Source organism: Sceloporus occidentalis, unplaced genomic scaffold (genome assembly GCF_023333645.1).
Source record: "Sceloporus occidentalis isolate IW3139 unplaced genomic scaffold, rSceOcc1.0.p SCAF_2, whole genome shotgun sequence".
In the NCBI taxonomy this organism is placed as follows: Eukaryota; Metazoa; Chordata; class Lepidosauria; order Squamata; family Phrynosomatidae; genus Sceloporus; species Sceloporus occidentalis.
The window spans coordinates 270897540-271474255 of NW_028316982.1; the positions used below are offsets into that span (position 1 = coordinate 270897540).

Below are 576716 nucleotides of genomic sequence, written 5' to 3' on the forward strand. Positions count from 1 at the left end.
TTCTGCTATGCAAGAAGACACAATCCCAGCCCTCTCTGTGACAGGTGGCCATCCAGCCTCTGTTTGAAAACCTCCAAAGAAGGAGACTCCACCACTCTCTAAGGGAGTGTCTTCCAAGGGCAAACAGCTCTTATCCTCAAGAAGTCCTTCCTAACATTGAGGCAGAATCTCTTTTCCTGTAGATTGAACTCATTGCTCTGGGTCTTAGTCTCTGGAGCAGCAGAAAACAAGCTTGCTCCATCCTCAACATGACATCCCTTCAGATATTTGAACAGGGCTATCATGCCACCTCTTAACCTTCTCTTCTTCAAATTAAACATACTCGACTCCCTTAATTGCTCCTCATAGGGCTTTATGGTTTCCAGACCCTCCACCATTTTGGTGACCTTCCTCTGGACACGCTCCAACATGTCAACATCCTTTTTGTATTGTGGTGCCTAGAACCTTTTTTTCCGGGATAAAGAGGAGCCATTGCTGAGACCTTTTGGGGGTTCGCCAGCCAACTCCGGGGCCATTTCTTGTGCCTACTAGAACCTTCAGCATTATATAAGTGACCACTGCATGAGATATCATGAGAAATGCACTTGAGTTCACAAAAATATAAATGTTATTTTATTGTAAAAAAGAGAAAATCACAAAAGTAAAAAAAGGGAAACGTAAATAAATCAATCAATACGGTTTTACTGGCAGCCACAGCTTTTCAAGGCTTGATGTGCTTTTTAAAAGTGGCATAAAACAGAATAATTTATATGCACAAAATCTTACAAAGCGCAAACATTTTTATCAAGATATTCACAGTTTCCATCCAACAGTGCATTGCATGTAAGTCACTGTGAAGTCCAGATGAAAATTGTGCAGGACAGAATGGAGCTATTTTGTTCATATAAAACAGAGCATCTTCATTTGTGTCACTGCACAATCCAGTCTCTTCAAATTGTCACTTCCCAGGTTGTCAAGGTATCTAACATCGGGGCCAAGATGGTTATTTTGAGAAAATTAGAAATGCAAAACCTATTCCCACACCCCACCCTCAGCCATCAGGGTCGAAACCCTGGGTTGTGTTACAAAGGACTGCAAACATAAGAAAAGAAAGAAGAACAATGCTCTTCTCCCAGGTCCTTGTGCAAAGAAAATAAAAGTCTAAAAGAGTTTCTGTATGGTTAAAATAATGGATCTTCCCATCTGTGGAAGTTTGGTTACAGGGCTCCCCTATAGATGGGAAAAATGTGGAAGCTAAAGTTCCTATTACCCAACCCATATCACCATTGGATGTGGGATGTGGTGATCCATGGATGCTCAAATTCATGGATGGGAAGCCTACCAATATTGAAGGCCTACCACAAATGATTTATTTTAAAAGAGAGGAAAAAAGAAGCAAGCCAAACTGGCTCTGTATACATCATGTGGCCCTCCAGAGGCTGTTGAACTGCAACTCCCAGCACCCCTTGCCAGCACAGCCAATGGTGAGGAATGCTGGGACTTACATCCAACATTTGGAAGGCCACACAGTTCCCACACTTGATGTCTTTTGGGGCGGGGGGGGGATGCAACTATGGCCCTCCAGATATTTTTTGGCCTATGGGTCTCAACAGTCTCAGACAACAAAGGTGAGGGATTATGGGAGCTGGGGGGGGATCTGGAGGGCCATGGGTGCCCAGGTTAGAAATGGGGGCAGAGGATAGTGGGGAGATTTTCATTGTGGAAAGGAGCCGTTATTACATCAACGTACCATCTCACCATTGCAACATGAGCACCAGATAGCTGTAGTATCACCTTTTCCAAACATCCACCTCCTCTCTTCCTTTGTAGGAAAATTCTGGAGAATTTTTATTGTCCAGTGCTCTGAAGTAAGAAGAGAGGAGATGGGTGTTTGGAAAAGATGGTTCTACAGTTGTGCTGGTGCTCAAGTTGCAATGATGGCAGGGTTAAGTTGCTGTAACAAACTGCTCCTTTCCACACTGGAAAACTGGGTCACCACTGCCTGGAAGACTCCTCCTGAGAGGACCAAGACTTTTAATGATACTGTACTTGGAAATGTGGGAAAGCATGGCATGGGGTCAGCTCCTACGCTGACGGAATAATGCAAAAAGTCAGTCTAAGAAGAGCAGATAATTGTTGTAATGGAGGTAAAAGAGGACTGGAAGAAAGAATGCTAAGTCCAGAACTAAACTCAAGACAGGTACCTGTGTATTTTTGCTGATACCCACTCTAACCAAATTATCTAGCTTATATCTGAATTGCCATCTAAGAGAGAAATGGTCAGACCTTGCCTGTGCCTCAGGAAAAGAAGCCCTGTTGCATCTTTTCAGCAAATGGCACATCTCCCTCTCTTACATCAGGACAGGAACTCCCTTCCAAATGAAAGAGGGCTTATGTGGATGCAAGCATCACTTCTGGTTTTGGGCTGAAGGCGCTGGGGACCTGACCACAGCTCACATCAGTCAGTCTTTGTAGCAAGTCCCAGCTGCTGACACTGCTGGAAGTTTCAGAGCCTGGGCAACGCTGCTGGGTCTCTCGCCACTGCTATGTTTTTTTGGAGAACTGTGCAGAAAATATTCTCGCTATCCTTTTCGTTTCCTCTTCCGGCAGCTCAGCTGGCATCAACTTCAGCTTCTGACGGTTTTGCCTTCGGTAAGGGATTTCCGCAGCAGCATCCCCGCCTCCATAACTGCTGCTTCCAGACTGAAAGAGAATAACATTGCACTAACATCAACAATTTAAGATATGTTTGTTTGTTTATTTATTTATAAGAGTACTTATACGCCGCCCTTCAGCCCTAAAGGCTATCAGAGTGGCTTACAATTATTATTTTTAATTAGATGGTTCCATGCCCTCAAGCTTACCATACTACTAACAACAAATAGCAGACTATTGGCACTGTTATTGAAGAAAGTGCAAAAGCAGGTTTACAGCTGAAAATGAAGAAAGCAAAAATAATGACCATAGATGACACGGAATCACAGAGTTAAGGACCATCAAGTCCAACCCCATTTTGCCATGCAGGAAGACACAGTCAAAGTACCCTCAACAGATGGCCATCCAACCTTTGTTTAAAAACCTCCAAAGAAGAAGACTCCACCATCCTCCGAAGGAGTGTATTATTCCACTGTCAAACAGCTCTTACTTGCCATAAATAAGTTCCTCCTAATGTTGAGCTGGAATCTCTTTTCCTGTAGCTTGCATCCATTGCTCTGGATTGTATTCTGTGGAGCAGCAGAAAACAAGCTTCCTCTATCCTCAATATGACACCCCTTCAAATACTTAAACAGGGCCATCGTATTACCTCTTAACCATCTCTTCTCCAGGTTAAACATACCTAGCTCCCCAAGTCTCTCTTTATAAGGCTTTATAATTTCCAGACCTTTCAGCACTTTGATCATCCTCATCTAGACACACTTCAGTTTATTAACATCTTTTTTGAATTCTGGCGCTTAGAACTGGAAACAATATTCCAGGTGAGGCTTGACCAAAGCAGAATATAATGGTACTATTACTTCCCTTGATCTAAACAATATGCTTCTATTGATGCAGCCTAGAATCACATTGGCTTTTAAAGCTGCAGCATCACACTGTTGACTCATGTTCAATAACTTTATTGAACTTATATAATATTAAAGTAGATGATGATGATGATAACGACGACGATGTTGAAATAGTTGAAGATTTTCCACATCTTGGCTCAGTTGTCAATCAGAATGGAGATTGCAGTCAAGAAATCAGGAGAAGACTAGAACTTGGAAAGGGCAGCTATGAAGGAATTAGATAAAATCCTGAAGTGTGAAGCTGTATCACTGAATATTAAGATTGTAGTGATCCATGCAGCTGTATTTCCCATTACTATATATGGGTGGGAAAGCTGAACAGTGAAGAAAGCTGATAGAAAGAAAAACAACTCATTTGAAACGTGATGCTAGAGAAGAGTTCTATGGCTACCAGGGACTGCTAGAAATACAAATAAATGGGTCCTAGAGCAAATCAGGCTTGAACTCTGCCAAGATGTTCAAACAGAGGCTGGCATACTTTGGTCACATCATGAGAAGACATGCCTCTTTAGAAAAGGCAATAATGCTTGGGAAGATAGAAGGCAGCAGGAAAAGAGGAAGATCCCATTCCAAATGGATGGATTCAATTAAGAAAAGCACAGCCCTAAGTCTACAAGACCTGAGCAGGGCAATGACGTTAGATTAATAATAATAATAATAAAAATTTTTTATTTATATACCGCCTTTCCAGGGATCAAGGTAGTTTTACAACATAATACAATACATTTCACCAATAAAACCATTAAAACATCATTAAAACATATCACACAATAAAAAATCTCGCACTAGCTGAACAATGCTGCTAAGGGGGGGGGGAGGGAGTACATCGGGGTCAGGGTATGCCTGCTGGAATAGGTGTGTTTTCAATCCCTTTTTAAATTGTTCCAGCGAGGCGGCCAAGGCAGGAAGTGAGTTCCAGAGCATGGGGGCCGAAGTAGAAAAGGCCCTCTGCTTGGTGGTAACATATCTAGCCTCTGGAACCCTTAGCAATTGCTTCCCGGCAGATCTGAGAGTGCGGGGCGGATTGTATGGAGAGAGGCGGTCCTCCAAGTACCCTGGGCCCAAGCCATTTAGGGCTTTATAGGTAATAACCAACACCTTGTATTGCACCCGGAAGCAAATAGGCAACCAATGAAGGTCTTTAAGGACCGGTGTTATATGACTGGCCCTGGAAGTACCAGTGACCAGTCTGGCCGCCATATTCTGCACCAATTGCAGCTTCTGGGTATGGTACAAGGGTTGCCCCATGTAGAGCGCATTGCAGAAATCCAGTCGAGAGGTTACCAGAGCATGTACTACCGTTTCAAGGTCCCCCCGGCCCAGGTAGGGGCGCAGCTGGCGAATCAACCAAAGTTGATAACAGGTACTCTTGACCATCGCATCCACCTGAGATGTAAGGTGGAGCGACGAGTCAAGGAGCACCGCCAGACTGCGCACTGAGTCCTTCACAGGAAGCGTGATCCCGTTCAGGACAGGTGGAAACACAGCCATTCCCGGGCCCGGAGAACCTATCACGAGCACTTCCGTTTTCTCTGGATTCAGGCTGAGTCTGTTTTCCCTCATCCAGCCCATTACCGACTCCAGACAGGCAACAAGAGGTGAGATACCATCCTTCGTCACTGAATCAGTTGGGGACATAGAGAAAACTATCAGGGTGTCATCAGCGTACTGATAACCCCGCGCCCCATGCCTCCGGATGATCTCTCCCAGCGGTTTCATGTAGATGTTGAAAAGCATGGGGGACAGAATGGCTCCTTGAGGGACACCAGATGTAAGGGCCCTCTTGTCGGAGCACACGTCCCCCAGCTGCACCATCTGGAACCTCCCAGAGAGATAGGATCGGAACCACTGGAGCGCAGTGCCCCTGATTCCCAACTCCCCCAGGCGTTCCAGAAGGATACCATGGTCAATGGTATTGAAAGCCGCTGAGATGTCCAAGAGCACTAACAGGGACACGCTACCCCTGTCCATGCCCAGACGGAGATCATCGACCAAGGAGACCATGGCAGTCTCAACCCCGTAGCCCGCCTGAAAGCCAGTTTGAAATGGGTCTAGATAATCTGTTTCATCCAAGATCGATTGAAGCTGGACTGCAACCGCCCTCTCGATCACCTTCCCCAAAAATGGCAAAAGCGATACTGGCCGATAATTATTATGCATCAGGGGGTTGAGGGAGGGCTTTTTAAACAAAGGTTTTACAATGGCCAATTTTAAGCTTGATGGAAACTGCCCATCCCTCAATGATGTATTAATTATACGTCGTAACATAGAAGTTACCACCGTTCCCCCCTGAGCCGCTAGCCATGAGGGACAGGGATCGAGAGAGCAAGTTGTCTTCCTAACACTTCTAAGGATCTTGTCCACATCCTCGGTACTGGCAGACTCAAAATCATCCAGTACAATCGAGTCCACGGAAGCTCTGGAGACCTCTACTCTGGAATCTGCTCTAATACTAGCATTAAGACCTTCCCTTATCCGAGAGGTTTTATCCGCGAAGAAGTTGTTAAATTGGTCGCAGCAGGCTTTAGATGGTTCCAATATAGGGTTCAGGGCAGGGGGGAGCTGGGTGAGCTCCCTCCCTCCATGGACGCGATACGTGCAGCAAAGAATGAATTCTTTGCTGCATCTATCGCCTCTCCATAGTCCTTCAACAGGAGGTGCAGGAGAGCCTTGTCGGGTAAGCGCTGGTGTTGACGCCAGTCATGCTCTAGACGTCGCAGCACCCGCTTCCTTACCCGGAGATCTTCCGTATACCAGTGCTGTTTTTTGGAAGCAGGCCTGAGAGGACACTTGGGAGCGATACTGTGTATAGCCCTGGAGAGATCAGTGTCCCGGATGTTGGTCAGGGCATCAACAGAATTGCCGTCATTTCCAACCATATAGCCCTCTAGGGCTTTTTGGAACCTATTGGGTTCCATCAGCCTTCGAGGGTGGACCATTCTAATGGGTCCACCACCTCCGGGAGGGATCTGGGTAGAAGCCTTGATTTTAGCCTCCATCAGGAAATGATCCGTCCATGACAGGGCGGAAATATTGGTTATTTCCGCCCACGGAATTTCCATGTCCGAACAAAAGACCATATCAAGTGTATTACCCGCAGAATGCCTAGGCCCCGTGACCAGTTGTGACAGACCCATGGCTGTCATGGTATCCATGAATTCCCGAGCCGCACCCGATGGAATATGGTTGGCCGCGAAGGGGATGTTGAGGTCCCCCAGGACCAAAAGCCTGGGGGACTCCAGCACCAGCTCTGAGACCAACTGTGTCAGCTCAGTCAGGGAATCTGTTAGCGCACGAGGTGGCCGGTAGACCAACAGGATCCCTAAACTGTCTCTGGCCTTCAGGGTCAAGTAAATACACTCACTATAGGAAGTTTGTCTGACATGGTTCCTGGATAGTGACAAGGTGTTCTTGTGAATCAAGGCAACACCCCCCCCCGCCCACCTAACCTGGTCTGGTCCTTCACTGAGAACCCGGAAGGTAGGGCCTGAGCCCACACAGCTTCCCCTTCAGGCCCAAGCCAGGTCTCAGTAATGCAAGCCAGGTCACAGTTGGTATCCTCCAGCAGGTCGTGGATAATGTGAGTCTTATTTTTGATGGACCTGGCATTGCACAGGAGCAGAGACAGGGTTTGTGGTACGGTTGGAATGACCCTCAGATCTCTTTGGTTAGAAGAGGGACCGGAAGGAGGGATTAAATTGAGGTCTCTCATTCATGGTCACCATTACTCAAAGTCAACTTGAAGGTAATGAACAATGAAATTGCTTCTCAGGACCCAAAGATCAGCACTGTGCAACCGTACAGTTGTCCTTTTTGAAAATCTCTTTAAGGGCGTCTCAAGGAAAATAATGTCCTTCTGCTTCAATGAGCTGTATTTTCAAGCTGCTGCTTCAATAAAGACTCCAAAGACAGTAAGGGAATCCAGACTGATCTCCACACCACTCTGCAAAGGAGGCTTGGGCTGCATTTTGTTCCCTGAAGGATTACCTCTTTTGCCTGGCTCACGTTTCATGATAATGCCACATCTCATCCCCTTGGAAACAGAATTTGTGAGGAAGGCAGAGCCCTGCTTCTCTGTGTCTACTCTCTCCTTTTAAAAAAATGGAGTTGTGTGGGTAGAGGAACACATATTAATAAGACTGTTTCACAGAAGAAGTGAAAATGGCATGGCCACACACAATTCCCAAGGAGAGCTGCATTGTCTCTAAAGCACTGTTTGCCAACAGGGAAAAAAGACAGCAGGAATGGCTTCTTTTGGCTGCTAATTTTTGTCACAGAAGGTTTATAATAGTTAGATGGAAATGGCCATGGAGGCAGTGCCTCACTACTTTTTGCAAAGGATTACAGAAACAGCATTGTGGTATGAAAAATTGCAAGCATGCATTGATGTCAATACAGCACAATGGCCAAGAGAAAGATGTGAACTGGGGAGTCCTTAAATTCAAATCTTGCTACCCATGAACTTGTAAAGCATTGTGAGGCAAGCACCTCTGTGTAACCCCTAACCACACTGTCCCATCTTAAAAGGTTTGCTTATGTTAAAAGATTTACAGATACATCTCAGCACTATAAATAAATAAATGATGACGACAACGATGATAATGATGCCACCCTTTCACCCTCACAATGTTCCATGGACCTTTGCTTGTGAGTCTTTACAGATACTGTGAGGAGCTCTTTACTAACTTTCCCCCTTTGTTATCCAGGCAAGCATTCTGTGGTCAGAGTAGTGCAAGCAGCTTCTTTTTTGGTGGCCACAATTAGTGGACATAGTAGTTGGTTCCAGACACTGCAACCTGTCCTAAGCTGAAAAGAATGGCTTGCAAATTCCAAATGATAGCTGTATAGTTCCTATAAGCCTTCAGTTGATGCAGAGTGAACTTAGAGGCTCTTTGGTGCTGACCCTGCAATTAGGTTTTCTAAGGGACAGGTAAAGAGGCAGCATGTTCTTTTTCCATGCCGTCATTCTGGACAAGAGTTGTAGGAACAGCTGAAAACACTCAAGGGACGGATAGCACAACCAGCTAAAGCTGGCTCGGTCCTCATGTTGTTGACCTCTGTACAGCTTTAGTCGGCAAGGAATGCAGGATGCACTCACTGAGACCACAAGCACAGGGTTTCCCTAAAACCTCCCACCTTCCCACCTCTCGACATGCCTGAGAACTGTTCCGTGTGTGTCTTCTTTCAACACCAGGCCTGGCTACACAATAAACTTAAGTGGGGCGGACAGGATCTAGCTTGTTATTCAAGTGTGATGCCTCCTCTTTCTGGGTCATTTGAAGACATGTTGCCTGGCTGGATGCCCACTTGGGCAGCTGCCTCTTACTCGGAAGCTGCAGTTTGAAGCAGTTCTGTGGACTTGAGAAGAGTTGTCACTTCACTGCACAGATGTCTTGATTGTGAAAAAATATGAAAAGGGCAACGGTGTTGCAGTGGAAACAAACCACCCCAAGGCACCTTGGACTTCTACATTTTGTGGAGCAGAATGACCTACCAGCTGGGGAAAGGCAGCTTCAAGGAGTCTAGAGAAGAACAGACACCTTGAAAGCAGAGATCTATCCCATATGTATATTCATCTAGTTGGGATCAAATCTCTTAGGGAACAGAGGAGGCAAGTGGATGAGCAAGTTCTGTACCAGGTTGGGGAAAGGGCAGCCTGTGGGGCAGACCCTGCTTTGCATCCCCCAAAAGGCCTCCAGGAGATCTTGCTATTTCCATACTGGTGCCTTATACTGGTTTTCCATTCTCACTCCTAATGGTGTCTAATTCTTTGCAACCAAAATATGCCCCCGCCATTAAATGATCACCAAAAATGGTAGACTGAGTCACTTTGACCCTCCCACTATCCCTGTCCCAAAAATCAACAAAAGAAGTGGCGTTGCATCTCTTTTGGTCGCACCAGGAATACACTACTGCCTGTGGGAGAGAGATGACCCCTTCTCCTCATGAAGTTGACCACCCTGATCTCTATGCTTTGCCTCTTGTCTTTCTCACAAGACAAGAATTATGCAGAATGCCCACCTTATTCTGTAGAGGAAAGCTTTACAGTTGGCCCTCCTCATTTGCGGCTTTGACTTTTGTGGATCTGATTATTCACAGATTTGATTAATATATTCTCTCTAGGAATTTCTAGGTCCTCAAGCACAACTCTGCCAGACATTGACCACAGAATCATACTGGCAGACCTAGAGATTCCCAGAGAAAATGATTATCTAGGCATTTATAGTCTTCCAGTGCAATTCTGTGGTCAACTTCTATGTTGGCCATAGAGTTGAGCTGGTGGACCAAGATTCCTAGAGAGGTATTCTTTCAGATAAAAAAAAGAGAGGGTTTTTTAATTTTGAGTATTTTCACTTTCATGGGGGTCCTGTGCCCCTAATTCCAGCAAATATGGAGGGCCCACTGTACTACACCTCTGCTGCTGCTGCAAATGCTCCACTTGTTTCAATTGAGAATGGTTTCAGTTACGTTCAGATCTGAAATATGGCGGTATAATGTGTGTGTGCAAAGAAAATCTAGGCTGTCCAAGTCCAGAAAAAATCCCAGTATCCGGTGGTGGACTCTTCTAGTCTCTTCAGCTTACATCTGCCCTGTTTAGAATCTGCAAATTTCTTGCTTGTTTCCCTTGCATAGTTTCCAGGGCACCACTTAGAGTCATGCCATGCCTCTTTCCACTCCTCACTAGGGAAAGGACTTGACCAGGTTCAGCTTAGGACATGAGGGCAAACACCAGTTTAACACCTGCCATGCCTTGCTCATCCATTCAAAGGGGTTTCAGCCAAATGCAACGCTACAGGATACAGAGATTTAGACGGCTGGCTTCCAAACTGTCTGGGGTCATGGGTCCTATTTGCAGGGAGGTACACTAAGAATTTTCTGGGTAGTGTACACCAGAAATAGAAAACAACATTGCTTATGAGTCTGACACAGTAACTCCTGAAGACTCGGGTTTCTAAGAAGATTAAGTGAGACAGGCAAAGAGTAGAAAAGTGATTCATTTTAACCCAGCAATCTTCCAAAAGGTAATATAAAGGAGCTATGTGACATTCCTGAGAGCCAGCATAGCATAGCTCAGCCATGAAACCCACTGGATGACCTTGGGCAAGTCACATGCTCTCTTCAGTTTTCAGTTCATTTTATTCATAGAGCGGCATGCCCTGATGCCGGCATCACACTGCATGCCCAACTGCACAGCGGGGGCGTTATGGTGCTTCATTGGTGCAGTGTTTAGACATGCTGTGCCAAAGGAGCACCGTAAAGCCTTTTTGCCGGTGCTAAAAGGAGCAGCATTTTGCTGTTCTTTTTAGAGCTGGCAAAGCGCCGGACCAGGGCTGCAGTGTGTGGTTGTCATGGGCCCCATCCGGCGAGGAAAGGGGCAGTGGGACGCTGCTCCAAAGGAGCTGTCTTTTTTGCCCCTTCCTTTCCAAGTCTTGTCTATGTCTCTGGGATCGTTCCTGTCACTACAAAATCAAGAAATGTTTGTATGGAAAATCCCACCTCATTTACTATCTGATCTTGCTCATTATGTCAGGGTCATCAAGTTCTGTCTTTGCAAAACGTTCCTTCTTTTGCAAATGTTCTTTAAAGATTTCTTCCTCACACAGGCAAAAGGGTAAGGATATGAACCCACTAGTCTTGTTTTTATCAGGAGCAGCTGCCAATAAGTCATTTGCCCAGTGAAACCTACACCAGGGTCCTGGATTTCTGGGGCTGATGTAAACAACATTCTGAGACCGACTATAAAAAACATTGAGCAGAAAACCAAACACCTGGTGCTCTGAGGAAAGTTCTCCTCAAGAAATCAGCATTCCCTTTCAAAGAAACCAGTCAAAAAGAAATTCCTACACACACATAGAAATTAACACCTAAATGTCTTCTGCTGTATTATTTAGCAACATTGGTCCCTTCCAAGATTTTAATGCTCCCTCCACTTTAACAGTCTGAGGTTTCTTCCCAATTTTCTCCTGTATGCTCATTTCTTAGCCCCATATAACCTGCCAATTACTTAAACGGAAAACCCTGGCGATCAATGGGGTGACAGATGTCGCAGCCAGATCGCCCTCACATCCACTTAAATGGAAAAGCAACATACAAACTTCTAGTCTCTGTCCCCAATACCCTCACCATCACTCTTTTACATAAAAGATGCTCACCTCTAGAATCAACTTGCAAGGACATTCTTGCCTTCATGAATATGCAAAAAGCAAGATGGCTGGGATGATGGTTGTCTCAAACCTGCCATGATGCAAATGAGCAAGTTGACTGAAATCTGTTTACAGCAGTGCTCTGTTCCTAAGTCTATGTGGATTCATCAATCCGGTTATTCCTCCCTCCCCAACTCTGGACCAAGATACCAACGTGAACGATGATGCATGTCAAGCCAATTGAAAACAGCAAGTTCCCTGCTGGATATGAGTGATCTTTCATCTTTTTTTTTGGGGGGGGGGAGGGGGAATTATAGACTCCTTTGCAAATATAATGAAAATTGTGATGCCTGTTCTCCAAAAATGTATTTAAAAGTAAGAGGAAAGAAACAGAATTTAAAAAATCATTTTTGTGCCTGATTTATGGCTTTCTGGAAGCCCATCCATGGAAGCTAGGTAAAGAACCCTCTGGGCTATTTAGCCCATTTTCTTATTTTCCCACACTAGGAAGCCAAATGCCTAAAGGAAGCCCACAAAAGCCAGGCAAGATGGCAGCAGCACTCTACAGTCCTTCATTTCCCAGAAACAAAGGCAGTCAGATGGCAGTCCAGACATCTACTCTCATTGTGCAAAGTTACAACAGCCAAAAGATATTCACAGTCCTATTTGCACAGGCCTGTTTATCTTGTATGAGACTTCTCATTTCTGTTATTTTTTTCCTATGTGCTTTTAAGCAGACCCAGACTTAGGGTGACCTTCTCCAAGGGTTTTCATGGCAGGATTTATTGAAAGGAGGTTTGCCTTTGCCTTCCTCTGAGGCTGTTCACCAGTGGGTTTCTATGGCAGAGCAGGGATTTCAAACCTGCTCCCCCACCCTCCTGAAACCATTATACCACGGTGGCTCTCCGCTTCTAAGAAAGAGTAAATAGCTATTCGTGACATCTTTGGGAACAACAAACAACAGACCTCCTCTCTACATGCCATCCACAAATCCCAAATATTTGAGCCCACATAAAAAACAATCTCAGGGAATACTGAGTCTTGTGCCTGATGTTAAATTGCAGGCTTATCTGGGGTATGATGGTGGAACTGCTGAATGCACACAACTTTGCTGGTAAAGCCTGTTGGCTCACAGGCTTTGGACATCCTTCTTAGCACACTAAGGCCTGTTACAGACTGCCAAAATAAAGCTGCTTCGGGTCTCTTTGGAGGTATGCTATTTAAATGATGCCTGGGTCCTAAGAGTCCGGAGGTCGCGCCAAAGCCACACTCCATTCCTAAGCACTGAAGTGCGGCTTTGGTGCAGCTTCCGGATTCTTAGGATGCATGCATCATTTAAACAGCATACCTCCAAAGAGACCCGAAGCAGCTTTATTTTGGCAGTCTGTAACAGGCCTAAGTCTATCTATTTTTACTTTGGGAGGGGAGAAGTGGTCTTCCATCTTTGCTCATGAAGGCTGAGAAGAAAGCACAAGACACTGGTATACTTACTTTACCAGAAGCAGCCAGTGGAGGAGAAGAAGAAACACTGAGTAGTCTCATGGAAGCTTCCAAATGTTGAGGTGGGAGGAAGAAGTTGGGGATGACAACAGGGTCTGATCTGCAGGACAGACTTAAGGAAGAGACTCCAACAAGGCAGGTTACTATCCTTGCTAGTTAAAGTACAGTACTGTGATATTATTTAATATGTATGCCAGTCATGCTGAACCATTTTTTTGTGCAAGTTCAACTAGAAAAGGATGGTGAGTGGGGTTGCTATACTGGGCCTGTGGTTACAAAAAGTCCACTACCTACCTGAACCCTCAAGCAAACCAACCCTTTTATCCTTTCTGGAGTGGAGCATAGCTATTTTACCACTCTGTAATAAGGGTCCAATCTATTCTACGGCAGACCAAAGGATGTTCTATGGGACAAGACTACACAATGCTACTTCCAAGAGCAAATGAATTAAGCGTCTGTTAATCTACAGCCCAAAGAAGAGGCTGCTGGCTAAGATTTTGCATGAGGCACTGTCCTGGCCTTGCTTTGTTGTTTTGGTCTCTTCTGAAAAAATTGGATGTGAATTCAGTTACTCCTGAGGCAGAACAGAGAGGCAGCAGAACTGTCAACTCTCAAGAGAAGAACGTTTGTTGTCTCCATACACATTTGGCTACGTGGAAGTTTTATGATCTGCAAGTACCTGCAACTGAGGACGCACAACTCTGCTTCAACAAAGCATTAAAATGCAACTTGCATAACGTGAGCATCAGCTTATGTTAAGTAATGCCTCCTCCCAAAGAACACAAAGGCAGTATTTCATAAAAAATGGTAATTGGATGAGCAGGTGTTGCCACCTACAACAAATAAGTACTGAAAATATGTTTTCGAATGATTGCATAGATAGCCTATCTGATCAAGCACACCAAGGTTAGCCAGAGGCATATAAACACAAGCTTAACCACGAGTTTAGAACAGCAATACTGCTCAGCTCTGTGGCGTGCCCTTCTAACATGGGACTTAAACCGGAACCAGCCACATCTTGAGTTATTTTTTTCCATGTTATCTTTCCTGAATAGGTATTGTGGCTGTCACAGTCTCTAAACTTATCAGCTTTTCAGAGGCTGGGAATGTTACTTTATTTGACCAGAACTTTCAGAATCCTCAGCTAGCACTGCTTGTTCCTGGGAGTTGTAATCCAATAAACTAACATTTTCAAGCTTTGCCTATGTCTTACTGATACTGCATAAATAACTACATTATGTTTGTTCTCAATTATTTTTATACAGTCACCCCTCCTAACTCGTGGATCTGTGATCCATGTCCTTGAATACGCACGGAGGGGCGACCTCCGCTATTTACAATGGCACAGGCGCCTGGGCTGTGCGCACAGGAGTGCATGCACTGTGGCGCGCCCCATTCAAGCCTATAAGGCTTGAATAAGTGCAAGCCTCCGATTTTGCAAGGGTCTGTGGTCTGGAATGGATCCCCCGCAAAAACGGAGGGACAATTGTACTCAGCCTGAATGAAGGTTACTATGGTTAAACACCTGTCCTCCTTTAAATCTATTTTTGCTAGTGGCTATCACATCATACCGCGTGAGGATCTATCTGCTTTCCTGGTCACAGCAAGATGGGGTCAAGTGAAAAAGCAGAGTCCTCATAGAAATGTCTCCTTATTTGTTCAAAGATGAGAGCTGAAGTTCAGCTGATTAGACTAAAAAAGGATACAATACTACGCTGGATTTGGGAGCCTTATCTGACTCTCCAGTCGGGTCTTCATTATTTTTATCACAACCGCTTTCAGAACGCTGGTGCACCTCCTCATCGGAATCAACTACTTCTTCATCTTGGGAATTACCATTTAAACACTCACTTCCCTTCTCAGCAACTGTTGAAGAATTTTCACCCTCATGACATGAAATGCATGATCTTCCATCAGTCCCCTTTCCAGGGATATCCTGTGCTTCTTCCTGATCTGTCCTTTGGTTTTCTGCAGACTCATCCTCAGTCTGGTGTACAGGTGAGAGGGCTGCAGGTTGGAAAAGCTCTTCTGTACCATGTTCAAGGTCTTGTCCTTCCACATATTCATCACCACCATCTTCTCTAAAGGAGCTGCTACTGGATCTTGCTGTGCTGGGCATGCTCTGGGGCTCATTTTGGGTTACGTTGGACATGGAACTGCTTCTAATACTATCTTCTTTAAGTAAATGCTCAGTGACCCCAACAGTGATTGCTTCTTGTCCAGGCTCCTGTTCTGGTTCGGAGATAAGGCTAGACCAGGGGCTGGTTTTGTCTGTCACAGTGGTGACTTCATTCAGCATCCTTGGTTCTATGATGTCCTCTTCATACTCCTCCTCACTGTGGGACTGAGTGGCATCTTCCTCTCTCTGATGTTTAAGTAATGGAAGGTCACTCTGGGAGCTGGCTTGACCAAGGAATTCATAAAGCATGTCTCTTTCACCAGGGGATTTTCCAGGAGGGAACAAAGGCTCTTTGTCTACATAGGTGCTCAAGGGTTTGTTTCCTGAGGGATCTTTCAGCACTTTGTTCCTGGTAGTTTCCTCTCTCTGGTCCAGAACACCAGAAAGTGGCTGATGAGCAGGCAAAAAACTACTCCCATCTTCATGAGCACCCGAAGAATCTCTGGCACTTTTCAGCACATTGTTCTGCAAATCTGTTAAAGAAAAATAGTTTTGGTTTGATTGAATATAAGAAAAATATATGGCTTTAGGTTTTTAGAAGGTGTATAGGTAGAGGATTTGTTAAAAATATTTTATATTTTTGTTTCCTTAGTAAGGACTTTTATTTGTAGTAAGATAATGTGCCTTTAAGACTATTTTAATCACATTGGCCTGAAACAATTGGGCAGAAAAGAGTGCCTTCTGGCCACTTTGGAGGCAGAGTGTGCAGATGATGAATGCCCACAGACTGGCCGGAAGCCGCATGCAAAGCACGTCTGGCCTGGAAGAGCTGGTCACAAAAGGAGCGGCAAAAAGCCACTCCTTGCTGTGGCCTGTTCAGGGCTGTGGTAGTTGCCAGCTTTAGGACAGCAGCATCCGGTTACTGTGGTCCTGCACCTATCAGGGGTCGACTGGTGCTGGAGTGGCCATGGCTACTCCAAGCTGCTGGTCTGCATGACCCCTATATTGACTTCTGAATAAACTAAAGGGAGTTAGATAGGTAATGTGAGAGAATCGTGGTCAGGTATGCTGGAAGCTATATTTCTCTGTTTTTTGTGTTCTTTAGTTTTGGATATTTTGTTAGTTAGGTATGTTGTTCCCTGTATGCTTTTTAGATATAAAAGATGAGTGTATATTTGTCTGTATGGTTGTGGTTGTTTTAATAAAAAAGATAAAGAAAATAGTTGTGATGTGTTATTCAAAATGTGAAAATAGATATATGAAGAAGACAAAATTTTAGCATGCTAGATCAATAATACTACTGTACTAACATTTGTTGGGGTTAGAGGCACAGGGCCCTGCATGAAGGTGGAAAAACTGCAAATAAAAAACACTTTTTAAAAACCTGAGTGAATCTCTCTCCAGGAATCTTTAGGTCCTTCACACAATTCTATGGTCAACCTCCACCAAATGCAGGACCTTAAAATGCCTAGAGCAGTGGTCCCCAACCTGTGGGTTGGGACCCCTTTGGAGGTGGCAAGACCTTTTCCCAGGGGTCGCCTAGGACCAGCAGAGAGGCAGTGTGTGTGTGTGTGTGTGTGTGTGTGTGTGTGTGTAGCCAAGAGCCGCCTCTCCAGAAGCCTCTCAGGGCTGAGAGGGAGGCAGAAGGAGCTCTTCGGGGCCAGGAGGTGTTGCCTGGGAGCAGCAGAGCCTCTTGCGGCCGTTTGGCCCTTTGGGGCATGCGGTAGAAGGGAGGAGGCTCCTCCGGATGGTCCTGGCCACTTCCCTCGGCTGCCTCCCTCCTCCTCCTCCTCCCCTTCTACTTCCAGAGCAGCCTCAGCCCAGATGAGCTACTCATCCACACTCCCTGGCTTTTCTCTCTCTCTCACACACACACTGCACTTTGAGACCCCTTTCACTGCCCCGGCTCAATGCTCTGGAACGCTGGTGTCTTTGAGGCATTTAACCTTCTCTGTCAGAGAGCTCTGGCGCCACAATTAATTACAGTTCCCAGGATTCCATAGCACTGAGCCCTGGCAGTCAAAGCAGTGTGTTTTGGACACAGATATCCTCCTTTTGTGAGTTAATGAATGAATCCAGTCCCTTGCCTTTCTATCTCTCTCACACCCTGCAGGAATAATAACCCGCTTTGAGACTGCTTTAACTCAGTGCTAGGGAATCCTGGGAATGCTAGTGTTTGGGAGACATTGAGACTTCTCTGTCAGAGATGTCTCTGAGGCCACAATAGACTACAATTCCCAGGATTCCCCAGCACTGAGCAGTCTCAAACTGGACCATTTCCTCAGTGTGGATGCATCTGGTGAGGAATTCTGGACACTGCAGTTCAACTACGTTTGGAGGGTTATGGGACTCCCTGTCAGAGATAGCTCTGGGGCCACAGTGTACTACAATTCCCAGCATTCCCCAACACTAACCCAGGACATTTAAATCATTCTCAAACTGGAATATTTCCTCAGTGTGGAACTCTGGGCATTTCAGTCCAGCATTGTTTTATTTCTGCAGTGTATTTTGGACTAGAGACAAGGTGACCAGGCATCCTCCTCCTTTTCCAGGACATGCCCTCTTCAGTCAAATTTCAAAATGTCCTCCATTTGGATCATGGCTAAGAAGCATGAATTTATAATCACATGGGTGTTTTTAGCTTTTATTTTTGACCATGTCCTACATTTTTTTGCTTGAGTGCCCAATATTTTGGGGTGAGGGCATTGGTCATGGTCACCTTGGTCAGAGAGCTTTACAGGGATTTAACTGCCATTCTACTGTTGTGCTGGAACAAACCACCATTCCCAGAATTCCATAGCATTGAGCCGAGGCAGTTAAAGTGGTATCAAACCAGATTACTTCTCCAGTGTAGATACAGCCCAAGCCTTTTGCCTCTCTTATGACTGAAATTTCAAAGCCCAGCCCTGGCACCACAACAAACTACAAATCCCAGGATTCCATAGGATGGAGTGATGAGAGTGAAAGCCGTGTCAAACTGCTTTAACTCTGCAGTGTGGCAGCAGCCTAAGTGTACTTAATGCAGTTCTTAACATGGTGCACCTCTTGCATACCGAGTCTTCAAAGACTTTTTTGTTTAACAACTTGTACCCATTAACTCCATTTCATGTCTCCAATACAGACAAAAAAGGCAAAAATTAATCGATTGATTGATTAATATCCCATCTTTCTCCCAGTACAGAAACCAAGGCAACATACAACTTCAAAAACACGATACAATTCTTAATCCTGTTAATACAAAAGTTAAAAAACAACTAAACCAACTTTAATTTAAAAGAGGTCTATCATATATTGTAGTGCAGTGGTTTGAGTGTTGGACTAGGACTCTGGGAGATCAGAGCTGGAATCTCCACTCAACCATGGAAACCCCCTTGGTGAACCTGGGCAAATCACACTCTCTCAGCCTCAAAAGAGGACAATGCCAAACCCCCTCTGAGCAAATCAGGGCAAGAAAATCCTGTGACAGGTCACACTTAGGGTCTGCCGTGTATCCGAAATGACTTGAAAGCGCAGAACCACAAAATGGAACAGGACTGGATCCAGAAGGTTCTGAAATGCTGTGAGAAGACTAAGACCATCGGAAAACGCATATTTCCGATGGTCTTAGGAACCGAGACACCATTCCAATATGGTTGGGGGTCACCGCAACATGAGGAATTGTATTAAAGGGTCGCGGCATTAGAAAGGTTGGGAACCACTGGCCTAGAGAATGTTCTCTAGGAATCTCTAGGTCTTCCGACATGATTCTGCGGTCAACCTCCAGTGGAAGCTGATCAGAGAGTGATGCCAGAGGACCTAAAATTCCTAGAGATAACACATTAATCACATCTGCAAATAATCAAATCCTCAAACGTCAAAGCCACAAATGCGGAGAGCTAACTGTACAACAAATGGGTAAAAGAATTACACCAATGTAACTAGATTACAGCATCTGGTCTAGTGCAGAGATAATGCTAACTTGCCCTCAAGTCAGGATGTGCTCATCAGGTGCCATCCTTTACAATGGGCAGCCTACTCCCAAAGAGTAATGATTCCATCTCTGCTCATTCCATTTTACTACTGCTGCTGTTGTTATTCTTCTCCAAATACTGGGACTCAAGGTGGCTTACAACATAAAAGAAAACAATATGGCTAAAAACATACAAAGAGTGAACATTAAAATGGAATCAAACTGTTCACAATAATAAAATGCTTTAATTCTACACTTTAAAATATAAAATGAAAATTTAAAAAGCCATTAAAACAGTTCAGTTTAAAACAGTACAGCACCCTTAGCCCATTCTTTAAAAACTTTCCATTTTAAAAGCTTGTGGGAATAAAAAGGTTTTTGCCTGCTGATGGAAGGACAGCAAAGACAGGGCTATTCTGGCCTCTCTGGGGAAGGAGGTCCAGAGTCTAGGGGCAGCCACTGAGAAGGCTCTCTCTCATGTTCCCACCAACCATGGTTATGGCAGTGGTGAGACTGAGATTTCAGGGCCTGGGCATGTCCATACAAGGAGATTTAGGCTGCATCCTCAATGCAAAAATAATCCAGTTTGACACTGTTTAACGGCGATCACTCTTATGCTATGGAATTTTGGAAACTGCACTTCAGTGAGACATTTAGCCTTCTCTGTCAGAGCTCTGGTGCCACAACAAACTACAGTTCTCAGAACCCCATATAATTGAGCTTTGGCAGTTAAACTGGTGTCAAACTGGATTATTTCTGCAGTGCAGATGGAGCCCCAGTCTGTCAGATAGCCTGGACCTGAGACATATGACATGAACTGTGGTTTACATCAGCATGGTCAAAGTGTAGCCCATGGATTGCATGCAGTGCTCTGGGGGCCCCAGAACAGCTTTCCAACCCTCAGTATTTTTGAATTGTGTGGAAAAGCCTCCTCCATGTTTACTAGAGGCTGGGTGGGCAGATACCAGGGGATGCTAATAGTGGAACCTGAGATCCTTTGCATCATCTGGTGACTGGAATCATCTTCTCTCTACTTACCAATCTGTTATCTGTTTTCATCCTCCAAAACTTTACTAAAGAATGCTAGAGTAATATGTCTGACAGAATGCACCACCTTCTCTTCTATATAGTTCATGACTCACCAACAATCAGGCTGCTAACTTGAGATACCAGATGATTAGATTTCTCCAACAGCTGGCATCCTTCTGGATCTGCTGCCCTGGTGGCAGAGTTTTTGCAACAACCGCTGAGATCATCCGCGGGTCTATGCAGAAGACCCAAGTCAGGGAAGGGCCTGGTTAGCTTTCGGCTGAAGTACCTCTGAATCTCATCCAGCTCACTCAGGTTTTTTCTGAAGGACAAAACAAGCACAAAGCAGATTTCCTATCAGCATGTAGGACACTGGATGAACTGATGTAAATATTCCTCATACATAGTGATGGAACTCTCCTTATTTCCTTCTTGCATGTGATTGTTCTCACACTACTCTTCCTGATGGGTGGGAGTTCAAAAGGATTTTTTTGTACATTTCACATTATTTGACTTTTCCATGAAAATTTCACAAGTTTTTTTTTTTTTAAACCTTTCACAAAAGTGCTGAAATGCAGTATGTCTAGCAATGGCTGATATTTTGACCTTTTCTTTCTGGGGATGAGAAAATTGCAAATATTCTTCACATCTCTGCTTATAATACATTCTCATTCACTTCCAAGTTTTCCTTCGGAAAAAAACGTTCTGAAAACCCAATAAAGGTATCACCACAAGATCGAGTTTGGAATTGGGTCAACACAGTTATTTCTGCACTTGTGTATCTTAATATTAGTTGGAAGTTTTAAATAATTTTTTTAAAAAATCTTCAATTGTTATCTGCCATGAAAGGCCTTTGCAGAGCAAACACCATGGATAATGTGTGTGTGTGTGTGTGTGTGTGTGTGTGTACATCCAATATAATCAAATATACCTTGCTTGCGCCTGCACTAATCTCCTGACTATTTCTTCTTAACATTTGCACCAGCTACCTGTCCATTCCTAAACCTTTCCATCATTTCTGCCCTGCCAACTGTAATGAATTAAAAGAGAAGTTTTCAGGGCAGAATAAATTTTCCATGAAACTGCATCACATCAGTCAAAATGATATGGAATTCAGAAGGAATAGCCTCCAAGTTGTGGATCCAGTTTCCAGACAACTCTGAGAGGGCCCAAAGAACTGACCACTGGACAATGTTAGTTCAACATATTTAAAGGGCCTGGATTGGGGAAGGCTGCAGCACTGGAAATGCTAAAATAAGGTTCTCTGTTCTTTTCAAGAAGCATTTCTCTACTACTTTTAAATCCAAATTTTACTTATGACAGCATGCATATATATATATATATATATATATATATATATATATATATATATATATTACTGTGAACCATACAGGTAAAAGAGGAAACGAGAAATCCAACAGCACAGGAAGCAGAATGAGGGTAACAGAAGGAATAAAGTGAAGAGGAGAATCGTTATTAACATAAAGGTAAAGTCAAGAGCAGTCTTGACAAAAATCCACCAAACCAAGGATAACTTTATTGGCCAACTGAAAAATACAATTTACTTGAAGCTCCACTGGTTTCTTCATCTGGCAAGATGTTACATACCAAACAGGAGAAAAATTAGAGATGTTGGTAAGATGCCTGCATTTTGTTTCTGCATTTAGTTAAGATGGTATGGGGAGGGTATCTTTGGCAGGCTGGTCCCTCTTCCTCTGACCATGTGGCAATTTCAGTTAATAATAAATAATAATAAAATATTTATTTATATCCCGCCTCTTCCGATTGAGGATCGACGCGGGTAACAACAGAGAAAATATTATATACAACAATAAAAACAACAAGCCCCACAAAAACCCGACCCAACCAATAAAGGTATCTCTGCTTGATGGATTTTTGTTTGAATTTACTAAATGGCCAACACAGCTACTCCTGCATGTTTTCCAAAAGTCTTGACAGTAAATTCTCTAGTATTCTTACATATATTTTTGCACAGGATATGTATATTATTATTATTATTCTTTATTTATATAGTGCTGTAGATTTGCACACTCCACCTTGTGATGTTTGCTTTGCTTTTAGACACTGCCAAGTAACTCACCCTCTAACCATTCTTTGGTTATGGAACCAGAGATTAAAACTTGCTAAAGAGCAAACCCAATGCAATATGACCAAATGAGCCTTCTAACTGTTCAGTTGCTATTTCCACTTGCATTCTACTTTCTAGTCTCTAACATGGTTTTACCTGAGAGTTCTTAGGAGGGAAGACCGTGAGGAATGGGACAGGGAATCCAGCCTTCCAGCTTGGTGCACGTTCCCTTCTGCTTGCTGCAGCGACTCGTGGAATCGGCGGATGTTCTGCACATGTTCTTCATGGCGAGGCATCCAGGACCCAGGGGATCCAGTCCTGCTAAGGACAGACTGGCACCTCACTTTTGCACAAGAAACATTAACATTGCTCTTCCCATCTTTGAAGATTCAAACACACAGAGGCTGAGCATATACACAGCAGAATTAAGGCAGCCATATGGGATTTGTAGTTCTAGGACGTATTTAGCTCTCTCTGACAGAGAGCTCTGGTGCTACACCAAACTACACAGAATCACAGAATCATAGAGTTGGAAGAGACCACAAGGGCCATGCAGTCCAACCCCTTTCTGCCATACAGGAGCTCTCAATCAAAGCATCCCTGACAGAAGGCCATCCAGCCTCTGTTTAAAAACCTCCAAAGAAGGAGATTCCACCACACTCCGAGGAAGGAGTGCATTCCACTGTCGAACAGCCCTTACTGTCAGGAAGTTCCTCCTAGTGTTCAGGTGGAATCTCTTTTCCTGGAGCTTGCATCCATTGTTCTGGGTCCTGTTCCCTGGAGCAGCAGAAAACAAGCTTGCTCCCTCCTCAATATGACATCCCTTCAAATATTTAAACAGGCCTATCATATTACCTCCTAACCTTCTCTTCTCCAGGCTAAACATACCCATATCCCTAAGGCGTTCCTCATAGGGCATGGTTTCCAGACCCTTCACCATTTTAGTGGCCCTCCTTTGGATGGACAAGATGGGCCAGTCTCAGCTAGAATAGGCCTGCTGAACCAAAGAGACTTAAGTGAAGTGTTGATGTACCACACAGTAACTGATTCAGTGCATCAGTGCATCTACTGCAGTTGGAATTACCAATTCAGTTTAGGCCCTGGTTTCAGCTAAACTGGGGTGCGGTCCAGACCGGCGCTTTGCGCTGGCCTGGCCACATTCTAGGGTTGCACAGGGGCAGAACGACCACACACTTCACAACCCTAGTACATGGCGGCGGTGTAATAATGGTGGCATCCTGTATACATGGACACCACCACTGTTACGTAAGCACTGCGTGGCATCTGCATATTACCGCGCTGCACTTGTTACGCCGCCCCTGAGGCTTTAAAAGAACCTGCTTTTCATGGGTTCTTTTTCCGCTGGAGGAAAGCCATGCGGTTTAGCGGCTGCGGCTTCCCTCCAGACGAAAACCAGGTGCCGGCAGACTGCTGTTTTTCAGCGGTTTGCACTGTGCCATAGGCTACTTTCGTGAGTTCTCCTATTTCAGTCCATTCACACTGGAGAATTCAAATTGGAGAACTTGAAGGTCTACACCGCTCTGTTCCTTTTTCTTACCCTTCATGACTGGTGGGATCAAGGCCTCTCAATGAGGTGTTGAAAAGCTCTGTGGCACCTCTGGTAGAGAAGGCAGGAAAGGAAGCATACAAATCCTTCACCTGGAAGGCAAAAGTTCTTGTTGGAATCTACAATTACAATAAAGAAGGAAGCCCTCAAAGCAAAAATAAAACAGAACAAAAAAATTCTGAGTTATGACAGTTCTGGAAACTTCCGTAACTATCTGGCAACAATGAATTATTTAATTTGTTTTCTTTCAGAATGAGAAAAAATTACAAGAAGAAAGGGACTATGAACCACTAGTTCTGTAATAGCTTAAGAAGGATGGAGAAAATGGAGCCTATGGGCCATATGTGGGCCTGCGTCCCATTTTTATGGCCTCCAAAATTCCCAAAGACAATCTAAAACCTCTTGAGACCCTTTTAATTTTTAATTCCTTTTCTGTGGGTTGAGTTTTAGGCAAATCTTGAAATTAAGAACAAATCTATTAAAACTGCTCACAAATGTGGTAATATGTCTCTCCTCCCTTTAAACCATTGGAGTGAAAAAGCTGAAAATTGACCTGAAGAGGAACAAGAAGGGATGTAATATTATTTCTGGTTTGTCAGCAATGATCCTTTGTAACCCATTAATTCTGTGGCAGCTCTTTCAGATTTTATTCCTATGCACTATGCCACTTTATTTTATTGGGACTGGATTTCCTGACAGACCTTTTGGTTTTGTGAAAGAGAATGTACTCTCTTCATAAATTTAGCCTAAAGTCATTGTAGCATAGGCAAAGTCTAAATGGGGGGAGGTTCAAAAGAGGAGTTTAACTGGTCCAACTGGTCCAGTTTTATTTCAACTACCTGTATATCAGTGGGGATTTCCCCAAACAGTGGGAGGATTTTTTAAAAGAATATTTAAATTATATCACACCTTTCTCACAATATGGGACCCAAGGTGGCTTCCAGTATAAGATTAGAACAAAATGCAGTTAAAACAATTACATGGTACAAAAATTTAAAAACTTTTAAAATATCCTCAGACTGACAAGTAGTCTTTGAAATTAAACCATAATCATTCCGACAAGATCACCTCAGGCTTGAGTTCATAGGACTGGGCCACAGATGAACAGAAAAGAATGAGCTGTATGTGTATGGGTCAAGGTTCAGCACATGGCATACCTGTCAGAGGATCCAAGATAGCTGGGCTCAATCCAAATTACATCTAAGGAAACTTCATAAATTCATAGTGTTCACCCAGAGTATGTTCATTCAAGCAGAGATGGGAAAAGTTATTTTTGGAACTGTAACTCCTGTAACCCCTTAGCCAGATTTGGAGAGTTGTATTCCAAAGAAGTAATTTTTCAAAGCTTTGCAATCAACCCAATGTGAGAATCCAGTTGCAGCTTTTGACAGGTGTCTATAGCCCTAGGCAGCTAATGGGGAATACTTAACGGTCATTTTGTCAAGCAAGCAACTAGAAAAACAACTTTAAAAAGGTGAAATATACATACTGATGATCCTGAAGCTTTTATCCGGCTTCTTTCCTGTCTTTCTTTTTTGAGATGGGTTATACTTTCAAGGGGAGAGACAGCTACTTTGATCTGCCCCTGGCACTGCCCACTGAAGTCTGTGATGTTGTACCATCCGCAGACCAACTGGAAGCTAGAGAGGAGTGGGGAGAGATCCACTGAAGCAAATCCTATCACACGTTCAACATCTGCAGGGAAAGCGGAGCACAAAATCACAAGTCCATAAGGATATGTTTGTTGAAATTCACAACCAATGCAATCCTTGGCTCTAGGGACATGTCTTAAGTCCTAAGGACTGAATGGTGCAGGCCAAGGCAAAAGAGGGCAGCTTGATCAGAAATGGAGTAAAGGATAGTTTTAACTTTTAAAGTCCTAAATCAGAGATGGAGAACCTCAAGCAGAATCAAGTTCTTTTGCGGGCCTAATCTGGCCTTCCAGAGTTTCCTAGACAGTAATGCTTACTTTCACCCATTTGTTAACTTTTCTTCCTTCCGCTGAGAGAGACTTCACAAACCTGGAGACCACCTGTGTGACTACATCTCCCACAAATGGTGATTTCTCAGATTCTGTATAGCCCCTGCCCCACCTTCCTCTCACTCTTTTGGCTTTAATCCCCATTGGAATGAAGCTCCTTAGAATTTCTGTGAAACTGAAGTTACCCACTGTCATGGAGCCTTTGGTACTGGAATCCAGGAACACATTGATTTGGGCATAAAATACGATCCCAGTATTGACATCAATGGCTTGGATTTCTACATGGTTCTAGGCAGGCCTGGTTTCACCTACAATTGTTAATTGGAGTCAAATTATCTCTGGGAATGTTTCCTCTTGTGGATCCTTCTTTGGACATGATCATCAGGAGGACTTGCTGCGGGCTCCATCTTATGCAAAAGTCAGGGCAAGATGCAGGGCCATCCCTGATGTGACTCTATCAGTTTAGGCTTTATTATTTAATGTTGTCTGACTTTATCTGGTTTTAACTGTTATAATTTTATTTCATTCTTTGTATTTGCTTTCTTATGTGCCTTCAAGTTGTCACCAATTTATGGCAACTCTAAGGCAACCTATCCTGGGGGTTTCAGAGGCTGAGAGTGTGTGACTTGCCCAAGGTCTTCATAGCTGAGTGGAGATTCACCCCGGTCTCCGAGTTGTAATCTAATGCTTAGACCACTAAGCCTCACTCTTCTCCTTCCTTAGAGGTCTTCAAACAGAGACTGGATGGCCATATGTCGGGGATGCTTTGATTGTGATTTTCTGCATGGCAGGAGGTTGGACTGGATGACCCTTGCGGTCTCTTCCAACTCTACGATTCTATGACTAACTCTCATTCTTTGTATATCAGTCTGAAATGTTCATCAGAAAATCAGTATATATAATATAAAAATAAACAAATCGATGGTAATTTTCCTGCCCACAGACTAAATTATATAGGCCAAAGAATCAGCCTATACAATCTACTATGTCCTTATGAAAAAATGACTAAAGTTAAAATACTTCCAGGTATTCCTTCTAAGTGGAAGATGACCTGTCCCCAATCCCAGAGGGAAATGCCATGGGACTTTATGCTGCCCATTGGTTGTGCTGGCAGATGGAGGAGATGGGAGATGTAGTCAAATTGGACATTCCAAGTTTTTTCGGAGGAAGAAAGAAAAATTGCCTCCAAATCCCAAGGTAGAATTGGGTGTCTTGACATAAGACATGTCAATAAAAAGATTCTGATTCAGTTTGTAAACATCCAATTTCTAACCATCACTTTTTAAAAAATATTCACTTGCTATAACTTCTGTGTGTCTCTCCACCTTCTGCATGGCTCTTTCACAGGTACATTTGTCATTGTTCTCTTTGGCAGCATTATCGGTTTGAAATTCACAGATAAAACTTTTCATATCATTCACATAAGTGCCCCCATGTGGAGACTGCCATAAACAGATTTAGAAACTCTGAGCCTTGGTCCCACAATCCGGATTTCTCACATGCTGTACATCCCGTCCAGTACCACCGCCATCCCTGCCTGTTTCTCTGTTTCATTGTAAGAAAGAATTCAAGGGCACCGAAAGGACTGGAGAATGACTGCTGTTTCCCTTTGAAACAATCCTCCCTTGCCTGGGAAGCTGGTGCAAACAAGAAATGGACCTTTCTTTTTTGCAAACACAAAAGTAATCTTTGTTTGGACTATCTCCTGCAAGCTAAATTTTGCATTCTTGTAGAGAGGCAAACAGAACATTCAAATTCTCTTCTCAGGGTAAACAGATGTCATACATTTCCCAGATAAAATGCCTGAGTTCAATATCCAAGGTATGGCAGAATCTGAAATTGCTGCAGAATGAGCAGGGATTGTTTTGGCAGGAAAAGATGCAGTTGTGAGAAAGAGGTTGCTAAGTATATCCATGAGGCCATGGGAAAAGGATGGAATCTCATGTAGGGAAGGAGCCTGTAGATCGCAATACACAAGATACAAACAAAAAGTGGGGAGGGAATGTAAACTCCAACTTTTAAGGACTGCTTTAATTTTTTTGGTGGCAGAGGGGGGAAATATTAAAAAGCCAAACACAAACTAATTGCCTAAAATGAAAAGAACTTGGCCATTTTAGGAAAGACAAGAATAAGCTTTAATGTTCTGGCAGTCTGGGCTCTTGCCATTAACACTACCTGCTGTCTGCAGCCAGGCTTTATTATGCTGGACACATATTGTGTGCCAGGTAGTCACTTTAAAGTTTGGGCCTGTAATTCTCCCCCCTTCCTAACCCCAATCCAGATAGCAAGAACTGTACACTTGACACTGGTTCAGAAATCCTAGGATGTACAGCATTCATAGAATCATAGAGTTGGCCCAACAAGGGCCATCCAGTCCAACCTCATTCTGCCATGCAGGAACTCACAATCAAAGTGCCATCTAGCCTCTGCTTAAAGACCTCAAGAGAAGAAGACCCCACCATGCTCTGAGGGAGTGTGTTCCATTGTCAAACAGCTCTTACTGTCAGAAAGTTCCTCCTAATGTTGAGCTGGAATCTCTGTTCCTGAAGCTTGCATTCATTGTTCCATATTCTATTATCTGGAGCAATAGAAAACAAGCTTGCTCCATCCTCAATGTGATACCCTTCACATACTTAAAGAGGGCTAAACATCACCAGCTCTCTAAGTCGTTCCTCATAGGGCATGATTTCCAGACCCTTCACCATTTTAGTCGTCGTCCTCAAGACACGCTCCAATTTGTCAACATCCTTTTTTAACTGTGCTGCCCAGAACTGGAGACAGTATTCTAGGTGAGGTCTGACCAAGGCAGAATAGAGTGGCACTATTGCTTCCCTTGATCTAGACACTATACTTCTATGCATTAACTTGCAAACAAATAACCAGGTTTGCTCTTGCAATGATTTCTATGAGCTTCACACTGAAATTTTATTTGGTACATCAGTTTGTTCAAGGATGTCACTAAGGGGATGCTGGAGATGAGAGTCACACCAGGTGACAATCTAAGGAGGAGGTGACATCACTGCTCCCCAAACATCTGCATCTTGGCTGAAACATGCTGTGACATTCGCCTAGGTCAGTGATGGCGAACCTATGGCATGTGTGCCAAGGGTGGCACTCAGAGCCCTCTCTGTGGGCACTTGTGCCATCGCCCCAGCACAGAGTTTGCCAGGGTTTGTTATTAGAAAGCCAGAGGGACATGGCACTGTGTGTCTCTCCACCTTCTGCATGGCTCTTTCACAGGTACGTTTGTCACTGGCAATAACTAAGTGGGTTTTGGGTTGCAGTTTGGGCACTTGGCCTTGAAAAGGTTCACCATCACTGGCCTAGGTCCTTTTAAAACACTGGAGCTCAGTGGAAGAGATGGGGTGAGTGGGGCGAGGCTCAGTGGAAGGAGAGAGACCTCAGGTTTGTTTTTTTAAAAAATTAAGTTTAATTTTTCTAATTTTTAAAATTCTTTTTAGAAGTATAATTTTATTTTACTAGTTGTTTACACCACAATGATTTATGAGTAACATTAATACAAAACACATTACCAAGGATTCTGTATAGTGTGATATAGGAGGAGATCAATGGGGTGTGAGTGTGAGACACCATGATTTAATGCACCGAATGACACCAACCCTCATAATGCCACTGAATGTTTTTAGGCCACATTACACTTTTACAACAACTTTATGCATTAGGTGCATATAAAGATCTTCAGCCAGAAGATGTGGTTGAGGGAAGGTGACCTCCTCCTCCTAAGGAGATGGAAGATTTCAACTGGAGACTTTCTACTTCACCAGCCAAACCTTGAAATCTCTAAGAGTCTTTCAATCCCATTAAAGCAGGGATACAAATTCTTTAATTTGTAGCTTTAAGGATTGGGCACTGGCACTATGACAGGAAAAGCTGCATTGGTCATGACTTGTATTATGAGACTTAATTCTTCTTCCTCCCCACAAAAGTTTGGAAGTTTTTAAAGAGGCTTTTTAAAAAAGCTGTTGGCCTTTTGATCACAATGATTAGAAAATACCTGATTTATGCCAGACTTTAAAGACAAGAGTTTGCTGTGGGTCCACAAGAAGCTCATTGGAGAGCCTGTAAAGAGCAAAAGAAGGAAGTCATAAAAGAGGAAGACAAAACTTTATTGCAATTGCAATGGTATGACAAAAGGGGAAGCTAGTAGGCCTTTTTTGGGTACGGAGATATGGGAAACACCAGCATGTTTCCTTGACAAGTGCTGTACACATTTCCATTCATCCGGTATGGATGAATTAACACTACTTTGTCCTAAACTGGACTGAAACTTAGCCCACAAAGGCAAGCTCCTTTTTCCTCTCTCTCTCCCTCCCTCCCACCTTCCTTTCTTCTATTGTCTCTAATTGGATCTAGCTTTATGGTAAGCTTTACTGTGGGCTATTAGGGGCAGGGGCCCATCATTTTACTGTTAACTCTATCAGACAGAAGGACTGTGTTATAAGTGTGTAACTGTGTGTATGTGCCCTCAAGTCACCTGTTGGCTTGTGGCAACCCCCTGAATTCCATAGGGTTTTCTTAGGAAAGAGGTACTCAGGGATGGTTTTGCTAGTTCCTTCCTCTGAAATAGAGACTACAGCACCTGGTACTGTATTTGTTGATGGTCTCCCATTCAAGTACTAACCAGGGCTGACCCTGATTAGCTTTCCAGACCAGGTGGGATCTGGTGACTTTTAAGGTATTTAGGCCACAAGGGTATAGTTATGGGGAGGGGGGGGGGGCAAAATGAGGACATCCCTCCCATAGGAATTCTTGCCCTGCAAATGTATTGTTCTTTTAGTTCTCAATTTCTATAATTGCAGTAACATCAGCTGAGCATTTACAAACAGAGTTTAGGCATCCCAAAGGAAAGATTTAGCCATAGTAACCAAGGGAAGGAGAACACAGCAAATAACAAGATGGGAATTGTTTTCTAATTCTCACTCTCTGCAATGCTAGAAATTTGCAGACTGAAGAAAATTTTCATGGGGAGAGGAGAATTGTTATAGGAGGCAGTGTCCTCCTTTTGCCACCAAACCTGGTGGTGGTGATGAAACATATAACCTTTTCGGACTGCAACTCTGAGAATCCCTTAGCCAGAATGGCCAGTTGTTTTCCATCTTAATTTGTTTTGCATCCTATTAGCTTAATACTCTCTCCCAAATATATTTTATTTTTCTACAAACCCTGGGGAGTTTGTCACCTCTCCTCTCAGTTTACCCAGTGAGTAGTCTGGGTTCTGTGTCTTCTGGAATACACACTACTTGAGTCCTCTATTCTAGGCAATGATGGAGCACAGTGTGCATTTTATCCCATTATTCTAAAATGACAATGTTCATGACCGCATGACTGGACTCTCGCCATCTTCTGAAAGATTAAGGTGGGGATATTCAGAAGTGGAGACTGTATCGGTCACCTTACAATCATAGAATCATAGAGTTGGAAGAGACCGCACAGGCCATCCAGTCCAACCCCCTGCCATGCAGGAAATCCAAATCAAAGAATCCCCAGCAGACGGCCATCTAGCCTCTGCTTAAAGACCTCCAACAATGGCACTGGGTGGTGTCAACGCAGGAAACAATATAATAGCCACTGTTTGTCCCTAGAACTATCTACCAGTTGTTGTTCGTACATTTCTGCAGCGTCTAACAGAAAAAGCTGATCTGAAAACTACCCATGCATCTAAACATTTTCTCCACAGTGCTGAAAACAGCTGATGCCCAGCAGCCTAAACAGCCATTGTTATGATTTGATAAAGTGTTTTTGACCTCTAAGGGGGAGCAATAACAGAGACCGGCTAATGTCTATTTAAGGGTTGTTTTCATGCTTCATTTCTACTTTGAGAAAATGCCCTCACATTGTCAACAAGAGCCACAGAAGTTTACAGAAGGGCTGAAATCCACAATACAGATTGTTTATTATAGTAGATATTCAACAATCTACTAAGGAGATATAGTAGATGCTCACAATCACAAGCATCAGGGGGGAAATTGAGGGGTTTTGGGTCCCCACTCACCCCACCAGTGATCTCAAAATAACTTCTAGCAAAGAAACTTCAGCAAATGTGCTTGGTTCGTGTGGATAAAAATGAAGGTGGGTTAGAACTGCACCTATCTGGCTCAAAGGATGTCTTGCCAATCCATGCTTAACAAATCGTAGGGTGTTGTTTTTAAAGTAACGTCCACCATGTTTGTCCAACAACTCACTTTCCAAGGCACATTGAGGGTATATTGAGTATGGATGGATCCAGCCTTACTTCTCTTAGGGGAGATTTTCACAAACAAGGTGCTGTTACTGAGAAAGTCCTGTCTCAAGCGTTTCTAGTCAGCAGCAGTTCTGGGCCCCTGTAACTAGAGTTAGCCTTTTGTGGTCTGGATGAAGAAAAGGAGGGCTTTTTAAATTATGGGCACGCTCTTAAAATCTGATTTTTAAATAAGAGTTTTCATCCGTTCTGTATTGCCTCAGGGGAGGTGCTGGGCAGAGAGGCGATGAATAAATATTGTGTTGTATTAGTGACATACTAGTTTATGTATATCCCATATTTCCCCCAAAAGTGGGACTCAAGGTGGCTTCAATAAAATACAATGTCTTTGATTTAATTTTTAAAGAAATGTGGTTTTTTTGCTGCAGAACAGGGAGTAGGGAGGAGACAGATGTAGGGCAAAGTGGTGTGATGTGTGTCTCTGTGTGTGAGATGAGAAAGTGAAAGGTTAAGTGCTCTTGTTCTTGGTAGTTTCCTCTCTATTGCAAACTCCTAGTACCATTTGGCAGCAGGGACAGGCAGGGTGTGGACACTAAGGGGATGGTGTTGTTCCAGTTTTGATGTGGGTCCAGTTGCTCTGACTGGAATACTACGTCTCTCCCCTTCAGTGTTCCATTACAGGAATCCAATTTCACTCATGCTTAAGTAGCAGTTATTGGAGCTCTGTCCATTAAGAGACCCTTGTTGCGTGCCTGGTCTGCTGCTGGAATCCCCAAACAGGGGACTCTGTATTTTCAATGATATCTGTAGTAATAGGGTTATCGGCATCGGCAGCAACAAATGACACATAGCTGCTAGGCGTAGTCACTCCACGTTCAGTGAGGGGGCTCCCTGAAAGACACAATAGCCAAAGAGGAATGAAGTCAGTTTGGAAGCGCATGTAACTTCTCAGTAAGAGATTCAAAGGAACAGAAAGCCCTTTTAGGTCAAGCAGCTACTATGGGAGCAGGCCCCATGGGAAGAGAATGAAAAACAATACAGTACTATGACAAGGGTTGGCAAGTGTGGAAAGCTAGAGAGCACATTAGTTCCTCCAGGAGACCTTGGAGGGCTCCACTCCCATGCAATAAATAAATAAATCCCCAAATGGCTAGTAACTCCAGTAACTATGGTGGTAGAATTCAAAGACATAGCTGTGTTAGTCTGGATCAGGACGCAAAGGGATGCTGTAGCACCTTTGAGACTAAATGAAAGAAGTTGGTAGCATAGGCTTAAGTCTCATGCATCTAAGTAGACTTTAAGTCTATGTAAACATACACTACCACCTTCTTCCTTTCTCTCAGTTAATCTGAAAGGTGCTACAAGATATAAAATAACTATGGTAAATTGTTTAATTCTCTTTTTACACTGTTTAAATTAATCAGGCCGTTTTTATTACATGCGACCCTGAAATCTTTAGACAGAGGGTAAGGTATAAATATTTAAATTAATAAATAAGTTCCCCTAATAATAGCTCTATGAAATCTCACCCTGCCCCCAATATTGTTTTTCTTAGGCGCTGACAAGAAATGTTTGGTCTAGCTCAATGTTTGGAGGAACACTTCGAAAAATAGTATTTCTGGAAGATTTCAGAAGCATTCGCAGAAGTACTGTCAGAGTGGGCCCAATGGTTTTTGGGGAGTAGGACTGACAGCTTTGAAAATGCCCTTTTATGCGCTGTTTCAAAGCCAGGCTGTTTATCTCAAAAACACAGGAAGAAGTCAGTGAGAAAAGAGATTAGCTAATCAGTTAATTGGCTTGACCTAGTTGTTTGCTGTTTTGCACAAAGTCGCTCTTGTGCATCCACAGAGAACAACAAGGTCACCTTTTGGGAAAGGGCCTCAATGCCATTTCGGAGACTGGAACAATACAGAATGCAAATCCTGTGGCCACGTCCTGAATTGGAAGCGGCTCAGAGCACACAATACTGCGTGCATCAAGGTTGTGGGGACAAAGACAGCTTTGATGACATGACTTCCATGGGGCAGAGAGCACTGGGCTCACATTTTAGATTTGCTGCACTGAGAGACCCTGAATTGTGCAACTTTGATTTTGCCATTTTATATAAGGGGCACCATTTTACTGTCCCATTGTATTTAAAGGGACTTGAACATCCATAGATTTTTATATCTATGGGTGGTCCTGGAACTAAACCTCAGTGGATAACAAGGGACAACTGTACAACATGACTGTGTCTTTTCTGTCATATGATAAAAAGCAACATGGAAGATCTGGTCTGGGCATATCCAGATGCAGACCTTGCTCTACTGTACTCAGTTAGATGCCCACCAGGCATGTCTTCCAATGTGAGGGCACACCGGCAACTCATTTATTTTATTTTTTTATTTCTCACCTTTCTCCCAGTACGAGACACAAGACGTCTCACAAGATGAATTAAAACAAAATACAGACAGCACAGTAGATGACATGAGAGTTAAAAGAAATTAAACATGCAATCATATTAAAAAACATTTAAAACAGTTTATAAAAGTCATAAAAACACACAAATGATAAAAATGGATTTTACCAGCTGTTGCAATAAACAGCATGCTTCTCTCCAAACAAGGTTTGGATACTCAACACTACAATCTGTGAAAACAACTTAAGGGTCTGAAAAGACATTCCTCCAAGTGGAAAGCATCTGATTTTCCTCAAGAACATGGCATCAATCTTTCAAATCAAAGATGAAATAGCAAGTGGGCAAAATACTTACACAAAATGTGTCTATGTAGCCTCTGGCAAGAATTCTGTTAGGATTACAAGACATTAAAACATACAGAGAATTTACTGTATAAGTCTTTGGGTTTAAAAAAAACTGCACATCCCACTCTGGGAACAACTCTTGCACAAAGTCCCATTGAAGTGAATGGGACCTAGCAAGAGCAGGGATGTATTCACACGGAGCACACATTCATTTCAATGGAACTTTCACACGATTGAGGGAGATATTCCCTGCAAGGCCCATTCATAAAATTGCCATGCTGACACTGCATGGGATACAGAGGAACATCATCCAGCACTAGAGACTTATATCAGAACTGGCTTAGTTCTGCATTCCTTTAGATTTTTTATACCCAAGCCACAGTGAACTTCTGCATTTAAACTGAAGACCCCAATGAAAAGTAAGGATCTCTAACAACAACAACAACAATAAATGTCCCACCTCTCCTCAAGGCAGGGTACTACAGGTCAAAATACAAAATACAACAGGTGTTATTTATAGTTAGATGCAAGTTTAATGAATTATTCCTAATTGGCATTTTGATTTTTAAAAGATAAGCATATTTAAGCAGAACAGAAAAGCTCCTAGTTGAAAGTTGAGGTTCAAATATACAAGCTGTTGATTTACTAGAGTACCAGCATCCTTAACATGTCTGAAAGATGTTTGCACAAACTAATTTTATCTGTGTCAGAAAACAGGCATGTCTCCACCAAGAGTGATCATTTTGTAAGACATGAATTAAAAAAAAAAAACTGGCACATTTGAAGTGTATAATGATGCTTCCAAAATTTGACTGCTCCAGTGAACTACTTTTTGAATTACTGACTTTGTTAGACATTTAGCAATAGCAAGTACATTTCTATACCGCTTATCAGTGCACTTAAGCACTCCCTAAGTGGTTTACAAAGTGTAAGCTAAATGCCTCCAACAATCTGGGGACTCATTTTAGCATCTGCAGAAGGATGCAAGCCTGAGTAGAGCTTCAGCCCTGCTGGGCTGGAATTGACCTCACAACCTTGAAGCCTTAATGGAAAACATACAACTCCTCCATGCTTCTGTGTGAACCCGTAACCTAGAGGAGTGAGTTAAGGCCATCTGTCGGGGATGCTCTGGTTTAGATTTCCTGCATGGCAGGGGGTTGGATTGGATGGCCCTTGCGGCCTCTTCCAACTCTATGATTCTATGCAACAGCACTCTCCTTAGCAGTTAGGTCATTCTGGTGTATCTGCAGAAGTGACTGAATGATTCACTTACGCCAAGTGCAGAGAACAGAAGAATGAACTCGATATTTGAAAGGATGTCACATTGAGGAGGAAGCAAGCTTGTTTTCTGCTGCTCCAGAGAACAGGACCCGGAACAATGGATGCAAGCTACAGGAAAAGAGATTCCACCTCAACATTAGGAAGAACTTCCTGACAGTAAGGGCTGTTCGACAGTGGAACAAACTCCCCCGGAGTGTGGTGGAGTCTCCTTCCTTGGAGGTCTTTAAGCAGAGGCTGGATGGCCATCTGTTGGGGATGCTTTGATTTGGATTTCCTGCATGGCAGGGGGTTGGACTGGATGGCCCTTGTGGTCTCTTCCAACTCTATGATTCTATGATTCTATGATCCCATCAGAAAACAGTTGGAAGGTGGCCAAACTAGGATAGGAACCCATACCAAGGTATGGCAAGAAGCTTCTTCTGTAGGTACTTTTGACTCACAAGACCTGTTATATTCACAAGCAAACACCATTAAGGCTAGCCATTACAATGCCCCCTAAGTCTGGCTGAATGCTAACATCATGTGATGGGTAAACAGAGGTCACAAAGATGCTGGCCAAAGGAGATTAGGGGATCACTGAATGGGAAACAGGACCAGAAATTAATTGCTTGGAATCTGAGAGGAGAAGCAGCCCTGAAGATCTGATACCATGGTGCCAGCCAGAAAGAGCCAGAAGAAAGACTGTAGGGAACACACAGAGAGGTGCACTGGTTGTTAACTGTGGAAGATGCTGGCATATGATTCTGACCACCTTGAGCTGAGCCTGAGGGAGGCACCTCTATGATGATGATCTTGTTTACAACATAACCTTTTAAAGAAAGTGAATGCATTTTTTCTCCTCTATGAATACTGTAATGCTTAACTTCTTGTTAAAGATCAAAGGTGTGTCCCAAAGTTTTGCCATTCATAATGATTACCTCTAGGGAGGCATGAAGAGCCACAGAGGTTCAAAACTGCATTGTGTAACATGGTTTGTTATTGTGTAATGAGTCAAGGGGATTAAAAGGTGGTAGCAAATTCCTCTGCTCTGGGGGGGGGGTCCCAGATATGAACTGGGAAAGGGTTTTAGCAAGCCCTCAATTTCCAGTCCCCAGGGGAGCTTAGTAAACAATTCTGACATGAATGACAAACTAATGAACATCAAATTGCAGCATCAATGGCTCATTTTGTGATGTGCTGACATACCCTGAGGCATTGGCGGGTTACAGACCGCCTCTTTGGGGCGGGCTGTACCTGCCCCTTTCCCCGCTGTATTGGGGCTTCAGTGTCTAGAGCGGCAGCCGCTGAGGCCCCGATCCTCCGCTTTTCGGGCTGCAGGGAAATGGCAAAAGGCCCCTTCCCTGCAGCCTGAAAAGGGGTGTCCCTGGGGCTTCAAGCCCAAAGGACACCCTGCGGCGGCGGGGAGGAGGAGAAAGGGGCCGCTTGGCCCCTTTCTCCTTTGGTCTGCTGGGCGCAGCCGTGTGAAGGCTACGCCCAGCGGACCAAACCAGGAAGGAGCTCCGAAACGGAGCTCCTTCCTGCTCCGCGGAAAGGGCGCATTATGCGCCCTGGCGCGGAGTGAGGACGTCACGTCCGTGCCGGCCCATATAGAGGCGGCGCGGTCATGACGTCCTCATGGCAGCGGCTGTCTGGAACGGCTGCTGCCATTTTGTGCGCGCAGAGCGCGCACTAGGGTTAGGGGGTGCGAAAGCACCACCCCTTTCTAACCCTAGTATGCGCTCTGCGCGTACCTTCGTGCCCGTCTGTAACGGGCCATAGTTTGGGAATTACTTCTCTAGAAGTCCCACATCATTTTTTCTAGATAAGCCCTATTAGGCCTAAACACCCTGAAGGCATACCTTGGAAGCTAAGCAAAGCCAGGCTTTCTTACTACCTGGATGGGAGACTGCCAAGCATCCCAGGTCTTGCAGGCTATATTTCAGATGCAAAAACACCTCTGAGTATTCCTTGCATAAGAAAACCTTATGGAAATAATCGATCACCATAAGTCAACAGTCAGCTCGAAGGCACATAAACACATATAAGCCATGGGACTTTGAATCCTTCTGCAAAGCCACAATGAAGAATGGAGAAAGGAAACAGAAAGACAGAGACAAAGTGTTAAGCATATGTGAAGTCGAAGGCTTTCATGGCTGGCATCCATAGTTTTTTTGTGGGGTTTTCAGGCTCTGTGGCCATGTTCTAGAAGAGGTTATTCCTGATGTTTCGCTGACATCTGTGACTGGCATCTTCAGAGAATGCTGGGATGTATATATCCCGCTCACCGGGGAAAAAAAAAACCTTGGTAGACTTACTCCCTACCTATTTATTTGCTTTTTATTATGTGCAGTTTTGCTGAATAGATGGAGAGAGAGCTTGTTTAGTGGTTTGAGGGTCCAAGAGACCAAGGTCTGAATGTCTGATCAGCTATTGAAACCCACTGGATGACCTTGGGAAAGTCACACTCTCTCAGCCTCAGAGGAAGGTAAACCTGAAATTTTTCTGTACAAATCTTGTTAAGAAAATCTCCTTGATATGTTCGCCTAAGGGTTCCCATAAGACAGAAACTACTCGAAGGCACACAACAACCAAAAGAACAGCTGTAGAAAATGGATGAAGAACAGCTAATTGCAGATGGACACTCAATTGCAACACTCTAGCATTGTGTCCAAAATTAAACATAACAATCTGTTTTGTTCAGCATTGCAAATGAAAGCAAAAATAGTTTGTGGGGTTCATGTTGACACACTTTTTGGTAATGTAGCAACCCCTGCATTTAACTTACCCTTTAAGCTTAAGTGCATGGCTCTTTCCACGAGGATACTAGCAGCAAATGTCTTCTCATGGTCCATGGCAGGAGGAGATGCTTCAGATGATATCTCAGTAAGGATGTCTGCAGCTGCAGGAGTTGGTTCCAGAGGGATCTCAACCTTTTGCCCAAGTGCCTCTTTTTTTTCTTCACCTTCACTGCTGCTGCTATGGCTCCCCTCTTCAGTGAGTTCAAGCCCATGGGAGCTAGTGGAAGCCACTGCAATGTGAACACGCACAGCTGCTCCCCACAGGTTTGAAGCATTGCGCCGGAACAAGGGGAAGACACCTGTAATCATTGGATAAGCAAGGCTCAGAAAGCACTGTGCAACCTGGTACCTTTGAGAAGAAGCTGCAGAATCTTACAAAACTATGAACATTGGTTTTGTTTCTACTGCCTACAGATAAACATGTCTCCCATTCCTGGAAAAGCCTTATACCAACTCAGACATCCCAGCACTGAGTAATCAGAAGCATATACCTCTGAATGAAGAACGTGTATCTTTCAAGTTATGGCTGCTCCCTATATTTTTCATAGCACCCCTGCTCCCAAATTAGAGCAACGGGCAACTCTGGATGGATCTACCTATCCCTCAAAGAACTTGCTCAAATCATTTTAAAAAAAAGTAATCAGTGGACCAGGTCATAATCACATCTTGTGGCAACTTATTTCACATCGTAAATATGGACTATATAAATATGCCCAGGAGGCTCATGACTATTAATAGATTAGTCTCTGAAGGGGAAAATGCAAAGATTGGAGAGTGAAGAACTGCATTCCCATTGGACCCCAAGGCTGCTCCCTACCGACTGCTTTTTAAACAACTGAGAAACATACCACTAACTGTTCTCTTCTTTCTTGAGCTCTCTCCAAGCGCTGAAAGATCCACATAGGCTGACCCAATCAAGCGGTCAGTGTCCAGTGGTCTCTCCACATGGCTTTCATTCCCAAAGGCTCGCCACACCTGGAGCTCCAGCCTCTCCTCCCTGAAGTACCACCATAATGCATGGCTCTGTTGAAGATCCATTTGTTGGCTTTTCTTAAAGGTCACTGTCACATGTTTCTGGTCTTCAACTAATTTTGGCCTCCTCAGTGATGTCCATGTGGCTTCTTGATCATACAGCTTATAGCGAAGGTAGCAGTAGATGCGTTTATTCAAGTGGGTCTGCCCGGCAAGTAGCAGACACTGCACTGGCAGCCACAGCCTCGGGACAGAAACAGTCACTGTGGCAGGGTTTGCAGCAGACTGGTATTCGCCCTCACTGTCTTCCTGCAGTTTCTCATTGGAGGCTTCCTCCCAATTCCAGCCTAAAAGCTTTGCAGCATCCAGAACACGTTCTCTGTCCCCAGGATGAGCAAAGGTCACAGAGATCTCTAGGCCTCCAACTATGGTTTCCATGATGTTTGCACAATCTGAAGGCAGCACATCCTCTGGAAGACTGACTGGGTACCAGCCTCTAATACCTTCAACACAGAACAAACAAACAAACACAGAGAGATATTATCTTTCTCTGATATAACATTTTTTTTTAATTGTCTGGGTACTTTTATATCATAAAGCAAAGTTGTTAATGGTGTGACAAAAACAACTGAATTATTTGAAAGAATCTTTTACCTGATCTCTTAATCAACAGATCTTTGGTTGCCACCCTGGCAGTTCCCAGAAGGTAATCTTTCAAAGCTGAAGCTTTTGTTGTAGGCAAAGCTAAAAGATGAAAGAAAGAATATGAGATAAGCATTAAAAACTGAAGGTGAAATGTTAAGACCAGAAATACTGGCATATTTTAGTTTTAGGCTTTAATTGCCAGGATCTAAGCCTTAGAAGATGCATTTCAACTTTTTAGAATTTGGAACACCACTATCAAAGCTGAAAACCCACCAACTAATGTAGTCATGAAGAAAGTGTGTGGCCACCTAGGAACCCCAAGGGCACTGGATGGTGATCACAAAAGGACAGGGTTAGGCCCCTAGGTCTAAGGATCCCCACTCCTGCATTAAATAAAAATATAGGCTAGTATTCTGTATTAGGTACTTATTTAAGTAGACTTATGTAAGTAATTAAATATTCTTAACCAAGTAATCTCTCCTGCCCCAACTCCACTAACCCTGGAGGAAACATCATCCACCCATGCTTTGATCATTTGCAGAAATGGCTTCAGGCAATTGATGCTGGTAAACTAAATGGGGTGTGTGTGTGTGTCATGTGGCAATAATGCCACTAGTGTGACTAAGTAGTTATCATTAATACAGAACAGTTGTGGGTGAGTAAATCTAATCATGGGGAGGAGGTCCATTTTGCAGGTGATTGGAGCATGGATGAATAACATTTATGTCAGATTTGTGCTCTGGCCAAGAGATGTTACTCAGTTGTTTGTTGTTGTCTGCATTCAAGCCATTTCGAATTTATGTTGGCCCTATCATGGGGTTTTCTTGGCAAGTTTCTTCAGAGGGCGTTTGTCATTGCCATCTTTCAAGGCTGAGAGAGTGCAACTTGCCCAAGGTAACCCAGTGGATTTTCATAGCTCAGCTGGGGTTTGAACCCTAGTCTCCAGAGTCACAGTCCAATGCTCACACCACTACACCACACTGGCTCCTAACTTAGTTTAGTATACTCAGTTAAGTATACTTAATTAAGTATCCAATATAGAATATCAGGTATGGATTTGTCCAAGCAGAATGTACTGAAATGGTTTACAGCATAAAAGGTGAATAAGAAAAGCAGTTCTAGGGTAAAGGATCTCACTTTGGGATAATTTTATGAGATCAGAACCACATGCATGAAAACTGTCCTTACAGCAGTTAGGATTAGACCTTGTTGTTTTGAACTTCTTTACATTGTTGGGCTTTTTTGTCTTTCCCCATCTTCATTCACCTCAGTGTGACAGTGGCATGCATGTAATGTAAGTTTACTCGACTGGTACAATTTGGATCCATTCCTACTCATCCTCCCTACCTGAGTTCAGGTTCTGGTGGAAGACAGAAAAGACAATTTCTGAGCGCTGCAAGAGCTCCCCCAGACACAGTGCTTCTCCGCTGCTTGCCTGGACCACAAGATTGCACGGGAACTCCATGTGGTGTTCAAACTCGGGGCAGAAAGTACGAGCCACCGCACGTGTGTTGCGTCTCTCTGCCTCAGGCAGGAAGGGGATATGGATTGATACATAGGCATTCACACCAACCTCAGCACTGTATTGGAGCAAAGGGTTCTTTTCGGCCAAAGCCCTAAGCAAAGAGAAGAAAACATGCCAGTGGCACCCGTAAGAAGAAGTTACAAACAAATGTCCTATAATATATGAATTTATGTTGGTTTTATGTTATAAACAGGAAACAGGAAAATAAAATTCTAGCTATTTGGTCAGACAATTAAACTGAGCACTGTCTATTCTGAGTGAAAGCAGTTTCCTTGGCATTCCGAAGGAGTTCTCTCATCAGCTCCCATTTGGTCCTTTTGGCTGGAAATGCCAGGAAACAAACCTGGGATCCTCTATGTAGGGAGAAGATGCACGTTGTTGTTGCTGTTAATTGCCGTCAAATCAACTTCAATTTATGGCGAACCCATAAATGATACACCTCCAAGTCACCCCATCACCACCCACCTTGCTTAGGTTCACTGACCTAGTACTGCCATGATCTAGTAACACCTCCAAGCTCTTTCTGTTAACTGAATGTTACTTCCTAGGCTTCTTTCTAATTATCTGTCTAACCTTTCATAATGTAATGTATAAGTGCAAAGAGCTGGAGTCATCAAGCGGACCCTGGCAATGCTGAACAGTGATACCTTCTGTCAAGACCATGGATTAAAGTGCCATTTCGCTATAGCTCATGGGTGGAGAAGGTAACTCATGGGCCACATGTGACCCCAGGCCTATTTGGTGATAGCTGCAACTCCTTACATTAAAAAAAAAAAATCCCTCCTTGGCCATTTTATGCTCAAGTGAGGCTTGTTTTTTGTGGCCTTGTGACCAGGAAATTGTCTTTGCAGTCAATTCTTGTTGGAAAAAAAATGCCCTTCCTGGGCCTAAAACCTGCCTAGGGCAGACCCAAAACCGGCAACATTTCCCTCCAAGTCCCTTTTTGGTTAATTTTTATTTTTGGGGGTAGGCATATGTATTCCCTCCAGGCCCTTAGAATGCCAATGAGGGCTCCTTATTGCCAAGGGTTGCCCATATCTGTTGGAACCTAAGTGCACTACATATTGTCTCTGACAATAAGCTCTGCTTGCATCAGGAAAAAAAATATTAGACCTTTCCTGACCACTAGATGGTGACAAATAGGTAAAATGTCCATATCAGCATTGGTTCTTTCTTACCTCGCGGCTGCTTGCAAACCAGCTGCAGAGCGTATCTGAATAGAAATAGAAACAGTTTGAGCTGCCAGGATGCCTTTGGCTACTTTCAGGGAATGTCTGTATCTGATGCTCACATCAAGGAAACCTGGAGAAAGAAATGGAGTGGATAAAAAAGAAATATATATTTGGCTCTCTGTTCAGTCAACCCTGGGGCCTGACTGAAATTGTTCCATGCATATTAGAAATGCCCTCCACTGTTTTCTGTTACCTGAGGACTGGGCATGGTGTTGCCCTGAGCTTTCAGTTCTGGGGATCAAGGGCAGACTGAAGGTCTGGATCCCCACAGCCTCCCGGCGCTGCATGGTCACCATGGCACACAGGCGTGATAGTGGCAAGGTCCCTTTGGCAACCATCTGGTCTCGGACATTAGGGTAGTAATACCTGGGCAAGAGATGGGGCCAAAGTGTCAGTGGGAAGCAAACTGTTCAGCTGGGCTCTGAACATAAACTGGGTTGTATTGGAAAAAGAACTTCTTAAAGTAAAGAACACTTTGCCAGATGTGCACAAATTCAAAATTTTGGTCCCAAAACCTACCCTCAACTTATATGTGAGGTCAACTTATAGTTGAGTATATACGGTATTACATTTTAATATTTTTAATGTAAAATTGTTTTAACTTTTTTAATTGTTTACTTTTTTAAAAAATATACTTATACTTTTATTAACACTTTTGTATTGTTTTTAAATGGTACTTTAAATTTCTTGTTAGCAGCCTTGAATCCTTATATTGGGAGGAAGGTAGGATATAAGTAAGGAAAAAAGAAAAAAAAGAAGAAAACCCCATGATAGATTCACCTTTGGGTTGCCATAAATCAGAAATGGCATTAAGGCAAACAACAGCAGGAAGAACATACCTGCACCAGACTTCAAAATGAATTCCTCCTGCTCCTTCTCCTCCTCCTGCTGGCAAGCCCCGTGCAGAGAAAGCATCGAGCAGCAGCCGCTGGACAGGGATGTCAGCAGGGACCAATAAGGAGTGATGACGTTCATCACTGAAGGTGGGGTCGGGGAGGCACAAGGTGGTGGCTGAACGGAAAGCTTTTAAGGCAAGGGCTGTGGAAGAAAAATAATGAAAAATTCAGAAGGTAAATGATAAGTGTTCACATCACATGTAACAGTGATCAAACACTGATACATCAATGAGCTTGGAACAATTCTCCAAGAATCCTTTTCTCATTAAAAGGCTTAAAGAAATGTGAAGTCGAAGGCTTTCATGGCTGGCATCCATAGTTTTTTGTGGGTTTTTCGGGCTCTATGGCCATTTTCTAGAAGAGTTTTTTTCCTAACGTTTCGCCAGCATCTGTGGCTGGCATCTTCAGAGAATGCTGGCATAGAAGGGAATCAGGTCACACACAGAGAGAAAGAGAGAGAGAGAGAGTGAGAGAGAGTAAGAGTATATATATATCCAACTGCCAGCATTCTCTGAAGATGCCAGCCACAGATGCTGGTGAAACGTCAGGAAAAAACTCTTCTAGAACATGGCCACAGAGCCCGAAAAACACACCAAAAACTATGGCTTAAAGAAAATTTGATGAGTTTTGTCAACACACACAACATGGGCCATCAGATTCCATAATCACATTATTCTGGTATTGGTCATTCATATTAGTCTCTACATGCACAGCTTGACGTGCCTGTTAAGGAAATATTTCTTAGTAGCCATAAAGATCACTGATTTTGGTATCCTTCAGCAAAAAAACTAAGATTCTGATTATCAAAATGCAAATGAAAGTGAAATGAAATGCAATCACTGTGGAAGCAGTTATTGTTGGTGAGAAGTTGACTTTAATAAGCCACAGCTGTCGCTATTCTTTGATGTTCTTTTGTTGTCTGTTTTATTGAATCATTTCCTGTATTGCTATGTATTTTATATGTATTATCCTACTAGAGAGGCCCCTTCCCCACCACCACTCCCTTTGTGTTGTGTCTTTTTAGATTGTAAGCCTGAGGGCAGGGAACTGTCCAATTATAAAGATGGTATGTACAGCGCTGTGTAAATTTACAGCGCTTTATAAATAAAGGTTAATAATAATAATATTCTTGACGAATGTGCTACTTTAATTTCATTTCTGAAGTTCAGTGACAGATTTGCCCATCACCAAGGCACCTAGTAGGTTCAAGTGAAGAAGCTGCAAAGAGCATTCAGGAACAAACGGATGGCAAACAGTATTTTCACAAACTAAGCCTACCACATTCACAGAATTCTGTCCCACGTAGTATGTCAGACTCTGATTCCTGAACTGGAAAGTGGTACTGCACATAGCAGTCGGCCTCTCCCCAGACGGTGGACTGGAGGGGAGTGAGCCCTTTAATGCACTCAACGTGGATCTCAAAAACATGCTCCATTAATCCTTCTTTTTCCTGGTCTGACCGCTAAATAAAACAAAATGGAATCCCTGTGAAAAAGGACAATCACCTAGGGAAGAAGGTCATCAAGAGTAATTTTATATTGTTGTCTGCCTTTAGGTCAATTCCAGATTCTGGTATTCCTATCTTAGGGTTTTCTTGGCATGACTGAGTCAGAGGCAGTTTGTACTCCCTCCCTCTGAGGCTGAGAGAGGGTGACTTGAACACAGTCACCAACTGGGTTTCCACGGCTTATGGTGGGGAGTCAAACCCTGGTCTCCCAGACTCCAGGTCCAACACTCAAAACCACTACACTATATTGGCTTTCCCCAAGAGCAATCAGATTGTTCCTTTTCAGAGGTTCTGGACAAATAGCAGTAAAACATTAAGTCATACATTGACCAATCTAATTAACAGAAATATTATACACAGTAACAATCCTAAATGCTTCACTTTCCTCCCATCAGACTCATCCCAAATGCTAAGCCCCCGACACCAGAGAAAAGCTCTGTCTTTGGTCCCTAGGGGAAGACAATTCTAGAATTTGGAGGGGAGTCACAGCAAACACTTCTCTCCAGTCCAGAGATGGAAAGAATACTCGAAAATACAGTACTTGTAAAATGGTTGACAAACATGTTTCCCTAGTGTCCAGAAGTCTGGACAAGACAAATCCTGAACTGATGAGAATTTCTGCAGTTAATTGACACACAATTCACACACAGTTATTTTGCACAGAAAACAACACCGCCCAGGAAGAAACATTATTTCCTGTGCAGAAAATGCTGTAGTTTGAAATCTATTCTGTACAAAATCCACATGTAGTTGTCTTGTGCAGAATTTATCCCAGATTGTGAACAGTCTTCAAAAAATGCAATTTTCAAAGACTTTCTTATACTGGAAAACTGCTGTAGTTACTCATTGCTTCGTTTGAGAAGAAAATTTGTGAAGAATTACAAACATAATCCAGGCGCAAAGTAATTTATCTGGAAATACCTTTGGAAGAGGTGCAGAAAGAGGATCCAGGGAATGCGGTGGTCGTAGCACAACAGGAGGCTCCATTCCTTCTTCGTTCTTGAGCCTCTGCAGTGCTGCAATCTGGTCAGTGGAACCCATTGCCAGGATCACCTTCAGGCTCCCATTTTTCTTGCCAGAAAAGACGTCAACCAAAGGCATCGGGCCATCCACAGCCAGGACCGGATACTGAGCCTGAAGCAGCAGGCTGGAAATTTTGGGATCTCTGGAGAAGGAGGGGAGAGAGATAGGATGACACTGGCATTTTAATACTGTATATACAAAATTCACAGTGTCAAGAACCATACACCCTGTTTTCAGAGAGCATTTGTTTTCCAGAGAAGGAAAATCCCATGTACGCAGCACTGAAGAGAAGGAAAAAAATTCAATGAGAGTGGTTGTTGAGACATTGAGAGTGCCAAGTGAATACACAACAGATAAATAAAACCCCCAAAGGAATACTCTTTACTTGAATGAAACATAGAACTGATGCAATGGCAGCTTCACCAGTCCCAGCAGTCTGTCTCCTCCAGGGCTGTGCACTTTATTCCAGGCCTCGATGACCATCACGTTGTTCTTCAGCCTCTCCAGATGTTTAGCGGTCAAGGAAATAGGAGTTACCTAGAGATTTGATCAGAAGATCAGCACAGCAGCCTGTATATTGCGTTTTTTTTGTGTGTGTCAGCCTTTTTACTTACAAAAACAAAGATGACAACAGGTAAAACAGCAAATCCATATGTTTTATTTTAAAAATTAATTTATTTTAAATTCATATAAAACATTTATTTGTTGCTTCTCAACCTATAAGCGTTCCTGAGATAATTATAAACATTTAAAACACCAAATATACAAATCAGAACATTTATAAAGAGACTGAAACATCTCTTTAAAATATTCTTAAAATAAGCTTACCAACTTGCAATCAATATCTGAGGAGGAGCCATGTTTTGGCTCTAGTTGCAACAGTCTCAAAATCCTATGACCTTAAAGACTACAGTCAAAATCCAACTGCTGTGTGTAGTCTCAACTGGTGAAGACACATGGGATCCATTGGTGAATTGCTGACTAAATCCCATTCAGTCAATGTGGCTACTCTAGCTGGGATTAGTAACTGGATTTAGGTTTAACAAATTTATAGCTGTAGTCCACCAAAACCTCATGATATAATAAATCTGTTAAAACAGTCAGCCCTTCCTATCCATGGAAAAAAAGGACACCACTTTACTATGGTATTATTATTATTATTATTATTATTATTATTATTATTATTATTATTAACCTTTTTTGTATTTAATGGGATTATTATTGTTGTTGTTGTTGTTTATTTTTATAGCCCTGTAGATGTAATGGGACTTGAGCATCCACAGATTTTGGTATCTACAGGGGCTCCTGGAACTAAACTCCAGTGGATACCAAGAGCCCACTGTATTTACCTTGCTATAAGACTCTTTGTAACGTTTAATCATGGTCTGATAAAAGTTTGCTGAGAATTCTCCTTATGATCAAAAGAAAACAGATTTCAAAAACTGAGTAACTAAATTTTTAGGTGCCCTATAAAGTTGCTGGAGATACCTTCAACGCTTCAATATTATGCTACTCCGAACTTTTCAAGCAATGACCTAGGCACATGCTCCATGACTGAGAAGGCCTCTGCTGCCTGGTGGCAATTACCTTATGTTAGTTGGATGGGCATGAGGGGGTATGATTTGGTCAGCAAATTTACATTTTTGTCACTGACAAACGCCTGGAGAATTAATGAATCCAGAAACTGATCACCCTGTATTAAACAGAAATCAAATAACAAGTAACAACTTTGTATTTTATTTTAAAGAACTGCGGCTAAACTATGAGGACTAACCTTACCAGATTTCTTGATGCATTTTATCTATGGGTCCCAACAGGGATGTGGTGGCTTAGTGGTTAAGATGCTGACTCTGACAATCGCAAGACCAGCAGGTCAGCAGTTCGAGACCCAAGTGCCAAGTGATGGAGTGAGCTCCTGTCACTAGTCCCAGCTTCTGCCATCCTAGCAGTTCAAAGCATATAAAAGTGCAAGTAGATAAATAATGTTATGTGCAGTCATGCTGGCCACATGGCCATGGCATCATCTTTCACAACACTGGCTCTTTGGCTTAGTAACGGAGATGAGTACCGCCACCTACAGTTGGACATGACAACTTGGTCAAAGGGGAAACTGTTACCTTTACCTTTTTACCTCAACAGCATCAGACAGGAAATCTGCAACTTGCCTGAGAAAAATGGAAGATGGGTTGGGTAGTTCCCCATATGACAGCTGATCTTGTGGCTTCTTCTGTGTTGAAGAGTTTGCAGTTCAAATACACATTGCAAGAGCCGAGGAGTCCAGCATCACGAGGAGCAAAGACCTGCCCTTCTGGGACCATTAAGAGGACATGCAGCAGCAAGCCTTCCTCTTCTGAGGCACTTATCTGGGTCAGGAGATTGCGGGATACAGGCCTGGGTCCCAACTGCTGACTCACATCAACATCGGGCTTTTGTAATGTTGCAGGCAAGGACTCTGGAGTTCTCTTTGGGAACTGATAACTAGCTTGTTTCAAGAGGGGAGGGCTTTCAGCAGGAGTGGGGCTCTTGTCAACATCTTCAAACTTGGCTCCAGGGCTCCTAATAGAGTAAACTGGAGCTTGCGATGCCAGGGTCACTGTCCTGGTACTGGTGCTGAAGAAGTCTTTGTTGTTAGCTGCAAGTTCCAATGACACCTGCAGTATACAATGAGAAATATCACCCACCCTTTAATTGATAAAATAATCTAAAATAAAAACCACAGGTAACCACATGTAAAGTTAAAATAAAACACTACAGGTATTTATACCCACAGTTTTAAAACACAAACCACAGGGCACATTGCAGAAGCAGGGAAGCATCTATAAGTTCAATGACATGCCAACGACACCTATAACACCTACTGTAAGGACTTATCTATTAGGAGTTCAAGCAAAAATGCTAAGGCAGATTCCTAGTACACGGGTGGAGAAACTATGGGTGCTCAACAATGGCTCTTTTTCATCCTGGAGAGAAGTGACCAGTGGGGTCCCACAGGGGTCTGTCCTGGGCCCAGTGCTATTCAACATCTTTATTAATGACTTGGAGAACAAAATTGGGGGCATACTTATCAAATTTGCAGATGACACCAAATTAGGAGGAGTAGCTAATACCCCAGAGGACAGGATCAAGATTCAAAATGACCTGAACAGATTAGAAAACTGGGCCAAAGCTAACAAAATGAAATTCAACACAGAGAAATGTAAGGTACTGCACTTAGAGCGAAAAAATGAAATGCACAGATACAGGATGGGCGACACATGGCTGAATGAAACTACGTGTGAAAGGGATCTTGGAGTCCAAGTAGACCATAAGTTGAATACGAGTCAACAGTGTGATGTCGCAGCTAACAAGGCCAATGCGATTTTAGGCTGCATCAATAGAAGTATAGTGTCTAGATCAAGGGAAGTAATAGTGCCACTCTATTCTGCTTTGGTCAGGCCCCACCTGGAATAATCCTGTGTCCAGTTTTAGGCACCACAATTCAAAAAGGACATTGAGAAACTGGAGCGTGTCCAGAGGAGGGCGACTAAAATGGTGAAAGGTCTGGAAATCATGTCCTATGAGGAACGACATAAGGAGCTGGGAATGTTTAGCCTGGAGAAGAGAAGGTTAAGAGGTGATATGATAGCCCTGTTTAAATATTTGAAGGGATGTCATATTGAGGAGAAAGCAAACTTGTTTTCTGCTGCTTCAGAGACTAGGACCCAGAGCAATGGATACAAGCTACAGGAAAAGACATTCCACCTCAACATTAGGAGGAACTTCCTGACAGTGAGGGCTGTTCGACAGTGGAACAAACTCCCTCGGAGTGTAGTGGAGTCTCCTTCCTTAGAGATCTTCAACAGAGGCTGGATGGCCATCTGTCGGGGATGCTTTGATTGTGATTTCCTGCATGGTAGAATGGGGTTGGACTGGATGGCCCTTGTGGTCTCTTCCAACTCTATGATTCTATGATTCTATGGCCAAGGGCTTCATCTGACCTGCAAGATTTTTGTGGCCTCTGAGAACCTTGCTAGATTCCCCCACAGCCCTCCCCTCCAAAATGAAGGAATGGAAATCACCCAGAAAATGTCATCCCTAAAAACATTCCAACTCCCCCTCAACAAAGCAAAATAGCTCAATCCCAATGTGACTTCCTGGATTTTACTGTGCATGACATTTCAGGGCAGCCCGAGGAAGCAAAATATGGCACTTTGCTCTCTGCAGATGCCCCATCAAGCCCTAGAAATGTATCTTAATGTGTCCCCAGCACCTCAGAACCACATTAATATCAGTTCTGAATGGTTAGATCAATTTTGCAGATTTAATCTTTAAGACTTTAAAAATTAAACACGTGACACCCAAGGACTGAATTAAGAAAAACAATAACACTTAGAACACAGAAGCAAGTTATGTACCTTTAAGGGCCCTAGCTGAGCTGGAGCACCCCCTTCTTTCACAAGCAATTCACAATTGACCATCAGTTGCTCAGACTGAATTACATCTCGCAAGGGTAAAGCTGCTGAACCAACCAACAGTGGCTGAAAAAAATAACATAGTAGAAGTATAGTGGATTTGGCGCTGGAAGGAAGGCAGGTTTAAAAGTGAGCTCTTAAGGTCTTGTCCTCTACAGCAATTGGAGTGAAAGGAAGCACTCTGTATAGCAGGTCTCTCATAGTCTCTGGTTAACTGTGGGTTTCTCACACAGAATAAGTGGTACCAACAAGTGCAGTTTCACATGTAAACATTCTTGCAGCTGCCTGGCTATGTTAGCTTACCACACTCTGAGAGAAAAGGACTGTATTGTATTTATAGTTTTTTGTGGGTTTTTCGGTCTATGTGGCCATGTTCTAGAAGAGTTTGTTCCTGACGTTTCGCCAGCATCTGTGGCTGGCATCTTCAGAGAATACTGGCATGGAAGTGAGTGGAGTATATACGTACACACACACACACTGTTTGACCGTGGGTTGGGAGGAGTTGTTGAATGGCAAGGCCTCAGGGTGGGAGGATGGCCTTGCCATTCAACAGAACAATACACAGATTAACATATAAACCACTCCTCCCAACCTACACAGTATGTGTATGTATGTATGTATGTATGTATACATACACACAGATATACATACCTCACTCACTTCCATGCCAGCATTCTCTGAAGATGCCAGCCACAGATGTAGTGAAATATCAGGAACAAACTCTTCTAGAACATGGCAACAGAGTCTGAAAAACCCACAAAAAACTATGGATGCCAGCCACCAAAGCCTTCGACTTCACACTGTATTGTATTTGTTTATTTATACTTTTCCTTTTCTCCAAAGCTGGGACTTAACTGGAAGTTTTCCTTATCTCACAACACAACTTGAACGTGAAGGCCTTGGTGGTACAGTGCATTCTATACATTTGGGGGGACTGAAACTTAAGATCAGCTGTGGAGGGAAGACTGCATCTATCAGCTGAAGGGACATGTGAGGAACATATAGCAGCTGTGTGTAACCGATAAAATGTGAACTGGTAACATCAATGGCTTTGTTTCATTTTGGCAATTATGAGATGTGTCATAGTAGCTTTCTGAATAGCTGGACCATTTGAAACATCCTGTATTGGCTCACCCAGTTACTCCCCAGGAGTGTAGTGGAGTCTCCTTCCTTGGAGGTCTTTAAGCAGAGGCTAGATGGCCATCTGTTGGGGATGCTTTGATTTGGATTTCCTGCATGGCAGGGGGTTGGACTGGATGGCCCTTGTGGTCTCTTCCAACTCTATGATTCTATGATTCTATGGTTTGGTTAGGACATGACTGAATCAGGATGCCAGGCTCATAACAAGTGGGCAGAAAAGCTTTTGTGTATTTTTCTTTTTCATAATCCATAATCCATATTGCACTGCATTTACAATAGTAGTAGTTCCAACAGTAACTGGGTGAGCCAATACAGGATGTTTCAAATGGTCCAGCTATTCAGAAAGCTACTATGACAGCATGTTTTGAGCCCAGGTCTCCAAGCAGGCTTTGAACTACTGTAAAATATTTTCCCCAAGTTCCATCCCAGTTAAATTATTAAGAATTATAGCACAGTCAATGATATGGAAAGGCACTAAGAACTCCAACAGAAGCAACAAAGACACAGTCCTCAATTCTAAGTACAAGTTACCAATGAAGTTTATTAAAGCTTGTTTATCCCAAACCTAAAGCCAGACTGAAATCAGTCTAGAACATCTACAAAACCCAGAAAATTAATTTTAAAATAATAATTACCTTTCTTTCTGTGCCTTTTTTCAGAAAGATGTTAAACTTGAGGTCTGAGTTCCACCAGTAAGTTATCATGGAACCACTGAAGTGAACAGGGAACACGGATCTCTGTTGAAATTTCACCACTGTAAAAGAAGTTTGGTTGTGAGGAGATGCCAGTTATGATGGGAAAGAAACTAAAATATTCAGCCAACATTTCAAAGAGCAAGGCTAGAAGGCTTCTGAGGGATCTGGTCCAGTATTCTGTTCCCCCCATGGGCAAACAGTTGCTATGGGAAGCCAATAGCAAAAGATGAGGATAGTTGAACCATCTTATTAATAAAAGAATGGAGCTAAGGTCCAAATAAGATCTAAATCTGGAAGTCTGCTTCTATTTTTTAAAGAGCTACTTCTTTCGTAAGCCTTTTGCTACTCACAGGCAATACAGCAAGATATAATTACACTGAACTAGAAGGTGGAGGAGGAGGAGATCACACCCAGTTCTCTTAGGTTAGGAGTGGACAACATATGGGTCTTTTTTTGGCAAGAATTAGGAGTCCAGCAATATCTGGAGGACTTTATTTGCTCACCCTTATCTTAGACAAAACTATTAAGCCTTCTTCCATTCATAGTACAATCTTGCACACCTTTACTCACAATGGTATTTCTAATGAAATTAATTTATGTTTCCCCCCAGTAAAGGACTGCAGCCCCGGTGATATTAGTCATCATTTTGATTTCTTTTTTCCCCTTTCTTTTAATTTTCTTTTTAGCTATGTCACAAATCTTTCACTCCCTTTCCTAATACCTCAAATGTATCCCAGGTTCAAACAGAGGCTGGATGGCCATCGGTCGGGGATGCTTTGATTGTGATTTCCTGCATGGCAGGGGGTTGAACTGGATGGCCCTTGCGGTCTCTTCCAACTCTACGATTCTATGATTCTATGTGCACTCTCTGTCAGAGAGCTCTGGTGCCACAACAAACTACAAATCCCATGATTCCATAGCACGGAGCCATGGCAATTAAAGCAGTATTAAACTGCTTTATTTTTGCAGTGCAGATGCAGCCCCGTTACACAAACTGTCTTTCCTCTTCCCCGCTTTCACTTTATTTATAAATTCCTTTGCTTCAGACTTAGAAATAACAACTGTCTGCTTCTACTAAAAGGAAATATTTCATATAGTTTCATTTCTCCATCTAGAGGCTATTTTCTTGAAGGAAATAGACTACAGATGGAGATGTACGTGGGACGTTTCTCACTAGACAGGCCTTCCACCTTCTCAGCCTTTGGCCCTGCTGTGATAGATCCAGACAAATGGCATGTCACCTGAAAGATGCTGTTTGTCAAATTTCACAAATGAAAATGAAATAATATAATACAGTTTCTGAAAATAACCAGTTCTCTTTGGTCCAAAACACACTTCAGAAATAACCCCATTTCAGACCTCTTTAACTGCCCTGGCTCCATGCTAGGGCATTCTGGGAACTGTTGTGAGACTTTTAGCCGTCTCTGTCAGGTAACTCTGGTGCCACAACAAACTACAATCTCCAGGATTAGCAGTTAAAGAGGTCTCAACCTGGTTTATTTTTGCAGTGTGTTTTGGTCTTTTGACACACATGAATAAGATCTCTTTAAAATGTTTTATGAGCTTAGTAGTATTGGATTTGCATCAAAGACCTGCTTTGTTCACTGAGATATATCTGTGGTAGGTTGAGAAATTCTGGGAGGATGAACATTACCTAACTGCACAGTCATAATGGGTCTGTGAATTATTGAGAGTCCACAGGCGGAAAGTTAGGAAAGCCTTAAAAATGCACAGCTTGAGTATTCATGAAAGCAACACTATCCAAAGTCAGTCTTGCTCATTCTCACCACTGCTGGCAGCTCCTATGACAAGGAATGTAGGAAGAAATGGAGAAGAGAAGAAGGAATAAGGTTCAGGAAAAGAACAGCTTTCTCCTGCCCAGTCTTACCTTCCCCTGAGACCTTACTGGAAGTGACCCGAACTATTTCGGTTGTTATGGCACCCTGCCCTGTTCCTGTCTTTGAAGTGCCTACTGGAAAGTGATACTCCACAAAGAATGTCCTGTGGAAAGGAGGAAAAGAAAAGATACTGTGCAAATCTATGACTGTTATCAGTGAAACTGATATGACTGAAATAGACATTAACAGTCAGAGGAGAGGTGGGCATGTGTGAATAGGTGCCCTTTACCCTTCTCAGAATCTTTGGACTACCCCTTTTGGGGTCGAAAAAGGAGAGAATTGCAGCTCCTGAATGCCTCCAAGAGTAACAAGTCACCAAGGCTGCATCGCCCTTTTTCAAAACGAGTGTTTTTCGAAACTACAAGCAGACTTCTGGACACTTCCACTTTGGTCCTCCACCCCACCTGGTTTTAGCATGCTTGGTGGGCTATGAGGCTCTGAGAGCCAGCAAGGTGCAGTGGTTTGAGTGATGGACTAGGAAGCTAGGCGACCAGGGTTCAAATCCCTCATTAGCCATGGAAATTCACTGGATGACCTTGGGCCTGACACATTCTCTCAGCCTCAGAGAAAGGCAAAGGCAAACCCTTTCTGAACAAATCTTGCCAAGAAAACCCTGTGGAGGGTTCACCTTAGGGTTACGATAGGTCAGAAATGTCTTGAAGGCACACAACAACAACAACAACAACAACAAAAACTCCTGGAAGGTCCATGAACAGAAAACTGTCCCCTAGGTGACTACAATAGCAATAGCAAGTACATTTCAAGGACTCAGCTCACTTCATAGGAAAAATCAAGAAACTGGAACTAAAACCTGGAGACATTTTAATTAGCTTTGATGTGGTCTCCCTGTTCACCAAAGTCCCCATAATGGACACCATGACACTCATCCAACAGATTTTTCCAGAAGACATCACAGCCCTGTTCGAACATTGTCTCACCACAAGCTATTTCCAGTGGGACAATGGATTCTATGAACAGAGAGATGGAGTAGCAATGGGAAGCCCTCTAAGCCCTGTGATAGCAAACTTTTGACATGGAACGCTTTGAAAAGTAAGCCCTGGAAACAGCACCGAAAAAACCCCCACAACTTGGTTCCAATATGTGGATGACACTTTCACCATCTGGAGCCATGGAGAAGAAGACCTGGCTGTATTCCGGAACCATCTGAACAACATCCACCCCAAAGTGAACAAAATTTGGCTCCCAGTCCTGAAGAATAGCAAAATCAGGACTCAGCAAATGCAAATGGGAAACCATTCAGAGTCCGGGGCTTTCCCAGCAGATAATGATCACCAATTAGCAGACATTAATCCTCATTTGCATTAGCCTCCCAGGCTGAGGCCAGCCATCAGCACAGAACAAGACACATGCAAATCACTCCTGCATTCCCAGGCTCACACAGTATATATACACTCAATTTTTCCAGGCAAAGCATTCTCTGAAGATGCCAGCCACAGATGCTGGCGAAATGTCAGGAAGAAACTTTTCTGGAACATGGCCACATAGCCCGAAAAACCCACAAAAAACATTTCTATACTGCTTATCAGTGCACTTAAGCACTCCCTAAGCAGTTTACAATGTGTAAGCTAATTGCCCTCAACAAGCTGGGGACTCATTTTAGTAACCTACAAAAGGATGCATGGTTGAGTTGACCTGGAGCCTCTGGCTGGTACTGAACTCACAACCTTGTGGTTTGTGAGTGAGTGGCTGCAATACAAGCATGTCCAAAGGACAGTGACTAAAATGGTGACGGGTCTGGAAACCATGCCCTATGAGGAATGACTTAGGGAGCTGGGGATGTTTAGCCTGGAGAAGAGAAGGTTAAGAGGTGATATGATAGCCCTGTTTAAATATTTGAAGGATTGTCATATGGAGGATGGAGCAAGCTTGTTTTCTGCTGCTCCAGAGAACAGGACCTGGAACAACAGATGCAAGCTACAGGAAAGAGATTCCACCTTAACTTTAGGAGGAACTTCCTGAAAGTAAGAGCTGTTGGATAGTGGAACACACTCCCTTTAAACAGAGGCTGGATGGCCATCTGTCGGGGATGCTTTGATTGAGAGTTCTTGCCTGGCAGAATGGGGTTGGACTGGATGGCCTTTGGGATCTCTTCCAACTCTATGATTCTATGATTCCATGATGTAACCACTGTGCCACCAAGAGTTCTAGTTCCCCTGGCCAAGAGTCCCAGCACAAACTACTGAGCCACAACTCAATGGCAGACAACTCTGCCTTGTGCACAATGCGAGTCCCAGGCTGTCACAGGCATCTGCAGTAAGGATTGGGAAGGAACCTGGTCTGAAAATTTAAAGAGCCAATGCCAGTCAGTATAACAATACTGAGAGCTCAGTTCCTGGGCACCTTAAAAATGTTTACCATTATTGGATTTCATTTTTCAGGCAAAAGATTCATTTATTATTCCACTTTTCTTCCCAAATGGGATCCATGGCGGCACATACATGAATTAAAACAAGATATATCAATTAAAAATCAGTACCAAAAAAAGTTAATAGTCACTTTATACCAAAGTGTCTTAGTGAAGCTACCATAATGATGGCAATGAAAATATGACTGCCACATTAGTCTCAGACATGATTTTTGTGGCACGAAATACTAATTACTGGGCCAGTTCTGAGCCAACGTTGTACTGGATGGTCCATGCAGCCTTTGCAAAGGCCAATGGTATAAATAAGACAGCTGTGTTTAAGTTTGGTTTGTTGTAATAATAATGCAAGTTATAAAAGAAACAGCACAGGAAATGGCAGCATTTTGACTGTAAAGCTGTTCAAGGCCTGTTTGCCTCCCCAGCACTGGGAAAGTGAGTGGGGAAGCAAAGCATGCTCTGCTGGTACTTCTGTTGCTGGCTAAGACCCAGTCTCAGGAATTGGCAAACTATGAAAGCACCAGCTGAATGTTCCTGGCTTCATTTCTCTTTGTTACCCCACATGGGGAGTGCAGGGATATTGCTCTATGTCCCATCAATCAGGGCAATATACTGTTAGAGGACTGGGGTAAGGGCCTTATCCGCTGTGGCAAAGTATGTTGCTGTCATTCTGGCACCAAGTGAAAATATCGTCATTTTCAAAAGCCTATGAAAAGCTAATGTGGCCTACTTGGTTCTACACAGATTCACATATATAGAAAGATTTTTAAATTGTTATTAAGTATTTTAATCTGTTTTACACTGTTAGCCTTCTAAGATCATTTTACTATTTACATTGTTTTAAACTAGTCATTTTATTGTACACTGCCCTGGGATCTTTAGACAAAGGGCATCATAGACATGTTTTAAATAAATAAGTTCCTAGCCAAAGCTCTGCCCATGCTTCCTGATGTTAATGAGATTACAGAGAAGTGTTAGGATGGTGACTAAAACAACCACTCCAAAGCAGTTCCTCAGACTTCGGCCTCTAAAGCAAGAGATATTTTATTTAACTCATCACATCAATTAGGAAAACCTGAGAACCTCTAGTGAAGAGAGCAACTGCAACAACTCTTATTGAATGAATTCAAAGATCTATATCTTGTGTTAGTGTTAGTCTGTAGAATCAATATGTAGAGAGATCTTGTAGCACCTTTGAGACTAACTGAAAGAAAGAAATTGGCAGCATGAGCTTTTGTAGACTTCAGTCTACTTCTTCAGATGTAATGCATCTGAGGAAGTAGACTGAAGTCTACGAAAGCTCATGCTGCCAATTTCTTATTGAGTGAGATCAGACGCAAGAAAAATCTTACCTCTTTTTCACCAAGGTTGGCCTAGGAGGCTTCCCAGCAGAACTTTTCTTGCCTGGGGTGCTCTGAACGCTCTCTTCAGGAGGGATCTTTAAACTCTCAACTACCATTCTTGCTAAATGGATTCGACTCAGCACTGCCAGCCTGTCCAGACTCAGCTTGACAGTTTGTGTTTCCTCTGCTGGCACCATGGAAGTCTCATGAAGAGGAAGTGGTCTAGTAGGAGAATTGCTGGAGGGGAAAAAACAGGACAGACTAAAACAAAAGTGGTGAGCATCTGAGGGTGGACTCAATTCAGAGACACACTCAGGGAATGAATTCCAGTGGCAGGCAGCACCAAAGACAAAAGTGTGAGACCAAAAATACCAACATTATTTTAGCCTAAAGCCCTTCCTGCTAGTAAACCAGCCTCAGGAGGGACTGAGTGTTTCAGAGGAAAACTAAGAAAAGGTATCAGGGAAAATGGCATCTGATGAAGCCTAGAAGCCAGGCAGGGACCCTAAAAGATTTATGGGTTAAAATAACTTTCTGTTAAAACAAGTCTTCAAATAGAAACACATTGCAAGATGTTTTGTAGTGCTGTGTTAAGAGAGCCCAGAGCAACTGTTTTACCTGGATTTTGTCTCTAGAGCCTTCCCTTTTGGACGTGAGGGGCTAGACTTTGATGACTTCTGTGGTTTGCTGTTCTGAGATTGATTTTGTTTTCCTGAGGAAACAGCAGCCTCCTCTTCACTGAGAAAGTCACTGAAACTGCTGTCTGATTTCTAAGGAAAGAGAGAGAGAGAGAGAGAGAGAGAGGAAAACAATAAAAACACTCAACATTCCCAGAATTTTTGCATGCTCTTACTGTTACCAAAAGACATATAGTCCAAGCTGGAAAGATAATTTCAGCCTCTGCCATTCAATGGTCAGAAGATCTCAATGTGCTACTCAGGAATTTTACAGACACCATCTTCAACAAAATGTGCTTTTTTTGGAAATACGGTCAGCTTGTATTTATGTACAGTATATGCCTGGCCCATGTTCATAGCCTATGTACTCTCCCCCCCTTCCCCATGTTTCCTTTCTTTGCAACCATACTTTAAAATACATTTTTTTAAAAAATATCTAGAAAATAAGACAATTAAATGACAATCTATGGCAGGGCTCTGTTACAGATAATCAACTACTCATATATGGCAGAGTAGAAAAGGCGTGCTTTTTGCAGAGTCCCAAACCTCTGTGGGTGCACCATGGGTCATTTTCAGGTCCTTACCATTTTAGACCCATCTGAGCCTTTTTCCTGTCTGGTCACCTCCTGTTAAAAAATAACTGTTTGGACCTAGCAGGGACGAAGGGACCCCTAAAAGTGTAGCAAAATGGCCCACCGTGGACTCTTCAAGGCTTTATAAGTGCTAACTGATATCTACAGGTAAAAAAGGGTTTCCTTATTCCTCCTTGTAAATTGGGAAGGGGACAAAAATGGGGTGTGTAGACCTCTAGGATTCCATGAGAACTGATGTGTCCCTACTATCTCTAGCAGTGGTCCACCCCTAATTAAGGCAATTTAGGCCAGTACAGATCTCACAAAACCCAAATGGAAACTGTTACTAAACACTTTAATAAACTGCTTTTTTTAAATTCTATAATCCGTATTAATTAAGAGATCTCATGACAACATGAGAAAATTGTACACATTTTGCTCTCTTAGAAGACAAGCCTTTCACTCACTTTTTTTGCCACAGACTACATACCTTCAACACAAGGTAAGGGGCTTATGTAAACTGACCCTTCAAATAATTTGTTTGATTCATGGTAGTTTAGGTTTGATCCATTGAAAATGTACCTGAGCTGTGTAGAACAAATTCTCCAGCAGACTCTGGTCATAGTGGGGGTCATTGAGTTCACTGTCGTAAGCCTCACTCCCAAGAGAGAGAGATTCCAGAGGCGAGTGGGTACCATCCAAAAGATGCGCAGGAGGTAAATCAGAACTATGGGCAAAGAAATAGAATATATATATGTACATATTATACATGCACAAACATCCACATGTGTGCTGCTTCCACAGACAGAAACACATAGGTGCACACATGGCTTTGCATGCACATCCAAACAGTAATACTTAACTCTGCACTGCCCCAGCTTTTTATTTTTTAAAAAAATCCTACACTTGCCTTATGTGTCGTGAATGTAAAAAGAGACTCAATCTATGTCTAGAGAGGTTATAAGCTATATTAGCAGGATTGCAGGGAGAGTTCAGGGTCTGAAAACATGTATCACAACTGACCACGTATGAAATGGCAAAAAAGAAGGGGAAATGGGACTATTGTGCAAAACAGGATCAAAAATTGGCTTCATATTAGATGTCCAGTCCTATGAATGCTTGTTTGACTGCTTCTCGGTAGTCTACTAGTAAGTATATCACCTAATATGAACACAGGAAGAGAAGAGATGTATGGATTAAATACTAGACTTCTCTAATCCAGCACCCTCTTCCTACAGAGAATGGTCAGATTTTAAGGACATGATCAGAACATGGGTGCAGCTTCAACCTCAGTCTCACACTCTCCAGGAACTGGCACTGAGAGGTAACATAGAGCCACCCTGACTAGTAGCTGTTGATAGCCTTATCCTGCAGACTTTTTTTTCCAATCTAGATTTACATTTAACATAGGCTGCATTTGCACTGCAGAAATAATGCACTTTGCCCCCACTTTAACTGTCATGGCTCAATGCTATGGAATTCTGAAATTAGTAGTTTTGTGAGATATAACCGTCTAATTAAAAAGATTGTGTGTACAGTGCTGTGTAAATTTACAGCGCTTTATAAATAAAGGTTAATAATAATAATAATATTTAGCCTTCCCTGGCTAAATTATGGCACCAGAGCTCTTTGGGATTTGCAGTTTGTTGTGGTACTAGACCTCTCAACAAATCCCAGTATTCCACAGCATGGAGCCCCAGCAGTTAAAGTGGTGTCAAACTGCATTAATTCTGTAGAGCAGATGCAGCATCTCTCTCTTCCTGACTCCATAACTCTGAAATAATTTGCTGCCACTGTGGATTTCAGAGTTCGTACTTCCAGTTTTTTCTTTTGCTATATACTGTATTAGAAACTGTATAATCTAAAGATGGCATATAAACAGAAATGATAAATATTCAAGTCTTGTTGAACTCTGTAGAAAATTATCTTTCATTAAATGTGTATAGGACCAAGATCAGTTCTGGGGGCTTCAGAGGGGAGACAAGAGAAAAGATGTAAATCTGAATAAAATGTTATCCTCTAAACATAGCTACACCGGCGCTTACTTGAAAAAGAAACAGTAAAAGATCACTTTCTGACTTAAAACAAATGGGTCTCTAAAATAAATTGTATTCAAGGAGAGCAGAATAATTACAAGATTCCCCATTTTGAAGATGGCAACGTTTTGCATCTTACCTGCCCAACAAGAGCTGGATTGCTCTGTTTTCAGCATACAGATCAAATTCTGAGTAGCCAGGTGGTTGCTGGAGAGGATCTTCAACAGCAGACACAAAGCCAGGATTCAGGTTTTTAAAATTCCTAGACAAGATGAACCAGGGTTGGTGGGACAAAATGTGTTAAACAGAGATAAAGTGCTGGAACCAAACAGGTTTGCTTGGCATCAACACTGCTGTCTTTCACTACCTGGGGGGGAAATAATAAATCCAGGCCTTATAACAAATTTTACTGATTTAAAGGAGTAAGTTTTAAGTTCTTTTATAGGCTAATCCACCATTTTCTTTATGTTGTTCACATTTGTTTTATGTTGTACACTGTTGTAAAATCTAAGATGATGAAGATATAATATATAACTTTTAAATAAATAGGCTTTCAGAATATTTAAAGACAAAAGGACAATAGATATACTACCAAGATCTACATACTTTTATTTAGACAGGTGGACCACAGCAAGGTCATGATGCTAATTACATGAAAACAAAAGATGAATTTGTTTACCAGCTTATATAATTAGGTCCGAATTCTATAGCAAAAATCGAACATACAGTAGTTTAAGTCTATAATGCAAACCAAGGCTCTAGTGCCTTATGGACTTAAGCAAGAAATTTAAAAATACAGTCTAAGGTCCAAAACACACTGCAGAAATAATCCAGTTTGAGGCCGCTTTAGCTGCTCTGGCTCAATGCTAGGGAAAACTGGGAACTGTAGTTTTGTGAGACATTTAGTCTTCTCTATCAGAGAGCTCCTGTGCCACCAAAAACTACAATTCCCAGGATTCCCTAGCACTGAGCCAGGGCAGTTAAAGTGGTCTCAGACTGGATTATTTCTGCAATGTGTTTTGGACCTAAATCTCCTATATCCAAAATGAGTAAATGGGATTGACTTAAATGCTGTCTTATCGTGTAGCAATTGATTCAGTTGATCTCGTCTAGTTAGAATTAACAGTTGGATTTAGGCCTAGAGAAACAAATAAATAATGCTTACCATTTATTTATTTGATTTATATCCTGATTTTCTCCTGCCGAGGGACCCAAGGAAGAGTACTACCCATTTGATCTTAGCCAAAATGCTGAGAAGCAATGATTGTTGTAACAAATCACTGTCTCCAGCAAATAGTATAGGAACATGTGTCTACATATGCATACAAAGTTACATCTTACATATACAAATATCTGAAATTTGGCACGAGCAGGGGTTGTATATGGACACTTGTACTGTACATTCTGACTGATGCAGAGCTGTATCAAGGAGGCACACTTTTTCAGTGTTAAACTGTGGAATTCTGTGTCATAAGATATAGCTATAGCTGCTAACCTGGGCAATGTTAAAAGACAAATGGATAAATTAATGGAGAATGGTACCATCAATGTTTTTTATTTAGGATGGCCATATATCAGCTCTGTATAAGTGCCAGCAGGCCTCAGTTCCTGGGATGAATAAAATGGATGTAGAGTAGCAATCACAATCTGCTGATAAGCTTCTCACAGGCAACTGACTGACCACTGTGTGAACACAATGTTGGACTAGATAAGGCTTTGATACAACAGGGATCTTCTTTTCATGGATTACATTTTTTTACAAAATTGGTGATACTAGATTTTCTGGGGGGGGGGGGGAATATGGTTTGATCAACACTGTTTTGGAAAATGCAAGAAATACCATTATTTTCATGATGCAACAGTTATTTATGATGCAACTATTATTAAACTCACTTTCTGGTGATATCTTGCTTTAGGGAAGGATGAATGTCATGCAGTTCAATACCAGAGTCAGGACTGGATTTCATTGCAGACACAACCATGGCCTCTCGGAGTCTGCTGCCTTGATCCAAAAGAGCTGGAGGCAGGTAGGAAAGAGAAGGAAAGGGGTGACCTCCAAACACAAAGAAAAACTTATAAACTCTAGTTTAGAGCCAACATATTTAGAGCCAAAGAAGGCTGGATACAAATAAGCAGAATAATAATTATATTCATTTATCATTGCTACAGACCAAGACTTGGGAAACTGGGGTCCCCAAGGCCATTTCTGAAACCCTCATGGCCTTCTCAATTTATTTTGGTTCAAAATGCCCCCATGCCCTCTACAGTACATGGAGGCAAAAACTGGTTTCCTTCCTGCTTCAAAGGAAGGCCTTTCCTGGCTCTAAAAAAACCTGGGGGGTGGACCCTCATGGTGAACGCCCTGAAAGGTATGCATCATAAGTAAAATTATTTTTGAAACAGTTTTTTTAAAAAATGGGGGGTTGGTGGTGGAGCCCTCCAAGGTCTGATGAGGGATGTTTACAGCTCCCTGACCCTGAGTATTTTCCCATTCCTCTTATAGAAGAAAGAGAATCTGACACCAAATTTTAAATAATTACATGCATCAATGAACTCCAACTGCTGATATGCATACCTGAAATGAGATCCTTTGTGCCCATGTTGCTGGAAGAAAGAACATGGACTGGGTTATGACTTCTCCCAGCTAACTTCAGTTGAGCCTCATAATTGAAGCTGCTAGGAAATTGTCCATGCTGCTCAGGATTGTTGGCTTTCAAGGGATCATTCTGCCCTGAGATGAAGTGGTGTTGCAGTCCAAGGTTCTCAGAGTTTTCCTGAAAGTACAAGTGGTCCTTTCCCCTATTTCAAAACAGCGGAAAGTTTAATGCAAAGCTGATTCCCATACGATTTATTATTTATTTATTTCATTTGTATGCCGTCTTTCTCCCAAAGTGGGACCCAAGGTGCTTCCCAAAAGAGTCAGGTGTACAACCTTTGATAGCAGTAATTGAAAATGATGACAAGGGCAACATAAAATTACAAACTTGAAACCAGGAGCCATTATTTTTCTGGCACTGGAATACTACCAGGTTTATCTCGGTATCACTTTAGAACACTAGTGACAAAATACAACAGGCACCAGGAATCTGTTTTTCCAAAAATAATTCCCATAGTATATGTCACAATAATGCACTAATGGATACTGGGGACAGAAAATGCACCCTTGTGGTCAAAGCAAAAAGCACTGCAGAATGAAGTACCCACAGTCATTCTGACCTACAAAACAGAAACCAGCATAGGCCCAATTGGCCACTCAGACTTTGTGCAGGCACTTTCCTAAACTCTGTTCAGATATGTACCCTTCTTCCACCTCCATCTTCCATTCTCATTAAGGAGATTGATCTGTAGTTTTTTGTGGTTTTTTCAGGCTATGTGGCCATGTCCTAAAAGAGGTTCTTCCTGACATTTTGCCAGCATCTGTGGCTGGCATCTACAGAGATTGATCTGCTTCATCATGTATATCTGAAGCTGTCCACCTCAGACCAACCTCCTATACAAATGCTCTTCTGAACCTCTTAATGATAACACAAAGTTGAGCTTCCCTTCACAACCCTTCTTTTTGATATCATTGATATTAAAGGCAGGTAGTTAAGAGGGCACCTCAGTGCAGGAAAACTAGCCATGCCATATAAGGACCATATTTGGAGACACTGCTGACTCAGCATGAGGGAAGCCAGGGCACTTCGCCAGGAGAGATCAATGAAGATCAGAATCTGCATAATGATAGAATTTAAGGGGGGGGGGGGGAGAGATAGACCTAGAACAGATGATCAAGATTACCTTCTTCTGGGAGTGAGACTCCTTTGGTAAGGAGCACTCAGAGTATCTAGCCATTTACAGACTTCTAGTTCTATTCTTCCCTCCTGGGAACTTCATCTTAATCTCAAAACTGCTCCGGGATACACATTTTGCTGTATAAACAAGCCTGCCAAGGCACCCCTAAGTTGGTCTAGCTTGAGTTCAGATAGATACTCTGTCAATATCTTGCTTGACTTCTCAGCATTTGTTGGCAGCTGCTGAGCCATTTCATTTGACAGAACCCCCTGCTTCTGGAATCAGGTAGAGTATCACTTTGCAATCCTAAAAATCACTATCTGCTACCACCTTTTATATAGCTAGTTCTTGTATGTATGTATTTTTTTGTGAATGCTGATTTCCCCTTTTGCTTCTATAAATAAACCTACATTTGGATCTTGCATTCTGGAGCTCCGTTTCTTATAACTGATATATAAAGGCTTGAACCCTGCTTTTAGTTGCTCAAAGCTCTCACAGCAGCCTCACCTGTCCTAATAAAATTCCCCCTATTAAAAATATTGATTGTGGGTATCCTCTGGAACCCTGGCATTTTAGGTAATGATTGACATCCTGTGAGTGATGCACATATATTAAGTGCAACTTATACATAGAATCATAGATTTGGAAGAGACCACAAGGGCCATCCAGTCCAACCCCCTGTCATGCAGGAAATCTCAATCAAAGCATCCTCGACAGATGGCCATCCAGCCTCTGTTTAAAGACCCCCAAAGAAGGCGACTCCACTACACTCCAAGGGAGTGTGTTCCACTGTCGAACAGCCCTTGAATTAGGCACAGGGGGCTGTTCTCTTGCCCTTGCTCTCCATTCAAAAACCTCCTAAGTCTAGTAGCTGTCAAGCCCAAGGACTGCTGCTGTTCCTTCTTACCACAGGGAAAAGGAAGGAAGAATGCAGGGGACGGAAGGGGAGGTTGTTCTTGGCTCCTGGAGAAAGGAAAATAGGAGATGCCTCTGATTTGAGAGAGCACCCTTATTTCACCCCCTCTCTGCTCCGACCGAACTGAGATCAGCTGCTTCTCATGGTCTCAACCTCCCTTCCCCACCAGTCAGTGACAGCCAAAAGGCCCCCTCCCAGGGCTTAACCGCTACCAGGTAGTGGAATAACATGGAAGTGTGCATGTGGAGCTGCATGAGGATGTCAGATTTCATCCATAGATTTTTAACAATTCAGTAAGCTGGAAGGGGAAACAAAAAACTCACCTTGGTGTAGAAGCTCGACTACTGCTCACAGACTCTCTCCCAATCACCTTTGTGCTGAGTGGTCTGTGGTGTGGCGGTGGAGCAAGAAACTGGCTAGACTCAAGTGCTTCTTTGGTTCCTGGAGCCGGTAAACCAACACTGAAGCTCATGTCTGTGTTTGGGATGGAACTACTGCCATCATACGTTTCAGACAGAGGTTCCAGAACTAGTGATACCTAAAAAGAGAACATATGAAAGGACTTGTAATAATAATAATACTTAACATTTATATGTTATTTTATCTGATCCTTTAAACTACCAAGATATGCTCTTCCAGGGATCCTTACAACAACCTGGCCAGGTAGGTCAGTACAATTATCCCCATATTGCAGAGAGTTGGAGATAAAGAGACAGCAGCATGAGTGCTTGCTTGAGCCCTCTTAACACATTCATGACTCAGGTATTTGCATTGGGGAGTTGTAGTTCACATTTAAGACCACTGCACAAAGGCAGCATATGTCTACTGAAGGTCTTTGCAATAAACTCTGTGACCAGAAATTATGAAGGAAGATCTGATTTTCAAAAGTTTTAACAATAATTAGAAGTTAGATTTTTACTCTGGAGCCAAAAACCAGTGAAATCCAATTCTCAGAACAAAAAATTCTTTGGCGTAAGTCTTCGTAAGATAATAGTAGGTTAATTGATTAATAATATAGTTTCTTCAGTTTCAAGGGAAAGTTCTCTCAAATACAGAAACTTCAAGTCAAAGGTTATAATCAAACTGAAGCTTTTAATGACCAGCATGCTTAAACCAGCTGAGTAAAAAAAAAAATTAAAATTCTGGGAACCGTAGAATGAAAACAGAGTGAATAGCTCTTTACTATATTGCAGGGATGGGGAAAGTATGGTCCACATACAGCATTTTTATGCCTTCCAAGCTCCAAAGTCTACATTTTTTTCAGGCAAAAAAGAAATGTCCAAATGCCGCCAAGTGTTTCCCAAAATACCTCCATCTACCAAAACACCTCATAAAATGCTGAGGAAAACACTAAGTCAAAATCAGAAGTGGATTTCCAGTCACTGGGACCCTCTTCTCAGGTTAAAATGCAGAAGTGTTGCCTACTGTGAGGAAACAAGGACAACAACTGGCTTTGCCAAAGAGGGCCAGCCCTGCCTTACAAGTTTGGGAAAAGGGAGGATTTTTCATCAGTTTTAAAATTTCAACTAGCCCCTTTCCTTTCTCTTACTGGATGCTGTTCCTCTGAAGGCCAGAGGTCCTCTGTGACTGGTTGCCCCCTCCTCATCTCCATACATTCCCCCAAATCATTCCCTAACCATCACAGTGAACCAACTAGGCTCCTGATCCCAGGATGATCCCAGCTTGTTATTTTTCTGCATTCTGAACAGAATCACAAAACTGGAAGGACCTCAAGGGCCACCTATTTCAACCTCCACCATGCAGGAATAGACACTTTAAGCACTTCTAAGAGACATCCATCCAACTTCTGTTTAAAGACATCCAAAGGAGGATTACCCAAAACCCTGTGAGACAGTCTGTTCCGCTGCCAGACAGCTCTTACAGTCAATGAATTCTTTCTAATGTTTTCTTGACATTCTTTGTTATTTAAACCTATAGGTTTGTGTTCTAGTCTCTGGAACAGCAGAAAACAAGTTTGCTGTCTTCTTACATGACATCCCTTCAGGTATTTAAGTTTTACTATCATATCACTTCTCAGTCTTTTCTATTCCAGGTTAAACACACACAGAGTCCCTAAGCCTTGGTCTGGGATCTGGGATAAAATTTGGATGTTCCGCACCCACCAATATATGTACATATGTATGCATGCGATCAAGAAAAAAGCATTAGGCAGGGAAAGGTTTCAGAGATACCTGCAGCTCTCCCATCTTCTCAGATGTTGGCGAAACAATGGTGAAAAATCCACTGAGAGGATGGCTAGGAGAGAGCTGTGCCAGCCCCCTGATCTGAACCCGTCCAATTGGAAGGTGATCTGATTTGGTCATTACTTCCAGGATAAGAGCGCCCATATCTACAATAAAAATGGCTGTTAGACTAGTCAGACAAAGAAATCACAAATAAAATACTGTATACTTTTTAACCATAAAAAACAAAAATGGTTGCATTAATCAAGTAAATCTATGTACAAAAGCTAATTCCTCACTTCTAACCTAATAGTCGCCACCCATGGCCGCAATGTAAATAAAAACTGATGCACAGACAGGGAGCAAGGCATGATGGAAGGGCCTAGAATGAGATGGAAGCAAAAGGAGCAATAGGAAGGGCTATTCCAATACCTGAATTGCATCTCTCAAAACTACCAGGCCATTAATGTGTAATTTATAAAATGCTGTGAAAGCAGGTATTCTCCTAGGAATGTTTCCAGAAATTACATAAATGGCCTTATCTGCGAGTGATACAGAATAATTCAGAACCAGAACATAAACCAGTGAGTTCAAGTCATATGAAAAACGATTCCACCTAAACATTAGGAAGAACTTCCTGAGTGTATGAGCTCTTCAGCAGTAGAACAGATTGCCTCAAAGAATGGGGAACTCTCCTTTGAACCTCTTTAAAAAGAGGTTGGATGACTGCCTTTAAGGAGTGCTTGGTTGTGTATTCCTACATGACAGGAGGTTGGACTAGATTGCCCTTGCACTCTCTTCCAACTAAAAGAATTCAGTCCAGCCCCTATGAAATTTTCTTTCAGACCCCAAATTTCTAATTGCAGTAATCTAAAACTTCAGTTGAACATTTGGAAATACAATGTAAAAGGCAAAGTGACCACAGGAATGCAAACACGGTAAATGGCCAAGTATCTCAGTCTCTGCTGAGCTAAAAATTTGGGGACAGAAGCAAAATTTAAATGGGGGGGGGGGGAGAATTCTTTTTTGAGAAGCAATGCCCTAAATCTAAGCCCTTAAAAATGGATCAATCAAGTATGATGAGAAAGGGATTGACCTCAAGTACTCAACATACACATTCCATGGAGAAGATCACAGTAGCAAGGCTGGGAAAAACTGCTCCTGTAGACACTAGAGAGGTACCATCAACTAGAATACACAGAGCTGAGCAAACTGCTGCTAACACAGCTCTATTGGTCTTCTGCACCCTGTACTTTGGGGAAAGTTCCTCCTTATCACAGTTGGCCAATACATTCTTGGCCTTTTCTTTCCATTTTTCCTTTAGCAATGTATTCCAGTCCTAAATCAACATCACGCCTAAACCTAGAAGCAGATAAATGGTTTTCTTCCCACCCCAATTGTCACTGCTCTGGCCTTGGAGGGAGAGGAGGAAGGCACAGCTCTATCATGCCAGGCCCAGAAGCTGATGAAAGACCCTACTTCCATCCTAACGGTTGCAGTTTGAGTCTCCTTTACCTGAAATGTCTGGGATAAGAAGTGTTCTGAATTACAGAGTTTTTTTAGAGTTTGAAATATTTGTATACATGAGGTATCTTGAAGATGGGATCCAAGTCTAAACATGACATTCATTTATGTTTCGTATGCAATTTATGCATCTAACCTGAAGGTAATTTTATACACAATATATTTCCTAATGTTTTGCATGAAACAAAGTTTGCGTACATTGAACCATCAGAAAGCAAGTGTGCCACTATCTCTGCCAGCCATGTGGATAATTTTGGATTTTGGAATATATCAGATATCTGAATTCTGGGTAAGGGATATTCAACCTGTACTACAGTGGCCTCAGAGGGAGTGAAGAAGAGGCAGTATCTGTGGGACTTAATCCCCCTTAATCTGCTGCTATCCCCCTTCCCTTTTGTTTCATGTTTTAGTGAACTGTTTTGTTTTTTTTACTTGTTAAGTGCCATGTAAACTGATGATGCTGTATAAATAGATGATGATGATAACAACAACAACAACAAAATACACACTTAGGCATCAAGGATGCAGCCAGTACCTGTTAGGTAGGAGGTAAACTGTTTTGGTCCACAGCGAATTGCGTAGCGAGTGGTAGTTTTAATCGCTTTTTGCTCAGTCTGTGAGGGGTCGCGAGGAACAAAAACCGTGCCATCCGAGGTTTCTCCCCACCATCTCACCCGGATGAGGAAGGGAGATGTTGGCTTAGAAACCATCCATAGGATTTTGCTGATCGTCAGCTTTAGAAAGCAGCGCAATTGTCCTTCCACAAGAGGTGGCAAGCTTGTAGATGGGGTGACATCGCTGAGATCTGGAAGAAGTGGTAGAACACCGCACAGTTATTTGGACAACCTGAGTGATTCATCTACTCAGAAAGTTTATATTCTTTCAAATATACAGTTGGTCCTTTGTAAACGTGGGGGATCCGCCCCCCCCCCCCCCAGTGTATGGGGAAAGCCGCAAGACCTCAGGACCCATTGATTTCAATGGCAGTGCGCTCCTGGGCACACGTGCCACTTTGTCCGCCCAGGTTTGCCATCCGCATGAGCTCAAGCCCAGGTATGGGGAGGGTGGCCTGTTTCCCAGCAGACAATGGATCATTAATTAAAGAGAAATCCCGAGGCCTTGCCATTCACTAGCAGAACAGGACATAGATTAACATGCAAATCGCTTCCTCTCAACTAACAGTACTGTGTACACACACATACACACACACAGCATTCATTTCCATGCCAGCATTCTCTGAAGATGCCGGTCACAGATGCAGGGGAAACGTCAGGAATAAACTCTTCCAGAACACAGTCTCACAGCCCGAAAAACCCACAAAAAACTATGGATGCCGGCCATGAAAAACTTTGACTTCATGTTATTTGTTTTGTTTGACTGCCACAAAGCCTATGGTAACCATGCATTAGAATAAACCTGAATTATATGTACAGTGGGTCGTTCCCTTATGTGGGGGGAATTCCCGTATGCTTGTGTCCCATTGGAAACAATGGGTGCATGCTTGTGGCGCAGTGCGCACACCATTTGTCCAACTGCCGTGTTGCTTCAGCGTAAGCTTGAAGCTGTGTATGGTGCGCCCGCGTATGGCACAGGCGCACTGTACCCTTAAAATGTGTTCTGTTCTCCTTTCAATAAACTCTCCTGTTTGACCAAGTCTGGGAGTTGTTTCATCGTCTTGGGAAGAGCAGACACGCAGTGTTCCTGACAGCTAGCGTCATGTGCAACGGTTTGAGCACTGGACCAGGACTCTGGAGACCAAGGTTCGAATCCCAGATTGGTCATGAGACCCACTGGGTCAAGTGTGGCAAGTCACACTCTCTCAGCCTCAGAGGATGGCAATAGCAAAGCCCGTCTGAAGAAACTTGCCAATAAAACCCCATAACAGGTTCACCTTAGGATTGCCATAAATCAGAAATGATTTGAAGGCTGCCACAACAACAACAACAACAACAACAACAACAACCACCACCGTGTTTTGAGGAGAGATACACTGGACCTTCCTCTGCAGCTTGAACTACTCCAGCGGCCCCTCCCTCCAAATTGACCGGGGTTCTGGGTGAGGGACCCCTGAGAATGTGGAAAGAGCACAAATAAAATGCAATCACTATTCTTTCTACTTGAGAGAAGAAGACCATGTTTATATCCCGCCTCTTCCCATGGGATCGAGGCGGCTTACAATCACAATAAAACACAACAATACAGTAATAAATCCCTGTACACAAATAAAATGCAATACAAACCCCCTCCCCTCCCTCCCTCCCTCCTTCCACACAGAACACAGTTTCTAACACAACAATGATTATAAACCACTAAAACCATTTCAGGTCCCTGGGAGATTTAGCCTTCTCTGCCAGAGAGCTCTGGCGCCCCAACAACAAACTACAAATCCCAGAACCCCACGGGACTGGAGCCGCTTTCTTTCACAGCTGGGACTGGGAAGGAGCAAAGTTACCATTTGGACTACAACTCCCAGAATCCTCCCGCCGCCCAGAGACCAATCCGTCCAGGTCGGGGGATACTGGGAGTTGTAGTCCTCCAACTTTCCCAAGGTGCGTGACTTAACCCCCTCCTCACCCTTCCGTTTGCGCCCAGGTCCGGCGGGGCGAGCAGCGAGGCCCTTCGCCTTCTTCTGCTTCATCCTCGCAACTAGGCCGCGACCAGGCCCTGCCTGCTCCCCGTTGCATAGCAACCACGGCCGCCGCCGCCGCAATGCCTCCTGGGAAAACGGCGGGAGGAAAGCCCGGCCGCCAGCGCCAGCGCCGCCATTTTGTCTGAGAGGAAGCCAGCCAGCGCCATAGAGATAGGAAAAGTTCAGAGGCACATCATCATCGTCAATCATTTATCAATATAGTGCCACAAGTTTACATGACAATCAATTCAAAACGTTAAAATCTGCCACATCTTTCTAGTTCTACATCTTTCTAGCTTACGTCATCACGTCGTTGGCGTCTCCTCCGCTGCCGGGACTCCATTTCCCATGATGCTCGCCGCGCGCTTCCCTCACATACCACAGCCAGGCCCCGCCTTTCTCTCATTACTGAGGAACTAACTCCATTTCCCATGAGGCCTCGGGGCTCGGAGCAGGGGCGGAACCGTTCGCGCGCCCGCGCGGTGGCCGCCGGGAGCGGTAGTCCTGGGCGCGCGAGGGCGGGGCCTTAGCCTCCCGGCCGCCCCTTTCCCTCGCCGCCGGGTCCGCGCTTCTCTCGCCATGTCCGCCTTGGAGAAGCAGCTGCAGCTGGGCCGCCTGCCCCCTCGGCCCCAGGGCCCCGCGGGGGGAAGCGGGCAGGGCCCCCCCAAGATGCGGATGGGGTGAGGAAGCCGGGCTCGGGAGGGTTTGTGGGGGCATGACGTCATGGCACGGGAGCTGGAGGCATGACGTCATGGGGAGAGAAGGGTGACGTCACGGGGAAGGGAGGAGGCCAGGGGCGGGGTCTATTCCAAGAGTGGAGGGGTCTCCAAATGGAGGGAGGGGGCAGTGGGCTTCCTTTGGGGATCCCTGGCTCATTTGCAAAGGAGGGATGGAGCAGGAGAGGCCCTGGAGCACTTTGGGGGGGGGCTTCTATGGGAGTAAATGGATTTAGGGGGGGTGTCACATTTGGGGTTCATTCTGAAGGAAGAGTGGGGCTGAAGGTGGGCCAGGGCCTCTGGGTGGATGATGGGAGAGGCATTTCGGAAAGAGAAGGGCTGGGGATGCCCTCGGTCCATATTTGGGGCCCAGTGGATGTTGGGGGAGTAACTGGATTGAGGGGGGGATTTTTATTCGGTCTTGGGTTCATTGTGAAGGAAGAGAGGGGCTCAAGGTGGGCCAGGGCCTCTGGGGCATTTCCAGGCATTCAGAAGGGTTTGCCATCCAGAGTTATTTGCAAATAGGGCTGGAGATGCCCTTCAGTCAGTCTCTGGGTCTCAAAGGGGGCTCTGTGGGGAGACAGGGTTTTTCTTATGAAGTCTGGGGATCCTTGTGAAGGAAAGGTGGGGTTCAAGCTGGGCCAAAGCCTCTCTGGGTGTGTCTACAGCCTAGGAATAATGCAGTTGGAGACCACTTTAAACACTATAGCACCACGATCTTAACAGGATTGTCTATTGTCAGAAGAAGTGGTCCTTCGCAAAGGAGGGATGGAGAGGGCATTCAGCCCGGCTTCTTGGTTTCAAAAGGGGCTCTCTGAGCACAACTGAATTGAGTTTGGGGACTGATTAATTAATTAATGTGGGGATCCTTGTGGGCTTCAGGGTGGGTCAGAGCCTCTCTGGCTGTTTGGCCGAGGGCATCTTCAGGAAATTCAGAATTATTTGCAATTTAGAATTTTTTGGAAACTTACAATTCAGAATTTACACAGAATTATTTGCAAAGAAAGGATGGAGAGGCCATCCAGTCAATGTTTGGGTTTCAAAGGGGGGCCTGTGGGGAGTAACTGAATTTAGGGGGCGGGATTTATTAAGTTGGGGGTCATCATGAAGGAAGTGTGGGGTTTTAACCAGGTCAAAGCCTTAATGGATGCATCTACACTGTAGAAATAATGCACTTTGCACCACTTATTGAGTGCTGCAGCTCCATCCCATTTAATCCTGGGATTTGCAGATCTTGCAGGGCTTGAGCCTTCCTTGCCAAACAGGGCTAGTGCCCCACAAAACTGGAAATCCCATGATTCTGTAGGATGGGCCCATGACAGTTAAAGCAGTGTTAAACTGCCTTACTTCTACAGTGTAGATGTATACACATACATATATACTCTATGTATATATGGCAGTTGGAGGGGGCTACCTTCAGAAGACATAGTTATTTTCAAAGAAGGAATGAAGAAACCATTCAATTCAATTGCTTTTTCTCTGAAGATGCTTTGAAGGGTTGCACTCATTATCCTATTCCATTTAGAGCAATTGTGTAACATAGGTCAGTATTTTTCCCTATACGTAATGTGGGGCAGGAAAGAGCTCTGTACAGCCTGCTGTGTTTTATATATTCGCTCATACTATGCGTGTGCATATATTTCTCTCACTGTATCTTCTCCAATGAGAAAGGTAAGGAAAGCTTTCACCAAAAAAACCCAGGCATAAAATAGTTCTCCAATGAAAGACACCAAGCAGCCAGTAGAAAACGCCAACCAAAAGAAGCAAACAAAAATTATAGATCAGCAGAGAGAGCAATTCCTCAAACTCTCCCAAGTCGAAGTGAAGGCCCAGGGAAAAACGAAACAGCCTTAACATATTCCTTGTTAGGAAGAAGAAAGAAATTTTCAGCTGAAAGCCTTTCTAAAGAGACAGGTTTTGGCGGTCCAAATTTCAGGGTTTGGCAAATCCTAGCCAGAAGGGCATTCCAAAGTTCAGATGCAACTGTCATAGAAAACCTAAACTCTATTTGGGTGCTTGTAAGGGGTGCTGAGATAAACATTTGTGTAGTGCTTTGAATGCTATAATCCAGTGTTATATAAATGTTGGTGTCCTGTTGTACATGGGAAAATTTTTGACCCCCAGTGAATTTGTTGTAAAGAGTGGGTTTCCATGGCTGAGCCTGAGGATTTCTATATCCTGGGCTTATTCAAAAAGCAACATGGGCAAGTTGTGGTCTCTGAGATATTGTTGGATTGCAACTCCCATGGCCCTTCTCCCTTGGCTAAGCTGGCCAGGGTTGATGAGAATTACAGCACAGAGCAGGGAGACTTTTTTGCCGAGTGAAATTAGAATCATAGGCCTGTTACAGACTGCCAAAATAAAGCTGCTTCAGGTCTCTTTGGAGGCATGCTATTTAAATGATGCATGCATCCTAAAAATCTGGAAGCTGCACCAAAGCTGCACTCCAGTGCTTAGGAATGGAGTGTGGCTTTGGCGCGACCTCCGGACCCATGCATCATTTAAATAGCATGCCCCCAAAGAGACCCGAAGCAGCTTTATTTTGGCAGTCTGTAACAGGCCATAGAGTTGGAAGAGACCTCAAGGGCCATCTAGTTCAGCCCTCTGCCATACCGGAACTCACAATCAAAGCATCCCCCAACAGATGGCCATCCAGCCTCTGCTTAAAGACCTCCATAACTGCCATCCACCGGCCTGAGAGGGAGTTCACCAGGCAGGTCCAGCTCCATCAGGACTAGCCTGGAAGAAGGAAGAGCCCTCCCTCCAATCCATCTGCCTTGGTCCAGGCCTCAGAGGGAGAGAAGAACCACTGGACCTCATCCCCTTTCCCTACACCATTCCCTTCTCCTTTTGTTTCGTGTCTTTTAGATTGTAAGCCTGAGGGCAGGGACCTGTCTGATTAAAAATAATAATTGTAAGCCGCCCTGAGAGCCATTAGGGCTGAAGGGCGGGATATAAATACCTAAATAAATAAAGAAAGAAAGAAGGAGACTCCACTACACTCCGAGGAAGGAGTGTGTGCCGCTGTCGGACAGCCCTTACTGTCAGGAAGTTCCTCCTAAAGTTAAGGTGGAATCTCTTTTCCTGGAGCTTGCATCCATTGTTCCAGGTCCTGTTCTCTGGAGCAGCAGAAAACAAGCTTGCTCCATCCTCCATATGACAATCCTTCAAATATTTAAACAGGGCTATCATATCATCTTTTAACCATCTCTTCTCCAGGCTCCCTAAGTCTCTTCTCAAATTGATGCAGGTGATTCTTCTATGCCTGATCAGTCAGCATAAAGACTAATGGGTGCTGTGTTGCAGGGAGAGTTTGGGTTGCCTTCACAACAGTGGGCTGACCAGGAGACAGTATTCAGCGCTTAAGGAGAAGAGTGGGCTGAGAGCCTTTTGGGTGATTTCCAAAGGGATGACTGAACAGCACATCAAGGGAACCATGCTACATGTGGAGATGTGAACACAAGAGAGGTAATTTATGGCCTTCCAGATACTGCTGGACTGCAAACCTCATGATCCTTCTAAGCCAGCTAGGGTTGATGATAGTTTCCACATGGTGGAATAAGGTAGGACTGTATGACCTTTGTGATTTCTTCCAACTCTATGATTCTATGGAGGGAATGTATTTTGGGCAAGTGAAGTCTTGACATTGAGTTTCAGGGCTCTGCCATTTTAGAGTAACAATGATGCTGAAGAGATTTTGTGCATTCAAATGGTACTTGAACTTAGAGAGATGAGTGATGCATAGGATTGTTGATGAATCAGCTGCTTTTCATGATGTGTGAACTGTGTTACACTATTTCAAATGTACTTACCCAGAATGGATCTAACCATTGATGAACAGCTGGTTGAGATGAGAAGTAAATGCCCATTCTGTCATTGCCTGCCAATTGAACCAGGAGAATATAGCATAAAAAACCAGGACTGTCCTTTGATGCTAAGGCACCATGTCTTTTGAAGGGAAACATTCATCTGGATAGGCAGTCTGGTATGCCACAAGATGCCCAGATTAGTTATACTGTGTTGATAATGTTGGTTGAACCATATAACCATATTGGGTGAAATGGGGTGGGAGACAGTTTTTGCACCGGCTTAGAACTGGCACAAAAATTAGCATCTTGTTAGTGCCATTGTTGTTTGTTGTTAGCTGCTTTCTAGTCAAACTCGACTCATGGCGACCCTGTGGATGAGACGTCTCCAAGCCCTATATCCTCTCCTATTCCCTTGACCAGGTCCTGTAGCCTCAGGGCCATGGTCTCCCTGATGGAGTCCATCCATCTGGCATGTGCCTTCCTCTCTTTCTACATCCCTCCACCTTTCTTAGAATCATTGCCTTTTCTAATATGTCTTTCGTACTCATGATGTGACCAAAGTACAACAGCCTTCATTTAGTCATCTTGGTTTCCAGGGAGAGTTCTGGCTTGATTTGTTCTAGGACCCATTTGTTTGCCTTTTTGGCCATCCACAGTATCCTCACCCCTCTTCTCCAGCACCACATCTCAAATGAATTAATTTTATTCCTATCTGCTTTCTTTACCATCCGGTGATGGGGAATACAATGATTTGGGCGATTCTAAGTGTGCAGCTGTGTATCTTCACACTGTTAGGGATATACGCAGGCATAAGTTAGCCGTACACATGCGTACCTCTTCTCTTCCTCCGTGCAGAGATTGGTATTCCCTTCCTCTTTCTGCACCAACCAAAAGCTCCCTTAATTTACCATCAGTCTGCTGCAGCTCATCCATCTCCCAGCCATTTTGTGGCGTGTCTAGCTGTGTCCTCGTAGCCAGATGTGAAATGATGACATCATCTGCTGAGACCTCCAGAGGACATCAGAGAATGATGGCATCATTTCATCTATGGCTGTGAGGACATAGAGAGAGGCTTATCCCATCTCTGCCTGGCATGGGATTGTTGCTGGGCAGGAGCTGCAGTGCTTCTGTAGTATACATCTGGGAGTGGTGAATGCCCAGCTTTAGTGCCTATTCTGCATACAGAAAGACTAACGCTGTGCTGCACCATATAGGATGATGGCCCATGTCTGCTAAGCAGAAGTTTAGAATAAAGTTTGCCCTTCATATCCATGGATTCAACCATCCATGTCTTGAAAATATTTAAAAATATTTATAAATTCCAAAAAGCAAACCTTGATTTTGCCATTTTATAGGCTTTGGCCACCATCACCTCCAAGTGATATGCTCAAGTTTTGTGTGAAATGACCGACACAAAGAATGGACCATCATCGGAGGACATTTCTCTTAGATGGGATTTTCTTTTAAATTAGGGTGGAAAATTATTGCGATGCAGTGTGGCATAGTGGTTTGAGGGCTAGATTACCTGCCCTGGAGACCAGCGATTAACTCTCCACCCTAGAATAGACCTATTAATTCACTATTGGGTTTATCACACAAAGGAAATCGGGAGTTTATCCTGTGAATATACTGGGGAAAAATGTGTAATTATGCAAAATGATTTCACATGACGTTGCACAAAACCTGCCATTAAAGTGGTCACAAAAAACTATTAACACACATCTTTTTACTTTGGGGATTTCAGTGACAATGCATTTCTGATATCACTTTATTTGCACAATTACGTGTGATAATCATACCCGCAATGTACTTGCCATTTTCACTTTATTTGTAGGATGCTTTAAATGCGTTTTTTTCTCTCTTTAATGCCAAAATTAGCCCCAGCTCCTAAAGTGTAACTATTTGGCGATTGATTCTGTGGCTGTACTCTAACTAACTAATAGGATTCAGGCCTCTCTGCTAATCTTTATCCATGTCGATGAGGTTTAAAGTTAGTTTAATATAAAGGTGTAGCAATAATTTGTAAAAAAAAACAAAAACACAAATATCAGAATGACTCCCAATACTTACTGTATTTCTTTAATGAATTTATACCCTGTCTTTCTCCTGACAGGGGACATGAAGAGGCTTACAACATAGGGGTAGTGTTTTGGGTAGAAGATTTGAGGCACTTGATGTGAACAAACTGATTGGTTTTGCTCAGAACAATTGAGGAATTCAGAACAGTTGAGGAAAGGATGTTCAACTGAGCACATTGCGTTATGTCAGTCTTTCCTAACCCAGCATCTTCCAGATGTGTTGAACAATGATGCCCGTCATGCATGGCCAGCCATGGTAGCCAGTGATGGTGGAAGTTGTAGTCCAGCACATCTGGAAGGCATTGAGTCGGAGAGGGTCACCTTAAATGTACTAAGAGTAGCCAAATATGCTTTTTGATGGCATGGAAAGACCTTCTTAGGCTCCATCTGCACTGCAGAAATTATTCATTTTCACTTCACTTTAACTGCCATTGCTCAGTGCTCTGGATTCCTGGGAACTGCAGTTTGTTGGGGCACCAGAGCTATCTGACAAAGAAGGCTAGATATCTTACAAAACCACAGTTCCCAGCATTCCATAGCATTGAGCCATGACAGTTAAAGTGGGGTCAAACTCCAATAGGTTCTTACCCGATGTTCTAAGAGTGCGGGGCAGATTATATAGGGAGATGCAGTCCCTCAAGTAACTCTGGCCCAAGCCATGTAGGGCTTTATAGGTAATAACCAACACCTTGTACTGTGCCTGGAAGCAAACGGAGCCAGTGAAGATCTTTTAAGATAGGTGTAATATGGTCAAACCTTGATGAACCGATGACCAATCTGGCTGCCATATTTTGCACTAACTGAAGCTTCCAAGGGTACAGGGGTACAGGGGTAGCCCCATGTAAAGCGCATTACAGAAATCTAGACAAGAGGTTACCAGAGCGTGTACCACCGTTTCAAGGTCCCTTTGGTCTAGGTAGGGTAGGAGTTACTACTCCTGGAAGAAGGTTAGGTTCTAAATCTAGTGGAAAGTTATTTTACAAGGGCTGTTCTAAGTTGTGAACCTGCCTGTACCCTGAGATCAACATCTGAGACCATCCTCAGAGTAGTTGCTATTGTTCGCTGGCATGTAAATTTTGGCTACATCTATGCTGAAGAATTACTGCAATTTGACATAGCTTTAACTGCCATGGGTCAGCGCTATAAAATTCTGGGATTTGTAGGGTTTTTTAGCCATTTAGCCTTCTCTGTCAGAGAGTTCTGGTGCTAGAACAAACTGCAGATCCCAGGATTCTTTAGGAAGAAGTTATGGCCACTAAAGCAGTGTCAAACAGCATTAATTGTGCAGTGTGGCAGCAGCCATTGACTTATGGTGACCCTCTGAATGAAAGACCTCCATGATCTCTGCTCATCAACTGGACCTGCTCAGGTCTTGCAAACTCAAGACAGAGACAGGCATGGCTTCCATGATTGAATCAGTTTGCCCATCATGTGGTCTTCCTCTTTTCCTATGGCATTCCATTTTACTAAGCATTATAATCTTTTCCAGCGAGTCATATCATGTAAAAGAGGCCTGAATGAGATAATAAGGGGGAAGATCTCAAGGGCTTTGGAGTGGTCTATCCTGTGAAACCCACCTGGCCCAGACATTAGCATCTATTCCCTGCCAGGTTGAGATGTTTCACTACTCCAGTTCTGAGAATGGCGCATCCTTCCAGATGTTCTTGAACTGCATTTGGTCAAGTTGTTATATATATGCTGTCCTGAGCTCTTTTTGACTTAGGGTGGGATATAGTGATTTTAATAAATAAATAACATAAAAAATAAAACTAGGAAAAGGTATACAAAAACGTAGCCTGGCATCTGGAATGGACAGGAGAAGCAGACCTGGGTGGTTTACTTTCTCTCTTTTGAAGCTTAGCAGGACCAGGTCTGGTGTTCCATTTTCTGTCCTCAAGAAGTGTCTTGTTTGCTGCAAAATGTGTTTGGTTTTTAAAAATGTATTGCCAACCACGAGTATAATATTTAAGTACAAATTCTCCCCCCCCCCCCCCCATCCTTCAGACCTGGAAGGAAGCGTGACTACTCTCCGGTCCCATGGAGCCAGTATTTTGAATCTATGGAAGACGTGGTTGTGGAGACCGATTCCGGCAAGGATATATCCTTTCTCCCTTCTTTAATTTAATTATCCTTGAATCGAGATGTGAGCAGTGACGACTCTTAAAACCAGGGGAAGGTAACCGTTAGGGATTTTGCTGGGGCCAAATGGGTCCCCTGCAACATCCCAGAGGGCTGTACCACTCTGTTTTTATCACCCTTCTCAATATTTCAGTATCATTATTTTTTAAATGTTCACCAGAAGAGGACAGTTCCTTTCAAGAACGGACTGCAATGGGCTTTTAATATTTGTGTTTTGTTGCCATTTTTTAACTATTCTGTCAGTAATGAATTTTTAAGTGGTTTTAATTCTCAAGAATTTTTAATTGGTTTTTAAAATTATATATTTCCTGATGGTTTTTTATGTTTTTAATCTATTTTAGTTTTAATAGTCTATAAGGTGCCTTGAATCTTAATACTGGGGAAAAGGCAGGATATTAATGAACAACAACAACAATAATAATAGGTGCTGTTGTTGTTGACATCCAGCTTGGTGGAGTGGTTTGAGTGTTGGACTATGACTCTGAAGACCAGGGTTTGAGTCCCTACTTGGCCATGGAAACCCAGTGGGTGACCTTGATCAAGTTACACTCTCTCAGCCTCACAGGAAGGCAAAGATAACCCTCCCCTGAAGAAATCTTGCCACGGAAACGCCATAGAAATGACACGAAGGCACACAACACAACAAAATTATCATCATTGTTGTCATCACAGACTGCTATTGGTCTTTTTGTTGTTTTGGGGACCTTTATACCCACATCCTCACCTATTCCAGTACAAGACAGGCCTCATTTCTAAACAAGAAGTGACACAATAGCCACTGCCTGTTTGGAAGAGGAAAGTGTAACTAACAGACAGTCTATTTTTGCAAGAACCTCTGTTTTAGATGCAGCCCCTAGTTAAATCTCATCCTCCTGGCTTCCAAAATGTGGCTTGCAGCAATCCATCAAACAGGGTGGTAGTGATTGTGAAAGATTTTGGTGATTTAAACAGCACTGGGTGGCACTGAATGTCTCACCTCTTCCAAAGTATTGAGACAGAGTTTTGCTTACAGTGTGACAAATACAGTATGTAGATTGAATAACCAAAAGTTGGCAAGAGAGTGTATTTGCAAGGTAGAAAAGATGGTGCAATTTATATGTAAATTCCAGACTGTGCACAAAAAATGGTTATGACATCCTTAACTGTTCATACACTTTTCGAATTTACAAGAGTGGATCCGAGGGCCCTGTCTTGCTGCTTCTGCACGGCGGAGGACATTCTGCGCTCTCCTGGGCTGTGTTCACTGTAAGTAAGCTGTTTTGTTCCACATTTTCTTCCCGTCTTATACAGCGCTAGAATATAAAAGTAAGTAGGTAATCTCTTTTGGCCTGGGGATGAATTGAATTTCACAGAAGTTCTCTGGAGCTACATTCGACAGGAGAAGCCAGAAGCAAAAAGATAGGGAAAAAGGAAATAAAATGCCTGTATGTTTGAGTTTAAAGCTGTGGCTGCCAGTGACTAAGCCTAGGAGAGACATTCTGACCTTTTCTAGAATGGAGGAAAATGCTGTACCATAAAAACTAGGAAACAGTGACTGTAATCCTGTTGGTTAGATCCAACTAGAGCAGACCCATTGAATCGGTTGTTGAATGTGGAGTCAACATGGGGAGAGCCTTCATGGTGGCTGCTCCCAGCCTATGGAATTCCCTCCCAGAGGAGGCTAGCTGGGCCTCTCTCTGCTTTCTTTGCACTCGCGTATGAAGGACACCTTTTCTGTTTACTCAGACCTTTAACTGTGTTGCAGAACGTCTTTTAATGGGACTGTGTTGCATTTGTATTTGTATAACTGTTACGATGTTTTAACAGCCTTTTAAACAGTTTTAAGTGTTTTAATATGATTGTTCATTTGCTTTTAAACTTTTCTGTTTGTTCTGCATTGTTTTAACTGTATTTTGTTTTAACTCAAACTGTGACCTGGCTTGGGTCCCATGTTGGGTAGATTCCATTGAACATCAGAAGGAGCTGCTTAAAAGTGAGAGCAATTTTGGTAATGGAACCAATTGCCTAGAGAGGTGCTGAGGGTCCCCTTCTCTGGATACCTTCAAAAAGAGGCTGGGCAGCTGGCAATGCTCTAGTTGGCGTCCCTGCATTGAGTGGGGGGTTGGACTTTATGGTCTATGTATTCCAACTCTGTGATTCTATGATTGTAAATATCCACAAGTCCCTTTTGCTATCATGGCCAGTGGTCAGGGATTCCAGAAAACCAAAGGTTTAAGCAAGCGAAGGTCAGGGGTTTTGCCAAGTAGACAGAGAAAGAGAGGCCATGTTTTTGCAAAGCCTTAAAGCAGATTATTTAATTCTCCAGATGTTGTTGAACCTCAGTGCCCAGCAGCCCTTAACAGCACAGCCTGTGATGATGCAGTTCAACAACATCTACAGGGTCACACAGTGCTAATCTCTGTTATAGGTTGAGTCTCCCTTATCCAAAACACTTGGGACCAGAAGTATTTTAGATTTCATATTTTCCCTATTTTGGAATACCTGTATTTGTGTGTGTGTGTACACACACACACACACACACACACACTGAGATATCTTGGAGATGGGACCCAAGTCTAAACACAAACTTTGATTATGTTTCATGTACACCTTATACACATAACCTGAAGGTAATTTTATACAGTATTTTTATGAAATAAAGCTTGTTAATAATAAATAATAAATAAAATTTTTATTTGTACCCCGCCCTTCCGGGTGATCAGGGCGGCTAACAAAATGCACCGAAGTGCAAACAAGATACAGAATTTAAAAACATACAGTTAACAACAACAACAATCCTTAAAAACAATAAAAACAATAAAAAACCCCCTAAGCCCAACCTCATGGCCACGAGAGAGGAGGGAGGCCCAAAGGATGTTTAGTCGGGGAATGCCTGATTAAATAGGAAGGTTTTTAAGCCCTTCCTAAATTGGGCCAGGGTGGTAGATGAGCGGAGCTCCATGGGCAACATATTCCAGAGGGCTGGGGCAGCTGTGGAAAAGGATCTTCTGGCAGTAGCAGCCAACCTAGCCCCAGGCACCTTCAGGAGTTGCTGCCCAGATGTTCTGAGGGTGCGAGGCGGAATGTACGGGGAGAGGCGGTCTTCCAGGAATCCTGGGCCCAAGCCATTTAGGGCTTTATAGGTGATAACCAACGCCTTATATTGCGCTCGGAAGCGAATGGGCAGCCAATGGAGATCTTTAAGCACGGGTGTTATATGGCTGGTCCTGGGAACACCAGTGACCAGCCGCGCTGCCATGTTCTGCACCAGTTGCAGCTTCCGAGTTTGGTATAAGGGTTGCCCCATGTAGAGTACGTTACAGAAATCCAGTCTCGAAGTTACCAGAGCGTGTACAACAGTTTCAAGGTCCCTCTGAGCCAGGTATGGGCGCAGCTGGCGAATCAGCCGAAGCTGATAACAGGTACTCTTGACCGTCGCATTCACCTGAGCAGTCAGGTGAAGGGAAGAGTCAAGAAGCACCCCCAGACTGCGCGCGGAGTCCTTCACGGGGAGCGTGACCCCATTCAGGACAGGTGGAACCACCGTCATTCCTGGTCCAGAGGAACCTATCACTAGTACCTCCGTTTTTTCTGGATTAAGCTTGAGTCGGTTCACACTGAGCTATCAGAAATCAAAGGTCTCACTATCTCAGCCACCTGTTAAAAAGTGTTGGTTTTTGGAATACTTTGGATTTTGGAATTCTAGATAAGGGAAGTGCACCCTGTATAAGGTATTAGATTCTTTGTGAAACCTACTTACTTGGGTGAAAGCACCATTTAATTCTGAATAGATCTTCACAGGATTGTACTGCAAATTTATTGCACCAAGTCCTCTGCCCCCAGTTCTGGTCCATTCTCTTACTGGATTCCTGCAGCAGTCGCAACACCATCCTGGCAACAGAACCTTTGAATGAAACAAAAGGTGCACCATTTCTTTCGCCAGCGAAAGCCTCATGCTTCCCTTTTTGCTTATAAATCAGCCCTGACTTCTTCAGGACCCTTTTGTCCCTTTACATGGAGTGCCTCATAGTTGGAGCCCTGATAATTGCCTCCACAATGGCCAGCTTTTGGCTGTCAAAGCAACAAGTCTCCATATATAGCTTTTAGCTGCTCATTTTTTTTGGATTCCTTCAACAGGAATTCCCCTGCTACTTCTTTTCATTTGGCTGCCTGTTTGATTTTCTTGGAACAAAAGGCCTGTTTTTGAAGCCACTTTTTAGCACAAGTAACAGCTTCATCACTGCCAAAAACCTACGTTTTTATGTAAATGCTGTAAGGTGGTAGGAACAAAGAACAAAGTACAAACATGTTTTCAGACTTAGGTTTCTTTTCAAGAGCATCTCCCTCCCTCCTCCCTCTCTCTCTCTGTGAGATGCAGTGTGTTTAATAGGACTACTAAATCCCCTTCCCCCCATTTTAGGAAATAACTGCATATGATCTGTTAAGTACTTGCTGTGTTTTTCTGCCCAGCCTAGGATACAATGCTAATTTAGGAATTTGTGAGTTTTTGGAGCTGTTAATCCATATCACCCCTCTGCTTCCACCTAACATTTCTTTGCATAGGAAACATCAGTTCTGCCCTCAATGTGATGCAATTCTTTTAGTATGCTTAAAGATAATGAAAAACCTGTGTCATTGTTTGGATGTTATTGGATTTTCTATATGGCCAACATGGCTATCCCTAGATGTAGTGTGTCCCTGAAGTTATTGTTCCATTAAATGCTGTTATGAAACACCAAGCGTTTAAAGTGCTATAATTTAAATAACCTAAAGGCACCAGACCCCTTGGAAGCTAAGTAAGGTCAGCCCTGCTTAGTACTTGGATGGGATACCACCAAGGAATACCAGCTGCTGTGGGCTCTATTTCAGAGAAAGGAAGTGGCAAAATCACTTCAGAATATTACTTGCCTAAGAAAACCATAGGAAATACATTGTGTTGCTCTAAGTTGACAGGCATCCTGAAGGTACACAACCACACAGTTCAGCTAGTCATGCTAACAAGGGAAGAGACTTCTTTATTGATGTCTGTTTGTAGGCCACCTTTTACTGTAGAAAGTAGAGTTGGCTATTGACATTTATGGCTTTGACATTTGTGGATTTGATTATTTGCAGTTTTGATTCATTTGTTCTCTCTAGGAATCTCTAGGTCCTCCAGCGCAACTCTGCCAGAAGTTGGCCATAGAGTTGTGCTGGGGGACCTAGATGTTCCTAGAGAAAATGCTTCTCTAGGCATGTGTAGGTCCTCCAGCATGATTCTGGGATCAATTCTGGCAGATGTTGACCATAGAGTTGCACTGGAGGGCCTGGAGATTCCTATTTATTTGTGGTTTTTCCACATTCATGGGGTCCTTCACCCATAACCCCAGTAAATCTCAATTGCACATACTGCAGTTCCACATGAACACAAAGGCCTCTATAGGCTGTGTTATTTCTTGACCAAATGGATCCAACTTCTTAAGAACAGCAGCCTGTAAACCCTGTTTTTCTGAAGTTCCCAGACCACCTGATTATGAAGAAATGGTTAGCTGGATCTGAGCAAAGGGTAATGGAGGTCTGTGTCTGCATGTATGTGTAGGGTGGGTCCTGTGTAAACTTTCCATTAGTCTGCAATTGAGTTTCACTCCCTTTTTATAGCTTTGATAGTGTGCAGAAACAGGAAAACATTTGCACAGTAGCTAAGCTGCAGTTCCAGAGAGCCAGTGTGTGTGTCATGGTTAAAGTACAATAGGCCCTTGGTATCTGCTGGGTTTTGGTTCCAGGACACTTTGTGGATACAAAAATCCATAGAAACTCAAGTGGCATTATATGCAATGGGGTAGTAAAATGGTGTTCCTTATATAAAATGGTTAAATCAATGTTTGCTTTTTGGATTTTTTAAAAAATATATTTTTAAATATATGGTTGAATCCATGAATACAGAGGGCCTACTGTATTTGGCCCTGGCTTAGGTTAGCCAGACTGAAGACTGAGTCAAGAAAATCTCTGGTTGACCTTAGACCTGTCCCAATCTCTGCCAGCCTGTCCTACCTCACAAAGTGGTTGTGGCAAGGTTAAAGGTGATAAGGAGGAGAAATAACACATACAACACCTTGAGCTCAGTGAAGGGAAGATGGGATGTAAACATTGCTGAGAAATAAATCCCTCCTAATATGGAGAATAATATCTACATTGGGCCTTTGCTGGGGTTTGGTTCCAGGATCCCTCATGGGTACCAAAATCCATGGATGCTCAAGTCCCATTAAATACAAGGGCATAGTGAAATGGTGTCCCTTCTATAAAATGGAAAAAGCAAGGTTTGCTTTTTGGAATTTATATTTTTTTGAATAGCTTTAAACCACGGATGCTTGAATCATGCATGAAGAATCCATTGATATAGAGAGCCAACTATTAGCATTAGTTCTATCTATATTATTTCCTACTGTTTTAAAGTATTAAATGGTTCTGTACTGTGTTAAATTGGTTCCATTTGTATGCTGCTCTGAGATCTTCTGATACAGGGCTGCTTATAAACATTTAAAGAAAGAGAGGGGGGCGGGTGGAATCTTTTTCTGAAGCCTCAGAATGTGAGTTGCCCTGTGGGCTTTTCCCTCTTTGGTGGAGTCTGTCTCAGTCTGCCTTTACCTTCCTCTGAACACTAAAAAGACTGGAAGAATCTCAGCATTGATCCATACCTGTTTCCATTCCATTCTGGCTGCATCCACACTGCAGAAATAATGCAATTTGGCACGACTTTAACTGCCATGGGACAATGCTATGGAATTCTGGGAACTGTAGTTTTGCGAGACATTTAGCCTTCTCTGTCGGAGACCTCTGGTGCCACAACACACTAGGAATCCCAGGATTCCATAGGATGGAGCTGTGGCAATTTAAGCGGTGTCAAGCTTCATTATTTTTGCAGTGTTGATGTAGCCTGTATCTTCATTCATATTCTTTTGGCTGTTTTCCTACAAGGCTTGCAGCCTCTGACTCTTTGTTTGAGTCTGCTTCCTTCAGCAGGACCAAAACAATAAAAAAATAAAAATCCCTCTAGAGAAAGCATGGAAATGTTCTATTTTGGGGTGAGGGGAGGCACTGCAATTTCCAGAACAGTTCCACAGCCCTGGCGATGCTGGCTGAGGAATTTTGGAAGTCGTCGTCCAGAGGAAAAAACGAAACATTGGCTTGTCCACCCTCTATCCATTGCCTTTCCCACTACTGTGGCTGGCCATGTATTTGTGACTTTATCTGATGCCTCTTTGTATTTATTTATTTTTCTGTCTTTTTCCAGTCTGCCATTATTAATCGGGTCCAGTGCAGGATCGTTGCTTTGGATCTGAGAGGACATGGTAAGTGATCGTTTTCTGAATTTTTCTTTTCAAAGCCAAACATCCAACTCTTTTCTTTATTGCAGGTGACTTCTTTCTCTGGTCTCACTTCCTGCTTTTGTTCCTGATTTTTGATACACGCTGCAGTTTGCCCTGAACGGTTCATTAAGAGATTGCCTCAAATCATCTAACCTCTGCCTGGTGTAGCGGAATTATTTTAGCCTTAAAAATGTCTTGCCCTGCTGCTTAGCTATAAGGCTCTTGAGAGGTCAGAGGCAGATGGAAGCGCATGCAAAATGCAATAAAGCAATTGTTCCCATGTGCCTTCAAGTTGTTTCCCACTAATAGCCACTGTAAGATGAACCTATCACAGGGTTTTCTGAGCAAGGTTTGTTCGCAGGGGGTTTTCCATGGCCTTCCTCTGAGGCTGTTTTAAAATGGCCAAAAAATGGGACAGCAGCAAATGGAATCACGGCAGTATTCAACTGGATGGATTTGTTTCTAAAAATAGGAGATTTTAATCATGAGACAAGTGGGGTTCTCAGCTTTTGACCCTCCAGATGAGAATGGACTTCAGCTTCCACAATCCTGGAGTATTCACCACGCTGGCTGGGACTTTTGGGTGCTGAAGTTCAAAATACCTGGAAAAGCAAAGGTTGAAAATTGTAGCTCTGAAGCACCATCTGTCTGGAAGCCCCCCCAGATGTATTGTACTATTTCCCATGATCCCAAGGGCCGTGCTGTCTGAAGAGCATGGGAGCTGTAATCCAGCAGACCTACAGCTTCTCTATGGGATGCCTTCATGGGGAAACCCCTTTTAACAAGCCCCCAGCATCTCTAGTGCAGGAGTGAGGACAGTGTGGCCCATGAACCACATGCAGACCCAGAAGGCCACTTGGACATCCCCAAAGCACCTCTGAACTGTCCTACATTAAATATTTAAATTGCTAAGCCAGTCACAAGGTCCAAAACATGCTATAATCACCCACAATTGCAACATTTTTTACTCACCAATCCCCAGAGATTTTCCAGTATTACCCCAATCCTTTTAAAAAGTGAAAAATAGCAGCTGGAAGTGATGTCACGTTGCTTCTAGGATGCCCAGGATACAAGGTTGCAGGCTGTAGAAGGGGTCATGGGGACAAAAATTGCCCTACCCCAGTTCTGCCAAAAGGATTCAGGTAACCAGAGAAGGGAAGAATTGCCTCTAAGAGTGAGCAGGTATGGGAGGACTATATCCATGGCAGGGGTGGGTAATGTGCAGCTTGCAGGCTGTATGCAGAGCCCAGGGTCCCCATATACCCTCTGGGGATTTAGGAGTATTTTCATTACATCCCCCAGGCCATTTTAGGTCCAGGAAAAGCCTTTTATATATTAAAACAAAACAATATGAACTAGAAGTGACTTAACTAATAATTGTAAAGTTTGGGCTAACCAGTGATGTCCTGCAGTGCCAGCCAACCTTCTGTGTTTGTGTGACTTGGTTGGCTTTTCTTTGCAGGTGAGACAAAAGTGAGGAATCCGGAGGATCTCTCTGCAGAAACCATGTCCAAGTACGTAATTTCTGTAATGCTGCTTTGTTGAACTTGGTCTTTGTAGCAAGTAAGTCTCTTAGACACAAACCCAGCTTTTTAGTCTCAGCAGGATTTGGGGGAACAGGTAAGTCACGTGACTCCAGACCAGTTCTCTAGCCTTCTGGTCTGGAATCCATGCCCTGTGAGGACCGTTTTAGGGAGCTGAGTATGTCTAGCTTGGAGAAGAGAAGTTTAAGAGGTGATAGGATAGCCCTGTTTAACTGTTGAAAGGGATGTCATATTGAGGATGGAGCAAGCTTGTTTCCTGCTGCTCCAGAGAACAAGACCCAGAATGATGGATGCATAGGAAAAGAGATTCCACCTCAATATTAGGAGGAACTTCCTGACAGTAAGGGCTGTTCGACAGCGGCACACATTCCCTCAGAGAGTGGTGGAGTCTCCTTCTTTGGAGGTTTTTAAGCAAATGGATGGCCATCTGTCAGGAGGGCTTGGATGGTGTCTTCCTGCATGGCAGAATGGGTTGGACTGGATGGCCCTTGAGGTCTCTTGCAGCTCTATGGCCTGTTACAGACTGCCAAAATAAAGCTGCTTCGGGTCTCTTTGGAGGTATGCTGTTAAATGATGCATGCACTCTAAGAATCCGGAAGCTGCACCAAAGCTGCAGTCCAGTGCTTAGGAATGGAGTGTGGCTTTGGCGTGACCTCTGGACTCAGGACCCATGCATCATTTAAATAGCATACCTCCAAAGAGACCCGAAGCAGCTTTATTTTGGCAGTCTGTAACAGGCCTATGATTCATGAGTAATCCCAGTGCATGGACTTAAGTATTTGCTTGTGCCCGAAAGTACTTTTTTGGGGACAGTTGCTTAGCTCTTTTCACTCATTCAGATGCCAGTCTTCACTTTGCTCTTCCTTCTCTCTGTGTGTGATGGTTTTGCAAGACTCACTGTACTATTCTCTTTTGGATCTGCTGCATTGACTCTGCATCGTGGGCAGGACTCAAAAGCAGTGACTAGGCACCTTTAAGCCCGCATGCTTTACTCAGAGGAGGCCTACTTGTCTTTCTAACAGGCTGTTAGGAAGGCAGCTGTCTATCGGACAATTGCCTATCCCGGGTTGGGGAAAGTGCTGGCTACAAATGGCCCCTGTTTGTGGTCCCTGTCATCCTACTGCCCCCCCAATCTGATTTTCCACCATCTCATACTTTGGTCCAAAAAGCTATTTTTCTGCGCCTAGAAGTAGTAATTTATGTGTTGTGTGACACAGCCTTGGCAGGGCTGTCTGTTTTATTGTTTTATTTTTATACAGTTACACATATATTAGTGGCATTATGTACAGTGGGCCCTTGATATTTGCTGGGCTTTCATTCCAGAACCCCATGTGGATACCAAAATCCTCGGATGCTCAAGTCCCATTAAATACAATGGCATAGTAAAAGTTATTTTTATTTTTTTTTATTTACTTTATTTATATGTTCCCTTTTCTCCCAGGACGAGTCCCAAGGTGGCTTCCAGAATGACAAATTAAAAATGTCAACAAAGTTTTAAAACCAATTTAAAAATCACCAGATTAGAACACTTTAAAACTGATTTAAAATCATATATTAAGTTATATTAAAATGGCGTCCCTTATATAAAATGACAAAATCAAGGTTTGCTTTTTAGAATTCATATATTTTCAACGTGTGGATGCTTGGATTAAAAAAAATGATGGATATGGAGGGCTGACTGTAGTCACATTAATATATGTGGTACGGTAGAAAAATAAAACACACAATGGCACACCTTTGTACATCTTCAGCAGAGCTGTCAGTTTTATTGTTTTACTTTTCTACAGTATCTCATACAGTTCCAATCTCCCTCCTCCAAAATGCTTGGGACTAGAAGTATTGGATTTTTTCAGATCTTGGAATACATGCGATACCTTGGAGATGCAGCCCTACTGTAAATCTGAAATTCATTTATGTTTCATATACTTCTTATACATACAGCCTGATGGTAATATTATGCACATTATTATTATTATTATTATTATTATTATTATTATTATTATTAACCTTTATTTATGAAGCGCTGTAAATTTACACAGCGCTGTACATACAGTCTTTTTAATTAGACGGTTCCCTGCCCTCAGGCTTACAACCTAAAAAGACATGACACAGAAGGAGAAGGGAGTGGTGGAGGGAAAGGGTAAGAGGTCCAGCAGTTCCTCTCTACCTCTGAGGCCTGGACCAAGGCAGATGGACTGGAGGGAGGGCTTGGCTTCATAGTGGATGGTTAACCTTCTTCCAGGGAAAATACATACTCTCAAGTAGGATAATACATATACAGTACATAGCAATACAGGAAGAGGTTCGATAAACAGGCACCAAAAGAACATCAAATAGTAAGCGACAATTATGCAAAGCCTGGGAAGGCTTCTCTGAACAGGATGGTTTTCAACTCCGTTTTGAAGCTGGTTAAAGAAGTGATGGCTCTTGCCGTAAATATGGAGGGATGACTATATTAATCCCACCATATAGTATACCATTGTGTATTTTATTTTCTACAGTATCACCTATAGTGCCATTAATATAACACAAATCATGCCATTAATGTAGTATGAGATGGTAAAGTAAAACAGATACTCTCTGCTAAAGGTGTTCTGCTCAATATATACAATAGCCCCTCCATTCTGGACCCCCGTGAAAATGAAAAATGGTTTATATTCAAGCCCCATTGACTTGAATGGCGGTGTGGCGCCACAGGTGTGCGCCCAATTATGACCTCCTCTTGTTTGCCGCCCACGAATAGGCAAGGGACATGGACTTCAAGTCCGCAAAAATGGAGGGGTGACTGTGTGTGTGTGTGTGTGTGTGTGTGTGTATACAGAAAGGGATTCATACCAAAAAACTATCAATACAATTAAAGAATAAGTTGTCCAATTACATATAATCTAAATATACAAAATTATAATAGTAAAACTAAAATGACAATCCAAAGACTTGAAAAAACAAAGTTTTTAAACTGAGATTTAAAAACAGTGGTTGAAGGAGCAATCCTTGGAAGTCTATGGTGCTCCTGCCCTGAAACAAGTCACAACCCCTGCCCTATTTTTCCTTTTTAAAAAAGGAACCCAAAATCTCAACCATTAGTGTATCTCTGGCCATGTGAGCCCCCATGGGTCCCCTTTTGTGAGAAAGGCGGCATAGAAGTGAAATAAATAAAATGTGTGGTTTTGATTTTTGGACACTTTTAGGGGGGCTTGTTTTAGGGGCTAGGCTAGCCCTGGACAGAAGGCTTTCTTTTTTCTGTCTCTGTACACAGCAAAATGTTCCACTTTTGAACTGCCCTGTAAAATGCATCTTTGGTATAGAACCATCATCCCTGCTTTCAGCAGTTGACTCATGAAAGTGACAGAGTCCTTCATCCAAGGCAGAGAGGCATCTGGCTCCTTCCTGGGAGTCCATCTGTGACCTCCCTGCTCACTCCTTGCCTCGGAGCGGCTTCGTACACACCAGTATCTCGCAATATGTTTCTCTGTGTGTGGGTGCCAGGATCTTGTGGTGATCCCAAATGCCGAGGTTTCCCTGATACACCCACAGCGTGGTTGGGACCTAGAGTTTTGCCAAAATGGTCATTGCAGAACCGTGTATTTTGTTTCAGTTTGCAACTCATCCCTGATCCAAACTAACCATTTCAAGGAAATCTTAGCATCTTTTCAAACCATTTTCTGTGGTCACACAGTTCATAAACAGGCAGTATTGAATTAAAACAAGATGTGGGCTTGTAGGAAAACTGTTGCTATTTCTGCCAGTTTATTCCAAAAAACATAAGCTGAAGGAGAAGGAAAAAGGCGAAGGGCTTTTGCCAGTCAACTGTCTGCTGTCAATGAGTTCAGACACTCTCCTTTTCTTACTCAAGCTTTATTATTCTGTTTTCATTCTGGTTTAACATAACTTTTTGTGTTTTTATATCTCAGTTTTGGCCTTGTTGTGAGCTACCTTTGAGTCTTGTTTTGGGAGAAAAGTGAGATAGAAATACAATAAATGAATACATCATAGAATAATGTAATTGTAGACATCTAGCATGGTGTAGTGGTTTGAGTGCTAGACTACCACTCGAGAGACCAGGGTTTGATTCCCAGCTGGGCCATGAAACCCACTGGGTGAGCTTGGGCAGGTCACGTACTCTCAGCCTCAAGGGAAGAAATAGCAAACCTCTTCTCAACAAATCTTGCCAAGAAAACCCCATGATAGGTTTGCCTTAAGGTTGCCATAAGTCAGAAATGAAGGCACACAACAACAATCAAGGGCCATTGGGTCCAACCCCTTGTCATGCAGGAACCCACAGCTAAAACAGCCCCAAGGGATAGCCACACAACCTCTTAAAAACTCCAGACAAAGAAGAATCCACCACTTTCCAGGTTAGTCCATTCCAGCAGCTCTTACCATCTGGAAGGTTTTTCCTAATTTTTAGCTGGAATCATTTTTTTAGCATTTTGAATCAGTTGGGTTAAGTCAGGAGCAGGAAAAAACATGATTGCTCCAATTTCTATTTAGCAATAGCAATGGCATTTACAGTCCACCCTTCATATCCTCAGGGGATTCATTCCGGAACCCCTCAGCTCCTGACGCAGATAAAAAAAATGCAAGACCTTGAGTCCCATTGAATTTTAATAGCAGGCACAACATGTGCACAACCACTAATGTGGCTGTGTGCACACACCCCCATTGAAAGCAACAGGACTTGCCTTCTGCAGATGTTAAATCCATGGATGGCAAGCCCACAGATAACAAGGGCCCACTGTACATTTCTATACCACTTATCAGTGAATTCAGCACTCTCTGAGCAGTTTACAATCTGTAAGCCAATTGCCCTCAACAAACTGGGTACTCATTTTACCGACCTATGAAAGGATGGAAGGCTGAGTCAACCTTGGAGCCTTGGGATCAAACTCACAACCTTGTGAGTACAGTGCCATCATTTAACCACTGCCCTCCCAGGGCTCTCTTTTATAGCATTTCAGATATTTAAAGATGGCAGGTCTGAATTCTGCTGCTATCCTAACTAAAGCAGATCTGTTGAATCAGTAGGATTTCCCTATATGTTGACTTACTATTCACCAATTCATTGAATGCCACTACTCTAGCTGGGGTTAACTGACAGGTTTTAGCTATTGTCTTTTTCTCTTCTCCAAGCTAAACATTCCCCAGCTTCCTAAGCCAATTGACAAAGATTTTAGTTTCCAGACTTTTTACCATCTTAGTTTGCCTCCTCTGGAAAAGTTGCAGAGGATTAAGGAAGGAATCTGTTGAAAATTATTTCCAGGGGTGGAGGTCGGGGCATCAAGCTACCAGAAGAGTTAAGTACTCCAAACAGTAACGGATGGACGGATGGACATATATATGCGAGAGATTGAGAATAAAAGATGTAGTACAAAAGAAATTAGGCAATTATCCGGAATTCCAAAATGCCCCAAAATTCCAAACTTTTTTCATGGGTGGCTGATAGTGACACCTTTGCTTTCTGATGGTTCAGTGTATACAAACTTTGTTTCATGCACAAATTATTGTATAAAATATTGTATAAAATTATGATCAGGCTTCAGTCTTTTTTGTTTGTTTCTCTGTAGAGACGTCGGAAACGTTGTAGAAGCCATGTACGGAGACCTTTGCCCTCCCATCATGTTGATCGGGCACAGCATGGGAGGCGCCATTGCAGTGCACACGGCTGCCTCCAACTTGGTACCCAGCTTGTTGGGTCTGTGTATGATTGATGTGGTGGAAGGTAAGTCTTAACATAATTCTACAGTCCTTATTTTGTTTTGCCCTTCCTTGACATTAGTTGAGCCACCTACATGTTAGGACAGCTTAACACAGCTGGTTGGAAGACTGCACTAGCCCATAGCAGACTTTGGAAGGCCACCTCCATTCACTTTACAAACTGGCCCCAAATACCTGTATCATACTGTAGGAGGCATGGGGGAATTGCCATTTTTTGGGGGCTCCTTGAGCTCTTCTGGAGCCAGGAGGGGCCTTTTTAAAAATAGGAAGTGACTTTCCCTATTGTCCTCCAATTTAGTGAACGTTATTATCTTTTTCAGTAAACTATGGAGGCCTTTGAGAAATACTGTTTTTCTTAATGCTTAAGCTTCCCTCTTTTCTTATTTTCTTTATAGGAACAGCCATGGATGCACTGAACAGCATGCAGAATTTCCTTCGGAGTCGCCCCAAAACATTCAAATCTCTTGAGACTGCCATTGAGTGGAGGTAACTTGGCAGCTTTGTAAATTTACATGGTGTGGCACAAACAGCTGTGTTGCTGAGGTTACATAGCATAGCCACTTTGCTAAGCCTTAGTGGGTTTGGGTCCAAATGAAAGCTAGACCAGGAAAAATCTCCTCCACTCCTATATGTTCCCCTGAATTCTATTATGAAAGGAAGGTGGAATATAAATGTACAGTTAGCACCATGTATTATATGAATTCATACAGCACGAGTGCACTTACCCACATGAGAAAAGATGTGTTCCCTCTAGGCATTCCTTGAAAATGCCTAGAGAGAATTCATTGCCATTTAGTTCAAGTAAGAGAAATAGCACTCAAGATTATATACAAATTTCATATTGCACGGTGGTCCCAGAACAGATCCCTTGTGTAATACATGGCCCTACCACAGTGCACTGCTAGTAATAAATGCTTCTCTAAAATGTGTGCTCTTCTGTTTCTTTCTCTCTCCTTTTTCTAGTGTGAAAAGTGGACAGATACGAAATCTTGAATCTGCCCGAGTGTCCATGGTTGGCCAAGTCAAACAGTAGGTTATGTTTACAAACCCAACTCTTATTCCTCATGTGGATGTGAATCTAGCAGTCTTTTGATGGTTTAGCAGTTCCCTAGATGATAATTGTAAAGGCAAATGTAGAACATTTGAAATGAAAAAAGAAATTGGTTGCCTGGTACTCAGAGTGTTTGTTTAAATTAAATCAGATGTGAAGGAGCTGCAAGCCCTGGAGGTCCTAAAACCATTGTGGAGGGGATTATAGAAGAGGAGGAAGAGGAGGAGGAAGAGGAAGGGGAAAATGGAGAATCTGTGAACAAAAGGAAGAAAGACGATGATGCAGAGGTGAGAAGCCCTCGATGAGAATGTACATCATTCATGTCTTGGGTGGTTTTCATTGATCTTGAGGGTGGTATTGAGGGGAGAAACCAACCTTATAGAATGTAAACATGCTCATTTGGGCATTCTTGGAGTTATAGTATATTTCTAAGATCTGATGGAATATGTGGTCTAAATCAAATTTGTTAGTCCCAGCTAGAGTAGGTGCAATGAATGTATCCAGGGAACTATTTCTGTGGGCACCAGTGACTGCTGCATCCTGGTAACAATGCTTCTCAGTGGCGCCCTGGCTTAAAACAAACCTCATCTGTCCCCTTACAGATCAAGAAGGATGTGGCGTACACGTGGCGGATTGAACTGGCCAACACAGAGAAGTATTGGGACGGCTGGTTCCGGGGTCTCTCCAACCTCTTCCTCAACTGCTCTGTTCCCAAGCTGTTGCTCTTAGCTGGTAGGTTGTTTTTCTTTTTATCGTTTCTGCAAGTTCCATTCACTTCCAATCATCGAATTTTAACATTGGGTGGGGACATAAGGGTCATTTCATAAAACCCCTGTCATGCAGTAGTACACAACAACTGAAAGATGCCCATCCAACCTTGATTAAAAAATGGATAATACATCATGCCCTGAGGCAGCCCGTTCCACTGTTGAACAGCTCTGAGAGCAATTTCTTCCTAATATTTAAGTGGAATTTCTTTTCTTGTCATTTGAATCCATTGGTTCATGCTCTAGTCTCTGGAGCAGCAGAAAACACACTGATTTCATATTCTCCATCACATCCTTTCATATATTTATAGCAGGCTCTCATTCCTTCTCCAAGCTGAGCATACCTAGTTCTTTAAGTTGTTCCTCGTAAGGCTTTGTTTCCATACCTTTGATCCAATTCTATGATTCTATTCTATTATCTTGGTCATCCTTCTCTGGACATGTTACCATTTAAAAAAAATCTTTCTTTAACTGTATTGCCCCGAACTGGGAATAGGATTCTAATGAAGTTCTGACCAAAACAGAACAGAGAGGTGGAACTATTTCCTTTGATCAGGACAATGTGCTCCTATTTACTGTCTTGAAGGCAGAGTTAAAGTGGATGGTGTGTGTACATCATCTTTTATTTTGGAAAGAGATTTTTAAAAAATATATATTTTATATACTTATTATTATTATACTTTATTTATATAGAGCTGTATACTCCTCAACTGGCAAGTGCTTTGAGCACAGGCATCACTCTCTTTTCAGTGACTTGTTTTTGGATGTTCTGCAGTCTTGATAGATCTGAATTATAGCCATGTACCACACTTTTGACCTGTGGTCCACTCTTTCAACCACATACTGTTTTTTACCCACTTCCCAGTTGATTTGGAGCTGGGTGTTATCAGTATGCTGATGACACCCAAATCTATTTCTCCATGTCTTGTTCGTTGACCTCGAATTCTGATGGCATCTCCTCTCTCAATGAATGTCTTCGGGCAATAATGGGATGGATTAGGAAAAACAAATTGAGACTGAATCCAGACAAAATGGAGGTGCTCACAGTAGTGGCCCCGAACCCAAGAATTGGGTTGCAACCTCCGATCCTGGACGGGGTCACACTCTCCGTCAAGGACTGCGTTCGCAGTCTGGGGGTGCTCCTTGATTCGTCGCTCCTGATGTCGAATCAGTTAAATGCGACAGTCAAGAGCGCTTGCTATCAGCTTCGACTGATACACAAGCTGCGCCCTTTTCTGGAAGTAAGGGATCTTGAGACTGCTGTCCACGCGCTGGTAACCTCACGTCTAGATTTCTGTAATGCGCTCTACATATACTAGTTGCAGGAAACTGCAACTAGTACAGAATATAGCAGCCAGAGTAATTTCTGGAACATCTAGGAGAGACCATATTACTCCGGTTTTAAAGTCCCTCCACTGGCTGCCTATTAGTTTCCAGGCCCAGTACAAGGTGTTGATTATTACCTTTAAAGTCCTAAATGGCTTGGGTCCAAACTATCTTCGGGACCGCCTTCTCCCCTATAATCCTCCCCGCGCACTCCAGTCTTCTGGGAGAGACCTACTTCAGCCACAAACATCTAGGCTTTCGGCTACCTCCCAGAGGGCATTTTCCATCATCGCCCCCAGACTGTGGAACGGCCTCCGGATGAGATCTGTCTGCTTACATCCTTAGACGCCTTTAAAAAGGCTGTTAAGACGAATCTCTTCTGGCAGGCCTTTCCAGAATAGAGAACCCGGCCTCAGGAAACTCATATGAATAGATACCGCCGCTCCCATTGATTATTGTATGTTGTTTGACCCTTGAGTCAGTTTTAACTTGTATGGTTTTAATCCTCTATTAGATTTAATACCTTTTTAAGGGGGGGAGGGTACTAGGGATTTGATATGTTTTGCATTTTTAACTTGTTAGCCACCCCGATTGTTCTCAGAGGGGTGGGATACAAATAAACGGGCATGGACAGGGGAAGCGTGTCCCTGTTAGTGCTTTTGGACATCTCAGCTGCTTTCGATACCATTGACCATGGTATCCTTCTGGAACGCCTGAGGGAGTTGGGTATCGGGGGCACTGCGCTCCAGTGGTTCTGTTCCTACCTCTCGGGTAGATTCCAGATGGTGCAGCTGGGGGACGTCTGCTCCGATAGGAGGGCACTTACATCTGGTGTCCCTCAAGGAGCTATTCTGTCCCCCATGCTATTCAACATTTACATGAAACCGCTGGAAGAGATCATCCGGAGACACGGTGCGCGGTGTTATCAGTATGCTGATGACACCCAAATCTGTTTCTCTGTGTCTCCGACTGATGCAGTGACTAGGGATGGCATCTCTCCTCTAAATGCCTGCTTGGAGTCGGTAATGGGCTGGATGAGAGAAAACAAACTCAGTCTGAATCCAGAGAAAATGGAAGTACTAGTGATAGGTTCCCCGGGTCCGGGTGGTGAGATTTGCCATCCTGTCCTGAACAGGGTCGCGCTCCCCTTGAAGGACTCGGTTCGCAGCCTGGGAGTGCTCTTGGATTCGTCGCTCCAGCTGTCATCTCAGGTGGATGCGGCGGTCAGGAGCGCTTGTTATCAGCTTCGGCTGATACGCCAGCTGCGTCCCTACCTGGACCGGAGGAACCTTGAAACATGCTCTGGTAATCTCTCAATTGGATTTCTGTAATGCGCTCTACATGGGGCAACCCTTGTACCAAACCCAGAAGTTACAATTAGTGCAAAATATGGCAGCGAGATTGGTCGCTGTATGTTCCAGGTCAGACCACATAACACCTATCTTGAAAGATCTCCATTGGCTGCCTATTCCCTTCCGGGCTCAATACAGGGTGTTGGTAATGACCTATAAAGCCCTAAATGGCTTGGGCCCAGGGTACTTGGAAGACCGCCTCTCCCCATATAATCCGCCCCGCACACTCAGGTCGGCAGGGAAGAACTTTCTGGAGGTCCCAACTGCATGTTATGCGAGGACCTCACAACGGGCCTTTTCTACCTCAGCCCCGAGAATATGGAACAATCTCCCGGACGAGCTCCGCTACACCACATCTTTAGATCTTTTTAAGAAGAATCTTAAGACCTTCTTCTTCTCCCAAGCTTTCCCCCCATGAGTTGTCATTTTATGTTTCACTCCCTCTGTTGATGACCTTGTAATGTTTATGGATTCCCCCACTCAGCAGGCCCTGTTGTTATTATTGTGACTGTTTTCAAATGCTGTTTTAAATGTTTTTATCTCGGTGTATTTTTACCTAAATCTCTTTGCCTCTTTGATCAATAGTTGGAAAAGCGGGATAGAAATAAACTTTTATTATTATTATTATTATTATTTTATTTATTTATTTATTTATTTATTATTATTATTATTATTATTTGTTTTTCTTTCTTTCTTTCTCAGTCTACTTGGCACCATCTAGTGTCCAGTCTTGCATTTGCAAGCTAAAATATAAAGACGTTTCAATTGATTCTACTTTATGACAATGTAATCAATCAATCAATAAAAAAAACCCCAAAACAATGATACACCCAGTTTTAGTGATTATAGATTATGGTATTGAAAGCCAATAATAAAGCTACTAATAAGAGCAATGTGTTAAAGGTGAAATAAGAGGAAGGCCTTCCAAATGTCACAGGATGAAATCTGTTTTTATTTATAGGGTTTTTTGTGGGGTTTTGGGCTACATGGCCATGTTCGAGAAGAGTTAGTTTCTGACGTTTTGCCAGCATCTGAGGCTGGCATCTTCAGCCACATATACTAGCAAAAAACTATGGAAGCCAACCATGAAAGCCTTTGACTTCACATGTTTTTATTCAGTTTTGTGCCATATTTTTTTTTAAATCACCATATAGTAGTAGTAGTAGTAGTAGTAGTAGTAGTAGTAGTAGTAATATCATCTATATTCTAGTGATATCTTTTTTGAACTGATAAAAGTTGTTTCAGTTTTTGCATGATTTTTGAAGAAGCCCAGGAGGGCAAGAAATTAAGACTGAATTTCCCCCCACCAACCATCACTTTTCTTTCTCCCAACCAACCTCATTTCCAAAATAATGTTTAGGTGTTGACAGACTGGATAAAGATCTAACGATCGGCCAGATGCAAGGTAAGCAACATTCTCTGATGGGCTTTTGCACCCCTGGGAGCTTTGAATAATGATCTTGAGCCAAGCAGCCTGTTCTTTACTAACTGAAGACTGTTTAGCCATAGCGATGTACATCTGTGTGCTTGCATGCATGTCATAATTCTGCAGAAGTGAAGGAAAAATTACTTAGTGTATAATGGATACTGAATTCAATTTCCTGAGAACTTTGGCTTTAAAAAACTTCAGAGGAAGCAAGTTCCTATGGATAATGGAGACAGCAATAAAAAATCAGAAGTCTAGGACTAGGAAGGATACCTATGATAAAAATAGAACATACTATAAATACTGGCAGTAGAGATACAAATAGTATTTCTGATAGTAAAGGTACAAATACTCATTATGGACACTTGTCCATTAGAACAAATGCAGTCTGCTCCAGAAATTACTGTGAATGCAAAGCTTATACATATAATGAATCAAGGATAATAATGAGCTTACCTTATATACTCGACTATAAATCGACTTCATGTATAAGTTGAGGGCAAGTTTTGGGGTCAAAATTAGGGATTTTACTATGACCTGTGGATAAATTGAGTGTAAAACTTAGGGGCATATAACAAAGAATCTAAAAGATGAAGCAAAGCAAAACAATGTCAAGGAACTTTAAAAATTCCAGTTCTTTGTGCTTACTCTTAAGGCTGGATGGATGAGAGAGTAGAGGGGTCAGTGCTTCCAGGATAGATTATATTCTTGCTTTGCACCAGATACAGTACTTATATCGACTCATGGATAAGTTGACTTCAGGGTTTTGGGGGTCAATTTTTTGACCTAAATTTCTAGACTTACACATGAGTATATCAGTACATTAAAGAATTTGGACTGCTCCAACAAAAAAAAAAATTAAAGCAACAAAACACTCATATCCAAAGTTGGGCTATTACAATAGGAAATACATATATTCAGTGAATACAGTTCAAACAAATTGTAGTAGCAAATTGGGTGACATTTCTGTGGTGTCTTGGTAGACTACCCATATTTTAGCATATAAGGGTCCCTGTATGTGCTCTGTTTCTTCTATGGGTATGTGAGCCACAAAGTAGTGCAAAATAACCTGGGAGTCATGACATTCCCCTCTTTTCCACTTGCAGGGAAATTCCAGATGCAAGTCCTTCCACAATGCGGCCATGCAGTCCATGAGGATGCTCCAGACAAAGTGAGTGGTGCACCTTTTGGGGCAAATCTATCACTGCTGGGTACAAAATTAGGATTGGGATGTCAGGATCACGCGAGGGGGGACCTAAACCATGTTTTTGGGAACAGTATGCTCCATTTAACCAGCCTTAGTCTGTATTCCTACTTTCACCAAGGCAAGAGTTAAATGGAGGAGGGTGTGCAGCCTGTAGTGTTTTCAGATAGTAATTGAGGGCAGAGCTTGAAAAAAGCTACTTTTTTGGACAACTGCTCAGACTCTACCAGCCAATGTAGCCACTGGCCTTGCTAGATACACAGGTTTGGAGAATTGTCATTGTCAAAAGTAACTTTTCTGAACTTCAGCAGGAGATTCAGGTGTGGATTGGAGCAACAGGCTTTGCTTCATCACTGCTCTTCTGTCTCTTTCAGGTTGCTGAAGCCGTTGCAACATTCTTGATCCGTCACAGGTTTACAGAACCCATTGGTGGATTCCAGTGGTAAGTTTTGTTAGGTAACCAGCTTTGAAGACCTTCAGTTACTCTTGTGTAATACTGAGGTAGAGCGTCAGGCATGCACAGTAGGGTGGCCAAAGGCAGAAAGATTGTGTGGCCAAGATCCAAGAGAGCATCACAGTGCTTTTCCTTCATTTACTGTCCCCCATCTACACCTCCAAGCTGTTGCAGATCTCTTAATAATAATAATAACACCAAATTACAAATAACAACAGCAGCAGCAGGGTTTATTTTCACCAACGGGCAGCACATCAGACATATATAATCAAGAATAAGACAATAAAATACAACACTGTAATATACAGTACTAAAAACAAAATCCTCACCACCCCACTGGTGGCTGCCCATCTTGGCCACTTTAGACACACTCAGCAGCTTAATCTGGCAAAGTGAAGAAGGAGCTCTTCAATCCTTAAAAAAAAAAAAAGGGGGGGGGGTGAGATCCTCCTACAGCCAGAGGTGCAAAGGAAGACTGTTCCACAAATGTAGAGCCAGATCCTGAAAGGCTCGCAGCCTTAACAGAGCTGTACGCATTGGTAGGTCTGCCAATAATCATTTGCCTGTAGATCTTGAGTTCCATGCTATCCAAGCTGCTCAGTACTGGGGGAGGTTAAAGCCCAGGGCCTTAAATACTAGGGCTAGCTTGTAATGAGCACTGGCTCAGACTGGTAGCCAGGGGAGGAATCTATGAGAGGAAGAGAGATGTGAGTATGTACCAAAATTTAAAACAACCCAATCAGCACATTTGTGGTGGTTGTGACAGTGATGATGGCAGTAGCGATGGTGATGATGATATGATATTAATAATAATAACAGTCAAATTCTCTTGAAAGATTGTCACACAATCTCTTTTTTCCTCTTCCCTTCCCTTGACAGTGTTTTTCCTGCTTGTTAATAACCTGGAAACCCACCAGCACTAACTTCCTGTTGTAAATAAAACTGCACCAGAGGCCACCGTGGCGTATTCTGTATCCTCTTCATCAAACCCCAGTTTGATTTCCCAATGCACACTGATGGGCGCGAGACTCATCTGAGGAAGAAGTCAGCCAGTGAACGGCTAGATCGCCTCTGCCTCCCTGCCCTTGTCTGCCTGTCCCTCTTCCTTTCCCCTGGATGTTGGTTTTTCTTTCCGTTTCCCGTTTCCCCTGAGGAAGTCCGATTACAAATCTGAATGGCTTTGCATATGGAATTGCAGGTGATTGTGAGGGACTCTTGGGCATGTAAGGCTGGTTCATTCCGTTGTATAAACCTGAGAACATTAAAGAGGTTTCTTCTTTGGAAGAAGCTGTGAGAAACCTACCCACCTCTGCCATTTTTTACTTGAGGCCACCATGTTTAGAATGCTGCCATTTTGGAGTGCCAACCAGTCAGTCCAGTCCACTTGCCTCCGGTTGTGTTGGGACCCTCACCAAACAATCCATTTGGTTCTGGGTTTTGGAGCCACAACTCCCATTGGCCCAGCTGTGCTGGCTGAGAGGATGGGAGTTGAGGTCTTAATACATCTGGAGGACTCCAGCTGAGGTCAGTTTGGCCGTTTGTTCCAGGAACAAAAGTAACACGTATAAACGTGCAACTAATAAAAGAATTACTGATATTTACTGTTCAGTATTCAACATAGAACAATATACTCCATACTGTTGCTCAGTTAAGAAGACACATAGTACTGAAATCTGTTGTCCAGTTAAGAAAACCTGTTATGCTGTTTTGTTGTTGCTGTGTGCCTTCAAGTTGTTCCCGACTTACGGAGGTCCCAAGGTGAATCTATTGTGAGGTTTTCTTGGCAAAATTTGTCCAGAGGAGGTTTGCCATTGTCTTCCCTTAAGCTAAGAGAATGTGACTTGCCAATGGTCACCCCGTGGGTTTCATGGCTGAGCAGGGAATTGAACCCTGGTCTCCAGAGTCTCACTCCAACTGTGCCACATTGGCTTTCACCTGTTATGCTGTAACCTTTCTCATTGTCCTGTTAAGAAGACTTGCTACTTTGAAGTCTATTTGGACTGGTTACTGTTGCAGCCACCTACAGTTTATTGATGTTTTAGCATTTTTTCTAGGACTTTTTAATGAATTTGATGGTTTAAATTAAAGGCATCTTTATGTTCATTATAGAGTTCTCAATAAATAGTTACTAATTTGTGTTTTATGATGAACAGCAATTTTTGGACTATGTTTTTCTATGTTGAATATTGAACAGTAAATATCAGTAATACAGTGGGCCCTCCCCATATGTGGGGGATCCATTCTGGAACACACACACACCCAACGTATGGGAGAAAACGCATACACTCAAACTCCATTTGTTTTAATGGGGGAGCAGTCCTGCATGTGGTGCGGCACACATGTCACAGGTGCATGAACTAGTTCCTGTGGCTTAGCCTTCTGCGCAAGGTTAAAGCCACGTATGGTGCGGGCACACTGTACTTAATCTGTTAAACATTTATACCTGATACTTTTGTTCCATTATTATCATAGCAGATGTTTTGTGATTCTGTTATTTAATAACTAGATTTTGTTCCACCAAGGCCTTGTACTGAGGGAAGACAAAATGGGGTTAATCTAGAATCTCTCCCCTCCTTCCTCCCATAAGTAGAAAAGCAAGTTTGCCATAGTGGGCAGCTCATCTTATAGGCTTACCTAGTTAAATAAGGTACATTGTGGGCCTGTTTAATGAAACTCTGGATGCATTGCATTGGCATGGCAGCTTGTGCAGATATGCAGGCCTCCATTTATCAATGCCATGGCAGCGAGATAAGCCTCTGAAGCATTTTGACCAAAATATTTAAAAACTGGCCTGCTGAGGATATGCAATGGTTCTCTGAAGACCATTGATGGCTTCAAAGTGACTGGGAAACCAAAGTCACATTGGATGGTAATTAAATTCATTCTGAAATACAATAGTCAGGAAGACTGATGGACCAGATTCGCTGCCCCAATGACCTGGGGCCCATCAACTTCCACTGGTTGTTTCCCCTTTGTATGTGGCAGCCCTGCAGCTCAAGCACCATTTTTGTATTTTTCTCAGTGCATAACATTTCAAACGGGAGAGAGGAATGATGAAACCTGGTGATCAGACATGGCTTTTGTGTTTTGACTAGTTGTATGGCTCATCCAGCCTTAGAGACCAACTGTCCTTTAAGGCAGTTTTCACATAACAAATGGGGGGGAAGTGCCTTTGTGGGGGAATTTGGTGTCCTTTGCTCTTGAAGGTAGTCAGTCAATAAATAATAATAAAAGGATGTTGAATCTGTGGCCATAGAGGAACAGTTCACTAGGAGGCTGCAAGTCAAATCTTTCTCCAGCTTGGCTTTTAAAAAACGCCTGGAAAAGAGAAGGAGGGTTGAGCTGGAATTGAGGGGAAACAAGGCTGATGAGGACCATGCATTCCAGAAGCCCAGTCTACTGTAAAATGCTTTTGCAAATGCTGCTGAAACGAACAGGAGCCATACAATCTGTTTACATGAGGATTTCCCAGGGGATTGGATGCTTCAGAACTAGAAAAACTGGAACGCCTTGCCCAGCTGTGTGTGTCTTTGTGTGTGTTTATGTGTGAAGTGCCATGTCTGCCTCCCATACCTAAGGATCCTAGCTACTTTGTCTCATTGGATGTGGAAAAACTCCTGTAGCACTAGAGGTTGGCAGAGTGGAACAATCCAGGCACCTGTTGCATCAAAGATTCTCCAGACACGAGTCCAGATGTCTTATTCACAGCCCTTTCCTGCAAAGACTTGCAAGTATATATATTTTTGCCGGGGGGGGGGGATTCGGGCTCTGTGGCCATGTTCTAGAAGTTTATTCCTGATGTTTCGCCAGCATCTGTGGCTGGCATCTTCAGAGAATGCTGGCATTGAAGAGAGTGGGGTACATTCTCCAGCCACAGATGCTGGCGAAATGCCAGGAATAAACTCTTCTAGAACATGGCCATATAGCCCAAAAAAACCCACAAAAAATTGTGGATGCCAGCCGTGAAAGCCTTCTTTGCAGGTAGTTTGGAGGAAAACCTCTGTTAGGACTGAGCTTTGCATTTTCCCAAAATACCCTTTGTATTTCCAAAGGGGAAATCTTTGCCACTCTATAGACATTTTGGACTACGTCTACCTTCTCATAACCCTCACAAGGTTACAGGTAATTGGCGCTAAAAGCAAAACTATTGGAGATGGTGCTCTGGCTGGGCAGTAGCGCATCCCACATGTGGTCCAATCCGATTTCCATCTCTGTACATACATTTGTGGCCTTCTCTGTTTCTGTTGCAGCTGCAGGTAGTGACATCAAGAGACTTGCCAAGCTGCAGAGTGGATGGGTGCTCCATACAGAGGAGTTTCGTCTAAGTTTAGGGCTCCTTCGGTAACTGAACAGCTTGAAAATGTCCTGCCCTCCATTTGAGAAGAGTACTTCCTTCTCTATTTCCTTCCTACCCCAAGTGCTTCCTTCCTAGCCCCTGGTTCCTTGCTTTCTAAGTTCAACCCCAACATGATGCATTCAGGTGGATGGGGCTGCAAACCCCATCCCCCCCTTGCAAGAGTGATGCTCACTGGAGGCTGAAGTGTAGTTGTAGCCCTACACTTCTGGATATATCCACCTCTAGAGGCTGGTTTCAAAAGTACTGGATTGGTGATGCTTCTGTGGGCTATGGAAAAGATGGATGGTGGGCCCTTAGTGTCTGTTGACCAAATTCATTGATGCACAAGTCTCATTATGTACAATGCTAACCTTTGTATAAAATGGCAAAATCAAGGTGTGCTTTTTGGAATTTATTTTCTGGGGGAATATTTTCAAGCTGTGATGGTGGAATCCATGTAGTATACAGAGGGCTGACTAGTTCTTTATTTCCAAGACATCTCCTGGTTGAATGAGATTGCCTCAGTCCAAACTGGTAGCCCAGGGTCCAAAACCAATGTTTTGCTGAAAATTTTGCTCCTGTTTGATTATTTAAACTTGAGTTCGGTTTTTGATTTGAAAATCAGATCCCTCTTTCTTTCTCTTGCCATGTTCCTGTATCTATATGCAGTGAAACTGTTTTAAACTTTGCAGCCTCTTGTCCTCTCCACTCCACAGATAGCACTGAGATATGGTAGAGTGGCAGAGAAAAAACATGGACCAGAGCCCTAAATCCACTTGCCATCCCCAGGTAGAGTACAGCCATTGGATCAATGGCATTTTACAGAAGGACTGACTTTCCATTCAACTGTTGGTTCAGCAGAGTCTCTTTTGCACTGTGCAATTCCAGCACTTAAGTGGAATCAAAGTGCTATAAATATATAGTGTGGAAAGACCCAGTAATTGCTGTGGCTCCATCTGATGGATTCTTGGAATTTGTAGTTTTAGGACCTTGTAATGCCCAGCCAGGGTCTTCTAATGTCTCACCAAATATTCCTAAGATACTGTTGGATAGAGCCATGGCAGTTAAATGGGCATAAAACTTTTATAACGGTGTTGTGTGAAAGAGGTTCTGTTTGACATGGTTCAACACTATGGAATTCTGAGATTTTTAGTTTTGTGAGATATTTAGCATTCGCTGTCAGAAAGCTCTGGTGCCCCACCAAACTACAAAGCCCAGGGTTCCATAGTATTGAGCCATGGCCTTTAAAGCAGTGTCAAACTATTCATTCTGCAGTGCAGATGGAGCCATAGATTTGCTCTTATTGGGAGTAAATTATTTAGTAAACTACTGGGTTGAGGCCAAAGCTGGCAGCAAATTGTATTCATGAGACCCCCTCGCTGTCTGTCTGTCTGTCTGTCTGTCTGTCCTTGATCTGTGTGTGGGATTTGCTATGTTTGGGGCCTTGGTAACCTAGATATTCCCTCTACTCCATCCAGTCTACCAAAATTGATCCTTTCCATCATATCCCTCCCCTCCCCCCCCCCCCCCGATAGCCCAGCCTTCTCAACCCAATCTTGCTAAAAGGAGTGCCCTCCTCCTTTAACAATACTGTACTGTCCCACCACCCCATTCTTTACTGTTGGCAGGGATTTTTATTTTCGTTACCCCCCTGCTGAGGATGATCACCCGGCCCCTGTTTTAGGAAAATAAATATTTCGCTACCTGCTTTGGTGTGGCTGTGTTTTATGGCTGAGGTTTTACACACGCTCTGCTGAACCAGGGTCAGAAGAAGAAGGCACATCACAAACCTATGGAAGGTCAAGGAAGAAAGACAGGCTTACTGCTGAACATGAAAACCCCAAAATGATGGCCACAGAAGATCTACACCAATTCAACCTAGACAATGAATAAATTGAAATAGTAAAACAGTTCCCATATCTTGGATCAAACATTGTTCAGGAAGGAGACTTCTTTCAAGAAATCAAAAGCTGGCAAGGAATGGGAAGGGCAGAAATGAAAGAACTAGAAAAGGTCATCAAAAGTAAAGATATACAACTGAGCACTAAAGTAAGAATTATCGAAACCACTGTAGTCCCCATCACCATGGACGGATGTGAGAGCTAGACAGTGAAGAAAGGAGATAAGAGGAAGATCAATTCATTGGAAATGTACTGGAGAAGAGTGCTGAGGATGCCATGGTCAGCCAATGTTTTTTTGGCTCTCCATGACAAATGGCTCCTTGAAGAGATCAAGCCTGAACTCTCCCTGGAAACCAAGATGGTCAAATTGTACTTGGCCACATCATGAGGAGGCAGGACTCACTGGAAAATACAAGAATGCTAGGAAAGGTGAAGCAGAAAGAGAGGGAGACCACATGACTGGAGTCTATTAAAGAGGTTACAGGCATGAATTTGCAGGACCCAAGCGCAGCAGTGGAGGAGAGGGGGGTCTTGGAGATGTCTCATCCACAGGATCGCTATGAGTTGGGACTGACTCAAAAGCAGTTAACAAAAGAGAAGAAGGTGAAGCATTACTTGTGGGCTGTTGAGAAACTGGGAAGGATTTATTATTACTATTATGTATCTGTGGAGTGCAATGTATGCGTGGTACTATATAATGGAAAAAACAGTCCTACTAAAGATGAGCGATCCAATTAATTACTGATAAGAATACTAATGTAGAAGGCCATTTGCAACTTGAGTCCTTCAGATTCTGATTGGACTCCTGTTGGTTTCTTGCTGGTGTATGCAAATTCATTGAATCACAAGAGTTGGAAGGGGACACAAGGGCCATCCAATCCAACCCCCTGCCATGCAGGAATACACAACCACAATATGTCCATCCAACCTCCCAAGGACAGTCCACTATTCTTTGAGTCCATGTGTTCCACTGTCAAACAGCTCTGAAAATAAAGAGGTTCTTCCTAATGTTTAGGATGATTTTTTTAATTTTTTAAAAAATTTTGTGCAGTTGAATCCACTGGTTTATGTTCTAGTCTGGAGCAGCAGAAAACAAGCTTGCTGCATCTTCTACATGACATCCCTTCAGATATTGAAAGATGGCTATCAGGTCACTTCTCTAGGCTAAACATACCCAACTCCTTAAGTCATTTCTCAAAGGGCTTGGTTCCAGACCTTTTGATTGTTTGGTCAAAGTTTCCCCTATCGTTGGAGATTGGTGTTCAGAGTCCACATTCAGTTCATGGCGAGGAGTTTCGTGTACGATGCCATGCCTCATGCAGATGTGCATCCTTGGCCCATGCATATCTTATGTGCTCCTGCTCAAAGGGGTACTACCACTCCCTGTCAGTCATGCAGTGGGCTGCACAACATTGCCATTCAATGCAAGAGTTGTGTAGCACAATCGAGGTTCACTCTGCATGCCGTTCAGGATCTTGATGACAACACAAAGGAATCCAGAAATGCTTTAGGGTATTTGAACCAGCCGCTGGAATAATACAAAGATATGGTCATGTTAGTCTGTAAAATCAGTATGTAAAGGGATCCTTTAGTACCTTTGAGACTAACTGAAAGAAAGAAGTTGGCAGCATGAGCTTTCATCTGCCTGAAGGCTGATGTGTTGGCAGTAATTTTTGGTGACAGTTGGATGCAAAGGATTAACCGCATATGCTTTCAGAGTTACCAAGTTACCTTGGGGTAGCCAGCTTTGTAAACTAGATTCTCTTTCCTTTAAGGTGAGAAGCATGTTTTTAAAATATATTCCACTGTAACATCCACTCATTATTTCTTCTTTCCTACATATAAGGCACCACTTGGTGGCAGTATCTTCCAGGGTCTCAGATTCAATGAAATATCCTCCTGCATTCGTGTGTGTGTGTGTGTATACATATATACATACACACACACACATTTGCCTTTAGGCATGTTTGCTATATGAGCTTTGGTTGTGTTATGTGCCATCATGTGGCCTTGGACTTACGGTAACCATAGGGTTTTCTTGGCAAGATTTCTTGAGAGGAGCTTTGCCATTGCCTTTGTCTGAGGCTGAGAGAGTGTGACTTCCCCAAGGTCACCTGATGGGATCCAATGACTGACTGGGAATTTGAACCCAGGTCTCCTGGAAGCCGATACAAACAATCAAACCAGTTACCAGATTGTTGTGCTGTGTGTCTCCAAAGGGTCGAAGTTTGCTTGGAGTAGCCAACTTTGTAAACTGGGTTCCCTTTCCTTTAAGGTGAATAATATGTTTTTAAACTCTCATTTCTGACTTATGGTGGTTTTCTTGGCAGAATTTGTCCAGACAGGACTTACCCTTGTCTTCCTCTGAGGCTGAGAGACTGTGTGGACAAGATAATGCTACTTTTAGCTAGATTTGTCATTGGTTGACCAACTGAACCCAAAGGGTGCTTAGCAATGGCTCCTCTTTTTCATCCTGGAGAGCAGTGACCAGTGGGGTCTGTCCTGGGCTCAGGGCTAGTCAACATCTTTATCAATGACTTGGAGGACAGAATTGGGAGCATACTTATCAAATTTGCAGATGACACCAAATTAGGAGGAGTAGCTAATACCCCAGAGGACAGGATCAAGATTCAAAATGACCTGAATAGACTAGAAAGCTAGGCCAAAGCTAATAAAATGAATTTCAACACATATATAAGGTACTGCACTTAGGACAGAAAAATGAAATGCACCGATATAGGATGGATGATACCTGGCTGAATAAAACTACATGTGAAAGGGATCTGGGAGTCCAAGTAGATCACAAGTTGAACATGAGGCAGCTAAAAAATCCAATGCAATTCTAGGCTGCATTAATAGAAATATAGTGTCTGGATCAAGGAAAGTAATAGTGTCACTCTACTCTGCTTTGGTCAGGCTTCACCTGAAATAATACTATGTCCAGTTTTGGGCCCCACAATTCAAAAAGGACGTGGAGAAGCTGAAGCATGTCCAGAGGAGGAAGACCAAAATGGTGAAGGGTGTGGTCTGGAAACCAAGCCTTTAATAGGGAACAACGTAGGGAGCTGGGTCTGTTTAGCCTGGAGAAGGGAAGGTTAAGAGGTGATATGATAGCCCTGTTTAAATACTTGAAGGGATGTCACATTGAGGAGGGAGCAAGCTTGTTTTCTGCTGCTCCAGAGAACAGGACCTGGAACAACAGATGGAAGCTCCAGGAAAAGAGATTCGACTTCAACATTAGGAGGAACTTCCCGACAGTGGAACACATTCCTTCCTCGGAGTGTAGTGGAGTCTCCTGCCCTGGAGATCTTTAAACAGAGGCTGGATGGCCATCTGTCAATGGGGATGCTTTGATTGAGATTTCTTGCATGGCAGAATGGGGTTGGACTGGACTTGAGGTCTCCTCCAACTTAGGGATGCCATTAACCGGAAATGACTTGAAGTCACACAGTAACAAGAACATGGCACTTTAACTGCCATGCTTCCATTCTGTGGAAACACAGGACTTGGACTTTCCTGATGATTTTAGAATTCTCTGCAAGAGAGCTTTATTTCTGCTGTTTATGGAATACAGAATTCTAATTCCCTCACCAAACTACAAAGCCCAGTTTTTCCATATGACAAAAGCATGTCAGTTAAAATGGTACCCACCTGCTACAGCTGCGGATATATACTTGATCATCAGCCTTGTTGGATTGCAATCTCTATCTGCTGGACTAGAGCTCCCATTATCTCCAGCCAGCACAGCCAGTGCTATCAGAAAAAGAACTAGAGGATACCAAAAACATATCCAAAGGTAGCCATGTTGGCCATATAGCAAAGTACAACATCATCCAAAAATCCACAAAACCATGATTTCTTTATTGGGCAAACCAAAATGCACATTACACATGTTGCAAGCTTTCGAAGATGGTACCAAGCTCAGGTTGGAGTGGGCTAGTCAGGCCTTGTTTAAAAACCAAGTTTATTATAGGTTTTTTTTAAAAAAATATTTGGATTTGGTACTAAGGTGAGAAACAAGTGCCTACTTGTAGTATTTCTTTCCTCGCTGCTCGCAATGCCTGGAATGGATGGATGGATGATCCAATGTGGCCAATGCAAATTGAGAAAGAAATAGAGGCACTCTTCTTTGCAATGGAACGAAGGTGTCTGCATGCATGATTTCTCACCTGGTCCTATCTGAAAGAAGCAACCGTGTCCATTGCTTCCCTGGTTAACCACAATCTCACTTTTCCAAATATTGACTTGGTTGGCATCAGGCCACAAGGGAGGTGTGTAGACAACAACTTCTTGGAAGAAAAAAAGAAAGCTTTCTTCCCTTCTCTTCCTCCTCCTTTGCCACCAGATTAACTGCCAGTTATAGTTACCAGCTTTTCATGGGAAGAAGTTGACAAAGGCTGCTTTGCAGGCAGAAAATGAACAGGTGAAGCTCCTTCCATCACAGGCCCCTTTCCAGCTACACTGTTATATCACTTTGATTGCCTTTCCTTAAACAGGCATTTCTCTTTCCCAGCTAAGATCCCCAGCACCTGCTATTTGTTGGGGGTCTTCCATCCAAGTACTGACCAGGGCTGACCCTGCCTGGCTTCCAAGATCAGGGCAATGATTTTCAGTGTTTTCCTCTAAAATTAAGTAAGGTCATGCCTGAGCTCCAACATTGGGATTGTGTAGCACGAATCTACCTACACATGTGGGGTGATGCATTGGTTGTGATACACATGATCCTTACATTGAATGGCAGAGTTGTACAACTTCACGCACACCCCATGTGCAAATGAATGTGCATGCATGCCCAGTGTGAATCACATGCAAATCTGCACATGCCACTGGTGTACACTGGCACATCTGCATACACAATGGCACCACCTGCACAATTCCACTTGTGCAAATTTAGTGCCTTTAGGGGTATTTAGGCCTACCTCAAACAGGTGTTTCTCTTCCCAAGGTGTGTGTGTGTGTCACATTCTGGTTATTACCATGTCTATATACACAATCCCCCCAGTAGTCCTTCCAGGAACCATAAAAGATGGACGAAAGCTTCTTAGTCTATCTGCCTGAGTACCAGTTGCTCCTTTCTCTCCTGCTCAGGAGACCGCATATCCCCCCTTCTTCCACACCTGACAGTCCTCAGTCTAAATAAATTCCCGAGGAAGTCTTGCCAAGACACGTTTTGGCTGCTGCTCAATGCCCCAGGTGGTCTTCCAAACCCGGCTGCATCAGGATAGGAAGGAGAAGGAGTTCATAGACTCTCTCCTCAGTTCTCCACCGCCACCAGCTCCGGCATGCCACCTTTTCCAGCTCTTTGGCATCTGAATACAATACTAGAGATTTCCCTAGTCATCCGGGTTGGTGCTGCACGGCCGTCGAAACTCCTGCCCGTATTCGTGGAACCACTTGTTGGCCACTGTGGAAAGAAGAGAAGGCAATGAAGTAAATAGGAGAGCCCTGCGTGCATACATTGCACATTTATGCAAAAGTTACTCATGCCTCTAACATCACTCAGAAAAAAATAAATCCATATTGTGGCAATAAGCTTTCTGCACAGAAAAAAAAAACCCTGAAAGCTGGAAAGCACATATTTGCAGAGGCAAGATGAAAGGAGACAAAGGTTTTTCTTCTAATTTTTTCTAAGGCATTTCTTCTAATAGCAATAGCAAGTACATTTCAATCATCATCATCATCATCATCATCATCATCAAAGGTCCCCTTGTGCAGAGAGTGTGGACTGCAGAGCCAGACATTTCTGAAAATTGAATAGCCCCTGAAGAAAACCAGTTAATGATAAAGGCAAAATGGATTGGGGTTTCAAGAAATAAAAAATCTTGGCCATCATATAGCACATATAGCACACTCCTATGACAATCACTCATGGCAAGCATTTAGAAGACAGGCTACTCGGTTAGTACTGGACATCACTTTATCACTCGGGACCGACCCTGTGCAGAAACTGGATTTAAAGTGAAAACAACCCAAATAAGTGGATTGTTTTTCACACGATGTTTGGGGTTAAGCCGAACAGAAAGTAAAAGATAACCTGCAAAAGCAGGTAGTTTTTCAGACGATATTGGCATCAATGAAAAATCATACAACATTAATCCAAATGGAAAGTTGACAAAACCCACTCCTTTTTACTTTCAGGAAACTTCCAAAAGTAAAAAGGAGGGGGTTTTGTCAACCTTTCACTCAGATTAATGTTGCATTATTTCTCATTGGCATCAACACATCTGAAAAGCAACCCTTTTGCGGGTGTTTTGTGGGCTTTTAAATCCCATTTCTGCACGGGATTTAACCAATTTGCCCCCAGTTTGCCAGTGTGTGATATTATATATATATATATATATATATATATATATATCCTGCTCCTCTTACCCCATTTGTCTCCAGCAAGCACTGGGCAGCCGGCGTGGAGGGTGTCATCGTCCCCATTCCCGTTCCTGTGGAGGTTCCACCAAAACAGAGCTGCATTCTTTCAAACAAACAAACAGAATCAGAACTGAAGAACATGACAACTGTTACTCAGAGGTCTAGCCCACTGCACCTCTCCACTTTTTCAATATCAAGTTGATATCAAAAGGCATGTTTTAGCCACGCAGCCAAGAAGGCAAATGCAGTGCAGGAAACCAGCCACGATATAAAGAAGATCCAACTAGCTCAGCTAAAGCACACAACCAGGAGAGATCAATCAATATCGGAATCTGCATGATCCCTTCATTGACAGAAGGGATCATGGGTGATGGACCTTGGGCTTACACATGAACAGAAACCCATGTACACTTCCCTCCGAAAGTGAAACACCCTCGTCCAGAGACCTTTGCACTGATTGTCTCACCATTCACAACTTTCTTTACCATTCTTCTCTCCTGGAAACTTCATTTTAATCCTGCTTGGGAAATACTTAAACAGGGTTATCCTATCCCCTCTTAACCTTTTCTTCTCCAGGCTAAACCTATGTCATTCCTTATAGGGCATGCTTTCCAGACCTTTCACCATTTTGGTCGCCATCCTTTGGACACATGGCTCCAGTTTCTCAATGTCCTTTTTGAATTGTGGGGCCCAGAACTGGACACAGTGTTATTCCAGGTGAGGCCTGGCCAAAGCAGAATAGAGTAGCACTTCGGTTGATACGCCAACTGTGCCCCTGCCTGGACCAAAAGGACCTAGAAGCAGTGGTACATGCACTGGTAATCTCTCATCTGGATTTCTGTAATGCGCTATACATGGGGCTACCCTTGTACCAAGTTCTGAAGCTTCAATTGGTTCAAAATGTGGCAACCACATTGGTCACTGTCACATCTAGGTTTGACCATATAACACCTGTTCTAAAATCTCTTCATTGGCTGCCAATTAGCTTCTTGGCACATGCAATACAAAGTGTGGGTTATCACTTTTAAAGCCCTACATAGCTTGGGCCCGAGTTACTTGAAGGAACGCTTCTCCCTACGCAATCTGACCCGGACTCACAGAATAAGTGGGAAGAATGTATTAAAACACCAGTCAACCAGGCTCACATCGATTTCCCAAAGAGCCTTTACTGTAGCTGCTCCGAAATTGTGGGATGGTCTTCCAGAGGAGATCCATCTTATTGCCTCCTTGGAGGCATTTAAGAGAGCACTTAAAGATGGATCTCTTCCGGCAAGCCTACCCACTTGACCTTGTGTAAGAGATAGTTCCCATCCTCCTGACTATTGTATAACTCTATTGCATTTCCACCTGATAATTGAGCTAGTTTTAATATTAATTGTTATTTTATTTTATTGATGTGTTTTTATGTGAATTTTAGCGAGCCATAATCCTGCGTCAATCCATCTGGAAGAGGCAGGAAAATATAAATAAACTATATTATTATTATTATTATTATTATTATTATTATTACTACTACTACTACTACTACTTCCCTTGATCTAGACACTATACCTTTATTGGTGCAGCCTAAAATACCATTAGCCTTTTTAGCTGCTGCATCACACTGTTGACTCATGTTCAATTTGTGGTCTCCTTGGACTCCTAGATCCCTTTCATACATTCCCCCAATTTCAGCTTTATCTCTGGAATAGGTATAGTGTTACCTTCTGCAGTCCCTTTAAGTCGCTATGTGCCTTTTATATCATCTGTTCTTGAAAGTGTGTGAGTGTGAGTGTCTGCATTAATGGTGATTTCCTTTGATTCATAAATGAAATCATTTGGAACTTATGTAAAGTTGAAGGTGTTCTGGATATGAATGATTTTTAGTGTCTCACTCTCTACAGTGCTAGAAATTTGGGGACCAAAAGGAAATGTCAGTTGGAGAAAGATCAATCTTACTTTCAGGAGGAAGGAGCCATCATTTTGCCCTTCCATGCAGATACACGACTGGAGAGGGATAAATAATGAGCAGGTGGTTGAGGAAGAAATGTGGGAGGTAGAGCTCTTGGTGAAAAATACACGGCCTTCTCACCTTGACAGCAGGGATGCTGAGGTTGTTGTAGATGAAGGCTGTGGACCCTCCAGCTTCCACTGAACTCAGCTAGATAAAAGAAAGGGAAAATACAGGGTGAAGCATGTATTGCTGGACCTTGTTACAGAACAAAGCACACGATGGGCCTCTCCAGATGATCTTAGAGTTCTAATGGGGTCATAGAAGAATGTTGACCAGCTGGAGGGTGTCTAGAGGAGGGCAACCAAAATGGTAAAAAGCCTGGAAACCGCCAAGTCCTGTGAGGGGAAACAGGGTGCTGAGTTTGTTTAGCCTGGAAGAGAGAAGGTTTTGTTTTTATAATGGTTATATTTTAATCCTGACAGTAAGGGCTGTTCGTCAGTGGAAGACACTCCCTTGGAGTGTGGTGGATTCTCCTTCTTTGGAGGTCTTTAAATAGAAGCTGGATGGCTATCCATCAGGGGTGCTTTGCTTGAGAGTTCCTGCATGGCAGAAGGGGGTTAGGCTGGATGGCGCTTGTGTTCTCTACCAACTCTATGATTCTATGAGTCTAATTGTTTTCCATATTAAAAATGAACAAATATATTTCAGAATCATTACACATATCCTTAATTTGCACAGGTTAGAGTGTATTTCCCCCCTTCAGAGCATTGGTTTTTACTACAAAGTTCTGGCTTCCTTTTCTTCCTCCTTCTCATCCTAATCTTGACCTCTATGCTACTCACTCACTTCCCAATGTGTATTTTTGATATAAGGTTTACTGTTCTACTTCAAATTCAAAACAACCAGTCTTGGTTACTACTCCCTTTGTATCTGGTCACCCTGGGAGCAGCAACCAAGCAAGTTGGCTGGACAGCAACCAAGAAGCCTCTGACCCATGCCACCCTTCCAGCAAAGGCCAGTGCGGACAAGAGGCCTCTCGATGTTGACAAACTGGAGCGTGTCCAAAGGAGGGCAACCAAAATGATGAAGGGTAAACCAGGCCCATGAGGAAAGACTTAGGGAGCTGGGGATGTTTAGCCTGAGAAGATAAGATTAAGAGGTGATATGATAGACCTGTTTAAGTATTTGAAGGGGTATCACATTGAAGATGGAGCGAGCTTGTTTTCTGCTGCTCCAGAGACTAGAAGGCGGAACAATGGATGCTAGCTCCCGGAAAAGAAATTCCACCTCAACATTAAGAAGAAAGTCCTTGTGGTAAGAAATGTTTGACAGTGGAAGACCCTGCCTTGGAGAGTAGAGGCATCTCCTTCTTTGGAGGACTTCAAACAGACGCTGGATGGCCATCTGTCTGGAGAGCTTGGATCGTGTATTGACAGAATGGAGTTGGACTGGATGACCCTTAGGGTCTCTTCCAACTCTAGGATTCTATGCTAAAGGAAAATATATGGCAAGGTGCGATGGTTACCCCCCAAACTAGCCTTCCTTCAGCGGTAGTTGACCTTTGATATCAACATAATATTAAAAGGGATGTGAAGTCGAAGGCTTTCATGGCTGGCATCCATAGTTTTTAGTGGGTTTTTTGGGCTATGTGGACATGTTCTAGAAGAGTTTCTTCCTGACGTTTCACCAGCATCCGTGGCTGGTATCTTTAGAGAATGCTTGCCTTCAGAGAATGTTTGCCTGGTTTCCAGGCCCTTCACCATTTTGGTCGCCTTCCTTTGGACACATGGCTCCAGTTTCTCCACATCCTTTTTGAACTGTTTTGCCCAGAACTGGACACAGTATTCCAGGCGGGGACTGACCAAAGCAGAATAGATTGGCACTATGACTTCCCTTGATCTAGACACTATACTTCTATTCAATGAATTAAACTCATTTGGAATCTTCTATCTGTAGTTCTTTGGTTTGAAACCGTTATACATAGACTAGGGTCTGCCTTTAAAGGTTCCCCAAAACCCTCTCGCTGCTCCCTCTTGAACTAAAATTCTTCCCCCAATGAATACAATTGTGGGTGACCTCCCAGGGCCCTAGCATTTTGGGTGACACTGTCTGCCCAGCATCTTCCAAAACACACAACTCACACTAAGTAAAAACAAAGTCCTTTCCAGATTTATACTCACATAAATCATCAACGTGGCAATTCGGTTTCCGGATTTCAACCGGTAAAGGGGACTTTTTCTTGACTGTAACAAAAGAACAGAATTGTTTATGCATGGATTGCCTTATTTAGCCAAGGGTGATATTATTCATAATACAGTAGACGTATTTTTTTCAGGGTCAGCATTAATGAAACGAAGCTTTGAGGATAAAATGCCCAGTGGAACAAGAAACTTTAAACCCTTTAAACCTTTTCCAGATGGCTGTACTGATGAAATAAAAATATTTGTATTGTCCCCTTATCAAAAGATCTCAGCATGGGGTACAGACAGCAAAGCAACCTAAAGCAATGTAACCTCAGGAAAAAAAGAATCAAGTCATTTGAGATGTGGAGCACCATGAACTGCCAAAAAGACACATGAGTCTGAGAGCAAATCTTAGCAAAGATGACTGAGCTGAGGCTATCATATATTGAACACATAATGAGGGAACTTGACTCACTGCAAAAGATGAAAATGCTGGGAAAAGTGGAAAGCAGTTGGGAAAATAGGGTAAAAAACGCATTATAGATGGAGTCAGTTAAGGAAGCCACAGCTGCCCTAAGTTTGCAAGCAGAGCAGTTAATAACTCGGGCTTTTGGAGATCTCTCATTCATAAAGCTGTTGTTATTTGTTATCTGTCAGCTTTGGATTATGGCAACCTTATGACATATCCAAGGTTAGCCATGTTGGCCATATAGCAAAGTACTGCATCATCCAAAATCCCAAAGAGGGAAAAGTCATGTTTCTACTTGGCACCAGAAGGACACCAGTCTTGGCACCAGTTGAGCTTCTAAGAGGAGGGCATTACACAACCATGGTGTCACACGAGAAAAGGTCCTGCCCCATGTCCTCCAACAATATATTGACCCTATGGGCAGCACATGGAGGAGGCTCCCACCATAGACTTCAATCCTCAGGCAGGCTTCGCATGAGGTCTACTCACTGTCGCATGGTCAAAGTGGGGCTCGTAGTGTCCCCCCAATCCATAGTTCACCACCTGCAGATATTCGGCATAAGGGGGCTGGATGTTCAAGCCAGTCAGGGCTGCGATCCGGCGATCTAATGCCACAGTCACTGGATCCAAGGTGTCTTTCAACCAGGCACTGGAACAGAGAGAGAGATGAGTTTGTCAGAGTAGAGCAACTTGGAATCTATTCATCTCTTAGGGAGCATCATGAGAGATCGGCATCATGAGAATAAGGCCTTTGACAAGGTTCCCCCATGATATTCTTGCAAAAAAACAAACAAAAAAAAAACACCTAGTAAACTGTGAGCTAGACAATGCAACTGTTAGGTGGATTTGCAATTGGTTGACCAGCCGAACCCAAAGGCTTCTCAGCAATGGCTCCTCTTCATCTTGAAAGAAGTGTCCAGTGGGGTTCTGTCCTGGGCCCAGTGCTATTCAACATCTTTATCAATGACTTGGATGAAAGAATAGAGGGCATACTTATAAAATTTTCAGATGACACAAAATTAGGAGGAGTAGCTAATATCCCAGAGGACAGGATCAAAATTCAAGATGACCTTAATAGATTAAAAATCTATAGTAAAGCCAACTAAATGAATTTCAACACAGAGAAATTTAGTACACTTGGGCAGTAAAAATGAAACACATAGATATAGGATGGGGGACACCTGGCTGGACAAGACTCCATGTGAAAGGGATCTAGGAGTCCAAATAGACCACAAGGTGAACATGAGTCAACAATGTGATGCAGCAGCTAAAAAGTCCAATGCAATTCTAGGCTGCATCAGTAGAAGCATAGTGTCTAGAGATCAAGAGAAGTAATAGTACCACTCTATTACTTGAACACAAACTATTTTTGGTCAGGCACTGACATCCAAATAAGGATTCTTTCCCCCACAATGAAATTTTCTGTTAGTCCCAAAACTCCTAACATTGCTGTAACCTAAAACTTCAGTTGAGCATTTAGAAATACAGTTCAGACATCCAAATAATCAGGGCAGGAAAAGTGATCATGGACTTTATCACACTGGGGAAAAGCTGATATTAAAAAGGCATTTTCTCAGCAAAGTTGTGAGATCGTGGCGAAGGTTTTCAGATGATGTCGCGATTAGAGATAATGTATCCCTGAAGAAACAGGAATGCTCCAGCAAGAAACCATTCATGTAATTTCCCCATGAATGGTTTGTTGCTGGAGCATTCTTGTTTTTTTTTTTTTTTTTTTTTTTTGTTTTTTTTTTTTGTATACCGCCCTTCCATAAGATCAGGGCGGTTTACAGCATTTAAAATACACAAGAATTCCATTAAAAACCATATCAAAAAATTACATCAATACACTACAACACAAAGCAAAAACAAAAATAAAAACAACAACAAATGCCCCCGGGTTAGCCAACCATTGCCAGTGCGGCCTTTGCGGCGGGGGGGCCTATAGGGACTTAATCGGGGAATGCAATTTGAAACAGGTAGGTCTTTAACTCCCGTTTGAATTGGGCCAGGGAGGTAACTGAGCGGAGCTCTATGGGCAGCGTATTCCAAAGGGCCGGGGCGGCGATGGAAAAAGACCTCCTAGAGGTGGAGGATAACCTCGCCCCGGGGACCCTAAGGAGTTGCTGCCCAGATGTTCTGAGGGTGCGAGGCGGAATGTACGGGGAGAGGCGGTCCTTCAGGTATCCTGGGCCCAAGCCATTTAGGACTTTATAGGTCATTACCAGCACCTTGTATTGCGCCCGGAAGCGAATGGGCAGCCAATGGAGGTTTTTTAAAACCGGTGTTATATGGCTGGCCCTGGACGTGCCAGTGACCAGCCTAGCAGCCATGTTCTGCACCATTTGAAGCTTCCGGGTTTGGTATAAGGGCTGTCCCATGTAGAGTCCATTGCAGAAATCCAGTCTCGAGGTTACCAGGGCATGTACCACAGTTTCAAGGTCCCTCTGGGCCAGGTATGGGCGCAGCTGGCGAATAAGCCGAAGCTGATAGCAGGTGCTCTTGACCGTCGCATTCACCTGAGCAGTCAGGCGAAGGGACGAGTCAAGAAGCACCCCAGACTGCGCACGGAGTCCTTCACAGAGAGCGTGACCCTGTTCAGGACAGGTGGAACCACCGTCATTCCTGGACCAGGGGAACCTATCACGAGTACCTCCGTTTTCTCTGGATTCAGCTTGAGTCGGTTTTCCCTCATCCAGCCCATTACTGACTCCAGACAGGCCACGAGAGGAGAGATGCCATCCTCAGTCACTGCATCAGTCGGAGACATAGAGAAAATTATTTGGGTGTCATCAGCGTACTGATAACCCCGCGCCCCATGTCTCCGGATGATCTCTCCCAGCGGTTTCATGTAAATGTTAAATAGCATGGGAGACAGAATGGCTCCTTGAGGGACCCCAGTTTTAAGGGCCCTCTCATCGGAGCACACGTCTCCCAGCTGCACCATCTGGGACCTCCCGGAGAGGTAGGACCGGAACCACTGGAGCGCAGTGCCCCCGATTCCCACCTCTGCCAGGCGTCCCAGAAGGATACCATGGTCTATGGTATCGAAAGCCGCTGAGATGTCCAAGAGCACCAACAGGGACACGCTTCCCCTGTCGATGCCCAGACGGAGATCATCGACCAAGGCGACCATGGCCGTCTCAACCCGATAACCTGCCCGAAAGCCAGTTTGAAATGGGTCCAGATAATCCGTTTCATCCAAGACCCCCTGAAGCTGGATTGCAACCGCCCTCTCGATCACCTTCCCCAAAAATGGCAGCAGAGAAACTGGCCGATAATTATTATACACCAGGGGGTCGAGGGAGGGCTTTTTTAATAAAGGTCTTACTAGGGCCAATTTAAGATCAGATGGAAATTGCCCTTCCCTCAGAGATGTATTAATTATCCGGCGTAACAATGAAGTTACAGCCGGTCCCCCCTGGGCTGCTAGCCACGAGGGACAGGGATCGAGAGAGCAGGTTGTCTTCCGAACACTTCCAAGGATCTTGTCCACATCCTCGGTACTAACCAACTCAAACCGATCCAGCTTAACTAAGTCCATGGAGGCCCTGGACGCCTCTACGCTAGGTTCTGCCTGAATGTCGGCGTTAAGACCTTCGCTTATCCGAGAAGTTTTATCCACGAAAAAGTAATTAAATAAGTCACAGCAGGCCTTAGAAGGTTCAAGGATCTGGTTCAGGGCAGGAGGGAGCTGAGTGAGCTCCCTGACTACCCTGAACAACTCTGCTGGACGCGACTCCGCAGACGCGATACGAGCACCATAGAACGAATTCTTTGCTGCTCGTATCGCCTCTCCGTAGTCCTCTAACCGTTGGGCTAGGAGAGTCTTGTCGTCTAAGCGAAGGTGTTTCCGCCAACGGTACTCTAGCCATCGCAGCTCCCGCTTCCTTGCTCGGAGATCTTCCGTATACCAGGGCTTGCGTTTGGAAGCGGGTCTGAGAGGGCGCTTGGGAGCGATGCTGTGTATAGCCCTCGAGAGACCAGTATTCCAGATACCAGTCAGGGCATCAACAGAATCGCCGTCGCTTCCAACCATGTGTCCCTCTAGGGCAGCCTGGAACCGGTCAGGTTCCATTAGCCTTCGAGGGTGGACCATCCTAATAGGTCCACCACCCCCGGGAGGGATCTGGGTAGAGACCTTGATTTTCACCTCAACCAGGAAATGATCCGTCCATGGCAAGAGGGAAATATCAGATATTTCCACCCACGGATTTTCCACATCCGAACAGAAGACCAAATCGAGAGTATTACCCGCACAATGCGTAGGACCCTGAATTAGCTGGGACAGGCCCATGGCAGCCATGGTATCCATGAATTCGCGAGCCGCACCGGGTGGAACATAGCTGGCCGTGAGGGAGATGTTGAAGTCGCCCAGGACAAGTAGCCTGGGCGTCTCCAGCATCAGTTCAGCGACCAGCTGTGTCAGCTCGTTAAGGGAGTCCGTTAGCGCACGGGGTGGCCGATACACCAACAGAATCCCTAGACTGTCCCTAGCTTTAAGGGTCAGGTAAATACACTCGATATAGGACGTCTGTCTGATGTGGTTCCTAGTGAGGGACACGGTGTTCCTATGTATCAAGGCCACACACACACCCCCCGCCCACCTAACCTGGGCTGGTCCTTCACCGAGAACCCGGCAGGCAGGGCCTGAGCCCACACAGCATCCCCTTCAGGCCCCAGCCAGGTCTCGGTAATGCAAGCCAGATCACAACTTCGGTCCTCCAACAGGTCGTGGAGGATGTGGGTCTTGTTGTTAATTGATCTGGCGTTGCACAGGAGCAGCGACAGGGTTTGTGGCACGGTTGGAGCGACCCTCAGGTCCCTTAGGTTGGGAGGGGGACCGGAAGGAGAGATGGATATGAAGCATCTATCTCGCCTTCCCCTGGAACGCAAGTCCCTCCTCCCACCGCCATACCTCCCCCTGCCCCACACAACCTCAATAGGAGCTCCGCTCAGAGTGATGTCGTCCCCTTCCTCCCCAGCCCATGCATCCCCCGCGTCCATGACCTCCCCCCACCCACCCTACACCGACAAATAAAGGGCAGAGGTTAGCCACTGCAGGCATCCTCTGCCCAAGCTAACCCACAACCTCCCTAGCCCCGTAAAAACTGCGCAGCTGCGCAATTGCGGAGTTCCGCTGCGGTGGCTCTCCAGTCCGTGGGCGGCTCTCCCGGGGCGGTGCGCAGATGCGCACCTCCGACACCCCGGGAGGAGACCGCCCGGCAGAAGCGCGGCTTGGCTGCGGAGTCCGGCGTGGAAGCAGAGGGGGGCGTGTCAGGAAGGTCCGGGCGTCCGGCTTTTGAGCTCGCCGCTCTCACCTGGCGAGCTCTCTCTCCCTGGCTTCCCCCCAGGAGTCTTAAAGGCCCACTCCCGGCTACCGCAAACGCCAAACAGCCAAAAAAAAGAGTCCCGCTGCGGTGGCTCTCCAGTCCGTGGGCGGCTCTCCCGGGGCGGTGCGCAGATGCGCACCTCCGACACCCCGGGAGGAGACCGCCCGGCAGAAGCGCGGCTTGGCTGCGGAGTCCGGCGTGGAAGCAGTTTCTTCCCAGGATAAGTCCTCTCTAATCGCGATGTGTCTGAAAATCTTTGCTGTGATCTTGTGACTTTGCTGGGAAAATGCCCTTTTAATAACAGCTTAAATCCCGGTTTTTCCTTTGTATGATAAAGTCCCATGTGAATGCAAACATAGCAAACATCAGAGTTCTAGCTGTGAACAGTTTCACAGTTGTTAATAAGGGAAAGCATACAAACTAGGAGAGGTTGCAGCTGTTTGCTTTTGTCTGAGCTGACTGGGAAGGGAAAGATTCAGCCTCCTCTTCTCCTTCTTGCTGAGTTAATCAAACACAAACTATTTTTGCACTTTGAATTCAGCTTGCAGCAACTGAAGCAAGCCATGGACAAAGGAGGAAAATGGGAGCTGGAGAGAGAAATTGGGGCATTTTAAAAGCAGTGGGAAAAGTGGGATGGCAGAGCATTAATTTGGATTGTTCCTGCCAAATCGGGACAGTTGGAGGGTATGGGACGGGAAACACAGTTTGGATCAAAGCCCTTTCTCCTCAATTCCAAACCAGCCCTATTGCTTTAAATTAGATTGCTTTCCGTCACAAAAATGATATAGCGAGAGCCTGATCTTAAATCTCCCCCAGAAAGTGCCATTCAAAGTCCGATGATTAATTGGCTTGAATTCCTTAATCAGCAGGGTGCACTATTAATTTTACATTTGGCTTTGCAAACCCATGCACTCTCTGTTATTTTTTCCTGAAGGGTCAGAAGGGAGGCAAGAGTTAAGAAGAGCTCACTCTTCCTCCTGTTCTTCAAAAGCCAAAGAATGAAATTCCAGTGGTTTTAAAAAAGGGAGCAGGGAATCACTCTCATGGAGATTGCAAAACCCAGCAGTGAGATCATATTGGAAAATATATACATATATTTGCCCGGACTGCTGTGCAACCATAGCAAACACATATCTCATCTGTTGTGTGTTGAATGGAAAGAGGCCCCCTTCTTGTCGGAGTCATTTTCTCCAGCTTAAGGAAACTTCTAGGAGGGGGGAAATGACAAATCCAGTCTTTTCACAGCCGTCAGAAAAGACTTTATTGCAGACATCTCCAAATGTTGATGTTCTTCGATGTGAGCTAAGGGACAAACTCTGTGTCAGTGGGTCAGTAAATCTACTCCATGTTTTATGCCAAGATGGCAAAAGAGAGCACACAAGCTAGAAGTGGGTGCAGCAGTTTGCTTTTGCCTGATCCTTCTGGGAATGGCACATTTCTGTCCGCTCCTCTTCTCAGCTCCCTATCGCTGAATTATTGGAGTGAGACAGCATAATAATAATAATAAAGTTTTTATTTATATCCCGCACCTTCCTTCGATCAGGGCGGCTTACAGTATAAAATTTCAAACAACAATACATACAATAAAATCCAAAATACATCACATATAAACAATAATAAAAAATACAGGCAAAAAAGCCCCAAAGCCCTTCCTCTTGGCCACGAAAGAGGAGGGAGGCCCACAGGATTTTTAATCGGGGAATGCCTGTTGGAACAGGAAGGTCTTCAAATCCTTCCTGAATTGGGCCAGGGTGGTAGTCGAGCGGAGCTCAGTGGGCAGCGTATTCCAAAGGGCTGGGGCAGCAGTGGAAAATGTCCTCCTTGTGGTGGAGGACAATCTAGCCCCAGGCACCTTCAGTAGCTGCTGCCCAGATGTCCTGAGGGTGCGAGGCGGAATGTACGGGGAGAGGCGGTCCTTTAGGTAACCTGGACCCAAGCCAGGGTCTAGTGGTTGGAGCAATGGATTATGGAGATTATCACACAGGGATAAAATGTGGAACAATAGCACCATTATCATGCGCATGGCTGAAGATCATCACAAGACATTGAGGATATCCAATGTTCAGCATGAGTGCAAATGGTTACTGTTGTGCAACTTCACATTAACAGAGAAGTCCCATTAATAAGCCAAGAATATCGCTCCATATCCAGAAATGCGCAAGTGCAAAAGCACATCCCACTACAGTTGCGTTATCATGAGAATACGACAAATAAAAATTGGGTTTCCTGTATCAAAAGTGCATATGCATGATTGAACAATAGCATTTTAGCAAATGTGGAGAATAATTTTGCTACTAATAATTTTAATAATGTAATGTTTTAAATTGTTTAATAGTTTTTAAAACTTGTATTTTGCATATTTTATATTGTTTTAACTTGGACTGTTTTAGATTTGTAAGCCGTCTTGAGCCCCTGTACTGGGAGGAAGGTGGGATATAAATAAACATAATCATCATCATCATCTTCTTCTTCTTCATGAAGACAGCATTTCTTCTCTTTGCATTCATGGGTCATTGCTTTTGCATGATTGCTAGGATGTGTGGAATTAAATGTTTAAAATGTGGTATGCTCTCATTCATTACAATGATCATGATAGTAGTGCTAACAACACCATTGTCATAACCTCCTATGACTCTAGAGACCAGAGTTCAAATCCCTGCTCCACCATTGCTGACCTTGGGCAAGTCGTTCTCTCTCAGCCTCAGAGGAAGGCAATGGCAAAATCCATCTGAACAAATTTTGCCAAGAAAAATCTGTGATAGCATTGCCTTAGGCTGGAAATGACTTGGAGGCACACAACAAAACTGCCTTTTCACTTTGAATGCAGTTGCAGCAAATGAAGTGAACAAAGGAGGAAAGCTGGAGAAGGAAAGAGAAACTGGAACATTTTAAAAACAGCTAAAAAAGTGGGATGACAGAGGATTAACCATCTGTGCCTTCAGCAAATACCTTTTGCTGATCCGGTAGTCAGCTTGCTGCTGCTTTTCTCCAGAGGCAACCACCGATCTCTGCAACTGGAGAGGAAGAGATAGAAAGGGAGAGAAAGTCATGTCTATTTATTTAAATATCTTGATCCTGCCTTTTATCTAAAGCAGGAATGGGCAACTATAGAAGACTGTCTGGGGGGGGGGTTGCATTAGCCTTCCAGCAGAGCTTGGTGGGCCACAAAAAATAAAAATAAAAATAAAGAAAAAGCAAACCCTTCCCGTCCCAAACACAGCAGGTCTTCTTGGGCCCTAGGGGCATTTTGAGACCCAATACATCTGGAGGGCATTTCCACTACGTTTGGACTGTCCAAATCTCCCTGCTATTGCAAAATATATACATTTTGCAACACCTGGGAGATTTGGAGACTCCAAATGTAGTGGAAATGCTCTCCAGTCCCCCTACAAATCATTATTTGGGCATTTTGGAGCAAGACCAACAACATTTTCTTATCCCTGGGGAACCCTTAAAACGACCAGGGCGCCTGTATGCCGCACTTTTGCCAACTCTTGATCTAGAGCTATCAGGGCAGCATACAACAAAACCAACCAGGCTACTCTTTATTATACTAATGGTATACAAATTAAAAATGACTAGAAAAAGGTAAAACTAGAACAGATAATTTAAGCAAATTTTTAAAAAGGCAGATAAAAACATGGTGAAAACATTTTAAATCCTTTTAAAACCATGAATAATATGTGAGGATTAGCGTAAACACAATTTTGCCCCAACAGTTTTAGCAAACAGACATATTTTTACTTGGCACCACAATGATGGCAAAGTTGGCACCGATCGGGCCTCAAAGAGGAAGTTATTCTGTGATAGGGATGCCATAGCAGAGAAGCTGCTTTACTGAGAAAGTGGCTCATGGATTCCATAGTAGTGGAATAATAAAATATACTGCCTCAGAGTGTAATGGAGTCTCCTTCTTTGGATGTTTTTAAACATAGGCTGGATGGCCATCTGTCCCAGGAAATAGAGTGTACCTGCGCCATACAAGGGGGCGCTATACATGGCTTTAACCTTACATGGAAGGTTAAGCCATGGGGAATATAATGGTGCATGCGCCTGTGGCGTGTGTGCCATGCTGCATGCAGGAGTGCTCCCCTGTTACCCATGCTGCTTCATATAAATTTTGGTATAAATGATAACCTTTAATGACCCCTAGATGAACTCTAATAGCCTGTCCACCATTGCCAGCAAGGCATGAGGACATGTACACACACCCCTGAGGGGCACCCACATCATCATATCTAGAGAGTCGCATAAGAGGATTATCATATGACCAGGAAGAGCAAATGTTTGCCTTCCCTGAGGCTCTCGCCCCCTCCCCAGGTCTGTTGTCCCAGCAGCTTAAGACCACTAAGACAATCAGACAGGGACATCCAGGTGAAAAGAAAGTAATTAAACACCTTTGTTCTCACCATCAAGCACCATTGCCAGAAGCAAGATTTTGCCTATAAATACTCCCAGATTTGCTTGTTCACTGGGCCAGTCTGGATTTCAGGGGGAAGCTATGTCCCTTTGAATCCTGGCTCCTGGCCAGTCATTCCATGGCTGAGCCTCATGCCATCCTCATCATATTCCATTTGGATTCCTGGAGGGAATCTACATTCATGCACTTCCTCGGAAGGTGATAGAGTCTCCTTCCTTGGAGGTCTTTAAACAGAGGCTGGATGGCCATCTGTCAGGGATGCTTTGATTTGGATTTCCTGCATAGCAGGGGGTTGGACTGGATGGCCCTAGTGGTCTCTTCCAACTCTACGATTCTATGATTCTATGATTCTATGATTCTGGTACGTATCACCCCAGTGATGCCTAAAATCCGATTCCATGCTAACCTATGCTTTTCCTGAGCCTTGTATGTGTGTGTGTATGCTAGTGAATCGTATGTGTTTTCCCCCATTATAAATAAATTGGTTATTAATTCTAGAAGTCTGTCTCAGCTCCATTTATTGGAATCCCCTGGTCTACTCCGTATACATATCGGGATACGATTCTGCAAGGGCCGTCGTAGCAGGCCCTCCTCTTGCAATATTTGAGCTAATAACAATAATAATAAAATTCCCCTAAACGGACCCTTGGCTACACCCCCATTAAAACAAATGGGGTTTGATCATATGCATTTTTCCCCATACACTGTGGTGGTGGTGGTGGTGGTGGTGGTGGGTCCAGAACTATTGTTTTTACCTAAGAGGACACCTGTCTAGACAATCTCCAGGTCCTCCAGTGCAACTCTATGGTCAACATCTACCAGACATTGATCATAGAATCATGCTGGAGGACCTACAGATTGCTAGAGAGGTGTCTGTTAGGTAAAAACAATAGTATTTTTTTTTAATTTGTGGTTTTTCCACATTCATGGAGGTCCTTCACTCTAACCCTCGTGAATGTGGAGAGACCATGGTATATCAGTTCACTTCCTGCTGAAATAAATGAATTGGTCTTACAGGCGCTACTCTGATTGCTTCCTAGAATTTGGAAAAGTGACTTGTTAAAGACAAGGGATTCGGGGAGCTATAAGTCATAGCTCTGGTCCAGCTCTGGAGCTGCCTGGAGAGATGATGGAGCTGACACAGTTGGCGGAGACATCAGGATATCTGAAAGCCAAGTCCAATGACATCGCTAACGGCAGACAGAGCCATAGAAAGTCTACATGGAACCACAAAATTAATGTACTGCTTATGTGATGGATGAAGTGACTAATCTCCCCATGAGTTGGGTTTTGTGGTTGCTGAGGCAACTGGGGAGACATGGGCTGGGAAAGGCATTGTTTCAGCCAAAGCCTAGGAAGGATCCAGAGATTTTGTTTTCTCCTTCTCCTCCGTCCGGTTTCCAGGCGGCGGCTTTTAAAGCTTAACTTTCTTGGCTGCAGCAGCTGGAGTTGGAATAATTCAAAGAAACCTCTGCTCTTTCTGAAACATGGAAATCAGGACCATGGATTAAGCTGTTTTGATCTCTTTCAATCTGTTTCAATCTGTCTTCCTTTAATTTATCACATTGTTTAACATGTTTTAGCCCTATAAACTAACGGCATTGTTCACATTGTTTTAAATCAAATGGCTGATTTTAGATAGAGGCTGGGGATAGTAACCTGTAAGTACTTTGGGCCAGCCTGGGGCGGAGTCGGGTGTAGCATCTCCACAACGCACTGGCTCTGCTCCCAGGGTGGCATGACACCACACCACACAGCACATGGCATCACGGTGCTCCTCTGGCACTGCATCTCCATCATGATGTAGCACCAAAGAATGCTGTATAGCCGTGGCATCACAGGTATTGTGCCCTTTCCAGGGCGCAAAAAGGAACTGCTTTTACAGCTGCTTTTTGTGCCCTGTAAAGGCCAGATTGGGGCCACTGCATGCGGTTGCTGTGGCCCCGATCTTCACCATATAGAATTGGCCCTCCACATTTACGGCTTTGACCTTTTGCGGATTTGATTATTTGAGGATTTGAGTATTTGCAGATTTGATTAATATCTTCTCATTAGGAAATCTGTAGGTCTTGCAGTGCAACTCTATTGAAAGCTGACCATAGAATTGCTTTGGAGAACCTAGAGATTCCTAGAGAAAACACTTCTCTAGCCGTTTGTAGGTTTTCCAGTATAATTCTATGGTCAACTTCTGACAGATGTTGACCATACAGTTGTGCTAGAGGACCTAGAGATTTCTGGAGAGGTGTTCTCTCAGGTTCAAAAAATAGTGGCTTTTTATTTGCGGTTTTTCCATATTCATGGAGGTCCTGTTCCCCTAACCCCAGCAAATGAGGAGGGACCACTGTACTTTAAAGTTGCCACAAGAAGACATGATTCACTCTCCCTAGAAGCCAAGATGACTAAATGGAGACTGTTGTACTTTGGACAAGACTCCCTGGAAAAGACAATAATGCTTGAGCAGCTAGAATTTAGCAGGAATGGAGGAAGACCCCATTCCAGCGGGATAGACTTTATCAGGAATGCCATGACCCTGAGTTTGCAAGATCTGAGCAGGACTTTTGATGATAGGGTGACTTCTTGGAGGTCTCTCATTCATTGGGTCTCCATAGGTTGAAGTCAACTGGATGACAGTGAACAACAACAAGAAAGGGCTGCCATGAGTTGGAGTTGATTCAAAGGCACCTGGCAATGAAAAGCCATTCCCGACCCCTTCCCCTGCCCTTCTTACCCATGGAGCAGCCAATGTCTTGATCTTCTCAGCTTCAGAATCACTGACAAAGTCATGATAGAGGGCCAGGTGGGGTCTCAGGTGGACAATTTCCCTCTTCAGGGGCTGGAGGATGAGGAGTGGGTCCCCATTCGTCTCATAGGAGCAGGAGAGGTCCGGCAGTTCATAATGGCTTGGCTGGAAAAGGACCAGAACTTTTGTTATATTTTCCAGATACACAACTCTTGTTCCAAGACTTGGGAAAGTCTTGACTTTTTTGGACTGTTGTTGTTGCATGCCTTCAAGTCATTTCCGACTTGTGGCGACTGTAAAACAAACTTTCCATAGGGTTTTCCTGGCAAGTTTCTTCAGAGGGATTTGCCACTGCCATCCTCTGAGGCTGAGAGAGTGTGACTTGCCCAAGGTCACCCAGTGGGTTTCCATGGTTGAGCCAGGATTCAAACCCTGGTCTCCCAGGGTTCAATGCCCAAACCATTACACCATGATGAAAGAAGACCAGCAGTTTTGTTATACTTTCCAGACAGACAACTCTTGCTCCAAGACTTGGAAGTGACTTTTGGACTACCATTACCAGACTCGCCTAGCCAATATTCTGAGAATTGTAGTCCAACAAAGTTACTTTCTCCATTTCTGGAGCAAAACATCCATACCATTTTGTTGTAACCTCTCACTGTCAATAAATGCAAAACCCACTTTCCCCTTAACCAAGCATCGTGGGAGCTGTGGTCCAACAAACAAGTTTATCACACAAAAGAGATCGAGAGGTTATCCCATGAATATCCCGGGAAAATCACGTAATTACGTGTAACAATTTCACACGATGTTGCACAAAACCCGCCATTAAAGTGATCACAAAGAAGCTTTCACACATATCTTTTTACTTTCAGGATTACAGTGCCAATGCATTTCCGATAACACTTTGTTTGCGCAACCACTTGTGATCATCATTCGCACAGTTACTCACCGTTTGTGCTTTATTTGCAGGATGCTTTAAATGTGCTTTAATCTCTCTTTAATGCTGGAATTAGCCCCAGTGTGATAAACTCCAAAAATTCCATTTTTTCATTTTCTCCTCAGTGTTTTTAAGTGTTATGAATATTGTTTTATACTCAGTATGCTACACTGAATGTTTTCACTACAAGGTGTGATTTCGGGTGGGATTTCTTACTCCTTGGTGAGAAGACCAATGCCAAAGCGGCCGATGTCTCTTACGCACCCAAGATCCCAGGCTTTGGCACAACCGTTCGTAAGTATCTCTGGTCTCCAGGTGGGTCACGTTGGGTCTCTGCAGGGCCACCTCTTCGCCAACGCCATCAGGGTTCGCCATCAAAAGCTTCTCGTATTTCAGGACGTTCCTCGCCATCCTCTTGTTGTCAGGATCTGACCAAGAAAAGAGACTTCAGTTTAAACACAATGGTGGCTGGAGAACTGAGGTGAGTTGATGTGTGTGTTGTGCAGTGAAAGGATGTGAGTCCACTCTCGGTTTTTGTAGCTGTGTCTGCACTGCAGAAATAATGCAGTTTGACACCGCTTTAACTGCCATGGCTCAATGCTACGGAAGTCTAGGATCTGTAATTTTGTGATGGGTTCTGGTGCCACAACAGACTTGTTGTTGTTGTTGTTGTGGGCCTTCAAGTCGTTTTCTGACTAATGGTGACCCTAAGACAAACTTATCCTGGGGTTTTCTTGGCAAGATTTGTTCAGAGGTGGTTTGCCATTGCCTTCTTCTGAGGCTGAGAGAGTGTGACTTGCCCAAAGTCACCCAGTGGGTTTCTTGGCTGAGCTGGGAATTGAACCCTGGTCTCCAGAGTCCTAGTCCAGTGCACAAACCACTATGCCACACATCCCAGGACTCCACTGCATTGAGCCATGGCAGTTAAAGCGGCGTCAAACTGCATTATTTCTGCAGTGTGGATGCAGCCTGGTATCTGGGCTGCTAGACCCTATACACAAATAAAGTCAGCCCTCCCGATCCATGGATTTTTTTATTCACAAATTCAACCACCCACAGCTTAAAAATCTTTTTAAAAAGTATACATTCCAATAAGCAAATCTTGATTTCTGCCATTTTATATAAAGGGCACCATTTTACTATGCCATTGAATTTAATGGGACTTGAGCATCCACAGATTTTGGGATCAACAGAGGATCCTGGAACCAAACCCCAGCGGGTACCAAGGGCCCACTATAACCCCTGAAAATCTATTTTAAAACCTTATTTGAATTGCACCCTTATAGTTCAGGCTAAAATCTGGAGCGGACTCACAGCTCCTTTTAACATAAGCATCATCTGACTAAGATGGTTGTGGTTTGCTCCCTCACTTTGACAGCAGTGCTACTTTTGCAAAGTAACCAAACTTTTGCAAAGTAGTTCCACTTAGGAGTTTATCACACGAAGGAGATCGGAAGTTTGTCCCGTGAATATCCCAGGAAAATTGCAGTAATTGAGAGTAACGATTTCACACGATGTCGCACAAAACCCGCCATTAAAGTGGTCACAAAGAAGCATGAATGCACATCTTTTTACTATTGGTGACAAAGCATTTCCGATATTACATTTATTTGCACAGTTGCGTGTGATAAACATTTGCGCGATTACTCGCCATTTTCATTTTATTTGCAGGATGCTTTAAAGGCACTTTAATCTCTCTTTGATGCCGAAATTAGCGCCAGTGTGACAAACTCCTTATAAGAGTATTTGGAAAATAAACTATCATCGTCCCTCCTTGCGATGTTTAAAAAGTAACTTGCTGCTTCCTGCGGTGCCTCTGAGCTTTTTGTTTGTTGCTGCTGTTACTTTCCTTTCCTTTAAAACAAAAATGAAACTTGAAGAATCACACAAGGAATACTCCTGGAAGGAACGCCTTTAAATGCCCTTTCAAAAGAATAATGTTTGAACGTAACTAGAATGAATTACTCTTTACTCCAGTGCAGCCATACTGTTCTTACTGCTTCTGAAGTGGACCTTCATTATGCCCTTGTTACCTGAAAAGGTAAGTAGTTACCTTTTCTATTATAATATATTATAATATAATACAATATTCTTAATATAATATTCTATTATACTTGCTACTTCCAAGCTGCAAGTCCGATGCCCTGTAAGTGAAGCTTTGCCCTTCAAAACCGGTATTAGAAAGTCAACTTTTTAGGAATTATTTGCTCCTGTCACCAGTTTACAGTGTTTGAGAAGGAACCTATTGTAGTTACTTTTTACAGCATTGGGAAAGTAACTGTATGTCATTTCTTGCACTATTCATTACTTTCCATTTCTTTGCAGCCAGGGACATCATAGGATTCAGAATGTCACAAACCATAGCAAATTTCTGTTCAAATGGTTCTAAAATGTCTTTAAATGCAATAAAATGTAACTTGGGAAAGGAACTGGGAAATGTTATTCAGTACACCAATAAAATAACTTCTCATTTATCATTACATTCCTTTCCAAATGCTACTTTGCTGCGCTTCTGTCCCCTCATTTCCTAATAACTAGTTATGCGCAACTGTGTTGCTTCTATTTCTCACCAGTTCAGGAAGCTGTTGAAAGCACAAGAGCCGAGTCAATAAGGAAAAGTTGGCAACCTTGTATGAAGTTCTTTTTCTGTTATGCTGCTGTGCATAGATTGGCAGTGTAAAATGAAGTGTAACGACAAATAACATATATAAACGACAGTGAAAGCATAGGAACACCTTTTCTTATGCTTTCACTTCTTTATCTGAGCAAAAAAGATGAGTTGCCAACTGACCATTAAAAAATCCATAGCCTGCTCTTCTGCCTTTAACTGATGTTTTGATCCAGTAAATGTAACATTTAACAGCAAGGAACAAAACATAACCAACTGCTATTAAATTAAGGGGTGAATGTTAGGTTATTTTACTGAATGCTAATATGCACTAATATGTATTATATTGAATTATTTTTGTAGAATGTACCCCATAGGCAGGTTTATTTTATCTATTTTAATTGATTGTACGTACAGCACCATGTAAATTTACAGCGCTATATAAATAAAGCTTAATAATAATAATAATAATAACAATTCCCAGAATCCTCCAATAGCCTTGCTGTCAGGGGGATTCTGGGGATTGTAGTCCAAAACCTAACTCTTCCAAGCTGTGGGTTCAGAGGCTGGCCATCCCCAGAGAGAATGGGAAACTATTGTAAAAGACCAAAAGGGAGATATTATTGTAACATAGATGACTGAAGGCTGAGGTCATTGCCAGGAATCAGCGTCAGGGTCTTATTAAGTTAATCCAAAACAGAAATGTGATTTTTGTTAAAAAATGATATCCAAGGATTATTTTCTCAAATTCATCTCCAGTGCTACTTACCCAAATAAGGGGAAAGTATACTAGCTTCGTTCTATTTCTTAGCTAGATCTGGTGATGCAGACAAATGGAATTCATAGGAAGGCAAGAGTTAATTCTTTAAAGTCCAATGTTTAGGCTGACAATAATATTCTGGACCGGAGTCTGACAATATAGAGATCTGGACATTTCTTCTTTTCCCCAGAAGCACGTACCGTAATGGAGGAACTCCTGGGAGAGGCTTAAGGCCTGGGAAACGTTTCCTGCCTTCAAAACAAAGTTAAAATCAAGTTTCAGGCAGAAAGGAAGAAAGAAAAGAAGAACAAATAGTTAACCTTTTCAAAACGCAAAGAGGACCGCAACTTGGATCTGTCTTTGGAAATAATAATGATGTGATGCGCGTCTGTTAATTGTTGTTATTTCCCACCTTGATCCATGAAGAGAAGCAGATAAGAAATAGTAATAATAATAATAATAATATGCAACATTCACATAGGATAGCCACTTGGAAAATGAGTAGCAGCTACTATAGTAGTAATAGTAATAGTAATAGTAATAATAATAATAATAATAATAATAATAATAATAATAATAATAGACATAGTAGCTGCTAATCATTTTCAAGTGGCTAGCCTATGTGAATGCTGCAAATAGGATTGCCAGGTGAAAAACAGGATAGGGCTCCTGCACCTTTAATTAATTAAATTATTATTATTATTATTATTATTATTATTATTATTATTATTATTTCATATCTGCTTCTCCCTATGGATTGAGGTGGGGAATATAATAATAAAAAATAAAACTTCCTAGACATTGGTCAAAGGCACAAGGGCCCCATCTTTTTTCCTCCCCAAATGCCTGTCCTATGTGCATGGTATAAACAGGGTTGCCAGGTGAAAAGCCGGGCAGGGCTCCTGTCCCCTTCATTCCCTTTGTACTAATATGTGTATATTTAATTATTTTCATAGAATGTACGCCACAGGCAGGCTTATTTTATCTATTTTAATTGATCCTATGTACAACGCTGCATAAATTTACAGCACTACATAAATAAAGCTTGATAATAATAATAATAATAATAATAATAATAATAATAATTCACAGCTACTAAAGATACAGGAGCCCCTACTCTTTTTCAAGTGGCTATCCTATGTGCATTGTACAAATAGGGTTGCCAGATGTAAGTACTGTATCTCTAGTCATTGTCAGAACACCGAATGGGGCTCCTGCAACTTTAATTCCCTTTGCTAAAGGTGCAGGAGCCCTACTCTTTTTCAGATGCTGAACATTGAAGAAAATGACTGAGCATTAAAGGATCTGTCCAAGGTGTTTTATGTCTCCATCAATGATCGGGACCTTGGACAACTCCTAGACAACTCCTTCCCACAGGAGATTAACATAGCTCCAAAACACACTGCAGAAATAATCCAGATTAAGACCGCTTAAACTGCCCTGGCTCAGTGCTAGGGAATCCTGGGAACTGTAGTTTATTGTGGCACCGTAGCTCTCTGGCAGAGACGGCTCAATGTCTCACAAAACTACAGTTCCCAGAATTCCCTAGCATCAAACTCCAGGGCAGTTAAGGTGGTCTCAAACCGGATTATTTCTGCAGTGTGTTTTGGGCCATAGTTCCCTCCTTGCTATTTTTCTGTCTGAACAAGTTTTCGGGAATTGCAACGGACTCTTAGTGGTTTGTTGCCTTGCTCATTTTTATCGTCTGACTTTTGATGACTTTTGAAATGGTTTCAATTTCTATGAATTGTTTAACTGCATTTTCCAGATTACTAAAATACATTTTAACCAATGTCTTTGTATATCATTTAATATGTACAGTGGGCCTTCCAAATTTTCTGGGATTAGGGACACAGAAAGTGGAAAAAATGCAAATAAAAAAATGTTTTGTATTGTTTTTTTACATGAGAAAACACTTTCTAGGAATTTCTAGGTCTTCCAGTGCAACTCTATGGTCAACATCTGCCAGAGGTTGACCAGAGAATTGCACTGGAGGACCTATAACTGCCTAGAAAAGTGTTCTTCCTAGGAATCCCTCTCCAGCACAACTTAGTGGAAGTTGGCTATAGAGCCATGCTGGAGGACCTCGATATTCCTAGAGAGTACATATTAATCCAATCCACAAATAATCAAATCTGCAAAAGTCAAACCTGCAAATATTGAGGGCCAAATTTTGTACAGTGGCTGGAGCCCCAGTTTTGGTGAGATGGCAAGATGTAAATAAGTTCTTGCTTTTCTTCACCATCTTTGTCATTTCAAGTTCAGGCTAAATGCCAGAACAGATGACCATCACTGCCACCCAGCATGGGAACCACAAACTTCCTATGAATGCAAAGATCCCCTTGTTGTTTCCAGATGTTGGCTTGGTCCCAGATGTTACACCACCGGGCTCACCTTAAAGTAGGAGAAGGCCAAGTGGTCCAAGGCATCTTCCAGACTGCCCTCGTCCTCCGTGTTCCAGTTTCCGTAGGAGAGGCGGAAAAGGCTGACGGCTTCCTCCATCCACAAGATGGAATGATAGTAATCCTCCATGTCGTAGGCCACCTGGAAGAAACAAGATGGCTGAGGCTGCATCTACACTGCAGAGTTAATGCAGTTTGACACTGCTTTAACTGCTATGGCTCAATGCTATGAAATTATGGGATTTGTAGTGTCAGAGAGCTCCAGTGCCACAACAGACTACAAATCCCAGAACTCTGTAGGATGGAATCCAATATAAGTACTACAGTCTGCTGTAAAAAAAGGAATACCTATTCCAAAGTTTAGGAACCTGTAGTCTAAAAACTATGAGGGCATTCACACTATGAAATAATCTGGTGTAGAATGTGGGTTATTTCAGGGTCGTTCACACGGTGCCCTGAAACCTGGCGTTGAAAACACAACTTTACCTGGTGCATTCAGCACCGGGGAACTACCATAACCGCATCTTTTTTTGGGTGCTGGAGCGATTCGCATCTGTGGTAGTGTGAATGTGATAACGAATCGATTTGGATCACACAGCCACCATTCAGGAAATGGTGGTGACTCCAGAGTTTATCACACGGGAGGAATTTCTCTTAATTTTGAATGAAAAGAAAGTGGGGCCAGTTCAGCGAATTTACATGAATTCAAATTGCATTCAAACTGACTTCCCATTGCTCAAAAATAGCTTGCCATTGCCCGAAATTGCATGTGATTGCGTCTCACGTAATAACATGAAACCCCATGATTGCATTCAAACTGACTTCCCATTGCCCGAAATTGCATGTGATTGCGTCTCATGTAATAACGTGAAACCCCATGATTGCATTCAAACTGACTTCCCATTGCCCGAAATTGCATGTGATAGTCTATCACGCAATAACGTGAAACCCCATGATTGTGTTTGGATAGCCATTGGATTATACTTCCAATTTCCCTTGTCTGATAATGTCCTCCCTTGTGATCTGAAACAGTGGCGAATGGGAATGGCGAATCGGATTTAGATGCCATGGAAAGATTTGCTGCCTTAAAACATAATTGAAATGGTGAGTCGATTTTAAATCGATTCACAAATGCGAATCTCTCCTTGCAAAAAAATGTAAGTGTGACTGACCTCTCCAAGTCCCAGAATCCCCTAGCAAATTGATCCTGGCAGCAGAAAAAGGAGACAAGGGCAGTTGATACTGAAATCAGTGTTCTCTTTCTAACAAAAGGGCTTGTAGCCTCACAAAGGATTCAAGGCAAACTGGATCTCAAAGGCAGTAGCCTTTTGTCTTGCTAATAGAATTTAAAGTTTATTTGCTGGACTGAATCTCCCAGTATCCACATGGCCATAAGGAGAAAAGGCCCACCGGCATGAAAACCTTTCCATACCATCTGAACTGAGGACAAAAAATCACAACTTCTTGACTAAATGCAAGGCTAGGACTAACACCGTCTCTTTCTTTCTTTCTTTCTTTCTCCTGTACCATTTTTAACATCTTTGCCTGATGAAGAAGCCAGCTCGAAAGCTTGCAATATCTATAATGTGCATTTTGGTTGGTCCAATAAAGCTATAATTGTTTTGTGGATTTTGGATGATACTGTACTTTGTGATATGGCCAACACAGCTACACCTGGATATGTTTTCTGAAATCCAGATGGGCATCTGTTACTCTGGAGTCAGATATAAATGACCCAGAACTCACCCAGACTGATTGGAAAGTCCAAGATTTTGGTTTTATATGGGGTTAAAATAATCCAAGATGGTGAACTGGTATGAAAAGTCTCTGATCGTACCAGGAGCTGACAGAAAATATTTTGGGATAAACAAAATGTACATCGATCTCGGAAATAAAAATGGAAAGGACTGGAACAAAATCTGGGATTTTCTGGTGTTTTTAATTGGTCTGGATTCAATACTGGTGTGAATTCTGGCTAGTTAGTCCTAAATTAGAATTAATTGCAGAAGGATGAGTCACCACCATAAGGAACTCTTATTGATTCATTGGTTTGACTCTGTTTGGGATTAACAATAGGATTTGGATGCCTATTTTCTGTACAAAGTTAAGTTTATTCCAGAGTCTGGAGAAAGGGGGATTTTTTGGACTGCATTTTAGAGAACCCCTCCAGAGAAAATGCTGGAAGGGAGCAGGGGAAATCTGGTAAACATATGAATGGAAAAAGTATGGGGGGAAATGTAATGTTTCAAAGTGCTGTTCTAAAGTGAACTTGCCACGGGGTTCTCTTTGCAAGATTTGTTCAGATGGGGCTTTGCTTTTGCCTTCCTCTGAGACTGAGAGGGTATGGTTTGTACTGTGGGTCACCATGGTCGAGCGGGGATTTGAACCCTGGTCTCTAGAGTCGTGGTCCAACTGTCAAACCATTACTCCATACTGGCTTTTGGGGACAAGAATACACCAGATAATGTAGTATATGTAGTGGTATGAGTGATGGACTAGGACCTGGGAGACCAGAATTTGAATCTCTACTCACGCGTGGAAACACACTGGGTGGCCTTAGGTAAGTCGCAGTCTCTCAGCTCCAGAGGATGTCAATAGCAGAGCCATCTCTGAAGAAATCTTGCCAAGAAAAACCCATGACAGGTTCACCTTGTTGTTTTTGTGTGCCTTCAATTCATTTCCAACTTATGGCGATCTTACCATGGAGTTTTCTTGCCATGTTTCTTTAGAGGGAGTTTTCCATGGCCATCTTCTGAGGCTGAAAGAGTATGACAAGTTCACCCAGTGGATTCACATTGTTACCCATGCTGCTTCATATAAATTTTGGAATCAATGATAACCCTTGGATGACCCCTGGCCAGACTCCAAGCCTGTCCTCCATTACTGGCTAAGCGAGAGGACATGTGCACCCCCCCTGAGGGGAGAAGCCCCATTTACATCTCAGTAGGTCTGGGAAGTCGCATGAAGGGATTATCTTGAGTCAGGAAGAGTAAATGTTTGCCTTTCCTGAAGCTATCACCCCCCTCCTCAAGTCTGTTGTCCGAACAACTTAAGTCAGTGATATTATCAGATCCAGACACCCAGGTGAAAGAAAGCAATTAAACACCTTTGTTTCAATCACCAAAACTCTCTGCCCTCAGGCCAGATTTGGCCTATAAAAAGTCCCCACTTTTGCTGCTCAGCGCGCCATTTGCAAGGTCTACTTACTCCACGTCAGTCAGACCTCTGTTTTGGTAGCCGGCATCTCTGCTCAAACCCAGGTTGCGGAGCAGACTGTCTCACTGTCCACCACCACTCCATTCGCTCCCCGGAGGGAATCTACATTCTGGTAAGCATCACCCTTAGTAACGCCTGAAATCTGTTCCTATTTTCCAACCCTGATTTTCCTGAGTTCTGAGTGTTTGTGTGAGTGTATGCGCAACGCATGTGTTTTTCCCCTATTTCAATAAATTAGACATCTAGTTATTAATATCCGTCTCAGCTTTATTTATTGGGATCCCCTGGTCTTCTCCGTATACACATCGGGAGACGATCTTGGTGGGCTCTTGTAGCCAGCCCCCTCTTGCAATATTTGGACTAATAACAACATAATAAAATTCCCCTAACGGACCCTTGGCTACAATTTGGTGGAGAATGCGGGCATAGAACTCTCCCCCGAAATCTGGACTTTCCAAACTGATCACTTGGGCTGTCTAGATCTCGGAACGTAGAGAGAACAGGGATTCCAAAAAGGCCGCTGCAGACAGGAATAAATAGGGAGGTGTGTGTGTGTGTTCTTGTGCGCTTGGCCATAAGGGCAAAGGGCTATCTTGGGTTGGCTGATCCCGTTTCATCTCTTTGGTTAGGTGTCCTGCTCATTGGCTCCGGTACGCCGTCCAGTGGTGGGCCCTAATCACCCTTGGGCGTGATTGTCGGAGTAGGCAGCCCGACGCCCTATTTTTATTTTCGCTATCGCGGGTGGGAAAGCAGAGGAGAGGTCCTCCCCATTCCCCGATCTTCAAATCCCCGTGCAATTTAGGTTCACCCCAACAGTTTAAATCCCCCTTGAGCGGGCGAGGTAGGCAAAGGAGGGAGACGTCCTGGTCCGGAAGCCGAAAACCCAGGGTCAAGGCAGGGAAAGGCAGCTCCAAGGAGTGCCAATTGTGGGAACCTCAAGGAGGTCCCAGGAAAAACTCAGGCAGGAGTCTAGCTGGGGGCCAAAGTTTGGGTTGTTAGCCAGGCCACGCCGGAGTGGAGCTACAGCTTCCAAACTCCCCAGTGAAAGTGAGGCAGGGCTGAACTGACTTCTGACCGGGTCTAAACGGAGGATCACCCTTAAGTCGCTCGCTGCAGGAGCGCTGGGCCCTCGCGTGAATTGGGCGGCGTCCCTGACCCAGAGTTACATTTAGGGGTTCTGTGGAGTCCTCAGGGAGGATCCCAGGACAGCAGCTCACTGTAGGACAGAGAGTTGCACCAGGTTTAGGTGGGAAAAGAGGCCCCGGTTCCATAACCTCTCCCAACCTAGGACTCAACATGGACATACCATCCATAGCCAACAAACTAATCAAAGCAGAACAGCCTCAGGATCGGTTGCAAAAATGGATCCTTGGAAAGGGACCTAATCCCTGGAAAGCAGAGGGCTTTCTAACCGAGGATCCCTTTGAAACCCTGCTGCAAGTATACAATCTCCAAACAGAAAGGAAGGGACTCAAAAAGGTGTCCAAGGCAGAGAAGGACAGATGGGCATCATGGGGAATCTGGACCCTAGCCCACGAAGCCACTAGGGAATACAAAAAATTGGCAGCCAGGGAGGAGACCAGACAGAAATTGTTAGATGAAGCGGTCGCCCAGATACAGGAAAAGGTGGCTGAGAATGCCCTACACATCAGGGCAAGGGAAGAAGCAGCTCGGCAGTTGGACACTGCCATAATGGAAAATGAGCTGCTAAAACAACACAACAAAGACCTGGAAGAGAAGCTCAAACAGGCAAAATTGGCGGCTGACTACGTGTTGGCTCGCAAGTTAGCGGGAAACCCCAGGGCAGATCACACCAAATGCGAAAAGCAGATTCAGGAGCTCAAAGCCTCGCTGCTGCTCCAGCAATCTGTGGTATCCACAATAAGCCCCCAATATCTAGAAGCGGTAGAGTGGGACGAGGAGGAACCCCGACACGTTCCCGAGGAGGCCCGAACCCCGCCGCCATTTAACCCCCAGTGGGAAGAAAGCAGAAGGGAGGACATCATAACTTCCCGTCCTCCCCAGTCATCCACCTCTGAGAAATCAGCGCCTGTGAGGCCGGTAAAGACCCGCAGCATGGTGGAGACCAAGGAAACAAATGATGACGGGACCGTAACTAAGACTGTGGTCGAGACCGTCTCCTGGTCCATGACCGAGGTCCGAGCCATTGCAGACCACTTAGGAAGGTTAGACGCACAAACTGGAGTCCAATGGATGACCAATGCGTACGTCTCATACCCCAAGGCAAAGGGACAGGACTTGACACAAGTAGCTAGGATGTGCATAGATCCGGCATACACGGGAGCCTTTGAGGCTGCCGCCATAACCGTGGATCTAGCCAACGTGGACATTAGCGAGTGGATGACAAAGGTGGCGAGTGTCCTGTGGCCAGGAACGCTGCTGCGCACCAAGTACCAGTTAGAGAGACAGGCCGAGGACGAAGCCCCCGATGCCTACGTGGCAAGAAAACAGATATTGGCCATCCTAGCAGGGCAGATAGACCTTAACTCCGAAGGGCAGCCGATCCTTGACAATCGCGATTTCATCGCTGAAGTGTACGCAGGGCTACACATATCAGCTAAAACATACATGGGCTCCACTTCCCTACAGTTACACACTATCAGTTGGAAACTGTTCATGGATAACGTTCGTGAAGTCTCCAAGCTCTTCTGGACCGCAAGGGCAGAACAAGACCTAAACCTGGGGACCAGCAAGCCAGCTAAGACAGGAGGACGAAAAGGGGGAAGGGAGGGAGAGCCCATCCACGCGGTGACCTACCGCAACAATGGCCCCCACTCACAACCCCCGCCACGAGACCAAAAGACAGGCAGCAATGGGCCGGATGGAAAGCCTGACCACTACCGAAAAGATTACCGAGGGCCACCCCCCCAGAAAGGCCAAGACAAGAGGGAGAGAGCCGAATTGGTCTCCCAGGACACTAGGAATGAAGTGTGGCAGGAGCTCATGAGGGCAGGCTGGTCCAGGGACTCGATAAATCACCAGTCCACCAACGAGCTAGTGTTACTTCTAGCTAAGAGGGCACGGGAATTGTCGGAACTGGTCGGCCGAAAGCAGGGAGGCTCAGGCTAGGACAGCCCAGGATCCCCCAAAACACCAGGGACAACGGCAGGACCTAGGATCCCATGGGCTAAACCACAGCCTGCCAAGCCTAAACGCACCGGGCCAATCAAGCCCAATTACAAACCGACTCAGACAGCACCAGCAACCGCAAGTGCCCCGATCTCCCAAATCTCTCCCCCAGATCAACCAAAACTCCCCGCCTGCCCACAAGTGATTGCCAAACTAACTCCGGACCTTTGGGGACGGCCGTTAGTAAAGGCAGGGATAGGCCAGGACCCTGTCACTCCCGCACAGCTCCTAGTAGACTCGGGAGCCGCGGTAAACACCATACACCCCGATCTGGCCCAAACTGGGACCAAAACCTCCACACGCTTAGAGCTCACAGGATACGGAAAAGGCCGGCAGCAGGCTGCAATATGGAGTAACATTCCACTGCAGCTTGGGCCCATCCTAGACCACATCCAGGCTTGTGAGAACCAGAGGGAGGACGACGGCATCCTGGGAGTAGGATTTTTAAAACGCCACAAACTGACACTGGATTTGGCCAATGGATTCCTCTGGCAGCTTGAAGAGGGACCCCTCCAAATTTCGGCCATCCACAGATGTGCCGCCCTCAAGGCCCCAATGCCCCTTTTTCCCATAGCCACAGACCCATGGGTACAGGAATTCCCTGAGGTCTGGATCTCAGACAAACTGGAATGCGGCACCGTTAAAGGAGCCTGTGTACTCATTGAGGGAAAGGATCCCCCTCCACAGAAGCAGTACCGGTACCCCAGGGAAGCAGAAGAGGGCATTGCCAAGACCATAGAAGGGCTGCTCAAATGGGACGTAATCCTACCGATGCAGTCCATATGCAATGCACCTCTGTGGCCGGTGCTAAAAGCCGATGGCGTCACATGGAGAATGACTGTGGACTTTAGGGCCCTAAACGCAGTCACCCCTCCTGTTGCCCCGGTGGTGGCAAAATATAATGAGATCCTAGCCGCCATTGCCGCTGGAGCCAAATTTTACAGTGTAATTGACCTGGCTAACGCATTCCACTCCATTCCCCTCCATGAAAGCTGCTACTATAAATTTGCCTTTGAGTTCAGGGGGACCCAGATGTGCTTTAAGCGCTGCCCCCAAGGTTTCCACTCAAGCCCCAGTATATGCCATGCTCACGTTGTAAAAATGTGGACCAAGCTGCGTCCCACTTCCCGAGCCCACGTGCTATCCTATGTGGACGACATCCTGATCCACTCCAGCACCCCAGAGAAGACTGCTGAAGTAACTAGGGAGGTGCTAGACCTCATTAGGGAAACTGGGTTCAAGGCTAACCGAGACAAGGCCCAGTTAGTTCAGACTCAAGTAAAATACCTTGGCCTCAATCTGCAGACAGATTGCAGGACCCCCGATTCACAGAGAGTAGAGACCATTGGAAAACTCCCGGCCCCCACCGATGTGTCTTCATTGCGGGCCCTACTGGGCACCTTCAACTTTTCTAGGGAATTCATTGAGGCATTCGCCCCTAAAGCCAAGCCGCTGTATGCTCTCCTAAAGAAAGGAGCCGCTTGGGAATGGGGGCCCACGCAGGAGAAAGCCTTCGCCACCTTAAAACAGGACCTGGCCAAAGCCCCGGCCCTGGTACATCCAGATGTGAGCCAACCATTCTACATCCAGCTAGCAGTTTCGGATGGCCACATAGGAGCTATACTCTCTCAGCTCCGGAACGGCACCCAAAGAGCTGTAGCCTACGCTTCCCGCAACCTCTCCCCCACCGAAGTCAGATTTGGGCCGTGTGAGAAAACTTGCTTGGCCCTAGTGTGGGCCCTGACCAAATGGGAATTTATAATAGGAGGCGCCAGAGTGATAGTGCAGACTCCACATACCCCACTGAAATACATCCTGTCTGGAAAAATTCAGGACGGCCAAGTACACAATGCCAGAATTGCAAAGTGGACTTTAGAATTGGTAAAGCGGGGAGTAAGCTACCAGCGACAAGCGAGCGAGCCTCCGGCCCCCTATGGGCTCATTGTCACTGGATCTGCCCACGAATGTCCACTGCCACCCATTGCTGACCACACATGGCCAGTCACCCCTGGGGAGCCCTTATCCACAGCTCTAGAGAAAGGGTTCCACTGTTGGTTTTGTGATGGATCCTCATACTGCCTAGAGGGCACCCGCTACACGGGATATGGGGCCATCAGAGTCAATGACTCCCACATACTGCAAGGCACTGTCCGCCCCCATTCCAGCCAAGCAGCTGAAGTAACTGCGCTGCTGGCAATCTTGGCTTTTGAGCCCCATGACACCCCCATAGCCATTTACACCGACTCCCAGTGGTCTGTGAGCGCAGCCACGGATTGGCTTCCAGTATGGATAAATAGGGAATGGAAGACCAATGATGACAAACCTGTGGCCCACACAGAGATCTGGAAACAGGTAGCAGACCTAATTCTGGACCGCACAGCGGACACCCAAGTTTCCTTCATAAAAGGGCATCAAAAGGGGACACAAGAGGTGGCCCAATGGAATAACCAAGCCGACTCCTTAGCTAAGGAGGCAGCCCGGCTGCCAGAGACGGCTACCCCACTGCATCCCATTAACGTCAAGCCGAAAAACCCCCTAATGCCCCCTACCCTTGACCTGGCAGAACTCCAGAAGGGAGACCGAGAAATAAGGGAACTGAGCTGCATAGGCAAGGACCCCACGGGCCGATACAAGATAGAGGAAAAGGAAAGAGTGTGGTGGGCAGTAGATGGTGAAGGGACCTACCATTGGATCGTGCCCCTAGACCTCCGAGGGGATCTCATACAGTTTGTACATGAGATCGGGCACAGAGGCAAACAAGGCACCTACGAACGTGTAAGGGAGGCAGGATGGTGGCCTAAAATGAGAGAAGAGGTAGATCAATGGGTGGACAACTGCCTGTCTTGCGCCATGGTTAACGCGGACCCTAGCGGGCCCAAGACCACTATGAGGCACCAGCGCATTAATGGCCCTTGGACCCGGCTCCAAATAGACTTTATTGGCCCTCTGCCCACCACCGCCAGGCACAACAAATACTGCCTCACCATAATCGACCCCTTCAGTAAATGGGTAGAAGCCTTCCCCACTAAAGATAACACTGCTGCAACCACGGCCAAAATCCTTTTCACTCAAGTCCTATCACGGTTTGGGATGGTGCGCGAACTAGACCACGACTGCGGGCCCCACTTCACCGGGGAGGTTATGAAGGAGCTCTGCCGAGCCTTAGGCATCCGGCAGAAGTTCCATATTCCATACCACCCGCAAAGCTCAGGGGGGGTCGAACGCACTAATAGGACCCTCAAGGAGGCGCTACGCAAAGTGGTGAAGGCCTCTGGGAAAGATTGGGATGCCAAACTCCCCATAATTCTCATGGCCTTCCGAGGCACAGTGGCATCCCACGGCTTCACGCCGCACCAGGTCATGACCGGGAGGAAAATGGTCATGCCTGAGTCCTTCTGGATAAACACCACCCTGCCAGCAGAACTAGAACCGGTTCTACTGAACCACGAATGGATCAGAACTCTCTTACAGAGCCTGAGCCTCATCCACAAACAGGTTGCCTTCAACCTCGGCAAAAACATGCAAGCCATGGACCGCAAGCTAGGGTGGGTGCGTAACCCCCAGCAATGGGACCCGGGACAGCTTGTCATGTACAGAAACTTCTCCCAGCATAAACACGCCCTGTCCGCTAAATGGGTTGGGCCCGTTAAAATCACCGAGAGAGTCTCGCCAGCAGTATATCAGGTGTGCATCCCAAACAAACAAGGAGACAGACTCAAATACTTCCACTCCTCTCAGCTGAAGGAATGGAAACGGGGACCAGCCCCCGTGAAAGCTATCCAGGAGTGGCCCGAGCTCCCCCCAATTGACTTATCTGAGACTTTTCTGTGTGACGATGGAGGTTAAAGTATAGGACCCGTCACTCAAAACCCATCTCTGTTTCCCTACAGGGACACGAGATGGTGTGCCATGTTTGGACCCTAGGGATCCTTATATGGCTAGGCGGAGGCACGGCCCTCACCACTTACCCTACACAATTTGACACAACGTGGGAATTCAACATTGAGGCAGATTGTCAGTGGGCACCACCCTACCCCGGGATTTACGAAGTCCTGGATGCCATGGACGAAGCCAGCATCTGGTATGACAAAAAACTCCCCCTTAAAATCAAAACCAGGATTTATGTTACAGAAGTCAGGACCATAAAATCCGAAGTCATTATATTCGGTCCGCAGGGACATACATGGGTGGAGGCCGACGCAGGTCGCCTCCCCCTCTCCGCAGGCTTCTGGAACCGCCACCGGTTTGACCCTCCACTCAGTAAGGTCCCCTCCTCATTCTATACAACCCTCTCCCTAGACAAGCAATGCCGTCCTACATGGACATGGAAAACTAGACTTTTCCTGTGTCAAAACCTGACCCGGACCCCCACTAGATGCAGTGCTGGGTGCCATAACATAGAGTGCCCCTACATCCCCATATACACCCCAGCCATCCTCAAAGAACCCCCGATGTATATAGGAAACCTAGTCATCAGGAGAGATGTTGCTGTCTATGCCTACTCGGAGACCCAGCCCATCATCACCAATTTATCCCTAAATCTCACAGCAGTGAATGTAGCTAGAGCCATTCCCTCTTGTGGCCCATATCTAAAAGCCGCTTGGGCACAATGGGAACAGCTAGAAAAAAGGTGGCAGCCCGTAACACACCCACTGTTCAGAGGCAAACGGGACGTGGCTGGCACTGTCCTGGGAGGCCTCGGTGTAGGAGAAGGAGTACTGAATGCCATAGGCACAGAAACCCTGGCAAACAAACTTGGCTTAGTAGGTTCAAAAACTAAAGAGGCAGGGGTCTCCATCGCCTCAGGCTTAACCAATGTGGCACAAGGCATAGACATAATTGGACACATCCTGCCCCAGTGGGTAGGGGTAGAAAAGGAAATTATTATTGACCTCGGGCGGTCTCTTCAAAATAGCATTTACAATTTATCCATAGCCATCCAGTGCACGCAAATACAGAGCAGCCTCATGGCATTTGCGTCGCAATTAATACAGGCATCTCTGATGAAGTTAATTCACCCCGAAGTCTTGGGATTGCTAAAGGTTAGGTACCCAGACTCAATTCAATACCCCGCCGACTTAATGACAGTCACAGGAGCCCGATGGCAAGACATGATCCTGACAATTGGCATCTATCATGAGAGGGTATGGGATCCTCAAATAGTTCACCCAGTCTCCCACCTGGGCTTACCCCTTGCTGGGAGCAATACCACAATGATTCCGGACAAGCTATTACATTGGGCCAATGGCACCCACCTTTATGACTTGGCTGGGTGTGTTAAAACCAGGCAGTGGATGCATTGCTATGGCGGTCTAGAAGGAACCCCCATGCGAGACGTCCAAGAACATGTCATTATCCCCACCCGGACGTCAGTTATGGTACAAATGACCCACGACTGCTTTTGCCTACGGACCCCATGCCCACATATCACCATCCTCCCCCAAGAATATGACATAGACATAGATAGATTCAAAGGTAACCCTTGTTTTTGCCGTGTGCATATAAAAGACTGCCTCGGCCAGGAGTTTTACCTACACGAGCTGGTCAGAGAATACACCAGCGAGACCATATATCATGTAGATCATAAGCTGTTAAGGGGCTTCCACATCGAGGATGAACTGCCAGTATCCAAATGGCTGCGCTTGCTTACCAATTTAAGCGAGGCCGCCAAACAAATTGAGCAGACTGAGGACCGCATCAAATTGACAGTAGACCTCCGGGCCAAGCAAATTCTAAAAATCACCCAAGACATACAGCAAGCCACCACCAAATCCTGGTGGGGAGACTGGGATTGGTCCGCCACCGGCCAGGCTATTTTAAATTTATTCACCAATCCCCTAACAATAATAGTCATAGTCCAAATTATCACTGTAATCGGCTCTACCAGCCTAATATGCTGGGTACGCAAGCAAATGGCGGAGTTCAGAGCCATCCGCAGAGAACTAGACCTCCCTCCACAGCCCTCTAAGCACAGCATGCACTCCACCTACTAGGCTTCATGCCTAATTCATCTGTCTTTTGCAGTCTTAGGCGGGCGGAAGGATTGCCACCTCCGCCCTAGTGCAGGAGGTAGTGGTTGCTCTCCTTGGTGAAGCCGCGACAGTGTGTCCGCTCAGCCAAGGCAAACAATCACTCACTCCCACACAGAGGTTAAAACACAACCACAAATTCACGTCCGGCTCACTCTGCACAACTGCCTTTTAGGTAATGGCGAGGTCTACCTATGACAGGGCTCTATGCTCTTGTGCACCTTATGGTATGTCTGCTCGTCTCCCCGAAATTAATTCGGTTTGGCTTGCTGACAATTTCGGCTAATTATCACAGGCAAAGGGCAAAAGAGCTAGTGGAGGCTATTTTGCATATTACCCAGCAGGCTACCAATCCCTGGGGCTAGTCGCCTGCGGCCCATCCCTCTTGCATGTCATTCATTCTAACAACCCCGCCCCATGCTCCTCAACAAGGCCCCCACCCCTCACGGAAGAGTCCATTAAGGGACCTGGGGGGGGAACCTTTTTTTTCCTTTTCCTTGTTTTTCTTTCCTTTTTTCTATCTTTTAACCAGTATGTGGGGCAGGGGAAGTTCCCCCGCCCCTATTTTTGTGCAGGCCGAAATGGACTGGCATCCTTGGAGCGCACGCGGCAGCTTGCTGCGCCCGGCGGGTCGTCTCATGAGAGGACTCGCCTAGGCATAGCACAGGTCCTGAATCAGCAAAGCAGGACCACTGCCGCGGCTCCACCAAGGATGCCGATCTAAAACGGCATGTCAGGCCTCCCTTCACGGGAAGCCCAGACAAGGGCAACCCAACTGCTCTCAAAGCCCGGGACCTAACCAGTCCCCGCTATCTTTTTGGTCATGGTGACACAACTCCTCTTTCTACACCCTGCCACCCAGACTGTTCCTCCATTCTTGGGCTACCCGGGACTGGGTCTCTCAAAGCCAACAGATGGCTAATTAAGCTATAAAAGACACCGATAGCCCAAAGTTAAGACCTAATTTGCATATTTCCCCAGCATGCTAAACCCCTCTTTCTCATGGCCCCGTCGGCTTCATTGCCCAAACTTGGGCCAGCCAATCATCGCTCCCTTTTTCGCCCATGTGACCCAAATTAACCAATCCACTACTCAACCCGTCCCTGCATGATTCCCAGCCCTTCTGTCATGGGGAAGGTAAGCCCCCTACGCGTTTCAGGACCAGACCCCGCAACTGCTGTCCCACTGATGCCATGGCACAAGGTGTGCCACACCACCCTCCAGCCTCGGATGTCCCCTTCCAGAACGAGGACTCCCACACCAGCAGCCCCGCGCGGTGTCCTCCAGAGGCGTGCCCGAGACCCGGCCGGTGCTCTCCCTCTTCATTCCCGATCCAGATGGCCCTCCACATTGCCGCCGGCCACCGATGACAGCTCTCACATGTCCGCAGCCGCCCGCTTACCCCCAGGACACCACTGGACTCAAACTGCCATCTCATGGACATTAGCCCACTTCACCATGACCAATGCCCACATACAGGATCTATGGCTCATCCTTGTGCCAGATGAACACTGGTTGCAAAGAAATTGTTTCTTGCAGGACAGCTATACCTCCTGACCACATTCTCATATCCATACTGAGCCATCTGGCTCCCGCTGGACAAAACCTAACATGGACTCTGTCATTCCATATACAAACCACCAACTGTTTGGACTCATTTCTATCAGTTGTTGCTTTTTCCTGCTGCATATTGATTGCTCCTCACGGTAGATGTATATGTACATATGGATTGTCTATTGCCTTCTGCTCACGGAAGGCTTTTTCTTTTCTGTTGCTATATTTCCTCATTTGTTATTGCCTTTATATGCTTATTGACATGTGTGTGTGTGTGCCCCGACTAGTCCCTACCCCTTGAGACAGGCCTTACAACCGAGATGCTTCCCCTAATAGGATGCCCTCCCCAACATTCACACCCCAAAATTTATATGGCAAAGAGTAATTCGGAAAATACACATCCACTCGCCTGAGAGTCTGTGAAATTTCCGAGGGGGGGGGAGAATGTTACCCATGCTGCTTCATATAAATTTTGGAATCAATGATAACCCTTGGATGACCCCTGGCCAGACTCCAAGCCTGTCCTCCATTACTGGCTAAGCGAGAGGACATGTGCACCCCCCCTGAGGGGAGAAGCCCCATTTACATCTCAGTAGGTCTGGGAAGTCGCATGAAGGGATTATCTTGAGTCAGGAAGAGTAAATGTTTGCCTTTCCTGAAGCTATCACCCCCCTTCTCAAGTCTGTTGTCCGAACAACTTAAGTCAGTGATATTATCAGATCCAGACACCCAGGTGAAAGAAAGCAATTAAACACCTTTGTTTCAATCACCAAAACTCTCTGCCCTCAGGCCAGATTTGGCCTATAAAAAGTCCCCACTTTTGCTGCTCAGCGCGCCATTTGCAAGGTCTACTTACTCCACGTCAGTCAGACCTCTGTTTTGGTAGCCGGCATCTCTGCTCAAACCCAGGTTGCGGAGCAGACTGTCTCACTGTCCACCACCACTCCATTCGCTCCCCGGAGGGAATCTACATTCTGGTAAGCATCACCCTTAGTAACGCCTGAAATCTGTTCCTATTTTCCAACCCTGATTTTCCTGAGTTCTGAGTGTTTGTGTGAGTGTATGCGCAACGCATGTGTTTTTCCCCTATTTCAATAAATTAGACATCTAGTTATTAATATCCGTCTCAGCTTTATTTATTGGGATCCCCTGGTCTTCTCCGTATACACATCGGGAGACGATCTTGGTGGGCTCTTGTAGCCAGCCCCCTCTTGCAATATTTGGACTAATAACAACATAATAAAATTCCCCTAACGGACCCTTGGCTACAACATTGCCAGGTCATGATTCGAACCCTGGTCCCCAAAGTCCTAGTTGAATGGTAAAACCACTACACCACACTGGTCTCCTAGTACATAGAGAGATCTTGTAGCGTCTTTGAGACTAATTCAAAGGTGCTACAAGATCTCTTGATATACTGATTCTGCAGACTAACATGGCTATATCTTTGAATTCTACTACACTGGTCTCCTGAGTTCACCTTAGGGTTGTCAAAAGGTGGAATAACTTGAAGGCACACGACAATGCAAATGTGTATGTTATTTTCAAGACAATGCTCTCACCGTGAGATTCCTCTCCTCACTTTGAGGAATGGAGAAGAAAGACCTGTCCTTAAAAATTGGCAAGTCTACTCACCCCAAACTTAGTCCTTTTCTAGGTAACCTGGTTTCCCTGCTCACCTTTCCAATCTGGAAGCAGTCATCAGCCGACAAGGAGAAGTCCTGGCCAGGGCTGTATATGTCTGGAAGGGGGATGTTGCTGTTCCTCCGAAACCTTCCTTTGGCCAGTTCCTTGACGTTCAAAGAGTAGACGTCTTGTAACCGCATCACGGCCCGGGCTGCTCCTTCCAGGTCTTCAAAGGCAGGTAGGCTTCCCTCCAGTCTCTGGTAGCCTTTCTTTAGTGCTGAAAAGCCATCCATGATGGGTAAATGTGAAATGTGTCCCTATATGAGCCTGCCTGAGTTTTAAAATCTTCAGAGAAGGGTTTTCTTTCAGTCCCACCACCATCACAGAGGACACAGGAGAGGGCCTTCTTGGCGGCTCCTCCTAGAATTCATCGTCTGCATTGGAATGCAGCAGCTAAAATAGCCAATATGATCCTAGCTGCATCAATGGGAGTGTAGCATCTATACTGAGGGAAGTAATAGTACCACTCAATTCAGGTTTGGTCAGGTCTCACCTGAAATACTGTGTCCAGTTCTGGTGACTACATTTCAAGAAGGATATTGACAAGTTGGATTTTGTGTCTGACTTCAATTTAATCACAGAATCATAGAGTTGAAAAAGACCCCAAGGATCATCCAATCTAACCACATTCTGGCAAGCAGGAAGACACAACCAAAGCTCTCTCTGTGACAGATGGCCATCCAACCTCTTTTGGAAATCCTCCATCACCATCTGAGGCAATGTCTTCCAATACTGAATAGCTCTTACCATGAGGATGTTCTTCCTAATACTGAGGTGGAACCCCTTTACCTGTAATTTGAATCCATTGCTCTGTGTCCTGTTCTCTGTAGCAGCAGAAAACAAGTTTGCTTGATCCTCAGTATGACACCACTTCAAATACTTAAACAAGGCTATCATATCACCACTTAACCTTCTCTTCTCCAGATTAAAAAATACCCAGCTTCCTAAATCTCTCCTCATAGAGGTTGGTGGTTTCCTGACCCTTTACCATTTTGGTCACCCTCTTCTGGACATGCTCCAGTTTTCAACATCCTTTTTGAATTGTGGTGCCCAGAACTGGACACAGGATTATTCCAGGTGAGGCCTGACCAAAGCAGAATAGAGTGGCACTATTACTTAGGAGATTATCGCACTGCGTTCTGAGAACGTTCCGTATCATCACGTGATGAGAACGTTCCTGGAACAGATATTACTGCATTAGTAAACTAGAACGTGATCAGAACGTGATCAGAACTGCATTTTACCGCACAGCGATTCCTGAAACCGTTCCGAAAACATATTCCACCAAAGCCGCCTCCGTCTCCTGATTGGCTGAAAGAATGACAGGCAGGGAGGCAGTGAAGCAGGCAGGCGAGCGACTGCAGTGAGGGAAGGGGTGTGTGAGAGAGAGAGGGGGGAAAGGAGGAGGGAGGGAAGGGAGGGAAGAAGGAGGGATCGGGAGGAAGGCAGGGAGAAAGAGAAATGGGGAGAGATGAGCCTTGCAAGTTACATCCCAAACCTCCTTTGCAAGGTTGGGAAGAAGGAGGAGCTCCATGCAGGTCTCTTCAAGCCGAAGAAAAGCAAGTTGCCAGGGAGGGGACTGGGCCAAGGGCAGAGCCCCGGCAGCCATAGCAGCTCTTTAAACCGGTTAGAAAAGAAGAGTCCTCTGCTGTCATCCCAATTCCCCATTTTGGCTGCTTGTCAGCCTTTTGCCTCCTGTGTGTGTGCGCATGTAATGTGTGCCTTCATAGAATCATAGAATCATAGAGTTGGAAGAGACCACAAGGGCCATCCAGTCCAACCCCATTCTGCCATGCAGGAAATCACAATCAAAGCATCCCCAACAGATGGCCATCCAGCCTCTGCTTAAAGACCTCCAAGGAAGGAGACTCCACTACACTCTGAGGAAAGAGTGTGTTCCACTGTCAAACAGCCCTTACTCTCAGGAAGTTCCTCCTAATATTGAAGTGGGATCTCTTTTCCTGGAGCTTGCATCCATTGCTCCGGGTCCTAGTCTCTGGAGCAGCAGAAAACAAGCTTGCTCCCTCATCAATGTGACATCCCTTCAAATGTTTAAACAGGGCTATCATATCACCTCTTAATCTTCTCTTCTCCAGGCTAAACATCCCCAGCTCCTTAAGTCGTTCCTTGTAGGGCATGGTTTCCAGACCTTTCACCATTTTAGTCGCCCTCCTTTGGACACGCTCCTTTTTGAATTGTGGTGCCCAGAACTGGACACAATATTCCAGGTGGGGCCTGTGAGCTTCCCTCCCCGCTTTAATTCTTGTCTGGCTCTTTGCTATGGAATTCTGGGAGTTGTTTGCTTGCTTTTGTGTGTTGCTCCAAACAGAGGAGCTTTTGTGGGTTCCTTCCTGGAGGGAAGGAGGAGAAGGTCCTGGGCATCCCTGCCATCCTTGCCTCCTGCAGGCTGCCAGCACAGGAGCCCCGCTGGACATGACACTAGAGGCCCCAGCAGAAGCAGCCAGACCCTCTCCCTCTTGCTCTCTGCTCTGGCCCCCCTGTTTCCCTCTCTCTTTCTCTCTCTTTCCCTTCTTTCCTCTTCTCTCACTTGTCCCAACTTTCCTCCCTTCCCTCCCTCCTTCTTTCCCCCCTCACACACACACACCTTCCCTCACTGCAGTCGCTCGCCTGCCTGCCTCCCTCCCTGCCTGTCATTCTTTCAGCCAATCAGGAGACGGAGGAATGAGAGAACGGATTTGAGAACAGATAAGAATATCGCACACACTTCTGTTGGAACGTTCTCATCACGTTTCAGCTCTCTGGGAACACATTCATATCTGTACCCTCCTGGAACACATTTGGAACACATTTAAGCGTTCTGAGAACCCGATTGGAACACATATGTGCGGTATACTCAAATGCGTTCCGTTCTCATCACGTGATGAGAACGGTCTCAGAACGCAGTGCGATAATCTCCTTAGTTTGATCTAGACACTATACTTCTATTAATGCAGCCTAGAATCACATTAGCCATTTTAGCTGCCACATCACACTGTTGACTCATGTTCAACTAGTGGTCTACTAGGACTTCTAGATCTCTTTCATATAGCCGTGTTAAGCCAGGTGCCCCCCATCCTATATCTGTGCATTTTATTTTTCCGCTGTAAGTGCAGTACCTTACATTTCTCTATGTTGGAAATCATTTTGTTAGCTTCGATCCAGCTTTCTAATCTATTAAGGTCATTTTGAATTTTGATCCTATCCTCTGGGGCTTTAGCTATTCTTCCTAATTTGGTGTCATCTGCAAATTTCATAAGCATGCCCCTTATTCCATTCAGTCATCCAACTCATTGATAAAGATGTTGAATAGTGCTGGGCCCAGCTCAGTTTTGGCCCACCTGTCCAATCTGTTAAAGTCATTTTGCATTCCAGTATGAACACAATTTTTCTCCAACCTCCACCGGTTGTGCAACACAAACCCCATGGGCAGTGTGACCAGAAATCAGGACCACAAAGGAAGACAAAGCATTGTAAAATGTAGGACATTTAAGAAGGAAATGTGGGATGTTACAAAATAAAAGCTAGAAGCACTAAGGGAAATATAAATCCATGTTTCTTAGTCATGCTCCAAATGGAAGATATTTTGGAATTCCTCCTGGACAGAAAGCTAAAATGTAGGACATGTCCTGGAAAAGAAGGATGTGGCGTGCATTCTTCCTGTGAAGTGCATCCTGCCTCTTGCATTCATGGCCTGTTTGGGTCCTCCTGAGAAATCTGGGTGAGCCACCATGGGAAAGAATGAATCTGGTCACCCTTTGGTTCAATCTAATGTTCTTACACCCCCCCACAAGAACATTGTTGTCGTGTCCCACCAAATGAAAAGTGGTCTCTTGCCATTACCTTGGCTGTTCTCATTTGCCTCCATGCTGTAGACCACATTCAACCAGTCAGATTGTAACCTCTTGATCAGGGCATATGCCAACAAAGGGTTGCCCGCTGTCGTGCCCACCCCTTGGTGCAGGTCCTGGATCTTCTCATAGAATCTGGAAAATAGAAGTGATGGGTGTGGGAAAGAAAATTTATTTGTCTGTTTGTTTGTTTGGTAGTGGCCAATGTTATTTAGTACAGGAATGGGAATCATGCAAGAGTCAATGAGGTACAGTGGTTTGATCATTGGGCTATGACTCTGGAGACCAGGGTTCAAATCCTGGCTTCTTTTTCAGATGTTAATGTGATGTAGTGGTCTGTGTGCTGGACTATGACTCTAGAGACCAGAGTTTGATTCCTGGCTCAGCCATGGAAACCCACTGGTTAACCTTGCGCATGTCTGCTGCCAGTGGTGAGGACAAACAAACTGAAACTTAATCTGGACAAGACAGAGGTGCTCCTGGTCATTTGTAAGGCAAATCAGGGAATAGGTATTCAGACTGTGCTGGATAGGGTTACATTCCCCCTGAAATCTCAGGCTTCCAGCTTTGGTGTGCTCCTGGACTCTACTCTGAGTCTGGATGCCCAGGTCTCAGCAGTGGCCAGGAGTGCATTTGCACAATTAAAACTAATGCACCAGCTGTGCCCATTCCTTGAGACGTCAGATCTAGCTATGCCTTGGTTACATCCCATTTGGACTACTGTAACCCACTCTACGTGGGGCTGTCTTTGGAAATTGTTTGGAAACTTCAGTGTGTGCACAACGCCGCAGCCAGAATGCTGACCGGGGCCAGTTATAGGGAGCATATAACTCCCATATTGAAACACTTCACTGGCTACCAGTTTGTTTCCAAGCACATTTCAAAGTGCTGGTCATGACCTATAAAACCCTACATGGTTTAGGGCCAGGCTATTTAAGAAACTGTATCTCTCCATATGAACCAGCTAGAGCCCTAAGATCAGGAGAAGGCTTTCTCTTGGTTCTACCAACATCACAGGCTTGCTTGTTGAGGACACTAGAGAAAGCCTTCTTGGTGGCTGCTCCTGCCCTCTGCAATGCCCTTCCATGGCAGGCTAGGCTGGCCAGAAAACAAAAACATTCCTATGCAGGCAGACTTTTTAAAATCATGCAAGCCTGGTTTTATTTAGGGGGGGGGGGCAAGTTTGAAGGTGTTTTAGATTTTTAGATTATGTTCTTAACTTTTCTATGTCTTAAATTTTAACTTTGTTATGCTTTAATGAGATTTTTTTCATTTTTTAAAAATTGTTTTAATGTGCTTTTCTATTGTGAGCTGCCTTGGGCCCCTCTTTTTTGGGAGAGAAGCAGCATAAAAATAAAATAAAATAAATAAAAATACTCTTCTCAATCTCAGGGGGTGGCAATGGTAAACCACCTCTGAAGAGATTTGCCAAGAAAAGCTTGTGATGGCGATGCCTTAGGGTTGCCATAAGCTGGAAATGACTTGAAGGCACACAGCAGCAACAACAACAACAAAACAAAATACAAAAATAGTATTAAAAACTCAACGTAACATTAAAAAACACAAAGTTAAAGCAGTTTAAAACACATTCAAAGCACAAAATTAGAGAGAAAGGCACAGCGTGCCCCATTAAATGCCTATCTGCCACATGAATTCATACCCAAAGTCCTGCCTAAATAAAAAGATCTTTGCTTGGTAGTGGAAAGAAATCAGGGAGGCAGCCACCGAAACTTGCCATGGCAAGGAATACCCCTGTCTGGGAGCACCCACCGAGAAGACCCTGTTTTGTGTCTTCACCAAGCATGTCTGTGACAGTAATAGGATTGAGAGAAAGCCCTCTCCTGAAGATCTATAACTAGCTCACTTGTTGTTCTTGCTGCGTGCCTTGACATCCTTTCTGACTTATGGTGATCCTAAGGTGGACCTGTTATGAGTTTTCTTGGAGAGATTTGTTCAGAGAGGGATTGCCTTTGCCTCCCTCTGAGGGTGAGAAGGTATGACTTGCCCAAGCTCACCCAGGACCATGGCCAAATGGGGATTTGAACCCTGGTCTCCAGAGTCATAGTCCAACACTCAAACCGCCACACCATGCTAGTTCTCATCCCCATAGCGTAGCATAAATACCCACATGTGAACATGCTCCACAGGAGCACAATGCAATCTCCATGCAAAATAGCAACCTTGCACAACAAGCGTCAGTGCTGGGATGCCATTGCCTACGATGGATAAATGCACTAGGAAAGCATAGGATGCACAATCACAACACACACATGCACCTTGCAAAGACAAGGCACAGATGAACTTGTCGTTTATGTAACTCAGCTGTGCTGCTATCAGCAGAATACATCCATTGCACACTGGTGAATTATCTAAGTGAATTCCATTGTTGGTGCCAACAGATATTTAGGTTTTGCACAGTAAAATGTGTGGTTGATTTGTGATTGACATTTTTACAATGTTAAAACAGAGTTGTTCAGTGTGTTTAAATCTTAACCCCCCAAAAATGCCTGCATATGTCTGTTCCAAGCATTACCTAGTAAACTTTCTTCAGAATGGAAGATCAGATACAATACAAACACAAATTTATTTTTCATATCCAAAAGCACAGTTGTATCTGGCCATGTGCAACAGGCTGGTGTGTGGTTGTTTTTACGGTGTAGAGGCCATATCCATTTCCCATTTCAAAAGCAGCTTGTGGTTTGCATTATATCTGACGCAGGCAATAAATTCACCCACAAAAGGGAAGGCAAATTATTAGCCAGAGCTGTGTTTCAAATTGCAACATTCCCTTGCCAATTTCACAATCCAGAAAGGCAAGTTTGTGGAGAAGAGTTGATTCTGGGGGCCCTATCTCCTGAAACCAGCATGGTAAAGCCCTTAAAGAAGAGGGAATTTCAACAAATGTTGCTTCTCACCTGTTGAAATTTCCACTTCTGCACAGTCATTAAAGATACTGGAGCCCTGTCCTGTTTCCCTCCTGGAAATCCTACAACTGACTCTCAGACCCTGCTTCCCTCGGGTCATCTCTTCAAAACCTTGTCCTGGTTCAAGTCGGAATGGAGAGATTCCTATAATCTGCTTTTCTCCAACTTGGTACTATCCGGTTATATTGGACTACAGCTCCCACCATCCCCAATTTTTATTTTAAAAAAACTAGCTGCCATGCAGGTCTTGCACAAAGCTATACTTGTGAAGCCATCTGACTTTAAGTCATGCTTTCAATCCACTTTGTATATCTATACAAGAAGAAATGTGTGCTTCTCTGTTTATCAGAGCTATAGAGCTAGGACAATGAAACCTACACTGCAGAAATCTGACATCTATATTCTAGAGATCCATGTATGTACACTTCAGTATTACTTGTTTTAACCCCACTCAATGTGAATGCCTCTGTGCTTGCAGCCTTCAGTATGATCTTCAGTCACAAGATGGCAGACTTCCTTAACTAGTGCATAGGAATGTAGTGGATACTACTGGAAGCCACCACATTCCTATGCACTGGTTAAGGAAGTCTGCCACCTAGTGACTGAAGATAGTACTGAAGGCTGCAAAGGGGAGTTGTCATATAAGAAACAGAGTTACAGGGCTACTCCTCCCACTGCTGTGGGTCAGCCCCATCCCTGCAGACATGGAGTGGGAAGATCCTGCCTCCAAGAGGATGTAAGGATGCATTATGTTAAAGGCATGCATGCTGGTCTCATTGATGACCATGGCTTCCTTCATATAGGGTGGGCACAATGTGTAACTGTAGTAAATATTTGACTGTCACTAAAGAGTTATTGCAGTTTGATTCTACTTCAAGTATCAAGGCTCCATCCTATGGTAGATGATGATGATCATAGAATCCTAGAATCCTAGAGTTGGAAGAGACCCCAAGGGCTATCCAGTCCAACCCCCTGTCATGCAGGAACTCTCAATCAAAGCATCCCTGACAGATGGCCATCAAGCCTCTGCTTAAAGACCTCTAAGGAAGGACTCCGAGGGAAAGTGTTCCACTGTCAATAATAATAATAATAATTTTTATTTTTATCCTGCCTTTCCAAAAAGATGATCAAGGCGGCTTACAAGGGCTAAGAAGATTACTATACAAGATAAAAACAATACAATAAAAGTTAAAAACATTGCTACAAGGAAGGGAACAGGAATCAGTATAAAACACGTATGTCAAGGGCAGGAAATGGAAAAACACCCCTTACTCTCAGGAAGTTCCTCCTAATGTTGAGCTGGAATTTTTTCCCCTGTAGCTTGCATCCATTGTTACGGGTCCTGTTCTCTGCAGCAGCAGAAAACAAGCTTTCTCCATCTTCAATATGACATGCCTTCAAATATTTAAACAGGACTATCATATCACCTCCTAACTGCTTCTTTTTCCAGGCTAAACATCCCCCGCTCCCTAAGTCTTTCTTCATAAGGCACGGTTTCCAGACCCTTCACCATTTTAGTAGTCTCCTTTGAACACACTCCAGTTTCTCAACATCCTTTTTTAATTGTGGTGCCCAAAACTGGACACAGTATTATTCCAGGCAGGGCCTGACCAAAGCAGATGCTGCTGATGATTTACTTATATTCTGCCTTTCCCCTCAATATAATATATATTGCCCAACATTTATGCTCAAAAATTGACCCCAGAATTCCAGGTAGACTTATTTATGAGTCAGTATGGTAATGTGATCGCAGCGCTTTCACATTTTCCTATGTGGTGGAGAAAGAGTTTATTTTTGAGCCAAGCGGAAAGAGTCCTGGGGGATTGCTGCTAAAAACCCAGAGTCCCTCTTCCTCCTGGCCGCAGCTGTCTGGGGAGTGAAGGGTGAAACCAAAGTTGAAACGCTGAAGCAGAAAGCCTCAATGAGAGTCACTCTTGCCATATAAACACACTGAAGGAGCCTCCAAGCTTTACCTTCGACCTATCCACACATCATGGTAAAATCCATAATTTTGGCCCCAAAACTTGACCTCGACTTATACATGAGGTCGACTGATAGTCGAGTATATAAGGTAGGTTGTTTTGTGAGGTACTTGAGATCCTCAGCAATAGCAGTCTAGTCCACTCCCTTGGATTACAACACTAGAGCTCTCTGGCAGACACTTCTGGATACCTCAGAAACTACAAATCCCAGGGTTCCATGCAACGACGCCTTGACAGTTAAAGTGGTATCAAACTCTTACAATGGGACCCTAGGACTTGGGGAAAATGCTGGCAAACTGCCTCTAAGAAACCTCCAAAATAGCATTTGAGAGTTAGTAAAACTTGAAAAATTCTTGTCTCTCAAATGCCTTTAAAAGTAACATTTGGAAATAATGAGAAACCACAATCTGTTTCCCAAATACAGTGGATGCTTGCGGTTTGGTTCCAGGACCCCCGTGAATAACAAAAACTGTAGATGTTCATGTCCCGTTAAATACAACGCTGTAATAAAATGGTGTCCCTTGTATAAAACCACAAAATCCAGATTTGCTTTTGGGAATGTGTACTTTTAAAAAATATTTTCAAACTGTGGATGCATGAATCCATGGATTTAAAAAAAATCCATGGATGCAGAGGGCTGACTGTACGCTGACTCAACTCTTATTTGTCGCATGCCTTTTCAGGCTAGACTTTTGGGTTGCATACTCACCCCCTACAAAAAAGCGATTAGCCATATTGAATGATGTTATTTTTCATGCATTATTTCTAAGCTTCCACGCTTACCTCCGGAGATCATTGAGCCGCTTGGTCTCCTCTTCCAGGTAAGTGTGCAAATTCTGCAGGAGTTCCCTTTCTATCTCCCGGGCCTGGAGGATGCTCAGCATGGAGGTGTAGGTGTCTGCATGCGCCCATGGCAAGATGCTCAGGACCAAAGCCACCTCCGGCCACTGCATCTCTTCTGGAGAAAACTTTTCCTCCCTCTCTTTGTCCTTCTCTTCCTCCTCTTCTCAGGGCCAAGCCCTCCCAAAGACCAGGAGCCAAGGAATGGTTTTATTTGTCAGCCGGTAGAAGCTCACCCTTGGCTTCTCCTTTGGAATCTTGCCCACGGCTGGGAAAAACCAGCCGACCAAACCTTTCCCGGCAGAAAAGAGAAATGAGCTGAGATGGAAACCAGATGGGAAAGGGACAGCCTGAGATAAAAAAGTAAGGGCAGGGAGACACCAGGCTGTTGCTGTATGTATTTCTTTCTCACTTGACATTGCTAAACTCTGGCAGACTTCTTTGCTCAGTACTTTGCAACTTTCCCCACCAGTGCTGAAAATATGATTTCTAAAAGGTAGCGTGAGACGCAGTGTGGTGTAGTTCAGGTGTTGGAATATGACTTTGGGAGGCCAGGGTTCAAATCCCCACTCAGCCATTGGGTGACCTTGAGCAAGTGACCATGCCCTTTGAGGGAAAACTTGGGGAGCTGTGTATGTTTAGCCAGGAGAAGAGAAGATTAAAAGGTGACAAGTCAGCCCTGCTTAAATATTGGAAGGGATGTCACATTGATAATGGAGCAAGCTTGTTTTCTGCTGCTCCAGAGACAAGGACATGGAGCAATGGATGAAAGCTATAGGAGAAGAGATTCCTCCTAAACATTAGGAAGAACTTCCTGACAGTAAGAGCTGTTTGACAGCGGACGATGCTCCATCAGAGGGTGGTGGTGTCTCCTTATCTGGAGGCTTTTAAATGGAGCCTGGACGACCATCTGTCCAGATTGCTTTGACTCAATGTTCCTGCATGGCAGTGGGTTGGACTGGATAGCTCTTGTGGTATCTTTCAACTCTATGATTCCATGGTGCGGTACAGACAGGCAGCTCTGTGCCACCCGTCTTTCCTGCTTGTTGGTGCTGCAGCCGCACCACACAGCACCAGCATGCTGCCAAAAATAAGCCACTTTAAGCAGCTTCTTTTTTGTGGTGCCATAAAGGAGAAATGGCACTGCCATGATGTCACTTCCTGGAAGTGACGTCCAGACACTGTGCGGCGTCGGTGTCAGCATTGTTTGGGATGATGGGAGTTGCAGCTCTTCTCCTGGCTTTCACTCTCACCCCCCTGGTCAGCGGAAGAACAACCAGTTTGACCAGTAGCTCTGAGAATTGGCTGAAGATGTTTTCCAATCTTCTCTGGAGTCTGCTGGTTCTTGTTCAGCTCTCAAGACACCAGTCAACACAGTAGTCTTCTATAAAAGATCTACTTTTATTCTAATATATACACTATGCACAAAACAATTCACTACTCACAAAACTCACACTACTATACTCCTCAATACCCACAAAAAATATTGCCATACATTATTGCTTATATAGGCATTTGTCTCTCCATTCATTATACAGTTGCCACCTCCTGGGCGTGTACATACATTATGATTGACATATCATACTTGGCTCAATCTTTACCTCACATTGCATCATACATTGCTGTCCACTCAATGACTTTTAGGTGATATCAATTTGCACCTTTTCACTTTGTCCTTGCCACATGTGTCCTTGGCTTTTAGGAACTTCTAATTACATTATATGCAACACCTATGTGCCATTTCAATAGCTTTTGCTGTGTTATTTTACTTTCAAATACATTCATATACATATTATATTTCTTGTGACTATATATCCCATGTTGCTTTTTCCTGACAAGCATGGCGTCCCCCCCCCCCAGGTTTGGACAGGAGGGTGTCATGATGCTGCCATCCTCCCGTACTAGGGCTCGGGTGCCTGCGGTTGCTGCATGCTCCCAACCCCTAGTATTGCCACGCCACTTCCCACCAGTATGTACCAGCCCAATATTTCTATGATTCTAAGTCACACTCTATCAGCCTCAGAGGAAGACCATACATAACTAAGGGGCTGTACAAACATGCAGCCACCTTCAGGTGTGCTGGATCAGGACCATGGCCCCAATCCAACCTTTCCAGGGCACATAAAGGAGCTGCAAAAAGCGGCTCCATTTTGTCCCCTAGAAGAGGCACAATAGCCACAGTGCCGTGGCTTGAAGGTGCTCCTTTGGCGCTGTGTCGTGCAGACGCATTGCCAGAAGAGTGATGTGACGCCATGCACCATGTGTCACATAGTGTCATGGCGCCCTGGAGGCAGAGCCAGGGCATGCATCATGTAGACGCTACACCCCGACTCCACCCCCAGGCCAGCCCAAAGTGCTGGTCTGCACAGGGACTAAGTAAACAGAGGCTGGATGGCCATCTGTTGCGGATGCTTTGATTGTGATTTCCTGCATGGCAGGGGGTTGGACTGGATGGCCCTTGCGGTCTCTTCCAACTCTATGATTCTATGATTCTACACCCCGACTCCACCCCCAAGCCAGCCCAAAGTGCTGGTCTGCACAGGGACTAAGTAGGTAATCTAGAATCTTGGCCAGTGTTGCCATCCCTGTTTTCCAAACGCCCTAGTATTCCAACCGTGCCTCATCCACACCAGAGTAACCTGACAGGAAGGGGAGAGACTTTTATCAGAGTCTTGTCGAGGACATATAGAACAGAACAAAAACAAAAAACTGGAAAGCCTGTATTCACAGTGGAAGAATAAAAGGAAATAAAGTCCCACATGCTGTGTGATGATTAGAAAACTTTTATTTCTTAAAAAGCCCGATTTGGCCTTGTTATCAATTGACCTTCTTCAGGGCTTATTACCAGAAATTTTTGGTGTTTCAGTCTGCAGTCTCAATCTATCAAATTTGCAGATGACACCAAATTAGGAGGAATAGCTAATACTCCAGAGGACAGGATCAAAATTCAAAATGACCTGAATAGATTAGAAAGCTGGGCCAAAGCTAACAAAATGAACTTCAACAGGGAGAAATGTAAGGTACATGAAATGCACAGATATAGGATTATGGGAGACACCTGGCTTAAGGAGACAACATGTGAAAGGGATCTAGGAGTCCAAGTAGACCACAAGTTGAACATGAGTCAACAGTGCGATGTGGCAGCTAACAAGGCCAATGCGATTTTAGGTTGCATCAATAGAAGTATAGTGTCTAGATCAAGGGAAGTAATAGTGCCACTATATTCTGCTCTGGTCAGGCCCCACCTGGAATATTGTGTCCAGTTCTGGGAGCCACAATTCAAAAAGGACGGAGCATGTCCAAAGGAGGGAGACTAAAATGGTGAAAGGCCTGGAAACCATGCCCTATGAGGAAGGCCTTAGGGAGCTGGGTATGTTTAGCCTGGAGAAAAGAAGGTTAAGAGGTGATATGATAGCCCTGTTTAAATATTTGAAGGGATGTCATATTGAGGAGGGAGCAAGCTTGTTTTCTGCTGCTCCAGAGACTAGGACCCGGAGCAATGGATGCAAGCTGCAGGAAAAGAGATTCCACCTCAACATTAGGAGGAATTTCCTGACAGTAAGGGCTGTTTGACAGTGGAACAAACTCCCCCGGAGTGTGGTGGAGTCTCCTTCCTTGGAGGTCTTTAAGCAGAGGCTGGATGGCCATCTGTTGGGGATGCTTTGATCTGGGTTTCCTGCATGGCAGGGGGTTGGACTGGATGGCCCTTGAGGTCTCTTCCAACTCTATGATTCTATGATTCTATGATTCTAGGTATGTGCATTAATTGTTTCTCATACATTGCACTACAGCGGTATTCAATATATGATTGCAGTCTGCTGGCAGATATTTCATACAATCACAAAGTTGGAAGGGGGATTTATGGGCATTAATCCAACCTCCTGCTCAGTTCAGGATCACCAGCTAAAGCATCTCCAGCTGGTTGCTATCCAGGCTCTTTTTGAAGAGAGCCAGAGAAGGAGACCCCACCAGCTCTCTAGGCAGTTGGTTCCATGGCAGAACCATTTTTTACTGTCAAGACATTTCTTGCAATGTTCAATCAAAACCTACCCTCCTTTAATTTCAAACCATGAGACCTGGTTCTACCCTCTGAGGCTGCCAAAAACAGGCCTGTCTACTCTTCACTCTAAAGGCCTTGAGATACTGGAGTTTATCACACAATTAGAAGTGTAAACAGGATTTATCATACCATGCATTTGTGGTTAAGATTTTCGCACGATGTCATGATTAAAGTACCAATATCCTGGGGATATCCCACAAAAATCATGCAGTTTGCAATAGTTTTTCACACAGTGGTGCAACTAAATTAAAGTAATTAAAGCACCATTAACCTGGGAATAACCAAGCAATAAATAGCAACAAATCATTGATGGGAAAATCCCATGAATGATCTGTTGCTCTTTATTGCCTGATTCTTCTCTGGTTATTCCCAGGATAATGACCACTGTGTGTGAAAATCTTAATCGCGATTTAATAGTAATTGCGTGATTTTTATGGGATAAACCCCATTTGAACTTCCAATTTTCCTCCGTGTGATAAACTCCATTGAAAGGGGTCTACCATGTTACCCCTCTGTCTTCTCTTCACCGAAGTGGAACATGTGCAGCTCCCTCAACCTTTCCTCCTAGGTTTTGTCCTCCATACCAATTATCATCCTTCTCTCAGCTTGCTCCAACTTGTCTATATCCTTCTTAAAATGAGGTACTCAGAACTGAATTTACACCATACTGGGAAGACACAGGATCTTGGAATGAGGGAAATGGTTGAGGAGAGGAGTTTCTGGCAGAAAGCAAAAGCTCTAAAGTTGGATTGCTTAAAGTTTAGAGGGCCGTTTCCTCACTTGGCAAGTTGTCCCATACTTTGTGACCTTCCCAGCTGGAGACTGAAGGTAGCCTGGCAGGGTTTTGAGTGGGCCAAGGTCCAGAGAGACTTGGCACCAAAAAGAGCCAAGAAGAGGCTGAATGATGCTCATCCACAATTTACAGATGGAAATTGGCACACACTAGGAACACCAGGATTGCATGCAGCCAACTTCAGGATCTCTGGGTAGTCCCTGGCCCTATTCCCCAACTATGGATTCTGCACTGTGCTGTTTGCATGTCCTCAGTGTTCCTGGGAGGTAAATACAAAAGGTTAGTGCTTGCAGATGAAGGAGATTTTTTTATTGATCAAGACACCTTGAATTAATTTCTATGCAAATAAAATCCTTCAGCTTTGCAGACAAGGGCTCCTTGGGGTCCAAAGAGTCATGGCTGTGCTGCCATCTGCTGGAGAGTTCAAAAGCAGAATCGATTTGGTGGGTCAGTCGGCTGGATATTGGACATTCGCTTCGGTCAAGGAAGAAATAGTGCATTTCAAGAGTATACAAAGATTCCCTCTCCCCAAACCCATGCCAGCCAGGCAGATGTTCAGATTTCCCCTCCACAGATGTTCAGCCTCCCTGCATTTTCCCTTTGTCTACTCCAGTTGTAACACTATTTTGGATGTTTGGACGATTATGAGAAACCTGTTTTTAACCCCAGGTCTAGTCCTCTTTCACCCTTAGTCAAACTTGGATATCAATTAAATATTAAGAAGGGATGTTTTTGGAAAGTAGCCAAAAGGGCACCTCCCGTGCAGGAAGCTAGCCATGCCATTGATACGTGATGGCGGACCTATGGCACGTGTGTCAAAGATGTCACACAATGCCATTTGCCCGACACCCGGTGGAGAGAAGGTGGCGCAAATGAGTTTATCACACAAAGGAGATCAGGGGTTTATCCCATGAATAAACCAGGAAAATCATGTAATTACACCTCACGATTTCACACGATGTCACACAAAACCCACCATTAAAGAGGGCACAAAGAAGCATTAACACAGGGGTAGGCAACCTTTTTGGGCCAGGGGCCAGGTTGCTGTCCCTCAGGCGACTGGGGGGCCGAAGCCGGGGGTGGAGCTTCCACCCTCTGGGGGTGGGGCCACATGTTGGTGGTGGAGCTTCCACCCTCCGGGGCAGGGCCACATGCCGGGGGTGGAGCTTCCACCCTCCAGGGCGGGGCCACGTGCCGGGGGTGGAGTTTCACCCTCCGGGGGCCAGGCCTCCCCATCTTTGCAGGCCCCGTCAGAGGCCGACAAAAAAGCCTCTTGGAGGACCCCAGTGATGGCACCGGGCCTCCTGGAGGCCCGCTGCCGCCGCTGGACCCCTATTGGAGGGCACCACCCACGGCATCGGGCCTCCAGGAGGCCCGCTGCTGCTGCTGGAGCCCTCGAACAGGGCAGTGATGGCGGCATTGGACCTTCCAGGGGCCCGCTGCCGCGTGCCGGAGCCCTGTTGGAGGGCGCCACTGACGGCATCGGGCCTTCGAACAGGGCTCCGACGGCTTCAGCGGGCCTTCCAGAGGCCCGATGCGGCCGTCAGAGCCCTCTTTGAGGGCGACGGCGACGGCATCGGGCCTCCAGGAGGCCCGATGCCCTCACCAGGGCCCTCGAACAGGGCTCCGACGGCTTCAGCGGGCCTTCCAGAGGCCCGATGCGGCCGTCAGAGCCCTCTTTGAGGGTGCCAGCGACGGCATCGGGCCTCCAGAAGGTCGCACGAGAGTTCGGCGCCGTTATTTTTTCACGCGGCGGCGGCAACTGCCCCCGGGGGCCGCAATGAAAGCCTCCGCGGGCCGGAGGTTGCCGACCCCTGCATTAACACATATCTTTTCACTTTTGGAATTTCAGTCATAATGCATTTCCAATACTACTTTATTTGTGCAATTGCATGTAATAATCATTCGTGTGATTACTCGTCATTCGCACTTCATTTGCAGGATACTTTAAACATGCTTTAATCTGTCTTTAATGCCAAAATCAGCCCCAGTGTGAAAAACTCTGGAGTTAGGAAAGCCTGAAAAATGAAAAAAGATAGATACAAATGAGCTACTGAGAAGGCCAAGACTCTGTCTACTTATATCTCTCCCTCTGAATTAGCCCAGTGCAAACTGTGCAAAAGCCTGGTTGGTTAATACAGAATAAACTTGCATTGACTTGTGCGCAAACTACTTTTTCACACTGAACTCAGTTTGCTGCAACTGAAGTAAGATGAGAACAAAGGGGAAAGTGGGAGGAGAAGAGAGAAAAGCTGGGACATTTTCAAAGCAGCCCAGAAAGTGGGACAGCAGAGGACCTAGAAACAGTAGTACACGCACTGGTAACCTCTTGCTTGGATTTCTGTAATGCGCTCTACATGGGGCTACCTTTGTACCAGGTTCGGAAGCTTCAATTGGTTCAAAATGCTGCAGCCAGATTGGTTGCCGGAACCTCAAGGCTGGACCATATAACACCCATATTAAAATCTCTTCACTAGCTGCCAATTCGCTTCCGGGCCCAATACAAAGTGTTGGTTATTACCTATAAAGCTCTACATGGCTTGGGCCCGAGTTACTTGAGGGAGCGCCTCTCCCTACATAATCCGCCCCGCACTCTCAGAACAACGGGGAAATTGTTGCTTGAATACCCCAAGGTGAGATTGGTAACGGCTCACCAAAGAGCTTTTACAATGACGGCTCCGACTCACTGGAATGCACTCCCAGAGGAGATTCGATCCAGCTTGTGATGATCCCTGAGGGCAAAGCCCTGTGCGTGACTATTACTCTCAGGGAGTCCCTTAAAAACAACTTTTCTTCCGCTGCCACCACTCAGTGAATTGTCCAAATCCCCCCCCCCCCGCCCAGCATACACTGAGACTTGCTGGGACCTCTAGTTTCTTTCTGTACTAACCCAGAGCAATCAGTAGCCGAGTTAAGGCACATGTACAGGAGCAGAGAGACAGCAGATGCTTTTAAAAGAAAGAAGTTTATTTTAAAGAAATATCATAGAATAGAAAAGTATCACTCATGCCAGGCCTCCTTGCCGTGCAGGTCAGAAAACACAGTTACAAAGATATTCATTTCAGGCAAGCTATTTTGGATAAAAACATAATAAAAAGCCTAGACGCACTAACTAACACATTTTTCCTGAGCTACTCGCACAGTGATGGGATTTGTAGTCCGTGTTGAGTTTTTCAGATACCAGGAGCTGCCCTCATGGCCTAACTCCACTGGCATCGCTTTGCCTGTGTGCAAGCACACAGCTGGTTTCCCCAAACAAAACCAAGATGGAGAACAAAGGACGCATGGTCCTACAGGGGTATTTAAAGCCCTCTCTTTGAATCTTCTTGAAAAGGCCGCACTGCCACTGTTGACTGGCCAAGTGAGCCTTACGTCAGCTATGATGTAGCTGCTCATTAGCATGTGATGTCAGCTCTCATTAGCATGTAACTCCCCCCCCAGGTTAACCCTTTGTAGTCAGGAGAAGTTTCCAAATGACCAGATGACCTAGTCATCACACAGCTGTACACTGGAAGCCTTCAAGAAGGCAGTAAAAACTCATCTCTTCCAGTTAGCATACCCTCCCGATCCTGTGTAAGAAAGTATTCCCCGACCAGATTGGACGACTAACCATAATTGATATCCTGATTATCCTAGTTGTATTGTTTTTAAAATTGAATGTTTACAATTGTTTTTATAACTGTTTTTAATATTGTATTTGACATGTGTAATAGAGTTTTATCGTATCGTATGTACACCGCTTTGATCTGGAGGAAAAGTGGTATAAAAATAAAAGCTTTATTATTATTTATTATTATTATTATCATTATTATTTATTTATTATTATATTATTAACTGGGGCTGTCCCTGATAAACTGAGGCGGGATACAGACCGCCCCTTTGGGGCAGCCTGCACCCACCCCTTTCCCCAACGGATCAGGGCCTCAGCGGCCACAGCGGCAACTCCAGAGGCCCCAATCCACCACTTTTCCAGGCCTCAGAGAAGCAGCAACGCGCCGCTTCCCCACGGCCTGGAAAAGGAGAAAGGGGCCACTCAGGCCCTTTCTTTTTTTATTGCTGGCATGGCTGCTTAAAGGCCACGCCAGCGATACGCGCGGTGGAAGGAGTTCCGAAACGGAGCTCCTTTTGGCGCTGCTGAAAGGGTGCCACAAGCGCCCTTCAGTGGCACCAAGACATAACGGCCATGCCGCGCCGTTTGGATGCAACACAGCCATTAGGTCAAAATGGTGGCGCCTGTGTGTACAGGGCACCACCATTTTGACGCCCCCTGTTACGTTCTAGGGGTGAGGCCAGTATGGACGCTGCGTCCTCGGCCAACCCCTAGCACATGATGGGGGTGGTGCAAAGGCCTGTTTAAATCGGGCCTGAGTTAGTTGGAAGATATGTTGTTTTACAGAAACAAAGCTGGGGAATGTCATGGGAATTTAGAAAATAAGATGTGATTTGAGAATACAGTGTATAGGGTGTGTCCGCACTGTAGAAATACAGTGGGTCCTCGCTGTCTGCTGGGATTTGGTTCTAGGATCCGCTGTGGATAACAAAATCCGTGGATGCTCAAGTCCCATTAAATACAATGGCAAAGCAAAATGGTGTGCCTTATATAAAATGGAAAATCAAGGCTTGCTACTTGGAATTTATTTATTTTTTGGAATATTTTCAAGCCATGGATGCTTGAATCCATGGATAAAAAAATCAGTGGATAATGAGGGCCGACTGTAATGCTGTTTGACATCACTTTTAAGTGCTGTAATTTGGGATTTGCAGCCTTACAAAGCCTTTAGCCTTTTCTACTCAAGAGTGCTGGTGACCCACAAAATTAGAGATCCCAGGATTCTGCCGGATGGAGCCATGGCAGTTAAAGTGGTGTCAAACTGCGTTATCTCCCAGAGTCTTGCAGGAAGACAAGTCTGCCAGAATCTACAATGATTTCAATTGCACAGAAATATGTTCAAACTAAATGTGTGTTTACTTTGGGGCAAACCCCAATGAATCCAGCAGGATTATTGTTAAGAATAACTATGCCTGGGATCAGGCAGTGCAATGCTGACACTAACAGCTGATGCCTCATTCCAGACCTATCTGAGTCAGGATGAGAGATGCCAGAGCCAAACTCCACCTCTGTTCCCCAAGGGATAAAGTCCCCAAGGCTGGGATGAATGGGCATCATGTGTCAGGGATCAGTCCAGCCTCCGTCATGAAAAATTTAGGACCCTGGCTGCTTCTCTTGCTGGCCCTACTGGGATTAACTGGTAAGTATCATCCAGCCTCGGTGGTGGGATGGTTTGAGGGTTGGACTAGGACAATGGTTCCCAAACTTTTGTCTTCCAGGTACTTTTGGACCTCAAGTCTCAGAGGCCCTAGTGGGCTTGGCTGACAGCCAGGAATTCTGGGACCTGAAGTCCAAAACATCTGGAGGACCAAAGTTTAGGAACCACTGGACTTTAGGAGACTGGGGTTTTAGCTCCTACTCAGCCATGGGAGACCTTGGCCAAGTCCCACTCTCTCAGCCTCTGAGGAAAGCAATGGCAAACCTTGACTGGAGAAATCTGGGCATGGACACTGAGACAGTGTTGTGTTGGGGTTTGGGTGCTTGACTAGTGCCTGGATGGTGTATTCCTACATGGCAGAACGGGGTTGAACTTAATGGTCCTTGAGGTCTCTTCCACATCTATGATTCTAGGACGCCAGGAGGCCAGGGCTCGAATCTTCTTTTGGCCATGAAAAACCAGTAGGTTAGCTTGGGCAAGTAAAACTCAGCCTCAGAGGAAGGCCATGAAAAACCATCACTGAAGATATTCTTATTCTTATTCTTATTATTATTACCATCATCATTAACATTAATAAAAAGGTCTTTAAAGAGAGGCTGGATGGCCATCTGTCAGGGATTACTATTGACTTACGGTATTTATACCCCGCCCTTCAGCTCTAAAGGCTCTCAGAGCGGCTTACAATTATTATTATTTTTAATTAGATGGTTCCCTGCCCTCAGGCTTGCAGTCTAAAAGAGATGCTTTGATTGTGAATTCCTGCATGGCAGGGGGTTGGACTGGATGGCCCTCTTCCAACTCTATGATTCTATGTTTATCATTATCATTATCCCACTTTCCCTCAAAAACTGGGACTCAAAGCGGCTTACAATTTAAAAGCAGAATTGGGACAAGTAGAATCAATGAGGTTTGTGTTTTGTGTTTTGGACCACAACTTTGGAAGAGCACAGTTCAAATCCTCACTCAGTTGTATTCAATTCTCTGGGAGACCTTAAGCAAGCAAGTCTTACTCTCTCAGCCTCAGAAGAAGACCATGGCAAACCCCCTAAAATGGTTGAATTATTGTCTTGAAAGAGATCCCAAGGGTCATCAAGTCCAACCTGCTTCTGCCATGCAGGAAGACATAATCTAAGCAGTGCAGTCAATAGGGGAGTGCTGGGGGTTCAGACAGCATTAGGTGACACCACTGCTCCCCAAATATCTGCATTTTGGCAAAAACAAGCTGTGGCATTTGTTTGTATCGCTTTAAAATGCTGTAGCAAACATCTGTAGCCTCTCCTAGCTTGTTTGGTCTTTCGTGTGAATAACTGATGTTGCTTGACCCCATGTGTGTTCTGGTTTCCACCTGTGAAATATTGGAGGGTATGGAGATTTATGTTACACAGGATCCCAGCTAATGGGCAGCCTCCGTTTTCCCTTCGCTTTCCCTAACTGTGATTTTTTCCAGCTGAAGCTGGGCAGGAGATGGTCATGCCACTGATCAGACGGGCGTGCGCCAGCCGGAGGGGGATCTGTCGCCGTTCCTGCTTGTCCCATGAGATGCACCTTGGTGTCCATGGCTGCCCGCGTCACTACAAGTATGTCCACCCTTCTCTGAGATCCTTAAGATGAACTTAGGTTCATGGCTTTGCTCAGGACTGTCAGAATCTGGCATATTCTGTCATATTATGGGTATTGTTGTTAAGCGTAAGCATGTTCAATTGGTTTGCTATAGTGTTTCAGATATGTAGTAGAATTATATGAATATCAGATTTGTATTTTCTTTTAAATTATTATTTACAAAAGATAAAACACAATTAAATCACCACTTTGCATTCCAGACCCACCCACCCCACGTATGGGGGGAAATGCATATGCTCAAACCTCATTTGTTTTAATGGGGAAGCATTCCTGTGTGTGGCGCGGTGCATGTGCCACAGGCATGCTTGCCATTATATTTCCGGCAGCTTGACCTTCTGCATAGGGTTAAAGCTTCATATAGCGCTACCGGATATGATGTGGGCGCACTGTATTCCAGACTAGGCCTGCCCAAGATATTACTCAGGGGCCGCATGCATCCCACCAAACAATTTCCAGCAGCCCATGAAGAAGTGGGACAACTTTCTGTGGGATGTGCGGTAGCTGGCTGCTAATGGCCAGACAACAGAAAATCAAAGTTGGAAGAGACCACAAGGACCATCCAGTCCAACCCCCTTCTGCCATGCAGGAACTCTCAATCAATATCTCAAGTAAGGTTCACAAGTCTCCTCTACAGTCCAGCCTTACTCCCAAGCGCTCTTTCACCATCCTTCCAATGTCAATGCTGCTAAAAATAACTTCCATTTAAATGGAGGATGAAGAGGGAGAAAAAGAGCTAGATAAGCATTAAAAAACCCTTGTAAAAGGAACTTTGCTGTCAGAGGCCTTGCATTTTAAAAACTCCCCAATTAAAAAAGCCATTTATAGTAGTGCACTTTAAAAGGAAATATCACATGTGCCAATGTGAGAAGTAGGCATATTTTAATTCATTGTTCCTTTTATTGTGATATTTGAAGCATTTTAATCACTCTTATTCCCCCCAAAAATCCCTGGTAAATCATATGGACACTATCTTTTTTCCTCCTTTCCAATCAAAATTCCCAAGGTACAAATAAAGTGTCCGCTTCTATGCAACCACTCATGCCTGCGGTAGGCACTTGATAACTAGGTAACCATCAACCCTAACCAGGGAACACTTGGAAGACATTTTGAGAACATCCATTTCCAACATGATTTCGGAGTACGATAAACTGACTGGTGACAAGAAGTGTAATGCGACCCATTAGCGAAATGTTGCAAATAATAAGAAAACCTTTTAAATGTATTAAAACTTGCACCATGTAGCGAAGTAATTTTTTAAACATTAATGCGATTTCATGATAAGTAAAAAAAAAATAAGTGTGATTTATTAATATTAGTATATTAATCGAAATTTCCCTTTTTTATAATATGGTGGGTTTTTTTTTTTTTTTTGCAAAATAGTTCAATCATTAAGTGAGCCGCTAAAAACCTATCTGTGGCCCAAAGAACTTGAGCCTATCTTAGTTTTGGCCCTTGCCTACTTCCAAGTTGTGCAGGTCTGTTCCAGACTAACATGGCTTTTCTCTGAATGGGGCATTGCAGACAGACTGTGGCATTGAAAGAGATTTGGGCAGGGAGATATTTCAGTGCATTCATAGAATCATAGAGTTGGAAGAGACCCCAAGGGCCATCCAATCCAACCCTTTTCTGCCATGCAGGAAATCTAAATCAAAGCATCCCTGACAGATGGCCATCAAGCCTCTATTTGAAGATTCCAGTCCTGCAACTCTACAATAGTCCTGTATGATTTCAAGTTTAAATAAGATCTTCTTAACTTCACTTCAGGTGCTGTGTACTAAGGATGTAGCCCAAGTAGCGATGGAGGATTCTCCTTTTGCTGCCGAGAGGGAATGAACAGGTATGAACCAAGGAAAACAGGTTTGCTTGATGTCATTTGCTTGTATTGTACTTAATGGCGTTTTAAAATATTATTTACAGTACTTCGGATGCTGAGTTCCATAAAGCTGTGGCAGTAGTACTCATTGTTTTTGTTATAGTGTGCCTTCAAGTCGTTTCTGACTTATGGCAACCCCAAGGTTCTTTCTTGGCAAGTTTCTTCGGAGGGGATATGTTTGCCTTAGGTGGTCATAAGTTGGAAACGACTTGAAGGCACACAATAACAACAACAACAAACTCACCACAAGGCTGGTTATTCATCTACCTGACACACACCTTAAAAATGCATGCAGACTTAAAACAGAAGTGTCTGAGCAAACTTTATTCAAACATATGTTACTGGAGAGAGGTGTGATGCTTTACAGGTTATATTTACCCTTCAGGTCATAGAGGCTGGCTAGCATCCCAAAGCCAGTTGCCTTAAGAGCGGAAGTCTTGTTCTGAGTGGTGTAAAACCTGGTTCAAAGTGACAAATCCACATTAGCAATCCTATTTTTTTTTAAAAAAAACAGTTCCCTTTGTTACATACCACAAAAGAACATGTTCACATTCTATGAAAAACTACAGTGGCTGAGTTTCTGTCCATTGTGCAGCTTTTTAAAAAGGCAAGAGAACACAGAATGGAAAGCTGTATTGTCAGAATAGGGAACAGAACAAGGAGAATCCAAGCTTGGTCCTAATCCAGTGTTAAAATAGGCAAGACCATTTTTTTCTACAAAAAAAGTCCAAAAATTATGGCAATTCAAGGCTAGAGAGGCACATGGGAATATGTTCTAGGGACAGAGAAACTCAGGCACTTTACAGACTGCCCAAAAGGGTGGTCTGCCGGCACCCTCATTTGCTGCGCGGAGGAGCCTCAGTGGCCAAACCGCGCAACTCCTCCGCGCAGTAAAAAGAAGCCACAAAAAGTGGCTTCTTTTTGCGACGTGGTAATGATGCCGCAAGGCGCCAATGGCGCACTTGCAGCATCATTTCCACACTACGACGTGCGGACGCTAAACGTCCACTATGTCAAAATGGCGGCGCCCATGTAGAATGGGCACCGCCATTTTGTACATGCTTGGCACGTACTAGGGTTGGGGGTGTCCGGAAAGGACGCCCCTTCCTAACCCTAGTACGTGCTGAGCACGTACTTTTTGGCGGTCTGGAACCCGCCTCAGATTCTCTGTAACTTCTGCAAATAGAGATGGCTGCAAGCTTCTTGTGCTCTTATCTCCAATCAGTGAATGGAGAGAAGAAGCTATTTTGCATGGAACAGAGCAGCAGTGACAACTAATGGCTTCCATGTTGGTTGTGACTGTGTGTGTGAATACACTCCAGATCTGAATTTTAAAGTTGTGGCATAGTGGTTTGAGTGTTGACTGTGACTCTGGAGACCCAGCTTAGCCATGAAACTCACTGGATGACATTTGGGCAAGTCACATTCTCTCAGCCTCTGGGGAAGGCAATGGCAAATCTCCTCTGAACAAATCTTACCAGGAAAATCCCATGATAGGGTCTCCATAAGTTGGAAATGACTTGAAGATACACGAGAACCACAACAAAGGTGCTGGTATGTTATTCAGTATAATTTTATGGTGCAAGTAGGCCCCTTGACAACACTTTTTGTTGTGTTGTTGTTGCTGAAGCAATTACACATATGGGCACACATAAGAAGAGCATAGCTTTCTGTTCCCACGAAAGGAAAACAGATAATAAAGGTAACCCATGAACAGTAAATGATCACTGTAGTACCCTCCTGTTCATATTTCCCCACAAACTGGGGTACAGAGGCATTGGTGTACCAGAATATATTTGCCTCTGGTACTGGACTAATCTATAGCCAACATGACTAGTCTCCACTGGCAGTCATTCGCACTGGTGGCCATGGGTAACCACTTGTGTAAGTCAATGCCACACCATAACTACATGTTATGTGCATGAGTATTTTTAATGGACACCATTTGAATGTTGGTCCTGATCCTGGGATGGTAACTATCCTTGAGTGTTTTTTGTGGATTTTTTGGACCCTGAGGCCATGTTCTAGATAACAGCCTCATAGACTCCAAAGTCCACAAAAAACTATAGATGCCAGCCGTGAAAGCCTTCGACTTCATATCCTTGAGTGGTTTAAGGCTGATGTACTTCTGAGGGGGGATCAGTCCAAGAGCAGGCTTCCCTCACATTCCTCAGGAGTTCGGCATCAGAGAACAATTGGAAGGCGATCTGTTCACAGGATGAGGATACCCCACACTCAAACAAGCAACCAAAGAGCATGGACTTCCCTTCTGTACACACAGCCAGGTCTGAGTAGCCACTGGGCCCTTCATTCAGCACCCATGGGGCTTTCCAGGAGCCTTTCTCCAATGGAGACATATTCAAGTAGATGCCCAGGTCCACACGTTTGTGTCTACTTGTGGGGTGGGAGAAAACCAACCATGACTGGGTGCTCTTGATGGGTGAGGAATGAGCACCCAACTGTTGAAGTGATTCATCCGTTTCTTCCTTTTGGCCAAGGTCCGAGGGCATGACCGGTTGGGCAAAACTCACCACGCTTCCTTGGCATCCCTTGGGTGGTTCACACAACTCCCGGCACAGAAGGGATTCCTCAAACTGGTGGCCGCAGTCCTTGCTGAAGGCTTCGGCTCGGCATTGCTCCCGACACGGATTGCGGGCATTGATATACAGTGTTGATATATTGTCCTCAGAGGTCACCTCAGCAACTTGGCACTCGGTCGTCCGCATGTTCTCCAGGAGGTTGCCCCGGGTCCAGCTCTGCCCGCTGTCATCACTGTACAAAGTGAAGCAATGGGGTTTGGTGTAGCAAAGGGAGAAACACCAGATGCAGGGCTTGTGGATGTAGTAGACGTAGGCTGGGACCACTAAGCGCCCGGAGCTCAGCTGTACTCCATGGCCCGGCCCAACGGCAAAGGTGGCCCAGTTTTTCAAGTCACCCTCCATCGCTTTCTCTGTCAGGTCAGTGGCTTGGCTCCAGTTGTGGCCACCATCTTGGCTCGAGATGTAACACAACCTGGCGGCGTTTCTCCCTGTTAGGATCTGGTGTTTTGCCGTGACGTGGTCTCGCACACAGATGAAGAACAGGAAAACGGTGCCGCTCTTCTCCTCATAGACTGGGCAAGGGTTCATGGTGCGGTATTTGGGCAAAGTGGCTGCCAACAGAGACTCCTGAGGACCCCACTGGCACCGGAGAGAGAAAAGGATCAAAAGGGTGAATTTTTTTTAAAATGTACAAATATTGCTTTCACTCTTTTTGAATGTAAACAGACATTTGAAATATAAAACACTAATCAGTTTTTTTATAGCAGCAACCAGGGTTGAAATTGCTAAACATTGAGAAACTGGTAATTTCTCCCCAGAAAACTGGTGCTGTTGTGTATGGGATATACCATTAATGGAAAAGTTGGTTGCAAGATCAAAAGTTTTACAAAACGAGACATTTCATAAATCTTTCAAAGAGATCTGGTTCCCTTTCCTGGACTGTGGACTTTATCACGCAGAGAAATTGTGAGAAAATCAGGGGTTTAAATAGTGATTATCCCGTGAAAATTGCTCAATTACAAGTAAGATTTTCATACGACGTCACGATTAAAACATCATTATCCCAGGAATAACCAGGGAATAACCAGCAACAAAACATTCATGGGGAAATCCTGGCAATGTTTCTCCTTGTGGACTACAATTCCCAGAATTTCCTGGCCACTATGGCTACTAGATCATTGTTTCCCACATGGTAGACAGCCTATTTATCAGTAAAACATCCCCCCTTTGAACTACAGCTCCCAGAATCTCCCAGAAGCACCCATAAGTAGCAGAGTCATTACTTCCCACATGGCAGAGGGCATATTGGTCAGAGCTTGAGAAAAATTGCCTCTTTTTGTCTACAGCTCCCAGAATCCCCCAGCCACCATGGCTAGGAGGGACATTGCTCTCCACATGGCAGAGGTCATATTTATCCGTTAGGAAAAAGTAATCCTTTTGGATTACAGCTGCCAGAATCTCCCAGCCACCATGGCTAGTAGGCCATTGCTCACCACATGCCAGATGACATATTTATCAGAGCTTTGGAAAATTACCTGTTTTTACTACAGCTCCCAGAATCCCCCAAATAACCATGGTGGCTGTGGGATTCTAGAATTTGTAGTCTAAAAAAAAGGTAGCCCATCCAAGGTCTGATCCATGCACAGTGAATATCTAAACAGATATTAAACCTGCTTAAGTGTCATATAGTTGCATCAAGATTACCTTTTGGCCCAGATGCTGCTGCTGCTGCTGCTGCTGCTGATTTAGACTGTGTTGTTATCACATCTTGATACCTGCCATGTCTCCATCCCAGGAGATCCTGGGATTTTTAGTTTGGCGAGGAATCACTTGGGAGTTCTTTGCTAGAGAACTCCCTTATACTGTAGTTCAAAGGAATGGACTACAAATCCCTAGTCCATTGACAAACTACAAACTCCAAGATTGTGTATAATGGAGCCACGGGAGTTAAAAGTAGTATCAAACTGCTATAATTGTGTAACATGGATGCTCTCTAATTGAGTCAAGGTGAAAAAATGGCTCTGTTTTAATTTCATGGTCACATTTATCAGCTATCATAGAACTGAAGAGTTGGACGGTACCCCAAGGGCCAACTAGGGTGCTCTGGGTCCCAGTTCTGGGGGAAAAGTGGGATACAAATTAATATCATCATCATCATCATCATCATCATCATCATCATCATCATCATCTTCCAACCCTCTATCATCATTCAGGAATGTACAACTACAGCACTCCTGAGGGATGTCCATAAAAACCTTGCCTAAAGACCTCCAACATGGAGACTCCATCACCTTCCAAGACAGTCTATTCCATTGTTCAACGGCTTTTACAGTCAAGAAGTTGCTGTTGTTGTTATTATTTTTATTCTTATTATAAAGTTTTATTTATATAGCGCTGTAAATTTACACAGAGCTGTACATACAATAAATTAAAATAGATAAAATAAGCCTGCCGTTCACATTCTTCTTGAATGTTTAGAGGGTATCTCTTTTCTTGTAATTCTAATGCACTGGTTCATGTTCTAGCCTCTAGAACAGCAGAAACAAAGCTTGCTCCATCTTCTGCATGGCATCCCATGGAGCCTAGCTGGCAAACTGCTAACATGTTCTTTCCATTCCTTCTGTTCTAGCCTGGAAGGATCCAATATTTTAAAGGTGAACAAGATACAGAGGGACCTTCATGGATATTCTTGGAGGCAATGGACTGAAATACATCCCAGCGGTGCCACAAAACAATGAAGAAAATGGAAGTTGAATCGCACTTGTCCAGCATTTGACACTACTTCATTCTGACATAAGTTGCCCCATTTGGGGCTGTTGGTAATTATCATTTTATTGGGAAAGTTCAGATACAAACTAATGATCGTAAAAGATATTGTGCTTCGATGTTTCTAAAGTAGCTCCAAGGCTCTGAAACCTAGGCCCTGTAAAATAACCCACTTGTGGTTCACATTCATGAATGAATTGGTTCAAAATGGACCCGCCCCAGCCGGCTGAAGGGCAAATTCAAATCGATTCCAAACCACATCTGGTTCACACTTGTACAGAATCGATTTATCCAAAAAGACGCGGAAAACATCAGCGTCAAAAAGACATGGGTTAAATGTGTCTAGCGCGTGGCCTCCCTCATCAAGTCGCTTCAGCAATTTGATTTAAGTGGGAACCAGGGTCATTTGAACGAGTTCAAACCAATTTGCAATCTGATGTAAAAGATAGTGGGAATCAAGCCCAGGAAAGTAAGAACCCCCAGTTTCCATAAGCCACTGTGCAAGACTAGGGTCCCATTCACACAATACAGTTATAGCATTTTTTATTCCACTTTAACTGCAATGCCTGCATCTAATAAGATCCTGGGGTTTGTAGTTTCGGGAAACATAGGAGGGTCCTAAATGGTAAGTCCCAGTATTTTATGGGATGCTGTCATGGCAGCTGAAGAGGAATTTGTTGTTGTTGTTGCTGTGTGCTTACAAGTCAATTCTGATTTATAGCAACCCTATGGTGAACCTATTGTGGCAATATTTGTTCAGAGGGGTTTACCATTGCTTTCCTCTGAGGCTCAGAGGGTGAGATTTGTGCAAGGTCTCCCAGTGAGTTTCCATGGCCAAGGGAGGATTCAAACTCTGATCTCCTGGAGACTTCACCCAACACTCAAACCACTACACTATGCCGCTTCACTTCTGGCAACCCTATCCTACAGACCAGATTCCTTCGAAGGAGGTTGGGCATTGCCTTCCTCTGAGGCTGAGAGAGTATGACTTGTTCAAAGTCACCCATTGGGGTTTCTATGGCCAAGCAAAGATTCAAAACCTGGTCTCCTGGAGTCCTAGTCCATCATTCAAACCACAACACCACACATTGACTGTCTAAAGAAGAATACAGTACCATAATCCTATAGTGTGAGGGCCAACATGGTGTGAATTGTTTTAATATGTGTATACCTTGTCTTTTTAAAATGTTTACATGACCTTTTAAACTGATGTGTATTTTAACTGATGTGTTTTAAATGATGTGGTGTGTCTGTTAATTGCTGCTGTCCCTGCCTCAATCCTATTATTATTATTATTATTATTATTATTATTATTATTATTTTGAGCATTGGGTGAAGACACTGGGGACTAGGGTTCAAATCCTTGCTCAGCCAGGGAAACCCTTCAGCAAGTCAAACTCTTTCAGTCTCAGAGAAAGGTAAATGCAAGCCCCGTCTGAACAAAGAAAACTCTGAGACAGGTTTGCCTTAGGGTCATTGTAAGTTGGAAAGAACTAGAAGACAAACAACAACAAGAACAACAAGAACTGCTGTGTAGTATGAATGGGCCCTAAGCGTTTGGTAAGGTCCTTACCAATGGGTGAAAAGTTGGTTGGGAGCTTTCAGGAGTTGTAGTCCAAAGAAAAAGTAACTTTCCTAACATCTGGTGTAATGAACTCAAAGGAAAGCAGGAACAACGCAGCAACTTCTGCCCCTAAGTGTTATTTGTATTTATTTATTAGTAAAATATTTATATCCTGCTTATCTTACAAGATCTGAGTGCAGTGTGGAACAGCAAAACAACATTAAACAACTGAAAAATAAAACAGTTTTTAAATGATTTTAAAAAATATATATATTCATATTTACAGTATGACTCCTGTATCCATTTCCATGGTTTTACCATGGATCAGTGAAACCGTGAATAATGGTGAATGCTGTATTCCCATCAGAAATTGACCATAGAATTGCTCTGGAGGACCTCCAGAAGTAGACCATGGAGTCAGACTGGAGGACCTCCAGATGCCTCGAGAGACCATTTTTCTAGACACAGGTAAGTGAAACCCATAGAGATCAATCCTGCAGATATGGGTTTTGCTCTGTATTTAAATATTTCACCACAATTGTTACCTGGACAGAGGTTCCTTCCTTCTTCCCTCGCCTCATCACCAGGAACTTGGCGTCTTCGTCTCTGGGCGAGGAGCGTTCCTCCGCAAAGGCCAGGAAGGTGGCCTCATAGGGCAGATAGAGCAAGGCTGGGATGCGGTAGGTGAGTCCCCCTCGTTGCTTCTGGCTGAAAAGGGTCACCTTCCCGGAGCCAGATGGAGCCTCCGCCATGTTTTCTGGACACACAGAAATATTCTGGAAAGGTAAAAACAAAGGGAAGGCACATTTATCCAAACCACAGTAATTTGTTGCTTTGAACAGCAGCTGAAGGTAAAACACTCTTAACCTGAAAAGCATGGCCAGTATTCTGTATCAGCTACTTAGTTAAGTATTCATTGCTGTGTTCCTTCAAACCATTTCTGACTTATGGTGACCCTAAGGCAACTCTATCATGGGTAGGTAGGTAGTCCAATGTTCAAACCACGACATCACACTGATTCTTGCATGATTCCTAATTCTGTACTAGATAGTATTGGCTACTCTTAAGTTACTGGCAAAGTGGTATAGTGGTTTGAGAGTAGGTCTTGATCTGGGTTCAATCATCTTATCAAATTTTACCCATGTCATCAGACCAAATTTTCACTTTAACCATATTAGACTATGTAGTAGTACATTTAGGCTGTGCCTACAATACATGTAGGCTGTGCATATGATACTGGTATTTAAAAATATAACTTAAAGCTATAATTTTGCTAGTTGTTTATGTTGCCATATTACACTCAGTGATATGGCATTACATGCAGTGACATACAGGGATTACAATTACAGCCCCCGTTTTTGCAGGGGATCCGTTCTGGACCACTCCCTCATGAAAACAAAGACTCGCTGACATCCAAGCCCATAGCCTTGAATGGGGCGCTGCAGGGAGCACCCCATTGATAATAACGGAGGTCACCCCTCCATGAATATTCAAGACCACGGACCTCAAGTCAGTGAGAAAGGAGGGGTGACTGTACAATTTACGAGTAATATTAGTACAAAACCCATTACTAAGGCGTGTGTATGGTGTGGTATAGGAAGTCAATGTGGGGGTGATACCATGAGTTACTGCACTGGGTCATACCAATCCTAGCAACACCACTGGCTGCACCCACACAATTGTAAATTGATTACCACGCAATTACCAGACAATTGGAAATTGATAACTCCCCGAAGAGGACGCTGCTGTTTGCCCTCCTCCACCTGGGCAGGAGCGGCCCAAGGGACTTTGCCGCCGCCGCCGCGGCGTTTCTCCAGGGGGTGGGGCCGGTGGGAGCGGCCCCTACAAAAGCCGGCCCACCGGCTCTCCCCGAAGAGGACGCTGCTGTTTGCCCTCCTCCACCTGGGCAGGAGCGGCCCTAGGGACTTTGCCGCCGCCGCCGCGGCGTTTCTCCAGGGGGTGGGGCCGGTGGGAGCGGCCCCTACAAAAGCCGGCCCACCGGCTCTCCCCGAAGAGGACGCTGCTGTTTGCCCTCCTCCACCTGGGCAGGAGCGGCCCTAGGGACTTTGCCGCCGCCGCCGCGGCGTTTCTCCAGGGGGTGGGGCCGGTGGGAGCGGCCCCTACAAAAGCCGGCCCACCGGCTCTCCCCGAAGAGGACGCTGCTGTTTGCCCTCCTCCACCTGGGCAGGAGCGGCCCTAGGGACTTTGCCGCCGCCGCCGCGGCGTTTCTCCAGGGGGTGGGGCCGGTGGGAGCGGCCCCTACAAAAGCCGGCCCACCGGCTCTCCCCGAAGAGGACGCTGCTGTTTGCCCTCCTCCACCTGGGCAGGAGCGGCCCTAGGGACTTTGCCGCCGCCGCCGCGGCGTTTCTCCAGGGGGTGGGGCCGGTGGGAGCGGCCCCTACAAAAGCCGGCCCACCGGCTCTCCCCGAAGAGGACGCTGCTGTTTGCCCTCCTCCACCTGGGCAGGAGCGGCCCAAGGGACTTTGCCGCCGCCGCCGCGGCGTTTCTCCAGGGGGTGGGGCCGGTGGGAGCGGCCCCTACAAAAGCCGGCCCACCGGCTCTCCCCGAAGAGGACGCTGCTGTTTGCCCTCCTCCACCTGGGCAGGAGCGGCCCAAGGGACTTTGCCGCCGCCGCCGCGGCGTTTCTCCAGGGGGTGGGGCCGGTGGGAGCGGCCCCTACAAAAGCCGGCCCACCGGCTCTCCCCGAAGAGGACGCTGCTGTTTGCCCTCCTCCACCTGGGCAGGAGCGGCCCAAGGGACTTTGCCGCCGCCGCCGCGGCGTTTCTCCAGGGGGTGGGGCCGGTGGGAGCGGCCCCTACAAAAGCCGGCCCACCGGCTCTCCCCGAAGAGGACGCTGCTGTTTGCCCTTCTCCACCTGGGCAGGAGCGGCCCAAGGGACTTTGCCGCCGCCGCCGCGGCGTTTCTCCAGGGGGTGGGGCCGGTGGGAGCGGCCCCTACAAAAGCCGGCCCACCGGCTCTCCCCGAAGAGGACGCTGCTGTTTGCCCTCCTCCACCTGGGCAGGAGCGGCCCTAGGGACTTTGCCGCCGCCGCCGCGGCGTTTCTCCAGGGGGTGGGGCCGGTGGGAGCGGCCCCTACAAAAGCCGGCCCACCGGCTCTCCCCGAAGAGGACGCTGCTGTTTGCCCTCCTCCACCTGGGCAGGAGCGGCCCTAGGGACTTTGCCGCCGCCGCCGCGGCGTTTCTCCAGGGGGTGGGGCCGGTGGGAGCGGCCCCTACAAAAGCCGGCCCACCGGCTCTCCCCGAAGAGGACGCTGCTGTTTGCCCTCCTCCACCTGGGCAGGAGCGGCCCAAGGGACTTTGCCGCCGCCGCCGCGGCGTTTCTCCAGGGGGTGGGGCCGGTGGGAGCGGCCCCTACAAAAGCCGGCCCACCGGCTCTCCCCGAAGAGGACGCTGCTGTTTGCCCTCCTCCACCTGGGCAGGAGCGGCCCAAGGGACTTTTTTTTTGGAGGGAGGGAGATTGAGAATAGTTTTTTTTTTTTTTTTTTTTTTTTTTTGGTATTATTGGGGATAGATGGGGCTACGCCCTGTTTCTGCAGCTGTATATTATCAAATTGTATTTTTAGATTGTTTCTGTAGTTGATTGTATATGAACAGCCATAGGAGGGTGGGGGAGGGATAGAGATGCGGGGGATGCCTGGGTCGGGGACAACACCTTGGTGGGCGGAGCCCCTATTGAGGTTGTGCGGGGCAGGGGGAGGTATGGCGGTGGGAGAAGGGACTTCCGTTTCAGGGGAAGACGGGATAGATGCGTTATACCTATCTCGCCTTCCTGTCCCCCTCCCAACCTGAAGGACCTGAGGGTCATTCCAGCCGTGCCACAAACCCTGTCGCTGCTCCTGTGCAACGCCAGGTCTATTAATAACAAGACCCACATCCTCCATGACCTCTTGGAGGACTCTAAGTGTGACCTGGCTTGCATTACCGAGACCTGGCTGGGGCCTGAAGGGGATGCTGTGTGGGCTCAGGCCCTGCCTGTCGGGTTCTCGGTGAAGGACCAGCGTAGGTTAGGTGGGCGGGGGGGTGTGTGGCCTTGGTACATAGGAACACCGTGTCCCTCACCAGGAACCACCTCCGACAGACCACCTATATCGAGTGTATTTACCTGACCCTAAAGGCTAGGGACAGTCTAGGGATTCTGTTGGTGTACCGGCCACCCCGTGCATTAGTGGACTCCCTTAACGAGCTGACACAGCTGGTTGCTGAGCTGATGTTGGAGACGCCCAGGCTTCTTGTCCTGGGTGACTTCAACATCTCCCTCACGGCCAGCTCTGTTCCATCTGGTGCGGCTCGGGAATTCATGGAGACCATGGCGGCCATGGGCCTGTCTCAGCTGATACAGGGTCCCACGCATTGTGCGGGTAATACTCTCGATTTGGTCTTCTGTTCGGAGGCGGAAAATCCGTGGGTGGAAATAGCTGATATTTCCCCCTTGTCATGGACGGATCATTTCCTGGTAGAGGTGATAATCAAGGCTTCTACCCAGATCCCCCCTGGGGGTGGTGGACCGGTTAGGATGGTCCACCCTCGAAGGCTGATGGAACCTGAGAGGTTCCAAGAAGCCTTAGAGGGGTTCACGGCTGGAAATGACGACGACTCTGTTGATGCCCTTACTGGCATCTGGAATGCCGGTCTTTCTGGGGCTATACACAGAATCGCTCCCAAGCGCCCTCTCAGACCCGCTTCCAAACGCAAGCCCTGGTACACAGAAGATCTCCGGGCAAAGAAGCGGGCTCTGCGACGGCTAGAGTACCGTTGGCGGAAACACCTTCGCTTAAGCGACAAGACTCTCCTAGACCGACTGTTAGAGGACTATGGAGAGGCAATACGAGCAACAAAGAATTCGTTCTATGGTGCTCGCATTGCGTCCGCGGAGTCACGTCCAGCAGAGTTGTTCAGGGTGGTCAGGGAGCTAACTCAACTCCCTCCTGCCCTGAACCAGATCCTTGAACCTTCTAAGGCCTGCTGTGACTTGTTCAATGACTTTTTCGTGGATAAAACTTCTCGTATAAGTGAAGGTCTGAACGCCGACATTATGGCAGAACCTAGGGTAGAAGTGTCCGGAGCCTCCGTAGACTGTATTATTCTGGATCAGTTCGAGTCGGTGAGTACCGAGGATGTGGACAAGATCCTCGGAAGTGTTCGGAAAACAACCTGCTCTCTTGATCCCTGTCCCTCATGGTTAGCGGCCCAGGGGGGACCGGCGGTGACACTCTTGTTACGCCGGATAATAAATACATCTTTCAGGGATGGGCGATTTCCATCGGATCTTAAATTGGCCATAGTAAGACCGATCCTAAAAAAGCCCTCCCTTGACCCCCTGGTTCATAATAATTATCGGCCGGTGTCGCTGCTACCATTCTTGGGGAAGGTGATTGAGAGGGCGGTTGCGATTCAGCTTCAGGCGGTCTTGGATGAAACGGATTATCTGGACCCATTTCAAACTGGCTTCCGGGCGGGTCATGGGGTTGAGACGGCCATGGTCGCCTTGGTCGATGATCTCCGTCTGGGCATTGACAGGGGAAGCGTGTCCCTGTTGGTGCTCTTGGACATCTCAGCGGCTTTCGATACCATAGACCATGGTATCCTTCTGGGGCGCCTGGCTGAGGTGGGAATCGGGGGCACTGCGCTCCAGTGGTTCCGTTCCTACCTCTCTGGGAGGTCCCAGATGGTGCAGCTGGGGGACGTGTGCTCCAGTGAGCGGGCCCTCAAAACTGGGGTCCCTCAAGGAGCCATTCTGTCCCCCATGCTATTTAACATTTACATGAAACCGCTGGGAGAGATCATCCGGAAACATGGGGCGCGGGGTTATCAGTACGCTGATGACACCCAAATTATTTTCTCTATGTCTCCGACTGATGCAGTGACCGGGGATGGCGTCTCCCCCCTCGTGGCCTGTCTGGAGTCAGTAATGGGCTGGATGAGGGAAAACCGACTCAAACTTAATCCAGAGAAGACGGAGGTACTAGTGATAGGTTCCCCTGGTCCAGGAATGACGGTGGTTCCACCTGTCCTGAATGGGGTCACGCTCCCCGTGAAGGACTCCGTGCGCAGTCTGGGGGTGCTTCTTGACTCTTCCCTTCACCTGACTGCTCAGGTGAATGCGACAGTCAAGAGCACCTGTTATCAGCTTCGGCTGATTCGCCAGCTGCGCCCATACCTGGCCCAGAGGGACCTTGAAACTGTTGTACACGCTCTGGTAACTTCGAGACTGGATTTCTGTAATGTACTCTACATGGGGCAACCCTTATATCTAACTCGGAAGCTGCAATTGGTGCAGAACATGGCAGCACGGCTGGTCACTGGCGCTCCCAGGACCAGCCATATAACACCCGTGCTTAAAGATCTCCATTGGCTGCCCATTCGCTTCCGAGCACAATATAAGGCGTTGGTTATTACCTATAAAGCCCTAAATGGCTTGGGTCCAGGATTCCTGAAGGACCGCCTCTCCCCGTACATTCCGCCTCGCACCCTCAGAACATCCGGGCAGCAACTCCTGAAGGTGCCTGGGGCTAGGTTGGCTGCTACGGCCAGAAGATCTTTTTCCACAGCTGCCCCAGCCCTCTGGAACACGCTGCCCACGGAGCTCCGCTCATCCACCACCCTGGCCCAATTTAGGAAGGGTCTAAAAACCTTCCTATTTAATCAGGCATTCCCCGACTAAAACATCCTGTGGGCCTCCCTCCTCTCTCGTGGCCGTGAGGATGGGCTAAGGGGGTTTTTATTGATTAATATTATTGTGCTTGTTTTTAATTCTGTATTCTGTCTGCGCTTCGGTGCATTTTGTCAGCCGCCCTGATCATTCGGAAGGGCGGGGTATAAATAAAAATTTTATTTTATTATTTATTATTTAACAGATTGCCAATGCATCTTATCACACTACTGTTCCATTTACATGTCAGATATCCAGCATTAAGTAAGGAGGCTTGCTTTTATTGAAAGTGGTGGTGCTGGTGCAGAAAAACCTCTTTAAATCCCCCATTCCCTTGTCAATTGAATGACTGCCTCCTTGTGAGTAAGGAGGCTTGCTTTCATTGAGAGTGGGAGTGTGTGTGCAGAGAAACCTTTTTAAATCCCCTTCTCTGTGAATTACCCCAGAATGGCCTATGGCACTTATACTTCAATAGAATCATAGAATCATAGAGTTGGAAAAGACCGCAAGGGCCATCCAGTCCAACCCCCTGCCATGCAGGAAATCCAGATCAAAGCATCCCCGACAGATGGCCATCCAGCCTCCGTTTGAAGACCTCCAAGGAGGGAGACTCCGCTACACTCCTAGGAAGTGTGTTCCACTGTCGAACAGCCCTTACTGTCAGGAAATTCCTCCTAATGTTGAGGTGGAATCTCTTTTCCTGCAGCTTGCATCCATTGTTCCGGGTCCTATTCTCTGGAGCAGCAGAAAACAAGCTTGCTCCCTCCTCAATATGACATCCCTTCAAGTATTTAAATAGGGCTATCATATCACCTCTTAACCTTCTCTTCTCCAGGCTAAACATCCCTAGCTCCCTGAGTCGTTCCTCGTAGGGCAAGGTTTCCAGACCTTTCACCATTTTAGTCGCACAAGTTAAACGTGTAACTGACAGCTATTCGTGGAATTTTCCCATTCATTAAATGTTGCGGCAGAATAGTTACTGCCCAGCTACAAGGCTGTGCTATAGGATGCCGACATTAGAGTGAACATTGCGCTTCTATCCTGTTATTAAAACTAATAATCTCCTTTGTTCACTGAGGTATGCCTATACTTTCATGGCCACTACTACTATATCACTACTCCTCCTGTAGCTAATGCCTACTCCAGTGTAGTATAGTATGACCCCCGTATATGTGGGGAATACATTCCTAGACTTAGAGGCTGTACAGGCCAGCCATTAAAGCTGACCTGGGGGCAGAGTCAGGGTATGTGTCCACACGACGCATGCCCTGATTCTGTCCCAAGGCTGGTGTGGCACTGTGTGCCACACCACACACCGGGCGGTGTCACGGCACTCCTCTGGTGCTGGGTCTACATGATGCAGCACCAAAGGACTGCCGGAAAGTTGCAGCGCCGACAGCTATGACACCCTTTCCGTGGCACAGAAAGGACCCACTTTTTGCACCACGGAAAGGCAAGATTGAGACCATGGCGTGCTGTTGCTGCGGTCCCAATCTGGCACTAAAAGAGGTGGCTACAAGTCACCCCTTAGGGGCAGTCTGTACAGCTCCTCACTGCGCAAACATGAAACCATGGATAATAGTGAACCCTATTGAAATGAACGACCTTTGGCACAAGCATACCATAGACTTGCACTGGAGGGCCTAGAAATGCCTAGAGAGAACACCTCAGTAGGAATCTCTAGGTTTTCCAGTGTGTCAGTTTCTGGCAGAAGCATACAGTATCATGGAATCTCACTGGAGGACATAGAAATGCCTACAGAGAATAATAATAAAATAATATTTTATTTACTAGTATTATTTTATTTAATAATAAATAAAATAGAGAGATGACCTCTCTAGGATGTGCTAGGTCCTCCAGCACAACTGTATGGTCCTCTTTCAGCAGAAGCATGCCATATTCAAATTGGAGGATCTAGAAATGTTTCAAGATAACACCAGTCTAGGAATCTCTGGGTCCTCTAGTGTGACTCTGTGGTCAAAATCCGGTGAAAGCATACCATAGAATTGCACTGTATGACCTTAAAAATGCCTAGGGAGAACAGGTCCCCCCCCCCAGAAGCCAGGATGCTCAGAGCTGGAGAAAAAAAGTCTCAGAATCCCCTATTGCCAACACAACTAGAGCTTGGAGAAAATTCCCTTATTTTGAACTACAGTTCCCAGAATCCAGAATGGCTATTGGAGATCCTAGGACTTGTATGGCAGAAGAACCTTTTTGGCAAAACAATCTTTTGCAGTAATACATCTCCTTAATTTGCACTACAACTCCCAGGCTGCAACCATACTTCAGAATCAATGCAGATAGACAACACTTTAACTGCCTTGGCTCAGTGCTATTGGATTCTGCGATGTGTAGGTTTCTGAAATATTTGGCCTTTTCTGTCAGAAAGCTCTAGTGCTGCAACAAACTACAAACCCATTAAACCTTGGCAGTTTAAATGTTGTCAAACTGCACTATTACTGCAGTGCAGATGCTAGCCTGGGACTTGCTGTACTTTGTGCATTTTAGTTGGAACTTGCATCATGTATTTAGTGGACCCCATACCACCAGAGAATACTTTACTGAATAAATTACTGGAAAATAAAATATACTATTTTTTCTTCTCCAAATATGTCTAGGCAAAAGGCCCTCTTGTATCTCAGAAGCATTAGCATCATCTCTGGGGCAAGGAAATGGGTACCATTCTGCCTTCATCCTTGCATCCCTGCTCACCTTGCAGTCCCGGCAGCTAGCATCATCTTCAGACATCATTCCCTCAGTGGGTGGCAGCCCAAGCCTTCCTCTTCCTCCAAGCACCTCTGCAGTTGCTGAGGATGCAATCACGCATCAAGGTACCATCGCCTTCTGCACCAAAGATGCAATCGCACTCCAGTCTGTGTGGCCTGCCTTCAAGTCGCCTGTCGACTTCTTAGGGAGACCCCATGCATTTCTTAGTATTTTCTTAAGGAAAACTCAAGCGATAGTTTTGCCAGTTCCTTCTTCTGCAAAGAGCCTCTAGTACCTGGGATTCCTTGTCCCCCATCCAAGGACTAACTAAGGCTGACCCTGCTCAGCTTCCAAGATCAGACCTGGTGCCTTTAGGATATACCAGTGATGGTGAACCTTTTACAGACCGAGTGCCCAAACTGCAACCCAGACCTCACTTATTTATTGCAAAGTGCCACGTCCCTCTGGCTTTCTAGTAAGAAACTCTGGCAAACTGTGCTAGGGCTACAGCATGTGTGTCCACAGAGTGGGCTCAGAGTGCCACCTCTGGCACATGTGCCATAGGTTCGCCATCACTGGGATATACTCTGTACCTTCAAGCTGCACATTTCCTTGAGTTTTCTTAGGCATAGCATCCTCAGTGGTGCTTTTACCAGTTCCTTCCTCTGAAACAGAGCATCCAGGATCTGGTATTCTTTGCTAGTCCCCCATCCAAGGACTAACTAGGGCTGATCCTGTTTAGCTTCCAAAATCAGACAGGATTTGGTGCCTTTAGGGTATATGTACCTTTAAGTCTCGAATTTCCTAGGATTTTCTTAGGCAAGCATCCTCAGAGATGGTTTTGCCAGTTCCTTCTTCTGCAACAAAGCTTCCAGAATCTGGAATTCCTGGGTGGTCTCCCATGAAAAGACTCACCAGGGCTGACCCTACTTAGCTTCCAAGATCAGAAAGGACCTGGTGCCTTTTTCTGCAAGTGCAAAAAGATGGAGCTGGCTGGTGATGCTGAGAGGAGGAGAGGCCTTGCTCCTTCCTCCTCCGTTCTGCTGGACCGCCTCATCCTCTTGAATCCCACCTACTAGGCATCACTCCTCCCTCTGAGCAATTTTTCAAGGCGGGGCAAAGATGCTTTCCGAAAAGGAGTGTGCGTGTCTGTCTGTGTGTGAGATCTCACAAAAGATTTAAAGTCTAAATGTACCACCTTGAATCTTCAAATTTAAGTCTTTTCCAACAAAGATGCTGGCAAAAAAGGCAAGTACAAAACATAATCACACATGAGCAAAAACAGACTGATCTGTCTAAACATAGCATCGAGCCAAGGCACTTAAAGCGGTCTCAAACTGGATTATTTCTGCAGTGCGTTTTGGGCCAAATGTGTGTTTCTTGGCTCCAATATTTTCATTTTACCATGTCTCCATATTGATATATCTTCTTGCTTCTCTCTCTCTCTTTCCCCCGCTCAATTTATTTAATAATCCCTTACTTTCATTCTCATTTTTATATATCAAATCTTTTCTTATCCCAAACCTACAACCATAATTGAAATAGTCAATCGATGGTTCCCAATCTGTTTTAAAGGTATTCAGTGATTTCATTTTTTAACCAATTGAGTCAATTTGTCTGTCTTGATAAAATCATTTCACTTTAGAATCCACTCTTTAACATGATATATTAAATAATACAATAGCATCCCAAATCCACAAGACAGTGATACCTTTACTCAGCCAACCAAACCTGTAAGCTTGCAGATTCGTGCACAAAATGCATGAAGCAAGCTTTCATGGAATCCCAGAGATGGAAGGGACCCCTAAGGGCCATCCAGTCCACCTCCATTCTGTCATGCAGGAACACAGAGGTAGGCTGCTCCTGGACCTGGAGGTTCTGCATTGCTGTTGCCATAATCATAGAATCACAGAGATGGAACAGACCTCCAAGGGCTACCCAGTCTACCCTCCTTTGGCCATGCAGGAATGCACAATCCAAGCCCTCCCTGTGACAGATGGCCATCCAGCCTTTGTTGAAATACCTCCAACAAAGGAGACTCCACTGGCTTCTTCACCATGAAATTTTAAAGTGGCAGTTCTTCCTTGTTAAAAAATGTTGTTCTGATAAAAGATGAAATAGACAACTTTTGGTGTGTGATTTGTTGTTGGTGTTGTTGTGTGCCTTCAAGTTCTTTTCCCATGATAGGTTCAGCTTATGGCGAGCCCAACCAGAACTTATCATGGGGTTTTCTTGGCAACCAGCTTCTCGACATCCTTTCTGAATTATGGTGCCCAGAACTGGACACAGGATTATTCCAGGTGAGGTCTGACCAAAGCACATAGCTTCGCTTCCAAAAAACGAGCTGTTATATGGCATACCACAAGGTGTCATTCTATCTCCAACACTATTCAACATCCGCATGAAACCACTGGGAGAGATCATCTAGAGGCCTGGGGCAGGATGTTATCAGCATGATTATGACACCCAAATATACTTCTTCATGCCTTCCAAAAGAGCTTCAGCTAAGGACAGTGTGTCTCCTCTGAAAGAAGGCTTGGAAGAGGCAATGGATGAAGAAAAACAAATTGAAACTGAAAACAGACAAGACCAAAATACTTACTATTAAGGGTCATAACATGGGGCTGGAAGTGTGCCAGCCAGTTCTGGATGGGGGTCACACTACTCCTGAAAGACTGCCTTTGCAGTTTGGGATGCTGCTGGACCCATCCCTCCAAGTATCGGCTCAGATAGATGCGATGGTCAGAAGTACCTATCAACTTTGGCTGATACACCAACTGTGCCCCTTCCCAAAATCGGAGGACCTAAGGATGGTAGTGAATGCACCAGTAACATCAAGACTGGACACCTGCAATGTGCTCTACATTGGGCTACTTTTGTACCAAGTCCAGAAACTCCAACTGGTTCAGAAAATGGCAGCTAGATTACGGTACATCTAAGTGATCACTCCATGGCTGCCAATTAGTTTTCAGGCAAAGTACAAAGTGTTGGTTATTACCTTTAAAGTCCTACCTGGTTTGGTTCCAGGTGACCTACATGATTCTCTTATGCAGGACTGTGGTTTCAGTAACAGATTTTGTGGGGAGGCAATTCAGACTGCAAGCTATTTGGAAGGTTGATTGTGGGGTTCAGCAATTCATTCAACTCCGTATTTGCTTATGTATGGAAAGAAACCCAAACTAGCACGCCGGAGAATTTTTGGGAGTGAAGGAAGCATGGGTCCATATCCCAAAAGGGCATAGAGGAAAGAGACAAACCAAAGCTCAGAAAATGACTTTCGTGGGATATCGGAGTGACTCACGTGGGTATGGTATGGAGAAAGATCTTGTAGTACCTTTGAGACTAACTGAAAGAAAGACGTTGGTAGCAGGAGCCTTCCTGGAACTGGGGCTAGTGTTGGCATTAGAGAGAGATTAAAGTGCATTTAAAGCATCCCACAAATAAAGTCAAAATGGCAAGTAACTGTGTGAATGATTATCACATACAATTGCGCAAATAAAGTGATATCAGAAATGCATTATCGCTGAAATCCTGAAAGTAAAAAGCTGAGCACTAAAGCTTCTTTGTGGCCACTTTAATGATGGGTTTTGTGTTGTTGTGTGAAACTGTATTGTGTAATTATGTGATTTTTTTCTGGGATAACTGGCAATGGTTTCGCAGAGGATGTTTTCGTCAGCTGCCCCCAGACTCTGGAATGACCTGCCAGAGCAGATACAACAGCTGAGAATGCTAACTGCTTTTAAAACAGCATTAAAGACTTATCTCTTCTGGCAGCCTCCCCTGTCAATTTTAAATCATGGCTTTTTAATTGTATATATACACTCGTCCTTCCACATTTGCGGCTTTGACTTTGATGGATTTGATTATTCATGGATTCGATTAATATGGCCTCTCTAGGTCCTCCAGCACAACTTTATGGTCAACATCTACCGAAAGGTGCACTGGAGGACCTAGCGATTCCTAGAGAGAACAGTCCTCTAGGCATTTGTAGGTCTTCCAGCGCAATTTTATAGTCACCTTCTGGCAGGTCTTGACCACAGAATTGCTCTGCACAACCTAGATTCCTAGAAAGGTGTTTTCTCAGGTTAAAAAAATAGTGTTTACTTGCAGTTTTTCCGCTTTCACAGCAGTCCTGTGTCCTAACCCCAATAAATGTGGAGGGGAGGGTCCACTGTACTTTTTAAATGATTTTATAGTGTATTTTAACTATGGATTTGTGCCACTCTGAATCCCAGTTCTGGGAAATGAGCAGGATACATGCAAATATGAATAATAATAATAATAATAATAATAATAATAATAATATGCATTTTAATTGTATTTTGTATTTTAACATGTTGCACCCGCCTCGTGACTTGAGGAGAGGCAAGAAAGAAATAAAATTTATTATATTATTATGGTGATGTATCCATTCATGCCAGACATCGCAACCCTGGAAGACAAAATTTGTAAGGCCACAGACACTGCTCACAACTGATGTCTGAACTTTTCCACACATTATGTAGAAAGAGGGAGGATTCTAGAGTCATTCCTTCCGGAAGGGAGTGTTAGAACAGGCACGCAAGTGTGTATGCAAGAACAATAATAGATACAGGTATGAGTCAGTTACTAAAATGGATGCATTCCTGAGCATTATTTCTTTAACAGCGTTTGGCACCAGAGGGGGAAAAGCATGGAAAGAGATAGTTTCCTACACCACAACGAAGCAGAGCAGTTCAATATGTTTTAGCAACCTTTTTCATCCAAACTACAAAATATGCACATGTAAAATGAAGCATCCAGGTCAGGCAAAACATTTTGGACCTGTGAATGCTCCCTTCAAAATGCATGTAAATCCACTTTTGTTGCTGTTGTTGTGTGCCTTCAATTCATTTCTGACTTACGGCAACCCTATCATAGGGTTTTCTTGGCAATTTCTTCGGGGGGGGGGGGTTGGCATTGCCTTCCCCTGAGGCTGAGAGAGTGTAACTTGCCCAAGGGTCACCCAGTGGGTTTCATGGCCCAGTAGGAATCCAAAACCTCGTTTCCAGAGTCTTCTTCCAATACTCAAACCACTATGCCACACTGGCTCTCCCACTTTACAATTTGGGCAGCCAAAATGACAGATCTATGCTATTTAATATGCTAGAGATTAAGTGATGAGGAAGGTGTTATCTCTTCTCTTGCCTTTTCTATCTGTTTCGCTGGTTAATAACTGCTCAATAAAGGAATCCCACTGTTCTACAAATCAAGTATTATTTGATTGTCGATTTGATTATTTCATTGTTACTGCAGTCATGCTACTGTAACCCAAAACTGACAACAGGTTTCTCCAGCCCTCCTTCACCATCCACTCAATGCTGATGCTGCTAAAAACATGCATGGGATAAGGAGGAAAAGAGCAGATTATTATTATTATTATTAGTAGTAGTAGTAGTAGTAGTATCCCGCCCTTTCCCCAAAACTGGGGCTCAAGGCAGCTCACAACATTAAAAAAGTACAATTAAAAGCATACAAAAATAGTGAATTAAAACAGAATTAAATCATAATATTAAAAACAAATTACATATTAAAAGAATAAAATACAATTAAAGATGTGAAAAATACTTTAAAACAATGCAACACAACCCCATCCCATGTTTTAAAAACTTTCTGTTTGTTATGTGTGAAAGAAAGACTTTGCAAAAAGGAGATTCTTTATTTGAGGCTTTCTCAACTGAGATGATGATGATGATTTATATTCCACCTTTTCCTAAAAATGGGAATGAGTAGAGTGTAGGTATAGGCATGGTATAGTGGTTTGAGTGATGGGCTAGGACTCTGGAGACTAGGGCTCAAATCCCGGTTCAGACATGTAAACCCACTGGGTGTCTTTGGGCAAGTCACACTCTCTCAGCCTCAGAGGATGGCAATAGCAACCCCCCCTTGAACAAATCTCGCCAAGGGAACTTTAGGGTTGCCTTAAGTCGGAAATGGCTTGAAGACACACAACAACAACAACAAGGTATAGGGACGAGGAATACAGCCATAGGGAACAAAGAGAAAAGCTCTTTCGCACTTCATAATGATAACAGTTCGATACCACTTTAACTGCCATGACTACTTTCTGTGCAATCCTGGGATCTGTAGTGTAGCGAGGTACTTGGAATTCTCTGCAAACAGAGCTCTAGTGCCTGACCAAACTCCAAATCCCAGAATTCTATAGGATGCCGTCATGGGAATTAGAGGCGTATCATTGTTTTGGGTGAAAGAGACCCCAGTCTCCAGGTTTCAAAGTTGTTGGATTTCAATATCCTTTGCCTCCGGAGTTTAAAAAGCGATTTTTTAAAAAACACAAAAGTGGAGGGCAGCTGATAAAGTCATCTGCAAATTCTTCACAGTTCTGGCTGTAGACCTTTTAAAACCACAATCTATAAAAGACAAGTGATATGGGAGTGATGCACAGCTGACAGCTAGCTGGCAAGTCATAAGCTGTGAATCTCGAGGCAAAAATTCCAACAAAGGGGAACTGTAGTGGAATATCACTCTTAAATATGTAGGAACAACAGCTCTTTCCAAAGAAGAAGGCCTTTCCCCCCACTGCCAACAAGTCTACACCTCAGGATGCATCTATACTGTAAAAATAATGCAGTTTGACACCACTTTAACTGCCATGGCTCTGTCCTACTGAATCCTGGGATCTATTGTCTAAAATAAATAACTTTTCCATGCTTCACCTAGATTGCAGGTGAGAACCATAAACTACATCTGCATCCACATTGCAGAAACAATGCAGTTTGATACCACTTTAATTGCCAGGGCTCTATCCTACTGAATCCTGGGATTTGTAGTTCTGCAAGGCACTAGCATTCCTTGGCAGAGAAGGCTAAAGACTTTATAAAACTACAAGTCCCAGGATTCCATCAGATAGAGCTCCAGCATTTAAAGACTGCATCCGTACAGCAGATATAATCTAGTTTGACACCACTTTAACTGCCATGGCTCAGTGCTCTGGAATTCTGGTGTGACAACTATCTACAAATTCCAGGATTCCATAACACTGGGCCATGGCAGTTAAACCGGTGTCAAATGGGATTACTTCCTGCAGTGAGGATGCAGCAAAAGTGGTATCAAACTGCATTATTTCTACAGTGCAGATGCACCCTCAGTCTCTTTGGCTGTGCCCACACTAGAGACATAATCCAGGCAGGCACTACTTTAACTGCTGTGGCTCAGTGCTATGGAATTCTGGTATTTGTAGTTTTGTGAGTCATTTAGCTTTCTCTGTCAGAGGGCTCTGGTGCCACAACCAACCACAGTTCCCAGAATTCCATAGGATGGAGCCATGGCAGTTGAAGTAGTGCCAAAACTGGATTATTTCTGCCAAAGTGATGTCAGACCGCATTATCTCTACAGTGTAGATGCACCCTCAGTCTCCTAAAGGTGGCAGTCATTTCCCAAAGACATGCCCTCACTATAGGAAGCCAATAAGGAAATACATTCTCATTTTAATGTCCAAATGTTATATATTCTTGAGCATAAGTTTCTAGGCCACTACTGTGACTGTGCAGCAGAAGCAGCACATGGACAGCTTTGTGCCACATTTCTCAGGAGCTCAGCGTCGGTGAATAAATGAAAGGCGATTTCCTCGCACTCGTGGGATGCCCCACACTCGAACAAGCAGCCGAACATCTGGGAGTTGCCTTCCTCGCAGACGGCCAGGTCAGAGTAGCCGCTGGGTCCTGAGTTCAGGACCCAGGGGTTTTTCCATGAGCCCTGATCCAATGGGTCGGTATTCAAGTAGATGCCCAGGTCCAAACGCCTGTGTCTGTTTGTGGGATGGGAGAACATTAGCCATGACTTGACGCACTTGACCGAGGCCGAGAAAGGACTGGTGTCGCGCACCAGACTTGTTTTGCCAGCATCTTCCTTTGAACCTGGATCCAAAGGCTCGAGCATGGGAGAGAAACTCACTATGCTCCCCTGGCACCCCCGTGAGGTCTCGCACAACTCTTTGCACAAGGACGAATTCATGAATTGGTCCCCACTATCCGCACACAGAGCCCCAGCCCGGTATTTGTGGAGACTGCGGGCATTGCAATACAAGACTTGGGTATTATCGGGGCGCCTCAGCTCAGCGACTTGGCACTCCGACGTCCGCAGTCTCTTCAGGGGTTGGCTCCGGGTCCAACTCTGTCCGCCATCATCACTGTAGAAGGTGAGGCAATGGGGTTTAGTCCAGCAAGTCAGCGGCCGGCCAAAGAAACGCTTATGGATATAGTAGGCGTAAGCCGGAACGACTAGCCGCCCGGAACTCAGCTGCACCCCGTGGCCTGGACCCACGGCAAACGTGGCCCAGTTTTTCACGTCATCCCCGATCACTTCCTCCGTGAGGTCAGTGGTTTGGCTCCAGGTGCGTCCGCCATCTTGGCTTGAGACGTAACACAACTTGGCAGCGTTTCTCCCCGTCCTGATCTGGTGCCACTCAGTAATATAAGTCTGGACACAGATGAAAAAGAGGAAGATGGTGCCGTTCTTTTTGTCGTACACCGGACAAGGGTTCATGGTGCGGTGGCTGGGCAGCGCGGCTGTCTCCAGAGATTCGAGAGGACCCCACTAGAGCAAGATGGAGAGAAAGCATAAAATACTTTAATAAATCCTTTTCATTGTACTAAACAATATCAAATGTATTAAACATTTTTTCAATCTTTTAAACAAGATTTAAAACATCAAATTGAGATATCAAAAATTTAAAATATCAAATGTACTAATTTTTCTAACCTTTTAAACAAGATTTATGATATCAAATTGAGGTATCAAAGAATTAAAATATCAAATGTACAAAATGTTTTGTTAAACTTTTAAACAAGATTTATGATAGCAACTGAGATAGCAACCATGGAGATATCAAAGATCTTGAACAAGATTGAAGATATTGAATTGAAATATCAAAGACTTAAAATATCAAATGTACTGAAATAATATAATCTTTTAAACAAGATGAAATCAAACTGAGATATCAAAGATTTAAATTATCAAATATACTAAATGTTTTTAATCTTTTAAACAAGATTTAAGATATATTGCTTTGAGATAGCAAAGGTGGAGACGTCAAAGATCTTAAAGGTATCAAATTGAGATATCAAAGATTTAATGTATCAAATGTACTAATTTTTTAAAAATCTTTTGAACAACTCTTGATATTCCCTTGTTCTGTTTTATACTGCTTACCTTTTTGTCACGTTTTATTGGTTCATTGATAAAGTAGGTAAATTGAGGTGTGTTTTTTCCCCCTTTCACCACACAAAACAGCACTTGCAGAACACATTTATGCTTCAGGTTTAAAATTAACTAATTTTCAAAATTACCAACCAGGGAACATACAACATGAGAGCAAATCTGCCCATGGCTGCTTTGGCCAAAGGAATGCATTCATGGTAAATTGACCCAATTCTGGTTTTCTTCTCAAAAAACATTTCTCAGAAAACACTCCTGATGGGACAGTTTCCCCCTCAGGTCACAAAAAAATGCTACCACAAGTATATAATGTTCTTATTCTCTCCTTCTGTATTTCACAAGAGAATTTTGAACTACAAGGTGCGTTCCACACAAATAAGTAAAAGGTTTCTGGAACATGTACACATCACAATGTGTGTGTGTGTGTGTTTGTGTGTGTGTTAGAAACTCCATGCATATAATCACACTTGCTTTTTGTAAGCATATGCACGATACCCATTAATAGAAAGTATTATATTTTTAATCTGGAACCCACATCCAATAGGAATGAATGAGCTGTCTATTTTCAGATTATCTTTAAATAGTACACGAATGCCAATTCCACAATGCCAGGGTAATTTAATGTAATGTATAGTGTGTGTGTGTGGATGTATATATGTGTGTGTGTGTGTGTGTGTGTGTGTGTGTGTGTGTGTGTGTGTTTAACTATATCTATATATCAGACTATGCCCCTAAGAACGACAACCCTGAACAGGATTTTTAGATTCCCAACTCCCAGGTCTGTTCCTACAAGATTGTCCACCACAGTTCATCTCCTTCTTGTGCAACTACAGCATTGTGAGAAATCACAACTTAAAAGAGTTAGGGTTTTTTTGGACAAAAACTCCCAGAATCTCCCTGCCAAGATGGCCTCTGGAGATGCAGTCTAAAATAAATAACTTCCCCACACTTTGCCTTAGGCTGCATGTGAGCACTATGCACCTTGGCTGTATCTGCATTGCAGGAATAATACAGTTTGACACTGCTTTAACTCCCACAGCTTCATCTGACAGAAATCCTGGGATTTGTAGTTTTGTGAGACAATGGCACTCTTTGGCAGAGATGTTTAAAAACCTTGTAAAACTACAAATCACCAGATTCCATAGGATGGAGCACAGCCCTTAATGTGGCATGCAAGTGCATTATTTTTTACAGTGTGGATGCACCCTTTGAAGCAGCAGAAAACAAGTTTGCTCCTTTTCCTACATGACATCCATTCGGATATTTGAAGATCTTCAGATTTTATTGGCTGATGGAGAGATGGCAGCAATGAAAGGCCCAGGATAGAAGGAGTCTGTTTCCTTCAAATCCGATGCACAATTAAATACATTTGCTCTTTGCTTAGAAGGCTCTCCTCCTGCCACTATCCTATTCTCCAACCCAAAGCTTCTGTAAATAAATAAATAAATATTATTTATGCACATTTATGAAATGTATGTAAATATTTACATATATTTATTTATAAATGCAAACATTTGTTTATGGAAATCATGTATTTATGCTAATAAATAACTCTAAATAAATAAATAAATAAATTCTGAGTCACTCGAAGATCCTTCTCAGGAAGGTTTCAAGTTTCTGGAGCCAGACACAGAGATATTTATATATATACTGACGTATGTCCTCCTCGGCTGGTAATTCGTCAGCCTTCCTGGCATTCAGTTAACCCTTTCGTTCTGATCTTTAGACCAGCCTTTTCCAACCTGGTGTTGGACTACCATGCCTATCATCCCCACAGCCAGCTGTAATCCAACACATCTGGAAGGCATCATCTGAGAGATGGTTATCTTGTGCTTTTGTTTTGCAAGAGGGATGTTCCAGGATTTTAAAGCCTATTTTATTTTAGAACAGGATAGAAATTGTATACCTCCCAAGATGTTGCTGGATTGCTATTTCCAGCAGCCCTAGCCAGCATAATCTGTGATCAAGAATGCTGGGTGCTGCAGTCCAGCAGCATCTAGAGGGCAACGGCTTGAGTCCAGGGCAGCACTCCCTTTGTGAGGGCCAGCTTGGTGCAGCGGTTTGAGCGTTGGACTAAGACTTTGGGAGACCAGGGGTCGAATCCTGGCATGGCCATGGTAGTCCACTGAGTGACCTTGGGCAAGTCACACTCTCTCAGCCTCAGATGATGGCAATGGCAAACCCCCCTCTGAAGAAACATGCCAACAAAAACCCATGATGGCTTCACCTTAGGGTTGTCATAAGTCAGAAATGACTTGAAGGCACGCAGCAACAACAATGCAGTATTTTGACTGCTTTGAGCGCCAGTGTGGCCTAGCAGTTTGAGGATAAGGACTAGGAAACTGGATATCTGGGTTCGATTGCCCACTCAGCCAGGAAACCCCCTGGGTGACCATGGGCAAGTCATAAGTCAGGAATGACTTGAAGGCACACAACAAATATACAGTTAGTGTGAGGTTGCTCACATCAAGGTAAAAACAGCATATGCTAAAAAAACAGCAACAACCCTATTTTGTACAAAAGCTTTAAAAATTAATTACAGCTGTCCCTTATAATTTGCGGACTTGGATTCCATGGTCTCGCTTTTTGCAACGGCAAGGCGGGGAGGAATTAAAATAGTATGCACACAGTTGAGCTCGGGAACATGCGCCCATTCAATGGGCTTTGGATATATGCGAATTTCCATTTTTGCGGGGAAAATTTTATCTGCAAAAACAGAGGGATGACTGTAGCTCTGCTAAAAACACCAAATTACAGTGGGCCCTTGGTATCTGCAGGTGTTTGGTCCCAGGATACCAAAAACTGTGGATACTTATCCCATTCAATACAGTGGCACAGTAAGATGGTGCCCCTTGTATAAGATGGCAAAATCAAGGTTTGCTTTATGGAATTTATATATTTTTAAACTATTTTCAAACCGTGGATAAAAAATGGTGGGCTGACGGTACAAGCATTATTACTGGCGTCCCTGTAGGGCGTAGGGTATCCGTACCTATTGCACTACGAACCATAGCAGCGTGGTGGTTTGAGCATAGGACAAGGACTCAGGGGATCAAGGTTCGAATCCCTGCTCAGCCACAACAACCCACTGAGTGACCCTCTCAGTCCGCCTTAGGGTCGCCATAAGTCATAAACAACTTGAAGGCACCCATTGACAACAACAATCTTTTAATGAATTAAGGAATACTGAAGCTGAATACGAGAGCAAGAAACGATACCTGGACAGAGGTTCCTTCCTTCTTCCCTCGCCTCATCACCAGGAACTTGGCGTCTTCGTCTCTGGGCGAGGAGCGTTCCTCCGCAAAGGCCAGGAAGGTGGCCTCATAGGGCAGATAGAGCAAGGCTGGGATGCGGTAGGTGAGTCCCCCTCGTTGCTTCTGGCTGAAAAGGGTCACCTTCCCGGAGCCAGATGGAGCCTCCGCCATGTTTTCTGGACACACAGAAATATTCTGGAAGGCCAAAAAAGGAAGGAAGACACACTTACACAAACCATAGTACAGTCAGCCCTCTGCATCCATGGATTATTTTATCCACAGATTCAAGCATCCACAGTTTGAAAATATTCCCTCAAAATATACATTCCAAAACAGCAAATCTTAATTTTGCCATTTTATATAAGGGACACCATTTCACCACACCATTGTGTTTAATAGGACTTGTGCATCCACAGATTTTGGTATCCACTGGGGGTCCTGGAAACAAACCCCAGCGGATACTGAGGACCCACTGTAATTTGTTGCTCCAAACTGCAAACTGAAGGTAGAATGCTGCTAACCAGCATGGCCAGTATTTCGTATCAGCTACTTGGTGAAGTATTTGTTGTTGTGCGCCTTCAAAGCTATTCCTGACTTATAGCAATGCTAAGGTGACCTGATCACTGGGCTTTCTAGGGCTGAGAGTGTGTGACTTGCCCAAGTTCAGCCGGTCAGTTTCCATGGCTGAGCAGGGATTCTAACCCAAGTCTCCAGAATGGTACTTCCATTCTGAAACCACTGCTCCACCCTGGCTCTTGCATGGTTCCTATCCCTCTACTAAACTGTACTGGGCACAACTAAGAAAACCTTCCCAGAGCTATCCAGAGCCATCGAGATACAATGATTCCCTATAGGCAAGTATTCTCTAAGGTTGCCCTATGGGCAAGTATTCTCCAATGATTCTCTATGGGCACGTTTTCTCTGTTCTAATAAGTATTCCCCAATGATTCTATATAGGCAAATATTCCCCAATGATTCCCTATGGGCAAATATTCCCAATGATTCCCCAAGTGGTATCAAACTGCATTATCTCTACAGTGCAGATGCACCCTTTGCATGCCTCCCCACCCCTTTAACTCACTGTGCTGCGGATCCCTCGGAGGGCAAAAGGACCAGGCATTGAGGAGGAGGAGGAGGAGGAGGAGGAGGTGGGGATGATGGGTTGCAAAGTAGCTGTTTGGGTGGAGGATCAGCCCTGGACGAAAGAAAAAGGAAGGCAGTTTTGGGAACCCACCCGTTTGCCTACATTTGCAAGCAATTGCAAACTTGCAGTTTGGAAGCTGAGGCTGCAAGGCTCCCAGATCAAATGTCCCAGGGATTCCAAATGAAGCAGCCAATCAGGAGGCGAGTAGCCTTTTGGGGGGGGGAGCCATAGACTTATTTCAAAGATAGAGTGATTCTCCCCCTTGTATAGCAAGCAAGCTTCTTTTTGCACCCTGTCTATATTTCCCTTTTATTCAGTCAGACTAGCAGTGGCTGCATCTGCATTGCAGAAATAACAATAATGCAGTTTGACACTGCTTTAAATGCTCTGGCTCCAGATTATAAAATCCTGGGAATTGTAGATTTGCAAGGACTTTAGCCTTCTCTCTCTGTTTGTGTGCCTCACCAAACTACAAATCCTAGAGTTCTATAATATCCAGCCCTGGTTGTGTCTGAACTATAGATATAATGCAGTTTGACACTACTTTTGTTTATATATTTTAAAATACTTAAAGTATTATAGCAATGCACTTTGAAATGTATGCAATAAACCTTAATTAAAAAATATAGCAATGCATCCAGTTTGGTTTTGAATTTTATTATTATTATTATTAATAATAATAATAATAATAACCTTTATTTATAAAGCTCTGTAAATTTTCACATCTGTCTGCACTGAATAATAATAACAACAATAAAATTATTATGATTATTAATTTATTAATTTATTGTTAAATTATTATTATTTAGTAATTAATTTAATTGTTATTAAATAAATTATTATTATTATTAAATAATTATAAAACAATTAATTGTTAATATATTTATTAATATTAATACATATTAATATTTAATAAATATTAATATATTGTATAATATTATATACTATATTTTATCATATATTATATAGATTATAGATTATATATACTATATACAGTAATATACAGTAAAACTACAAATTTATATACATATTTATATACACCTTGCAAAACTACAAATAATTTATTAATAATTTATTAATATTAAATATTAACATATAATCTATTTATATTATTAATATATTTAATATATTTATTAATATTAATAATTGTTACTATTTACTAAATATTAACATACCATATATATATATATATATATATGATACAATATAATATAATACAGTAAATTTATTATTGTTGTTGTTAGTATTATTATTACTATTTTACTTCTTGCCTGTCTCTCCCCAAGGCTCCAGTACTGAGCCATGGCAGTTAATGCGGTGTGAAACTGCATTAACTCTGCAATGTGGTTGCATCCCAAATACCCAGCATTTAATAAATAAGGACAGGAATTAATGATATCTGTTTATATACAGATGCACTAGTTAAACACACAATTCTATGCATCAATTCCCATCCTGTCCTTGGTTGGTTTGATTTCCAGCCCCCTCCACCAATCAATCAATCAATCAATCAATCAATCAGAAAGCAGAGCCTATATTGGACACCTTTCCAGCCCAGATCCAGTGCAGCCATGGCTTTTAATCCGCTATAGTTTTGCATGCTATGCAACTTTTTAAAGTTTGTGAAAACTCAAAAGCAAAACAGGATGCATCACTCTACTATTTTAAGTCTATGCTCACGACCTATGTGCATTGGAGGCCCGCCCCCTCTTGGAGCCCCGCCCATTGATGCCTCTCTTTTCCCCGCCCCTTTCCTTCCAGGCATCTCCCTTAAAGCGATAGGCACCGAATTTCCACTTTGGATTATGCAAGTGGAGGGATTGCACATAATTAAACATCAAACTGTGCACAAGGAATGGAAACAAAGGCACTTTTCTAGTGCTGTTTTGGAGTTCAGGGGATAATTCAGAACATAAACACTTAATATATATATTTTAAAAATTACATATCCATATGATTGGCTGTGGCATTCCCTGGGAGACCCAGGGGATGCGCCCCCTCCCAGGATAGCAATGTTTACCAAGATTGAGATGTGCTAACCCTACTGGCAGACCATAGGATTATGACTCGCCTTCTGGTTGACAATGCTTTATCCATAATTGGATAAGCCCATGTTGATTCGGCTGAGACAGTGTACACATCCTGCTCCCTTTGCTAATTAGGATTTTCCTGAGTACACATTGGTCCCTGATTCTGCAAATTGCCTTCTGATGTACTATGAGATAATGTAAACCTAATGTAACCCTGATGTGAATAAAAGGGGCTGGCCAAGACCCGGCCAGCTAAGTTTTGCACCCCCATTCCTGTCTCTGCGTCTCATTGCCGCGACACAACTAAGCTAGTGCAAGTGAGCCAAGGGAGAGGGAGCCTGCCCAGGGGTCACTCTCTCAGCCCCAGGCCACCCCCCAAAGTCTCCAGATTTGCCCTCCTCCTCCTCATTGGCACACAACTCAAAACCCACAAAACACATAGAGCCCCATTCATTTCTCCAGATGCCCCACGAAGGAGCGCAAGGGCCTTGGAGAGGCCACACTTTCTGCTGGGCCTCCTCTTTGGAGAGCCATAATGAGGCACCTTTGCACTCGCTCCCACGCAAGACCTCCAGATCCCATCCCCATTTTGAGAAAGACCCTCTAAGGAGGCAAGGAAGTCAACTCCCTTCTTTGTCCCCAAGGGACCAAGAAGACTCTCCAAGGAACTGGGAAAGGGGCCCATGGGACATTATGGACCTTTGTTTAAAATTTAGATGTTTATTAGAGAAGGTAAGGAAAGGAAATGAACATGGATGTCATTTATGGTAAATGACATACGTCAGTCATCTGTTGGGAGGGGTGAAAGCATGGAATGCTGGGAGTGAGTGTTTGAGTGTTTGAACGGAATTCTAGAAGGCTGGTGGGTTTGACTGTTGGCCAGTTAGGAATAACGGTCCCTTCTGGTTTTCTTGGTGGTGAAGGGAAGGTGGGTGCCCAGAGGCAGCTGGGGAGAAGGAGGAGGATGGGGAAGAGCCCCCTTTTGGAGTCAATGCTGGGGGTCTGAGGGATCTTCCATAGGGAGGGAGCCTTGGGGGTGAAAGCAAGGAAGCCCCCTTCTCTCCCCCCGAGAGACATGGGGCTTCTGTGGCTGCAAGGCCTCATCTGCCCCTCGGGAGTCTTGAAAAGAGATAGTCATGGCTCTTGGGAAGGGGTCTCTGTCTGAACACAGAGGGCTCTTTCGGGGCAAAAGAAGCCCGGCTTTCATGAGTAAATCCACCTGCAGTGCGCTCTTTGTCTTGTCCGGTCGCCTTCCATTTTACTGAGTGTCATAATCTTTTCCAAGGAGTTCTGTCATGTGTTCAAAGTAGAACAGCTTCAATTTGGTTATTTTGTCTTGTATGGAAAATTCAGGCTTGATTTTCGCTCTGCACCTTTGAATTTATTTTATTATTTATTTATTTTTTTGGTAGTCCATGAAAGACTGTATAAATATGTGGAGATGCAAAACCCCTCCATTTGTTCTTTCTGCAGGAGTGCATCTCTCCAAGATGGCCCCCAAAAGAAGGAATAAAGGCAAAGCTCTTGGGGAAACCACGGAAGGAGTTACCTTGAAGAAGGTGAACATTGACTCTCTCCTTTGCAATACAGCCATCAGGAGGGGTCTCAGCATAGGATCCCCAAGGGTTGATACCAAGAGCAGAAGGATTTCTCCTCCTTCGGAGGGCATCCTCCATCCTTCATTGGGTCAGTTGACCCCTGCTTCCGGCCATCTTGTCTTTGCTTCTGCTCCCAGGGAATCAGGGCCAGGGCTGGTGCTTCCTGCCAATGATGGTCCCTCAGGGTCTCCCTCAGAGTTTTTCGGGAAGACCTTGTCTATGCCTATGTTAGCACTAAACCCAGGGATATGAGCCAGGGTTGGTCCACCATTTTGGGGGTGGGAGGCACCTGACTCAGGCAGCTGGTTTTCAGGAATCGTGAAAGGCAGCAATTCCTAATGACTTCATTTGTGGGGTTCTCTGACTTACGTGCTAAAAGTATTTGACCATAGACGTTGGGGCTCCAAAACCACTGCCGATTTGGGTGAGCCCTAGATTTCTACTGGTTGGTAGTGTAGATTGTGAATACCCACATCGTACAATTTCCACATGCTAAACAAAATCTCCCGTCATGTGAGAAATCTAGTTCATCAGGAATCCAGGTTTAACATTCAGTTTTTTGTGATGCACTATTCTTCAACATTTGCTGAGTTCAGGAAAAGAGATATTCAATAATGATTAAATACTGAGACATACCACACTCCACCTGTATTCTGAGGGAATCAAATAATATTTGGGATGCACCATGTGTTTTCCTCCCCTTTTGGTTAGACCTCTCTGGATGAGGGCTTCTTTGTGTTGCAGGTTACTTTTAAAGATGTGGCGGTGTACTTCACCCAAGAAGAATGGCAACTGCTGGACCCGAGGCAGAGAGCATTGTATGAGGTGGTGATGATGGAGAACTATGGGAATGTGTCCTCCTTGGGTAAGGAACCTGAATCCATGGCCCTTCCTATGCAGTCTTAGCATCCTTCCTTTCATAAGGCACTGTCATAGCACTAGGATTCTAATTTGATTGTCATAACATCTTGGGGAATCTTGTGATTTGTGGTCTAGTGAGGCACTAAAGCTCTCTAGCTGAGGATTATAAATATCTCTTCTTCAGTCTTTGATGTGGATTCATTTCTATATTTATTGTCCTTTCTATATTACCAAATGCGACTGAAAGTGTCTCTCTCTTGCCCCATACTCTCTCTGTGAGAGTATGTGAAAAATAGAATGGCAGGTGAAATGCTGCGAGGAGCGCAGGGCAGGAGCAACGTGAAGATAGTCTAGCTCTGTTCGGAGAGGAAGGGAACTGGGAAAGTCCATAAAAGAGCCAGAAGAGCTGCCTTGAGTATTGTTAGGCAGCCACAAACCTGAAAAAGTTTAACAACTGGTTCAAGCAAACTGGTGCGAACAAGCTCAAGTCCTTATTTTCAGACATTTTGAGGGGTTTCATTTTGCAATTATGACTGATATAAAGAAAATGACACAAAGGGGACACAGAAACCCCTTCATCTCTTATGTTTCTTGTCCTAGTTGAGATTCCTTAGCTCCATGGTAGATTCCAGGGCCCCCTCTTCTCTTAATGCTAAAATCAGTCTTATCTGCCTTTGTATTTCTTTTTAGAAGAACTTGAGTCACACCTGAGAATTGACACTGGAGAGAAACCTTACAGATGCCACCAGTGTGGTAAAGGCTATGCTTGGAAGTCCGGCCTTGTGGCCCATCAGAGAAGCCACACAGGGGAGAAACCGTTCAAATGCCAGAAGTGTGGGAAAGGCTTTGCTCGCAAGTCAGGCCTTGTGTTCCATCAGAGAAGCCACACAGGGGAGAAACCATTCAAATGCCAGAAGTGTGGGAAAGGCTTTGCTTGCAAGTCAGGCCTTGTGTTCCATCAGAGAAGCCACACAGGGGAGAAACCATTCAAATGCCAGAAGTGTGGGAAAGGCTTTGCTTGCAAGTCAGGCCTTGTGCGTCATCAGAGAGGCCACACAGGGGAGAAACCATTCAAATGCCAGAAGTGTGGGAAAGGCTTTGCTTGCAAGTCAGGCCTTGTGTTCCATCAGAGAAGCCACACAGGGGAGAAACCGTTCAAATGCCAGAAGTGTGGGAAAGGCTTTGCTCGCAAGTCAGGCCTTGTGTTCCATCAGAGAAGCCACACAGGGGAGAAACCATTCAAATGCCAGAAGTGTGAGAAAGGCTTTGCTCGCAAGTCAGGCCTTGTGTTCCATCAGAGAAGCCACACAGGGGAGAAACCATTCAAATGCCAGAAGTGTGGGAAAGGCTTTGCTTGCAAGTCAGGCCTTGTGTTCCATCAGAGAAGCCACACAGGGGAGAAACCATTCAAATGCCAGAAGTGTGGGAAAGGCTTTGCTTGCAAGTCAAGCCTTGTGTTCCATCAGAGAGGCCACACAGGAGAGAAGCCATTCAAATGCCAGCAGTGTGGGAAAGGCTTTGCTTGGAAGTATGGCCTTGTGCGTCATCAGAGAGGCCACACAGGGGAGAAACCATTCAAATGCCAGAAGTGTGGGAAAGGCTTTGCCCGCAAGTCAGGCCTTGTGTTCCATCAGAGAAGCCACACAGGGGAGAAACCATTCAAATGCCAGAAGTGTGGGAAAGGCTTTGCTCGCAAGTCAGGCCTTGTGTTCCATCAGAGAAGCCACACAGGGGAGAAACCATTCAAATGCCAGAAGTGTGGGAAAGGCTTTGCTTGCAAGTCAGGCCTTGTGCGTCATCAGAGAGGCCACACAGGGGAGAAACCATTCAAATGCCAGAAGTGTGGGAAAGGCTTTGCTTGCAAGTCAGGCCTTGTGTTCCATCAGAGAAGCCACACAGGGGAGAAACCATTCAAATGCCAGAAGTGTGGGAAAGGCTTTGCTCGCAAGTCAGGCCTTGTGTTCCATCAGAGAAGCCACACAGGGGAGAAACCATTCAAATGCCAGAAGTGTGGGAAAGGCTTTGCTTGCAAGTCAGGCCTTGTGCGTCATCAGAGAGGCCACACAGGGGAGAAACCATTCAAATGCCAGAAGTGTGGGAAAGGCTTTGCTCGCAAGTCAGGCCTTGTGTTCCATCAGAGAAGCCACACAGGGGAGAAACCATTCAAATGCCAGAAGTGTGGGAAAGGCTTTGCTTGCAAGTCAAACCTTGTGGTCCATCAGAGAAGCCACACAGGAGAGAAGCCATTCAAATGCCAGAAGTGTGGGAAAGGCTTTGCTTGCAAGTCAAACCTTGTGTTCCATCAGAGAGGCCACACAGGAGAGAAGCCATTCAAATGCCAGCAGTGTGGGAAAGGCTTTGCTTGGAAGTATGGCCTTGTGCATCATCAGAGAGGCCACACAGGGGAGAAACCATTCAAATGCCAGAAGTGTGAGAAAGGCTTTGCTCGCAAGTCAGGCCTTGTGTTCCATCAGAGAAGCCACACAGGGGAGAAACCATTCAAATGCCAGAAGTGTGGGAAAGGCTTTGCTTGCAAGTCAGGCCTTGTGTTCCATCAGAGAAGCCACACAGGGGATAAACCTTACAGATGTCAGCAGTGTGGGAAAGGCTTTGATTGGAAGTATGGCCTTGTGCATCATCAGAGAGGCCACACAGGGGAGAAACCATTCAAATGCCAGAAGTGTGAGAAAGGCTTTGCTCGCAAGTCAGGCCTTGTGTTCCATCAGAGAAGCCACACAGGGGAGAAACCATTCAAATGCCAGAAGTGTGGGAAAGGCTTTGCTTGCAAGTCAGGCCTTGTGTTCCATCAGAGAAGCCACACAGGGGAGAAACCTTACAGATGTCAGCAGTGTGGGAAAGGCTTTGCTTGGAAGTATGGCCTTGTGTGTCATCAGAGAGGCCACACAGGAGAGAAACCTTACAGATGTCAGCAGTGTGGGAAAGGCTTTGCCCGAAAATCATACCTTGTGGTCCATGAGGAAAGCCACACAGCAGAGAAATCATACAAATGCCAGGAGTGCGGCAAGTCTTTTACTTCCGTTGCCAGCCTAACAAACCACCATAGGATTCATACAGGAGAGAAGCCATAGAAATGCAAGTGCTGTAGGAAATTTCTGCTCAGTATTCACACCTTTTGAGGCATAAAATCCGCACAAGAGAGAAAGTGTGGAAATGAGGAGCTGAAAATGCTTTTTTTTTCTGGTGAGGCAGCCTTCATAACTCTTTGCTGTGTTTTGTTCAGCTTTAGTACAGTTTTTTTACTTTCTTTTTCTGCTACAAAGTATTTGGTTTTAAAGTATATTGCCCTTACTGGAACATTAAATAAACCTTTGAATTATGTAGAGCATTCTGTATTCTTCATTGTCTTTCAAGAATCTGTGAAAGATAACATCAATTATGGAGCATCAATATTAGTATCAATGAGGTGCTTTTAGAGTTCAAAATTGGAAGTTAGATTTCCATATCTCACAGGAACAACAAGATTGATGTTAAAAAAATAATTTAAGAACCCAGAGTTGAAATACTTCTTCTGTATTATTCTGCAAGGTAGTACAAGACTTAATTTTTTCTACATAGAATTCAAGCTGAAACGTTAATTTAACATTGGATAAATATTTAATTAGTTAATTAATTTAACATTGTTAATCTCACTGCAAAGAGAAACATCACCATGCAATGAAGCATGTAACACAGTTCAAAAATCTTGAAATCTATTAGTTTCACTCAATAATCAATTTTGGGGTATTTTGGAAATCAGGAACCATGTCAAAAAGTAGAAAGGTTTATTCTGACACTAACCTATTCCTATATAAGCCAGTATTATATTTTATATGCTAAATGTAAGTTCTCATTGAAACATTTCTAGGAGGAGGGAACAAGCACAAAACATTTTTTAAAATCCCTAGCTTACTGTCCTGCCGAATGCTGTTTTCAACTCGTTTTTGGCACCATAAAGAGTTCCTCCTTACTAACTTGCCCCAGTCACAGTCTACCACAAGTTTACGTTTGCACAACACTACACTTAAATCATGACCTTGTACTGGAAGGGAATAACTATATCTTTAAAACTTTTATCAAGGGAAACATTTATAAACAAAAGATTGCGCCTCATTCACCTGTCAGTCTTAACACTGCTAAGAGATTTGCCACTGTAAAAACCACATTGACATTCCTCTGTTTTCACTGTACAACTTCAAAGGTCAAATGCAGGCTAATGAAATGTTACTAAAGGAATGAATGGCACTTTATTGCAAATCTTGCACCATTTAAAACTGATAACCATGAAAATACAATTATAATAAGCAGAATGCCTGCACTTTACTAGTTAGCTACTTTGTCAAGTATTTGGTCCATTTTTCTACTGGCTATATACACCCATCTCCCTAAAATAATTTGTGTTCCAGCTTTGTATTTCCCTTCCAAGGTTATTTATTTAATCGCTGGACCGATTGTTTTTTCCAGAACAGACAGGATGGAGGTGATAAATCAATCTTAAAAAGACAAATAGTAAGACACAAAAAATATAAGCAAACATCCAGGATCATGATCCCAAAAAATGAATTCAGTTTTCCAGTGCAATGGTTAAGAAAGTGAGCAGATCAGAAATGGAACAGTATTGCTGTTTGCAAAGGAAAATTGACGTATAAGGTTTAAAAACACTTGAAAGGGTAAATCTTAATCCATATTATCATGTATAAACATACATTTATACTTTTTAGAATTATATCTGTCCATCCTGGCCATCAAAGGAAATGGAGGAACTATTAGGCCAAACTTGTGCTAATTTACTTGGAAGTAGGTCCTACTGAATGGGCTGATGATCAGCCCCTAAAATGTATTACATTTGTATTATTAAAATATGGTCAGCCCTCCTTATCCACAGAGAGAGGCAGGCCAGCAACAACAGGGCCTCGCCTGAAAGAAGAAGAGCCCTCCTTCCGCCCACCATCTTGAGGGAGAGAGAGGCCTATGTGAGAGAGCAGATGAGCTGGACTTTCCCCCTTCCCTACTGTCATTCCCTTCTCCTTTTGACCATCCATTAAGAATCCAAGCCCTTCCTCCATTCCATCTGCCTTGGTCCAAGCCTCGGAGGTAGAGAAGAACTGCTGGACCTGACTCCCTTCCCCACTACCTCTCCCTTCTCCTTTTGTGTCGTGTCTTTTTAGATTGTAAGCCTGCGGGCAGGGAACCGTCTGACTAAAAGATTGTATGTACAGTGCTGTGTAAATTTACAGCGCTTTATAAATAAAGGTTAATCATAATAATAATTTTTATCCATGGATTGAAGCATCCACGGCTTGAAAATATCCCAAAAAAGTATAAATTTCAAATAGCAAACCTTGATTTTCCATTTAATATAAGGAACCTTTTACTGTGCCATTTTATTCAATGGATTTAGTTATCCATGGAGGATAACAAGGACCCACTGTGTGTATCTAGTTTACATAGGAACCCTAGAACACATCCTTCACATGTCAAAAAGATCTCCAAGTGACTGCAGCAGTATATCCTCTAACAGGTGCTGTATCAAGCAACAGGGAGCCCATTCATCAGTGTGCAAATTCCCAGCCCTTTCACAATCATAGCGCTATGATTCCACTGCCATGGTTTCTATGGAAGTTTAGGGAGAAATTCGAGACGACAAACCCCAGGTTTCTAGAGAATGAGCTCTAAGGCTTCAGCAGACTACAAACCCCAATTTTCCATGGCAGTTAAAATGGAATTATAGTGCGTAATTATGTAGTGTAAAAATGCTCCAGAAGAACATGGAAGTGAAGTGTCAATAGAGTATGTGCGACCAATTGCTGTTGCTCTTGCAGTATGCTTTCAGGTTGACTCCGGGCAGTTTATGGTGATGCTATCATAGGGCTTTCTTGGCAAGACTTGATAGGGACGGTTAAACATTGCCTTCTTCTGAAACTGAGACAGTGTGACTTTCCCAAGGTCACCTACTGGGTTGCCAGGGCTGAGTGGAGATGCAACTCCAGCCTCCTAGTCCAATACTCAAACCACTACAGCACACTGGCTCTAGGAGCTGGTGGAACTGGTATTTGATACAGTCACCTCTTGACTTCCCCATGCATGAATGTACTTTTCCACTATCCTGTGTGAATCAAAGCACAGTGGATGTGAAGACTGTGCAGAGAATGTTTGTGTACCAGTCTCATAACTCACCATCTTGAATATGTGGAATCCAGCACAGAGGAATTGATTTCAGAGGCATTTCTGGCTCCTGATGACCCCCTCCCCAAGTAAGACGCAGGTGGCTAAAGCAGCTGAGGGGCCCCTCTTAAGTAGGATGTGACAGATGCTGAAGAGACACCCCACCCTTTCAAGTCTGGCAAAGAGAGGAGGAGAAACATCATAGGAACCATCTGTTAAAGAGAAAATGTCAACTCATTAAACACCTGGCATCCAGAGACAGCTATCTATAGAACAACAGACTCTTAAAATTGGGACCAGAAGGGCCATGCAGGTAATACGTAACTAAAGCAGTCCTGAAATATGCCCATCCAAACTCTGTTTAAAGACCTGCCAAGAAGGAGACTATGTCATCCTCCAAAGCAGTCCATTCCACTGCAAACAGATCTTGCAGTCAATATGTTCTTCCTCATGTCCTTCAAAGGTAGTCCATTCCAGTGTCAAACAGCTCTTACATTCTATACGTTCTTCCTAATCTATATTTTATCCACTGGTTCATTTTCTAGTCTCTTTTTGTTGCTGTTGTTGTTTGCCTTCCAGTTGGTTCAGACTTATGGTGCCCCTAAGACAAACTTATCACAGGGTTTTCTGAGGCTAAGAGTGTGTGACTGGCCCAAAGCCATCCAATGAGTTTCTATGTGATTCGAACCCTGGTCTCCAGAGTTGTTTCCAATCCTCAAGCCACTCTCTCACACTGGAATGCAGCAGCAGCAAAAAACAAGCTGGTTCCATCTTGTATATGACATCCGTTCAGATATTTAAATATAGCTATTGTGTCACCTATCAGTTTTCTCTTCTCCCTTCTACATTTTCCCAGTTCCTTCAGTTCTGGATCTTTGATCACGTTGGTTGTACCTCTTTCGAGATGTTTCAGCTTATCAATATCCTTCTTAAACTGTGGTGTCCACAACTGGACACAGTAGAACAAAGTGGCACTACTATTTTGCTCCGTGGGGACACTATACTTTAAAACCCACCCAGGAGCTGAAGAAATTATTGCTTGTAACTATTAAATCTTTTCAACCAGTCATGCTCTTTAAGTTCTTGTATCTCCTGGAATTCTTGACCTTTGGAAAGGCTATATTTAATAACGCCTTGTCTCACCCTTTTTTCGTTTTGGCTATCTAAACTACTACTGCGTAATAACTTCTGGACTGGCTAAGACCGTGCACATGAACCTTCCTTCATTTTCTTGTATTATCTATGCATGACCTGGATTAGAGTGACATCCTTGTAGCTGCTTCTGTCAAGAGAATCTGTCACTTTGGGCATTTGTTGCTCAGAGGCATAGGACAACCAGCAGGATTGTGGCATCCTCCTCTTGTATCCAAAGCCCTTTGCCCAGTAATGCCACTGGGCTCCACTGACCAATATGCAAATACTGTATATTGTAAATAAAGTATGGCAAAGGCGGCATCTGCATTAATGAGATTTGACACTGCTTTAACTGCCATGGATCAGTACTCTGAATTTGGATTTGTAGTTTGTTGTGACACCAGAGGTCAGTGAAACAACAAAACTACAAATCCCGGACTTCTATAGCATTGAGCTATGGCAATTAAAGCAGTGCATCTACACTGCATTATTTCTGCAGTGTAGGTGCAGCCAAAGCTTGCTAAGACTGAGGGAAAAACAAACTAGGAGAACCTACAACAGTTTGCTTTTGCCTGAGTTTAATAGGAAAGATTTCTGCCCCTCATCTCCCTCTGCTAAGTTGAGTGCAAAGTTCGAACTTCGAACCCAGTTTGCTGTGACTGAAATAAGGACAGAGGGGGAAAGTGGGAGGAGGAGAGAGAAACTGGGACATTTTAAAAACAGCTGAAAAAGTGGGACAACGGAGGATTAACTGGGACTGTCGCTGCCTAATAGGGGCACTGAGACAGTATGCTTCCTTCTCGCAATCCCTTCCTTCCTCCTCCTAAAGCTCCCACTGAACGATGCAAAAAAATACAGATCAAAATACGGTTGTACCATAAGCATGGCAACGCATTATCTACTTGTGCGCTGTTGCCTAGCAGTTGAGTATCAATGTGCACAATTATATTATCTGTTAAAATTAGCAAGGTGTTCAAGTGGATGTGTGCATGTTAACAATAACACAGCTGGTAATAAATAAAGAGGGCCTGGGAGAGTGGGAAATCTTCCTCTGAATTAATAGTGCAAAAGGCTAAATTTAATTCAAAAACACCTGAAGCACCTTCTTCCTCTTTTCTGCTTTCACTGTTTATTCCCTCCTATCTTGCATTCCTACATTTCGGTAGTGAACAGAAAACTGAAGGAAAAAAACCCCTGCATGACTTAAAGCTACTTCATTTGAAAACTTAGACAATTCTTTAAATCGGGGGTAAAAATCATACAGCTCTGCCTCCCAGATGGTGTTGGACTGCAACTCCCAGCATTCCTCACCATTGGCTCTGCCAGGTAGGACTGCTGGGACTAACAGTGCAAAGGCATCTGGAGGACATCTGGAGACACAGAAGGAGGAAAAGCCTTTTCTCAGGAAACTCCTGATTAAGATATGGTCTTCACCGCTGCGCAGTGTGGTGGTGTAATGCCATCGCATAGCCCAAATTACTCAATGCCTCCAGACGTTGTATATCTCCTTATCTGTTACAAACATATTTAGTGAGCCACATAATCTGTTCCTAGGCATCATAGGTCTGCTTTATGTGCCTTCAAGTCACCCCATTAATTATTTCTGCAGTCTAGATGTGGTCTCTGTTTCCCTATCCTTCCCAAAGCTTTGGGATCTTGGAGTCCTGCATGCAGTACATGTGCTCTATGACTGCTCTTTGAAAAGTTGTTGTTGTGTCCCTCCAAATCATTTCCAGTTATTGGTGATCGTAAGGCAAACCTATCATGGAGTTTTCTTGGCAAGTTTCTTCGGAGGTGGTTTGCCATTGCCTTCCTCTGAGGCTGAGAGAGTGTGACTTCCCCGAAATGATCCAGTGCAGTTCCATGGCCAAGGGGGGATTTGAACCCTGGTCTCCAGAGTTGCAGGTCAACACTTAGGACTACATGGTTTGATTGGAACTAGAGAGGGGGAAATGCTGTTATTAGTAGTTCAGAAAAATACATATGTTTAAAGGCTATGAACAGATATCTGATTAAGAATTCCCCTGCTCAGATTCACTTGACTGGTCTTTATAGCTGAAAGCTTATTGCTTTACCAGCAGATTGTGTAAAGCGGACTAACAAAGATGCAAAGATCTTTTATTTCTGCCAGCCACACAATGGCACACTTTCCTTAGACTTTTTACTAGTGTTGTCAACAACCACATATTTTCCCACTGTGTGAACAATTCCTGCCTGGGTTGCCATAATCTAGGGAAGCCAGAAACCCGTAAGGTCAGTGCATATAGTGGACTACACTGTAGAGGGAAGTATGGAAATGGGAGACGGTTGTGCTACCTTGGGTTAACAATAATACAGTGTTAATTGCCTCCAAAGTGTCTCCTGTTTCGAACAGCATAAATATACATGGCAATAGACCTTTCGTTGCAAAAATGCTGCTGCTCAGTGCCAGTTCAGTGAATGATAAAACAACTGCCATTTGGGACTTGATCATAGAAATCATAGAACCATAGAGTTGGAAGAGATCTCCAAGAACCCTCCAGTCCGACCCCTTTCTGCCATGCAAGAACCCACAATCAAAGCACCCCCGACAAATGGCCTCCAGCCTCGTCTTAAAAGCCTCCAAAGAAAGAGACTCCGCCACCCTCTGAGGGAGTGTCTTCCACTGTCAAAAAGCTCTGACTGTCAAGAAGGTCTTTCTAATCTTTAGGGCAGTGGTTCCCAACCTTCCTAATGCCGCGACCCTTTAATACAGTTCCTCATGTTGTTGTTGGGGCATAGAAAGATGCGCTGTGTCCACCACGACCACCTGCAGAGTTGAACCACATCGACAGGACGCCAGGAGAAGGAATCCGAAGAGATGTCTGCAAAGGTATTCAGGCCAAGAAGGAAAATATTCCTTCACCACAGCAAACGGCCTTGAGCTCCCAGAAATAAGTTACTTTGCCAACCAACCAACCATAACAACAAACCGAGAGGCAGTTACTCTAACATCAACTGTCATAACTGGCACTCTCTCTGACATCATCAACATTCCATAATGCAAGTGTCAACTGTCAACTACCACTGGAACGGTAATAGGTTCCACTACAGCTCCATCTTGTGGTCACATACATGTCATTCCCTAACATTCCCCTCCAAATGACATGTGGTGTGTCCCATGTGTCATTTACACTTATCCTTTACTAACTGTGAGCTTAATCACTGAAACCTAATTTGATAATAATAATAATAATAATAATAATAATAATAATAATAATAATAATAATAATATATTTCCTGCCTCTCCCTGAGCATTTATGTATATTTGGTTACAACTAGACATCCATGTCAAGGGACTACCTTTACCTTTTTATATTGATAAAGTATAATCCATGAGTCAAAGTAAACACAACAAGAAAAGGATGGAATACAATGATGCAAAGTAAGACAAAATTATCGTACATAGAAAATGTTAATTGTATTTTATTTGTACTCAGTAAAGATGATTTACACACAAAAATATTAAGATCTACTCGTTCATACTACATAATACATAACGCCACCATAAATACATTGAACCTTGATAAGTTCTGATATTAATACATTTACATATTTGTTTGTCAAATCTCATCTCCGATCATAATACTATGTATAAACATAGCTGAATCATTCGTATCCCTTAATTTTGTATCTTAAAACACTATTAATCTCTAAACAGAGGAAGAACTGAAGGCAATCTTTGATTATTGCAGCCACAAAAGGAGTCGTTGAATGAGATAAAATAAGAAAATAAGTTAAAAATCGAAGGTCTGAAAAATTAACGAATCTGAATTTATACTTAAATCTTTTTTACTTTTGTTACTGACCCATTTTCTCAGCCATTTCAGTATAAATTCAGATTCGTTAATTTTCTCAGACCTTTGATTTTTAACTTATTTGCTTATTTCATCTCATTCAACGATGTGAATTCGCATTGCTGAACCAGGAGTCACTCCGGATCTGAGCTGCAAAAAGCCCTGTGTGATAAATACCTGTTAATGAAATGAGCTTTTCTGGCTTTTTTTTTTTGTCTAACAACACTCTCAAAACCAACAACAAATCAGTTCTGAGACACGGCAGACCTTTCAAAGTTTTTGATGATGATATATATTTAGGTATTATTATCGAAAACCCTTTAAGGCCTACAGCGCTGAAGTATTTGAATCTGCTAAAAGATCTTTCAGCTCCGGACCCCATAGCGATGTACCAGCTGAACCCAAATCTTATAGACCCTGAATAAGTGTGTGTGTGTGTGTGTGCGCGCGCGTGTGCGTGTGTGTGAGAGAGAGAGAGAGAGAGAGAGACTGAATATAGGGACCTGTGTGAAAAAAATGTGTGTGTGCGTGTGTGTGTGTGTATGTGTGTGTGAGTGGTTGTGAAAGAGAGAAGGAAAGACTGCATGGGGGAACAGTGTGTGTGAAAGGAAAAGTTTGTGTGTGTGTGTGTGAGAGAGAGAGAGAGAGAAGGGAAGACTGTGCATAGGGAATAGTGAGTGAGAAAGAAAACGTGAGTGTGTGTGTGAGAGAGACAGAAGACTGGGGAACAGTGTGTGAAAGAGAAAATTGTGTGTGTGCATGTAAGAGAGAGATAAAAAGGAAAGACTGAGGAGTTTATCACACTGGGGCTAAGTATGGCATTAATGAGACATTAAAGCGCATTTAAAGCATCTCACACATAAAGTGAAAATGGCAAGTTATCACATGCAGTTAAGCAAATAAAGTGATATTCTGTGCTGACTGTGCGCCGTAATAAATATGCATTCATTAATTTGTTCATTCATAAAGCGATATTGGAAATGCATTGTCACTGGAAAGTAAAAAGATGTGCATTAATGCTTCTTTGTGACCACTTTAATGGCGGGCTTTGTGCAATGTTGTGTGAAATCGTTTTGTGTAATTATGCAATTTTGTTCAGGATGTTCATGGGATAAACTCCTTCGTGTGATAAACTCCTGAGAGAGAGAAAAGGAAAGACTGAGGATGGGAAACAGTGTGTGTGAAAGAGAAAATGTGTGTGTGATAGAGAGAGGAGAGAGAAAACAAGTGTGCAGTGTGTAGTGTGGGGTATGTGTGTTAAGGGGAGACAGTAGGTCTGTGGGGGGAAGAATGTGTGCACAAGAAGTCTTGTGTGGATGTGTGTATTACAGATTTGCCAGACTTAAAACTGGAGAGGGCTCCTGTACCTGGAATGGTAGTGAAGAAAAGGGGAACTTCAGCAGGGGTTGGTTGTCACACAACCAGATAGAAAGCGACACTGCTGAAATGCTCTTTTCTACACAAGCACTAAAGGGACAGGCGCTCTCTCCAGACCCATGGCCTTGTGACTAAGGAGGAATCCGGGATTTACTGCTTCAAACTGGCCCAGCAGTTCGGACATTTTTAGTCCCTTCAGCCAGGGATTTTCCAGGGCAAATGGCAACCCTATCCCCAGTTTTTACTCAGACACCCCTATTTGTGAGAGAGAGTGAGAAAAAGAGTCTGTGTGCATGTGATAAAGAGAGTGTGCATGAATGCTGGTGTATAAATGAGACTGTGAGGGACTGGGTATATGAAAGAAAGGGATAGTCTCTTCCACTTTGGCCGCCATCAACATTGGCCAGCAAGATAGAAGTCAAATTTCTGGACCAAAATATTTTCCCCATCTTTGTTGTAATATCTCCGTGTGGCTATACAGACCACCCCTGTAATGGCCGGATTGAAGTGGTACCATAGCCACCACCACGTGATGCAGTGATGCCCCTTTGGTACTACACAGTTTGGATGCAGCACCAGAGGTGCTTCATCATGGCATGTGCCGTGTGGACTTGTGCCTGCCAAAATGGCGTCCTGGTGGCAGGGTCACGGCATCCAGCATGCAGACGCTGCACCGTGGCTCCACTCACAGGCTGGCGCTTTCCACCAGTCTGTACATCAAATCAAACTGGTGACTTGACCAATATGCTGTGAAGAGGAAAATGAGCATTCCCTTCCTTTGCAAAAACTGGGTGCTAAATATCCTTGTGCTTAATTTGGGGGAGGCTGCAACTCTGGGGGAGATGCAGCTCAAACCCGGCCTCCCCGCAGGAGCTCAGCCTCGGTGAAGAGCTGGAAGGCAATTTCTTCATAGGAATGGGCTGCCCCACATTCAAACAAGCAACCAAATAGCAGGGACTTCCCTTCCATACACACAGCCAGGTCTGAATATCCGCTGGGCCCTTCGTTCAGCACCCAAGGAGCTTTCCAGGAGCCCTTCTCCAAGGGAGACGTATTCAAGTAGATGCCCAGGTCCACACGTCTGTGGCTGCTTGTGGGGTGGGAGAACATCAGCCATGGCTTCTTCTTCTTGTAGGAGGCTGAGGAGGAACGGACACCGGGCTCCACCGTCGGCGAAAAACTCACCACACTGCCCTGGCAGCCATTTGGAGGCTCACATAACTCTTTGGAGAGAAAGGATTCATCAAAGAGTTCTCCATCATCTGTGCTGAAGGCTTCAGCTCGGTACTTGTCAGGGCTGCGGGAGTTACAGTATAACACCGGACTATTATCCTGGCTGGTCAGTTCGGCAACCTGGCACTCGGATGTCCGAAAGGCCTTGAGAAGCCGGCCCTGGGTCCAATTCCGTCCGCCGTCGTCGCTGTAGAAGATGAAAGAATGTGGTTTCGTCCAACAGTTGAGCGGATACCCAAAACAACGCTTGTGGATATAGTAGGTATAAGCCGGAACCACCAGCCGCCCGGAGCTCAACTGGATGCCATGGCCAGGTCCAACGGCGAAGGTGGCCCATTTTCTCAAGTTACCCGTGATGGCCTTCTCGGTCAGGTCAGTGGTTTGGCTCCATGTCCGGCCACCATCTTGGCTTGAGACATAACACAACCTGGCAGCGTTTTTCCCTTTACTGATCTGTTGATACTCCGTAACTTCGGTCTGGACGCAGATAAAGAACAGGAAAATGGTGCGACTGTTCCTCTCGTACAGTGGACAAGGGTTCATGGTGCGGTGTCCAGGCAATGTGGCTATTGTCAGAGATTCCTGCGGACCCCACTAGAAGAAAAGGATTGCATGGTTAACTGATAGGCTTGTCTCTTTGTAGACATATCTACTCTGCACACACCAACACACAGCATCACAAGTTGCTATTCTTATTTTATTCATTTATATATCACCTTTCTCCCAATAATGCGACTCAAGGCAGCTAACAACATTTTACAGGTGAAAAACACTACAAAAGGTTATATAAAAATACAGAACATACAGTCAGCCCTCCATTTTCGTGGGGGATCCGTTCCAGACCCATCCACGGAAATGGAGAATCACAGATATTAAAGCCCCATAGGCTTGAATGGGGTACATGCCTGTGAGCGTGTGCAGGGCATGCGTCGCGGGGGTGCGCACCACTGAAATTAACGGAGGTCACCCCACTGTGAATAATGAAGACTGCGAATCTCAAGTCCGCAACAACAGAGGGGTGACCATAATATATTAAAATAGTTAAAATATTAAAATGCATGAAAACAATAAAACATTATAAATTTAAAAACTATACAGTGGGCCCTGTATATTTGCTGGACTTAGAGGCACAGGACCCCCATGAATGTGGAAAATCTGCAAATATAAAACCAATACTCTTTTTTTACTTAAGATAACACCTCTCTATGAATCTATAGGTCCTCCACCACAACTTTTAACCAGAAGTCAATGACCACCAGAAGTCATGCTGGGGGACCTAGAGATTCCTAGAACTCAGTTCCTGCCACAGAGAGGAGAAGAGGAGAAGTAGCTAGGTGGCCATTTTGAATGATGAGTGTTTGAATTTTTTTTAAAAGAGTGTGCTTGTTGCTGAGGGGTGGGGCTTCTGTGAGTCACATCTGTGAGTCACTGGGGGCGGAGTTAGCAGACTAGCTCTATATAACTCCCCCCAGAGCCTTCCCAGAGAAGTTCCTGCTACAGAGAGGAGGAGGAGAGAAGTAGCTGGGCGGCCATTTTGAGTGGTGACTTGGAATTTTTTTAAAACTCTAGAGAAAGTGTGCTTGTTGCTGAGCGGGTGGAGCTTCAGTGTTTGAATTTTTTTAAAAAACTCTGGGAGGGCTGCAGAAGGGCCATCCAATCCAACCCCATTCTGCCATACAGGGACTCTCAATCAAAGCATCCCTGACAGATGTCCATCCAGCCTCTATTTAAAAACCTCCAAGGAAGGAGACAATCCAAGGGAGTGTGTTCCACTGTCAAACAGCCCTTACTGTCAGGAAGTTCCTCTGAATGTTGAGGTGGAATCTTTTTTCCTGAGCATGGCAACCTCACCGCTCTTCTCCAGCACCACATATCCAATGAACTGATTTTCTTCCCATCCTCTCTCTTAACTGTCCAGCTCTCACATCCATATATGGTAATAGGGAATACAGCGGCTTGTATGATTCTAACTTTTGTGCTCAGTTGTGTATCTTTGCACGTTTGCGCGCATACACACACACACACACACACACAGAAAAGGGACTCAAAATCCAGAACATTTTTAAGTTGTTACAATTTTTAAAAAAGTCCTAGCTAATGTTGTGTACCATTTTGGGTGAATCTTTCAAGATGCAGAGAAGCATAAATGACATGTTTTACTTGTGCATGCATTGCCTGTCATCTGAAAGGCACACTGGAATTCTTATTGGGATCAAGAAATACAAGAAATTAACAGAAAACCTGGCCATACCCCTAACCCTGACATAACATATATTGGAATAGTCATTGGAAATAATAATAATAATAATAATAATCCCACATCTGACAGGGAGACTCACAGGACTATAAAATCGGAAGGCACCACACACATCATGTAATCCAGTGGTTTCCAAACTTTGGTCCTCCTGGTGTTTTGGACTTCATTTCCCAGAAGCCCTCACCATCACGGCCAGCAGTGAGAAATCCTAGGAACTGAAGTCCAAAACATCTGGAGGAGCAAAGTTTGGGAATCACTGATCTAGTCCAGCCCTCTGCCTCAAGCATTCTTGATAATATAGTATCCATCCTCTGTTTAAAAACCAAAGGAAAGACTGTCAAACTGTGGTCTCTTCCAACTCTACGATTCTATGATTCTGTGATTCTATGAACCTGCCAAGACAGTCTGTTCTTTTGTTAAACAGCTCTTACCATCAGAAAGTCCTTCCCAATGTTTCAGTGCAAGGTGTTTTTCTTTATTTTAGATCCATGTTTCAAGTGGTCAGGAATCTTTTATGGCCAGGCCAAGAGAGGAAACACCACACCACTCGACATCCCGCTGCGAACAATTTGTCTGGCACTTTGCAAATAAAATTGCTCAAATCCACTCTGACATGGATGCTATAATTAATACAGATCCAGTGGATGTAACTTTGGCTGCTGGTTGTCTAGTGACAATGGAAACTTTTCAGTTTGTGCAACCCGGGGATGTGGACGGGATTCTTGGAGAGGTGAGAGCCACCATATGTAGGTCAGATCCTTGCCCTTCCTGGCTTATTAAAACAAAGCTAGAGGCAGACTGGCTGAGTGGGTAGAGGGAATGGTTAATGCCTGGTCTAAACCAGGTTAATGGGCAATAGTTAATGCCTCACCTAAAAAAGGCAGAATTCCAGCTTGCCTGAAGGAGGTTGTTCTAAAACCATTACTAAAGAAGCTATCCTTGAATCCAACCATTCTGGCAAGGTTCTGGAGCATGTAGTGGCCTCCAAGCTACAGGGGTTTCTGGATGAGAAGGATTAGCTAGATCTAATACAATCTGGTTATGGGACAGAGGTGGCTTTGGTTGCCTTGTGGATGACCTATGCTGGAAGCTAGATATAGGGAGTATATCCCTGTTGGTTCTGCTGGACCTCTTGGCATCTTTTGATACCAATGACTATGGTATCCTTCTGGGTTGCCTTGCTGGGATGGGACTTGGGGGCATTGTTTTACAGTGGCTCCATTTCTTCCTGGAAGAGCAAACTCGGACAGTGATGCTGGGGGATTCCTGTTCAACCCCTTGGCCAGTGGCCATTTAACATATACATGAAACCACTGGAAGAGGTTGTCTGGAGTTTTGGATGCGGTGCCACCTATATGCAGCTGACACTGAACTGTACTAGTTCTTTCCACCTCAATCCAAGGAGGCTACCCTGGCTGTAAACCAGTGCCTGGCATCAGTAATGGACTGGATAAGGACAAACAAAATGAAGCTTAATCCAGACAAGATGGAGGTGCTCCTGGTCCATCAAAAGGCAGATTAGGAAATAGGGATTCAGCCTGTGCTGGATGGGGTTCCAGTACCTGTGAAGATGCAGATTTGTAAACACAGGTTTGGAGGTTGGTTGTGCTCCTGGATTCAACTCTGAGTCTGGAAACTCAGGTTTCAGTGGTAGCCAAGAGAATATTTGCCCAGTTAAAGCTTGTGCACCACCTGTGCTTTTTCTTTGAGACATCTGATCTAGCCACAGTGACACATGTCTAAGGGGTTTATCACATGGGGGAAATTGCATGCAAAAACGGGGGGGGGGGGGGTCAAATCACAAAAGGGGGTTGATTTTCACACAACGTTGCTGTTAAAGTGGTGCTAACCCGAATGGAAAGTAGACGGAAAGCAGACAAAAACTGCTCCTTTTCACTTTCAGAAAATCCTGAAAGTAAAAAAGGAGTGGCTTTTGTCTACTTTCCATTCAGGTTAACACTATAGCAACGACGTGTGTGAAAATCAATCTGCTTTTGCTGATTTTTTCCAGCTTTTACATGTTGTTTTTGCACGGGAATTCCCCCGTGTGATAAACTCCTTAGTTACGTCCCGGCTGGATTACTGTAACACACTCAACGTGGGGCTGCCTTTGAAAAATGTTAGGAAACTTTAACTGGTGCAAAGAGCTGCAGCCAGATTGCTAACTGGGGATGATTCCAGCGAACACACAACTCCCTTGTTGCAACAGGTTCACTGGTTATCAGTTCATTTCCAGACACAATTGAAAGTTCTGGGTTTCAACTAGAAAGCCCTATATGGCTCAGGTCCAGGTTATTTGAAGGACTGTATTGTCTCTTACAAACCACTCTGTGCTTTGAGATCTGCAGCTAGGGATTCCCTAATCTTTCTCCTGCAACCCACACAATCCAACCTTTTGGAAGCTAAAACAATTTTTCCAAGCTCTGAATCCACCCTGATGTCTTGTTTACTTTGAGCAGACACCATGGTTCCCAAACTTTGGTCATCCAGATATTTTGGACCACAGCTCCCAGAACTCCTGGCTGTGAATCCTGGGAACTGAAGTGCAAAACATCTGGAGGACCAACGTTTCGGGACCAGTGCTTTAGCATAAGAACGTTCCTGCTTGAAATGCAGGAAGGCCGAATAAAACAAAACTAAAAGGAAGAACAGGACTCTCCGATGTTACCTGGACAGATACTCCTTCCTTTTGCCCTCGACGCATCACTAAAAACCTGGCATCTTCATCTCTGGGTGATGAACGCTCTTCTGCAAAGGCCAGGAAAGCAGATTCAAATGGCAGGTACAGCAATGCTGGGATGCGGTAGGTAATTCCCTCCGGTGCTCCTTGATGGAAAAGAACCACCTTCCCAAAGCCAACTGGACGCTCCGCCATGTTTTCTAGGAGAGCAAGAATATTCTAGAAGGACAAAACAAAACACAAAGAGGATCCAGTGATGCAATGCAGGAATAAATATCTAGCCACCATACAACTGAATGGGAATAGTTACTAATAAATTAACCCTAAACATATAAAGTTAAGATGTACCTATTTACCCAGTAATCATAAAATTCAAGCTAACTATATCAACATTCATACTATTTGAGAATTATTTAGTATTTAGTCTTAGTATATAATATAGCATTATTAAGTCAAAAACAACCCTACAAATACCATGAAAGTCAATATTAACTCAAAGTAATATCACATAACATTACAGCATCACAGTACTTGTACTCTGGTGAGCCCACAGTCTCACAGATTAATAATATCAATCAATAATATCAGTCAATAATATTAATTGTCTTTTGAAACTTTGCATTTTTTAATACTGCATATCTCTTTTTAAATTTTGTTAGCCACTGGGAGGAAGGCGGAATATAAAGAAATGAAATAATAATAATAATAATAATACTTGTAATAAGGTTTTATTCATTCTGTTTGCATTCTCATTACACCCCAGTGGGTCCTTTTGTTTGTGGGTATATGTGTGTGTGTTTTTTTATGGGAATATGTGAAGTCGAAGGCTTTCATGGCCGGCATCCATAGTTTTTTGTGGGTTTTTCAGGCTATGTGGCCATGTTCTAGAAGAGTTTCTTCCTGACATTTCGCCAGCATCTGTGGCTGGCATCTTCAAAGAATCTTGACAGATGCTGGCGAAATATCAGGAAGAAACTCTTCTAGAACATGGCCACATAGCCCAAAAAACCCACAAAAAACTATTTATGGGAATAGTTACTGAGTAATATAATATGGCTCTGATAGATTGGCACTGTGTAAATATGGCAAATGTGGTGAGTGTGAGGGCTAATTTGTGCTCTTTCTGGACTTGTACTGAGCCACACTGTCCAGCTTCTTCATCTTCAGCCAAAAATCACACTATATCCTCCAACATTTCTCATGTGACATCTGGGACACATGCAGCCAAGCAACATTGTGTGGTGAAGATGGCAAATGTTATTAATGAAGGAAAACACACAAGGTAGGAGAAGCTGCAGCTGTTTGCTTTTGCCTGAGTCAGCTGGGAAGGGTGAGATTCCACTCCTCTCCTCTTCCTCCTGCTGAGTTAATGGGGTGAACACAACTTTTGCATTTTGAACTCAGTTTGCAGCAATGTAGTAATCTGGGACGCATGTGGATGATAAGGCAAATTGGGAGAAAATGGAAAGCCAGTATAAGACACCAGTATGGAAATATCAGAACCAAGGTGGTGTAGTAGTGGTTTGAGCCATAATAATAATAATAATAGTTTTATTTATAAACCGCTATTCCGTGTTGATCATAGCGGTGTACAGGTAAAAATTGCAATTGGACTATGACTCTGCTACTGCTGATTTTTCTGACTGCAGTGTCTCTCGCGTTCCTTGATTCGTGATTGAACATAGCGTTTGGTGGTCCCTATGTGGACTTATCCACAGCTGCACCATATGTGTAAACTCCTGCGGCCGTGAGGAGGACTCTCCTGTCCTTCGCTGAGTGCAGCATTTGCTAGATTTTCTTGGTTGGTTTGTAAACCATTTGGAAGTTGTGTTTCCTCATCAGTTTCCCTATTCTGTCTGTGACTCTTTTGATATATGGTAAAAATACCTTCCCTTTGAGTGACTGCTTGTCTTCACTCTTGTGGCTCTTTCTGGGTCTGGCAACCCTTCTGATATCTGAGCTGGAGTAACCATTCGCCTGTAGAGCCCAGTCTAGGTGTTTCAATTCATCACTGAAGATGCCAGCCACAGCGGCTGGCAAACTGTCAGGGATAAATTGTTCCAGAACACGGCCACGTAACCCGAAAAACTCTCAAGACTATAAAGGTAAAATATTGTAATTTAAAGGTATGTACAGTGAGCCCTTTCCCTACACGGGAATTCCCTATGCTTAAGTGTATACTTCAGCCCCATTGAAAACAATGGGGGTGTGCTCACATGCGTGCCATTGTGCCTGCTGCAAGTTGCCTTGCGCGTAACATTAAACCCGCGTATGGTGCTGGTGCACTGTATTACTATGGTATTGTAATTTAAAGGTATAATTTTAATTTTGCTAGTTGTTTATGTCACAATGCCATTACATTCAGGGATATACGGGAATTGCGATTTATGAGTAATGTTAGGACAAAAAACATTACTAAGGAGTCTGCATGGTGGGGTATGGGAGGAGGTCAGTAGGAGGGGTAACACCATGAGTGACCACTTTGGGTGATGCCAAACCTAGTGATGCCACTGGCACAGAATTGTCCCAGATTGTGAGCACTTTAAGCAGGTGCTCATTTCTGAACCTGAGACCTCCTGATGCAAAAGCACATGTCCAATATCTCCTTTCATTCCAAAATATCTCCACTTCTGAAGCTATTCAACCTCTTGTACAATACTGTTGTGTAGCGTACCAGCAGTCAGGATATTGGTCTGCCATGAGGGCTCAATGCTAAACCCTATCACTTTTCTATCATTTTCCAGCCAGAAGGAATGGAGGAAATCTTGGTTTCACATCCCTCAAGTTGACCTCAACGCTGTGGTTGAGACACCTCCAAGCCCCTCTATCCTCCATAACACCGCTTAGTTCTTGCAAATCCATGACTTATGGTGACCCTATGAATGGCCAAACTCTAAGAGACTCTGATCTTAACAGCTCTGCTTAGGTCTTGCAAGCTCAGGGCAACCATGATGAAGTAAACCCACCTGTCATGGGGTCTTCCTCTTTTTCTTCGACCTTCCATCTTGCCAAGCATCACTGTCCTGTCTAATGAATCATGCATTGCTATGAGGTGTCCAAAGTACCTTGACCCAACAAGTCTCCCTGTCAACAACAGCCCTGCTCACGTCTTGAAGACCTAGGCCTTGAAGACCTGTGGCTTCCTTGGCTGAGTCCACCATCTACGATGGAGTCTTCCCCTTTTCCTATCGCCTTCTACCTTATCAAGCATTATTCTCTTTTCTAGGAAGTCCTGTCTTTTCATGATATGGCCAAAGTACGCCAGTCTCGCCTTAGTCATCTTGCTTGCTTTCCTTTTGGACCCAATTATTTGGGGGCTTTTTGGCAGTCCACAATATCTGCAGGACTCTCTTCTAACACCACATTTCGAATGAGTTGATTCTCTTCCTATCAGCTTTCTTCACTGCTCAACTTTTACAACTATATACCGAAATCAAAAATACAATGGCATGGACAATCCTGACCTTGGTATTCAATTATATATCTTTACACTTCAGGGTTTTTTTCTAGTTCCTTCATAGCTCCAAGTCCACGTCTTCTTCTGATTTATTGACTGCAGTCTCCATTCTGATTAATGGCTGAGCCAAAGTATGGAAAATCAATGACAGCATTTCGGTGTCTTCATAATCCACTTTAAAGTTATGGAATTCAGATGCAGTCATTATTGTTTTTGTTTTCTTAATGTTCATATATATATATATATATATATATATATATATGGTTCTGTACTACAAAAACCTCTGTTAGTTATTGGCAACCAAAATGAGTAACATAAGAAGCAGTGCCTCTCCAGGGTCACAAGTAAAGACCTTTCACATCATATCCTTTCTAGGAATCTTTTAAATGGCTATACTGAGATATGAACCTGTAACCTTCTGCATGCAAGCATGTGCTCTACCAATGAATTAGAGTATCTGCTCCCAATAAATACCAGTTTTTGTCCAGTGACTACTTACCTAAAAATGTTTATGACCTGCAGTTGGTGACCAAGCAAGTTCCATTTTACAGGGCAGTTTCTACAAAACTACCTGCCGACCCATTTTTGTGTTAGTCACAGGTATTTCACTTCCTCAACAGAACATTAAAAATGCAAAGAGCTAACTCTTCTGGCTTATCAATGCTTCCTAGTTTGGTCACCTGGAAAGAATTCCTATTTACCATAGATGAATAAGCCGTCAGCTGTTTGGCAAGCCTCAACTACCAAGTACGGAAAAAGCAGCTTACTCAAGTATAGTTCAGCCTCTAGCCTGCAAACTACCTTTGTGTCCTCCTGCTTCTTGTTTTAGGGCACAGCGGGGCAACATTTGCTCCCTGCGGCTATTTGGGTAGCATCCAACTCATCCAGGGTCCCCCCTTTCTGTCCTTTTCCCAAAGTAAATTGCCTCTTGGAGAGCAGCAATTTGCCTTTGAAATAGATCGACAGGCCTCTCTGTACCATTTAACATTAAAAATAGAGTTTACCCTGAAAGGGATTAGTTCATCCTAAAGATCCCGTGAGACTCCTCCTTTAATAATTTTTTTAAATAGACTAAAGCTGCTTTCTTTCTGAATATTTTTTTTAAAATAACCCTGTTATTCAAAACCAGAAATGTCCATTTCCAGTTTGCTATTGAATAGCGCTTTGAACACAATGCCGTGTGAGAACCATTAGCGCAATTGTGGGATTATCACAGGTTATTCATGAGATAATAGCGCTTTGAACACAACGCCGTGTGCAAACTATTGGCACAATTGTGGGACTATCACAGGTTAATCAAGGTTTATACTTCCAATTGTCCCCCATGTGATAAACCTATGACTCTCTGAAATAAAAGAACTAGTCCACAGACAATTTGAAGAGGCGGTGCCAGATCTGATATCATGGGTGTGTAGGTGGACTGCACCTCTTTCCCATGATATTTGAAGATAGACTAGCAGGTTGTATGGGGTACGAGGATATGGCTGTGTAGGTGGACTGCACCTCTTTTCATAAAATCTGAAGGTGGACTAGCAGGTTGTACAGGGCACCAGGGAACTGGGAAACTGGGCTCCTCCTTTCTTGGACTGCAGCTGCAATTTGACGCAGTTGGTGCTCCAAGGGGGGGGGGGGATGGTGGCATGCAGCAAAGGGAAGAGCCCCCTCCCCATGCTTTCCTAACATGAAAGCTAGCAAAAGCATGAAAGCGAGGCTGTTGCAGACCAGAGCAGAGCTGGCAGGGAAGGATCTATTCAAAGGATACTCTATGGGGTTATGAAAGGGAACTGTGTTCTAGGGATGGAAGGGATGGAGGGTGGTGTAGTTCTGCTTCAACAGCTCTGCAAACTGCAGACTTTCTAGCACTGCAAAGCTCCAAAGTGTAGCTGTTTTGAAGACTATAGCCGGGGAGGGGATTAAAATACAGTGGGTCCTTCTTATCCGCTGGGGCTTGGTTCCAGGACCCCCATGGATACCAAAATTTGTGGATATTCAAGTCCCTTTATATACAATCGCAGAGCAAAATGGGGTCCCTTATCTAAAATGGCAAAAACAAGGTTTGCTTTTTGGAATTTGTATTTTTTAAAAATAGTTTCAAGCTGTGGATGTTTGAATCTGTGGATAAAAAAAAATCCATGATGAGGAGGATCAACTGTTATCCATTTTATGCAATTGCATAAATTCCCATATTTGTGTGACAGAAAGATAGATTTTATAAACAAATGAATATATAGCACAGTCAGCCCGTCATATCCACAGATTTTTAAATCCACAGATTCAAGCATCCACAGCCAGAAAAAGTTTAAATATATATATAATTTCCAAAGAGCAAACCTTGATTTTGCCATTTTATACAAATGTATACAGTTTTATACCATTTTACTATGCCATTGTATTTAATGAGTATCCAAAGATTTTGGTAACCAAATCTCAGTGGATACCCACTGGAAATATATATTTTTAGACTGGGAGGCTAAAGTCTCTTGGCAAGGCTGAAGGAGGGTCCTTATTCCCAGCTGTATATTTATGGGAAACTGCAAACCAGAGCCAAACCACCCAGATGAGTTTTAAACATGGACATGAGTTTTAAATGCCCCAGCAGCTCACTATCCTTGCATGACCTCTTTCCCAACTGGAAACTGTTCCCATTTTTCATATTCTGCCCTTATAGTAGCCTCTAGTCCCAAACAGAGTATGCCTCAGGAAAACCAAATGTTGTGGCACATCCATTTCTTTTAGAGCGATCCATAGTTTATCATAATCTACACACTCAAAGGCTTTGCTACTGTCTATAAAGCACAGGCTGTATTTTCTTCTGAAATTCTTTGAGGCACTCCATTATCCAGTGTATGCATGCAATATGATTCCTAGTGCCTCTTCCTTTTCTGAACTCACCTTGGACCTCTGTCGTTTCTTGCTCTCTATCTGGTAAAAGTCTTTTTTGTAGAATTTTGAGCATTATTTTGCTTGCATGGGAGAGGAATGCAATGGTTGTGAAGTTACTGCAATCCCTGCAGTCTCCTTCCTTGGGAACTGGAATATCCAGTCATTCCTCCATATCCATCAACTCTTTGTCTATAGATTCAACCATCCATGGCTTGATAATATTAAAAAATATATTCAAAAAATGTGAAAAATTCCAAAAGGCAAATCTTAACTTTGCCATTTTATATAAGTGATGCCATTTTAGTCTGCCATTGTATTTAATGGGACTTGAGCAGAACCATATATATATATATATATATATATATATATATATCTGCTAACTCCAATAACATTTCCAATAATACTCTGTCTTTATTGTATGCTAGTTAGTATTATTTTAGAGATATTTTAATCATGCAATGTTGTTGTTTTAGATTGTACGCCGCTTGGCAGTTTTTTATTTGTAATTTGTATTTTCTTATTTTATTTGGCCCTTACTAGGTAAAGCACTGTGCAAACTTTCCAGTGTTCTCTGATAATAATAATAATAATAATAATAATAATATATTTCAGATTTCGCGATTCTGGATAAGGGAGACTCAGCCTGTATTTGAAACATGACACAGTATTGGATGGGTCCTCTCTGATTCCTAGATTTCTGGACAGATGGTCCACCGAGCCTCAGTAACAGGAAACTATAAAACCAATATGATGATAATGGTGATGATGATGAGTAGCAACTAAAGCAGCAGAAAGACATACCTGAAGACTTCCTTTCTCCCTCTAATCTCTGACCAAGATTCTTGGGCTTAATCTGACTCAGTGCATTGATGAAATAGGAAAACTGGGGGGGGGGGGGGATTTCCTTCCATTTATGGGTTAGGGGAACATTCCTCTCTTCTGGGGCTGAGATGGAGGTTTTGAGGGGAGTTCTGTTGGACACCTGAAGCTACAAAGGCAGTAAGATGGAGGGAAAGGAGAGACATACCTCTTTACCTTTTCCAGGAGGGGATCAGACCTTTTATTAGAAAAGGATAGTCTTAGGATGCTGCATCTCTTCACAGTGGGGACCCCAATGTGTGTATGTGCAGAAAATCCATTCCCATATCCCTTTAATAAATAGGGGGGAAGAATTTTCTACACATAACACACATTGGGGTCCCCACTGTGAAGAGATGCAGCATCCTAAGACCATCCCTGATCCCCCATTGGAAAAGGAATTACATTTTCCCCATTGGGTTTGCATCCTCCTCACTTACCTTGGCATGGGGCTCTTCAGGAGAAAAGAAGGGAAGGATCCGCTCCAAATAAATGAAAGAGGGAGGGGAAAGGAGGATTTGGTGGAGATGTCTGGGGTCCCCTCCAATGGGGCAACCCACTCCAAAGAGAGAAACAGGGAAGCAAAAGGAAAAACTGGCAGAGAGGAGCTGCTCCTGTTGAACGCTTCCTCTCCTCCTTCTCTGCAGCACTTTGCAATGGCAAGCGAGGCTGCTGCTGCTGCAACATTTGGCTTGGGAAAGCTGCTTGCAAAAGAGGCAGCTCCAGAGGTGTGGGTCACAAAAATGAATAAACCCCAAATGCATGCCACACTCCCCGCATCACCTCCAGCCCTGGAGCCCCGCCCCTGACTCCACTGGCCCCGCCCACTCTGGGCATCCTTGGGGCTCACCTGGGCAGGTGAGCAGCACAAGGCTCCAGGGCTCTCTCACCTGGTTCCCTTTGGCATCAGGAGGGCTAGCCCCTTGGGAGCCCTCTTGCCTTCCAAAGAGGCAGCTGGTGGAGGCTGTTCTGTGCCTTCAAATCATTTCCAATTTATGGCCACTCTAAGGTGACCCTATCCTGGGGTTCCCTTGGCGTGTTTCTTCAGAGGGGGCTTGCCATCGCCATCCTCTGAGGCTGCGAGAGTGTGACTTGCCCTTGTTCTTGTTGCTGTTATGTGTCAAGTTATTTTCAACTTATGGCCACCCTAAGGCGAACCTGTCACGGGGTTTTCTTGACATGTTTCTTCAGAGGTTTGCCATGGCCATCCTCTGAGGCTGAGAGTGTGTGACTTGCCCCATTTGTGCGCCTTCTAGCCCTCTCTGACTTGTGGTGACCCAAAGGCGAGCCTATCATGGGGTTTTCATGGCAAGACTTGTTCAGAGGAGGTTTGCCATGGCCTTCCCCCGAGGCTGAGAGAGTGTGACGTGCCCAAGGACACCCCAGTGGGTTTCCATGGCCAAGCTGGGATTTTAACCCAGGACTCCAGAGTTGTAGTCCAGTACTCAAACCATTACACCACGCTGGGTCTCTCGCAATGTGGTCCCTATTGTCTCTTCCTTTCCTGAACCCACTTGGAGCGCTGGATTTCTCTCTCCATGTATGGTTGGAGTCTATGTTGAGGAATTTGTGTGTTTGTGTGTGTGTACAATCAACCCTCCACATTTGCGGCTTTGACTTTTGCGTATTAGATTATTCACGGATTTGATTCATATGTTCTCTCTAGGAATCTAATTCCTCCAGCACGACTCTATGGTCAACATCCATCAGAAAATTCATAAGAGCAAAGCTTGATTTTGCCATTTCATATAAGGGACACCATTTTACTATCCATTGTATTTAGTGGGATTTGAAAGCCCGCAGATTTCGATATCAACAAGGAATCATGGGACCTAACCCCAGCGGATACCAAGGACCCACTCTATATATTATGGAGAGCCATTGTGGTGGAGGGGTTTCAGTGCTGGACCACAACTCTGGAGACCAGGGTTAAAATCCAAGCTTGGCCTGTAAAAGCTCACAGATCTGTACAAGTGTCACAAATTCAATTGCTGGCTGGGGCGGGTTCGATTGATAGTACAGCCCATCTGGAAAAGACCAGGCTGGACAACATCCATTCTTAAAGTGCAATTAAAATTGGCCACTAATCTGCTCCATCTCTTCCCTTCTTTCAACTCAACTCATGTTGTTCATTCACCCTTCAAACACATGCTTTGCTTAACAAGGAAAGGCATAAACAGTTTTTTATTCAGCATTTTCAAGAACTTGCAATAAGATGATCTTACATAACAACAACAAAATCAGAACAACTTTAAACAGGTTATCCACAATAATTTCTACTTAAACTCTCCTTCTTCATTAGAATTCAGAAATGATCGGAGCATATGTTAATTTCAAACCAATTTGTCCTTTCACTTGAATGCCACTTTAGAAGATGCTTCTCCAAAGATCCATGTTCCATGATGCAGAACTGCTGGGCCTTTGGTCTTGCTTATGCACTGAATAAATGAATAGCACAAATCTTGGGAAATTCCTATCAAAATGCCTTTACAATAACTTTGATCAAAAATAAGAACATCTTATCACTGCATCAAAACAAATAATGCAGCTAATGCTTTTTGCATGTCTTTGGAATTATAACTCTGTTCTACTCTTACTCCTCAACTCCCAAAATTGCTACAGGTACCTTTAACTGTTATAAGTAATTGTTTTAAGCTCGGGTGAGCAAAAGTATGGTCCCCATGGGATGCATGTGACTCTTGGACCCACTGTTGTGGCCTCTGAAGTACAATCCATGGGGAGAGGGGGGTAAGAAGTAACAACAACAATAGTACTTGGGCATTGTTCTGTCCTACTATTTTGGCTCTGTGGGAGAAACAGTGCATGCACCGCTTTGCACCAGGTTTCCCAGGAGCTCAGCACCTGTAAACACCTGAAAGGCAATTTCTTCGCACTCCCGGGTCACTCCGCATTCAAACAAACATCCAAATATGAGTGAGCCACCCTCTTCCTCACAGACGGCCAAGTCTGAGTAGCCGCTGGGCCCTTTATAAAGCACCCAGGGGCCCTTCCAGGATCCTGGATCCAATGGGGACATATTCAGGTAGATGCCCAGGTCCAAACGCTTGTGGCCATGCGTCGGATGGGAGAAAATCAGCCATGACTTGGTGCTCTTGTGGGGATTAGAGGAAGCATGAATACCCAATGGATGGATTGGTTCACCTTCATCTGCCTTTGGGCTCACATCCGAGGGCAATGGCAGCGCATTGAAACTCACTATGCTCCCCTGGCAACCGTGCGGCGGCTCGCACAACTCTTTGCACAAGTAGGATTCCTCAAACTGGTCTCCACATACCATGCCAAAGGCCTCAGCCCGGCTTCTGTCTGGACTGCGTGCACTGCAATATAAAACCTGGCTATCATTCTGGTGGGTCAGCTCAGCAACCTGGCACTCAGTGGTCCGTAAAGTCTTCAGGAGCTGGCCCCGGGTCCAATTCTTCCCGCCATCGTCGCTGTACAAAGTGAAGCAATGGGGTTGGGTCAAGCAGACAGGCGTGGGACTGGAGCCACGTTGGTGGATATAATAGGTGTAGGCAGGAATCACCAGGCGTCCGGAGCTCAGCTGCACCCCGTGGCCCGGACCAACGGCAAAGGTGGCCCAGTTTTCCAAATCCTCCCCAATCACCCGCTCGGTCAAGTCGGTGGTGTGGCTCCAGGTGCGGCCGCCATCCCGGCTCGAGACGTAGCCCAACCTGGCTGCGTTTCTTCCTGTTGTGATCTGGTGCCACTCCGTCACGTGAGTCTCCACACATATGAAGAACAGGAAAACGGTGCCGGACTTCTTCTCGAACACAGGGCATGGGCTCATGGTGCGGCAGTTGGGCAGCGTGGCTGTTACAAGAGACTCTTGTGGGCCCCACTAGAATAAGACCAAAGAGAATGATTCAAAATGGCTACCATATACTGTGTGTGTGTGTGTGTGTATGTTAATAATTATATATATATATATATATATATGTCTGATCCTTGCCACATCTATCATATACATTCCAACTGGAATTATATGTGCTTTAATACCACAACTTCCAATGAAAAACCAAACCAATTAACCTGACTAGCAGGAAAAAGGATTCAGGAACAAACATGAGCAAGAATGTCCTGACACTAAGGGGTTATTGGCACATTTCATTTTACAATGCAACCATGCAAATAATCTCACTCACACACGGAAACCTACTAGCTGACTATGGGCAAATCACATACTCTCAGCCTGTATCCTCACCAGGCATCCGTGATGATGATGGTGGGATCAAGACAAAACCTTCCCCAGCAGATCTTAGATCTCAGCCCCGCTCAAATAGGGAGACATGTTTTTTAAATACAGTCGTTCCTCTGTATCCACAGATTCTTTCTCCATGGATTTAAGCTTCTGTGGCTTGAAAATATTCAAAAACATATACATTTGTCCCTCCACATTTGCTGGGGTGAGGGTCCCAGGACTCCCGTGAAAGTGGAAATACTGCAAATATCAGAAACACTGTTTTTACCTGAGAGAACACCTCTCTGGGGATCTCTAGGTCCTTCAGTACGGCTTTTGGTTAAAGCTGACCACAGAGTTATCCTGGAGGACCTAGATATTCCTAGAGATAATATATTAATGAAATTTGTGAATAATCAAAGTTGCAAAAGTCAAAGCCGCAAATGCAGAGGGTTGAGTGTATTCGGTCCAAAAAGCAAACCTTGATTTTGCCATTTTATGTTGCCATTTTAATTTGATGTATAAGTCATACCAGGGTGGTAGTAGGTAGGTGGGTTTTAGTTATGCTTTTAACTTTTGTATATTTTAATGTGATTTTTACAGTGTGTGTAGATGATTTTAAAATGTTTTTATCCATGAGCCATGTTTGGTCTCTACTGGGAGAAAGGCACCATTAAATCTCCAAATAAATAAATAAGGGCCTTGAGCATCCATAGATTTTGGTATCCATGGGGGGGCTTGGAACGAAGCCCCAGTGGATACCAAGACCCACTGTATAAAGGTCACCATTTTACAGTCCGCCTGCATCATATGTGGGCTTGCTGTATGTGGCTTTGAGATTATGCGCAAGGCAAGCCCAGGAAGACAAAATGGTGCATGTGCCAGAACCGTGCACGAGAGCGTACTGCCATAGGAATCAACAGGATTCCAGTATATACATTTTCCCCATACGCTGTGTGTGTGTGTGTCCGGAATGGATGCCCTGCATATAGGAAGGGCCCACTGCCATTGTATTTAATGGGACTTGCGCCACCAGCAGATATCAAGACCCATTGTATAAGAGTCACCATTTTACTATGCCATTGTATTTAACGGGACTTGTGCATGCACAGATTTTGGTATCCACAGGGGATCCTGGAAGCAAACCCCAGGACCCTCTATAATACCAAGGGCCCAATGTAGATATTTCCCTCCCTTCTTCTTACCTGGACTGACATCCCATCTTTCTTTCCTCGTCTCATCACCAGGAACTCAGCGTGTTCATCTCTGAAGGAGGACCGTTTCTCTGCAAACACCAGGAAAGTCGACTCGGAAGGGAGGTACAGCAATGCCGGGATGCGGTAGGTAAGGCCCTCGGGGGCATCTTGGCGGAAAAGAGTCACTTTCCCAGAACCACCCTGAGACTCAGAAGACATGTTTTTTGGGACGTCCTGAATAGACTGAAGAGGAGAGGAGAAAAAAACCAAGGGACATCAGGGAATGTCAATGCCAGTACTGCAGTTCTGGGTTCGAATCTTGCACTAAACCTGCTTCGACTCCATCTGTGCTGGATTGCGGCCAGGATGGATTCACTATTGGTTGCTTGTACATCAATGTTGTGTTTGTTTTGAAGCCATTTCTGACTCAGGGCGACCCATATCATATCATATCATAGGCAAGTTTCTTTAGAGGGGTTCGCCATTGCCTTCCTCTGAGGCTGAGAGAGTGTGACTTGCCCAAGGTCAACCAAAGGGTTTTCATGGCCAGTCAGAGACTGACCATAGAGTAGCGCTAGAGGAGCTACAAATGCCTAGTGGAGTGTTCTCTCTAGAAACTTCTAGCTCCTTCAGTCCGGTTTTTGGTTGAAGTTGACCATAGAGTTGTGCTGGAGGACCTAGAGATGCCTAGAGAGAACTTATTAACAAAACCTGTGAATAATCAAATCCGCAAAAGTCAAATGCACAAATGTGGAGGGCCAAGTGTACATTCAGTGGCATATGGGCATTACAATTTAGGAATAACATTAGGATTCTGTGTGGTGTGAAATGGGAGGTCAGTGGGAAGGGAGTGACGCCAGGAGAGAATGCGCCAGATGACGCCAAGCCCAGTGACACAACCGTGTGCATGTGTTTTAATTTATGTGTTGAATGGTTAGCTGTTGATGTGTTTAATGATTAGAGCAGTTTGGGTGTTTTATAGCAAGCCTGCTGCTCCCATCAGGCTTAGTCAGCACAGTCAGTTGTGAAACTCAGCAGGAGTTGCGAGTCCACAAGAACCACACACAAACATTTGTTTTTCTCTAAGCTCTCTACCTTCTTTAATGGAAGTGCTGGTGGGGGGATTCTGGGTGTTGCAGTCATCCCCAAAGGGTTTTCCTGCAAGCTCTTTCCATTAAATGCTGCTGCTGCTGGTGGTGGTGGTGGGGGGATTCTGCATTCCAAAAGCAAATTAACTCCTCAGCAGAAACAGTTGCTAGGCGCATGCTGGGAGCTGTAGTACACACCCATACAAACACCCACACACACAATAAGGGAATGTTTCCAATCCTTGGTGGAGGATTATTTTGGGGTCCTTCTTCCCTCCCTCTTTCCCTGTCTCACCGCTTCAGGAGCAGCAATAAAGGAAAGCGGAAAAGGCACCCCCCAACGGTCCCTTCAGCAGGATGATGGGCCCTGGAGTGGGCCTAGGACTCTTCTCACCCCAAGAAGCAGAACTGCAGACTGGAAGGCGGAGCAAAGGAATGACTATCCTCTCTTTCCCTTTCCTTGCAGCAAGATCCGGCCTTCTGCTGCAAAACTTTGCAGCAAGAGGAACATGCAAAAAAGGGGGGATTGAATACTGGGCCTTGCATGAAACTCTGGGCCACCCACGCAGTGGCTGCCTGGACCACCCACCGAGAGGGGACTGGAACGCCCACTGGGAGAAGAAGCCCCGCCCATAGTGCTCTGGCCACGCCCCCTCCATAAGCCTAATAAAAATGTGTGTGTGTGTATACACACACATATATAATTATATTAAATAATATATATTATACTATAATACATTATATATATATACACAAACACACACACACACATATTATAATACATTATTTGTTAATGTCATTTTTATGCTACCTTTCTCTCTGAAAGAGACCCTCCATAAGCCTAATAATAATAATATCATACAGTAATATATATATATAATTGTATTAAATAATATATATTATATTATAATACATTATATATATATATATATATATATATATAATAATTATTTATTATTTATTAATTTTATATTTTTGACACCTTTCTCCCTGAAAGGGACCCAAGGTGTCTCACAAGATAATTATAAAATATTATAATTAATATGTTATATTAATATACAATATTAACAATATGTTATGTTATTGTAAAACATGACTATATTATATATTAAATTATATGTATATTAAATTATTAAATATGCACAATTATATGTATTAAATGTATAGATATAAAACAGTACATATAATTGTGCATATTTAATAGTTTAATATACATATAATTTAATGTAATTATTTTAGCATATGCAATATTTAATATTACATATATTATGATGTATATTTAATATATTATATTAATTAATATTAATATGATACATAATATAACACACACATATATATAATAATAATCTGTTATATAGAATACATATAATATATATTGTGTATATACTCCTGCAATTTCGAGTTACTATAGGAAATGCACCCTGTTCAGAGGTCCAAAACACACTGCAGATATAATCCAGTTTGAGACCGCTTTAACTATCCTGGCTCAATGCTAGGGAATTCTGGGAACTGTAGTTTTGTGAGGTAGAGCTCTAGTACCACAATGTACTATAGTTCCCAGGATTCCCTAACACTGAGCCAGTGCAGTTAAAGCGGTCTCAGATTGGATCATTTCTGCAGTGTGTTTTGGACCTTAGTAATGAATACAATGCTGAATGAGATACAGTTATGTGTTTTTAATTGTATTTTATCATGCTATACCTTGCATCGAGATTTGAAGAGAGACAAGAAAGAATTATTTGTTCATCATCATCATCACCACAGTGCACCAATGTCTGCTTCAGTAATGGGCTGGATGCAGCATGCACACCAATGGAAATGTAGGGCTTATCTGCACTGCAGAAATAGTGCAATCTGACACCGCTTTAACTGCCATGGCTTCATGTGAACACCAGCCAGCCTGCCTCCTGAGAGGAACCTCTGCTGAATGCTGACCTTCCCTCCATCTTCCCACTCTTCTGGGACTCCCTGGAAGTAGCAGCAGCAGCATCTCCAGCTCAGCAGAGAGAGAGGCAGGGCAGTAACCCCTCAGACATCCGGAAGCTCCCATAGCTACCCGTCTCCTCTGTCAACTCCCTCATGTCTTGGGATCCTCACCCCATCCCTTCCAGCACTGTTGGACTGTATCTTTATTTTTCTGCTTTTCTCTTTTCTTCATTTTCTCCTGCCATCTGTTTGTCACCCAAACCTCTCTTCTCCATGGCTCCTCGCACCTCTCCTTCTCCTTCTCTCATCCCTATCCGCCCCCTCCCTATCTCCCAACTCCCTTTCTCTTGCGCTCTCTGGAATTGCCGCTCCGCTGCCCCAAAAGCAGCGGTAATCCATGATCTTTTTCTATCTCAATCATTTAATCTTCTTGCCCTCACTGAAACCTGGCTTCCGGCCCACGATACTGCTACCTCTGCTGCCCTTTCTCTTGGCGGTCTCTCTTTTACCCACACTGGCCGCCCTGAGGGTCGCGGAGGAGGGGTCGGCATCTTATTATCAAAGCTCTGCCAGTTTCAGGTTCTCTCTTCTCCCCCCAGCTACTCCTTCTCCTCATTTGAATTACACTCTATTAGACTGTATTTTCCTCTGCAACTTCGGGTTGCCATCATCTATCGTCCTCCTGGTTCAGCGTCTCAGTTTTTCACAGATTTTGAATCTTGGTTGACATTTTTTCTTTCAGATACTGTCCCCTCCCTGATCTTAGGTGACTTTAACATCCACCTCGACGATCCCAAGAATTCCTCAACCTCTCGTTTCAGCTCTCTCTTAGCTTCCTTCGGTCTCCAACCCCATTCCAACTCTCCAACCCATTCCCTTGGTCACTGTCTCGACTTAGTTCTCCCCTCCAAGTGTGTCGTGTCTGACTACTTGGCTTCTGATTTCCCACTATCTGACCATCACCTACTTTCCTTTATTCGTACCTACATCCCACCTCCCCGTCATACCGTCCTCCGCCAGTTCCGTGATCTTCATTCTATTAACCTTAACCATCTCACTCAGTCCTTGGATTCATCCTTCGCTTCTCTCAATCTTGGGGACTCTGCTGACTCAGCTATGTCTTTACTGAATTCTACTCTCTCTTCAACTCTTGACAGCTTTGCCCCAGTATCTACGCGCGTGTCCTCCTCTTCTTCTATGACTAGGCCTCAGCCCTGGATCACTCCCACTGTTAGATTTCTCCGGTCCTGCTCCCGAGCAGCCGAACGTCTCTGGAGAAAGTCCAGGGAGTGGGCTGACTTTATCCATTTTAAGTTCGTTCTTTTATCTTTTTCACGCGCCCTGTCGATGGCAAAACAAGACTATTTCAAATCATTGATCTGCGCCAACGAGAGATGCCCGCAGCGCTTGTTCTCCTGTTTCAACACACTGTTAAAACCCTCTCCTCCCTCTGTCTCTCCACTATTGTCTCCCTCCGACTTCGTCAACTACTTCATTACAAAGATCACTACCATTCGTTCTGAGTTAACTCTTCTTGATTTGGCTCCCACCACTAATCTCCTCGCCCCTCCTACTAATAAACTCTCTGTGTTTCCTCCTGTTTCTTTGGAAGAACTCTCTTCGCTGCTGAACTCATCCAAACCCACCACCTGCTCTCTTGACCCACTTCCTTCTCGTCTTCTAATCTCTATAGCCCCCTCTTTGTTACCCTCCCTCCTCTATATCTTTAATCTCTCTCTCTCTCTTCGGGTTCCTTCCCCTCAGTCTTCAAACATGCCTTAGTTTCCCCTATCCTGAAAAAACCCTCTCTCGACCCCTCTTCCTTGGCTAGCTATCGTCCAATCTCTCTTCTTCCTTTTCTCTCCAAGGTGTTGGAACGAGTCGTCTATTCACGCTGTCTTGAGTTTCTTGAAACCAACTCCATTCTGGATCCCTTCCAGTCTGGTTTTCGCCCACGGCACTCCACAGAGACGGCCCTTACTAAGATCTCAAATGATCTTTTGCGGGCCAAGGCGAATGGCCTTTATTCTATCCTTGTCCTACTCGATCTGTCTGCGGCCTTCGACACCGTGGACCACTGTCTCCTAATAGATGTACTCTCTGACCTTGGTTTCTCGGGCCTTGTTCTCGATTGGTTCACATCTTACTTGTCAGATCGATCTTTTTCAGTGGTCTCAGGTGGTCAGACCTCGTCTTCTGTCCCCTTATCTGTTGGAGTTCCTCAGGGCTCTGTTTTGGGTGCCCTTCTGTTCTCTTTATACACACTCTCCCTTGGCAAACTTATCAGTTCTTTTGGTTTCTCCTACCATCTTTACGCCGATGATACCCAGCTGTACCTTTCCACCCCTAATCTTTCACCAGAGCTAGAGCAGCAAGTGTCATCCTGTTTAACAGCTGTCTCCCACTGGATGCACCATCGGCGTCTGAAGCTCAATATGTCCAAGACTGAGCTTCTTGTTTTCCCTCCTAAGCCCACCCTTCACTATTCCTTTTCTATTTCCGTCAATAACATCTCGATCCAGCCGGTCCAGGAAGCCCGCAGTCTCGGTTTCATCTTTGACTCCTCTTTGTCATTTATCCCTCAGATCCAGACTACAGCCAAAGTCTGTAGATTTTTTCTCTATAATATCGCCAAAATCCGTCCATATCTCTCAGCTTCTACCGCAAAGACACTGGTCCATGCCCTAGTGGTCTCACGACTAGACTACTGCAACCTCCTCTTGGCAGGGCTTCCCCTCTCTCATCTCCACCCATTAATTTCTGTTCAGCATTCAGCTGCACGCATTATTTCACTCGCTCGCCGTTATGATCATGTCTCCCCTCTGTTGTCTTCCCTTCACTGGCTCCCTCTTCCTTTCCACATCAGGTACAAACTTTTGCTACTCACCTTTAAAGCCCTGCATGGGCTGGCCCCTCTTTATTTAACTGATCTTCTCTCTCCCTACATCCCTACTCGCACTCTCTGCTCTGGTAGCCAAAGTCTCCTCTCTCAACCCAGGATCTCCTCTGCCCCATCCCGGATCCGTCCCTTCTCTCTAGCTGCCCCTCATTCCTGGAACCTTCTTCCTCTGCATGCACGGCTCATCACTTCCCTAACCAGCTTTAAAGCTGAGCTGAAAACCATATTGTTTAGGGAAGCGTTCTCAGGGAATTTGTGATTGTTATCTGGCTGTCTGACAATATTTGAGGTGATGTGATTTGTTTGATTTGATGTTTTTACTCTGTTTTTTCCTTTCTATATGGTAATTTTATCTATTCCTCTTTTAATTGTTATTATCTTAGAATGTACGCCTTGGGCAGGCTTTTATTTACTTCTAATTTTACCGACTTTGTACAGCGCTGTGTATAATTACAGCGCTATAGAAATAAAGTTTAATAATAATAATAAATAATAATGCTATGGAATCCTGGGATTTGTGATTTGGTCAGCTATTTAGCCGTCTCCATCAGAGACCCGGCAAACTACAAATCCCAGGATTTCACAGGATGGAGCTGCGGCAGTTAAAGCGGGATCAAACAACAGCCTGATTTTGATAGTCAGATAAGTGTAAGTGTGTATTGCTTTTATAGTTTACTGTTTTAAGAATTAGATAATTATGCTGTTTTTTATCATCTTGGCTGCTTTTGACTGTAGACTGCATGCCGCAGGCAGGTTTCAACTGTATTCTTGTTTTGATTATTGCATAAAGTGCCATGCAAAACCTAAAGCGCTATATAAATAAACAAGAACAACAGCAAAACAACAGCAATAACAGAACAGCGCTATTTGTACAGTGCAGATGCAGCCTTAATCCAAAGAGGGAGATGCTCCTCAACAGCTGAGAGGAAGAAAAGGGAATAGACACCGAAGGCAAGACTCATTAGAAAAGGCAACAATGCTAGGAAAGGTAGAAAGCCGTAGAAAGAAAGGAAGACCACTGGACTCAGTCAAGGTTGAAAACAGCAGATGGGAAAGGGATCTAGGAGTCCTAATAGACCACAAGCTGAACATAAGTCAACAGTGTGATGCAGCAGCTAAAAAGGCCAATTCTAAACTGCAGTAACAAGAACTCTTTGAGTTCAGACACACCCAGTGCTTAGTTTTGTGCTCTAGCCCAGTGCTATCCATCCTCTTTTTGTGGCTGATGAATTCCTTGCAACCTATCTTCAGAATCATACATTCCTAGATTAGGGAGACCCTCAAGGGTCATCCACTCCAACCCCATTCTATACAATCCAAGCGTACCTGACAGATGGCCATCCAGCCTCTGTTTAAAGACCTCCAAGGAAGGAGACTCCACTGCACTCCGAGGAAGGAGTGTGTTCCACTGTCAAACAGCCCAGTTACTCTCAGGAAGTTCCTCCTAATGTTGAGCTGGAATCCCTTTTCCTGGAGCTTACATTTGTTGTTCCATGTTAGTCTCTGGAGCAGCAGCAAACAAGCTTGTTCCCTCCTCAATGTGACACCCCTTCAAATACTTAAATGGGGCTATCATATCACCACTTAACCTTCTCTTCTCCAGGCTAAATATCCCCAGCACCCTCTTCTCATAGGGCTTCATGGTTTCCAGACCCTTCACCATTTTGGTCGCCCTCCTTTGGACATGCTGCAGTTTCTCAATGTCCGTTTGAACTGTGGTGCCCAGAACTCGACACAGTATTCCAGGTGAGGCCTGACCAAAGCAGAATACAGTGGCACTATTACTTCCCTTGATCGACACTATACTTCTCTTGGTGCAGCCTAGAATCGCATTGGCCTTTTTAGCTGTTGCATCAGTGTTGACTCATGTTCAATTTGTGGTCTACCTGAACTCCTAGATCCCTTTCACACATGTCTCGTTCAGCCAGGTGTCTCCCATAATACTATATCTGTGCATTTCATTTTTCCATCCTAAGTGCAGTACCTTACATTTCTCCCTGCTGATATTTCTTTGGTTAGCTTTGGCCCAGCTTTCTAAGCTATTCAGGTCATTTTGAATCTTGATCCTGTCCTCTGGAGTATTAGCTACTCTTCCTAATTTGGTGTCATCTGCAAAGTTGATAACTATCCCCCCATTTCTGTCATTGATAAAGATGTTGAATAGCCCTGGGCCCAGGACAGAGCCCCACTGGTCACTTCTCTGCAGGATGAGAACCTTTAGGTTTGGCCATTCAACCAATTACTAATCCTAGAAAGGCCATGCTGGCTCCATCCCTGCTTTCATTTCAGCAGCAGATAAAAACATTTTATTCTTTCTCACACTGAAATGGCTGTTGTAAATTTTATAAAGTTTTGAAATCTTAAATTTGAAAATGTAAATCTTTTTAACTTTTTGGAATTGTTTTTTAACGTTTGTATTTTTAATGCTTTGTATTGCTTTAGCTTAGACTGTTTTAAATTTTGTTAGCTGCCTTGTCTCCCTTTACCAGAAGGAAGGCGGAATATAAATAAATAAAATAATAATATACACATTTTCCTCTATTTATTTAAAGTATACCCCATATTTTCCCCACATCAGGTGGCTTCCATCATATCAAAATTGCTTCTTGTTGTTGTGTGCCTTCAAGCTGTTTTTGACTTATGGTGATGTTAAGGCAACCCTATCACGGGGCTTTCTTTGCAAGATTTGTTCAGAGGAGGTTTGCCGTTGCCTTGCCCTGAGGCTGAGAGAGTGTGACTCTCAATCAATCTGTGGGCTTCATGGTTGAGCAGAATCAAACCCTAGTCTCCAGAATCATAGTCCAACACTCAAACCACTATATGCAATTAATTATAAATAAGATACATTCATTAAAAAGCAGTCCTTAAAGCAACCCCTTAACAAATATATTTAACGTTAAGCGTGTCCATTCAGACCCACTTTAGATATTACAGGCCTGCCTGAATAAGGAGCTCTTTTCCTGCTAACAGGACAAGGAGGGAGCCAGAGGAAGGACACTCCACAATCCAGGGGCAGCCACTGAGGAGACCCTACTTTGCTTCCCTCCCTAGGTGTGTCTGGGAAGTGGAGGGACTGAGAAAAAAGCATATTGTAAAGATCTTAAAATGCAGTCTCATAGATCCTTAATTTCTGTAAGCTATATGGAAATCTGTGAGCCAACCTGGAGTGTTGGGCTAGGACTCTGGAGACCAAGGTTTGAATTTGCGCTTGACCATGGAAACCTACCTTGGACATGGCACACTCTCTGAGCCTCAGAAGAAAGTCATGGCAAACCCCTTGTAACAAACCGTGCCAAGAAAACCCTTTGATAGCCTTGGATAGGTCACCAGAAACAGAAACAACTTGAAGGCACATGATAAAGAAGGCAGGGCTAAAAACTCTATATAGTCCTCCAGATCCTGTTGAACTCCAGCTCCCATCAGCCCGTCACTATGGCCATAGACAAGGGACAATGGGTATAACACATCTGTAATATCTTACTATTGCTGCAGACAGGGAGCGGCGTGTGTGTGTGTATACAACAAAGAAAGTGTACACAACAAAAGAATCAAGTGCATAGACTGGCATTAAATGGACACGCCACCCATTAACACACCCAGACTGTGTTCACTTAAGTTTCCTCCTTTTATTGAAAAAAAAAGGTCATTTTAGAAAATGGCAGTTTATATAAGAGAGAAGGAAGAGATTGTTCAGCATGAATAAAACGCACCACATGAGACAAAGTAATTGGACAAAAGAAGGTATTAAAACGCTCCCATTTCTTTTAAAAACTCTTGGAATTACCTTTGACCTGAAACGCTCCAGGGACAGGTACACCAAACTTTCTGGTTTGCTTGGTTTCTCTCTCTCTCTCTCATCCAATGAAAGGATTTGTACAAAAGAAAAAGTTCCCTTTCCCTGGTTGGATAAATTAAAGACAATGACTACTCTTGTGCATGGAAACTGACTTTCTGAAAATAACTCATGTATTGCCTTGAATTGCCAATGTACAAATTAACCAAAATTCCTTCCCTGGCTGAAGCTGGGAACCCCCCGAACCAACACTGCTTTTGTGCTAAATGCTGCATGAAAGGAAAGTTGTCTTAGAAAGCCCTGCTAGCTTTAAAAAATGGAGAGCAGATTATATAGCAGCTTTTTCTGTGCCATACAGATGTCCTGGACTACAACTTTCATCATCCCCAGCCGGTGTGGCCAAAGCAGGGATTGTAGTCCAACACTCTCTGGAAGGCACCAAGTGGGCAAGTGTATTATACAGGAGTCTCTCTCCTTTTGAGAATTTCCTTCCAAGTTCAATTTATGTTAACAAAGCAGACTGAGATGTTGAGCCAAAAGCAAGGCGAAGCCAATCTGAATTAGACATTTGCTTCTGTTTTATAGGTCCTAGATTTTACAATCCTCTTGAGAGAAAGAGAGGGGGGGGGGAAAGAGAGTGGAAATAGAGAGAGGATTTCAGGACGACAACAGAGGCTAACATTCGTTGCTATTTTGCTTTATTGGCTTAAAATTGGCATGAGCCCAGCGGGAAGGTGGGACACTGGGTGCAGCCTACTTCGTCTTCCGTTCCGTGAGCAGGCTGTCATGAAGCTTGGAGACCTCTGGCTCAAAGGCTTCCATGACTAAAGTGCCGTTGCAGTCAAAGAATTTGGCGATGGACTTGGTGAACTCTGCCTCCCTCTGCTGTTTGGTTCGGCCGCTGATGAATGTCATTTTGAGGGTGTACTTGTCATCGAACCTGGGGATTTAGGGACAGAAACAGGACATCTGTGACACGAGCCAGAGTTTGCGGAGGAGGAGAAAGGTAGAGATGGGTTGCTGAGGATCACAAAGCAGATCCGAGTCTGTTCAACACTGAAAGATATTTAGTTCTGTGTCAAAAACCCATTTCTGCTACCCAAATAAACCCTGCAAGTTGTGGGGATCTGCATATACTGTATTTGCTTACCAGGCCTAATTTATTCTGAAGCAAGGAAATACGCAAAGAAATGTTATCATTTGGCCTTTAGAAACGTATCTCAGCAGCCTCAAACTCAACTCCAGTTATGATAATTTCAGCAGACCTTGATCATATATGTATTATATGTACCTTAATGGCTAGCAACTTTTTTGGGGATGGGAGGGGGAACACAAAGAAAAACAGGGATGCCTCGGCCCAGTACTGAACTACAGAGCTGCAGGTAGAGAAAACACAAAGAACTGAGTGCAGAGAATTTACAGAGGCCAAAAAAGTAATTGTAGAGACTCAGGTGTGGTGCTTGATACCTTTTCAGACTTGAAGAAAGCTGCCAGATGTCATCAGGATCCATCCCTGCTGGGTCTTTTCTGTGTGCTACCAGGAAGATGCTCTTCTCCTTATACGAGGTATAGATGGTCAGAATCCCCATCATAACAAAATATGTAGGGCAATGTTAAAGAAAGACATCAGTCAAGTGGCAGCAACTGAAACACAGCAAGCATCTCAGTTTAAAGAGAACCCTTGAGACCCAGTACTAAGCAAGTATGGCACAACTGGTAGAAGTGTGGGATCCCAAACACCCTACAGAAGTAACATGCATCGATCTGACAGGTGCATGACATCTGTACAGGCTAGGTCTTTCTGAAATAGCAAGTTCCACCATGATGTAGCGTTAAGACACCACTACAGAGGGACTGTCCAGCAGGTGTAACACCTATGTATACACTAAGGCTGAGTAAACCTTTTCTCTGGCCTGTCCTTCTCTGTGTTTTGCTTTAGAAAAAAAAAAACACAAAAAGAACTAGAGAGATTATATTCTTTAAATGTGAAAGAAAGCAAAGGCGGGATACAGACGGGCAAAAAGGGGTGTGTTCATGACGTCATGAAGGTATAGCCTTCAGACGGCCCTTACCTGAATGCCGCCATGAATACGCCGCCTGCACGCCCCAAGCGGGAAGAAGCGGCATTAAAAAGGTGCTGCTTTTCCCCGCTTCTTTTCTATATACTGCGCAGCTGTGCATCTCCGTCTGTAAGCTGCTGCACCGGTACGCCAGAATTGTTACGCCGCTAATTTAAGTTGCCCATTTAAAAGCTCCGTGTCTGCTGCGTCACATAATGAGTCGGGGTCCTGGAACATGCGCAGTTTGCACCGAGGCTCTAATTAGAGCGTCAGATGCCATGCAGATGTGGAAGCTGCAGCACAGCTGCACTCTACTTTAATGCTCGTAACCCTAACCCTAGAGCAACATGTACACATGCGCTGCTAGAATTGGGGAAAGTTTGGAATTTAAAGAGAACCCCTACACACATTCCTGTGCCATTTTCACCTAACAATAAAAAACCCCTAAAACTTTAAATATTTATATATGTACAAGGGAGGTGATGGGGGATGGCAGGGGGACAGCGGTGGCAGCGGCGACAGCTGTGGCTGTGCATTGCAGATTCAGCAAGAGCGTGGGGACCAAAGGAGAGGAGGCATCCATGATGCTGGTGACACTACCAACGTGCAAGCGGACAAGGATGCCAACACCAGCTGATCACCAGCTGGCAGGAGACCACCATTGTTCTTGGGCAGGACGAGGGAAAAAGTTTAAAGGGGCCTGGGAGCTTTAAATGTGCACATAGGCTTTCTGCCGCCGGTGCTGAGCGCCGCAGCTGCGCATCCACCAGCCGGCAAAAGAAAAAAAAAAGCCCCGTTTTTGGCCGCCCGTGCAGAAGCTGCCTCTCTCTTTGCAGCGTCCTCCGAGGCGGCGGTATGGAAACTGCGGGTCAGAAACGGCCCCAGGTGAGGCGTCTTCACTGCCCCCCATGTGGAAGCCCCATACACCTGAGCCACGCCCCCGGGGCGGGCGGTCTGGAGGCTCCGTATTCAGCAGAATACACCTCCAAGACGTCTTCCCCTGCCCGTCTGTACCCCGCCAAAGATTCATCCACTAATCCACAGTCTGGACTTGAACTGCAAGGCAGGGTATTCAAATATGTTTGTGATGCTGAATCAGAATTGCCCCCCTTTTTGACAAGCTCCTAATCTTTAACAGGTAGGTGCCAGACCAGCAAAAGTGTCCTGTTCATGCTGAGAATAGCTGTAGCTACTGAATTTGGCACAGATGGCTGAGAATTTTGTTTGGTTTCTGTTTTCCAAAACTGTCAAATTTATTCACAAAGGTTGTGAAATGCACCTGAGATTTAAAAGCTTTAAATGAAAACAGAACTGATAAGATTCCTCTATCCCAATTGTATGCAAGTTCAAAGTATTCCTACTGAAATACACTACTCTGCCGTATTCTATAATAGACTGAATAGAACTGGCATTTTACCAATGTATTATCATGGCATAGTGGTTTGAGAGTTAAACTCCGGAGATCAGGATTCAATTCCCTGTTTAGCCATGGAAGTTACTTGTGGCAACCCTACGGTGAGCCTGACATGGGATTTCCTTGGCAAGATTTGTTACTGCCTTCCCCTAAGGCTGACTTGTCTAAGGTCACCCAGTCGGTTTCCATGGCCAAGCCAGGATTTGAACCCTGGTCTCCAGAGTCATAGTCCAGTACTCAAACCACTACACCACACTCTATAAGATTTTTTCAAAAAGTGACAAAATAATACTATCATTTGCATCATCATCATCATCATCATCATCATCATCATCATCATCATCATCATCATCATCTCTCTTTCTTCAACCTCTTCTATCTGGTTTGAGAAGATAGGCTGAGTAGTTATCCCAAGGTAGATGTTCCAGAAGATTGTCTGACAATCTATCCCTTATGCACATGCTAGATCAATTCTGGTAAGAAAGCTGCCAAAGCTGCTAAGAGAAATGAACACTTTTAAGAGGAACAAAGCCCCCAGGAAAAGGATATGATACAACACAAACAGCAAGGACTGGCTTGGACTCAGGGAAGGGGTGAAGGTAATCCCATATTAAAGCCACAATGGCAAAGAGGCAGGAGATGGTGCAAATGATGAGGCGGCCATCAATCAGGCAGAAGTTCTCTACATACTTATACTTTTCCAAGAGAACCTAAGGGCAGAAGAAATAAACACACATGTATTGAAGAACAAGCTATACACAGACTTCATCTGAGAACTCAGTATTGCATTTATGTTCAATATGCAGCTCATAGTGGTTGAGGTCAAAGCCTGTCAAGCTAATATGGGTACCTGGCTCACTGTGCCCACTGGCAACAGCTGTTTCTTTCTTTCTTGGACTCTTACCAGGGACCATCAGCTGATGGATCCACGGACGTCCACTTTAAATGACAATGGCCTAGATATGCAGCTCTTAAATTCCTGATCTTTTAAGAATTTTAGAATTCATCTCCCCAAATCCCTGAACACTGCCCAAGCCAGCTAGGGCTTCTGAGAGTTGAAGTCCAAAATGATTGGCAAACCAGTATTTGAGAACCACTGGCCAAGATGTATGTCAGTTCATTAGATGCAGAAAGCATCTTTTGTTGTTGGACGGGGTTGGCAAAACACACCCAACATGCTTTTTAAACCTCTTATTCCTCCCAAGAGGTTCTAGATTGGTCAACTGCACTCCCAGAAGACTCTGGCTTCTTCCACCCCAAATAGTCAAATGTGCCCCGCTGGGAGCTTTTGCAGGGCATGTTTGGCTAATTTAGTCCCCCAAAACTTTAGAGTTAAGGGGCATCTGGCAACTGAGGGAAGGAAATGGGGGTTGTGGTTCTCCAAAGTCCTCAGGGCAATCCCACAACCTCTGGAAGTTGCCCATCCCTGTGGTAGGAGCTGGATACAAAACTTTTCTGTCTCTCCCAAAACATGATACCAACGTATGTCTCATGTCTCATATCAGACTGAACTCTGGAGGTGTTCAAGTTGCCTTAAAAGAGCAGTGCAGCTCCACAGATGATTTTTAAAGCTGCTCTCTTCCTTTCCAACCTCCAAACCTGAGAGGACAGGCAGAGTTTGGCATGTCAAGTGTTACACACAAATCTGAAGTGCTGAGTAAACTGCTAGTTGGCTCCACACTGGGGCAGAGTGCCTTCACACAAGAACTAGATACTGAAGACATAGCAGATGCTGTCAAAAAGGGCAGCGAGGCGGCTTGAGAGAAATGTAAAAGCAACAGGGAGAATCATCCATTTAGCAAAGGCACTCTTAGCCAACTTGTGAGGAGACCAGATAAAGAAAGGCCATAACACAAGTACCAGACTTGGGCAAATGGAACGGGAAAAGGGTACCTTTTTGGCAGAATCATCCAATGAATTCTTCACAGCTGATCCATCCCACTTGTCCACTTTGACAGGTTTGTCGTCGATTTTCCACTGCCAGGCAAAACAAACAAAGAAGAATCTCATCAGGAAGGGTGCTTGCTTTGCACATCAAGTACTTCAGATGAAACACTTGGGTGTCTTGTTTGCACACACACTGTTCTCGACTGGCCAGCATTTTGCTTCTAGACTGGCTCCCCTCCAAGCAGTTGGTCAGCCAGACCGTTCTTGAAGCCTCTGTCAAGATGCAGACATCCCAGACAATATTTTTGGCATTTACAAAGCATCGTTGGTAAGAGAGATAAACTGTCTAAGGAATCTGAACAACAACAAAGGAAGCATCTTAGTATTTTTATATTGCTGACACACAACTGAGGCTGAGGAGGAGGAGGAAGAGGAGTTTGCCCAAGGCACATCTGAGTTCAGAATTAAGACTATCATCTGAAAAACTTCACAGCTTCTGCTCTTACTCACTCACACTGCAGCACTCTTCCTTGTTCTGGAAAAGTAGATCACTTAGAAAGACAGAGCACTGGTGATTAGAAACAAATAGGAAGTGCTTAATAATATTAATTTTAATTGGATTTGAGATCCAGGAGTAACTAATACTTATTGCTTCGTAAATTTCAGGGCTGGGGAGTAGGAGTAAGGAGTAAAGAAGAAGGTTTAATAAGAGTAAGAGTAGGAATAAGAAGTAACAAAATAGATTTGTTACTCCTTATTCTTGTTATTATATTGTACAGGCAAACACCCAAAACAATTTTATTATATTACACTGGAAGGCAAAGAGTGTCACTTATACACACTCACACCAACCTTGCAAAGCAACTGGGGCTTTTCCCTAGGGCTGGGGAGTAGGAGTAAGGAAAAAGGAGTAAGAGGCTTTTACAGGAGTAGGAGTAACATTAAGGAAAAATATCTTACTCTGGAGTAACCCCAAAATCACCACTGCTCCCCAGCCCTGGTCAGTTTATTTTTTTAACTTTCGTTATTAATGTTTTAATTTTATCCATTGCACCAAGCTGTTTCTTGGGCATCATTAGGCATGATGGCACACAAATTAGGGAGTGGGTAATACATTCTTTAATTTTAAAAACAGTAATTGTATTGTGCTTAGATTAAAGGTTTTGTAAATTGAAAACCCCTTAATCTAAGCAAAATAGAAGTGCTGATTATAAATGTAAAGGACTTCTTTCCCATTCCCTAATTTTTGTGCCATCATGGCTAATGATGCCCAAGAAACAGCTTGGTGCAATGGACAAAACTAAAATATTAATTACAAAAGTTAAAAAAATAAATACTAGTATTAAAATATAAGTTAAAAACACAGCAGAGTAAAAACTATTTAAAAAGCACAAAATGTTAAAACAGCACACCACACTACATGACTAAAATTGTTAGCTTTTAAAGCTAACATGTGTGGAATGAAAAAAACGAAAAGTAGGGAAACCGAGCATAAGTAAACCAAAATATTTGTAACTCTCTAGTGAAGGCTTCTTCGCAAATTCATCCAGGGATGATCCATTTTTCCGTGTCTTATTCTCTAGATGAGCAGAAAACAAGCTTGCTCCATCCTCAATGTGACACCCCTTCAAATACTTAAACAGGGCTATCAAAACACCACTTTCTCTTCTCCAGATTAAACATACCTAGCTCCCTATGTCTTTCTTCATAGGGCTTGATGGTTTCCAGACCCTTCACTGGTTTAGTCGCCCTCCTCTGGACATGCTCCAGTTTCTCCACATCCTTTTAAAATTGTGGTACCCCAAACTAGAAACAGTCTTATTCCAGGTGAGGCCTGACCAAAGCAGAATAGAGTGGCACTATTACCTCCCTCGATCTAGACACTATACTTCTATTGATATGGTCTAGAATGGCATTGGCTTTTTAGCTGCCACATCACACTGTTGACTCTTGTTCAACTTGTGACCTACTAGGACTCCTTTCACATGCCCCTTTGTTGCATTGTTTATTGAAGACATACTGGATACCAGAAGTCTGTTTTTCACCTGCCCCCCAATGCTAATACTGGGGGGGGGGGGGGGGAATCTAGCTAGACAGGTAACAAGGAAGAAAAAAGGGATCTGGGCTGGAGTAATAGACTTTGGAAAAGGGGCTTGAGGCTTCTATGTTAACTGAGGTATGCCTGGATTGCCTATTCTGACTGCTGGCATCTCTCTTGAAGTTTTCCCAGCTTTGTTACCCAATGTGCTTTCGAATGGGAGATTCTAGGAACTGAGTTTGCATGTAAACATTCAACCATTGAAAAATGAATGACTTCTCCCTGTAACCTATTTAAAAGAGTCGCTTTCTTTTCACAGATAGATACTCGTGCAAAAATCAGAACTGTTTCCAATATTTAATCAAATTAAACAGAATGGAGTAAAGAAACTCTACAGGGAGCCATCATCTAAATTGGCATCTCCGATCAATCAGACAGTGGGCTTTGGTTTACTAATGCTTACCATATATCCTTGACTATGAATTGACCCCATGTATAAGTCGAGGGCAGGTTTTGGGGCCCAAATTATGGATTTTGATATGACCCATGGATAAATTAAGGGTAAAACCTAGACTAGGGGAATGTAACAGAGGATCTAAAGGATGAAGCAAGGGAAAACAATACCAAAGAACTTACAAAATTTTAGCTGGCATCACTATTTGTGCTCACACTAAAAGCTTCATGGATGAGACAAGAAGCGGGGGGTCAGTGCTTCCAGGCTTACGTTCTTGCCCTTTACCAGGATATGGTTCTTTTTTATATTGAAGTTAAAATACAGTAGTAGACTGATTCGTGGATAAGTCAATTCAGTTTTTCTGGGTAATTTTTTTTGACTATATATGAGTACAGTGGACCCTTTCCTTATGTGGGGATCCGTTCTGGTTCCCCCTGCGTAAGGGGAATTCTGCGTATGCTCGTGCCCCATTGCAAACAATGGGGTGCATGCTTGTGGCACACATGCTACGGTCATACACTCCATTTGATTAATTACCACACGGTTTCAGCGTAAGCTTGAAGCCATGTATGGTACGCCCGTGTATGGCGCAGGCGCACTGTGGATACAATATTTAGTCCAGTTGTAATGATAACAACATCCTGAAGAGCTTTATCTACCTGGGTCAAGACAATCTTGTCACTGTGGTCCATGCTCAAGTATTACTGAATTCTTCCCATGAACTCTCTGAGGGTTAGTCAGAAATGCAAAATGAAGCAATTCAACTGCAGCGCTTTGGCTGAAAGAGTTGTATTGGCTATCTGTATGTTATCTGGCCTGGTTTAAGGTATTGGTGCTGCTATATAAAGGCCTCGGAGACTTTGAGTTACCTGAGAGACCACCTGGTCCATTACACTTCTACTTGAAATGTCCATGCCTACTGCTCAGGAAAAGGCATTCTGTGTAACCCCTTTGGAAGGCTCCACCACTTGGATTAAGAGATATATGCCTACAATAGTGAGCCTTAGGCAAAAGTTAAAAATATTTCTTTTTTTTTCATGTCTCCAGATTAAATAAATAAATAAAAAAATAATTTGTTTGATAAAAGTCCACTCTTGGCTGCCCTTTTTATATGTAAGAAATGAAAATACAACCAAAAAGTGTGAAAGCTAGCACGGTGCATTTTACTCCTTTTGGTTAGCCTAAAAAGGTATTAATGCAGTGTGTATTTCTGATTTTGTTGTATTTTGCCCTATGGCTAACAAGCTACATCTACAATTCCTTTTAGATATGATGGAACTGACCTGTCATTGTTTATGATGCTGAATTTTATCTTTATTTGTTGTTACACGCTGTGGCACACTGAGCTGAGACAGTTCTTATTCAGCGGTATCTAAATCTTAAAGAAATGTCAGGAGGCATCCAACTCCTTTGCGCATAACACTGGTTTGAGAAATTAGTGTCATCACGCATCTCACGTACTGGCTAACTTCAGTTCAGAAACACAAGGTTCAGAAGGCTTTAGTCAGAAAAATGAAGCTGTCCACAGCGTAAGGGTTGTTGTTGTCAGGACTGAAGAACTTGTCAGTTACACAGTTAATTAAAAGCAGGAGCCATTCAAGTATTTTCAGGTGCTCACCCCTCATTTATCTCAAAGCATTCTTTTCCCCAGGACTCCCCCTCCTTTCCTTTGTACCAAGCATTCCCATCAAACTGAACTTGATCCTGCACATCACTTATCTCCTCTCCTCACATTTGGTTATTAGCCAGCTCCAAAGGAGATGAAACAATATTTTCACACATCATCACCATTCGTGCAGCATATCCCACCATCCAGTATTATGGAATATATGGCTACCAAGCGTGCCAGGATCTATGACACTGACACCACAACACCTTCTGTGGTATTTATGTGAGTGAAGCAAACTCCTAAATAACCCAGATGGCTACCCTTGCAGTGTCTAGCTGAGTCCAACTCAAGAACAAGTGTAACATACTAAGTACTAATGAAAACAGAAAGAGCCATATGGCCAATGAATAAAAGCAAAAAGCTACCAGAAAGCTTGTGAAGTTGAAGGCTTTCATGGCTGGCATCCATAGTTTTTTGTGCGTTTTTCAGACTATGTGGCCATGTTCTAGAAGAGTTAGAGAATGCCAGCCACAGATGCTGGCGAAATATCAGGAATAAACACTTATAGAACATGGCCACATAGCCCGAAAAACCCACAAAAAACTACCTGGAAACTTGTTTTTTTTTTTAAAAAAAAAGACACACATTTTAGTTGGGTTTAAAAATGATAGTTTGGAAGTATGACTCAGATCTGGTTTTTGAGAGCTAATGTGGCATAATGTTCAAGAATCTGAAATGGGTCTTAGACTCCCTTCCTCCTAGCATTTCCTGCCACCTGCGACTGGCTTAAAATAAGGACACATCATCACTGTTGAGACTGGAGGCAAATTCATCTGGAGGCATTCAGATCCTGGGTCCAGGATGGAATTCTAGATCCAGCATAGCCCTGATCAACATGAAAACAGAGAATATACCGTGCTGCTGATCACACTCTAATCTTAAATAAGGGAGCAGAGTCTCAGATTTGCCAAGAAGTCTCAACACAACTGAGAGCAAGGAGAAGCTACTGCAGCAAAGATATGTTTGGAAATGAATTTTGGGTGAAAAGCCCCTTCGGCAATTAAAAAGAGATTGAAAGAGAGATCATATGGCCTTTTGTTTCACTTCTGAGAAGGTGCACAGACAAAAGTGAAGAATTTATGTTCCCAGGTAGGGTTATTAGCTGACAAAGTGGGGCACAGAGAGGGAAAGGCTTGAATGGAGGCGCATGCCCACAAGCGGTGACGGGCGCACGCCTCAGATATGCGCACCATTTTAACCCCCTCTGTTTGCTCCTTGCGATTAAGCAAGGGTCACGGATCTGAAGTCGGCATAAACGGAGGGGCAACTATACTCTCTTTAGGAGCTAAGCCAGAACAATCTTTTCACCCCAAATCTCTGACACACGCAAACAACAGCAATACAACGCACGCAAAAAGTCCCATCAGTACAACTAGTTGAACATTTTGTTTCACCAAAGGACTGACTGCAGGATAAGAACGTGGAGAGCTAGGTGTAAGTGTAGATATGCACACACACACGGACTGACACCCTGTTACTGGCATATGCATGCTTAAGACTATAGCCACACTGCAGAATTAATGCAGACTGACATTGCTTTAACTGTCGTGGCTGAATCCTATGAAATGCTGGGGTCTGTGGTTTGTTGTGGCACCAAAGCACTATGAGAAAGAAGGCTAAATATTTTGTGTAACTACAAATGCTATGAATGTGGGATGAATTATTCTTCACAGCACAACAAATACATTTGGCTGAAGCAGTGGAAGTAAGGTTGTGCATATAGCAATATTGTGCTTTGCAGTCATGCACTGAACTGCACACTGACGTTGTGCATTAGGCACTGTGGTTGCCCATCGCACAACAGCACCCAGTCATTGACATGTGTTGCCCAACGTTGCTATCCCATATGGCAGCTGCATGGCGTTGGCTCAGTGTATCTCTGCATGTCGATATTTACATTGCGCTGATGCTGCACAGAAAAATATGTATCATAAAGGTTCCAGCCTACCTCTCTACCGATGGCAATTCCAGATATGACTGGGAGGAAAAAGGCAGACATTCCTACCAGTCAGTGCAGATAGTACTGGCCTAGGTTGCTGCCACACTGCAGTATTAATACAGTTTGACACCACTGTAACTGCCATGGTTCAATGCTATGGAATCCTGGGATGTATCATTTTATGAGTTATTTAGCCTTCCATATATTAGAGAGCTTTCATGCCACAGCAAACTACAAATCCCAAGATGCCACAGCATGGAGCCATGGCAGTTGAAGTGTCCCTTATTCTTGGAATCACCTCCCTGTAATCTTGGGAACTGCTCCTTCTCTTGCTGCTTTTAAATCCAAATTCTAAACTTTTTTGTTTTATAAAACTGTCAGATTTTTGTATAAATAATAATAATTATTATTCTGTTTATTTATATCTTGCCTTCCTCCCAGTACAGGGACTCAAGGTGGTATGAATGTTTTATGTCTTTAGCATATTTGATTATCTGTACTGTAAATTAAATATGAGTTTATTTTAATGATTTTATAGTATTGGGTTTTAACTGTGAGTTTACGTATCTCTAATTGTGTTTTAACGTGCTGTATCCAGCCTCAATCTATGAGAGGTGGGAGTGAAATAAAATGCACTATTATTATTATTATTATTATTATTATTGCCTACTTTGTTTTATTTTACATTATGTCTCTGTGTGGTTTTTTTTTTTAAACTGCATTTCAATATTGCATTTTGGTATTTGACATTATTGAATAGTTCACTCTGTAACTTTAAACACCATGCAGAATCACACAATCATAGATCTGGAAGAGACCACAAGGGACATCCAGGGCAACCCCACTATGCCAGAACATGCAATCAAAGCACTTCCGACAGATAGCCATCCAGCCTCTGTTTGAAAACAGCCTCCAAAGAAAGAGACCTCCACCACTCTCCAAGGCAGCAATGTCTTCCACTGTCAAACAGCTCTTACCACGGGAAATTCTTCCTAATGTTGAGGTGGAATCTCTTTTCCTGTAGCTTGCATCCATTGTTCCGGGTCCTGTTCTCTGGAGCAGCAGAAAACAAGCTTGCTCCCGCCTCAATATGACATCCTTTCACATATTTAAACAGGGCTATCATATCACCTCTTAACCTTCTCTTCTCCAGGCTAAACATCCCCAGCTCCCTGAGTCGTTCCTCATAGGGCAAGGTTTCCAGACCTTTCACCATTTTAGTCGCCCTCCTCTGCACACGCTCCAGTTTCTCAATGTCCTTTTTGAATTGTGGTGCCCAGAACTGGACACAATATTCCAGGTGGGGCCTGACCAGAGCAGAATAGAGTGGCACTATTACTTCTCTTGATCTAGACACTATACTTTTATTGATGCAGCCTAAAATTGCATTGGCCTTTTTAGCTGCTGCATCGCACTGTTGACTCATGTTCAACTTGTGGTCTACTTGGACTCCCAGATCCCTTTCACATGTTGTCTCCTTAAGCCAGGTGTCCCCCATCATATATCTGTGCATTTCATTTTTTCACCCTAAGTGCAGTACCTTACATTTCTCCCTGTTGAAGTTCATTCTGTTAGCTGTGGCCCAGCTTTCTAGTCTATTCAGGTCATTTTGAATTTTGATCCTGTCCTCTGGAGTATTAGCTATTCCTCCTAATTTGGTGTCATATGCAAATTTGATAAGAATTCCCCCAATTTTTTCCTCCAAGTCATTGATAAAGATGTTGAATAGCACTGGGCCCAGGACAGAGCCCTGTGGGACCCCACTGGTCACTTCTCTCCAGGATGAAAAGGAGCCATTGTTGAGCACCCTTTGGCTTCGGCCGGTCAACCAATTACAGATCCATTTAACAGTTCCTTTGTCTAGCCCACATTTTACAAGCTTGTTTGCAAGAATATCATAGGAAACCTTGTCAAAGGCCTTACTGAAATCAAGATATACTATATCCACAGCATTCCCTTCATCTACCAAGCTGGTAATTTTATCAAAGAAAGAGATTAGATTTGTCTGGCATGACTTGTTTCTCTGAAACCCGTGTTGACTTTTTGTGATTATGGAATTGCCATCTAGATGTTCACAGACTCTCTGTTTAATGATCTGCTCTAGAATCTTTCCTTGTTTTGATGTCAGACTAACTGGACAATAATTCTTGGGATCCTCTTTCTTCCCCTTTTTGAAGATGGGGACAACGTTTGCCCTCCTCCAGTCTGTTGGGACTTCTCCTGTTCTCCAGGAGTTCTCAAGGATTATTGCCAATGGGTCCGATATTACATTTGCCAGTTCTTTTAGTACCCTTGGATGTAGTTCATCTGGTCCTGGAGACTTAAATTCATTTAGATTAACAAGGTTTTCCTCTACTATCTCTTTACTTATTCTGTGCTGAAATTCCCCTATTCTGTCCTCTGCTCCATTATCTTCAGGTTGAGCACCCTTTTCCTTTTCTGAGAAGACTGAGACAAAGAAGGTGTTGAGTAATTCTGCCTTTTCACTGTCCCTTGTTAGCATTTCTCCATCTTCTCAATGCAGTGGCCCTACCATTTCCATGCCATCTGTTCTTTCATCCAAGACATTGGAAAGATGTTGAATAGCACTGGTCCCAGGACAGAACCTGGTGGCACTCTACTGGTCACTTCTCTCCAGGATGATGGTGATGATTTTGGGACGTATTAAAACAAATGACAGTACTTACCCATAGGGAAACCATACTTGCCCATAGGGAATCACTGGAAAATATTTTCCCATAGAGAATCATGGAGAATATTTGCCCATAATTCCCAATGATTACCTATGTGCAAATAATGCCCAATGATTCTCTATGGGGGAAAATCCCCAATGATTCCCTATGGGCAAGTTCATGGAGGCCTTGGGCTTTCCTGCAGACAATCCAGGAAATGTCTCTTTAGACCAGTGGTTCCCAAACTTTGGTCCTTTGAATGCTTTGGACTTCATCTCCCAGAATTCCTTACTGCTGGCCAAGCTGGCTAGGGCTTCTGGGAGTTGAAGTCCAAAACACCTGGAGGACCAAAGTTTGGGAACCAATGCTTTAGACTCTAGCTCCTTCCATCACTGAGACTCTGGAAGAAAGGAAGGTGACAGTTGACTAAACTCCATTGGCCAGATTATGCAGGCTTAACTAGTTCTGTGTGGACCATAGAATCGTAGAGTTGGAAGAGACCATTAGGGCCATCCAGTCCAACCCCATTCTGCCATGCAGGAAATCCAAATCAAAGCATCTCTGACAGATGGCCATCCAGCGTCTGTTTAAAGACCTCCAAGGAAGGAGACTCTATCACCTTCCTAGGAAGTGCATTCCACTGCTGAACAGCCCTTACTGTCAGGAAGTTCCTCCTAATGTTCAGGTGGAACCTCTTTTCCTGTAGCTTGCATCCATTGTTCCGGGTCCTGTTCTCTGGAGCAGCAGAAAACAAGCTTGCTCCCTCTTCAACATGACATCCTTTCAAATATTTAAACAGGGCTATCATATCACCTCTTAACCTTCTTTTCTCCAGGCTAAACATCCCCAGCTCCCTAAGTCGTTCCTCATAGGGCATGGTTTCCAGACCCTTCACCATTTTTGTCGCCCTCCTTTGGACACGCTCCAGTTTCTCAATGTCCTTTCTGAATTGTGGCGCCCAGAACTGGACACAATATTCTAGGTGGGGCCTGACCAAAGCAGAATACAGTGGCACTATTACTTCCCTTGATCTAGACACTATACTTCTATTGATGCAGCCTAAAATAGCATTGGCCTTTTTAGCTGCCGCATCACACTGTTCACTCATGTTCAACTTGTGGTCCACTTAGACTCCTAGATCCCTTTCACACGTAGTTTCATTCAGCCAGGTGTCCCCCATAATCCTATATCTGTGCATTTCATTTTTCCGCCCTAAGTGCAGTACCTTACATTTCTCCGTGTTGAAGTTCATTTTGTTAGCTGTGGCCCAGCTTTCTAGTCTATTCAGGTCAGACCAACCCCATTCTGCCATGCAGGAACTCCCAATCAAAGCATCCCTGACAGATGGCCACCCAGCATCTGTTTAAAGGCTTCCAAGGAAGGAGACTGCATCACTCTCCGAGGAAGGAGTGTGTGCCACTGTTGAACATATTCCCCATGATTTCCTATAGGCAAGCTCCTCCCCCAATTATTCTCTATGGGCAACTATTTCCCAATGAATCCCTATGGGCAAGTATAGTTTCTCTATGGGCAAGCAAACCACAACCAACAGTGTGATGTGGCAGCTAACAAGGCCAATGCGATTTTAGGCTGCATCAATAAAAGTATAGTGTCTAGGTCAAGAGAAGTAATAGTGCCACTGTATTCTGCTCTGGTCAGGCCCCACCTGGAATACTGTGTCCAGTTCTGGGCGCCACAATTCAGAAAGGACATTGAGAAACTGGAGCGTGTCCAAAGGAGGGCGACAAAAATGGTGAAGGGTCTGGAGACCATGCCCTATGAGGAATGACTTAGGGAGCTGGGGATGTTTAGCCTGAGAAGGTTAAGGGGTGATATGATAGCCCTCTTTAAGTATTTGAAGGGTTGTCATATTGAGGAGGGAGCAAGCTTGTTTTCTGCTGCTGCAGAGAACAGGACCCAAAGGAGCAATGGATGAAAGCTATGATTCCCTATGGGCAAATATTCCGCAATGGATCCCTATACACTCGGGCCTCCTTCGTCGCTTCATCCGGGGCCTACCTTCTCCAAAATCCCGTTCTTATTCGCCCCTCCGCTGCCGCTATAACCGCCTCCTCCTCCCGCGCCGCCGCCGCCGCTGCCTTTCGCCGCCATTTTGCCTCCTCCTTCCCACTTTCGCGACCTGTTCGTCGCTGATTGGCTGAGAGCCGCGCGAGGGACGACGGGAAGGATAGTTTCGAACGCGGCCGCGCAGTAGCGGCCATTTTGTTAGAGTTAGGCAAGGCAAAGAAAGAAAGAAAGGGGGGAAAGAACCCGATGGAATGCCGGGAAAGGAGCAGAGGGCCTGCTGGGAAATGGAGTTTTTTGCTTCCCTCTCGCATTCCCCGTTGCTATGGCTACAGGGAGGCCAAAGAGGCCTGCAAGATGGGGCCTGCGAAGGTAGAAGGAGGAAAAAGAGGACAATAAGCCCAGGTAATAATAATAATAACAACAGAAAAAGACAAGGGGAGTATTACGGCAAGAACCTTTCCAGCCACTGGAGGACTTGGAACTCTATGGTATTATTTTTCGTAGCTTAATGTGTCCAAAGTTACTTTTCCTGGACTTGTAGTTCAAAAAAGTAACTTTTCCAAGCTCAGCCCCTGTGTGTTGTGTCTTCAAGGCCTTTCTGGCTCCAGGTGACCCTTTCACAGGGTTTTCTAGACATTAATAATAGCAATAATTTTTTATTTTATTTTTTATTTTATTTTAAATTTTATTTTATTTCTTTATTTTATTTTTATTTTTTTATTTTAAAATTAAATAATAATAATAGTAATAACATTATTATGCAGGATCCAGGCGGCTTATAATATCAAATAAAAAACAATATAAGATACAATATATATTAAATACATTCTATTTATTTATGGCATTTATGGCCCTTCAGCCCTAAAGGCTCTCAGAGTGGCTTATAATTATTATTAATTGTAAATCATTATTATTATTATTAATTGTACATCATTATTAAATTATTATTATTATTATTATTACAATTATTATTACTTTTAACTAGACAGTTCCCTGCCCTCAGGTTTACAATCTAAAAAAAATACATTCTATTGCTCCCCCCGCCCCCCGAATTATACTATAATAAAACATCATAAACCATTAAAACAATTAAAATAGTCAACTTGATTAGCCAGACAGATTAGACAAAAGGAGGGTAATCTCTATGATATTTAGGCAATCTCTATGATAGTCTGTGTCCATGGAAGACCAGGTAGGCTTGTCGGAAGAGATCCGTCTTGACAGCCCTTTGTTCAGATTTGTTCAGAGGTGTGTGGTTGTTTGTTTGTTGCCTTTCTTTGTGGCTGAGAGAGTGTGACCCGCCCAAGGTCACATCCCTTGTCCATTATTCCTTATCACAGCTCAAGGTGGCAAGGAGGAGAAGCACAGATCCAGCAAGAAGGCGCAAAGGTAGGTCTGCAGTGGAAGGTGAAGGAAACAAAAATCATGACTACAGAAGATTTGGATCACGTCGGATGATGAAGACACTGAAATGGTTCAAGATTTTCCATGGCTTGGTTCAGTCATCAGTTGGAATGGAGACCGCAGTCAAGATTCATAGACTCCTAGAGTTGAAAGAGACCACAAAGGCCATCCATCCAGATCCATTCTGCCATGCAGGAATACAGAGAATCCTAGAGTTGGAAGATACCCCAAGGGCTGTCCATCCAGCTACATTCTGGCATGCAGGAACTCACAATCAAAGCTTGCAAAGAAGGAGACTCCCATCACTCTCCAGGGAGTGTGTTCCACTGTCAAACAGCTCTTACTGTCAAGAAGTTTCCTCCTAATCTATGATTCTATGATAGGGAGGTTTGGATAGTGTTTAGATCAAGGGAAATAATAGTGCCACTCTATTCTGCTTTGGACAGGCCTCACCTGGAATAGCAATGTGCCCAGTTCTGGGCATCACAGTTGAAGAAGGATGTTGAGAAGCTGGAGCGTGTCTAAAGGAGGGAGACTAAAATGGTGAAGGGTCTGGAAACCATGCCTTAGGAGAGATTTAGGGAGCTGGGGATATTTAGCTAGGAGAAGAGAAGGTTAAGAGGTGATATGATAGCCTGTTTATCAAACCATTTCCTGTATTGCTGTGTACTGTATATGCATTATCCTACTTGAGAGTATGTATTTTCCCTGGAAGAAGATTGACCATCCACTATGAAGCCAAGCCCTCCCTCCAGTCCATCTGCCTTGGTCCAGGCCTCGGAGGTAGAGAGGAACTGCTGGACCTCTTACCCTTTCCCTCCACCACTCCCTTCTCCTTCTGTGTCATGTCTTTTTAGATTGTAAGCCCGAGGGCAGGGAACCGTCTAACTAAAAAGATTGCATGTACAGCGCTGTGTAAATTTACAGTGTTTCATAAATAAAGGTTAATAATAAATATTTGAAGGGGTGTCATAGTGAGGAGGGAGCAAGCTTGTTTTTTGCTGCTTCAGAGAACAGGATACAGAACAACAGATGCAAGCTCCAGGAAAAGAGATTCCACCTCAACATTAGGAGGAAGATCCTGATAGTAAAGGCTGTTCGACAGTGGAACACACCCCCTTGGAGTTTTTGGTGGAGTCTCCCTCCTTGGAGGTTTTTTGATTGTGAATCCCTGTATGGCAGGAGGGTGGACTGGAAGGCCCTTGTGGTCTCTTCCAACTCTAGGATTGATTCTATGTTGAGGTGGAATCTCTTTTCCTGTAGCTTGCATCTATTCTTCCAGGTTGTATTCTCTGGAGCAGCAGAAAATAAGCTTGCTCTATCCTCAATATAACACCCCTTCAAATATTTAAACAGGGCTATCATATCACCTCTTAACCTCTTCTCCTCTTCTCCTCTAAACACCTCTTCTCCTCTAAACATACCCAGCTACCTAATTCAATCTTCATAGGGCAAGAAATCAGAAGATTAGGAATTGGAAGGGGAGCTATGAAAGAACTTGACAAGATCCTGAAGTTTACAGATATACAGCTGAACATTAAAGTGAGGATTTCCGAAACCATTGTATTTCCCTGTCACCTTGTACTGATGAGAGATCTTACAGCACCTTTGAGACTAACTGAAAGAAAGAAATGTGAGATGTGAGAGCTGGACAGTGAGGAAAGCAGGTAGGAAGAAAATCAATTCATTGGAGATGTTGTACTGGAGAAGAGAGCTGAGGATCCTGTGAAAAGACAAGCAAATGGGTTTTTGAACAGATCAAGCCTGAACTCTCCCTGGAAGCCAAGGTGAGTAAACTGAGACTGTCGTTCTTTGGCCACATCAAGAGAAGGCATGACATATTGGAAAAGACAATAATGCTAGGAAAAGTGGAGTGAAGAAAAAGAGAGGAAGACTGCAAGCCAGATGGATAGACTCAATCAGGGAGACCGTGGGTTTGAGCCTATAGGACCTGAACAGACAAATAGAGAAAGGATAGGGGGTCTTGGAGATGTCTCATTCACAGGCTCACCATGAGTTGAGGTCGACTCAAAGGCAGCCAACAACATCATCATCATCATCAACAGTTACCTACAGCTTGTCGTTCACGCACACACACACAGACAACATATTTTCCTGTTTGGAGATTGCTCAGATCAAGGTGAAATAAGATTATTCTTTCTCGCTGATTTAGGGCAATTGGGATAAGGAATATATTTTTTTCTAGCTTACTTGCTCACAGCTAGAAGATGGATGCACTGCAGATGAGTCTTCCTTATCAAAAATGCTTGGGACCAGAAGTGTTTTGGATTTTGGAGTTTTTTTTTGTTTGTTTAATTTCAGAATACCAGTATATTCGTCCCTCCATATTTGCATCCTCTTTTTGTGGCTACAGAGCTGAAGAAGTCTATCTTTGGCAAAACAGAAAAGAAAACTACCCTGGAAAAGAAAACTTCCCGCTGTCTGCTAACATTTTCTGCTGGCTGCCAACATCTTATTTTCTATACTTGTGAACTGATAACATTTCATTTTCAACAAATGTTGAAGGATTTCCTTCTGCTACTACAGTGGGCCCTTGGTATCCGCTGGAGATTTGGTTTTAGGGCTCCCCGTGGGTACCGAAATCCATGGATGCTCAAATCCTATTAAACATTGTGGCATAGGAAAAATTGTGTTCCTTCTATAAAGTGGCAAAATCAAAGTCTGCTTTTGGGAATTTGTATTTTTGGGAATATTTTCAATCCGTGGAAGCTTGAATCCATGGATTAAAAAAACCCAGTGGATAGGGAGGGCCAACCGTATTTTATTTTCAGCACTGTAAAGAACTCCCTTGCTAATAAGTTTGTGGTATTTTCAGCATTGTAGAGGTCTACAGTGGTTTGTGTTTGGTTGTGTCCATCCCTGTTGCCCATGCTTACTTTCTTCCCGGTGGCACACGATGAGGGTGATTCCTGCGGGCATGGCTTGATTACAGGGCATGTCACATGCTTGATCTTGACCCTCACTTTGCCAGTTGTTACCCGCATTGCTGCTCTTTCTTCACTGCTGGAGTCCCATGGTCTTGTGTGCTCTGTGCATCACCAGAATGCTGGGAAGGCAGCCTTTGTGTGTTGTCACAGAGGCAAGGCTGCTTGGCTCAGCAAAGGCCTCCTTTGAGTTTCCTCAGAGGATTGTCCCTTCAAGCGTTAAACCATACCTTAGAAATGCAAACTCAGCTTCCGTATACTGTGACGGTGGTCAAAGCTTCTTGTTGTCAGAACTAGTTGAACTCTCCCCCAGACTCAGTAAATCAGGCTTCTGTGGATGATCAGCAAGCTTTTTATTTCTGGAGTCATGGAGATGCAGCTAGTGAGATGTCTTAAGCAGAATTAAAACATAAATACACATACATCAAACATAAACAAATTTGCAAATAAAATATCATCATCACATCATCATCAAACATAAACAAATTTACAGATGACACCAAATTAGGAGGAATAGCTAATCCTCCAGAGGACAGAATCAAAATTCAAAATGACCTGAATAGACTAGAAAGCTGGGCCAAAACTAACAAAATAAATTTCAACACAGAAAAATGTAAGCTACTGCACTTAGGGTGGAAAAATGAAATGCACAGATATAGGATGGGCGACACCTGGCTTAATGGGACTCCATGTGAAAGGGATCTAAGAATCCTAGTAGACCACAAGTTGAACATGAGCGGACAATGTGAAGCTGCAGCTAAAAAGGCCAGTGCAATTCTAGGCTGCATCAATAGAGGTATAGTGTCTAGATCAAGGGACGTTATAGTGCCACTGTATTCTGGAATAATACTGTGTCCAGTTCTGGGCACCACAATTCAAAAAGATTGTGGACAAGCTGGTAAGCATGTCCAGAGGCGGTGGCGGGTTTTTTGTGTGTAAAATAAAACCCTTCTTGGCCTAATGGTGGAAAAAAAGAAACTGAAATGTTTTGGGTGCTTTGGCACAGTTGAGGCGTGGAAAATTGTCTTCCACTGTCAAATAAGCTCTTACTGTTAGGAAGTTCCTCCTAATGTTGAGGTGGAATCTCTTTTCCTGCAGTTTGCATCCATTGCTCCGGGTCCTAGTCTCTGGAGCAGCAGAAAACAAGCTTGCTCCCTCCTCAATATGACACTCCTTCAAATATTTAAACAGGGCTATCATATCACCTCTTAACCTTCTCTTCTCCAGGCTAAACATCCCCAGCTCCCTAAGTCATTCCTCATAAGGCATGCTTTCCAGAACCTTCACCATTTTGATGGCCCTCCTTTGGACATGCTCCAGTTTTTCAACATCCTTTTTGAATTGTGGTGCCCAGAACTGGACACAGTATTATTCCAGGTGAGGCCTGACCAAAGCAGAATGCAGTGGCACTATTACTTCCCTTGATCTAGATTCTAATCTAGACACTATACTTCTATTGATGCAGCCTAAAATTGCATTGACCTTTTTAGCTGCTGTAGTGCACTGTTGACTCATGTTCAAGCTGTGGTCTACTTGGACTCCTAGATCCCTTTTACATGTAGTCTTGTTACGCCAGGGTCCCCTATCCTGTACCTGTGCATTTCATTTTTTCACCCTAAGCGCAGTACCTTACATTTTGCCCTGTTGAACATTTGTTGGCCAGGTGTTTTGACACTGGCATACTCTTCATTAGCTGCAGATTCCTCTGCTATTCATCATCTCCCTTAAAATGCATAATGAAATGGACATCCTGAAGTTACATTTTAAGTTAGGCTCTAAGTAATTTGACAGTCTTCTTACTTCTTACTTGCGATTATGCAGTTATATGTTTGTTTTTTTCTGATTTGTTTGCATTGTTCGCATGTTAACACAATAAAATAAAATTTAACAAAAGAAGCACTCGATTGGAAACTGTCACCCAGAGGACTTTTTCGCTGGGTGTCCCTAGACTGTGGAATGACCTGCCGGGAGATAGTCGATAGCTAAATATTTCATTCAAAAGAGTATTAAAGGTCTATATCTTCCAGCAGGCCTACCTGGTCAATTTTAAAATATGAATTTCCAATTCAAATTACAGTGTTTTAATTTATGCTGTATGATTTTAATGTGTTTTATGCTTATGTGTTTTAACAGTGTTCAAATACGAAGTTGAAGGTGTTTAAATAATTGTATTTGTGTTAATCTATGTTGTACCCTAGCTTGAGTCCTGGGGAGAGGTGGGTAAGAAATAAAATTTGTTGTTGTTGTTGTTGTTGCTGTTATTGTGTTTTTGCTATTGGAGCAAATGCCTTAATGGATTTATTTGTTCTCCTGAAGGGACAGAATGACACGATGGCTACCAAAGGAATATATAAACTAGATGATGGGAACTGTTACCCAACTAACTGTTTTCCAGCCAGAAATCTTTTGCGGCCCAGATATGACGAAGGTGATGTATCCTGACTTTTGCTGATATGAGCTGCTGATATGTCCTGCACTGTAGACATAAAGTGGCTGCAGCTCTGTACCTCTCTTCTCCTTGTCCTTGCTGACACCTGCCAAGCCCCAGTAGTGCTGCTTTGAAGGACTATATATCTCCCTATATGAGCCTGCTAGATCTTCTCACTGTCTCACTACTTTCCCAGGTACATTTGGAGAGGGCTTTCTTGGTAGCTGTTCCCAGACTTTGGAACTCCCTTCATAGGGAGGCTAGGATGGCTCCTTCCTTGCTCTCCTTCCCCCAGCAAGAGAAATCTTTCCTGTTCTGTCAGGTTTTCAAGAAGTAATGATGATGGACTGTGAATGGTCTGCTGTTTCACTGATTTTTTTTAAATATTGCCTTTCAATGAATTTTAAATGGTTTTAACTCTATAGATTGTTTAATTGTTTTTAAAAATAACACACACACACACACACACACACACACACACACGTATATAGTGCTTCTATATAGTATTTAATCTGTACTAGTTTTAATAATTTGTAAGATGCCCTGAGTCCCTTTATTGGGGGGAAAGTGAAGATATGAATGAAGGCCAAAAATCTGTGTCTGCAATGCAGAAATATTCCAGGTTGACACCATTTTAACTTCCATGGCTCAGTGCTGTGGAATTCTGGGAACTGTAGTTTGTTTTGGCAGCAGAACACTCTGACAGAGAAAGCTAAATGTCTCACAAAACTACAGTTCCCGGAATTCCATGGCATTAAGCCATAGCAGTTTTAATAATAATAATAATAATAATAATAATAATAATAATAATAAGTTTTATTTATAGACCACTATTCCACAATGATCATAGCGGTATACAGTAAAAATTGCAATACAAAATTAGCCCCTACCCACCCCCTCACTCCCTCCAGGCTGGACGATGACAGTTGGCCGTGGAGGGAGGGCTCTGTCCCTTCAGGGCAGTCCCGATGGTGTTGGACCCGCCCCCTCACTCCCTCCAGGCTGGATGATGACAGTTTTAAAGTGGTGTCAACCTGGATTATTTCTGCAGTGTGGTGTCTCACATAGTTGTTTCTCAGTATTTACATTTCCTGATGTTACCATCCCCAAAACCCATCTTGTAAGCTGCCCAGCACTCTCATGACCAGGTTGTTGAAGAGCAGGGGGATCAGTGGGGACACAGCCAGGTATTTTCCTTCAGCTGGAGACATTGTGGTGGGCATCTGGAGAATCCTTCAGATGTTCTTGGGATTTCCTTGCAGATGATGCTCTTGCAGAGCATATGGTGAAAGGAAAATAGAATGGGGACCCTGGTGCTGCATGGCTTACAGGGTGGATTTGGGGAAAGTCCTGTCCATCGTGTGGTTGGAACAGAATTCTAAACTACAGCGATGGCTAAAAAACTGAGTTGTGATGGCATTGGTTAGACCCCAGTCATCATAAGTCACTGTAAGAGGAGGCCAGCCAACCAAAATAATGCATGATGGCCCTTCTAGACAGATTCAAAGAATCATAGAGCTGGGAGAAACCTCAAGGGCCATCGAATCCATCAATTATGTATGCAGGAATACATAATCAAAGCACCCCTGACAGGAAGTTCTTCCCAATGTTTTCTTTTCTCCTGTAGTTTTCATCCCATTCTCTGGAGCAGCAGAAAACAAGCTTGCACCATCCTCAATATTACTCCCCTTCAAATACTTAGGGCTATCATATCACCTCTTAATCTCTTCTTTAGGCTAAACACACCCAGTTCCTTTAGTCACTCCTCAGAGGGCATGATTTCCAGACCTTTCACTATGTTAATTGCCCAGTTCAGTTTTGCTTTTTAGTGTAGCAGTTTAAGGATGGAAAAACAATGTGCAGCTGGGAGCAGAATAGGGGAGTACATTTACCTTTGAGCAATCTACTTTGACAGTTCTCACAGCTATTGGGATGGGAGCTGGGTCATGCCTGCACAGCTCAGTTTCCTTTTCTTTGGTTTCAGCCTTGCCTGGGGCACCCACTATTAGTGATGTGGGTCTGGAGTGTTGACCCTGTGATGGTACAGATTGAATTACAGTATTTAACTGTGGGTCTGATTCTACCATTTGCTGCAAGGCGGTGCTGGAAGCCATCAGCTAAGGGGCTGTGAATTTCCTGTGCCCTAGTCGGCTTGCTAAATTATCTTCTTGGAGAACTGAGGCAGGAATGAAAGGCCATCCCCAGTCCTCAGTTGGCTCCCTCTCTCCACAACCACATGGCCATTTAATGAACAGAAAAGTGCTGGCATGGCAGCTGCTGGAAAGGGACCTTCATGGATTCAAGGAATAGCTTCCTGTGCTGCATCCAAAACAAAATACACATGCATTTAACCCCAAATCAAGTGTGTGTATGTTACTGATGGGGTTCCAGTCCTTCTACAGCCATCTCCATATAGGAAAAAAAGTCTCAGGGTGCATCTACACTGTAGGAATGTTGAAGCTTAACATCACTTTAACTGCCATGGCTCCATCCTACAGAATGCTGGGATTTGTAGTTTGAGGCAGAAGCAGAGAAAGCTCAAGATTTTGTAAAATTACAAATCCTGTGAATCCATAGGGTGGAGCTACAACACTTAAACATTATTTCTACAGTGTAGATGTACTCTTTAGTTCCTAAATAGTAGTAGTAGTAATAATAATAATAATAATGGCTCAGTGGAAATTGGTGAAAATCAGTTACTGATACATTACATGAGATGTGTCATATGATGGAGGGGAAAGAACACCAGGGAGGAAGGGAAACCTGGCTTATTTCAAGATGGGGCTAGATAGAAACCTGTGAATATGCACAGACAACCAAAATGAAAAGAACTGTAAGCTCTCAATACTTCGAGGCACTCTGGTTGACCCTTACTTTTCCTTAAAGGTGTCCTGTGTGGCTTACATATCCCACAGTTCTTTCTCCTTCCTTGTCTCAGGATTGTGTAAATAAGATCCAAATGTTTCAAGTTAACAGTACAGATAGCCTTCCACATTTGCAGCTTTGAATTTTGAGGATTTGGTTATTCACAGATTTTATTAATATAATAATAATAATAATAATAATAATAATTTATTTTTATACCGCTATTCCAGCGATCACATATGTTCTCTCTAGGAATTTCTAGCTCCTCCAGAGCAACTCTGTTGGAAGTTGACTATAGAGTTGCTTTGGAGGACCTAGAGATTCTTAAAGAAAATACTTCTCTTGGCATTTGTATATCCTCCAGTTCAGTTCTGTAGTCACTTTCTGCCAGTTGTGGGCCATAAAGTTGCACTGGAGGACCTAGAGATTCCTAGAGAAGTATTCTCTCAGGTACAAAATAAGTGGGTTTTTATTTGCAGTTTTTTCCACATTCACAAGGATCCTGCACCCCTAACCCCAGTGAATGCGGAGGGCCCATTGTATTTTTATTTCCTGACTTAATAATAAATATTGGGTTTTGTGTATGTAATTTCAGGGGTCGGTCACTGGCAGGTGGCACGCCAGACAGCAGAGCAAACCAAGATTGAACTGCTCTTGGGAAGGAGGCCCACCCGGATCACATGGGAGGGGGCAGTGGTGCCAACAGGAGACCTCCGGCATCTGGATGAGAAAACGCTTGATGGCGCACAGCTAGTGAGTTCGATAACTTGGGGGCAAGGAATTCCTGAGCAATCTCCTTCTGCTTTATAGGCACAGTCCCTGAGGTCATTCAGAGCAGAGCCCTTCATGATGCCATATTATTATTATTAGAGCAGTGCCATAAGTGTAGTGGCACCCATGATGTGGAATGATCCTTCCCTCAAAAAATCCACGTTCCAAAAATTCTCTGCTGAGCTTTTGTACACCCAATTCCAGAGAAACCAACTGGAAGATGGACCTTTGGTGTTATACAGGGCGGAACCAAAGAAAAGTAAATTGAATTGCATAGACATGACCAGTCTCCTTTCCTAATAGTTACGAGAACTGTACAGACAGGTTACTAAGTTGAAAACTTAGCTATGTTGGGAAAATGTGACTCTATCTAATCTGGCCATGCTGTTTGTGGGGGACCAGGATTAGTAGTTCTGGGAGCTGTAGTCCAAAATGCAACATTACAAGTTCTGCGAGAGTCCCTTTAGATGACAACCAGATTGTTTGGGGAAGCTCACAAGCAGGGCACAAGAGTGAAACAGCTTTCCCTCCATTGTTTCCTCTAGGATCTGGTTTCCAGAGACAGGGTGCTGGAAAACATGGAGATTCCATTTACTGATCATGTCTAACTGTTTTAAAGGGGAATTTGTTCTTTTCTAACCTGGTGGCCATCACTGCTGCTTCTATCAGCAAATTCCACAACCGAGAATCATTGGTTGCAACTCCCAGATCCCCCAGCCTGAAGGGGTTGTGGTCCAAAACTAAGGGGCTCAACAAACCAGCCATTAAGGCCAATCTTAATGGTTGGGGCAGAGTCGGGGTGTGGGACCCACATGTTGCACATCCCGACTCCACTTCCAGGCCGACATGACATCATGCGCCACTCCACAGGCACACGGCATCATGGTGCTCCTCTGGCACTGCGTCTACATGACACAGTGCAAAAACAACGCGGAAAAGGCACGCACCAGTGGCTGTGGCACCCTTTCTGGAGTGCAAAAAAGAGCCACATTTTGCAGTTCCTTTTTGCACCATGGAAAGGAGAGATCGGGACCACAGCATGTAGTTGTCGTGGCCCCAATCTAGTCCTAAAAGGGGCGGTTGCAGGCCACCCCTTAGGGGCAGTCTGTCAAGCCCCTAAATTCCCAGAATTCCCTAGCATTGAGCCAGGGGTGTCAAAGTGGTCTCAGACTGGATTATTTCTGCAGTGTGTTTTGGACCATTGATTCCCTTCCATAATTTCATCTATCATTTTTCAAGATTCTGTCATACCTCAGACATTGTACCCTTTTCATGAAAATAGGTACCCAGGTTTCGCCTGAGAGAAGGTACTTAATCTCCTTGATCATTTTTGTTATACTACTCGGCATAGGAAGATAGAGGACCGATGAGTACACTTGTCCCTCCATATTCGCTAGGGTTAGGGACAAAGACCACGGTGAATATGGAAAAAGCGCAAATAACAAAAACACAATGGTTTTACCTGTGAGGACACCTCTCTAGGAATCTCTAGGTCCTCTGGTGCAACTCTGTAGTCAACATGTGCCAGACACTGGCGACAGAATTGTTCTGGAGGAGCTACAAATGCCTACCAGAGTATTCTCTCTAGGAATCTCTAGGTTTTTCAGTGCAACTTTTAGTTATAGTTGACCATAGAGTTGCACTGGAGGACCTAGATATTCCTAGAGAGAACATATTAATCAAATCCATGAATAATCAAACCCGCAAATATCAAAGCCACAAACATGGAGGGATGAGTCTATTGTGTCAGGATCCGAGCCCCACCAATTGTCTCCCATGGTCTTATAAATATGCTTTGAGCATTTTAATACTGGATGATGAGACAGGCTATCATGAATGGTTGATAATGCATACCTTCCTTGGGGTGGTTAATGAGCAAATGTACGGGGAGCACAGATTGTGCTGGGAACATCAAGGCCAGACCCTTGAGACTGGTTTCTGGATAAAGTTTTTTTGTTTTACATCTGAACCTTGGATTTTTAAATTGAAGTGATCCTATGCATGATAATTTTCAGGATAGGTCACAAAGTGGCTTTTCTAGATGAAGGACATCTAATTTTATTTTCACTGTGTGTCCCAGCTAGGGATATAGCTATTGAGGGATTTCCCCCCCCCCCTTCAGTCCCCAGATTTCTAGCTTTGTGGAAAGTGAAACACTGAAAATCATTCATACCTAGACCTCTTACATTTGCATCTAGACCACCTAAAGTTTTCCTGCTGCAAAACATGAAGGCTTCTTGAGAAATTCAGTGTTCTCTACCTCCATAGGAGCCTGTTGTGGCTTCACAAAGGAAGGAGATATGCTGGATTCCAAGGAAACATCTTCCTTGAGTTGCAGATGGACACTAAATTTCCTTGACTTTGACAATCTACCTGTGACCACGTGGACAAAGGGAGAGGAGCCAGCCTGCAGAGAGCCCTCCCTACCATCTAAACTAAGATCAGAAACAGAAAATGCAGGTCTATTACTAACATCTTCAATTTCTTTCTCCTGTTTGCCTGATGAAGAAGCCAGTGTGACTTCGAAAGCTTGCAACATGTAATTGTGCATTTTGGTTGGTCCAATAAAGGTATTATTGTTTGGATGTTATAGGATTTGCTATATGGCCAATATGGTTACCCCTAGATGTTTTTTATATTTGCCGTTATTATTATTATTATTATTATTATTATTATTATTAACCTTTATTTATAAAGCGCTGTAAATTTACACAGCGCTGTACATACAATCTTTTTAATTGGACGGTTCTCTGCCCTCGGGCTTACAATCTAGAAAGACACGACACAGAAGGAGAAGGGAGTGGTGGTGGGGAAGGGGATGAGGGCCAGCAGTTCTTCTCTACCTCTGAGGCCTGGATCAGGGGAGATGGACTGGAGGGAGGGTTTGGGTTCTTAATGGATGGTTAATGGATGCTTGCATTCCCTGGATCATTTTGCCTGTCCCTTCTTTTGGGATGTCTAAATTGTATTTCTAGATGCTCAGCCGAAGTTTTAAATCACCACAATGCTAGAAAGTTTGGGACTGAAGGGTAATTTCATGGGAGGGGGCACAAAATTTTTGGTTGGGAGGCCATGACTTTGTTTTGGCCCCCACCTTGCTGTAAGTATACCTGTGGCCCCAGCCCTTCCTCTCTGTCTTATCATTTGCAGATTGCAATCCATCATGTGAAAAGCCCTTCAGATCTGTGCGCGGTGGACGTCAGTGGCCGGAATTTTTCTTCGGTGAGAAGAACTCAGGCTGCATGGATATACTGACTGACTGACTGTTTTGTGTATTAACTGAAACTGTCACAGCACCACCGAGATAAGCTGGGATGGTGACAGTCTGAACTGTCCAGCAAGCATTAGCTCCCCTGTTTGGTCATGGACTGATCTTGCAAGTACACACTTCTCTGTAGCTTTCTGGCTATAGGCATACTGTAAATTCTGGTACTGAGCTTCATCTGTGATGTAAACCCCATAAAGTGCACCCCATAGGCAGTGTAGTGAAAGGACAATTTTGCTGCGTTTTTACAATTTCTATGCTGTTTTAGGCCCAAGAGAGGCCCATTTTTTCAGAAGTCATTTTGTGGGAAGCTTCCAGTCAGAATAAGGTCTCTCCTGGACCTAAAATGGCTGGTGGGAGTGATGGTAGTATGTTGCAAAATTGACTCCAGCCCCTTAGTGGGGCTGAGGGACATTGGAGTGCAGAGGAAGAAATTGAGCCAAATTTCTTTTCATCATTTCATTTTTTTCAAACCAAACGTTTAGGAGTTTTAAGATCCACAAAAATGGCACTGGGAGGACCATGCAGCTTGCTGGTCACACTTTCCCCATCCCTGCTGTAGAAGGAAGGGTTGACTTTCCTTTCTCATTTCTACAGGCGAAAGAAGAGGACTTTGAGCAGTTCACTTCTGTTGCCTATATCAGTGCCACAGAAAATCTGCTGACCCTCGGTAAGGAATGCCCAACACTGTTGTCTTCAGCTTTGAGACTTCATCATTAAAGGGTTTGGGGCTGAAACGGAGGTTCTTCTTCATTCCTTGGCTCTAGTGGCACATGACTTACGGTAGATGAAAGAATAGGGGGCATGTTTATCAAATTTGCAGATGACACCAAATTAGGAGTAGCTAATACCCCAGAGGATAGGATCACCATTCAAAATGACCTTAATAGACAAGAAAGTGGGGCCAAGGCTAACAAAATGAATTTCAACAGGCAGAAATGTAAGGTACTGCACTTAGGGCAGAAAAAAGAAATGCATAGATATAGGATGAAGAACACCTGGCATAACAAGACTATGTGTGAAAGGGATCTAGTAGTCCTAGTAGACCACAAGTTAAACATGAGTCAAGAGTGTGATGTGGCAGCTAGAAAAGCGAATGTGATTTTAAGCTTCATCAATAGAAGTATAGTTTCTAGATCAAGGAAAGCACCAGTGCCACTCTAGTTTGCTTTGGTCCGGCCTCACTAGGAATATTGTGTCCAGTTCTGGACACCACTATGGAGCAGCAGAAACAAGCTGGCTCTCTCAATATGACATCCCTTCAAATAGTTAAACATGGCCATCATATCACCTCTTAACCTTCTCCAGGATAAACATACCCAGCTCCCTAAGTCTCTCCTTATAAGGCATGGTTTCCAGACCCTTCACCATTTTAGTCACCCTTCTATGGACACGCTCCAGTTTATCAACATCCTTTTTGAATTGTGGTGCCCAGAACTGGACCCAGTATTTTTCCAGGTGAGGCTTGACCAGAGCAGAATAGAGTGGCACTATTACCTCTCTTGATCTAGACTTTACTATTGACGCAGCGTAGAGAAGATTAAGAGGTGATATGATAGCCCTGTTTAAATATTTGAGGGGGTGTCATATTGAAGATAGAGCAAGCTTGTTTTCTGCTGCTCCAGAGGCTAGAACATGGAACAATGGATTCAAACTGCAGGAAAAGAGATTCTACCTCAACATTAGGAGGAACTTCCTGACAATAAGAGCTGTTCACAGTGGAAGACGCTCCCCTACATTACTGTACTATTTTGTTCACTTGTAAATGTTACACAATTAATTTCCAGTTCTTAGCATTCTTGCAATTTCTGCCCCTTTATTATGTCTTTCTCACAATGTGTTTTGAAACAATTTTTCAATCTCTTGCCTTGTTGCCCAGTTATACTTGAGGGAGTTTTAGCTGGCAGAACAAATCTTTCTTGATATGTGTGTATAGGTGATTATCTTTGCCTGCTGCAACACATGTCTTAGTTACATCCCACTTGAATGACTGTGTAACATGGTGTATCTGGAGCTGGCCTTGAAAAATGTTCAAAAGCTCCAGGTTGTTCAAAGAGCTGCAGAGATATTGTTATCAGAGGCTGGCTGCAGGGAGCACGGGACTCCAGTGGTATCCTTATTGTGTACATGTCAGTCGCATCAATGTGTAGTTTCAGCACTTTGGACAAAATGGGGTTGGACTGGGTGGCCATTGGGGACTCTTCCAACTCTAGGATTCTCTGATTCTCTGATAGGGAGATAAGATGAATACAATTTCACACTGGAACCATGGGGGCACCCGAGAGGTCTCCAAATGGCAGTGAGACAGTGGGATGCCCCACATTGGTGGCAGAAAGGGAGATGAGTGGAAACTGTCACATTTCATGGCATTAGAGGGATGAGTGAAAATTACCACTGGTCTGTTAATTAACCAGTGTGTTAATGTTCAGCGCCTGGGAGAGCCCCTTCCAAATTCAAAGGAGTTATCCAAGGTGCAGCAATGCATCCCAAAGAGAGGTTCATCAGCACCTTGAATCACTCCCTTAAATTTCTGACTGGAACCTGGAGCAGATTCATTAACCCTATTGACAAGTGACCCATCAGTCTAAACTTAAATAAATAAAGGACAGGAGGCAGTTGGCCTTTCCTTCCCCAAACATGGAGCTCTTTGTTCATTAAAAGGTGCGACCAAGAAACTTGAACATCAGTTTTTCTGTGCCAAACTTCTGCTGTGGCTTAACGTCTGTTTCTGTAGTACTAAGTGTGTGTATCTGGAACAGTGAATCGTTTTAATTTATTTCAAAAGTGGGATATCCTCAAAGGCATTTGAGGCCTCCATTTGTGCTTCACATCAGTTCTGGTGTGCTGGCCACCATCATCTATCCAACTAATGTTGTCTTTTCTTCTTCTTTTTTTCAAAGACATTTTTCGTAAATTCCCTCAGGTACGAGAACTGGAACTTTCCTTGAATGGCCTGAGAAGTCTTAAAGTCAATGCTGGGGACTTCCCTCACTTGGAGGTAAGATCAAAAGGAGTTGTTGTTGTTGTTGTTGTTGTTGGGTGCCTTCAAGTAGTTTCTGACTTACGGTGACCCTAAGCCAACACTATCACAGGGTTTTCTTGGCAAGTTTCTTCAGAGGGAGTTTGCCATTACCAACCTTTGAGGCTGAGAGAGTGTGACTTGCCCAAGATCACCCAGTGAGTTTCTATGATTGAGCCGGGATTCAAACCCTGGTCTCTAGAGTCATCGTCCAACACTCAGTCCACTACGCTATGCTGGACATTGGTAGCTAAAGAGGGCCTTTCTCAAATGCTGGATGGGCTAGGAGCATCAGTTGCATTTAATATACTTTTGGTATAGGGTGGCCAGGTTTTCCTGACACCTCTCTGTTGTCTGGTCAGCTCAAGACAGACCAGTACAGGTGAGCCAGGCCTATATGTAAAGCCTGCCTTGAGTTTTGGGAGAAGAGGAGTTCTCATGAAAGTGGAACAGAACCTGTACAGTGTAATAAGGAGTTCGTCAGGCTGGAAATCTCTCTCTTTGTCTCCTGAGTCCCATAGGACCTGAGTGGACTTAGAACTGCAGTGTAACTGACACGTGGGACAAAGCGCCCAAAAACAGCACCCTGCCGGCGCCTGTTTTCTCTCCGCAGGGAAGCCACAGCCGCCAAACCGTGCAGCTTCCCTGTGGAGTAAAAAGAACCCGCAAAAAGCGGGTTCTTTTTACACTGCGGCTGCGGTGTAACAAATGCACCAGTGGCACACTCATTACATAAGCACCATGTGGTGCCAGGCGGATGCCGCGTGGTGCTTGCATAACCATGGCAGAACCCATGTGTACAGGGAGCCACCATTTTGACGCCCTCATCATGTGCTAGGGTTGGGGGGTGTCTGGAAGTGCCACCCCGAGGCAACTCTAGCACGTGTCAAGGGTGTCTTAAAGGGCCAGTCTGTACCGGCCCTGAGGGGCTAAACAGACAGGCAAAAAGAGATGCTTTCAGGCTGACTTGAAGGTGTGGTGTTTAGATGACACATGCCTTGAAGCCAGAAGGAAAGTGCCCTTATGCAGAGAAAAGCCGTTTCAAAACTAAGCAGTTTTTTCCCACTTCTTCCTGGCTTGAAGCCATATCATGTGGTCATGACATGAGCACTCCAGCTGCCTTGGGAGCTGGCGGTGTGGTTGGTGGGGTTTCAATGTGGCTTCAGAAAAGGTAGCTTCAAGCCACTTTTTCCTGCCCATCTGTTTCGCCCCTATATCATTCCTCTTTTTTATACCCACCCTTCTTTTGAATTTGCAGACAAATATGATAAAATTGGAGAAAACAAATTAAAAATATCCAGGTCTTGGGAGTAACTAAATATTGTAATTAAATCTTTTGTTTTGCAATGTAGTAGATTACATTGCCTTACAACACGGGTAGGAATCATTTGGGCCTCTGGAGGTTGTTGGATTTCAGTATCCAACATCCTTCCCTTTTGCCTATGATTTCCACCCGGTGTTTATCCAACTATTAGTTCCACCTGGAATAGTTTTATTAAATCTAGAGAAGTTACATCAGTGTTGTCATGGAGAGCTTCTGTTGGTTCACTGGACCTATTCTGGTTGGAACTGAAAACTAGATATATACAGTGGAACCTTATTATACGCGGGGGATCCGTTCCGGATCCCTCCGCGTATAAAAAAATCTGCCTATGCTCGAGCCCCATTGTTTCCAATGGGGCTCGTACGCGGCGGCGCACGAGGCACAACGGGTGCGCGCACCCATTCAATTGAATGGGATGCGCTGCCCCGCGCGCGCCGGCGGCTTTGAGAGCCTATGCTCAAAGCCGCCTATAAAAAGACCGCGTATACGGAGGCGCCACTGTAGACCATTATGACTATCATGCAGAGGTGAGCAGAAATATGTCCCCCTAAACTTTGTTTGACTGCAACTTCCATCATCTCCTATCCAACATAGACAATGGTGAGGAATTTTGAGAGTTGCAGTCCAACAACTGGAGGCTGCACTTTGCCTACCTGTGCTGTAAGTTAAAGAAGAATGTAATTGTAATTGTTATAGTTACTGTTACAGTTACAAGGGATGTGATCTCACTACTTAGGTGTGTTTTGTACAACAGGCTAGTGACTTGTAGCAGTCTTTTATTTCCCCCAAGTAACAAAAAAATTAACTATAGAGTGATTTTTGAATAACAAGAAAGAGAAGAGTTATTTTTAAAACATTGGCGGGATACATATTGGCAAAATGTAGCGTGGCGGCGGCTGCAGTAGGGTTAGGGAGCGCACGCCATTCAGATGCTCCCTAACCCTAGTACGTACTAGGGTTAGCCTAGTATGTACTGGCAGCGGCAAAATGGTGGCGTCCTGTCTACATGGGCACCGCCATTACGACATGACAGATGCATAGCGTCTGCATGTCATACCCCCTTGTGATATTGCGAGTGCGCCATTGGAGCACTGCGAGTCACAAGGGCGCCGCAGAAAGAACCCTCTTTTGAGGGTTCTTTTTGCTGCACAAGGAAGCCACGCGGTTTGTCCGCTGCGGCTTCCTCGTGCGGCAAAGCAAGACGCAGGCAGACTGCCCTTTTTGGGCAGTCTGTATAGCGCCATTGTAACTATAAATGTAACATCTGCCAGATGTTGACCATAGAATTGTGCTGGAAGAGGAGTTCTCTTTAGGAATCGCTAAGTCCTTTAGTGCAACTTTTGGTTAAAATTGACCATAGAGTTGCACTGGAGGACCTAGAGATTTGTAGAGAAAACACACTAATATAGTCTGTGAATACACAAATCCACAAAAGTCAAATCCACAAAGGTGGAGGGACGACTGTAATATATTTTCTCTAGGAACCTCTAGTTTAGTTATTCCCAAACTCAGATCCTCTTTATGTTTTGGACTTCATTTCCCAGGTGCCCCAGCTTGGCCAATGGGCTGGGATTCTGGGAACTGAAGTCCAAAACATCTGGAAGGCCAGAGTGAGAATCTCTGCTCTAGGTCCTCCAGTGTGACTTTGTGATCAGCATCCACCAGAAGTTGCACTGGAGGACCTAGAGATCCCTAGAGAGAACACTTCTCTATGAATTTGTACATTCTCCAGCACAATTCTGTGGTCACCTTCTACAAATATTGACTATAGACTTATGTTGGAGGTGTTCTCTAAGGTAAAAAAAAAGTGTTGTTTTTTTAGATGTGTGGTATTCCCACTTTTACAGAGGTTCTGCATCCCTAACCCTAGCAAATGTGGAGGGCCCACTGTATATCTCCCTGCCCTGGAACTCTCTTCTTTGTCTCCACTCCAGATTTTGGACCTCTCCTACAACAACCTGTCTCCTGAGGATGTCCAAGTCTTGGGGGTTTTGTCCCACCTTAAAGTTCTCCACCTTACGGCCAATGGGCTGAGTTCACTCCCTCTCGACCTGGCTGTTTCTGAAAGGTAAACCTGTCGACAATTGAAAGCAGGACTCCTGTCACAATTGCTTGCAGAAGCCTCGCTCACTGGTAGGAGGGGGCTGGAAATGTCATTTTCCTTGTGTCCTGACTGACAACTGAAAGAGATTGACAGATCTTTTGCCCAGTGCGGATGCTGGCTGTTAAGGTGGGCGGAGGGGGCATCAGTGTAGTTTTATAATAAGACTATGAGTTCTTAGGGGCTTTTTCTGTTTTTCTGTTTTTTATTGTAATGATATTGATGCTTTTAATGTACAGTGGTACCCCGGGATACGAATTACCCGGGGTACGAAATTTTCGGGATACGAATAAATCCCATAGGGATTTATTGCTTCGGCTTACGAAGGTTTTTTCGGGTTACGAAAAAACCCCGGCGCTGTTTCAAATGGAGCCGCGGCGGAGCCGCGGCTTTTTTTCTATTAGCGCCTATGGCAATTCGGGTTACGAAGGTTTTCGGGTTACGAAATTAACCGCGGAACGAATTAATTTCGTAACCCGGGGGACCACTGTATTGTTTTTAAAATGTTGTAAACCGCCCTGATCTGTGGAAGGGCGGTATATAAATAAAAATTTTATTTTATTTATTTATTACTGAAAATAGAGCAGTTACAGACCTGTAACTCTAGATTATGAATCTGTAACGACATACATGTTGAGCCTCCCTTATTTGGAATTCTGAAATCCACTAAAATCCAAAATTGTCCATGTCGGTGGCTGAGATAGTGACACTTTTGCTTTCTGATGGTTCAGTGTACACAAACTGTTTTGTGCACAAAATTATTAAAAATATTATGTATAAAATTACTTTCAGCCAATGTGTATAAGGTGTATATGAAACATACATACATTTTGTGTTCAGACTTGGACCCCATCTCCAAGATTTTTAGAGGTATACAGTATAATCTCCATTATGTACTTATGTGCAAAAACAGGCATTTAAAAATCCCCAAAAATCTAAAACACTTCAGATAAGGGAGACAACCTGTAACAAATTTTCTTTCCATCCTTACTGTTGACACAACTCTGCTCGCTACGCAAATGTGGCCCACAGGATATTGTGACTCTCAGACTTGTAAAATTTCCCCACCTTTGCTGTAGACATTTCATTCTTTGTCACTGGCTTATGTTGTTTTAACAAAAAGTTAAAAGCTATTGATTGTTTTAACAGGGTACAAATAAAAGTTTTATTTATTTATTGTTCCTCTCCTGCCCCTTTTCCTCCTTGTCATTTTCTGAATGAAGTGGAAAGCACCAAATATTTTTGTCCTTCCATCCACAGTGAGGGTTGCCAGAGATTTCCAGCATTGGAAGTCTTGCTCTTGGACGACAACTACCTTTCCCACCCAAATGTCTTTGTCAGTCTGGCCAACCTGCAAAAGTAAGCAAGACTTGTCTTCATTGTGAATATGCATGTCCAGTGGGCACATGTGCCATTCAGTTACAGTGGGGATTCCAGTTGATTGGAGTCTGGGGGTGTGGGAGCCTTCATAGAAGGGATGCAAAGTTATTCTTGTTATTGTTATTATCTATGTTATTTATATGCTGCCTTTCTCCCAAATTGGACCCAAAGCAGCTCACAAAAGATGCTCAAAAATGACAACTACTACAAATCAGTACAATTTAAAAACACAATCTGGATTATTACAATGCCATGCAATGCTCTTCTATTCACATACAGTGGTGCCACAGTGATTTGAATAACCCCCTGTTTTGGCCACTGATCTGGCACTACAAAACAAGATGGTAGGACAGCCTAGAAAACCTCCTTTTAGAGGTATGGCAAAAACACCACATTAATATGACAAGTTAAAAAAATATAAAATCCTTAAAAATATTCAGTTAAAAATGTAAAACCATTAAAAACAACCCAAAGCAAGCACCCCGATAAGAAGCCTCCTTGGGTGCAATTATGTATTAAAAGCCTGCTTGAAAAGAATTTTTATTTGCCTGTGGGCGACAGGAGAGCAAGACGGGGCCAGGCTTGCCTCTCATCGAAGGGGATTCCAAATGGTGGGAGCCACTGAGAATGCTCTCTCTTGTGTCCTTATCAAACAAGCTTGTGATGATGGCAGGATGCAGAGAAAGCCTTCCCCTGAAGATTCTAGGGCTCTAGCAGGTTCATATGGGGGGAGATAAGGTCTTTCAAATAGTTTGGACCTAAGTCATAGAGGGCTTTATAGATCATGACCAGCACTTTGAATTGTTTTATCAGCAGTTCAGAAAGACGTACCAGGAGAAAGAATATAGCCTGAGCTGATACTAGACCTAGGTCAAGCTTTTTAATCACTGTCATGATCCAAGGGTTCAGCCATACATAAAGCTATAAATATTCCAAGAGTTGTAAACCACTCAAGCATCTGAAACAGCAACAGAAGCCTCTGAAGTGTAGCCAGAATGGATTGATATTGTTTCCAAGGATTTGCCAAGGTTTCTGTACAGCTTCAAATGCTGAAGGCTTCCAACCTTGTCTGACTTTCTAACTGGATTTACTTATGGCATCTGCATTATTGTTTTGTCTTAGGGTCACCATAAGTCTGAAATGCCTTGAAGGCACACATCACACACACACATATTCAAGTGCCCTCCTTCCAAGAAGATCTTGTCTGCAGTTGCACACTTCATTTGAAAGAGAGAATTTGGGCAGGCCTCTTCTGCCTCCACTTTTTCTGGGGCTGGGTGGTCTTTCCGCCTCTTGTTCAGACCCTGAGCTGGCCTGTCTATCAAAACAGAAGCCTGGCTGTTCCCTTGGTGTCTGTTGGGCTCCTCACTTTTTTGCTAGCAAAGCAAGTCTGAATTCTCATCCCATTGCAAATCATGAAGGGGTGGCAGGGTGTGACATGCAGTGTGGTTGACCATGGCTGCTACCACACTGCAGAATTAATGCAGTTTGATACCACTTTAACTGTCATGGTTCTATCCTGTGGAATCCTGGATTTTGTCATTTGTTATGCACCAAAGCTTTCTGACAGAGAAGATCAACTATCTCACAGAACTACAAATCCAAATATTCTATAGGATGGAGCCATGACACTTAAAGTGATATCAAACTGCATTAATTCTACAGTGTGGCAGCAGCCTTGCCAAATGCAGTTCACCAGGACAGAGAGTGATACCTGCTGGAGGCATGGCAAGGGCCAGCCCTGCTATCTAGTGCTTAGAAAAATTCCTTTTCTGCATGACAAGTCCCAGAATCCCCCTGCTGTCTAGAGTGGCCATCCCCTAAAAGGAGGGTTTCCAAGCTGTCCTGCCATCTTGTTTTGTAGTGCCAGGTCAATGGCCAAACCAGGGGTATTTAAACCACCGTGGGGTCTCCATATGTGAACAATCAACTCCATGTGGCTTGTAGGGTTGCTGGCAGTATGGCTGGAGCTGGAAGAGTAGCATTGCAATAATCCAGATTGTGTTGCTTGCATGTTGTTAGGTGTAACTGATTCATTTTTCAGGACACATTCTGCCACTTACCTATTGCCTTTTTGCTTCCTATGCTTGAGGTGTCCCAGATGTGGTGGAGCTGGTTCCTCTTCCAAGCTTGGATCAAGTGTCATCTCTTATTCCACCATGTGGTACAACAGTACTGTTGTCCTCATGGGGGGAAAACACCTTAAGAAATGCATTTTGAGAACTTCCTTGTGTTTGCCCATGATTAAGCTTGTGTTTGGAAAATATCTTGTACCCTGCTGAAGGATTCACATTATGCCTGGCTCTTTTTATGCCACATCTGTGTCTCCTTAGATTGAAGCAGTTAAATCTGGACAGAAATGGGATCAAAGAGGTGCCATATCTCCATCATGTGGGCAATTCCTGCTTTTCCATCCATCCCCTGTCTGCAAAGTCAGGCATCCGAGAAGGTTTGCGGAGCCGGAGAAATGCTGGGAAACGGTTCCGTCAGGATGGACCTCCGAAGCGGAGTGAGATGCCAGAATATATTGTTTTACAAAACAACAAGGACCCAGACAGAACAGGTGCGACACCAGGATAGATTTTGTTGGCGTAGTGAAGTGTACAGCCTGCTTGCCCCTTCCAGCAAATATTCTCACATGGTCAAGACAGCATGTAAAACAAAACACAGGATTGCATAGCACTATCAGTATGTAACTCTGCATGCAGGGATTTATGTAAAATCAGCAGACTGTTCCTGCCCTTGTGTAAGTAAATGGCTGGCATCCTGTTAGTCAGCTACAGTCTTGTAAGTTAGACTTACAACCTCACCACCTTGAGTCCTTATATTGGGGAAAGGTGAGATACAAGTAAACTATTTACATTCATGGTACTATTGCAATTATTGTAATTGGATTGTAATTCTTGCAACACAGTTCACTGACAGAAGTGGGATGGATGCATCATCCTTCAGTGCCCTGCTCTCCTTCAGCATAGAACTCTGTTCCTTGTTGCAGCTCCCAGGATCTTAAGATGGTTTCAGGAATCAGATCTGGAGACAAATCACAGCCACGATATCATGGCTGTGTATCTGATATAGGATCTCAGCCAGGAGCCCTAGTGGCACAGTGGTTAAATGCCTGTCCTGTAGCCACTCACTCACAAACTACAAGGTTGTGAGTTCAATACCAGCCAAGGGCTCAAGCTCGACTCAAGCTTGCATCCTTCTGAGGTTGCTAAAATGAGTACCCAGCTTGTATTTTTCCATTTTTAAAAAAATACACCAGCGGGAGAACCATAACTGACACCGAGAATTAACACCGACACAGTTATATGTTACCATCAACATACATGTCAGTTTACGAATTATCGTCAACAACTTCTAGAATCAACCACCATACATTTTTGCACATAGCAGAGCTCTGTGATACAGCTGGGGATACTTGCACAATCCTCAAGTTTGCTCCATCCACAATAGGACACCCTTGCAAGTATTTAAACATGTTAACCTTCTCTTCTCAAGGCTAAACACATCCAACTCCCTAAGCCATTCCTCATAGGGTATGGTTTTCAGACCTTTCACTATTTTGGTTGTCCTCCTATGGACATGCTCTTCCAATGATGTGGTAAAGCTATCCATAACTGACCAGTATTAGGATGATGTTTATGGACCCAGAGCATCATCCTTTCACCACTCATTTACAGATGGCTTCAGCATGTCATCACAGCCACTTGTCTTAAAAGTCACTGTCCAAGATGTGTAGAGGATGTGTCCTACTGAGTTTGGGAACTTTTTCCTGGTCTTGCACTATTCCTGCCAAAGAGTAAGTCACCACCTTCTGCTTCAAAGGGATGTGAAATTTAACTATGGATTCCTCCACTGTGGCTGAGTTAGCTAGGTCTTAAATGACTGTTCAAGAACCCTTCTGAGTTAATTATTCTGTGAACCATTCAAATGGCCCTGGCTTGCCAAATTGCAATTTATTTTTTGTCCTACTTTCACAAATGCATTGCAGGCTAGGGTCTTTAAAAAAGGACATTTGGAAAAAGTGCTGAGGTCAATTAGATTATTTACTCAATTTTAAAGTTGACAATGAAGACACTAAATTACTTTCCATACCTGATTTAATCATTATCCAGAATGGAAACTGGAAAGGAGAAGCAAAAGAGTCAGTCAAGGAAGCCATGGCTGCCCTGAGTTTGCAAGACCTGATTGTTGATGACCAATCTTGGAGGTGCCTTATTCATAGGGTGTAATGTAATATGCTCCCTGGAAGCCAAGATGACAAAACGGAGGCTGTTGTACTTAAGACACATCATGAGAAGGCACACTGACAAAAAAACCCAATAATGCTAGGAAAGGTGGAGGAAAGCAGAAAGAGAGGAAAGCTGCATGCTAGATGGATGGACTCTATTAAGGAGGTCATGGGTTTGAGTTTGCAGGAACTAAGCAGAGCAATGGAAAATAGGGAGTCTCGGAGGTGCCTCATCCACAGAGTTGCCATGGGTCAAAATCAACTTGAGGACAGTTAACAACAACAAAAAATGTATGGACTAACTCCATTCCAGGAACACAAACTTTCAGTAGATTCAGAAAAGCTTTATTCAGTAAGCTGAATAGATCACAGTACATATTTGTTGTCAAGACTGAAGAGTTCTTACAGTTACACCATATACTTAAACTTCAGTTTACCCAATACAAAAACCCTCATCCCATTTGTTGGCAACTCAAAACATACTGTTTCCCCAGGTCTTACCAGTCCATCTTTCCCCTCCATACCAAGCTACTGTTTTCCCCCAAAACAACCTTGGTAACTTGTAGCTCATACTTCCTCCCCACACATCTGTTCATTATCCATGGCCAGGACTGGTATGCAATCTTTTCTTTTCCCAGCCTCACCTCTAGGATAGTGTACCCTATCATCCCATGTGCTCAAGCACAGCAACTTAGCATGGCAGGATCGTGTCTGGACCATGATCCTGACACAGGGTTACTATAAGTTGAAGCTGATTTGACAGCAATTAACAGCAAACAACAGATGAAATAGATCCAATTTGTGTTGACTTGTCAGGGCTGGTTGCCTGCCCTATCCATGTTCACAGATCTAATGTTAACATTTCTTTCTTTCAGAGGTTGTCTTTCCATTTTGGACACCAGAACCATCAATACAGGTAAAGAGTTCCTTTCTTTCAAGTTAGCTACACTGAGATAGTGACACCTTTGCTTCAGTGTACACAAAATATGTCATGTACGAAATTACGTGCAGGGTATGTGTATATGAAACATAAATGAATTTTATGTTTAGACTTCAGTCCCATCTCCATGATAGCTCATTATGTATATGAAAATACTACAAAATCTGGGGGGAAATCCCAAATACTTCTGGTTCCAAGCATTTCAGATAAAGGAGACTCAGCCTCATAAACATGTATTGATACTGCTAAGGAAAAATAAGAGATTTATAAAAGCAAACAGACTTTGGACATTTCTTTTTGTTTGCTGCTGGCCTGGACTTCCATGGCTGACTCCTCCATTCTCTTTCTTGCAGGAGCCTTCTCCTTCCCCATGCCCAGATCCCAAGGTTTCCAGCGTCAATGATGACCCCGAATTCACTCTTCCCTTGTCAGAGCTGAGGTTTCTCAGCCTTGCTAACAACCAGGTAATTGAATCCTTTCTTTTGTACTTTTTTCAAAGTCAGGCTGGTCTTTTGGAACCAGGGCCAGAGGCTGGATATTGGAAAATAGCAACAATTGTATAACTTTGGGAGGGACCTCAGAGACCATCTTCTACCGGATATGCAACTCTAGAACCCACTTCTCTGCAGTGGGGTTCTGCATTTTAAATAACTTCTTATCTCATATCATGAATCACAAAAAGGATAAGAGAACAGGTTCCTACAGTGATACATGCCTTGATCACATCCAGCTTGGATTACTGTAACACACAACCTTTGGAAACTTTTGAAACGTCAGTGGCTTAACTGACTAGGGCTAGTTACAGGGATAGTATAACTGCGCTCTTGAAATAGCTTCACTGGCTACCAGTCCATTTCTGGACAGTATTCAAAGTGTGGAGCCACTGCCACACTGCAGAAATAAAGCAGTTTGACACCACTTTAACTTCCATGGTGCAATGCTACGGAATTTTGGAATCTGTAGTTTGGTGGGACACCAGAGCTCTCTGACAAAGAAGGTTTAATATGTCACAAAACTGCAAATCCTGGAATTCCATAGCACTGAGCCATGGCAGTTAAAGCAGTGTCAAACTGCTTTATTTCTGCAGTGTAGATGTAGCCCTGGTTATGACCTTTAAAGCCCTACATGGTGTGGATCTTGCTATACAACCCTGCCTGAATTTTAAGATCTTTGGCAAAGGGCTTTCTATCAGTCCCCATCACCACCATTCCAGGCACATTTGGTGAGGATATGAGGGAGGGCCTTCTGGAACAGAAACTTTCCTCTTGACATGTTGGTTTTCTATGTGGGTGGAAATATTTACTGAGTGCAGGAACATTCAAAGTCATCTGAGCTGTCTTTTGGAGTTTTAGAATGCCCCATACCAGATGCAGCCTCACAGGCATTACTCACTGGCAGGAATACCTGTGAGGGCTAGGCCTAAATCTGATGCTCAGCCAGTGTGTATGTATACAGTAAGGCACCTAGGTCTACGGGGGATACGTTCCAAGATTTTCAGTGGATAACGAAAAATGTGGATAGCAGAAAACCTTATATTTTGACTACAGTATTCTATCCTCTTTCTATCATTGGGCAGACATGAGCATTCTTTATGTGGGTGAAAAGCAGAAAATAGCCATTTTAAAACTGGAGGTACAATGTAAGCCTTACTTATTTGGTGGAGTTAAACTACCACAACTACTCATCATGATCATGTGCAGAGCCTTGAAAGAGCTGCTGTGTTTTGCCTTGCAGATTGAACACGAGGAGGACCTGTTAGCGGTGGCTCTCTTTCCGTCTCTGACAGAACTGACGTTCTACGGCAACCCTTTCACCACTTCGCGGAGCGGTAGAGTCCACCCACTTGCCACCTTAGGGACGGTTTTCCCTGGGCAAATGTAAAATGGAGAGAAGTAAAGTGGAAGGATCAGAAATGTCAGACTGATCAATCTCTTGAGATCTGGGGGAGTTTGGGCCATGTTTTTGAAGCCTCAGTTCTCTCTGAATACAGTTGGCCCTCCTTGTCCATGGATGACAGTTAAAAGTGTCAAACTGCTTTATTTCTCAAGTGTGGCAAGGGCCATAATAGAGCTGCAAGACCTTTGCCACAGTTTTCTCCCAGTATACCAATATCCCAAAGTATTGTGGAGGAAACTGTGAAAAAGACTTACAGCTCTTTTATTCTCATCTGCAGGGTTTCTGGATTATTGGAAAACCTTTTTTTCATTTTGGAATCAAAATCATAATTAATTTTCTTTCCATCCCTACGTATGAACATGTGGCGATTCACTTCTAACATGGTAGTTTATGAGAATGGCACATCAACAGGCTAGAGCTTCCTAAGCCCTGGTGAACTTGCAGAGAAGAGCTATTCTATCTATCAGAAGTGAAAAGGCAGCCAGTTCTGAAATATCCTCCCTGCTGCTGCCTAGTAGTTGTTTGGTATCTTTCCCCTGGAACATTTCCTAGTACATCCATCTAGCCTAATTGGGACTAAGAACAGGATTCTGGCTGATGTTTCTGATGACTTAAAGCAGTGGTTCCCAACCTATGGGTCGGGACCCCTTTGGGGGTCAAATGACTCTTTCATGGGGGTCACCTAAGACCATTGGAAAACACCTATTTAATTACTGTTATGAAGTAGCAATGAAAATAATTTCATGGGTTTGGGTCACTACAACATGATAAACTATATTAAAGGGTCGCTGCATTAGGAAGGTTGGGAACCACTGACTTAAAGAGTAAATCCACAGGAGTAAAGGCACTTCTGTAGCATCAGATACCTCTGTAGAAATCAGCTTCTTGATGATCTCAACTTAATTTTTTTTTAAAGGGCGATCAAGTTTCTAGCCCTTATGGTTACCAGGACTGGTTTCAAAGTGTCTGGTGAAACTTTAGAAGCTGGGGTTAGTGGATAAAAAGGACTTCCCAGGCCTGGCATGTGTTTCCACATGTGCAGAAACCTGATGAAAATTAAGCCATGGAGTACAGAACGGATCGTCTGACTGCTGAGAAGAGAAATTTCCTTTTCACTCCCTCCCTCTCTCCTTTCTCCTCCCTTCAGGTGATCCTCCTTTACTCACCAGTTTCCTTCAGAATAAACTGGGGATTAAACTGGTTCGGAAGAAGATTCCCAAACTGGAGAAGCCACGGCTCTTTATACCCGTCAAAGCTAACCGGAAGGTAGCATTGACAACTTTTAAAGAAATCAGGAATCATGGGTCAGAAAAGGGCAGACACTATGAGTGGGTTGGACTGTGCTTTCCTGGTTGCTCTTTGTACTTACAGTATCATATATTATAATATTGTGGGAATCTGTGTGAGGTAGGAAGCAATTCTGGTATTTTCCTAGCTTCCAGAAATGGGTCACTTAAGAAGACCTAAGGAGAGAGAGGGCCAGATTCCACTGAGAGGAGTGGGGAAAGGGCAGTCCTTTTCCTTAGGCATTGTTTTCCTTTGCTTCATCCTTTATTCTCCCATCATTCTTCCATCCACTCCAAAAAATTTTGGTACAATCTTTCAGCATATATTGCCCGGAAAATTACAAGCAAGACTATCACACAAAGGAAGCAAAGCATACTGTATATACTCAACTATAGGTTGACCTCATGTAGAGATTTAGAAGGCACTAAAGACGAATCTCTTCCGGTGGGCCTACCCACCCGATCTTCAATGAAGAATCTAAGAAAAATCCTACTTTTGGCTGTAATACTGCATGTTACATGATGTTTTTATTGTCCTGAATTGTATTTTTAAGTGATGATATTTTATTGTAATCTAGATGTTATTGTGGTTTTATGCTTGTAATCCCGCTTCGATCCATAGGGAGAGGCGGGAAATAGAAATAAAATTTGCTATTATTATTATTATTATTATTATTATTATCTATAAGTTGAGGACAGGCTTTGGGACTAAGATTATGGGTTTTGATATCACCCGTTGATAAGTTGGGGGTAGAACATAGGGGCATATAACAGAATGTAAAGGATGAAGCAAAGGAAAACGACGCCTAAGAACTTACAAAATTTCAGCCGGTGTAACTGTTTGTGCTCAGGCTGGAGGATGAAGAAGGAACTTTGGTAATTGTGGTTGTACAATGTGTGGGGGAAGCCACCAGCCTTGGTTTGGGCTAGGAAAAGGCATGCATGCCAAAAAGGATGAAAACAGCAAAGTAAAGAAAATAGCAACTGCATTAGCAGTGATTATAGCCTTGAACTTTGATAACTTTCCCTGATTTTAACCCAGAAAAGCTGACAGACAGAGGAGTTTATCAGACACAAGTTTTTGGTGATTTTTCCTGCCTATCGCGCAATGTTAGCGTCACCAACGTTGCGCAATAACGTGAAAGTGCGATGTTCTTCCAGACACCATTCATTTCTATGGGAGCCCGTTGCGCAACGCTCCCGTAGTTTAAGTGTCATTCCTCCACTTTTTGGGCATTGCGGGCAAAAGTGGAAGCCAAGCCATGGTCTCCTGTTATCTTGCAAAATGTGTTACGAAATGGTTTGGTGTGGTAGGCAGCAGCGCAACCCAACGCTAAAGTTACTGATTGCAAAGTTCCCATGATGCTGGGATGCTTTTTGACCCCATTCCCTTCCGGTGGCCTTCCTTTTCCAGGACAACCCCCAAGGAGGGGGGGGGGTGGCTCTGTCTTGCATGAACACCTAGGAGGCTGCAAATGAAAGGGGCCCCTAGTGGTCATCCATCCCAGCCCCATTCCTCTGTCCTGCATGGACACCTAGGAGGCTGCAAATGAATGGGGCCCCTAAGGGTCATCCATCCCAGCCCCATTCCTCTGGCCTGCATGGACACCTAGGAGTCTGCAAAGGAAAGGGGCCCCTAGGGGTCATCCATTCCATTTTATTTAATAATAAAAATAATGAAAAAAAATAAATAAAAATAAAGACAGGGGTGTATATATTTAATAATAAAAAGAATGCAGGGAAAATACTGCATTTGCACTCCAAAAGCCACCCTGATTTGCCCTTTTGCCTTCTGTCACCTGTTGCATCCAGATTCCCCTTTTTCCTTTGGCTCTTTCCTTCTCCCCCTCCCCTCCGCTAAATAGGACCCTAGAGATGGGGGGGGAACCCCCTCGCTCCCCCGGAAGCACAAACGTCAGGATGCCACCAAAGCCTCCAAAGGGCATGCGCAAATATGTTGATGCGAAATGCGAAAGACAAAAGGAAGGAGCTGGTGTAGTAGACAATTCCGCTATGCATGGTTTCGCATCACGCAAATCGCAACTTTCGTGCAATTGTAGTGCTAACATAACGTTACGGGGGAATGACGGAAAAGCAAGCAATGTGGTAAGACATCATGCGAAACAGTCATTTCGCAACGTTCTTTACACTTCCTTAGCGCAATTGCAGGGTCCAAAACTTGAGTCTGATGAACTCCATACACAGCAATAGCAATAGCAGTTTCATTTATATACCACTTCATACCGTACTAAGCTGTCTCTAACTGGTTACAGCTGTAAGCCAATTGTCCCAACAAGCTGGGTACTCATTTTAGTGACCTTGGAAGGATGTCAGGATGAGCCAACCCTGAGCTGGGATTGAACTCACAACCTTGTGGTTTGTGAGTGGCTGCAGTACCAACATTTAACCACTTGCCACCAGGGCTCCTTATAAGACAGCTGTCTTATTCAGATCCTTCAGAGCACAATTCCTCTTGTCACTTCTTCATGGGAAAGCACCAAAGAGTTGCCACTGCTACCATTTTTCTGCTTAGGTGTTGGTAGAGACCGCAAGGGCCCTCCAGTCCAACCCCTTTCTGCCATGCAGGAAATCTCAATCAAAGCATCCCCGACAGATGGCCATCCAGCCTCTGAAGACCTCTAAGGAAGGAGACTCCACTACACTCCAAGGGAGTTTGTTCCACTGTCGAACAGCCCTTACTGTCAGGAAGTTCCTCCTAATGTTGAGCTGGAATCTCTGTTCCTGGAGCTTGTGTCCATTGCTCCATTGTGTCCTGTTCTCTGGAGCAGCAGAAAAATAGCTTGCTACCTCCTCAATATGACATGCCTTCAAGTACTGTATTTAAATAGGGCTATGATATTACCTCTTAACATTCTCTTCTCCAGGTTAAACATCCTCAGCTCCCTAAGTCATTCCTCATAGGGCATGGTTTCCAGAGGCCAGGAGCAGTTCCACTGTGGAGGGAGTAGATGGGGTCGGTGCTTCTTTTAGGTTCCCCCAGGATGGACTAAGCTTTTGCCTTTTGCTACTCTACTCAGAAATGAAGTACAGTCATCCCTCCATATTTGCGGCTTTGATTATTCACAGATTTGATTAATATGTTCTCTCTAGGAATATCTAGGTCCTCCAGTGCAACTCTGTGGTCAACTTTAACTAAAAGTTGCACTGAAAGACCATTTAGCTTACTTGCTGTTCACCGCTATGATCTTTGGAATAGCGGTATATAAATAAAACAATTTATTATTAATTATTATTATTTGTAGCTACTCCAGTGCCATTCTATGGTCAGTGCATGTTGGACATTGACCACAGAGTTGCACTGGAGGACCTAGAGATTCCTGGAGAGGTGTCCTCTCAGGTAAAAACTGTGTTTTTGTTATTTCCGGTTTTTCCATATTCCTGGGGGTCTTGTTCCCCTAACCCTAGCGAATATGGAGGGACAACTGTAGTTCCTTTCTTGATAAGAGTGAAAGTATAGTACTTCCATTGGCCTGCAGATAGGTTGACCTAGGTTTTGGGGGCAATATTCTGACTAAAATTTCCAGACTTATATGAGTATATACAGTAATTTCAACAGGAGAAAGACGACTTTGGCCAATGATTATCACATGATGTTGTGTCCATCCTGCTTTTGCTTTGCATTTCATCCATTCCAGGAGCCTCTAAATGTGCCAACATATGTCAACACCCCCACTCCATCCACAGCCTTGGAACCCTTGAATCCCATTTTGGGAGAAAGGTGGGATATTAAATAAATACTGTAATTAAATACCCATTCACCCCCAGTTCCTTTTTTTCCTCCCTCTGCATCCCAGCCAAAACGGTGACAAGACACTATATGATTTCACTTCTAGAAAAAAAAGAAGGCCTTTTTGGCCCTTTGTGGCTGCAATCCTGCATGGCTCAATGTACTGCAGTAGTTCTGCATGCAAAGCCATGCTATGTTGAGCCATTTATCAACCCCTGGACCAGTCAGAGTGTGACAGCCCCACAACCATTCATGCCTGGAGGAGAAGAGGGGATTGGAATAATATCTGGCTATGTCTCTATAGCCAGGATCCAAACAGTGACATTTCCTAGAGTTCTCAGCAGCTTAGGTGTGTCTGGCTACAGGGACTTAGCTAGACACTTCTGTACTTCCCTCTCCTCCAGGCATGAACAGTTGTGGGATGATGGGGCTGCTGGTAGTTGTTATCCAAGAACTTATCCATGTTGTAATGAAGAGAAGGAGAAGAATGGGGGAAAGTGAGCTATTGGGAAACAAAGCAAGGGAAGATCATTTAGAGATATGGTTTTAAGAGAGCTCAGTGCTGCAATCCACAGCTAGGAGTTGTTTCTGGGTCTGGTGTTGTCCAGAATCTCTCTGAATGCAGACTTCATTGAATACTTTTCTCTTTTGTGTCTATTGCAGGTGAAATCACAGTTGCCCAAAGTCCGAAAACGCTCACCGAAGATAGACTCTCTACTTGAAACCACCTTCTGGCAGCTGTGGACTGGTGCGGACCTAGATCCTCACAAATTAAGCCTTGGGCTATCCCAGCCTCTTCCATCCATCAAGTCACTGGAGTATGACCCCAATCGACCAATCCTCCTCACTCTTGCTCCAGAAGATAGATCCGCACCTTATTCTCTGACCAGTTCTTTTACCGATGATGATCTCTCTGCTTTACAGTCCTCAGCCAATCAGATACAGTCTGGAAGCATCTCAGGACCCCTCTCTTCACTAGATAACATGCTGTTTCCGCCTAGCAGTGAGGCCCAGTCCTCACCAGAGCAGGGCCAACCTCGGCCTCTTTCGCCGCATGGATCACTTTTAGAGAAAGGGGATCTGGGAGATCTTCCACCAGGAGAGGATCAGCCTGAATCTGGCCCATCAATTGAAAAGGATGTATCTGAGAGCACTCCACCTACCTTGGCAAGGCAGGATCAAGTGGAACCCATTCTACCTCCTCCTTTGCCTCCACAAGAACAGGATCTGTCTGAACCAGTCCCAACATCCTTGCTATGTATGGCAGAGGATGCTCTCTCTGCAACTCCCTCACCAGTAACTTGTGAGGAAGAGCAGCTACCAATGGTTCCACCGCCGAACTCACCTTTGCCAGCAGAGTCTCTTTCAAAGCCCACTCCATTGAAGGAACCTCCAGCAGAGGAGCAGGGTATGTCTGAATCTCCTCCACCAGTTGCATCTCTCTCAGTGGAAGAGGATCTGCCCAAGGCTTTCCTACCAAGTGGACCACCCATGCTAGAAGATGATCAACTGGAATCTATCCTACCTGCCATCTCAAGTCTTAAACAACTGGATTGGTTAGAATGTGTCTCACCCAGTGGATCACTCACAGGTGATCTCTCTGGGACGCTCTTACCAGGTGCTGCTCCTGTTGCTGATGAGCAGATAGAACCATATCCCTCACAAAGCTCACTCTCACCAGCCGAAGACCTCTTGGAGCTTGACTCTCTAATTAATCTACTCACAGAGGAACCGGATCTAGCCAAGCTGTTTCCACCTACTGGATCAGCTCTGGAAGAAAAGGATCAGCCAGAATCTGTTCCATTACCCAGCTCATTTTTGGAAGAACAGAAATTTTTGGAACCTGTTCCACCTAGTGGCTCTCTTGGAGGGGAAGAGAACTTAGTGGGGCCTCTTTCACCTGCTGTTGAACACGATCTTTCAAAGGAACAGGATCTCTCAGCATCCCAAAACATAAACCAGGAGCCTGAACCACAGATGAGCAGAACATCTGTACCACAGGCAGAGGACCTTCAGCCATCTGCACCATCCCAACTGCAAAAGATTTCATCTGATTTCCTTCTGGCTTCTCGGTCATCATCCAGAGAGCTTTATCGGTTATTTGCCGAAGCCCGCTTGGAAGCCATGCCTATAGGGCTCAGTGATGAGTATCCTAGCAACATTTTTAGTATTGACGAAGAATTTCTGAAGGAAGAGAAGGCGGAGCACTTTTTCATGACCCAGGTATGTCTGTGTTGGAGAGACATTGTAGAACTCTGTTCTAGAGCCATAACTTGAAAAATACAAAACCACAAATACTGGGGTGGTCACGTTGGAGAAGAATCTGAGGCTGGTAACTCCCTGAGTTCCAACAACATGGTGGAGAGCCCAGAGGACCACACTGCGCCATTGAGGCTGGCTCCAGAGCTATGGACAGCCAGACTGCAATGTTGCTCCTGCCATTTTGGTTGGTTTGAAGTGGCTTTGTCCTCAATATTTGAAGGAGTGTCACTCTCTATAAGTGCCTGGCCAAGGACTGATATCACCCCCAGTGAGATCAATACTTTGTGTGAGAATGAGGGAGCAGGGCCTCTTCAGTTATGGCACCCAACTTATGGAATGCTCTCCCGTTGGAGGCCCTATTGGTGCCAACACTGCTTTCATTTAGGTCCAAGCCTTTGGGTCTCCCTGATTTTTTTTTTATCAAAATGCTAATATATATGGATTTAAAGGTTTTGTTTTTTTAAAGCCTGATTTAACTTGTTAATTATGTTTAATTGTTTTTACTCTATTTAAATTAGCTTGATTGTTTTAATTTGTTTTAACCAATTTGTACTGATTTTATTTGTACCTGCTGGCTTGAGATCTTTTGATATAGTGCAAGAGAGAAATATTTTAATTATTATTTTTTATTTTTATTATTATTTTTCCTGCTCCTTGTCTCAAGGAGGCAGTAGTTAGACCACTTTTAAAAAAGCCTTCCCTGGACCCCCTGGATAAAAATAACTACAGACCAGTCTCGTTACTACCATTTCTGAGCAAGGTGATCGAGAGAGCGGTCGCCAATCAACTACAAGCAGTCTTGGAGGGAACGGATTTTCTGGATCCATTTCAAATCGGGTTCAGGGCAGGATACAGAGTTGAGACTGCCATGGTCGCCTTAGTTGATGATCTCCGTCTGGGCATCGACAGGGGAAGTGTGACCCTGCTGGTGCTCTTGGACCTCTCAGCAGCCTTCGATACCATCGACCATGGTATCCTTCTGGAACGCCTGAGAGAGTTGGGTATTGGAGGCACTGCTTTGCAGTGGTTCCGGTCCTACCTCTTGGGCAGGTTCCAGATGGTGTCGCTTGGGGACAGTGGTTCAGCCAAGAGGGAGCTCAAATCGGGTGTCCTTCAAGGCGCGATTCTGTCCCCAGTGCTGTTTAACATTTACATGAAGCCGCTGGGTGAGATCATCCGGAGACATGGGGCGGGGTGTTATCAGTACGCTGATGACACCCAAATATATTTCTCTATGTCTCAGACTGAAGGAGTGACTAAGGATGGCATCTCTCCTCTGAATGCCTGTCTTGGGGCGGTAATGGACTGGATGAGGGAAAACTGACTCAAGCTGAATCCAGGTAAGCTATAGGAACCCCGAATCCAGGAATGGAGTTGTGTCAGCCAGTTCTGGATGGGGTCACACTTCCCCTGAAGGATTCGGTCTGCAGTTTGGGGGTGCTCCTTGACTCGTCGCTCCAACTGACAGCTCAGGTGGATGCGACAGTCAGGAGCGCCTGTTATCAGCTTCGTCTGATACGCCAACTGCGCCCCTTCCTGGAGCCGAGGGACCTGGAAACAGTAGTACATGCACTGGTAACCTCTCGACTGGACTTCTGCAATGCACTCTACATGGAGCTACCCTTGTGCCAAGTTTGGAAACTTCAGTTGGTACAAAATATGGCAGCCAGATTGATCATGGGAACTTCTAGGAATGACCATATAACACCGGTCTTGAAGTCCCTGCACTGGCTGCCTATTAGTTTCCGGGCAAAGTACAAGGTGTTGGTGATTACCTTTAAAGCCCTACATGGCTTGGGCCCACATACTTGAGGGAACGCCTTCTTCCCTATTGTCCGCCCCGCACACTAAGGTCCTCTGGAAGAAATCTACTACAGCCAAAAAAATCTAGGCTAACATCTGTCTCTCAGAGGGCCTTCTCTACTACTGCTCCTAAACTATGGAACGAGTGCTGGAGGAGATCTGTCACATTTCCACTCTGGCAGCTTTCAAGAAAGTACTCAAGACGGATCTCTTCCGGCAGGCCTTTCCAACTTAGTTATCCTCCCCAGATATAGAGATATTTGTCCCCTCATCTGTCTATTTTTCCCCTGCCAATGTTTCTGCCTATTTTTTGTTTGTTCAATGTTTTTAATGTTTTAATATTATTACTGTTTAATTCTGTTTTAGTACTGGGAATGGGGGGGGGGTGGTAGGTCTAGGGTTTGATTTTTTAACTCTATTGTAATTTGCTGTATTTTATTGTTGTAACCCGCCCAGATTCTTCGTGATTGGGCAGGCTAGAAATAAATTTATTATTATTATTATTATTATTATTATTATTATTATTATTATTTAGACCATATATAAATATGAGTGGTCATGGAAGGAGATGAGGAAGAAAATAAATAAGTTAAAATATATATGTGGTATTGGATATATAATGTGATAAACGTAAATGTTAAGTCAAATAGCATAAAGTAAGACATAGCTGGGTTATTAACTTACAGTATCCATATATCTTTAGACTTGTGGTTTTCTTTTAGTTCCTTATAGTTGTGGACAAATGGAGAGCAATAAATTAGGTTAATAAGTAGAGGCCAAAGGAACAGAAATGAAGCAAATGAAAGTCAATAAAAGGACAATATTAAACACGGATCCTCTGAAGATGGGATGTACTATTATAGTAATGTAAACTTAACAATGTATAGAATATGTGTTTGGTGTGTTAATTTTTTAAAATGTCTGAAACCAATACAATTATATGTGTGTGTGTGTGTGTGCGTGCACATGTGTGTATGTGAGTAGCATTATTTTAAAAATAATGGGAAGCACTCACACAAGTGATATATTTATTGGCCAGCCAAAATGCACACTACTTTTGATGCAGGCTTTCAAAGCTCCACTCACATCTTCATCAGGCAAAGGAAGTTCTTTAAAATCATGTTGTTGTTAACTGCCTCCAAGATGGCCTTAAATTACAGCCACCCTATGACCCCTCTCTCCAAGACCCCCCACCCATCCTTGACAGCCCTGTTCAGTTCTTGCAGACTCCTGGCTATGGCTTCCTTGGTTGAGTCCACCTATCGGCAATGCAGTCTCCCTCTTTCTCTGCTGCCATCCACTTTACTTGGTGTTATTGTGTTGTGACAGCCTCAGTTTTGTCATCTTGGCTTCCAGGGAGAGCTCAGGCTTGATCTGCTCTAGGACCCATTTGTTTGTCTTTTCGGCACTCCCGGTACCCATAGAATTCTTCTCCAGCATGGACAATTCTAACTTTAGTGTTCAGTTTTATATCTTTGTACTTTAGGATGTCGTCTAGTTTCTCGGCCAAAACTAACAAAATGAATTTCAACAGGGAGAAATGTAAGGTACTGCACTTAAGGATGTGGGACACCTGGCTTAACAAGACAACATGTGAAAGGGATCTTGGAGTCATAGCAGACCACAAGTTGAACATGAGTCAACAGTGTGAAGCGGCAGCTAAAAAGGCCAATGCGATTCCAGGCTGCATCAATAGAAGTATAGTGTCTAGATCCAGTGAGCAAGTGAGGCTGTCACAAATCAGAAGTAGGGCTCCTGTTGCAAGTCCTTGACAGAACCTCCTTTCCTGGCAGGAGGAAGGTGGAAATGTCACCCTCCATGCCCCCAGTCAGAAGCTTGCCCTTCCAGGCTTTTAAAGTAGGCTGTGGAGAGGGGCAGTTTCAAACAGAAGTAGTTATTTAGTTATATAGCCAGTGGAGAATACAGTTGACCCTCCACATTTGCAGCTTGGCCTTTTGTGGATTTAATATGTTCTCTCTAGGAATCTCTAGGTCCCCCAGCGCAATTCTGCCAGAGGTTGACCATAGAGTTGTGCTGGAGAACCGACTAGTTCCTAGAGAAAACACTTCTCTAGGCATTTATAGGGCCTCCAGAATGATTCTATGATCAATGTCTGCCCTAGATTGACCATTGAGTTGCACTGGAAGTCACATCACTCCTAGGTGCCTGTTTGGCAGGGCGGGGGGTTGCCTGGTACTGCCAGAACACCCTTTTCAGCACATTTTGGATGAAAAGGGAATACTTTGGGGCTGAAATTAATTATTGGCAGGGCTGTAGATGGGGGTGGCCACCAATTTGGGTTTCCTACTTTTCCACTGGGGGTAGCCATTCTCCGCCACAGTGCTGCCAGTGTCCAAGAAGGTCTTCCTAATGTGAAGTCGAGGGCTTTCATTGCCGGCATCCATAATTTTTTGTGGGTTTTTCGGGCTCTGTGGCCATGAAGAATTTATTCCTGACGTTTTGCCAGCATCTGTTTCTCTGAAGATGCCAGCCACAGATGAATGAATGAATCTTTATTTATATACCGCTATTCCCATGATCACAGCGGTTTACAATCAATAAAACATACAAAAGCTACAAAATCCATTAAAAAGAAATCCCCCCCACATTAAACAGTACAGTACAAACAATAAAATATCCATCATTCAATTACAATTTAAATCAGTTAAAACCAATAGCACCCATAACAACAATGCACTACAGCAGCACAAGAGGAGAAGAGAGGAATTAAGGAACATGGGGAAAAGCAAGGCGGAAGAGGTGAGTCTTTAGGTTTTTTCTGAAAGACTCAAGGGAGGGGGCTGAGCGGAGCTCGTCAGGGAGAGAGTTCCAGGCCTGTGGGGCCGAGGCAGAAAAAGCCCTATGTGCAGACATCACGTATCTTGTATCAGGAACTCTCAAAAGCTGTTTCCCGCCCAACCGGAGAGTGTGGGGCGGATTGTATGGAGAGAGGCGGTCCTCCAAGTACTCTGGGCCCAAGCCATTTAGGGCTTTATAGGTCATAACCAACACCTTGTATTGTGCCCGGAAACGAATTGGCAGCCAGTGTAGATCTTTCAATACTGGTGTTATGTGGCTGGCTCTGGAGTTACCAGTAACTAGTCTAGCTGCCATGTTCTGAACCAATTGAAGCTTCCGAGTTTGGTACAAGGGTTGCCCCATGTAGAGCGCATTACAGAAATCGAGTTGAGAGGTTACCAGTGCATGTACCACTGTTTCAAGGTCCCCCCGGCCCAGGTAGGGTCGCAGCTGGCGTATCAGCCGAAGCTGATAGCAGGCGCTTCTAACTGTCGCATCCACCTGAAAAGTTAGGTGAAGCGACAAGTCCAGAAGCACCCCCAGACTGCGGACTGTGTCCTTTACAGGGAGCATGACCCCGTTCAGGACAGGTGGAAAAATTTCCATCCCTGGGCTAGGGGAACCTATCACAAGCACTTCCGTTTTTTCTGGATTCAGGCTGAGTCTATTTCCCCTCATCCAGCCCATTACCGACTCCAGGCAAGCATTGAGAGGAGAGATGCCATCCCTAGTCACTGCATCAGTCGGAGACATTGATGACAATGTTGGCCTCATTCCCACTTACAGATAAATCCATGTGAGATTCCAATCGATGGATTGATTTGACAGCGGAGCGGTTTGAAATGGGTCTAGAAAATCCGTATCCTCAGGAATGACGTTTAGAACATGGCCACAGAGTCCCAAAAACCCATACAAAAGTATTCTTCCATTTAATGGCTAGTCAGAATCCTCGTTCCTGTCATTTGGTGTCATGGATGTGGATGATTGATCATATTGGAACTCTTTAAAAAATAAAAATAAAAACGTACTTTTATAGAAATAGAAAAACCTGTTTCTGGCTTTGTTTTCCAGGTAGATGAAGAGTCCAGTTCCCAATTGCAGCTTTCTGAGCAGCCGAGGGAAGGAAAGACAAGAAAACCATGGATTGTGCCTGAGAAATACCAGGGTTACGAGGAGCTGCTCGGGGGGGACCCTGGGCCCGATTTCGTGGAGCCAGTGGGTGAGTTGGCTGAGGCTTCTGGGAACTTAAGTCCAAAACACTTGGAAGTCCAGAATTTGGGAACTGCTGCTCTACATAGTTACATATGCATAATTAAGAAGCATTTCTTGGCCTGATCCCCCAGCCAACCCACTTTTCCAGATGGCAGCTGTACAAGGAATGGAAGTCAATTCAGGTGGTGACAGAGGTGCAAGAGGATGACATTTCCATCATTCTCCTACAAGTGAGCAAGGCTGCAACAAAGTCTTGCTCCAGGAGCCCTGCTTCTGTTTGCCGCAACCCTAATGCTTGGCGGGAGACGGGGTAGAAAAGTCATCACTCCTGGGCACTGGCCATGAAATGAACAAACCTCCATGTCTCTATGCAGCTGCTGCCTGGTAGATTTCTAGATTTCAAGTAGGTTCAAACATTCAAAAAGGTTTGGGTGGGCATTTATGATTGTGGTAATAACAACTATGTAGTGTTAATGAATACATAGCTCTTAAGATATGAATACCTAACTGCAATACAGAATGCCAACCCCAGGTATGAAAAAAGAAATGTGCAATATAAAAATATGTTCAGTGTGTATGTGATACAACATGCTACAATGCTAAAGTAACAAAATACTGTACTCAGAGTTGACAGAATCAGGTGATGAGGATGTAAGGATATAGGCAGAGTAAGCAGGACTTCCCTGTTTTGAAATTTTGTTTCAGTCATGGCACTGTTTTAAGGAAATTCTTCTTGCAAATGACAGGTGGAGAAAAACCTTTTCAAACTGCCTCAGACCAAAATGAGCAAGGAGTCGGAGGAAAATCCTCCTCCCTAACTCAGTCTGTGGACCATCAAAAGACTAGTAGCTCTCAGACTGACATTTTCTGAACAATTTCCAAAGACCACCCCATACTGAGTGGGTTACGGTAATCCAAATGGATGTAATGAATTATTGTGGCCAAATCAGACATATCAAGGGATAGGTGTAGCTGATACACTACTTAAATTGTGCAAACATACTCCAGCCCATCGCTGAAACCTAGGCCTTGGGGCTGAATCCAAGAGTATGCCCAAGTGAAGAACCTGAGACTTCAAGGGAGTGTAACCCCGTCCAGCACAGGCTGAATCCCTGTCTTTCTGTCTTCTCTGAATTACGCTTCAGTTGGTTTGCTCTCATCCAGTTCATTACTGACAACAGACAATGTTTTAACATGAGACAGCTTCTGTGGAATTAGACATTAGAGGTAAAAGTTGGATGGCATCAGCATACAGATGAGAATTAAGGGATGAATTTGCAGTGCTTGTTTCGAGTGATAAATAAATGACTTTTGTAACGATGTCTGCATGGTACAGTCCTTGATGAAATACTGAACTCTAAACAGGGTTCACATGAGCATGGCCTGCTGAGGGTGGTTTTTCCCTTCAGCACTTCGCTGAATGATGTCAGATTTGATTCTGTTCAGTTTCTCTGTGTTTCTTCTGTCACAGTTACACATCGATTTCTGAACATTTTTTTTAACAATGCCTTGAAAATTTGTAAACGTTTTTCTGTGCCTTACTACTAAAATATGCATTTTTGTATGCACTTGTCTAAATATTTCTTTTTTGCCAGCATTTTCCCAGAGCTCTGTTTTATGTGTGGTTTCTCCCAATTTGTGAATATTTGGATTTCCTTCCCTAATAATAAACATTGGGTTTTTTAAAAAAATAGTTTGCAAACTGCATTGTAAAATTTGAGTATCACTGCATACATGGGTTCTGATTCATCTGTAGGTTCAGCAACTGCAAATGTAGTGGGTTGACATTAAAACAGTTAATGTCTCCCCCAGTTTTCCTCTGAACCTTTCCTTCCTGTTCCATTTTTAAAAAAATAATTTTTATTGATTAAAAACAAAACAAAGACAACAAATACAAAAAATAGACAGAACAAAGACAAAAAAAAGAAATACATAGTAACAACACTACAACTAAAAACATTCTAACAACACCACACCTATTTCCCTACACCCTGAGCTAAACAACGACAGACATTTAAAATCCCTTCCCCTCCTCCAAGTTGAAGACATGTGATTGTTATGAACTTTCTCTATTAATCTTCTCCCTTACTTTATTATTTTCGTTCAAACATTTCCCTTCATAGTACTTCATGTTATATCTAAGTGTATCCATTATCATTTCCCAATATACTTCTATAAAACATTAAATTGATACAATACATAATAGCTTGATATCACATTAATCTCATCATCTTTCCTGTGTTTGAACAATCCCTTTTTGCATTTGTACACCCCTACATCTCCTTTGTGTTGCTGTTCCCTTTGTGTATCCACCACTATACCTTCTTGATGTTACATATGACTCTTATTTCTATATTATTGAACACTGTGTTATATTAAATGAACAAACTGTTTTTTAAGTTCCTAACATTCTTCCTTTTTATGTTCTATTCCGGTGCTTTCTTTATTTGCTCTTTGCAATGATCTATGATGGGCGCCCATATACCTTCCCATCTAGATTCTTCTCCATTTCTCAAAAAATTTGTAAGTCTATCAGATTCTATCATGTCGAATATTTTCAGGTACCAATCTTTTATCTGCAGATTGTCTTTACTTTTCCATCTTCTTGCTATCGTCATTCTTGCAGCGGTTATCATACAGAATATAATTTTCCCATAGTCCTTTTCTAATTCCTTATCCTCTATCATACCCAATAAAAAGATTTTTGGTTCAAATTTAATTTTTGTATTCAATATATTCTCTAACTCTTTATGAATTTGGCTCCAATTTTCTTACAGTCCCACCACATGTGTGAATAGTTTGCCTTTGTACATTTACAGTTCCAGCATTCTTTCCTGCTGTGATTGCTCATCTTGCCCAATATTTCTGGGGTTATATACCACCTATATTGCATTTTTAGGTAGTTTTCTTTCACTTCCGTACTTAATGTATATTTCAGCCTAATTTTCCAGTTTTTTCCCATTCTTCCAATAGTATTGGTGTTTTTGAGTCCTGTGCCCAATTTATCATATATTGTTTAACTGTTTCATCTTCCATCTCTATTTTTAATAGTAGTTTATATAATTTAGAAACGATATGTTCCATGTCTTCATTCATCAAAAGTCCAAATGCTGAGTCTTCTTTTTCTATTTGGTGTTCTTTATTATCTAATTTAAATCTTTCCACAATTTGTCTATATAAGAACCAATTAACACTAAATCCTTCTTCTATTAATTCTTCCATTGTTTTAATTTTGGACATCCTTTCTTCCAGTTTTAACAAATCCTTATATCTTACCCATTCCGTTTCCTTCATCCTTTCTCTCCTGAAGAAGGCTTCATTTATCGAAGCCCACCCAGGGATTTTAGTTACAAAAAAGGGTTTATATTTCAACCAAATTCTTAATAGGGATCTCCTTAAGAAGTGATGATTGAAATTTTTGTTTATCCTAATTTGATCATATAATAAATAACCATGCCAACCTACTACATTATCAAAACCTTCCAATTGTAAATTTTTTTCATTTTTGATTTGTACCCAATCTCTAATCCAAGCCAGGCAACATGCATGGTAATATAATTTGTAATTAGGTAATCCTACCCCACCATTCTCTTTGTTATCTTGTAATACTTTAAATTTAATTCTTGCTTTCTTTTTGTCCCAGATAAATTTAGATAACTCTTTGTCCCATTCTTTAAAGGGTTTGTCATGATTTATGATAGGGAGATTTTGGAATAAAAATAACAGTTTGGGGGTAACACACATTTGGATCGCTGCAATTTTCCCTAACCAAGAAATTTGAAGAGCCCCCCCCCCCAGCTTTTTAAATCCTGTTTTATATTATTCCATAACGATATATAATTATTTTTAAATAAATCTGAATTTTTCCTTGTAATATTTATTCCCAAATATTTTACTTTATTTTTAACTTCAAATTTAGAAAGGGTTTTAATTTTTTCACAATCTTTCTGATTTATATTAAGAGGTAAACTAGTTGATTTTTCCCTATTTATTCTCAGACCTGCATATTTCCCGTATTCCTCTATTGTTTCCAGTAGATGTGCCATATCTTCCACTGGGTTAGAGAAGGTAATTGCCAGGTCATCCGCGTATGCTAGTGTTTTATATTCAGAATTTCTTCTTTTTATACCTGCAATTTTTCTATCTCGCCTAATTTTATTATTCAATATCTCTAAAGCGGTGATGAAGAGAAGAGGGGATAAGGGGCAACCCTGCCTAGTACCTTTACTAATCTTAATGTTTTTAGTCGTTTCTCCGTTAATCAATAATTTAGAATTTTGCTCTTTATAGATTTCTTTTATCCATTTTATAAAGTTTTCGCCTAATTCCATTTCCTTTAATACGGCAAACATAAATTCCCACTTTAAATTATCAAATGCTTTTTGGGCATCTAGGAAGATTACAGCTACCTGTTTGTCTGGTCTCTTTTCACAATACTCAATCACATTTATAATAGTTCTTATATTATCTTTAATTTGCCTTTTTGGTAGAAAACCACATTGGTCCCTATCTATCCAATCATTTAAAATTCCTTTTAATCTTGATGCTAGTATTGTTGTAAAAATTTTGTAGTCCACATTTAATAGAGTTATCGGTCTATAATTTTTGGAGTCATCCAATTGCTTGTCTTGTTTGGAGATCAGTGTGATAAATGATGAGTTCCAGGTATCAGGTAGTTTTCCATCTAATATACTATTCATGACTCTTTGTAGGGGGATCGTTAATTTAGAAATCAATTTTTGATAATACATCGCTGTAAAGCCATCAGGGCCTGGTGTTTTGTTTGGTTTTAAACTTTTAATTGCGTCTATAATTTCTTGTGTGGAGATTTCCTTATTAATAATGTCCTTTTGTTCCTTTTTGATCGAATTAATCTCTTCTCTTTCTAAATTTTTTTCCATTTCTTTATTATCCGTCCCCCCCCCCTGCAAAAAGATTGGCAAAATAGTTTTGAAATACCTTTTTAATTTGGCCTTGTTCTGTATATTTTTTCCCTTTAACATTTATTTCTGTTATCATTTTCTTTTCTTTCTCCTTCCTTAATTTCCAAGACAGTCATTTTCCACATTTATTTGCGGATTTGAAATATTTTTGTCTAGTATATTTGCTTTTCTTTTCCATTTCATCCATCAAAATCAAATTTAATTGTTTTTGTAAAATCTGTATTTCTTCAATGATAGCTTGATTTTCTGGCTTCCTTTTTATTAATTGTTCCTTCTCTTTTATTTCTTGTAATACTTTATTCAGTTTAGATCCCCATATTTTTTTCATTTCTGCATTTTTTTTGTATAAAACCCCCCTCATCACCGCCTTAGAGGTATCCCAGACCACCCGATCTTCTATCTTTCTCTAAATTTTCTTCAAAGAATAATTCTAGATTTTTTTGAGCCTGTTCTAATATTCTTTCATCTTTCAGCAAATTTTCATTTAATCTCCAATTATATTCTTTTCTGCCAAATTTCATTTCCATGATTATTGGATTGTGATCCGATAATACTTTTGGGAGTGAGTCTACTTTACAAACTTTAGGAGCCAAAACAGATGAGATAAAGAACATATCAATTCGGGACCAAGACTTATGATGATCGGAATAGTATGTATAATCTCTTGAATTTCCCAATTTTAACCGCCAGATATCCAGTAGAGCCAACATGTCCTTCATTTGAAAAAAAGATCTTGGTAATCTACCCTGATTTTTCCTATTAGTTTTGATACTTTTCCTGTCAATTGTTGGGTCTACGACCCCATTCCAAACCCCCAGCATCACAATACTTTAATATTCACAATGTAACATTTTTTCTTTCAATTTTCGATAAAATTTTTCTTTATTTTCGTTTGGTGAATATACCCCGACCATTAATATTCTCCCCAAATTACATCTAATCTCTACCCCAATGAAATGGCCTTTTGCATCCTTAAAGATTTCTTTTGCTTCTAACTTTTCGTTTACATAGAGTACCACACCTTTTTTCCTCTTCTCCCCTGCTGCTACAAATTCTCTGCTTAATTTTCTACACTTTAAATATCTAATCTCTGTATTTTTAATATGGGTTTCCTGGAGACATATCACATCTAGTTTTAGTTTTCCTAGGTAATGATTTATTTTTTCCTTTTACCGGGATTGTTTAATCCCTTTATGTTCCAGGATAGATATTTGATTGTGTTATTCATTTACAGGTACACTTTCTCCTAGGTTTTGAAGACTGACCTCCGGGTCCAATTCTTCATTGCTCTCTTCTTCTTCCGTGTCTTTCACTGTTGTTGTGTCCTTTTGTTTTTCCTGGCAATCATTTTTCCCTTCTGTTCTTATGTTAAGCTGTAAGTTACTCAACACTCCGTCTCCTTCATCCTGGTCTAGCTCTTTCAAAAACTCTTCCAAGAACTCTCGTGCTTCCTGTGTGTTTGTTAATCTCACTCTCCTTTGCCTATAGCGGAGCGAAATGCCTTCCGGAACTTCCCATCTATAACGTACATTATTCTCCCGTAACACCCGTGTTAGAAAAACATATTCTTTTCTTTTCCTTAGCACTTTATTTGGTATGTCCTTTAAGAGTTGCAATTCCACTCCATCCACAATTAATTTGACCTCAAAATGTCGTTGTAGTACTTGTTCTTTCATTTGAGTTCGGACAAAATAAGCCACAATGTCTCTAGGAAGTTTTTTCTGTTTAGCCACCCATGAGTTCAGAGCGAAAGGCCTTCTCTAGTTCAAATTCCATAACCTCCTTGCCTTTGTCCAAAAATTTCGCCAGAATGTCTACCATGGTCTCAAAGGTGTTTTCATTCTCCACTTCAGGAAGTCCTCTTATTTTCAAGCATCTCTCACGCCATTTCTGTTCCCAGATTACCCTTTCATCTTGATTGCCTTTTCCCAACTTCCTCTTTAAGTCTCTCTTCCAGTTCCTGATTCTTTTTTTCTAAAATTTTAACTTTAGCTTTGACTTGTCGAACATCTGAGGTTAATGACCTAATAGCATGATTAATTTCCTTAAATTCTTCTCTTACTCCTTCTTTTATCTCAATCTTCATTCTTTCCATGTCGTGCTTCAGGTCCTCCTTATCCCTCTTCATATCGAGTCTCAATTCTTCCTTATCTTTTTTCATATCCTGGCGCATCTGTCTTATCTCATCTAGAAGCATTGAAGACATATCTTGTGTATTAGATTTTGTCAGATCAGCTGATGATCTTCTTTGAGACTGTTGCTGTTGTTGCTGCATCTTGCTCACTTGTGACCTTCCTGTTCCATTTTTATTTCAACCAGGAATACAGCACAACGTCCAAGCTCTGGAGAGGGCTCTCCGGTATCCTCGGGTGTATCGCGAGTCCAAGGCCAGGCTGGATAGTTTTCAGAAGCCATACGTGCCAACACCAAAGAAGGTCAGTCAGTTGGTTGCTGGGAAAATCTTGCCTCTAGATTGGGATGACATAAGTAGCCTAAGAGATTAGCAAGGAGCCTGTCATTTCCCATATAAATACTGTATACTTGAGATTCCAAGACTTAGGAATGCTTAAGTGGAGGGTTGACGTTAACTCTGCCTGTCTGGTTTCACCAGCCTCACAAACTGGGGACTCAGGTGGCCAGAAGGTGATGGTAGAACCCCAGACAGAGTCCAGATTAGCTGACAAGTGGCAAGGACCCTCAGTCCATCAGTTTAAAGAGATAGGAGTGAAGAATCGCACCCGTTTCGTAGATTTTTTCAAAACTGCTGTTAAGTGCTAGGTGCATGCTTGCTTCTGTGCAGATTGGTCAGCCTGGATGCTGACATCTGGACAGCACTCTCTCATTAAGCAAACTGCTATCCTCAGTTCACTGTGCCTCCATTCTTGAATCCCAAACTGGGCAAGTCGTCCACCTCATTTCCCACCCTGGGTTAGATTAAAAAAAAATTAAACCATTTTTAGAGGACAAGTACATGGGAGCAGCTGTAGGTGGGATGCTCTCTGCTTTCATCTGCTTTTCTTCTAGGTGTTGCGAGTCCCGGCCCGAAAGCCCCAAAAGACCAAAGCAGAGAAGTTGGAAGAAATCCTTTTGGAAATGAGAAACCCCACAAACATCACACATGTACCCTTAGGTATGTACTTAAGTATAAGCCCTAAGGACATGGGGGAAATGAAATGGGGCTGAGGACTATGGTGGGTTAAGGCTGGGCTTACTGGGGTCAGAGGGATGGGATTATAATAAGAGAGCAAGGAGGGACTCATGTTTATTGGGTGCAGCTGCTCTTGGTGACTTGTGTAACCAGGGGTGACACCGGCATCAGTATTTTTCACAATGTTGTGCAAGGAGTTATGCAAAAACTCTTTGCACGGTGCCTTTTGAGCAGTTGTGCCCAAATGGATGGCACTGCAAAAGCTCAGTCCACTTGGCTGACCGTCTTCACCCTCCTGGAAGGCCGACTGGCATTTCCAGTTCAAGGCTCTACCGTTCGGCCTGGCACCAGCTCCAAGAATTTTCACCAAAGTATTGGTTCCGATCATAGCTTATCTGGGGCAGCAACAAGTGTTCCTATTTCCTTATTTAGGTGACAGCTTAGGGAAAGTGAAAGGCCAAGTATGAGATCTCAAGAGATTGCTTTCTTTGTTTTGAAAGTCACAGATTCTTGATAAACTGAGAACAGTCAGCTGAATCGGACAAAAAATATATATAACACATTTAGGGGCACAAATAGACACAGAAAAGGATATGTTTTCCTTTCAGAGGAGAGAAAGGTGAAAGTAAAAAATGTCATAAAATTACTTCAAATAAAGATTATATATATATATATATATATATATATATACACACACACACACACACACTATATATATATACTATATATATATAGTATATATATATTCCAAAAAGCAAACTTTTTTGAATACAGTTGGCCCTCCATATTCACAGATACTTTATGTATGGATTTAGCCATCCACAGCTTGAAAAAATCCCCAAAAGCAAACCTTGATTTTGCCATTTTATGTAAGGGATACCCTTTTACTGTGTAATTGTATTTAATGTGACTTGAACATCCATGGGTTTCGGTATTCCCGGGGGGGGGGGGGTGTTCCAGGAATCAAACTCCAGCAGATATAGAGTCAACTGTAGTACAAATAAAGCGAATATGGCCTGATGATGTTGGATCAAGGCTAAGAAACAAAATGGAAGAGAGAGGATTTGGAAGACAATGGTTATAATGACTTGGTTTGATTTCCTGCCTGACCTGGTTGGCACAAGCAATAAACCCACGTGCCGTGGCTTGTTTCTTCAGTCTCACAAGAACAACCATTCTCAGTAAGTGTCAACCACTTGTTCTACTCTTTCTAGTGTGTGTTCTGCGGAGGAGGAAGGACAACTGGTGCGAGTATCGGAAGGCCTTAGAGCTGCTGAAGGAATTCCAGAAAGAGTACAAAGCTGCCGTGGCTGTCTGCGACCAGGCTGAGAAGGCCAAGTCAGACAGTAAGAAGTATGTATCTGTGGACGTGATGGACCAAAGCCAGATCCTCAGAAGTCTTCCTGAGGTCCGGGCGAGCAGGCCACAGGTGCAGGAACCCCCGGCAGAAGATGAACCGTGCAGTGTAGGCTCTGAAGAGCTATCAGTTCTAGAAGACTAGGAACTGTTACTGTCTGAAGAACCACCAGCAAGAGGTGGCCATATCTTCTAGAACCTTCTGATACCCAGGGTGCCCACTTACATGGTTCTTCCATGGCTGTTCGAGCCAAAGGATGAGCGGAGTCTCAATGATTCAGCGCAGAGGTTGAAAAACAGTAAAGTTAGTGAAGTTTGAAGTGCAATTTCTGCCTTAACTGTGTGCCTTAAATCCCTGCTTCAACTAAGGTGAAATAAACCGATGCATCAGTTCTAGGCTTCTGGTTTTAAGAAAGGGCTGTCTTAAGGCATGCTTATATTTCCCTTTGACCAGTGTCCTGACAGAAGCAGCTCTACAGAATCAATGGGAGGAAACCATACTGAGAAACAGCTGTTAATAATTGATCCGGGAAATAGAAGATGTCATCTGTTGAGAAGCCATTATTGGCATCCTGGGGCTTCAGCCTTCCAAGCCACCACATTTTCAGTGCCTTAGGGTAGGACAGTGGTGCCAGCTCTTCCTACCTTTTCGTGGATTGGGTCTGTTAAGAGATTTCCCTTTAAAGTTACCTCAAACCTGCGAAGTTGCTGCAGAACTCCTTTTGCTTGGCTGTTGTATTCTCTCCAGTTAGGGGATACACACAGGCTCCTTTCCTTTAAATTTTAAGCTGTGGGTGTAAACTCATAATTAAATGTTAATTTTTCAGATCACTGTGCATTATTATCCTGATGTACGTATCCAGTTTCCCTTTAGACTCTCTTTGTTGGCCTCTATAACAAGATGACATTTCCAGCCCCTTTTGCCCGTCAGTGAGCCTGCAAGTTTTGGGGTCCTGCTTTGGATTGTCAATCCCTTACTCATTGGCAGGAGGGGATGAAATGCCATCCTACTAAATCTGATCACCGGCAGAACAAGCCTCCATCGTTCAGAGCCAGGGAACCTGGTGAGGACAGCATCACAGAAGAGTGGGATGTTGCTCTCTTGGTTAACTTACCTGTCCCATTTTAGGTAGATGTGCCTCTCTAGCATGGAAACATTTGAAACAAATTACCATTTCATGGTGTTCTAATCCATGTTTGGGCTGGGCTAAAGGATGCACATGCTGTGTTCTGGTTTACAGAAAGCTCTTTAAAAGCAGCTTTGCATGGCTTTTAATTCTATATTAACATCAGCATTTTCTATGTTTCTACCTGCATGGTTCAATGTTTGCAAGCAACTCTGAGACCCAACTTTGAGGATAAGGCAGGTGACAATGATAGTGGTATTATTTTGATGTTGTAAATTAGACTCATAGAATAATAGAGTTGTAAGAGACCCCAAGGGCCATCCAATCCAACCCCATTCTGCCATGCAGGAACTCTCAATCAAAGCATCCCCTATGACAGATGGCCATCCAGCCTCTGTTAAAAGATCTCCAAGGAAGCAGACTCCACTAACTCCGAGGGAGGAATGTGTTCCACTGTCAAACAGCCCTTACTGTCAGGAAGTTCCTCCTAATGTTGAGGTGGAATCTCTTCTTTTAGCTTGCATCCATTGTTCCAGGTCCTGTTTTCTGGAGAAGCAGAAAAGAAGCTTGCTCCCTCCTCAATATGACATCCCTTCAAGTATTTAAATGGGGCTATCATATCACCTCTTAACCTTCTCTTCTCCAGGCTAAACATCCCCAGCTCCCTAAGTCTTTCCTCATAAGGCATGGTTTCCATTTTGGTTGCCCTCCTTTGGGCATGCTCTACTTTGTCCACATCCTTTTTAAATTGTGGTGCCCAGAACTGGACACAGGATTATTCCAGGTGAGACCTGACCAAAGCAGAATCGAACGGCACTATTACTTCCCTTGAGCTAGATACTATACGTCAATAACAGATTAAAAATGTACAAAAATATTAGTAATATATAGTGTTCTACAGAATTAAAACCAGGCAAAATGTATTAAACGATAGGATATAAAAACAAGGCAGCACACCATTACAAGCCCATTGCACTCAGTTTCTAAAAGCCTGTTGGAATAGAAAAGTTTTCAACTGCTGGAGGGAGGAGAGCAAGGAAGGAGCCATCCTAGCCTCCTGAGGGAAGGGGTTTCAAAGTCTGGGAGCACCTACCAAGAAGGCCCTCTCTCTTGTCACCACCAACCATCCCTTGAAAGGTGAATGGGACTGAGAGGAAGGAAAGACATTCATGAAATCATCATGGTCAATCCTTTCCCACAAAAATATTTTTTTCAGAAAAGGCTCAGAGAGATGTGCAAACTTTTACTCACAAAGACACCAACAAAACGTTTCTGAGTAATCAGCTTTGTTTTATATAGTATATAAAAAAAATCTGATGAAGCCAGAGTGATTCAGTTGCAATCTCAAAAAATGATGCTTTTGTCTTGTACTGCACTGGTTTTCAAGTACTGAGCTGAGAATACGCATGAAAGCACAAAATGATTTAAACCATACCAGGGTGGAAGGGAGTTGGGGAAGGAGAGAAATACCGCAACACCTATTTTTTTGTTTCTTGGAACTGTTTTGACAGTTAAAACACCAGGAAAACCAGACAGACACAAAATCCCGTCAGTTATAATCAAAAGGTGTTGTAGTCTGTTTGCATAGTGAATAGCTATTTCTATACCTGCTTGCAAGGCTTTTAAACAGCTGCAGAAGGAAGAATGTTTCCTGTTGGACTCCTCTGTTACAAGCCTTATGAAGATGGTGGGGCCAGTTCTATTAACACAGTGCAGTTCTGGTCTCAAAGTGGAGCTGGCACACAAAACCTCAGACAGGCGTTGTATTCTGACGTACATTTGTGCCCACACTCAGAGCTTGGGCGAGGAATGTTGCTTTGAGAGACTATTCTCTGGTCCTCTCAGAAAGCGGAAACCGCAAGCATCGTGTCCACCTGGCCATGATCCTGGGAGTCCATCAGGGAGCTCTGCAGGCGATCGCTGAAGCAGGAGGGCCCAGACTAGTTCTGTTTTCTTTAAAAAAGATGCATGAGACAGTCTTTTAAGGCGTGTATACTTTCCTCTTCCTTTTGTTGAGAGCACTGTTACAAAGTGCTTGCTTGACCTGTCCTCCGTAACAGTGACCCACAATGAGTCTGAAGAGGAAGAACACTGATGGGTGCATAACAAAATGCAATACAATCATCTTACAAAATCCAACCTTTTGGCACTTTCTGCTTCCTTTATCGAGGTCCGCTGTGGATGGCTCCAACAAAAAACCTGAAAGGACAGGCTTTTCAGAGGGTCAGGGAAGGGAGCGGATTTTCAGACTAAGGTTGTATCTTTGGCAGTTGCAGACATTCACTTGCTATCAAAGTCCCCCCCCCCCCTTCTGTGACTGTCCAAATACCCACCCGCTCCACACCCCTTCCCCAGCGGAGTGGGTCAGAGAAGGGTTATGAACCAGTACCCCCATTTTGACCAGCCAACTGAGCCATGAACAGAACCCTATTTTAACAACGATCAGGTTTTGCAGACATGATATGCAGAAAGCTGGCATTCACAGATATCAATAGCAGCGGATTTGAGCCGAGGAGTGGCTGCTTCTCTGTTTTACCAACCAGCCAGACTATGTTGTGAACAGACCCATAAGGGCAAGAAATACACAAGACACTGAATGCATTTTTAGACTATTATGTGAACAACTAACCCTTGCAACTACGAAGCCAGTGATTCCCAAAGGTTGGCCTTTCAGGTGTTTTGGACTCGTTCTCAAAATCCCAGACCATTGGCCAAGATGGCTGAGGTTTCTGGAAGCTGAAGCCAGAAACACCTGGAGGATAAGAATTTTAGCATCACTGTACTAAGCCAAACCTCTGTTTGATAAAATACTGCTAGACAAAAAGCAGCAGTTTTAAAGTCCACACCTCTCTGCACAAAGATGAGAGCAGGGACCTTTAATACATTCAGTAGCTTGCAAGGCCATTACAGGCTTGCACAAATAATCCACGTTCCCGGGGGTCTCTCTGTTGAAGGCCACTTGAGAGAAAGCTTCTAGAGCAGTGGTTCTCAACCTTTGGGCCTACAGATGTTTTGGAGCTCATTGTTCAGGAGTTCTGGGAGTTGAAGTCTCAAAAGAGGACCAAAGGTTGAGAACCATTGCTCTAGAGAAACCCTCAACCTCCCTCTTTCTTCTTTGTGAGACTACATCTCTGCAGTCTCTCTCTCTCTTTCCCCCCACTGGCCAGTGATAAAAGGCAGAGATGTCCGCAGCCTTGCGGCTTCTTGTCACAAGACAGCAGCAGTTTGCATTCTCCCTCTCCCAATATCCAGCTTGCTTCCTGCTCTCAATGGCACCCCTTGATTTTCAACGGAGCGTTACAAAACTCACTGATGGACTGCTCCTACCAAGCTGGGCCCATACTTGGCTGAGGAAAATAGCCAGGATTCACCCCAAAGCTAACTTTTTCACTTAGGATTCCCATGAGGAAGGTCTGAGAAAGGCATCCAGCTGGGTGAAACCACAAAAAACTAATCTGGGCCTTGAAACACACTTGAAAGCCGAGAACTTGCAAGGCTCGCCTCTGGCTTTGGGAGGAGAAGGTCTACAAGGGGCCAGTCAACACTCCCACTCCTCCAAATCAAAAATGTTAGGAACAGGACAGTTTCTCTGTAAATTGTTTTGGGGAAGGGGTGGTGTGCAAATTGTGCAATCTTAAAAACTGGATACCGAAAAGAGTTTGAAGGAATCCTCCTACATGACACAGCCACTCCATTGATACAATACACTTGCACACATATCCAGTCCCCAGAGTAAGACTGGAAGTAAGACTGGGACCTAGACTAATAGCTAGTATCTCCAGTCCAGCCTGGCTCAAAAGGAATGTGACAAAAGACTAGCTTAACCAAATGTGTCTGATGGAGGGGAGCAAGAGAGAAGCACTTCCCTCTGTCTCTAGTTCTGCCTAGTGAGCTGCCTTGCACCTTGAACCCTGCTGGTCTGACTCCAGCAACAGACTTCAGAAGGGCAAATGTCATATACTGCACTGGAGTACTCTACCAAAGGTGTGCCTTGCAGAAAAGACAGAGAACATTGCAATTTTTTTCTCTGCAAAATGGTGATTCATTTGGTTTCAGAATAAGCAGCTGTCCCTGCATCTCTGAAGGCTAAATAATACACTGGGCATTTAAATACATTTGTTTATCCAAAGTTTCATTGGCTGGACCTTCTCTTTCTTTCAGGTTAAGGATGCTTTTCAGCTTAGAAACTCACAGCAAGCAACAACAAAAATGGCAGTTCCTAAGTGACCTCTACTCCCAGTTGGGTCATAAAGCAGTGACTGGCTTACTGAAGACCTTGGAAAGAGCCTGCCTCCCAGTCTGCCCAGCACTGCCACAGACTGATGTCCTTCTGGATCAGGGTGATGTACTCCTGAGAATGAAGATTTATCATCTCAGAAGCATATCCAGGATGCAACATGGCTTACTTCGAGAGCCAAGCTTTTACACTCATCTTACCCTCAAGAAAGAAATACAGATGGGGTAGCGAAATGGAAGGGTAACAGAACAACTCTTCCACTTTCCCAGATTATTATTTTCTTTTATATCAAGCTCACATTATTCTAGAAAAGGCAACATTGTTTGTTTAAGTGCTACTTGGCACCCGTGATGCTCTTAGACCGCAGGAAATACTGGTCGGCCCTCCCTCTCCGCCTGGCCACTGTCCTGTTCTCGCTGTCAAACTTCTGCTGGAGCTGCAGGGCCAGTTGCCGGTCTTCCTCTTCCTGCTGCAACTTCCGCTCCCTCTCCCGCTTCCTCCTCAGGGGTTCGGGAGCTACCAGCCCTGCGTGACAGGCCGCCTGCCTCAGTCTTTTGACAGAGCCGGCTTGGTCCAGGTGCTTCATTTTGCACTGTCTCTTCCGGCCCCGCCTCAGCGATGAAGGATCCTCACCCACATCTCTCTCGATACAGATGCCATTTTGGAAATTGCTCAGTTCACTGTCGTTCAGATATTTAAGCTTCTTCTTCCCAGCTGCTTTGATGGATGGGCCTCGGGTATTGTTCTCTGGAAACGCTGAGTTGACTCTGACTTTTCGGGGCACCACTTTGGCACCAATGTTCAGACAAGAGCCAGCCAAGCGTAAAGCCGATTTTGTATCCGAGACCTCAGAAAGTCTGGCATTTAGAGAGTTCTTGTTGGATCTCGCTACAGGTGCCATTGGACCAGCAGCTCCTGCCTCTAAGGCCCTCTTGATAGTGGAAGAGGTGTCAAGCTTTGCTGCACAGATGGAAGGGAAACAGTCTGACTCTGCCTGTGTTTGTGCAACAGTATTGGGTGGTGGAAGGTCAGTTGATATCTGTGGTGGCTCCTTGATCAGCAAATTTACACTTGGAACCAGAAAATCCTCACCCACCTCAGGGGCTACAGACGTCAGGGTTGCTTTAGAGAGAGTCTTTTTCATCTGGCGTTCCTGGAATATTTGCTCCCATTTTTTCAGAATCCTGGGACTTGCTTCATAGGTGGTTGGCTTCTGCAGACTCCGGGTCAGATTCCTTGGAGTAGACTTGATAATTAAAGGACTCAGAACCCGTCCATCAGGAAGCCGTTTGGGAGGAGTGCAAGGGGAACAAACAATGGGTTTGAAGTGATTGAGCTCTTCAGAGATGCTGTCGTTGCTCTCGGGGCTGATAGACCGCTCTGGTTTTGGGAGGAGGGAGAGTGAAGAAGCAGCGCTGCCGCTGAGAACAAGACGCTTATCTGCTGTCAAGTCAGGGGCAGAGAGGCAGCGGTTGTTCCGGGCGGAGGAGAGAACGCCCATGAGCGGGGTAGAGGCACTTGTCAACAGGTTCACCTACAAGGCAAGCATTTCAGTTCAGGAGGTCTGCTCTTATATGAGATGAAGACATAAAAGCATGATAGACTCTTAATCCAACCCCTTCTCATGCAAGAATACACAACTAAAATGCACCTGAAAGATGCCCATCCAATCTCTGCTTAAAGACCTCCAAAGATGGAGAGTCCACCACCCTCCGAGATCATTTATTTCACTGTCAAACAGCTGTTACTGTCAAGAGGTTCTTCCTAATGTTGGGGTAGGTACGTTTAGGTAATGTTTTCCTGACCTTTGAATCAAGTGATTTGTGTTGTAGTCTCTGGAGCAGCAGAAAACAAACTTGCTCCATGTTCTACATGACATCCCTTCAGATATTTAAAGATAGTTATCATGCCACTTCTCTCCTCCAAGCTAAACACACCCAGCCTCCTTAGTTGTTCCTTATAAGACTTGGCTTCCAGACCTTTCAGACTAACTGTGAAAGAAAAATTTCCAGAATAAGTTTTCACAGTCCATGAAAACTGGTATTTCCAAGTTAATCTCAAAGGTGCAACTGGATTCTCTTTATGTCACTTGATGCTCAAACAGAGTAACGTGGCTATCTCCTTTAATACTGTACAAGATACAAAAAGTGGACTCCAGATTATGATGGTGATATTATTAATATTATTGTTGTTGATATTGTCATGATAATAACACTAATGGCAATAACCACAGAGTCCTTTCACCACAGTTAGATGTATGTTAATGAACATGATTGTGTTAATGAATGACAAAAGCAGCCACATCTGAAGCAACCCAACTATTAATGTGCCTGTAACATCCAGCCATCTCTAGAATCACAGAATCAGAACTGGAAGGGACTGAAAGGGCCATCTATTCTAAGCCACTGTCTTGCATTTTTGCAGGAATACAATGTTAAAGCACTCCAAGAGATAGCTATCCAACTTCTCTTTATAAACTTCCAAAGAAGAGTTCACTACCTTATGAGGTAGAACTAAAATCTAAAGGTACGATCAAGAAGAACAGGATATGCTTTGATTTTAAAGGCAACTGACATCCATGTGAATTTGTAAAATTAGAAGCACCAGCATAATATGAAAGAACAAAACTTCCACTGCACTATTTTGTTTGGCATAAAACCTTTTAGTTACATTATGGCATCCTGATAATTATTAAAAACTGGACATCTGAAAAAAATCTGTCTCCTTTTCTGTGTATCCACCTCTCTCTGCAACATTTGAGAAGTAGCACAACCATAATATGCTGTTGAAATTGGACTGAAGACTATCTCCATTTTAAAGCAAATTTGTCAGTATGGCGTCATGGTTAGAGGGCTGGGTTAAGACCCGGAGATTCAGGTTCAAGTTGTTACTGAGCCATAAAATTCATTTGGTGACCTCTGGCTAGTTACTCTCATTCAGTATATAAATGTAACACAAACATGCACAAGCACATATAAAAATAAATTTAGAGTGCTAGAACTGTAGCAGACTACTTAGGAATACAAATGGCAGGTCACAATCTTCTGAATCTGTAAACTGCTCTGAGAGCCTTTGTGGCTGAAGTTTGCTTTCAAGTTTGTGAAGTCAAAGGCTTTCATGGCCGACATCCATAGATTTTTGTGGGTTTTTCAGGCTGTGTGGCCATGTTCTAGAAGAGTTTCTTCCTGATGTTTTGCCAGCATCTGTGGCTGGCATCTTCAGAGAATGCTTGCCTGGAAAGGAGTTGGGTATATATATACTGTGTGACCTGGGAAGGCATGACTCTTCTAGAATATGGCCACATAGCCCGAAAAACCCACAAAAAACTTTGCTTTCAAGTTATTTCCAACTTATGGTGACGCTAAGGCAAACCTATCATGATGGGTTTTTTTTGGGGGGGCAAGATTTGTTCAGAAGAGGCTGAGAGCATGTGATCTGCCCAAGGTCACCCAGTGGATTTTCATGGTTGAGCTGGGAATTAACCCCTTGTCTTCAGAGTTGTAGTCCAACACTCAAACCACTACGCTACACTGACTCTCAAATACTCTAAATTAAAAAAAATCTTTGCAGTTGACAAAGAATACTTTATGTTGCAAGACATAAAGATTTAATGCCATCAACAACCTACCACATGCATGGGACATACTGACAAGTCAAATACTCTCTAGGAATCAAGACATTTTCAGAAAACAGGAATATGGTTTTCTACTACATAGTCAAAAGGCATTCTCAGTTACCTTGGTTCTGACTGGAGCTGATTTTTGCCTGCTTTTCGATCTATCCCGAAGGGTATCGTTGCAGCTCTGGCTCCTTTCTACTTTAGAGCTCAAGTTTCTAAAATATCAGAAGAAAATAAGGAATTAGAAGAACAAATGAGACATTAACATTTTCAAGATGCCTGTATAATACTAAAAGTATACACCAGTTTGCCCTTGATACCAAGTTTTCTGCTAGGAAGGGAGGAAACGGAGAGGCATGACATAGACAAGAAGCATATGTGACGAGTACAAGCACTGGCCTGGGCTGTTTAGGTACCCCTACCTTTCAATCAGAGAGCCAGATCTGACTGCTTTACACTTTGCTTTCAATATGGTGAACCATTTTAAACATTAGATACAAGTACAGTTGGCCCTCTGTATCCATGGATTCTTTATCCACAGATTCAAGCATCCATGGCTTGAAAATATTCAAAAACTATACAGATTCCAAAAAGCAAACCTTTTTTGCCATTTTATATAAGGAGCATCATTTTACTATCCATTGTATTTAATGGCATTTGAACATCCACAGATTTTGCTATCCAATGGGGGATCCTGAAACTAAACCTCAGGGGATACAAAGGGTCCACTGTACAGATATCAAAATATGGTAATAAATAAACATGTTCATGTCATATGAAGAACATTAGGAGGCTGTGAAACCTTCAGAGAGTCCCAAATGTTAAGCATTTCAGTTCCACTTGGCTGCCAATAAACAGAACAGAAGAACAAAATCTTGCTAAATTGATCTTTCCTTCAGTGGTGCCGTCATCTCACTGGCTCCAAAAAATCTGAGTGTCACAACTTCCTCCCTGCTGTTGGTGGCCTAACCACTGAAATTCCACCATGAAAACTCATTCACATGACTCACAGACATTTTATAATTCATGGTTTAGTTGCAGAAAAGACTCTAGACCTCTTTAGCATTGTGCAGATTCTTCCTGCTTCCCACCCTTCCCTTAGCAGGCACTCCCCTGTACTGCCAACACCCAAGTCTTGTCTGAAGTCTTACCCTGCCAACAATGCGCCTGAGTAGGTGCTTCCCTTGGAGATGAAAGCTGACCGATGCGCAGATTTGCCTTGGAATGGTTCCTCATTCTCAGAATCAGAGAAGCGTTCTGGAAACTAAAGTTAATCAAAGAAAGGTTAGTTGATGTTTTATGAACACCACTTTATGAACACAGCTTGTTCTAACAATGTTTTGAGCCTCCACAAAATCCATACAGTAGTTACACTAGGGTTGCTCTGAACAAAATGTGTTCACTGTAATAGGTTTAAGGAAAAAACTGCTGGCAATGGAAATTTTAACCAAATTAAGGAAGCAGAGGGCTGGGAAGAAGAACAACAAAAACTGCCCAATTCAGATCTTACAACTGGGCTCACAAATTTCAAGCTCATCAGCATCCCACATGAAGTTACTTTATACCTATTTCCAACTCTGCTAACTGAACCAGGGACCTATGGAAGAGTTGCCCTTCAGGGTCTGTAACAATAAATATAGTTCCTAGAGTATATTGTTGGGGCATTTTTTCAAATAAATTGTTTTTTTTTTTTTATGCCAGGGTTTCAACTCTTGGTTTTTGGAGCACATCACTTTTTAGGTATGTGCTGTAAAAAATATTTTATGAGCAGTCACTGATTGTTAAAGGAAAGTCACACTCTTTCAGCCTCGGAGGAAGGCAGTGAACAAATCCTGCCAAGAAAATGTAGTGATAGGTTCACTTTTTGGGGGCACCATAAGTCAAAAATTACTGAAAGATACAAAGTAGCAACAAATCAGGTAACATTACTTAGAGCATTGGAAAATTCTCCAAAACAAGTGAAGTGTTAATGAAGATTGGATTAAGTAAGTAAAGGAAAAGGATGAGACTTTAGAAAAGGTTAGAGAGGATGGGGAAAAGATGAAGAAAGAAAGAAGTGGAGGGGAAATACAGAAAATGTATGGAAAGAAAATATGTGGTTGATGAATATTAGAAGGAAACAGATTTGTGAACTGAAGTTGGGTCAGTACTGACTTTTAATGTACGTGTGATGTTTTTTGTACATAATATATGTAGTTTGTTATACACTTTGTATATACATCTTGCATGTGGTGTTGGTGAGATGGATATGCTGGATGTGTTTCTGGATAATCAATAAAAATTGGCAGCGGGGGGGGGGGGGGAATGAAAGAATTTTTTTTTGAGAACATACAAGATGGAAGGGCACCCACTACTTTAGCACCTTCTTTAAAAGCAGCCATACCTCTTTCCCTCCCTTTGCTATACATGACTATGGCCAGACCTCTTTATCCCAGTGATGGAAAGATAATGGGCTTGAGACACACAGAAAAACCAAACACATTTAGGGAAATAACACATGCAATACAATCAAGTTACATACCTGTTCTTGGGTCATTTTGACAGTTAAAGACTCCTCTTTCTTCTGGTCTTCCGTCTCCCTCTTCCCTGCATCAGTGTCCTCTACATTCAGCTTGTGAAGAAGATCCTCAGATGTTCTCTCTTCTTGAAATTGCTCTCCTCTCAACTACAAACAAATAAGAGAAGGCAGGCCATATTACACACAGAAATTGTAAGGGACTAAACAAACCCCTCGGTGAAGTCGAAGGTGTTCATAGCCAGCATCCATAGTTTTTTGTGGATTTTTCAGGCTCTGTGGCCATGTTCTAGAAGAGTTTCTTCCTGACATTTTGCTAGCATCTGTGGCTGGCATCTTCTGAAGATGCCAGCCACAGATGCTGGCGAAACATCAGGAAGAAACTCTTCTAGAACATGGCCACAGAGCCCGAAAAACCCACAAAAAACCCCTCGGCTTCCTGAGTAAAAGGTAGTGCTGGAGCCCCTTCTAACCTTCTCTGCTTTTACCAAGGAGACAAGTACCATTTTGTTCTAATATATTAGGGTGGACAACTGTGGAGGGGGCCAGGGCCAATTTTGAGTCTTCACCTTTCTCAACAGGCCACACTGGTGTGCCAAAACCCCAGACTCCACAATTTGTCCCTTTAAATTCTGGATGATATTTTGCCCCACCCCACAAGTCTCCATACTGCTCCAAAATGCAGTGGCTTTGCTCTCTCAACCACCCTACACATCTTAAAAATATGCCAGATCTCCAACACCACCCCAGCCAAAACTGAAATAGTATGTCCGCAACATTACTTCTGCTTCAATTTCTGCCAATTTTGGTGGGTTCAGGTAAATTTTAAGGTATGTGGGGGTTTTGGGGAGACCAAGAAGCTAATAGGATGCATTTATATGCACTAGCATAGTGTTGCGAAAGTGTTGCTCATGCTCTGCATGTGGCCCCAACCCCCTTTTTGGTCCCTTGAATCTAACGAATTAGGGGCCAAAGAGCCCCAACAGTAAAGCACTACTCCTAAAGCAGCCTATTCGTACTTTGAAACCACAGCCTCCTCCACAAACCAGCAAAAATCAGCTCAAACCAAACCCAGGAATTACAACTGGAAACAGACGTATGGTCCCTTCTGGATCTTATTTTTGGTGGATACAGTCAGCCCTCCATATCCATGGATTTTTTATTCACGTATTCAAGCATTCACAGCTTGACAAAATTTAATATACATATATATGTATGTATGTTAAAAAAAAGCTTTGATTTTGCCATTTTATATAAGGGCCACCATTTTACTATGACATTGTATTTAATGGGACTTGAACAACCATGGATTTTGGTATCGGGGTGGGGGGGGTGGGTGGGTCCTGGAACAAAACCCCAGCAGATACCAAGGGCCCACTGTATTTAGCTGAAAATGTGGCAGAGCAGCCAGCTGTGGGTGCAGAGCGGGCCAAAAACTGCTCCCCCCCCCCATGTAGCTGCCCATCCTTGCTCTAGAATTACGGTACACTGGTACCCCGGGATACGAAAGGACCGGGTTACGAAATATTCGGGATACGAAAAACGAGGCTTGGAAAAAACTGTCCCGGGTTACGAAAGATTCTTCGGGTTACGCAATCCTTTTCGGCGCGAAATTCAAATGATGCAAAGTGCAGCGATAGGCTTTCCAGGGATTTAAAGGGCTAACGGCTAACCCAGGGGGCTGGGTTAGGATTAGCTTTGGCGCGATTTTTGAATTTCGTTAGCAGCAGTGATTGGCTTGCGAAATCAAGCCAATCAATTGCATTGGCTAACGAAATTGGGGGGGGGTGGCTTGCCTTGAGAAATAAAAGCCGGCTTCCATCGATCTGCCCCCTTTGTCTGGCCCTGCGGACTGGTGACAAAGAGTCTCTTTGGAGCTCTAGTCTTGGTTGCGGTTCAGACTTTTCCTAGCTTTCTGCCTTGGGACTTTTGGACTTTTTCTGGCTTTGCCATATCTTCGGATCAAGACCGGCCATCAGCAATTTCTCTACCGGTAGGTTGATGGATTTTTACCTTCTTCTTGTGGGGTGGGGTGGGCTGAGACAGTGTGACCATGCTTTTGCTCTGGGGTGCTGGGGTGCTGTTTATTTTTTTAAAATTTTTTTAATTTTTTTTTAATTTTTATTTTTTTTATTTTTATTTTTTTGGTGTTTTCAAAGTGTGGATTGTGGGTTTTGCTACTGGCATGTTCAGATTTGTGGATGATGGGCTAGAGCTGCTGGGTTGCATTTTTGGGGTTTTTTTGCTGTTTGGGTAACATGCTCTGATGTGTGGATGATGGGTTAGAGCTGCTGGGTTGCTTTTTTGGGGGTTTTTTGCTGTTTGGGTAACATGCTCTGATGTGTGGATGATGGGCTAGAGCTGCTGGGTTGCATTTTTGGGGTTTTTTTTGCTGTTTGGGTAACATGCTCTGATGTGTGGATGATGGGTTAGAGCTGCTGGGTTGCATTTTTGGGGTTTTTTTGCTGTTTGGGTAACATGCTCTGATGTGTGGATGATGGCCTAGAGCTGCTGGGTTGCTTTTTTTGGGGTTTTTTGCTGTTTGGGTAACATGCTCTGATGTGTGGATGATGGCCTAGAGCTGCTGGGTTGCTTTTTTTGGGTTTTTTTGCTGTTTGGGTAACATGCTCTGATGTGTGGATGATGGGTTAGAGCTGCTGGGTTGCTTTTTTGGGGTTTTTTGCTGTTTGGGTAACATGCTCTGATGTGTGGATGATGGGTTAGAGCTGCTGGGTTGCTTTTTTGGGGTTTTTTGCTGTTTGGGTAACATGCTCTGATGTGTGGATGATGGCCTAGAGCTGCTGGGTTGCTTTTTTTTGGGGTTTTTTGCTGTTTGGGTAACATGCTCTGATGTGTGGATGATGGGTTAGAGCTGCTGGGTTGCTTTTTTGGGGTTTTTTGCTGTTTGGGTAACATGCTCTGATGTGTGGATGATGGGTTAGAGCTGCTGGGTTGCTTTTTTGGGGTTTTTTGCTGTTTGGGTAACATGCTCTGATGTGTGGATGATGGCCTAGAGCTGCTGGGTTGCTTTTTTTGGGGTTTTTTGCTGTTTGGGTAACATGCTCTGATGTGTGGATGATGGGTTAGAGCTGCTGGGTTGCTTTTTTTGGGGTTTTTTGCTGTTTGGGTAACATGCTCTGATGTGTGGATGATGGGTTAGAGCTGCTGGGTTGCTTTTTTGGGGTTTTTTTGCTGTTTGGGTAACATGCTCTGATGTGTGGATGATGGGTTAGAGCTGCTGGGTTGCTTTTTTGGGGTTTTTTTGCTGTTTGGGTAACATGCTCTGATGTGTGGATGATGGGTTAGAGCTGCTGGGTTGCTTTTTTGGGGGTTTTTTGCTGTTTGGGTAACATGCTCTGATGTGTGGATGATGGGTTAGAGCTGCTGGGTTGCTTTTTTGGGGTTTTTTTGCTGTTTGGGTAACATGCTCTGATGTGTGGATGATGGGTTAGAGCTGCTGGGTTGCTTTTTTGGGGTTTTTTTGCTGTTTGGGTAACATGCTCTGATGTGTGGATGATGGGTTAGAGCTGCTGGGTTGCTTTTTTGGGGTTTTTTGCTGTTTGGGTAACATGCTCTGATGTGTGGATGATGGGTTAGAGCTGCTGGGTTGCTTTTTTTGGGGTTTTTTGCTGTTTGGGTAACATGCTCTGATGTGTGGATGATGGGTTAGAGCTGCTGGGTTGCTTTTTTGGGGGTTTTTTGCTGTTTGGGTAACATGCTCTGATGTGTGGATGATGGGTTAGAGCTGCTGGGTTGCTTTTTTGGGGTTTTTTTGCTGTTTGGGTAACATGCTCTGATGTGTGGATGATGGGTTAGAGCTGCTGGGTTGCTTTTTTGGGGGTTTTTTTGCTGTTTGGGTAACATGCTCTGATGTGTGGATGATGGGTTAGAGCTGCTGGGTTGCTTTTTTGGGGGTTTTTTGCTGTTTGGGTAACATGCTCTGATGTGTGGATGATGGGTTAGAGCTGCTGGGTTGCTTTTTTGGGGGTTTTTTGCTGTTTGGGTAACATGCTCTGATGTGTGGATGATGGGTTAGAGCTGCTGGGTTGCTTTTTTGGGGGTTTTTTGCTGTTTGGGTAACATGCTCTGATGTGTGGATGATGGGTTAGAGCTGCTGGGTTGCTTTTTTTGGGGTTTTTTGCTGTTTGGGTAACATGCTCTGATGTGTGGATGATGGGTTAGAGCTGCTGGGTTGCTTTTTTGGGGTTTTTTGCTGTTTGGGTAACATGCTCTGATGTGTGGATGATGGGTTAGAGCTGCTGGGTTGCTTTTTTTGGGGTTTTTTGCTGTTTGGGTAACATGCTCTGATGTGTGGATGATGGGTTAGAGCTGCTGGGTTGCTTTTTTGGGGTTTTTTTGCTGTTTGGGTAACATGCTCTGATGTGTGGATGATGGGTTAGAGCTGCTGGGTTGCTTTTTTGGGGTTTTTTTGCTGTTTGGGTAACATGCTCTGATGTGTGGATGATGGCCTAGAGCTGCTGGGTTGCTTTTTTTGGGGTTTTTTGCTGTTTGGGTAACATGCTCTGATGTGTGGATGATGGCCTAGAGCTGCTGGGTTGCTTTTTTGGGGTTTTTTTGCTGTTTGGGTAACATGCTCTGATGTGTGGATGATGGGTTAGAGCTGCTGGGTTGCTTTTTTGGGGTTTTTTGCTGTTTGGGTAACATGCTCTGATGTGTGGATGATGGCCTAGAGCTGCTGGGTTGCTTTTTTTGGGGTTTTTTGCTGTTTGGGTAACATGCTCTGATGTGTGGATGATGGGTTAGAGCTGCTGGGTTGCTTTTTTGGGGGTTTTTTGCTGTTTGGGTAACATGCTCTGATGTGTGGATGATGGGTTAGAGCTGCTGGGTTGCTTTTTTTGGGGTTTTTTGCTGTTAGGGTGGCATGCTCTGAATTGGGGATGATGGGCTTCATTTGCTGCTTTGATTTCTTCATGGCTGTGCTGTTTTCAAAGTGTGGTGTGAGACTTTTAACACTTTGGCTATGGTCACATGTGGCCAGAGACTCTCACCATAGGGTTGCATTTTCAGATTTTGGGTTTCTGGCCTATGGGCTTGTGTTCTTGTGTGCTTTGGCCATGGCTGTGATGATTTGAGAGTGTGGGGTGGGACTTTTGCAAGTTTGGGCCAGAGAGTGTGACCATGGGGGTGGGGGTGGTTTCCAATTGTGGCTTTTGCTCAGTGCCTGTGCCTTTTGTCCTTTTTAGGCTTGAGCTACTTTACAGTATGGCTCCCAAGCCAAGCGGTGAGAAGAAGAAGAGGGCTCCCTTGTCCTTGGAGGACAAGAAGGACATCATTGCCAAGCACGAGAGGGGCGTGCGCTTGGTGGACATTGCCAAGGAGTATGGACGCAACCCATCGACGATTGGCACTGTCCTCAAGCAGAAGGAGGCCATCAGAGCTGTTGTGGCTCCAGCGAAAGGCGTGACGACCATCGCCAAGCAGAGGACACCGAAGCATGAGGAGATGGAGCGCCTGCTTCTCCTCTGGATCAAGGAAAAGGAGCGAGTCGGGGACACTGTGACCACCTCGGTCATCTGCGAGAAGGCCACCGCCATCTACGAAGACCTGGCCAGCAAGGAGGCAGGCGAAGGAACTTCTTCGCAGGAGGAGCCAGCCACCCCGGACTTCAAAGCATCACGTGGCTGGTTCGACAGGTTCAAGAGGAGGACCGGGATCCACTCTGTCGTCCGTCACGGCGAGGCGTCCAGCGCAGACCACCAGGCCGCTGAAGCATTCGTCGTCGCGTTCAAGGCCATGGTGGAGGAGGAAGGCTACGTCCCGCAGCAAGTCTTCAACTGCGACGAGACGGGCCTCTTCTGGAAGAAGATGCCTCGCCGCACCTACATCACCCAGGAGGAGAGGAGACAGCCAGGCCACAAGCCAATGAAGGACCGCTTCACACTTGCGTTGTGTGCCAATGCCAGCGGGGACTGTAAGGTCAAGCCCCTGTTGGTGTACCACTCCGAGAATCCCAGGGCGTTCAAGGCACACAACATCCAGAAGGACAGGTTGCCAGTGATGTGGCGCTCCAATGGCCGCGCATGGGTGACACGCCTCCTTTTCGTCGAGTGGATCAACAGTGTCTTCGCCCCGACAGTGAAGCGGTACCTGGAGGAAGAAGATTTGCCCCTGAAGTGCCTCCTCCTCTTGGACAATGCTCCTGCGCACCCGCATGGCCTGGAGAAGGACATCCTCGCGGAGTTCTCCTTCATCAAGGTCCAGTTTCTGCCACCCAACACGACCTCCCTCTTGCAACCCATGGACCAGCAGGTGATCGCCAACTTCAAGAAGCTGTACACCAAGCACCTCTTCAAGCGTTGCTTCGATGTGACCGAGAGCACACAGCTGACCCTTCGTGAGTTCTGGAAGCAGCATTTTGACATCGTGGTGTGCTTAAAGATGGTGGACTTGGCCTGGCAGGCGATCACCAGGCGCAACCTGATTGCTGCGTGGAGGAAGCTGTGGCCTGATGCTTCTTCCTTGGAAGGGTCACAGTCCGAGGGTGCTGAGCCAGGTGAAGAGGAAGAGGTGCACGAGATCGTCTCCATCGCAAGGTCCCTGGGACTCGACGTGGACAACGAGGACGTGGAGGAACTCATCGAGGAGCACAACGAGGACCTGACAACAGAGGACCTGAAGGCCTTGGCGGCGATGCAACACTCGGCCGTGGATGAAGACGTGCTCCATTTCGACAGGGGCCAGGAGGAGGAGGCTGCGGGGGCATCTCTGCCAACGGCAGAAATTAAAGACATTTTGCGGCAATTCCACAATGTGGCTTCCTTTGTGGAGAAGCACCACCCTGAGCAGGTGCTCACCAGCCATGCCATTGCCCATTTTGATAATGTCTGCCTTAGCCATTTTAAGAACCTGCTTAAGGGCCGGCAAAAGCAGACATCCTTGGACCAGTTCTTCCCTAGAGCGGGAGAACCATCATCCAAGAAGGCAAAAGGTGACCCTTAAAAAAAAGGTGACCCTAAAAAAAAACACCAAATTCTTTTTAAAAAAATGGTTAACTTTGTTAAATTGGTGGCATTGGCTGAATTGGTTAAATTGCTTGAATTGGCTAAATTGGCTGAAGTGGTTAAATTGCTTGAATTGGATAAATTGGCTGAAGTGGTTAAATTGCTTGAATTGGCTGAAGTGGTTAAATTGCTTGAATTGGTTTAAATTTGGCTTTTTGGGCTGCCCCTCTCCTCCTCCTCCTCCTCCTGCCTCACTCCGAGATGCCAGGACCAGATGCCAAGACCAGCAAAGATAAGAAAAACACTTTTGTACTGTATGGTCATGGGTGTGATGATTTCAAAGTGTGAGATGTGTTTGGCCTTGATTTGATGTGGGCCAGAGAGTGTGACCATGGGGTTGCTTTTTTAGATTTGGGGTTGCTTTGGTCATGGCTATGATGATTTGAGAGCTCCTCCTCCTCCTTCTCCTGCCTCACTCTGATGCCAAGACCAGCAAAGATAAGAAAAACACTTTTTTTCTTTATCCTTTAGAATGGGCCTGACCATGGGGTGGCATGTTCAGATTTGGGGTTTCTGGCCTTTGAGTTTGGGTTCTGGGGTGGCATGGTCATGGGTGTGATGATTTCAAAGTGTGAGATGTGAGGTTTGCATGTTTGGCCTTGATTTGATGTGGGCCAGAGAGTGTGACCATGGGGTGGCATGTTCAGATTTGGGGTTTCTGGCCTTTGAGTTTGGGTTCTGGGGTGGCATGGTCATGGCTGTGATGTTTTCAAAGTGTGGGCATCGATTTTTGCAAGTTTGGCCTTGATTTGATGTGGGCCAGAGAGTGTGACCATGGGGTGGCATGTTCAGATTTGGGGTTTCTGGCCTTTGAGTTTGGGTTCTGGGGTGGCTTGGTCATGGCTGTGATGTTTTCAAAGTGTGGGCATCGATTTTTGCAAGTTTGGCCTTGATTTGATGTGGGCCAGAGAGTGTGACCATGGGGTGGCATGTTCAGATTTGGGGTTTCTGGCCTTTGAGTTTGGGTTCTGGGGTGGTTTGGTCATGGCTGTGATGATTTCAAAGTGTGAGATGTGAGGTTTGCATGTTTGGCCTTGATTTGATGTGGGCCAGAGAGTGTGACCATGGGGTGGCATGTTCAGATTTGGGGTTTCTGGCCTTTGAGTTTGGGTTCTGGGGTGGTTTGGTCATGGCTGTGATGTTTTCAAAGTGTGGGCATCGATTTTTGCAAGTTTGGCCTTGCTTTGATGTGGGCCAGACAGTGTGACTTTGGGGTGGCATTTTCAGATTTTGGGTTTCTGGCCTATGGGCTTGAGTTCTTGTGTGCTTTGGCCATGGCTGTGATGATTTGAGAGTGTGGGGTGGGACTTTTGCAAGTTTGGGCCAGAGAGTGTGACCATGGGGTTGCTTTTTTAGATTTGGGGTGCTTTGGTCATGGGTGTGATGATTTGAGAGCTCATCCTCCTCCTCCTGCCTGACTCTGAGATGCCAGAACCATCAAAGAGAGAAAAAAACTTTTTTTCTTTATCCTTTAGAAAGTTTAGAATGGACCTGTCAGTCATTGTTAAGATCATTAGAAAGTTTAGAATGGACCTGCCAGTCATTGTTAAGATCATTAGAAAGTTTAGAATGGACCTGCCAGTCATTGTTAAGATCATTAGAAAGTTTAGAATGGACCTGCCAGTCATTGTTAAGCTCTTTAGTGCCTCAGGCAACTTGTATTGTAGGGTACTTAGCTTAATAGGCCTCTATTGTGACTTTGTTTTGACTTGCAGGTTCAGTCTGAGGTCATGGAACGCATTAGTTATTTTCAATGGGAAAAGCGTTTCGGGTTACGAAATTTTCGGCTTACGAAAGGAACAGCGGAACGAATTAATTTCGTAACCCGGGGTAGCAGTGTACTATAAATATTTTACAACCCCTCTCATTTAGCACACTGCTCTCGACTACGTTGTAAAAAGGCAGAAGAGCAGACAGAGCAAAATGAACACCAGCAAATAAATACACTGGGGATAAACTACCTTGAAGAATGGCATTATTATTATTATTATTATTATTATTATTATTATTATTATTATTATTATTATCCACATTTTCAAGGAGGTCTGAAAAAATTAAAACTGATACAGCTAAAAATTTCACATCATACTGAAGTTAAACAGTGTAATTAAACAACAGAATGAAAGGTAGATAAAACCATAAACATTAAAAAGAAGAGCAATTAATTCAGATGACATGGCACATTATAAAAGGGCTCTCCCTCCGAGGAATCAGCCCTCAAAAGGTCTGCTGAACCAAGGGGTGCATCTGCACAGGAGAAATAATCCAGTTTGATACCACTCAAACTGCCATGACTCAATGCCCTAGAATTCTGGGAATGGTAGTTTGTTGTGGCATCAGAGCTCTTGCAGCTAAAGTAGTGTCAAACCAGTTTATTTCTCCAGTGTATATGCAGCCAAAGATGTCTTCACCTTCTTATGGAAGATGTGCAAGGAGGGAGCCAGATTCACTTCTCTGAGAAGTGAGTTCCAGAGCCTGGGAACAGACACCGAGAAAGCCTTCTCCTGTGAGGATGGTAGGAAGGGCCTTCTCAAAAGGTCTCAAGACACTGGCAGGCTCTATGGCAGAATATGGTGCCATACAGCAGGTCATCACCAGCATTTTGAATTGAGACTGGAAGCAAACTGGCAGCCAGTGTAGCTGTTGCAACAAAGCAGATGAATACTTCCTATAAACTTTGCTTTATTTAAAGCTATTTTTATGTTGTTTTCTTCTAGCAAAGCCTCTCAAAAGTGGTCACATCAACCAAGGACATTGGAAATGCACTAAACAAACAAAAAGAAACATGAGAAGCCAGGTTAAAAACAATCTATTGAAAATGCAACAAACAATAAGAGGCCTGGTCAAATACAGTCTTCATCTGACTTGTCACCAGATAAACCTTCCAAGGAATAGGATCCTTGCGTCCATGTGGCACACCAAAAAGGCCCGACCACAGTCATGATATTCCTCTCCCAAACTGGTGACCTACAGCTGAAGCTCTGAGGCAGATCACAGCAGCAGTTAGATAATGATCCCTCCTCATTTACTTGCTATAGTTCCATACCTTTTTGATAAAGCAGTCTCTAACAAGCAAACACTAAAATGGAAGGGATCTTGTAGAACTTTTGGGACTAACAGAAAGAGAGAAGTTGGTAGATTGAGCTTTTGTAGACTTCAGACTACTTTCTCAGTTGCATGGGATGGAGTGCATCTGAGAAAGCAGGCTCCAGCCTGCAAAAGCTCATGCCGCCAACTTCTCTCTTCCAGTTAGCCTCAAAGATGCAACAAGATCTCTTTGTATACTTATTTCCCAGACCAACACAGCTATGTCTTTGAATTCTACCACTAAAATGGAAGTTTTCAATACTTTACGGTAATTTCTACAGGTAACTGCCGTTATTTAACAAATCAGACTCACTGCCAAAGCCTGGCAGTAACCGACGGACAATAGGTTCATATTTTCCAGGAATTAACTTCCCTGTACCCCCTTTGGGCTCAAGGTTAAGGACAGGCCTCAGTCCCACTCTCCAGAAATGGGCCAGAAGAGGTCTGTACTCACTGTGTGGAAATAAACTGATGCCTGGCAGTTAAAGCTAACATGGAAAACATAAGGGATAGTAAGTCAAATGAAAGAGAGAGAGAAATATTACCTCCAAGCTGTACATGTGACACAGCTAGAGCATCAAGGATACTTGTGTATGTTATCTTTATATGTGCTTGGGAAAAATAAATAAATACCCCCCCCCACCTCCAACCCCCTAGAAGTCCAGCTAGGCAAGTTTCTACAGAACCAAAATTGTTGTTGTTGTTGTTAACCGCCCTTGAGTTGATCCTGACTCATGGCAACCCTATGGATGAGACATCTCCAAGTCTCCATGTCATCCACTGTCCTGCTTAGTTCTTGCAAATTCACCCCTGTGGCCTCCTTAACAGAGTCCATCCATCTAGCATGCAGCCTTCCTCTTTCTGCTTCCCTCCACCTTTCCCTGCATTATTGTTTTTTTGCCCTTTCATGATGTGGCCAAAGTATAACAACCTTAGTCTAGTCATCTTGGCTTTGAGAGAGATTTCTGGTTTGATAGGTTCTAGGGACCATTCATTTGCCTTTTTGGCTGTCCAGGATTTCCTCAGCACTTTTCTCCAGCACCACATTTCAAATGAACTGATTTTCTTCCTGTCTTCTTTCTTTACTGTCCAGATCTCACATTCTTACATAGTAATAGCATTATTATTATTATTATTATTAACCTTTATTTATGGAGCGCTGTAAATTTACACAGCGCTGTACATGCAATATTTTTAGTTAGACGGATCCCTGCCCTCGGGCTTACAATCTAAAAAGACATGACACAGAACACCAGATACATACATGATAAATCACCAAAACAGCCTTACTGAAGTTTAAGAAAGTGAGAACTGTAAAAAATGCAGTTTCTAAAAGGTACTTTTGTTGTTTTTGTCTTGTAGACGTTAAAACAGGTGTGGGCAAAATGTGGTCTGTGGAATGCATATCCCCCAGGACTCATTTTGTGGCCTCACACAAAATGTGGATCCAAAATGCCCAAAAATAATCTCTAGGAGTGTGGAAAGCATTTCCATCATGTATGCAGCCCCCTTGGATTCTTTAGGATCAAAATGAAATTTTGCCAATTTTTTCAAAGAATGCCCCCCAAAATACCCCAATGTCCCCTAGGGGATGTTGGGGGGGGGGCATTTGGGAGAGCAAAAAGATTGGGGGGGGGGGGCTAGGGTTGCCATAAGTCAGGACCTCCAAACCGGGACAAATGTAGGACAAATGTAGGACAACATTTTCAAATGTAAACCACATTTTTAAAATGTAGGACACACGAAAAAATTTGATGATTTTTAAAACATGTTAATATAAATGCATGTTTCTTAGCCATGCTCAAAATGGAGGACATTTTGGCATTATTACTAGACAGATGGCAGAAATGTACTTCTCTTTCTGGCCAAATTACCCCCCCCCCCGCCCAATTCTACAACTACATGTCCCACTCCCAAGCAGGCATAGCATTTGAAAGACCACAGGCAGTCCCTTGTGCCACTGCAATCTACATGTCCCACTCCCAAGCATTCTTAGCAATTCCCCCCCTTCCTCCTTCTCCTTGCCCCCTCCAACCCCGCCCCCCCCAAAAATCCCTTTCCCCCCAGGTATGTCTCAACTTAGGAGGGATTTGTGGGTCAGATCCCTTGCAAAGTCTTTTTTCTTTTCTAATGGGGGCAAAGCCTTGAGAAGCCCTGGACCCCTGAGAAGAAGAGGAGGGGGCTTAGAGAGAGAGGGGTAAATAAGGGGGCTAGAGGCAGGGTTGCCATAAGTCAGAAAGGAGTTGGGCACACAACAACAACAATAACAACAACAGCGGAGGAGGAAGGGGGGAGAAGAGAAAAAAGAAAGGGAGAGAAAGAAGAAAAGGAGGAGAAAGAAGAAGAATAGGAAAAAAGAGAAAAAGAAGAGGAGGAGGAGGAAGAAAGGAAGAAAAAAGAGAGGAGGAAGAGGAGGGGAAAGAGGAAGAGTGGAAGAAAAGGAAGAAAAAGCAGCTTGCCTGAAAAGCCCTCTCCAGGCTCCAGCCTTGGGCCCGCGCGAGGGACGAAAGAGGAGAAGCTCCTCCTCTTGAGGCTGGCTGGCCAATGGGAGACTGGAGCTGGAACAGCCCCACCCCCTGCTAGCAGTCATAGGCTCCTACAGCAGGGGTGGGCTGTCCAGTCATTGGCCGGCCAGCCTGAAATGGAAGAGCTCCTGCTCAGCCTTGTGTGCGGCTGTGCGGGAGCGCGCAGAGCACCCCAGAGCCCTAGCAAAGGGCTCATAGAGGGAGCGCCAGCAGCACCAGGTGGTGTGTGTGCGCAAGCACGCAAGACAGCCTACAGCCCTTGCAAAAGGCTTAAAGAAGGTGCGCCGGTGGTGCGGGCGGTGTGCACGTGCGCAAGCACACAAGGCAGAGGGCACCCCAGAGCCCTAGCAAAGGGCTTAAAGAGGGCACGCTGGCGGAGCCGGGCTGTGCGCGCAGAGCAGCCCAGAGCCCTAGCAGAGGGCTCACGGAGGCCGTGCCAGAAGCGGCTGTGGTTGCTGCTGCAGCCGCGGGAACAGCGGCCAAGTCCACTGGGAGCAAACCCAGGCAAGGGCCAAAAGCGGGATGGGACTGTCCCAACCCGCCAAAAAACTGGAATGTCCCGCCCCCAGGCGGGATATGGCATCCCTAGGGGGGGCAGAAGCATGACACTCTAAGTTCTCCTTGAAGGCAGCCTTAAGTCCCTATATTGGGAGAAAGGTGGGATATAAGAAAATGATGATGATGATGTGGCCCTCCACAGTTTCCCACTTCAGCTTTAAAACTACTGATTCTATTATAAGGAATTCACTTCTTCATTACTACAGTAATGCATGCACATTAGGCTTATTCCCCTCTCCTCTGGTGTCCAATAGGTAACCACAGTGGCATCCTATGTGCCTTTCCAACTCATACAGAACTACAGTCGATTGCTCTTTGTAACTTTGTCCTCTACCTTCCTCTACTACTGCTGACCAAACCATTTCCAGAAAGTACAAAAGGATAAGTATTTCTTGTGAACCTTCTTAGTCAAGGGAGTGCGGGGACAGGACCCTCAACACTCTTTATGGCTCACCGTGAATAGATTGGTACAGTGGTACCCCGGGTTACGAAATTAATTCGTTCCGCCGCCGCTTTCATAACCCGGAAACTTTCGCTAGCCGAAAAGCCCATAGGCGCTAATAGCGAAAGCCGCGATTTCGTGCGAAATCGCGCCGAAAAGCACCAAAAATTTTCTTCGTAACCCGGAATAACCTTTGTAACCCGGAACTATTTAATTGAATGGATTTTTTTCGTAACCCGGAAATTTCGTAAGGCGGCGCATTCGTATCCCGGGGTACCACTGTATGCAGTTTCATACATGATCATAGAAGATAGATTCCTAGGTGTCTCACCGGTATTGAGAGCAAATGCTTGGAATCTTTTTCACACCTGTGTAGCATTGATCTCAGGGCCAGAGATAAAATAAGACAATGGAGAGGCATTATGGGTCCACAGCAAGTCATAGCAGCTGCACAGTCAAAATAAGTATTAAGAATACAATGGGAGTATGCATCCCATTGGCTCCCAGAATCAGCTCTATTCAGGTGTACAAATACATATGGATTAAATATGTGAGGAGTTAAGTGTACTAGCCCTGCCTGCTCTGCTGTCGCTTTAACTTACTACCACTGTCACAGTTTTCAAACCAACAGCTCTTTCAGTTTAAAAAAAGAAGGGAATTCCCAGAACCACTAGATTCCTTGTTGTTATTGGCCATCAAGATAACTTTGACTTATGGTGATCTTATGAATGAGAGACCTCTAGGACCATCAGTTACCAACTGCCCCACGCTGGTCTTGCAAACTCAGGGCAGCCATGGCTTCCTTGCTTGAATCAATCTACTTGTAGTATCATTTCCCTCTCTTCCTACTGCCTTCCACTTTACCAAGCACTATTGTCTTTGCCAGCGAGTCACAATGTCTCATGATATGTCCAAAGCACAATAACCTCAGTTTAGTCATCTTCGTTTCTACTGATAATTCTTGATCTATCTAGAATTTTCCTCCAAAACCACATTTCAAATGAATTGATTCTCTTCCTGGCAGGCAACTTTCTTCACCATCCAGCTTTCACACAGATATCAGAAATACTATGGCCTGGATGATTCTAACTTTGGCAGAAATCATGCTTTACGAGGAGAAACTTAGGAATCTGGGTCTGTTTAGCCTGAAGAAAAGAAAGTTAAGAGGTGACATGATAGCCATGTTTGAATATTTGAAGAGATGTCATCTTGAGGATGGAGGAAGCTTATTTTCTGCTGCTCCAGAGAGTAGGATCCAGAGCAATGGATGCAAACTACAGGAAAAGAGATTCCACTTCAACATTAGGAAGAACTTCCTGATAGTAAGAGCTGTTTGACAGTAGAAACACAGCTGCCTCAGATGGTTGTGGATTCTCCTTCTTTGGAGGTTTTTAAACAGAGGCTGGATGGTCATCTGTAAGCGGTGCTTTGATGGTGAGTTCCTGCATGGCAGAAGGTTGGACTGGATGACCCTTGAGGGCTTTTCCAACTCTATGATTTTATATTTCTATATGATTTCTGCCCACCCATTTTCTTCTTAGACTGATGGAGGATTCCATGTGAGCCAGAATCATGATCCAGCCACATTCTATTATATCTTTTCTACCAAGCCATCACTTTTCATGCAAATTAGGAGGAATAGCTAATATTCCAGAGGACAGGATCAAAATGATCTGAATAGACTAGAAAGCTGGGCCAAAGCTAACAAAATGAATTCAACACAGAGAAATGTAAGGTACTGCACTTAGGGCAGAAAAATGAAATGCACAGATATAGGATTATGGGGGACACCTGGCTGAATGAAAGTACATGTGAAAGGGATCTAGGAGTCCAAGTAGACCATAAGTTGAACATGAGTAAACAGTGTGATGCGGCAGCTAAAAAGGCCAATGCAATTTTAGGCTGCATGAATAGAAGTATAGTGTCTAGATAAGGGGTAGGCAATCTTTTTGAGCCGGGGGCCGGATTGCTGTGCCTCAGACAACTGGGGGGCCGAAGCCAAAAAACAAATAATTAAATAATTTTTTAAAAAATTAAATATATAAATAAACCAGGACAAATGTAGGACAAAATTTTCAAATGGAAGACACTTTTTTTAAAAAAAATGGAGGACACGTGAAAAGATTTGCTGATTTTTTAAAAAATGTTAATATAAATGCATGTTTCTGAGGCTTCTATAGACAATTGCTCCCCAAAGGCTCCGGCGGCAATCGGCGGCAGGACCAGGCTGGGGCCAGTCCCAAGGCCGCAGGTTGCCTACCCCTGGTCTAGATCAAGGGAAGTAATAGTGCCACTATATTCTGCTCTGGTCAGGCCCCACCTGGAATATTGTGTCCAGTTCTGGGTGCCACAATTCAAAAAGGACATTGAGAAACTGGAGCCATGTGTCCAAAGGAGAGCGACTAAAATGGTGAAAGGTCTGGAAACCTTGCCCTATGAGGAACGACTCAGGGAGCTGGGGATGTTTAGCCTGGAGAAGAGAAGGTTAAGAGATGATATGATAGGCCTGTTTAAATATTTGAAAGGATGTCATATTGAGGAGGGAGCAAGCTTGTTTTCTGCTGCTCCAGAGAATAGGACCCGGAACAATGGATGCAAGCTACAGGAAAAGAGATTCCACCTCAACATTAGGGAGAACTTCCTGACAGTAAGGGCTGTTCGACAGTGGAACACACTCCTTCCTTGGAGTGTAGTGGAGTCTTCTTCCTTGGAGGTCTTTAAGCAGAGGCTGGATGGCCATCTGTTGGGGATGCTTTGATTTGGATTTCCTGCATGGCAGAATGGGGTTGGACTGGATGGCCCTTGCTGTGGTCTCTTCCAACTCTATGATTCTATGATTCTATGATAAGAAGAAAGGGTAGGGCTAGTGCACTCTTCACCTCTTATGTTTAGTCCACACTTGAATAGGGCTATTGTCAGTCAATAAAGACAACACAGAACACACATTGCTCCATGCTGGTGGAATATATACAGTAGATACACACAATAGTTACACAGAACAGTTACCAGTAACAACTCCTTTCAAGATCAGCAGTCAGCAAACAAATAAATAATGTTGCCATTAATTAATATACCATGCTAAAAATTTTACCTTTCGCAGTTGGCTTTTATATTCTTCATGAAGTTCACCTGGCTTGCTTAAGATTATGGGTGCTCTAAATATGAAGTCTGTTGGGAGAGAAAAAAATAAGTTGTTTAGGACTTTCAATGCTCACAGAAGTGGTGTGGAAATGTGAATAGATGTGATTATTACTAATGCTACACAGGAACATGTATTTTCCCATGCAGATACCCATGGAAGGGAACACAATTTTGTCATTACACAGCGTGGTGCAGTAGCTTGGGTGTTGGACTACAACTCTGGAAATCAGGGTTCAAATCCCCACTCGGTAATAGTAACCTAGTGGGTGACCCTGGGCAAGTCTCAATCTCTCAGCCTCAGGGGAAGGCAATGGCAAACTTCCTCTGAACAAACTTGCCAAGAAAACCCCAAGATAGGTTTCCATCAGCTGGAAACGACTTGAACACATACACATAGTCTGTATATTGGGAGAAAGGCAGGTAATAAATAAATAAATATTAAATAATAATAATAATAACTACAGCAACACTAAAAAAGAAACCTACAAAGCAGTTCTTAGCCTCACAATAAACCCAAAACCAAACAAAAATATTCAGTCTAAAATTCAGAGATGTGGCAATGATGATACCTTTAACCTAGGAAGGTAAATTTAGTACAGTAAAGTACACTCACTACATAAAGTAAACAGTTATTACAAGTCAAAATGCCTCATTACCTCTAGAGCATCTGGAGTAAAATGCCTAACGGAAAACACACCCACTCCAGCAAAACACATGTCCGGGCAAGTCACCTTTGGGAGCCACAGACGTCTTCCAAGGAATCTGCATCCCTTGCGCAGAGAAAACAACAGGCAAATGCAACATACTGACATGCTAGCATTGAAAAGGGAGGTGCTATAAGTGGAATCCCTCTAGCATGGTTTAGGAAAACTTTCCATGCAGAGCAAATATAGGTAACAAAGACCACTGGACCCATTTCAGAGTGATGAGGGCATAACTACTTTCAAAGCAAAGTACTGTAGGACAGGATTCAAAGAAGGGGGAAAAACAGTGTAAGGTTGCATATGCACTGTAGAAATAATCCGGTTTGACACCACTTGTGCTGCCATGGCTCAATGCTATGGGATTCTGGGACTTGTAATTTGTTGTGGCACCAGAGCAAAGTCCCAGAATCCCATAGCATTGAGCCATGGCAGCTCAAAAAGTGTCAAATTGTTTCTGCATCATGGTAAGGAACGCATCAACAAATCTTATTCTAATGCACTTGCCTCTGCTCCTTGTAGGCACCTGCACCAACTCACCTGCTCTTTAATACCTTGGGTGACCTAAGAGCACAAATGCTGAAGGGTTCACCAAGTGGCAGATGTATAATGACAGGATGGGAATTATAATACTATGCTAATGTATGCCAAGAAGGGTGGGGCCTACAAGGGAAGCCAGAAACTGAGGAAGGAAAGCATTTCCATAGACACAGACCTCTGCTGCACATGATGCACATGGCATGCATCACTTCCTGACAACTAGGAAGCACCTGAGACCTGATTATTGGCCATGTGGAATTCAGACAAGCTACATCAGAAAAGGGCAACTTCTTCCAAGCCAGTGCGCCCCCCCCCCCCAGTGCATTCCATTGCCACCATCAGAACAGAATTCAGAGAAACAAAATTTGGAGAAATGGAGTGGTTCCCAATAGGCAAAGGGGTCAGGCAAGACTGCATCCTATCACCTTACTTGTTCTAATTTATACTGTATGCTGAAAACATAAGAAAAGCAGAATTAGAATCAGAAAAAGGAGGAGTGAAGATAGGAGGAAGCAACATTAGCAACCTAAGATGTGCGGACCGGACGGTACCATAACATTAGCAGAAGACATTCAGGAGTTTTTTGTGGGTTTTTCGGGCTATCCAAAAAACTATGGATGCTGGCCATGAAAGCCTTCAACTTCACAGACATTCAGGCATTGGAACAGTTAATAAGGAAGGTCAAAGATGAAAGTGCAAAGGCAGGTCTGATGCTGAACATAAAGAAAACAAAAATGATGACTACAGAAGAAATACACAATTTCAATCTAGACAATGAGGAAATTGAAAATATCAAACAATTCCCATATTTAGGATCAAACACTGACCAGTACAGAGACTGAAGTTAAGGAATAAGAAGAAGACTAGAAATGGGAAGGGCAGCTATGAAAGAACTGGAAAAGATACTGAAGAGCAAAGACATACAACTGAGCAGTGAAGTCAGAATAATTCAGATCACTATATTCCCAATTCCCAGGTACGGATGTGAGAGGTGGACAGAGAAGGAAGCTGACAAAAAGGAAAATCATCTCCTTTGAAATGTGGTGCTGGAGAAGAGTACTTCGGATCCCATGGACAGCCAAGAAAACAAACCAATGGGTTCTTGAACAGGTCAGAACAGGGCTCTCCTTGGAAGCAAAGATGATCAAGTTGAGACTATTGTTTTTTGGCCAAATAAAAGAAGGCATGGATCACTAGAAAAACAACAACAATGCTATGGAAAGTAGAGGGTAGAAGAAAGAGAGGAAGACCACAAACCAGATGGAGAGACTCAATCAAGGAGGTTATTATGGGCAAGGCTGCAGTGGAGGACAGGGACTCTTGGAGATGTCTCATCCACAGGGTCACTGTGAGTCGGAGTTGACTTGAGAGCAACCAACAACAACAACAAATGTTTTTGTGCTTTAACTTAATGTGTTTAAATGTTGTTATGTGTTTTACCATGCCAGGAGCATTAGGGAGAGGTTTTTTTTTTAATTATTTACATTTATTTATTTACTTAAGCCTGCCATGGTTAAAAGTTTGGTTTGCCTGCTACAGCACTGTTTGTTGTATTGTAGGGTACTATTACTGGATGATGGGACACATAGTCATATGTTAATTGTTTAGGCTGTTAGTCACCTTCCTTACTCAGTCCCATGGGAATGGGTGTCGGAGAGCAGTGGAGTCTCCTTCTTTGGAGATCTTTAAACAGAGGCTGGATGGCCATCTGTCGGGGATTGAGAGTTCCTGCATGGCAGGAACCTTTGGGGTCCCTTTCAACTCTATGATTCTATGAAAGGAGAGGCAATTGTGAAAAGAAGGGAGAAAGGACTCTATTTGATTTTTAGGGGAGAATGGGGTATCAGCCTGGTCAAAATTTGAATTACCCTATGTTTTAATTCAAAGATATGGCCATGCTAGTCTGTAGAATCAGTATGTAGAGAGAATTTGTAGCACCTTTGAGACTCAGTGAATGAAAGAAGTTGGCAGCATAAGCTTTCCTAGACTTCAGTCTATTTCCTCGAATGCATATACTCCATTATATACAAATCCACTACACACACACACACACGTGTGTGTATACACATATGTATATAGTGTATATACATATATACACTATATAGTGCATATAGTGAGAACACATATACAGTACTGCTCTCTCTCTATATATATATACACACACACACACACACACTTCACTATATGCATCTGAGGAAATAGACTGAAATCTATGAAAGTTCATGCTGCCAACTTCTTTACTTCAATGAATCTCAAAGGTGCTACAAGATCTCTCCGCATACTGTGTGTTTTAATTATACTGTGTCAATGCTGATGTCTCACTTCTGAAAACATACGCATGCAGAGAACATCTATAGTTTCCCATTAAAGTTTTTCTGGTATTCACTATCGAAGCCTGGATTTCTGAACTGAAGTGTTCCAGTACATGGCACGTAATAAGGATTTTGCATTCCAATGATTTCTGCTTTTTGACAGTCCTCTGGTCCCTAACTTGCCGAATAAAGCAGGGGAGAGACACTCCTGTCCCTCCCCTGTGTCAGAGACAAGCCTCAGCCCTGTATCCCATCTATTCCATAGTACCTCCCCCCTTCACAGCATTCCCTGAGCTGTGACTAGCTGGCTCCAGGCTTGCCCAGCTCATCCTTTCAAACACTTCTTTTAATTTAAGTTGTGGTAGGACAGCTGACACAACCTCCCCCAGGCAACATATTAAGCATTCTTTCCAGTATTTGTTGTACAGGAGACTGAGAAGCTTTCAGTCCATGAGGGAAGCCAACGAACCAGTTGCACAGGAACATCTAGCTCACAGCAACACAGGCCTGTTACAGACTGCCAAAATAAAGCTGCTTCGGGTCTCTTTGGAGGTATGCCATTTAAATGATGCATGGGTCCTAAGAGTCCGGAGGTCGCGCCAAAGCCACACTCAATTCCTAAGCACTGGAGTGCAGCTTTGGTGCAACTTCCGGATTCTTCGGATGCATGCATCATTTAAACAGCATACCTCCAAAGAGACCCAAAGCAGCTTTATTTTGGCAGTCTGTAACAGGCCACAGAATCTGGGCTGCCCATAGCTCACACCACCATCAGCAGAGACCCTTGTCTTAATGGCATAGATTGCATAAGCAATATTGATAAGTTAGGCCACCACACTGGAAACCATAAGAAAAGTGGAGACTGTTGAAACAAACAAACAGCTAGAAGTGACTTGAAGGTAACAAGTCAACAACAACAACATAATAAAGCCTAAATTCAATTGTTAGCAAACCCACTGAATCATTGGAATTTAGTAAGTGATAACTTATCAAATCCCCACTGAATCAATGAGTCTATTGTCACTGTGAGAAGTAAGTGGATTTAGGCCTAAAAAATCAGATTTCTAATCATGCTAAAATAATTTTATGTTTATCTGTTTAACCCATACTCTACTAAAACTCCTAGATCCCTTTCACATATACTGTTGTCAAGCCAGGTGTCCTCCATCCTATATTTGTGCAGTTCATTTTTATAGCCAGTCCTCCTTATCCACTGATTTCTTATCCATGCATTCAAGCATCCACAGCTTGAAAATATTTTTTAAAATGTTTAAATTCCATATACAGTGCACCCTTGGCTTACGCGGGGGATCTGTTCCAGACGTCCCCCCGCCCGCGTAAGCCAAAAATGTGTATGCTCGAGCTCCATTCATTTGAATGGGGCTCGTGCATGTGGCGGCGGCTCACACGCACTGGGGGCACATGCCCCATTCAGTTGAATAGGACACACCACCCCTTGCAGCTCTCCACAGGTTTGAGTGTATGCTCAAACTCGCATATAACGTGCCCGCGTACGAGGCGGGCGCACTATAGTTAACCTTGATTTGGTATTGTATGTAAGGGACACCATTTTGCTATGTTTTATTGCCTGTTTTATTTTGTTGCCTGTTTTATTGAATCATTTCCTGTATTGCTATGTCCTCCCTCCAGTCCATCTCCCCTGATCCAGGCCTCGGAGGTAGAGAAGAACTGTTGGCCCTCATCCCCTTCCCCTTTTGTGTCATGTCTTTTTAGATTGTAAGCCTTAGGGCAGGGAAACGTCCAATTAAAAAGATTGTATGTACAGCGCTGTGTAAATTTACAGCACTTTATAAATAAAGGTTAATAATAATATGCCATTGTATTTAATGGGACTTGAGCATCCACTGATTTTGTTATCCACGGGAAGCCCTGGAACCAAACCTCAGCAGATAACAAGGGCCCACTGTACTGCCCAAGTGTTGTATCCTATATTTCTCTCTGTTGGGATTCATTTTGTTAGTTTGGGCCCAGCTTTCTAATCTATTGAGGTCATTTTGAATTTTGATCCTCTCCTCTAGAGTATTAGCCACTCCTCCTAACTTGGTGTCATCTGCAAATTTGATAAGCATGCCCTCTATTCCTTCATCCAAGTTGAATAGCAAACTCTACCCAGAACAGGACCCTGTGGCACCCCATTGGTCACTTCTCTCCAGGAAGAAGAGCCACTGGGGAGCACCCTTTGGGTTCGATTAGTCAACCGATTACAAATCCACCTAACAGTCACGTTGTCTAGTCCACCTTTTAGTAGCTACTTTGCAAGGACAGCATGGAAGTCCTTGATATCCATCTTCTGTGCCTTTGTACAAACAAGCAAAGTGATAAAAATTGATTGCTCCATACTTATGTCCAAATTCAACCCATGTTAGTGATCCAAGGTACAAGAATACAGACTGACAGTCATTCCACCAAAATAGTTAAGAACAGAAAAATAATGTCTAAGTGGATTGTTACATACCTGCCCTCTGGCTCTGCCTTACTCAGTATTAGGTCATATTGTTGTAATCATGCTTTGTGTTTCTCTCACACATGCATGTATTGGTGACAAGAGATGGCACTACGTCTTAATACTAATGAATGAAGTAGATGTGCTCTTGGGCATGACTTCTTTAACAGAAAATGTGGTACAAGAGGCAGGAATAACATCGATAGATTCCCACACCACAAAAAAGAAAGAAAGAAAGAAAGAAAACACTTAAACATGCTTTACTAAACTTTTAACTGCAAAACTAACAATATGCACATGAAAAACAAACAACTAGGTTAGGCAAGATGCATAAGTAAAACAAGAAGATTGTGAACCTTCTGGGGACCATTTGAAGGTTTCTTCAAAAATGAATCCAGGACTGCTGCACATACTCATGTAGAAGCCTAGAAATTATAATTTAAAAAAAGACCCCCCCAAAACTGGATAGACTTATCTACTGGTCAATGTAAATACTGTATTTCACTCCTCCCAAAGGAAGCAGAGTAGCAAAAGGCGACGTTCCAGAACTCCCTCCACCATCCATATGGTCATCCACCCTAACCTTAGGCAGTATCTTTCTCCTGCCTTTGCCCCTCAACTACCATGTAAGTCTAAAAATGTATGCCCAAAAATTGACCCCAAAATCCCAGGTCGACTTATTTACAGGTCACTATGGATATGGGATAGCAGTTCTTTCAGATTTCCCCCTGCGGTGTGAAGAGGGGTTTATTTCTCTCTGGAGCCAAGAAGAAAGAGTCCTGGGTAACTGATTGGTTTTGCTGTTTGTTTAAGAGCCCCCCTCCTGCCAACATCCGGTTGAAACGGAAGCTGAAATGATGAAGAGAACTCTCAATGAGAGTCTCTCTTACCATACACAGAAATACACACACAGAAGGAGCCTCCAAGTTTTACCCTCGACCTATCCAGGGCTCATGGCAAAAAACAATAATTCTGGCCCCAAAACCTGACCTTGACTTATACATGAGGTAGTTAAAAATTGAGCTCGTCATCATATCAGCAGACCTACAACGTCTGTATTTTTATGGCTATTCATATTGTCTGGTTATAAAGGTCAGTCCTGGGCACCAGTTTGCATGCATCTCAGGAAGCAGACCAGATCTACGAAAGCTTATGCTACAACTTCTTTTGTACAGTTAGTCCCCAAAGTGCTACAAGATCCTTTTGCATACTTATATTCCACAGAAACATGTCTAGACTGCCCTGAAAGAGAGACATGATGCCATTCCTTTGATCGCTGGATCGGGGCCACAGCAACCACACGTTGTGGACCTGATCTGGCGTTTTTCTAGTCCAAAAAGAAGCAGCAAAATACCCTTTTGGGGCAGAAAAAAAGCCGCTGCAGCAGTGCCTTTTCAGCACTCCTGTGGCATGTGGCGTATAAATGCCGTGCCGCCAGAGTGTCACGATGCTGCCCTCCATCTGGATGAGTGGGTGGGCGGCATGATGCCAGTGTTGGGTCGTCATCAGGGCGTGCATCGTCTAAGCGCCACACCCCTATGCCACCCCCCACGCCAGAGTAGTGTGCCAGTCTGTTTTGCCTCTATGTCTCTCAATTCTACCCCTTTGAGAGTGAAAGAAAGGAGTTTGTAGCATAAGCATTTGCAGACCAGGTCTACTTCTGACAATACAGACCTACAACTTCTTTCTCTGTTATTCTCACAGATGTTACAAGTTCTCTTTGCATTATTATATTTAAATAACCTCTTCGCATTATTATATTTATATCTCACCTTTTCTCAGTTCGGGACTCAAGGTGGCTTACAAGAGTTATACCGAACATATTTAAAAAATCACATTATATGAAAGTTTAAAAGTACAGTTGTTCCTCCACATTCTCTGGGGTTGGGGCACAGGACTTCCGTGAAAGAGGGAAAACTACAAATAAGAGAAAATATGTTTTTAGCTAAGATAACACCTCTCTAGGAGTCTTTAGGTCCTCCAGTGCAACTCTATGGTCAACATCTGCCAGGTTGAGCACAGAATCACACTGGAAGACCTACAAATGCCTAGAGAAGTGTTTTCTCTAGCAATCTCCAAGTCCTCCAGCCCAATTCTATGGTCAACCTCTGGCAGAGTTCGCTGGAGGTCTTAGAGATTTCTAGACAGGACATATGAATCAAGTCCGCAAACAATCAAATCTGCAAGCGTCAAAGCCTCCAATGTGGAGGGCCAACTCTATTAAACATACTTAAGCATTAACAGCATATAAAAGTTTACAAGTACAGGTTGAGTATCCCTAACTTGAAATGATTGGAAGCAGAAATGTTTGGGATTTTCAGGATAGTTTCAAATACGTAATGAGACATCTTGGTGATGGGACCCAAGTCTAAACTTGAAATTCATCCACATTTTTGTGTACACTTTAGACACACAGCCCAAAGATAACTTTATACACAGTATTTGAAAGAATTTTGTGCATGAGACAAAGTTTGTGTACACTGAACCATCAGAAAGGAAAGGTGTCACCATCTCAGTCAGTCACGGAAAATGTTTTGGATTTTGGAGCATTTCGGATATTCAACCTGTAATTAAGTTATCAAAAAAATAATTATATTAAATTAAATCAGTTATAACATAATAAATAAAAGTCCAGCCCATTATAAGATGCCTATTTCCCTTAAAGAGGATGTCAGTATTAATATCTCTGGAAAGGAATATCGGACTGACAAATGTACTTCTCAGGGGGGTGGGATAGAGAGAAGGTCCCCCCAAGAAGATCCTACAATATGGGCATTATTGCATGAGAAAATACAAGCCTTCAAATATAGAAATCCTACTATAGAGTTTATCACACGAAGGAGATGGGGAGTTTATCCCATGTATATCCTGGGGGGGGGAAATCGCGTAATTACGCATAACAATTTCACACAATGTCACACAAAACATGCCATTAAAGTGGTCACAAAGAAGCACTGATGTGCATTTTTTTAACTTCTGGGATCTCAGTGACAATGCATTTCCAGTATCACTTTATTCACGCAATCGTGTGTGATAATCATTTGCGCAATTACTCATCATTTCCACTTCATTTGTGGGATGTTTAAATGAGCTTTAATCTCTCCCGTGTGATAAACCCCTATGTTCAATTGCAGAGAGCTAGCATGGTGTAATAGTTGTATAGGTTGTTTTTGTGTGCCTTCATGTCATTCCTGCTTATGGTGATCCTAAAAAGCAACACTATCATGGGTTTTTTGGGGGGCAAGTTTCTACAGAAGGGGTTTCCCACTGCCATCTTCTGAGGCTGAGAAAGTGTGACTTGCCAAAGGTCCTGCCAGTGGGTTTCTACGGCTGAGTCGAGATTCAAACCCTGGTCTCGAGTCCTTGTCCAGCACTCAAACCACTACACCAAACTGGCTCCCTAGGATGACTGATACACAATACAATACATTACAATACAGGTTGGATTTTCCTTATTTGAAATACCTGGGACCAGAAGTGCTTCGGATTTAAGATCTGGGAATATTTGCACCTAGATGGGATTCCTTTATGCCCCATATACTCCTAATCCACAGACCCTGCAGGTGATTTGATAGGCAATATTGTTAAATATTTTGTGCACGAAACAAAGTTTGCAAAGCACACTGAACCATCAGAAAGCAAGTCTCAGCCACTCACGCAGACAGCTTTGGATTTTGGAGTACAGATGATCCTCCGTATCCAAGGATTCAACCATCCACAGCTTGAAAATATTTTTAAATAACATAAATTCAGCCATGGAAACCCACTGGAGACTAAGGTTCGAATCCCTGGTCTCTCTGCCTCAGAGGAAGGCAATGGCAAACCTCCTCTGAACAAATCTTGGCAAGAAAACCCAGTGATAGGTTTGCCTTAGGGTCGCCATAAGTCAGAAACGACTTCAAGGCACACAACCACAACAAGTATTAAAACGGACCTTAAAAACACATGAATGAGTGTTGGATTACAACTCTGGAGTTGGAATCCCTGCTTGGCCATGGAAACTAAAGGGAGACCTGAGTTCAAATCCCCATTCAGCCATGGAAACCCACTGGAGACCAGGGTTTGAATCCCCACATGTCCATGGAAATCCACCTGAGACCAAGGTTCGAATCCCTGATCAGCCACGGAAACCCTGTCTCAGCCTCAAGGGCAAACTTCCTCTGAACAAATCTTGCCAAGAAAACCCCAGGATAGGGTCTCCATAAGTGGGGAACCGACCTGAAGGCCCCCCAACACCAACGATTCCACAAACACAGACGCGCGTGTCGCCTCCGCCAGCCTCCCCACAACCTCCTCTCCCCCTTTCAGCCGACGCTCAGCGGCCTCCTTCTCAAAAGCCCCAGCATTCACACACAGAGACAGGCACCACTCAAAGATATCCATCACCCAACACTGACATTCACACACTCACAACTAAAACACACGCGTCACCTGACACTGACATTCACACACAACTCAGGTACGTGTCGCCTGATACCAACATCCACACACTCACAACTCAAAGACACAAGTGTCATCTGACACCAACATTCACACTCAGTCTCGCCACTCAAGACGTGCGTCACCTGACACTGATAGACACTCTCACAACTCAAAGACATGTGACACCTCAGTGACATTCACACAAACACACCACTCAAAGACAAGTGTCATCTGACAACAACATTCACACAAATACACTCACCACTTAAGACACGTGTCACCTCACACTCACATCGACATTCACAAACACACACTCACAACTCAAAGACATGCATCACCTGACACCAACATTCACACACTCAATACACACATTGCTTGACACTTACTAAAGACACGTGTGACAGCTCAAAGACACGAGTCGCCTCACACCAACATTCACACACTCACCATTCAAGACATGCATTGCCTGACACTGACATTCACACACACACTCTCACAACTCAAAGACACATGTCTCCTAACACTGATATTAACACACTCACTAAAGACATGTGTCACTAGACACTGATGTATACACACACACTCTCACAACTCAAAGACACGTGTCACCTGACACCGGCATTCACATACACACACTCAGAACTCAAAGACACGGGTCACCTCTCAGACACCACAGTAGACACGCGTCTCCCGACACCGACATTCACACTCACCACTCAAGACGCGCGTCCCCTAACACTGGTATTCACGCACAGACACGCTTACTAAAGACACGCGTCCCCTCACACCGACATCCACACCGACACGGGGCCCTTCTCTCCTCTTATTTCCTAAAAGAAGCAGCCCCGATGTCTCTTCATTGTTTATCCCACAGCCCTCCCTCCCCTCCCCAGAGACACACAGATAACAAGCGGGTCGTGGGTTGTCGCATGCACACGATACGTGTCAGGATACGCAAACTGGGCCGCACCTCGCTCTGAGGGCAGAGGAGGAGGAGGCGGCGGCGGCGAGGGCGAGGGCGGGGGCGGCTGCTCTGGAGGCCGCCGGGCGAGGAGGCTGCTGCGGCAAAGCGGGCGGCCGGGGCCCTCCGTCGCGGGGCAGGAGCAGGAGTCTCTCCGGAGCTCCCCTGGGCCTCCCTCCGCGGGCTCCTTCTCCTCAGGCCCGGCGTCCTGGCGCCGCCTCCTGCCCCCGCGGCCTCGGCGGAGCAGCGACGACGCCCCGACGCCGATCCCTCCCGCCGCTCTCGCCGTTGCGGCAGCCATTTTGTCCTGGAGAGAAACAAGCCTCGGCCCTGGCCACGCCCACTCGCTCCATATTCATGAGCTCTTCGGCCGCCATTTTCTCGCGGCGTGAAGGGAGTTAAACCAACCTCCTCCGCGTTGGCCACGCCCACTCGCTTTGAGTTCATCGGCCGCCATTTTTTCCAAGGAGGAAAACAACTCTCAGCCACGCCCACTCCTTCATATTCATGAGCAGCTCAGTTGGACGCCATTTTCTCCAGGCGTAATAAGAGCGAACCCGACTCTGCACAGGCCACGCCCACTTCCTCCATAATTCATGACTTTCGTGTTTTCATCCCTCCCCGGCGCCCCGAGAGAGCGACGGTTGGAAAGGGTCCGGCCTTTTTCATCGCCTCATCCTCTGCCCCGCCCCTATTTAGGACCCCGCCCATATCCCCGCCCCCTTAGTAAAAGAGCGACGGGACGCATGCCCAATGAGAAGGGCGCATTGGAAAGAGCCCGCCCACTTTTTGAATATTAATCACATAGAATCATAGAGTCGGAAGAGACCGCAGCAAGGACCATCCAGTCCAACCCCCTTCTGCCATGCAGGAAATCACAATCAAAGCATCCCCATTGACGGATGGCCATCCAGCCGCTGCTTAAAGACCTCTAAGGAAGGAGACTCTATCACCTTCCGAGGAAGTGCATTCCACTGTCGAACAGCCCTTACTGTCAGGAAGTTCCTCCTAATGTTCAGGTGGAATCTCTTTTCCTGAAGCTTGCATCCATTGTTCCGGGTCCTGTTCTCTGGAACAGCAGAAAACAAGCTTGCTCCCTCCTCAATATGACATCCTTTCAAATATTTAAACAGGGCTATCATATCACCTCTTAACCTTCTTTTCTCCAGGCTAAACATCCCCAGCTCCCTAAGTCGTTCCTCATAGGGCATGGTTTCCAGACCCTTCACCATTTTTGTCGCCCTCCTTTAGACACATGGCTCCAGTTTCTCAGTGTCCTTTTTGAATTGTGGTGCCCAGAACTGGACACAATATTCTAGGTGGGGCCTGACCAGAGCAGAATACAGTGGCACTATTACTTCTCTTGATCTAGACCAGGGGTAGGCAATCTTTTTGAGCCGGGGGCCGGGTTGCTGTCCCTCAGACAACTGGGGGGCCGAAGCCAAAAAATAAATAATTAAATAATTTTTTTAAAAAAATTAAATATATAAATAAACCAGGACAAAGAGGACAAAATTTTTAAATGGAAGACACTTTTTTAAAAAAATGGAGGACACGCGAAAAAATTTGCTGATTTTTAAAAAAATGTTAATATAAATGCATGTTTTTGAGGCTTCTATAGACAATTGCCCCCCAAAGGCCCCGGTGGCAATCGGTGGCAGGACTGGGCTGGGGCCGGTCCCAAGGCCTCGCCGGGCCACATCCGGCCCGCGGGCCGCAGGTTGCCTACCCCTGATCTAGACACTATACTTCTATTGATGCAGCCTAAAATCGCATTGGCCTTTTTAGCTGCCGCATCGCACTGTTGACTCATGTTCAACTTGTGGTCTCCTTAGACTCCTAGATCCCTTTCACACGTAGTTTCATTCAGCCAGGTGTCCCCCATAATCCTATATCTCTGCATTTTATTTTTCCGCCCCAAGTGCAGTACCTTACATTTCTCTGTGTTGAATTTCATTTTGTTAGCTTTGGCCCAGCTTTCTAGTCTATTCAGGTCATTTTGAATCTTGATCCTGTCCTCTGGGGTATTAGCTATTCCCCCTAATTTGGTGTCATCTGCAAATTTGATAAGTATGCTCCCAATTCTGTCATCCAGGTCATTGATAAAGATGTTGAATAGCACTGGGCCCAGGACAGAGCCCTGTGGGACCCCACTGGTCACTTCTCTCCAGGATGAAAAGGAGCCATTGTTGAGCACCCTTTGGGTTCGGCCGGTCAACCAGTTACAGATCCATTTAACAGTTCCTTTGTCTAGCCCACGTTTTACAAGCTTGTTTGCAAGAATATCATAGGAAACCTTGTCAAAGGCCTTACTGAAATCAAGATCTACTATATCCACAGCATTCCCTTCATCTACCAAGCTGGTAATTTTATCAGAGAAAGAGATCAGGTTTGTCTGCCATGACTTGTTTCTCTGAAACCCATGTTGACTTTTTGTGATTATGGCATTGCCTTCTAGATGTTCACAGACTCTCTGTTTAATGATCTGCTCCAGAATCTTTCCTGGGATTGATGTCAGACTAACTGGAGGATAATTGTTGGGATCCTCTTTTTTCCCCTTTTTGAAGATGGGGACAACGTTTGCCCTCCTCCAGTCTGCTGGGATCTCTCCTGTTCTCCAGGAGTTTTCAAAGACTATTATTGCCAATGGGTCCGATATTACATTTGCCAGTTCTTTTAATACCCTTGGATGGAGTTCATCTGGTCCTGGAGACTTAAATTCATTTGGATTAACAAGGTATTCCTCTACTACTGTCATTGGCTCAGGGCAGCCATCTTGTGTGGTAGCAGCCTCGGAAGGCAGTGGGAGCCCAAGCGGAGAAGGAGACACCGTCGCAGCCATGGCCAGTCGGCGCCAGGCCCCTTCCCTTCCTTCCTTCCCTCCCGCTCTCCCGGGCCTCAAGGCAAAGAGCTCTTTTCCCTGGTTGCCCTCTCACTCGGATGCTGGGAGCTGCGGTTGGTGCTGCATTAGGCCTCTTAAGGCTTTTACTCTCTGTCTGGCTCAGGGGTATGGAATTCTGGGAGTTGGAGTTTGTTGTGGGCCCAGAGCATACTCCCAGAATTCCATAGCCCTGAGTCAGGGAGGCACTTAAAGCGTTGCCAGGTTCTCTCTCCAGTGCTGACGCAGCCTTAGAAACAGCGAGTGTGGGCCCTGAGGAGGAGTTTGTCGAGTGTCTCTGGAAGGATGACATGTATCAGACCCAGGCCCCTTTCTCTCCCTCTGCCCTCGTTCCTGATGCTCGTGGTGGCTGCCGTATGCACTCGGAGGCCCTGGCACTCAGGGGCCCTGGCACTGGTGTGCGACCTGGCCCTCCTCCCAGCCTGCCACCCACCTTTCTGGCTTGCAGGTCTGCTGGCTGCCCATGTGGAGCTGCCCCTGGGGGCCTTCCTCTGCCTGGGCTCCCTGCTTGGCTGCCTGCTCTGCCGGAGGAGGAGGGCCAAGGAGGCCAAGGCCGCTGCCGCAGGTGAGTTTGGGGCCAAAGGGCCAGGGCTGCCCCCCTGGTGGCCTGATGGCTCCCCTCTTCTCCTTCTCTCCTGGCTCCAGGACCCCCCTTCCTCCCAGGTAACCTTCCAAGGCTGGGGGGGACTAAGTTGGGGCGGGAAGAAGGCTCTTCCTGGGGGTTGCTTGGCACAAGGAAAGGCCGAGCCCTTGGGGCCTCCCAGCAGAGTCAGGGTTACCTTGCCCTCTGAGGGGACCTGGTCCCGGCTTGACCTTTGCCAGCCCCTCTCACCCGCTGCCTCTGCCCTCCCTCCCCACAGGGATCCCAGCTGTCTGAAGCCTCGGATGCCAAGGGCAAACACCTCCTTGCCAGCCAACCTGTGGCTCAACAGTCTCAGCGTCTCAGCGCTGAGGCAAAAGGTGAGGCTCTCCTCTGGGGCAGCCATGGAGGGATGCAGACCATGCCTACCCCCATCTCTTTCTCCCCACAGGCCAGGAGAAGGCAGCAGGCAATGCGCCAGTGGAGGAGGAAGAGGAGAGGGCCCTCTTAGGGCCAGAGAACTGCCTGGTCATTGTAGAGCGAGGTCAGCGCATGGGGGCCATGGGAATGGGGGATCCCCACCATCACCATCACTGCCACTACCTTTGCACTACCCTGGGGCTTGGCAAGTTGGAAAAGCCAGGCTGGGCCAAGAAAAGCAGGCCAAATGGGGACTCATTTGGGGCCTTCTTCCAGGAGGGCATCTGCAGAACTGCATGCTGCCTGAATGTAGGATCAGAGAAGGAAATTGGTTTGGCCATATGGAATTGAGATGTCTTTAAAAGAAGGAACTGATGCACTCCTGAGAAGTCCTGAAGCTCTTCATGCAGAGGAAGGACTATGCCTCTGGATGCCAGGCTCTTGAGGCCTCTCTGTGGGAGAAGGGCTTTCGGACAGGAGTGCCACATCCAGCTTGTGGGAATGGGACAGAACTGGCCTGACCTGCCATGGGGACCCCAGGGCTTGCGGCGGCTTTGCGCTGCTTCTGACACACATGCTCTTTCCCACGCTTGACAGGTCTTGGCCGCTTCCCGATGGTCGGATATATCTACCGAGCCTCCAGTATGAGTAGCGACGAGATCTGGCTGTGACTCCTGTCCCTGCTAGTGGGTGCAAAGACCTTAGAAGGGGCCTGCAGGAATGGACAGCAATGGGAGACCTGCCCTCATTTCTCTGGAGCAAAATCCTGCACAAGGCAGCGGAGCGGCTACGGGTGGCTCCAGGAAGCCTGGTTTGGGATGTAGGGCTGAGGAATGCCCCCCCTCCATCCAGCACTGCTGAATGCTGCAAGGGCCACAACACCAGCACAACCACAACACACACACCCTTTCATGGCCCCGCTTCTCTCCTCTGCATGGCCATTCAGGGACTGCCTGAAGGAAGAGGCCCCTCCCTCCTCAACTGTCATCTTGGCCTCAGAGGGAGCAATCAGGCACACCCAGCAACATCGGGGACTGCCTGAAGGACGAGACTTCTCCCTCCTTTAACTGTTACCTTGTATTTTGTATTGTATTACAATTTTTACTGTACACCGCTATGATCATTGCGGAATAGCGGTCTATAAATAAAACATATTATTATTATTATTATTATTCTTTCTGCTCCTGGGAGGCTCTATCTGCATCTGGATCCTTACCCTTCCTTCCCACCCATGGGCCAGCTCTGCACTGTTGCCCATCTGAAGCATGTTGGCTTTGCCGCTTCTGCACTTTTGCACATTAAGGGCTGAGTCCAAGGGCTGTCCCTTTGCTTATATACACACCCTGGACTGCTGCTGGAGAGGCTAGGTCCCCCCTTCATACAGGGCCAGTAGTGAGAACCAAGCTTGAAATAAAGTGTCTAATACTGTTCATGCTTAACAGTAAATAAATTATAGGGGTGCAGTCTTTGTGTCTTCACAGGCAAGCTGGGCAAAGCTGCTTGAGGGGTGATGGACCAGGTGACTAAAATGCAACCCTTTGGGCCAGAGTTAAGCTGGGAACATAGCCGCAACCCTTGCATCTTCAAAGGGGGGGGGGGAGAGTTTATTGTGCTTAAGAGCATACCCATGGCCCTTCAGCAGAAGAACAATGCTGGGTTTGGACTGATGGCTCTGGAACTCACAAACCAAAGTGCAGTCCCTCCCTCCCAATTCTCTTTCAGGAACAAAGTAATATCAAGAGCAAAACTTTACTGAAACAACTCTTTCTCAAAGGCTGTACAAAGTATGTGAGATGCTGAACATCTTCTAGTACCAAACCCAGGGGGATAGAGCATTCAAACTGGCTCCCTCTTTAAACCCACCCTTCCACTGTTATCCTGGGGCTGCTGTGTTTTGTTGGTATCCATCGTGTTAACAGTTTCTTCTAGCCTTCCACAACCAGATGCTTGCAAACAAGACCCTGTGTTGTTCTCTTCAAATGACTCCCTCCAGAGGACAGTGGGCAGCTCAAGTCAAGTTCAGGATGTCTGACTCTCCAGCCTGGGATGGGGGATTGGAAGGAGGACTTGCGGCCTTCTTGCCTTCAGCCAGGGCCTTGAAGTGCTACAGGAAAAGCGAGAGGGGAGGTCAATGCGTAAGCTCATATTTCCGCAGCCCCTTCTGCCAGGATGGGGCCCACTGTTCAGGCTCATGAATGGATGGCAACTGCAGGCAGCCCCCTTTCCCCCAAACCACTTTGTTTCCCCAGAGCCAGAGCAGCAGCAGCTTCTGAGAGCACTGTCCCACCTACCTGTGAATTCTTGAATTCAGAGTAGAGTGAGAAGAGAGTGTGCAGGGACTGGATACGGCGGCCCTTGTAAACAGGAATGTCCAGAATAGCTGAGGAAAAGATCCCCACCCACCCAAGAGGAACATTTGAGTCTGGGTCAAACAGAAGATTAGCTAGCCAGCTGCACCATCTGGCAACTGGAGACATTGAGCCTGGTGCTTGCCAGCCAGGGTCTAAATGTTCTTTGGTGGTCTGTCCAGTCGATAAAGCTACAGACACCCACATCCAGTGATGGTCTGGTGTTCAGGCCAATACAGAGCCAGGAAAGGAAAGGCCTGCTTTGAATACTCACCACAGATCATGTCTGTGTATTCTGCAAGGCTACAATCAACGTCTGCAGTGGGGAGGTTCACCTGAAGGGCAGAAAATGGAAGCTCAGGGACACCCAGCAGATCCACTGGCTTATATGCCAATGTGCCTCCCACAGGAAGACACTAGCAGGAAATCAAGCCTCCGCAAGGGGCGGGGGGGGGGGGGGGAGTGTCGGCTGAAAGCAGAGTCTGTGTGCCCCTACCTTTCCCAGCAGCTCTTCAAATTCAGGGGGCCACTCTTGCATGAGAGTCTCAATGTCAGGCATGGGCCTGAAAGGGAAAAGCATAGAGCAGCAGCCTGAGAAGAGGGTTGAAATGATGCGCCCCTGCGGGAGCACTCATGCCAAGCCCCAGGCATCTGCCCTTGCCCCCATCCCAACTTGGGTCTGGCCCTTTCAGGGAGTCCCACCTGGCATAGTGGACGGTGGCAGGGGGCTTGCAGCGGTGGAGCTCAGTGATGCTCTCAATCCAGTTGTCAATGGCTTTGGGGTTCTTCTCGGCGTTCTCCAGGCTCTTCACTTTAATCTGCTGCTACAAACAGAATGCCATGGTTCTAGGGGGTCACTTGAGACCAAGAGCCAAGTGCTCCCTTTCCCTTTCTGTCTCTGAGAGCAGCTTCCTCCCTCCCTGGCTTACGGCCACATTGTGCTGCTTGGAGTTTTCTGTCAGCCAGAGGGAAAGCACGGTGGGATCAGACTGCTTTATGGAGGGCTCATCCAGCACCAACAGGCCAAGGTTATCAGGTTTCCCATCCGGGCGTGGGACCTGAAAGAAACAATCCAAGGCCCCCTGATGGGCCATCATCTTCCATTCTTTCCCCTGGGCAAGAGTCTGCTACAAAGCATGGCGCTACCCAAAGTGATGGCGCATGGACCATCCAAATACCTGCCGTGGTACCTGGGATGCTGCAAAGCGGCAAGACCAGGGACAGAGGCAAACCCTCCACAGTGTTGCCCCAGACAATGCTCTGAGTAAGGAGTGTCAGAAGGAACACTATACCTTTAAAAAAGCATCAATGTCTCCAACAGCAGGAACCATGTCTGGAATGAAAGGCTTCAGCTTGTGCTCCAGTTCAATCATTTGTGGGGAATACCTGAGGGGCAGAGGCAGTAAGCAGACTCCCCAGAAGAGGCACACCTCCCTACCTGTGGAGCAGCTGGAACGGCCGCTTGAGCCCTTACCTCCGGATGTACTGGAAAAGCTCTTTCACCTCCAGGGAGACGGGCAGGTAGTCGTAATCCGCCGGATTGTATGCCCTGTGGAAAGGACCGACCAGGAATGGGCCAGGGCAGGAGGCAGCGGGGCCTCTGCCCCCACAAAAGCCAGCACTCTCCTCTGCCCTCTTCCAGAGAAAACACTCAGGCATTTCCCTGAAAGTGGTGCAGGGAGGGGGCTGCTGGTGCTCTTCTTGTGGGTGGGAATGCAGTAAGCCAGCCTTCCAGGGATCAGCTCCTGGTTGCAGACCCTGCAGGGCAAGAGCGCTGGAGGCTCCCCATCCCTGGCCCCAGAGGCTGCTCCGGGGCTCCAGGGCCGGTCCTGCAGCCATTGGCAGCCACAAGGCCTGCTCAGCCTGGCCCCCTTCCTGGCCAGCCGCTTGGGGGCACTTGCCTGAGCCACTGGGAACCCTCAGGGGCCTTGGGGCTGCCCAGGGCCCCCGTGGTGGCCCTCCTTCTCCCTGCAGGCCCTACCCCTCCAGGGGCCCTCCGTGCTCCTCGTCGTCCTCGTCGTCGTCGTCGTCCTCGGAGTCCGTTTCGGAGGAGTCCTCGTCCTCGTCCTCCACTTCGTTCCCGCTAAACCTCCGCGGGGAGCCCAGCGCCGGGGGCCCCTTCTTCTTCTCCTATGGGAAGACAGAGAGAGAGAGAGAGGGGGGGCTGTGAGGGGCCTCTGCTTCGGGGTCCGTCCGGCGCCCCTCAAAGGCCCGCGATCGACGGGGGAAGACCTTGAGCATCTGCTCCACTTCGTCCTCCTCCTCCTCCTCGCTGCTGTTCTCCTGGGCCGGGCCTTTGCGGGCGCCTCGGGCGGCGGGTCTGGCTCCTGCAGCGGGGAAGGCGAGAGAGTGAGGCCGGCGGCAGAGGAGCGGCTAGCCCAGAGCCCCGGGCCCCGGCCCCGCTCCGCTCCGCTGGGGCCCCACCTGGCTGCGGGGGGCTGGGCGCGTAGAGGCTGGCCACGTCCTCGGCCTCGTTCACCTCCAGGCTCTCGTCGTAGGGCTGGTTCTCCACCAGGCGCGTCTGCGGAGCAACGACAGACACAGGCACGGCGAGGGAAGAGCGGGGCCTCGCCGGGACCCTCCGCAGCCCAGGCCCCGCGCTTCCTTCCTCTTACCTGCAGCGAGGCCTCGGGCGGCGCCGGGGACGGAGGCACTGCGGACATGGCTCGCTCAGGCGCCCGGCCAGGACCAGGCCGCTCCGTCGCCATGGCGACGCCTCTATGGTCTCCCCGAGGGGCTAGAGCGGACGGGGAGGAAGGAGAGCGCCGCCCTCTGGCGGTGGGAACGCGGAAGCACAGGGCGGGCGGGGCGGGGCGGGGCTTGCTCCGAGGGGGCGGGGTCGCGTTGGCGGTGTGAGAGCGAGGGAGGGAGCTTGGTGACGTCACTTCCGCCTGGGAGACGATACCTCATGATGATGACACAGAAATTGTGCGAATAGGGATGAACTTAACACACTTGTGAAACAAACACTGTTGTTGAGTCACAGAAATACGTGCCTGAAACACAAATATAGGCGTTTAAAAAACGATTGTACTAAAAAATGAGGAAAGATTAAAAACTGATATAAATTGGCTGATTAAAATCAACTTATTGATTAAAAACCTCTTAAGTGACTCACACTTAACAGGAAAAACACACACACACAACTGTGGGAAACTATAATATCCAACAAGAAGCTAGCAAATGCATAAAGTGTCCACAAGAGATTAATAAAACAGTAATAATAATAATAAAGCTATTGGAGGCTGACCAATGTTACATTTTATTCGTTTTATCTATTTATTCCGATATTGATTTATTTACTTATTTCCAAAGTGGTTCACAGATAAAAACATAATGTTTGAAACAGTTAAAACCATTTAAAACCAGTATATAGAACCACACAAATACATTCAAAAGCTGAAAAGCACCTCGGCTGATGATATATTGTATATCAAATACCCGCTTAAATAAAATGCAAAGGCTATTTGGTCTTCACTGAATAATAGAAAGTGGGCAATGGCCTTTCCAATGTTGTTAACGGGAGGTTTAAAACATTAATTGTTAGTCCCAAGTAGAGCAACTCTTTTGAAACAATGTCCTTTACATAATATTTCTTATTCTGGGCCGCATTAACGTTTCCAGAGGCCCCTGAAATTGATCAGATACATTTCAAATTTAAATGTTTTTTTGATATTATTAATTTTCATTTTCCATCAACTTACACATTTCATATTTCTGCGTCCATTTTCGTAATATGCCAAAGCTCACGTAAATATGTAACATTTAACCTAACATGTCTTATATACTTTCCTATCGTTCCATAAAACCCTTTAATATTCCCAAAAGCCACGCATTCACGCTACATTTCTCCAATCCTCCTTAAACCACTTTGTCCCAATGCAATCTTCTTCTTTACACAGTCAACACTTTACTTTAATTCTTAATCTATATCCTTACAGACCTTTCCACTTTACAATGTAATTTGTTCAATTTATATGATTTATACCTGCTTCTGTGTCTAGGATATATTATTGGGCTTTAAGCGACTGATCGGTTATTTTTCTCATTAATCTTATTTTATTGAATGTTAACATGTACTAGTATGTATTATTTTTAATTATTTTAATTATTTTCGTAGGATGTACGCCATAGGCAGGTTATTTTATCTATTTTAATTTATTGTATGCACCGCGCTGTGCAAATTTACAGCGCTATATAAAGTTTAATCATCATCATCAATCATCATCATCATCATCATCTAACCTTAGCACTCTTCTCTTCCCCCATTTCTCTTTCAGAAATATTATTACTTCTTTCCAATGATCCACAAAACTATCCAGATCTTTATTATCTTTCCTTAATACAATTTACCCATATTCATCATATTATAGGTGTTTGTAAGGCAATCTTCTACTGCAGAGGTGATATTAGACTTCCAGTTCTTTGCAAATATTAACCTAGCAACCGTAATCATATAAAGCATACTACCACAAATCCTTCCATCTATTTTTGTATCAACCATATTCAGTAAATATGCTTTGGGTTTCATTTAATAACTCATATTAAAAAAATTGTTATCTGATCATGAATTTGTTTTTGCAGAAATTTCTTGCGACGTGTGATATAAATGAGTTCAAGTGTTTTATATTATTATAGATAGACTGACAATGGAGCTTGAAAAGATGAGCTACCTGTAATTAGAGTTTTTTGGATTTTTTTCAGGCAATGAGGCCGAGTGGTTTTCATTTGCATTTGCTGGATCTTGATTTTGGTGTTTTTCAGGACTGGTAGCCAAACTTTGTTTAAGAGTTTCTTCTTTCCTGTTGAAGTTGCCTAGATGTTATGGATTTCAATGGCTTCCTTGTGCATCCTGACTCAATAATTGTTGGCATGGTCCAGAAATTCAGTGTTTCCAAACAGCATTTTATGCCCAGAGTGGTTTATAATGTGTTCTGCTTCTGCTGATTTTTCCAGCTGACCCAATCTGCAGTGGAGCAGTAGCAGAACAGGTTATAAACCACTCTGGGCATCAAATGCTGTTTGGAAACACTGAAATTCTGGACCATGCCAACAGCCATCAGGTCAGAATGCACAGCCATTGAAATCCATAAACACCTGGACAACTTCAATAAGAAAGAAGAAACCCTGAAAATAAGCAAAGTTTGGCTCCCAGTCCTGAAAAACAGCAAAATCAAGACCCAGCAAATGCAAATGAGAACCCACCCAGGGTCAGGAGGGTTTCCCAGCAAACAATGGATCATGAATTCAATAGACCCCCTGACACCTTGCTATTCAACAACAGAACAATACACAGATTAACATGTAAATCGCTTCCCTCAACCAATAGTATATATGCCCCATTCACTTCCATACCAGCATTCTCTGAAGATGCCAGCCACAGATGCTGGAGAAACGTCAGGAATAAACTCTTCATAGCCCAAAAAATCCACAAAATCTATGGGTGCTGGCCGTGAAAGGCTTCAGCTTCTTGTAATGGTCTTTATCACAGTTTTGAAAAAGTAAAAAAATTAAATTGTTTGCAAAGCAGACTGCAGTCCAACTATAATATCATCAAGATTTAGAAAATTCTTTTGTGGGCAATTTTTAAATTCTTTTCGACATTACTTCCAGAGTGCAATATAGCATCAGAATTGTTGTCAGCATAAATCGAAGAAAATCTGGTGACAAGCTCTGCAGATACAAACATTGCACTCTGAATTCACTTGTCAATTTTGGGGATGAATGCAGAAGGCAGATGAGCATTTTTGTACAAAAAATAATTTGTGGTCTGGATTATCCCAATCCAAATTATCATCTTTATCAGTACTTTCTATTGGATGTGAAATGTTGAAACGACTGTCAGTTGACAAAATAATAAGAGAATTTGCAAATTAAAAAATGAGCAAAGTCGGTTGTTGTTAGCTGCCCTCAAGTTGACTTTGGAGTTTATCAGACAAGGGAAATTGGAAGTATAATCCAATGGCAATTTGAACGCAATCATGGGGTTTCACGTTATTGCATGATAGACTACCACACGCAGTTTCAGGCAATGGCAAGCTATTTTCAGGCAACGGCAAGTCAGTCTGAACGCAATTCGAATTCATGTAAATTTGCTGAATTAGCGAATTCACATGAATGCATTCTGGCCCCACTTTCTTTTCATTCGAAATTAAGAGAAATTCCTCCCATGTGATAAACTCCTTTGACTCCTGGTGATCTTGTGGATGAGATGTCTCCAAGTCTCCTGTCCTCCACTGCCTTGCTCAGGCCCTGCAAGCTTATGCCTTTGTCCTCCTCCCTGGTCAGTCTAGCCATCTGGCATGCAGTCTTCCCCTCCTTCTTTTACCTTCAGCCTTTCCAATGAGTTGTGCCTTCTCATAAAGTGGCCAAAGTATGACAGACTTGACTTAGTCATCTTGGCCTGACCCACTCAAGGACCCATTTGTTTGTCCGTTTGGCTGTCCATGGTATCTTCAGCACTCTTCTCCAAAACCACATCTCAAATGAGTTCATTTTCTTTTTGTCTGCTTTTTGCCCTGTCCAGCTCTCACATCCATACATAGAGATGAGGAATGCCATGAGCTGGACGATTCTAACTTAAGGGCTCAGTGGATGCGCTTTCCATTTTTAGGATCTTGTCTAGTTCTTTCATAGCTCCTCTTCCCATTCCTAAGCTTCTGATTTCTTGATTGTAGTCTCTGTTCTGATCTATGTTTGATCCAAGGTATGGGAAATCTTTAACTCGTTCAATTTTCTCATTATCTAGGTGGAATTTACACAAATCCCCCATGGTCATTATTTTTGTTTTCTTTATGTTTAACATTAGACCTGCCTTTGCACTTTCTTCTTTGACTTTCTTTAGTGATTGTTCCAAGCCTGTGCTACTTTCCGCTAGTATTATTGTGTCATCTACATATCCCTTCCTCCTAACTTTACTCCTTCTACTAAGGAGTTTATCGCACTGGCAGATCTTATCACAATCCCCCATCACCGGAGAGTATGCAGCCTGTTTGCAACCAGAGCTGCTGCCGCATCTTTTCAAGAACAGGAAAATCTTGTTCTTGAACAGATACGGGAGGAGCCTGGAGAAGCCTGGGTTGCAGACGGGTTGTGTACTCCCCGACAACATGGAAATGCGATAAGGTCTGCTTTTTTAAAGTTATATCCCACGTCAATCGCTGGAGCAAAGCCAAACTCCTGAGTCTAGCCCTGCTCTTCTACATACAAGTTGAACAAGTATGGTGATAATATGCAGGCTTGCCTGACTCCTTTGCCTATTGGGAGCCATTCTGTTTGTCCATATTCTGTTCTAACAGTTGCCGGTATTGAGAACAGATTCCCTATCAGGACTATAAGATGTAGTTGCCCTTCCATTTCTTAAGAGCCTTCCATAGGTTTTTGTGATCTATGCAGTCAGAATTACCTCCCTAAACTGCCAACTTGTCCTGAGTATATCTTTCTCAACAGCACTATCAAGTGTCTTTGCACTCCTATGTCTTTGAGAGTGTTCCATAGTTGTTTGTGTTAGTTGTAGTGAAAGGCTTTGCTATAGTCTTTAAAACATATACTGATCTTCTTTTGGAATTCCTTGTTGTGCTCCATGAGCTTAGAAAGCTTGCAATGTGTATAATGTGCATTTTGGTTGGTCCCATAAAGGTATCACTGTTTTTTGGTTTTTGGATGATAATGTACTTTGCTACATGGCCAACACAGCTACCCTGGATATGAGTACAGGGCTCAGTTCCCAACGTGGCTATGAAACTCACTGGGTGACCCTGGGCAAGTGACATCCTCTCAGCCTCAGTGGAAGGCAATGGCAAACCTTCTCTGAACAAATCTTGCCAGGAAAACCCCATGATAGGTTCATCTTAGGGTCATCATTAAGTTGAAATGTCTTGAAGTCACACAACACACACACACACACACAGTAGTGTTGGGCTGGAAAATCCACATTCGATCACACTTCTACAAGCATTTATCTCCAGCAGATGTCCCTGTTGCACAGAGATAAATTGTCCTTTCTCCAATTCAAATTGATCCTGAATAACCAGGGCGTATTACTGGAAACCATCAAATTACAGTTGCCTACCAATTAACATCTCTCATTAAGCTGACTATCGAGATGAGGGGAGAAAAATAAACTTTCCTCCCTTTCCAATACTTGCTGAGCATGGGTAATGTACTGATGCTGCTCTGCGTGTGTGATCATAACCTACATCTCAAAGAAGTGTTGAAAGAGAAACCAGAGGTGAACATCTGTGCCTCTCCGGATGTTCTTGGCCTGCAGCCCCCATCAGTCCTGGCCAATGGTGAAGATTCATGGGAGATACAGTCTAACAACTTCTGGAGTGCTACAGTTACCCTCTCTGGCTATATACATTTATTGCTATTATCATGTGCCTTCGACTCTTATGATAGCTGTCTCCTAGGGTTTTCTGAGTCAGATTTGTTCAGAGGGGTTTGCCTTTGTCTTCCTCAGAGGCTGAGAGAGTGTGACTTGCCCAGGGTCACCCAATGGATTTCCTGGCCAGAGTCCTAGTCCAACACTCAAACCACCGTTCCACATTGACCACATTGACGCCTTATAAACCACCTTTCTCTTATACATTCCACCATCCAGGTACCTTCTCTAATTCAAAACCCAAGGATATGAACAGACAATTACAGACACTCTTCCCCAGCCCGGCATCATCCAAATGTGTCCGATTATAGATCCCAATATCCCCAAACACTAGCTTGGCATTCTGGGGGGTGTAGTCCCAAAAGCAAGTTTCTCAAGCTCAGATTAACAAGAATGAAAACTATATGCTTCATCCATCCATCCGTCTGTCTGTCTTACATAAAGATTTTTATGTAAGACTAAATACAAGATCAGAGTGTTGCAATTCTGCATCTTGACTACCTTTTCTCAGTTCTCTTTATGGGAGTGAGTGCTTTATGCCTGCTTTACATTGAGAGCCAGTGGCATCAAAATAGTTTCTTTTCTTTTGCTAATCCTGATGGTTTCCTCTTTTACAATTTCCTTCTTCCTGTTCCTTATAAACTGAGTCTAAGTATCCCTTATAGTTCAGACACATATAGTTTGTAATAAAAACTAAATGTTTTAAACCATAAATTCTGTTTGTACTTATTATCTGAATAAACTGTACTTGTGATGTTGCAAACATTATAATTTTAAGCCAAACTGTGCATCATACATTTTATTTTCTTAGAGTAACAAAGACAGCCAACACAGTGTAGTGGTTTGAGCATTGGACTGTGACTCTGGAGACCAGGATTCGAATCCCCACTCAACCAAGGAAACCGCTTAAGTGACCTTGGGCAAGTCACATTCTTTCGACCCCAGAAAACCCCACGATACGTTTGTCTTAGAATCGCCACAAGTTGGAAATGACTCAAAGGCACACAACAACAAAAGTAACAAAGAGACTTTCAATTTGTAGAAGACGCTAATACAGCATTTTCTTTTTTTGCAGTTCCCATTCTGTCTTCTTCTGATGTTCTGTCTGCAGTCTCTCTTCTGATGAATGACTGAGGCAAGTATGGGAAACCTTGGACTATTTCAACGTCTTCATCATCTGCTTTAAAGTTACGTCAATCATCTGTGGTCATTATTTTTTTTCCTTCATGTTCAGCTGTAAACCTGCCTTTGCACTTTCTTCCTTGACTTTCTTCAGAGGTCATTCCAAATCTTTGCTATTTTCTACTAGCAGTATGGTGTCATTTGCGTATCTTAAATTGTCGATGTGCCTTCCTCCAATACACCTCCTTTCTTCAAGTCTGTTCCTACTTTAAGTATGATATATTCAGTGTTAAGCAAATAGGGTGAGAGAATGCAGTCTTGCCTAACCCCTTGCCATTTGGAAACCATTCTGTGTCTTTGTATTTTGTCTAACACTATCATCTTGTCCTGAGTACAGGTTGTGCATCAAGACAATCAAATGTTGTGTCACACCCATTTTGTTAAGAATGATCCATAGTTTTTCATGAGTTATAACATCAAAGGCTTTGCTATAATCTATAAAGCACATGCTTTATAGTCCCATTCTATCTTCCCTGATCAAACCTCACCTGGAATATAGTGTCCAGTTCTGGAAAACCTATTAAAGAAGTATATTGACAAGCTGGAATGTTTCAGTGTGTGGGTAACCAAGATCTGGAAACCACCAACCCTGACGTTTAGGGAGCTGGGTATGTTCAAGTGAGAAAAGAGGAGAGAGACAGGTGACAGAGACTCACAGAATAATAAAGTTGGAAGAGGTCCTATGGACCATCAGATCCCTCTCCCTGCTCAATGCAAGATGTCCAGCTCCTGGCAGTGGTACCCAAACTTTGGTCCTACGGGTGTTTTGGACTTCAAGTCCCAGAATTTCTGACTGTTGACCAAGTTGGCTGTGGCTTCTAGGAGCTGAAGTCCAAAACACTTGGAGGACCAAAGTTTGGGGATCATTGAGCTAGAGCTTCCCCAGCAGGGAGCTGTCCAGCCTCTTTCATGATAACCATGTCATGTACAACAGTGGCCTTCAGCCTTTGTTCCTCCAGATGTTTCAGACTACAGTTCCCAAAGTTCCTGAGCATTGGGACTAGTCTACAACATCTAGAATACCAGAGTTTGAGAACCATCAATGTAGAAGATGAAGCAAGCTTGTTTTCTAATGCTCCAAAGACTAGAAGATGATCCAATGGGTTCATATGGCAATAAAATCTAAACATTGGGAAGAATGTCCTGATAGTAAGCACTGTCCAGCACTGGAATGAGCTGCATCACAAGTCTCCTTCACTGGAAGTTTTAAAGAGAGAGTTGACCATGACACAGGGATGCTCATCTGTTATTTCTGCAAGGGGTTGGATTAGATGGCCCTTTGGGTTTCTTCCAGTTTCATGATCCTATGAATCCATGATTCAATAATAATAATAATAATAATAATAATAATAATAATAATATGATTTATTTATAACCCACCTTTTCTCAAGGAATCAAGGTGGGTTACAACATCTTAAAAACCATACAATGCAATAGAGTAAAATATCAGTTACCATTAAAACAAGTTCTATAACCAGATCACAGTTGGTTCTCCATATCCACCGATTCTTATGCATAGATTCAAGCATCCACATCTTAAAAATATGATACACACACACACACACACACACTCCCTGTATATACTGTACTCATGTATAAGTTGAGGGAAGGTTTCAGAGTCAAAATCCTGGGTTTTGCTATGACCTGTGGATAAGTCAAGGGCAAAACTTAGGGGCCTATAAGGACGGATGGAAAGGGAGAAATACCACTTTTGTCTCCCTTTCTCCTTCTCTGGACCTCTCCCAACCGATTCCCAGCGGCTGGAAGAGAGGTTTTAACATCAGATTGAGAAAGGAAGCAAGTGGATTTAAATGGAGAGTTTTTTCCCATGGGAAGCCAGGGCTTGCAAAAGGGACCAGAGAGAGAAGCAAGTAGATCCTGGAAGGGAGAGGCGGGATATAAATAAACATTATTATTATTATTATTTAAATGGAGAGTTTGTCCCACAGGAAGCAAGGTCTTGCAAAAGGAACTGGAGACATGGTTTTAAACAGAGATTTTTTTTCAATAGGAAGCCAGGTCTTGCAAAACAGACTAGAGAAAGAAGAAAGTGGATTTAAATGGAGAAGTTTTTCCATAGGAAGCAAAGGCTTGCAAAACGGACTAGAGAGGGAAGGAATGGGTGTTCAGTGGAGATTGGGGCATCAGGCTTGTTTGCTTTAGGACCTTTCTAAGCACTACTAACATATTGACCAGTATATAAGTCTACCCAAAATTTTAGGGTTAATTTTGGGGCATAAATTTTTCGACTTATAGTCAAAGATATACAGTATATTCCAAAAGCAAACCTTGATTTTGACATTTTATATAAGAGGTACCATTTTGTTATGCCTGCCTGGAGTTGGTAATGGGCTGGATGAGGGAAAACAAACTCAGACTGAATCCAGAGAAAACAGAAGTACTGGTGGTAGGTTCCCCAGGTCTGGGGAAGGAAATTTATCCACCTGTCCTGAACGGGGTCACACTTCCCCCTGAGTACCTCTGGACTCGTCTCTGCAGCTGACATCTCAAGTAGATGCGACGGTCAGAAGTGCTTGCTATCAACTTCGGTTGATACGCCAACTGCGACCCTTCCTGGGCCAAAGGGACCTTGAAACTGTGGTACATGCTCTGGTAACCTCTCGTCTAGACTTCTGTAATGCGCTTTACATGGGGCTACCTTGTACCAAGTCTGGAAGCTTCAATTAGTACAAAACATGGCAGCCAGATTGGTCACCGGTGCATCCAGGTTTGACCATATAACACCTAAGCTGAAAGATCTTCACTGGCTGCCCATTCGCTTCCGGGCACAATACAAGGTGTTGGTCACTACCTATAAAGCCCTACATGGCTTGGGCCCGAGTTACTTGAGGAACTGCATCTCCCCATATGATCCGCCCCGCACTCTCAGGATGTCCGGGAAGAATTTACTGGAAACACCATCTTCCAAATACGTCTCCACATCCCAAAAGGCCTTTACAATAATGGCCCCGAGGATGTGGAATAGTCTTCCTGAAGAGCTCTGTCTCACGACCCCCTTGGAAACATTTAAAGAGAGACTTAAAACAGTGCTCTTTCATCAAGCTTTCCCCCCTGAGGAGTGATGACCAATCTGCCTATCTGTCAATGATATTCGGCCTTGCCCTTGGATGTCTGATTGTTGATGTTTTGATGCAATATTTTTAGATTGTGTATGTATCGATTTTAGTAGCCTGTAACCCTGCTTTGATCCATTAGGAGAGGCGGGGAAATATAAATAAAATTTTATTATTATATTATTATTATTGTATTTAACGGGATTTGAGCATCCACGGATTTTGGTGTCTATGGGGAGCAACTGGGTCCTGGAACCAAACCCCAGCAGATACCAAGGGCCCACTGTACTAGGGACCCTTGGCCTGAACTAGCAAGGGTCTCCTTACTTTCTCATGGCTGCACCATGCAGTGTGGAACCAAATAATGTAATAGAAGATGAAATCTTCACATTGAATGAGCAACAAATGATTGTTCTTGATCAGGTTTTCCAGCAGTGTAAACAGCAGCACGGTTTGTTTGGCTCTAATTCCTCTTATGATTTCAAGACACAAACTATAACTAGTCTTATCATTCCAATCTGTGTTGCTGGCAAATGGTAACCAGACCAAGACCAGCCCTGCAGGGAATAAGCATGCCCCAGCCTTACTCTGCAGCTGATGTGGGTTATGGAATGGCTTGGCTCCTTTGATGGTGAATCTGCTTACTTAGGAGATTACTACGCACACCTTTTAAACTGAGATTATAATCATAAAATAGCCCCTCGGGCGATATTGATCACAGGACGCTGCCTCCGGCCGGTTGCTGCTGTTTCTGCCAAGTGTGCTTAGTGCTTCCCTTTTGAATTTTTTCAAAAAATATATCCATAAAAATGGCTCATTTCTGTTATTTACATCAAACGTGATCTAGAATTTTCTATGACCACAAACATACGAATGCATCATTGCCATCTTAGACTTCCACAATCAGCTAAGTAACTATACTTCTATTTTTAATTTTGTGCATCTGCGCCCTTTATCAACTTATGTCGAATATCTCCTGCAACATTGTCATCATACCTATCACAATACTTTGTTTGACAGTTCCCTGGAATACAACATTTGATTTATATTTTGGTTTGCCATGTTTAATCATATTTAAGCAAATTTTGTTCATCAAAAAACCCGCATCTATCCTGTCTTTAATTCCATATGTTATAACAATGCGCTACAACTGGAGACCACTCTTCTTCTATCCTTTCCACCTCTTTTTTGTTCAAATGAGTTATAAGTTTGTCCATTTCCGCTAATTCCATAATTTTTAGTAACCACTCCTCTATTTTAGGCATTTCCTTAGCGTTCAAGTATTTTGGGGTCCATTTTAAATTTGATTTGTAGCATCTTTTCAATAATTATGTGAATGTTCTTCCAGAATTTTACCAATTTTAGTGCGTCCCTTTTCATTGATGGGGGAAACCCATCCATATCTCCCAACTGTGCAGCAATCCCAGGACTCTTCAAGTGTGAAACATTGCTGTTGTGGCAGTTGCAATATTGACAGTCACTTGGTGCCACAATCCCCTCTCCTCCCCTGTCTCCTTCCCCTTTGCTATTCTCAAGTAGCCTGCTTCCCTCTACATAGTTTTCCTAATTATTTCTTTTAAAAATACTTTACTCGCAGTAGCAGAGCTCTGGAAGTCTGTTTTAAAGATTAATTAAAATAAAACAAAACAAAAGGTATGCTGGGGATTGAGGCAGGGTTGAGGGGAGGCTAGAAGACAAGCTCCATGGCAGCAGTTAACCCAGTTGCACAATTGCAAAGACATGCAATAATGGTTGTGCACAAAACCGGTATGTTTGTGTTTTCATTGATTGTGTGATTGCAGCGAGAACGGGGCTCGCACGATAAAGTCCTCAGAGATCATCAAATCTCCAGCGGTCTTGAATAGTTTCGGCAGCCTTTCTGGATTCTTTGCTTCCTGGGCAGGATTCCTGGTTGCAACAATTAAAAGGTTTCTGGAATGTGTTTGGAAACCATACCCTAATTATCCATTGAAAGGATGTGTATGGAAGTCCCTTAGGGCAGTGATACCAATGCCTCTTTCTTATACTGTATTACGCAAGTATAGTTCCTTGATAACTGCATCCTATGGGATTTGTAGTTTTGTGAGGTTTTTAAGAAAGAAGTTGTACCAGACTAATCTGATCTCCTTTTTTGATAAAATTACCAGCTTGGTAGATGAAGGGAAGGCTTTTGACAGGGTTCCCCGTGACATTCTTGCAAACAAGCTTGTAAAATGTGGGCCAGACAAAGTAACAGTTACATGGATTTGTAATTGGTTGACTGGCCGAACCCAAAGGGTGCTCAACAATGGCTCCTTTTCATCCTGGAGAGAAGTGACCCCCTGAGATTTTCACACGACGTTGCAGTTATTGTGCGATTATCCCATGAATAAAGAGGCATTCTAGCGCCACTTTTTATTCACGGAATTTTCCCATGAACAAAAAGCAGCACTAGAATGCCTCTTTATTCACAGGATAATCGCACGATAACTACAACGTCGTGTGAAAATCTTAGCATCATTGCACACTATTGATGGGAGCATATCACTAATCTCCCATCTTTTTCAGTAGTGTGATAAAGTCCTAGGTTATTTTAATTGCCTTTTAAAACTTTGTTTTTAATGTGTTTTTATCTTGTGAGCCGCCTTGGGTCCCTCTTTGCGAGAAAGATGGCAGGAAAATGAAACAAATAAATAAATAGATTATGAGACTCGTGAAGATGAGAATCACGATATTATGATGATAAGAGATTATGATGACACTCCAGGCCTCATCATGGCTGGCCTAGAAAAATCTTTCTTTCTTTCTTTCTTTCTTCGCTTCTTTATTTCATTTTTTATGCTGCCTTTCTCCCAGAAAGGGACCCAAAGCGGCTCACAATAGAAAAACATTTTTAAAACTTTACAGTAAAATGCTGGAAGGAAAAATGGAAAGGTTTTATTTTATAGACAGTTATCAATACAAAATGTGGAATTACAAACTGGTCACTGTAACAATACAAGTCTATGTCTTATGATACCAGAACGTCTCAATCTATGTACACTGTTTTTTTCTGTGTTTATTGGAACATTATTAAATTGAGATAAAGCTCAATTATTAGAGGTGAAATATACAGATAATATGACAAAGAAGAAAATAGATGCAATGGAGTGACAAAAGGATAATAATGATAATAATAGTTTAAGCTATCAGAACATTAATGATAAAGTAGGAGGAAGTTGAAGTTAATGTAGAAATTCAATGTTGAAATTACTGTTGTTGCTATCTTTCTTTTTAAAATTACATAAGAAAAAAACTATATTATGTATATAATGTGATCTTAATGTAGAGAGATCTTGTAGCAGCTTTGAGACTCAATGAAAGAAAGAAATTGGCAGCATGAGCTTTTGTAGACTTCAGTCTACTTCCTCAGATGCACTTGGATGTAGATTTTGGTTTTTGAGTTTATATATATACATATATATATATATATATATATATATAGTGACAGTAAATTTTTAAAAAACAATTCATGTCATCTAGTTAAAGCAATATAAAGTCAACAGAAAGACATGAAAGTTAAAAACATCACACTCTCCCATATAAGTCACTCTGTTGTGATTTTTAAGTATTATTATTATTATTATTATTATTAATGTTTATTTATATCGCACAATAAATCTATACAGCCTTTTACAGACATCATGAAATTAACACATAACTTGCCAACGGTTATGTGTTTGCAGTCTGAAAAATCATAAAATAAATTTTTATCTTATGGATAATCTGTGGATACCGGCCATGAAAGCCTTCGACTTCTCATAAGATAAAAATGATATATATTCTCATAAGATAAAAATGATTAGACTCATTATCTCATTAAAACAAACAATAACCCTGAGAAAACTTAAAACAGAGACTATGTTAACAACCGAGATTAACAAACGATATCAAAACGACAGTTCGAAATGCTTCTGAGAATAATAAAAAAAGTCTTTAGTTTGGATTAATACTACTACTACTAATAATAATAATGAGAAGAAGAAGAGGAGGAGGAAGAAGAACTTTCTCCTAATCGTGGAGAAAGAAGTGGGAGAAAGTAAGTCAGTGCTAGGGAAAGCGTGGGTTAAAGTTTCCCAATCTTTTTGGCCCTCCTGCTGCTTTGCTGAAGAAAATTTGGGAAGCTGGGGGTGGAGAAGAAGAATTTAAAAGGCAGATTTTTTATTTTATTGTGTTTTTTTAAACAAAATTGACATCTATTTCTTGGCTTTCCCTAAAGGAGGCGTCTCTGCAGAGCCGATGCGCCAGAGAGCATTGGTAGGGAACTGGCAGTGCTCTGCCAGGTGGGTGTGCAAGGCAGACTCTGCAGACTGGCACAGCTGTGCTGCTGCTGCTGCTTCTGCTGCTGCTTCTTCTTCTTCTTCCCAAGGGCTTTCTTAGAGACGCCTGGAAACTCTCCAAAGAAAGAAGGAGGACAAAATATTTGGATATACATTTCATTCGCTTCTCGTGCAGAAGAAAATGAGCCCAGAAGTCCGAGAGATTGTTTTTGGCTTGGGGTGCTTGCTCCTTTATTTTACTTTGGAAAATGATGCCAGTAAGTAAACCAGAATAGAAAGCCACCAAGAAGAAAGTATGAAAGACAGAGGATGAATCGATGAATCAATGATTGATTGATTGATTGATTGACTGACTGATTGATTGACTGACTGAATGAATGAATGAATGAATGAAGGATGGAATCGGTTGGTGGAGGAAAACCTAGGACTAATCTGCACCTAGCTCTTGAGTGGGAATTGTTGGCTTTTTGGATGATGATGATGATGATGATGATATTTACTTGTATCTCGCTCTTTTCCCAGAACTTGGACCCAGAGTGGCTCACAATATTAAAAGAAGAGTATGATTAAAAACATAGAAAAGTGGTACATTAGAGTAGAACCATTAAAATATTAAAAGAGATTGCTTATTAAAAGAATAAAATACAGTTAAAAAGATAAAACTGTTCTTGTTATTAAAATTCAGAGAGCTGTCTGTAGCAGAATTGGTTTCTTATGGCTTTGATACTTTGCTCAACAGCTGTAAATACAGTCAGAACACCTAACATATCTCTGTCTGTCTGTCTGTCTGTCTGTCTATCATCTATCTATCTAATCTATATTTGAAAATTCAGTGCTGCCCTCAAGCTGGATGGCCATCTGTCAATGGGGATGCTTTGATTGAGAGTTCCTGCATGGCAGAAGGGGGTTGGACTGGAGGGCCCTTGGGGTCTCTTCCAACTCTACAATTCTATGATTTTAAGCTTATAATGTAGGACGATACAGCACAAAAGGAAAGGGAGATGAGAAGGGAAGAGGAAAATGAGACATGTATCTACACTAGAGGATCATCTCTGCTTGATTCTACTTTAGCTGGCATCCAGAGAGTTGTAGTTTGGTGAGCATTCTCTGCTACAGTGCTGCTTTGTTGCAGGTTAGCAGAGTGAACTAGAGCTTTCTGGTTGAGATGTCTAACCACCAAACGATAAATGTCAGGATTCTAGAGGATGGAGAGTTCAAGTGATATATAAGTATCACATTGGTGTTAATTAAGCAGTGCAGATCCATTTGTCTTGATAATAATAATAATAATAATAATAATAATAATAATAAATTTTATTTCTATACCACTATTCCTCAATGATCACAGCGGTGTACAAGATATATAAAAACAATATAAAACGACAAAAAACCCTCCAACCCCCCACATATACAATATAAAAACAGTTAAAACATCATAAAAACCCCAATACACATAGCTGACAAGAGAAAATGCATATGTACATCGCTAGAAGGGGAGAAGGATCACAAAAGAGCTCATGGGGGAAAAGCCTGGCGAAAAAGGAAGGTCTTCAGAGTCCTTTTAAAAGCATCGAGGGAGGTGGCTGTACGGAGCTCGTCGGGCAAAGTGTTCCAGAGCTGAGGGGCTGAAATGGAGAATGCCCTCCGAGTTACACTATAGCGTGTGTCTGGAATTCTTAGAAGATGTTTCCCGCCCGACCTGAGAGTGCAGGGTGGATTGTATGGGGAGAGGCGGTCCTCCAAGTACCCTGGGCCCAAGCCATTTAGGGCTTTATAGGTTATAACCAACACCTTGTATTGCACTCAGAAGCGAGTGGGCAGCCAATGAAGATCTTTCAAGATAGGTGTTATATGACTGGCCCTGGGGCATCCAGTGACCAGTCTGGCTGCCATATTCTGCACTAATTGAAGCTTCCGAGTTTGGTACAAGGGTTGCCCCATGTAGAGCGCGTTACAGAAATCCATCCGAGAGGTTACCAGAGCGTGTACCACGGTTTCAAGGTCCCTCCGGCCCAGGAAGGGTCGCAGCTGGCGTATCAGCCGAAGCTGATAGCAGGTGCTCCTGACCATCGCATCCACCGGAGATGTAAGGTGGAGCAACGAGTCCAGAAGCACTCCCAGACTGCGAACAGAGTCCTTCCCAGGGAGCGTGACCCCATTCAGGACAGGTGGAACAATTTCCTTCCCCGGGCCAGCAGAGCCTATCACCAGTACTTTTCTCTGGATTCAAGCTGAGTCTGTTTTCCCTCATCCAGCCCATTACCAACTCCAGACAGGCATTTAGAGGAGAGATGCCATCCCTAGTCACTGCATCAGTCGGAGACATTGATGACAATGTTGGCCTCATTCCCACTTACAGATAAATCCATGTGAGATTCCAATCGATGGATTGATTTGACAGCGGAGTGTGGTTCCCACTACATTTGCCCCAATCGCATTTTTCCCCTGTAAAATAACCCATCAGTGGTTCACATTCATGAATTGATTCAAAATGGACCCGCTCCAGCTGGTCGAAGGGCAAATGTTAATCGATTCCGATCAGCATCTGGTTCACACTTGCGCAGAAACAATTTATTGAAAAAGATGAGGAAAAAATCAGCATTAAAAAATTTGGGTTAAATGGGTCTGGTGCATGGCCCCCCTCATTGAATCGCTTCAGCGATTTGGTTTAAGTGGGAACCAGGGTCATTTGAACCAGTTCAAGCCAAACTGCGATCCAGTTTAAAAGGTTGTGGGAATGAGGCCGTTATTTCTTATCATACTCTTAGGGCATTTGCCACCAGAAGCAGGAAACTCAGGGTTCTTTCAGACTAAACAATTGTAGTGCTATGATTCCACTTTAATTGCCGTGGCTGAATCATGTGCAATCTTGGAGTTTGTAGATTGGTGAGGCAGTAATGCTCTCTGGTGGACAATTCTCTATGTCCCTTCCTAAACTACAGATCCCAAGATTCAGTAAGATGGAAGCATGACAAATAGAATGGAATCATTGTGGTATATTTGTGTAATCTGAAAGGAACCTCCTTCAAATTTAGTGTGAAAGGAATGGGCCCCTTGGTCCATTCTGAGAGATTTGAGTCAGGGATATGATGGATCGGTGGATGGAAAGCAACATGCATGACACTCTTTTGAGTCGCACAACAACTCTCTCTGAATGACAATGACATTAGAATCCCTGGGATTTGGAACTAGAAGCCCTGGGTTCAAGTGTCTTTATGAACAGCTTGGTTGAAATCCTTCCTTCTCAGACAGAGAGGTGATGCCATTATCATGAAGGTGAAGCAAGAACTGACTTTGAAACACTTGTGTGAGTTACACTGGACTGTGCATTTCATTCATAGTATAGTATAGTATGGTATCCACTGGGATTTGCTTCTAAGACCCTCCATGGATACAAAAATCAGTGGCTATTCAAGTCCAATTAAATACAATGGCATAATGAAATGATATAAAATGGCAAAATCAAGTCTTTTTAGAATTTACAGTTGGCCCTCCACATTTGCGGCTTTGACTTTTGCAGATTTGATCATTTGCGGTTTTGATTCTTATGTTCTCTCTAGGGATCTCTAGGTCCTCCAGCAGAACTCTGCCAGAAGTTGACCACAGAGTTGTGCCAGAGAACCTAAAAGTTCCTAGAGAAAACACTAGGCATTTTGATTCTATGGTCAACTTCTGGCAGATGTTGGCCATAGAGTTGCACTGGAGGACCTGGAGATTCCTAGAGACATGTTCTCTTTGATAAAAAGAACTGTGTTTTTTAATTTGTGTTTTTTCCACATTCATGGGGTTCCTTCGCGCGCCCCCCCCAACCCTCGTGAATGTGGAAGGACCAGTGTGTGTGTGCGTGTGTGTGTGTTTGTGTGTGTGTGTGTATTCAAAATATTTTCAAGTCATGGACAACAAATCCATGAATATAGAGGACTGACTGTAATTTCTATAGGCTAACAGAGTGAAGTGGGGAAGGGAGGCTAACCACCAATGAGATCCTACATTACCCAGCATAGCATAAGAGCTCCTGTGCTATGCTTACACACACTGGGATTCATGGTTTTGCTGGTATCAATCCTATGAACAGCCACTTGTAGCTATTGGGAGAGGTCTGGAAAAGCATTTGGCTATGCCTAGTAGTCAGATGCAGACAGATAACCTAGTCCAGTGAAATCCCTGAGGTTTCGGCACATAATGTCATTGGTCTGCATCTGATTATGCAGCACGGCCAGATCCTTCTCCAGTCCCTTGCACCTGCCATCATCCATGGCATGGCCATTCGTGAGGGCTGTGGTAGCAAACCTGTCTTTTATCAATGCGGAGGGTGAAAAGAGAATACCAGCCTCCACAGCAACCAAATGAAGACACGTGAAGGTGTAAGGTGGACTTATATTTACATACATCACTAATAGGATGGTGGCCAGTGTCTTATCTGAACCTAGAGTTTGCAGTTCAGGCACCCCAAATAAGAGACGTAGGTTTCCAACAGAAAATGCACATGGACAAATCGTGTGTGTTTTTTGTGTGCCTTCAGGTCTCCTGTTGACTTACGGTGACCCCATCAATTTGATAGGGTTTTCCAAGGCAAGGATTACTTAGAGGTGGTTCGGCCAGTTTCTTCCTTTGAAACAGAGCCTATAGGACCTATAGTCTTTGCTGGGGGGTTTCCCATGCAAGTACTAACCAAGGATGGCCCTGCTTTGTTTCCAAGATCAGACAGGATCTGGTGCCTTAAGGGTATTTATGTAGAAGCATACAGTTGAAAGGGCCATCCACAAGGTCCATCCAGTCCAACCTCATTCTGCCATGCAGGAACTCTCAAGCAAACCACCCAGCCTTTGCTTAAAGATCTCCAAAGAAGGAGACTCCACCACTCTCCAAGGGAGCATCTTTCACTGTCAAACAGTTCTTACTGTCAGGAAGTTCCTCCTAATGTTTAGGTGGAATCTCTTTTCCTGTAGCTTGCACCCATTGTCCTGTGTTCTAGCCCTCCAGATGTTGTTTGGATTGCAGCCCCCAGTATTCCTCACTATGGGCTATGCTGGCTGGAGATGATGGGTCTAGCAGTCCAACATCTGGAGGACGATATGATTACTGCCCTTCCTCTCGACAAAGCCATTGAATCGATGGGATTTACATGCATCTTGGTTCCCTGTTTAACCTGGGTTTACTCTAATTGGGATGAACTAAGAGGATTTAAACATTCTGATCAAGATGGACTATAAGTTTGGCTTTCTAAATTTTTTCCTCTTCAACCTCCCCTGGGTAGCATGTGGCTTGGCTCACTTGTTTGAGACATTAGGAGCACACAGTTCCACAGGAAAATCAGAGGGATGAAACATCCTCCCCCTCCCTAATGCTAAGCATCATCCCTCCCCTCGCATGTGGATTGAGTGCGAATTGTTCTGTTATTTTGGTTGTTGCAATGTGATGAGGCTCCTACCTTGTGCCATCTATAGAGCTTATCACACGAAGGAAATCGGGAGTTTATCCCGTGAATATTCTGGGAAAATTGCGTAATTGTGCATAATGATTTCACTTGACATCGCACAAAACCCGCCATTAAAGTGGTCATAAAGGAGCATCAATGTGCACCTTTTTACTTTCGGGATTTCAGCGACAAAGCATGCGTTTCCAATATCACTTTATTTGCGCAATTGCATGTGATAACCATTCATGCAATTACTCACCATTTCCGCTTTATTTGTGGGATGCTTTAAATGTGCTTTAATCTCTTTTAATGCCAAAACCAGCCCCAGTGTGATAAACTCCTATGTGTGATGTGTCTAGATGGATTCCTACTTCCTCACCTGGTGCTGCATCCAGTTCTGGGCATTAGTGAGCTGGAGCATGTCCAGAGGAAGTCAACTAAGATGGTAAAAAGTCTAGAAACTGAGGAATAGTTGAGGGAGCCGGGTATGTTTAGCCAGAGAGAACATGACATCAAAACATCTAGCTGGCATCTGTTTTGGCTCCGCCATTGTTGACGGAGAAATGCTGGAGGCCTGGGGAAAGCTCACGTTTCCGGAACATGAACTTTGGATCCCCCTAATGCCTGGGAAAACCTCGCCATGATGAGTGTTTGCTTGTTGCTCAACCGTCTCTGTGAGAAAATCAGAATACAGTCAGCCCTCCATATCCATGGAATTTTTTATCCATGGATTCATGCATCCATAGCTTGAAAATATACTAATATATATATATAAATTCCAAGAAGCAAACCTTGATGTGGCCGTTTTATATAAGGGACACCATTTTATTGTGCCATTGTACTTAATGGGATTTGAGCATTCACAGATTTTGGTATTCATGGGGGGTCCTGGAACTAAACTCCAATGATTACCAAGGGCCCGTTGTAGCAATAATACTAATAATATTAATAGCACTCCATTGTATATAAGGGATCTTGCGTATCTACAGATTTTGATATCCACGGTGGTTCCTGGAACCAAACCCCAGGGGATACGAAGGGCCCATTGTATTCCTATTGAGCCAAACTGAAATTTCTCACAAATTCAAAATTAGTATGCGGGAGGATTATTCAGCCAATCATATTCAGAGCAGCGAAAGAAGACTGCAGTCAAGACGTTAAGAAGACTAGGAATGGGAAGAGCAGCTATGAAAGAACTAGGCAAGATCCTAAAATGCGAAGATATGACGCTAGACACTAAAGCTGGGATCATCCAAACCAAGGTGTTCCCCATCGTCATGTATGAATGTAAAAGCTGGGGGCTGAAGAAACCAGAGAAGAAGAAAAGCAATTTGTTAGAGATGTGGTGCTGGAAAAGAGTGATGAGGATCCCATGGATGGCCAAAAAGACAAACAAATGGATTCTTGAACAGATCAAGCCCGAACTCTACCTGGAAGCCAAGATGATGAAACTGAGGCTGTCATACTTTAGCAGGACTTATTGGAGAGAACAATAATGCTAGGAAAGGTAGAGGGAAGTAGGAAGAGAGGAAGGCTGCATGCTAGATGGATGGACTCTTAAGGAGGTCACAGGTATAAGTTTGCAGGAACTAAGCAGAGCAGATGAGGACAGGGGGGGTTTGGAGGTGTCTCATCCAGAGGGTCTCCATGGGCCGGGGATGATTGGAGGGCAGTTAACAACAACAGCAACATATGAAGGGAAGAGAAAGCCAAATTCCGCTCATCAGAAAGCCTTAGAAGCATAGGAGCAGAAGAGGGAGGCAGATTATTTCCTGCTGCTTTAAAAACTAAGCTGCATTCCCACTATGATTTAAAGCAAATTGCTGATCAGGTTATATGACCGTCATTCCCATTTGAAACTGGTTCTGATCCTACTGTGATCAGTTTCAATCACAATGAAGCGAGGCAAATGCAAAAAACCTGCTTTTTCCTGACACTAGTTCTTCGGTAGCACTTTTGAAAAGAATCGATTCTGAAGCATGTTCAATGAGTGGGAACGACGGATCTCAGTCACATCATTCTGGAGGGGAGGAACTAATGGTTGCCAAGCTGGGCTGCCTGGGCTGCTGCTTACGTCACTGATGATGCACAGATGATTGACATGCATTTTAAAGCGGCACAAACTTGTGGGACAACAATCGTGCCAAAAAAGAAGTGATTACAAGGACATAATGAAAAGATCCACTTTCATAGTGGGAACGACGGACCTTTTGGAATCGATTTACCAACATGGAGCAAAGGCGACTCACAAACCGGTTTCAATGTAAGTGGGAATGAGCCCTAGGGCACAAACCAGTCGTTTCAAATTACAGTGGACCCTTGTTATACGCTGGGGTTTGGTTCCAAGATCCCCCGTGTATACCAAAATCCGTGTATGTTCAAGTCCCATTAGATATAATGACAGAGCAACATGGTGTCCCTTATAAAAAATGGAAAATCAAGGTTTGATATTTGAAATGTATACTTTTTTTGAACATTTTCAAACCATGTATGCTTGAATCCGTGTATAACAAATCCGTGTATAAGAAGGGCTGACTGTACAAGAAATGAGACTCCCTCTAAATTTTAGGAAGAACTTTCTGGAGGTAAGAGCTGTTTGATAGTGGAATAGACTTCCTTGGAAGGTAATTAGTTTCTCCTTCTCTGGAGATGTTTAAGTAGAGGTTTAATGGGCATCTTGCAGGAGATCTGTAGTTGAATATTTCTGCATTGCAGGGGGTTGGACTAAGTGACCCTTGGGATCCCTCTATTTTTCTAACTTAGGCAGGCCTTTGGCCCTTAACTCTGAGTTCCAGGAGGATCTTTTAATTAAGCTGCTTTATCTCCTCATTATGTTTTAAATGCTTCTTTAACTGTTTTAAATTAGTGTTTTATTAGCCTGGTGGTATAGGTTTTCCAGGTAAAGTAGGACTGGAATATTTTCTATAAATGTTCAGGTGCTCTAAACAATGTTATCTGAGTTAGAATGGTCTGAATTTTATGTTCAAATACATTCAAAGATTTACATTGAAATTATTTTACTGGGATATTTGCAAAAGAGAATAGTATATATTTCCCTTATATTTATCTAAAACTCTCACCCCCTAAACAAATTTTTTCTTAAGGGCACAAACCTAAATAGAGACGTACCTGATATTTCATATTAACAATTTACCTTCCTTTAGCTGAAATATAATAGTAATGCCTTCAACTTCATGTACTCGCTCTATGAACTACTTATTAGTTTCATTTCCAGTTTTAAAAAGTCTGATTCAGGACAAGCAGTTGAACATTTGATTTCACTAAAGGATAGATCTGAGTCTGTGGGCTCTGGCAACTTACCACATTTTGTCTTGGCTGTTTGCATTGGTGGCTGACTGAGAACAGAAAGGTTAGCAGTATGCTCATTTGTTACTCTACTCATCTGAGCACGAGGGCTTGTCAGTGGTTGCCTTCTTAGAAGAAGAGATCTTCATATCCTATATTTAGCCCATACAATACGATTGATTGCAGTACAACAGCACAGACAACTATGGAGACAGACAGATAATGGGGTGGAGAAATGTCCACCTCTCATCTTTGCATTTGGCTTTGCAGTGGTCTGAATCCTGAAATTTAAACACTGTAATGCCCTCCAGGACTTTTTAGAAAGCATGAATCCATTTTTCAGAAATCTAGGAGAACTAGGCTTTGGGTAAAGAACCAGCTGGAAGATGTGAAATTTGCTCTATATTTAGCACACGTTCTCATTTAACGAATCAATAAGTTAACTCACTGCTGAAATTTTGGAACAAACTGAATTCTGAAATTCTGTCAGAAGTCATTCAATGAAGTTAAACCATCAATGTAAATCGGTTGCCTCATTCTGTTAGAAAAAGCTTTACTTTACTTCAAGCTAAACTACCCAGCTCCCCACATCATTCCTCATAGGGACTGATTTCCAGATCATCATGGTTGCTTTCCTATCATTCACTTGTAAAACATCACTTTTGCTGAAGTACTCCTTATACTTCCTCTGAGCCATGAGAAAGGAAAAAGCATAGCTGGTCTCCCAGCTCCCTTTTTCAGCCAGGAGAGGTCTCTGACACACTCTCTGAATGTATTCTTGCTCTGCTCATAGCTGGCAAACAAATCCTGGGAAGGTTTTAGGATGTTTAACCAAAGTGAATCAGTGAGTTCAACACAATATATTTTTAATATAACAGTTCAAGTTTGTTGTGTAGCTATTTTTTTCTAGGCACCACAGTTCAAGAAGGGTATGGACAAGCTGGATGGTGACCAAGAAAGGGCGAGCAAAAATATAGTGTCTAGATCAAGGGAAGTAATAGTGCCACTCTATTCTGCTTTGCTCAGGCCTCACCTGGAATAATACTGTGTCCAGTTCTGGACACCACAATATAAAAATGAAATGCATAGATATAGGATGGGGGACACCGGGCTTAAGGAGACTACGTATGAAAGGGACCTAGGAGTCCAAGTAGACGAGAAGTTGAACATGAGTCAACAGTGCGATGCGGCAGCTAAAAAAGTCAATGTGATTCTAGGCTGCATCAACAGAAGTACAGTGTCTAGATCAAGGGAAGTAATAGTGCCACTGTATTCTGCTTTGGTCAGGCCCCACCTGGAATATTGTGTCCAGTTCTGGGCACCACAATTCAAAAAGGATGTTGAGAAACTGGAGCCATGTGTCCAAAGGAGGGCGACTAAAATGGTGGAGGGTCTGGAAACATATGAAGAGTAGCTTAGCCCAGAGAAGAGAAGGCTAAGGGGTGACATCATAGCCATTTTATATATTTGAAGGGATGACATATTAAGGATGGAGCAAGTTTGTTTTCTGCTGCTCCAGAGATTAGATCCTGGAGCCATGCATCCAAGCTACAGCAAGAGATTCCACCTAAACATTGGGAAGAACTTCCTGACAGTAAGAGCTGTTCAACACTAGAATGCATTGCTGCCTTGGAGGGTGGTGGAGTCTCCTTCTTTGGGTGTGTTTAAACAGAGGCTGGATGGCCATCAGTCAGGGATGCTTCGATTGAGAGTTCCTGCATGTTAGAATGGGTTTGAACTGGATGGCCCTTGGGGTCTTTTCTAACTCTATCAATCTATGAATCTAAGATGATCAAAGGTCCGGCAATCAAGCCTCATGAGGAGCAGCCTAGGGATCTGGTTATGCTTAGCTTGGAGAAAGGAGGACACTGAAACGATATGACAGAACTAGCTTTAAATATCTGTAGGGATGTTGTGTAGAAGCTTGGTGTTTTGTTTTGATTTGATTTGCTGCTCCAGACACTGGAACATGTATGTAGTGTCAAGGAGATCCAGGACTTTCAGATGTTCATACACTGGGCAATCAGATTCAGAAAGGAAATTCAGAAAGGTGAAGACAACGGCTTTTACAGCTGGCACCCATAGTTTTTGTGGGTTTTTTGGGCAATGATGCCGTGTTCTAGAAGAGTTTGTTCCTGATGTTTCACCAGCATCGGTGGCTGGCATCTTCAGAGAAGCATCACCTCTGAAGATGCCAGCCACAGATGCTGGCATCTTCTAGAACATGGCCTCATAGCCAGAAAAACCCACAAAAAACTATAGTACCTAGGAGCACACAAAGATCTGATTCTGAGTAAACATGACTAGGATTGGGCTGTATGATAGGCAACTGTATTCAGGTGTGAACCCAGAATCCAGAATTTGGAGTCAAAATGTCAGGATTCACCCCCTAAATTCTTTCCCCATATCAACCTCCCAGTGGAGCCTGGGTGCAGCAAAGCCTGTGGGGAATGAATCATTCTGTATTTTAGTGTCAACTTTAAATGAGATATCAACGATGGCAGACTCTGTCTTCAAGGGATATTGCATGGCTTAGATAGCTCTGTTAAAGTTGTGTTTAAAGCCTGGCATAGATTCAATAATAAGTAATCCATCCCTTCACCAGCTGGAGGACCAGAGAGTCACTATTTTCTCCCTCTCTGACCTTCTTGTGCCAAAGCTTGGAAAAGTCCATTTTGAGGCTATGTTCCAGCATCTCAATAAGAAAGCCATGGGGTTTTGCATCACCTGAAGCTTCCAACCAGACATCAAGGGTTCCCACATGCAGCACAAATTACAGTCCTCCTTCCACTTTCACAGACTTCAGATCTGCAGTTTTTATTATTCACAGAGGAGTGATCTCCATTAAAGTTAATGGTGCATGCACCTGTGACATGTGCACATGGCCGCACGCAGGAGCACACAGACATTCAAAGCTGTGGGGCTTGAATATACGCAAATTTCCAAATTTGTGTCCAGAATGGATCCCTCGCAAATTCGGAGAAAGGACTGTATAGCTGTCTAGCCGTGCAGATAACAAAGGCTTAAAATGGCTGGTATCTTCCGCTAAGCTAGACAAGTCACAGCCTACTATTAAAAAGAAGGTAGTCAAAGGTTTTTCTAGCCGTTGCCTGCAACCACTGCCCAAAGGGTGTTCTTGTTTGCTTCTAAGAACAAGGTGTCTTGTGGCACCATAAAGATGATGGTCAAAGCCCGATGTCAGTGACACAGCGTGTAATGTTATGCTCAAGGAGTTATGTGCCAATTGCTCAGTGCAGTTTTGTTAGTGGATTGTGATGTATGTTGTTAGCTGCCTTGTGTCCCACTTTGGGAGAAAGGCAGGATAAAAATAAATAAATAAATAAATAAATAAATAAATAAATAGTGTAACTCAAAGCACTACCAAATGCACATGTGCCACTGGATGTGCAACACATAATGTGCAATGTACATACCTGTGAAACTGCCATGCATATGTGTGCGCATCCATGCACAAAATGCAAGTATGCTCAATGGCACCACATGCACAACTCCACTTCTGCAACCTTGAACTAGAAGCATTGCACACCAGACAAAAATCTCTTACTGCTTCTGTAGGAGAACTTGCCCATGCGTAAGACCTCAACAGGATTTTGACCATTTGAGTTTTGCATGTCGTCAGCTTTTGCAGAAATAATTTTATTCTGAGAGAAAGAGGGGGCTGTAGAAAGCAGAGATGTACAATTCCATAGACAGACTCTTGATCTTCTTTCAGTTTTATTTCCAGTTCCTTCCCAGACATCCATCAGGATTGCTTTCTAGGTCTGGAAGCACATGAGGGTCTCCGTGGCGAAAACCATAAATTATTAGTTAGAGGGCTAAAACGTACTGAGGTTCCTCTTAGTTTCGGAGAGCTGTGTCATGCCAAGAGGGACAGATTTCATTGCTTTTTTTTTTTTTGTCATCACTTGCTGAAAGATTTGCAAGTTGGCTGAACGTTACCCAAAGACATTACTCATTTGTAAAAATAGGAATCCAGTCTTGTTGTGTTGTTTTAGCACCACGTTCTCTCCCATGGGTTTTCTTCCCCCAGCTGTGTAGGAATAAACACAGTCCATGGATAGCTAGTGCCTTCTTCTGTCTTGGTTCCATATAACAACAAGGCCGGTGAAGTGGACCTTTTGATGGTCTGTCTGGAAATGAAGTGAGTGAGTGTCTTGTTCAGTGAAACCGTGCCACACTTTTACAGGGATCAGACGACATCCACTGAGGGTCTCCTCCTCTCATCTTTTAACAGCAAACGCTTGTGGTGACCCCCACATTGCAAGTTTCTTTTAAAAAAAACAGAAATGCTGGGCTGCCGCTAACAAAGGAGCCATTGATAGTGGCATACTCAGCTGGTTTTCTCACTTTTGTCTCAAGAGGGTAGCAAATAACATGGCCAGATTTTAGGGCCTGGCCGTTTCCATGGGTCATCTCCAGTCTGGAGACAAGGGTGCAAATTCTCCAGTGTTAGTAGTCTCATCTCCAGGCAAGAGGAAAGGGCTGCGGACAAGTCTCCGCTTAGCTAGTGGAGCAGCAGCTTTTCACAATTTGCAAGGATGAATTGATTTATTACTGTAGCTTGCAAAGACTCCCCGGAATTCTGTGCGTTTACTTAGCTTCCTCTTTCCCTCCCAGTCATTGCCTTGCCAGGGCTCACTCCCCGCTCTGCTCTGCTCTTCATCCATCTTTTGGCTTGACTCTTAGAATCATAGAGTTGGAAGAGACCCCAAGGGCCATCCAGTCCAACCCCCTTCTGCCATGCAGGAACTCTCAATCAAAGCATCCCCGATAGATGGCCATCCAGCCTCTGTTTAAAAGCCTCCAGGGAAGGAGACTCCACTACACTCCGAGGAAGGAGTGTGTTCCACTGTCGAACAGCCCTTACTCTCAGGAAATTCCTCCTAATGTTTAGCTGGGATCCCTTTTCCTGTAGCTTTAATCCATTGCTCCATTGTGTCCTAGTCTCTGGAGCAGCAGAAAACAAGCTTACGCCTTCAATGTGACACCTCTTCAAATACTTAAACAGGGCTATCATATCACCTCTTAACCTTCTCTTCTCCAGGCTAAACATCCCCAGCTCCCTAAGTTGTTCCTCATAGGGCAAGGTTTCCAGACCCTTCACCATTTTAGTCGCCCTCCTTTAGACACATGGGCTCCAGTTTCTCAACGTCCTTTTTGAATTGTGGTGCCCAGAACTGGACACAATATTCCAGGTGGGGCCTGACCAAAGCAGAATATAGTGACACTATTACTTCCCTCTATCTAGACACTATACTTTTATTGATGCAGCCTAGTATCGCATTGGCTTTGTTAGCTGCCACATTGCACTGTTGACTCATATTCAACTTGTGGTCTACTTGGACTCCCAGATCCCTTTCAGACGTAGTTTCATTCAGCCAGGTGTCCCCCATGATCCTATATCTGGGCATTTCGTTTTTCCACCCTAAGTGCAGTACCTTACATTTCTCCGTGTTGGATTTCATTTTGTTAGCTTTGGCCTAGCTTTCTAGTCTATTCAGGTCATTTTGAATTTTGATCCTGTCCTCTGGAGTATTAGCTATTCCTCCTAATTTGGTGTCATATGCAAATTTGATAAAGCCTTCACAGCCTCAGCTTAAACAATCTATATTTAATACTCCCTACAACCTACTCTGATAAAGAGCATAAATAAGAATGTAGCAAATCCCTTGGTAGCGGCACGTCATTCCTTCATTCACGGCCCATTGTTGTTGGACTACAGTTCTCATCATCTGCAATCTTTAGTCTTGTGAGCTGGACAGATAGGACTTGGAGTCCAACAACATCAGTAGCAGTGGCAGCTGGTGGCTCCCATCTCAATGGGGTGGTGAATCCATGCCAGGTTTTGGCTAGATTAAAGGAAGTCTCCAAGGTGCTGAATCTATCTGGAGAGATTAATACCTGGAGTGGATTTACCCATCCTACTGACATGGAAGACACTAGATGCCTGACCTGTAGGTTTGCAGTTTGCTGCCTATTGCCTTATTCCATTGTGGGTTTTGTTGTTGGAAAACCTCACAGATAGTATAGGTTGGCTCCAGTGAAAAATGGCATCAGTCAGTCATCCATTGGTGAAATGAAGGCTACCTTCTGAAGAGGCAGAGAAGAAAAGAGAACATTGTCACAATTATGGTCAATCCACAAAACAGGGCTGATCCACATGCATCCCATTTTTGGGGAAAAGGTGGTATGTTATTAGTATTAGTATTATCATCATCCCATCTTTCTCCCAGTACAGGGACTTAGGGTAGTAAATAATAATAATAATAATAATAATAATAATAATAATAGATTTTATTTATAACCCACATTTCCAGAAGGATTAGGGCGGGTTACGACAGAATACATAAATACATAAACAACACATACATAACTAAAATGACATATTCCCTTATCCCTTAGTTTAAAACTAAAATACGAACACTATAAATACAAATAAAAATCAATTTAAAATATAAGTCAGGGATATAAATAATATTGTGTGTGTGTGTTCCTTCAAGTTCCCTGTTGATTTATGGTGACCCCCCATGAATTTCATAGCGTTTTCTTAAGCAAGGAATACTCAAGAAGTGGTTTTGCTAATGTCTTCCTTTGAAATAAAGCCAACAGCACCTGGTATTTGTTGGCAACCTCCCATCCAAGTACTTAGCTCCCAGTATCAGGTGGGATATTTAGGACCAGTGGGAATCTATGGCCTAAATCCTCTTGCTCATCCCAGCTCCAATAGGCTCATTAAACCAATGGGATTTACACCTTGAATCCCATTTTGGGTGAAAGGCAAGATACAAATCCAATAAATAAATTTAAAAATAACTGTTGACTTACCCGTATATACTCGACTATAAATCGACCTCATGAATAAGTAGAGGGCAGGTTTGGGGGGCAAAATGATGGATCCTGATATGACACTTGGATAAGTCGAGGGCAAAGCTTAGGAGCATGTAATGAAGGATGTAAAGGACAAAGCAAAAGAAAACAATACCAAAAAACCTACAGGCAGCACTAGTTGTGCTTATAGTAAAGGCTGGAAGGATGAGTGTGTAGAAGAGGCTCAGTGCTTCCAAGGCAGATTAAACTTTTCTTTTTTCACCAGGGGATAGTTACATATACATATATGTGTGTATACACACACACACACACACACACACACACTTGTAAAAGTACAGTACTTACATTGACCCGCAGATAAGTCGACTCAGGGTTTTTGGGTCAATTTTTTAACCAATTTTTTTTAGACGTATACATGACTATATACAGTACCTTTTAGCAGTTGAGTTGGTGAGTCTAGTCCAGAAGAAACTAGCATTTCGGTTTTATTTTTTTCCTAGCCATTTTGAATTTCTGTTACAAAGAAAATCAAGATGTATTTTTTAAAAATATGAATCGTGTCAAAACATTTTAAAAATGTTTTATTTCCAGGTTCAGAGGTCTCCTGTACATTTCATGGCAAGAAGTACAAAGCAGGGGCAAGCTGGCACCCGTACCTGGAGCCTCAAGGGGTGATGTACTGCCTCCGATGCACCTGTTCCCAGGTATCTTGCAAAAGTCTGAACTGCTTGGTGAAGGCTCCCCTCTTCTTGGCTCCTGTATCAAGGTCTACGTTGGGAGTGGGCAACTGTCAGAGACTTGGGCCAGGGGTTGCATTGCCCTGTCATACCCCTTGCCATGGCATGGGAGCAATTTCCCTATGTTTAGGCACTCCCTAATTTTTTTTTATTTTTGTATCCCACTGGGGTGCATCTACACTGTAGAAATAATGCAGTTTGACACCACTTTAACTGCCATGGCTCCTTCCTAGAGAATCCTGGGACTGAAATGGCCCAGGGTGAATCTACACAGTAGAAATAATGCAGTTCAACACCACTTTAACGGCCATGGCTCCTTCCTACAGAATCCTGGGATTTGTAGTTTGGTGAGGCACCAAGCACTTTTTGGCAGAGAAGGCCAATGGCCTTGTAAACTATAGATCCCATAGGATGGAGCTGCAGCACTTAAAGTGGTGTCAAACAACATTATTTCTACAGTGTAAGATGCATGCTGGATTCAATGACTAGGATGCAGCCATAAACTGGAAATGAATTATCTCAGTGACTAACAGAGGCTCATAATCCCTCCTTTTCGCCAGGATACCAGTGTGAGCTGCTATCAGATCCAGTGCCCGGCTCTTCAGTGCCAAAATCCCATCAGAGACCCTCACCAGTGCTGTCCAAAATGCCCAGGTGAGTGGATATTCACACACACATTGCTATATTCAAAGATATAGTCTGGAAAATCAGTATGCAAAGGGTTCTTGCAAAGGGATCAAGACTTCAGGGTGAAACACATGGACCAAATAAAGCAGTTTCAAGCTGCTTTTAAGGCAGGGCGTTTAGATTACGCACACCTTCAAAGTGGACAGAAACTGGATTGAAGCCGCACTCCAGGCCTAAAAAAAGTGGAGCAAAAAGAACCTGGGATATTCCAGTTTAGGAGTTTATCATGCTGGGGCTGATTTCAGCATTAAAGAATGATTAAAGTGCATTTAAAGCATCCCATAAATGAAGCAGAAATGGTGAGTAATTGCACGAATGATTATCACACACAATGGCGCAAATAAAGTGAGGTTGGAAATGCAATGTTGCTGAAATCCCATAAGTAAAAAGATGTGCATTAAGTCTTCTTTATGACCACTTTAATGGCGGGTTTTATAGCAAGCAATATCAAGTACATTTCTATACCGCTTATCAGTGCACTAAAGCACTCCCAAAGTGGTTTACAAAGTGTAAGCTAATTGCCCCCAACAATCTGGGAAGTCATTTCAGCAACCTCAGAAGGATGCAAGCCTGAGTCGAGCTTGAGCCCTTTGACTGGCATTGAACTTGCAATCTTATGGTGTTGAGTGAGTGGCTTCAGTACAGGCATTTAACCACTGTGCCACCAGGGCTCTCTTTTTGTGCGCTGTTCTGTGAAATTGGTATGTGTAATTATGCGATTTTTCTGGGCTATTCATGGGATAAACTCCCCATCTTCTTCGTGTGATAGACTCCTTAGCCCAGAAAATGTGCACCTTCAACCCTGCATTAAAATAAAAGACTATTCTTTTTACCTGAGAGAACACCTCTCTAGGAATATCCAGCTCCTCCAATGCAACTGTGTGGTCAACATCTGCCAGATATTGACCACAGAATCATGCGGAAGGACTTACAAATGCCTAGAGAAGTGTTTTCTCTAGGAACTTTTAGGTTCTCTGGCACAACTCTATGATCAACATCTGGCAGAGTTGCATTGGTGGACCTAATGATTCCTAAAGAGGACATATTAATCAAAACCTCAAATAATCAAATCTGCGAAAGTCAAGGCTGCAAATGTGGAGGGCCAACTGTATGAGAGAAAGTGCATTGGTTATGGGTTCTCTTGTTTGTCACTCCTTTCCCCACACAGAGCTTCACGCTCCCTCCAGATTCCAGATGCCCATCAATTCCTCCTGCCAATACAATGGGACAACATACCGACATGGTGACATTTTCTCCAACAACGAACTCTTCCCTTCCAGACAGTCAAACCAGTGTACCCAGTGCAGCTGCTCGGTAAGTGCCTTAGGACACAATCTCCCACACTTTCCATATGTTAGAAAAACAACAACAGCTGAGGGATACAGAATAAGTGGTTTGTGGGCCTGATAAGATGTCTTGGGAGGTGAGTTGTCTCCCTGGGGCAATATCCATGATGTGACAGTGATTGTAATTGGTTAAATGGCTGAACCCAAATGATATGCATAGATATAGGATGGGGGACACCTTCCTGAACAGTGGTGCCCAGAACCGGATGCAAGATTCCAGGTGAGATCTTACCAAAGCAGAATAGAGTGGCACTTTGGAATTCATAGGTTTGCCATAAGTCAACAGGCAACTTGGAGGTACATATACATAAACTACTTCCCTTGATCTGGACACTGTGCTCCTGTTCGTGCAGCCTAGAATCACATTGGCTTTTTTGGCCACCACATCAAATTGTTGGCTCATGTTCAGCTTTTGGTTTACTAAAACCCCAAGATCCTTTTCACATGTAGTATTAATTAGCCAGGTGTATGCCAAGGTGATGTTGTGGTTTGAACATTGGACTATGACTCTGGAGAACAGGGTTCGATCCATGCTTGGCCATAAAAAGCCACTGGGGGACCTTGGGCAAGCCACACTCTCCCAGCCTTAAAGGATGGCAATAGCAAACCCTCTCTGAAGACATTTTCCAAGAAAAATCTGTGATAGGTTTGCCTTAGGGTTGCCATAAGTTGGAAATGATTTGAAGGCACACAACAACAATAAATGCCAACACATCTGGAAGCCACTTGTTTTGAGGAGGATCTGCACTAGCCAGTCGTAATGGAGGATTCTTAAGAAACGCACCTGCATTCTTGGAGGGCTTGGGCAAACGGAATGCCATGGCCATTAATTGGTTTATTTTATGTGTTAAAAATATTTATGCCCCGTCCTATATTAGGGCAGCTTATAACGTTAATACAAATAAAACAGTTTAAAACAATTTTTAAAAAATGGAAATAAGCTAAAATGTACTAAACACCACAATGAATAAAAACAGATTTTAAAAGATTTAAAACTATTAAAAACTATATATAACTGTGTTTGGGATGAATGAATGATACTCAACGCCAGACAGCCAGTGCAATGTAGCAGTTTGAGTGTTGGACTAGGACATGGAGAGACCAGGGTTCGACTCCCCACTTGGCCATGGCTTTGAGTGAGGAAGGCAATGGTGGCAACCCCCCTCTGAAAATATCTTGCCAAGAGAACACCATAATAGGTTTTCCTTAGGGTTGCCATAGATCAAAAATGATTTGAAGGTACACAACAACAACAACAAAGGTCTTAATGAACAGTTAGGTTTTCACTTGGCATCTAAATGAAATGAGTGTTGGTCCCAGTCCGGCTTCCATGGAGAGGCCATTCCACAGTTGAGGTTCCACAACAGAGAAGGCCTTCTTCCCAATGAAGTCTGTGAGGGTTTGTCCTCACTGGTGGGACATGAAGGAGACCCCCACCAGCCAACTTTGGCACAAATAAAACAGCCTAGAACCAACAAAGTTTTCAGTTCAGATATATGGCACTGGAGACCTCAAAATGGTCTTTGAGGCTACAGAAGGACCACAGGCTACACTTTCCTGACCCTTGGTGTACAGTAGAGAGTGCGAATTTTTGGAGGAGCACATTTGTGTCTGTCCATTTCCACGTCTGTCCACTGGGACCTACATTTGAAGCAGATAGAAGATAGTATGTGTCCATCTCTGTTGTGTATGGGGGATGCCCTGTCTGGATCATATATGTTGGGGTCTTCTCATCTTATCTCAGGAAGGTCAGATCTACTGTGGTTTGGTGACCTGCCCAGAGCTGCTGTGTGCCTTGCCTCAGACTGTTCCAGACTCCTGTTGCCAAGTCTGCAGAGGTAAGATAGAGTTTCTTCTAGTCTCTCACAACCTCTTTTGCCATCACCAGAGACATTTCAGTACATGGAATTAAAGCTCTCATCTCCTAGTGTACTTGCCTCCTACTGAGTCAAAAGACCCTTGGTTTATCTAGCCCAGAAATAATGCAGTGTGACACTGTTTTAGCTGCCATGGCTCATTTCTGGAATTTGTGGCTTTGTGAGATATTTAGCCTTCACTGTCAAAAAGCTCTGGTGCCACAACAAACTACACATCCCACAATTCCTTAGCATATTGCTACCGTCTATACTTGACTATAGGTCGACCTCATGCATAAGTCGAGGGCAGGTTTTGGACCAAAATTATGGATTTTGATATGACCCATGGGCATATAGAAAAGGATCTAAAGGATGAAGCAAAGCAAAACAATGTCAAATAACCTACAACATTCTGGAAGACATAGCTCTTTGTGCTTAGTCTTAAGGCTGGATGGATAAGAGAATAGAGAGTGCTGGTGCTTCCAGGACAGATTATACTCTTGCTTTTCACCAGGGGATGGTTCCTTCTTTTAAATAAGAGTTAGGGTACAGTACTTACATTGACCCATGGATAAGTCAACAAGTTGTATGGGTCAATTTTTGACCTAAATGTCTAGACTTATACATGAGTATATACAGTAAGCAATTGACAATTAAATTGCTAATTTAATTGCTACATCAGTTAAAGCATTGCCAACCTGCTTTGTAGTGCAGATGCAGCCATTGTAGGAATAGCACCACGACTGTGAATATGTAACATAGCTGAATACGCAGCCAGTATGTAGAGAGATCTTGCAGCACCTTTGAGATTAATTGAAAGAAAGACATTGGCAGCATGAGCTTTTGCAGACTTAAGTCTACTACCTCAGAAGCATTTGATGAATATGGAGCCGTTACGGTTCCATGACTTTAGGTTATGAATTTGTCAATGCAGCAGAGGATGCCAGACAATAATAATGGCTGAGATTCTGCATCATTAGACATTACTACCATAATGGAGCTCTGTTGTCATAGCTATATTTCATGATGCCACCCCTGCTCAAAAAACTGCTACCTTTCAGTCAGCTAGCATCCCATACAAAGGGTTTGTGAGATGCTGCAGATTTGTGGGATGTTGGGAAATGATAGCCGCAGCAATCTCCCTGTTGTGGGGTGCATTGACAACAGGCTGCTGGAAGGGACCTGCCACAACTGCTCTTGTTAATGTGTCCACGACCAGAAGAGCAATAGAGATATTATTTCCCAGCGCCACAATCTGCAGTACTTTGGAGACCCTTTGGTTAGGGCAGTGCCAAGCTGAAAAGGTAGGTTTGGGGGGGGGGGGGGCAAGTTTGGGTGTTAACAGTCTAGAGTTGCCATAAGGAAAAAAATGACACAACAACAATCTACTAAATAGGTTCAATGTCTTGAGTCTAATGTGCACTGCACAATGAATGCAGTTTGACACCGTTTTAACTTCCAGGCTCAATGCAATGGGATTCTGGGATCTGTAGTTCTGTGAAATATTTAGCCTTCCCTGTCAGAGAGCTCTGGTGCCACAACAAACTCTGGCTATGGCTTTGAATTTCAAACCAAACTAAGCCAAGCTAAACCAAACTACCACATTCAGAACCTTGCATAGCTCCTTCCAGATACAGAGTCTTGGCCAATGTTTTGGGTAGAATAGGTTTTGGAATTAATAAATGTGGAATAGGAATAGTCAGTATCCTAGGAAAGAATAACATGCCGGCTTATTAGGAGATCCTCCTGGCTTAATCTATATATTTTCCTGTTCTGCAGATACGTCCCATGAAAGGCTGATAGAAGAGCCCCCCATCAGAGGTGTTGTACGTGAGATTTCCATTTTAAATGAAAATGAATACATTTGTTCCTCCCAATTCACAGGGGATCTGTTCGCCCCCCCCCCTCGAATCGGAAATATCACAGATATTTAAGTGCCATTGGTTGTAATGGTGGCATGCTCCTGTGCGCATCACCACATGTGCATCACGGGTGCGTGTGCCATTTTGTCTCTCCTCGCTTGCTGTCTGTGAAGAATCCAAGTCCGCAAACAGGGAGGGACGAACGTATATATGTATGTTTATGTGTGTATGTCATTCAAGAAAATATATATTTTAGACCATCTGCACCTGTTACTAGTAGATATTCTCATTTGCAATATTCAGCAGGTGTAGTTCATTAAAAATTGCCCTAGTGAGTATAACTAAAGAACAGAACAACTGTACTTGATTTCCCCCCGCCCATTGTATTGTGATCTATCTATCATCTATCTATCTATCTATCTATCTATCTATCTATCTATCTATCTCATGAGAGAAACCTGCTGGGTGACCTCTCAGCCCCAGAAAATCCCATGATAGGTTTGGCTTAGAGTCACCATAAATTGGGAACAACTTGAAGGCACAGAGCAAAAACAACAAAAAGCCCACGCAAGAAGCCGAGTGTGAATTACGTGCAGAATAAGTCCTCAGTGGCAGCACTTTTTGTTTTAAAAAAAAGCCACAGAAAAAGTGAGCTAAAAATTTTGAGTGCAGATCATTAGAATTCTTCATTGAATTCTGTCTCCTCTATATGTTACACACTTTGAGCAGCTAGAGTAGACCCATCCAATCAATTGTTCAATGGTGAGTCAACACATCAATAAATTGAATAGATTTGGTGGGAGGACTCTACTGGCAGGACTAAACTGGATTTCATGCCACTTTGCTGAGGTTGTCTTGAGACTTCCAAGCAGAGCTTTGCCCTGCTCTAAACAGTTAGTGGTGATGTTTTGTTGATACTCTCTTTGCTTCTCCAGAGCCATTCCCGGCACCAATGTGTGGCAAGCACCCAGAGAAAAGGGTCCCTGGACATGGTGGACCCCCCGACGGGCGCATCACTGGAACTGGTCCCCAGGAATATCAGAACAACCAAAGGGCGAAGTGGCACGACCGTCAAAATCATCCTGAAAGAGGAGCACAAAAAGGGTAAATGTGGATTCCAGTGGACACTACAGCATGTTTCCTGTGAAAAACCAAGGCCCCATTTACACTACAAAAATAATCCAAGATGAACCTGGGCTGAATCCTTAGTGTTCACACATATTCCGAATGCATTCAATGCACTTTTGGGGGTGGAGAGTGGGGGCTGGCAAAAAAACCCACTTAACCTGGGATATTAAATACCGGGTTTTTTCCATGAGTTTTCTTGAAAGAGAAGTCGAAGGCTTTCATGGCCGGCATCCATAGTTTTTTGTGGGTTTTTGGGGCTATGTGGCCATGTTCTAGCAGAGTTTGTTCCTGACATTTTGCCAGCATCTTTCTCTGAAGGTGCCAGCCACAGATGCTGGCGAAACGTCAGAAAGAAACTCTGCTAGAACATGACCACATAGCCCGAAAAACCCACAAAAAACTATGGATGCCGGCCATGAAATCCTTCAACTTTACACAGCATCAATTCTTTGATTGTTCCTATTTCAACCTGGAATTCCCCCTTTCACCTCCCTCCCTCTTTCCAGCCTGCGTTTACAATGGGAAGACCTACTCGCATGGGGAAGTGTGGCATCCCACTGTCCGTTTCATTGTGCCTTGCATCCTGTGTACCTGCCGGGATGGGAGCCAAGACTGCCAGAAGATTACCTGCCCCAAAAAGTACCCCTGCCAAGAACCTGAAACTGTAGAAGGGAAATGCTGCAAAGTATGTCCAGGTAGGTGAGTTTAAAAGGCAAAGGTGGGGATTCACCATTGTAGCTTATCCTTTGAATGCATGTCTAACCTCTTCATTGGGTTGTCCAGGGCCAGTTATAAATTAATATTGCAAACACAATCAGTAGTGCTGTCCAAAGGTGGGCAACCAAAATGGTGAAGAGTCTGGAAACCGTGCCTTAGGGGATGTTTAACCTGGAGAAGAAAAGGTTAAAGGTGATATGATAGTCCTTTATAAGTATTTGAAGGAGTGTCATATTGAGGATGGAGCAAGCTTTTTTTCTGCTGCTCCAGAGAACAGGACACAAAAGAATGGATTCAAGCTATAGGAAAAGAGATTCCACCTAAACATTGATGATGATGATGATGATGATGATGATGATGATGATGATGATTTATTTCTATCCCACCTCTCCCGTAGGATCGAGGTGGCTTACAACAATAATAAAATACGTGCAATATAAAATGATCCTACTATCCCCTTCCTCCCCAAATAACATCACAATGATTCCTGCATGACAATAATAAAATGTAATTTTCCATCATTAAACCAATGAGATATAGGACAAGATTGGCATCTTGGGGCAATCAATAAATAGTCTATATCAATGATCTATATCGACAGGGTGACCGAGTGAGTTATTCAGGGATGGCCTGTCAGAAGAGATCCATCTCCATAGCCTTTTGAAAGCCATCGAGATTAGTCCTATGTCGGGTCTCGTCCGACATATAGCAGAACATTAGGTAGAACTTCCTGATGGTAAGAGCTGCTTGAGAGTGAAACACACTCCCTTGGAGTGTGGTGGAGTATCCTTCTTTGGAGGCCTTTAAACAGAGGTTGGATAGACATCTGTCCGGGGTGCTTTGATTGAGAGTTCCTGCATGGTAGAATGGGTTGGACTGGATGGCCCCTGTGGTCTCTTCCAACTCTATGATTCTATCAATACATATGATTCTATTCCAGCCCACCTTAATAGCCAGCATCTGCATCAGGCCATGGAAGTCCAGTCAACTGCAGAGTGAGGCACAAGGAGCAGGAGGATGTTTCCAGCTCCTCCTGCCAGTGACTGAGTCTGCAATGAGAAAATGCAGAGGGGGTCCTTCTTCTCATTGTCGCAGACTTGCTCCCTGGCAGGAGGGGGCTGGGAACATCGTCACCATTTTTGTGATCTTGCTGAAACCTCTGTAAATCAGCACTTTCCTTGGGCTCGTTCCCAATATGATTTAAAGTGAATTGTCAGTTGGTTTATATGACTGTCGTTCCCATTTGAAACCGGTTCTGATCATAGTGTGATTGGTTTCAATTGTGATGAAGCGAGGCAAACGCAAAAACCCCACTCTTTCCTGACATTAGTTCTTTGGTGGTTCTTTTGGAAAGAATTGATTCTGGAGCATGTTCAACAACAAGTGGGAACGATGCATCTGAATTGCATCATTCTGGAGGGGAGGGACTAATGGCAGAGGGGTGTTTACCATCCCTCCTCAGTTTATGAGAGATCCACTCCGCCCCCAGCCCTGCCTTTTGGCTTGTGGTGTGACCTATGGGTGCATTTAAAAAAATAACATTAATAGAAAATTCGATTCACTGATTTTGCAACTACTTGCAAACTGATGATGCACAGATAATTGAAATGCATTTTGAAGCGGCACAAACTAGTGGGGACAACAATCATGCCAAAAAAGAAGCAATTACAAGGGCACAATTAAAAGATCCACTTTCATAGTGGGAACGACAGACCTTTTGGAATCGATTTACCAACACGGAGCGAAGGCGAATCCCAAACCGGTTTCAATGTAAGTGGAATGAGTCCCTTGAGTATATGAGGATGGACAGTCTTTTGGACCAGCTTCTCCTAAATGGTACATGAGTCACAGCCAACTGTGTGACTTTTCAAATAAATAGTTTATTTATAGTCGTGCTCCAGTGAGACAAACTTAGGCAATGGAGGTGTCCAGGAATCTGGACCAAGTGCAGTAAATTCATGCCCAAAAGTGATTTCCTAATTACCCAGCAAGCAAAAACAGAGTGTTAATGGCTACGTGAAGGACAGGAGTGCTAAAAACAGCCCACGGCCAGCCAGAATCCCTCTCCCGCCTCGTCTCTTGGCAGGGAGAAGATAAACACGGAAGGCCAAAGCCAGGAGTCTAAGGAGGAAGAGTCTCCAGTGTCTCATTCACTCATGTCCTGGAACCTGGCCAATGTTATTACCTGAGGCCTTGATCAGTTCCACCGTGATGAGCATATGATGGAGTAAAGGAGAATATCAGAGAGTTCAATGTGTGCCATGTGCAAGCACAGGCACATCATGAGTTTGTTTACTACAGATGAGAAATATTTTTATGTGGACCGTAGTCAAAAAGAGTGATGGAGGGAGTTGGGTATGTTTGACCTGAAAGAGAGAAGACTCAAAGATGACATGATAGCCATCCTGAATTATCTGAAGAGACATCATGGAGAAGATGGAGCAAGCTTGTTTTCTGCTGCTCCAGAGACTAGAGGCTCATTCCCACTTGATGTTTAAACTGATTCCCGATTCTCCCTCGCTCTGTGTTGGAAATCGATTCCAAAAAGTCCCTCGTTCCCACTATCAAAGTGGATATTTTTCTTACTCCAGTGTAATTGCTTTTTTTCTGGCATGGTTGTCGTCCACACTAGTTGTGCTGCTTCAAATTGGCTCTGGGTGAGGAGGGATCCAGGGACGGAGGGAGAAGGAGCCAGCCGGGGACAGAAGGAGAAAACCGGGGAATGGAGGGAGAAGTCAGGGAATGAGGCGGGGGGGGGGGGGACAATGGGTTTTTTAAAAATTGATTGATCAATCAATCAAATATTCTATCAATTTTACTTTTAAAAAATGCACTGGCACAAGTACCAGACAGCGCTGAGAAGGGGGGAAATGGCGGATCTGCCAAAAACTGAGGAGGGAAGGTAAACACCCCTCTGCCATTCATCTCTCCCCTACAGAACGAATCAATTTTGATCTGTTGTTCCCAATTATTCAACTTGCTTCAGAATCAATTCTTCTCAAAAGAACCTCTTTCAAACTACAGTGCGCCCTTTGTTTATTTGGGGGATCCGTTCCGGACTCCCCCCACATAAAACAAATAACATGTGTACTTGAGCCTCATTTAAATGAATGGGGCTCGTGCACATGGTGGTGTGGCGACATGGTGGCGCAGTGGCGCACGCACGCCCCATTAATCCCTATGGGAAGTGCTGCCCCTTCCGGGTTTTTTGCCTTTGCTTTGCTTTATCGTGACAGGAACTGATCACATTGCGACAGAAACTGGTTTCAGAGGGAACGAGGATCTTTTACATCAATCAGCAATTGGCTCTATTTCATAGTAGGAACATGCCTTAGGACACAAACTAATAGATTCAATGGCAAGAAAAAAATTCATTCTAATCAGGAAGAAGAACTTTTTTTTACTGCAAGAGCTGCTTGAAAGTAGAATCGGTTGCTTTAGGTATCTTTCAGGAGTGCTGTAGTTGCGTATTCCTGCATGGCAGAATGGGGTTGGACTATATGGCCCTTGTGACCCCGTCCAACTCTAAGACTCTGGGATTTTATGGAAAATATGATTGTAATGCCCCTTAGAGCTAGGGAAAGTTACTTTCTGGATTACAGTCCAGAGAATGCCCTGACTAGCATGGCCACCGGGATTCTTGGAGTTGCAATCCAAACAGTAACTTTTCCAAACTCCCTCCTCCCATCTACAGTCTGTGTTAGAACAAATGAGGCATACTGGATTTTGGGAGAAGAGCAGGATACAAAGTAAGAAATAAATAAATAAATAAATAAATAAATAAATAAAATCTCTTCTTCTATACACATTTCCTCAGTTGTGTTTCTGGGAGGCCAGAGGTGACAGTATCACCCACGGGTTTTGTGTTCTTGCAGAGGACAGAGAGATGCCCACGGAGGAAACCGATGCCACCAAGTGCAGAGTCTCTCTCTACATGTTTGTGCCCTCCTCCTCCTCCTCCAGCTCTGAGTACCCCAAAGAGAACCTGAGAAAGATCGCCATAGAGAGGGAGTCCTCAGAAGACGTGGAAATCTACATCTGGAAACTCATGAAAGGTGAGCCTTTCTGTTCTGTGGTGAAAATACTAGGGTTTGTTTCACCTGGCGGTGGGTGGCGGCGGAGGAAGATGGAGGGCAGCGACAGCAGCAACAACTTGGACAAAGGATTTAAATGATTGGATTGGGTGTTGTAATCCCTTTTTCTTATTGTTTTTGAAGCATTTTAAATCTATATTTGTCCCTCCACATTTGCTGGGGTTGGAGTGAGGGCCCCCATGAATGTGGAAAAACTGCAAATTAAAAACGAATCTTTTAAACTAAGAGAACACCTCTCTAGGAATCTCCAGGTCTTCCAGTGCAACTCTATGGTCAACATCTGCCAGAAGTTGGTCACAAATGCCTAGAGAACTGTTTTTCATAGGAATTTCTAGGTTCTCCATCTCAACTTTATGGTCAACTTCTGCCAGTGTTGCATTGGAGGACCTAAAGATTCCTAGAGAGAACATATTAATCAAACCCGCAAATAATCAAATCTGCAAAAGTCAAAGCCACAGATGTTAGTAATTAATCCTTTCCGGATCCGGAAAATCTGAGAATGTGGAAAACGGCACATATCCAAGTCCCATTGATTTGAATGGCAGCACACCCCATACACGCCATGGGCACCATGCCATTTTGTCCCTCCCCACTTGCCATTCTCAAATGATTGAGACCGTGGACTCCAAGTCCGTGAATCAGGAGGGATGACTCTATTTCAACTTGACTTGTCTTGTAATGTAATGATTAGCTGAATTGGGATTCCATAGTTTTAAACTATTTTAATTTAATGTCTGTTTTAATGTTATGACCAGTTTAACTGGGATTACAACTTCTAGGTTTCCAAAGAATGGAGCTGGAGTACTTAATGCAATATCAGAATGCTATAATTGTGCCGTGTGGATCCAGCCAGAACCATGCCTTGGTCTCTCTCTCTCACACACAACACACACTTTAGTATATCCACACTACACAATTATAGCAATCCGATAGCACTTTAACTGACACGGCTCTTTTCTAGGGAAACCTGAGAACAGTGGTTCGATGAGCTACTTAGAATTTTATGCTCTGATGCTGTAATTCAGGGGACTACCCTTGAGCTCTCTAGCAGAGAATTTTATGTATCTCACCAAATTACAACTCCCATTATTCCTTAGGAAGAAACCTTGACAAAGTGGTACGACAAAGTGGCCACAGATGGTTTCAAGGTGAAACTTGCTGTGAGGCTTCAAAAAGTATACCCATTGGATTTGTTCTGGTGAGACAGACTTTTTCTCTGTCAAGCATAAGCCAAGGGAGGCTCTTGTATGTGTAAAGTTGGCAGCTGAAGATGAGCGCTGCATCCAAAATTCATCTTCCCCCCTTTTGGCTTAGCAGTCCTGAGTCCTCTTTCCAAGATTTCTTTCTCAGGGAGAGAGGAAGGTCACTAGGAAAGGAATATAAAAATGTCTACTTCACTTTCTGAACAGACAGAGCAGGTCACCTAGTTCCTTGCCACATTTGATGAGTATCAACAATAGAGTAGCTACATGGGGGAGGTATGTATCTTTCTTTTAAAAGCACTATTCATTGGGTGGCCGGGCTGAATCCGGAGGAGGTGAGCAACCCAAAAGGAAAGAACAAGGTGTGGACTGAAGCCAAGAGAAGAGAACAAATAGAATTATTACAACATTTTATTCCAAGGCAGTGAGTTTTTGCATGACCCAAGAAGGGCTGTGGGTAATGGGAGACCTGGAGGTCTCTCATTCATAGGGGGTCCATAAGGCAAAGTCAACTTGATGGCCCTTAACAACAAATCCCCCATTCACACCACAAAAATAATCTGGGCTGGATCCAGATTGAATCCTTGTTGTTCACACATGTCACGAATGTACTCAATACACTTGGGGGGGGGGGGGGGGAACTGGCACCCCCCCCCCCCCCCCACTTATCCTGGAATATTTGATACTGGGTTTTCCCCAGGTTTTCCTGAATGGTCTGTATCGATCAGCATCTTTGGAAGTATGAAGAAGCTTCTGAATCTATCCAGATCATTCTGTATCGTTTAAGGGAATGGAGGCAGCTTCATATTATCCTGAAAGGATGGCATGTGTCATAGAATCATAGAATCGTAGAGTTGGAAGAGACCACTAGGGCCATCCAGTCCAACCCCCTGCCATGCAGGAAATCCAAATCAAAGCATCCCTGACAGATGGCCATCCAGCCTCTGTTTAAAGACCTCCAAGGAAGGAGACTCTATCACCTTCCGAGGGAGTGCATTCCACTGTCGAACAGCCCTTACTGTCAGGAAGTTCCTCCTAATGTTCAGGTGGAATCTCTTTTCCTGTAGCTTGCATCCATTGTTCCGGGTCCTGTTCTCTGGAGCAGCAGAAAACAAGCTTGCTCCTTCCTCAATATGACATCCTTTCAAATATTTAAACAGGGCTATCATATCACCTCTTAACCTTCTTTTCTCCAGGTTAAACATCCCCAGCTCCCTAAGTCGTTCCTCATAGGGCATGGTTTCCAGACCCTTCACCATTTTTGTCGCCCTCCTTTGGACACGCTCCAGTTTCTCAATGTCCTTTCTGAATTGTGGCGCCCAGAACTGGACACAATATTCTAGGTGGGGCCTGACCAAAGCAGAATACAGTGGCACTATTACTTCTCTTGATCTAGACACTATACATCTATTGATGCAGCCTAAAATAGCATTGGCCTTTTTAGCTGCCGCATCACACTGTTGACTCATGTTCAACTTGTGGTCTACTTGGACTCCTAGATCCCTTTCACACGTAGTTTCATTCAGCCAGGTGTCACCCATCCTATATCTGTGCATTTTATTTTTCCGCCCTAAGTGCAATACCTTACATTTCTCTGTGTTGAATTTCATTTTGTTAGCTTTGGCCCAGCTTTCTAGTCTATTCAGGTCATTTTGAATGTTGATCCTGTCCTCTGGAGTATTAGCTATTCCTCCTAATTTGGTATCATCTGCAAATTTGATAAGTATGCTCCCAATTCTGTCATCCAGGTCATTGATAAAGATGTTGAATAGCACTGGGCCCAGGACAGAGCCCCACTGGACACCCCACTGGTCACTTCTCTCCAGGATGAAAAGGAGCCATTGTTGAGCACCCTTTGGCTTCGGCCGGTCAACCAATTACAGATCCATTTAACAGTTCCTTTGTCTATCCCACATTTTACAAGCTTGTTTGCAAGAATGTCATGGGAAACCTTGTCAAAGGCCTTACTGAAATCAAGATATACTATATCCACAGCATTCCCTTCATCTACCAAGCTGGTAATTTTATCAAAGAAAGAGATTAGATTTGTCTGGCATGACTTGTTTCTCTGAAACCCATGTTGACTTTTTGTGATTATGGCATTGCCTTCTAGATGTTCACAGACTTTTTGTTTAATGATCTGCTCCAGAATCTTTCCTGGTATTGATGTCAGACTAACTGGACGATAATTGTTGGGATCCTCTTTTTTCCCCTTTTTGAAGATGGGGACAACGTTTGCCCTTCGCCAGTCTTCTGGGATCTCTCCTGTTTTCCAGGAGTTTTCAAAGACTATTATTGCCAATGGCTCCGATATTACATTTGCCAGTTCTTTTAATACCCTTGGATGGAGTTCATCTGGTCCCGGAGACTTAAATTCATTTAGATTAATAAGGTGTTCCTCTACTATCTCTTTACTTGTTCTGTGCTGAAATTCCCCTATTCTGTCCTCTGCTCCATTATCCTCAGGTTGAGCTCCCTTTGCCTTTTCTGAGAAGACTGAGGCAAAGAAGGTCTTGAGGAATTCTGCCTTTTCTCTGTCTCCTGTTAGCATTTTGCCATCTTCTCCATGCAGTGGCCCTATCGTTTCCTTCTTCTTCCTTTTGCTGCGGACATATCCAAAAAGCCCTTTTTGTTGTTCTTAACCTCTCTAGCAAGCCTTAGTTCATTCTGCGCTTTAGCTTTTCTGACTTTACCCCTACACATGCCTGCTATTTCTTTGAATTCCTTTTTTGTGATTTCCCCCTTTTTCCATTTCTTATACATGTTCCGTTTCAAACTCAGCTCAGTTGAAAGTTCCTTAGTCATCCATCCTGGTTTCTTGAGACACCTCCCGTTTTTCTTTCTCACTGGAACTGTTTGAAATTGTGCCTTCAGTATCTCTCTTTTGAGAAACTCCCATCCGTCCTGAACTCCTTCATCTTTTAGTATTTCTGACCATGGAATCGCCCTCAATACTTCTCTAAGTTTACTGAAATCCGCTCTCCTAAAATCTAGGATGCGTGTCTGACTATGCCTGGCTTCTCCTTTCCACTGTATAACAAACTCCAGGAGAACATGGTCACTTCCACCTAAGGATCCCACCACTTGCACCCCATGAACCAAGTCATCCTTGTTGGTTAGGATCAGATCTAAAATAGCTGACCCCCTTGTTGCCTCTTCCACCTTTTGGACCATGAAATAGTCTTCCAGGCAAGTGAGGAATGTGCAAGACCTTGAGGATTTGGCTGAGTTTGACTTCCAGCAAATATCAGGATAGTTGAAGTCGCCCATCACTACTACATCTCTCTTTTCTGACTCTGTGGTCATCTGTTTTAGAAAGATATCATCCAATTCCTCAGTCTGACTTGGGGGTCTGTAGTAGACTCCCACCGTAACACCCTTGTTGTTTGTGTGACTAACAAAGGGATTACAATGACTCAAAGAGATTCACAAACCCAAAACAAAATGGGAACGATAAACCTGATATGTATGAGCGCAGAGTGTGAAGGCCCCCAAAATCAGTTCTTCTTCTTCTTATGCTTTATTTATATAGCACTGTAGATTTACACAGCGCTGTACATACAAACAATAAAATAGATAAAGTAAACCAGTCCATGGCATACAATCTCACAAACAGCATCATGGCTGCACAGGTGAAGGGCCTGGAAACCATAAAGCTCTATGAGGAGTGACTTAGGAAGCTGGGGATACTTAGCCTGAAGAAGAGATGGTTAAGAGGTGATATGATAGCCCTATTTAAGTATCTGAAGGGATGCCATATTGAGGATGGAGCTTGTTTTCTGCTGCTCCAGAGACTAGAACATGGAACAATGGATGCAAGCTACAGGAAAAGAGATTCTAACTCAACATTAGGAAGAACCTCCTGACAGTAAGGGCTGTTCGACAGTGGAAGACACTCCCTCAATGGAGATTTTGGTGGAGTCTCCTTCCTTGGAAGTCTTTAAGCAGAGGCTGGATGGCCATCTGTCAGGGATGCTTTGACTGAGAGTTCCTGCATGGCAGAATGGGGTTGGACTGGATCAAGGCCCTTGGGGTCTCTTCCAACTATAGGATTCTATGAGATTTGCCTCTTTGCCTGAAGACCTAAAAAAAGTAAAACAATTCCCTGAGGCTTTGGCCAGTTCCCAGAGACGTGGATCCTAGATCAACCCTTCTGTTTCCAGGCAGGAAGTAACGCACTATTCCTCTGTTTCACTGAAACCAGATTCATTTGGAAACTCTCTGTCCACTTAAGTATGATTATCTAAACTATATCTGATTATTTCTGTCTTTCTTTAGGCATATTCCACTTGATTCAGATCAAGAAGGTCAAGAAGCAGGAATTCAGGCAAGAAGTACAGAATTTTCGGCTGGTTTCCAGGACAAACGAAGGTATCACTGACCGAACTGGGGCTTTTGAAATGAGGATCACCAGCTTTTGTCCATTTGGGGCTTTTCCAGTATGTGATCAGGAGCAAGCTGCCCCAGGCCTTGCAGAGGGAAAATGTTCTGTTAACTCTATGGGGAGAAACAACCAAACCAGCAAACCTTGTCAATATATTTTCCCCCTGCCACTTTGCAGCAGGAAAGATGAGCTGGGTTTGCCCTGGCCAGTATAAACCAACTGAGCATTTTGCATGGGATAAACATTTAATGCAAAGCCTGGAGCCCTTGGCATTGTTAGCTGCTGAGATTCTCCCCCTAGCTTTCTGGGACAGTGGTTAAAACAGTTACCAAGATAGGCAGGACTCCACCTGTAAAAATCAATTTCTTTTTTTTTTTTACATTATCTTTTTATTGTGCAGGTAATCCTATAGTGATCCTTGTGTGAGCGAGCAGATCACAGACCCCTTGGGAATTCCCTTAGGCTTGTTAGAAAAGCAGAATAAAAATATCCTAAATTAGGGGTGGACAGCTGTGGGAAACTCAGAGACCACTTTAGTCCCTTTGGAAACCTTGGAGAACGGCACCCCTCCTCACATACAACTCCCCCCAATATTTTGCTTCCAAGTGCCTTCAGGGGCATGAGGGGCATTTTGCCATGCTTTTGGCCCCTTCCCAACAGCATTTTAGGCCCAGAAGAGGACTTTTTTTAACTGTTCATTTCCAGTTTTAAAAAGGTCTCTTCTGAAATAATCATAATCATAATCATAATCATAATCATAATCATAATCATAATCATAATCATAATCATAATCATAATCATAATATCATTCTGTCTTGGAGTCCAGGAAGCTTTAGAACAGTTAAAACAACTATAGTTAAAAATCTGCCTTCAAGAAAAGGTTAAAATGTATTTAGACTAGCCATACAATTTAAACCATTAAAATGCCCTCAAAACATGGCAAAAATGTCCTCTTCATCCCCTAGAAGACATTTGGAGGGGACACACACAAAAACAGCCCTGGCTTCTTGCAGCCCATTGGCCAAACTTCATTAACCTCTGTTTCTGGACTGCATCCTCCCAAATCCCCAACATGGCCTATATTGGCTCCTATGTTGCTGGGAGTTGTAGTTCAACCTCTGGAGTCCTGTGTGAGTCCTACCCTTTCCCTGAATAAACAAGCAAAGCCGTCTCTGTCATAGATCATATTCAAAGACAGCCATGACTGTAACTAACCCTTGAGGGGTATTAAACAAACCCTGCTGGGCTTTCTATTTTCCTTCCGACAGGGAAGTTAATCCATCCCTCGTGGTTTCTGGTAACAAGTCTTACACACTTCCCAGAACGCGACAGTAACTATTTTTAATATTTGGAGGGAAGCATCCCTCTGTGACTCTGACGCACCATCCTTTCCCAAAAATGCCAGACAAGATTGTACATCAGCCACTTACTGAGCTTTATACAGTTCTGAAAGGTACAACACAAGTGTGGTTTTGGAGGATGGACTCACAAGCCTTTGCCCACTTTGGGTGAAATGCAAGCAGGGGTCTAACAGGTTCTTTCCAGCATCCCATAAGTGAGGATGAGGAAGGAAGAGCCAACCGCTCACAACACAAATAGAGATCCCAGACCAAGAACTGGAGAGGGCTGCAGTAATTTTAATGGTTGTGGAGAAGAGGAGATTTCAGCAGGTGTTGCTTGTCGTTCAGCCAGATAACGAACAACACCTGCTGAAGCTCCCTCTTCTGCACAGCCACATAACCTCCAACTGTTGCAGTTTAGCAGCAAAAGTCCTGATTAATCCTCTTTCCCAGCTGCTTTTCATAGAGTCCTAGAGTTGGAAGGGTCCCCCAGAGGCCATGGAGTCCATTTCTTGGTTCAATGCAGGAGGGAGCTGGGTACGTTTAGCCTGGAGAAGAGCTGCTTAAGAGGTGATATGATTGATTGAAAGGATTGATTGAAAGGATGTCATATTGAGGAGGGAGCAAGCTTGTTTTCTGCTGCTCCAGAGAACAGGACCCGGAACAATGGATGCAAGCTACAGGAAAAGAGATTCCACCTGAACATTAGGAGGAACTTCCTGACAGTAAGGGCTGTTCGACAGTGGAACACACTCCCCCGGAGTGTAGTGGAGTCTCCTTCCTTGGAGGTCTTTAAGCAGAGGCTAGATGGCCATCTGCTGGGGATGCTTTGATTTGGATTTCCTGCATGGCAGAATGGGGTTGGACTGGATGGCCCTTGCGGTCTCTTCCAACTCTATGATTCTATGATTCTATGATTGCCCTGTTTAAATATTTAAAACAGTGCTTTTCAACCTTCCTAATGCTGCAACCCTTTAATACAGTTCCTCATGTTGTGGTGACCCCCAACCATAGAGGAGCAATGTCTCGGTTCCTAAGACTATCAGAAATATGTGTTTTCTGATGGTCTTAGGTGACTCCTGTGAAAGGGTTGTTTGACCCCCAAAGGGGTCGCGACCCATAGGTTGAGAACCGCTGCTTTAAAGGAAGATCACATTGAGGATGATAGAATCATAGAGTTGGAAGAGACCCCAAGGGCCATCCAGTCCAACCCCCTTCTGCCATGCAGGAACTCACAGTCAAAGCATCCCTGACAGATGGCCATCCAGCCTCTGCTGGAAAGCCACACCTTGGGTTCAGTATAATGCCATTCCATCTGACCATTGTATCTTTGCAAGGGTTTCTTGTATCCTGTCTGTATCTAGTTTCCTGGGATGTACAACCCTAACTTGTCTTCTTTTCCTGGGTTGCAGTGCTGGAGAGAGGTTCATTTTCTCTTTTCCATTATTTTCTTGCAATAGGAGATTCATCTGAAGAATCAGGTTCTTCTCCACCAAAGCTCATACTGCAATAAATTAGGTGTTTTTTGTTTTAAATGCAACGGGATGCTGGTCATTTTTTGGTTGGTGGGGTGGAGCATAATTTTTAAAGAGTTTATTTTCCTTATATATGTTGGATTCGAACCCAAGTAATAAGTTCTCTTTCTCTTTCTACCACCTTTTTTTAGCTTACTGGAACATGTTTCTGGTACAAGCGCCAGAAGTCCAGATGACCGCCAGTCCAGACAACGAAACAAAGAACTTGTGAAAAAAGAAACAGAGTGGGAGAAGGGGGGGAAAAGAAGAAAAGTATATGGACATTAATATATACGAAGAAGGCTGTGCTCTCAAATGATCACAAGAGTTACGGGCAAAATAACCCACAGCTACCACCGTTATGAAAAGTATGACAAAAACGACTCATTCTGGCCACTTAAATTCTCATGACAACAATATGGCTGTTCAGATCCACAGGAGGAAAACATGGCTGCTGAATTCCACACGAAAACAATATGGCTGATGAAATCCGCATGACAACGAGATGGCTGCTCACATTCCTAACGCTTTCATAGCTGGAGAGGCAATGTCCAGCCTTTCTAAATGCTGCAAAACTGGACAGATTAGACTTTCATCTGCTTTTGGTGAAAGGGGAGAAGAAAAAGAGCTGCTTGATCCCTTTGTAGGGCGAGAATCCAAATGGCAACGTGGAAAGACTCAAAATAGATCTCGATCCCATCGATATGTCAAATTCTGGGGGATTGGATGGGGATGAACCTAAATGGGAAGAGGGTTTCTAATATAGAAAATGCTTCTTTGAATGGGCTGTCCTGGTTCCTTCCCTGAGTGAGCACCTTCCAGATACATTGGACCACAACGGACCACAATGGACCATAATGGAAATGAATGGGACATGGGGGACATCCAAGAGGTGTGTGGTAAGTGAGCCCATGCCATGATGCATCACAAAGATCGGAAGAGCGTTCTCCATCTACATTGTGTTGCGGTCCGATGCATCTGGAGGGCATGCAGATGGAGAAGGTTGTTCCGATCTCTGTGACACATCATACTGTGGGCTCACCTACCTCATGCCCCATCCATTTTCATGGGCCTAGCACACCTGAGAGTTTTCTCACCTTTTTAACCATTTAATCATTGGACCGTCTGAAATGCATCTGGTTCCACCAGGAAACCAAAGAACCAAACCCGTGCCATCAGTGATGGCTGGTGGTTCCCATGTTGGATGTAGGGCTGAAGCTGCTCTGAACGTTTAAGGAGCTATCCAAATTTTTGAATTTGTTTATCAGGGGGGTGATGACAGGATTTAGCCATTTGGATTACTCTTTTGAGGCTAAAATCCAGAATTGTTTCAATCCCTCCCCCCTCGACAAAAGGGCTACCAGTTTGCACTATGTTTAATATTATTATATGGCTAGAACTCCTGAAATATTGCATAGTTTTTTTACATTTGGAGCAATGCTGATCTGCATGCTTGGAGAGTGCATGCCTTTGAGCAGTGGTCCAGATCCTAGGTTCAGTGTGTGTGTTTGTCTGTATGTGTTAGATGGCATTGTGTGCAGCATCATGTGGAACATTGCAAAAGTTCCTGCAATGCAGCTCTTGAAGCTGAGTATTTGGATATGTAAGTGGCAGAACTGGAGAGTGCTCCTTTTGGAGAATACAACTTCCAGAATTCCCCAGCAGAGGGGATTTGGGGAGATGTAGTCCCCAAAAAGAACACTCTCTGCTGGTAGTGAGGGGTGTAGCTCAGTAGCACAGCACATGGGCTACCAACTAGAGGATCCCTGGCACATGATAAGTTTCCTCATTTTCAAACAATGGGAATTGTGATTTAGCTTCAGATTTGCGGAGCTTCTGTCTGTCAGAGACTGAACAAATTTGTGTAATTTATTAGCCTGGAGGAAAGCAAGGGTCTGACTCATTGTCAGACCATTCTATAAATTCATGACTTGTGCTTCCCAAATGATTGCCACACCTTGGAACTTGTGCCAGTGATGCAGTTGGCTTAGATTTTGAAGCGACTCACCCCATTTCAACCCACCCTGGCACCTCCCTGCAAATATCACACTAGAAGGAGCATATCTGGCTTTCCCTGGATCCATCTCTCAAGGAACAATCAATAGCGTTCTGTCTACAAGGAGTCTGGGCTTCAATACGATTGTTCATCTCAACTAGAGCAGACCTATTGAAGCAATGGGAATTTGGGAAGTCAAGACTTGTGTAAATGCATTGTTTCAATGGGTCCACTCTAGTTGAGATGGACAATTGAATGTAGGCTTTGAATTTTTACTCATATAAGAGCCAGCATGGTGTATGGTATGACTCTGGACATGCTCTAGTTTCTCAATGTTCTTTTTGAATTGTGGTGCCCAGAATTGGACACAGGAATCCAGGTGGGGCCTGACCAAAGCAGAATACAATGGCACTATAACGTCCCTTGATCTAGACACTATACTTCTACTGATGCAGTCTAGAATTGCATTGGCCTTTTTAGCTGCCACATCACACCATTGACACATGTTCAACTTGTGGTCTATTAGGACTCCTAAATCCCTTTTACATGTAGTCTCCTTAAGCCAGGTGTTTCCCATCCCATTTCTTTCATGGCTTACCATGGCTGGCTCTTCCCATCCCAGTTCAGTCCTGGTTACATCTTTTGGAAATGATCCTGTTCATATATACCAGTGCACACTGTATTAAAAAAAAACTATGGCAGCTAGGACTGGCATACACTATGTGCGCATAGCTGGCTAATGGAGCATGGGGCAGTCTCTTGGGACCAGCATTTCATCAAGGTGAATTAGTCCCTCTTACCATGTGGCCTGGAAACACGCTCAGTGCTCTTGCACCAATAATCCATGTTTAAAATCAAACATTTTTCTCACTTGCTTTTGCCTTCAGTGATGAGATGTTTCTGCTAATGTATCCAAGAGTCTCTGCTGTGCATTTACCATAGTGGTTTAGCGCATTATTATGCAATAGCTATGTATTTCATACCATTATCAACTCTACTATACTCACACAAGGTTTGCATTCTCCAGAGAAAGGCTCTGTCCATTCTTGCAAGGACAGAGTTGGTAATAGCATCTGCATTCACACTCCACTGGGAAACTGCTTTGAGGAATATTCAGAGACTAATATATATATTTATGCTTTTTTTCCTTTGGGGAAGTTTTTTGGGTTGGGAATATTTATTTGGAGAGATTCTGTCTGACAAATTGGAATAAACTAGTTTTCAACACAAAATGTCTGTCTCCAGTTCTTCTTTAAAAAAACCATTGGTGTTACTGAAAGCAAAGTGAAAGGGACTATCAGAGGAGTTTATCACACTGGGGCTAGTTCTGGCATTGAAGAGAGATTAAAGCGCAATAAAGCAAATAAAGCAAAAACGGTGAGTAATTGTGCGAACAATTATCATACTCATTTGCACAAATAAAGTGACATCTTTATTTATTTGTATAAGTTTATTAATGCTTAAGCCAAAGGCCATTCGCATAATATATATTTAAAACCAATCACAAAATTTCAGTATTGCAATACTACATCAGTTAATTAAATAATTAACATCCGAATCTTATACTTTAAATTTAAAAAAGCAATTCCAAACGATCCATATTTATACCTAAAATCTAGCCCCAAGCAGTGGGCGATCTTGTCAGGTAACAAAGGCTGGATAGAATCATAGAATCGTAGAGTTGGAAGAGACCACTGGGGCCATCCAGTCCAACCCCCTGCCATGCAGGAAATCCAAATCAAAGCATCCCTGACAGATGGCCATCCAGCCTCTGTTTAAAGACCTCCAAGGAAGGAGACTCTATCACCTTCCGAGGAAGTGCATTCCACTGCCGAACAGCCCTTACTGTCAGGAAGTTCCTCCTAATGTTCAGGTGGAATCTCTTTTCCTGTAGCTTGCATCCATTGTTCCGGGTCCTGTTCTCTGGAGCAGCAGAAAACAAGCTTGCTCCCTCCTCAATATGACATCCTTTCAAATATTTAAACAGGGCTATCATATCACCTCTTAACCTTCTTTTCTCCAGGCTAAACATCCCCAGCTCCCTAAGTCTTTCCTCATAGGGCATGGTCTCCAGACCCTTCACCATTTTTGTCGCCCTCCTTTGGACACGCTCCAGTTTCTCAATGTCCTTTCTGAATTGTGGCGCCCAGAACTGGACACAATATTCTAGGTGGGGCCTGACCAGAGCAGAATACAGTGGCACTATTACTTCTCTTGATCTAGACACTATACTTCTATTGATGCAGCCTAAAATAGCATTGGCCTTTTTAGCTGCCGCATCACACTGTTCACTCATGTTCAACTTGTGGTCTACTTGGACTCCTAGATCCCTTTCACACGTAGTTTCATTCAGCCAGGTGTCACCCATCCTATATCTGTGCATTTTGTTTTTCCGCCCCAAGTGCAATACCTTACATTTCTCTGTGTTGAATTTCATTTTGTTAGCCTTGGCCCAGCTTTCTAGTCTATTCAGGTCATTTTGAATCTTGATCCTGTCCTCTGGGGTATTAGCTATTCCCCCTAATTTGGTGTCATCTGCAAATTTGATAAGTATGCTCCCAATTCTGTCATCCAGGTCATTGATAAAGATGTTGAATAGCACTGGGCCCAGGACAGAGCCCCACTGGACACCCCACTGGTCACTTCTCTCCAGGATGAAAAGGAGCCATTGTTGAGCACCCTTTGGCTTCGGCCGGTCAACCAATTACAGATCCATTTAACAGTTCCTTTGTCTATCCCACATTTTACAAGCTTGTTTGCAAGAATGTCATGGGAAACCTTGTCAAAGGCCTTACTGAAATCAAGATATACTATATCCACAGCATTCCCTTCATCTACCAAGCTGGTAATTTTATCAAAGAAAGAGATTAGATTTGTCTGGCATGACTTGTTTCTCTGAAACCCATGTTGACTTTTTGTGATTATGGCATTGCCTTCTAGATGTTTACAGACTCTCTGTTTAATGATCTGCTCCAGAATCTTTCCTAGAACTGATGTCAGACTAACTGGACGATAATTGTTGGGATCCTCTTTTTTCCCCTTTTTGAAGATGGGGACAACGTTTGCCCTCCTCCAGTCTGCTGGGATCTCTCCTGTTCTCCAGGAGTTTTCAAATATGATTGCCAATGGCTCCGATATTACTTTTGCCAGTTCTTTTAATACCCTTGGATGGAGTTCATCTGGTCCCGGAGACTTAAATTCATTTAGATTAATAAGGTGTTCCTCTACTATCTCTTTACTTATTCTGTGCTGAAATTCCCCTATTCTGTCCTCTGCTCCATTATCCTCAGGTTGAGCTCCCTTTGCCTTTTCTGAGAAGACTGAGGCAAAGAAGGTCTTGAGGAATTCTGCCTTTTCTCTGTCTCCTGTTAGCATTTTGCCATCTTCTCCATGCAGTGGCCCTATCGTTTCCTTCTTCTTCCTCTTGCTGCGGACATATCCAAAAAGCCCTTTTTGTTGTTCTTAACCTCTCTAGCAAGCCTTAGTTCATTCTGCGCTTTAGCTTTTCTGACTTTACCCCTACAAATGCCTGCTATTTCTTTGAATTCCTTTTTTGTGATTTCCCCCTTTTTCCATTTCTTATACATGTTCCGTTTCAAACTTAGCTCCGTTGAAAGTTCCTTAGTCATCCATCCTGGTTTCTTGGGACACCTCCGATTTTTCTTTCTCACTGGAACTGTTTGAAATTGTGCCTTCAGTATCTCTCTTTTGAGAAACTCCCATCCATCCTGAACTCCCTTATCTTTTAGTATTTCTCACCACAGGATCACCCTCAATACTTCTCTAAGTTTACTGAAATCCGCTCTCCTAAAATCTAGGATGCGTGTCTGACTATGCCTGGCTTCTCCTTTCCACTGTATAACAAACTCCAGGAGAACATGGTCACTTCCACCTAAAGATCCCACCACTTGCACCCCATTAACCAAGTCATCCTTGTTGGTTAGGATCAGATCTAAAATAGCTGACCCCCTTGTTGCCTCTTCCACCTTTTGGACCATGAAATTGTCTTCCAGGAAAGTGAGGAATGTGCAAGACCTTGAGGATTTTGCTGAGTTTGACTTCCAGCAAATATCAGGATAGTTGAAATCGCCCATCTCTACTACATCTCTCTTTTCTGACTGTGTGGTCATCTGTTTTAGAAAGATATCATCCAATTCCTCAGTCTGACTTGGGGGTCTGTAGTAGACTCCCACCGTAACACCCTTGTTGTTTCCCTCCCCTTTGATTCTTATCCAGATGCTCTTCCCAGGAATTGACAATGAGATTCCAGACTGGTGGATGATGGCTTGAATTTTAGAGTGACAAGAACATCAATTGGATCAGGATATCCCCAAAATGGATGGACAGAGAAGTTTGTTTGGGAACACAACAGGAGGAAAGTAGGCAGGGAGGCTGGCTTACTTCTTCAGGTGCAAGGAGCTCCTTTGTCTCAAGGTGCAAGAGGAAATGCAGATGACTTTGGGGGAGGAAGAAGCACCTGATACACCCATCTAGCTTGGATTCTCCCATTACCTGGATGTGCACATGCTTTGGGACATGCTCCTTTTCTCCTGGGAATCTGACCTAGTGTTCCTGAAATGTCATCGATCTCTCAAAAACAGGTTGTTTCCAAATATGAGATATGAAATATTGGGAACCCCAAAGTACAATGCAGGGGATGCAGGGTTTGCTAAACTTATCCTTATCCCCTAATCCCCCAACAGAGCAAAGACATTTGGCGAGAAGCTGAACCAAAATTTCATCCAAATTGGATGGCTACTTTAACAGCCAAACATTCACTCGCCAAAGCATCTATGACATCCATGTTTAACTGCCGTAGGGTAGCTCTTCTCTTCACATCCTCCCACATTTCACAGATAAAACTGGGACATGTGGCCAGGCAACATTGGAGTGTGGTCAAGGTGGAGAAAAATGATTTTTCCCCTGTCAGTGAAAACAAGAATGTGTGTGTGTGTGTGTGTGTGTGTGGGGGGGGTTCCATAGCAATATAGATAGACAGACAGATAGATGGATGGATAGACTGATAGGAGAGCTGTATAGGTAGAACAGATGGATGGATGGTTGGATGGATGGAGAGAGAGTGAGAGAGAGAGAGAGAGAGAGACAGACAGACAGACAGACAGACAGACAGACAGACACGATAGCTGGATAGAGAGGATAGATGATTATCTATCTATCCTCTATCCTCTCTATCCAACTATCATTATCTATCTGTCTGTCTGTCTGTCTGTCTCTCTCTCTCTCCATCCATCTGTTCTTCCTATCCAGCTAGTCTATCCATCCAGATGGATAGATAGATAGATAGATAGATAGATAGATAGATAGATAGATGACAGGACAGCTGGATAGAGAGGACAGATGGATTAATGGATGGATGGATGGATGGATGGACGAACAGATAGTATAGACAGAATACATGGACAGACGGATGGATAATAGATAGATGGACAGATAGTCAGACAGATAGACAGTATACATGGATAGAGAAGACAGACGAAATGTGTGGTTAGCTAGGTAGTCAGACAGAAAGATATTCATTGAGTTGGTGGGGGAAATTCCTCAGCAAAAAGAACCCTCAAGGGGAAATAATCCCTTAGGGATAAAAATGATGATGATGATGATTTTTCTTTTGAAAAAGGGGAGTACAACCTGGCAGCTTGTATTGCTTCCATCACTTCAGGGCTTTGTCAGGGAGTGTGGTGCTTGCCAGTCCCCTTCCTCCGCCCCAGATCAATATTTCTCGCTTTCATGTTTTTCCTTTGCCAGACAGTAACACCTGTGAGGGCTATGCAAAAAGGCAGGGCCTGCCCGACGCGCCTCTTGGAGGCTCTTAAGAAGGCCAAAACAGACACCGACGCAAGCGCTTTTTGTGCCCATAACAGTGCAGTTGGCAAAGGACTGTCCTTCAACTGTAACCTCGAGCATCATAACCTGGAATGAAGGAGAAGACAAATGACTCTTGATTGCTTTGATAGCACGGTGCACCATGGGCCTTGATCACCACCCTCTTTGCATGTTACACAAGATTACACAAGTCTTTGATGTTATGCAAACTTTGATGCCCAAATTGTGCCTCCTGGGCAGGTTGTTTATGGGAAATATGTACCAGTTTCTTTGCTCCAGTTGCCTTACCAACCCACTTCCAATTACATATTCCAGGACCATTCCCACAACTTACCTGTGAAAGTGTTGACAGGGGGCTAACACCATTGGCCAGGAATATAACTATTTATCAGGGAACATGAGCAAACTGAAAGCATTTCTCCCTCGCATAAGAATTCTGCTCCAGCTGTCATTAAAATCTCCTTTCAGTCTCCAGTGTAAAGTTCATAGTCCAGACATGGTCCTGCCATGCTTAACTGCTATGGTTGAGTTCATGTGTGGCAATGCAGGATGATGGGATTTGCTATTCTATTGGGGATACTGGGAAAAGACTGCTTATCATTCAAGGCCTGGGATAATGGGCCAATGTGTGAGGGAGGAGGAACGAACTGGAAATCACAAAGGTTTGGGATACGGGAGAAGGAGGGCTAAGACCCAGGAAGACAGTACTTTTTCAACTTCACGTTAGTACTTTTTGAATTACTGACAAATGGGATGAAAGCTTTGGCAGTCAGTGAATTGCAATGGGTGAATTCAATCTCTTTATCAATGGCTTGGAGGAAGGAACAGAGGGCCTGCTTATCAGATTTGCAAATGACACTATTAGGAAGGGTAGTGAATACCCCAGAGGACAGGGTCTGAATTCAAAATGACCTTAAGAAATTAGAAAACTTGTCTCAAACTAACAAAATGAATTTCAACAGGGAGAAATGTAGGATAGTACATTTGAGTTCTAAAAATGAAATGCACAATCTAGGATGGGGGACACCTGGGCCTCATTCCCACTACAAAATAAATCATTTTTGGAGTCGAATCGATGAAGCAGTTTTGCACCAACATTCACACTATTCAAGCCGTGATAGAACCTACCCGTTTCAGTTTAATTCACTTTACATTAATGTCAGCAATGGATTGATTCAACATGGAGTTGCCTCACGGGGGGACCATGACACAGGAACAAATTCATATAGACAGCGTGTTCACATTTGTGCAGAATCAATTCATTTCAAAAGAATCATAGAATCATAGAGTTGGAAGTGGGAAATGCCATGGATTTGGAAGAACTGGTTTAAATGAGTTTAGTACTGCGCCCCCCTCGGCAAACCATGCTAAAAATTTGGCACATGTGTGAACAAGGGCCATTTAAACTAGTTCAGATCAGTTTAAAAACCAATTTATTATGTAGTGGGAATGAGGCCCTGATTTGACAACAGTACAAGTGAAAGAGATCTAGGAGTCCTAGTAGACCTAAAGTTGAATGTGAGTCAACAGTGATGCAGCAGCTGAAAAAGCCAATATGATCAATAGGAGAGTAGTGTCTAGATCAGTGGTTCCCAACCTTCCAATGTTGCGACCCTTTAATACAGTTCCTCATGTTGTGGTGACCCCCAAACATAAAATTATTTTTGTCTTGGTTCCTAAGAATCATCGGAAATATGTGTTTTTCCATGGTCTTAGGTGACCCCTGTAAAAGGGTTGTTCGACCCCCAAAGGGGTCACGGCCCACAGGTTGAGAACTGCTGGTCTACATCAATGGAAATAATAGTGCCACTTTATTCTGCTTTGGTCAGGCCTCACCTGGAATAATCCTGTGTCCAGTTCTGGGCACCACAGTTCAAAAAGGACATTGAGAAACTGGAGCATGTCCAAAGGAGGGCAACTAAAATGGTGAAGGGTCTGGAAACCATGCCTTATGAGGAGAGACCTAGGGAGCTGGGGATGTTTAGCCTGGAAAAGAGATGGTTACAGAGTGATATGATAGCCTTGTTAGTTTTTGAAAGGATGTTACATTGAGGATGAAGCGAGCTTGTTCTCTGCTGCTCCAGAGATTAGGAAATGGAGTAATGGATTCAAACTACAGCAAAAGAGTTTCCACTTCAACATTAGGAAGGCCTTCCTGATGGTAGGAGCTGTTTGGCAGTGGAAGACGCTTCCTCACAGGTTGGTGGATTCTTCTTCTTTGGAGGTTTGGAAACAGAGGCTGGGTGGCCCTCTGTCCCAGGGAGGGCTTGGATGGTGTCTTCCTGCAGGGCAGAAGGGCATTAGACTGGGTGGCCCTTGGTTCTCTTCCAGGCTTCTATGATTGTTCTGTGCCTCGACACAGGGACATAGCCAGGCACTCCTCCTTCTCTCCATCAGCAACACAATGGTTGTGGGAGGAGAGTTGCAGCAGTTGAACAGTGAGTCTGGAAAGGGGACCTTTGGTCATTGCAAAGAGTGGAAGAAAATGCCAACGTAATATATGTGTGTGTGTGTGTGTGTGCGCGCGCACACACACACACACACACAAACACATACACATATGTACTCAAGTTTAAAGTAGACTTAAACCTTCATATGCCACCAAGAGGATGCCAGCCTGTCTCTGTACATCCATATATGACCTACTTTGCTGCTGCCAAAGGTATAGCAGTCAATAGACGGTGCAAGCTTTGCCAGCAAAACAACAATTTTGCTCATACCATTCCCTCACTCGAACCTTTGCATCTGTTTCCAGCTCCACATTTATCATAATTCATACTCTGGCATTGATGGATTGCAATCAAAAAATCTTCAGTCATGAAGTCTGGGCTATTGATCTGTTTCCCCCGGGAGGAGATATCTAAAGCAGCGTCTGAGAACTGTTGCCAGTAAATTTCTGAGATGTGGATTATGTCTTTGCAAATACACCTCTGCAAAGACACACATAGTCAAGCTACTGCTGCTGCTGCTACTACTTTGAATTTAGCCTTCATGTACCAATAGAGGATATCCTTAGTCTTCCAGAATCACATAATTGTCCTAGTCAATATGTAACACAATGTCAATTCAAATTCAAAATCCTGTGTGTAGGAAAATGCAGAAGCAGTATATGCATCTGAGGAAGTATACTGAAGTCTAGGCAATCTCATGCTGCCAACTTCTTTCTTTCACTTAGTCTCAAAGGTGCTACAAGATCTCTCGACATTCTCCACTCCTTTGAAAAGCGTTTCTCGCAAGGGCTTTGCTTTTTCCCTCTTCATCACTCATCTGACCTTTGCTGCACGGAGCTGCCTTCCATCATTCAGAGTCTCTTACTGGAAATCCATTTCTAAATAACCCTTTCCAAAGTTTTTAAACTTCCGGCCAAATGAGCCTGCTTGTTCCCCCTCCTCAAAGCAAGGGAGAGCGGGACATTTGGCACAGTCTGAGAAGGTGGGTGGAAAGCAAAGAGGAAGGAAGGAAGGAAGGAAGGAAGGAAGGAAGGAAGGAAGGAAGGAAGGAAGGGAGACAGGCCCCTAGTGCTGGCAAGGGTTCCCCTGGCTCGCCCAAGGGCATTTGGGCTCAGATGTTTTTCTCCCCAGGAATGGAGTGGGTGTTCCTTGCTGCCTCTGGAGTATATCACATCCTGGGGGGGGGGATGGATTTCAGCTCACGGTGTCACTTCTGAGCACAATGCGGCAACCTGCTGACGTATGGTGAATGTCAAGTGGTTTTTATGGTGTCCCTGATGTGAAATCCAGGAAATGAAAACAGATCTTCTTGGTGCATTTTAATCCCCCAGATGAGTTGCAAACAAAGGCAGAACAAGGAGAAACCTTCCCCCATGAGGTCAAGGCAAATGTGGATGCTGTAACCATTCCCCAAATGTCCAAGTACTGTATATACTCATGTATAAGTCTAGAAATTTTAGTCAAAAAATTGACCCAAAAATCCTAGGTCAACTTATGCACGGGTCAAATGTAAATATTATACTTTAACTCTTATTAAAAAGGGAACGATTCCATGATGCAAGGCAAGAGTGCAATCTGCCCTAGAAGCACTGACTCCCCTCTATTTTCTCTTCCATCCAGCCTTTAGTGCGAATTAAAACAGTTATGTCTGCCATCATTTTGCAGGTTTTTTGGCATTGTTTTCCTTTGCTTCATTATTTAGATCTTTTGTTACATGCCCCTAAGTTTTACCCCCGACTTATCCAAGGGTCATATCAAAATCCATAATTTTGCCTCCAAAACCTGACCTCGACTTATACATGAGGTCGACTTATAGTTGAGTATATATGGTACCTTTGCCTGAAGGGCAGCAGAACTGCTTTAAAGGAGTTGGGATTTGAGGGTGGTACAGTGGTTTGAGCATTGGACCATGACTCTGGAGGCCAGGGTTCAAATGTCAGCTTGGTCATGAAGCCCACTGGGTGACCTTGGCCAAGCCACACTCTCTCAGCCTCAGGAGAGGGCCATGGCAAACCCCCTCCTGCCAAGAAAACCCCAGAATAGGTCCACCTTATAGGGTCACCGTAAGTCAGAAACGACTTGAAGGCACACAACGACAACAAATCCCATTAATTGTATCCCCACTAAGGAATCCTGGGATTCGTAGCTTAGTGAGGAGCTTCAAAGGTGGGGCCAAAATTATAGATTTTGATATGCCTTGTGGATAAAGTCGAAGGGCCATGTAACAAAGGATCTAAAAGATGAAGCAATCGAAAACAATGCCAAAGAAATTACAAAATCCCAGCAGACATAACTGTTTGTGCTCACCCCAAAGGCTACATGGATGAGGGATCAGAGATCAGAGGGGAGCGGTGCCTCCAGGACAGAATACGTTCTTGCCTTTTTAGAAAATGGATCCTTTAAAAATAAAAAATAAGTTGGTTCCTTTTGCAAAAATAAGAGCTAAAGTACACTACTTACATTGACCCACAAATTAGTCGACTCACATTTTGGGGTCAATCTTTTGACTAAAATTTCTAGACTTATACATGAGTAGAGTGTTAGATTTTAATTGGTCATTTCCTGCATTTTTCTTGAATACTCTACATTTTGCAGCTCCTCTTTGCAGTTATGACATTGGTCAGCCCTGAGCAGCATCCAAGGGACCACACTGGCCAGAGGGTTCTGGGTGCCATAGAGCACTAAAGGGGATTTCCCAAGCTCTGGAAATGTCTCTCCATTCCTTCTCTTTGCCCAGTGAGTCATCTATCGCCCCTCCAAATACACCCTCAATTTTAGTAGTCATATACAGGAGCAGGAGGTGTGCCAAGAGATTAGACAGGCGGCAGAAAGAGATGCCAACCCAACCTTGGAGAGATGCCCCTTTAAGGGTGTGATAGGGCAGGAATCCCTTGGAAGGAATGATTTTGGCAAGACTGGGACAGGAACTAACCGATGCATGGGAGAACCAAGAAAGGCAGACAAAGTGAAGAGCCTCCCAAGATGTTGGGTTGGCCAACTGGTTGAGTCTTCAGCCTCTGAGCCAAAAAGCTCTTCTTCTGTTCTCCATAACGTCCTCTGGAGAGCCAGAACACCTGGCCAATTGTGTAACAGGCGATAGGGGAAAGACCAGATTTTTCCTTTCATGTTGCTGGCACTCATTTCTAGTTTCTTGGATCCTCTTCTCCAGCAGCTCCCAAACTATGCAGTCATGAAGGCTTTGGCATGCTTGGACCTTTTTAATTGATTTTTAATGGGTGGGTTTTTAATTTTTCAGTCGTTGCAACTTGCCATGAGGAATCAAGACTCTCTCTACCTGTGACAGAGGCTTTGGGGAATGGGAGGTGTTACTCAGCTGGCCTCAGGTTCAAGTGACTGAATTCCTGTGAAACCAGAAAGGGAATAGGGGACTGCACTGCCTCCTCCTGGCCTCAGTCGTTTGGGGACTTGGGAATAAAGAAATAAATAGCCTTCTGTTTCATTGCTGCATGCAAGGACAAATGATTTCTGCAGGTTTCCCTCTGCTGCAATTTTCGCTCTGAATTGTATTTCTGTACAATTCTCACCTGATATTCACACATTCAGAGGTGTTTCACGATATTGTTCTGAGCGGAAATACACTTTTTTTTCATTTTCACACACAAATTGTGTGGTTTTCTGCACATTTTTGCACTAGTCTTTGGGCAGTTTTGGCAGACTGAAGTTGATTTCCCCTTGACTAGAGGATCTGAATTTTCAGGGTGGATAATATGAAAAAAGGTGATCCCATAGGTAAACTGGACCCAACCCTTGTAGAGCTTTAAAGGTAATGCTTTGGACCTTATCTAGATCATGTACATGCACATTTGGAATCTCTTGGTTCAATGGTTGCCATTCAACACGAGGGTTCTTTAACACCATTAATGCAGCTCTGATGCAGGATTTGAGCCATTGTCAACGGAGGATAGCTACGGTTGTGAAACCTTTAGAAATTTCAATGGTATTACATCTATTAATTTGTGTTACTAAGAGGGGACAGGCCTAAGTACCCATGCTTTGAAAGTGCAACTCACAATCAAGTCAAACCTTCTCCTCCACCAGAACTTTCTCCTCTCATCCTGAGATTTGTTTCCCCACCTAGACACCTGGAGAAGCCAAACAGTCCCCAGAGACTTTGGTCAGCTCCTAGAGATCTGGCAACCTTTTATCCTGGCTATTTCACACACATCGCTATCCCCCAGGGAAAGAAGTCCATAGGTTTTGGGGGCAACTGAGATCTGGCAACCTTGAGTCCTGGCAACTAAAGGTGGGTGGCTGAAGAGGGAGACTCTGCTAACCAGAGGACCTTGGGGTTGCTGCTAACTTTCAGATACGATTATTGCTATGAATAACACTTCTTGGCTGAGGAAGTAGATCAATGCAACACAGAGGACATAGTTACCAACAGAATTACATTGTGTAACCTTTATATTGAATGCTGACACAGTGTAAAGTATGCGGCTCAATGGTCAGTAGGCACAGGCAAAAGACCCTTGCTTTTTAAAGTTACCAAAAAAGCCTTCTTGCTGCTCCCTTGAGCTGATTAATTAATTCCCCTGTCAAAATTAATTTAGAGCAACTTAGATCACAAGATAACTATCATCATCTTTTCTTCAATGCCCAGATAAGGGTCTTGTCAAAAGTGGCTCTATTACACCTTGAAAAGGTCCCATACATGGCAAGAGGGCCATGTCATCAAAGGTAAACCTATGAAGCACTTAGAAAGGTGGTTGTGTTTAAGGCTGCCTGCCTGTCCTTTCCAGGAGAGAAGGATTCACGGAGGGGGCATTTGATTTTACAGCGCCAAGGCTATATCCCACCTGGACTGAGGGCTGCATTCCACATCTGCTAAGGCTGCAACCAAAGTCTCATTAAAATTGCCATACATCACTCCAAGTACAAAACAGGCCTTCAGGAACCAGCTGGGGATGCCAGCCTTGCATGGAGTTGTGGCTTGGAGCCGTTCCATGAAGCGCAACCAGATTGTGGGCTGAGGGTGAGGAGGACGATAAGGAAACATGAGAAAACCATGAGAGTGAGGAGAGGATGAACAAACTAGAAGAAGAGTTGCAGAGGTCTAGCAGTTGTGGTGAGCAAAGAAATGAGTGCATTTGTTTTTCAGGCTGCCACATCACACTGTTGGCTCGTGTTCAACTTGTGGTCTACTAGGACTCCTAGATTCCTTTCCCATGGACTCTTGTCAAGCCAGGTTTTCCCCATCCTATATCTGTGTATTTCACTTTTTTTTCTGCCTAAGAGAAGTGCATTACTTTTCTACCTGCTGAAATGTGTTTTGTTAGTTTTATTCCCCATTGCACCAGATATTGTTAGACTATAGTTCAAATTCCCACCGAATCAATGGGTCTACTATCATTGTGAGAAGGAAATGGATTTAAGCTTTGTAAAAATAAATAAATAAAAAAATCAGATTTCTAATCAGATGAAATAATTCTACACTGAAATAATTCTAGACAATTAACAGCACTGGCTTTCTTTGGCACAAAACAAACTGCAGAAACAATCCAGGGCAGTTAAAGTGGTCTCAAACTGGATTATTTCTGCAGTGTGTTTTGGACCAAAGCTGCTGCATCGCACTGTTGACTCATGTTCAACTTGTGGTCTATTAGGACTCCTAGATCCCTTTCACATATGGTCTTGTTAACCCCATCCTATATCTGCCTATGTGTAATATCCTATATTTTTCCCTGTTGTCATTTGTTAGCTTTGGCCCAGCTTTCTAATCTATTAAGATCATTTTCAATTTTGACCCTGTCCTCTGGAGTGTTAGCTATTCCTCCTAACTTGGTGTCATCTGCAAATTTGATAAGTATGCCTTCTATTCCTTCATCCAAATCATTGATAAAGATGTTGAATAGCACTGGGCTCAGGAGAGAACCCCACCGGACACTCCACTGGTCACTTCTCTCCTGGATGAAGAAGAGGAGCCATGGCTGGACACCCCTTGAGTTCGGCTGGTCAACCACTTACTAATCCACCTAATAGTTACATTGTCTAGAACACATTTTAATAGCTTGTTTGCAAGAATGTCATGGGGGACCTTGTCAAAGGCCTTACTGAAATCATGATATGCTACATTCATAGTATTCCCTTGATGGCAATGGCAAACCAGCTTTAAAGAAATCTGGCCTAGAGAACCCTAGGAAAATATTGCCATAACTCAGAATTGCCTTGAAGGCACAAAACAACCATTTCATTGATAAATTATCTATTACAGTGGGCCTTTTGGGGTTTGGTTCCAAGACTTTGGGGTTTGGTTCCAAGACCCTCTGCTGATACCAAAATATGTGGATGCTCAAGTTCCATTAAATACAATAGCTTAGTAAAATTATGTCCCTCATATAAAATGGCAAAATCAAGGTTTGCTTTTTGAAATGTGTGTGTGTGTGCATAGAATATTTTCAAACTGTGGATGATGGAATCAATGGATAAAGAATCGGTAGATACAGAGGGTGAACTGTATTGATACAAAGTGCAGAAATCTGCAGAAATGTTCTCTGCAGGGATGACAAATTTTCATTGTTCTATCACTGCGTCCATAGAGGTGCCACCTTCTCTCCTGGGGAATATACATTGCATACTGTCAGGGAGTCAAGTGCTCACCCTGCACTGAATGCAAAATTAAATGCTGTGATTTTAATTTTTTTTAAGGGGAGGAAAACAAATGAATCATTTGCTTTGGCGTAAATCGCTCAAGAAGCAAGAAACCCAGCCTCTGAATAGTCTTTGGCGAAAACTTTAACAAGGCTCCCAAAGGCCCAATCATCTCAATGGGGCCTCTCTGTTTTGTATCTCATGTATATGATTTTACAGCCCTGAGAGGTCAAGCTAATATTTGCTGAACAAATAAAGAGCCTGTCTTCGGCTTAATAGACTGATACTCCGGGAGCGAGTGTCACTCCTGACGAAGAAATTCTGTAACGGTTCATACCAGGGGAGCGAAAAAGCGGTGGGTAAAATACATAGAGAAAATAACAACGTCCCAAGCCAAGGAAAACAGGGCAGCCTCATAAAAGTGTGAGTAACTGAGTGGTACAAACAGACCTGCGAAGACATAACTTTTCATGAAAAGGCCCTAATAAGGAGCAAAAGACATACACGAGTTCAATCTACATAGGAATGGTTTTCCTTCTCAGACCTCTCAGGGCTGGAAAAGTAAACCAGCAAATTAAGGAATAAAAGCAGAGAAATAGGGGAGCCAGAAAAATGGGGTGGAGGTGGGGAGCGTAACTTGAAATATCTAATCTCTTGGAGGACCCCAGGTTCTACGTTTCCATTTTCTGGATCTCTCCACCGCTTGCCTTCCTCATGCCTCGTTCTGTTACCCAAAATACAATTGACCCCCAGTCAATATTCAAACGGGGGTTTATTTAGCTCAAATGAAGGCTGCAAGAGGGCTTTGGGTAACTAAAAAGCCGGGGTCAGACAGTCGACCCTCCATATCCATGGATTTTTTATCCACAGATTCAAGCAGCCATGGCTTGAAAATATGAAAAAATATATAAATTCCGAAAATCAAATCTAGTTTGCTCAGTGAAGTATTAATAAGCAGAATTGCCCCGTAGTTCCATTTAGCAATTAGTTTTCAACTGAGCACCATTTGTGTACTTAGACTTTAATTCTTCTCCTCCCCCCCCCCCCCCTCTTTGATCCCTGAACCAAACCAAGTATTTCTTGGTTTGTTACTTCAAACTGGAGATGGGAAAGAAATGGAACAGAAGCGTTTTCCCACATGGCTTAAGCCTTTGCCATTCTACTTGTGATCAGGCAACCATCAAACCTTGACCAAAGACTCAAAGCGGCTGCAGTTTGAAGCTATTTATTCTGTGTTCTTCACTCTTATGTTCACCTGCTTTGAGTCTTTGGTCAAGGTTTGGCAGCTGCCTGATCACAAGTAGAATTCTATTTATTCTTTGTTCATCGCTCCTAGGTGAACATACCTTTCCTGCTTTTATGGCCCTATTAAACCACAGATCGTTCGTTATTCACAAACCCATGCAATCCGTGGAATCTACCAGGGCTGATAAAGGGATGGACTTCTTTGTAAACTTGGTTCCCACAATGTAACAATGCAAAATTTCACCACTGTGAGAAAGTCAGAGATTCATGGAAGAGACCCCAGGGCCATCCAGTCCAACCCCATTCTGCCATGCAGGAACTCTCAATCAAAGCATCCCTGACAGATGGCCATCCAGCCTCTGCTTAAAGACCTCCAAGGAAGGAGACGCCACTGCACTCCAAGTAAGGAATGTGTTCCGCTGTCGAACAGCCCTTACTCTCAGGAGGTTCCTCCTAATGCTGAGCTGGAATCTCTTTTCCTGTAGTTTGCATCCATTGTTCCATGTCCTGTTCTCTGGAGCAGCAGAAAACAAGCTTGCTCTCTCCTCAATATGACATCCCTTCAAGTATTTAAACAGGGCTATCATATCACCCCTTAGCCTTCTCTTCTCCTGGCTAAACATCCCCAGCTCCCTAAGTCATTCCTCATAGGACATGGTTTCTAGACCCTTCACCATTTTAGTTGCCCTCCTTTGGACACGCTCCAGTTTCTCAACATCTTTTTTGAATTGTGATGCCCAGAACTGGACACAATATTCCAGGTGGGGTCTGACCAGAGCAGAATAGAGCAGCACTATTACTTCCCTTGATCTAGACACTATACTTTTATTGATGCAGACTAAAATTGCATTGGCCTTTTTAGCAGCTGCGTCGCACTGTTGACTCATGTCCAATTTGTGGTCTACTTGGACTCCCAGATCCCTTTCACGCATAGCTATGCAAAACAAGAACAAAAAAAAAAACCCACATGAAAACAAAACAGTTTGGTGTCGCAAAGGGGATCTCCTGTGAAGGAATATTTTCTGTGCCAAAACTCATGTTTTCTGTGTAAAAATATAAATAAAAATCACTTGGGTTTGTGAAGCCGAAGGCTTTCATGGCTGGGATCCATAGTTTTTTGTGGGTTTTTTGGGCTATGTGGCCATGTTCTAGAAGAGTTTATTTCTGACGTTTCACCAACATCTGTGGCTGGCATCTTCTCTGAAAAACATGCAAAACATGAAGACCTCTTGAGAAATTCAGTGTTCTCTACCTGCATAGGAACCTGTGGCTTCACAAAGGAAGGAGCCATGCTGGAATCCAAGGAAACATCTTCTTTGAATTTGCAAATGGACATTACATTTCCTTGACTTTGAAAATCTATCAGTGACTGCATGGCCAAAGCCTGCAGATAGCCCTCAGTAACATCTGAACCAAGAGCATAAACAGAAAATGCAGGCCTATGGTTAACATCTTCAATTTCTTTCTCCTGTTTGCCTGATGAAGCCATCAAGGTGACTTCGAAAGCTTGCAACAAGTAATTGTGCATTTTGGTTGGGCCAATAAAGGTATCATTGTTTGGATGTTATTGGATTTGCTATATGGCCAACACAGCTACCCCTAGATGTTTTTTACAATATTAACAATTAATTAATAATCAGTTCAATTATTACAACAGTAATAATTAATTAATTAATTAATAATTACGTCACCAAATATCGTAATATTAATGGATAAAATACTCAAGTGGAAAGCCATGTTATTGAAAAACCAAAGTCAGGATTGTCCATGCAATTGTATTTCCCTTCACTAGGTACCGGTGTGAAAGCTGGACAGTGAAGAAAGCCAACAGGAAGAAAATCAATTCATTTGAAATGTGGTGCTGGAAGAGAGTTCTACAGATACCATAGGCTGCTAAAAGGGCAAATCAAGTCAAGATGACTAAACTTGGTCAGATCATGAGAATCAGCACTTATGAGAAAAGAGAAGAATGCCAGGAAAGGTGGAAAGCAGTAAGAAAAGAAAAAGACCACACAACAAGTGGACCTGTTCAAGCAAGGAAGCAATGACTATGCGTTTACAAGACCTGAGTTGGGCTGTTAATAACAGAGTCCCCCATGATGGCCAAAAGTTGATGGTTCAAATGCAGCACCTAAAAAGGCCAATGCGATTCTAGGCTGCATCAATAGAAGTATAGTGTCTCAAGGGACACTTTATTTTGTCTTGGTCAGGCCTCACCTGGAATATTGTGTCCAGTTCTGGGTGCCACAATTCAAAAAGGATGTTGAGAAGCTGGAGTGTGTCCTAAGGAAGGTGACTAAAATGGTGAAGGGTCTGGAAACCATGCCCTATGAGGAACCACTTAGGGAGCCGGGGATGTTTAACATAGAGAAGAGACGCTTACGGGGTGATATGATAGCCCTGTTTAAGAATTTGAAGGGATGTCATATTGAGGAGGGAGCAAGCTTGTTTTCTTCTGTTCCAGAGAACAGAACCCAGAACAATGGATGCAAGCTACAGGAAAAGAGATCCCACCTCAATATTAGGAGGAACTTCCTGACAGTAAGGGCTGTTCGACAGTGGAACACACTTTTTCCTCAGAGTGTAGTGGAGTCTCCTTCCTTGGAGGTCTTTAAGCAGAGGCTGTATGGCCATCTGTTACAGGGAGTGCTTTGATTGTGAGTTCCTGCATGGCAAAACGGGGTCCAACTGGTTAGCCCCTGGGGTCTCTCCCAACTCTAGGATTCTGTGCAAATGGCGTAGAACACAGTATAACTTCTTTTTAAAGGAATTGTGTAGCACAGGTGTTGCAACAGTTGTAGCATATCTGTTACAATAGTTTAATAAAACCTTACTTACATATTCAGGGGTAGCTGTGTTGGCCATTTAGTAAATTCAATCAAAAATCTGTCAGTGATACCTTTATTAACCAACCAAAATGCACAATATACTTGTTGCAAGCTTTCGAAGCTCCACTGGCTTCTTCATCAGGCAAGATGTTACATACCAAACAGGATTAAAATTAGAGATGTTAGTAAGATGCCTGCATTTTGTAAAATTGAAGGCTTTCATGGCCAGCATCTACAGTTTTTTGTGGTTTTTTGGGGTTATGTGGCCATGTTCTAGAAGAGTTTCGCATCTGCTGGCGAAACGTCAGGAACAACTCTTCTAGAACATAGCCAAGTAACCAGAAATCCCACAAAAAACTATGCCTTCATTTTGTTGTTTCTGTCATTAGTTAAGATGGTATGTGGGGAGGGTTAAAAACTCCTTTAAAAACTCCTGCCAAAGATACCCTCTCCATACCATCTTAGCTAAGGACAGAAACGACAAAATGCAGGCATCTTACTAACATCTCTAATTTTTCTCCTGTTTGGTACATAACATCTTGCCTGATGAAGAAGCCAGTGGAGCTTTGAAAGCTTCCAATGAGTATATTGTGCATTTCGGTTGGCCGATAAAGGCATCACTGCTTGGTGGATTTTTGTTTCAATTTACTTTAATATTGTTAGCCTCTGGCATTACGGGGGAAGGTGCATCCTCAACAGAAGGGAGCGTAGGTAAAGGATCAAGATGGACTACAACTTTGATCCAACAAAGAAAGGTGATGTGTTAATGCCCTCATTTACCTCTTTTACAATCTCTTGGCTCTTTCCAATCCCCCTCATCCTCCTGCTCTATCCCTCTCTTCTTACTGCCACAAGTACCTCACCTACTATTTTTCCAGCCAACAGACGTCACGTCTGACCTTCCGTCAGCCTCTTACGCCACCCCAGAGCTGGATGGGACCCTAGCTGGTCCAAAGCACCTGATTTTTGACCTGAGACCCTGCATCCGGTCCTGACGAAGCTCCTTATCCTTGACCTATAGTAAGTCTCATGCAGCAGCGGTTAACAGACGTCAGTCCCAATGCCCACGGAGGTACCTGCTGCTCCTTGCATGAGGCTTGATAGCTGCCAACCAGTAATTACTTTCCACCTTGGGATGGAGGCTTGCTTTTCTGACCTAGTGATATCATACACAGAGGTTAATTTGGAGGAGTTCCCAGACCTCTAAAACAGCAAAACAGCTTGACCTTTCTGCTAATGAGAAAGCCAACTTCTCTTGCCAGTGGACAACTGCCAAGGCCTTTCTTTCCTGCTGGCTATTGTACATTTTGCTTCTCATTCTGAGCTTCCAGCTGTCAGCGAAAGCTCTCTCCATATGCTCCAAGACGCTCTACTACTTCCATGTGATTTAGGGCAGAATTTAGGGCTGGAATGTTCTCTTCTAGGGCCTGAGCTCATGCTAAGTTGGGTGCCTTTCTGATTTCAGAGCAATGGACAGTCCAACTCAAGATACAGATGGCATGCCTACGTGTTATGGGCCAAAAACCTAGTCATGGCATTTATCTTGAGTGCCAAACATGTTATTTCCCCTTTTGTAGTTGTTGTGTGCCTTCAAGTCATTTCTGACTTCTGGTGACCCTAAGGTGAACTTATTATGGGGTTTTCATAGCATGATTTGTTCAGAGATTTGCATTTGCTTTCTTCTGAGGCTGAGAGAGTGGAGCTTAGCCAAAGTCAACCATGGCTGAGCAGAGATTTGAATTCTAGTCTCCAGAGTCCTAGTTCAATGCTCAGAGCACGTCGGCTACCTTTTAAGTGCATGGAAATACAAGCGATCATAGCTGGGTTGCTCTGCACAACCACTGACTTATGGCTCTCATGTCCCCTCTTAACCTTCTCTTCTCCAAGCTAAACATACCTAGCACCCCAAGTTGCTCCTTGTAGGATGTGATTTCCAAACCTTTCACCATTTTGGCTGCCCACCTCTGGACAAACTTCAGCTTCTCCACATCCTTACTGAATTATGCTGCCCAGAACTGGACCCAGGATTTACGTAAGTTCAGCCTAGATAATGAGGAGATTGAAGTAGTTAAGGAGCTCCTGTAGCTAGGATCAAACATCCATCAGGAAGGAAACTGTAGTCAAGAAATTGGAAGAAAACAAGGCCTAAGAAGGGAAACTATGAAAGAACTAGAAAAGATCCTAAAGAGTAAAGATATACAACTCAGCCCTATCCAAGCCACTGTATTACTCATCATCATGTATGGAGGTGAGAGCTTGACAGTGAAGAGAGATGATAAGAAGAAAATCAATTCATTTGACATGTGGTGCTGGAGAAGAGTACTAAGGATCCCATGGACAGCCAAAAAGATAAACAAATGAGTCCTTGAACAGATCAAGTCTAAAATCTCTCTTGAAGTCAAGATGACCAAACTGATGCTTTGGCCACATCACGAGAAGACATGACACATTAGAAAAGGGAAGTAGACAGAGAGGAAGACCACATGCTAGGTGGATAGACTCAATTGGGGAGGTCATGGGTATGAATTGACAAGACCTAAACAGAGAAACGGAGGATGAGGGTCTTGGAGATGTCTCATCCACAAGATCATCATGAGTTGGGGTTGATGTGAAGGCAGTTAGTAACAACAACAAGACTAGGCCATTCCACATTTTCAAAGCTAGGCAGCTAATACAGAATTTATTTAACCAACAGGTTAATTTTCACCTCCTTCCCTTCTCAACAGTGTAATCTTTGTTCATCAGGAGGGGAGACAACATTGATCAGAGAGCAGCTCAGGTCTAGTACAGTGAGCCCAGCTCACATCCACCCATCCAAGTTAAAACAAAGCAGGGCAGGCTGAGTAGCTCTAAAGCCCCCTTATGAAACTTGAAGCTGCTTACTAACTGGCAATGTGCTCCCATGTGTTGTAGGTATGTTTATAAAGACAGACAGATGCAGTTACACTTGTAGTTCTGAGCACGGCAAAGACATAACAGGCACATAGTTCCTGGGTTCCGCATTCAGCTGCATGGAAAATAATCAAAATCCAAGGAAGAGATTTTTGCCAACTACAAAGGAGTGGTAGCACATGTTCCAATACAAATCCCACTTCAAGAAAGACTGGGGAGGAAAACAAACAGAAGACCATGTCTTTATTTAACGTTTTCTTCTCCACTCAACCTTCTGAACATACAAAAATCAGAAGTGTCACTTTCTTGGAAAAGACGATGTTTTAAGAGATTCAATTGGGAAGAGCCAGGTTTTCCAGCACCTACTTCCCATTTTAAAAAGCCCCAACACTATTCCAAGGACACAGAGTCATACTGCATTCCTTGGCTGTTGATTAAATGCTTTTCCTCAAGAAAAGCAAAGGAAAAAGAAGAAGAAGAAGAAAAGGGGGGGCATATCAGCCACTATGAACACAAATCCCTACTTTCTGGGACTGAAGCCAGTGGTTTTCTGAGGGAGCTGGGCAAGTGGGGGAACTTGTAGTCCTTCTGCTATTGGATTTCAGCTCCCATCAGTCTTTGTAAGTATCACCAAAGCTGGTGAGAGCAGTGTTGAAGTTGAGACTATGGGTTCCCAAGAGGTGGTTAGACCATTTCTTCCATTTTGGGGGGGGGGGGGTGAATTTAATCTTGCAGAAGATGGATTCCAACTGCTTTGTTAAGGAGGCAAAGTTGGAAGTCAACTCATCTCAGTTGGTAATCCTCAGAATGACTATATGCTTCTGCAATATGTGGTCTAAACAACAAACCCAATCTCTGCTTCTCTTTTTGCCCAGATGCTCATCTAACAGGCAACTGGTGCGATTTTGGAAGATCACCTATGGCTTCATACTTGTGCTTGTGGCCAAAGCACAATTGCAGAATATGATACTTCCACAGCCAGGCTAAACCAAGCATGAAGAGTGGCTGAATGGATGCTTATGTGCATTTTCTCCCTCTCAATTCCAACCCACCCCGAATGGGGATGCCACCAAAGCAATACTGTGGGTTGTCCCGTCTCCTGCTTCTTTCCTTGCCCCAAAGTAGCTAATCATCCTGCTCTTGAGGAGCCATGACTGTTTGTCTCAAGAGACAAGATACAGTCAATGAGTAAGAAAAAGATGTGGGGAGACAACCCAGGGGAGAATGCTTATTATTCCTCTGTCACAGCCAGCAGGAGAGCAAACAGCAGGCGAAAGGGACAGTCAGATGCAAGATCTTATTGAGATGCCTGTGGATGAGAAAGCCACAGTCCTCCTTAAGTTGGCATCTCTAAACCTGCGTCAACCAAAGAGGTGCTTGTGACTACAGTGGGCCCTACCCAGCCGTGGGGATTTGGTTGTGTTCTTCTGATGGCAAAAAGGCTGACACTTATGCACCACATATTATTCAAAGGCCACAACATGTGCATAGATGTGTTAGTGCATCCATATGCACATGCTGCCGTCTAATAATCTGGGTCATGGCAGTCCACAGGCAGCCAAATTCGTGGATTGCCAGCCCCCTGATATGAAAGGTTCACTGCAATTTGCTTTTCTGCTAAGGGTGGGGGGAATCAGCTGTAGGTCCTGGAGGCCAGATGGCATGGGATCCCACCACCGTTCTGGTGCTACCTCACACAACCAACCAACCACATGCTCCTTTGGACAGGCTCTCTTGTCAACAGGAAACTTGTTGGGAGTTAAAGTATGGGACAGGGCTTTCAGTCACGAGGAGGAAGTTCAACTTTCTGTGATAATAAGCAGCTTTTTATTACAGAAAAATGATTATCTTGGTTCAAGTATGTATCACAGTGAAGGCTGCCTCTGCCTACACAAAATGCCGCAATACTTTTAATAGCATCTGTAAAGTCAGCACTGTTTAATCACTGTCTGTGGCATTTGATTGAGGAAAGGAAAAAGAAAGGCACTTGGTCATTCCAGGCCTTCCTAATGGCTGCAGTGACACACCACATTTAAGAAGGTAAAGCAAAACAGCTTTGGGTGGGCATCTTCTGTTTCTTCCAAATGTTCACCACACAAGGTCTTTCCAACAACAAACTGTGTGGATGGGAGGAAGGCCATGTGTTGCTATGTGCTGGGGGCTCCCAGTCTAAATACAATGGCATCCTACCATTTTCTGCATCTAGAGGCAAGTATGGAAATAATATCACAAAATGCACTGAGGAGTGGGGGTCTTCTGAAAGACAGTATCTTATTCTTTCCAGTGGGAAATGATGAGGTGTCCTGGTCTCAGGTGGGTTGCTGTAATTCTCATGACCCTTTACTGCAGCCACCCACATCCTTTTGCTTAGCAAGGCCTGCTCCTGCCCCCCTTAGAAGAACTAAAGATGATTTCTCTTCCCAACAACAGCCCTCAAAGTCTCCAGGTAATTTGAACTCACCGTCATGAAAAAGAAATGCTCAGAGTGGGAAAAGAGATAGCTGGTCAGGCCATTTATCCTCATTTGATTGATTTGAGCCAATGGCAGGGAGAGCTCAAAAAAGGCTGGCCATGTAAATATGAAATATAATCCATGTGCTGCATCTCCCACACTTAAAAGGCCACAATACAGCAAATTAACAGGGGCATAAAATCACTACCCTCTTTTCTCCAGCAGCTGCTTTCTATTCAGTCCAGCAACAAAAGCTTTCCACTTGTGGGTCCTTGTCCTGTTTTTCTCACTTACACAGTAAGTATGTGCCTCTAAGGTGGAGTTTTGCTCTGAAGCAATGTCTTTAAATCATAACACAGTGGAAGCTCATTTCTTCTGGAAAAAGCCCATGATGGATGCTTGCCTGTTGGCTTTGCTGGCCATAGCTGCTCCTTTCTTTGTGCCTTTCTTCTCTTCTTTGGGCTCTTTTCTTATAGCCCCGGCAGGGGGTTTGGGAGCCACTGGGGGTTTGGACCGGAACTCCTCTTCACTGTCTGTACAGGACTCACTCTCGTAAACCTTTTCAGTCACTGGAAACAAAGGGTGGGAGAAGCAATTACAATGTTTGCAAGGTGCCCAGTTCTCTCTTTTGGGTATATCTGGTGGGACATCAAATCAACTGTCATTCTACAAGCAACCACAGTAAGGCTACCAGGCACTGCTGGCTGCTGTTCAACCCAACTCCTATCTTCCTTTTTCCTATTCTGCAGAACAGTGCCCTCGGGCTACAGGACTTTCCCCATCCTTGGTCAGGTTTTGTAACATATAGAGCCAGCAATGCTAACTGAGTGATGCAGCAGTTTGGTACTGGGAGACTAATTCCTGATAGGAGGGGAGGAATCTAGGGCTTCCAAAAACAATGGGATCGATAGACTAACGCAATATTCCAAGACTCAACCTTTGGCCAATACATACAGCAACTCGCTTGCTTCCTAAACATATGCTTTTAAATTATTTTTAAATCAACTGACAGTTTACAGTAATTACATTTTAACATCTGTGCCTTTTAGTGAACTGTGTCTGCTTTTTTCTTAAATCCACTTTGTGTCATAGGTGGGTAAAAAGGTGGAATAGAAGTAAAATAAGACAGTAGTAGCAGGACCACCATGGTGTGATGTTATGTTCATAAACTAGGATTCTGGGGGAGCAAGATTTGAATCTGACCTTGGACAAGTCAGTCATTCAGTCAAAGGGAAAGGTGAAACACTTCTGAATAAACTCTGCCAACAAACACCCAGGATATGGTTGTCATAGCCTGGAATTGATTTGAAGTCACCTACCAACAACAATAATATTTCAAAACATTGCAGAGGCAGGATTCAGACCTCTGACCTGGAAAACATAAGACGCACTCTCTCCCCAAACATTTCCCACCACAATATCAAACTATCTGCCAAGAGCATCACTGGGGATGTGGGTGTGTAAATCCCTAATGGACTGTAATGCATCTGGATTGCAAACCTAGGTCAGCATTTCACAGACCATGCCACCTGATCTCTACGTGGGGAAGGCAAGCGCCCCACTCTTGACATGTTTAGAAAAGCCAAACATTTAAAAAACAAACAGGTTTCTTGGGGAAATAAAGAAATGCCCCATCCCTGTTGTTATAAGCTCTGTCTGGATACAAGCCTTGGGGAACTGTTTGGAGGGAGGCAGGGAGAAGAAAAGATTGGTGGGAATAGAAATGCAAGGGCCTTTTCCTCTGGTGACGCCAGAGTTCATTCTAGAGGCCACATCACATCTCTTTCCCAGAGAGGCAATTAGCCAACCTCAAGAGCCAAACTTTTCACAAATCTATTTTTCACTTGACAAAATCCAGGGCCAGAGCTTGCATGACTAATGGGGCCAAATGGACAGAAGGCTACTCACAAGAAGGAAGCCTCTCTCCCTTCTCTGAAGTTTCAAAAGGATGAAGAAATAGTCCTACCTAGAACAAGCCATCTGGAATTCTGCCTGCTAAGGGATGGTACTACACAAGTCAATACTCAGGGTTGCAGGGACACCTATGACTATCAACAGCTACTTGAGGGTCCTTTTCAAATCCTTGGGATGGGATTTCTTCCCTTCCCTTGCTCCAAAGAGGCTCTTGTGACAATGTCCAACCCACCTCACCTCACCCCTTTATTCATAACCTTATGCTTCTCCTTATGTGCCTGAGCTATGAATCAGGCCATTCCTGGTTTGAATCTCACCCCTGCCATGAATTCACTAGGAGCCTTCAGGCACCCACTCTATTTTTTGCAGTCCCCACCCCCAGTCTATAGCACATGGAATGACCCCTGCTGAATTGTTGTGAGGACAGCAGCACCAAACACTTGGAAGCACTGTATTGTTAAAATATTATTGGTGAAACCCATTCTATTTTTTAACAGGGTCAGGGGGCTTGTTTTTTAGATGTGTGCCTAGGGCATAAGGAGAACGATGGCTTCACAGGCCCCAATATTGCCTCCCCACTTAGAGTTGCCTCTTCCAGGGTATTTCCCAAGAAATACTACTTCTCTGTCAAGATATCAGAAATTGTTTAAATGAGGCACCAGGCACTGAAGCCTGACATACCTTTGCACAAAAAGTATGTACTGCTGTTGCTATGAGCAGCAAATGGGGTTTATAATATGGCACTGACCTTATGGACAAACAAAAAAAAATGTGAGTGAAGGATTTTCCCCATGTAAAACTTCTAGCAGGAAAACAGAAGTGTGTGTGTGGGGGGGATGCCAGCTTGGCTGCTGCCGGATGGACGTTTATCGAAGTGCTACCCAACCTCAGTCAAAGAAGCTCCCACTGACTTCTCCTGGGAGAAAAAGCTGGGCAGGGCTCCAGTGGCATCACCCAATGCAGCAACTCATGTTACCCTCACTGACCTCCTCACACACTACATCATACAGAATCTTTAGTAATGTTTTTTGTACTAATGTTAGTCATAAATTATAATTCCCGTATATGACTGAATATAATGGCAAGAGTTGTGACCTAAACAATTAGCATAATTAAAATTATACCTTTAAATTAAAATATTGTACACACAACCTAAATGCACTTATGTAGTGTCATGTACTTAAAGTGAAAATTTGGTAAGATATGATCACAGAGTGCCAAGGACCAACCAGTCCAATTCCTTGCCATGCAGGAACTGCCTATCAAAGCACTCCATTCAACCTCTGTTTAAAGACCTCCAAAGAAGGAGACTCCACCACTCTCCAAGGGTGTGTGGCCCACTGTTGAACAGCTCTTACTGTCACCAAGTTCCTACTAATGTTTAGGTGGATTCTATTTTCCTGAAGCTTACATCCACTGTGTGCTTTTAAAGAAAAAGTTAAAAGCTTAAAAAATGTTTTTAGACACCTGCTTTCTCCTCTCACTGAACCTTGCTTCATTCACACCTTCTCTTCCACTGAGCTCATGTTTTAAAGGGACGCAAGCAAATGCCACAGCCGTTTTCTGCCCAAAGGCAGATGTTTGGGGAACAGTGGTGTCACACCACCCTTAGGATGTCACCTAGGGTGGCCCACACCCCTAGTGACATCCCTGAAAGGATCCCTGTCTAGGGTGCTCAGCATGGGGGCCATCCACCATGAAGCAACAGAACCACATCTGGCTTTCTTCCCAACCTTGGGAGAAGGGATGGTATGGGGAGTGGTCTGCATCTGTCAGGATGATGCCCACCCATCTCAACCACTTCATAAGTCTGGTAGCCCATCATGTTTATCAGATCCTGGCGGCACACTTGCTACAGTAGTGCAAAGCATTGGTGTCTGTCCTATGGACTCCTCTTCTGATGGGAGGGCTGCCTCTGGGTAAAGCCTCTCCACACACTTGGTGTCGCAGAAATGATGGCCTGCTGGAGCCTTTTAGAACAAACAGTGCTGTAACGCTGATTCAACTAACAAGTTGAGACTAATTGTAAAAGATGCCTGGATCACTTGTGGCCCTGGAGGATCAGGCAGATTTCTTTTTAATAGGGGTTTTAATCACCTTCAGAACTGTGAGTGACAGCCACTATCTTAGCAGAGATTGTTAACTGGGGCTGGTCACAGGGAGCACACAACTGCCTTGTTGCAACAGCTCCAATGGCTGAAGGTTTGCTTCCAGCTACAATTCAATGTGCTGATGATGCTTATAAATACCCCGGATTCAGGCTATCTGAAGGACCATATCTTCCCAGGGAACAGGACTCAGAATAGTGGTTGCAAACTACAGGAAAAGAGATTCCACCTCAATATTAGGATGAACTTCCTGACAGTAAAGGCTGTTCAACAGTGGAACACTCTTCCTTGGAGTGTGGTGGAGTGTCCCTCCTTGGAAGTCTTTAAACAGAGGCTGGATGGTCATCTGTCGGGTACGCTTTGATTGAGAGTTCCTGCATAGCAGAATGGGGTTGGACTGGATGGCCCTTGGGGCTCTTCCAACTCTATGATTCTATAATTTCCATAGGAGCCTGGCTATGCTCTGAGATCTTTGGGTGAAATTCACCTCTCAGTTCCACCATTTCCCTAGGCATATGTGGTAGGAAAAAGGGAGAGGGCCTTCTAGGTGTCTGCTCCCAAGCTTTGAGGCCTTTCTAGATAGGCTACGATGCCTTCCCCAACCCCCTTGCTGACCTTCCATGGTCAAAAGAAAATGTTTTAATTCCAACAATTTTGGGAATTGACTGCAATGGGCTTTAATGGTAGGCTGTCTTATTGACTTCTGTGTGTTAATGGTTTTTGAAATGATTTGGATTCCATAGGTTGTTTAATTGCATTTGAAAACAATTTTAATATGTGATGTTTTTGCATGTATTTTGGTCTATATTTGTTTTTTTAAAAATGCTTACCCATCTTGGGTGGGATATAAATGAATAAATACTAACAGCAGCAATTGTAAGTAATAATAATTCCAGCTTCTCTCACACACAATAGGGTGCTGTTCTCTCTGTCTTGGTAAGTTCACCATCTGAAAACAAAGTCTTCCTCTTTCTTTTGATTTTTTTTAAATCAAATACTTGCTGATGAATATTTTATGAATTTGTAAAAACTCAATCTATCAGCTAAGATTTCCGTAAGCAAAAGTGACTGCTTTGCTCCTTACCTATACAGCCTTCTTCGTCAATAAACGTTTTGGACTTCAACACTCGTTTCCGCCTCCTTTTCTTCTCTCCTGGTGTAGTCTAAAAGGGAAGAGTGCAGCAAATCAGGATGATGGGATCTGCACTGGTGCTGGAGTCAAATACCCAAATTTATTGAGGGAAAGAAATGCATTTCTGTCTCCCACTTTGACAGACTACAAGCTAATGCACTCTAATATAGTTTGTCAAGGTTGCCGAGTCACTACAGCAAAGCAAAGCAAAGCAAAGCATCTATGAAGGCAACTAATTGGACTCTAGGTGATAGTGGGTCATATACAGCCTCTTGTAAGTTAAGCAACCATTTCCAAATCCTACATAATGTATCCCCCAGTCTCTTGGCTTCTGAGGGAATGAAGCAGATCCTGTAATCTTTACAGTGTCTGCTTGTTCTGGAGGAAGAACAAGGCAATGCAAAAGCATTTTAGCTCATGTAAAGCCATATTAGTTTCTTCTTTAATACCAACATATTTCACCAGACGAACTCAAAAGAACCCATCATGGGCCATTTTCATGTGCCTTCATGCTACGTTACAACATATGAACAACAGAGAAAAGGGAGAGGTGTTTTTGCCGAACAAATTGGAAACACACAGACTATGTTTCTAAGGAAGCAGCTGGGCTATCCCAGCATTCACAACCCACCACACCACTGTCCTCCCTAGAGTTCAAAAGCAGTTCTAGAAGATAGAGGAAAGGCCATTTTAGGCCCCCTTACCCTAGTTCAACTACAGGGTTCCTCAGATGCTAAAATAGAAGAATATAGGATGATCTTGTTAAGCTGTAAAGCCTTCCCATCCTTGGTGAGTAAGTGAAGTGATCATGAGACTTGACAGTTGTTTTATTTTTGTTTCCCATTCTTAGTTCAAATTTAGATGTGAGGAAACACAGGGGCTAAGATAGTCACTGTGTTGGGGAATATATATGCAGCCATTTTAGCCATGCTAATTTATCAGAGCAGGCAGGGATTTCAGGGGGTTTCAGCAGGCAGAGAAAATCTCTTTTGCTCTGCAACCTTTCTGCAGTCTTTCAGCTCTCACACTTCAAACTAGTAAGATGAACTGTGAGAAATTAAATGACAAATATAAGCTTGATGTTCCTTTTCTTGAATGGGTTTCCCATTTCAGACTAGCAGTGCAAATAGTAAAACTAGTTTGTAAGACAGTCTATGCTGAAATTAAAAGGCAATGAAAAACCTGAAGGTTGAACTTCTGCTGGTTGAAGAAAAGCCTTTGTTAAAACAAATGCTCAATGTGTTTTATAAACTGGACCTAAGAATTTAATCCAGAAATAAGCAGCCCTGTGTTTAGTGGCACTGACTCCCACATATGTATACAGGGGACTGCTGTTTCTGAATCAATGTTGTCAAAACAACTGGAAGATAGAAGTGTTTTTTAACTGGCCTTTACCAAATTTCTCCTGTCCACCCCCGCCTCCTGAACTGAGAACTGAACTGAACTTATTTCTGAAATAAAACATTTTGGGCTTATGGAAATATTAACAAATGATGACAACTCATGTAAATAGGTTTCATCTCTTGCTAAATTTAGGAATTTCTTACTAGATGTGAAAAGCAACGTGATGATCAGATCATTCATCACAAAGGCATTGGAAGAAGTAAACAATTCAACATTTTCAAGATCTTAAATGAAATAGCCTGGATGCCAAAAGACTGAGTTTCACAATGGTTTCCTGGATAAAAAAAAATATAATAACCAACTGAAGGGTAATCTTGGAAAAACCCAGTCAAGGGGGGAACCTCCTGAGAGGTGATGCGCTTTACCAGAATTCCTCAACCTGGTACACTCCACATAAGCAGAGCCACAACTTCCATCATAGCTAGTCAACATATATACTGTAAATACTCATGTATAAGTCTAGACATTTTAGTCCAAAAATTGACCCCAAAAACCTGTCGACATCCACAGGTCAATGTAAGTACTGTACTTTAGCTCCTATTTTTTTAAAAACGGAACCATCCCTCGGGGAAAGGCTAGAGTGTTATCTGTCCTGGAAGCTCTACCCTCTTATCCTTCCAGCCTTTAGTGTGAGTAGAAACAGTTATGCCTGCTGGAATTTTGTAAGTAATTTGGCATCATTTTCCTTTCCATTATCCTCTAGATCCTTTGTTACATGCCCTTAAGATTTACCCTCGACTTATCCAAGGGTCATATCAAAATCCATAATTTTGGTCCCAAAACCTGCCCTTGAGTTATTCATGAGGTTGACTTATAGTTGAGTATATACAGTAATCGATGAAGTTGTCGTTCAGCAAAATCTTTGGTGGACAGATTAAAAAAAATCTTAGTGGTCCAATTTAATATTTTCCCAATGTTTTACAATGTTTTACAGTTGTACCAGAAAACAGTAATACAATAATGAACATTGAAACATACAGAAAAAATGAAGGTGAAATTCTTATCAAAAATCTATGGAATGAATCTCAGGTTAGAACTTTAAATCATTCAGGCTACATACAGCTCAGGTTGCCATAATTCTCTACTAAAAACCAGGACAAAATGTAGGACAAAATTTAGACCAAAATATAGGACAATTGTAGGATAAAATATAGCCCAAAATGTAGGACATTTAAGGTTCTCCATTTTTCTTAAATGTCCTACATTTTGGTCTAAATTTTATCCTACAATTGTCCTATATTTTGGTCTAAATTTTGTCCTACATTTTGTCCCGGTTTTTAGTAGAGAATTATGGCAACCCTACATACAGCTTGAATTATACAGATCAAACAAAATTTACTATATATACTAGACTATAGATCAACCTCATGTATAAGTCAAAGGCAGGTTTTGGGCCAAAATTATAAATTCTGATATGACCTGAAGTTGAGGGTATAGTTTAGGGGCATGAAGCAAAGGATCTAAAGCAAGAAGCAAGGAAAACAATGCCAAAGAACTTACAAAATTCCAACTGGCATAACTGTTTGTCCTCACACTAAAAGCAGGACGGATGAAAAAGCAGAGGAGGATCAATACCTCCAGGACAGATTACTCTCTTGCCTTTCACCAGGATAGTTCCTTTTTAAATAGGAGTTAAAGTACAGTACTTGCATAGACATGTGCATAAGTAGACTTAGATTGAGATTTCCTGCATGGCAGGGGGTTGGACTAGATGGCTCTTGTAGTCTCTTCCAATGATTTTATTATTCTAGACTTTGGTTTTTTGTGACAATATTTTGACTAACATTTCTAACTTATATAGGAGTATATATAGTAAGATGATACATTCATACAGCATGGTTATGCTCCCCAGGGAGAGAGACCTGGTCTTATAGCTGGCTAAATGGGCAGGTGCTAGGCAATCTAGTTTCTGACTTTGGCTGCATAAAGAGAGAGAGAGAAAAACACCCCAAAATACCAGAGGCTGCCAAGCATCCAGGGACGCAGGTGTAAGGAGGACCAAACAGGGTCTACCAGAGATGGTGCCAAGTCACCTGGGTCTTGCTTTCCACTCCTCCTTTCAAGAGGAGTGTATCTGTATCAGCTATAAAACTAAGGGGCTCTAAGCTTGGTCTCCAGACAACAGCAAATTATGCTCCCCTGCCTTCCCTAACCTTGGGAAGGCTTGCAAGACTATCCCCTCTCCAAAGCCTGGTGGCCCATGCAGGCCACCTTCTCTAGCTATGGAGCCCCACCTCTCTTCACATTATAATAATAATAATAATAATAATAATAATAATAATAATAATCCACTTTAGCTTCTGCTGAATTCCATTACCTTCAAAATCATATCTTATTAAACCAATTAGTCAGGAAGATAGAACTGAAAACAATTAAGCGGTGAGGGAGAATCGCTCACCTTGTATTTCATTCTTGTTGCCCCATCATGATGCAATTAGTAGCTTTAAAGCCTTTTTTTAAAAAAAGTACATTTCACATTCTCAAATACATTCTCAAAGGTCTCAGTAGTACTTCCTCTTACAGACCCTTTTTGCCCCTTTGCTTCCAACCCCACAATTTTCTCCAAAGGTTCATCCTTTTTTCCTTCCAAGGCAAAGAAAGTGAGAACAGGATCAACACTGAGCAACTCTCCGATCCTTGCCAGTAAGTTATGGAACCCAAAAGAGCTGCGAAGCAATGGCCTCATGCTCATCAGTTTGGATTTGAGACTGCTGAGTTTCAGATCCATCGCTAAGGAAGTTTCACTCAGCAGTATCTGGAACACATGCACACAGCAAGTCTTTACCTCCATGTTCACAGGGTCTGGCTTTGGCTTCACAGCTGGCTCAGGCGAAATTTCTTTCTCTTCGGGAGTCGCAGGTGACTCTGGGACAACTGCAGGGAGAAAAATCAGCTATGTAGCCATTTTGGAACCACAGCCCCAAGTGAGGTTGAAGCACTGCAATGATATTCTTTTCTGATCTTCTTCTTCTTCTTCTTCCTCCTCCATACCTCACCTTTCCCCCACAATTAGGACAAAAAGTAATACTGAAGAAATTTAAACAGTTACAATACATAGGTTGAGCTTCTCTTGTCTGAAATGCTTGGGACTAGGACTGTTTGGGATTTCAGATTTGTTTGGATTCTGGAATACCTGTATTTGCGTATGCACACATAATGAGATATCTTGGCTATAAGACCCCAGGTCTAAACACAAAATTAATTTATTTTTCATATACACTTTATGGACATAGCCTGGAGGTAAGTTTTGAAAACTGAGCCATCAGAAATCAAAGGTGTCACTATCTCAGCTACCAATGAAAATAATATTGGTTTTCGGAATATTTCAGACTTCGGATAAGGGAAATTCAGCCTGTATTTAAAACATGTACGTCAACATTAAAACAGAATTAAACTAGTCACAAAATTTAAATAATTTAAATCACACTTTAAAAAATGAAATACAGTTAAAAGACAGGACTCTTTAAAAAATGCAGTGCCTTCTTAAAGCCCTTTCCTTAAAAACCTTTAGTTCTAAAAGCATGTAGAAATAAAAAAAACCTTTGCTTACTGATGGAAGGACAAGGAGGAGGTGATTGCAATCTCTCTAGGGAAGGAGTTTCAGAGCTAAGGCACAGTACTTAAAGTGTCCTGTAGGTAAGTAGACCCAGATTTTTGGAGTTGATTTTTTGACTAACATTTCTAGACTTATACATGAATATATACAGTAACTAAATGGGTAAAGCTTGCAGTGGATCATGCTTTAACAGTAAGTGAGGATAGACAGATATTAGCTTTTATAGTCTACAGAGATCTACTAGAGGATTTCACAGAAGATTTGGAAAACCTTAGCCAAAGAGAGGTATGAGGGTAAATTTAACAACAACAACAACAACACTATTATCATTATTGTTATTGTTACTACCACCACCAACCCTACTACTATTTATTTTATTTATATGCCACCTCTCCTGGACTGGGATCCAAGGCAGCTCACAGAAGGAAATCAACTAAAATTTACCCATGTAATTTTAAAAACATTTTTAAAAGATTCACATCTTCTTTATAGCAGGGAGAAAACTCGCCTTTTTTTTAATTCCTGACTCTGTCAGACAGGTACAACCTTTTCAGCCACTACTTAAATCTGGCCACAAAAACCCCAACAACTACTTAAACCCTCTGGCCACAAAAAACTTTATAGAAATAGTAGAAACAGCATTGGCAAAAAGGTACAAGACTCCCTGGAGCCCTCAAACAAGGCTGAGCATCAGTTTTCACTGTATGTTCCCAGTCTCCCTAAGACAAACCCAAGACAATATGTTTTGCTTTCTCCTGTTCTTCTGTGCTGAACTGATGGTATTAATTACACTTTAATAGTGCCTCCATGTTCTTTTCTTGACTGGGTGTTCATTTTGTTCAGCCTGCTTCTCATCTCATCTCCAAAATTAACTGTAATTTTCCCAAACAGCAGCACCAGTTACTCAATTTTTTTGGAATGGACACCAGGATTCTTATTATAGTGACTGAAGTGAAGTATTCTACAGGCACAGACAATATGGTTTTGCTTCCAACATCTCTTATCTGCTGGCTTGGCAGTTCTGCTTTCACTCCCATCATTCAGACAATTTTGTAAACACTCTGAATCCTTCTGTCCCCAAAATAAATCCAGGGATGTTCACTAAATGAGGTTGCAGCCAACTGCCAGAACCTGGCTAGATGCCATTATTGCCAAAGCATACAGTATTGCAAAAACCTCAAGGAGACTCTGAAGCAAATTCTGGCCAAGAAACTAAATTCAGCTCCATGAAGCTGGGCAAAATGTTTTGGGCATTTGAGAAAAGGTTACTGCAGTTTCCCAATCCATGTGGAGAAGAGAAAGCCAAGAACCTGGTAGTATGAACTTCTAAAAATTCTTACTTTTCTTTTCTTTTTTTAAGAAATATACATACATACATCAAGATTCTGGTCTGGAAGGCTGTGGAGATACATGTGATATATATGCTGCTGTTACCTACAGAAGGATCCAGTCCACAGGGGCAAGGAAAAGAGAAGATGCTTCTAAACAAACAAAGCTGCATTAATATACCGCTTCATACCACCTAAGCAGTGTCTAAGCGGTTTACAACTGTAAGCTAATTTGCCCCCAACAATCTGGGTACTCATTTTAGCTCCCTCCTCGGAAGGATGCAAGCCTGAGTCAAGCTTGAGCCCTTTTGCTGGTCTTGAACTTGCAACCTTATGGTTTTGAGTGAGTGGCTGCAGTACAGGCATTTAATCACTGTGCCACCAGGGCTTCTATGTCTTTCTTGACTTCCTTGACTTACTCAAATACCATGTTCTACTTATTTAATTTTCGAAGATTCCACCATGCCTTTTGCAGTTTCTTCAGCTCAGTTCGTTGTCTCTCACTTACTTATGTTTACATTTGTGCACCAGCACCATAATGATGGTCAAGTATTTTGGCTGTTCTACATATTACATCTTACTCTCTTTGACATAATCTACCAGGAAAAGGAAACCAAAGGACTGCAAAGAAACACTCTTGCTCTCTGCCATCATTTTATATGGGGTTACCGTGAAAGCATCTGTGATGTGTATACCTTCCTAGTCCACTACACAGCCAGTGTATTCCGCCGCTGTGAAAACAGTTCCATATCTGAGGCAAATCCTTGGCTGAGAAGAAGGTGCCCAAATAACTTGCAAATCTCCCCCATCCACTGGAGTCATAAATTCAGATTATGATCTGGCTGTGATTAACTTTTGACTAGTCAGGGCAAGATACAGGGCCTTTAGAATGAGGGCACACTCAAAGGAGAATTGAGAAAGGTTTGGAACACAAGAATTGATTTTTAAGAAGTCCAATGAAAACCATCCTGTCCATATAAGAAGTTTATTTAATTTTCCTTAAAAGCACTGAGATGTTACTGACATTGTTCCACTGTTGTGAACAGCTATATATTTCTTCTTGTTGCTGTTTCTTCTTCCAACCTGAGTTTTATTTGAAGTCATCTGAAAGTTAGCTTCTTTGAAGATACACAGCACAATAACATGTTTCTTAATAAATAAAATATTTAGGTATTTCTTATCACCAGTCAAATTTCCCTAGTGATGACCTGCCAGGTGTGCCATTTAATGGGAATGAGAAGAAAGGGAAGGACAGATGTGTAGTACTGCTGCCATCACTAAGTTTCTAGGAGCCTTAAGATTTGCTAGGTACTGACTTTAAGGTAACTGCACCGTTAGCCACCTAACTGGCTTGTACTTACCCTCATCATCACTGCTGTCAGACTGAGGCTGTCTGATTCTACGCCTCTTTTTCTTCAAAATTTCAGCTTCTTTCTCCTCTTCATCTGATATCTCTGCCCTCTTTGCTCTGCAAAAAAATAGATTATCTCACTTAGATGTAGGTTGGAGATGAGTAAGGAAAGGAAAATGAGGGGAAAGGACCCTATTGATTATCCATTTGAAGCAAAGGAAAGCACAGCCTAATTACAGCCTCTGTAATTAAAGAGTACTCGTTATGCTGAATCTCCAACCCTGAACAACTCCTGGAAGCTAAGGGGCAAAGATGAGCCCCAGGGCCACGTATAGCCATGTACACATAGAGAAAGACACATCTTTGTAATTCAGCAACATGGCAGGTTGACATAGGATCTCTCTGTGTGTGGTGCTTACAGCCAACATGGCATAGTGGTTTAAATATTGGAAGACAAAGACAACTCTGGAGACCAGAGTTTGATTCCCAGGTCAGCCATGAAACTGACTGGGAGACCTTGGGCAAGTCACGGTTTCTCAGCCTCAGAGGAAGGCAATGACAAACCTCCTCCAAACAATTCTTGCCAAGAAAACTCCATGATAAGAGTTTTGGGGTTGCCCTAAGTAAAAAAACAATTTGAGGGTGCACACAACAACAAACACAGAGAACTGGTCAGGACATGCCACCAGCAAGTGAAAGACAAGACCACCAGAAGTGCTCAAGAGTTCTGGCTACAAGGGTCTAGTCTAGAAGTCCAGAGCCAAGGACCATTGACTGTGTGGATGCCCACTGTGGTGTTAAATTCTGAAACGTGGCCATGTCTGCCTGGAATATCAGTATGCAAAGGGATCCTGTAGCACCTTTGAGATGAACTGTACGAAACAAGTTATAGCATAAGCTTTTGTAGACCAGATCTGCTTCCTCAGATGCATGAAGTACTGCACACATCTGAGGAAGTAGACCCAATCTATGAAAGTTTATGCTGCAACTTCTTTCACAGTTGGTCTCCAAGGTCCTACAAGATCCCTTTCATACTGTGAAGACAGCTTCAGATGCTGTTGAGGAAACATAGGGCTTCCTATCCAAGCAATTGGATAGTTCAGCGTGACCAATTACCAGACCCCTCTGACTTGCAACCAAGAAACAACTTATTAGCGAGCTCTTTGTGAAACCAAAAAGCCCACCTAAGACTCTAAAAGATGCATATCCAGAAGGAAGGACCTAAAGGATGAAGGAAAGAAGACTCCATGTTCTGTAAGTGATCCCAGAACCAGGAACATCCATGTTTTTGGATCTGGTCCTGCCCCAGCAATCTTTAAAAAAAAAAAAAACCAACCACATACATTTGTTCTCAAAGTAGAGTTTTACAAGAACCCACAGGCCTAACAGTCACTCAATACTCTTTTAATGGAGCTACCCCACTATGAGGTAGTGTCTAAGATTTCTGAAGCAGCTTTTAAAGTTTTTTTTAAAAACATGATCATATTTTTACAAGTAGAAAAAAAAGACATGAAATGGTTTCTTTCAGCCTCAATGGGGAGATGCCAACTATCCAGTCACAGAGACAGATACTACTCTAGGGGCTGCAGACGGCTTCCGTCTTGTGCCAAAGAGAGTCTTCTTCTTCAGGTTTCTGGAACTAAGAACAAGGGAGGTAGTGAGCATCAGCTAGAAAAGGGTGCCAAGTGAGGAGGAGATCTCCAAAGTAGGAACCTGTCTAGACCATCCATCACTTGCACATGTACCCGAGGACTAACAAATGTTTGCTGCCTCTGAAGTTGGGCTAGAATTAAAAGTTGAACGAAGGAAGGCAGTTGTAACTTGTACATAGAATGCCAGCCCCAAACTAAGTGAAAGGGATTTAAATCTTCATAAATTTCATTCTCACATGCAAGAATGACTAATCCTATCATTCTTCTCCTTGCTGAGACAAAGTTGTCAAAAATTAGTCAGTTTTTACAGATTGTCTCCTTATTTGGGAACTATTCCAAGGAAAAAGCATCTGTGTGATTTTTCTGTGCAGAAAGTAGCACATGCTGCTCTAAAAAAAAATCTGCGCAAAATAAATCGTTTTATGCACAGAAAATAACATTTCTGTGCAGAAAATGTTTCTGTGCTGGAAGCTTCTTTTCTGCACAGAAATATTATTTTCTTCAAAGAAATTCTATTTTCTTCGTAGGAACCTTGCATTCTGTGAAGAAAATGCAATTCTTTGCACAAAAATATGCATTTTTGCACAAAGTCCTGAACTTCAAAGATTCTCACCAGTCTAGGATCTCCTCATCAAGGTTTTCCTGATCCCTGAGAAACCAATTTTTCAACCATTTTTGAATATCATTTCCATTCCTACTAAGTAGCATTATATAGTTTAATCCCATCATCTTGTTAAATGTTTCTATACCATGAACTGAATTTACCAAATGCAAAATGATAGCCCTATTTAAATACTTAAAGGGATGCCATACTGAGGAAGGAGCAAGCTTGTTTTCTGCTGCTCCAGAGACTAGGACCAGGAAGAATGGATGCAAGCTACAGGAAAAGAGATTCCGCCTCAACATTAGGAGGAACTTCCTGATAGTAAGGGCTGTTCGACAGTGGAACAAACTCCCTCAGAGAGTGGTGGGGTCTCCTTCCTTGGAGGTCTTTAAGCAGAGGCTGGATGGCCATCTGTCAGGGGTGCTTTGATTGTGAATTCCTGCATGGCAGAATAAGGTTGGGCTGGATGGCCCTTGGGGTCTCTTCCAACTCTATGATTCTATGAGTAGTTTCTATTTGTCCTCTAGCTCCATCATTCATCGCTCCTATCACCTTTCTTCCGATTTCTCTTGTCTCCCCTTACAGCAACCAGTCCTCTACAGCATACTTGCAAATATATATAAGTAACTGGGCTCTGGAAACTTACCAAAGCCTGCATGACTGATAAGAAATTATTCTGGGCAGAGAATTTAAGGTTCCCTCTGTAGGTGCACAGATTTCAGAATTCATTCCAAATTATATTCATACTGCTAGTAAAACTACAATTGAGCAAATGGTGATCTTAAACTTTATTATTATGCTGAATTATTGGGTTGTTTTTTCTATTTAACACATAGTATGATGATTTGTATTTTACCTATCATAACCTCTTTCAATTTTTGCAAACTTTTATTCAGTTTTTATGAAGAACTTCCTGGCTGTAAGAGCTGTTCAAAGACGCTGCCTCAGAGTGTGGTGGAGTCTTCTTCTTTGGTGGTTTTCAAACAGAGGCTGAATGGCTTTCTGTCACAGGGAGGGCTTGGACTGTGTTTCCCTGCATGGCAGAATGGGATTGGACTGGATTGTCCCTTGGGCTCTCTTTTGACTCTGATTCTATATGGCACATTATTCTTCTTTCTCATTATTTACCATGATTTAAGGACAAAAAAATTAAGTCACACAAATGAATCAGCTCCACTGCCCCTTGGAGACCCTAAAAGCCCTAAGATTACCACACAAGAACACGAGAAATGTCTTAAAAAGAACATAATTCCCCTTGCATCTCTCTGGTTTGCATACCACTTAGCTTGGAGAAGAAACATGGACAACATGAAAGTTCACACACTCTTTTCATAGCTTTTGGCTGATCATCCGAAAGGAAGTAGCTGCCCAACAATGAACAAAAATGTCTTCTTACCTCTTCTTGTCCTTCTGCTGCCCTTTTGCAGGCTCAGATTTCTTTCTGGGTTTCTCAAGACCTTGAGCACTAGGAGGCAATTTGGCTTCCAATGAAGAAACTGGAGAGTCGATTGTGGCTTTTCCCTCCTTTTGCTGTTCAGCTTCAGTGCTGCCTTTGCCTGCACATGCCACAAGTCAAAATGGGAAAAGGCGGCAGTATTATGGATCACAATGGGCTGAAGACCACCATGAGTCAGCCAGCCTCTCTGAGGAGACCCAGAATCATGAAATCTAGTCATACATGCACAAAACTCTCTACATCTCAGATGAGTGTTTTAACTACAGTATTCTACCCTTAGCCACAGTTTCACTTCTGTGGTTTCAGCTACCAGTTGTTGTTGTTGTTATTATTATTATTACTAACATTTATTTATGAAGCGCTGTAAATTTACACAGCGCTGTACATACAATCTTTTTAGTTAGATGGTACGGTCTGAAAATATTAAGTAGTCCCTGCCCTCCTTGTTTGTGGTTTTTCCCTCAGCAGTTTCAGTTACTGGTGGTCCATCACAGTCTGAAAAAAATACTAGTGTAGGGTTTGATACTATCTGTGGTTTCAAGCATCTACTGGGGAGGGGTCTCTCTGAATTCATTCCCTGTGGATAAGAGTGGAGTACTATATATGAAGCTGTCTTATACAGAGTCATACTAAGGATCAACAACTTTCCATGCTATTACACCAATTAAATGAGCCCCCTCCCCAACTGTTCATAAGTTGCACAGAAAATTAGTACAAAGGGAGTTTGTTTCTAACTTCAAGACTTGGTAGTTTATAGGCCAACAATGAAAAGGCCAAGGTCCAAGGATAACCAAGGAGGAACACAAAATGATTTCCAGGGCATGGCTTTAACATCTTGGAGCTTTAAACTTAGGGGTTCGACAGACGGGCAGCTAAATGCCACCCCTGTATGCCCTGGGTTGGTGCTGCAGCTGCCACACGCTGTGGCACCGACCAGCTCCCTAAAACAGTGGTTCTCAACCTTCCTAATGCCGTGAACCTTTAATACAGTTCCTCATCTTGTGGTGACCCCCAACCATAAAATTATTTTTGTTGCTATTTCGTAACTGTCATTTTGCTACTGTTTTCCGATGGTCTTAGGCGACCCCTGTTAAAGGGTTGTTCAACCTCCAAAGGGGTCGTGATCTACAGGTTGAGAACCACTGCCCTAAAAGAAGCTGTTCTGAGCAGCTTCCTAAAAGGGGCGCCATGATGATGCCCCTCTGCGTAGTGCGGTTTGGGCGCTGCGCCAAAGGGACGTCATCATGGCGCGTCCCATGTGTATGCCAGCAGAAGGACTGTGAACATATGCATGCTCAGCCCTATTTGAACCCTAATTCAGGCCCAGGCTGTATTGTCCCTTAGTTTTAATTTTGGTCCACTGCTTAAACTTTTTAAATAAAGTTTTGATTTGTCTACTGGCTACAAGACTTAAGGTCCAAAATTTAGTCTATAAATATGAAAATAAATTAAATAGCAATTCAGTTCTTGCTTGGAGGTGTTTTGTAGACATGCCTGATAAACTATTAACTCATTTGCCTCTTTTGTAATGTTCATTTCTATCTTTTTCAGTTATCTGTATTTCAGTTTTACCTGTGGTATTTACATCTGAGGCACTCCAAAATACCACCACCACCACCAATAAAAATACAAAATGGAGGCGATAGATTATCCACAGCATTGTCTTCAGCCAAATTAACTGAGAGTAAGCTGTTCCAACCACACATTTTTATTTACCAGAATTCTGAATCTTAAAACCACCAAGTAGCCTTTAATTCCTAACCTATTTAGCACAGATTGAGTACCTATGTTATGATCTGACTGCAAGAATTGGCTCCTGCTTCATAAGGGTGGCAGTGGGGGCGACAGAAACAGAGGCATATGGAAAATAACTAGAGAAAAAGCTAAGAAAATCCATATTAACTGCAGCAGGGCAATATACTCTGATAGCCTTTAGGGCTAAAGGGCGGTGTATAAATGCCATAAATAAATAAAATAAAAAAATATACACATGTAGCTCAAAGAACACACAAGGCTCGACTACAAGTACAGCTGCAGAAGGTGGCAGAAGAGCCTGAACTACTTCCAACTACACAGGAGAGCTGCATTTTTAAAAAATGTTACATTGCACTTAAACTTTTATAGGCTTTTAAAAACTCAAAGAATGTCTAACTCTCTTTCTAGTTTCTTCCTGCAGTCTGTTTACTACGTGTGGGAGCATTAAAATAAAGTAAATTTATTTTATACTCCCCTCCTCACAATCTGAAACAGTACACCCTGTCCTAGAATTTCATTCTACCAAATGTGTAGATCATACTAACTAGAACAAGATTTACATCAGGACAGACATGCATAGATAAAAATTGCTTCATTTAACTGAGTGTAAACCCATCATTTAACCAGAATTCCCATAACTGGATGGAACACTTGGAATGGAAAAGAGAAAAAAACTTACAGTCCTTATTCACTGCAGCCTTTCCAAAGAAGTTGTTCAACATGTTTCCTTTAGCAAGTGCCTTGCTGCTTGTTGCAGAAGCCTGGGCATAATTAAGAAAAACTGTTAGGAAAGAGATACTATGAGAAACCAGGCCCCAATCCATCAAAAAGATTTGTTGAAACTCCCACCTATGCAGAAACACTAAAGAGCACCTCCATAGCTCCTACTCCTTTCAGTAAGACTTGCGTAGAAATAATTACTACAAGGTATGCATTTCCCCTCATTTTCAAAGACCAGAAGCACAAAAACATTAAAAGAAATTGTTGTTGTAGAAGTGCGTGATTCAGTGTGACTGGATGCTGCAGAAATCTTCGTCATCTCTTCTAGTGCAGGAGTCAACAATGGAAGATCCTGAAGGTGAGAAGCACAAGCCCATACATTTTGGCTACCCTGAGTAGACAAACCACATTGCAACTAATGCTGCTCATCTTCAACCTGAGATTTGGTGGAACTCCAAACACATTGGGAAGTAACCCACTGCTCTACATCTGCCTCCAAAGTCCAGCAAAAGGACAGTTTGAATCCTTTCACCAAGTCTGATGATGGAGGGAGTATCTAGTCATGGTATTACACTGTGTACTGGAACCACTTAAAAGATTTCAGAGAGATTTCTTCCTCTTTCCAAAAGCCTCTAAAACCCAGACTAGGGTTAGAGAAGGGAGTTCTACCCCATAATTCACTGGAAAATAAGTTGCATGTTTGACTCCAAGTCAAAACACTTGCTCTGAATTTAGTGATAGTGAGATCTGGCAAAATATAAAAAACCAGTTCAAGAGCACAGTTTGCAATAATCTAAATTAAGAGAAAAACACCTTATAAAGACCTTTCGTCTACATTGGCCTGCCAGATTGAAGCAGGGCTGCATCCCCACAGCAGAAATAATCCAGTTTGACACCACTTTAACTGCCATTGCTCAATGCTATGGAATGCTGAGAATTGTAGTTTTGTGAGATAATTAGCCTTCTACATCAGAGAGCTCTGATGCCACAACTACAATTCTCAGAATTCCACAGAACTGAGTCATATCAGTTAAAGTGGTATCAGACTGGATTTTTTCTGCAGTTTGCATGCAGCCAAAGATATCTTGAGTATAAGTATGCAGACTCTCACGTCACTTTACCCAAAGGTGAGTGGTTCTTAAAAAGAGTGTCCAAGACAGAAAACGTATTTATCTATTCAGATTATTTATACCGTGCTGTTCACCTGCAAAAGTTATCAAGTGACTTACAAATCATCAGTTTGAAACTTACAGTTGGTGTCTCTTTCACCTCCTGTTTCGCTTCCTTCTGTGTATTCTGGAGTTTGTTGGTGGCTGATTTCACTGCAAACATTCCCATAATGCCCTTGGCCTGTGGGGCAGGCTGCTTTGATGAAGTACTTGGGGCATGGCCGTTTGCCACAGGGGCAGCAACTGCATTTGTTCCAGGGGGTGGTTGGGAATTCATTGGTGCTGGGATTTCAACCAGAGCCATTTCAGCTGTGGTCCTTGCAACAGCAGCAGCACAATGAATTCCACTGAACCTGGAGAGCCGAATGAAAAATTTAATTACCAATATAATAGTTGATCATCTGCCTTCATTTTCATCCTTCAGTGCCTAATATGCTTAGCTTGCTCTAACAACTTGGGAATTAAGGCACACACCTAAGGAAGCAATTCCTGTTTTGATCCTTAAATATGTTAAGACACTTTCCCCCAACCTGGTGCCATCCAGATATTCTGGATTATTTATTTTATTTTAAATTATTTTAAGGCCACCTTTAAGTGCAGTGTTTACAATTACTATCTGCTAAGCCAGACTGGCCAATTTGTTGCTGTTAACTGCAGTCAAGTCAGTTTTGAATTATGGGCAACTCTACCAATGAGAGACTTTCAAGTTACCTTGCTATCAAAAACCCTGCTCAGGAATAAAGGAATTTATAATCCAAAAGAACTAGAGGGCAATAAGATGAGGAAGGGTTGTAAGATTAAACTTTGCTAGGAATGAAAGAAATTGCTCCTTAATATATTCTGAATGCAAATCAAAAAAGGTTTTGCGTTTCTTTGTATATAAGCAGCTCTTGAGCAGGTTTCAACAGTCACTTGCCCACACATTGAAGCAGATAGGTAGAGATGATTTAATTTAAGAAGCCCTGATCAATGTTCTGTTAGACAGAGACTGAAAGACCATATCTCCCCATATGAACCTGTCACCAGAGCTTTAAACCCAGGGTACTTGGAGGACCGCCCCCCCATATAATCCGCCCCGCACACTCAGGTCAGCCAGGAAGAATCTGCTGAAGATCCCAACTGCACAATATGCGGCGACCTCGCAAAGGGCCTTTTCCATCTCGGCCCCAAAAATGTGGAACAACCTTCCCGACGAGCTCTGTTCCACCACCTCCCTGGATCTTTTCAGAAAGAACCTTAAGACCTTTTTCTTTCACCAAGCTTTCCCCCCATGAGATGTGATATTATGCCCTCTCCCTCTATTGTGTAATGATTTTCACAATGTTTTTGGATCAATTCAACCAAGCTGGCTGTGTAATAGCTTTTAATGTGATATTTTTTACATTGTTTTTATTGATATGTATGTATTTTTATGTTGAATTTTAATCTGTAAGCCGCTTTGATCATCGCGGAAAAGTGGGATAAAAATAAAATCTATCATCATCATCATCATCATCATCATCATCATCATCATCAGGGGAAAGCTTTCTTTTGGTCCCACCGTGATAGGTTTTCTTGGTGTGGACATGAGAGACAGGGTCTTCTTGGTGGCTGATCCCACTCTCTGGAACTCCCTTCCACAAGAGGTTAGGTTGGCCTCCTCCCTGCTTTCACCAACAAGCAAAGACATTTTTATTTAAGCAAGCTTTTAATGACAAAGCAGGGAAGGTTCTAATGTAGATGTATGTTTTATCAGGTTTTAACTTTTGTATGGTTTTAAATTGCTTTATAGTGTTTTAATGTGGGGATTTTAAATTGTTTTTAAAACTTTTAAATAAATGTTTTTAATTTGTTGTTTTGGAAGATGCCTTGGGTTCCATCCTGGGGAAAGGCATCATATAAAGTAAATAATAAATCAATAAATAGAATTGAAGTTAGATATGGTAATTCAATTCATACCAAAGGCCATAATGGAAAAGTTCAGTGTCATTAGAAACATGCAGATTCTGAAGTGAAAGTTAATCAAAGTGTTAATTAAAAATGAGCACAATATATGTTCTCAGGTGGGGATGGGGCCAGCTCAAACTTCTTTCTATCAAAGGCAAAACAAACCAACGAAACAAGGCAGTGCCACAGTAAAGACACACTAAGGACACTTTTGGGATGCTGGCAAGGCTAGGTGCAACCTAAAACTATCGAGTCCCACAAATCGGTGGCAGACCATTTGCCAAGACAAAACTCACTTGCTGCAGCTCTGCAGGTTAGCTTTGATGATATCATAGTCCGTGCTGTAGAGTGGGCCACTGTCCTTAAGCATGGCTTTCTGGATGCTATAGACATGTACACTGGCAACAGTGGACAGCTTTGACTTCATGTCTGAAATGAGGAAACAGAAGGCCTCTGAAGTACAAAAGCACTTCTTGAAGGTTATAATTTCACTTTGGGAAATAAAATAAAAACCCCATCACTTTGAGAATAATTTTCATTTAGTGTCAATGGATTTTCTGTTTGCATCCTATGAAAAACCCAGTTCTGCAAATTCCTTAGATTTAATCTTGTACAGCCAACCCTTCGTATCCACAGATTCAACCATCCACAGCTAGAAAATATTTTAAAAATACAGTCGCCCCTCCTAAAGTGTGGATCTGGGATCCACTACCTTAAATAGGCGACTTCCGCTGTTTCCAATGGGGCATAGCCCAGTGGCGCGTGCCCTGCATGCGCTCATGCCCCATTCAACCCTATGGGACTTGGATATGTGCGAGCCTACGTTTTCGCATGGGAGGGGGGTCCGGAACGGATCCCCCGTGAAAACGGAGGGCCAACTGTATATAAATTCCAAAAAGCAAATCCTGATTTGGTCATTTTATATATGTGACACCATATGTGGCCTAATACTACAACATTGTATTTAATAGGACTTGAGCACCCACAGATTTTGGTATCCATGAGGGATCCTAGAACCATACACCAGTGGATACCAAGGGCCCATTGTACTCCCCAGGAAGGGCAGCCCTGTCCCCTTTGCTGGTGTATGCTTTTGCATCAGATTGGAGCCATCAAACAATACCCAAAAAGGGTGAATAGTAAGTGTCTGTGGAGGGAGATCACGTTAAGTAAGAATATGCTATCAGCTTATCCCCTGCCTATACTTTGCACATATTTTCTGCATCAATCTGCCAGCAGCTTCAGGTAATACATTAGATCCTTGGGTGGCTCACCTCTCCTTTAGCCACAGCATTACTGGCACTTGTATTCTGCAAAGCATCTACTTGGAACCTCACTAACTCATGAGCCTGTGAATTTTCCAGAAGTAGTCTAAGATTGTGCTTCTCATGCTAGCTGGTGTGGTGGACTGTCCGTTTTTATTCTAACGTGCCAGGAATCATTACCATATTTGTGCCTGTTGACTATAATTATTTCTCTTTTTCCTGGAAAGCCTCCATAGACCAGTAACCAATGGCTTACAGACTAGCGTTGGACCACAGGCCACCATTTTGAATAGCACTAGTGTTACAAAACCTGCATTCATACTGGGGTTTAGTGTAATAGAATAATGGACAAGAACAATCAATATATGCTTGCTTTTCCCGAGATGTTGTGATGGGTGCACCCCTCTCCAAAATCCTTGAAGCCAAATCCATAAACTGCCTCCATTATTTCCTCCTAATTTAAATTGTTATCTAGAAGTCTATTCTTTAAACCTCAGTCTGCTTTCCCCTTGGCAAACATTTTTGGCCATCAAGACAAACACAATGTAAGACTACCTACTGTGTAGCTGAATTATGGCTATAAAAGCACTTGTAGTCAGAATGCCTACGCTTTGGGATAAAGAAACATGAGACCTGTGATAACAATCTGAGGGCTTGCAGCCCAGGGCTTCTCTGCCAAGGCCTATCAGATCGCAATAAGCAGAGGATGGTTGAAACAGAAGTCTGATGGAACGCTGGCCTCACCTTTCCACTAGCCTACTCTAATTTCAGATGCGCTTCCCTCTGCGTCACTTTTGAAACCAACTCTTTCCATCTTGGCTAGCCAATTTAAAAAAGATGTTGATAAGCTGAAACATGTCTAGAGGGTGACCAAAATGGCAAAGGGTCTGGAATCTGCCTTATGAGGAGAGACTTAGGGAGCTGGGATGTTTAGCCTGGAGAAGAGAACTTTAAGAGGTGATATGATAGCCCTCTTTAAGTATTTTAAGGGGTGTCATATTGAGGACGGAGCAAGCTTGTTTTCTGCTGCTACAGAGAATTGGACACAAAACAATGGATGCAAGCTACAAGAAAAGAGATTCCACCTTAACATTAGGAGGAACTTCCTGACAGTAAGAGCTGTTCAACAGGGAAACACACTCCCTCAGAAAGTGGTGGAGTCTCCTTCTTTGGAGGTCTTTAAACAGAAGCTGGATGGCCACCTCTCAGGGGTGTTTTGATTATGAGTTCCTGCATGGCAGGGAGCCCTTGTGTTCTCTTCAAACTCTATGATTCTAGTCTTCATAGCCAATGGAATCATGTGGGGTACCAGCAATGGGGCCCCGAATCTTTAGTGTCATTCTGAGCCCTGAAGGCTGTCCGAGTGCTTCAGACAGCAAATTCAGGAAGGCCTGGATTCTAATCCAGGAGTGGACAACTGTGGTGAGGGCTGGCCTGCAACTTCATGGCAGGCTTTAGTTCTAGGTCACCTTCGTTCTACTCTTTAGGGGCCCTCTTACTCTACCCAATTTTAGCACTGTGATTCTACTTTAACTACCACAACATCATGCTATGGAATACTGGAGTTTGAAGAAGCATTCTCTCTGGCAGAGAAGGTTAATTATCCTCTCACTTAACAGCAAATCTCAGGATTACATAGGACAGCCATGGCAGTTAAAAGAGGCACTGTAGTGCTATAACTGTATACTATGAAAGGGCCTCTTGAATAGTCAAGCATCATTCACTATGTCAGTGAGGTAAAGTTAACAGAAGCCAGTGATGTCTCAGAATGCATTGGGAGGAAACTGGAGGAGAATTTGCAGAGACCAAACTGGGCCCCTCCCTCAACTACATATCCCAGGATTCCACAGGACGGAGCCATGGCAACTACAGTGGAATCACAGTGCTGTAACTATGTTGTGTGAAAGGGCATCTTGTTTCTGGCCTGATTTTCTACATTTAAAGAAGGTTTTAGGGATCAGAGAGGGGTGTTCTGGTGTATAATGCTACGCTATTTGCCAACATTTTAGGTGATGTTATGGGTAATATTTTGCTTGACAAGGTCTGGCTCCTCTCCCCAAACACTGAGGCTGCATGCGCCCTGTAATTTCCTCACCTCTGCCCTACCTGTTTATGCAATCTGCACTACACTTGTGCTATAGAGATGGGAAGGCTCAGAACAATGCCAGGAAATTAGAGATTGCTTCACTGGAAAAAGGGGAGGTGGGGTTAGGGAATATTTTCTTTTAGAATGAAGAATAAAATATTTAAGACAAAGGGTTCATATATTCACCACACCTACGTTATTTCTAAAAACTATGTATGCAGCAAGTAAACCCTCAGGTTAGATTATGTACAGTAGTACCTCACATCATTGTAATTCCTAGTCTTGGTTTCTTTTTCTCAGTACTTTTTATGGGAATGAATGATTTTTGTCAGTTTGGCATTCTGGAGGACTAGAGGAGACAAAATAACTTTCCTTGTTCTATGAATGTTGATGCTTTCTTCTGTTTTTATTGGGTTTCCCCCTAGATTCCCATGAAATTGTGAAAGCAAAAAGGTTCCTTATAAGTTCTGGACCTTGTAGCTCCATTTGTAAGAATAATATTTTTAAAAGTAAATTCAATTTGTAATTATTTCCTGAATAAGCTGTACCTTTAATATATCAAACATGATATTTGATGCCAAACCAAACTGTACATTTTATGTTCATAAAGGAACAAAGGCCCGTACAGCACGGGCCTATAGTACGCACTCCGCGCGTATTAGGGTTAGAAAGGGGCGTCACTTTCTGACGCCCCTAACCCTAATACGCGCGGAGTGCGCACAAAATGGCGGTGCCCGTTCCACACGGGCACTGCCATCTTGACGTAGCGGACGCATTGCGTCGCACGTCACAAATGATGCTGCAAGTGTGCCATTGCCGCCTCATGATGTCATAAGTGCGCCGCAACAAGAAGCGCCATTTTGGAGCTTCTTTTTGCAGCGTGGAGGAGCCGTGCGGTTTGGACGCTGGGGCTCCTCTGCGCTGCAAAGGGTGGCGGTGGCAGACCGCCCATTTTGGGCGGTCTGTAACGCGCCAAAGTAACTTTCCAACAGTAGTGTTGATATTTCCGTTTTATCTGAACATTTCTGAGGCCTTTCCCGCTGTTAAAAACCCATTCCTGCCATGGCTTCAAAATTTTCAGAAGTCTTACATCTCTAATGTGCTGTGCTTCCAAAGTGTCCCATGTGGCTCCAAAGCACAATACCTAAGATAAACGCCTCCTTGCCCTGTTCCCAAGTCTGACGTATGTTGAAATTCTCAAAGGAGGGATGAACTCCTACTTGTAACTGGAAAATGGCATATTCCAAAAACAGGAAGAAGATATGGGGACTAATGTAAGGATTTTAAGTGCAAAGGGGTACAATGGAAGTGCCTTACAGAGCAACAGAAGTCATTCTTCCAATGGTATAGTGCACCTGGGAAAAAGATGGCAATTCCTCAAGGAAAGAAGAAAGGGCCAAGAATGAACAAGTGCCAGCTGACTCTGAGAATGGAAGAATCAGGCAAATAGAGGCTTCACTGCCAGAGAAAGAGGAGCCGTTGACGCAAACAGGATAAAGAAAAAGCTGGCAGGGTCTCCTGATGTGTGAACAGGGACAAAGTGTTAAGAGATTAAGGTTCGAGTTGGCGGAATGACGGGGACTGTTAAACTTAAGGTAATTTTGATTTTACTGTGCATTAAATGGTTCTAATGCTTTTGTAAGTATTTTAATCATTATCCTTCCCAAGATTAGGAAACAGAGCAGATTCTACTACATACAGAACGCAAAGCCTGACTACAAAGTCCAACAGAAAACCACCCCTGGCCATTCCTTAACTTCCTAAAGGGATAAGCAGGTCTTTTAACTGATCCAAACACCCTCCAGTTAGAATATCAATGGAGCCAGACTTCTATTTTTGTAATTCTAGGCTTGGCATGTGGGTTTCTGCTTTAAGAATTGGAAATCAATTATTTAAACACCACCATTACGGTACACATTCAATTTCACAGTATGACATACAAAAAGTAATTAATAGGCCCTTGTCTCAAAGAATCTGTGATCTAATTTGGGCAAGGGATATAAATACACAATCTGTTTTGTCTTGTTTTTTCAAGTAGATGTGCCCTGAGAGCCTAGACAACTAAAAGCCAGTGTCAGTGCACCTACTGTCTTCCAGGAATAACACCAAGCCAAGAAGAAAACCAGATTGGCCCCATTCACTAACCTATGGAGCTGCTCCAGGGAGCTACCTTTCCCTCATCCTATCACAAACCCTATTCCCAAATGTCTGCAGGCCTGAGACTGTTGAAAAAAGTGAACTAATTCTCTGGACCTGTCCGTTGGTAAAAGGAACAGAGCTTTTTAAGCAAGACTGCTTGCAACAGAAACAGAGCTACACCTGAAATGCATTTCAGACCTCTATTCTCTGGCCTTAAGGAACTGATCTTTTTTCTTTTCCTTCATTCCCCTTCCCTTGTGCGTCTTGTCATTGTTGTTTTGTTTTTTAGCTTTTCAAATCTGAATCTTATAAAGGAGCAACTGTTTAATAAACAGGATAATGAAGTAAATTGAGAGCAAGTGAGAGTAGAGACAGATAGGACAAGTATCCCTTTTTAAATAAATAAAAAGGAGGGAGGGAATAGTCAGAGATGGAGATATCAGGATTAGAAGGAACAACTTGGCAAAGAAAGTCAGGGCTATAGATAAACTACCATTTGCTGCTGCAGGATGAGAAAAGATATGAAGGCATAGCCCAAAAGTTCAGAGACCAAAAGAGCTAATGCATCTTTTAAATGGCAATCCTTCCCCGATCTTTTTTTTAAATACTTCTCCAATTTTTTCATAATTGTTTCCAAACAGCTCTGTGTTTTTCATTGTTATACTGATCCCTAAATATTTCACCATTTTTAAAATTTGAAATCCAGTCTTTTCTTTCAGTTTGTTCTCTTCCTCTTCAAAGGAATGTGTTCCACTGTTGAACAGCTCTTACTGTCAAGAAGTTCTTCCTAATGTGGAGGTGGAATCTCTTTTCCTGTAGTTTGCATCCATTGCTCCATGTTCTAGTCTCTGGAGCAGCAGAAAACAAGTTCACTCCATCCTCAATGTGACACCCCTTCAAATACTTAAACAGGGCAGGCTAAATATACCCAGCTGCCTAAGTCTCTCCTCGTAGGGCTTTATCGTTTCCAGACCTTTCACCATTTTAGTCACCTTCCTTTGGATACGCTCCAGCTTCTCAACATCCTTTTTGAATTGTGGTGCTCAGAACTGGACACAGTATTCCAGGTTAGGCCTGACCAAAGCAGAATAGAGTGGCACTATTCCTTCCCTTAATCTAGACACTATGGCGGGTTACACACCGCCATGAAAGTACGCACGGAGCACGTACTAGGGTTAGGGAGGTGCGGTGCTTCCGCACCTCCCTAACCCTAATACGCGCTCTGCGCGTAAAAAATGACGGCAGCCATTCCAGACGGCCGCCGCCATGAGGACGTCACGGCTGCGCCACCTCTATACGGGGCAGCTCGGACGTGATGTCCTTGCTCCGCACCAGGGCGCCTAGTGCGCCCTTAGCATGAACCAGGAAGGAGCTCCGTTTCGGAGCTCCTTCCTGGTTTGTGGCGCCGCTTTGCTTCGCTGGGCGTAGCCTTCAGACAGCTGCGCCCAGCGAAGCAAGGGAGAAAGGGGCCAAGCGGCCCCTTTCTCCCCCTCCCCGCTGTCGCGGGGTGTCCTTGGGGCTTGAAGCCCCAAAGACACCCCTTTTCAGGCTGCGGGGAAGCGGCATTTTGCCGCTTCTCCGCAGCCTGAAAAGCGGCGGATCGGGGCCTCAGCCACGTTCTGGCCACTGAGGCCCTGATACACTGGGGAAAGGGGCGGGTACAGCCCGCCCCAAATAGGCGGTCTGTAACCCGCCTATACTTCTATTGATGAAGCCTACAATCGCATTGATCTATTTAGCTGCCGCATCACAGAAGCCTTATATTCTGTTCCTTCACATCTACTCCATGCTAAAATAGAGCTGAAGCCAGTATTCCAAGTTCAAGACTGTCTTATGCATCTGTATTTCTCACTCCAAAAATATCACACAGCTCTGGAGCTAATCAATAGAAGTGTGCTATCCAAAATCAGCTGGCACAGCATATGAACCTCTTTGTAAAGGGATACAGACTTTAAGCCATTCAGAATGACCAAACGCTACCTATGTCAAAACAAATTTGTAAAGTGTGGCAATCATATTAAGACAGTCCAAATCAAAGCAGGTTTCCCCCTGAAGCAGTGTTCTCAATGAACCTACCTTCTAGCTTTTCTTCTTTCACTACTGCAACCTTGTGGCACTGCAAAGAAATGACAACTGATTACCATAGTATTTTATTATAGTTTTAATCAGGGTATCAACATTCTGATCTTAATATAATTCACAGGCAATAAAATCTTAAGGATTTCAGTAGAACTCAGTGTCAGCTAAACAATTAAGGCATGCAACCTACCAACCCAGTGGGACTTCAGTGATCTACACAACAGGATGGGGCACACCATCAGGTGCTGTGAACCATTTTCATCCCTTCAGACAGCTCAGAAGTCCTCATCCATTATTCTCAGATAATTCTGGGGTGGGACTTTTTTTCTTCCCCACATGGCATGTTAGGATACCATCTTCTATTGCCCACTTCTTAAACCAAATTCAGCTAACACTTTGATGGTGAAGGCATAAAGAATCAGAACAGGAAGCTTCATGCATTCCTTCCCAGCTGCTACAGAAAAACACAATGTATCCCACCAGAATAAGAGCAGAAGGCAGGGACACAAGCCATCTCTACAGCGGTGAACAATGGCCCCTGGGCCAGGAACATCAATGGATGAGAATCATGAGGCCACAGGCCATATGTAAGCCCTTGCCCCTCCCAGATTCCAGTTGTTAAAAAGAAAAAGAAATAGGTCCAACACTACTCTGGAGGCAGAAAATGGACTCCAAGGGAACCAGTTTGCCTCCTAAATGCTATTAAATGTGCATATGAGCCCGACTAGACTGAGATAATCAGAAGAGGCCCTTCTCTCAATCCCACCACTGTCACAAGCACAGTTAGTAGGGATGCAAGAGAGGGCCTTCTTGGTGGCTGTACTTGAACTCTTGAACTCCCTTCCCAGGGAGGCCTGAACAGTCCCCTTGTTGTCCGTGGGCAGGCTAAACCCCTTTTATTCAGACAGGTTTTTAAAACAGAATGGACTGGGGGTTCTGTACTATTGTAATTAGGCTGTTTTTAGGCACTTTTATGTTTTTTGAATGACATTTTATTCTTTTTAATGAGTGATGTGTTTTAATACTGTAATAGTTTAGTTCTATTTTAATGTTCACTTTTTGTATATTTCAATTGTATTGTTCTTTTAAATTGTGAGCTGCTTGGGTTCCAGTTTTGGGGGTGGGTGGAATATTATTAATATTACTCTTGGTATTTTTCGGAAACCTCAAATCTCCAATGTGCTACTTCATTGACTGGAAATTATTGGGGTCACCTGAAATACTACTTCCAGGGACGACTGGGCATAAAACTGGCCACCAGGGCACTAGGTTGGGGAAAGATGCTCTTGAGAGATCAAAATGTTACTGAATTTTGCTTGCAAAATACTTCTTACAGAACAGCGCCGCCCTCTACTGGGCAAAGGCCATTAATACAAGAGACTCACTGTTTATTTCTTAGACACGCTGGATAGAATTATGCCAAAAGAGCCTCTGTAGTCATCTTCTAACAAGACTGATCACTAATCTGTTGTTCTACAAGTGTAGCCTTCATCACACTTCAAGCCCATCTCCAGAAAGTATGGAAACAAAGTAGACCACAACCACAAATATTTTTAGTTGCTTTGCTTTTAGCCACAATGCTCAATATTTTAAATCCATACATCAGAGAGGTTACTGACAAGAGAAGCCATTCTTGTTCTTTGTATAACTTGTTGTCCTAGTCAATCATTTGTTTTGACAAGGCATGTGGGAAATATGGCTGCAGCATCTCTCTTGGAGAGGCCATCATCCTTCATATTTCTGCATTTTCCCTTTAGCTGAAATCTCCTCTTGCTTGGTCTTGTCATCAAAGTGACAGATTCCAAACCTGCTCTCTCCAATGAATGCTGTTCAGCAGTAATGCTTGGTGGCCAGCTACTACTGGGCCACATCAGCATCCTGTTATCTGTTTATTTTCCACTCAATGACTTTGACCAGAGGCCATGATCACCTTGCTTGTGGCTGATGAAGCTGAGAACTTACTGTGCGTCCATTCTGAATGAGGTTGCCTGCCACTAAATAGGTCACATGCAACTGGGCTCCCGAATTCTCCTTCCGCTTTCTTTCCACATAGTCATACAGCATCCTGTGTACATAGAAATGCAAAGACCGCCATAAGGAAAGGCATAACTCTCAAAGTCTTTATTCAGTAACTTAAAACTCAGGAAATGTGATATAATTCAGATCACAATAAAGCAGCTGAATTTTTCCTCTGGCCTCATTCTTACTTTTATCACCAGCAGATGAAGTGGTAAATCCATCCTTGGACTAGGATGGCTTGATGCTACAGATGTGGGCAAATACAACTAAACATGGTACAACCTCAATTTGTTCTTATTTATTTCACTCTGCCCTCTAAAGAATACAGGAAGCAAGATACCAGAATGAAATAATCTAACTGAGTGTATGTCAAGAATTGCCCATTCCCCTTGGTTCAGTAAACCAATCTTCTGTATTCAAACAGCAAAACTTTATTTCAGTAACTAGAGAAATTAATAGTATCACTTCTGTAGACAGAACTACCATAATCCACAAATGCAAGAATAAAATAAGCTATGTCCCACCCTTGATTTGTTCATAAGCCAAAAGATACTTGCAGCCCTTCCTGTTAACCTACCCTTCTCATACATTTTCACTTTAGGCTCTTTCCAGCTTCCTCTTAGAATGCCCTTGATGGAAATCAGCACCAGTTTCTTCCCTCACATATCTATCTGTACATTCTCCAGCCAGGCAAGTATCCTCCTCCCAGAGCAAACACTACAACTCCCACCAGTTAACCTACCAAGCCTCTATGATATGTTAAATCCAGCTGACACTGGCCTGTTACAGACTGCCAAAATAAAGCTGCTTCGGGTCTCTTTGGAAGTATGCTATTTAAATGATGCATGGGTCCTAAGAGTCCGGAGGTCGCGCCAAAGCCACACTCCATTCTTAAGCACTGGAGTGCAGCTTTGGTGCAGCTTCCAGATTCTTAGGATGCATGCATCATTTAAACAGCATACCTCCAAAGAGACCCGAAGCCGCTTTATTTTGGCAGTCTGTAACAGGCCATTATCTTTAACATGTCTATATTTAAATCTAACACTTTTCTAAAATATATGCATACCAATATCAAAGAGAAAAGAAAATCAGTAATCAAAGCAACAACCAACCGATATGCCAGAATCCTGACATTAAGCAGTGAACTCTTTGCATGAAGGAGCATTCAATGATCTGAGCTGCCACCAATTCAAAGCAAGTTTGTGGCATAGTCCAGAAACAATTTACCTCCTTTCATGCTGACAGTGAGGAACAAAAGTCCATGCTGAATCTTAGTAATACGATAAAAAAATAAATCAGAGAGTTGGAAGAGACCACAAGGGCCATCCAGTCCAACCCCATTCTGCCATGCAGAAAATGCAAATAGACCAGTATAACTGCATAATACAATTAAAAAACAACAACTCAGGAAATCCACTTTTGCTGTGCTATCCAAGTAGACACACACATGCAAGAGGTGAACTATAAACATTCACATCTTACAAGCTTTTGTCAAATTATACTTAACAATGTTTTTAAATTAAAAAATAACTTTCAAATGTCACATCAACGATTTCAAATTCTGGGAACCTTTACCTAGATCTCTGCACTCTGAAATAAACAACTGGTTTTCAAATACAGTAAAGCTTATTTATCATAGCCTGTTCCCAAAAGTGTGGGAACCAGGTGCTAAGGAAATAAACAAAACAAGCAGCAAAAGCCAAGGTCAGAAATCAATGTTTTTTCCTAGCAGTCTCCCCAAAACCTCAAACACATTGATAGATGGTTTGAACATCATGTGCCTGCCTACCTCTCTAGCTTGGAAATTAGTTATACAGAAAAATATTACTTATAATTAATTCCCCTGGACAACAACTCAGGCAGGACTACGTTACAGTATGGCCATAATTAACACAAGATAACTTCACTTCCTCTTTGGTGTAACTAACAGTTTTTAGTTACTTTCATAGTTACAGAGAATAGCCTTAATAATGAGGTGTGTTTTGTTGCACACACCAGCAGCTTTGTTGCATTCTTAGATCTATCTATCTATCTATCTCTATAAAGAACAAACTATCTACTCGCTTTTGAATAACAATTAAGTGGGTGCCAGAGTGGAATACTGATTTGAGTGTTGGACTCTGGAGACCAGGGTTCGATTCCCAGCTCGGTCATGAAACCCACTGGGTGACTTTGGGCAAGTCACGCTCCCTCAACCTCAGGTGAAGGCAATGGCAAACCTCTTCTGAACAAATCTTGCCAAGAAAACCCCATGATAGGTTCACTTTAGGTCACCATAAGTTAGAAATGACTTGAAAGTTCACAACACACACAACACAAGGAGTTACTCTTTTAAAAGTGCAACAAGTGTGTGGCCTCATAACTTTATAACATTACTTCCATACTCTAAGCCTTCCCCACGTTAGAATGGCAAGCCTGTTTAACCGTATGAAATTCAGGCTTATCAAACATGAAGAACACTGGGCTTACCACTTCACCTAGGCATAGTAACTACCTAAACAGGAAAAATTAGTATTGGAATTATGGTTATTATCAAAACCCTCCTTTTTTCCCCAGACCTGGAACAACAGGTGACTTTAATCAGATAAAAGAAAAATACATATTGTTAAAATGTAACTATACTATCTAAAGAATCTAAAAATAATTTAAATGCATCCATTAAAAATGCACAACTCACCATTATAAAAGTGTTATCTTTATAAAACACCTAGTCCCCAAAAGCCTGCCAAATTAAACGACCTTGTACAAATAATTCTTAATTTAAGAGGTATTACAGGCATGAAGCTTAAAGCTGAATATGGAAGCAAAGAATAACACACTTGTGCATTCAACACTTTTGAAAAACATAAGCAGTATGAAAAAGACCACAAAGTCTTTTCTTCTCATTTTATGAAATCTGAACTGAGAAGATGCTTGCTGGAAGCTTTTCTTTCCTGTTCAGTGTAAAGCTGCTATTTCAGACACTGCTTTCCAATGGCTACTCAAGACCATACTTTCCTTCAATCTTTAAGCACTTACTAGTAAATGGAAACATTTGTACACTGTACAACACAACACTGCACTTTTGCAGCTTTTGATGTTCAGCTACCACTCATATGCAAATTTGGCACACAGAAGATCCAGACCTAAGGTGGGAGGTTTAGGTCAGAGCCAAATCTGCTGGTTTAAACATTACAAAGTCAAGATTACCAAGTCTAACTGGATTTTGGAGAGGCAAGAAAGGAAAAGTAGCATAGGAACATCTCAAAGAGTCTTTTAAAGGAGGAACGCTTCATTTGTCAAAGGAAGGGAGATTCCTGAAATTCTTGACAAAACCATTATTAAGAGAGTAAGAATACACCTAGAGATTCCTGAAGCTGCTGTGGTGGGTCATGATTCTCAGGGGTGGGAAGTATGCAACCCTCCAGATGTTGTCAGCCTGTATGTTGTATCATTCCTCACTACTGGCTGTGGATGATGGGACCAGATGCCCACTAACCTCAAGAGGGCTACATGATTCCCACCCCTGCTCTAGTTAATCACTCTTTTAATCCCACTGGTAGTGATCAGGTACTCTGAGGGTCTATTCCTTTACCATCCTCTGAGAACCAAATCTGATCCAATGTCTTTGGTTGTTGAGTACAGGATGGAAGATATGTCAATACTTACTGCTTTGCTTGGTTGACATGAACTCCTAGGGTATAGCTGAGCCATTTGTAGGTCACCTGTAACGAAAAACATCCCAGTCTTAGCATTCAACAAATAAAAACACTATCCTCCATAGACCTGTCAACACCATCATACAGATCATATCCATTTTCATACTATCCTCATGGTACTGGCATGTCTCTTAATCTACTGTTGTGACTCCAATTCTCTGACAGGGTCCCAATTTTTTCCATTATTCATGCACCTCCTTTCAAATGAACATCTACTTAATTCCACTCAAAGGCCTGCAGGACACACTCTCTCCTTACACCTGAAAGAACTCCTGCAGATCTTGTGGCTTCTGAGGTCCCAACTCCAAGTGTCAGCACCGAAATCAGTCTGTGGGGCTAAGCTGTGGTGTGTTATGGACATCCCAAGTGCTGGCATAACTTTCCCTTGAGCCTTATACACATAGGTCTGGAAACAATGCCTTAGGAATAAAGATTTAGGGAGCTGGGGATGTTTAGCCTGGAGAAGAAAGGGTGCAGAGGTGATATGATGATAGCCCTGTTTAAATACTTGAAGGGATGTCATATTGAGGAGGGAGCAAGCTTGTTCTCTGCTGCTCCAGAAAACAGGGCATGCAATGGATACAAACTACAGGAAAAGAGATTGACTGCAACATTAGGAGGAACTTCCTGAAAGTAAGAGCTGTTTGAAAGTTGAAGAGAAAGCTCCCTTGGAGTGTAGTGGAGTCTCCTTCCTTGGAGGTCTTTAAACAGAGGCTGGATGGCCATCTGTTGGGAATCCTTTGGTTGTGAGTTCCTGCATGGCAGAAGGGGCCTGGACCTGATAGCCATTGAGGTCTCTTCCAATTTTATGATTCTTGGTGTGCGCATGTGCCTTCAAGTTGCCTGAAGATTTATGGCAATCCCCCTGAATTTCACTGGGTTTTCCTAGGCAATGAATTCTCAGAGGCAGTTTTGTCAGCTCCGTCTGCTGAAATAGAGCATATAGTACCTCGTATTTACTGATGGTCCCCCATCCAAGTACAGTGGACCCTTGTTATCCTCTGGGGTTTGGTTCCAAGATCCCCCGTGGATGTTCAAGTCCCATTAAATGTAATGACATAGCCAAACTGTGTCCCCTTATAAAAATGGAAAGCCAAGGTTTGATATTTGGCATTTATACTTTTTTTGAACATTTTCAAACTGTGGATGCTTGAATTGGTGTATAAAAAAATCCAGGAAGGGCCGACTGTATTAACTCTGCTTAGCTTCCAAGATCAGGTGGACTTTGGTGCCTTTGTGCCGGATGCCACCTTAAACCAGGCAGACGATTTGTCTGTCTAGGCCAGTACAGACCACTCTTAAATATGGCCCTCTATAAAGAAGTGATTCCCAAACACTGGTCCTCCAGGTGTTTTGGATTTCGACTCCCAGAAGTAAGTCCCAGCCAGTTTGGTCAAGAGCCAGGAATTCTGGGAGACAAAGCCCAAAACAACTGGAGACCAAAGTCTGGGGATCGCTGTGTCCAAAGTCACTGGCAAAAGTCTTCCCCATTATATCAGCTTTTAACTGGAGAGGGCTGCCAGGCAAGTGTCCTGGTGATCAATGCCTCAGGCGTCTTATGTTGCGTCTTCAACTGTTGTAAATGAATGGCTTTAAAGTGGGTCGTTGCAAGACTTTCTCAGCCGGCGTTCATAGGTTTTGGGGCTAGGTGGCCATGTTCTAGGATGAGCTTATTCGCAATGTTTCACCAGCATCTGAGGGAACAAAGTCTGGCTCCCAGTCCTGAGAAACATCAAAGCCAAGGGCCAGCAAAATGCAAGTGAGGAGCCATTGAGGGTCAGGGCTTTCCCAGCAGAGACTGGATCTCTGATCAAAGAGACACTCTCCTTCCACTCTGAGCCCTTGCCATCAACAACCAAACAAGGCAGAGATTCTTGACAGGGAAATCAGCCTCCCAACCCAGGGCCACAGTGTCTGTGTGTGTGTGTGTGTGTACATATCTACACATGGATACCCAACTCCTTTCATGCCAGCCTCCTCTGAAGATGCCCACAGCCCCAGATGCTGGAGAAACTTCAGGAAGAAACTCTTCTTGAACAAGGCCCCAAAGCTCCCCCAAACCCTGAAAAGCACCAGAGGCAGCCCCTTTCTTTCCCTTTCCCTTTCCCTTTCCCTTCGCGTCCTTCTGGGCCTCCTCTGGGCTGCAACGCCTGGCAAAGGAAGCTGCAAGACTGTGCCTCTTGTTAACTTTAGCGTTTCACAGCCTGGCGCTTGAGCCTCCGTTTCTGATTGTTTTGTTATGATGCACCTCCCTCACTGATAATGATAATGATAATCATAATCATAATAATGTATTAATTACGTCAGCTATTATAGCTATATATAATTATATATTCTACATCATCACTATTATTGCTGCCATTAGTAGCTCCCAGCTCCCAGCATCCCCCGCCAAGCACCAGCCGCCTGGAGAGCTCCGCGGTTGGGAAAAAGGCGGCATGTCGTTGTTGTGTTACGACTGCTACGCCTCCGTTCTTCCATCCTCTCAGACACAGAGGCACACGACTCCCAGTAACTTCGCCCTTCGCCGCCAGAAGAGAGACTCACGACGCGGTTCTGGTCCGTGACGAACTCGTCGATGTTCTCCAGGTAGAGCTCGTCTTCCATGGCGGCGGCGGCGGCAGCAACAGCGTCTTCGCAGCCCTTCCAGCTCAGAAAAAGCCCGCCGCTGCTCTCAACCGCCTCGCCATGGCAACGCCAGGCCTACGGAAGCCGCGAGGGGACACACACAACAGGCCAGGCGCCGCCTCTAGGAGCCAACGAGTATCAGGACCACTTTTTTCGCGCTCCCTACGGCAGCCGCGAGGGGACAAACCGAACAGAAAAAACGCAAGCGGGGAGAGCTTTTCGCACACGCGCGCCCACTACGGCAGCCGCGAGGGGACACACCAAACAGATCAACCGCAAAGAACCTTCTTGTCTAGCCCTCCTACGGCAGCCGCGTGGGGACAAACAGGACAGGAGGAGTCCGTTTGAGAGGGGGGTAACAAAAACGGGAAAACCCTCGCGCTCGACCTATGGCATGCGCGCGGGGACAAATCAAGCAGGTGGTCTCCCTGGAAACGTTACGGCGTCCGCTTAGGAACGTTTTTAGACAAAAAAAAAGGAAAACGCTCAAAGCGCTGTTGGAGAGCGTTCACGTCCCTTCTCCCGAGGCCACGCCCACTCCAGAGGCCTTGCTTTGAGAAAGGGATCCTGGGAGTTGTAGTCCCTAGTAAAAAGCTTAAAGTTTCCCACTTCCATGGATGAATCCACACTGCAGATTTAAAGCTGTTGGACACCCCTTTAAACTGCCATGGCTGTGTCCCACAGAATCCCGGGATTTGTAGTTTGGTGAGGCATCCAGCCTGTTCTGTCAGAGAGCTCTGGGTCCTCACCAAACTACAAATCCCAGGATTCTGTGGGAGACACAGTCATGGCAGTTTAAAGGGGTGTGCAGTGTGGGCTGCAGAAATATCCCAGTTTGACACCACTTTATCTGCTTGATGCTATGGAATTCTGGGAACTATTTCCTTTGCAGACATTTGGCCTTCTGTGCCACAGCAAACTGCAAAGCCCAGAATCCCACAGCACTGAGCCGTGGCGGTTAAAGTGGTGTCAAACTGGATTATTTATGCAGCGCGGATGCTGCTGTGAAGGAAAGGCAAAGGCCTTTATGGTTTTGCCTTCACTGATGCCTCAAAAATTGGTTTAAAAAGCTTGGGAAGAGAATGGCAGCCGCCCTTTCCTGGCTGTCCTGCCTTTATTTGTTGTTGTTGTTGTTATTATTATTTTATTTATTTATATCCTTCCGTTCTCCCAATAATGGGACTCAAGGCGGTGAACAACGCTTTAAAACAACAAGGGTTCAAAAAACACCACAAAAGTTACATGGAGTATAAAATACAGAATTAAACAATCCTATATTAAAAATAATTTTAAATGACTGAGGGCCAAAATAAGACTTCAGACGTAACCCAGTCTGAGACCGCTTTAACTGCCCTGGCTCAATACTAGGGAATCCTGGGAACTGTAGTTTTCTGAGACATTTAGCCTTCTTCCTTAAAGAACTCTGGCGCCACAATAAACTACAGTTCCCAGGATTCCCAAGCACTGAGCCAGGGCAGTTAAAAGTGGCGTCAAACTGGATTATTTCTGCAGTCTGTTTTGGTTCTAAAATTCATTAAAAGAATCATCTCTTCTCTGGAGCAGCAGAAAACAAGCTTGCTGTTGTTGTGGGACTTCAGGTCCTTTCCGACTTATGGTGACCTGACCCCTGTCATGGGGTTTTCTTGGCTTGTTTCTTCAGAGGGGGTTTGCCATTGCCATCCTCTGGGGCTGAGAGAGTGTGACTTGCCCACAGTCACCCAAGGGCTTTCCATGGCAGAGCTGGGATTCGAATCCTGACCAGCACTCAGGCCACTACACCAGTTGTCTTACAGCCAGGGGAACAAGTAAGCCCTTTTCTCCTTCTGCGTTTCAAGACAGAAGAGTTTATCACACAAAAGACATTGGGAGTTTATCCTGTTAACATCCCGGAAAAATCACATAATTATGCAAAACGATTTCACACGATGTCACACAAAACCCGCCATTACAGGGGTCACAAAGAAGCATTAACTCGCATCTTTTTTACTTTCCGGATTTCAGCGACCATGCATTTCTGATATCACTTTATTTGCACAACGGCGTGTGATAATCAGTTGCGCAATTACTCGCCATTTTCGCTTTATTTGCGGGATGCTTTAATCTCCCTTTAATGCCGAAATTAGCCACAGTGTGATAAACTCCAGAGAAAGACAATGAGGCAAATGGGTTGATTCTTATTTTGGTATTTCAGATGTATTAGAATGGGATCAGAAACCCAACAGAAAGGACCTGCACCTTTCACTTCTCTTCTTGCCCAGATCCCTATGATTCAACAGGACTGAGCCTTGGCATCTAAAGTGGAATTGTGGTGCTATAACCGCTTAGTGTGAAAGGACCTTGGGCTTTGGTGTAGTGAAACTGCCATAGCTGATGATAAAGAAATGTCTGCTCGTCATCAGTTTACTCAGAGCGAATGGAGAAGGAAAATATTCATATTTTATTATTATCTGCAGGCTGTGGCTACAATGATTCAGCCGTGGTTTGTTCTGCAATTTCTTCTTTAACTGGTGAAAAATATTCATCAGGATCAAGAGATTCTCACCAACGCCAGAGTCTCGGAGATGAAGATAAATTGTTATTCCATTGCACCTGATGTACAGCAGCTATAAGAGGAAATATTAAATTATTATTATTATTATGATTATTATTAACATTTATTTATAGAGCGCTGTAAAATTTGCACAGCTCTTTACATAGTAGAAATGAAAATACAATAAAACAACAACAATAGATGTTTAGTTAGAGACTAACAAGCAATGGTTAGAGAAAGCTCTGCCAATATACCAGAGAAGATATTTATTTTGTTTATTTATTGCACTTATCTCTCTCTTTTCTTCCTAAATGGGATATAAAGGAATCTTGTGGCACTTCTGAGGCTCATGAACCCCAGTTCACTTTACCGGATGCAAAGCCGTTGCATCGCATGAGGTGGATTGGGGTCCATGGAGGCTTATGATGGAAGTTTCTATTACCCAGGTAGTGTGTTTCAGCATTAAAAATCCTGCAGGGATTTTGAGACTAATACAGCTACATCTTGTAATAATATACTGGAGAGTTTATACTGTGTCCATCTGGTTATTTAGCACACATCAAATCCATTGCTTTTGCTAATGCTGACTGGTGTGTATGTCCCAAACACAGTCAGGACAACTAGCCAAAGGCTGATTGTTACTCAGCTGATAGCAGACGCCAGCTAATGAGAAAGCCCAGTCACAACATCTTACAGTTCAGCACTTGCTCCACTTAGTAGTTTATCACATGAAGGAGATTGGTAGTTTATCCCATGAATATCCCAGAAAAATTGCATGAATACGCAAAATGATTTCACACAACATTACACAAACCTGCCATTAAAGTGGTCACAAAGAAGCATTAAAGAGCATCTTTTTACATTGTCGATTTCAGTGGCAATGCATTTCTGATATCACTTTATTTGCACAACTGTGTGTGATAATCATTTGTGCAATTACTCACCATTTTCGCTTTACTTGCAGGATGTTAAATGCGCTTTAATCTCTCTTTAATGCCAAAATTAGCCCCAGTGTGATAAACTCCTTAGTAAACTCAAGCCTTACCTCCCAAACAGAGTTCATTCACAAGCTTCATGTCCAGCAAGAGAGTCCAGCAATATCCAAGTCTGATAAATGGTATCCAGAGTCAACAAACACAGTCCAGGTCAAGCACAGAGTTCAGGAATATGACAGGGAGCCAGGTAAATCAGATAATTTCCCACAAATTAGGGACGTAGCTAGGATTTTAGGAAGGTGGGGGTCCAGACTAAGTGCCACCATTATAATGGGGCTTGGGTGCAGTGGCGCAGCAGCATACACCATACATTTTTCGAATGGAAGGGGGGGTCCTGACCCCAAGACCCCCCCTTGGCTACGTCCCTGTACAAATCTTGGAGGGCAGGGCTGGGAATGTATAGATCCGCATTCAATGCAGCTGCTGCTCAATTGCTGCTTCCTATAAATCCCTTGAGACCTCCTTAAGTCCTCCCTTTGTTGTCTCTGCTCAGCAAAGGTAGATAGGAGTAAGCTGTCATTTGTATCTGACTGGGGAGGACTCTCTGGCAGGGCTGGTGATGAACTCTGGTCTGAGATATGTGGCACTGGAATCTCCACCTGCTCCGGTTCAGCACCAGGTCCACTGCATCAGTCTCTGAGCCAGAGTCCAAGTCCATGTTCTGGAAGCAGGGCATCACAATGTATAAGAGCCAATGTGGGGTAGTGGTTTGAGTACTAGGACTTTATCACAACAGTCAACTGTCCTGCTGCAATTGCACTAGTTTAAGAATGGAAGCATACCACTTTGGCATCATTCCTTATCACACTTTTCCTCACAATAGCACTTTGAACCATACAATCATAGAGTTGGAAGAGACCCCAAGGGCCATCCAGTCCAACCCCATTCTGCCATGCAGGAAGACACAATCAAAGCAACCCCAACAGATGGCCATCCAGCCTCTGTTTAAAGACCTCCAAGAAGTGAGACTCCACCACTTTTCAAGGGACTGTGTTCCATTGTTAAACAGCTCTTATATCATCAGGAAGTTTTTCCTACTGTTTAGATGGAATCTCTTCCTATAGCTTGCATTCATTGTTCCATTTACTATTTTGAGTAGAAGAAAACAAGCTTGCCCCATCCTCAAAATGACACTCCTTCCAATACTTAAACAGGGCTATCAGATCACATCTTAACTGTCTCTTTTCCAGGCTAAACATACCCATCTCCCTAAGTCTCTCCTCATAAGGCATGACTTCCAGACTCTTGGATGGCCATCTCTCGGGGTCGGGGATGCTTTGATTATGATTTCCTGCATGGCAGGGGGTTGGACTGGATGGCCCTTGTGGTCTCTTCCAACACTATGATTCACCATTTTAGTTGCCCTCCTTTGGTCACGCTCCAGTTTCTCAACATCCTTTTTGAATTGAGGGGCCCAGAACTCAACACAGTATTACTCCAGGTGTGGCCTGACCAAGGCAAAATATTGAACTATTACTTCCCTGATCTAGATGCTATACTTCTATTAATGCACCCTAGAATCGTATTGGCCTTTTTAGCTGCCGCTTTAGCGAACCATGGTTGTGTGACCTGTTTTCTGCACTACCAAACACCACCTTCTGGGGTCCAATAATCTCACCAGCTAACTACCTCCCAAAGTCAGCTGCTGTGTGAATGTGCACATAGCAGCCAGCTTTGGGAAGGTGTTGGGAGCCATGGTCGCTGCTCCTCTGCCTCCCACCCAAGGTATGGAACTGCTGTGTGTATTCACACATGGCTAGGTGTCTTGTCACAATAGAGGGCTCTAGATCTTCCAGGAAGATCTGGAGCAAAAGGTGGGGTTTTAAAAAATGTCATCTGGATTCAGTGTCATCATCTGGACTCATTTCCAAGCTATCCTCAGATCAACATAGAGGCCAGGACCAGAAAAAGGACGTAGGAAACGACAAAGAGACTTACACAAAGTCTTCGCCACAGTCCTGAGGCCCCAGGGACTTCTCCTGGGGAAAACACACTTTGCGGCAGAACCCCCGAAAGTTGGCGCAACCCCACTGCTCCTCACAGATGTCCAGGCCTGTTACAAGTAAATAAAGCATAAATTCCATTTAAACATGTTTTCTGTTGTAGGATTGCCATAGGCTAGTTCCCCAAATCTGGGTAGATCCATTGGCACATCGTGCAAACTTGTTTTCAAATTATTTGCATAACACAAATGTTTGTAGCGTGCAGATGAAACATAATTGTTTAATTGTTTGTGTATCACTATTTTTCAGCTTGAAGGCTATTTCAGCAGTAGGCACTGATCTGAGAGAGCCAGGACAGTATAATAGTGAGCCACGTAAACACAAGGGCAGCCTCAGCGCAGGAACTAGCCATGCCATATAATTAGATCCCTGCATTTGTGTAACAAGGGGCTTGCAAAAGCTTTGTCTCTTGACTTCCAAAAAGGTTAGAGACTTTATTTTAAGGGGATGCTTGGAATCTGGGCGAATTGTCCAAAAAGAGACCACCCCAAAAAACATAACAGAAAAAAAAAATCCAAATGCATACCATGCCTAGCATCTGGATAAAATATTACCAGCCAGGTAATATGGTAGCTCTGCCTTATTGCAGTGTATCTGAAGTGGAAAACTTGTAGGAGCTAAATTCCCCAGAGATTTTCTTTAAAAGGAACACATGGAATTTGAGCTGAAAAGAAAACCTCAAAAAACAAAACAAGGAGGGAAAATCCCAACTCCATGCCATGCCTTGAATCTGAGTCAAACATCACTAACAGGATCATGCATCAGAAATGGGAACCTTGTGAGAGCTAAATTCCTCATCTGCAGTGTAGTGTATTGGGACTGCTAAAATATTGTAAGGCAATGTGTCCTCCTTATTATTAGAATGATAATAACACTACTGAACAATATTAAGGTATATATCTTCATACCAAATAAATACTCTAAAGCCACCAGATCCCCTCTGATCTTGGAAACAGGGTCAGTCCTGGTTAGCCCTTGGATGGGAGAACACAAACAAATACCAGGTGCCGTAGGCTCTATTTCAGAGGAGGGAACTGGCAAAACCACCTCTGAAGATTCCTTGCCATGAAAACCCAATGAAATTCATAGAGTCGCCTGTAAGTCCAGACGCAACTTGAAGGTGCATGCATATACATGGCTTTCATACTTACAGATAGCTGTGGCTAGAGCCAAGAGCATCACCAAGAAGAAGAAATTAAAGTTCATGAAGGTAGTGGCCATTTTCTCGGAGACCTTCCTCAAACCCACTGTCACAGATTGGTTTCTGCAAGCTAAGGAAATCACTGGAAAACTTCAAGGATATAGCTTTATAGCTTTAATTTTCCAGTATATGCCACAGAAAATGAATTTCCTAAGCAGGCTATTCTTCCAAGGGAGGGACGGGGTGGAGATTATTTGGATTAGTAGGGGAAGGACAGAGCGGGACCCTCATGACCAGCCCTTAATGGAATCAAAGAAGCGTCCATTCTTCTTGGTCACAAGAAGTCCATTAGAGGCAGCTGAACAGATCTACTGTTTTGAGAGGAAGGATGAGATTAATTTCACCTGACTCAACTGATAAGGATTTCAATTAATGTATTTGTTCTGCTGATGTCGGAGAGCAAGCATGGCATAGTGGTTTGAATGTTGGACTATATGACTCTGGAGACCTGGGTTCGGTTCTTAGCTCAGTCATGAAACCCACTGGGTGACCTTGGTCAAGTCACATTCTCTCAGCCTCAGGAGAAGGCCATGGCAAGCCGCCTCTGTATAAGTCTTGCCAAGAAAACCCCATGATAGGGTCGTCTTAGGGTTGCCATATGTTGGTAATGACGTCTTGAAGGCACACAACAACTACTGAGGCTGAGGTTGAGTGATTTGGCCAAGGGCAGATCTAGATTTCCTTCATGCCAGAATTGGAACCATTTCAAACCACATCTGAGTACCATGTGCTGATGTTTTGGCTATTGCAACAAGGCGTACATAATTTTATTTTAAAATGCCAGCAGGAACATTCTGTATTTTCTTACAAACAAAATCCAGACCATTCCTTTGCATCAGCAGGATGCTGATAGTTTTTGATGGGGATCGTGAGACACACTCATCCAGTTCCAGACAACTGCTTTGAACATCCACCTGGGTTAACAGCTCTTGGATGCCTTACAGAACTTGGTGAAGCATTTCTTTTTAAATCCTCCTCCTATCCCGGATGGCCCTTGGTCCATGTGCGTCTTAGGCTGACCCCAAGCTACATTCCCGAGATGGGGATCGGAAGAGAGGAAGCACCAGGCAGTTCCCATTTGCGTCTGATTTCTCGTCTTGGACTGCAAGGAGGATGAAGGAAGGAAGCCTGGGATTTCCTTGGTAGCTCTCAGTTCAGGTCAATGTACACTTGTACTTGGGATGCTGCAGTTTCTCTATAGCACCAACTGAACCTTTCCCAAGCATTTTGAGCACATTGTATGCAAGACAGGACCCTTTCAGCCCACACAATTGCAGTGCTTTGATGCTACTTTAACGGCTTTGGCTCCATCCTATGCAATCCTGGGATTTGTAGTTTGGTGAGATACAGTGAGCCCTTGATATCTGATGGGGTTTGGACCCAGGACCTCCCATGAATACCAGAATCTGGATGTTCAAGTCCCATTATATAGACTTGCATAGATACCATGGGGGTCTTAGAACCAAAGCCCAGTGGATATCAAGAGCCTACTATATATGAAAACAACAGTAGAATGCTAGAAAATTAGGGAGTGAAGGTAAATTTAATGGGGGTGGGATTCTTAGGCGTTTATCAGATGGGGTCTTTGCAGCTCAGATCTGGCGCATCTGCGGATCGGGCCATTCGCATTCACGTGATAACGAGATTATTTTTTCATACCTGGTTGCCCTTCCGAACTGAGGGGGAATCGAATTGAAGGAAGTCACGTGATGTGGATTCAGGCAAAGCAGAGTGAGTGCAAATTGTATTTCCACGCCGGTGCAGACCATGGGGGATTCAATGATTCGAATTGGGACCCTTGCACAGGCCCAGTGGGGCCCTGAAGAAATCCTGAAGCTTTGCACTTCTGGGGTGAAGAAGGGAGCCTGGCTCCACTTTCATGCAAATGCTAGCCTCACCTGAATGACAGCTGCCCCTTTTTTCTTCCTCCCTTCCAGTTTCCCTTCCCTGGCAGCCAAATTCAAAGGGTCCTCCGTGTCAGAGCCCCAATCCAATTCATCCACATCTACATCTATCCCAGTGGTCCCCAAACTGTGCCCTTTAAAGGATCCTGGACTTCAGCTCCCAGAAGCCTCAGCCATGTTAAAGAGCTATATCTATATCTATATATATCTACATCCATCCTCCTGTCATTCAGTTGCCTTCTCTTAGGTTGCATCCACACTGGGGAGATAATCCAGTTTAACTCCAGTTTAACTGTCCTGGCTCAGTGCTATGGAATTCTGGGAACTGTAGTGTCCAGAGACATTGAGCCTTCACTGCCAGAGAGCTCTGGTGTATGTGTGTATATATATATGTGTGTGTGTCTGTCTGTATGTATGTATGTATGTATGAGTGTGTGTGTGTGTGTGTGTATATAGATTGACAGGAGGATAGATGTACATGTGGATGAAATGGATGGGGCTCTGACAGGGAGGATCCCTTTGAATTTGGCTGCCAGGGATGTGTGTGTGTGTGTGTGTGTGTGAGAGAGAGAGAGAGAGAGAGAGAGAGAGAGAGAGAGAGGAAGGGAGGGAGAAAGCGAGCTGGCCAGGCTGCTCCGCAAGAAGTTGCAGCAAGGAAGGAGAGGGAAGCAGAGACAGAGCTCCAATGGAGCCCCGGTTGCCCTGAAAGCGAAAAGAGCCACCAAATGGGGCAAATTGCAGCAGGGCATCATGGGAGATTTGCAACCCGGGGGTCTTGCGATGGTGGTCAGGAGCACAAGCAAATTAGGATTCCACACAAGACCAATTCACAGTGAGATCGAACAGAGCCCCAATGTGAATCGCATCAATCCCCTTATTTAGCGCACTCGCCAAAACGCGCCAAAATGAGGAGCCAGTAAGGATTCAGTTCGGAAGACCCGCGGAAGGGGCTCACATTTAAAGCTACCAGTGTTACCCATGCTGCTCCATATAAATTTTGGTATAAATGATAGCCCTTAATGACCCCTAGATGAACTCTAATAGCCTGTCCACAATTGCCAGCAAGGCTGGAGGACATGTACACACACCCCTGAGGGGCACCCACATCATCATATCTAGAGAGTCGCATAAGAGGATTATCATAGGACCAGGAAGAGCAAATGTTTGCCTTGCCTGAGGCTCTTGCCCCCTCCCAGGGTCTGTTGTCCCAGCAGCTTAAGACCACTAAGACAATCAGACAGGGACATCCAGGTGAAAAGAAAGTAATTAAACACCTTTGTTCTCACCATCAAGCTGTTCAGGGGGCCAGTCTGGATTTCAGGGGGAAGCTATCTCCCTTTGAATCCTGACCTGGCTCCTGGCTCCTGACTCCTGGCCAGTCATTCCATGGCTGAGCCTCATGCCATCCTCATCATATTCCATTTGGATTCCTGGAGGGAGTCTACATTCTGGTACGTATCACCCCAGTGATGCCTAAAATCCTATTCCATGCTAACCTATGCTTTTCCTGAGCCTTGTATGTGTGTGTGTGTATGCTAGTGAATCGTATGTGTTTTTCCCCTTATAAATAAATTGGTTATTAATTCTAGAAGTCTGTCTCAGCTCCATTTATTGGGATCCCCTGGTCTACTCCGTATACACAACGGGAGATGATTCTGTAAGGGCCGTCGTAGCAGGCCCTCCTCTTGCAATATTTGAGCTAATAACAATAGTAATAAAATTCCCCTAAACGGACCCTTGGCTACACCAGGTATGAAAATACAATCTCGTTATCACGTGAATGCGAATGGCCCAATCCACAGATGCCCCAGATCTGAGCTGCAAAGACCCCCGTCTGATAAACGCCTTATTTTTGGGTGCAATGCCTGAATATTCTTGCTCTCCCCATAGTTAAACTCCAGCTTGTCCCCTTCTTTCCTGGCTAATTTTGTTCCAAGGTTTTCCTGCCACTGTTGCATAGACCCAAACCACAGCAAGTCAAAAGAGAGTGAGGAAAGTCACCTTTTGGCATCACAGATGGATGCTTCCTTTGGGAAGAAGGAAACAGCTGGACACTAAGGACACAACGCACACGGATGAAATGAGGCAAGTTGCCATGTGTGCGTCCGGTCCAAGTCTTCTCTGAGTTTGTGTGCTGCAGGGATTAAGAAACACTCTTGGAATCCATTATCCATACTCCTCTCCCATCAAATTTTCTACTCACAGAACTGGGAGGGGTTCCCTTTTTTTGACTGCAACTCCCAGAATCCCCCAGCCAGGATCCATTGCTCCTTCTGAAGCAGCAGAAAACAAGCTCGCTACATCCTCAACATGACATCACTTCAAATATTTAAACAGGGCTATCATATCACCTCTTAACCTCCAAGCTAAACAAGGCTAAACATATTTAGCTTCCTATGCCTCTCCTCAAAGGGCTTTCTGGTTTCCAGACCTTTCACCATTTTGGTTGCCCTCCTCTGCACACCCTCCAGCTTATCCACATCCCTTTTGGATTGTGATGCCCAGAACTGGACACAGGATTATTCCAGGTGAGGCCTGACCAAAGCAGAATAGAGTGGCACTATTACTTCCCTCAATCTGGACACTATAATTCTATCAACAAAGCCTAGAATCACGTTGGCTTTCTTGGCTGCTGCATCACACTCTTGGTTCATCTTAACCTTGTGCTCTACTAGACTCTGAGATCCTTTCACATGTACTATTATCAAGTCAGGTGCCCCCATCCTCTATCTGTGCATTTCATTTCTTCTGCCTAAGTATAGTATCCTACATTTCTCCCTGTTGAAATTCATTTTGTTAGTTTTGACCCAGCTGAGCTCTCCAATCTGTTAAGACCATTTTGAATTCTTGTATGAGTTCAGCTGTTTGTGTCGTTCTAGACACTATACTCCTGTTGATGCAGAGCAGCCCAGAACTGCAATGGCTCTTTGGGCTGCTGCATCAGATTTAGTTGTGAGTGCCACCTTACACAGTTTCAAAAGAAGATTACAGAAATTCATGCAGGACAGGGACTATCAGTGGATACTAGGTCTTGATGGCAACATACAGTTGGCCCTCTTTATCCAAGGATTTTTTGTCCATGGATTCAAGCATCCATGGCTTGAAAATATTTTTTTAAAAAGGTATAAAGTCCACATAGCAAACCTTGATTTTCTATTTTATGTAAGGGACACCAACACCATATTGCTACGCCATTATATTTATTGGGACTTGAGTATCCATGGATTTTGTTATCCACGGGGGATCCTGGAACCAAACCCCAGCAGATACCAAGGACCCACTGTATTACTTGCATGTTTAGAGGAAGTATGGCCATTACACAGCTCTCCCAAGATGGCCAAGCGATAGTGAAGGAAGAGGTTATTGTCTTGTGGGCAATGGAAACTGGCTACTCTGTTTACACCTGGAGGGTGGCTACTCTCCTAACAACATTTGTAGACTCTGCTTTGCTGGAGCTTTTCATGCTAGGCCAACCATTTGTCTGAGAAAACCAGAAAAATCCCAGGCTGAAGGGTCTGAAAAATGTCCCTGCCAGTTGGGCTGGTTGAAGCAACAAACTACAAATCCCAGAAAGTAAACTGATTGCAATATAGAAATAAACAACAACTGAAATACAGTGCAACTTTGGTGTATCTGCTGGGGTTTGGTTCAAGGACCACCCTTGGATGCCAGAACCTCTTTATATAGACTTGCATAGTCAAACAGTGTCCCTTATATAAAATAACCAAACCAAGGTATGCTTTTTGGAACTTGTCTGTTTTTGGAATATTTTGAAGCCATGGCTGGTTGAATCCATGGATATGTGGGGCCGATTCTATGCAGTATCAAAATATCAAATATCAAAAGATGGTGTGGGAGGGGGGCTTTTTATAGGTGGGGGACTGCCTTGCATGCTTTTGCCCCAGTTTTGTGGAAGAGAATGATGGCAACCCTATTTTCATAGAGGTCAAATGGCCACCTCTAGCAGTGCTGCAGCTGTTGATTTCCTGCATCCTCACCAGTGGGTTGGAGTAGATGACCCTTGGGATCCCTTCCAGCTCTACCATCCTCTGAATCGACAAACTAGGCAGGCCCTTTGCTGTAACCCAGGACTTCTTTTGCTCATGAGGTATCAGCAATGAACACATCTGGCTGCGGAACTGAGCAAATAGTTCATAAAAGTATGAAGCCCCAGCCCAGTCATAATAACTCACGAGATCCAACTTGGTACATTGTGTGCTTGTCTTGGAAGACGTAGCTTGTCTTATCATGCTGTTTAACAGCCTTTTGTTATAATCCTTTACCTGCCTTTTAATGACTGAGAAAGTAAACAAAGCGTATTCCTTGCCTTCTTTTCCTCGCCTTCCTTTATGGTTGGTGTCAGGTGCCACACGGTGTATTTTAGGAAACTGTGGTTAAGGTGGTGGCTTAGGTCCAGCATTCATTCACTACCATCACTTTCTGTAGAAATGCTCTTACTCTAAGACATGTTGCATACAGACATGAGACCTCTGAAAGCTCCCTTCATGCATGAAACTAGAAAAACATGCTGTATCTGAATGCTCTCACCATTGGCAGGGACATGGGAAGCCTGGACCAATGCAACGACATGAATAAAACCCCATAGAATAAAGGCATCTAAGAGTTGGAAGGGACCATCAGGCATCATTTAATTCAACTCTCTTGCCATGCAGGAATACACAACTAAAGCTCTCCTGAAAGAGGCCTGTCCAGTTTTTGTTTAAAGACTTTCAATGAGGGAGAGTCCATCAAAATAACAGAGAATTCTCTTGCACAGGCATGACTGAAATGATGTGCAAGAACACACTGTTGTGTTCTCAGGTATCTCCCCTTCATGTCAGTGAGGCATGTATAAACCAACTTCCTCTTCTAGCAACCAAACTTCCTTTTCTAGCATTGGTCAGTCCATGGCTCAGCATAGCCATTTACAATTTTTAAAAAGGCAATTTTTCACACACTGCATTGCCTCCAGGTAAACATGCCACACACATAAGCATTTTCCCACATTATTTTTCTATGTCTCTTGCCAGCAAAAGGGCTTCCTTCCTTGCAACATCCATGTGCATTTAACATCAAGCCAGTGTCATCCTCACTAGTTTCTTGTTTGCTGTATACACATGTTGCAGATAACACAATGAGTGAGATTGTACACCAAAAAAGAATATGCTCATCTGGAGTTATCCAGCAGTTGCATAATGTCACCTTGTAGAGAGATCTTGTAGCACCTTTGAGACTTAAATGAAGCAAAGAAGTTGGGAACATGAGCTTCTGTAGATTTTGGTCTACTTCCTCAGATGCATACCTTGTTAGTGGGCTGCAATGTTACATAATTGAATGGGATCCATTTCTGGTCAAGAAGGATGTTGACAAGATGGAGCACGTCCAGAGGAGACCGACCAAAATGGCAAAGAGTCTGAAAACCATGAAGCCGTAGGGAGCTAGGTATATTTAACTTGGAGAAGAGACAGTTAAGGGGTGACATGATAACCTTGTTGAAGTATTCGAAGGGGTGTCACATTGAGGATGGAGCAAGCTTGTTTTCTGCTGCTCCAGAGACTCAGACATGGAGCAATGGATGCAAACTGCAGGAAAAGAGATTCCAACTAACCAATACAAAGAACTTCTTGAGAGTAAGAGCTGTCCAACAGTGGAATACATTGCTGTGTCCGAGTGTGGTGGTCTCCCTCTTTGGAGGATTTCAAAGAGAGGCTAGATGGCCATCCGTCCCGACTCCCAGGGAGTGCTTGGATGGTGTCTTCCTGCATGGCAGAAGGGGGAAGGACTGGATGGCCCCTGGTGGTCTCTTCCAACTCCATGAATCTATTCTACGATCTATATATGCAATGCAGAGCTGCATGCATAATGTCCACATAGCACTGCGTGCGCATTTCTGCTTCCCCAACCTTGAACTGAATGTAGATGCTCCACAAGCCTATCCATCAGTATTAGAATCTTTACTCTTAGTTGTGAACATTTTTTTGGTAATTTTTTTCTCCCTCTTGCATCCCTTATACATTTTGCAATATTGGTCCTTCCACATTAGCTGGGGTTAGGGGTGAAGCACCCCCATGAATGTGGGGGGAAATGCAAAGGAAAAAACCCACACTTCTTTTGACCTAAGAGAACGCCTCTCAAGGAATCTCCTGGTCCTCCAACACACCTCTATGGTCAACATCTGCTGGAAGTTGATCATAGAATTATACCAGAGGACCAAATGCCTAGAGAAGTGTTTTTTTCTAGGAGCTTCTAAGTTCACCACAACTCTATGGTCAACTTATGGCAGAGTTGCGCTAGATGACCTAGAGATTTGTAGAGAGGACATATTAATCAAAACCGTGAATAATCAAATCTGCAAAAATCAAAGCTGCAAATGTGGAGGGCCAACTGTACAGGGTTTTGTGTTCTTTTTATGTTCCACGTTGTACAAAAATTTCCAACCACTTCCACAGGTAGTGCAAATTTGAGTATCCATAAGGTACCAAACAGATTACACCTCATTTCTCCACAATTGCAAAGAACAGATAGAATCATAGAGTTGGAAGAGACCCCAAGGGCCATCCAGTCCAACTCTATTCTACCATTCAGGAGCACAGAATCAAAGCACTTCCAACAGATACCCACCCAGCCTCTGTTTAAAAACCTCCAAAGAAGGAGATTCCACCACTTTCCAAGAGAGTGTGTTCCACTGCCTGATAGCAGTTACTTTCAAGAATCTAATTCCCTGTATTTCGAATTCATTGCTTCAGGTCCTATTCTCTGAAGGAGCAGAAGACAAGCTTGCTCCATCCTCAATATGACACTCCTTCCAATACTTAAACATGGCAGCTGTGTCACCTCTTAACCTTCTCTTCTTCAGACTAAACATCCCCAGCTCCCTAACTCTCTCCTCATAGAGCTTCATGGATTTCAGACCCTTCACCATTTTGATTGCCCTCCTTTGGACACATTCCAGCTTGTCAACATCCTTCTTGGATTGTGGTGCCCAGAACTGGACACAGTATTACTCCCGGTGGGGCCTGACCAAAGCAGAATCTAGTGCCTAGATCAAGAGAAATAATAGTGCCACTCTATTACTTCTCATGATCTAGGCACTACTATTGATGCAGCCTAGAATGGCATTGTCCTTTTTAGCTGCCACATCACACTGTTGACTCATGTTCAACTTGTGGTCTACTTGGACTCCTAGATCCCTTTCACATGTAGTTTCATTCAGCCAGGTGTCCCCATAATCCTATATCTGTGCATTTCATTTTTTCTGCCTAAGTGCAGTACCTTACATTTCTCCGTGTTGAATTTCATTTTGTGAGCTTTGGCCCAGCTTTCTGGTATGTACCATCTGTTTTCTGAAATAACCAGTAGGAACTAGTTGTTCACTGCGCTGCAACGTGACACACTGTGTGAATACAAGTGCAGATAATGTTGTGGTGTCCATACCTGGTGTCTTTAAGTTTACAGTTCACAAAATGCAAGTGACCTACTGAAGTCACTGTCAGAAGCAGCACATTTTTTTTTCTGCTTTAAAAGGTGATTTTTCTCCTCCATGTTTGAGTGTGTTTGAGGGTCCTCTCAAACTGCTCTGGTTTGTTTTATTGTGTCTCATGAGTCCTACTAGAGGCACACCAAGAGCCTGGTGCAAAACTAGTTTGAAATGATGCTTCTCATCTGGTTTTATTTCTACAGAAGTCGCCAAAGGTTACATTTGAACAATTTTATTATTCTTGAAACTTCAAGCTATTGAAAGGCACACTTCTTAAGAACTGTGTAATATTTTTTGAATTACGTAAAAGGCGGTTATAAAGCAGAGGAAGGCAAACATGTGCACTTTGGAAGCACTTTTGCACAGTGGGTTCTGAGTTCTTGTCTGCTTGCCAAGAGCCTCAGCAATAATTTCATTTCTTTTCATCTTCTTAAAGAGATCACAGAATCATAAGAGTTGGAAAAGACCCCACGGGCCATCCAGTCCAACCCCATTCTGCCATGCAGGAACTCACAACCAAAGCATCCCTGACAGATGGCCATCCAACCTCTGTTTGAAGACCTCCAAGGAAGGAGACTCCACTACACTCCAAGGAAGGAGTGTGTTGCACTCTCCAACTGCTCTCACTGTCAGGAAGTTCCTCCTAATGTTAAAGTGGAATCTCTTTTCCTGTAGCTTGCATCCATTGTTTCATGTCCTAGGACCTAGTTCAGTGATGGCGAACCTATGGCACGGGTGCCAGAGGTGGCACTCAGAGCCCTCTCTGTGGGCACGTGCCATCGCCCCAGCACAGAGTTTGCCAGAGTTTGTTACTAGAAAGCCAGAGGGACATGGCACTTTGTAATAAATAAGTGGGTTTTGGGTTGCAGTTTGGGCACTCGGCCTCTAAAAGGTTCACCATCACTGACCTAGTCTCTGGAGCTGCTTGAACATGATAACCATGATTAAATATTTGAAGGGATGGAGATATTATATATTGAGGGTGGTGCAAGCTTGTTTTCTGCTGCTCCAGAGACTAGAGTCATGGAACAATGGATACAGACTACAGGAAAAGAGATTCCACCTCAACATTAGGAATCATATTCTGGTGGTAATAGCTGTTTGACAGTGGAAGATGCTGCCTTGGAGAATGCTGGACTCTCTTTCTTTGGAGGTTTCCAAAGAGAGTTGGAAGAGACCCCAAGAAGGGCCACTCAGTCCAAGCACCTTCTGCCATGCAGGAACTCTCAATCAAAGCTTCCCCATTGACAGATGGCCATCCAGCCTCTGTTTAAAGACCTCCAAGGAAGGAGGCTCCACTAAAATCTCTGAGGAAGGAGTGTGTTCCACTGTCAAACAGCATTTAAAAATTAAAATTCAAAAGCAAAATCTGGTTAAGGATACTATGAAAAATCCATTATACTGAAAACAAACCTTAAATGAAATCATTCGGGGGGGGGGGACCTCAACATCTGGATTAACAAACTTGTTAAAGGAGCAGGAAACATGGTGTTTTATTTTGTTGTGGGGTGAAGGCCACCTTTTGCTAATCTGCTTTGACACATAGCAATACTGAAAGGGCACTTCATAAGAAGGGAAGTGAAATATGAACTAGCTGTTCTGTTTAAGAGGGACCCCTTTCACAGAAGCAGTTCTGAGGTCTATAGTTTCTGTTTGTTAAAAAGCAGCGATAGCTGTGAGTTTGTGGAGAACATTGCTTCTTTCCTTCGGATTATAAAGGGAGATTTAAGTACGCACATTGAAACCAATGTACTTAACTTTGGCTGGATTGTTGCTGCTGCGTTATGTTCATTATGTATTGATATTAATAGAGCTAGTTCAAAATAACACTTTGGGGACGACTGAGTCCTTCTCCTCTTGTCCCTCTCTTCCTCTCTAATCCCAAGAGAGATGTTGGACTTCAACTCCCAGAAGCCTCCGCCATGCTGGCCAATAGTGTGGGATTCTGGGAGCTGGAGTCCAGGCTAAATCTCTCTTCAAGGGCCCAGTTTGGGATGACTGTGAGGCAAAGCATGAACAAAGATGCCGTTTCCCCCTCATAATTCCCCTGCTCAGGCCGCCCTCGAGGGCTTTAGCGCGGGCGCCGCCGGAGGAGGAGGAGGAGGAGGAGGAGGCCAGGGCTAGGCCGAAGCGCGGCCGAGTGGCGGCGTCGGCGTCTGAGGCGATGACTAGGCCTCCTGCAGCTGCCCTTCCTCCTCCTCAGGCGGTGCGCCTCCTACGACTAGGCCGCGCGGCCTACTCGGCTTCGCTGGCGGCCCAGGAGCGCTGCGTGAGGCGGCAGAGGGAGGGAAGGGAGCCCGCGGCGGGGAGGCTGCTGCTGTGGGAGCCCGAGGGCCCGGTCTACACGGCGGGGCTCCGGGGCCTGGCCTCCTCCTCGTCCTCCTGGGCCTCGGCGGAGGAGGAGGCCCGGCTGAGGGCTCTGGGCGCCGGCTTCGAGCGCGTCCCCCGCGGCGGCCTGCTGACTTTCCACGGCCCCGGGCAGCTGGTGGCCTATCCGGTGCTGGACCTGAGGCGCTTCGGGCTCCCGCTGCGGGGCTACGTGGGCGCCCTGGAGGCCCTGGGAGTAGGCCTCTGCCGCCGCCTCGGCCTCGGCCTCGCCTCCGCCAGGCCCCCGCCCTACACCGGCGTCTGGCTCGGGGAGAGGAAGGTGGCCGCCCTCGGTGGGTTGGAAGGAAGGAAGGAGAGGAAAGGAAATGAATGGCGGGAGAGAGAAGGGAAAGAGAGAGGAAGAAAAAGAAATGAAGGGGAAAGAGAGAGAGAGAGAGAGAAAGGAGAAAAGAAATGAAGGAGAGACAAAATGAAGGGGAGAGAAAAAGAAACGAGTGGGAAAGAAAGAGAGAGAGAAGGGAGAGAAAGAGAAAGGAAGGAGAAAGGAAGAAAAAGAAATGAATGGGAGAGAAAGAAAAAGAAATGAGTGGGAAAGAAAGAAAGGGATGAAGGGGAGAGAAATTAAGGAGAGGAAGAGAAAGAAAGGAGAGAGAAAAAGCAATGAAGGGGAATGAAAGGGAGAGAAAGAAAGAAAGGATAAAGAAAGAAATGAAGGGAAAGAGAGAGAGAAGAATGAAGGGGAAAGAGAAAGGAAGGGGAAAGAGAGAAAGAAAGGAATGAAGGGGAGAGAAAAAAAATGAAAGGCATAAGAGAAAAGGAAAGAAGGAAGGGGAGAGAAACAAGGAAATGAAGGAGACAGAAAGAAAGAGAGAGGAAATAAGGAAGGAAGGGGAGATAAAAAATGAAGGAGAGAAAAAAGAGAAGGAGAGAAATCAATGGGCTAGAAAAAAAGAAATGAAGGAAACAGGAAGGAAATAGAAAGAAAGAAATAATGGAGAGAAAGAAAAAGAAATGAAGTGGAAAGAGGAAGGAAGGAAGGGGAGAGAGAAAAAGAAATGGAGAGAAAGGGAAAGTGAGAAATGAATGGGTTAGAAAGAAAAAGAAATGCAGGAAATAGAAGTAAAGAGAGAAAAATGAGGAGATGGAAAGGAAGAGAGAAAGGAATGATGGGGATAAAAAGAAAGAAAGAAGGACAGAAAGATGGAGGGAGGAAGAAAGGAAGGAGAGAGTAAGAAAAAAGCGAAAAATGAGTGGGCTAGAAAGAAAAATAAATGAAGTGCATAGAAAGAAAGAAATGAAGAAGAGAAAGAGAAAGAAAGGAAGGGGATAGAAAGAAGAAAGAATGGAAGGAGAGAAAGAAAAAGAAATGGACAGAAAGAGAGAAATGAATGGGCTAGAAAGAAAAGAAACAATAACAATAATTTATTTATATTCTGCTTTTTCTCAAGGAATCAAAGCGGATTACAAGAGTAAAATGATATAGCATACAATTAAAATTAAAATTTAAAAAATGAAGGAGGAAGGAAAGATGATTAAGGGAAAGGAAGGGAGGAAGGATGAAAGAGAGGAAATGAAGTAGCAAAATGTAGGCGGAAAGGAAAGGAGGAAGGAATGAAAGGGAAAAAGAAGAGTATAGGAAAAGAAATAAAATATTGATTGAAGAGGGGAAAAAGAAAGAATATTGTTTCAAGGGGGAAGGAAAGAAAGAAGAAAAGAAAAACTTTGGTTGTGATTTGGAAAATATTATATGGATGGAAGGAAGGAGAAGGAAGGAAAAGAAGGCAAGAGATAAAAAAGGAAGTAAGAAATAATGGGGCAAGGAGGAAGTGTGTATGGGGGAGAATGAAGGAATGAAAAAAAGAAGATAAAGAAAGAATAATGGGAGGGGAAAGTGTGTGTATGTATGGAGTGAAAGAAGGAATGTAAGAAAAATAAGGGAAGAGAAGGAAAAAGGAAGGAGTGGATGGAGAAAGTTTATGTGGGAGAAGGAAGGGAGGAAAGAAGAAAAGATTGAGAGAGGGACTGAGGAGGACTCTTAAGCATTATTCCTTCTACCAATGGCTCATGATAATATATTCTATTTACAATTTGTATAAAATATGTTTATATATATATATATATATATATATATATAGAGAGAGAGAGAGAGAGAGAGAGAGAGTATCTGACGCTACATTTTGTTCTGGAGAAAAGACAGGATAGAAATAAACAGAACAACAAAACAACAGAACAGTATTTATTATGTATTGATATCTTGCCTCCCAGCACACAAAGCAGCTCAAATTATTACCCTTTTTTTCATTTATATAGTTAAGTGCATTGTTTAAATGTGTTGCCAGCTGCCCTGGGTCCTGTACTAAAAGCAAAGAGGAGTATAATGTAAACAAACAAACAAAAATAGTGATTTAATTTGCTTTAGTCCCTATTGTCCCTATTATTTCTAATTCCATTGTAGCCTGCTTTTCCTTCAGAACTGGGCCTTGAGCCAGGTTACTGAAATTAAAACAAGTACTGATAAAAAAGACTTGCAAAGGCATTAGTAAAAATATACAATCAGTCACTTTTAAAAGGTAACAACCTTCTTTACAGGTTTTTAAACACAAACTGGAATTGTTGGCGGTGCTTTAAGTGAGTATTCCTGTATGGCCTTTGAGGTCTCCTTCTAACTCCAGGATTCTATCACTCTGAAACTTTTACTTGTATTTCTTAAAGAGAATTGTAGTTTGTTTTCACTTTTAATAGTACACACACACACACACACACACACACACTTTTAGTTATATAGATGGACCCTATACTGGGAGAAAAATAGGATAATAAATAAATACAAAACAAATGAACAGTGTCGCATAATGGCTGAAGTTTCCATTGGGGAGGGTAAGGTATCCATGGTCTCTTTCTAGGCTGATTGACAGACTTCTTTTGTGTCCCATTCTTTAGGTGTGCATTGTGGAAGGCATATAACCTCGCATGGCTTGGCTCTGAACTGCTGCACTGACCTGACTTGGTTCAAGCACATAGTCCCCTGTGGACTGGAAGGGAAGGAGGTGACTTCCCTGAGCAAAGAACTGCAGAGACATGTCTCCGTTGAAGAAGTTACTGAGCCTTTCCTGGATGTATTTCAAGAGGTGTTTAAGTGCACTTTAATAGATGAATCTCCAGAATCAAAAGACGCCTGTTTAAGAGAATGACGGATGCACCGTTTTTACACATCCCTGGGAGCACAGAGTGCTTTTCCCTCCTTAAGATGCTGAAACATGCAACAAACTTTATATAATGAGAGTTATCCTCTGTTATGTAAACATGATATATTGGCAATTGCCTGCCCAATAAATCATGGGAATGTTACCTGTTTGGAGAGAGAATTCAGGATTCTCTGACCCAGAATTTTCAGTGTTGCCAATAAAGCTACAATTTCCAAGAATCTATGATAATTTAACTCAGCCTTTTAAAAAATTGTGGCATCCATAACAGGGTTGAAACATCTATTTTGTATCTGTTCAAGGGCCTAAAATGAGACCATGTGCCTTTGAATGTATGTTTGATTCAAACACTACTGTTCCTATTTATCTTTTCTTGGAAAATAATGCATATAAAAAGTGAGGGACTGTAGAGGCGATGGTGAGACTGTAGTAAAGATGGGGAGGAAATATTTCTGGAGGAAGCAAGATTGCCTTGTAGTTCACTCTTGAGAATTATGGAATATTGTTTTCTGTCTTGGAAAAGAATAGCCCATGATAAACAGTCAGAATCCTGGTTTCTGTTTTTAATAGCAAAGCAAGTGTGTAGTAGTCCCATAGGAAAATGACAGCAAGATTGTAGGAAACAGGCTGCATCCACACTGCACAATTAATGCTGTTTAACACTGCTTTAACTGCCATGGCTCAATGCTATGGAATTCTGGGATTTGTAGTTTTGTGCGATGTTGGCTTCACTTTCAGCTCAAACTACACATCCCAGGATTCCATAGGATGGAGCTGTGGCAGATAAAGTGGGGTCAAATTGCATTAATTCTGAAGTCTGGAAGCAGTTGGAGTTAACAACTGTGTTAATATGTAGAAAGATTTTGCTGTATTTTCGACACAACATGAATTGGTTTTCTCTAACACAGCTAAAAAAACCCAAAACTGTTTTCGTCTTTACAAAAGGTGGAACAGCTGCAATCATCTGTCATCTTCTTTAGCCCCAGTAAACTAATAGACTAAGGACATATTTGTTTAACTTGTCTCTACAATTTATAGAGTCCCTTCTAATACGATATTTTATTTCTATATTTGTTATTTATTTTGTCATAATTACATCTCCCTTTCAGCATGCATATCCTCCAGTGTGGCTTACAGACAACAGAATTACAGTATATATCAATAAAACCCATGATAAATTGGATTGAAACTGGGTTGATGTTAGGAGTTGACATATTCCTATAGCAACTGAGGAGATGTATTTCCAGCGCTGGTGCTAATAGGGACAGAAGGAAGATTTACAATTTTTTGCATTACCAACAAAGAGTGTGTGGACCATCAAGACACCCAATCGAGGAAAAAGCCAAATGCCACAAGGATTATTTGTGACTGGGAAAATGCTGTCAGCACAGAACACAAGGATATTTCATGAAATAATCTTTTTGCACAAAACCCACAAATTGCACAAATGAATTTGCCACAAAAAAAGTCTTGAAGTATGAAAAATGGCTATTAAATGGGGAGGACCCATTTAAAAAAAAGTTTGTTTTTCCATGCAAGAATGAAATAAGTGAAGATTCATATTCCTAGCTTTTAGCTGCCAAAGGAAAAGGATAAATGGTTGGCTTTACCAAGCAGGGCCTGGACAGGTAGAAAGAAGGCTTTGAGGTCCTAATGAAACAAGAAGCTGCAGTCCATGGAGGCTGATGGGAGCCTTCAGCTTTTATCAGAAACTCCTCCAGGGAATGTTGTGAGGAGGAGTGAAGATAGCAGGAAGGAACATCAAAACCTAAGTTACATGAATGACACCATAATACTGGCGGAAGACATCACAGACTTGGAACAGTTACTAAGGAACATCGAAAGTGCAAACGCAGGCTTGATGCTGAACATAAAGAAAACAAATGACTACAGAAATACACAAATTCAACCTAAATGCTATTTAACATTTACATGAAACCGCTGGGAGAGATCATCTGGAGACACGGGGCGCGGTGTTATCAGTACGCTGATGACACCCAAATATGTTTCTCTGTGTCTCTGACTGATGCAGTGACCAGGGATGGCATCTCTCCTCTAGATGCCTGTCTGGCGTCAGTAATGGGCTGGATGAGGGAAAACAGACTCAGCTTGAATCCAGAGAAAACGGAAGTACTCGTGATAGGTTCCCCGGGCCCGGGGATGGAGATTTGTCCACCTGTCCTGAATGGGGTCACGCTTCCCCTGAAGGACTCTGTTCGCAGTTTGGGGGTGCTTCTGGACTCATCACTCCACCTTACATCTCAGGTGGATGCGACAGTCAGTAGCACTTGTTATCAGCTTCGGCTGATACGCCAGCTGCGTCCCTACCTGGGCCGAGGGGACCTTGAAACGGTGGTACATGCTCTGGTAACCTCTTGGTTGGATTTCTGTAATGCGCTCTACATGGGGCAACCTTTGTACCAAACCGGGAAGCTTCAATTAGTGCAGAATATGGCAGCTAGGTTAGTCACTGTTTCCTCCAGGACTAGCCACATAACACCTATTCTGCAAGATCTTCATTGGCTGCCCATTCGCTTCCGAGCCCAATACAAGGTGTTGGTTATTACCTATAAAGCCCTAAATGGCTTGGGCCCAGGGTACTTGGAGGACCGCCTCTCCCCATATAATCCGCCCCGCGCTCTCAGATCGGCCAGGAAGCAATTGTTGAGGGTTCCTGATACGAAGTATACCATGACTGCACAGAGGGCGTTTTTCAACTCGGCCCCGCAGCTTTGGAACTCTCTTCCCGGCGAGCTCTGCTTGGTTACCTCCCTTGACCTGTTCAGGAAGAAGCTAAAGACCTTCCTCTTCCAACAGGCTTTCCCCCAGACGCTGTGATTTCTGCTCTCTCCCCATTACACTAGCATTTTAAGCTAGTTATTGTTGTGGTTTATAACCTTACAATTTTTATCTTGTTTTTAATACTCTGATGTATTGTCATCGATTTTTTATGTTATTATTATCATCAAACAATGAGGAAATAGAAATAGTTAAAGAATTCCCATACCTAGGATCAAACATTGATCAGAATGGTGACTGCAGTCAAGAAATAAGAAGACTAGGAATGGGAAGGGCCGCTATGAAAGAACTAGACAAGATCCTAAAGAGTAAAGATATACAACTGAGCACTAAAGTTAGGATCGTCGAAGCCATGGTATTATTCCCTATCGTTATGTATGGATGTGAGAACTGGACAGTAGAGAAAGCAAACAGAGAAAACTCATTTGAGATGTTGTGCTGGAGAAGAGTGCTGAGGATGGATTCCTGTGTCCACTGCACCACAATTCAAGAAGGACATGGAGAAGTTGAAATGTGTCCAAAGGAAGGCCACCAAAATGGTGAAGGGTCTGGAAACCATGTCCTATGAGGAAAGACTTAGGGAGCTGGGGATGTTTAGCCTGGAGAAAAGAAGGTTAAAAGGTGATATGATAGCCCTGTTTAAATACTTGAAGGGATGTCATATTGAGGAGGGAGCAAGCTTGTTTTCTGCTGCTCTGGAGACTAGAACACAGAACTATGGATGTAAGTTACAGAAAAAGAGATTCCACCTAACATTAAGAGAAACAGAACATAAATACAAGATCACAAGAGTATAGTGGAGTCTCCTTCCTTGGAGGTCTTTAAACAGAGGCTGGATGCCCATCTGTCACCAGGAGTGCTTTGATTGTGAGTTCCTGCATGGCAGGGGGTTGGACTGGATGGCCCTTATGGTCTCTTCCAACTCTATGATTTTATTCCTTCTTTGGAGGTCTTTAAACAGGCTGGATGGCCATCTTTTAGGGGTGCTTTGATTGGTATTCCTGCATGGCCAGGTGTTGGACTGGATGGCTCTTGAGGTCTCTTCCAAGTCTATGATTCTATGATACTGGGGACAGCCAAAAAGACAAACAAATGGGTCTTTGAGCAGATCAAGCCTGAAATCTCCTTAGGGGCCAAGATAACTAAATTGAGGCTCTTGTATTTTGACCACATAATGAGAAGATATGGATCACTAGAAAAGACGATAATGCTACAAAAGGTGGAGAGAGGTAGAAAGAGAAAAAGACCACATGTCAGATGGTTGAACTTTATGAAGGAGATCATGGCCCTGAATTTGCAGGACCCGAGCAGAGCAGTGGAGGATGGGGGCACTTGGAGATGTCATCCACAGGGTCACCATGAGTTAGGATCGACTTGAGGGCAGCTTACAACAACAACAAAAAAGTCCCAAACTACATTTTTTCCAAGCTCTGCAATGCAAGGATGAGACCCAACATAAACAACCAGCTCCTCCCAATAAGAGATGCCTCTGCCACTGCTAGGAGAGATCACCTGATCAATCATTCACAGAACATAAATACAAGATCACATTTTGCAAAAGAGGGAGGTGGTTGTCGTATTTGTAAGGCTGCTGACGTCTGCTCAGGAACTCTCTGGATTGGCAATTCTTCCGTAAGTATTTCATGGCTTTGCTTCTAGACTGTAAGAAGAAAGAAAGTTCATAACTTGATGTTATTTTGAGTGGCCACATGGAGGAAGGTTGCCAGTGGTTTCTCCTCTGTGGAAAGTGGAATGCGAGTGAAAGATCCACGCAAACGGATTTGGATGGGCTGCAAAGCAAAGGGAGGAGAAGTAATAGGTTTGTGGAAAGAGTGGACACGTTGTGTTAACTAAACTGGAAGAGTTCTTTTAACTGCTTCATAGTAGCTTAGGAGAGGGATAGGGAGTTCTGGCAAAGCCTAAAGCTTTACTAACATCTGTTGGTATGTGGGAACATGTTTGAAAGTGAAAGATGGGCAACTTCTATGGGCTTTGGGGTCAGTTTAGTGGTCAGGGGTTCACACATTGTCAAGAATGAAAAAATGGGGAGATGGAACCCAAAACAAAGTGGCTAAAATTCCATGTCTAGTTTTGATCCTGTGTGCACTTTAATAGTGTTAAACAGTAGGCCCTGTGACTGTTAATGTGATGTTCCTGGAGTTTTCCAAGACATCATCACCATCATTGTATTTATATTCACAGTCCAGCTGTTTCCTGTGTTTGAGACTCAATAGTTAAAAGAGAGGCAGCTAAAAAATTTACACCGTACAAAAGTTACAAATGTAGGCTAAGTATCCTCTGTTATGGCCTACGGCATTTTAGCTGTTATTTTAGCTCCTTCCAAATATTGGCAAAATCACCTCTGAGTATTCATTGCCAATGAAAACCCGTATGAAATTTAGGGGTTGCCATACATCGACAGGGGACTTGAAAGCGCATACATAGACACATACAAATTGCCTGGAGAATTTATCTAGGTTGCTTAGTTTTCCAGACTTTAAACATTCAAAGCCTTTTCTCAAATTAGCCTTACACCATTCATTAGTATCAGTCAAATTGCAGAAGATTTCAAGGTGGGACTTCAGAGAATCTCTTCAAAGGTTCCAGCTGCCAGCCCTGGGTCCTTTTGCATCTGCCTTATGAATACATCAAGTCTGCATTTCATTGAGACCCTATGGCAGTGGTCCCCAAGCTTTTGGGGGCTACTGCCCTCTTTCCGGTTGGGCAACATCTCTGTCAATGACTTGGATGAAGGAACAGAAGGAGAGCTTATCAAATTTGCAGATGACACCAAATGAAGAGGAGTATCTAATACCCCAGAAGAGAGCATCAAGATTCAAAGTGACCTGAATAGATTAGAAAGCTGGGCCAAAGCTAACAAAATCAACTTCAACATGGAGAAATGTAAGGTACTGCACTTAGGGCAAAAAAATGAAATGCAGTCCTGGAAAGCAGCCAACAGAGCAGCTCCAAAACAAAACAGATTCCTAAACAAAAAGACTTCACACAGAATTTGTGGAACCAGATAAGTCTTGAAAGGCAGACTTGCAGGCAAAGGCAAATGAAGTCAGGAATCAGTCCGAGTATAAGCCAAAGGTCAAGCCAAGAGCGAAGATGGACAGTCCAGGTCAAGCATTCCAGAAAAGTAGCGTGGTTAGGTCAGTCCATAGTCAAAAGGTTCAAGCCAAGAAATTAATACCAAGTCAGGATGCAAGATGCTTTCTCCAGAGAACTCCGGTAGCTTCTGATGAAAGCCCTGGTGTCCTTCCCAGCCTTTAGTGCAAGAGGTCTTGATAAGCTGGCATTTTTCATAAAGCCTCCTTGAGCCCTTTCAAGATTGTCTCTAGCTAAAGATAGGTATGTGCTTGTCCTCCTCCTTATGTGGAGGGACTTAGGGAGCTAGGGATGTTTAGCCTGGAGAAGAGAAGGTTAAGGGGTGATATGATAGCCCTATTTAAATATTTGAAGGGTGTCATATTGAGGAGGGAGGCAGCTTATTTTCTGCTGCTCCAGAAAACAGGACCTGGAACAATGGATGCAAGCTACAGGAAAAGAGATTCCACCTCAACATTAGGAGGAATCTCCTGACAGTAAGGGCTGTTTGACAGTGGAAGACTCTGCTGCCTTGCAGTGTGGTGGATTCTCCTTCTGTGGAGGTTTTTAAGCAGAGGCTGGATGGCCATCAGTCGCAGGGAGGGCTTTGAGGGTGGCTTCCTGCATGGTGGAAAGGGGTTGGATTGGATGACCCTTGGGGGAGCCTCCCAACTCTATGATTCTATGCCAATGGACCCCAGCAGGGAACTGGGAAAACCACTTTTGGGTATCCCTTGCCCAAGAAAACCCTATGAAAAATCCACAGGTTGGCCATAAGTTCACTTGAAGACACACACAAGCTACTGCTTAGAGGGCTTGATGGTTTCCAGACCTTTTACCATCTTGGTTGCCCTCCTCTGAACACTCTCCATCTTTGCCAATTACGCTCATAAATCCTAGTAATGATGACCCACCAAGAGGGCCCTGGCTGTGATTTACACTTGTGTAGACCCATTGTGGCATAGTGGTTTGAATGTTGGACTATGACTGGAGTCTGGAGTTCGATTTTCCGCTCAGTGACGAAACCCACTGTGTCTCCCTGGGCAAGTCACACTCTCTCAGCCTCAGGGGAAGGCAATGGCAAACCTCCTCTGAGCAAAGATTGCCAAGAAAACCCCATGATAGCTTTGCCTTAGGGTCTCCATAAGTCGGAAACGACTTGAAGGTACACAAGAAGAACAAGAAGACCCATCCTAGCTGGGTGCTGTCTTGTTCTTCTGCATCTCTTCCTAGAAGGTGACAGGCAGAGATTATCTGCCTGGATTTATGGGTTAAGCACACTGCAAGGCAAATTGCAGGACATATTTCAGGATAATATACGCACCCCATGTTAGAACATTTTGTATAATTTTAGGGCACACTCCTAAGGTTTTGGCCTTAAGCTCCTTCAAAGCAGGCGTGGACCGTACACCAAAGTCCTTTCCCCCTCCTGTTCCTTGGAATCATAAATGTATTTCATAACGCTAATGTGGAATCTCTCATTGCCAGATTAAAGGTCAGGAGATTCCCATCAAACTCTCTTGGGACAGAACGTAGGGAGAGGGAAGTTACATTTTCAATCCCATAGCTAGTAAGGCTTCTCTCGCTGCTGTCTTGCAGCCACTGTTATCCTTTTTGTGTAGGGCTGGTAGAACCTCTACCAACAGTTGCAATCTATCTTTAGTGCAGTGGACCCTTGGTATCTGCTGGGGTTTGGTTCCAAGACTCCCATGGATAGCAAAATCCATGGATACTCAAGTCCCATTAAATACAATATCCTAGTAAAATAGTGACCCTTATATAAAATGGCAAAATCAGGGTTTGCTTTTTTGGAACCTATATACATAGTTTATATAAAAAGGCAAATTCAGGATTTGCTTTTTGGGATTTATATTGTTTATATGAAATGGCAAAATCAAGGTTTGCTTTTTGGAGCCCATATAGTTGGACTTGTAACATTCTTATGTTTTCCTATTGATTGCCACTGTGTTGATATTGCTTATTGTTATTGTCTGCTTTATATGCTGGGGGGCTGGGAAGGGATTAGTTTGCTTATATTGTATTTTTATTGTACTTCCACTGTTGCGAGCCGCCCGGATTCCTCGTTGGTTGGGTGGGATACAAATAAATTATTTACTTATTATTTATTTTACTATATAAAATGGCAAATCCAGGGTATTCTTTTTGGGATTTATATGGTTCATACAAAGTGGCAAAATCAGGGTTTGCTTGTTGGGATTTATATAGTTTGTGGATGCTTGAATCAATGGATAAAATATCCATGGATATGGAGGGCTAACTGTAAATTTAGTTAATTTGGTTTATTTGGGGAAATGCTTACCTTGGCTGTGTGAGAGAGGTAAAAGCCAGGCACAAGGTCCAGCACCAACTATACCAGTATGGAGAATTATATATCCATTTCTTAAGAAAAATAGACAGTAACACACACAGAGAGATACCTTATTCAAACTTACAGCATACATTGCTGACCAAATACCAAAGGATGCTTTATGGACTTTACAACTCTTGGAAGATTTTTGCATTCTCTTTCCCCCTCCTTAGATAGATAGGGATTTCCTGCAGGCCAACTTCTCTCTCTCATTCAGACTAACAATGTGATTTAGATCACTCCCTCTTTGGGACTAACAAACATTAAAGATTTTTTCCTGCCTTGTTGGGTCCTTCATCTTCCTTCTCCATCAACTTTCATTGGAAAGATTGTGACATAAATATTTCTTCTTAACCTTAATTATTCAGTAGCTACATTAAAGCCACTAGTAAACTTTTGTTTGAACTGCAAACTACTTGTGTTGTTTTTGAGTCAGTCTCAGTTCTTAAGGAAGTAGAGCTAGACAAGGACACCTTTTCTGCTATTCTGCTGATTTTAAAGCTAGACCCTAACAAGGCTTAGCTTTGACATTTTTGATATTTCAATTTTTTTTTGTTTCCTATCTGAATGAAGCCTTAGGAAACTCAAATCGCTCTACAACAATGCCTAGACAAGATCTGGAGCCTGTTTAGGGATACACAAGAGATGGAAGGGGGATTCTGGTCTTGTGGGACTGGACAGAACTCATCCTTTGGCTTGTCAGTGTCCATCTGAAATGCAGAGTGTGAGGTGTATGTGTGTTTGTGTGCCAGTGCTCCTCTATAGTAAGCACCTCTATTTCCCATCTTTCTGCACCGATGTGGGTATGTGCCCCATCCCAGTGGTCTCCCAGTGTCCTAGTACAACACTGAAACCACTATACCACGTTGGATCTCTACATTAGCACATTAATAATAATAATAATAATAATAATAATAATAATAAACTGTTTATTTATATACCGCTTTTCCTTGAGATCAAAGTGGTTCACATCAGATAAAACCATAACAGCATCGTAATACAATATAAAACAGTTAAAACATTGATGTACAGGTATAACTATACCAAAACATTATTTAACATTACAAATTATACAATTAAAACTATAAGATGTCCAATATCATAATCTAATAGGGGAATGTTCCTTAACGGGTGCTGTAGGTCCATCATATGGCACCTTGCAAAGAAGCTAATAAAATGTGGGCTAGACAAGGCAACTGTTACATGGATCTGTAACTGGTTGACCGGCCGAAGCCAAAGGGTGCTCAACAATGGCTCCTTTTCATCCTGGAGAGAAGTGACCAGTGGGGTGTCCAGTGGGGCTCTGTCCTGGGCCCAGTGCTATTCAACATCTTTATCAATGACCTGGATGACAGAATTGGGAGCATACTTATCAAATTTGCAGATGACACCAAATTAGGAGGAATAGCTAATACCCCAGAGGACAGGATCAAGATTCAAAACGACCTGAATAGACTAGAAAGCTGGGCCAAAGCTAACAAAATGAAATTCAACACAGAGAAATGTAAGGTATTGCACTTAGGGCGGAAAAATAAAATGCACAGATATAGGATGGGTGACACCTGGCTGAATGAAACTACGTGTGAAAGGGATCTAGGAGTCCAAGTAGACCACAAGTTGAACATGAGTGAACAGTGTGATGCGGCAGCTAAAAAGGCCAATGCTATTTTAGGCTGCATCAATAGAAGTATAGTGTCTAGATCAAGAGAAGTAATAGTGCCACTGTATTCTGCTCTGGTCAGGCCCCACCTAGAATATTGTGTCCAGTTCTGGGCGCCACAATTCAGAAAGGACATTGAGAAACTGGAGCGTGTCCAAAGGAGGGCGACTAAAATGGTGAAGGGCCATGTTTCTCTATGAGGAACAACTCAGGGAGCTGGGGATATTTAGCCAGGAGAAGAGAAGGTTAAGAGGTGATATGATAGCCCTGTTTAAATATTTGAAGGGATGTCACATTGAGGAGGGAACTAACTTGTTTTCTGCTGCTCCAGAGAACAGGACCCGGTTCCATTCAACATTTGGAGGACCTTCCTGACAGTGAAGGCTGTTCAACAGTGGAACACACTTTTTCCTCAGAGTGTAGTGGAGTCTCCTTCCTTGGAGGTCTTTAAGCAGAGGCTGGATGGCCATCTGTTGGGGATGCTTTGATTGTGAGTTCCTGCATGGTAGAATGGGGTTGGACTGGATGGCTCCTTGTGGCCTCTTCCAACTCTGTGGTTCTGTCCTGGGATTTGTAGTTTTGCAAAGTTCGTTTTCTCAGCTGAAGAGGAGGAATAACAGACTCCAACATTCTGTTGGGGGCAGCCATGGCAGTTAAAAGCTGGGTAAAAAGGCATTATTTTGGCAGTGTGGATGCAGTGTGAAAAAGCACCTCTCAGGGTGCATCTCACACAGTAGAAATGATGCAGTTTGACACCGCTTTAAGAGGTGTTGCTTCATCCTATAAAATCCTGGCATTTGTAGTTTGACACTGTCCTTAGCCATCTCTGCCAAAGAGCGCTGGTGCCTCTCCAAAGTACCATGCCCCTTAAAGTGGTGTGAAGCTGCATTATTCCTACAGTCAGTGCACCCCCCCCCCCCGTTGGTCTTAGGCTGCATCTGCACTGCAGATACAGTGCAGTTTGGCACCACTTTAAGTGCCCTTAGCTCCATCCTAGAGAATGCTTGGGATCTGTAGTTTTAGAGAAGAGTTTCACCATCTCTTCCACAAATCCCAGGGTTACCCAGGATGTCTGCAGGGGTGGAACCAGGGCAGTTTAAGCGATGTCAAACTGTATTATTCCTACAATGCAGACGCACCCCAAGTCAGTGTTATGCTGCATCTGCGCTGCAGAAATCCATGGGATCTGTAGTTTTACAAGGGCTTCAACTTTCCTCCTCCTCCAAACTACAAATCCCAGGGTCTCTGCAGGGATGGAGCCAGGGTAGTTAAAGTGGTGTCAGACTGCATTATTCCTACAGTAGAGGCACATAAACCTTCCCCCACCCCCATGGGATTTCTGCCTGAGGCTGCCCCATTGCTGGAAGGCAGGGAGGGAAGAAGGAGGTCCGGCTCCGCCTTGAGCCCTGGGTTCCCGGTGCGAGACATGCGCCGCTTCAGAAAGCAGCAGCAGCAGCAGAGGAAAGCCAGTGCGGTTGGAAGAGGAGGAGGAGGAAAAGGAAAGCCCAGAGGTGAGCAGAGCAGGATCATGGAGGGGTCGTCCAGCAGGCATTTTCCTTCCAAGGGAATCATTGAGAATCATTGGAGAAAGGGAATACTTGCCCATAGGGAAACATTGGGGAATATTTGCCCATAGAGAATGATAGGAGGATACTTGCCCATAGAGAATATAGAAGGTGGGTTTCTAAAACATTCAGCACACAAAAAAAGGAACCCATAAGTGATTGTGGGCAAGTATGGTTTCCCTATGGGCAAGGACTGTCATTTCTTTTACTAGGTCCCCTCTTAATGTTTCTGAGCCAGAGTTTCTTAATTTCCAGCCTGTATGAGTTTTAATTGGCGGATGGCACCAAACAAGGAGGAGTAGCTAATACCTCAGAGGAAAGGATCCAAATTCAAAGTGACCTCAATAGAAAAGCTGGGCCAAAACTAACAAAATGAACTTCTACAGGGTGAAAGGTAAGATACTGGAGTTAGCTAGAAAAAATGAAATGCACAGATATAGGATGGGGGTACACACCTGGTTTAAGGAGACTTATATGTGTGAAAGGGATCTAGGATCCTTAGTAGACCACAAGTTGAACAGTGTGATGCGGCAGCTAAAAAGGCCAATGTGAGTTTAGGCTGCATCAATAAAAGTATAGTGTCTAGATCAAGAGAAGTAATAGTGCCACTCTATTTTGCTTTGGTCAGGTCCCACCTGGAATACTGTTTCTAGTTCTGGGCACCACAATTCAAAAAGGATGTTGTCAAGATGGAGTGTGTCCAGAGGAGGATGATAAAAATGGCGAAGGGTCTGGAAACCATGCCTTACGAGGAGAGACTTGGGGAGCTAGGTATGTTTAACTTTTAAATATGTGAAAGGGTGGAGCAAGCTTGTTTTCTGCTGCTCCAGAGAATAGGACACAGAGCAATGGATGCAAGCTCCAGGAAAAGAGATTCCACCTCAACATTAGGAGGAACTTCCTGACAGTAAGGGCAGTTCGACAGTGGAACGCACTCCTTCCTCGGAGTGCAGTGGAGTCTCCCTCCTTGGAGGTCTTTAAACAGAGGCTGGATGCCCATCTGTTGGGGTGTGTGTGTACTTTGATTGTGAGTTCCTGCATGGCAGGTTGTTGGACTGGATGGCCCTGGGGTCTCTTCGAACACTATGATTCTGTGATGAAGAAGCCAGAGCCTCGAAAGCTTGCAACGTTTTTTCTGCATTTCAGTTGGCCCCATAAAGGTATGGCTGTTTTGTTGGATGTTAGATGTTATTGTAGATTATTCCACAGTTGTATCCCTTTTGGTTTTCTGCACCAGTTTTTTTGGATTCCTCTGAGGAATCTGGGGACTGTAGTTCAGGGTAGTTTAGTGGCGCTGAGAATGGCATCCCGGATGCCTATCTTCTCTCTGCCCAGCTCTTGCTCTAAAAAGTTGGGAGTGAGGATGATTATCAAATCATTTTAAGGTTAGTGTCTAGTATATGCTTTGTCTGCAACAGAAGATGTTGCCTTCCATCATAAATTGGCTTTAGGTTTCAGTGTGGTATTTTAAGCAGCTATCCAAAATGTTAAAGTTTAGCAGCTCCTAAATAGGACCAACAACTTGGATACCTGCTTTACACTTCAGTCAAGAATATAGAGTGCCTCTAGAAATAATGCAACTTGTTACCAGTTTAAGTGCTGTAGTGCCATCTTAGGGGATCCTGGGATTTGTAGTTTTACCAGATCTTGAGCCTTCTCTGCCAAAGAGTGCTGGTGCCTCACAAAAATACAAATCCCAGGATTTTGTAGGATGGAATTTTTTCTACAGCATAGAGTATGGATTTACCACCTGCAATGCCCCGAAACTCACCATCATTGAGAGTTACTTGTAGTATATTAGTTTTTGGATTAATGCAGTGGGTGTGAGTTGGTAATTCTTTTGAAAGATCTGTTGTTGTTATTAAAAAAGGAAAGCGCTTTGGGGCATCTTAGAGGGTTTTTTTTAAATGACCCTAAGGCAAACCCTGTTGCAGGGTTTCTTGACAAGATTTGTTCAGAGGAGGTTTGCCATTGCTTTCCCCTGAGGCTGAGAGAGTGTGACTTGCCCAAGGGCACCCAGTGGGTTTTATGGCCGAGTGGGGATTCAAACCTTGGCCTCCAAAGTCTAGTCCAACACTCAAACCACTACACACCATGATGGCTCTCTGAAACTTACTCAAATGCAAAGGACAGAGCTTTTTAAAAAGGAATCATTTTGTAAAAGTCAACTCAGGTTGCATCTGCACTGCAGAAATAATGCCGTTTGACACCACTTTAACTCCTGTGGCTCCATCCACTGGAATTCTGTGATTTCTAGTTTGTTGTGGCACTAAAGCTTTCATTGCAGGGGGTTGGACTGGATGGCCCTTGCGGTTTCCTCCAACGCTATTATTCTATGATTTTATGTCAGAGAAAGCTAAATGTGTCACATAATTACAGATCCCATACAAATTCCACAGCATGGCAGTCAAAGTGACATCAAACTGCATTAATTCTGCAGTGCAGATTAGACCTCAGATTAATACGGAAAGGGATCTTGTTGCACTATCTTCGACGTAGACCAAGTCTATGAAAGCTCATGCCACAACTTCTTTTGCTCGTTTAGTCTCAAAGGTACTACAAGATCCCTTTGCAGACTGATATTCCATACTAACATGGGTATGGCTTTAGCCATACTGCAGAAATAATCCAGTTTGACACCACTTTAACCATCCTGGCTCAATGGTATGGAATTCTGGGAACTGTAGTTTGTTGTGGCCCCAGTTTCTCTCTGTGTTGGTGTTATGCAACCCTGTATGTGACCCTTGCAGAAGCGTGGCTGGAGGAAGGAGGACGGTGGTTTTCCCCAGCCTCTTACTCTCCTGGCAGGTGGCAATGATGAAACCAGAGAGCTTTGTTTGCGCAAATCGGGGAAAGTACACAGTCCTGGCGATCCTTGAAATATGCAGTTAATTCCCCTCAGTCAACAATCCAGATAAGAGAGCTGCCGAAGGAAAGCGGCCTCAGACGTCGGCGTTGCTCCCAGAAAGAGGGAATAGCTGTAGTGGTTGGAAAGACCGGTAAAAGTGGAAGCCAATGGATCTTTGAAAGGTTGGTTCCCTAGGCTGGTCAGCGGCTGGGATCCTGTGGGTGATCCTACGCATGCACATGCTCCCCTATAGAAGTTGATGGGCATTTTTGTCTGATGCAAAAGGTTCTGATGTTCGGTCCAAGGTTGGGGAAATGACATTGCCAGTGCCATGTCCTTGCGCATAAAATGTACATGGTGCATTGAGGCAACTGGGTGCCTTTGGTTTCTGACCACATCATACATTTGAAAGGGCTAGTCAGCAGCTACGATTCTGTGGGTGATCTTATGCTCCCGTATAGAGTTAGATTGCCATTTTTATCTGATGCAAAAGGTCCAATGTTCAGTCCAAGGTTGGGGAAGTGGCATTGCCCGTGTCGTGTCCTTGTGCATTCAGATGTGTATGGTGTATGGAAGCTCCTGGGTGCATGTGGTTTCTGACCACCTCATACATCGGAAAGGGCTAGTCAGCAGCTTGGATCCTGTGGGTGATCTTCTACATGCACATGCTCCCATACAAAATTAAATCAACATTTTTGTCAGATGCAACAGGTTCTGATGTACAGTCCAAGGCTCGGGAAGTGGCATTGCACATGCTGTGCCCTTGTGTATTCAGATGTGCGTGGTGCATGGATGCTCCTGGGTGTAATTAGCTTACATTTTGTAAACAGCTTAGGGAGTGCTTAAATGCACTGATAAGTGGTATACAAATGTACTTGCTATTGCTATTGCTATTTGGTTGTGCATTCGCCTGCACGCTTGCTGCCTAAGTTCAGTTGTACAGCATTGGCATTTGTCTTGTCCTGCTGGGGAGACTCATAAGCATATGCCCATCTTTTGCCTTCCTACGTCTCTTTGCTGGAAGGATTGTTGTACATCTTAGAGCTAACGTCTGGAATCCTGTTAGGGACTTAAGTCATCATAAGTGGATACATGTCTACAAAATTAGAATTTGGCATTTTTGTAAAGTCCGTATCCAGTAAAGGGTGGCTGTAAAGTTACTATGGAGAGGAGCCAGCAAAGTGACCAATGGGTATTGGAATTGATGGCACGTTGAGACTGAAACACAACAGGGCTGATGCACGTTCATAGAATCAAATCGAATCAAATCATAGAATCACAGGGATGGAAGAGACCACAAGGACCATCCAGACCAACACTGTTCTGACATGCAGGAACTTTCAATCAAAGCACCCCCAAGAGATGGCCGTCCAGCTTCTATTTAAAGACTTCCAAAGAAGGAAATTCCAACACACTCCAAGGGAGCATTTTCCACATTGGGACCATTGTGCATTGGGGCACCAGCTAGAGAGTGTCAGTGCACACTGGTCAAGTCTGATGTGCATTGGGACACTCTTGCCATTGTCTTGTTAAAGCATCTTTGCAATTTACTCCCAGGGTTTCTGAATGCCTTTGCCAGGTGGCTAAGTAGATCTAAAGTTACAGAATGTAAACCATGGAGAGGATACTGGACAATAACTTTCCCCATCTTGACCACACTCTGAAGTAACTTGGTCACATATGTCTGTGAGATGCTGCAGAGAGGAAATCAAAATCTTTTATTTTTTTGCACCCAAACACTCTCTAGGTTTATTTTATTTCGAGAAAGCTTTATTTGGACATGTTTTAAGGTCTCCCGGGGCCATTTTAGGTCCGGGAGAGGACTTTCTGGAACAACGGGAAGGGATCAGATGTCCTGTTTACTTCTTTTTCTGTTTTAAAGGCCTCTCCTGGGATGCATCTGCACTGCAGTTTGATTATGCTTTAACTGTCTTGGCTTTAGTTCGGTGAGCTATTTTGTCTTCTCTGTCAGAGAGCTCTGGTGAACATTGTTTGTTGTTGTGTGTTTTCAGGTCATTTCCAATTTAGAGCAACCCTAAGAGAAACTGATCATGGGTTTTTCTTGGCACGTTTCTTCAGAGGTGGTTTGCCATTGCCATCCTTTGAGGCTGAAAGAGCGTAACTTTGCCAAGGTCACCTGGTGGGTTTCCATGGCCGAGCTGGGGTTCGAACCCTGGTCTCCAGAGTCATAGTCCAACACTCAAACCCTTGCACCATGATGGCTCTTTTTCTGGTGCCACAGCAAACAACAAATCCCAGTGTCCCATAGCACGGAGCCAGGGCATTTAAAGCAGTGACAAACTGGATTATTTCTGCAGTCCGGACACATCTGAAGATTCCTGCCAAGGTGGAAGGGCCAAGCGCAGGCCCACATTGGAGATCCTGTTTCTCCTTAGCAGCAATTGGCATCGTGTTGGCATTCCTCCATTCTGCAGGAAGGGAGGAAAAAGGTGATTTTTGGCCAAGGAAGGGTGTACTAGGCGTTCCTTCCAAGCAGCTCTTGGGCCGGACACAGAGTTATTGGCCAGAAATTCAGTTTTTTATCAGCATTTCTTTTTCCCTGTTCCTCCGACTCCAAACAATGGTGGCATTGAGAGAATACAAAAGGCGGTGGCTTTGAGGCGGGCCACGTTCTGCTTTATGCACTGATTCTATGTAGGTTTTGGACAGATTTTTTAAAACCTTCTATGTAGGTTTTGGAGTGATTTTTGTAAAAATTGGCCTTTTTTGGACTATATCTCCCAGTCCCCAAGCCAGCATCGCCTATTACATTACCTGAGTCTGAGAAAATTGCTTTTTTTTTTTACTATATCTTCCAGCATCCTCAAGCCAGCTTGGCCAGTCTTTCATAATATGATCAGAGGTTGGAAAGCATACATGTTTGGAGTATATTTCCAGAGGTTGGAGAAATTACTCTTTTTGGACCATATCTCCCAGAATCCCCAAACCAGCATAACAAGTGGTTCCTATTACATTTCCAGAGGTTGGAAAACATACTTGTTTGGACTACAGCTCCAAGAATCCTCAAAGCAGCCTAGCCAGTGAGTCTTATTATATTACCAGAGGCTGGAAAGAGTTACTTTTTTGGACTACACCTCTGCACTGGAGAAATAATCCAGTTTGATACCACTTCAACTGCCCTGGCTCAATGCTGTGAAATTCTGGGAACTGTAGTTTTGTGAGACTTTGAGCCTTCTCTGTCAGAGAGCCTTGGTGCCACAACAAACTACAAATCCCAGAATTGCATAGCACTGAACCATAGCAGTCAAAGTTCTGCCAAAACTGCATTATTTCTGTAGTGCGGATGCAGCCCTGCTGGAAGCAATTGGTTTTTAAAGCTCTTTTACATTCAGATAGCATATTCAGCTGTCGAATATTTTCTAGCAGGTCATTCCACCATTTTGGGGCAGCTGAAGAAAAAATATTCTGGCTTTTCCTAAATAATAATAATAATAATAATAATTTATTTTTATCCTGCCTCTCCGGTTGGATCAAGGCAGCTTCCAATAAGAATAAAATATAATACAGAATGCAATCAAATACCCAATAAAACCCATTATCCGTCCTTCCAACATAACACTTGAAATTAACAGTAACAATGGTAAATAATATCCAATAATAAAATTGGAATTATAGGAATATTATAGGACTATTATAGGACCTATAATAGGTCCTGGGCTCTGTCTCTGTTCTGAGTCTGCCACTTTCGTGATCTTAGGTAATATTATTTGTGCATTACCAGGAGAGCAATGAAACTTTTCATTTTATGTTTGCAAAGCCCTCAGAAAAAATCTTTGTGCAAACAGAGCGGAGGAGCCATCGCGAACTGGTTCCTCTGCATGGCATTCGGATTCTGGCTTGTTCTTTAAAAAATGTGGTTATTGCACGTTAAAGTGACTCAAAGGGATTTATTGTGGATTGACTCTGAATTAAGGCGAGCCGGTCTTGCAGGGCGACCAGATGTCCTAACTGCAAAGGAGGACAAGGCACTGCAGAATGTAGGACACTCAAAAATGTAGGACGTGACCAACTAAAGGCTAAAAAACCTCTAATACATAACTACAAATTCTTGCTTCTTGGGAGTTTATCACACAGGGGCTAATTTTGGCATTAAAGAGAGATTAAAGCACATTTAAAGCATCCCACAGATACAGTGAAAATGGCGAGTAATTGCGCGAATGGTTATCCCACACAATTGCGCAAATAAAGTGATATTGGAAACACATGGTTGCTGGAATCCCGAAAGTAAAAAGATGCGCCTGAATTCTTTTTGTGACCACTTTAATGGCAGTTTTAATGCAACGCCGTGTGCAGTAGTTTTGTGTAATTACGTGGTTTTTCCGGGATATTTGCAGGATAAACTCCCAATCCCCTTCATGTGATGAACTCCATAGTCATGCACAAGATGGAGGACATTTTGGGCTGAAGGCTGAAATGGAGGACACGACCAAATAAAAGCTAAAAACATCGTATTACTGTCAATTCCCTCAAAATGGTGGGAATTTTGGAATCCGAAGGCTGAAATGGAGGGCATGTCCTGGAAAAAAGGCGGATGCCTGGTCACCCTGCTATCAGGGGGATTCCTTGATAGAAATTAATCTGAAGAGGTTGGCCACCACCGCCTTCCTTTAAGGCTGAGAGAGTGTGGCTGTCCCAGGGTCAGCCAGTGGGTATCCATGGCTGTGTAAGGTCCAAAGCTTTTCCCATTTTTGGGAGGGAGGTGGCATATAGGTCTCCTTCCTTGGAGGTCTTTAAGCAGAGGCTGGATGGCCATCTGTCAGTGGGGATGCTTTGATTGAGAGTTCCTGCATGGCAGAACAATGGGGCTGGACTGGATGGCCCTTGGGGTCTCTTCCGACTCTATGATTCGCTTCTGTGATTAATAAATGCTCAAACCACTGCACTACCAAGTCTCCCACAATACACGCCTTCAAGTTGATCCTGATGTATGGTTACCCTGCCCCAGGGTTTTAGCAATACTGATGTTTAATTCCTTTTTAACTTTTGTAAATTAATATTTTGTTGTTGTTGTTGTTGTTGTTGTTGTTGTGTGACTTCAAGTCATTTCTCACTTTTGGCAACCCCAAGGCAACTCTGTCATAGGGTTTGCTTGGCAAGATTGGTTGAGGGGAGGTTTCCCCGCTCGGCCTTTTCTTGAGGATGAGAGAGTGTGACTTGACCAAAGTCACTCAATGGGTTTCAATGGCCGAGCGGGGAATCGAACCCTCATATCTAGAGTCGTAGTCCAGCACTCAAACCATGAGAACATACTGGCTCCAAATTGATATTTTAGTTCAACCTATTATTATTATTATTATTATTATTATTATACTAAAAAGTATACCAAACAAATAATCCAACAAATAACAGTCAACATAAAACTAACAAATGTACTGACAAACATATAGCATCAGTACATCAGTCATTCCATACACTTGGTACTTCCTTTAACCAACCCTTCAGCGATTCATACCACTTTCTTTTCTGCACATCTTATTTCAGTCTTAGCTTAACTTAAGCCAGTCTCCCCTTCAAATCTCTACAGCTCAACCAGGGCTATGATGATCTTATCACTATCTATTTTCTTATTCTTTCCCGTTCCCCCCTCCATAATTTTAGTTGGAAAAAGAAATTATTTTAAGCTGCCTTGGATCCTATTTTGGGAGAAAGGTGGGATAGAAGTGCAATAAATAAATAAATAATAAAACTATTTTAGGCTACAGTCCTAAAAGTAGACATATAAGAAGGGCATTTAAGACCCATTGAACACCATGGGACTTCTGAATAGACAAGAGACAGGATTGCATTGGAAGGGATGGAATAAAAAAGCATGCCAACTCCTTCTTTGGAGGCTTTTAAACAGAGGCTGGATGGACATCCGTCAGAGGTGCTTTGATTGTGTATTCCTGCATGGCAGAAATGGGTTGGACTGGATGGCCCTTGGGGTCTCTTCCAACTCCACGATCCTCTGTCATTTTAACTCTTGCCGGATCATGTGGGTCTTGTTTTCGTACTCCCTGCCCAGCGAAGGACCTGATCCTGCTTGCAAAACCCATAAATCATAACTGGCACATTCCTGGTAATTGCTTAAATTATAATGTTTAGGGGAGATCGCTCTGAGGTCAGATTGAAAGTGGAAAACCACAGGGATTTTTGGAGAACGCAAGGGAGGGATTCTTTTAAATACTGTAGTAGTTTCATAACATTTTAATTATCTGATTTTCAGGTTTTTAATTACGTTGCGTTTTTTAGACTGTAAGCTGCTCTGGATCCTTGTCTTGGGAGGAAAGCAGGATAGAAATAATAATACCATAATAATAATAATAATGTCCTACTCCAGTTCTTTTTCACATTCATGTTGTTGTTGTTGTTGTTGTTGTTGTTGTTGTTGTGATCTGCCTTTGAGTTGACCCCGACTCACGGTGACCCTGTGGCTGAGACGCCTCCAACAACAACATCACACTGGGGCTAATTTTGGCATTAAAGAGAGATTAAGGCGCATCCTGCAAATAAAGTGAAAATGAGAAATAATTGCGCAGATGATTATCACACGCAGTTGCGCAAATAAAAGGGTATTGGAAAGGCATAGCCGCTGAAATCCCAAAAGTAAAAAGAGGCACATGAATGCTTCTTTGTGACCACTTTAATGGCAGGTTTTGGGCAATGCGTGTGAAATCATTTCGCGTAATTACACGGTTTTTCCGGGATATTCACGGGATGAATTCCTGATCTCCTTCATGTGATAAACTTGCAAGACTCCCTGTCCTCCGTTGCTCTGCTCAGGTCCTGCAAATTCAGAACTGTGACTTCCTTAATAGAGTCCATCCGTCTGGCATGCAGCCTTCCTCTCTTTCTGCATCCCTCCACCTTTCCCATTGTCTTTTCCATTGATTCATGTCTTCTCATGATGTGGCCAAAGTATGACAGCCTCAGTTTTATCATCTTGACTTCTAGGGAGATCTCAGGCTTGAGACCCATTTGCACGTCTTTTGGAAAGGATCCCAAGGGTCACCTGGTCCAACCTCATTCTGCTATGCAGGAATACACAGCTACAGGACTCCTGAAAGATGCCCATCCAACCGCTGCTGAAAAATCTCCAGCAAAGGTCTTGGTACTGTAGCGGGTGACCCCAAACCCACGAACCCGAAGGCCCCTGGCCCATGGCCAGAGGACAAGCAGAGTCAAGGAGACCGAACTGGCTAGAATAAAAACGCTTTATTCTCTGCGCAGGGCAGCAGCACACCAAAGTAGGCATCACCAAGGCTGCAGCACTGATGGCTTCTTGCCACCCCCATTTTATGCCCTTCGCAGAGGGCTGTTTTCTAAACAACAAGCGATTGGTTGCGTTCACTGTTCACTCAATGGTCCTGTATTTTCTTCTTGGCATTACATCTGCTTGGAGCCTGGGATGCACAGAGATAGCTAGCTACTGCAAAAGAGATACTTAGCTGAGCTAGCTAAACTCCTCAAGGCCACTTGCTAAACACAGGCCATTGTATTCAGAGTTCTCTACAGAAAGGAGGGGGTGATAAGTAAGTAAGTACCGCAGTAAAAAAGGGTAGGGGGCCATTTGCCCATCTGCACTTTACTCTGTAGCTCATTCTATGAGTCTACTGTAACCACTGATTCTTTTGCAAAGCCATGTACAGAAGCAGAAAGCACTATTATGTCCCTCTCAGTACCATAAGTGGTGGACTTGTCCTGACCTAAACTAAAAATGTTTTGGACTCAGATTCATTTAACTACAGTCGCCCCTTATAACTTGTGGATCTGGGATCCATGACCTGCAACCTTGAATACTCACGGAGGGGCGACCTCCGTTCTTTCCAGTGGGGCGCACCCCTATGGCGCATGCCCTGCATAGCCAAGCCTATGGGGCTTGGATATGCGCGAGCCTCTGTTTTCACGGGGGATCTGGAATGGATCCCTTGTGAAAAAGGAGGGCCAACTGTAAATGTGAAATATTAGATATCAGCTACGACTGTCTTCCCGAAATATGCCTGCTTAACATGACTAATAAGATTAACAGTACCATAAGGAAGTTAGGGAAGGAAAAGGAAAAGATTTTGCTATGCATGGTTGCAGCTGCAAGAATAGTCCTAGTGAGAGAATGGGAAGAGAAAGACATACCTAAAATAGAGGGCTGGCTATCTATGGAAGGTACTAGACATGAAAACTCTAGATATTTTAACAGAGTAATTGCAAAGTAAGTACTTTGCGGCGCAAACTAGTGGGGATGACAATCGTGCCAAAAAAGAAATGATTACAATGGGATAATGAAAAGATATGTTTTTGTAGTGGGAACGACAGACCTCTTGGAATCGATTTACTGACACGGAGCGAAGGCGAATCCCAAACTGGTTTAAATGTAAGTGGGAATGAGCCCCTGGTCTCCCTGCCTATGATGGGGTGCAGAAGCAAAAATGATGCAAAATTGTTTCTTCCCCAGTGTGTTTAGATTTGGGGGCAAATTTCAATTCGAGAGGAGGACTTGGGCCACCTTTGACCTGTGAGCATCACTTTCCCAGCCTGCAATGCAGCCATTTTCCTTGCAAAATACTTCTTCTCATAGGTTTTTGTCCCTGGCTTCCTCCAAGTTTGGCGGCCGCTCATCCTCCTTCTGAGAGGTCATGCAGTGTGCCTTGCTATTTGGGAGTTTCCCAGTTTCTCATGGGCGAATCCGAAAAGACAAAGAGAACTGGGGCATGTTTTACTCATGCCGTTGCAAAGCTAGCTGGAAGGGAGCCACGAGAAATTGCAAATACATGTTTTATTTGGTGTTGGCAGTATTTGGCACATAAGGCAAAAAAGGGCGCTGCAGTATTGAAGAAGAAGTGACAGAGATTAGTGCCAGGTCCATGGGTTTCCCATTGGTATCTGTCTAGATTTTCTTTTAAAATGCTCACCTTCTGGTGACAAAGATGGTGAAAATGCACTGCAACGAAGTGAGGAAAGAGGAGAGAAAGGAAACACTTGGCTCAAATCTTGTTGGTTATTCTGAAATAGAGCATACCCATTGAATTAATGGTTGCTAAATCCAATCCACGTAGGTAACTCCAATTCATATAATCATAATAGTAATACTAATAATAATAGTAATAATAATAATAATGCACACCTATTGAATTAATTGTTGGTAAGTTCAATCCATGTAGGTAATTCCAATTAATTCAGTAATAATAATAATAATAATAATAATAATGCACACCCATTAAATTAATTATTGGCAAGTCAATTCATTCAATATTATTATTATTATTATTATTATTATTATTATTATTAATAGATCACACCCATTGAATTAATGTTGGTAAATCCAATCCACATAGATAACTCCAATTAATTCAATAATAATAATAATAATAATAATAATAATATTATAGATCACACCCATTGAATTAATGTTGGTAAATCCAATCCACATAGATAACTCCAATTAATTCAATAATAATAATAATAATAATAATATAGAGCACACCCATTGAATCCAAATCCACATAGGTAACTCCAATTAATTCAATAATAATAATGAAATGATAATAATAAATATGTTAATTTCTTACTAGACTCTTCCCATGAATAGAGGGGGGAACAACAAAAAATCAGCAATACACAACATCTATTATTATTATTATTATTATTAAACTTTATTTATAAAGCGCTGTAGAATTGCACATACTGTGCAAATTAAAACCCTTCTATTTAAAACATGCAGCCGTTGAAAAGGACAAATAAGATATACACATTTTAAAACAATCCACGTTTAAAATTCATCACTTAAATTCACAGGGGTCTAATCTGCACTGCAGAAATGATGCAGTTTTGCACTGCTTCACCTGCCATGGCTCTGCGCTGTGGAATCTGGGATCTTTAGTTTGTCAAGGCACCAGCTCTCTTTGGCAGAGAAAGTTAAAGACTTTGAAAAACTATAAATCCCAGGATCCTGTCGGATGGAGCGACAGCATTTAAAGTGGTGTCAAACTGCATTATTTCTGCAGTGTGGATGCATCCTCAGTTAAATGTCTTCTCCCTCTGCAGTTAGTAGTTTTCTTTTTCACAGTTTCTGAGGTTCCCCTTGAAAAGGTTAAATATAATAATATTTTAGGAAAGGATTGTTTTTCTGCAAGGCCCTTTCTTGCCTTTAAAACCCTGCAGCCCAAACCAGGATGCGGCTGAATTAATTTTCTTTCTCGGTTTCCTTAAACACAAAAGATCCGGCCGGCCGCTCTTTCCCCTTCTTTGTGTAATTACCTATCAAGTTACTAATGTGTTTGAATTGCAATATTTTCTGGAGTTGATAGAAGTGTATCTATGGTGAGAAAGTTTGCTTGACGTGTTTGAGGTTTAAAAGAAGGAAAGTCTGCTGATCTGTTTACTAACACACCCTGCAACAAGCGCAGAGAAATCGTAAAGGAATACATAGTTTACATACTCTGAGAATTGAATTTTTGCTCAATTTTGGGGGTGAGAATTCCCAGAATCCAGGAGTCGTTATCCGAAAAGTAAAATTTTCAACCTGTGGCAATGTTATGGGAGCGACCATGAGAAAAGGTGGTGAAGTGGATATATACAGTGCTGGAAATTTCATCTGTAGGATGTTGCAGTGGATGAAATGTTGCAGTGGAGTAAACATTACAAGCATATTAAATTTTGCAGCACATGAAATGGTGAAGTGTATCAAATGTTACAGCATATGAAATGTTGCAGTGAATGAAATGCTGCTGTGTATTAAATGTTGCTGTGCATTTAATGCTGCAGTATATTAAATGTGGTAGCATATTAAATGTTGCAGCTAGTAAATAATAATGCTAGTATTATTATGTCACCCGCATATCTTACTTGTTGAAATTCCTTCCTCCTATCTCCACTCCTCCTTCTTCCATGTCTAAACCTTCTCTTCTCAAGGTATTTTCTGTTGAACAATTAGGGAAATAAGATGCAGTCGTGACTGACTTCTTTGCCAGTTGGAAACCATCCTGTTCCTCCATATTCTGCTCTGGCAGTAGCCTCCTAAGTACAGATTTCTCATCAGGACTATCTAATGTAGTGGCACTTTCTTGTCTCCCATCCGTACAAGTGATGGGAAATGTAATAGCTTGTACAGTCCTCACTTTAAAGTTCTCAAAAGACATCCAAGGGTAGCCGTGTTGGCCATATAGCAAATCCAATAACAACGTTGCTTGATGAAGAAGCCAGTGTGACTTCAAAAGCTTGCAACATGCAATTGTGCATTTGGGTTGGCCCAATAAAGGTATCATTGTTTGGACATTATTGGATTCTGAGTTATACTTGATTTTAAATTTCCTCCATTTTATTTTTTAGATCACCGGAAGCGACACTGTCTCCTGGCGTCCAACGAAGGTCATGATGATGGGAAACATGTCTGAGACGTGGCTCCATAAGCTCGACTGGATGCTGAGAGCCCTGAACCAGACGCTGTACCACTCCGACATGTGCCCTCAAGGTGCAAAACCCGAGACGGAGGAAGACAAGGAGGAGAAAGAGACCTACGCCTACATGTACATCCTTTTTGTCATGATCCTCTTTGCCGTGACTGTTGGGAGCTTGATCCTGGGGTACACCCGATCCCGAAAGGAGTTCGACAAACAGAGCGACCCGTACCATGTTTACATCAAGAACCGGGTGTCCATGATTTGAGGGACTAGAGCAGATCGTGAGAGATGCTGCTGCGGAGACTTTCTTCACAGCATCCTTTGCCAGAACAAAATATCCATAGTGACTCTGGTTAGACTCTTCTTTAGGAACTGAGGCACACCAGTCTTCGGACGGCTGGAAGGACGTTTTAAGAACCAAAGCGGTGTGGCCAAAGATTCTGGCTGGTAGCTATGGCCTTGGGCTCAAAACAAAAAGCTGTTGTTTTTTTCAATAAAATAGTTTTACTCATCCGCTCTCCAATAATATATATTATAAATTGATGAGCGTACAGGATTGAGTCAAAACTTGGGCATGCAAAAGGAGAATGATCCAGAGGAAACTCTTCTCTTCTTCATTTCACAAGGGCTTGAGTGTGAGTGTGAACATACACACAACTATATACAGCGGGCCCTTGGTATTTGCAGGGTTTGGTTCCGGGATCCTTTGTGGATAACAAAATCCATGGATTGGGATGTCGAAGGCTTTCATGGCCGGCATCCATAGTTTTTTGGGGGGATTTTTCAGGCTATGCAATCCTGGGATTTGTAGTCTTGTGAGATATTTATAGTCCTCTGTGAGAGAGCTCTGGTGTAACCGCAAACCACAAATCCCAGGATTCCACAGCATGGTGCCATGGCAGTAAAAGCGGTGTCAAACTGCATCAGTTCTGCGTTGTGGCAGGAGCCGCAGTGGACATATGTCTGTATCCACAAATGTTTTGTTTGTGGATTCAAACATCGGTGATTTGAAAATATTTTTAAAGTATATGCATTCTAAAAAGTAAAAGCTTGATTTTGCCATTTTATATAAGGGGCACCATTTTACTCTGCCATGTATTTAATGGGACTTGAGTATCCACGGATTTTGGTATCCACAAGGAGTTTTCTAGAGGAGTTTATGAAACGTTAGGGACAAACTCTTCTAGAACACGGTCTCATAGCCTGAAAAACCCACAAAAAACTATAAAAATCCATTGATGCTCAAGTCCCATTATACACAATGGGGTATTATTATTACTATTACTACTACTACTATTACTATTACTACTACCGTGGGCCCTTGGTATCCCTGGCATTTAGTTCCAGGACCCTTTGTGGATACCGAAATCTGTGGATGCTAAAGTCCCATTAAATACAATGGCATAGTAAAATGATGCACCTTATATAAAATGGCAAAATCAAGGTTTTGCTTTTTTTGGAATATATATATACCAATATCTGAAAAAACTACAAAATCTCAGGATTGTATAGAATTGAGCCATGACAGTTAAAGCAATGGCAAACTGCATTAATTTTGAAGGGCGGATGCAGCCTTTGTCAAGTAGATTATTATTATTATTAATGTTTATTTACAGAGCGCTGTTAAGTGCGCACAGCGCCTTACGTAGCAAGGGTCAAATAAAATAAGGGGGGAAAAAGAATAAAAACCTGCCAAGCGGTATACAATCTAATACTAACTGGTATGCAATAAAGACAAAGTAAGCAGCAGATAGCTTGTAAACTTATGCATACATGCAACATATATATATATATGCGCGCCCTGTTCAGTGGAAAAATAAATCTTGAGACATGTAGTTCACCCATCTTGGGAAGGTGCCCCAATGTATTTTTCCCAGCGATAACCAGCATGAGCGCATGAATCCTTCCTTTGTTCATCTTGCAAATGACCCTAATAAATAAAACCTCTGGCACTTGATGTGTCGGCCGGGTTTTGGCATGGACTGAAACAGGTTGATCTGCCCTTCTTTATGGACTTAAGGCAGCCCTCCCTTCCATTTTTCCTTTTTAGCAGAGTGGCTTTATCACTTTTTCACACACTTCCCAGAAGGGACCTTTTTATGGGGTGGTTTAATCCTACAAATAGATGAATGCATTGTTCTTGTTGGGCTGCGCATGCCCTCATTCTTTCTTCCCCACATGCGGAAATGTGCTTGCTTTGTCCAAATCCCCCGCAAACACTGTATGTGACTTTGGGGTTTTTTTTTTGTCCCTTTGTGCATTTATTTCTCTGCATCTTCAAGCTGACATCAGCTTTTGGTTATTCTTTTCATAGAGTTTTCTTGGCCAGATTTGTCTGGAAGAGCTTTGCCATCGTATGGGGATTCCTGGGACGCTGAGTGAGGATTGTGAGTTGCCCAAAGCAAGTCACCATCCTCCTTTTCCAGGACATGTCCTCCATTTCAACCTCCTCTCCAAGAGGAATTCCAAAATGTCCTCCATTTTGAGCATGAATGTATATTTCTGTGAGTGTTTTTAGCATTTTTTTGTTTTGTAATGCCCCACAGTTTTCTTGAATGTCCTGCTCTTTACGGTGCCTTAGTCCAGGCGGGGAGATAAGGCAGAAAAGGTCAGTATGGTTTGAGTGTTGGACTATGACTCTGAAGACCAGGGTTCGAATCCTCGCTCTGCCATGGAAACCCAATGGGTGACTTGGCTTCACAGTGCTTGTCACACTCTCTCAGCCTCAGAGGATGGCAATGGCAACCCCCCTCTGAAGAAACTGGCCAAAAAAACCTCCATGATACATTTGCCTTAGTGTCGCCATAATTCGGAAACGACTTGAAGGCGCACAACAACAACAACGACACGCAAGGTGATTTAAATGTTGGACTGGATGGCTCTTGTGGTCTCTTCCATCTTATGATTCTATTCTATTTATTCTAGATCCAGCAGTAAAAACTCAGATGCCTGTATGAAGCAAACATATAGATCCACTTCAGTGACTTCCATTATCAGAGAACTGACCAGAAACCATTACAATCCCATAATTAAATTACACACAGTTCACACATTATTAATCCTAACTGGTCGAAATTAATAAACCCACTTCTCCTGATTTTTCCCATACCCCCCTTTATGTTCCTCTTCAGCCAGCTGCTCATATTCAAATGACCTTGCGTGTTGTTGCTGTAATTGTTGTTGTGTGTTTTCAAGTCATTTCTGACTTATGGCGATGCTAAGGCGAATCTATCGTGGAGTTTTCTTGGCAAGTTTCTTCACAGGAGGGTTGCCTTTGCCATCCTCTGAGGCTGAGAGTGTGTGACTTGTCCAAGTTGTTGTTGTGTGCTTTCAAGTCATTTCCGACTTATGGCGATCCTATCCTGGGGTTTTCTTGGAAACATATCTTCAGAGGGGGTTTGCCATGGCCTTCTCTGAGGCTGAGAGAGTGTGACTTGCCCCATTTGTATGCTTTCAAGTCCTCGCCAATTTATGGTGACCCAAAGGTGAGCCTATCATGGGTTTTGGGGGTGAGATTTGTTCAGAGCAGGGTTGTCATGGTCTTCCCTGGAGGCTGAGAGACTGTGACTTGCCCAAAGTCATCCCAGTGGGTTTCCATGGCTGAACAAGGATTCGAACCCTGGTCTCCAGAGTCACGCTCCAACTCTCCAACCAATACGCTGCTGACCTTGGATATACATGCCACCTTTTCTCTCCCCACATGGAGTTCACACTACTGAAAAAAAACAAAGTTCTCTTACATTCATGCAACATGACTGCTATATAGCCCATCATGGCAACATGCTATAATTACTACATATCCCATTGCCACAGTACGACAGGACAAAGCATAAGCAGCTCTTGACCACTGGTGCAAAGGTAAGATAGAAGACCTCAATTGTAAAAACAGGCACCACGGGCGATAAGCTGAACCACCGCTCAGAAGGCGCCAACTGAAGTCTCTGAAGTCTCTTCCAGCCAAAGGAAACCACAAAGCCAATCATCCTGGGTGGCTCGTGCCCCCTTGTGGTCATGCGTTGACAGAACTAGACACTTGCTACTCACACAATGGCTTCATGCCCACTTACCAAAAAAAGCGGTTTGTGATCCCACTACATTTGCCCCGGTTGCATTTTTTCCCTATAAAATAACCTACTTGGGGTTCACATTCACAACTGAATCAGTTCAAAATGGACCCACTCCAGCTGGCCAAAGGGGAAATTTAAATTGATTCCAAACTGCATTTGATTCACACTTGTGAATCGATTTATCCAAAATGACACGGGTAAAATGGGTAAAGCGTATGCCCCCCCTCTTTGAATCACTTCAGTGAATCAGTTCAAGTGGGAACCAGGGTCATTTGAACTGGTTCAAACTGATTTGCGATCCGGTTAAAGGGTAGTGGGAATCAGGCCAATGTTCAATTGGCTGAATGGCTTTTTTCAAAGAAATAAATGGGGTGTGTTTGTGTGTGCAGAGGAAGGGGTGATCTAAGAGTGTCCCTGACTCGATTGACCAGTACAGCATCATCCAAAATCCACAACATAGTGATACTTTTATTGGGCCAACCAAAATGCACAAAATATGTGACGCAGGTTTCAAAGCTCCACTGGCTTCTTCATCAAGCAAAGGTGTTTAAAAATGACACAGGATAAAAGAAAAATTGACAGTGTTTGTCTTAATCCTTCATTTGGTCCAGATGTTTTTTTAGTCCTCAGTTCTGATGCTACCCCAGGATACGTTTAATTGACCTGCGCTGTATCTACACTGCAGAATTAATGCACTATGACAGTACTTTAATTCCAATTCCAGAGCCATTGCTGAGCATCCTTTGGGTTCAGCTGGTCAACCAATGACAAATCAGAGCAGAAGTCGTTCTGGAGAACTATGCGGAACAGTCTCCATAACTGAAGGCCGACGTTGTGTCTGCAATACAGTTCCCACTAAGGAGAAATGGCCAGAAAAGGGTATTCACAAATTTCTGATGTCAAAATGAGAGTCAGTCATACCCATTTGCCTATATCCTGTTTTGTAAGACACTAATATATGTTTATGATAAATAAAGAATAAAACACAAGTCTCTTGGTTCTAAAATGTCAGTTTATCTACATTTATACATAGCTATATTTCTGCACATTACATCCTAATATAGGAAAGTGCGTTTTGCAAACATTTTTAATCCCTTTTCTCCAAAAGGATTCTTCTTAAAAGGAAAAAAACCCAATGGATTTGCATCAACGCTTTGGTTTGTTTGCTTCCCTCTGGTTTCCTTCCGCTGAGTCCAACTGCATCACTTCTTCTAGGCCTGGCCTGTGGTTGGCAGCTCCTGGGTGAGAAAAGAGAAAGCCACAAAATGCCAGGGGTTGTTTTCTGCTCTGGTGCCAGGCAAAGACAGTAGGAAGGGAAAGACTAGATGCTATAAATCTGAAATTGTGGCCAGAATCTGAGACTGAAGACATGGAGCGCAACTTTACAGCAGTTGCGCCTCACCACCTTGTGCAATGCTACAAAACCAATGCCCATGTGTGTCAGCATGTGCAATAGGAATAAACACATGATGGACATCCGTACACATCAACGCAGAGTGCACCATGCACTTTGGGGTTGTCCACATGGGTCAGAAGACCTGTGTGTCACATAAGTCACATAACAACACTCCCTTGACTCGAAGAAAAACCCATTGCTATGCTCATCTGCTCTTGGATGCTATTTCTTAAATGGCCATAAGAGGGTAGCAGTTCTTAATTATTATTATTTTTAATACATGTTTGAACATCATTTAAACATCTCACAGTCTCTGCATTGGATGAAGTGCATGTGTGTGTATTGAAAGGGAGCACATACCATCCACAATGGGCAAAGGGATCCCCGAAGTCAAAGGACATGGCTGGAAAGAAGATCTCTGTGACCTTTTACGTTGTGCTTTCCATGGTTTTGTGTCCAAAATGCATCCGGCAAGTTCTGCAAATAAAACAGACCAGAGTTGAACCACAGTTGTATGGAGGTTTTGTCACCTCCTGGAGGGCTTCTTTTCACAATAACCCCCCCATGCGCCTGTCATGTTTGTCCCATTGCAACTGTGCCATTAGGTTGCATTAGGAGGGAAAAATAGGAAAATGATAATAATGATAATGATGATAATAATAATAATAAGTTTATCAAATAAAAATATTTGTCTAAAAGGGTAACCCATGCTGCTTCTGAACTGCATAAATAATGCAGTTGGCTAACACTTTAACTGCCATGGCTCCATGCTATGGAAACCTAGGATTTGTAGTTTGTTGAGGCATCAGAACTCTCTGACAGAGGTTAAATATTTCACAAAAACTACAAATCCCAGAATTCCATTGTAGTTAAAGTTGTGTCAAATTGCAAACCCCATTGAAAATTATCCCAAGTGTTGGACAATGACTCTAGAGACTCAGGTTCAATTCCCTCCAACATTCGACATATGAAAAAATATTGTCATAATAAATTATATTCTGAACTGGGGGTGAGGGAATGCGGGTAATGTAGGAATTTCCAACCAATTCTTTCCCACCAAACTAAAACTCTCGGGTTTCTTTTGGGAAAGCCATCATTGTTGCAAACCACAACACAAGCGGGTATGTTTAGGGTCAAGATGTGCTCTGAAGGTGCTTTTCCACAGGAGGCTTTTCATTGTGCAATCGCCCTGCCTTATTTCGTGGAATTTTACAAGGGGCCAAAAGGCATCTGTGTTTTTCCTCCAAGAGGTCTGTTTTCTGTCCTGAGCAGAAAAACAAAGCACTAATATGAGGGAGAGAGAGAGACTGGATCTGCACTGCAGAAATAATCCAGTTTGATGAGACTTTAACTGCCATGGCTATCATGCAGTTTTCTTGGCAAGATTTGTTCATAGCGGGCTTTGCCTTTGCATTCCTCTAAGGCTGAGAGAATGTGACTTGCCCAAAGTCATTCAATGGCTTTCCATGCCTGAGTGGGAATTTGAACCCTGGTCTCCAGAGTCATAGTCCAACACTCAGACCAATACAGCATGGTACCTCCTGCTCATTCAGAAACACAGATCCTGCACCAGAGGATTTCAGTTCAGAAGAACAGTCACTGCTGCAAGAATACGCAACATTGAATTACCTGCCCTGCCCTTGTACCAGTTTGCAAACACAGACAGAGTCTCCCTTATCTGGAATTCCAAAATCTGAAATATTCCAAAATCCAGGATCTTGGGAGCTTAGTACAGGCTGAGTTTCCCTTATCCAGAATTCTGATACACTTCCAATATTCTTTGTTTCGTGCACCTAAATTATTGTGTTTAAGGTATATACAAAACAAAAATGAATTTCGTGTTTAGTCTTGGGTCCCATCTCCAAGAAGTCTTGTTATGTATATGCAAACATTGCAAAATCTGAAAGGAAAATAAATCCCAAATCCAAAACACTTCTGGTCCCAAGCATTTCCAGATAAGGGAGACTCGACCTGTACAGTGGGCCCTTGGTCTCTGCTGAGATTTTCGATATGGATAATCAAATCTGTTGATGCTAATCCCCATTATATACAATGGGGTAATAAAATGGTGTCCCTTATATAAAATGGCAAAAACAAGCTTTGCTTTTTGGGATTTCTTTTTCTTTGGTGGTGGTGGTATAGTTTCAAGCCATGGTTGACTGAATCTGTAGATGCAGACTCTGTGGATAAGGAGGGCCAACTATATATGCAAATACAGGTATTCCAAAATCGAAAATTGTCCACATGGAGGGCTGAGACAGTGACACCTTTGCTTTTTCATGGTTCAGTGTACACCAACTTTGTTTCATGCATCTAAATTATTAAAAATATTGTGTATAAAATTACCTACTAGCTGTGTGTGTAAAGTATATATGAAACATAAAAGAATTTCATGTTTAGACTTGGGTCCTATTTCCAAAAATATCATATATATATATATATATATATATATATATATATATGATATGCAAATATTCCAAAATCTGAAAAACTCCAAACTCCAAAACATTTCTGGTCCCAAGCATAAAGGAGACTCAACCGGTAATACATTTGGGGCTGAAAAGATTATGATAAATGATATGGAAACAATTGCATTTTTGACAAACGTTCCCATTTTTCTCTTCTGTAAGTGGAAACTCACTCTCCAAGTCAAGGTAACAAATGCATTTTGAAAAATGTTCCTCCTTTTCTCTTTGGCAGTAAAAACTCACCCCACAAGACCAGAACATAAATGCATTTTGACAAATGTTCCCACTTTTCTCTTCCGCAATGGAAACTCACTCTCCAAGGCAAGGAAATAAATGCATTTTGAAAAATGTCCCACTTCTGCAGTGGAAACTCACCCTCTAAAACTGGTCTTCAGCTTCCAGTTTCTTAGGAAAGAGGGAACAAATTGGGAAGCGTGTGGGCAGCTCACACCATCCGGGGGGTGCAGCCATAGATGTCGGCCAAATCACGAAGCACCTGTCTCCTCCTGTCTTCACCTGCAGACCTGGTTCTCTCTGGCTGCATCTTCCAGCACCTCTTTTTGGATGGTGAGCATGGAGCACTCATCTTTGGGCTGGCCTGAAGTTGCTCCTGAGTTGCTCTCACGGTCAATGCAACGATGCATCTTCTTGGTCAAGGCATCAGGCCTGGCGGGTTGGTCCGGACAATCGCCTCTTGGGATTGCTGGGCACGATCCGGTGGGAAATGGGGGAAGCCGGATTCCATCGGTGGGTCAAGGCAGGGTCCGACATGTCCCACTGTCCCCTTTCGGAGAAGATGTCTGCTCTCTCGTGGCTTGCAAAGCGATGCGGTGAAATTTGGCTTCGAGGGGATGGGGGAGAGATCCCACAGGCCTCTTGGACCATCTGCGTGGCTTGCAAGGCGGTCAAGCGGACGGATGGGTCAGGATCCTGCTGCAGTTTGGAGAGGGCTAGGAGCAGGGGAGAAAGAGAGTTCATGGCTTTTTACAGGGAGAATTAGGACGAAAAAGAAGGTTATATATGCTATGGAAATACAGCTTGAGTCTCCTTTGTCCAGAAATCTGAAATATTCCAAATTACTCCAGAAAACTAAACATTTTTCATGGCTGGCTGAGATAGTGGCAGCTTTGCTTTCTGATGATTCAGTGTACACAAACCTTGTTTCATGCACATAATTATTTAAAATATTGCATAAAATCACCTCTGGATAGGTGTATAAGATGTATATGAAACATACTGGTAAATGAATTTCGTGTTTAGATTTGGGTTCCATCTCCATGATATCTCATTATGCATAGGCAAATATTCCAAAATCTGGAAAAAAAAATATCCCAAATCCCAAACGCTTCTGCTCCCCAGGATTTCAGATAAAGGAGACTCAGCCTGTACAATGAACACTTTTTAAAAACATCCCCATTTCTTCCCCAGAGAATCAGAAAAGAAATTAAGTCCAGGGAAACAAATTTGCTATCACATGGTTTCAAGCACTGGAAATTTGTTTTAATTCACTGGAATGTATAAAGTCCTTAATTGCAATTAACAGCATCCCCAATTGTGGATATTTGCTGATAACTGTGGAAACCCTGGGGTTTAGGGATTTTGGAGGGATAGAAAGTGAATTAAGGTAAATCTGGCAACTGAGTTATTATGTGTAATGCTAAATTTTGCATGTAACAGCAAATCTGTCCACGGTTTGTTGAATTCTGGCCAGTGGAAACTTGCGGTTTCCAAGGGTGCTGCCACACTGCAGAATTAATGGAGTTTGACACTTTAACAGTCGTAGCTCCATCCTATGGAATCCTGGGATTTGTAGTTTGTTGTGCCACCAGAGCACTCTGACAAATGCCGTCTTGTGAATTTGAAGACTTTCATGGCTGGCATCCATGCTTTGTTTTTGTGGGGGTTTGGGGCTATGTGGCCATGTTCTAGAAGAGTTTGATCCTGATGTTTTCGCCAGCATCTGTGGCTGGCATCTTCAGAGAATGCATTCTCGGAAATTCCCAGCCACAGATGCTGGCGAAACGTCAGGATCAAACTCTTCTAGAACATGGCCACATAGCCCGATAAACACACAAAAAACATAAATGCTGTCTTGTTTAAATCATGACTTATTTTTTACATCTGAACCCAGAACAGTGGCATGTCCCTGTCTTGTCTCCTCTTAAATCTCCCACCATTATACATGATGGTTTAAAAGTGGAGACCTGCAATGCTATTACTTACAGAGAACTATCAAGTCCTTCTTTTCGGGAGAGATCACGGCTGGCTCTGTGCATTGGGCAATGCCACCTGGAAAGGACAGGAACTTGGTCAATCTCCCAGGAAACTCTCTCCTTGAGGCTATAACTGTCTGACATTTCACAAACACAAGCTGAAGACTCCGTGAAGAGAGACCACTGGACTTGGAACTTGACAAATAATCCCTATCCCAGGCCTGCTTAAACCACAGACACCACGGCTAGTGTCCCATTAATGACACATGTAAGTGTGAGACCACCTTAAACCTGGGTATGTCTTTATTTTGCGGAAGTTGGTATTCTCTTTCACCCTTTCCAATTCCAAAAGCCCACCACCACTAAAGGGCTCACAATTTTGCTGCAACCCTCCCCTTGAATGGCCATTCTGTGGCTGCTGGAGAGCATGGAGGATCGGAGAAGCACCTGGCTATGCCAGACACAAACTTTCCTTAACTTACCAATAAAGATGGCAGCTGCTCTCCGGATTGAAACCTGGGGGCACTGAAGGTGATCCAGACACTGGAGCAAGACAGCTGGGATTGCTTTGACCTTCCATGACTACCAAGACAGAGAGAGAGAGATAAAAGTGGGAAACAGGGATATATAAGGTCTTTGTACTGGACTAACATCCAGGCTATCTCAAAGATTGTGCCTTCCCAAATCAGCCTACTTGGGCTTTGAGTTTTTGGGGGAGGTTGTCGCTTGGTCCTGCCATCCTTACAAGTACATTTCACAGGGAGGTGGGACAGGGCCTCCTCAGTGGTTGCCCCCAGGTTATGGATATTTACCATTTGCCACCCACTCCAATGTCAAGGGAGCAGGTCTTTCTGCATGCATTCACAAGACCAGAGGTGAGGACTTACAATTTGACGGCAGATGATCTCTGCAATCTGAGGGTGGTCATGCCAAGCTTTCTTGCTGTTAATCTTCTTTGGAAGGGACCATCCCAGAAACCGAAAGCACTTGGCAAGGGCCTCCTGGCAGCTCTGTGGGATGATGTGAAAAGAGGTTGGATCACTGAGACAGGAACAGCCTGCAGCTTGTATTATTATTATTATTATTATTATTATTATTATTATTATTATTCTGTTGCACAGTCTAGCAGATAAAGAGCCCTTGTCGCACCTTTGAGACTAACTAAAAGAAACAAGTTGGTTGGCAGCATGAGCTTTTGTAGACTTCAGTCTACTTCCTCAGGTGCATGAGTCTCAAAGGTGCTACAAGATCTCTTTTTACAGACTAATTTACTAATTTTACAGACTAACATGGCTATATCTTTGAAATCTACCCGGTGCTATTGTTGTGCGCCTTCAAGTCATTTCCAACTCATGGAGACCCTAATGCGACTCTTTCATGGAGTTTTCTTGCCAAGATTTGTTCAGAGGGGGTTTGCTTTCACCTTCCTCTGAGGCTGAGAGAGTGTGACTTGCCCAAGGTCACCCCGTGGGTTTCCACAGCTGAATGAGGATTTGAACACTGGTCTCCAGAGTCCTAGACATAGCCATGTTAGTCTGTTTCAGCTAATAATATATAAAGGATTCCTGGAGCAACTTTGAGAGTGACCAAAATAAAAAGAAATCTCCAGTATAAGCTTTGGTGGACTTCAGTCTACTCCATGAGATGACATCTGTGAAGGTTGTGCTAGAAATGTCTTTTTCTCAATTAGTCTCAAAGGTGCTCCACGATTCATACACACACACACACACACACACTAAGAAAAGTATTAAGCTGGTGTTGATTGTTGATTTGCACAGGCATAGATTTAAGTAGGGGTCCAGTAGGTTTGTTCAATAGGTTTATTCAGTTAAATAGGTTTATTCAGATAGGTTTTTAAAACAGAAAGTCTTTAAAGACTTGGCTGGCAATGTTGTACAATTTTAATTGTACTGTTTTTAAACACCTTTATCTTTTTAACTGCATTTTATTCTTTTAATCAGTACAATGGGACCTTGGTATCGGCCTGAGTTAGGTTCCAAGATCCTCCCTAGATACAAAAATCCATGGATCTTCAAGTCCAGTTAAATACAATGGTGAGGTAAAATGGTGCCCCTTATATAAAATGGCAAAATCAAGGTTTGCTTTTTGGAATTTAAATCTGTCTGGAATATTTTCAAACCATGGGATGGTTAAATCCATGGATAAAGAATCTGTGGCTATGGGGGACCAACAATATAATACGTTACATTGACAGTTTCTATAAAGCAGATTCATGTGTTGATAATAAGACTCCAAAGACAGCAGAGGTTCGACTGGATGTGTAACAAACCGCAGTGAAATAATGATGGATAAGATCTAACAGTATCTAATTGTAATGTGTTTTGATGCTGTATTTTAATGTTCACTTTTGTGTGTTTTTAATTATATTCTTTTAACTTGTAAGCTCTTTTGAGTTCTAACTTTTGGGGGAAAAGAGGGATCATCATCATCATCATCATCAGAGGATGCTCACCCCTTGACTTCTAGCTTCGTCATATTGATATTTAGATATTTTATTAAGCACTTCCATGTACTTGCAAGCTTGCCTAGCAAGACTTGAAGCTTTTTGCTTAAAAAGCAAACTTACAGGACGATGAAACGCTCAGGATTACAAATCAGTTTTGGTGCCATTTTTTAAAAAAACTATAGGTCTAAGTATAAGGCAGTTGATTCGTTCCTCCAGCCTTCTTTCTAAATACAGGTCTACTTGGCCCAGCCCAACTGGGTTCTTCAAACCCAGCGCCAGGGTTTATGGGCAGAGCTCACCTTCGCCACATCAGGGTCTTCATCCTGTAAGTGCAAGAGCAGTGGGACCACACTTTGGGTCACCTGCTCCTGGATGAGGTACTTCTCCTTCTTCTTCACCACGCTGGGCAGCTCGGCAAAGAGGGCGATGGAGGAACTGCGGGCCTTGGCCTCTGCCTGCCAACAAAGGAAACGCCAGCCGAGGTCAGCTCACTCAGGAAGGCTTAAGGTTGAGACTTGGGCTGGAAGTATTTATCGGTTACTGTATATACTCAACTATAAGTCAACCTCATGTATAAGCCGAGGGCAGGTTTTGTGGCCAAAATTATGGATTTTGATATGAGAAGCCTAGGGTAAAACATAGGGGCATGTTACCAAGGATCTATAGGATGAAGCAAAGGAAAACAGTGCCCAAGAACTTACAATATTCCAGCAGACATAAACGTTTGTACTCACACTAAAGGCTGGATGGATGAGAGAACAAAGAGGAATCAGTGCTTCCAGCACAGATTATACAGTATTTTTGCCTTTCACCAGGGGATGGTTCCTCTTTTAATCAGAATTAAAGTACAGTATGTACACGGACCCATGGATAAGTCAACTCAGGGAGGGGTTTTTTGGTCAATTTTTGACTAAAATTTCTAGACTTATACATGAGTCTGTAAAGGGATCTTGTAGCACCTTTGAGACTGACTGAAAGAAAGAAGTTGGCAGCATGAGCTTTCATAGAGTTAAGTCTACTTCTTTAGATGCTTTTGGTAGGAATTAGACTTAAGTCTACGAAAGCTCATGCTGCCAACTTCTTTCTTTCAGCGAGTCTCAAAGGTGCTAGAAGATCCATTTGCATATTGATTTTACAGACTAACACGGCTATATCTTGGGCCCTGCTTACTTACGGGGTCACCTTCTCCCATACAATTCGCCCCATACACTGAGGTCCCCTGGTAAAAACTTACTGCAGCCAGCAAAAACTAGGCTGGCGGCGGCCTTCTTCTGCCGCTCCCAAGTTATGGAATAGCCTGCCAGAGAAGATCCAACATATTGTCAGTCTAGACTGCTTCAAAAAGGCAGTCAAGACATATCTCTTCTGGCAGGCTTTCCCAAACTAGCCTCTTAGTTGTCTCCCCTCAAGTGTCACTGCTTAGATTATAAGTAAAATGTAATGTTTATTGTGGATGGGAGGGTTTGTGGGTTATGATGTTTTACTGTATTTTAATCTTGTTTTATTATTGTTAGCCACTTTGATCTACTTGGAGAGATAGGATACAAATAATAATAATAATAATAATAATAATAATAATAATAATAATTATTGGGGACAGAATGACACCAGAGAGACTTCTGGGGCTGTGGGTTGAGAGTGACCCCAAAGATAAAGTCCCCCCCATCTTACGTTGCTGAATAAAGGAAGGAGCTTATCAGCCAGGGTGACAATGTCGTTCCTCTGCATGAACTTCAGAAGGTTCTGGATGGCAAGGATGCCCTCTATGACCACCTTGCCATCTGCTTCCTCCAGGCTCCCCAAGAGCGTGACCATCTGAGCCTTCGCCTCCTCCACCTGCAAACAGGAAGCAGATGAGCGTCAGACTCTTACTCTTTGACATCTATTATTGGGGGAAATGGGGCTGGCAAAGTCCAATCCAACTCCACCAGTGGTCAGTAAGCCACTGTCTGGCTGGTAAAATCTCCCAGTCCTGCGTGGGTCTCCAACATGCAGGGTCACCACCTCATCCAGCTTGGGTAGGCTGGCATGCTCCCGCACCGGGAGGTGGATGGAAATCCAACACCAATCCTATGCGTCTGTGCAGACAATCAAAACCCACCCCACTGAATCATAAAATTCTAGACTTGGAGGAGACCCCAGGCTCATCCTGCCCAACCCGCTTCTGCCATGCAGGAAGACACCATCGAAGCCCTCCCAAGAGACAGACAGACAGGTTATTGATTTTGTGTATTTGCAGGGCCTTGCAAGGGGAGGGCAAATAACTTTCCCCACCCATTATCACTGTTATTGTTGTTGTGTTCTTTCAAGTTTTTTCCAACCTATGGCAACTCTAAAGTGATCCTGTTATGGAGTTTTATTGGCAAGGTATGTTCAGAGGCTAAGAGAATGACTTGTCCATGGTCATCCAGGGAGTTTCCATGGCTAAGCAGGGTTTTGAACTCTGGTTTCAAGCTCAAACCACCACACCATGTCATTGAAACATCCTTAAATATGAAGGTTCCTACAAGCACAGTGCCTACTTAAAAGTGTCCTCCATGGGTTCAATGGAGCTTACTCCCTAAGTAAGCCTAGGGTAGATTGCAGAATGCCTTTATTCTTGAGAGGGCTCAATGACAACAGACGCCTTAATATTTCTCAGTATGCAAAGGGATCTTGTACCACCTTTGAGAGCATTATCACATTGCAAACAAACTTGGTAGACAGCGAAAGAAAAGGACTTTTTCCTCTTCTGGTTGTAAAAGCGTGGGAGGGGGTCATAAAAGCATCCCTTTCGCCAGACTGGAAAAATCAGTTTAGCAAAAGGGATGCTTTGTGACCCTTTCCCATGCCTTTACAACCAGAAGAGAACAAACACGTCCCAATGTTATGCAGAGACAGAAAGGGGGGGGGGGTGCTTCTCTTTCACTGCCTGCTGTAAGGCTCTAGCTGAAAGAAAGAAGCTGGTAGCATGAGCTTTTATAGACTTGAGTGTACTTTGTCAGACGCATGGAGTGAACTGATGCATCTCAGTTTACTCCATGCATATGAAGAAGGAGAGCAAATCTACGAAAGCTTTGATCCTTCCTGGGCACCAGTTCATGCCATGTATCTGAGGAAGTAGATCAAGTCTACAAAAGCTTTGATCCTTCCTTGACAAAATGCCTCACCTTGTCTGGATGGATGGCCAGGATCCCAAGTGCTCGCAAGCTAAGGGAACGGATGTCTGGATTGGGATTCTTGGCCCATTCATCAAGGATATCGAAAATCTGTTCAGAAGGGAGCTGATCAATCTCTTGAAAGTGGAGTAGCTGAGGAAGAAGGGGAGGAAACAAAACAATACCTCATATGTGTAGCATGCAAAGGGATCTTGTAGCACCTTTGAGACTGTGCGAAAGACGTTGTAGTATGGGCTTTAGTGGACTTGAGATGCATCAGTAACCCAATGTAGAAACAATGCAGTTTGACACCACTTTAACTGCCATGGCTCTACATAAATCCTGGGACTTGTAGTCTTGTGAGGCACCAACTCTAAAGAACTTGTAAAATTACAAATCCCAGTCCCAAGGGCCTCTGGGAAATGTAGTTGATGTAGTTTTCTGGTTCTTCTCTCCGTCCCACCCTGTATACTGGTCGGATGGGACAATTTCCTGGCATACCTTGAGGCTCTTGCTTTACTTAGTACTTAGGAAGGAAAGCCCTGCTCATTTGTAAAAAGGGAAAGCTAGTGTTTGGATATACAGTACTTTACCTCTCAAAGGTGCAACTACACTTTAGAAATAATGCAGTATCGATACCACTTTAACTGCCATGGCTCCATCCTACAGAATCCTGCAATTTGTGGTGAGGAACCAGATCTTTCTGGCTAACTAGGCTGAAAACCTCAATGAACTACAAATCCCAGGATTACACAGGATGGAGCCATGATGGTTAAAGTGGTGTCAAACTGCTTTATTTCTGCAGTGTGGAAGGGATGCTAAATCCAAGTGCAAAAATCATTAGCACTCAGCTAACTCAACTAAGGATGAAGAGGAGAAGGGCAGCAGAGTCTGGCCCTTCCCATGAAACTCAGGCAAAAGCAAACTGCTGTGGCCTTTCCTAACTTGTCTGTCTCTCCTTATTCATGGCTTTAGCCATCTTGACCACCACTCTGATGTTGCTTGGCCACACATGTGTCCTGATGTCATCCATGAAATGTTGGATGGCACGGCGCTACCACCAGTCCTTCTTCTGTTCTTGTTATTAGTTCCCACATTCTGGCCATATCATTTTCTTACCTCTACGAAGAAGGCAATGGTTGTTGGCTTGAGCTTCTCGCTCCCTTTGGTGAGGACAGTGAACAGCAAGTCCAGGATCCTCATGGTCTCAGGGCACGCAAAGTGCAGCATGGCTCTGGAAGTCAAAGAAGGCAGCCGCCTTGTTAGGAAGGAGTGCAAGAAGGCCGCCAGTTTTGCAACTTTTAGGGGGAAAGCAGCAACCCTAGACTATAATCTCCTTTTTAGTTTTCTCCCTCTCATTTTTTGGAATGGCTTTAACTCATCTAGATTCGTTCCTGCAATAAAGCGATGGGCACACCCTGAGGTCTGGAAGACCACTTCTGACCAAACCACTGCCATTTCCCCAGAATAGGAAGCAATTTTCCAGGAAAAGGAAGTAGGGACATCACTACAGGGGTGCAGGGAGTGTGGACAGCAATGGGTGACACCTCAGAGAGGGGTGAATAACTAAAATGCTTGGAACTAACTTTAAAAAGAGACCCCAAACTCTACCTCCTGGGTATAACAGATGAAAAACTGGGGGGGGGGGGGGATACAGTAAAATACTTTTTATATGGTAATCGCAGCCCTCAAAGACATGGATGTGCCAACACATCTGATAGTCCTGATGAGAAATCTGTATTTAGGACAAGAAGAGAGTAAGGAGAAGCAGAATGGTTCCCATAGTTTCTTGTGGGTTTGTCGGGCTATGGTTCCCAATTGGCAAAGGGGTCAGGCAAGGCTGACCCCTTCATCTTATCTGTTCAACTTGTATGCAGAAAATATTCTAAGAATATCAGGTTTAGATTCAAAAGAAGGCTGAGTGAAGATAGGAGGAAGGAATATCAACAATCTAAGATACCGAGACGGCACCCTATTTTTAGCAGAAAGCATCACAGACTTTGAACAACTACTGAGAAAGATCAAGGAAGAAAGTGCAAAGGCAGGTCTATTGTTGAACATAAAGAAAACAAAAATAATGACCACGGAGAACCTACACAAATTCAAACTAGACAATAAGGAAACAGAAACTGTAAAAGAGTTCCTGTACCTAGGATCAAACATTGATCAGAATGAGGACTGCAGTCAAGAATCATAGAATCAGAGTTGGAAGAGACCACAAAGGCCATCCAGTCCAACCCCATTCTGCCACGCAGGAACTCTCAATCAAAGCACCCACCGACACATGGCCATCCAGGCTCTGTTTGAAGACCTCAAAGGAGGGAGACTCCATCATCCTCCAAGGGACTGTGTTCCACTGTCAAACAGCCCTTACTATCAGGACACTCCTCCTAATATGGAGCTGGAATCTCTTTTTCTGTAGTTTGCATCCATTGTTCCAGGTCCTAGTCTCTGGAGCAGCAAAAAACAAGCTTGCTCCCTCCTCAATATGACATCAATTCAAGTATTTAAACAGGGCTATCATATCACCTCTTAACCTTCTCTTCTCCGGGCTAAACATAGGGCATGATTTATAGACTCTTCGCCATTTTAGTCACCCTCCTTTGGACACGCTCCAGTTTCTCAATGTCCTCTTTGAATTGTGGAGCCCAGAACTGGACACAGTATTCCAGGTGGGGCCTGACCAAAGCAGAACAGAGTGGCACTATAACATCCCTTGATCTAGACACTATTCTTCTATTGATGCAACCTAGAATCGTATTGGCGTTTTTAGCTGCAGCATTGCACTGTTGACTCATGTTCAACTTGTGGTCTACTAGGACCCCTAGATCCCTTTCACATGTACTGAGATCAGAAGAAGACTTAGGCTAGTGGGCGGCTATTCTTCTCAGGGTCCTGCTGTTCTGGGAGGGAAGCCTGGAGAGTGGCGTTCTTCACCTGGCCAGTAGAGCGGCGCCCTGGAGTACCTCCTTGGTGCTCTGGAGCATTGCCCAGCCTCGCATCCTCTCCATGAAGGTGACTTCGTAGCGGCAGCCGATGCGGATCAGGAGCAGCTTAATAGCATCCACTGCAAAGCTGAATGATTTAAAATAGCCTGGTTAATTTCCCTAATTTGCTAATCGCTCTGTGTGGTTTCAGGATGGTGTCTGTTGCAGCATAAAAGGTGTCACTGGAACCTAGCAAACACCTGTCCAGCTTGCAAAGCTTGGAGAGGTTGTTTGGGATTACTGAGAGTTGCAGTCCAAACAACCCACAAAACTAGGCTGGCCGTATTTCCCTGAGACAAAAACAGGACATTGGGATGGCAAAAACAAGGTTATATATAATATTCCCTATTCATGAAAAACTAAGACAATAACAGAGTTTTTACTACATGAACCTATTGAGTTGACAATTATTCTTCAATGACAGAACTCATACCAAAATTTAAAGAGACGTAGAGCGGAGACTGGATTTCATCACCATCGCACCATGAATATTTCTCCAAGGAAGTAACCTTATGAAGCAATTTTCAGTCTTTCAACACCTTACCATCAAACTTCTGACAATTCATGACACAATTTTGTTTCTGTAGTGACAAACACTTCACTTTTACTAGACTCTACATTGTGTACATGGTTTTCAAATGTGGATGGCTCCTTCAGTAGCTGAAATCTTATCTTTTTCAATGAAACTAATGTACAGTTTTTTGTGGGTTTTTCAGGCTCTGTGGCCATGTTCTAGAAGCGTTTATTCCTGACGTTTCGACAGCATCTGTGACTGGCATCTTCAGAGAATGCTTGCCTGGAAAGGAGTTAGTATAGACACACACACACACACACAACTCCTTTCCAGGCAAGCATTCTCTGAAAATGCCAGCCACGGATGCTGGCGAAACGTCAGGAATAAACTCTTCTAGAACATGGCCACAGAACCTGAAAAACCCACAAAAAACTATGGATGCCGGCCATGAAAGCCTTTGACTTCACAAACTAATGTATGTTTGCAATGTAGACACTTGATCTCTTGCATGTGACCACCACAATTTAAAACATGGATCTTCAAACCATTTTTTGGCAACATAACAGGCATTTCCCCTTGAAAATGGGATAAAATGGACATTTATATTAAAACAACGAGACGGTCTGGAAATATGAAAAAAATGGCACTGTCCCTTTTAAAGCGGTAGGCATGGTCAGCCAACACAAAACCCTTTCCCACGTTTTGATACTGAATGAGGCCATAGGTCCTTTACAGACTGGTAATGTCTCATTAATACATTTTCTATATCTCAAGGGTTGGTCCCTCTTTTCTCGTCCTCCATGCAAAAGGAAGAAATCTCAGCAGGGTGCATATATAGTCTCTTTATTTGTTAGACTGGTGTTTTTAATCTGAATGGCATACACAACAGAACTGTGACCAATTCTTCCTATATTCCCCTTAATGACATTAACAAAGACTGCCCCTTGTAACATCAAGTTTGTAACATTGCTAGGACCCTTTCCTTGTGATATCACAAGGGATTGCTTCTTGAGTTTCAGATTTTGGTCAGAAATATAAGCACCTGGGATTATAGAGTAGTACTATCACTTATCATTATATTGCACTTCTCTTGATGCAGCCAAAATTGCATTGGGGATTTTGGCTGCTGCATTACGCTGGTGACTCTAACTGCAGAAATACACAGATCTTGCAGCACTTTTTGAGACTAACTGAAAGAAAGAAATTGGCAGCATGAGCTTTCACAGACTTCAGTCTACTTCCTGAGATGCATTTGGTGGAGTATATGTTTGTACCTGGCTTCCAGTCCACCAAATGCATCTGAGGAAGTAGACTGAAGGCCCTCTTCAGACCAGTCATTAAGACTGGCCTGGGAGTGGAGTTGTCGCATCCAGATGACACACACCCCAACTCTGTCTCCAGGGCGCCAAGATGCCACGTGCCACTCCATATGGCACACAGCATCATGGCACGCCTTTGATGCTGCATCCATATGATGCAGCACCAAAGGAGTGCTGCCAAGCTGCGGCAATGCAGAACCAAACTCCAGCGAATACCAAGTGCCTATGATTGTAGTAGTAACAGTAATAGTAATAGTAATAATAATAATAATAATAATAATAATAATAATAATAAATTGTATGTAATGGGACATGAGCTTCAATGGATTTTGGTATTCACCAGGGTCCTGAACCAAACCCCAGTGTATACCAAGCAATTATGACAGTAGTAGTAGTAGTAGTAATAATAATAATAATAATAACAATAATCCCCCATTGTATATAATGGGACATGAGCTTCCATGGATTTTTGAATCCACAATGGTCCTGGAACCAAACCCCAGCAGATACCAAGGGCCCACTGTGAATTAACCCAATGAAATGAATGTATATTTCTATGAGTGTTTGTAGCTTTCATTTGGGAAAATCCCACATTTTCCTTGGATGCCCTGTACTTTGCGGTGCCTTGACCTCCTTTGAGATGAATGCATCTGGCTGCCCTGGGCATAGTTTACCTTGCCAAGCCTTCTTCCCGTCCACTTTGCCTCCGGAGGGTGTTCAAGTCCGGCAAAACCTGGGCTTGGTTGCTGAAATAGAGTTCGGTGAGGAAAGCGGCCAGCAGCTCCGGGAAGAGCCTCTGGATGACCTCTAGGGACTCCGGGACGGAGATGACCTCGGAGAGCGCCTGCATGATCTGGGAGGAGAAGCAGAGGAGGAAGCTGGATCTTATTTGCTATCATGGACCTGGTTGCTTTTTCAGTGGGATCTTATGGATTCCAACCCAGTTCTCCTTGCCTACCTAAAGATGGGAGAGAGTCAGCGTGGCATAGTGGTTTGAGCACTGGACAACAAATCTAGAGACCAGGGTTTGCTACTTCCCTGGTTGAGCATGGAAACCCACTGGGTGACCTTAGGCAAGTCACACTCTCTCAGCCTCAGGGGAAGGCAATGGCATGCTACTGTGACCATGTATCATATCAGTTTCCAAAATTTATTTGCATCTGTCTTCTGTAATACCAATGTCATGTTCAGCAGAAAGAGCTCTGGTCTCATGGGAATACATTTCTCTATCCTTTGAGCCATTGCTGAATGTATTCCTTTCCAGAATTTCTTTATTATGGGGCAAGTCCACCATAAATGGAAAAAACGCCCCTTGCATCTTGTTGCATTTCCAACATTTGGCATCAACAGTCTCATACATTTAGTTTAATTTTACTGGCGCAAGATACCATTTATGAAACAATTTTAGATAATTTCCTTTCACATCTTGTGATTTTGTAAAATGCTGTGTCTTCTTCCATGAATTCTCCCATTGGTCTAATGTTAATGTGCTCCTGATGTTTTGAGCCCATTTAACCATATTGTCAGTCACCGGTTCTTTTTCTAGCTGCAATCTTAATATTATGACATAAATTTTAGCGGTTAAGTGTTTGTTATGTGACATTAGTATTTCATTATCTGATATATTATAGCATTATATGATATAGTATATCATATCATTAGTATATTAGTATAGCTCCCAAATTGTGCTCATCAAAATCAAAATCTTCTAACTTACGATCCATCAAAAATCTCTCTTGTAGCTTTTTATTTCCATTGCCACAATTATTGCTGAATTGTCCGTCGTGTGAAAGCCTCTTATGGAGAATATCTTCTCTCAGATCTAAATGACCAAAAAACTGCCAAAGTTGCTATCGATTGGCGTAGTTAAATATTTGGTTATTAGACCTCCCATGACCTCCTTTTTCATGATGGCTGAAAGGATTTTAAAATCATGCCCAGTTGATCATCCTGTAATATTTTTATCCTATTTATAATTGCACTGGCTATGGGCCGTAATAAATGAACTGACTGATTGAAATGATAGATGTCAAACATTCACATCCTTTTGCAAATACCTCACTCCAAACCATGGATATTTTTCATTGCTTTGTTTTAAAAAAGAATTATTGTAAACTTTTTCTTAATTTACTCTTTTTGGAAGCTGCCTCTGGTCCCATCTTGGGAGGAAAGCGGCATATAAATGAAGCAAGTTAGTAAATAATCAAATCAAGATTAACAACGACAGTTCAGGGGTTTGCTTGGTCCTTCCAAAGGCAGGACCTGACTCACAGCAATAGACATGGATGAAGTTTGGGGCTCAGTTTCATGGTGGTTTTTCAGCCTTCCCAGCAAGTTCTCCATCAGTTGTTCTTCAACAACTTCCTCTGTAGAAAGAGACTTCCACAATTCAGATGAATGGCTATAAAAAGAAGAAAAGAGAAACAAACATTAAATGGGAAACCAGCAGAAAAAGCAGAGAAGGAATAGGAACCTTTGTTTACTTCCAATCTAAGAAAGTAAAGGGAAACCCTTATTAGTTTATCATACTGGGGCTAATTTCGGCATTAAAGAAAGATTAAAGTGCATTTAAAGCATCCTGCAAATAAAGCGAAAATGCTGAGTATATTGCGCAACTAATTATCACACGCAATTGCACAAATAAAGTGATATTGGAAGTGCATTGCTGCTGAAATCCCAAAAGTAAAAAAGATTTGTATTAATGGTTCCTTGTGACCAAGGAAGTTCATGCTGGGTTTTATGTGACATCATGTGAAATCGTTTCGCATAATTATGCGATTTTTCAGGGATATTAATGGGATAAACTGATCTCCTTCGTGAGATAAACTACATAGTTTACAATTTTTGCATTATTGGAAACAGAATGTAATCATGAAATAAGATAAAGGAGAAAAAAATGAAGGTTAACATTTTAATTTTCTCTAGGAATCTCTAGGTCCTCCAGGGCAACTCTCTGGTCAACATCTGCCAGACATTGACCATAGAATTGCGCTGGAGGAGCTACAAAGGTCTAGTGGAGTCTTTTCTCTAGGAATCCCTATGTCTTTCAATGCAACTTATGGAGTTGCGCCAGAGGACCTAGAGATTCCTAGAGAGAACTTATTAATAACATCCATGAATAATCAAAATCGCAAAAGTCAAAGCCGCAAATATATAAAGAGTTCCCGCATCAACCCAGCTTTGTTGGATAGGTCCCCTTTTATGGTAGGAAGAGCCTGGCACCTGTCTGCTGGGAAGGAGTGCTGCAAGAGGCTGGAGATGACGGTGTCCAGGTGTCCGCTTCTGCCGGCCAGCAAGCCCACCAGCTTTATCACCAGCCTCCTGGCGCTGGGCCGACGGATCAGGTCCAGGCGGCTGCAGATCCCATCCACAATGTCAGACACCTGCAAAGAGGAGAAGGAAAGAACCACAGAATCATATTATATCTATATTATAATTATTAGGGAGCCAAAGTGGTATAGTGATTTGAATATTGGACTATATTTCTGGTTTAAGCGTTGGACTATGACTCTGGAGATCATGGTTCGATTCCCGACTCAGCCATGGAAACCCACTGGGTGACCTTGGGCAAGTTACATTCGCTCAGCCCCATAAGTCAGAAAAATGACTTGAAGACACACAACAACAACAACTTAATACTGTACAGCGGGCCCTTCCCTTACACTGGGAATCCGTTCTAGATGCCCCTGTGTAAAGGGAAACCTGTGTATGGTCGCACCCCATTGAAAGCAGGGGAGCGTACATGCCAGGGGCATGTGCACCATTTTTAAAATTGTTGCACGGCTTCAGTGTAAGCTCAAAGCGGTACATACGTGGGCATACTGTATATACTTATCTATAAGTCTAAAAATTTATACTTAAAATTGACCCCAAAATCCCAGGTCGACTTATTTACGGGTCACTATGGAGATGTGATACATGGCTCTTTCGTATTTCCCCATGCAGTTTCTTTCTCTTTTGAACTAAGCAGAAAGAGCCCTGGGTGATTGATTGATATTGTTGTTTGTTTAAGAATCCTTCTTGCGCCCGCGCACTTCGCTGTCTGGCGCTCTGAAGGCTGAAACGATGAAGCAAAAAAGCTTCAGTGAGACTTTCTTTTGCCGCACGCAGACATACAGACACTGAAGGAGCCTCCAAGTTTTACCCTCGACTTATCCGTGGGTCATGGCAAAATCCATAATTTTGGGCCCAAAACCTGCCCTCGACTTATACATGAGGTCAACCTATAATTGAATATATACTGTATTATAAAAACCGTTTTATTATAGTAAAGCATTATTATTATTATTATTATTATTATTATTATTATTATTACTGCAATAATTAAAACTATTTTATTAAAATAAAAAAGTGTTCTGCACACAGTGCACTGTTTTCTGCAACAACAACAACAACAACAACAACAACAAAACCCCCACAAAATTGTGAGCAATTTTTTCGGGGCAAAACAAGTCCCCAAAATGTAAGAAATCAGTGGAAAAATAGGGGAGAGCAGAATTATAATGTCACAGATTATAATTACAAAGGGGATTGTTATATTAATTATTATAAGTGGAGATGCATGCTCCCAGTCCTCCTCGCTCAAAGGCCAAGTGCCTCAGAAGAATCCTGCACCCTTCAGACCCCAGAGTTCCCACTTGCTCTCAGGGCATCCCCACCTTCTCCACTTCGGCCCCACAGTTCCTGGCTATGCTGGCGAGGAGTCCTTCCGTGGTTGTGCAGCAGGAATGGCTGCAGTGCTCTGTCAGGCCATCCAGGGCTGTCAGAATGAAATCCGTCTTCTCTCTTGAGTTGAAGTAGACACCAAAAACCTGGAGCAAAACAAAGGGAAAGTGGGCAAGAGGAGAGGGAGGAAGGACAGGTTGCTTATCTGTAGCTTTGAGGCTAACTGTAATGGGAAGATGTATAAAATGAGAAGCCTTAAGTCCCTGTGTGTGTGTATGTGTGTGTTTGTGTGTGTGTGTATAAATACCGTATAAACTCAACTATAAGTCGACCTCATGTGTAAGTCAAGGGCAGGTTTTGGGACCAAAATTATGGATTTTGTTATGACCCGTGGATAAGTCGAGGGTAAAACTTAGGGCCATGTAACAAAGGATGTAAAAGATGAAGCAAAGGAAAATGATGCCAAAGAACTTACAAAATTCTGGCAGGCATAACTGCTGAGATAGTGGCCCCTTTGCTTTCTGATGGTTCAGTGGGCCAATTTTTTTACTTATACATGAGTATATACAGTGTGTGTGTGTGTATAATTTGCAACTATTCTTTCTATCCCAGGGGGCAGGGTCCTTGTCCCAATTACCTCTGCAACTCTGGAAGGGTTTTTGAGAAACACCAGCGGATTCCAAGACTCCAGGAACTCTTTGTGCTTCCGCTTGATGGCTTCCGTGTGGACATGCTTTTCATCCAACCTTGCAACTAAAACATGTCAGAATTTCACACAACACACACCATCAGTTTCAGTGCCTTTTCAGCCCATAACAATCCATCTCTATGCAAAATATAAATACAGCTAAGGATGGGAAAGAATTTTGTTTGCCGGGGGAGCGGTGGGGATACTTGATAGAAGCACACATTTTGCAACTTCTCCGCTTTTTTGTGAGTGAAAGCGCACCTTGTTGGTTCAGAAATCTGCACGTTTAACAATGCTTCTACTGCTTTTTCCATTTCTCACATTATCCTCAGTCTGAAAATTTCTCTCATTCATAGCTAGGACTTTGCTGTTTACTGTCTTTGCCTTCTCCTTTGTTTTGGATGTTTAAACGTTACTTCTAATATCACAACTTTGTTTTTTTACATGATAGCAATGCTAGAAATTTGGGGGAAATTTTTATTGGGTTGCAGAATTCTTATTGGGAAGCCACTGTTGTCATTTTGCCTCCATCTGTAGCTATGTCCCTGGCTGGAGTTCAGAAACACATTACAAAATCAAAGTTTCATATCCTTATATAGGGACAGTGAACTCAACAAAATGTAGTTCCTTAATATCTGAGAGTTCAAGTGTGTGTGTGTCACCAATAGCTAAAAATAGCTTCCTGCATTCCCGAAATAATCCTTTTTTTGCAATGAAAACTGGTCCTCACCCAAATCTGGCCTGTTCCTGATCATTCCTCTCCTCAGTTTAACTCAGGAGAGAAGAAGGAAGGGAGAGAAGAGCCAACTGTGATTTTAAAAGGTATTAATAACTGTGTAAGATTGTAATGTGATGGCTGTAACCTGTATATGGTTGTAATGAATAAATAGATAGGATATGATATGTGAATTTGGTTTGCAGCGAGCTAAGCACGCTGAAGATGGAGTCGGAAAGCGGGAGGAGGAGAGAGAAACCGGGACATTTCAAAAGCAGCTGGAAAAGTGGGATGATGGCAGAAGATCAACTGGGATTGTTCCTGCTAAATTGGGAAAGTCGGAGGATCTCTTACTCTTTTGTCCCAATACAACGGCAAGGAGGAGATGGACGCTCTTGGCAGCCTTGGAGCTGATGGACTTGACGGGGTCCCCGCAGCAGATCCCCAGCACTGCTACCAGATGGCCAAGCCGGGAAAATTTCAGCATTGTCTGATGGGACCAAAAAGAGGTCTGAGAGTTAGCAACAAGCCCCAAGAAAGGAGGAGGACATTCTGTTTTCGCAAAGTGCCAGCGAGCATCAGCAAGCTGGTTTGAGTGCTGGACTAGGAGTGTAGCCACACTGCAGAATTAAAGCAGCTTGATACCACTTTAACTGTCCTGGCTCCATCCTGGGGAAGGCTGACATTTTTAGTTTGTTGAGGTATTCAGCCCTGGTGCTTTACCAAACCACAACTTATTATTACTGTTATTATCATTTATTTATACAATGCCATCCATGTAACCTAGGTCCAAAACACACTGCGGATTTTCTTCTTAGTTGCTTTAGTCACTGTCCAGCTTTCACAACCATTCAGAGAAATCCACAATATTAATGCCTGGATAATTCTGACTTTAATGCTATGTCTTTACACTTGAGGAGTTTATGTAGTTCCTTCACTTTGGTCCAGAACACACTGCAGAAACAATCCAGTTTGAGACCACTTTAACTGCCCTGGCTGAATGCTTGGGAATTCTGGAAACTATAGTTTTGTGAGACATTTATCTTTCCAGCTCTGGTGCCACAATAAACTACAATAAACTACAATTCCCATGATCCTCTAGCACTGAGCCAAGACAGTTAAAGTGGTCTCAAACTGGTTTATTTCTGCAGTGTGCTTTGGACCTTAGTCAAGGGTGACTTCGGACAAGTTACATTTTCTCAGCCTCAGAGAAAGGCAATGGCAAAACTCCTCTGAAGAAACCTGGCAAAGAAAACCCCACGAGAATTTCATCTCTGTTGTTGTGTGCCTTGTTTCCAACTTGTGGCGCTTTACAAACAATTGCAAAATATTTACATTCTATTCAATAAAATAAAATACTAAAATATAATATTAAAATACAATGAAACAAACAAACAAACAAACAAACACAGTGACATAATGCAAAATAAAACAAAATGGGCAGTATAGGTGCCATACAGATACAACTCCCACTATTCTAAAAGATAGAGTCCAGGCAATTAAAGTGGTGTCAAACTGCTTTACTTATGCAGTCTGGCTACATCCTAGGACTCCAGGAGACTAAGGGTCAAAACCCTGCTCAGCAATAGAAACCCACTGGGTGCCCTTGGGCAAGTCACACTCTCTCAGCCTCAGAGGAAGCGAATGGTAGCAAACCTCCTCTGAACAAATCTGTCAAAGTAAATCCCAAAAGAGAGTCACCAGCAGTGCTGACTTGAAGGCACTAGGGGGCAGTGTGGTACAGTGGTTTGAGTGTTGCACTCTACCAGAGTTGGAATCCTTGCATAGTCATGGAAAACTGTGGCCAAGGTAACCAGACATCCTCCTTTTCCCTTCAATTTGGGGAATTTCCCATGTTTTCCAGGACAAATGGCAACCCTGTCCCTGGACCAGTGGTGGTCTCTGAGACACTGGCCATTAGCCCATGGAGAGTTTCCAGGATGTCAAGGTAGTCAAGGGTCTCAAACCCTCAAACCGCTGTCTCACAACATCTTCTACACAACTGCATGGAGATCTCACAGCACCTTTGAGACTGGCTTGAAAGAAAGAAATTGGCAGCATGAGTTTTCATAGGGCCTATACAGATGGGCACTTTGAGCCGACCTGGGCCCAAACTAGGGGTGCACCACGGGAGCTGAGCGTTTACAAACTCAGCAACCCTACTGTGCACCCTGGCCGCCATCATGATGCACACCCGTCCATATGGGGGGGCGTCGTGATGACATCCGTGTGGCACAGTGTCCAAACAACACCAACAGCAAGCTTGCCAATGGCATCTGCACGCAGTCTAAAAAGAACCCATCAGGGAGTAGGTTCTTTTTAGGTCTCCCAGAGGCCGCAGCATTTGGTTGCCATGGTCTCTGTCCAGGGCAGAAAGGGGCAGCGTCTCACCACCCCTTTCTCCCAATCTGTCTAGCCCCATAGCCTTAAGTCTACTTCCTCAAATGTATTTGCATTTCCTCAGATGCATTTTCCAAGAGTTGGAAGAGACCACAAGAACCATCCAATCCAACCCCATTCTGCCATGCAGGAACTCTTAATCAAAGCACTCCCTATGATTGATGGCCATCCAGCCTCTGTTTAAAGACCTCCAAAGAAGGAGACTCCACTACACTCCGAGGAATTGTGTTCCACTGTTGAACAGCTCTTTTTGTCAGGAAGATCCTCCTAATGTTGACCTGGAATCTCTTTTTCTGTAGCTTGCATCCATTGTTAGAGGTCTTGTTCTCTGGAGCAGCAGAAAACAAGCCTGCTCCATCCTCAGTATGACATCCCTTCAAATACTTAAACAGGGCTCCATATAACTTCAAAGAGACCCTCTCACAGCTGCAGGAGTTGACCGCATACTATGCAGCTATGGACAAGTCTACATAGGGACCACCAAATGCAGCGTGCAAACACGAATCAAGGAACACGAGGGACACTGCAGACTGGGTCAGCCAGAAAAACCAGCAGTAGCAGAACATACTACAAACCACCCTGGGCACAAAATGCTCTTTGAAAACACTGAAATTCTGGACCATGCCAACAACTATCAGGTCAGAATGCACAGGGAAGCCATTGGAATCCACAAACATTTGGACAACTTCAACAGGAAAGAAGAAGCCCTCAAAGTAAATAAAGTTTGGCTACCAGTCCTGAAGGACACCAAAACCAGGACTCAGCAAATGCAAATGAGAAACCACCCAGAGTCAGGGGCTTTCCCAGCAAACAAGGATCACCATTTAGCAGAGACTAATCCTCTTTTGCATATCCTCCTCCCCTGAGGAGGCCATCAACAATAGAACAATATACAGATTAACATGGGAATCACTCCTCCTTACCCAGGGTCACACAGTATATATATATATATATATAAATATACACACACACACACACACACACACACACACACACACACACACTTTCTTATAGATTAGCATTCTCTGAAGATGCCAACTACAGATGCTGGTGAAACGTCAGGAATAAACTCTTATAGAACATGGCCACATAGCCCGAAAAACCCACAAAAAACTATGGATGCCGGCCGTGAAAGCCATCGACTTCACATCTCTACATACTGATTCCACAGACTAACATGGCTATATCTTTGAAATCCACCACAACTGCAAAGGTGCAGTAGTTCTCTGCAGTTTTCATTCCAGAAATGCAATGTGAGCCTTTCTTTCTACCACCTGGAAATGCAATGGTTTATACCTGAGATGTGAAGAAGGTTTAAAGGCTACTCACATCCAGCTGCAACTTGCTGGCCACAAAGTTGAGCAACGAAGCACTGCTCCAAATGGCCCTCTCCCGAAGGTCCACCTCGGGGGACTGCAGCCAAGGCGTCATGAGCTACCAGGGAAGAAAGACACCCAAGAAAAGGATCAAGGTGGTGTTCACATTTGTTGTTATCTGCCCTTGAATTGTTCCTGACTTATGGGGATCCTGTGGATGAGACATCATCTCCAAGCCCCCCTATCCTCCACTGCTTTGCTCAGGTCCTGCAAATTCAGACCCATGACCTCCTTAATAAGAGTCCATTCATGTGGCATGCAGTCTTCCTCTCTTTCTACTTTCCTCCACCTTTCATCATTGCCTTCTCTGATGCTAATCTAGCATCATTGTCTTGTCTAGTGCATCTTTCCTTCTCATGATGTGTCCAAAGTGCAACAGCTTCAGTTTAGTCATCTTGGCTTCCAGGGAGATTTCAGCCTTGCCAGTCCTAGGGACAAGATTTCTAGCCTTCGAATAAAGGACATCTGCCAGCTCTATAAAAGGCAAGCTTTGTGGTCCTCAAAAAAGGCACGTCCCTTAGAATAAGGGACACTTGTCAGACCTCTAAGGGACAGGCTTTCTGGGTTTCAAATAAGGAACATCCCTAATAATAAAGGACACTTGCCAGTCCTGTAAGGGACAACCTTTCTGGTCCTCAAATAATGGACATTCCTTATATAAGGGACACCTGCCAGTCTTATAAGGGGCAGGTTTCCTGGCCTTCAAACGAAGGAGATACAAAATTTAAAAACAAATAATAAACATTTTAATGCAAAACGTAAGAATTCTGGTTCCCATCACCCACATCCTCCCCTGGCATCCTTTGACCGGCTTACCTGCAAGATCCTCTCCAGCTCCGAAGGCACTGGGTTTTCCACCATCAGCTGCTGGAGCATTTCGCTGAACGTCTGGTAGGTTCCAATAAAGAGGCTCTGAAGGGGGGAAATGGCAGGTGAGCTCCGTTCTGGGTTCTAGTCTGAACTTGAAAGGAGCTCCCCAAGGAGCTGAACCTTATCCACTAAAGAGGGCCTGCACCTTATTCTCCTTTAAACTCTGAACTAAACGAGGAATCTGTTTTAATATTGTAAAAAAATAATTCTATTTGAATGTATCACTTCTGCATGTTTTTAATTGTACTTTTGAATTGTAAGCCACTCTGAGCCCCAGTTTTAGGAAACAGGTAGGATACAACTCATCATCATCATCATCATCATCATCATCATCATCATCATCATCATCATCCCTGGAGTGGACTCACTCTCCTGAAGACACTGGTATACCACTGAAGTTTGAAAAATTACTTTTCAAAAGCAATTTATTCTTCTTTCCCATTACATTAATTACTCAAACATTGTTTTAAAAGACGCTTGCTGCTTTACTCTCTGTGTTTTACTTGCATTGCTTTTTTTAAACTTACATCACTATGTACTGTTTTTAAAGTGTATGTTTTTAAGTGCTTTTATCTTTTTTAATTGTATCCTTATTTTTTAATAAGCAATCAGTTTTAATATTGTAATACTGTAGTTCAGTTCTGTTTTAATGGTCACATAATTATATGCTTTTAATGGTACTGTGCTTTTAAATTGAGAGCCATTTTGAGTCCCAATTTTGGGGGGAAAGTGGGATATAAATAAATATACTACTACTACTAATACTACTACTACTACTAATATTTTTTTAAAGCTCAGAGTTACTAAGACAGTACTATGAAACATGAAAAAACACCACGCCACGTTGTCTTGAAAAACACCTTTATAAGATAGAATCACAGATGAAAGTAATTTCATTCCTAATTATCACATTTCTTGTTTCCAATAGTATCCAAAAAAGAGTAATTTGTTACAGGTAAATGAGGAACAACTAATTCCCTCAGTTCCATTCTAGGCACACTAAGGTCTCGTTCCCATTACGTTTAAACTGGTTCACATATTGGTTTCAAGCGGTTTAAATGACCCTGGTTCACACTTGAACAGAATCGCTGAAGCAATTCAGAGGGGGGGCATGCACTAGACCCATTTAACCCGCGTCATTTGACGCTGATTTTTGGATAAATCGATTCCGCGCAAGTGCAAACCAGATGTGGATCGGAATTGATTCAAATTTGCCCTTTGGCCAGCTGGAGCGGATCCATTTTGAATCGATTCATTCCTCAATGCGAACCACTAGTGGGTTATTTGATTTGATTTTGCAGCAAGAAAATGCGATTGGGGCAAATGTAGTGTGAACAACAATCCGCTGCCGAGCTGATGCATCAATTCGGATTGCAAAGCATTTTATTGTAAGTGGGAATGCGGCCCAAGTAATGACTAGGAGGCTCCTCCACACTGCAGAAATAAAGCAGTTCAACACCACTGTCACTGTCATGGCTCCATCCTGCAGAAGCCTGGGATCTGTAGTTTGGTGCGGTCATTAAGAGCTTCATCACACTAGGCAAGATCCCGCAGGAAAACGGGAGTTAAACACTATTTAAAGTGCATTTGAATTTATACCAAACTTGCAAATTCAGTTAGTTTATCACACTAGGGACTGCCCAAGTGAAATAAGGGGAAGTTAATCCGAACACATAGCAGAGAAAAACAGAAGTGTTTTTACTTTCAGATTGTTCTGAAAGTAAAAAGGTGATGGTTTTCTCTGCTTTGCGTTTGGATTAACTTTGCGTTATTTCACGTTAACTGTGACATCATGTGATAAACTTTGGGCATTTCCAGGTTTTCTTTGCTTTAAATCTCATTTAACTCCCCGTTTTCCCACATAATCTCACTAGTGTGATAAACTCCTAAGACTCGCTGGCTCTGAATGCTAAATAATTCTTTCTCTGAACTGCAGTTCCCAGGGTTGCATGGGATGTTGCGGTGCCAGCTAAAGTGTGATTGTGAATCAAACGGTCAAGAGGGATGAGATGGGCAACACACTCTGCAACCACAATGCCGTCAGAAAGTGGAAAAGACTTGACCTGGTTGGTCAAAGGGATGACCCAAAGGGTTTGTTGGGGATATTTTGGTATCCAAAGCGAAGGAACAAAATGGCACCTTTGAACCCATGCCCAGAATCTGACGCATCAACATTGGCATCCCTTCCAAGAGAGTCCACATTAATCCTCTGTCTTCCCATTTCCCCACCTGCTTTTAAAATGTCCAGGTTTCCTACTTAACGACTATGGCTAGAACAGTCTTCGCAAGAAAATGGGAGGTTTATGATATACCTAACATACAGGATAATTAAACTATATGAGTTTATGGAAGCAGACAAACTGACCTGTTTATACTGAGAGATGAAACAGTGAACCAATTTGCAAAGGATTGGTCCCCACTGTATGAATATATTAAGCAAGATCAAGGGCCAATGGGGGCAATGGGTTTAAGAGAATAAAAACAAAATATGTAAAATTATATTCTGGGAATTAAGACTGTATTTGATATTGGACGAAGGTAAATTTGAAATAGGAGAGGTTTTAACCTGAGAAAGACGATACTAAAAGAGGGAAAATTTATATAACAAAGAGAAATTAACCAAATTAACAAGATTAATAAGAATAATGATCTATAGCTTTCAAAGTAAAGTCTATTTGATATGCAATGAAATTATACAATGGTAATATTATTTAGCATTATTCTTACTTGTAGTTTGCTAAAATAGTGAAAATAAGAAAGTCAAAATTAATGTAGATACACAAAGGGTGAGGGACAGGAAGTCATTTTATTACGAACGAACAAGTGACTGGGATGTATTGTATGTATGTCATAATTAAGGATTGTAAGGGATTCTATGTCGGAGATGTTTGTCTCTTGGTCTATTTTTGTAGGTCTTTCTTAGCTTTAATAAATATGTAAAATGTCCCGGTTTCCCTCTCTTCCCATCCAACATGGACAGCACATAACATCAACAGCAATGTCCAACCGGAGACAGACACTGGGCTACCTTTGCGTACTGAAGATTGGAGGCGTCCGCTCCGTCTTCTTGACCGGCTTTGATGGGAGACAAGGAAAAGACGCTCTTGAAGAAAGTCCGGAGTAAGATCCCCTTCTTGTAGGAGCCCATGGTTTTCGTTATGTGCTTCTTGCTGGAGGAAAACAAAAACACACGCTGGAGTTTGCTTTATATCATTTTTATACTGTATCTTTTGATATGGGATGCCTTTATTGATGCAGTAACAAAATGCAACACATTATTATTATGATTATGATTACTGTTGTTGTTATTATTATTATTATTATTATTAACTATTAACTATGGCTTACCCTCTAAAACACACATTTTAAAATTAAAAACGTTCAAAAGTGACCATTATAAAGGTATTAAACTATTACAGTTGAAAACAAGTCAATTGTTTAAAAACAGAATACAAGTTAAAAAGATAAAAGCATTTAAAAAAACATACATATTAACTACAAACATAGATAATAAACTATACATAATAAACATATTTTAAAAACCATGCATAATAAAATAATAGTTATTGATCCTGCATTAAAAATCCATATTAACTATAAACATGGATAACAAACTATACATGATAAACATATTTTTAAAATGGTATATAATAAATTATGGCTGCATCTGCACTGCAGAAATAATCCAGTTTGACACCACTTTAACTGCCATGGCTCCATGCTTTGGAATCCTGGGATTTTTAGTTTGTTGTGGCACCAGAACTCTCTGACAGAGAAGTCTCCTTGTCTCCCAAAACTACAGTTCCCAGAATTCCATAGCATGGAACGTTGGCAATTAAAGTGGTGTCAAACTGGATTATTTCTGCAGTGCAGGTTCTTTAGCCTTCTCTGCCAGTGTTTGCTGCTACGTCACCAAGCTACAAATCCCATGGTTTGGTAGGATGGAAGCATGTCAGTTAAAGCGGCATCAAACTGCATTATTTCTACAGTGCAGATGCACCCATAGAAGATAGGAAAGACCCTGGAAGTTTAAAAATCCCAGGACTCTGTAGGATGGAGCCATTTCAGTTAAAGCGGCATCAAACTGCATTATTTCTACACCCAAAGATTCCATGAAGAACCATCCCTGCCCACCATCACAGCCAAACTGAAATGAAGTGACATTTTGGAAGAATTAACAAACATCTTTTTAGATCTCTCTGACAGATAAAATGTGTATGTTCTCTGAGCCTGGATTGAAATAGAAACAGAGAGTGCCTAAGTCTAGAACACAAAGAACAGAGGAACATCGTTAAACAGCTAATTATATCTTTGTTTTCCGGATTTTAATTGCACATGCCGTTCGGAAAAAAACGGCTCACAGATCTGCCAAAGAATGACTCAAAAGGCGGCCCTGTTCCAGTGCAAAACTGTATTGTTTTTAAAGTGTTTTAAACATTTTTATCTTTTCAACTGTATTTTCTTCTTTTAACGCGTAATTTGTTTTAATACTGTAATATTGTAATTTGTTTTAATATTGTAATATTGTGATAATTTGTTTTAATATCATAATTTAATATTTTTATTTAATTATGTTTTAATGTACCATGTTTTTGTATGCTTTTAATTGTCCTGCTTTTTAATATTGTAAGCTGCCTTGAGTCCCAGTTTTGGGGAAAAGGTGGAATATAAATAAAGATAATAATAATAATAATAATAATAATAGTAATAATAGTAATACTAGAGATGCAACTGCCTTCTACATGCCAATGGCCCATGACTGTCAAAAATAATAACTAAATGCTAATTGTTAAGCCAGCCAGTAATTACAAAGACTTAGAGCTCATTTCTTTCCATTTGCAGAACAATATTTTAAAAATATATAAATCCCCCAACAAACCTTGATATTGCCCCTTTATATAAGGGGCATCCTTTCACTGCGCCACTGTATTTCATGGGATTTGAGCATCCATGGGTTTTGGTATTCACAGGGGTCCTGGAGCCAAACCCCAGAGGATACCAAGGGCTCTCTGGAAGCAAAACCCCATTGTCCAGAGACATTTGCACCGATTGCCTTGGTCATGTACAATTTCCCTTCTCATTCTTCTCTCCTGGAAACTTTATTTCAGTCCCAAATTCTGCCCTGGGATATGTTTTGCCCTATGAATATGCCTGCAAAGGCACCCCGAATTTGGTCTTGCTTGAGATTCTGACAGACCATCTGAGGCTTATCACTTGGCTAGTAAAACCGGCTTACCTCTGTCTGGTTTAAAGCTTAATTTGGGCAGCATCTTGATCTTATCGAAAGGTTTTCGGCGTCAAATTTGCTGCCCAAATACAGCCTGGATGCACCTCGCTTCCAGGAGCGCTCTGCGTGGCTCTTTTCAGATCCAGGAGTTTTCTGACTTAAGAAAATGGTCGGCAGAGCGCTCCTGGAAGAAGGGATGGACCAGGATGTATTTGGGTGACAAATTCGGCAGCAAAAACCTTCTGGTAAGATACAGGGAGTTTATCAGACAAGAGAAATTGGAAGTATAATCCAATGGCAATCCGAACACAATCATGGGGTTTAATGTTATTGCGTGATAGACTACCACACACAATTTTGGGCAATGGGAAGCTATTTTCGGGCAATGGGAAGTCAGTTCAAACGCAATCTGAATTCATGTAAATTCACTGAACTAGCTAATTTACGTGAATGCATTCTGGCCCCCCTTTCTTTTCATTCTAAATTAAGTGAAATTCCTCCCATGTGATGAACTCCAGGGAGACTCAACTTGTATTCCATAATCAAAAGCAATCCAAAATCCAAAGCCCTTCTGATCCCAAGTATTTTGGATAAGGGAGATTCAACTTGGTGTGACTATTTGGACCAACCACTTCTTTTGGAAAACCCTAAGATTAAACCAGTGTTGGCAGGACTTGCAGCATAGGCATATCCAAGGACATGCAACCTGACCATACTTTCCCCACTTTCATTTGCATTGGTTCCAGTCCTTTGTCCCTCGTGTGAATAGGATCACTTTTCCACCAACAGTCATGAAAATCAAAGGTTCTTGTGGACCAGGGTTTAGACCCTAGCCATTAGAGGTGAGATAGGAGTTCAGCTCACCCCATAAATATGATGGAAACATACCTCAAGTCAATGATGGTGCTCATGGCCTGGAGACAGACAATGTTGGGTTCTGGAAGCTCTTTCTTGACCATCTCCTGTAGAAGAAGAAGAAAAAACCCAAGGAAAAATAGTGAGCCAAAAAAATCAGTTATATTTCTGTGACGTGGAATGTAGCTGAGGATTAATGGTGCTGGATCCTGTGTGCTATTACAGTTGCAAGGAATACTTCCAATCCTAGAAAACCATGAAAACCATTTCAAAATGCCACAGTGATGATACTTGGCTTATTCCCCAACAGCTGCAAGCTACCTCCTTTTGCCAAATGGTAGGACCGGCTGTTGAAAGCAGGGAGGAAGGAAAGAAGAGAAGAAACGAAAGAGGGGAAAAAGAAAGAAAGATGCTCACCGTTATGGCTCCTACAACGTCTGAGGTAAAATTGTCCATGAAGAATTCGGTCATGTTACTCCAGTTGATCGTCTTGCTGAGTATAGACAAGAACCTCAGAAAGCTTTTCTTCATCACAACATCCTAAATGGAAGAAAAGTAGTGAGAGGGGAAGGAACAAAGAGAGAAAGGAAAAGAGGGAACTGTGCCAGTTAAAAGTGAAGTTGACCCACTCTATTCACAGGTTCAACCATCTATGGCTCAGAAATATTCACACACACAAAAATTCCAAAAAAGAAACCTTGCTTTTGCCATTTTATAGAAGGGAAACCATTTTACCATGCCTTTGTATTTAATGGGACTTGAGCATCCATGGGTTTTGGTATCCACGGAGAGGCCTGGAACCAAACCCCACCAGATACCAAGGGTCCATCCATTGTGAAGATGATGATTATACTCCCTTGTATTTAATGGGACTCGAACATACATAGATTTTGGCATCCACAGGTGGTCCTGGAAGCAAACCCAGGCAGATACAAAGGGCCCATTGTAACAATATCAACAAAAACAACAACACCCCCTTATATAAAATGGGACTTGAGCATCCATGGATTTTGGTATCCACAGGAGGTCCTGGAACCAAACCCCAGCAAATAACAAGGACCAACTGTTGTAGTAGCAGCAGCAGCAGTATTAGTAGTAGTAATACTACTAATAATAATATTCCATTGTATAGCAATGCCAAAGACAGGGTGACCAGATATCCTAGCCATAAAGAAGGACAAGTCACTGCAAAAAGTAAGACATCCAAGATAAATGTAGGATATGACCAACTAAAAGCTAAAAACATGAATATAAATATCTGTTCATGTCCCTTAGGCATGCTCAAAATGGACATTTTGGAATTGCTCCTGTACAGAAGGTTGAAATGTAGGACATGTCCAGGAAAAGAAGGACACTTGGTCTCTCTGGCCAAACAATGCTGGTGCCTCACAAAATGACAAATGCCAGGATTCTGTAGAATGGAGACAGGGTCATTCAAGTGGTCTCAAACTGCATTATTTCTACAGCGTAGATGCCCAAGTGAAGCAGTTTTCAGTTCCCTGGGAGGTCTGGAAAAAGCCAAGGAAGGGGAGGAAAGATTTTGCTGAGTGGAGACTTTCCATACCTCTTTTTTGCTGCTGAAATAATCCATGGTGCTCCTCCAGGACGCCAGCAAGAGCTCAGGTTCCTGAGCAGAGCCAGGATGTTCATTTTCCTCCCAGATGGTTGCCATCGCAGAGAGATCAGGGACTATGAACCAGAAGAGAAGAGAAAGGGATTAATTTCCCATCCAAGGCTGCATCCGCACTGGAGAAACAATCCAGTTTGACACCACTTTAACTGCCATGGCTCAATGCTATGGACTTCTGGGAAGGGTTGTTTGTTGTGGCACCAGAACTCTTCAGGAGCGCGTTCCCACTATGATTTAAAGCGAATTGCTGATCGGGTTATATGACCGTCGTTCCCATTTGAAACTGGTTCCCATCCTACTTTGATCAATTTCTGTTGTGATAAAGCGAGGCAAATGCAAAAAACCCAGTTTTTCCAGACATTAGTTTCCTAGTGGTTCTTTTGAAAAGAATAGATTCCGGAGCATGTTCAACATGTGGGAACGACCAATCTGAATCACATCGTTCTGGAGGGGAGGGACTAATGGCAGAGGGGTGTTTACCATCCCTCCTCAGTTTTTGGGAGATCCACCATCCACCCCGCCCCCAGTGCTGCCTTTGCGCTTGTGGTGTGACCGGTGGGCGCATGATTTTTTTAAAAAAACATAAACATGGTAGAAGAATTGATTCATTGATTTTGCAACTACTTGCAGTCAGTGAGGCAAGTAGTTGCAAAACCAATTATTCGAATCTTCTATCAATTTTATATATGTATTCCCCAACTATGCGCTTAGGTCACTGATGACACACAGATGATTGAAATGCATTTTGAAGTGGTGTAAACTAGTGGGGACGACAATTGTGCCAAAAAAGAAGCAATTACAAGGGGATAATGAAAATATCCGCTTTCATCATTGGAACGACGGAGGTTTTGGAATCAATTTACCAACACAGAGCAAAGTTGACTCGCAAACCGGTTTAAATGTTAGTGGGAATGAGCTCAGGCTGTTCCTGTGGGGACCTTGAAAACATGCAAACTCCACTTGTGAGTTCTGTGATGGAGAGCAAGATTAGTGCAAGAGATAGGATACCAACATGAGAGTTCATATGTAATAACATGCTATGTGCCTTCCTGTCAATTCTGACATATAGAAAACCCTTTCCTAGGGTTTTCTTGGTAGGATTTATTCACAGATCAGTCACTCCCTAGGCTGCTGAGAGAGCGTGACTCGCTTAAGGTCACCCAGTAGGCTCCCAGGGCTGAGCAAGGACTGGAACCCTGGTTTCTCAGGGCTGAATCTGCACTGCAAATATAATGCAGTTAGAGACGTCTTTAGCTGCCCTGACTAAACTGAAATCTTAGGAGCCGGGATGATGGAAGCCCAGCAAACCTACATATATTGTGGGACATGATAGGTCTAGGGTTGCCAGATTTAAAACTGTAGAGGACACCTCTACTTTTAATGTTTGTGGATAAGGAGGAATGTCATGCAACCAGGTAACAGGCAATCCCTGCTGAAATTCTCTGTGAAAGAGCCCTGGTGCCGCAACAAACTGCAAATCCCTGCACTCTATAACATTGAGCCATAGCAGTTAAAGCGGTATCAAACTGCATTAATTCTGCAGTGTAGATGCAGCCTCAGCCTTAGGTATGAATGTTGAACTCCAGAGCTCTTAGCACTAGCAATAGCAAATACAGTTGCCCATCCATTACGGAGCCCCTTGTGAAAACAGAGTTTCGCTTATATTCAAGCCCCATTGGCTTGAATATGGGCATGGGTGCACAGGGGCACATAGGGCACGCCACGGGCACGCCCCCCATTCATTCCCACTTCGTTCGTCCCTTGTGCATAAGAGAGGGCCGCGAGCCTGACGACTGTGAGAATGGAGGGAGGACTGTACATTTCTATACCGCTTATCAGTGAACTAGCACTCTCTAAGTGGTTTACAATGTTTGTAAGCCAATTGCTCCCAACAAGCTGGGCACTCATTTTACAAACCTATGAAAGGATGGAAGGCTGAGTCAACCTTGGAGCCCTGCCTGGGATCAAACTCACAGCCTTGTGGCTGTGAATGGCTGCAGCACTGGTGCCACCTCTTCTTATTTTTATTATTTTCTAATAAATGGTTTTCCAAGCTGCCATGTCTCCCTCCATTTCCGGTACCTGCAGTCATGGTTCTCCGGCGCCTCGTCCGTTCCTTCTTCACTTTCCGGTAGATTCTCTTGAGGCATCTCAGGAGAGGCCCACTTTCATCAGCAAGGGAATCGGCCGACTCATCTTGGAAGTCTCCTTGGCTCAGCTCCATGCCGCTTTGGCTACTGACCAAGACGTCGGAGTCTTCCCATCCAAGGGCAGGAGACCCTCGGAGGATGTCCTCATCCTCGCCTGGGTAGCTGCACAAATCCATTCTGCAACAAAGGCAAGAAACAAGCCATTGTTTTTCGTAGCAGAACCCACATGTTCCGTGTTATTTGGAAGTCCAAATCTCCATATTTTTTCAGACTTTTCATATCCAGGGCCAGACAGATTCCTAAGAGGTCATAATGACCTTTGCAGGACTAGATGAATTTTCCATGGAAAGTCAGAGAAGACCCGAAGGCATGTGTAAGGACCCTGGAAATCTAAATGGCTGTATGTTCTGGGCACCACAATTCAAAACGGATGTGGACAAGACGGAACTACGTTTAGATGGAGGAAAGTAATGGAGCCACTCTATTCTGCTTTAGTCAGGCCTCACCTGGAATAATACAGTGTCCAATTCTGGGCCCCACACTTCAGAAAGGATGTTAAGATGCTGGAGCATGTCCAGAGGAAGGGAACCAAAATGGTGATGGGTCTGGAAACCATGCCTTATAAGAAGAGACTTAGGGAGCTGGGTATATTTAGCCTGGAGAAGAGACGGTTAAGAAGTGATATGCTAGCCCTCTTTAAGTATTTGAAGGGGTGTCACATTGAGCATGGAGTAAGCTTGTTTTCTGCTGCTCCAGAGAACTGGACCCAGAGCAATGGATGCAAGCTACAGGAAAAGAGGTTCCACCAAAACATTAGGAGGAACTTCTTAACAGCAAGAGCTGTTCAACAGTGGAAGATGCTCCCTTGGAGGGTGGTGGCGTCTCCTTCTTTGGAGGTCTTTAAACAGAGGTTGGATGGCCATCTGTTGGGGATACTTTCATTGTGAGTTTCTGCAAGGCAGAGGGTTGGAGTGGATGGCCTTTGGGGTCTCTTCCAATGATTCTATGATCCTACTAATTGTTCCTTCCTCCCCCCCATGTCCTCTTCATTTAAAAACTTCTGGAGAAGGAGAGCCCACCACACTCAGAGATACCTTCCAGTGTCAAAGAGCTCTTATTGTCAGCAGGTTCTTCTTAAAGTTTAGGTGGAATGTCTTCCCCTGTAGCTTGCACCTTCTTCCAGGTCCTATGCTCTGGAGCAGCAGAAAACAAGCTTGCTCGATCTTCAACCTGATACCCCTTCAAATATTTAAACAGGGTAATCATATCACCTCTTAAATTTATATTCCCCAGGCTAAACATACCCAGCTACTTTAGTCTTTCCTCATAGGGCATCATTTTCAGACCTTTCGCCATTTTGGTTGCCCTCCTCTGGACACGCTCCAGCTTGTCCACATCCTTTTTGAATTATGAACATAGTATCCCAGGTGAGATCTGACCAAAGCAGAATATAGGGCACTATTACTTCCCTTGATCTAGACACTATACTTCTATTGCTGCCGCCTAGAATTGCATTGGCTTTTTAGCTGCTGCATCACACTGTTGACTCATGTTCAACTTGTGGTCTACTAGGACTCCTAGATCCCTTCGACATGTTACTTTTCCTCTTACACCTTGAGGCAAAAGATATGCTTGCACCTAAAGCAATAAGCCAACTCCTTCGGCCTACCTCTTGTTGCGTTCCCAGCCGCTCATCCCATTCATACACCCAGGGTTGTCTAATGCAATTGCTGTTTTGGTAACTCCAAAGTTAGAGCCAACCCAGAATTCCATTGTGGATACCAGAGGAAACACAATCAAGTCTTTAATACTTTGCAAGATAGCATCTAGCACCCTTTGAGGCTAGAATCCCCAGTATAAACATCAGTCCCAAACTCAAGTGTGCACACAGTAGACATACACCTGTTGCTAGTTTGCATTCCTTGTAAGATCTGTATCATCCTCAGAACCCAGCCTGAGCCACTTCCAGCTTTCCATGGTCTACTGATCTGGACAGGGAAACACCATATATACTCGACTATAAGTCGACTTCATGGATAAATCGAGAGTAGGTTTTGGGGCCCAAATTATGGTTTTTGACATGACCCATGGATAAGCCAAGGATAAAACTTAGAGGCATGTAACAAAGAATCTAAAGGATGAAACAAAGGAAAACAATGCCAAAAACCGTACAAAATTCCAGCAGGCATGTTTGTGCTCAGACTAAAGGCTGGATGGATGAGTGAATAGAGTGGGGTCAGTGCTTCCAGGACAGATTACATTCTTGCCTATCACCAGGGGATGATTCCTTTTTAAAATAAGAGTTAAAGTACAGCACTTTGACTCATGGATAAGTCAACTCAGTTTTTTTGGGTCAAATTTCTGACAAAAATTTCTAGACTTATACATGAGTATATACAGTATTGCCCTCTTTACAACTAAGACACCTCTATTCAGTTTCCATAGTCCCATTTTGGTTAGTACTGAATGCTCTGTCTGTGTGAGTTAACTAGCATGTGTTTTACTGCAGTTCTTCATATTTCTAAACAAAGAGGCGTCTTAGTTCACCCAAACCTGGAGTCCTCCTCAGTTATTATCTGTACACACAGGTGCAGATGGTCCTAAGGTTGCCCATCCTCTTGCATGCTTCTCGGCTAATTTCTCCCATCTAGAGAGAAGCTGAAAAATTATGGGGATCCCCAGTCCCCCACCTTTCTTCGAGTAACAGTTTCAACTAAGACAACTGGGTTCTTCCACAGGAGAGGATGCATGTCAGTGCTGTTCACATAGTATGTCAATATTTGTGTTGGTTTTATTATGTATTATATCCCACTTTCCTGCCAATAACGGCATACTCGCTAACTATCCTGCTTTGTGCCATACCACTTTTCCAGCCACTTTTAAAATGGCCCGGTTTCTCTCTCTTCCTCTTCCTCCAACTTTCCGCCTTTGTCTTCAGCTTAATTCAGTTGCTGCAGAC

At 43.6% G+C, this 576716-nt stretch overlaps 18 protein-coding genes across 35 annotated transcripts; 7 read left to right on the top strand and 11 right to left on the bottom strand.

Annotated features, from left to right (window-relative positions):
* Positions 1–589: 589 nt before the first annotated feature.
* Positions 590–73358, bottom strand: C2CD3 (C2 domain containing 3 centriole elongation regulator). Of its 4 annotated transcripts, none has more exons than XM_089513071.1 (33): positions 73242–73358; positions 70847–71116; positions 68797–68954; positions 66928–67142; positions 64490–64713; positions 63808–63931; positions 62054–62176; positions 60461–60605; positions 59248–59399; positions 58639–58866; positions 54894–55006; positions 52946–53064; positions 51114–51236; positions 48885–49370; positions 47105–47256; positions 46618–46861; positions 45468–45651; positions 44133–44331; positions 43487–43659; positions 43240–43363; positions 41884–42152; positions 40546–40635; positions 39768–40394; positions 38907–39218; positions 32872–33010; positions 29936–30000; positions 25429–25634; positions 23931–24031; positions 22529–22693; positions 20397–20605; positions 14893–15838; positions 13178–13286; positions 590–2682 (listed from the first exon to the last, which is right to left on the bottom strand). In XM_089513071.1, exons 2-33 carry the CDS (start codon positions 71019–71021, stop codon positions 2524–2526), a joined length of 6858 nt encoding a protein of 2285 aa, XP_089369197.1. In that variant the 5' UTR covers positions 71022–71116; positions 73242–73358; the 3' UTR covers positions 590–2523. The 4 variants fall into 4 exon arrangements, with proteins under 4 accessions (XP_089369197.1, XP_089369196.1, XP_089369195.1 ...); XM_089513070.1 differs by lacking the exon at positions 73242–73358 and adding an exon at positions 72886–72976 and having other exon boundaries at positions 22529–22690; XM_089513069.1 differs by lacking the exon at positions 73242–73358 and adding an exon at positions 72886–72976.
* A 71-nt stretch (positions 73359–73429) lies between these two features.
* LOC149320170 (protein phosphatase methylesterase 1) lies at positions 73430–110867 on the top strand. 2 transcript variants are annotated; one of them, XR_016280287.1, is made up of 15 exons: positions 73430–73620; positions 81548–81641; positions 82835–82927; positions 88929–88986; positions 90467–90518; positions 96113–96267; positions 96659–96749; positions 97227–97292; positions 97466–97601; positions 97917–98046; positions 102120–102164; positions 103292–103356; positions 103764–103831; positions 104723–107570; positions 108094–110863. XR_016280287.1 is itself a non-coding variant. In XM_089513073.1 (14 exons), exons 1-14 carry the CDS (start codon positions 73520–73522, stop codon positions 104739–104741), a joined length of 1173 nt encoding a protein of 390 aa, XP_089369199.1. In that variant the 5' UTR covers positions 73450–73519; the 3' UTR covers positions 104742–110867. The 2 variants fall into 2 exon arrangements, 1 of the variants encoding a protein (XP_089369199.1); XM_089513073.1 differs by having other exon boundaries at positions 73450–73620; positions 104723–110867.
* Positions 110868–114988: 4121 nt separating this feature from the next.
* On the bottom strand, positions 114989–165570 carry P4HA3 (prolyl 4-hydroxylase subunit alpha 3). The gene is made up of 13 exons (XM_089508283.1): positions 165401–165570; positions 159704–159846; positions 155857–156080; positions 140221–140370; positions 138027–138078; positions 134723–134886; positions 133507–133683; positions 129308–129372; positions 121518–121677; positions 120557–120619; positions 118515–118583; positions 116450–116546; positions 114989–115484 (listed from the first exon to the last, which is right to left on the bottom strand). Exons 1-13 carry the CDS (start codon positions 165568–165570, stop codon positions 115414–115416), a joined length of 1605 nt encoding a protein of 534 aa, XP_089364409.1. The 3' UTR covers positions 114989–115413.
* Positions 165571–180646: 15076 nt separating this feature from the next.
* LOC149320172 (sialidase-3-like) lies at positions 180647–196338 on the bottom strand. Its single transcript, XM_089508284.1, has 3 exons — positions 195322–196338; positions 186486–186716; positions 180647–182249 (listed from the first exon to the last, which is right to left on the bottom strand). The coding sequence occupies exons 1-3, from the start codon at positions 195358–195360 to the stop codon at positions 181182–181184; spliced, it is 1338 nt and encodes a 445-aa protein (XP_089364410.1). The 5' UTR covers positions 195361–196338; the 3' UTR covers positions 180647–181181.
* A 3349-nt stretch (positions 196339–199687) lies between these two features.
* On the bottom strand, positions 199688–209059 carry LOC149320173 (sialidase-3-like). Of its 2 annotated transcripts, none has more exons than XM_089513078.1 (3): positions 208999–209059; positions 207729–207959; positions 199688–203889 (listed from the first exon to the last, which is right to left on the bottom strand). In XM_089513078.1, the coding sequence occupies exons 2-3, from the start codon at positions 207933–207935 to the stop codon at positions 202828–202830; spliced, it is 1269 nt and encodes a 422-aa protein (XP_089369204.1). In that variant the 5' UTR covers positions 207936–207959; positions 208999–209059; the 3' UTR covers positions 199688–202827. The 2 variants fall into 2 exon arrangements, with proteins under 2 accessions (XP_089369204.1, XP_089369203.1); XM_089513077.1 differs by having other exon boundaries at positions 208846–209017.
* Positions 209060–211828: 2769 nt separating this feature from the next.
* On the top strand, positions 211829–216697 carry LOC149320174 (uncharacterized). Of its 3 annotated transcripts, none has more exons than XM_089513076.1 (4): positions 211829–211866; positions 212412–212497; positions 213281–213401; positions 214088–216697. In XM_089513076.1, the coding sequence occupies exons 2-4, from the start codon at positions 212429–212431 to the stop codon at positions 216484–216486; spliced, it is 2589 nt and encodes an 862-aa protein (XP_089369202.1). In that variant the 5' UTR covers positions 211829–211866; positions 212412–212428; the 3' UTR covers positions 216487–216697. The 3 variants fall into 3 exon arrangements, with proteins under 3 accessions (XP_089369202.1, XP_089369200.1, XP_089369201.1); XM_089513074.1 differs by lacking the exon at positions 211829–211866 and adding an exon at positions 211990–212147; XM_089513075.1 differs by lacking the exon at positions 211829–211866 and adding an exon at positions 211990–212147 and having other exon boundaries at positions 214091–216697.
* Positions 216698–224866: 8169 nt separating this feature from the next.
* On the bottom strand, positions 224867–232250 carry LOC149320175 (sialidase-3-like). The gene is made up of 2 exons (XM_089508285.1): positions 232044–232250; positions 224867–227712 (listed from the first exon to the last, which is right to left on the bottom strand). Exons 1-2 carry the CDS (start codon positions 232248–232250, stop codon positions 226735–226737), a joined length of 1185 nt encoding a protein of 394 aa, XP_089364411.1. The 3' UTR covers positions 224867–226734.
* A 9202-nt stretch (positions 232251–241452) lies between these two features.
* Positions 241453–246306, bottom strand: LOC149320176 (sialidase-3-like). 3 transcript variants are annotated; one of them, XM_089508287.1, is made up of 3 exons: positions 246130–246306; positions 244657–244890; positions 241453–243112 (listed from the first exon to the last, which is right to left on the bottom strand). In XM_089508287.1, exons 2-3 carry the CDS (start codon positions 244864–244866, stop codon positions 242048–242050), a joined length of 1275 nt encoding a protein of 424 aa, XP_089364413.1. In that variant the 5' UTR covers positions 244867–244890; positions 246130–246306; the 3' UTR covers positions 241453–242047. The 3 variants fall into 3 exon arrangements, with proteins under 3 accessions (XP_089364413.1, XP_089364414.1, XP_089364412.1); XM_089508288.1 differs by lacking the exon at positions 246130–246306 and adding an exon at positions 246031–246119; XM_089508286.1 differs by lacking the exon at positions 246130–246306 and adding an exon at positions 245743–245842.
* Positions 246307–254193: 7887 nt separating this feature from the next.
* LOC149320177 (signal peptidase complex subunit 2-like) lies at positions 254194–270633 on the bottom strand. The gene is made up of 5 exons (XM_089513079.1): positions 270506–270633; positions 259721–259804; positions 258373–258537; positions 255821–255951; positions 254194–255293 (listed from the first exon to the last, which is right to left on the bottom strand). Exons 1-5 carry the CDS (start codon positions 270596–270598, stop codon positions 255107–255109), a joined length of 660 nt encoding a protein of 219 aa, XP_089369205.1. The 5' UTR covers positions 270599–270633; the 3' UTR covers positions 254194–255106.
* Positions 270634–270782: 149 nt separating this feature from the next.
* On the top strand, positions 270783–322462 carry LOC149320178 (uncharacterized). 2 transcript variants are annotated; one of them, XM_089513081.1, is made up of 18 exons: positions 270851–270916; positions 277180–277291; positions 280752–280909; positions 284078–284149; positions 284790–284862; positions 287093–287190; positions 290470–290603; positions 291897–291995; positions 294350–294579; positions 297126–297166; positions 297544–297654; positions 298925–299018; positions 300234–300352; positions 304784–306343; positions 312056–312203; positions 319459–319574; positions 320164–320269; positions 321502–322462. In XM_089513081.1, exons 2-18 carry the CDS (start codon positions 277195–277197, stop codon positions 321786–321788), a joined length of 3543 nt encoding a protein of 1180 aa, XP_089369207.1. In that variant the 5' UTR covers positions 270851–270916; positions 277180–277194; the 3' UTR covers positions 321789–322462. The 2 variants fall into 2 exon arrangements, with proteins under 2 accessions (XP_089369206.1, XP_089369207.1); XM_089513080.1 differs by lacking the exon at positions 277180–277291 and having other exon boundaries at positions 270783–270916.
* A 1240-nt stretch (positions 322463–323702) lies between these two features.
* Positions 323703–361949, bottom strand: RNF169 (ring finger protein 169). 2 transcript variants are annotated; one of them, XM_089513082.1, is made up of 6 exons: positions 361326–361660; positions 349867–349943; positions 333148–333291; positions 331778–331890; positions 330745–330841; positions 323703–328541 (listed from the first exon to the last, which is right to left on the bottom strand). In XM_089513082.1, exons 1-6 carry the CDS (start codon positions 361615–361617, stop codon positions 327342–327344), a joined length of 1923 nt encoding a protein of 640 aa, XP_089369208.1. In that variant the 5' UTR covers positions 361618–361660; the 3' UTR covers positions 323703–327341. The 2 variants fall into 2 exon arrangements, with proteins under 2 accessions (XP_089369208.1, XP_089369209.1); XM_089513083.1 differs by lacking the exon at positions 361326–361660 and adding an exon at positions 361725–361949 and having other exon boundaries at positions 324037–328541.
* Positions 361950–363805: 1856 nt separating this feature from the next.
* On the top strand, positions 363806–366319 carry LOC149320180 (transmembrane protein 25-like). Of its 4 annotated transcripts, none has more exons than XM_089508292.1 (4): positions 363806–364053; positions 365076–365175; positions 365247–365339; positions 365813–366319. In XM_089508292.1, exons 1-4 carry the CDS (start codon positions 364006–364008, stop codon positions 365884–365886), a joined length of 315 nt encoding a protein of 104 aa, XP_089364418.1. In that variant the 5' UTR covers positions 363806–364005; the 3' UTR covers positions 365887–366319. The 4 variants fall into 4 exon arrangements, 3 of the variants coding, with proteins under 3 accessions (XP_089364418.1, XP_089364416.1, XP_089364417.1); XM_089508290.1 differs by lacking the exon at positions 363806–364053 and adding an exon at positions 364422–364780; XR_016279916.1 differs by lacking the exon at positions 363806–364053 and adding an exon at positions 364793–364878 and having other exon boundaries at positions 365076–365339.
* Positions 366320–366950: 631 nt separating this feature from the next.
* LOC149320181 (intraflagellar transport protein 46 homolog) lies at positions 366951–370292 on the bottom strand. Of its 3 annotated transcripts, none has more exons than XM_089513085.1 (12): positions 370179–370292; positions 369988–370084; positions 369796–369890; positions 369545–369693; positions 369038–369112; positions 368856–368949; positions 368493–368621; positions 368266–368384; positions 368060–368126; positions 367838–367898; positions 367507–367595; positions 366951–367319 (listed from the first exon to the last, which is right to left on the bottom strand). In XM_089513085.1, the coding sequence occupies exons 1-12, from the start codon at positions 370269–370271 to the stop codon at positions 367224–367226; spliced, it is 1164 nt and encodes a 387-aa protein (XP_089369211.1). In that variant the 5' UTR covers positions 370272–370292; the 3' UTR covers positions 366951–367223. The 3 variants fall into 3 exon arrangements, with proteins under 3 accessions (XP_089369211.1, XP_089369210.1, XP_089369212.1); XM_089513084.1 differs by having other exon boundaries at positions 368266–368387; positions 370179–370291; XM_089513086.1 differs by lacking the exons at positions 369796–369890; positions 369988–370084 and having other exon boundaries at positions 368266–368387; positions 370179–370289.
* Positions 370293–384681: 14389 nt separating this feature from the next.
* LOC149320182 (chordin-like protein 2) lies at positions 384682–421173 on the top strand. The gene is made up of 13 exons (XM_089508293.1): positions 384682–384757; positions 388721–388731; positions 394360–394375; positions 400672–400778; positions 401372–401465; positions 402667–402812; positions 404589–404682; positions 406480–406526; positions 407498–407666; positions 408197–408385; positions 412283–412462; positions 417982–418074; positions 421094–421173. Exons 1-13 carry the CDS (start codon positions 384682–384684, stop codon positions 421171–421173), a joined length of 1302 nt encoding a protein of 433 aa, XP_089364419.1.
* A 23354-nt stretch (positions 421174–444527) lies between these two features.
* On the bottom strand, positions 444528–485447 carry POLD3 (DNA polymerase delta 3, accessory subunit). The gene is made up of 12 exons (XM_089513087.1): positions 485166–485447; positions 482569–482624; positions 478864–478966; positions 476899–476938; positions 469629–469761; positions 467489–467759; positions 466197–466278; positions 463703–463862; positions 460061–460167; positions 456601–456689; positions 452364–452442; positions 444528–447826 (listed from the first exon to the last, which is right to left on the bottom strand). Exons 1-12 carry the CDS (start codon positions 485223–485225, stop codon positions 447624–447626), a joined length of 1383 nt encoding a protein of 460 aa, XP_089369213.1. The 5' UTR covers positions 485226–485447; the 3' UTR covers positions 444528–447623.
* A 17786-nt stretch (positions 485448–503233) lies between these two features.
* LIPT2 (lipoyl(octanoyl) transferase 2) lies at positions 503234–507894 on the top strand. Its single transcript, XM_089513088.1, has 2 exons — positions 503234–504016; positions 506625–507894. Exons 1-2 carry the CDS (start codon positions 503521–503523, stop codon positions 506873–506875), a joined length of 747 nt encoding a protein of 248 aa, XP_089369214.1. The 5' UTR covers positions 503234–503520; the 3' UTR covers positions 506876–507894.
* Positions 507895–518272: 10378 nt separating this feature from the next.
* On the top strand, positions 518273–533083 carry LOC149320185 (potassium voltage-gated channel subfamily E member 3-like). 2 transcript variants are annotated; one of them, XM_089508295.1, is made up of 2 exons: positions 518273–518318; positions 532543–533083. In XM_089508295.1, the coding sequence occupies exon 2, from the start codon at positions 532585–532587 to the stop codon at positions 532876–532878; it is 294 nt and encodes a 97-aa protein (XP_089364421.1). In that variant the 5' UTR covers positions 518273–518318; positions 532543–532584; the 3' UTR covers positions 532879–533083. The 2 variants fall into 2 exon arrangements, with proteins under 2 accessions (XP_089364421.1, XP_089364420.1); XM_089508294.1 differs by lacking the exon at positions 518273–518318 and adding an exon at positions 521190–521402.
* Positions 533084–541204: 8121 nt separating this feature from the next.
* On the bottom strand, positions 541205–573933 carry LOC149320186 (maestro heat-like repeat-containing protein family member 7). The gene is made up of 22 exons (XM_089508486.1): positions 573690–573933; positions 571542–571666; positions 570395–570517; positions 570011–570084; positions 566924–567065; positions 563842–563937; positions 562979–563083; positions 559604–559739; positions 558484–558599; positions 557840–557992; positions 556404–556564; positions 555444–555582; positions 553856–554025; positions 551299–551436; positions 549481–549595; positions 548374–548514; positions 546896–547060; positions 545524–545679; positions 543645–543767; positions 543240–543339; positions 542768–542833; positions 541205–541494 (listed from the first exon to the last, which is right to left on the bottom strand). Exons 1-22 carry the CDS (start codon positions 573931–573933, stop codon positions 541205–541207), a joined length of 3078 nt encoding a protein of 1025 aa, XP_089364612.1.
* Between the last annotated feature and the right edge of the window lie 2783 nt (positions 573934–576716).

Excerpts from the sequence above, each read along its gene's own strand:
- LOC149320186 (XM_089508486.1), bottom strand. The coding sequence starts at position 573,933 with ATGGATTTGTGCAGCTACCCAGGCGAGGATGAGGACATCCTCCGAGGG. Across the intron at positions 549,596-551,298 it reads GGCGCCGCTCTACTGGCCAG|AGCCATGCTGCACTTTGCGT; the intron begins GTGAAGAACGCC and ends TTTGACTTCCAG. Across the intron at positions 545,680-546,895 it reads TCCTTCCTTTATTCAGCAAC|GCAGAGGCCAAGGCCCGCAG; the intron begins GTAAGATGGGGG and ends CTTTGTTGGCAG.
- LOC149320180 (XM_089508290.1), top strand. The coding sequence starts at position 364,679 with ATGTGGAGCTGCCCCTGGGGGCCTTCCTCTGCCTGGGCTCCCTGCTTG. Across the intron at positions 365,176-365,246 it reads TCTCAGCGCTGAGGCAAAAG|GCCAGGAGAAGGCAGCAGGC; the intron begins GTGAGGCTCTCC and ends TTCTCCCCACAG. Across the intron at positions 365,340-365,812 it reads CCTGGTCATTGTAGAGCGAG|GTCTTGGCCGCTTCCCGATG; the intron begins GTCAGCGCATGG and ends CACGCTTGACAG.
- LOC149320178 (XM_089513080.1), top strand. The coding sequence starts at position 270,799 with ATGGAGTTTTTTGCTTCCCTCTCGCATTCCCCGTTGCTATGGCTACAG. Across the intron at positions 280,910-284,077 it reads CGCTTGATGGCGCACAGCTA|ATTGCAATCCATCATGTGAA; the intron begins GTGAGTTCGATA and ends TATCATTTGCAG. Across the intron at positions 290,604-291,896 it reads GACCTGGCTGTTTCTGAAAG|TGAGGGTTGCCAGAGATTTC; the intron begins GTAAACCTGTCG and ends TTCCATCCACAG.
- POLD3 (XM_089513087.1), bottom strand. The coding sequence starts at position 485,225 with ATGGAAGACGAGCTCTACCTGGAGAACATCGACGAGTTCGTCACGGAC. Across the intron at positions 478,967-482,568 it reads CATGTCAACCAAGCAAAGCA|GATGCTGTATGACTATGTGG; the intron begins GTAAGTATTGAC and ends CTATGTACACAG. Across the intron at positions 447,827-452,363 it reads TGACGAAGAAGGCTGTATAG|TGACTGAAAAGGTTTACGAG; the intron begins GTAAGGAGCAAA and ends CTTTGTTTCCAG.
- LOC149320170 (XM_089513073.1), top strand. The coding sequence starts at position 73,520 with ATGTCCGCCTTGGAGAAGCAGCTGCAGCTGGGCCGCCTGCCCCCTCGG. Across the intron at positions 73,621-81,547 it reads CCCCCCAAGATGCGGATGGG|ACCTGGAAGGAAGCGTGACT; the intron begins GTGAGGAAGCCG and ends CCCATCCTTCAG. Across the intron at positions 98,047-102,119 it reads CAAGCTGTTGCTCTTAGCTG|GTGTTGACAGACTGGATAAA; the intron begins GTAGGTTGTTTT and ends AATAATGTTTAG.
- C2CD3 (XM_089513069.1), bottom strand. The coding sequence starts at position 72,949 with ATGAAGCAGAAGAAGGCGAAGGGCCTCGCTGCTCGCCCCGCCGGACCT. Across the intron at positions 60,606-62,053 it reads ATCCAGCTCTTGTTGGGCAG|TTCTGATTTACCTCCTGCGC; the intron begins GTAAGATGCAAA and ends CTTTGCCCATAG. Across the intron at positions 58,867-59,247 it reads GCTCTAGAGACAAAATCCAG|CAATTCTCCTACTAGACCAC; the intron begins GTAAAACAGTTG and ends TTTCCCCTCCAG.
- P4HA3 (XM_089508283.1), bottom strand. The coding sequence starts at position 165,570 with ATGCAGTGGCCGGAGGTGGCTTTGGTCCTGAGCATCTTGCCATGGGCG. Across the intron at positions 134,887-138,026 it reads CCAGGAGTTCCTCCATTACG|ATCCTGACAACAAGAGGATG; the intron begins GTACGTGCTTCT and ends TTTCTTGGTCAG. Across the intron at positions 120,620-121,517 it reads CCCACTTTGACCATGCGACA|TCAAGAAAAAGTCCCCTTTA; the intron begins GTGAGTAGACCT and ends CTTTTGTTACAG.
- LOC149320182 (XM_089508293.1), top strand. The coding sequence starts at position 384,682 with ATGAGCCCAGAAGTCCGAGAGATTGTTTTTGGCTTGGGGTGCTTGCTC. Across the intron at positions 400,779-401,371 it reads TCCGATGCACCTGTTCCCAG|GATACCAGTGTGAGCTGCTA; the intron begins GTATCTTGCAAA and ends CCTTTTCGCCAG. Across the intron at positions 407,667-408,196 it reads GAAAGAGGAGCACAAAAAGG|CCTGCGTTTACAATGGGAAG; the intron begins GTAAATGTGGAT and ends CCCTCTTTCCAG.
- LOC149320174 (XM_089513074.1), top strand. The coding sequence starts at position 212,075 with ATGGCTCTTGGGAAGGGGTCTCTGTCTGAACACAGAGGGCTCTTTCGG. Across the intron at positions 212,148-212,411 it reads AAGAAGCCCGGCTTTCATGA|GAGTGCATCTCTCCAAGATG; the intron begins GTAAATCCACCT and ends TTCTTTCTGCAG. Across the intron at positions 212,498-213,280 it reads AAGGAGTTACCTTGAAGAAG|GTTACTTTTAAAGATGTGGC; the intron begins GTGAACATTGAC and ends TTTGTGTTGCAG.
- LOC149320177 (XM_089513079.1), bottom strand. The coding sequence starts at position 270,598 with ATGGCGGCGAAAGGCAGCGGCGGCGGCGGCGCGGGAGGAGGAGGCGGT. Across the intron at positions 258,538-259,720 it reads TGGATGATTCTGCCAAAAAG|GTTCTCTTGGAAAAGTATAA; the intron begins GTACCCTTTTCC and ends TTCTGCCCTTAG. Across the intron at positions 255,952-258,372 it reads CTGTTTGTGTTGTATCATAT|TTTGTTATGATGGGGATTCT; the intron begins CCTTTTCCTGGG and ends TGCCCTACATAT.
- LOC149320185 (XM_089508295.1), top strand. The coding sequence starts at position 532,585 with ATGATGATGGGAAACATGTCTGAGACGTGGCTCCATAAGCTCGACTGG.
- LOC149320176 (XM_089508286.1), bottom strand. The coding sequence starts at position 245,790 with ATGACTGCAACACCCAGAATCCCCCCACCAGCACTTCCATTAAAGAAG. Across the intron at positions 244,891-245,742 it reads CAGCACTTCCATTAAAGAAG|TCTATTCAGGACGTCCCAAA; the intron begins GTAGAGAGCTTA and ends TCTCCTCTTCAG. Across the intron at positions 243,113-244,656 it reads AAGATGGGATGTCAGTCCAG|TGGGGCCCACAAGAGTCTCT; the intron begins GTAAGAAGAAGG and ends GTCTTATTCTAG.
- LOC149320172 (XM_089508284.1), bottom strand. The coding sequence starts at position 195,360 with ATGATGTCTGAAGATGATGCTAGCTGCCGGGACTGCAAG. Across the intron at positions 186,717-195,321 it reads CTAGCTGCCGGGACTGCAAG|AATATTTCTGTGTGTCCAGA; the intron begins GTGAGCAGGGAT and ends TTACCTTTCCAG. Across the intron at positions 182,250-186,485 it reads AGGAAGGAACCTCTGTCCAG|TGGGGTCCTCAGGAGTCTCT; the intron begins GTAACAATTGTG and ends CTCCGGTGCCAG.
- LIPT2 (XM_089513088.1), top strand. The coding sequence starts at position 503,521 with ATGACTAGGCCTCCTGCAGCTGCCCTTCCTCCTCCTCAGGCGGTGCGC. Across the intron at positions 504,017-506,624 it reads GAGGAAGGTGGCCGCCCTCG|GTGTGCATTGTGGAAGGCAT; the intron begins GTGGGTTGGAAG and ends CCCATTCTTTAG.
- LOC149320173 (XM_089513077.1), bottom strand. The coding sequence starts at position 208,884 with ATGCCTGGTCCTTTTGCCCTCCGAGGGATCCGCAGCACA. Across the intron at positions 207,960-208,845 it reads TCCGAGGGATCCGCAGCACA|AATATTTCTGTGTGTCCAGA; the intron begins GTGAGTTAAAGG and ends TTGGCCTTCCAG. Across the intron at positions 203,890-207,728 it reads AGGAAGGAACCTCTGTCCAG|TGGGGTCCTCTCGAATCTCT; the intron begins GTATCGTTTCTT and ends ATCTTGCTCTAG.
- RNF169 (XM_089513082.1), bottom strand. The coding sequence starts at position 361,617 with ATGGCTGCCGCAACGGCGAGAGCGGCGGGAGGGATCGGCGTCGGGGCG. Across the intron at positions 349,944-361,325 it reads TCCTCTGCCCTCAGAGCGAG|ACTTCATATTTAGAGCACCC; the intron begins GTGCGGCCCAGT and ends CTCTCCCAACAG. Across the intron at positions 330,842-331,777 it reads TCAGGCGCATTGTTGGCAGG|AAACTTGAGCTCTAAAGTAG; the intron begins GTAAGACTTCAG and ends CTGATATTTTAG.
- LOC149320175 (XM_089508285.1), bottom strand. The coding sequence starts at position 232,250 with ATGGCGGAGCGTCCAGTTGGCTTTGGGAAGGTGGTTCTTTTCCATCAA. Across the intron at positions 227,713-232,043 it reads AGGAAGGAGTATCTGTCCAG|TGGGGTCCGCAGGAATCTCT; the intron begins GTAACATCGGAG and ends CTTTTCTTCTAG.
- LOC149320181 (XM_089513084.1), bottom strand. The coding sequence starts at position 370,271 with ATGGCGACGGAGCGGCCTGGTCCTGGCCGGGCGCCTGAGCGAGCCATG. Across the intron at positions 369,694-369,795 it reads AAGTGGAGCAGATGCTCAAG|GAGAAGAAGAAGGGGCCCCC; the intron begins GTCTTCCCCCGT and ends GTCTTCCCATAG. Across the intron at positions 367,320-367,506 it reads CTGAATTCAAGAATTCACAG|CACTTCAAGGCCCTGGCTGA; the intron begins GTAGGTGGGACA and ends CTTTTCCTGTAG.